Here is a 508,272-nt window from a genome sequence, read left to right on the forward strand (position 1 = left end):
ATAATCCTATTGCTTTTTGGCTGACAGCTCATGCAGAGAAAAAACACTCTCTGATCCAGACAAAGGTAACAGCTTTAATTCCAACACAAAATTCTTATCCTACAAAATCAGGTTCTATTCCCAGTCTATGATGGCTCTAGACACCAGAAATATCAGAAACACCATCAATTTCTTACTATTGGGCTGTAATAAGCTAATCATTGCTAAAAGTAAAATGCCCAAAGGGTAGACTAACTCAGATTGTTTTCAGGAGCTAAGCGCGTATACACACAAAAGAACTCAGATTTGTTTAACAGCAGACATTGCAGTGGAGCATCTATTATAGGCAAATATACAGAAGTAAAGTCGCTCAGTCATGTCCGACTTTGAGACCCCATGGACTGTAGCCTACCAGGCTCCTCCATCCATGGGATTTTTCAGGTAAGAGTACTGGAGTGGATTGCCATTTCCTTCTCCAGGGGAATCTTCCCAACCCAGGGGTCGAACACAGGTCTCCCGCGTTGTAGGCAGATGCTTTACTGTCTGAGCCACCGGGGAGGTTTTTTAAATATACAGAAAATGAACATAAAGCTGAATAAGTTATGAGATAGCTAGAAAAATACAACAAATGGTTAACTACATGATTTTTTTTTTCAATGTGAAGAATGGCTGGTCTGAATCCACTCTGATGGCTTTTTGAATCTTAATCAACTACAAAATCAAGGCAAAATTGCAGTTCTGAAATGAATTTTCATTATGATTTCTTCTGATGTGATTTTACAAACCAACAGTTTAAGAAACCAAGTTGAAGCCTGGATCTGAATATCAGAATGCAGGGCACGCTTAAGAGGAAGATCAAAGGGCAATTTTGACATTACAAAAAACTAGCTTGACCCTGAAGAATAACTGCTTTTATAAAATTAAATATGAATTAAAGTCATGTGTATGATCCACCCCATCTGTTCAGCATACATACATAAATGTATACATTTTTTTTTTTTAAGAAAGAAGGGAAACATGCTTATTTCACATTTTTGCTGAATTACTTCCTAAGACGTTATGTCGTAGAGCTCTGGGATGGCTGTGACTGGAATCTGCCTGCTTTTGTTTCTAACTTAAGCACAGCCTGGCAGCCTGTGCAGAATTTAACTTTCCAGATATGGGATCACCTTGGGGCAGCTGACTTCTATTAATACAAAACACAGGAGACATTTATTTCTGGGTTCAGATTTCTCTCACGTAATCTGGACGTAATCTGTCCAGGGTGCCTCTTCCCCTTGGAGTTCTGCAGCTGAGGTCCATGGTCCACCCCTTGGTGGGTGCAGCTGAAGCGGCTCATCCCTGGTGTTGCCCATCCAGCCACATGGCTCATTTAACCATGGGCTTGATGTACAGCCCAGTGTGAGACCCGGAGGAAAGGGAGGCTTTTGTCTGAAGTTCAGGATTAAATACTTTCCTCTAAGAGTTGGGATTTTGCCCTTTAGAGCTGCATGTATCAATACCCCAAAGCAATTTTCTTGGACGCATTTTGCTTTGAATTTGAAATATGCTTTTGAAGCTTTTTATTTAATAAGGCACAAGCATAGGCACAAGACTACATTCATTATTTAGACTAGAACTTCTTTTGCACTTGATGTAAGAAAAAAAAAAAAAAAAGAAGGCTGGCATGCATGTTCAGGGTAATTGCATAGATTGAAATGAACCCAATTTCTGTAAAGGATTATTGAAGGAATACAAAACTTTCAGAGTAAGTCTGTTAAATCATTGATTCAGTAACTGATTGACATTTGCTCAGATCTGGTTCATGTGCTTTGCTAGCTTTTAAAGCAAAGCAAAGAAGAAATTATTTAAAAGTGATGGTGAAAAACAGTATTGAAAGAGAGCAATCCTGGAGAGTGGATATATTTTAAATGATGATTCTCTCTTAAATAATATAATTCACAGACCATGGAGCTAGGCCCCAGGAATCATCTCTCAGCCTGTGTTTTCACTTGGCAATCCTCACATCCTATCATTAAAAGATACATACTGCTACTGCTGCTGCTAAGTCGCTTCAGTCGTGTCCGACTCTGTGCGACCCCATAGACGGCAGCCCACCAGGCTCCCCCGTCCCTGGGATTCTCCAGGCAAGAACACTGGAGTGGGTTGCCATTTCCTTCTCCAATGCATGAAAGTGAAAAGTGAAAGTGAAGTCACTCAGTCGTGTCCGACTCTGTGCGACCCCATGGACTGCAGCCTTCCAGGCTCCTCCATCCATGGGATTCTCCAGGCAAGAGTACTGGAGTGGGATGCCATTGCCTTCTCCGAAAAGACATATAAGTGCAATGCAAATAATGTCACCACTTAAAAAATAATTCTCTTATTCTTTTGTAGATTTATATTTCATTTCATGATTAAAAATTTTGCTATGCACTAAATGAGTGAAGGCTTAAAGTCTAATTTCTAGCCCCTTTGCAACTATCTATTTCTTTTATATTTCCTGTTAACGTCTATAAGTTCACCTGATGCTAAAAAAACTCTGATATGAAGAAATTGTAAATCTCAACCCTTTCCTCTGCTCTATACATAAAAAGTCTAAAATTTATGAAGAGGCAAATCCAACATTGTCATCAATTAATTGTTCTCGAGATTTAACAGCAGAAACATTTCAGGCAATCAAAAAGCAAGTAGGGAAAACCACCTTTAATTAATTCTACAGAGAATTTTTTTCCAGACTATAAATAACTTCTTATATTTTCCATTTGGCTGTTTCAGGAGATTCACAAATGAAATGCAGGATATTGCAAAATAAATTGCTAAGAAGTAGGATGATATGAAAAGATCCCTACTTTACCTATATGGAACAAAAGTTGGTCTATTCTACCAGGGGAATAAAAGCAAATATGAATGAGGCTAACGTACAAGCTTTGTTTCACCAGAAGAGAGTCACTGGGTAAGACCCCTGGTGATAGCACCTGGGAGGGATGTCACTGGGGCTCCCAGGCAAGAATGTTGTATGAAACCCCTACCCAGAGTGAGCACTGGGGCTGGAGGGGAGAACGGCCCATTGACCATGCCTCTCCGGGCTGCAGGGTCTTCGGTGCAGCCTCTTGGATTGTAATATCATTTACTTATCCACACATCAATATTTTCTGTCTTTAGAAGCAATGATGGCATTTGCCACCAGGGAGTGTGATCTGTGTATTCATGGAATAGCTTGACTCAACTGTAGTAGATTTTAAAGTGCAGTCCTAGGGGTCTACTGTGTTGTAATCCCTCTAATATTCTATCTAAATACTTGCAAGCTCTGTGATTATGCCATTATGTATTTATGGTCATAAGAAGTCAGTTTTAAACAAAATATTCTTTAGTATCCCTTATCATATGTATTTTCATCCCATATGTAAAGTTTTGGATAAAAAAGTTCAAGGAATGTGAAAAAATCCAATCTGCTGAGGGGTAGAACATTTTAAAAAATACTTATTTACCTTGTTCATCAAATTTTTTAAGGTTTAGAAAAGTTATTAGTATTGTAAAGCATTTTCAGAATGATTGTCTAAGTCGTCTTTCAGAGTATCTGTTTCTACTGGGGTGAGATCATGTTCTTCTACTGTGAGCACACAGTAGGAGCTCAACATATGCTTGTTTGAAGAATGAATGACTATAAAGAGACACCTATATTCCCCTTTCACTATAATAGGTAAAAATCTATAAGTAGTGTTATCTCTGCCCATGGCATTTATATAATAAAACTAAGTCCACTATAAGAACTGATTTAAAGTCATACTATAAGAATGGAAAAATTTAAAGTGGAAATTTAAAGTCTAGGGTCCGCTCATGACTTGCCAAAGATAACATGCTTAACCAGGAAAATGGAAATGAATATTTGTGAGTGAACTCTAGATTAAAGGAAATTATCAATACAAAGCTGTTAAAGTTTAAATTAACATAAAAGAAACATAATTATTTGTAAAAACAACCATATACATTAAGAGAAATGAATCTGTCTTTAAACTTGCATTTTCAATACTGTCTGTGCAAAATTGCTTGCAGTGTTTCCAAACGGGCGTCTGTGGCTGGATGCATGGAAAACTTCCATGAAATGCACATCGGAGCAACAGGGCTCACCGTTTCCTTTAACACGATGAAGTCTGGCCAGGTCACGGCTGTGCTTTGGAACAGCTGGTCTGGATATGTGAAACCTGCAGGACAGGCAGCAGCAGCTGGAAGGCATCCTGTATATATGTGGTGCTATTGCAGCCCTGGGAATGGAGAAAACTGTCATTGAGGGGTTACTGTCAGAGTTCCAGCTTGACAATTCTTCCCATTTGATAATGTTCTTCTCCTCAAACCCCACACTATTTTAGAATATTTTTCTTTTAATGCTGTTGCTTAAAGCATATATAAACACATTTTGTTGGATGGCTTGCAACCAGCTCTGAATTATCTACACTAACAGAGAGGAGAATTCACTTATAATGAGGCAAGCCATTTCCATAGACATTTAGGGTATATTAGGGTATGTTTCCTTTAGCTCACATGGTAAAGAATCTGCCTGCAATGCAGTAGACCCAGGTTTGATTCTTGGTGTCAGGAAGATCCCTGGAGAAGGAAATAGAAACCCACTCCAGTATTCTTGCCTGGAGAATCCCATGAACAGAGTCCACGGGGATACAAAGTGTTGGACATGATTGAGTGACTAACACTTACACTTTAGGGTGATTATGTGTGTATAATCAATACCCATTATGTCCAGTCTTACTTATCCTTTTTCCAGATCAATCCCACTGCCCTGAAATAACACAAAAGCACAGCATGAAAGAGGCTGTAGTTTGTCCTAACCTATAGATGAAGAAGGGCTTCCCTCGTGGCTCAGATGGTAAAGGATTTGCCTGCAATGCAGGAGACCTGAATTCGATCTCTGGGTTGGGACGATCCCCTGGAGAAGGAAATGGCAACCCACTCCAGTATTCTTGCTAGGAAAATCCCATGGACAGAGTAGCCTGGTGGGCTACAGTCCACGGGGTGGCAAAGAGTCAGACACGACTGAGTGACTAACACGTATAGATGAATAAACAATAATGGGTTACTGGAGCTATTGTGCAATTACTCATGGCAAATCCTTGAATACTGTCATCTTCCCATTCATGTTGGTACCCTCCACTTGGTTTGGATATTTGACATTGCTATTCATGTTCATGGGTGCTCTAACAGACAGTATTCCACAAGAGACCACTTAAAGTTTCAGGTAATTAAAACAGGAGAAAACTTCCACCAAAGGAATGAATAAACGATGTGACTTCATACTCTTCATGACCGACAGTAATTCATCTGCTAAGGCCTTTTGGGTGGCCAAGGAAAAGGTTTTCAGGTTCCATGTTCTGCCTCTGATTGCCTGGATTTCCTTTAGCTCTGTCCTCCAGGATCTTCCCTGCATGTCAACTCCATCCCTCTGGGAGGCTGAGTCTTAAGCAGTAACACTTAGGGTCACCACCGTTACTCCTGTACCTTGGTAGTCTTCCTTAAAGGTAAGACCCAATTCCTAAGTGCATTGCTATATGTAGCCCTCCCTCACTTTTGTAATTCCCAAATTTTGCATTTGACAGGTACTTCAGAGAGCAAGAAACCACTGTATATGCACTGCTTATATTCAGACTTAACTTGTCAACGCCTTACAGCTTCAGTTGGGTGCCATGGGCTACAGAAGTGCCAGTTCCTTATGGCTGATCCGTAATAGAAGCATTTCCCCCACTAGCCACAGATAAACCACAGCGCCTACGGGTCAAGAATGAGGCGTCCTAGGTCCCTTTTCTTTTCTTTTCTTTTACATCGCTGCTTCTGGCAAAGCCACAGCTGTGTGGGGCAGCTGCATGTCCATGTTACTGGTGGGTGGGCAGGCCATGGAGTGAGTGGTCACAGAGGATCTTGCCTCTGGTTAGTGAATGGGCAGATGCTAAATATTTACCTGTCATTTGTTGCCAGTCTGGAGCTTAGACCCGGCTAAACCCAAGTTTATTGTGAATGGAGGGAAGTTCCCAGTTTTACAAAAAATCACCATTGAGCAAGAATCCCTCGTTGCAGCCAATAATCACAGTGTTAAATCTGGTGTCAAACTTGGCAGCAGAAATGTGCTTCTGCCAGAGGAAACAGCGACAGAAATAATGTGCAAGCTTAGCATTTCTCTTTATAATCAGGAATTCTTGAAAATTAGGTATTGTTGTTTCACTCGAGGGTTTACAGCTGGTTGAACTATACAAATGTACTCAGAAAAGACTGTAGACGATAAAATTTAGAATTGCAGTAATACTTGCTGCCTGGGAGAAAGACAAAACGTGTAGCTCTAACATTTGGTTTAATTCAGAAGCATTTTCTCTCTGGGCGGCCACTTACCTCTAACAATACACTATTGATCATGGGGTTAAGGACCTCGGCCTTCTGGTTGCTCTGTGGAATCAAAAGTATGAAATTGACATATTAGGTGCTTGTACTCCAAGGCTTGTCAAAGTGTTAAGACGCTGGCTTTATGAGGGATCTCTTAGAGAAGAAGGGGAGAAGTGGGATGCCTACTATACATCAGGCTTCATACTTGGTGCTTCCCCTACACGATCTCATTTAATTTCCACAGAAATCTTAGGGGGTAGGCAGGGACCACGATAACTCTGATTCACAGATGAGAAAATATGAATCAGGAAGGTTGAGCAAGTTATTTAAGGTCATGTAGCTAGAAATTTAAACTCAGACCTTTTAAACCATTCAAATCTTGTATCAGGTCTGGGATTAGGGGGAGGTGAGTGAGATTGAGTTGGACAGAGTCAGCTTCAGTCTTTACTTAAAATTTTTATATTTTGTTCATCATGACTTTTGGTGTTCATTTTGATTTTTAAAATATTGCATCTATCTAGATGACTGAGGTTGTCTCTTTGTCTCTTTTTGAGAGATGGTCCCCTTAAATTTGGTAGACAGGTTAAGTACCTTTACTTGCCTCCCTAGTCCCAGCCCTAGTCTGTCTGTTTTTCTTTTAAATGCAAGCACAGGTACTTGGTTTTAGGGTACGTCTTCTAGGTTGGCAGCAAAGTTAAAATACTCTTGAATGTAACTTGCAAACAGGTTGGCAGATTCCAGTTTGCAAAACATAAATATACGTAAAGCGCAGAATACAGAGTTCGGTGTTAAGCAGGTGTTCAAAAAGTGTTAGTGTCCATGTAACCATTATTATTACGTCTGCTATTGGTCCATTAATCAACAGTCTTCTCTATCTAAAATGTTCAATCTACTCTTAGACAATAAATAATTAAAGGGACTAGAAAGAGAGACGGCAATCTTAATAGGCTGTTTTCTCTCACGGTACTCGAAAAATGTTATTATGGTAAACAAAAGGATATAAATGAAGTCTATCTTCCCAGAGCAGCCCACTTTCATTGACATTACTCTACTGAGGGCTAAGTAATGTCTTACTGGGGAAAGCATAATGGAGTCTTGGGAAAAAACTCTTTAAAAACCTAGTCATTTTAGTAAGTAACCAGAAAATCCATTATGGTTTGCTTTCATGTTTATTTGATTATCAATAAACCTCTAAATTATAATCAAAATGAGGGCAATAAAATGACATTGGCTTTCAGAATCAATGAGATGTGCAAGCAATTTAAATAGAGTCTGGAGAGCAATATACACTCATTAACTTCAAGTTATGAATAATGGCTCTTTTAGAGAACAGAAACAATGACTTGATGTGAATGATTTATTACAGCACAAGATGAGAGGTACTGTTGTGGTGAGATGGCATTTCATAAACTATCTTTAGATCTGGTTTTTTCCTTCTTCAAAATGATAATTTGTGTATTCCTGATTTTGTATATACAAACATTCGGACACACGTGTGTGTGTATTTTATGTGTATATGTGTGTATATTCATTCATTTTTGTGTGTATATTCATTCAAGTACATACTTATCTGCTAGAACTTTGCTACTGAAAAAGTAGGATATGGATCAGGAGCACTACTACCACCTGGGAGCTTGTTAGAAATGCAGACTCTCAGTGCTCATCTAAGACCCACTGAATCAAAATCTGCATTTAATAAGATCTCTAGGTTATTTGCTTGCACATTAAGGTTTGAGAAGCATTGTGTTGGAATACACTACCTTAAAGAGAATGGAAAGCAATACCATGAATATTACCAATCAATGTAAATAAATTAATGTTTAACATAGGTATACCCATGGCTGTTTCATGTTGATGTTTGGTAGAAACCAATGCAATACTGTAAAGCAATTGTCCTTCAATTAAAAATAAATAAATTTTAAAAATAAATTCATGTTTAACATGAATCATAAAAAACATAGAGCACATATACACAAAGACATATATATCCTCATCACTAGGAAACCATAGACAGCCAGTTAGCTGTCTGCCTCCTGAGTCTGATGGGCAGCCAACTGGCAGTTGAGAGACTAACTGAGAAGTCTGGGTGAATTAGTTCACCCCTCCGGGACTCAGTGTCTCAGGTAGTAAACTGGAAAAAAGTGGAAAGAGTGAGAAGAAGATACAGTAGAGCCGTGGGAAGCCAAGTCACCAAGGTCATTCCATTCTGATTAAGACTTCACACCTCTCTGTAAATCTAGCAGTAACACCAAGGTCGACAAGCATCAGTTAACCTAGGCAATGCTGAGCACATAAATGCACTTTGTCAAGCCTATTCCATGAATAAGCTTCTACCTGCAGCCCCTCTTCACTCTACCTGCTTACAGTGAAGCTCTGCTGCTGAAGGCTTAAAATCAGACAAATATTAAAAGCTGGTGTTTTGTAAAATAGGAGAGGCAGACCATATTCTCTGACAGCAGAATGAATCATTGGTATGTAGCTCATCCTTTATTAACTAAGCCACTTACAGAAGTGTGGGAGGCACACATCTCCTGACAGTCAGTCCACAGTCATTTCTGATTTTTTTTTTTGAGAACTGCCCTTCTCCTGGGGTGAGGGGAGGTGCGTTGCAGCAGCCAGGTGGGTCTACATGCAATGACTCTGTCCTCGGTCACCACTGGTGACACCAGATGGATATCTGAGGCATGCTATTGAGCCTTTCAAACCTTCTCACCCAGGATCCTGGAATTTGAAGGGAGAGAACTGGGAACTGCTGGAGTTGAGTCACATTAATATTAATAGCAACGCTCCAGAGAGAAGGTACATGAGGTGTGCTGAGGAGTCCCCACAGCTGCTCATACATCTCCACCACCTTTAATAAAGTTCCTTTACTGCCTGTCATGGATTGAATTGTGGTCCCTAAAGAGAGATGTTGAAGCCCTTACCTCCAGTATATCAGAATGTGACCTTATTTGGAGATAGGGCTTTACAGATTTAAATAGTTGAGGTTGTGCTGGTCACCCAGTGTGTGGTACTTGTCAAGGCAGCCCTAGGACACTAATACATTTATTACCCAAACACCCTAGCTAAGACAGGAAGCAAAACTTGCTGTTTCTCATGTAAAGAACCATCTGCCCTTGCATCCAGGGCCTTAAAGAAAAGTGGAAAGCTTGAAAAGGAATAACTTCCACTGTCTCCTCCAGTCCCACTAGGTTGAGTTATATAACATGACTGATTTCTCAAGAAAATAACCAGAAGCCACATCTCCAAGGAATGCCAAACCTCTCAAATTTGTTACTTTGAGAACAGAAACCCTTCTACAGATTGGTTGATAATATTTTTTCTTTTGGTTAAAGTTGAAGTGTAACAATAAAGCTTGTGTGGCTTATAAAATAAGCTTTGAGGACAAGTGAATGTGAATATTAAGAATGAATTATTTTAATAGAGATTTTGGTATTATATATCACAGATACTAAGTAATAGAAGGAATCTTCATTTGATATTTTTTCTTTAACAAATGAAGGAAATGAGACCCAGAGATGTTCTGAAAATCCACCCAATATCTTGTATAACTGATACGGTCGCGTCTAGAACTCAATCGGATGAGAGCCTCGAGCCACCTGTTGCCAAAGAAGATGCTCAAGCCTCATTTCAGTAAATGTCTTGGCTGCACTTCTCTGCTTGTGGAGCTATCAAAGAAGGCATTCCGTCCTCTACTTCATCTCACAGCCCCTAACAGACCTTCCCTTAAAAAAAGGTGGAAAAAAGAGCCCATATTACAGTCTTACCCCAACAGTGGTTAAAGAATTTGTAAACTTCTCTGATAAGGAGGCCACTTCTTTGCACATTGCAGTAGTTAATCTGAAAGAAGGATAAAAAAGAGATTTGGGGATTTTTAGTAAGGGAAAATAATTGGATTGTTAATGCAATTATTGATACTAATACAGAATTTCCTTTAAAAGAAGGGCACACAAGTTTGAAGATGCTCTGTAGAAATTTCCCTTAGTATTCTTCCATGACTCACAGTCACAATTTAATCTAATTCTCACCCTACCTCTTTTTAGAAGCAAAAACATATGCAGAAAATTACCAGGCTTGAGTTCCACATGTGTAGGGGTTTAAGACTATTGCCAAGGGACCAGCATTGTGGTCATTTGAAAATAATAATGAACAGTCACTGAGGTACTATGTTAAGTACGTTTGTATGCATAATCACATTAAATCCTCATAATGGCTTCATTAGGGTCTGTGATTATTCCCATTTTATAAATGAAGAAATTGACATTTAAGAAGGTTAAGTAACTTGCTTAGGACAAGAATATCATAGAGCTGGAATTCAAACTCAGATGTCTCTTTATATCTTGATTATGTTTTTATGAGACACCTCAGATCAAAGATACTATAGAATATGTTTTTTAAGACTTACATCAAAACTCTGTGTTTATTCCAGCCTTTCTATGTGTAGGACTTTACCCCAAGAAAATAACACAAGGTAGATACAAATATTTAACAAAGCAGTATTTGTCATAATATAGAAGATGATGACAAAAACTGAAAACCTAATGATCTAACAATGTGCATATTGCCCAATTTTTTTTAAGCCACTAAAATTTAAGGATTTATTTTTTATAGTAGCTACTGTTTCCCTAATAAACAAAATGCTATACAACAGAATCCCTAAGGGAAAGCCCATGACTGCAATTTTTTTTTACTTTACAATATTGTATTGGTTTTGCCATACATCAACATGAATCCACCACGGGTGTACATGTGTTCCCAATCCTGAACCCCCCTCCCACCTCCCTCCCCGTACCATCCCTCTGGGTCATCCCAATGCACCAGCCCTAAGCATCCTGTATCCTGCATCAAACCTGGACTGGCGATTTGTTTCTTATATGATATTACACATGTTTCAATGCCATTCTCCCAAATCATCCCCCCCACTTTTAACAAGTATATATACTTACATGAACAGTGATTAAAATACTATTAGCAAAACAATAACTCCAAGTTAAGAATCTTACACATTAAAAGATTTAGTGATGTCAGTGGGAGTAAGTTTCATTCTGATAAATAAGGGGTTGTGTCTAAATTATGTATTCAGGTATGTTGCCTTATATCCATCTATCCCCCCTTCCACCCATCCACCTATCCAAGACTTATCTGCAAAAAAGGGTCAGGAGTAAGGCTGGAGATGGCAAAGAGTAGTTCTGCCTATGTTCTTGGGCACATGGATGGTAAGGCACTTATTATACAGACATATATGAGGCCTTACTTCGTTTTTTTTGGAGCAGCTTGGTAAGGTTGGGACAGTCAGGGGCTGGGAATAGGAAAGGAGCTAAGGGTACGGCTCTGCTTTCCATACTCAGAAACCTCTGACTTCAGCCCTCCTCTTTCAAATCACCAACTTAAAGAGTACTCAGATTTTTCCTCAATACTTTAAACTTTTCCTATTTACTGTTTCCTTTTCCCGCTACACTGAGACAAGTGCATATTCTTTGTACACATTTTAAGGGCAGGATTGTGCAGGGCTTATAATATCTTTGATTTCCACATATTTAGATATGAAAATCTAAACTAGATGCCAAATCTGGACAAGTGAGGAAAAATGCCACCGAAGACACTAAGAATGAGTTTGGGGAAGGTCTTTCCACTAAAAATTTTCTCCCCAACCTACATTGCTGAATTTAGTAATAAGAGAAGACTAGTTGAGTGAAAGTGTTCAGACGTGTGTGTGGGTGCACGTGCACCCATATATTTTAGGAGGCTCTTTATTTTGGCCCCTGTGTCTATATATTTATAATAATGAGAGGGCATTTGGATCTGTGTTAGTTCTCTATACCACAGTATATAGTCATATGCCTAAAAGTTAATGGCTTATTCTTCACTTCCATAATCAACTATTTTAATGAACACTTGATACCAGCTATTTTCATGTATACAACATTACATATATACACATTTTTATTTCACTAGATAAACTAATAACAGTAGCTTATTGAAGAACAAACATATTACAGCAAATATGTACACACAAGCAATCCACAGTGACCTGGCTTACAATAGTGACCATCATTGCCAGATTCAGAATATGCAGAGCTGGTGTATGTCCCTAGGAACAGTGGGGGTGGTTTGTATATTTCTATGAAACTAGCCGAGAAGTCCATTAAGGTGTCTTTTCTCTATTTGTGTGGCATGTTGAAAATGTAATTATCTTCAAAAGTTTGTACTTCCAAGATCCTGACCTACTAAAACAAATACTTAGCTCTGAATGATTTAAGGTATATTCCCTTAAATCTCTCCAAAAATAATTCTTGGAATGTCTAGCTAACTATTACTATTCTCCCTAGCATGTTCATTTCTTAAGAGAGTCCTTATTTCTCAAGATGACCACAGAACAATGGAACTAGTTGACATGAAGCTGGAATCTGTAGTAGCCAAAGGTGTACATGGGTCTGTGTGCGTTTGAATGACACAAATACATAAAATTTGAGAAATAAGAATTAAAAGTAACATTTACTTTATCAGAACTTTTGCTTGGTCCTGAGCTGATTTTTCTTCTTCTTGTCCATGAAGAATTAATTCTGCTACTTTATGAAGCTGTTCAATACAGCGAGCTGTTACTTCTGCCAGGCTTTCAATGGACAGCATGTATACTTCCTGAAAGCAAAAAGTATAAGTCAGAAAATTACTCACTGAGCAGATACTTTCTAAAAGATCTTGTGACATTAAAAAAAATTAAATAATTCTTGGGAAGAAAACCTAACAAATATGACCTTAAAAAAATTACCCAAAGTTTAATGGGTAGACTATTCTAAATGGAAATGCTACCATAAAATAGAAGTGTCACCAGGTCCCAGGGACATGACAATCCTTCTTTATAGCTGGGTCCCCAGTTCTCGGGCTTCCCCGGTGGCCCAACTGGTAAAGAATCCGCCTGCCAATGCAGGAGATGCAAAATACATGGGTTCGATCCCTGGGTAGGTAAGATCTTCTGGAGAAGGAAATGGCAACCCATTCCAGTTTTCTTGCCTGGAAAATTCCATGGACAAAGTCTGGCAGGTTAGGCTCATGGAGTCACAAAGACTCAGACACAACTGAGCAACTGAGCACACACATGTACACGCCCCAGTTCTCAGTGTGATGCTGGGCACATAACAGGCAGATACGCAAGAAAGTGTGTAGAAGGATGGCTGAATGAATAGACCTCAGTATACACTTTTCTTTAGAGTGATCTAAATTGTAAGTTTCTTTATCTAAAATTCAATGTAAAAGTTATTGCAAACGCATTTTATCTAAAATTCAATGTAAAAGTTATTGCAAACGCATTTTTTTAACACAGGCAGCTTCTAAATTATGCACATATAAATTTATTAAACTACAGAATAAAAACTATGGAAATGAAATTTTTTCAAAAAAGCTTCAATTACCTCATTAGTTGAAGGGCATAAAGACATTTTACGGTTACAAATTTGCATACAGGATGGAATTTTACCCTAAAGAATAAATCAACTATGTTCTTAAAGATCTTTTTTCCTTTAAATTATAATCGTAAAGCTAGAGGAAGGCTACAATATCTGTGCTAAGTCATGAAATGTCTTGGCATAGAGGGATCTTAGTGTTTATTACATTAATACTCATATTAGTGTGGAATAGGGTACAAATGAAAATGAAATGGCTTTGCCTCACTTACAATTAAGCTGCTAATAAAATGTACGTATTACTACTCTTAGGTGGATGATCTGTAACATGTTTACCTCGACTGTCTTATTTGTCTTTTCTTTCATCTTGTCTTCTTCAGGGTTTTCAGGTTTCTCTTCCTTTTCTTCCTTCTCAGTTTTGTCTTCTGACTCTTCAGCCACATCTACTGATACCACAGTTTGATCCTCTTCCACCCAGTCATGAGCTTTTTTCATGGCCTGCAAAGGACCCCCCCGCAACCAAAGCAATATGTCTATTGTACAAATACAGAGACACAAAAGCCAATCCCATGATATGGATCAAATCCTAATCCATGAAGGGTGGTTTTCGGTACGTTTAAAGAGTGGTGGGGCAATTATTCAACCTCCTTAAAAACACCTTGTTGTTGCTTTCTGGTAAAATACAGTAAGAAAAGGGACATAATAGAAAGAATGTATGCAGATAATACCGCAGGGCCAGAGAAAGTTTTGGAAAGCATTCTAAAATGATATTCAGATAGTCACTGTGGAAAAGCCATAGTATATTTTTCACTTTTCCTGACCAACTATAAAAGCACGATAGAATATATACATACAAATATATATACATAAATGAAATTTAGCCAGGGTCATTGCTAAAGCAAATCTCTTCTTCTGCCATGTTTCATGAAGCCCTCAGTGTTTCATGAACCTAATCATGTATCACACTGGGAAGATGAAGGATGGCTCTGCTCCTCTCCAGCCATGCCAGGTCTTCTGACCTCAGGGTGGTGGTGGGGGAGGAGAGAACTTTGATTAATTTCATTTCACATGAGTGCAATTTGAGCAACATGTGGCCTTTAAAGTTATTGACCAAGCAGAAACCACCTTCCCTATGTATTATTCCCTGGATTTTCAAAGGGCAGACTCACTAGCTTTTGCATTGCAGTTTAAGCTGTTTGCTTAAGTTTTATCTGAGCTTGTGTGAAACTGACTTCTCATTTGAAAGCTTGCACGTCAAACATAACACAGAGTGTTGATGGAAAGTTAACTGGGAGAAGATCTGGGGAGACAAAATCCAACAAAACTGTCCTTGGTGTGTCCTCTTTTAGGGACAAAGGTTTACCTGACTATGTAAGTAAACCAGTGAGACCTTGGAGGCACCACACACACACTGTCTGAGCAGTGGCAGCTGCTGCACGGAGATGAATGAGGCAATTTCCCCACTGTGTTCAAGTCACTGACCTGCCAGAATTGGTGACCTCTATCAGAGATAAAGAATTACTCATCTCTGCACCTCCCTGCCTCAGTCTGCCCTTTCCTCACTCACCTTGATGAGTGAGGACCCGTGTCAATCACTCATTGCTAAAAAGAAGAAAAAGAAAGAGAGAGAGAAGGGGGGAAATGACGCCATTTTAAGTAATTAATGCTCAGTGACCTCATTAAGAAATGCTATAGCAAGACCTGTACGAACTTGCAAAACATCCTGTGTTACTATCAGAGGAAGCCAGACCGTGAAAGCCCGGATGGCCTTAGATCTTAGACAGGACGAGGCACCAGCTTTCCAGTGGGAAGGGTCATGCGGGTGACCTGGCTCTGGCTGGTGTGCTTTCTCTGTCTGATTCTGGCATGTCACTTTCGAGGCGAAAGGAGATGGAACTTGCAAAAGCCCTTTGGCAATTCAGCCTCTTTCCTCCTGTAGGCTGGAGATAACCCTGCTTTGAATAAAATCCTATTTTGTGGAGAAGTGACTTGTTCAAGATCACACCAGTGAAGCTGCAACTAAAATGCAGGTCTCATCACACAGCCTAGCATGTTCTTAACAGTTACATTTCCTGATGTTGCCTCATCAAATCTTAATTGCTGGCCTGGGACTCCTCTCGCACCACGTGCCATTTGGGGCTTGGGGGTTTTTCTATTTCAGGTGAATCTCTGGAATTTTACAACCAAGACCTTTTTAAACAAACAAACAAACATTCAGACTCAGATGGGGCTGACCTTATTGAGTTTGTCAGGTGTGGCTGCAACATGTAATTCAAAGAGAAGCTCTGTAAGCATGCTAGCAAACTCTTCTTTGTTTTCTTCTATGCCTGGAAATAGAAAATGACAGAAGTAAGAAGCATGATTTATTTTTCATCCTGAAGAATGTGGCAGCTCCCCCAAACTTACAGCCTGCGGTCAGAGTACAAGTGGGGGGTGGCAGCAGCCCGCCCTCCAGCTGCCGGGCGAAGATGAGCCGTGCCTGGATATTCAAGCACAGTGGCGAGGTAGCAGGCTGCAGCTGGGTAGGGGGCTGGTAAAGCCTTGATGCTCACAGCTCTAGCTGGGGCGCCCCTGGGCTGGACTGAAGGGCACATGAAGGCAGGGAGGGACCATGTATACCATAACAGGCATAGACGGTCAGCAGCAATTTGTTGAATGACTTCGTAAACAAATTAATGACATTTCTCAGGCCTGAGAGCCCTGGGACAACACCGTATTTAAGGCTTATAGTATTGTTATGCTTAGCATTGCAACCCTTAATGATACCCCAGGGCGCCCTTTTGTGTCCACAGAGCCACAGTGCTGAGCGAGCAGAATTAGTCTCCGTGGATCATCTACTTTTATCTTAATACCTATAACAACATATCTCTGGAGAAACTTCTCATGGTTTCCTAGGACCTGCCTGGTCATACAATATTTCATAATGGTATGTCTTCCCTCCAGATTGGAAGCTACCTGAAAGTACAGATGGTATTTGTTTTGCTCATTCTTGAATCCAGAGAATCTAACACAGTGCCTGGAACATAACAGGTGATTAAAATGAATATTTATTGAAAATAATTTACTAATCAGTTGTACCATATTTACTAATATATTGATTATATAGCATGTCATATACATGAAATAAAATTAATCTCATTGATGGGCAATAAAAAGGAGAGATCTTTAAAAGTTACCATCTTCTATCTCTCATTTGAATCTACAAGTTGAGGCCATTTTTAAAGTTTCTGATTAGTGCTAAAGAATTGATTTCATGCAACTAGAGATTATCGTACTAAGTGAAGTAAGTCAGAAAGAGAAAGACAAACACCATATGATATCACTTATTGTGGAATCTAAAATATGACACAAATGAATCTACCCGTGAAACGGAAACAAAATCAAGGACATAGAGAATAGACTGGTTGCCAAGGCGGAGGTGGGTGGGAGAGGGTAGGAGTGGGAGTTTGGGGTTAGCAGATGCAAACTGGTATGTATATGAATAGAATGGATTAACAACAAGGTCCTATTGCACAGCACAGGGAACGACACTCCATATCCCATGATAAACCATAACACAAAATAATACGAAAAAGAATGCATATATAACTGAGTCACTTTGCTGTATAGCAGCAATTAACACAACACTGTAATTCAACTATACCTTAATAAAAAATAAATCAATAAAAGAATTGATTCCACTGTGGGTTGTATCACTAGTCTGGGGTGAGGAGAGGTTACAGTATGAAAGCATCATTTGTCTGGCCTGACTGCTGCTGCTGCTGCTGCTAAGTCACTTCAGTCGTGTCCGACTCTGTGTGACCCCAGAGACAGCAGCCCACCAGACTTCCCCGCCCCTGGGATTCTCCAGGCAAGAACACTGGAGTGGGTTGCCATTTCCTTCTCCAATGCATGAAAGTGAAAAGTGAAAGTGAAGTCGTTCAGTTGTGCCCGACTCTTAGCGACCCCATGGACTGCAGCCCACCAGGCTCCTCTGTCCATGGATTTTCCAGGCAAGAGTACTGGAGTGGGGTGCCATTGCCTTCTCTGGTCTGGCCTGACTACATGATCTCAAAACCCCATGAGAAGGAAATACCTGGCTTACATTAGTGGGTGAAGATGGCAGCTTCAGAGAGGCCTGAGCTGTGTGAGAAATTCTGTAGCTAACACTTGTCCGCCTGTCTTTGTTTCTGTTTTATAGACAAAATGGTTAATCAGCAGCTTGTCAAGATAGCCAGACCTGTATCAGTTTATCATCCCCTAGAATTTATATACTTATTCTCACCGGGGAGCAGATCAATAAAGATACTAGAGATGGAAAGCATATAAGTCAGGAAAGAAGCTTTATGGAGAAGAAGAAACCAAGGAAGAGGAATAGGGACAGCTGGGGGTTAAGAATCTCCAGTGGAGAGCAGCTGAGACAGTGACTTTTGAGTAAGAGCCCAGAGGAGGAGGGGAGTGAGTCACATGGATGGGGGCCAGGGTAGCTGTGGCCGGCAGAGGGAGGCATATGCCCTGGGGTCGAGAGATGGCTGTCTTTGTCCATGGTGAAGTGATACAAGCAAATCATAAAAATCCGTAAGGCGAGTGCTCAGATAGAGCAGGCTGTTGCAAAGCTTGATCGTGGGTATTAAGAAAGCTTCCAGAAGGAGGTGATGCTTGAACCTAGCCTTCCAGGATGAGAAAGGCATTAGTCACAAGCAGAAAAAGGGAGAATTGGAGGCCTACAAAGAGAGAATTAGAGAGAAAGCAAATGGGATTCCATCAAAAATTGAGATTCTCTCTCTGCTGGTCAGAGGTCTTGGTCTCACCCTCTCTAAGTGGGCAAAGTTAGAAGGGCGGTTCCCACAGGTTCTCATTCCCCAGCTGCGTGGTCCTTCTCATCTGTGTGGGCAGAAAGAGTCTGACTTGAGGCTGGAGTTCTTCCCTAGCTCCTGCAGTTAGTGGCTCTGTGACTGGGGCCAGTCACAAGGCTTCTTAGCTTCCACTTCCTCTTCTGTAAATTTAGGATAAGAAAACCCACCCATCTCCTTTTTAGTGTTATTGTAAGGACCAAATAAAACAAATGTGTAAGCATTTTGTAAACACTAAAGTTTTATATAACGATATTGTTATATGCTACAAAGATATAAACATAGGGAGATTAAAAATATTTGAAAGTAATCCATACTAAATTAGGATATATGTACTCTGTGTATCTCCAGTTTTCAAATGTGCATTTGTTTCATAAAACAGAGAAATACACCAATAACTTAGAGCAAACATTTTAGGAAAATCATCACAGAGAAAAATGAAAGTAGATAAAAATACAGATAATAAAGAGTGTTGCAACAAGGAAGACCTATTACTACAATTCTTGGTCTGTACATGTTGCTGAGAAGTTTTTCACCAAGGCAGTGAAAAGAGGAAATAGCTTTTAAAAATCTCCTTACAACAGTGGGAAACCAAATTAGAGACCCATGGCAGTGTAATAAAATTACATGTTGCTGGAAAGACAAACATGCAAATCATTAGCTAACATTATTAAAAACAGAGGAGCCCAATATTAAATTTATCTAAAAATGACAGTTTATTACATTTTCTGAGACGATCAAATAAATTATTTAGGTGTTAGAGGTATTATAGAAATATAAGTGCTTACAAGAAAAAATATGATGAAAAAGCTCTGGTTTCTCCTAGAATTTGGCTCCTGGATTGTCTACTTGCTCTCACTGACGAGATTGTTCTTGACAGCTTTTAGTTAATCCCTCACCTTTCTGGAGTTTGTAACACTCCATCATACCTGGATTGATTTAATGACAACCCTGCTATTCTTCTCTCCGGTTCTTCTTTAGGCATTTAAATGATATCTATTTATTAAATTAATTAAAATTAGTAGTGTTTTGATAATCTGGAGATTTCCTTTAGGAAAATGAACATATTGTATTATGGGAGGTAACAGGGTTCCGTCACTTAAGGAGAGACGAATCTACCATTTCCTAAGCAAGCTGTTCAAGACTGCAATTTGCTTTTTAGTCATATTCAAAAATCTCCATTTATTGAAGCTCTGTATTAAGACTGGAACACAACACATGAAGTAACATTTTCTATTTAACAGTTTGAATCAAGTGTCCTCTCCAAGAAATAGTACTTGTTGGGGGTGCAATGCTGCCTTAACTTACACAGGCAATAATATTTCTTTGATGTTAGGGATCCTCTTTTTATCTGTGCTGAATGACACCCCCTGTAGGACGGAGGCTAAAGAAAAACAGCCTGCATTTGTTGGTGATTGTTGCTCTGGAAAAGAGGCATCTACATTGGTTCATCTTGGGTCCATAACACAAACCATAGGACCTTTGACAGCCAGTGTCTTAGTTTCTTCATTAAAGCAAAGACAAGGCTGTCATCCTTTGTGACTTTATAGCAACACGCAAATGCTCAGAAACATTGTTCTCCAACTGTCTCTTTGATACTGACCTTTTTCTATGCTGCAGTGTAATTGATTCTTCTATCTTGATGCAATGAGCATAAATCTCATTAAACTGAAGGCACAGAAGGTCAGTATGTGGGAATAAGGGGGGAGATATTTTTTAAATGACAGTTTGCAAATGCTTAGAATGATACTGCCCTGAACATCTAGGCTGAAGGATTTGTGCTCTTGTGTTTGAGCTTTGATTAAAGTTATGTATCGGGCTTCCCTCATAGCTCAGTTGGTAAAGAATCTGCCTGTAATGGAGGAGACTCCGGTACATGATTCCTGGGTCAGGAAGATCCCCTGGAGAAGGGATAGGTTATCCATTTCAGTATTCTTAGGCTTCCCTTGTGGCTCAGCTGGTAAAGAATCCGCCTGCAATGTGGGAGATCTGGGTTTGATCCCTGGGTTGGGTAGATCCCCTGGAGAAGGGAAAGGCTACCCACTCTAGTATTCTGACCTGGAGAATTCTATGGACTGTATAGTCCACGGGGTCACAAAGAGTCGGACAGACTGAGTGACTTTCTTTTTAAAGGTATGTATCACAAAATGCTTCCAGAGACTGGATGATATGAATGTACATTATCATAAGTACAATTGTAAATAAAAGCTATAGCTTATCGCATCTTTGCTATTTTCCTGGCATTGTGTTAGCATGTCTGATAATTAGAACAGCTAACACTGAGCAGTTCCATGTGCCAGGCACTGTAATATACATTTTTACGTATATTATCTAATTTGATCCTTACAATAGCCCTTGGGAATAGGTATCACTGTCTCCATTGTATAGGTAAAATACTGAGTTTCAGAAAGGTTATATACCCTGTTCAAGGCCGAGTAGCAAGTAAGTAGTAAAAATGTTGCATGTAAGACCCTTCAGAGGATCCTAGGAGAAGCCAGCCTTGTGTGTCCCTGGTTGCTTAAATTCTCAGCATAACCTACACAAAATGATGGCAGTTGCAGTGCATGGTGCTGACATTAATCACTCTCCATGTACATAGCAAATGCTTTACTAGATTCTGCTCCCAGATGGACAACCTAATCATTAAGCACATCCAACGTGGAAAACATCTTGCCCCTCTCAAGGAAGCCTCAGCTCTCACAAGATCGCTTCTAGTCTCCTTGGGTCATGTCATCATCTGGCTGGAAGCGTATCGTGGGAGGGTGCATCTGGCTCACTGCAGTGACTGACAACCTGACCCTCCAGGCCCTGGGGTACTGTGTGCTTTTGTCAGAACTGTACTTTCGGGGGGAAGGGTAGGCCACTTACAAATACAGCCTAACTCCTACACACAGAAGTTAAAAGGAAGAAGAAAAATATGAAAAGAAATCTCAAAGACTGCCCACCATCAACGCCAACCACATTCAACGACTTCCACGTGCAGACAAAAAATTCGACACTGCAGCATAAACTCTAGCCATCAGGGCCCCTGTTGAGTGCACTGTGCTCTTTCATCACTCGATCAGATGCATTTGCTGTGTGCCTGTGACATGCTGGACATCAGAGAAGTAAAGGTGCCTGACTCAGGAGCTCCCACCCAGAGGAAGGGAGGGTTGCAGGTCAGTGTGAGCAGCTCCTGTGACAAGAGTAGGGGCACAGAGTTGGGAAGTGAGCAGGAGAGCTCTGTTAGAGGAGTGCTGAATTAGTGCCTCTGCTCTGTTTAAAGGGCTGTGCTTATTAACGGCAGCTTCATAAGGATGACACCAACAGTTTGTCTTGCTGTTTTATCTGGTTATTTTTCTTTACCTTGCACTTCTTGATTCTCTTCATTCTCGAATACTTTGGCTGCAAAGATGTCTTTAATGGAAATTAGGTCATTTTTTAAGACCTCCAGCTTCTCTCCATCAAGTGATGCTAAAAATGACTGAACCTGAAAAAAAGAAATAGGTCAGCATAACTGTCATCTTTTCTTCTCATTAATGATGTTTACACACAGTTGTGCCCACTTCTCCCAGGTGATTTGTGGTGTGGGAGGTAACACTAGGTTGAATGTTAGATTTACTGCCTACTAATTGTGTAACTTTGGATAAGTTACATAAACTCCTTGGGCCTCAGTTTTCTCATTTTTTAATTGAATGTATTTGATGGATAACATTGTCAAATGTCAAAGATAAATTTAAGATGTACAACATGTTAATTTGATAGATGTGTATATTGTAATATGATTGCCATTATATTTTGTGCCTCTATTGCATTACATAGTTATCTTTTGTTTTTCGTCATTGAGACAATTAAAATTTTAGTCTCTTAGCAAGCTTGGTGATTATAGTACCAAACTGCTGTCTGCATTCCTAACATTGCACATTAGTTCTCTATAGCTAAGTTACTACTTATGCAAGTTTGTACCCGTAAACAATATCAGTCGTATCCTCCCGCCTATCCTGGGCTAACCACCATTTTACTGCTTTTTATAAGTTTGACCTTTTTAGATTCCACATACAAGTAATAACATACAACATTTGTCTTCCTCTTTCTGAGTTATATCACGTAGCATAAGGAGCCCAAGGTCCATTCATGTTGTCATTGGAAGGGTGTTCTTCTTTCTCATGGCTGAATAATATCCCATTGTGTATATATATTATACCCTTTTTAATCCATTTATTTGTTTATGGGCATTTAGGATGTTTCCATGTCTTGGCTATAGTGAACAGAGCTGCAATGAACATGGGAGTGCTGATGTCTCTTGGAAGTATTGTTTCTGGCTTCCTCAAAAAATTAAAAATACATCTATAATATGATCCAGCAATTCTACCTCTGGGTATACACCCAAAGGAAGTTTTCTGTTTTAAAGTGAGATCCACACTTCACTGTGATCCTTTGCAGGATAAGGAAATAATGAATGTGAAGAGCATTGCACAAATGCACATAGCAGATGCTAAGTAAATGGTGGTGGTAGCTCCATCAAAGAGGCTAAAAACACACCTCGGTGTCAACCCTGGATTCTAACATCTTACTAATTCTTATTCTTACTAATCATGTGACTTTGGGTAATTTACTTAACCTTTCTATGACTCAGTCCTCTTATCTCTAAGTGAGAACTAATAGCATCTACCACATAAGATTGTTTTGAAGGTTAAATGATATACTCAAGAGTAGTTATTGTGGTGGTCAATAAATTATATATATAATGAAAATAAATACATATGTAAAACAGAAAATAAACTTATGGTTACCAAAGGGGAGAAGGAGAGAGGGAGGAACAAATTAGGAATGTGGCATTAATAGATACAAATGACCACACATAAAATAGATGCACAACAGAGATGTACTATATAGCACAGGGAGTTGTATTCAATATCCTGTTATAACCTATAATGGAATATAATCCGAAAGAATAACTGAATAACTTTGCTGTATTCCTGAAACTAACAGAAGATTGTAAAGCAACTATAATTCAATAAAAATGGGTATGTAAACAACTACATAAACAAATAGACATATGTACATCACAGACATACATACAAATACACTTGCTAGATGTTTTATTGTATAGGAGTTACAATATGTAACAAGACATATTTTTCTTCTCAGAGACCTTGCAGTCTGAAGGAGGGAGGCCCACGTGAAGCGACAACAGCCACATCAAGTGTGAATGCAGTAATGTGGGAGGTGCCCCCTAGGAGGGGCTGCAGTGCCCTTTGGGGAAGTGAGAGGGTGGGCAGGGACACCGCACAGAGGATCTTGCTTGAACTGACACGCTCCCTGCTCACTGTTCTTCAGAACTCCTCTTTTGCAACCGTCTTTCAGAAACTCTTAGAAATCACCTGGATAGATGGTCAGGCAACCTCTGTGAATCCAGAGACTGATGTGAAATTCCAAAATGGTCACAGTGAATGGAGAACCATACAAAAAGTAAAGTCTGACTAGGTTAACACTTGCTCTGGAAGGAGAGCCAGCAGAGAAGCTGCCATAGTCTTTGGGTTGTGGATTTTAAAAATTTACTTTATTTTTGGTTGTGCTGCGTGAGTGCTATGCTGTGCTTAGTCACTCAGTTGTGCCCGACTCTTTGCGACCCCATGGACTGCAGTCCGCCAGGCACCTCTGTCCATGGGGATTCTCCAGGCAAGAATACTGGAGTGGGTTGCCATGCCCTCCTCCAGGGGATCTTCCCAACCCAGGGATCAAACCGGGGTCTCCTGCACTGCAGCACTGCATGCAGATTCTTTACAGTCTGAGCCACTAGGGAAGCTGGTGCTATGTGAGGGCTTTCTCTAGTTGCAGCCAGCGGGGCTACTCTCTAGTTGAGGTACATGGGCTTCTCATTGTGTTGGCTTCTCTTGTTGCAGAGCACAGGCCCTGAAGTACGCAAGCTTCAGCAGCTGCTGCACATGGGCTCAGTAGTTGTGGCTCGAGGGTTCCAGAGCATGGGCTCATTAATTGTGGCACATGAGCTCAGCTGCCCCGCGGCATGTGGGATCTTCCCAACCGGGGATGGAACCAGTGTCTCTTGCATCCTTTTTTTTTTTTTAATTTATTTTTAAAACAGCATATTTTCTAAATAGTATTTTTAAATTCTAAATTTAAATTCTAAATTCTTAATCTAAATTCTAAATAGTATTTTTCTCAGAGTAAAGAAAAATGGGTAACAAAGTACACTGCTGAGTGGAAATGCATATGCACATGCGGGACCTCTTAGTTTCTCCATGTATTCTGAGGGTAGCCATCCCCTGGGAGTGAATGCATTGGGGTTTTAGGCTTTGAGTATCTTCCAGGAAGGGTTCTTTTTAGTGAAGGACTCTTTGGTCAGCATCTTTCTATTACAGCATCTCTCTTGCTTCTTCCTAGTTCATTCCATTATGCCAAGATGATGTGCATTAAATCTTTACTTCAATCCAATAATAAATAATAAATAACTATGCACTCCTCAATAAATATTCATGGAATGCTGACTATATGCTTGGCCCCCATGCCTAAGTGCTGTCGGGGACACAAGGGTAGAAAGTCTGGTGTGGGGGTGTCATTTTGAGGATTCTTGTTGTGTTTTGGTTAACTATTGGGTATATAAAATACTATAAAAATATTAGTTTTCCCTTAAGAGTCATAGTACACCACACTGCATGCCTATTGCCATCCTAGTATCAGTCTTGTAGGTAGTAAAGATTCCTTATCATTCTATACACCTGTCTAAGTTTTAGCCAATGGCATGTTAGCAGAGGAAATGTGTATCATTTCCAGGTTAAAGCTTTTAAAAACTGGGGACTCCCCTCTATATTCTCTCTCCTCATGCTGATGGGATGAAGAAGACAATGAGTTCCTAGAGAAGAAGGAAATCCAACACATTAGACTTGGACACAGGGGAAGCCACAGAGGCAAGAGTACGTGCCTGCCCAGAGCCCGCACTCTCTCGTCTAGATCACTCTCCAGGTGGCTGCAGGTTTCCTTCTGAAGTCTGTAAGGACCTCTTCCCCAGGCTGTGCTCCCTACGGAGGGACCATCTACCAGGCGATATACCCCTAAGCCCAAGGAATGGACAAAGGTGGCTGTCTGCAGGGGCTGTGTATGTGCTTGAACTGGGGCATCCTCACACGTGCTCATGAGGTTCCCTGAAGTGAGAGACAGCTCAGGGACAGTGGAGACAAAAGGAAGCGAGCAGATGGGAGGGTGACGTGGAAACTTAAGGAGTCTAAAGATTCTAAATGGGAACCTGGCCTTCTGGGTCATTATGAAAGTACATTTGTCAAAGAAGGATGACAATTTCTTTTTTTTTTTTCTGGCCATGCCATGTGGCACGTGGGATCTTAGTTCCCCAATCAGGGATTGAACCATGCCTCCTGCAGTAGAAGCATGGAGTCTTAACCACTGAATCTCCATGGAAGTCCCAGAAAATATTTTCTTTAACAATTTGTTTCCAAAAGCTCTTTAACTTTTAAATATGTGGTATGTGCTGGGTTACCTGATGAAGTGTAAGATGTCTAATTGAATTCCAGGTAAACAACGAACGTTTTCTTGGTTTGAGTGTCTATCTTAAATATTACACAGGACATGTTTGTACTAAAAAAGTATTCATTGTTTATCTAAAGTTAAAATTTAATTAGTCATCTTGATTTTTATTTGCTAAATCCGACAACCGCAGGAGGGTCTCCATTTGTATTCTTGCCAGAAGTCTGCGAACATTAGGATAGAACTAGAGGAGCCAGAGATGGACAGAGCCTGGCTTCTGGATCCTTAAATGCTGGAAAGCTGCCTGCTGACCAGACACTCATACCTTGGAGAAACCCTATAGCTTTTAAAAAAATTTTTAATTGGAAGATAATTGCTTTGCAATATAGGTTTAAGAGGGTGGGGATCTCTATATAGTTTTTGACCCACATTTTTTAGAAAGATTAATTATAACATCCAGTAAGTACTATTACGGGCTTCCCTGGTGGCTCAGCCATAAAGAATCCACCTGCAGCGGAGGAGATTCAGGTTTGACCCCTGGGTCGGGAAGATCCCCTGGAGAAGGAAATGGCAACCCACTCCAGTATTCTTGTCTGGGAAATCCCATGGACAGAGGAGCCTGGTGGGCAAGACTTAGCAACTAAACAATAACAACAACAGGTATTATTACTAAACCAAGAAAAGCTCTGCATTTCTCACAATGAAAAACTATGAAAATCTCCAGGCTGGGGAAAGAGAGACAAGTATGTGGGAGCAGTCTGCAAACAGAGGGCAATGCCCTCCTCCAGGGACTAATCCTCCTTCCTAGCAACATTAGTCCTTTGGGGCTGTTTGGACCCCAGGGCTCTTTTATAGCCTGACCTACAGTGGGAGCAGCTTATGTCTTTCTTCTACCATGATAGCTTTGAGGCAATGTGCTTCCCTGTAATGTTTTCAATAATAATAACAAATAAATATGTAAGAATGGATAAAAAATAAAATGTCATTGATATTATATATGTATATTCATATATATGCATAAAATGGCAGCTAACATTCATTGACTGCTTATTATGTACTAGGCAAGTTGCAGCTAGCTTCACATGGATTATCTCACTTAATTTTTTTAATACTTTTATGAAGTAGATTATTATCATTCCCATTTCATAGATAAGGAGATTGAGGTAAGATAGGTCCAAAATCATACTACAGCTACAAGTGGCATTTGATCACATCATGCCTGACCCCAAACCCTGCTTTTGTAGGGAAAAGTTGGTGTTTCAGTGGAAAATGGCATTTTCTAGATCAGTTTAGCAGATTATCAGATTCTGATTCCATGGGAGCAGTTTTATAACTCTGTAAATTGTAGATACCTGATAGCAGTGCAAAATAATTTGTCTATAGACATGGGAACAAATTTTGTCCAGTGGAGGGACAAGCTCCCCTCCTATGGAAAACCAGATTTGTATCCATTTGCATATTCATTTCAAAATTGCTTTATTTTATATGAATTTATACTTATTTGGCTCTTCCTTTGAACCAGTTATAACATCTGACTGGTTCTTTCATTTAATTAATGAGCTAAATAAATTCTTTAATTGGTGTTCATTTGGTAGGTATCTTCATGAGTCATGATTTTGCTTTAAAAAAAAATTATCCGTTAACAGTTTAACCACAAGACTGTCAGTGATGGCTGATGGATAACTAAAAAGGAAATAAACCCATTGTAACTTGTAACTGTAAAATCTTGGGTGTGTATGGAGGGTGGGGTGGTGTCCATCCTGTTTGGTTCTTGGTTTCCTGTTACATGGCAGAGGTCATCTTTCCCTGATAAAGTGAGTCTCACGAATGTCTCAACCCCCCAAATTCCACATGTGAGAAGACGAGGCCTAGAGAGAGTCAAATATCACTTTTTCCTTCTTCCTTTCCTTGGAAGGAACTTGAACTTCCTTCGAAGTTCAGTTTCCTGTCTGAGGCCCTGCCTCTCCCCAGGGAATGTTACTGGGCTTCTCACAGAAGGTCCAGAGGATACTGCCCTGTGGCCTCCGTTGGAAAAACACCCCAGAGCACAGTCAACCTGAGGTGCACACAAAAGAGTAATATACACAATTAAATGAGTCAATAGTTTTGAAGTGCTCAGATTAGTCATTATATAAATGCCATGTACGTATTAAGTAAAAACACATTTGGACATGGACATGCATACCACATAAATCCTTTTTTAAAAATAAAAAAGAAATCACAAGCTCTGCTGACTTCCACTCTTCATGTTTTGTTTCTCTGGGATCACAGTGCGAGGGTGTGAATGTGCAGGGCTGTGAGGTAATTTCCCAGAGTTCTGTTCAGGAGCATCCCTAAACAGAGCTTTAATGCCCAGTAAGACAGTCCTGCCCTTCACGGCCCAGGCATTCTAACAAATGAGTGAATAAATAACCATACCACCCGTGAAACTAAGTGTATTAAACCCTGCAGTCTGGTAGAAACATCAGCTGCTTTGTTTCCACCGGGTAGAAATGAGGACATGGCCAGTACCTCTGATGTGGGTACCACGGCACCAAAGAGAGGCACAGGCCAGGGGCCGACAGTCAGGTTTCTGCACGCCTTTTGCGCAGAGAGGTGGGGTAGTGATGATTTGTATCAGGATGGCCCTCTTGGGACTGCTGACAGGGAACAGCTTGGCAAGGAACAGAGAGGAAATAATACGGAGCCTGAGCAGCTCATCGGGCCATAAGTGATTGTGACCTCAGCACAGAAACGAGGCTCTAAAAATGAGGTATTTTAATAACAGATTTTCTTTCACGTTTAAGAAAACACAGTCATGAACATGCTACTTCCAACGACAGGACAGACATACCTTGCTTTCGCTTTCATTGGACAGAATTTCCAAGGCTTCCAGGTGTGACAAACCTTGATACTCATCGAACAGCATCCCATAGTGTGCGGTCCTCTCGGCTGTGAGCTGCTGCGCCAGCCTCTGCTTCTCCTTCTCTTTGGCCTCCCGTAACATCTGCACAAACACACATTTGTACACTAGATGTATGCTTAAAAGCCCCATTTACTGCAAGATGTAGGGGGAGATGAACACTGACTTGGTACTAGTGAAGAGTAGGTTTTAGTCACTTTGGAATTTCTGCAAAAACGACTTTTTAAAAAAAAAGGTAGGGGAGTTTTTATTTCCCTATTTTTTGACCACATCACACAGCTTGCAGAATCTTAGTTCCCTGACCAGGGACCAAACTCATTCTCCCTTCAATGGAAGCATGGAGCTCTAACCACTGTACTATCACATTCCCCTATAATGACTTTTTGGATTAATTTTTGAATTCTTCATGTTCATATGTACACAACAAAACAAAGCAAAATTTCTACTCCCAGGAATAAGATTGAAAAGAAGGAAAGCAAAACAGTGGTTTCCACTGAAGTGTTTTCTGTGTGTGTGATTAATTTTATTTTTTTTAATGTCCAGATTTTCTATATGAGCAAATTTAATGTACACTGGAAAGCTCAATCTACTGTGACAGGATTCATTGCAACTTGTACACCTAGGCAGACTTCAAAGGAAAAATAAGTTGATCTGATTTAATTTGAATTATTTAAAAATTTTGTGTGTGTGGTTATTAAACATCTTCAATTAAAAAAATAATAAAACATAAGCTCATAGTATATTCCTCACCAGATACCTAATATAAATGTAAATATTAATATAAATAAATGTTAGCTTATCAATTCTTAGATTGGTTTTGAGAAAAATGACTGTGAACTGACTTCCTCTTCAGGTTGATCATTTTTCTCCAGTTATGTTTCTATTGATTAAATAATAAGACAGTAAACACAAGTTGACCAGTTACTCATAATTTCCTGCACTTCCTTTCCTTGACTCTAAGCACCGTTTATTTGATTCCTCATCAAGGTTACTGTGACATTGTTTATAGGGTTCTTTAATACCTGTGAAGAGCACCATAAATGCACTGGCCACTACAAGGCCACAAGAGGAAGATCATAAAAAACAGATTTGGGTTTTTATTAGGTGTCAATAAACCAATCAGCCTCATTCTCCTTTTCAGTTCCTGAGGTTGTTAGCCCAAAATCCAATAGGCTACAGAAAGAATTCACCCTCCTGTCTGTTTTCAAGACTGAATAAGTACAAGGTTTGAATTTTAAAACTTTCAAAACCACCTCTGGGAATTTTTAACACTTACACAAAAGCCAACTACCCTCACTGATCTCACTGGCTTGGTTGTGGTGAAGTAAAGTAACAAAGTGACACTGAAACTGCTTCCTGGTTGCCCTCTTTCCAGGCTTCCCAGGTGGTGCTAGTGGCCAAGAGTCCACCTGCCAGTGCAGGAGATGCAGGAGACATGGGTTCAATCCCCAGGTCAGGAAGATCCCCTGGAGAAGAAGATGGCAACCCACTCCAGTATTCTTGCCTGGGAAATCCCACGGACAGAGAGAGGAGTCTGGTGGGCTACAGTCCATGGGGTCACAAAGCGTTGGACGTGACTGAGCTGGTATTATTCTTTACCTTCTTTCTGGTCTACTTTTTCTTTCTTTTTTTAACAGCACTCATCATCTTCTAAAATATGAGATGATGTATATTGTTTCTTTGTCCCTCCTCATTAGAACAAAATCTCCAATTTTAACCAGTGATGGTCTCAAATGCTTAGAACAGTGTATAGCACATGGTGGACATTCAAAATGCATTTGTGGAATGATTGAATGAATGAATAATTACTCTTTGGAAGGGGGCTGAAGTGGGTAATGTTGTGGCCATCCAGTGTAAACTGGCCATGTGAATCATAGGTGCAATGCTGAGATGTATCCTAGAGTGTTCCCTGGTGGCTCAGCTGGTAAAGAATCTGCCTGCAATGTGGGAGACCTAGGTTTGATCCCTGGGCTGGGAAGATCCCCTAGAGAAGAGAATGGCTACCTACTCTAGTATTCTGGCCTGGAGAATGCCATGGACTATATAGTCCATGGGTGGTAAAGGGTTGGACATGACTGAGTGACTTTCCCTTTCACTTTTAGATGTGTAATTACAAACAAATGCAGATGGCAAGTGTGTATTCTTGGGTGACACATTTCTATGAGCAGTGCTACTTACTTTTTCAATAAGTAAGTGCGCTGGGGTCGCAAAGAGTCAGACACGACTGAGCGACTGAACTACACTGAAAGCAGAGGTGACAAAAAATTGTGACAGTGCCACAAAAACTATGGTAAATCTGGGAACTTGACCAGGTCCAGTTCTTCACTTTGCGGGAGTGTAAACTTAGGCCAAAAATTCACAAGACTTAGTTTCTGAACTTGGTCACATTTCCCTCCCACACTGTCTCCTTCCCGACTATAATCAAATTTATATATATGTATAAATTTATGTATACATATATAACATGTTTATATGTAAGTACAGATGTGTATATATAATATAATTATATACATTATATATATATATACATTTTATTTATATATATATATTGAATATATAAGGGTATCAATTTATACATATAGGGAAAGTGAAAGTCACTCAATCATGTCTGACTCTTTGCAACCCCATGGACTGTAGTCTACTAGGCTCCTCTGTTCATGGAATTTTCCAGGCAAGAATACTGGAGTATGTAGCCATTTCCTTCTCCAGGGGATCTTCTTGACCCTGGGCTGCCCAGGAATGCTCACACTGTAGGAATGAAAGATAAACCCTTTTCATTCTAAGCCACATTGATACCTGGGTTATTATTACTATTATTGGTTTTGTTTTATTTTGCATTTTTATAGCATCTAATGTTAATGGACTGATTAATACAAAATCTATTTTCTTCTTTAAAGATCAAGAGGTTAATGGTCTAGCTGACTCTGCCAAGTCTCTACCAGGACTATAATATCACAGTGGTTACATGTGGGTTATTATGGAAGTGTGTGTTAGTTGCTCAGTCATGTCTGACTCTTTGTGACCCCATGGTCTGTAGCCCACCAGGCTCCTCTGTTCATGGGATTCTCTAGGCAAAAAAATTGGAGTGGGTAGCCATTCCTTTCTCCAGGAGATCATCCTGATCCAGGGATTGAACCTGGGTCTCCTGCACTGCAGGCAGATTTCCTATCACCTGAGCCACCAGAGAAGCCCCTAGAGTGGAAGAGCCAAGAAGAAATCACCTAGAAATCAAATTTTTTAGGAGCTGCCACAGCTGATATCACCTGTTTTCAGTGATATCTCCTTTGTGGCTTTCTAGCACTGAGTCATGGGAAGACGTGTCTGTCCTGCCAGTGAAATTTATAAAATCCTGCATCTGCTGCTTTTGATTTTGGTAAGACATAGAGAGACCTGGTATGTCAGACTCTTAAGGGGGAAAGTGTATAGTATGAAGGAGCAAGTTCAATATTAGAGTTTTGTATTTGGAAAATAAGATAAATATTACTTTTAATTTAATTGACTACTGTAAGTAAAGCAAAACATAAATTAAATTCTTCATATCATACTTCTCAAGGAGGAAAACTTTACAGCTGGAAGTGTGACAGGAGAAGTCCAACCTTGCATATAGTAAGAGAAATGTAAACTAAGATTCCATTGAGATAGCATGTTTACCTATCATCGTGACACATAAAAAGACAATGATAAGAACTAACATTCTTGGGTGAGAACTATGAGTCAGGTTCTCTTCTAACTCATGTAATCCTCACAACAAAGCTGTTAATAGGCATTGATGGTCCCAGTGTGCAGAAGAGTAATCTGAAGCACAGAAGGGTTAAGTCATCTGCTCAAGGTCAAGTCATCTGCTCAAGGTCATGGAGCTAGAACCTGGTAGAGCCAGAATATGATGGTACTGCAAACTGAATGTTTGTGTTTCCCCAAAATTCTTTTGTTGAAACATAATCCCTGGTGTGATGGTATTAGGAGGTGAGGCCTTCAGGAGGTGATTAGATCACAAGGGTGGACCCCTCACAAACAGGATTCAGGTCCTTATAAAAGAAACCCAGAGAGCTCCTCCACCTTCTTCCACCATGTGAAGAAGCTGGGAGAACATCAGTCTCTGAATCATAAAGCAGGCCCTTAACCAGATATTGAATCTGCTGCTGTTCTGACCTTCAACTTGCCAGACTCCAGAATTTTGAGAAATAAATGTTCGTTGTTTATAACCTCAGCCTATGGTATTCTCCTATAGCAGCTGAATGGACTTGGACAAATGGTATCAATGGAATTATCTTTAAGAAATTATTAAGTATGTATAATTTATATTTAATAAAGCAAGATACAAAAGAGTTGGTTAGTGTGCTATCATTTGGTTGAAAAAATTTGTATGTATACATGTGCATATACATATATATATATATTTAGCTATATTTACCTATACAGCCATATCTATATCTAAACCTGTCTATATGTCTCTGATAGAATCTGTAAGAAGCTGTTAACAATGGTTAACAATGATTGTATCCCATGAAGAGTGGCTGGGGAAAGTAGCATATTAAAATTTCAATTTTCACTCCCTGCTATTTCATGTCTTTGAATTTGACATGTGCTTTAAAATATCTATTAAAGAAGATAAATAAAATCTTATTTACTTTATTGACTGAAAGAACAAATCACAAAAGTACATAATCCCACCTGAGATAAAGAAACAGTTCTCTCCATGAGTGTCTTGGTCCGCTTAAAACCTGGGTCACTTTCTGCAAGGACATTCATGGTTTTCTTGCCGATGAATTCCAAAGCATCAAGACCACCAGTTAAGACGCTTTTACCCTGCCAGTGAGGTAATTGCATGAGATTAGGTTTTTACGTTTTGCTATTTCGAGGCAGTCAGCACCGCCTAGAATGAACTATCTTCAAATATTAAAAGCAATATGAAGTCACAATTTTTTCTCATCAGGAGATTTATCATTGATTTAATCCTATTTTCTTTTCCTTGGAAGAGCATATATCATATAATTTGTAGGACATACAATGTTATTTTTAAAAGGTGCTTAAGAAAACCAAAACATTTTAAGGATTAATTTTATTGGTGTGCATGAATAGGTACGCTTCTAAGACAAAAAATTAATAGATGACCCAGTTCCCGATTTTGTTTGAAACAATTTTAACACAAGTAACAGAATTATTTGGAGCAGTCTATAAAAATGTCAAATAGTCATGCCAATTTAGGGAATTCTTTAATCTAGGGCCCTAGAGTGTAGGACCCTCAGGCTGCTTCGATGGCTCTTGCATACTTTCAGAAACTAGCAATAACTGCCTATAATTAGTATATTCATGGAATAAGACAGGTTAATTTCTACATGCTTCTGGCTCTAGAAATTATTCTATTATATAGTTATCCTCTGCAAATCGCTTTGCCAGCCGGTTTCCCTTTTTAAAAAAAGAGTAAAACAACCAAGATTAACTTAGATAAACTGTACATAACAAATAGAACTGCATACATTTCTTTGCAACACCTTGTCTATACCCCAACTACACAACTACAATTACAATCTGCATATATCTGTGTTTTCTCACCTTACATGAGTTTGCATAAGTTATATTTTAATATTACTATTTTATTATTTATATACATTATCCATTTTTCAAAATTATCACTTCAATAGCAATATTCTATTTCACTGATTAATATACTTTATTAGTCATCTCTGTTTTGGACACTTAGACTTTGTTTTCAGATTTGGGAGCCAATCAATAATCACACTAGAAAACAATTTTTTAAATGCACATATTTTGGGAAGACTAGGAGATAATAGCAATTACACTTTGGCATAATTTAAAATTTATTTTCTCCTGACATCCTGAGGCTTACTTCAGTGGAGAATAAAACTGGAGGATGGAGGGACTTTGGCAGATTTGGTGGGGGGTGGGGTGCTGGAACTTGGAAAAAGGGAGAACTGGAAAGTTGGAGAGCACACGGAAAGGAATGTGAGGAAGCCGAGGACAGACTCAGAGGGCCTGGGTCGTAGCTCAGGGAGACCATGAATTCACTCCTTGTACCAGAGATAATGAAACCGTTCCACTCAACTCCCAGCTCTACAACCCTCTCTGCACGTCTGCCGTGGACATACTGAACTTGTACTCCCAAAATATATTAGCTGACTCCTAAAACATATTAGCTATCCGCTTCTCCCTGCTTAGTCTAGAGTACTTCAAGTAGCAAGGAGAGGAACAGCCATTTCCTATTTCTGGCAAGCCCTGACATGAAGTCTGAGTAAGACGCCTCCATATGTGTCCACAGTCCCCTCATCTCATATGCCTTTGCATCTGATAACTGTTGAGTTGCCTTCACCTTCCAGGATGTTATTATGCCCTCCTGTCTGTCAGCTTATGCCCAACATCTAGCATAGCTCTTGGTATATAATGAGAGCTAACTACCTTTTTTTAAAAAGTGAATGAATGAATAAATTGGAAATGAGCCATAGTTTATGAAAAATTAGCTGTTTGATTTTACAAAGCAGAAAGTAAATCTCTTCATCTGATCCTGAAGACTAGTTAGCTGCTTCGTTTCAGCTGGGGTGTGTCCTTTTTTTCATTATTGATCAGTGTCTTGTCAGTAAAAAGCTTTTTAAGCTTCTGTTAGAGGAAGGGGCCAGGGAAGGAGCCTGCTATTCAAGGAAAGAGAGGAGTGGGAACTGGGAGGTAGGGATGGAGGAAGAATGTTGGTCTTATTATCTGGAAACACGTTAGAAACATCTTGGGGATGCTTCTGGTTCTTTACTGGTATGTGTATATACATACTTAGAATCACTTCATAATTTTTCAGATTGAAGGTTAAGAGACACAGAACATTTCGGAAAAACAACTGTCCCAGCTCTAAGAAAGAGCCCTCCCTCCCTGGTAAACAGAGACTGTCCTTGCAGCTGTTGGAAAGGGCAGTGTTACATCAGACTGAAAAATATTCTTTCTAAGCAGCTCTTTTCTTTTAAACATAAAGTATATTTCTTTTTGTTCTTATCATCTTGGTTCCAAGGTTATGCCTACTCTGTCAGAGAAAGCATAACAAAACCATAATCAAAAGTTTTGAGCAAGGCCATCTTTTCTCTGATGTATCTAGGTCACTGGTAAATAGAAATATCAAAAGAAGGCACAGGCAGACCTCAGGGAAAACAGAGGAAGCAGCTAATGACTCACTGTGTTCTGAACGGCATTGGTAATGGCTGACAACATGCCCCGAGACCCCGAGGAAGGAGAAGTGGGTGGGCTTTCTGCGGGGCTCTGATCTGCGGCTGCATCGGCTACTAAAGAGAAAAACACCCTTTTAGAGTTTGTTTTGCTGATCTGAACTTGGAAATCTATATTTGTGCACATGGTGTAATATAGCCCAAGTCCAGAAACACCCAAAAAAACGCACCACTCACTTTGAGAGACTTCATTTTCATCATGAGGTTGGGCCCCTTCGGAGGAGCCAGAGTTCACACTATGAATCCGGAGGGTGGCCCCTGCCTTTTCCTTCACTGCTGTCAATCCATGACCTGTCAGGAAAGAAAATACGACTCATAGATACAATAGAAGCCCACGGTCTGCAGGTTCCATAACTCATGTCCCAGAGCTCCTGTAAGCTGGAGGAGAATATCCCAGTTGTGGGAGAATGTGGTGGTTAACAGCATAGACTTTGCGAGCCCCCAGGCGTGGGCTCCAGTCTGAGCTCAGCTTCATGTCTGCCTAGCTGGGGGACTTTCGAGAAGTTCTCAACCTCTCTGTGACTCAGTTTCTCCACTACGCTGTTGTGAGGAGCAAATATGATAAACACATGTAAAGCGTTTATTTTTTCCTCTTATTTCTCACACTATCCAATAAGCAACCTGGGGTTCCCAGCCCAAGATGTTATCTGTGAACGATATTCCTGTCTTACCCTCTTTCTTCTTTTCTAAGTCTCTCAGGGTGAGTATGCATCATTTATGTTTTGATTTTTTGCATGCCTATCCCATTGTAGGTGCTCAATTACCATTGAACTGAAATCAGTTGCGCCTTAACAAGCTCTTTCAAAGTGCTAGTCATCTGTTTAGTACAGCCTCTGTGTGTGACAGCCCGGTCTGGAGATATGTCCAGATCCAAAGGCAAGCCGGTGGGAAAACCAGGAAGGGCACACTACAGTTGCCCTGACATTTGTCTTTAGCAGTAAAACAATCCAAACACAAGAATAGTCAGGATGAGGGGCACTGATCTTACTCCATCTTTGTGGGGACAATGCCTGTATTTCCTGGAGCTCAGCACAGCGGGTAATCAATAATGATTTAGTGAATACAGAGCTGACCTTCCCATCTACCCTCCCACTAATACACACACACACACACACACACACACACACACACACACACTGCTTGGCTTGATAGAAAAATAGTTTTGTCTACATTTTATTTTGGCACAATATTTTTTTCTCTTTAGAGGATCCCATGATTCTCAAACCAAACAAACAAACAAAAAAACCCGGATAGTCTAGTGATGTCTTAAGTGGCTATTTTGAGTTCTTGAAGGAGAAGCAGCCTGGGCTTCTATCGTCACAGCACTCACCTCCCCCTCAGGGCCTGGGGAGAAAATGGAAAATTTCACTCGGGACTTGGGCAACCTCAGGTTGTTGAAACCCAAGACAGCAGCAATAATAATACATGGGGTGGGGGTGGAAATCCCAAGTCACAACACGATTTGAGAGCCAAAGAGAACTGTCTAGTCATAGAGGACACTGTTGAAATGACTGACTGTCATCTCCTGAGTGAGAGAAAGATACGGATGAACCTCAAACCCAAAGAATCATTTTTTATCAATTTTAACCTTATTTATAGAGGAATCTTAATCACAGCACTAAAAATTACCAAACTGATATAGGATTAATTATATCCACCTGGTATTATACACTACCTAGAAACCACTGAAACTTAGGAAACACTATTTACAATGCTTACAACATTAATTACGTACAGAAATATGTAACTATACTCGTGTAGATCATTAGACACAGTTTGAATTCATTATTGTTACTTTTTAAAAAGATGCACTATAACTGCCAAAACTAAGACTTGAATTGATTTCAATTAAAGCATTTCAGTGGAAACTTATTGGAGTTTCAGTAACACATTTAAGTTATGGGATATAATTTTGTTGTTGTTTTTAGTCATTAAGTCGTGTCTGACTCTTTGGAACCCTATGGAGTGTAGCCTGCTAGGTTCCTCTGTCCATGGGATTCTCCAGGCAAGAATACTGGAGTGATTTGCCATGCCCTCCTCCAGGAGATATTCCCGACCCAGGGATCAAACCCACATTTCCTGCATTGGTGGGTGGATTTTTTAACCACTGAGCCACTTGGAAAGCCCACAGGATATAATTATCTAACATTTATATACTGAGACCATATTCCTTGACATCCTTTAAAAACATATATACATATATGTATGTATATAACACACATATATTCCAAAGGAAATAACATACATTCAAATCTCAATCCATGATTCTCATTTAGATTTCTGGGAGCTAAAACCAAGGAATAAATAAATTTCAGAAGGCTAGGAGGCAATTGCTACATCTTCTTTGTGGAAATCATTCAAGAGAGATGACTTCACATCCTTCCCCGAGATCATTTACAGTTTATGAACCTCACTGTGATTACCTTCTCTTTCACCTTCTCCACCTCTTGCAGGTTAGGACCATGTCTGAATCTTTTCCTGGGGAAGAACTACTTCTCACCATCTCAGAACACAAACAATCATGGATATATATACACCACCTGCCTCTTTGTTTCAGCAAGGAAATACCATTCTATGTGCATCATAAGAATGTGTTTGTTGAACAGACATGACAATATGCTGCTACTTCAACCACACACGCACACACGCACACACACACACACACACACAGAGAGCTCTATTTAGATGTAATTGATATATAGATTTGCACATACTTAAAAGTTCCTCCAATTATATTTTCTAACTAACAATTCTTTTTTTCTGAATTCTTTTGTTAGTAAAAGTACGTCTTTACAACATTCTACTAGAAATATAAATCTATGGTTTTTTATAGCTAAGGTTTAGGCTCTATGCCACACCCTACTTTGAAGAATAACTTCTAAAACTTTACTTAGTGTGACATCTAGTGCCCAGAACAAGGAATAAGATGGAGTCATTGTTGCCTTCTAACAGAGTAATTATTCTCAAAGATACTGATTTGGGTCTATCAATAACAGAGAAAAACAACCAGCATGAGTAATAGTCTAGGGTATAGCTCATGAATTCTTCACATGACATCATGAACCCCCTAGAAGTGAACCCGTCCAAATTCCATGATTCAAAAGATGAATATCCTCTACCCTTTGAGTTACTGCAGTAAAAAGAAGGTGCATAAAGCAAAAATGGTAAGATAATAATGCTGTGATACTGCATCATTAGAAACAAATGCTAAATGATTGTCTGGTATTTAACTTATAATCTATACTCTAGTGGAAAAAGCCCTAAACGTAGGAGTCAGGAGTCTTGTGGAGGAATTTTGGTTCCATCAGTTATCAGCCATGTGGACTTGGTGACTTTGCTGAGTCTCTGCTGCTGCATCTTTTCTGAAAGGAGGATGATATCATCTACCTCCCAGGGTTTTGTTAGGTTACTGAGGAGAAATATGTGAAACCCTGGGTACTGGGTCAACATTATTGAGCACAACGTCCCAGGCACCGGAACCTATTTTCAATATAGTAAATTGTCTCATACAATCTTTTCATGATAAAGTAAGAAATATTATTCTACTCGTTTCATGATTGAGGAAACTGATACCTGGTGACGTGGAAACACTTGCCTAAGATCCCAAAGCCAAGAGGTGGCAGAGGCAGGATCTGAGCCCAATCTTTCTGACTTTAACTCTCACATGCTCCATCACAATGTTATATTAATAAAGTCTTACATGCTATTTGTAGTTGATTAAATGTCATTTTAGTCCAATTTCTGTAAGTCCTTGCAAATCAGACACTTACTCAGGAGCTTCCTCATTCTTAAAACATTGCATGTGTTAGTCGCTCAGTCGTGTCCAACTCTTTGTGACCCTATGGACTGTAGCCTGCCAGGCTCCTCTGTCCATGGGATTTTCCAGGCAAGAATACTGGAGTGAAAGGCCATTCCCTTCTCCAGGGGGGTCTTCCTGACCCAGGGATCAAACCCAGGTCTCCTGCATTGTGGGCAGATTCTTTACCATCTGAGCCACCAGGGAAGCCCACTAGAACATTGGTTTACACTAAAATTAGCTTGAGTTATTTTACTTTGACCAAAGAGCAAGGTGAAGGTCACCCAGCAGTGACACCTTCCTCTAACCCTGCCCTGTCCAGCCACGCCTTGGGGTGATACAGCTTGACGCTTTTAGGATCATCTCTGTGCTGTTCAGGCATGGATCCCAAGACACTGTGTGGTGTTGTCTTCCACCTTCAGTTTAATTTTATTCTCAAAAATTTTTACCAGTCTCGCTTCTTATGATTTCCACCAAGATCAAAACCCCTTTGAAGAGAAGTCTCCCCTTTTTCTGGAGAATGAAAATAATTTGTTGTTGGTGGGAGGGTCTCTCTGACCAAGTGGTAAGTTAGGGGAGCAACAGCAGTTTCATGCCAGCACCCTGGATGACTGGGTGGCCCTGAGAGTACTTCTACTGGTCCCACATGATAAAGGGTCCCCAGCGAGGGCAGCAGCTAACTTGTTCAGAAGGCTCTCGTCTTTTAGATTGCTTTAATTTTAACATAACATTTCCTTCTTTTTCATTTCATGTTTTTCTTTTTCTTTTAAAAGATGAATGCATAAAAAAACTATTTAAAAAATGCCATAATCTCATTTCTTTAAGATTTCTGGTTGATTTTTAAAAAATAGATACTTCTAATGTTAGCAAAATCAGATTATAAAAACACAGACAATAGAAGGTGGGCTAGCCTCTTTTTCCCTAGACAACATCCACTGACCTAACAGGTAATAGAGTCTATGAACTTACAAATGCCTATGAAATGATTTTGGAGGAGGGCATGGCAACCCACTCCAGTATTCTTGCCTGAAGAATCCCACAGACAGAGGAGCCTGGTGGGCTTTAGACCATAGCGTTGCAAAGAGTCAGACGTGACTGAAGCAACTTAACACACATGAAACAATTTAAGACCTGAAAAAGTATTGGTTCTAAAAGACAATGAAGAAAGTTTATAAATTAAAAATTAAATAATGTTTACTTACATGTATTAAAAAATAGAATATTAGTCAACTGGTCAACTACAGTTCAAGTAAATTTAACTCTTCCATAGTTATATATACATTGTATATTTAATGAAGGGTGTGGATGTGTTTTATTATACTTATTGTGATATGTGAGGGACTTCCAAGGAGGAGTGCCAGGGGCTCTTAAAAGACTTAAAGTAAGTGGCCCTGTCTTCCTTAACCTTACCCAAGACCCTGTTCCCTTTTAAAGATAACAAGTCCAATTTGTTTTTTGTTGATTCCTTTCAGCAACAAGGTTTTAAAAGCACATTCTTATATATAAGTGTTCCAGACCTGGCTTCACCATTGACACTGGGGTCTCAGCTCAGCAGATGGTGGTGGAGGCTGTGTGTGCTGCTGGGATTCTGGTGTTTGTTCTCCCATGCTGATGGCCCTTGGCTCAACATCTTGCTTTGCAATGCCCTTCGCCAAAGGGAACTGGCTCCCTCAAGACTACACTATAGGGACTGGTCAGTGAGGGAGCTGGTGATATAAGATCCTGGCCCGTGCATTAATAGGGGACATCTCTGAAGAGTCACCCCAACCCCCAAGCTTCCTATGGGATGGGCCGCAACTGCATTATTGTTCATCTTCTCCCGAAGCCCTGTTCTTCATTTTTTAAAAAAAAAAGAACCGTTTTCTTTTATTTTTAGTTGTGCTGGGTCTTCGTTGCTGCAAGGGCTTTTCTCTAGTTGCGGCAAGTGGGACCTGCTCTCTAGTTGCAGTGCTCAGGCTTCTCATTGTGGTGGCTCCTCTCGTGGCGGAGCATGGGCTCTGGGGCACACAGGCTCAGTAGCTGTGGCTTGCGGGCTCTGGGGCACAAGCTCAACAGTTGCGGCGCACAGGTTTGGTTGCTCCATGGCATGTAGGATCTTCCCAGATCAGGGATCGAACTCTTGTCTCCTGCATTGGCAGGAGCCACCAGGGAAGCCCCCAAAGCCCAGTTCTGCTTTCCCAGTCCTTCACTGTCTTTGCAAGGCTTGCTCCTGAGAGCCCTTCCCAGTAAAACTCCAGTAAACTCATTCTTGCCTCAGTCTCTCCCCTGAGCATCCAACCGGGGACACTGACCTATCTCATTCTTTTTAATGGTTATGTAGAACATTTCACAGAATTACTCTGTCATGTGTCACATTCTGTATGGATGGATACACGAGTAGCTTCTGGTTTTTCTTATATTCTTGATGAACTCCCTTACTTCTTTCAGGTCTTCGCTCAAATATCACCTCATTAAGATCTACCCCTCACCACTCTTTAACCTGTACTCCTGACTTTATATTTTTCAAAGACTTCCCACTCTATAACCCTCTATATAATTTTCCTACTCAGCATGTGCACTGCTTATTGTCCACATCCTTCCACTAGTCTGTAAGCTCTACTACAGGGTCTTCTCTTACTTGCTCACTATTTCATCTCAAGTGTCTAGAATAGTGCCTTGCATGGTAACTATTTGATGCGTATATTCCATATTGAACATCTTTACACATTTATCTTAATAAACTTTTGTAAAGAGTCAACACTGGGGCTGCTGGATAGAAGGCTCATGAATTTAGGATTTCATCGGTAGTGCTAATTGCTCTTCTGAGGGTTACACCAATTTCTACTCTTCTTCAGGTGAATTTTGGAAATAGAACAATTTAAAAGTATTGACTGCCTTTCAGACTCTACTATCAATGAATTCAAGATATTATAAAAAGTTGTGAGAAGTAGCTGTTTAGAAAAACACACAGATGGTGTTGCTACACTCAACATGAAGCAAACTTCATGACAGTAAACTTCATGGCAGAAAAAGTGGAGCCCGTCAACCTTCCTTTCGGGAAAGTCTTCTCTGTCCATTATGGTGGTTGATGTCCAGTCTGTAATCACGTACTCACTTCTCTTTGGGATCAAAATCTACAAAAAGAGTTTCTGAACTCACAGTGTTTGCTTTGCCACCACACAGGAATTCATTAATCCCTGGGCCCTATTCATAGTTTGAAAGGACTGTGAACAAACTCCAAGCATTAATCCTATGATCTTTTGTATTGATATTTGAGAATTGTCACATCATCAGCAATATCACCTTTAAAACAAATCCATGTGATACCGAGAGTGAAATACCTGGCAAAGGGTTCTTACTGTAGCGTCATTCTGACAAGTTTGCCGTTCTCTGTGATAAACACTGTCATTACTTCTGACAGTGCTGGTAGAAGGTGTTCATTAAAACGTGCAGAAGGAAAACGCCACGTAACTCACGAGTGGATAGGGAAGGAGAACAATGATAACTTTGAAAAGGTAAACATACAGATCAGCTCTCCCTTGCCCTTCTCAGGTACCCTAGCATAAAGGTGTTGAGATTCATAAAACTGTCAAAACTAGAATTTTAAATAAACAGGTCGGCCTTTTGTAGTATCTGGAAATAAGTTGCTCTATTCTACTACAGAATTTTTACCTTGGCATATTTGCATATGTCTCAGCATTGTCGACTTTCATTTGGTTACTAGTCTATCACTTAGCAATATATTCTACACATAAATCAAGTCTCTACGGTGCTTGTGGAAAATCACATCTGTTTCTCACAATAGTACTTTGAAATTATCATAAAATCTTTTTCTTCTTTTTTTTTCTTACATTTTCCTTCTGCCTCTGTTTTCTGCCTGAATCTTAAATAATAACCATTTTCATTGCATTTTATGAACTCATCCAAAGGCATGGGTGGCAGCTGATCAAGTCTTCTTAGAATGTGATTAATAGTGTGGCTGTAAATGAAACCAACACAGGAGTTATTGGCTGAGAGATGTCTGATTTTATATAAGCATTGGGAAGGTTGCTTTTTCATTTCCTCGTAATCTTGGGGGTCAAAGTAGTGAGTCAGAAGATAAAATATAAAAATACAGTGTAGAAAAAGTCAATTTTCTCTATTTTTCTACTCAGCACAGTGGTTACAAATATCTTTCTCTTGTTACATAGAACCATAGTCTATGGAATCATTATATTTCACAAGTTGGAGGGAATCTTAGAATTTCTCAAGTCGTTCTACACATACTTTTCCAAGTAAGGAAGCTGAGCCTATAGAGGCTCAGTGCATAGTGAAGCTAGTTAGTGACACTTCTTTGTGATCACAGGTTAGTGGCAGTTGGGATCAGGGCTCTCAGGTTTTATGAGTCCTGATACAATGAATTTTCCAAGAGAGAACCACCTCTAAATCTTTCCATTCTTTAATTACTCTCTTGCCAACTCTTAAACAGCTCCAACAATTGTGCCTGCAGTTTTTCAACAACTGTAACAGTACTGGTTTCTATTTGTAATGCTCAATCGACAGCTCTGAATTTCATTAGGGACTTTGTGTCTTGTACAGTTTTAGCTGCTACTGGAATTACCCTGAGGGTAACATGAGGTTTCTGAGTAGCAATCAATTGCAAAAGAAGGTGTGGTTATTTTCTTCCTTTATTTTCCACAGGCAATTTATAAACCTTCAAGAGCTTGTCGGCTATTTCGAGTGCTCTGTTTTCCAGTAAGTTTCTTTGCCCTGTGATAATAAACTTAATGCTGCAAAGCCCGTTATTGCGTGTGCATAACGGAAGGCCTGCCTCACTTGCCTGTCTTAATCCAAAGGTTGCAGCTCAAGATAGACCATGATTTAGGACGGTGTCGATAAATTCCTCAAGCTTCTGTAAGAAGGTGGTTGAATCCTATTCTCACCAACCCTCTGTTCCAGGCTGTGAGCCTGACTGACACTTCTCCACTTGTGGGACACATGACCCCTGTTACCTTTGGGAGTCAAATCACCAATCACCTCCACTGCTTATTTCCAGCCTTGGAACCTATGACTTCAGCCTTCCCTCATGCTACAAGTTTTAGTTCTCCACCAGGTCCACAGAAATACTTATCTTAAAGTATGCATTGCTATCATTTTAGCCACTATTACTTTGTAAAGTTACAGTCCATCTTAATCAGAAATCCCCCAAACACACCTTGTGAATGAGTTAGGGATGGTATTCAACTATCTTGCTACTGCATTCATTCAGGTTGTGATGACCAGTGATGATGAACACAGTCTCTACTTCTCTAAAGATGGCTCCAGTTTGTCCAATGGGACTCTTAGAGTGAGTATTGATATTTCAAAATTTATTTGCTCTCCCTCATATGCCCTTTGGTTGTTGTGGGTACAACCAAGAGGGAAATGCCAAGATTAAAATGCTTTTCAAAATTCTAGCATGTAGCTAGAGCCATTAAAAAATATTAAGATTCTGGAATTGGTGGTGTAACTGTTAAGAATTTCAACCAGAAAAGGGAGGTGTGGTAGGTAGAACTGAGAGATCACTCCCAAGATTCTCACCCCTGGCATATACACCCATGTCTCCCCACCTCCACCAATTTGAGGGTGGTTGTTGTTGTTCAGTCACTAAGTCATATCTGATTCTTTGCAACCCCATGAACTCTAGGCTCCTTGTCCTCCACTATCTCCCAGAGTTTTCTCAAATTCATGTCCACTGAGTCAGTGATACCATCCAACCATCTCATCCTCTGCCACCCCCTTCTCCTTTTGCCTTCAATCTCTCCCAGCATCAGGGTCTTTTCCAGTGAATCGGCTCTTTGCATCAGGAAGCCAAAATATTAGAGCTTCAGCTTCAGCACTGGTCCTTTAAATTAATATTCAGGGTTGATTTCCTTTATGATTGACTGGTTTGATTTTGCTGTCCAAGGGACTCTCAAGAGTCTTCTCCAGCACAATTTGAAAGCATTAGTTCTTCAGCACTCAGTCTTCTTTATGATCCAACTCTCCCATTAGAAAAGGAAATTGCAACCCACTCCAGTATTCTTGCCTGGAGAATCCCATGGACAGAGGAGCCTGGTGGGCTACAGTCCATACGGTCACAAAGAATTGGACACAACTGAAGCAACTTAGCATTAGCACTCGAAAAATTATAGCTTTGAGTATACTGACCTTCATTGGCAAAGTGATATCTCTACTTTTTAATATGCTGTCTAGGTTTCTCGTAGTTTTCCTTCTAGGGAACAAGAGTCTTTTAATTTGAGAGTGAACAGGATTGTGAATATGATGGGATTCACTCCCATAATTCAGTTCAATTCAGTTGCTCAGTCGTGTCCGACTCTTTGTGACCCCCATGGGCTGCCAATGCAGTAGCTGCAGGAGATGTCAGTTCAATCCCTGGGTCAGGAAGTTCTGGACACCATTATAACTGGAAGCACCCAAAACATTATACTGTTTTATGACATAAAGCATGAAGAGAGTGGTATAACTTGGTGATCAAGTAATATACTGTTCCATGACATCACAATTTCAAAAACTTTTAGACTTCACATTTTTAGTTTTGGTTCAAAAGCATGCCAGTCCTGAGTACTGTCAGTGGCAAGATCCATTTGGGAGTCACTGAAAGCTCAAACATTTTCCCTAGAAAGCAAGATGCTTGCAGTGCCCGTCCTCACTCTAATAAGAGACTCTGCCCTGTTCAGAAAACAAAACAGGCTCCTCTACTTTAATCTGACTAATTTTTTCCATCTGCATATGTATCGGGTTGGTCAAAAAGTTCATTTGTGTCTTTGGCCAACCCAAAGTATCCACGGTATACCTGGCCCTTCAATTAGCAAAAGAAAAAAAAAAATCTGCTTTTCAGGCTCTCAGAAGAGAGCAATGTTTATTTGATCACCATCTACTCCTTGCCACAGCTCTCCTGATACTTGACAGGCATGGAATTAGGAGAATGCAATGAATCCATTCTTCCAGGCATCTAAATTCTATCAAATTAGATACCTGCCCCTTCAACTGTCTATGACCACGGTTCATTGGAGTAGGGCCAGAGACTACTGATTTAGGAGTAACAGTGAATTGGACCAATTCATGGCCTATCACAAGATCCTCATGCCACAGACTATATGAGGACACCTGAGTCAGATGATCTGCAAGCGGTGTTACCTGTGGCTTCCTATGTTCTGCCTGTCAGTCTCCACCCTCAAGATGAAATGTCAAGGCTAGGTCATCTTAGACATGTTTATGCCATGTCTTCAGTGTTCATGAAGAGTATACATGAGAAATGGTCACATGAAGAATAACTGTGACAAATCTTCACTGATGAGGATACAGTCATTATGTTTTCTCTTAGTATAAGAGCCAATGCAGGACATTTCTTCAAAAATTTCATACAAAGAAAATAAAGTTATGTAAATATACTGTCTTGTTTTATCATTCAATGAGAAAGACACTCTACTGGCAGCCAAAATAAAGTTATCTAAATAAGCTGTGCCGTGCTGTGCTGAGTCGCTCGTCATATCCAACTCTTTGCAACCCCATGGACTGTAGCCCGCGAGGCTCCTCTGTCCATGGGGATTCTCCAGGCAAGAATACTAGAGTGTGTTGCCATGCCCTCCTCCAGGGGAATCTTCCCAACACAGGGTTTGAACCCAGGTTTCCTGCATTGCAGGTGGACTCGTTACCATCTGAGCCACCAGGGAAGCACAAGAATACTGGAGTGGGTAGCCTGTCTTTTCTACTGGGGGAATTCCCTGACCTAGGAGTTGAACTGGGGTCTCCTGCATTGCAGCAGATTCTTTACCAGCTGAGTTACTTGGGAAGCCCCTAAATAAGGTAAGTCTTGTTTTATTATTCAGTGAGAAAGATAATCTACTGGCAGGCAAGAATCTCAGAGTTAAGGTCAATGTTCAATTATAGTAACTCTATTAGCCTTGATAAGTATCTTCTGCCTACCTGAATCTTTTCTATTTGTATTTCAATATGCTGTGATGAATGCCTTTTTAGAGAGTAGCCTATTTGTATATTTTAAAACGTTCAAGTGGATGATAAACAAAGCTTTAAGAATATATTATAAAAGCCCAAATCTTATATTCTAAGATGCAATATAATAAAATGGTTAAAAGCCATACTGCAAGGTTCAAAGCCCAATTCAGCTACTCTTGATTTTGGATAAAGTTTAACCTCTCTGTGATTCAGCTTCCTTATCTCTAAAATGGAGGAAATAAGAGTACCTCCTAATAGGGTTATTTTGAAGAATAAATGTATCAATATACAGGAAGCACTTGGTAAACACTAAAAACAATTTTCTCTTATTATCTCGTGTGTGTGTGTGTGTGTGTGTGCGCGCTTAGTCCCTCAGTTATGTCCATCTCTCTGCAGCCTGCCAAGCTCCTCTGTCCATAGAATTTTCCAGGCAAGAATACAGGAGTGGGTTGCCATTTCCTCCTCCAGGGCATCTTCCCAACACAGGGATTGAACCCACGTCTCCTGTGTCTCCTGAATTGGCAGGCGGATTCTTTATCACTGCACCACTTGGGAATCCCAAATATCTCATGAGGTAATGTTAAACTCTATCAGTACATGGTATGATCAAAACGTCATATCCTATTTGGCCCCTGAACTTTATCCATTCAAATGCAATGTATAATGCTTACCCACTGTGGCAGATGCTGACGAGAGCAGAGATTTGCCCCAGGAGCCCCAGCCTGCCCATCCCCCTCCACGTGGAGAGGAATCCAAAGCCTGTAAAAAACCAGATTAGCCACAAGGTCAGCAATTCGTTTATCCCTGGATGGGAAAATATCCATTCGTTTGAAACACAGAGAAGGTTAAACAAATCACCAACAGCCATATCTCACTGGATTATAGTTTATAAGGACCATAAAAGAATATATCAATCCATGCTGCAATGTGTACTTTGGAATCAAACTGATGTCTAGTGGTGTTGGCATCTGAGGGCTTAAAGTGAGAAGGGAATTTGATGTCAACCAAGACCCAAATCTCCCATTATCTGGAAGACAGTGACAGGGCTGTGGAGGGGAGGGGAAGATTTAATACCTTTGAGCACAGAATGACTTGAAAAACTCCAAAACAACTTTGACTCATGCAATTTTTTCCCCAGAACTAGAAAAAAAATGTACTCTTCAAGGTAGATAGAGTTAACTTTCAAATCTCTAGGGTGGTAGGAGGAGCTTTGGCATGGATGGTAGCAGGCAAGCTATCTACAAAAGCATCAGTAAACTTGAAGATGGGGAGCAGCAACAGGAAGCCTTTTGAGGTAGACAAATTTCAAGGGGTCCACCCCACTCACAGTGACCCCTGGAACTGTATCTCTCACTGTCGGTGGGCACAGTTGATTCAAATTCTTTTTCTTACGTATTTGGATTGGGACACAGATTCTTGTTCAGCTTGAATAGAAGATCCACCATGCAGACCAAGAATTAAGAGAAAGCAGAGTGAGCAAAATGAAGGAGATAAGCTCAGGGAAGCTGTCTGGATTCCAGGTAGTTTCTCAACCCCTGGTTCCTGTCTCTCTTCAAAGCTCTTCGGCTTTCCTACCTTTGGGTTCTATGTGATTCCAGCGCAGTATTTCTCTCTTTCTCTCAATATTTTTGTTCACTGATATATCCACAGAGCATAGAAGAGTTCATGGTGTATAATGAGTGCTTATTTATTTATTCAACAGCTAAATTTAGCTGTTGAATAAATGACTGAAATTCATCGATTTTCTCAGGTGTGCAATAGTTTCTGTAACTTGTGACCAATGCATCCTGACTCAAAAAAAAAAAAAAAGAACCACCCCTCTCCCTTAATATCCAGGAATACATTTTACAAAATGAGGCAAAAATACATTAGGTGGTAGAGAATTACAGCGATTTCATTCCAAGAAAAGAAAGGAAGAAGTTAAGGAGGAAGTGAAAAATTCCTACAGAGTTTGTAGATTCTATAACTTTTGACCCAAGGCTGGTCCATCATCCTCCCCAACTACCTTCCCCCTGCAGTCTTCTACCCTTTCAGATAAGAGCAGCCATGTGAAACAGCTTTGACCAATGAGATATAAATGAGAAAGGGTTCACTGTCATGATAAATTATACAGTTACAGCTGGTGGCAACTCTCCCCTCTCCTTTTATCCTGCCCTGAATGTGAACCCGGTGCTCGAAACTGAAGCAGCCATTTTTGCTGCCTTAAGGGACAGGCCAGGGAATCACACTAGCTCTGGCCCTGGTGGGCTACTAAACAAATATGAGTTATTGCCTATCTCCATTCTGTTAAATGAGAAATAAAAAAAGAAATCACTATTTTGTAAGCCATTATATGTTAAATTTTAGTTGAGCTTTCCTGATGGCTCAGATGGTAAAGAATCTGCCTGCAATGCAGATTCAATCCCAAATGCTATTCCTAACTGATTCACTTAATTAATATCAAACACCATCCATCAGTGTAGACTACTGGTTAAATGTAAACATTATGGAATTAAATTGCTTGGGTTTGACTCTAGGCTCTACCATTTTGGACAAGTTAATTACTCAAGTCTTTTAAAGTCATTATCAACATTACAAAATGCAGCCATGAGTATAAGAACCAATAACCTCACAGGTTTATTGTGAAAATTAAAATAATTCACATAAAGCTGTGAGCATAGTGCTAACACATAATAAATACTCTAGAAATGTTAACTGTTAATAATAAGAATAATTAACTACAGTTTTAACACTAAGAAGCAAAAAGCTATGAAAGTTGGCTGACATTTTTTTTTCTGTTTGGAAACAATGAGAAGCTTGTTAACGTGAATGGAAATACTCAAGATTCATGACAGTCTGCTTTCATTTTTGGAGTCTACATTGATTTACTTCACTTGAGCAATGAAGCCAGTGGCAATTTTATACCATGATGAAGACAGATGTAAGTTGGTGATTAATATAATTCTTTCATGGGATAAATCACTACCTATGTGATTAGGGAAAGTTAATACACTTAGGGGTGACAGCTTCTGACTCAAATTTACAATACTTAATATGCTCTGACAGCTGGTAATTGACTAGCAAATGGAAATAAATGTTAAATGAGTCTAGAACTTTTTGCAGTATAAGTGACTACTTCAATTGCTTTATTAATAAAGCTTCTTTGACATTGAGCTGTGACTTCTTGATCAGCTACAAAGAATGGCAAATACTCAAATAACAAAATGTGTACATTTAACATAAAAACCATATAAACTGTTTGACATGGACTGGAAATATATCCAGTGGAGTACTGTAAATATATCCAGTGGAGTACTGTCTCCACTTTAAGTGGCTTTAATGTCACATGCTTATGAGACTATAAAGTAGGCAGCATGGATCTACTCAGGTATCCCATTTTCATATATGAAAAATTTAAAACTTTCTCCTCATCCTCACCCATGTAACTCCCACCTCCTTTAACAGACGACTTTACATCCTAATCCATAGAGAAACTAGAAGCCATCTGATAAGAACTCTGTCAACTTCCTGCCCCCTCCCCCTAAACTCTCAGAAGAATACGAGTCATATTGTAACAGCAAATCAGACTTGGCTTGATCAGGAGGGATCTCCAAAACCCAAATGGAGATTATTGATACATCTATAAGTGTTGTATGCACCTAAGAAGATGAAAGAGTGCAAGATTCTATCAAGTTCCAAGTTCTTTAAATAGAAAAGACATTTACATATCGGATATTCCATTTAAAGGTCTTTATCATTAAATAGAAAATTTATTTATTTTTAAGTTATCAAGTAGAAAAATATGTATACATCTTAGAATTCCATTAAATTCAAAGGTTTTCAGTACTTAAGATAGAAAATATATGTACCTCTTTTAAAAGATAAAGACCAACCTGATAGTCCTATTTCCTTTACTAGATTAAGATTTAGAGACTATGTATATAGCTTTGGTCTTGGGATATGGACAGAAGAAGTTGTGAGACCAAACCCTCTTTAAGTTTTGTAACTCATGACACAGCTGTTCTAAGGAGGGGCTCAGTGTGACATTTGGGAGGATGTAAATTGCTCTGATGCCAGCATCTCTGTTAAAATATTTGCTAAAAAAGGGCCTCAGTTGTTCCCAAGGAACTTTCTTTCTTGGTTAGTATGCATCATTCAACTCCAGGGAGATTTCAAATTAAGTATAGAAAGGTTTTAAAGCATGGAAGTCATACAATTAATCATTTTGTGCATATTTCTTCTTTTCTGTACTACTGACGCTTAAAGGAATTCGAGTGATTAGAGTGACAATGTTTTGAAAATCAATTAAAAATGAATAATTGAATTATCAGACTTCTGATTTTTAAGTTGAAATGTACCTAAATTTATGCATAATGTTTGAAGTCAAGTGGGCCTTAGGAAGCATCACTATGAACAAAGCTAGTGGAGGTGATAGAATTCCAGTTGAGCTATTTCAAATCCTAAACGATGATGCTGTGAAAGTGCTGCACTCAATATGCCAGCAAATTTGGAAAACTCGGCAGTGGTCACAGGACTGGAAAAGGTCAGTTTTTATTCCAATCCCAAAGAAAGTCAATGCCAAAGAATGTTCAAACTACCGCACAACTACACTCATCTCACATGCTAGCGAAGTAATGCTCAAAATTCTCCAAGCCAGGTTTCAATAGTATGTGAACTGTGAACTTCCAGATGTTCAAGCTGGTTTTAGAAAAGGCAGAGGAACCAGAGATCAAATTGCCAACATCCGCTGATCATTGAAAAAGCAAGAGAGTTCAGAAAAACATCTACTTCTGCTTTATTCACTATGCTAAAGCCTTTGCCTGTGTGGATCACAGCAAACTGTGGAAAATTCTTAAAGAGATGGGAATACCAGACCACCTTACTTGCCTCCTGAGAAATCTGTATGCAGGTCAAGAAGCAACAGTTAAAATTGGACATGGAACAACAGACTGGTTCCAAACCAGGAAAGGAGTATGTCAAGGCTGCGATTGTCACCCTGCTTATTTAACTTATATGCAGAGTACATTATGAGAAGTGTGGGGCTGGATGAATCACAAGATTGCCAGGAGAAATATCAATAACCTCAGATATGCAGATGACACCACCCTTATGGCAGAAAGTGAAGAAGAACTAAGGAGCCTCTTGATCAAAGTGAAAGAGGAGAGTGAAAAAGTTGTCTTAAAACTCAGCATTCAGAAAACTAAGATCATGGCATGCGGTCCCATCATTTCATGGGAAATAGATGGGGAAATAATGGAAACAGTGATAGGCTTTATTTTTGGGGGCTCCAAAATCACTGCAGATGGTGATTGCAAGCCATGAAATTAAAAGATGCTTGCTCTTTGGAAGAAAAACTATGACCAACCTAGACAGCATATTAAAAAGCAGAGACATTAATTTGCCAACAAAGGTCTGTCTAGTCAAAGCTATGGTTTTTCCAGTAGTCATGTATGGACGTGAGAGTTGGATCATAAAGAAAGCTGAGAGCCAAAGAATTGATGCTTTTGAACTGTGGTGTTGGAGAAGACTTTTGAGAGTCCCTTGGACTGCAAGGAGATCCAACCAGTCCATCCTAAAAGAAATCAGTCCTGAATATTCACTAGAAGGACTGATGCTGAAGCTGAAACTCCAATATTTTGGCCACCTGATGCGAAGAACTGACTCATTGGAAAAGACCCTGATGCTGGGAAAGATTGAAGGCAGGAGAAGGGGACGACAGATGAAGAGATGGTTGGATGGTATCACTGACTCGACGGACATGAGTTTGTGTTAAGCTCTAGGAGTTGGTGATGGACAGGGAAGCCTGGCGTGCTGCAGTCCATGAGGCTGCAAAGAGTTGGACAAGACAGTGACTGAACTGAACTGATGGAACCTAAGGGGTCATTCAGTCCACTCCATAAATTTAAGATTTACAACAATTCTTAAGTACTCAGCAAGATCTTGTTTAAGTAGGTAAATGAGGTACTTAAAAAGTAGATAGAGTATATTAAATTTATACACGTAGATAAAAAATATTTGACCATGTTTAAGTTGCCATAAAGGACCAAGCATTAATCAAAAGCCCCTTGAACATGAGTGTTCAATTATGCTAGACTTCTAAATAGAGTAAGATTTGTGAGATGAATACTACAGAGAATTGACATTTTGATTCTATAACCTTAATAAATTGAATACTAATTGTTCAAACCAAGTTGAAAGTCTGAGTAGTGTTTTTTTATGGACAAAACACTGGCCTATATCAAAACCCCATTTCAACACAAGTCTAATTTTACTGTATCCCCCACTCACAATTACTTCTTTCCCTTCTATCATAATGGAAGTGGTATCTTCCTCTTGGTTGTAATTATCACCACCATCTGATCTCCTCTGGGCCTGGGAAGGTTGGTTCTCCCTTTTCTTCTGGCTTTTCAACCTTTCTCTACTGGCTGCTTCCCACATTTAATTATGTGCACCATCCTCCATCTTAAAACAAGCAAATGAAAATCACGATGACAAAATGTTTTGTTTTTTTTTTCCCCCAACTTGTCTGGTTTCTGTTCCATGTCTTTCTTTCTTCTTTACCTCTTAAAAAAGGTGCCTACCTTCTGAATCCACTCCCTCCACCCACCACAGTGACTCTTCCATGGTCACTGTTTCATGAAACCATCCTTATCAAGATCACAAGGGCTCCCTCATGGTCAGAGCTATGGACTCATTATAGTCACTTTATTTCTTGACCTCTCAGTAGCACCAGAAGCTTAACCACTTTTCAATCCTTAAAAGATTCTGTTCTCATGACCTGGCTTCCATGCCCTATCTTCTTACTCTTGCATTTTTTGTCTTTCCCTTATCATGATGATTTCAGTTTACTTTAGAAAGTTTCCACACATATTGTGGGAGCTCCTTAAGTTGCAACCCAACTGCTTCAAGCATTCCAATAAAGTACACATAGTCCAGGTGGTCAGCTGGCATCCTAATCAGAAAAGGCATACTCCAGAGGCAGCTATAATGAACACTTCTATTACTCACATCTCTATTAACATCTGAGGCTTTGCAAATTAGCATACTGAATTACAGAAATGGGCTTTAACTGGTAAACATGGTAGACTGGTAACTAGCATTTTGAATACCTGAAAGGGGTTCTAGATTGTGAAATTAAAGGTATTCAACACTAGTTGGTGATTAAATATATTTTAGAGCCTTTTCCTACCTTTACATGAACAGGGTAAAAGAAAGGATTTTACCCTGTTCTAAGTGGTCTTCTATTCATCTCTGAACTCTGGAGAATTCTGGTTTCTCAATGCCAAGTATAAAGGACGAAATCTCTGCTCCTAGATTTCTAGGCATTTGCCTTGAATGAACCTTTCACTCGAAGTAGTGGTCAAGGCATGTAAAAGGTCAGATCAATGGAACATTCTCAAGTCTACATGAGTTTTCATGAACTATTTTAAACATTTTTGTTAATTAATGTTTAATTAAAAAATGTCAGTGTGGTATAACATGATTTGAAATTTAATTTATAGAATGAACTTTACTGGCAACCACAACCTATCAAACAGACTCTAAGAGCTGTTCATGACCAAATTGACTTAGAAACATAGACTTCAGGGCCAGGTCCCTGGCCTTTGATTTTATTTATTTATATATAACACCTGGGCAATCTGACCCACTCCCATACTCCCATTAACACCCAATGGCTAATGGCCTCCAAATCTCTCCCCACCACCTCCCCTGGGCTCCAGACCACTATAATCAACTATCTACAAAATATCTTCACATGGATGTCTCATGGTATGTCCAATACTGAGCTCACCATGTTCTCAATCTCACCTGAATCCTCAACTAGTTCTTCTGTGTACCAATATTAGTGATTCCCAAACACTGGTCCACAGTCTGACACTAAGAGTATTACCTGGGGGAACTTACTAAAAATACAGTGTCTTAGCTTCCACTGTGATCTTTTAAAGAATAAGAACCTTTCAGGGTAGATCCCAGGAATCCAAACTTCTAACAAACTTCCCCGGTGATTATAACACACCACCAGATTTATGAAGCACTGTCCAATGCAACTGAGCTTCCGAGGTGGCCCAGTGGTAAAGAATCTGTCTGCCAGTGCAGGAACCACAGGTTTGATCCCTGGGTCAGGAAGATCCCCTGAAGGAGGAAATGGCACCCCATTCCAGTATTCTTGCCTGGGAAATCCCATGGACAGAGAAGCCTGATACAGTCCATGGGGTTGCAGAGTCGGACATGACTGAGAGACTAAGCATGAATGCTGCTGCTGCTGCTAAGTCACTTCAGTCATGTCCAACTCTGTGCGACCCCACAGAGGGCAGCCCACCAGGATCCCCTGTCCCTGGGATTCTCCAGGCAAGAACGCTGGGGTGGGTTGCCATTTCCTTCTCCAATGCATGAAAGTGAAAAATGAAAGTGAAGTCGTTCAGTCGTGTCCGACTCTTTGTGACCCCATGGACTGCAGCCTACAAGGCTCCTCTGTCCATGGGATTTTCCAGGCAAGAGTACTGGAGTGGGTGCCATTGCCTTCTCCGAAGCATGCATATGCATGTCCAATACAACCAAAAGGTAACAGCTACCATCTGGTTGCTCAAGTGAAAAATCAGATGTCTTCATGTGGCAAGTCATAAAAAAGAGAAACACTCCAATAGAACTGGAGCAAACTCTACTCACTCATTTAAGAGGCAAAAATCTGTCATCAGCAGATCTTGGCCTATGTTCTCTCACTTTTGTCTCTGCTGACAGAAATTTTATTGTTCTTAAGCACCCTGCTTTTCCTTTTCTAGGGAGAGAACTAGTGAGTGGTAGTCTGTGTTTTCCTTTGAGTACTTTGAGTGGTAACATTGCATTCTTTACTTTCTTCATGATTGGCTTTTTAATGTATTGGTATAGGACAGTAGGGATGAAATTTTTTCAGTCTGGGTAATATTTCTTAATGCTAAGAATTTAGGGAAATTTGAACTAGATTAGATCTTTTAGGGGCTGATAGACTAGCACATGGGCGTCCCTCATAGCTCGGAGGGTAAAGAATCTGTCTGCAATGCGGGAGACCTGGCTTTGATTTCTGTGTCAGGAAGATTCCCTGGAGAAGGGAATGGCTACCTACTCCAGTGTTCTTGCCAGGAAACTCCATGGACAGAGGAGCTTGGCAGGCTATAATCCATGGGGTTGCAAAGAGTCAGACATGACTGAGTGACTTTGAGAGAGAGGGAGAGACTAGTACATAATAAGGTCCTACAAGATTTCTGGGAATAAATGTCATTCCAACCTAGCACCCACGACAAACATCTCTGAACTGAGGATGAAGACTACACCAACTCCTTAAGATTGATTTGGGTGCTCCATCTCAGGCTTCCTTGTGCCTGGCCTATCTAGTATATATCTAGTACACTAAGACACACTATGAAGTGAAGTGTTAGTTGCTCAGTTGTGTCCAAATCTTTGTGACCCCACGAACTGTAGCCCTCCAGGCTTCTCTGTCCATGTGATTCTCCAGGCAAGAATACTGGAGTGGATTGCCATTCTCTTCTCCAGAGGATCTTTTCAACCCAGGGATAGAATCTCCTGCATTGCAGGCAGATTCTTTACTGTTTGAGCTACAGGAAAGTCCAAGACATACTATAATTGCTTTCATATAACACTTCCTTTCCCAACTAGATGGGAGGCATCCTGAAGATAGTTACACTACCCAGCTTCTGGAGCATAATACATCGTGTCATGGGGCTGGTAAAGATTTAGACTCTAGTCCAACCTCCAAAGTTCAAGGGGGCCTGGGGACCATCTCTTATGGATGTTGTGGTGTGGATTCCTGAAAGAAGCCTTAACTCAATGGTTTCTGAGTCTGTACATCAGAATGGATGACAAAGAGAAGGGGCCCTAAAGACAGAGACAGCTTCTCTGAGTGCATCAACTGTGATGGTGTGACCCTTCAAAGAAGACGTGCCAGCTGAGTAGCTGGCAGAACCATTGGCCCCAGAGTGCCTCCTGGTCACACCGTCCTGCCTGCCAAGTGATGGCTGCCATGCTGATTCAGGCAAAGGGGAAGCTAATAAGGTGAATTTTAAGGGGACCAAGACCCAAAGTAACTAGATACCACTTATAGAAAAAACATATACATTTAAACCCATTATCACAAAATCTAGTGTGTCATAGAAGAAACGACTTCCTCAATGACTATTCTGCCAGGTTTTTTAAAAAACAGGCATTTCCCCTTAGAAACTTTTTTTAAGAGGTGATGAGATTCTCTTAAACTCGAATACATCTAGGACCAGACAGGCTTTTGAACTTTTCCTGAAGGACTTGTCATTCCTCAGCAGACCTGTGTTCAAGATCCAACCAACCAATGTACAAATGAACTTTTGATTCAAGATTTTTTGCAGAATTCATTCTCTTCTGGATCAACAGAAAAATGGTTGTTTTCATCACCGCAAAAGAACTTCCTGTAAGTGTGCAATGAAGAACCAATAAAATAGAGCAAACGAACAATGCTTGAAGATGAAGCACCCAACTGAATTCTTCTAATATCAACTTAAGACAAAAGGATAAGTTGCAGAGAGAGAGAGAGTAGAATCCCCTTTTCAAGTAATTATTAAGAAGAGACTATATCTGTACCTAGTTAGAAGGTTTAAATGTAACCTGGGTGAAAGAGATATGTTTTCCTCTCAAGGCCCTTCCAGCCACCTGTATTAACTTTCTGTTTTCTTAGAACCAACATGCTCACAGGAATTCCTCCCACATCCTGCTTCTATCTGAGCTCCTGATGCAACGCCCCCCGTCTCCTGCCACCCACCACCCTCGCCACCCCCTCAACACACACAGGCAGAGCCACAGCTCTAACTCTGTGGCCAGTCTCTGAACTTCCATTCAGATACTTTGTGAAGCTTCATGATAAGGAAATGCTCCCCTTTTCAAAGCTATCGGTAGGGGAGGGGAGGTGCCGGGAGGGGAATACCTGTCTGCCAGTTGGCTCTTTCTCTCTCTCTGTAGCATTAAGGAGGTTTACAAAGTGCTCTCAAAAGCAGAATTCATTCGATTTGCTCAAAATGTAAGAAGATGGATGTGTAGGAGCATCCTGACTTTTTATTTTGCTATCTTTATTAGCAAACTTGTTATAACTTTTAGAAGTCTGAAACTGGCATGTATAATCTAGCCTTCATGAGCACACATATCACGACTCAATGAAGCTCTTATAGCTTCTTTGAATCATCTTCGGTCAGAATGTCATGGTTAAGATATATATTTTTTAATGTACAAAAGCATGTATTAATAGTAGCAGTTACAATAACAACTGGGAACCAATGCGCCCCAGTAGAAAGACAGCATGGAAGGAACACAGGTTCCAAAGTCAGGCACACAAGTTAGTACAGGTAGAGGGCATATCCTATTGGTTACGTTTCTCTGGAGAATTCAGACTACTATCCACCCTGTCATCATTCTTTCTTCCCCACTCCCAATTATTTCTCAAAGCTCTCTCAGTGGTTGAAATGTTCAGCTAGAGTTGAGACCCTTTGATCTAGAAATTCTTAATCCCTCAGGGGGTCCATGGATGGCTGTAAAGTGTCTGTGATATCATGGAACTCATAAACAAAATTTTGCATGTATATTTACATAACTGATCCAAACTCCCAGCTGGTCCTCAGATCCCTTCCATGACATTCAGCAGAATGATCATTTGTTTTTGTTTAAACATCTCCAGTGATGGGAAAACCCTTCCTTTCATCTCATCTTAGAATAATTCTGAGAGTCAATTTGAGGAAACTGAGGCCCAAGAAGTCTGCTTTTGAGTAAAAGAATCACAAAACATTAGTCAGAAGGATACCTCGTGGTCTTCATGGGCAAATTCTTCATTTTACAGAGGAAAAACTGAAGCACAGAGAAATTTGGTGTCCTGCCCAAACTAAGAGAGTTAATGATAGATGGGGGATGGAAGCCCAGCTGCCCAACTCCCCGCTTAGCCTGCCTCCCTCACTGCATGCAGCAGACTCACCTCAAGGAGGGGACGTGTGGGGCACACTTCGGGAGAGCAGGGCCGATCCCCCTACACTGTAGCATCCTTCTAGAAGGCAGGTTCGGAGGAGAGTGGCCCATCTCCTCAAGTCCTGCAGAGTGCCTCCCCACTCCTTCCGGTCCCCACGTGGATGGAGGGAAAGGTGTCAGGAAAACCCAGCTTGGTCATACTGATGTGGAATGAGGTAGTGACATGGAGATACTGGCCTGCCATCCCCCAGAGAGTCAGGTGCAGGCGCTAAAGTGAAGCACAAGGGTGTTCTGCTGTTGTCTCCGGAAGGTGGTATGTGATGATAAAAGGGGAATCTGCAGGTTTCAGATCTTCAGAGTGGGTTTGTAAATATGCAGCAAAATTTAAGTGATGTTAAAGAAGCATTAACTTGTTTAGGGTGGAATTAGGTTCGTTAATAATCTGGACTCGTTATATTCAATATTACAATATCATTCACTTACTGAGTAGCTCCCTTACTGAGCTCACTTACTAAGTAGCTTAATATCTTACTGAGTTGCTTAAGATCTCTGAGCCTGATTGCCTCATCTATAACTTGGGGTTAATAATATCTAGCTTAGAACCTCAAGGAACTGTTGTATGGAGTGAATTACTTAACATATAGAGTAGTTAGGAGAGAGCCTGTTGTGTCCAATAATTTGGTGGTGGTTATTGTTAATAAAAATACAATCAACAAAATGAAAATATTAAAATGACCAATTATTCTCATATATACCTTTTCTCACCAAACAATACATCTCTGATGATAGAGGTAATGTCATAGTGTATACTGAATTCCCAATTCCTAACCTCATAGCTTGGCACAAATCTATGCCCATGGTAGGTATCAGTAAGAACTCGGTCAAATGAACCACTCCTACCGGATCACTCTGTTCTTTCAGGGGTATTTCGGATCCAGGTTCTGCCTCGAGGCTCACAGCATCAACACACTCAGTGAGGGCATCCTCAGCCACTTCTCCGTTGAGGGGCGGCTCCGTGGCGCCAAGGTCTTTGGGCTCCTCAGCGAGTCCAGTGTCAGCAGTCTCTGCACCCTGAACAGCCTCATTTTCATGCACATCTCTTCTGGGATTCACTGGCGTTAGCTCATTTGAAATTGTAGCTGAATCACAGTGCACTTCTGCATCTTTGGGTAAAGTATCACTGTTGGGCTTGTTGGTAATTTCTTCTTTGTCTCCAGAGGCTAACGTGTCATCGCCATTGTCAGACATTTTAATATCTGTTAACAGGATTACAAACAAACAACTTACTCTTTATCTGAATTATTCAATTTTAATTCAAAGCCCTGAATAATTAAATCTGGTGGAGATAAGCTTTTTGCTACCAAGAAGAAACTTTATGCAACCTCTGTGTTGGCCGAATAATGGCCCCGCAAAATATCCATGTCATAATCCTTGGAATGTGACTTGGCTTCCTATGCAGTGAGGTCCTTATATCTTTATTTTAGACTAATGAAATTATCAGGCTTCCCAGGTGGCTCAGTGGTCAAGAATCTGCCTGCAATGCAGGAGATGCAGGAGACACAGGTTCCATCCACGTTCACCTTGTGAATGTTACTTTGTATGGCCAAAAGGACTTTGAAGATATGATTCAATTAAGAATCTTGGATTACCTGCATGGGTCTTAATTGAAATCACAAGTGTCTTTATCAGAGCAAGGCAGAGGGAGATCTGACTGCAAAGAGGAAAAGCTAATGTGATGACAGAAGCAGATTGGAGTGATGCACTCAGAAGATGAAGGGACAGACCACAGACCACAAGGAACACAGGTGGCCACTAGATGTTGAAAAGTCAAGGAAAACATTCTCCCTTCAGACTCTAGAACTCTAAGAGAATACATTTGTATTGCTATAAATCACTATGTTGGTTGTACTTTGTTGCAGTAGCAGTAGGAACTAATACAGACCTACAGTGCTATCTTTAAACTTTCATGGATCTTTCACCTGGCATGAGGAAATATACATATAGGAACTAAGAGTATTATCTGTATCTGTGAAAGTATTTACTTCATATGACTTAATTATATTTGTAGCCATAAGAATAAGCATGGAAAATACCTGAGAGCTTATTTAAAAATGCTTGACATTTAGTATTGCAATTTGGTCAGAAATTCAAATTGAAAAAAACATACATACACAGAAGTGTGCCTTGTTGGGTACCAGCCCATGAAGGTCTGAGCTTTCTTTGGTGAATAGTTTAGATGGGGAAACACAAGGATGAAATGGAATAAAGAAGTGACATATTAAGCCAAATGAGGAATGGAGCCATTACAAAATAACACACGAAACAGAAACCTCTTTATGAAGCTTGTGAGTTATTGCTACCATGTACAACAGTGAAGGTCAATAGAACTTTCAGTGATGATGAAATGTTCTGTATTCATGATGGCAAATATGGTAGCTAAGAGTCACATATAGCTATCAGATACTTGAAATGTGGCTGGTGCAATGGAGGAACTAATTTTTTAATTTAATTTTAAATAATTTTAACTTAAATTTATATAGACATGTGTGGCTAGTGGCTACCTTATTGGATAACATATATTCAGAAGATAGTTCAAGATGATAATTTCCTTGTGTGTGTTTGCGTGCATGTGTGTATGTTCAATCGAATCAGTCATGTCAACTCTTTGCAACCCTATGGACTACAGCCTACCATGCTCCTCTGTCCATGGGATTCTACAGGCAAGAATATTGGAGTGGGTTGTCATGCCTTCCTCCTGGGGATCTTCCTAACCAGGAGTTGAACTCACGTCTCCTGCATTGCAGGCAGATTCTTTATCATTGAACCACCTGGGAAGCCGGATAATTTCAGTAGTCTAAAAAAGAGATAATGACCTCACTATATAGGAAACCAAGTTGCAGGCTAATCAGTGGGTATTTTTGTTGACCTCGGTGTTTACCAACTGGTCAAATCTCTGGTCACTGTTAAAACCACAGTATGTGGGAAGCCATCTCACATACTGGCCATGTGATGACAGTGGCCAACTTACAATTCACGTGCACCTGCCAACCTTCTTGACCCTTCAAACAGTTGTTCCTTAAATTGTCCAGCTATTTTCTTTTATCTCTCCCTTGGTGAATCTTGTCCCTTTCTCACAGTTTTACACACTTCTATGTGTGACTCTCCAATACCTACCTCCATTCCACAAAGGCAGAAAGTAAATTAGTGGCTTCTAGTGGCTGTCTGCAATGCGGGAGACCTGAGTTCGATCCCTGGGTTGGGAAGATCCCCTGGAGAAGGAAATGGCAACTTACTCCAGGATTCTTGCCTGGAGAATCTCACGGACAGAGGAGCCTGGTGGGCTACAGTCCACGGAGTCACAAAGAGTCGGACACGACTGAGCGACTTCACTTTTACTTTCAGTGGCTGAAAGGAGAGGGGATGAGTAATGACTGCTAATGGATGTGGATTTCTTTTGTGGGTGACCAAAATGTCCTAAAACTGAACAGTGGTAATGGCTATACAATTCTGTGAATATATTACATTCACAAAAGACTGTCAGGTGGCTGTTGGTTCAGTATGTTGTTTTAACAAATTTAAGGCCCATTTAGAGTAACTGTCTCCTCTATATTTTGTTCCTCCTAACTGGATATAATTTTTCTTCCTCTGAACTCTCAGAGTGCTTTGCATCTATCTCAGTTCGGATGGTTACAATCATCTTTGATTAGAGTCGTTTGAGTGTTATCCTAATATGTTGTAAATACTATATGAAGACAAGAGTCTTCCTTATTTTGTCTTCGTATTTTATACAGCACTTAACATGGTTTCTTGAACACTGTAGGAAACTCAACAAACATGTGTATTGAGTTATATTAATATTTTGGGGAAGATTTAAAATTAAAGTGTAATTTGAAATGAAAGTAAGCAGCAAATGCCTTTACCTCATTCGCTACTCAGGAGCTATCTTACAGCAAGTGGTTTCAAATGACCCATATTGTCTTTCCTCTGTTCCTTCACCTACAAGATAACTGGGTTAGAATGTCTCTTTTTAAACAAAAATACTTGAATTCTCTGATAACACAACTATAAACAAGTCTGCAGATGGGAAAGGCAAAGAATGCATCCTCCCCTTTGGCTGATACGTTAAGTTTCGGGTATTCAAGGTTGGAGATGGTCTGTCAGTAAGTATGGTCAATGCCTAGTTAAAGGAGTAAAGAGTGATTCTGGCTACCCTGCAGAAAAGGGATTGTTACTGTGGTTTATGGGAGAGGGATGAGATTGAGGGAGGGTAATTGAAAAGCTATTGTCATGTGGAAGCTTATAAAATTTTTGTGAAAACCAGTCAGGACTGGCCTGGACAGAGGTTGGCAAACTACAGCCAGGTGCCTAAATTTGCCTTCCCTCTGTTTTGGTAAACAAAGTTTTATTGGAACACAGACATGCTCACTTGTTTATATAACGTCTGTGGGTTCTCGAGTACAACAGCAGAGGTGAAGAGTGGCGAGAGAGACCACATGGCCCCCAAATTGCAAAGCCTAAAATAGTTACTATCTGGCCCTGTATAAAAAATGTTTGCTGACCCATGGTCTAGGACATTCCTTCACTGCCATGGCCTAGAGTTCTCCTAATTTACCCTTATCCTCACCTGGGGCCTAGGAGTACGAACATAAGGAGATTGAGCACATACTTGGACATCACTTAGATTCCCCTTTTTGTGTTCATCAACATTTAGTCAAAGGCACTGATATTTTAATTTCTTTGTAAGATAATTTGAAAAACCTTATTATTAATCTGGATTATTAAGAAGTTCCAAACTATTTCACTTCTCTATCAGCAGGAACATGAGAATAAACCTGGTTATAATAAACATTTATGGGTGAATAAAAAGCATTAGAAACATTTTATATCTGCTTCACCTTAAATTGTTGTGATACTGTTCCTAGTGCTAAAATATTTCAGCACATACCATGGAACATCTACATGGATTAGTTTTATTTTATGCTCTGGGGGTGGCTGGTTAACATTTTAAATGTCCTATTAAGGAATATACTTTTCAAGGTCTTTAGTTACCATTTCAGATTCTGTAATGGACTGTTCACCTCGTGAGAGGGTTCAACCATCCCTCTCTCTGAACACTATTTATCAGGGGGTACTATTAAAAGCTTCCCCAGTGGCTCAGATGGCAAAGAATCTGCCTGCAATGCAGGAGACCCAGGTTCGAACCCTGGGTTGGGAAGATTCCCTGGAGAAGGGAATGTCTACCCACTCCAGGTTTCTTGCCTGGAGGATCCATGGACAGAGGACCATGGGGGGGCTACAATCCATGGGGTCACAAAGAGGTGGACATGACTGAGCAACTAACACAATACACTATTAAAAGTATTTTTCACTGATAAAATGGAAATGGTGCTTAAAGTGGATTGGCAAGAAATTCTGTACAGGTACTTTCTGCTCTTCCATTTCCAGGGCAAAGATTATACTGAATCCAGGAGCTACTGAGCTTCGCCGTAGAGTTTTTCTAGTTCTTCTACTCATTGCAAGAATACATCAAAGCCTGATTACAGGGTTAGCTGAGTCCTGCCTCCAGGGCCATCCTCACCCAAGGACTAAAAAGACAGAGAGCTAGATCTTCAAATATACAGCTTGTTCTTGTCAGGCTCTATTTGAGCCTGGTTGCTAACGTAAATAGGAGTGTGTGGCGGAACTTCTGAGAGTGGATTGTGGTTCTACAGTTGCACAGAGGAGCCTACCACTTTCACCCATCTCTGATGGCCAAACTGCCTTAGGTCAGGTCCCCTCAACTGTGGAAAAATGACTGCAACAAAACCTGTCTTCCCTGTGGCTACTCTGTATCCAATTATCAACATGAAGCCATTCCTTCAGAAATACACGTGACATTCAGCTGTAAGGAGTTGAACCAATACTGTTAGGAGACATTTATGGACAATTTATTTCAGGAAGACTATATTTTTACATCTTTTCAAATAATCAAAATGGTCAGCCCTACTTTAGCTTCTAATTGTATGTGAACTTTTCTGTTACAAGTCCATATTTTCCCTGAATCTAAACCAAAAAAAGAAAGCTTCGTCCAGATCTTTTTTATTCTGGTAGACCTTGGTCTACTCTGGATGTTATGACAGGAGAGAGGTAGTCATTTTTAAAACAGTGCCCTTCCACCTGAAGTCATTACAAACTGTGTGTTCTAAGACACAGCTGTTCCTATGTAGGGACTGTGGGTGGCCAGGATGCACGCTGTGTGTCCTGGGTTGGCCCCCATCTCTGCCTGGGTGCCCCAGAAGCAGTCGGATTTAAACTCACCCTGATTTATGGTTTGGAATGTTGACCATTACAGCCGTGTCCTGTGGCTTTGATGCTAGGGAGCCTCAACCCACAGAAACAAGGAAGTTTCTTCAGTAAACTCCAAGAAGAGGAAGAGTGGCATATAAAGAAGCCTTTGTGGGCTGGGAATATAAGTTAGTTTTTCGTGAGTCAATTCATTCATCACCTAAAATGCTCCCAGAACTATGCTAGGTATTGGAGCAACAATTTCATGGCTCCAAAAATAAGTTTAAAACGGAAGACATCCTTCAGAAAACGAATAATCTGTTTCCATCTGATTCCTGGTCAGTGAAGGTCCAGGAAACTACTGCCTCTAACACGAAATGGTTAAATGATGATGTAAACAGCACATCACAGCAGGTAAAGAAGTACCTGAACTAGACTGATCTCATACAAGGGAGACCTGGAAAGAGGCTTTGACAGTTATTAAGGCCTGATGGGAAAAAAGCATGTGCTAGGAATGAATCTAGACACGCAGAACGGATGCTATGTGGCTGGGCCAACAGCCACATGGAGGAATATCAAGGGATGGGAGGGATGGATGCTGAGGTGCAAAGAGTTGTGCTCTGATCTCTCTATCTCTCTGCAGGTGTACAGCCCACTCATTCTCGTTGGGCTTCCTCACTTCCTCCTCTGGAGAGTAAGGGTGGACATAACGATCTGCATACTTTGTTCCCCAATAACAGACTGTAGGACTGGGACCGGCCTGTGATGACAGAAAAATGAGGACAAGATAGAGAGTGTTTCATCAGTCTAAATTTATTCAACGTAAAGGACTGCCTTCATCTTCAAGTTTAACCTTCATGCTTTTCTTGGTATTAAAACATCTTTCATTTTATGAAATAGTATTGGAGTGCAGGGATTTGTTAAATGGTCTCACTTGGCAAAATAAGAAGTTGGTAATACAATAAATGCCCTGTGTGAGATCACTGCCTCCAAATTTAAAAAGTGTCCGTCAGTGAAAGACCAGGAACAAAAACTGTGGATGACAGGATCTTAACCAGGTTGCAAGAGTTCCAATGGTACTTGACAAATATGTGTTCCCAGAGCCCAGACTCTTTTTCCTCCAGTTGGCTTCCACACGTCTGCCAGGTAATTTTATGAAACACGAATAAGGACCTATTTGCTCCCCTGTTTAAAAAACATGAGGTTTAAACACCTTTGCATGGCATCTGGGGCCCCTCATAGTCCAGCTCCACTTTCTCTGTAAGCCTCCTGGAACTCTCAACTCACCAGACAGCACATTTTCCATCACTGCCCAGGCAGCTCATAAACATCTCCACCTTTGCTCATGCTGGGTTTTCTGACCAGGATGCCCTGCCTCCAACTGCCTGGCAAAGTCCTGTTTTTGTTTTTTTTTCTCAATGTCTAGAATCACTTTCATCAACTCAATGGACATGAGTTTGAGCAAACTCCAGGAGATAGTAAAGGACAGGGAAGCCTGGTGCACTGTAGTTCATGGGATGGCAGAGTCTGACATGACTCAGCGGCTGAACAACAATGTTACTTTCTACTTTGAAATCTTCCCAAATTTGCCCCACTCCTTCCAATGTTTTAGAAGATACATTGCATAGACTTCTATGGCATTTTTAAGGAGTATTTATTTCTGTATCATTTTTTAAAAATAGACATTTATTTGTCTCTCCTCCAGAACTGTGACCAACAAGCACCTAGCTTGTTTTCCGACACTCTAGTATTTACTGAACTGAAATATATTGTTTGATATTGATTAAAGAGAAACAATGTGTGATGTAAGCCTGGTCTAATAATGTCTGAATCTGTGAGAATCAGCAAGGCTCCTTCCCACCCTCAAATTCCTTCTGCACTGGCTCCAAGGAGCCTCAGATCCCACCCTCAAAGTTCCCTTCTTTTGCTTAGAACTTATGCCCTAAGGAGTTTATCAGATTTTTTCCTGAGCTTAGCAAAGGAAGGAAAGGCAGGGAATGGACACAGGTGAGGTGGGGAAGGGGCAAGGGAGGAAACGAGGGCAGAGAAGGCTCTGAGGAGAAATCCTGCCTACTTAGTTTTCTCAGGGTGGACGAGGTCTTCTGGAGTTCGAGACATTGATTTTAAAAGCCACCCGCTTGACCCTCTCAAGACGTTTAGGATGAGAACTGATGGCATCGAAGGACAGAGAGATCACCCTGACAGTTCATGCAGAGAGTTCTTCCTACTCCAGGAAAGGGCAGTGAAGTTCAGGCGCCTGATCTGAGATGGTTAGAAAAGCCTGGCTCCAGGGAAGAAGACGAGCGACTGGGCCGGCGGGTGGGGGCGTTGAGGTGGGGAGTGGGGCTCAACCTGGGGGCTGTGAATAGAGGTGCTGCTGGCTCAGGGTGCTAGCTGGGGTGGAAGCGCCGGCAGTGCCGGCGTCTGCAGCGGGAGAGATGATGGATGATGAGCTTGGGTGGGAGGGCAAGGCCGGAGCTCGGCTTTTCCAGGCCAAGGGCTGGCGAACCCCGGGATGGGGCTTGCTTCGCCTGTGCCCGCCGCTGCGGAGACCCCGCAGCCTGCCTCTCACTGGGACCTGGGACCTGGGGGAAACTTTTTCAGACTTGCTTTGTGCTGGGACCGAATACTTCAGGAGCACAAGACAGGCTCCGCAGAGGTTCACGCCGGCCGAGGGGGCAGAGCAGGAGTGCGGGCGTGTGGGTGTGTGCATGAGCGTGGACCTGGAGCGACACACACTCACACACACACACTCACACGCCCGCACCCACGCGGGGCCCTCGGCCGCGCCGCCCGCGCCTGCCCGGACCTTCACCTCCAGGGCCGTTCCCTCCGATCCTGTGCCCGGTGCCCAGCCCCTGCCGACTCGGGGAACCGAACGGGATAAACAGAGACGGCAGGGTCTCCCCATCACCCCGCGGCAGCTGTCCCCGCATCCCCCCGCCCCCGCGCCCGCCCGGGGAAGGGGGTGAAGGCGAGAGGTGCCCGGGGCTCTTACCGCTCAGGCGGCCGAGTGCGCGCGGGAGCGCCTCCGGGTCCCGCCCCGCCACGTCGGCAGGGCTGGCGGGGACGCGGCCGGAGGGCGGGCTGGGAGGGGGACAGGGCGGGCTGGCCGAGCTGCCCCGCCCCGCGGCCCCACCAGGGCCCCGCCCCCGTGGCCCCATCCCGGCCCGGAGCGCGGCGGAGGTCCGGGCACCCCCTCACCCAGGCTGCTGGGTTCGAGGAGGGGGTCCCGGCCGCACTTCCGACTAACCACGGAAACTTGGTTTTTCCGAACTTCGTGCCGCCTGGTGAGCTGGAGGGGCGCCCACCCCCGCCCGGGGCGGATCTTGGGGCTCTCCTGTTGCCTTTGCTTCCTTTAAAAGCGCCCAGGAAACTGCGCAGTTAAACCAGGAAGGGGTTGCTCAAGTTCAAGTAAGAGTTTTCGATCCCACTCCTCCGCCACCGCCCCCCACCCCCTACCATGGTGCTTTAAATAGCTTTCCCTTACCCTGTTTTTAAGAGTGTCATCTGATTTAAAACCAGTCAACCGAATAAAAACACTTTCTAGAAGGCCAGTTTGGAAACGTGGATCAAAATTCAAATGTGTTAGCATTGGCCCAGGAATTCCACGTTTGCCAATGTGTACTAAATAAACAGTCAAATGTGCACACATGTATGTCCAAGGATGTTGACTGTGATTGTTTATGCCAGAGAAAACAACCCGGAAATAAACTGTCCTCCCAACAAAAGATTGGTAAAGTAATTTTTAGTAACTTGAAACGACCAGGTATGCTGTGGTCGTTAGAAATTACAACTCTAAGTCCAGTTTGTTGATATGGAAGGAAGGCGGACCATAGCCGAATATTAAGAGAGGGCAGGGGAAACTTAGAACAGCGCATGTACAGTATAAACCTATTCTTGTGAATATATAGTATATTTTTATATAAAAAGGAGATTTTAATTTTGAAAGCAGTAATTTTTTTCTGAGTTCTTCAGTGGTATTAGCAGACTGTATTCCAGGTGTGTTTTGGTGTACCACAGACACCGTGACTGTGACTTATGTGTGCCTTGGGTCAAAGAACCCACCTGCTGATGCAGGAGACATTAGAGATACCGGTTGGATCCTTGGGTCCGGAAAATGCCCTGGAGGAGGGCATGGCAACCGGACCCACTCCAGTATTCTTGCCTGGAAAGTTCCATGGACAGAGGAGCCTGGCAGGCTGTAGTCCACAGGGTCGCAAAGAGTCGGACGTAACTGAAGCGACTTAGCACAGGGCACAGCAAGTTCCTTTGCCAAACCTGCCCCTCTCTACCCTGCTGAAAGGCAACAGCCCAATCACGCATTCCACTCCCCACCCGTTTTTTTAATTTAAATTTTTATTTTTATTTTATACTGGAGTATAGTCAGTTAACAATCTCATGTTAGTTTCAGGTGTATAGCAAAGGGATTCAATTATACACATTCATGTATCTATTCTTTTTCAAATTCTTTCCCATTCAGGTTATTACAGAATACTGAGCACAGTTCCCTGTGCTATACAATAATTCCTGGTTGGTTATCTATTTTATATAGATCAATCCCAAACTCCTAATCTATCCCCCTCCTCCCCGCCGCCCACAACAATAAGTTTGTTCTCAAAGTCTGTGAATCTTTCTGTTTTGTAAAAAAAAGTTCATTTGTACAATTTTTAAAAGATTTTACATATAAGCACCACTGTATTTGTCTTTCTTTGTCTGACTTCACTTAGTATGATGATGTCTAGGTCCATTTACGTTGCTGCAAATAGCATTATTTCATTCTTTTTAATGGCTGAGTAATATTCCATTGTATATGTACCACATTTTCTTTATCCAGTCATCTGTAGACATTTAGGTTGCTTCCATGTCTTGACTATTGTAAACAAGGTTGCAATGAACATTGGGGTGCATGTAGCCTTTCAAACCATGTTTTTCTCCAGATACATGTCCAGGAATAGGATTGTTGGATCTATGATAGTTCTAGTTTTAGTTTTTAAGTTTTACTTTTAGTTTTTTAAGGAACGTCCCTATAGTTCTCCATAGTGACTGTACCAATTTACATTCCTACCAACAGTGTAGGAGGGTTCCCTTTTCTCCACACCTCCTCCAGCATTTATTCTTTGTAGATTTTTTGATGATGGCTATTGGGAGAAGGCAATGGCAACCAACTCTAGTACTCTTGCCTGGAAAATCCCATGGACGGAGGGGCCTGGTAGGCGGCAGTCCATGGGGTCGCTAGGAGTAGGATAGGACTGAGCGACTTCACTTTCACTTTTCACTTTCATGCATTGGAGAAGGAAATGGCAACCCACTCCAGTGTTCTTGCCTGGAGAATCCCAGGGACGGTGAGCCTGGTGGGCTGCCGTCTATGGGGTTGCACAGAGTCGGACACGACTGAAGTGACTTAGCGGCAGCAGCATACTGACTGATGTGAGATGACATCTAGTTATAGTATTGAATTGCATTTCTCTAATAATTAGCAATGTTGAATGTCTTTTCATGTATCTCTTGGTCAGCTATATGTCTTCTTTGGGAAAATGTCTGTTTAGGTCTTCTTATTTATTTATTTTAATTGAGCCTCATTCAGTTCAGTTCAGTTCAGTCGCTCAGTCTTGTCTGACTCTTTGCAACCCCATGAATCGCAGCACGCCAGGCCTCCCTGTCCATCGCCAACTCCCGGAGTTCATTCAAACTCACGTCCATCGAGTCAGTGATGCCATCCAGCCATCTCATCCTCTGTCGTCCCCTTCTCCTCCTGCCCCCAATCCCTCCCAGCATCAGTCTTTTCCAATGAGTCAACTCTTCACAGCATGTGGCCAAAGTACTGGAGCTTCAGCTTCAGCATCAGTCTTTGCAATGAACACCCAGGACTGATCTCTTTTAGGATGGACTGGTTGGATCTCCTTGCAGTCCAAGGGACTCTCAAGAGTCTTCTCCAACACCACAGTTCAAAAGCATCAATTCTTCGTCGCTCAGGTTTTTTCACAGTGAGCCTCATTAATTGTTTGTAAATTTTAGAGACTAATCCCTTGTTGGTTGCAAATATTTTCTCCCATTCTGTATGTTGTCATTTCATTTTGTTTATGGTTTCCTTTGCTGTGTAAACACTTTTGAGTTTAATTAGGTCCCATTTGTTAATTTTTGTTTTTATTTCCATCACTCTAGGAGACAGCTTGAAAAAGATACTACCTCTATTTATGTAAAGAGTGTTCTGCTTATGTTTTCTTCTAAGAATTTTATAGTATCTGGTCTTACATATAGGTTTTTAATCCATTTTGAGTTTATTTTTGTGTATGGTGTTAAAGAATGTTCTAATTTCCTGTTCCTTACATATAGCTGTTCAGTTTTTCCAGCACCGTTTATTGAAGAGATTGGTTTTTTCCATTGTATAGTTTTGCCTCCTTTGTCATAGATTCATTGACCATAGGTGTGTCCGTTTATTTATGGGCTTTCTATTCTGTCCCATTGACTTCTATTTCTGTTTTTGTGCCAGTATCATACCATTTTGATTACTGTGGCTTTGTGTATAGTCTGAAGTCAGGATGCCTGATTCCTCCAGCAATCAAGTAAGAAAACTTTTCATATCCCTCTAACTGTGTTAAATGCTGCTGGTAGTTACGATGAAAGTTGAGACTTGACCTTTGGGATTGGCAGTGTGGTCATTGGTGACCTTCACAAGGGTTGTTTCTCTGGAGCTGAAGGGAAGGCTACTTGCATTGAGTGGGTTTGAGAGAATGGGAGGAGAATAATTAGAGACAGTGAGTGAAACAACTCTTTCAAGGATTTCTGGTGTAAAGAAGAGCAGAGTCTGGCATTTAGATCTCAGGGTCTCCGATCCTCACTGGGTTGGAGTAGAATCACCTGAAGAATTTTCAAAATAGTACTGATGGCCAACTACATCCCAGACTGTTTAAGTCAGGATCTCTGGACATATGTGAGAGCTCCTGTTTCCTCACATTCTGACCAACATTGGGGGTATTATGTTTGTTGTTGTTCAGTCGCTCAGTTGTGTCCGACTCTTTGTGACCTCATGGACTGCAGCACACCGGGGTTCCCTGTCCTTTATTTTCTCTTGGAGTTTGCTCAAACTCATGTCCATTGAGTCGGGGATGCCATCCAACCATCTCGTCTTCTGTCATCCCCTTCTCCTCCTGCCCTCAGTCTTTCTCAGCATCAGGGTCTCTTCCAATGAGTCCGCTCTTTGCATCAGGTGGCCAAAATATTGAAACTTCAGCTTCAGCATCAGTCCTTCCAATGAAAACTCAGAATTGATTTCCTTTAGGATTGACTGGTTTGATCTCCTTGCTGTCCAAAGGGACTCTCAAGACTCTTCTCCAGCACCACACAGTTCGAAGGGGATATCATAGATACTTTAATTTTTTCCCTCAAAGGGGTGTAAATGGTGTCTCTCAGTTGTCTGAAGGTTATCCATTTGTTTATATCCTTTGCAATTCCACCACCCCTGATTGGGTTTGTTAGTCATTTTAATATGGATTTATGGGAACTTTTTATGTATTTCTAAAAGTAACCTTTTGTGTTGCATGTTTCTCTTGGAATGTGGCTTTAAAAAAAATTCAGCAGATTTTGGTTTTAATATTAATATTTGAATTATCAGTTTTATTTCTAGTGGTTTGTATATTTTATGATATTGATCATTTTCATATAATTTATTTCCAAGCTGTTGGTAGGTGATATTTATATATTGATTTTAGAGAAAGTTTTTTTTAAAGAGCAAAAATCACTAAAGTAGTGCTTTGCTTCTGTATGTGGACAGTATATTTGCTGGCTTTAGACTATTTTACTTATCCTGCTATAATGCTATTTTGTTTTTTAAAAATAAAAGTAATGTATGTACATAGCAAAGACACTAAAACAGGACAGAAGAGTATAAAAGAATGAGTAAAAATATCTCCCTCCCTTGGTTCTTCTGCTCAAAGGTAACAGCTTTTTAAATATCCCCTCAGAAAAAAAGCAAATGGCAACCCACTTTGGTACTCTTGCCTGGACAATCCCATGGACGGAGGAGCCTGGTGGGCTACAGTCCATGGAGTCTCGAGGAGTCGGACCCGTCTGAGCGACTTCACTTTCACTTTTCACTTTCATGCATTGGAGAAGGAAATGGCAACCCACTCCAGTGTTCTTGCCTGGAGAATCCCAGGGACGAGGGAGCCTGGTGGGCTGCCGTCTATGGGGTTGCACAGAGTCGGACACGACTGAAGCGACTTAGCAGCAGCAGCAATAAAAAAAGATTTTTATGCAGATGTTAGCATAACTGTGTTGACCCTTGTGTTAGATGCCTGTGGCTGCCATAAAATATTCCCACAAATTGGTGCTTTAAAACAAGAGAAATTGATTCTTTCACACTTTGGGATGCTTGAAATCCAAAATCAAGGTGCTGACAGGGCTGCTAGCTTCTGGTGGTTCCGGACATTCCTTGGCTATGGCTGCAGACTTCTAATCTCTGCCTCTGTTTTCACCTGGTCTGTTCCTTTTCTGTGTGTGTGTGTGTGTGTGTGTGTGTGTGTGTGTGTGTCTCCTTTGTGTATGTCTTGCTCCTGGCAAAAAGATAACCTATGCAGGTGTCTGAGGGACCAGATTTTATGTAAATGCTGTCACACTCTCCTATTCTTTTCTTTGCTTTTCATTTAACAGTATATCCTGAAGTCTTTCCACCTCAGCATAAAAAATGTAAGACTTGCATAGAATTCCAAAACTCTTTACTATAATGACTTGTCTTCTTGGACAATCACTATTTCAGCCACTTTTTATTATTGTCTTGCCTAAAACTCATAAGTGTTAGTCGCTCAGTCGTGTTCAACTCTTCATGACCCCATGGACCATGGCCACCAGGCTTCTCAGTCCGTGGGGTTCTTAGGCAAGAATACTGGAGTGGGTTGCCATTCCCTCTTCCAGGGGATCTTCCCAACCCAGGCATGGAACTCAGTTCTCCCGCATTGCAGGCTGATTCTTTAATGGCTGAGCCACCAGGAAAGTCTGAAAAACTCATAAGCACTCCCATCTTATGAATGAACAAATGGAGTCTTTGGGGTTAAGTCATTTGCCCAGGGCCACACAGCTAGGGCACAGCCTTGGGAGGACTTCTGCCCAGCATTGTCTGTTTGTTCCACTTCCATCTTCCATATCACCTGAATTTTGTGGGTTTTGTCATCTCCTTAAAGACATTTCTCAGAATCATAATAGCCTCACAAGGATAGTCTCCTTGTTCCCGGAAACCGGTGTTATTATGCAATGCCCTAAGGATCATTTGTGACCAAACCTTACAAACATTTTGTCACCATGTGATGCAGCCACATCAGCAGTGATGTGTGTGTGCGTATTTCTTAAAGGCCCATGTTCTTTGAAATTCCCTCAAACCCATCGCTGGTTCCTTTCTCCTCTGTTTCACAAAGCTGGTTTCCAAGGGTCAGAGACCCACTCCTCTCTAGCCATCTCTTCTGCTCATTTAGCAGAGATCCAGCCACTCCTTGCTGATCCTCCCCCGGCCTGCAAAGCCTTCCCGTTATGTTTGATGAGTAAGAATGAATCTCGAGAAGCTGGCCTTTCCTTTCCCGCTGAAAACAGAAGTGATTCTTACCCTGATGTCCAACTTTGTTGTGGATCAGACAGTAGGGTCTTAACTTATTTTTTTAATGATGGGAAATAATGCCAAAGACTGGGATTAATTATAGAATAACTATTTAACTCATGTGTTCAGTTCCTTACAGAACCTCATTTAAGGGAGCGTCTTGGAAATAAGGTATCCTGGATGCCTGAACTAGACATCCTCTTTTTGTATCATCAACCTTTTTTTATATTGCTCTAAATTATTCTAAATGGCCTTTAGAAAATTAATTTTTAATTAGTCTTGCAGTATCTCACTATTACTTATTTTTCTGGAATTAAAAATGAAAACATCTAGCCATACCAAATGTTGGTCAGAACATAGAGAAACAGAATGCAATTTCCCCCAGATGTGCTAACTGTTAAACTTTCTTAAAAGCTGATTTTTAAAAAAACAGTTCTGGAAACTAAGCTTATTTTATTTTAGTCTCCCAGGTCGCTAAAATAATGTTCCAAAATTGCTTAATCATGGTAGTTGCAATTATTTTGAAAATATTAAATATGATGATAAAACAGGCTAAGTTGAATAGCTTTCTACTGTGGTGACAATTTAACACTCAGGTTGCAAACTCTTACAGATAAATATTCTCTTAGAAAAACATTTTTCTTCACATTGACATTGTTATCAGATGGGTGATGATATAAATTTAAAATTTTGATTACTCTTTAAGTCTGTAGCTCAGAAAAACCTACTGATCCATGTGCTTTGCTCAGGACCTTGGAAGGGAAATTCGTGTGCAGGAGTAATTACAGTAAAGTCCGACAGATGGCGCAAAACAGTTTCTACGATACTGCTTTATTTAGACTAAGGACTTGCGTTTTGTCAAGCTCTTTTTCCGTACCTTTAGAAGTTATTTTCTCTCCTTCTGAGAAAGAAATCTTGGTAAGTAAGAAGGCTTTTGTGGCTTTTACAAATTATGGCATAATTACTTCAAATAAACAAGAAAATGCTAGCGGTTGCATAGGAAATAGGTCAAGTTTTTGCAAAATGCTTTTAAGGTGATTTTTTTTTTTTTTTATGTTGCAAACGTTCTTTCTGTTATACAAGAAAGACGAAGATATGGCTATCTTGAAAGATACAGAAATAACTAGCACTTGTCATATTTAAGGGAAAAAAAGCTAACTGATGTTATTGCTTTCTTCCGTTTTTGTCTACTACATTCTGTCTTTTCACGTTTTCCTAGTTCCATGACACCTATCCTATCGCATGTGATATGTTTTTATACTAGACATGAGTGTTTGATTCTCGCTGTAACACGGTCTGGAATCATTTATTTGTGTCTGTCACTTATTTATACGCATTTGAAAGCAGGGATCGAACTTGTGCTATTCGTATTTGTACGCCCCAGCATTGACGGTCTGGGGCAGGGCTGGCGCGTACTTCACTCAGAATAAACAGTTATTAAATGAAGGAAGTGGCAGTGACCGGCCCAGAACTTGCCTTATTCAACTTTCTCACCCAAACTTTGACAAATAAAACAATATTTCTCTTGCATATTTGTTGATTTGATTATGGAATCTCAAGTTTTTCTGGTCTTTCATTTTTCATAGTTTTGATTTTCATAGATCTTATCTACTTTTTTTTCTTGATACAGAGCGTCTTGCATCTGTCTCCCCCCATCTTTCATTTGATGCATTAAAGAAAAAAAAATTTTTTTTAACCTTTTGTCTCTTTCACTTCCTTAAAAAAAAAAAGCTGTGAGCTCTCTAATCTGTTCTTTCGTCTCACTTTTTTCCCCCTTCTTTTTTAGAGAAACTCTTGGCTTAAATGTAAACACTAGGAACCACATGAGGGTATAAATGATCTGGGAGGAATCTTTGTGTTTTGGAGGCAGGGTAATATAAGGGAAGCCGATCAACTTTCCCACATATTGGCTGTGTTTCAGTTCCCTGAACACAGACACCATCCAGAGACCTTTGAGTGGGTTCTCATTCAGAGATGTCAATTATCTATCACGAGGAAGAAATTCTCCCTCCCTCTCTCTCTTTTCCCACACAAATAATACAAGTGTGTTTCTTTAATATTAGCTATATTTTCAGACAAGTTTTTCAAGTTATAAAAGATGTTCAAAATTAGAAATTTTGGAAATATACAAAAGTTACAAGAAAAAATTAAATTCATCTATGATTTAAGAGATCTAGAGATAATCACTATTAGCATTTTATTTCTTTCCGTTCTTTTTCCCCCCAGGCGTTGTGTATATGTTAGATTTTAATCATATTTAACAAAACTAGAGTCCTACTATGCACAGAATTTTGTATTCTTTTATTCATTTAACATTATTTTGTAGACTTTCCCCCACAAAGTGCAGTATTTATGGCTGCATATATTGTTCCATAGTATGGGTGTACATAACTGATTAAACAATTTTCTATACTTTTAGTCATTATGATTTTTTTTTCAGTTTTTCATCCTGATGAGCATCCTCATAGTAGTACTTTTATGTGTATTTCTTTAGAAGAAATTTTGAGAAGTAGAATTGCTAAAATAAAGGTAAGCATATTTTTAAGGAATTTATCTATGTGACCAAGTTGCTTCTCAGAAAAGTTGTACTAATTTTTCATTCCTGCCAGAATTAAATGAGAGTTCTCATTTTAGTCCCACCTGCCAACCTTGGGTATTATATTTTTGAATTTCCCCAATTTGGTAGGTGAAAATAATCATGCCTTTTAAAAAAATATTTAAGAAAAAAATCCCATTTGATTCACTGTATCTTTTCATACTTAAATATCATAAATTATAGGCATGCAAATGTTTCATCTCTAAATGCTTCATTCTGTCTCTCTAAAAGAAGTACATTTTCCTAATGTATCCATATAACATTATAAAAGTTAGCATTTATGTCTTAACAGACTCTAATGCCTGGTGCCTCTTAAAATCCTGTCTCCACTTGTTACTCAGGTAACTTTTACAGCAGATCTGTCTAAAATAAGATTCAGTCTAATATCACAAGTTTCATTTAGATGTTATATATTTTTTTATTTAATATGATTTTTAATTTTTGTGAAATTGGACATTGGTCATATTATTCACTGTTGATTTTGAAGAGGTAAATTTTCTGAGCGAATAATGTGCTGTCCTTAATTTTAAACGTCCAAAATTTGAAAGATACAGGGAACGACTAAAAGGAAAATAAACCCCTCTTAAAATTTTACCATGCAGAAATCACCACTGTTAATATCTTGAGATGTATCTTATATTTTTCCATATATATGTGTACATATTAACTGCTATACATTTTATAAGTAAACTACTTTTGTCATATATATATAGTGAGCAGTTTTCCATGGAGCTGGATTTTCATTATTTTTAAAGGCCACACAGTAGTATTTAATTGTATGGAGATACCATAATTTATTTGACAATCTGCTTGCTACTTTTGGACAGATTTTTAAAAAATAATTTATTTTGTACTGGCCCCTGTATTGTTCTCTTTTACTGGTTCCAACAGGTTTTACTTGTCTTGGATTTTCCACAGTGACAATCATATAATTAAAAATAATGATAATTTTATTTCCTCCATTCCAATATTCCTGCTTGATTACAATGGCTAGAACTTATAGAACAGTGTTAAACAATAGTGGGGATCCTTGAGGGACTTCTCTGGTGGCCCAGTGACTGAGATTTCAGCCTCTTCCTTCAGCGACTGAAGAGTTCACGTGCCACAACTAAAGATCCTGCATGCAGCAACCAAGACCCGGTGCAGACAGAGAAGTGAATAAACAGTTTTAAGAAGTAGTGGGCATCCTTGACATTGAGCTTCATGGAAATGCTTTGGGAGTAGGATATTGGTTTAAGTCAGATACATCGACCTTCATGGAAATGCTTTGGGAGTAGGATATTGGTTTAAGTCAGGTACTTGATATAGTCTTTATCAAGTTTTAGAAGTATCTTTTGCATGTATACTTTAATTAACATGTTTTTAGTCAAAGATGAATGCTGAATTTTATCAAGTGAATTTTTAATGTCTATGGAGATGCTCATCTTTTTTTCCTTTAATCCATTGCTGTGTTATTGTCATGGATTTGCTAACAATAAGTCATGTTACAAACCCAAAACATCTGAATTAATCATTGTGTGTTATTTCTTCAGCACAGAGCAAGATTAAATAGGGTTTCTCATATCTGATCTTTTCCCTGCTACCAAATAGTTGGAGTGTATCTTTTTTATTTGTATTTTATAATAATTACTCTTAATTTTATAATATACATACTTAAACTTATATATTTTTCTAACAGAATATTGAGTTACTTGGTATATATAGCTGCTTCTTAGTCAGGCAAGGATTGTAACATGCTTTTGGTCCACTTTCTCCCTCTCCCTCCGCCATCCACTAACCCCTTGTTAACACTGGCAATTTAAATTTCAGATTGTTAGTGAAATGTCCTTCAATCTGTATTAGGACTTAGCAATACACTTTGTACTTTCTTTTCAAAGTGCTCCTTTTTGATTCCCAATTTATTCGAGTCAGTTTCTTTTTTCAGAGCATGGAGTCTATCCTTTAGTAATATGGTGGGTCTGTTTTCCACAATTTTTTAGCATTTCTTTCGTATATTTAATCTCTTTGGCTTCTTGGACTGTATTTTGGGAAAATGCCTCTCCTTGGTCTTCTCTCTCACTCCTTCTTACATTAGCAGTGCTACTCTGCAGTTCAACTCATCCGGTAAGTCTTCCATTTCAGTTATTAAGTTTTTAATGTTCATGATTCCTACTCCATTCTTTTTTAGAGTTTTCTCTCTCTGAGGATACCTGTCTGTTACAGATGCCTGTTTTTCTCTTTTATCTCTGTCTCCTTGGGTGTTAATGTCTCTCATAGTTTGTGTTTGGTTCCTTTCTGTCACAGTGTTTACTTGTGGAAGTGTCATGCTTCTTGTTTGTGCAACCCAAATTGTGAGTGATAGTTAGATAATAGTCCCTCAGTCCGACTCTTTGTGACCCCACTCTTTGTGACCCCATGGACTGTAGCCTTCCAGGCTCCTCTGACCATGGGATTCTCCAGGCAAGGAAAGGTAGCCATTCTTTTCTCCAGGGGATCTTCCTGACTCAGGGGTTGAACCTGGGTCTCCTGCATCGCAGGCGGATTCTTTACCATCTGAGCCACCAGGGATGCTTATGTGTAACTGCTTGTTGATCTGTTTTCACAGCCTGCTTGTTGGAGGGGTGGACCAAGCTAGTCTGTATTAATTTTATTTTGCTGCTGTAAGAAATTACCACAAGTTTAGTAGCTTAAAAAGCACACTTTATCATTTTACAGTTCTGTAGGCTAGCAGTCCAACGTTGGTCTTGTTGGGTTTAAGTTAAGGTGTTGGCAAGTCTGCATTGCTTCTGGAGGCTCTGGGGGAGAATCCACTTACTTGCCTTTTGAGCTTCTAGAGGCTGCCTGCATACTTTGGCTCGTGGCCCCCTTCCTCAAGGAAGGTCATGTCCTTCTCATATCACATCACTCTGACCTCTTCTGCCTCCGTCTTCCACTTCTAAAGATACTTGTGATTGCATTGGGCCCACTCGTGTAAATTTTAAGATCTACTGATTAGCAACCTTAATGCTACCTGCAGCTTTAAATCCCCCTTTCCATGTAACAGCATATTTACAAATCCTGGTATTAGGAAGTAGACATCTCTGGAAGGCTGGTATTGTCTGTCATAGTTCGATCTGCTTGTGGATTTCAGAGACTTCTCTTGGTTTCAGTTCCCCTAAACACTTCCCTTTCTGATTTTATATCTGTGTGTATTTCATCGTTTTGGGGATTTAGGGCAAGAGATGGTGGCTAGAGCAAGTGCCCATCACCCTGTTGACTCTCACCATTTTTAACGTTTATAGTTGAAAATGTGGTTTTCTTGATCCAGAGAATATTTAGAACATTTTAAAAAGTGACTTAAAAGTTTATTTTGTAGACAGAACTATGACTGTACTGATGGGCAGTTGGGAAATGCTGTGTTGAAGGAGCAGGGAGGGACTTTTCACTGCTGTGTGCCAGTTTGTAATGAAATTTCCCCAACCAAGAAGAGTTTTTACTCTTCCAAAGTATGACTTATTGAAACTACTCATCTCTTAACTATTTTGCAATGTCCAGTATACCCTCCAGTAATGAACAGTAGGTCTTTCTGTTAATAAAACTGAACGACAAGTGGTCAAAATCTGTTCTCAGTTATACTAGCTACACAGGATCCTACTTAAGAAATGTGGTTGCCTGCTCTGGTCCCCTGGGGCCTCCTAGATGCTTTTTGTGTGGAGATCAGACCCTAAATGGGATTGAGGAAGCTTTGCAGTTCTAGCCCTTTGTCCTGGTAGCAAATATTGAGTCCATGGGGTCATACATCTGCCTCTTCTCAACCAGGTCATCTTTTCTCATTCACTCTGCATCGTTGTCATGAGAGGCAGTGTCTGTCATCCACTGTAGTAGGGTGAGACTTTCTGGGCTCTGGGAAGACTGTTCTCTTTTATATGCACCCACTTTATTCTGACTTGCCTTCTGATTCCTTCAATATACTTTTTAATATTTCTCTATCATCTCCTGTTTTATCAGCATGTCAACTGTAGGAATTTGATGATCCCAGATTATCAAGTGCCAAATCCTGCCTCTCTGAATTTGGTGCTTCTGGTCTAATGTGAGTTGGAAAAACCCATACCTATTTGTATGGGAATTATATCTGAAAATAAGATCCTATAACTAAAAACATGTTCCTGTGAATGGAAACAGCAGAGTGTGTGTGTTATATCAGCTGCCCCTTGTGGGTCTGTGAAGGCACTGCTAACCTCTGCCTGTAGGTGGTTCCAGGCAGCTGTGGTGTGGGCATTCTAGTGTAGCTGTAGGACTGCTCTGTGGCCATCACAACTGCCACCACTGCTCTCAGGATGCTGCTGTGGGAGATAGGTGGCTGTGGGGCCTGGTCTGTCCTGGCCAACTCTTGTTCCCTGTGGGTGCCCAGAGGTGTTTTTCTATGCAGATCAGAGCTGGAGTGGCACAGACTCATGAGTGTGTCTGAATTGCTAGGATTGGCTTCTTGCTTGACCTTTGGCCTAACTTTAGTTACCCCTCTGTCTCAGTCACAGTCAGGGGGTCTGTGGGCTGGTGTGTCTGCCTCCGCCCCTCAGCTAGTCATCAATGCCAGGTTGGCCTGTATTAACTGTATCTTCTCAAATGGCTCCACACAGCATAGCATTATCTCTGCCAGGCCAGCTACAGCTGGTTTTGGTGAAGTCCAGTTCATGGAGTTAGTGTTAGTAGTTCTTTCTTGTAACATAAATGTGGCCTCATTCTTATCTTCATCTGTTGTTGTTCAGTCACTAAGTCATGTCTGACTCTTGGGGATGTCATAGACTTCAGTATACCAGGCTCTTCTGTCCTCCACTATCTCTTGGAATTTGTTCAAATTCACATCCCTTGAGTTGGTGATGCTATCTAACCATCTCATCCTTTGTCACCCCCTTCTCTTCTTGCCTTCAATCTTTCCCAGCATGAGGGTCTTTTCCAGTGAGTCAGCTCTTTGCATCAGGTGGTCAAAGTATTGGAGCTTCAGCTTCAGCATAAATTGTTCCAATGACTATTCAGGGTTGATTTCCTTTATGATTGACTGGTTTGATCTCCTTAAAGTCCAAGGGACTTTCAAGAGTCTTCTCCACCACCACAATTAGAAAGCATCAATTCTTCAGCGCTCAGTCTTCTTTATGGTCCAACTCTGATTTCTCACATTTTCATCTACCCTTATAAAAGGATTCACCCCCAGTCATATGCCATAGACATTTAGGGGTCAAGCTGCTGGTGGATGGGCCTTCCAATCAGGCCTCAGGGACTTGTCAACCACCTTCCTCCCCATCCTTTTCATTTCATATTGCTTTAGCCAAATTGAGTTGAGCATCTGAAGATCTAGCCCACTGTTGGCATGGATCTGTAACACTCACCTGGAGGACCTCTCAGGCTCATCTCAAAATTCAGATGCACAGACTCCAATAGGCCACACTTGCGTGCGTGCTGCATCGATTCAGTCATGTCCAACTCGTTGTGACCTTATGGACTGTAACCCTTCAGGCTTCTCTGTCCATGGGATTTTCTAGGCAAGAATACTGGAATGGGTTGCCATTTCCTTCTCCAGGGCATCTACCACACCCAGGGATGCAACCTGTATCTCTTACATCTCCTGCATTGGCAGGTGGGTTCTTAACCAGTAGTGCCTCCTGGGAAGCCCAGGCCACACTTGGTCCCACTTTACTAAGAAAGATACAGGAGAGGAAACAGAGCTCAGGTTTCCTACGTGGTATTTATAGTTCATACACAGTTTTTTCAGCCTGGATGCTATTTATTGTTCAGTGGTCATATTTTTTAAATTACTTGCATTGGCCTTGCTGGGTCTTTGTTGTGCCACATCAGTTGTGCTTTGTGGGATGTTAGTTCCATGACCAGGGATTGAACCTGTGCCCCCTGCATTGGGAGTATAGGGTTTTATACACTGGACCACCAGGGGAGTCCCTTAAATAGTCATCTTTACCAGAAGTGCTTTTTTCTGAGAACCCAGCTGACATTCCCCATGTTTCAGGTTTTCAGAAAAAAGACCAGATTAGTCCATGAATAAGGAGAGAAATGGATTTGTTAACCCTTCACCCATGGTGGGTGGTATCTCTGGTTACAGCAGATGGCTGAAGCGGTACCAAATTGAATACTGATGTAGACTCAAGAATATCTGTAGTTTCTGAAAAAAAAAAAAAAAAAGAATGTCTGTAGTTTCTGGCAGTAGCTCCTTGTTTACCCTTTTGAATAATTTTAGATGATTAAACTGACCAGTAAAACATTTTGAGGGGATAAGAGGACTGTCCTTTGAAAGAGAAATAAAGTATTCTGAGTCCAGTGAAAAGAGACCATGGTCATGTAGTTAACTTTTAAGACAATTGATTTAAAGTCTTTGTCAAGCAAATCAGTGCGTATGCTTCTTCGGGGACAGTTTCTATTGACTTCTCTTCTTCTCTCTCTTTTTTTTTTAAATTACTGGACTTTATTTTTTAGAGCAGTTTTTGATTTATAGAAAATCTGAGTAAATAGGTTAGAGAATTCCCAAATATCCCTTTTTTCACTCGACACAATTTTCCCTATTATAACATTTTTCATTAGTGGTCTATTTATTATAATTGATGAACTGATATTGATATATTATTAACATCTATAACCTAGATAGCATATTAAAAAGCAGAGACATTACTTTGTCAACAAAGGTCCGTCTAGTCAAGGCTATGGTTTTTCTGGTGGTCATGTTTGGATGTGAGAGTTGGACTGTGAAGAAAGCTGAGCGCCGAAGAATCGATGCTTTTGAACTGTGGTGTTGGAGAAGACTCTTGAGAGTCCCTTGGACTGCAAGGAGATCCAACCAGTCCATCCCAAAGGAGATCAGTCCTGGTTGTTCATTGGAAGGACTGATGCTAAAGCTGAAACTCCAATACTCTGGCCACCTCATGTGAAGAGTTGACTCATTGGAAAAGACTCTGATGCTGGGAGGGATTGGGGGCAGGAGGAGAAGGGGACGACAGAGGATGAGATGGCTGGATGGCATGACTGACTTGATGGACGTGAGTCTGAGTGAACTCCGGGAGTTGGTGCTGGACAGGGAGGCCTGGCGTGCTGCGATTCATGGGGACGCAAAGAGTCGGACATGATTGAGCGACTGAACTGAACTGATACTTTACATTTGAGCATTACTTTACTAACGTGAGATGAGTGCAATTGTGCGGTAGTTTGAGCATTCTTTGGCATTGCCTTTCTTTGGGATTGGAATGAAAACTGACCTTTTCCAGTCCTGTGGCCACTGCTGAGTTTTCCAAATTTGCTGGCATATTGAGTGCAGCATTTTCATAGCATCATCTTTCAGGATTTGAAAGAGCTCAACTGGAATTCCATCACCTCCACTTTGTCCGTAGTGATGCTTTTTAAGGCCCATTTGACTTCACATTCCAGGATGTCTGGCTCTAGGTGAATGATCACACCATCGTGATTATCTTGGTCATGAAGATCTTTTTGTACAGTTCTTCTGTGTATTCTTGTCACCTCTTCTTAATATCTTCTGCTTCTGTTAGGTCCATACCATTTCTGTCCTTTATTGAGCCCATCTTTGTGTGAAATGTTCCCTTGGTATCTCTAATTTTCCTGAAGAGATCTCTAGTCCTTCCCATTATGTTGTTTTCCTCTATTTCTTTGCATTGATCCCTGAGGAAGGCTTTCTTATCTCTCTCCTTGCTATCCTTTGGAACTCTGCATTCAAACTGGAATATTTTTCTTCTTCTCCTTTGCTTTTCGCTTCTCTTCTTTTCACAGCTATTTGTAAGGCCTCCTCAGACAGCCATTTTGCTTTTTTGCATTTCTTTTCCATGGGGATTGTCTTGATCCCTGTCTCCTGTACAATGTCACAAACCTCCATCCATAGTTCATCAGGCACTCTGTCTATCAGATCTAGTCCCGTAAATCTATTTCTCACTTCCACTGTATAATCATAAGGGATTTGATTTAGGTCATACCTGAATGGTCTAGTGGTTTTCCCAACGCTGGGCTGGAAGAAGCACAAGCTGGAATCAAGATTTCCAGGAGAAATATCAATAACCTCAAATATGCAGATGACACCACCCTTATGGCAGAAAGTGAAGAGGAACTAAAAAGCCTCTTGATGAAAGTGAAAGAGGAGAGTGAAAAAGTTGGCTTAAAGCTGAACATTCAGAAAACTAAGATCATGGCATCCGGTCCCATCACTTCATGAGAAGTAGATGGGGAAACAGTGGAAACAGTGTCAGACTATTTTTTGGGCTCCAAAATCACTGCAGATGGTGACTGCAGCCATGAAATTAAAAGACGCTTACTCCTTGGAAGGAAAGTTATGACCAACCTAGATAGCATATTAAAAAGCAGAGACATTACTTTGCCAACAAAGGTCTGTCTAGTCAAGGCTATGGTTTTTCTGGTGGTCATGTATGGGTGTGAGAGTTGGACTGTGAAGAAAGCTGAGCACTTAAGAATTGATGCTTTTGAACTGTGGTGTTGGAGAAGACTCTTGAGAGTCCCTTGGACTGCAAGGAGATCCAACCAGTCCATCCCAAAGGAGATCAGTTCTGGGTGTTCACTGGAAGGACTGATGCTGAAGCTGAAACTCCAGTACTTTGGCCACCTCATGCGAAGAGTTGACTCATTGGAAAAGAACCTGATGCTGGGGGGGATTGGGGACAGGAGAAGAAGGGGACGACAGTGGATGAGATGGCCGGATGGCATCACCAACTCGACGCATGTGAGTTTGGGTAAACTCCGGGAGTTGGTGATGGACAGGGAGGCCTGGTGTGCTGTGATTCATGGGGTCACAAAGAGTCGGACACAACTGAGTGACTGAACTGAACTGAACTGATACTTTAGGATTCATTCTTTGTGTTGCATTGTCCTATGGGTTTTGACAAATGCATAAGATCATATATCCACCATTATAATATCACATGGACGTAGTTTCAGTGCCCTAAAAATCCTATGTGCTCTGCCTATTCATCGCTCCCTCTAACTCTTGTCAACCACTGATCCTTAATGCCTCTTTTGTTTTGCCTTTTCCAGAACATCAGAGAGTTGGAATGATACAGTTGGTAGCCTTTTCTGATTGACTTCTTCACTTAGCAATCTGAATTTTGGTTCCTCCATGGCTCAACAGGTTATTTCTCTTTGCTGCTGAATAACAATCCATTGGATGGATGTACCACAGCTTGTTTACTGTTTTTACTTGTTGAAGGACATCTTGTTGCTTTCAGTTTGGGGGCAGTTATGAATAAAGCTGTCAACATCCATCTGCAGGATTTTGTGTGGACATAGATTTTTCAGTTCATTTGGGTTAATACCAAGGAGTGTGATTGCTGGATCATATGGTGAGGCCCTGTTTAGCTTTAAGTAAAAAAACTGTCAGACTGTCTCCCAAAGTATCTGTGCCTTTTAAAATTTCAACAGTTAATGAAAGTCCCTGTTGCTCCATATCCGCACCAACATTTAGTGCTGTTTCAGGATTGTTTGGCCATTCTAATAGGTATGTAGTAGTTCCTCATTGGAGAAGGCAATGGCACCCACTCCAGTACTCTTGCCTGGAAAATCCCATGGGCGGAGGAGCCTGGTAGGCTGCAGTCCATGGGGTCTCTAAGAGTCGGACATGACTGAGTGACTTCCTTTCACTTTTCACTTTCGTGCATTGGAGAAGGAAATGGCAACCCACTCCAGTGTTCTTGCCTGGAGAATCCCAGGGATGGGGGAGCCTGGTGGGCTGCGGTCTATGGGGTTGCACAGAGTCGGACACTACTGAAGCGACTTAGCAGCAGCAGCAGCGGCAGTTCCTCATTGCTGTTTTAATTTTCAGTTCCCTGATGATATATGGTGTTGAGTATCTTTTCATGTCCTTATTTGCCATATGTATATCTTCTCAGGTGAAATGTCTTTTGCCCATTTTTAAATTGCATTGTTTATATTTTGTTGAGTTTTTCTTCATTTATTTTGGATACAAGTTCTTTATCAGATGTGTGTTTTACAAATATTTTCTCCCGGTCTATGGCTTGTCTTTTCACGTTCTTAATAGTGTCCTTTGCAAAGCAGAAAAATTTAATTTTAATGAAGTCCAATTTAACATTTTTTTCTTTCATGGATTGTGCTTTTGATGTTGTGTCTAAAAGTCATTGCCAAATTCATGGTCACCTAGATTTTACCCTATATTATCTGATAGAAATTTTATAGTTTTGTATTTTACACTTAGCTCTATCATCTATCTTGAGCTAGAGCATCATTTTTTTTTCTTTTTTGCATGTAGAATGTCTAGTGGTTCCATTACTGTTTGCTAAAGAGACTTTTATCAGTACCACACTGTCTTGATATCTATAGCTTTATGTAAGACTTGAAGTTGGGTAGTGTCAGTTCTCTAAGTTTGTTCTTTTAATTTTTTTCCCTGTGAATGGACAGTGCTTTCTTTTTTGTCCACATGCCTCAAGCTTGTTTTCTTCAACCAGACAGTTTGAATATTATAATGTGGTAACTCTGGAAATACTAGAATGTGGTAAGTCAGATTTTCCTCTTTCCCAGGGTTTGTTGTTGCTGCTTGCTGCGGGGTGTATTTGTTTGTTTAATAATTTTTTTCCTTGGAGTATAGTTGCTTTACAGTGTTGTATTGGTTTCTGCTGTACAGCAAAGTGAATCAGCTGTATGTATTTATATGCCCCCTCTTTTTTGGAGTTTTTTTTTTACATTTTTATTTATTTATTTTTGGCTCTGCTGGATCTTATTGCTGCACATGGGCTCTCTAGTTGTGGCATCTTATTGTGGAAGTTTCTCTTGTTGAGGAGCACAGGCTCTAGGGTGCACTGGCTTAGTGGCACTTGGGCTCAGTAGTTGTGGCACACCGGCTTAGTTGCCTCGAGGCATGTGGGACCTTCCCAGACCAAGGATCCAACTCCTGTCCCCTGCATTAGCAGGTGGATTCTTAACCACTGGATCACCAGGGAAGAACCATGTTTAGTGATGTTTCTAAATTATTTTTGTAAAGACTGTTTTCCTTCTTGTGTGTGGCCATTGATTTCTCTGTTGCATTGGCTTAGTGGTCAGCTAGTGATTTGGCAGGGAGAAGGCAATGGCACCCCACTCCAGTACTCTTGCCTGGAAAATCCCACGGACGGAGGAGCCTGGTGGGCTGCAGTCCATGGGGTTGTGAAGAGTTGGACACGACTGAGCGACTTCCCTTTCACTTTTCACTTTCGTGCATTGGAGAAGGAAATGGCAACCCACTCCAGTGTTCTTGCCTGGAGAATCCCAGGGACGGGGGTGGGCCTGGTGGGCTTCTGTCTCTGGGGTCGCACAGAGTCGGACACGACTGAAGCGACTTAGCAGCAGCAGCAGCAGTGATTTGGCAGAGGTTTTCTTAAACATCTGGGGAAACAGAACAAAACAAAAACACCTAATCTTTGCATATTGGCTCTGTGTTGAAACACTTCTTCAGGGCTTGTCAGGCTGTTTATGACTCTGACTTAGCCTTTACTTCTTTCCCCTTGCACAGAGCCTAAAAGTCAACCAGAGGTGGAAGTTTAGGATTTTTTCAGGTCTTCTCTGAGTGTGCGTCCAGACCTGGGCATGAATGTGGCCTTCTTGATTGCTTGGTACATGGAGCTGTCCAAAGCCTTTTTTACTCCCCTGTATCTTCTTTCCTAGCTTCTTTCTTTCTGGTTTTGGTATATGTGCTGCCTGCCCCATCCCTTATCCCTGGCTCTAGGTGGCTGTGGGTAGTGTACATGCCTTTAAGGGTTTCCAAACACTGTCCAGGAGGCTGCTTCAGCCCTGAGAAAGTTCTGAGTTGGAGTAAACAAAGACAGGCTCCTGAGTGGAACATACAACCACAGTTCTTTGATAACAAGGTCTTCATTGCCTTTCCTGGCACCAGCAACTTGCATAACTGGAAAAAAATGGCACATTAAATTATGGGATCAGAAATGATCCTGATAGTAAGTGAAGAACTCATTGAGATTTCATGTTTAGTAAGCTGAGGATTGAGAGTAATCAGCCAATGTTTATGTATCTTAACATATATTATATTTCTAGAATTGGATGCACATCAGGATGTTCTGAAGAATAGCAGCAACCCTCCGGGAGATAGTCACTTCAATGCCATGATCAAAGACAAAGAATCTCCCATCAGAAGCTGTCATTTTGTTTACATTGTGGCCTTAGTATTTGGAACCATAATCCAGTTCTCTGATGAAAGTGAATTTGTGGTAGACATGTCAAAAACAAGCCTTATTCATGTTCCCAAAGACCTGCCACCAAAAACCAAAGTCTTAGACTTGTCTCAGAACAACATATCTGAGCTTCACCTGTCTGATATCAGCTTTCTCTCAGGGCTGAGAGTTCTGAGACTTTCCCATAATAGAATCCAGGGCCTTGATATTAGTATTTTCAAGTTCAACCATGATTTGGAATATTTGGATTTATCTCATAATCAGTTGCAGAAGATATCCTGCCATCCAATCACCACAACTCTCAAGCATTTAGACCTCTCATTCAATGACTTCGATGCCCTGCCCATCTGTAAGGAATTTGGCAACTTGACCCAACTGAATTTCTTAGGATTAAGTGCTACAAAGTTACAACAATTAGATTTACTACCCATTGCTCACTTGCACCTAAGTTGTATCCTTCTGGATTTGGAAGACTATATGAAAGAAGATAAGAAAGAAAGTCTTCAAATTCTGAATACAAAGAAACTTCACCTTGTTTTTCACCCAAATAGCTTTTTCTCTGTCCAAGTGAACATATCAGCGAATAGTTTAGGGTGCTTACAACTGACTAATATTAAATTGAATGATTACAATTGTCAAGTTTTACTTAAATTTTTATCAGGACTCACTGGAGGACCAACCTTACTAAATTTTACCCTCAACCACATGGAAACAACTTGGAAATGTTTGGTTAAAGTTTTTCAGTTCCTTTGGCCCAAACCTGTAGAATATCTCAATATTTACAATTTAACAATAGTTGAAAGCATTGATGAAGAAGTTTTTACTTATTATAAAACGACATTGAAGGCACTGAAAATAGAACATATTACAAACAAAGTTTTTATTTTTTCACAGACAGCATTATACACAGTGTTTTCTGAGATGAACATTCTGATGTTAACCATATCAGACACACGCTTTATACACATGCTTTGTCCTCAGGAACCAAGCACATTTAAGTTTTTGAACTTTACCCAGAATAGTTTCACAGATAGTGTCTTTCAAAATTGTGACACTTTAGCTAGATTGGAGACACTTATCTTACAAAAGAATGAATTAAAAGACCTTTTCAAAACAAGTCTCATGACTAAGGATATGCTTTCTTTGGAAACACTGGATGTTAGCTGGAATTCTTTGGAATATGACAGAAGTAATGGAAATTGCTCTTGGGTTGGGAGTATAGTGGTGTTAAATTTGTCTTCAAATGCACTCACTGACTCTGTTTTCAGATGTTTACCTCCTCGGATCAAGGTTCTTGATCTTCACAATAACAGAATAAGGAGCATCCCTAAAGATGTCACTGGTCTAGAAACTTTGCAAGAACTCAACCTTGCTTCCAATTCTTTAGCCCACCTTCCTGGATGTGGTATCTTTAGCAGCCTTTCCATACTGATCATTGACTATAATTCAGTTTCCAATCCATCAGCTGATTTCTTCCAGAGCTGCCAGAAGATTAGGTCCCTCAAAGCGGGGAACAATCCATTCCAATGTTCCTGTGAGCTAAGAGACTTTATCCAAAGTGTAGGCCAAGTATCCAGTGACGTGGTAGAGGGCTGGCCTGAGTCTTATAAGTGTGACTATCCGGAAAGCTACAAGGGAACCCCTCTAAAGGACTTCCAGGTATCTGAGCTATCCTGCAACACAGCTCTGCTGATCGTCACCATTGTGGTCCCTGGGCTGGTGCTGGCTGTTGCTGTGACTGTCCTCTGTATCTACCTGGATCTGCCCTGGTACCTCAGGATGGTGTGTCAGTGGACCCAGACCCGGCGCAGGGCCAGGAATGTACCCTTGGAAGAACTCCAAAGAACTCTCCAGTTCCATGCTTTTATTTCATACAGTGAACATGACTCTGCCTGGGTGAAGAATGAATTAATACCAAACCTAGAAAAAGAAGATATAAGAATTTGTCTCCATGAGAGAAACTTTGTTGCCGGCAAGAGCATTGTGGAAAATATCATCAACTGCATTGAGAAAAGTTACAAATCCATCTTCGTTTTGTCTCCCAACTTTGTCCAGAGCGAGTGGTGCCATTATGAACTCTACTTTGCCCACCACAATCTCTTCCATGAAGGATCTAATAACTTAATCCTGATCTTGCTGGAACCCATTCCACAGAACACCATTCCTGATAGATATCACAAGCTAAGAGCTCTCATGGCACAGAGAACTTATTTGGAATGGCCCAAGGAGAAGAGCAAGCATGGACTCTTTTGGGCTAATATTAGAGCTGCTTTTAATATTAAATTAAGACTAGTCACTGAAAATGATGATGTGAAAGGTTAAAAAAAATAAAACATCTGAAATCCAATTTAAGAAACCATCATTCACTTGGATTCTGATGGATACTGGTTTCAAGTTATTTCTGGATGCTGCCTCTATTATTTCCATGAATGCAGGGAAGACTACTGAAAACCATGTTTCAGCTGAACTGGAAACCAGGCTGGGGACCAAGCTAGTGCTCAGACTTGCTGATTACAGGTAACTCAGTCTCTCTGGTTTAACCATTCTGTTTCAAATTGAAACAGTCTCTGTCGAATGAATGCTCAGTCATTCAAGGACCTTTCCTCTCTCTCTCCTTTCCCGAGTGGATGTTGTGTGAGCAGGAGGCTATGAAACTTGCTGGCCACAAGGAAAAAGTCAGCCTCAGAACTGTATGCAGTGGTGCTTGGAGAGTACTGTGGATCTTCATCAGCCTTGGGGTCGGCTCTGTCATCCTGCTCTACTTTGGGAGAAAATAGACCAGATACAGAAATTAAAGACCCTTTTTTCTTCACATCTGAGTAATATTTTACAAAATGTTTGACCTTGCTATACAAATACAGAATTAATCAATGGCAACCTATGGCATTTTACACACACATATATATGGGGCTTCCCAGGTGCCTCAGTGGTTAACATTCTGCCTGCCAAACAGGATATGCAAGTTCAATCCCTGGGTTGGGAAAATCCCCTGGAGAAGGAAATGGCAACCCGCTCCAGTCTTATTAACCTGGAAAACCCCATGGATAGAGGAGCCTGGTGGGCTACAGTCCATGGGATCGCAGAGTCGGACGTGACTGAGTGAATAAACAACAACTATATATACTTGATCTTAGCCAAATAAACAACAACTATATATAAACAACAAATAAACAACAACTATATATACTTGATCTTAGCCAAAAGGCCGAGAAGCGATACAACAACAACTATATATAAATATATATATGTTATAGGCTGTTGAGGCCAAAGACATGATTCCTGCTTGCCAAGGAAATTCAGAGCCAAAATTATTTATAACTGATTATTGCATAGGAGTTTCTGGTTGTGTTAGAATTTTGGTGAATGCCTCAAAACTGCACAGAGGTGGTAAATATCACCACATTTTAAATAGATATTAGACATAGCCAGGTTCTGCTAAAAAATGGCAGAAAGAGGCCAGTAACTACCAACTCATGTTCCCCATCTTCAGAGGCTTGGATTCAAAAGGGTGATTAAAGAGTTGTTAAGTAGAGGTTCTAGACCTGTAGGGAGATGGCTTTGGATTTCTTCTTGACTTCCTGACGTCTGTCTTGACTAAGCCACCAATATCTCTTACCTGTATGACTACAGTAACCTAACTGGGTTCCCTGCTTTTTACTCTTGCCTCATACATTCTCCAAACAGCAATCAGAGGAATTGTTCTTAAAATAGAAATTATTTGAAGCCACCCCCCTGCTTAAAAAGTTCTAACGACCTCCCCTTGCAGTTATAATAAAAGTTGAGCCCCTTGTCAAGACCTGCCGTGAGGCTGGGGATGAGGAACGGGATGAAGGAGGGGAGGGGTGCTGCCTGACTCGTGACCATCATTGAGAGGAACGGTGTATGGGTCTGCTAGGACTGCCCTGCCACACACCACAGTCTGGGTGGCTGAGACAACAGTAATGTATTTCTCACAGTTCTGAAGTCCAGGAAAGGGAGAGATTGGCAGAGAGAATGGGATGGAGGGGTGTGACAGCATGGTTAAGAGACATGACTAGGATGACTGCAATATAAATGAAGGAGAATGCTTTGACACTCAGTCATGTCTGACTCTGCAACCCCATGAACTGCAACCTGCCAGGCTCCTCTGTCCATGGGGATTCTCTAGGCAGGAATACTGGAGTCTGTTGCCATGCTGTCTTCCAGCGGATCTTCCCAACCCTGGGATTTAACCCAGGTCTCCCACATTGCAGATGGATGAGAACATAGTAAAGAAAAAAGAAAAACCCACACACTGGGAAAAGCGGAAGTCCATTTCTTCTAGATTTCTGGAGATTGGTTTGATTAGAAGAGAATGAGAATAAATTATAGGTAGTGAAAGGGACTTCAAGGGATTTCTAAAGCCACAGGGACTTTCTGGGGATTTCTAGTTATAGTTAGTTTACAAGGCATCTCAACAGTCAAGTCTAAGTATGAAGCAGTTTTTGTGAGCAGATTTCTGACCTCTTCAGTCCTTTTCAGGTATTAACAATGCAATGTAGCTTAGCATTTTCAATCTCCAATTCCATTTAAGCTCATCTCCTTTCCCCATATCATAGGGTGCAGCTTCACATCACAAACAGATAGCTCAGTGCTGCTGACCCTCTCACTGCCTCCCCTGTATGCATGTGTGCCTGGGGAAAATGTGAGGATGGCGAGGAGGTGGGGTTTGTACTATCTGATTCAACTGCTTCAGGAAGTGCATGCCCCAGTTGTTGGCAACTCTCCTTAGAAGAGGGGGTAAATTACACTTCCTAGTCCCTTGTTTTGGACCCAAGTCATAGGAAAAGTTCTAGTCTATACCCTACACCATACTTTGTAGAACCAGCTGGTTTAATTAAGAAAAAGGAAAGTGAAAGTCACTCAGTTGTGTCTGACTCTTTGCAACCCAGGCCAGAGTACTGGAATTCCCCAGGCCAGAATACTGGAGTGGGTAGCTTTTCCCTTCTCCAGGGGATCTTCCCAACACAGGGATCTAACCCAGGTCTCCCACATTAAGAGATTATAAAACAGAATACTTGGTCCAATGCCATCTGAGGAATGTGTGTGTGTATGTGTGTAAACTGCACAAATTTACTGCCTAGCAATTTAGTTACCAGCATCAAGAGCTTAAAGCATGTTTATATAAATATTAAAAAGTCTGCATGTTTGCTACAAAAATGATAGTGATGTATTATATATCTATATGGTAAGATTATTATTGATTTGAATTTTTATCTTTATTTATTTGTATTTCCTGAGTTTTCTTCAGTAAACACGTTTCTTGGATAATGTAACATTAAAGTAACTAAAAAAATGACCTTTAAGAAGAATGTGCGTGCATGCTTAGTTGCTCCGTCGTGTCTGACTCTTGCGACCCCATGGACTTCAGCCTGCCAGGCTTCTCTGTCCATGGGATTTCCCAGGCAAGAATGCTGGAGTGGGTTGCCATTTTCTCCTTCAGGGGATCTTCCTGATCCAAGGATCAAATCCATGTCTCCTGCATTGACAGGCAGATTCTTTACCACTGAGCCACCTTGGAAGCCCTTGAGAAGAACACATACACATATATTTATCTGACCTTGTTATGAAGAACTCTTTTAACCTAAAAGCAAAATGTAGCAGTAGTCTGATGGAGCTGATTATAAAGACTTGTGAGAACCAGTGGTTAAATATTAAGGAATTTTGCAAGCAGGTCAGTTGGTAGTTAGAAATCAGGTATAGTGGAAATACTTGAACCATAGGTATTGGCAAGTGCTAAGAAATAATGAGGCTTTTTGTTTTTTGTAGCCTGGTTTACCCTAGGTTGTTGTTGCTTAGTTACCAAATCACACCCGACTCTTGCAGCCTTGTGGGCTGTAGCCTACCAGGCTCCTCTGTCCATGGGATTTCCCAGGCAAGAATACCGGAGTGGGTTGCTGTTTCCTTTTCCAGGGAATCTGCCTAACCCAGGGATTGAATTCATGTCTCCTGCTTGGCAGATGGATTCTTTACCACTGAGCCACCTGGGAAGTCAACCTGATTCACCAGCACACAACTAACTGAGAATAATAGCAAAGAGAAAGTCAACTTACTTGTTTATATAAAAAGGTACATATTTGTTGGTTTGAAAGATCATGAGATAAAAAGATAAAAAATGAGGGAAGATGTTTACAAAAAGTTTGACAGAGGGTGAGTGTCAGTAACATAAACGAGAACGTGTAATTAAGTAGAGAAACATAAACCTGATATAGACATATGCAGTGATGCGAACAAGTAATTCACAACAGTGACAGAAACTGTCAGTAAACATAAAAAGCCACCCAATGCATTTACTCACTCTTTCCAGGAATTTATCCTAAGATGACAATAAAATAGTTGGACCAAGACGGCGTACAAAGGTGCTTATCAACGTTTCATGAAGCCAAACACTCAGGTCGGTAGCTGGAGACAGATTGGCCTTGGTCTAAGATTTACTCAGGTGGCAACTTAAAAAAAAATTGCTGGAAAATTTTAACCAGTTAAGGGGGAATTAATTCAATGCCAGATGTCTAATTGATGCCATTTTTCATTCCCAGCCAGCTTCATGGGGCACAATTTGAACTCTAGGGTCAGATGGGAGAGAGGAATTTTGCTTTCTGTTGAGAAAATATGGAGGGAGGGATGGAAGGAATGGAACACAGCTGTGAGTACAGCTGACCCTTGAACAAGATAAGTTTGAACTGCACTGGTCCACTTACAGATTTTTTTCAAAAAAAAAAAAAAGTACTATAGCACCACACTATTTGCAGTTGATTGAATCCAAGGATGAGGAACTGCAGTTACAAAGGGCCAACTGTAAAGTTATAACCAGATTAGGCGCTCTAAAACCTGTTTTGTTCAGGGTCAACTGTATTGACTCTGCTGGGAGAGGCATCCCTCAAACTAGTTTTCTTCCTTGCTGAGTGAGGGACCATACTCTGCAGATTTCTCTGGTGGGAATCCACCTGCCAATGCAAGAGACATGCGTTTGATCCCTGGTGTGGGAAGATTCCACGTGCCACGGAGCAACTAACTCGCCCATCACAACTACTGAGCCTGTGTTCTAGATCCCGTGCTCCACAAGAGAAAGCACCGCAAAGCATACCACGCAAAGAGTAGCCTCTGCTGGCTGCAACTCAAGAAAGCCCGCTTGCAGCAATGAAGACCAAGAGCAGCCAAAAATAAAAATAAATTAAAAAAAATAATACAGAAAAAGAAACCATACTTTCTACCTCTTCCTGAAAAAAGTACTCACAAACTAGAAATGGATGGGAAATTCCACAATCTGATAAGGAATGATACAAATGAACTTGCAAAACAGAAAGAGACTCACAGACTTAGAAAATTAACTCATGGTTGCCAGGGCTGGGTTGAGGGGCGGGGCTGTGGTGGAGGGCAGGGGGAAGGAATATTTAAGGAATTTGGGAAGGTCATGTACACACTGCTATATTTAAATGGATAACCAACAAAAACCTATTGTATAGCACATGGAACTCTGCTCAATGTTATGTGCCAGCCTGAATGCAAGGCGGGTTTGGGGGAGAATGGATACATGTATGTGTATGGCTGAGTCCCTTCACTGGTCACCAGAAACTATTACCACACTGTTTGTGGGCTGTACCCTAATACAAAGTGGTTTTGATGTTTAAAAAAATAAAAGCATAGATGGAAAACTCATCGTTAACCTCATACTTAATGGTTCTCGAAACTCTTCCCTACTATTCGGAACCTGCTCTCAATAGGTTCAGAACCTCGGCATCAGACCTCTCTTATCACTTCTGTTCCACATTGTACTGGGAGTGCTAGCCAAGGCAGTTAGACAAAAGTCAAAGTGAAAGTCACTCAGTCGTGTCCGATTCTTTGTGACCCTATGGACTGTAGCCCACCAGGCTCCTCAGTCCATGGAATTCACCAAGCAACAATACTGGAGTGGGTAGCCATGCCCTTCTCCAGGGGAATCTTCCTAACCCAGGGATCAAACCCAGGTCTCCCACATTGCAGGTGGATTCTTTACCATCTGAGCCACCAGGGAATCCCATTAGACAAGAAGGTGTTATAAAAAGTATCCATCTTGGAAAGGAAGAAGATGACATTCTGCAAGTGACATCATCTTATTTATAGAAAATACTACTTAGGAATCCGCTGGAAAACTAGTAGAACTAAAAAACAAGTTCAGCAAGGTTGCAAAGAAGATATACAAACAGCTAATTTACACATGAAAAGATGTTCAACATCATTAGTTATCAAGGAAATGCAAATTAAAACCATAATGAGATACCAATTCATTCATAAGAAGACTATAGTAAAAGTCAGAAGTGCTCAAGTGTTAGCAAGAATGTGGAGAAATTGGAGCTCTTATACACTGTTGGTGGAAAGATAAATGATGCAGCTAGCCTGGAACTCCTCAAAAGGCTAATCATATTTATATACGAGGTAGAATTTCACGCTTAAATATCTAAATATATACCCAAGAAAGAATGTCTCCCCAAAACTTGTACATGAATTTTTATATATTCGTAACAGCCATAAGTGTAAACAACACAAATACCCATTCGCTGATGAATGGATAAATAAAATGTGGTATACCCATACAATGAAAAGTTATTTAGCAACAAAAAAATGAAACTTGATACATGCTGCAACATGGACAAATCTTGAAAACATTAAGCTACGTGGAAAAAAGCACAAATAACCACATTTTACATGATTCCATTTATATGAAATACTCAGGCAAATCTATAGAGATCATTAGTACAATCCATAGTGGTTGTCTAGGTCTGAGGCAAATGGGGCATTGGAAAGTGACAGCTAAGGGGTGTGGCTCTTTGTAGGGTGTTGAAAAAGTTTGGTTGTGGTAATGGTCGCACAGTTCTATGGCTTTACCTTAGGTCATTGAATTGTTCACTTCAAATGGATGAAATTTTTATGCTATATGAATTATATCTTAATAAAGTTTTTGTTAAAAAAAACAACAGTACAGGTCACATCTAATTGGCAATGTTTACATTGCCATGGATCCAAAAAGAAACACCTGGGTATGGAATTAAGAGTGGGCAAAAACTGCTGTTGAGAGAAGCAAAGAGGTGCCTAGAGTCTCAGATACAAAACCTCTATGTTGAGTTAGCTCTTTGAGTTGCTGTTGACTCGACGTAGGCTTGTACTTATTTGCACGGTTATGATAAATCCACCTAGACTCAAGCCATCCAGTATGGAAGCCACTAGCCACATGTGACCATGGAACACCTGAAATATAGGTAGTCCAGATGAGATGTGCTGTAAATTTAGAATACACACTGAATTTTTTAAAATTAGTTGATTAACTAGTTTGGCTGTATCAAGTCTTAGTCGAGGCGTGTGGGATCTAGTTCTCTGACCAGGGATCGAACCCAGGCCCTCTGCATTAAGAGCATTGAGTCTTACCCACTGGACCACCAGGGAAGTCCCATACACACTGGATTTTGAAAACTTGAAATGAAAAATATATATATTAATAATGTTTTATATTGTGGCATTTTAAATGATATTTTTTATATTTGGGGTTAAATAAAATATTTTTAAAATTTAAAAGAGGTATATTCTTTGAGAATTAAAGTTATTCCTTAGAAGAGGTGGATATTTCAATGCCTGGGTGTACATGCTTACAAGTGTGCTTGTCCACTGCTAACTGGTGCAGTGGTAAAGAATCCACCTACCAGTACAGGAGACGCAAGAGACTTGGGTTCAATCTCTGGATGGGGAAGATCCCCTGAAGAAGGGAATGGCAGCCCACTCCAATATTCTTGCCTGGGAAATCCCATGGACAAAGGAGCCTGGCTGGCTACAGTCCACGTGCTGCAGAGTCAAACACGACTGAGCACTAGCATGAGTACAAACCTACTGGATAATAGGGAAATAAAAAGAGGCGAGTGACCAACTCAGAGTGGGGATGAGCTTGAAGGGAAACACAGGACTTTCTGAGTGCTAAAGTGCCCTGCTGACCTCTCTCCTGGGTATCACTTTCTACATCTAGTTCACAATGTCAAATGTCTTTCAGTTCAGTTCAGTTCAGTCGCTCAGTCATGTCCGACTCTTTGCGATGCCATGAATCGCAGCACACCAGGCCTCCCTGTCCATCACCAACTCCTGGAGTTCACCCAGACTCACGTCCATCGAGTCAGTGATGCCATCCAGCCATCTCATCCTCTGTTATCCCCTTCTCCTCCTGCCCCCAATCCCTCCCAGCATCAGAGTCTTTTCCAATGAGTCAACCCTTCACATGAGGTGGCCAAAGTACTGGAGTTTCAGCTTCAGCATCATTCCTTCCAAAGAAATCCCAGGGCTGATCTCCTTCAGAATGGACTGATTGTATCTTGGGGAGCCAGAAACTGAATTGTTAATCAAAGAGCACGCCTATCTCCAGTTATAGGTCTGGGAGAAGTAATGGTAAGAGTGGAGGGAGAAGGAGGTTCATTCCTTCAGTCACAGAAATATATTTATAGGTACACCTCCCTTCTTGAACAAATTGTGAGGGGACAGGAGGAAACCGAGAGAGAGAGAGAATAGTACAAGTTAAAAAGCACCTCGAGGTTCTCAGTTTAGGGAAGCTGGCCTTGTTCCCTGTGGTAGAAAAGCTGATTCCAGCAAGAATTGCAACCAGCTTGCAACCTCAAGATGTTGAGGACATCTGGTAGCACCAAGCTGAGCACAAGTTCAGAGGAAGAAAGCTAGGGTGTCCCAGCTCTATTTGCCCACTTGTTATTTTGTTACTGTTGTTGTTTTAAAAGACCAGAGTGGAGCTATCAGGTTGGATTCCTTGAGCATGCCAACAACAAGGAACCACATAAAGCTTTATTGGAGAAAAGAGATTGTTAGCTAGCCTATTTTCCACATAGAGATTTTAAAAATCAATTTTTGAAGAGAGCTTGAAAATTTGAGCACCAGATTTTCTCTGCAACCCAATCTGTCAGAAAAGACATGATTAGCATCCATTCTGTAAAAGCCCATGAGAGATTTTTTCCCCTTATGAATTTTAACAAAGCTTTGACCTTGACCGCTGCTTCTTTCCACCTTCAGTCACTTTTAATAGTGGCCTGATTGAAGGGTTAGAAGTAAAACACCCGAAACACCTCTACCCCCACGTCCGTCAGCATGGTGGTGATAAGCATTTTGAATGCAGCAAATAAGGCATCACCGACTCGATGGACGTGAGTTTGAGTAAACTCCAGGAGTTGGTGATGAACAGGGAGGCCTGGCGTCCTGCAGTCCTTGGGGTCGCAGAGTCGGACATGATTGAGCGACTGAACTGAACTGAATAAATCATCTGTGGATTATTAATACCGCCTCCTTCACTTTGTTAGTGTAGACACTAGTGAACTGATTGCAGGGAAGGGGGGCCACAGAGAGGTGATTCTATCTAATTGCTGGTCTGTGGATTCACAGACCATTTCTACACATGAATACGAGAAAATAGGTTTACACTGACTGTGTCATGTAATTTCAGTGGGATTCAGTAGGTGGCGTAGAAGAGCTTCCCCAGTCCACCCACAAACACCAAACCAGCGAAATAAAATGTTTGAGGAAGTATTGGATTTTTCTACAAACTGCCAACAGGACAGAGGAACAAGCCAACTTGGTAAGCAACATCTTTTTAAATTATGTAAAATAAAATAAATGGTGTAACTAGTTATTAGACCCCAAATCTCAGACATGTTTATGATTAAGTCCTGGGTGTTTTTCTAAGTGCGTTATTTCTGATATGTACTTACTGTGACTTGAGCTAGCATTTATTTATCAGTTGCTTGTTCTGAGTCAGAGAAAGGGTTTTTGTGTTTGTGTGGATTTTTTTTTTTAAACGAACCTCATCTCAGGCATGATTTGCTTTCAAGAGATTTGACTTAGTAGATGAATATTTGGGTCACAAACATCTCACGGGTTTCTGATAGAGCTGCTAGCGGTTGATTCAGATGGCACTGCTCTTTTTATCCTATTCCCTCCATTTATCTCTTTGTAATGAAAATGCTGAGGACAATGATTGGTAGGTAAACCACTCCTGGAGGCAGTGTAGCCCAGTGACTCCTGTTTTTATGGGCAGGTGCATTTGAGTTTTTTCTCTGGGCAATTCCCCCAATTTATATTTTTTTCCTGTTTTCTCAGACTACGGAAACTGTCCTAGGGTGCAGCTATTGAAGTGGAATTACAGGTTTTGAAAATGTTTCCCAGGCTACACCCAATTGGATCCAAAGAGTTGTGAGTTTTTCTTTACAACAGAAAGCAAAAGTTCACAAAACCACATAGACAACAAAGCAGAAAAGCTCTTGAACTGGTTTTGATCCTTTCAGCCTGTGGTTAAAATTTATAGCTAGTTGCCCTCGTGCAAAGAAAACTCTAAATAAATATTTGTGGGACTGAACTTAATGGGCCAGATTGATTGTATGAGTATTAGCTATTAAGACAAGTCAAAGTCTTGACTCCCTGCCTCCAGAGTCTTCCGGCAAATGCAATTCCCATTTATTGATATACTGAATCATAAAATGTGAGGCTAAACCTATAACAATCATGAAAATAGACATAAACATATCTGGAGATATTTTTATACTATCAAATTACAGCAATTTATTACTAGTTAACTTTGCAAATAATAATTTTGTCTGGCAGTAAAGTAATTTTGAGCTGCTACTATAGATGAGATTCTGTGCTGTTCATTAGGACCTTGACAAAAGTATTGATTTTCACTGATACAGCAAGTTTGATATATATAATTTATATCTCCTTTAAGTGCCTAAACCTGGTGTCTCGGGTGATAAAGAATCCGTCTGCAACACAGGAGACCTGGGTTTGATCCCTGGGTTGGAAAGATCCCCTGGAGAAGGGCATGGCAACCCACTCCAGTATTCTTGCCTGGAGGATTTCCATGGACAGAGGAAACTGGTGGGCTACAGTCCATGGGATCGCAAGGAGTCAGACATGACTGAAGTGACTAAACACATATATGCAACACTTTGACTTCTTAATTATAGAAATATAAATGATTTAATAAACTGAGGGCTTCAAATAGTGACTGCAAGTGAAAGGGCAAAATGGAAGTTGAGCAAATAGAAGATATTTGAGTCAACCAATTCAGCTAGGCAGAAAACTGAAGCCATGCTTTCATTCAATGCTTGAAGACAGGGAGTTTGATACCGACCAGGGTTCTCAGCCTTCCCTAATCATTGGAAACTGACTAGAGGGCAGACAAGAAATTCAGGCAAGGCTTCATTGGGGCCCCTGCTGCAGCAGAGGGAGTGAGAACAAGTAACAGGCTCCTTTGTTCACTGGCTTGAGAGGGAGGTGAGCTGGTTCCTTCTATGGGGGTGAGGTTAGAGGTATGTCCAGGGGTGGGGCTGGAGGGGTGGCTGAGGTGGTTTACCGACCCCTTTGGTGTTGTGTGCAAGGGCATACACAGTCTGCTTTTGCTCCAGACCCCCTGTCTTTGCTCTAAGCTCTTTGGAGGTAGCAGATGGGCTTTTTTGGTCTTTTAGTGTCTTTTGTCCAGGATTTGTCTCAACTGCACATGCATGCAGTTATTTTTAGTCCCTTGTAGTTTCTTTGTCTTTTGTTGCTTGAGAAGATGTTTGCCGAGATGCAAGCACTATAGCACGGCAGCAAAGGTCCCTGGTCCCAGCCTATCTCAGTTTTATAATGTAGTTTTTTGTGGTTGTTGCTGTTGTTTAGGAAACAAGCTGTCCTCACCACTCTCTCCTTGCTTGTGGTGGGTTCGCTGTGTGCTAAGCACTCGTGTCTGAGCACAGAGTCCGTCTCTGCCGCTTGTCTCTCTGGCCACTCTGTGCATCACACCCAAGGGTGCTGACCACTGCTTCCTTGAACTCTGGTGTTTGGCTGGATGGTTAAAAGATCCCTGGATTTGGATTCAGGTTTAGGAATAAGTAAAGAATCCCATTTGAGCCTTAAGCCCAAGCTGCTCTTGCTTTAACTTAACTTCTACAGGATAGTTCTGTTTTGAGATATTAGGCACTGGCCCAGGCAGTAACTGAGTATTATTTTTATTCTCATTGAAAAATGTCTCCTTGGTGTGGGTAGCTCTTTCAGGGAGCTGAAGAGAGAGACTTGGGACATTTCTGGGTCTTTCAGCCAAATACAGTCAATGACATAGAAATACCACCTGTACTTTTCGCATACATTATAATGTCTCTGTCCCCTCCCCTCATGAGCAGTGATGAAGGGGGCATACATGGCCCTCTTTGATGTTTGAAGAGGTCAGGATCACCAAGGCATCACTGGGCATCTCTGTGAAAGGGTAAGTCCAAGAAATTCCCCCAACTAGATAAATTTGCATGTCTTACTTGGGGAACTTTTACAACCCACGATTGTTTCTGGGACATGAATTATTTGGGTCCCTCAGCTCTCCTTGAGAGATCTGAGGGGACATGTGAAGAGGAATTTAACTTTTTGCTGATACTAATGGCCTGCTTATATAATGTGGTTCTAGGAGGTTTTGAATAAGTTCCTTAAAATATCTGCATAGCCATGTAGCCCCCCCCCCCACTGAGGGGGTCTCTGGTGGTGAGAGGGTTCACTGTCTAGGGTTCATATCAACATGACCCCCTGGTCTCATATGCTATGGGAATGCTGATAATAAAATAGTGTCTGAATAATGGTGGGCTTGTATAATGACATAACCCAGGACAATACCTACTGTATCATAGGGAATACATACATATTTGATGAATGAATGTGTTGCAGAAAGGAGGACCCCTGTCTAGGGCCCAAGAGTGAGCTCTTGTCTAACACTCAGAAATGAATTGTCCAAGGAGACACCTGTGCTGACAAAGCAAGAGACTTTATTGGGAAGGAGCACCTGGGTGGAGAGCGTCAAGGTAAGGGAACCCAGGAGGACTGCTCTGCCACATGACTCAAAATCTCAGGTTTAATGGGATTAGTTTTACAGGATTAGTGATGGAATTAGTTTCCGGTTGTCTCTTGCCAATCATTCTGACTCAGGGTCCTTCCTAGTGGTGTGAGCATCACTTGGCCAACATGGATTCCAGTGAGAAGGATTCTGGGAGGTTAGTAGGATACATGGACTGGTGTCTTCTCTTTCCTCTTGACCTTTCCTGAAATCTTCCGGTTGGTGGTAGCTTGTTAGTTCTACATTCCTTACCAAGGACTTCCTGTTTAAGATAGCTCCTGTAGGTGGTTACTATGGTGCCTGGCTAAGGCAAGTGGTTTCAGTAAGTGCTTCCCTTAACAAATGAATGAAGAAAAGTTTTCTGAATAAGAGAGAGAAGGAAACTGCTCCCATCTAAAACCTTTCAGTGATCACTGACCCCCTCATCACTCTCAGGATAGAATCCCAAACTCCTTACAATGATCTGCCCCCTGTGTTCTTGGCCAGAACTCCCCTCACCCACCTCACTCCATGCTAACATTGGCCTCCTTACTGTGCCTGAGACAAGCCAACCTCAATCCTACCTCAGGACCTTTGCACTTGCCTTTTCCTTTGCCAGAAGGAAATGCTTCCCCCCCAGATCTTCCCATAGATGATTCATTCACTTCATTCTGATTTCTACTCCAACATCATATTCTCAGAAAGGGCCTCTCTGACTAATCAATCTGAAAAAGCCACCACCAACCACTGTTATATACCTACCACTATTCTTGATTCATTTATCCTGCTTTATTTTTCTGTATAGTGGGTATCACTACATGAAATTATTATATGTTTATGTTCTGTCTTTCCTCTAGATAATAAGCTCTTGAAAATTAGAACCTTGTCTTGATCATTGCTTTATCTCTAGTTCCTAAAACATGGCCAGAAGGTTATCCATAAATACTGATTGAATAAATGAATGAATGAATGGATTTTCTTATCTTTTATCATTTTCTGAAAGATCTTTTATCAAAGTTATTGCAGTATTACTGACCATATTCCTTATGCTGTATATTACAACCCCATAACTTATTAATTATATTCTGGTGGTTTGTACTTCTTAATCCCCTCACTCTCCCACCTTCCATCCCTCTTTCTGCTGGCACACACTTATTTTCTGTATCTATGAATCTGTTTTCATTTTGTTTGTCTTGTTTTTTAGATTCCACATATAAGTGAGATGATGTGGTTTTTGTCTTTGACTTATTTCGCTTAGCATGATACTTTCTAGACCTACTCATGTTGCAAATGGCAAGAATTCATTTTTTTAATGACTACTATTCCACTGTATATATATGTGTGTGTATATATATATATATATATATACACACACACACACAAAACATCTTGATCATTCATCTATTGATGAACACCTAGTTTTGTTTCCACATTTGGCTGTTGTAAATAACACTCCCTCTTTCTCTTACAGGGATAATTGTCATTGGATTTAGGGACTACCTAGACTAGGTGTCCCCAACCCCAGGGCCATGGACTGGTGCTGGTCCATGACCTATTACGAAGTGGGAGGCACAGCAGGAGGTGAGCAGAGATTAAAACCAAAACCACCCCCACCTCCGTCTGAGGAAAAATTATCTTCCACAAAACCAATCCTTGGTGCCCAAAATTTGGGGACCGCCGAGTCCTAGATAATCCAAGATGATCTTCTCAGGACTCTTAATGTAATTATCTCTACAAATACCCTTTTTCTAAATTAGGTAATATTCAATTAGGACATTAGGACATGGTTAGGAGGTGGACATATCTTTTTTGGGAGGAGGGTCACCATTCAATCCATTACATATCCATATTAAAAGTTATTTGATTAGAGGTAGTATAACTGTTGGAGAAGGAAATGGCAACCCACTCCAGTATTCTTGCCTGGAGAATCCTGTGGACAGAGCAGCCTGTTGGGCTGCTGTCCATGGGGTCGCACGGGGTCAGACATGACTGAAGCAACTTAGCAGCAGCAGTAGCAGCAGCAGCAGTATAACTGTTTATGAATATGTATATTTTCCTGGTTTCAGGTTGTGTGACTCCCAAGAATGTAGCTTTCATTTAATGAGTCTCTAGTAAAAAAATGTTTAATGTCAGTCATGCTTAATTTAATATAGTCATTTAATGCTGACTTTTTTACCCCTAGGATCTGTACTATATCCAGATGCTCTGAAGAATAGCAACTACCCTTAGGAATGTCTACTGTTACAAAATGACTAAAAAAAATTCTAGCATCTTCCATTTTGCCATCGTCTTTATATTAATACTTGAGATCAGAACTCAATTATCTGATGAAAGTGAATTTTTAATTGACAGGTCAAAAAGAGGTCTCACCTATGTTCCCCAAAACTTATCCCTGGAAACAACCATCTTAGATATATCATACAACTATATTTCTGAGCTTCAGATGCCTGACATCCTCTCACTATCAAAGCTGAAGATTTTGATAATTTCTCATAATAGAATCCAGTATCTTGACTTGAGTGTTTTTAAATTCAACCAGGAACTGGAATACTTGGATTTGTCCCACAACAATTTGGAGAAGATTTCTTGCCACCCTACTCTGAACCTCAAGCACTTAGACCTCTCATTTAATCCATTTGATGCCCTGCCCATATGCCAAGAGTTTGGCAACATGTCTCAACTAGAATTTCTGGGGTTGAGTGCTACACAGTTACAGAAATCCAGTGTGCAGTCAATCACTCATTTGCACATCAGCAAGGTTTTATTGGTCTTAGGAGATACTTATGGGGAAAGAGAAGATGCCGAGAGCCTTCAAGACCTTAAGACACAGAGTCTGCACATTGTTTTCCCCGCAGGAAAGGAATTCCATTTTATTTTGGACGTGTCAGTCAGCACCACAGTGAGTCTGGAACTGTCTAATATCAAATGTGTGCTTGATGATAATGGGTGTCCTTATTTCGAAAATGTTCTGTCAAAACTTCAAAAGAACTCAAGGTTATCAAATCTTACTTTAAACAACATTGAAATAACTTGGAATTCCTTCTTTACGATCCTCCAGTTGGTTTGGCGTACAAACATTGAGTACTTCTCCATTTCAAATGTGAAACTACAAGGTTACCTCGACTCTAGAGATTTTGATTATTCTGACACTTCACTGAAGGCCTTGTCTATACACAAAGTTGTCCATGATGTGTTCAGTCTTCCACAAGGTTATGTCTATAAAATATTGTCAAATATGAACATCCAGCATCTCACAGTGTCTGCTGCACACATGGTCCACATGGTCTGCCCATCCCAAATTAGCCCATTTCTGTACTTGAATTTTTCCAATAATCTCTTAACAGACACGGTTTTCATAAACTGTACAAATTTGGCTAATTTGAAGACACTTATCCTACAAAAGAATCAGTTAAAAGAACTTGTAAACATAGTTCATATGACCCAGGAAATGAAGTCTCTACAACAACTGGATGTTAGCCAGAATTCCCTGATGTATGATGAAAGTGAAGGAAATTGCCCTTGGGCCAGAAATTTATTAAGTTTAAATATGTCTTCAAATATACTTACTGACTCTGTTTTCAGATGTTTACCTCCTCGGATCAAGGTTCTTGATCTTCACAATAACAGAATAAGGAGCATCCCTAAAGATGTCACTGGTCTAGAAACTTTGCAAGAACTCAACCTTGCTTCCAATTCTTTAGCCCACTTTCCTGGATGTGGTATCTTTAGCAGCCTTTCCATACTGATCATTGACTATAATTCAATTTCCAATCCATCAGCTGATTTCTTCCAGAGCTGCCAGAAGATTAGGTCCCTCAAAGCGGGGAACAATCCATTCCAATGTTCCTGTGAGCTAAGAGACTTCATCCAAAGTATAGGCCAAGTATCAAGTGACATGGTAGAGGGCTGGCCTGAGTCTTATAAGTGTGACTATCCGGAACGCTACAAGGGAACCCCTCTAAAAGACTTCCAGGTGTCTGAGCTATCCTGCAACACAGCTCTGCTGATCATCACCATTGTGGTCCCTGGGCTGGTGCTGGCTGTTGCTGTGACTGTCCTTTGTATCTACCTGGATCTGCCCTGGTACCTCAGGATGGTGTGTCAGTGGACCCAGACCCGGCGCAGGGTCAGGAATGTACCCTTGGAAGAACTCCAAAGAACTCTCCAGTTCCATGCTTTTATTTCATATAGTGGGCACGATTCTGCCTGGGTGAAGAATGAATTAATACCTAACCTAGAAAAAGAAGATATAAGAATTTGTCTCCATGAGAGAAACTTTGTTGCCGGCAAGAGCATTGTGGAAAATATCATCAACTGCATTGAGAAAAGTTACAAATCCATCTTTGTCTTGTCTCCCAACTTTGTCCAGAGCGAATGGTGCCATTATGAACTCTACTTTGCCCACCACAATCTCTTCCATGAAGGATCTGATAACTTAATCCTGATCTTGCTGGATCCCATTCCACAGTATTCCATTCCTAGCAGCTACCACAAGCTAAGAGCTCTCATGGCACAGAGAACTTATTTGGAATGGCCCAAGGAGAAGAGTAAACACGGACTTTTTTGGGCTAACCTAAGAGCATCCATTAATATTAAACTGATGGGAAAAGCAGCAGAAATACATTAACACGGAGATTTAAAATTTATCCCCTGCTGCGTTTGGGAAAATGTTGCTGATTTTGGAAGCTCTAACAGTGACCTTATTTTGCATCGACATGGATATAAACATGGTTTTGAATTTAGGATGTAGATAAAAATATGGGGTTTCCCTCATGGTTCAGCAGTAAAGAATCTGCCTGCCAGTGCAGGAGAGACAGGTTTGATCCCTGGTCTGGGAGGATCCCATATGCTGCAGGGCAACTAAACCCGTGCACCACAGCTACTGAGCCTGCACTCTAGAGCCCGGGAGTGCAACTACAGCGCCCAAGTGCCACAACTACTGAAGCCGGTGAGCCCTAGAGCCCATGCTTTGTAAAAAGAGAAGCCATTGCAGTGAGAAGCCCTCGTACTGCAACTAGAGAATAGCCCCTGCTCACCACAACTAGAGAAAAGTCCACACAGCAACCAAGACCCAGCACAGCCAAAAATAAAATAATTATATAATTATATATAATTAATTTTAAAAGTGTGTATGTCTTTTCAGGCCCCAGTTCCTCATGATATAATTTCAATTGAAACAGTTAATTTCTAACACAAAAGGGATTCATCTATTTCTCTGCTAGGACTGAATTTAGTGAGTTTATTGTGTAATCAAGAGAAGCACCTGTTCAAACAACTTCAGGTGATATATGTTCCTGTGTGCCAATCAGGGTCAGTGTTAGAAAACTGTATGCCTTTTGCAACTGTAGCTGGGTTTCTATCGGTTCAGTTCAGTCACTCAGTCATGTCCAACTCTTTGCGACCCCATGGACTACAGCATGCCAGGCTTCCCTGTCCATCACCAACTCCCAGAGCTTGCTCAAATTCATGTCTATCAGGTCAGTAATGCCATCCAACCATCTCATCCCCTGTCATCCCCTTCTCCTCCTGCCTTCAATCTTCCCCAGCATCAGGGTTTTTTCCAATGTCAGTTCTTGGCCAAAGTATTTTTCCAATGTCAGGTGGCTAAAGTGTTGGAGTTTTAGCTTCAGCATCCGTCCTTCCAATGAATATTCAGGACTGATCTCCTTTAGGATCGACTGGTTGGATCTCCTTGCAGTCCAAGAGACTATCAAGAGTCTTCTCCAACACCACAGTTCAAAACCATCAATTCTTCAGTGCTCAGCTTTCTTTATGGTCCAGCTCTCACATCCATACATGACTACTGGAAAAACCATAGCTTTGACTAGACAGACATTTGTCAGCAAAGTATGTCTCTGCTTTTTAATGTGCTCTCTGAGTTTGTCATAGATTTTCTTTCAAGGAGCAATTGTTTTTTAATTTCATGGCTGCCGTCACAATCTGCAGTGATTTTGGAGCACAAGAAAATAAAGTCTGTCACTGTTTCCATTGTTTCCCACATCTATGAAGTGATGGGACCAGATTCCATGATCTTCATTTTCTGAATGTTGAGTTTTAAACTAGCTTTTTCACTCTCTTCTTTCACCTTCATCAAGAGGCTGTTTAGTTCCTCTTCACTTTCTTCTGTAAGGGTGGTGTCATCTGCATATCTGAGTTTATTGATATTTCTCCTGGCAATCTTGTTTACAGCTTGTGCTTGGGTTTCTATAGCAGATTTCTAAAGCGATTGTGTCCTCCTCATTTCCATTCAGCATTTTTCTCTGCATGTTGAAGGCTGTTTATTGTTAATGCTAGAGATTCTTCACCCGAAGGAATTTCTTCTTGGCCATGAGAAGCCACTTGGTCCACATGAAAGGCAATTCAGATATGCTGGAGGTTGTCCTTGGAAGCTTCCCTCAGCCAATGTTGGAAAGTGAATTGACAGATAAATAACCCAGCTTTCTCTCCCATTTTGGGGGGACAAACCTGGGGTCTACTTTACCTTCTCCCCGAATCTCCCAGTAGAATGGAAAAGTTCTGATTTTCTATGGTAGAAATGACTTTATTGGCTTTCTTTCTCTTTTTGTTTCATAGTCTCATTCCTCCAAGGGTGTTTCCGAGATCACCTCTGAAATAAACTACTTGTAGTTGCCTACTTGTCTCAGGGTCCCAAACCGTGGATGTTACATTTCAAGCCAAATGGAACTTGAGTCTGGCTTCCTGTGGCCGGAGATCTTGCTGAGATCCTAGTTATCTGAACTGGAATGCAGAAGCTCATTTGCCCTTTCGATCATAAGAAGAAATGGAGCCAACGTGTCCCGCTTCTACACACAGCATCCCTGTCTTTTGGAAAACCACTTAAATAGGGTAAGAACAGATTGGAGCAGGGCAAGGAATGGACTTTATCAGATGTTTTGCTCAGCTTTATTTTATCAGCTATTTTCTATCTTCATCGGTCGCACTGTATGACAGCCAGTTCTAGACAGGTGTGGACTGACTTGTCACAGCTGCACCTTGTCATAGCTGCACCCTACTTCTCAGTTTATGCCTTATAATGTCACTAGTAGCGCTGTTACATGATGGTTATAGAAACCTGCTTAGCCCCTCTGGTATATGTACAAAACTATATGTACTGGATGTGTATCCTTTGAAGAGATCCTTGATCTCTAAAGGGATGGGAGCCATTAAATGAGGCATAGTCTAGACCATTCCTCAGAATCCCCAGTGGAATTGAAATTTACTCACTCCTAGGAGTAACCATGGAGAAGTGGCGACCCACTTCAGTACTCTTTCCTGGAAAATCCCATGGATGGAGGGGCCTGGCAGGCTGCAGTCCGTGGGGTCTCTAAGAATGGGACACGACAGAGCGACTTCACTTTCACTTTTCACTTTCCTGCATCAGAGAAGGAAATGGCAATCCACTCCAGTGTTCTTGCCTGGAGAATCCCAGGGACGGTGGAGTCTGGTGGGCTGCCGTCTATGGGGTCGCACAGAGTCGGACACGACTAAAGCGACTTAGCAGCAGCAGCAGCAGGAGTAACCAGGTCAATAATTCACTCTTGGATGGTTTTCTATTCTTCCTGTTTCATTCTTCTCAGGCCTCTAATTCTGGAGCCCCGAGATTACTTCTTCAAAATGAATGACCTATACACAAAACTCTTGTTTAAGTCTTCACTTTTGGGAGGAAAAACCCAAGTAACACTTACATATACTAGTTGTTTCTTGCCCTAAAAAACTTACAATCAATCATAGGACATTACATGTATCCAGATAATTAAAATAAAAGTCAATGAGACAAAAATATAAGTGGAAGTTCAGAGACCATTTAGATTAAGTGAAAAAAATCTTACAAGTGATGGTTTTCCCTCTGGGCCTTGAAAGAAGACTTAAACTTTGGATTTTTCAATGTATAGATGAAGAATGGAAAGGCCATTCTAAATAGAATGATGCATAGAGAAGAGACAGGAATACCCAGGCCTGTTCTGGGACTGTTGTCTTAATTTGACTGGACCATGAAGTTTATGAAAAGCAACAGTGAAATATAAGTATGCAGTTAGATTAAGATCATGTTGTCATTGGTATACCTATGGCTGATTCATACTGATGCTGATGTTTGGCAGAAACCAACAATACTGAAAAGCAATTATCCTTCAAATAAAAATAAATAAATTTAATTATTAAAAACAGATCATATTGTCAGGGGTTTGAAAGTCAAGCTATGGAGACTTGACTAGAAGTCTAGGGATTGACTAGTCTAGTCTTGACTAGAATATAGGGCTATATGAAAGTTATCATTTATACTTCTATGAGAATTAATAGTAGAAAGCAAATTAAAACCATGAAATATATGCTAAAAATGTATGAACGCACTCGTTCTGTAAGGGATGTTGCAACAGTCATTAGAGCTGGATTTTCCTGTTTTCTCTAGGATGATTGCCCTTCCTGTATTGAACTTTAAGATTTCACAACCAAGTTTCAGTTCCTTAGTACTAGTCATGCATCAGTTTGGTAGGGCTCCAAGCCTGGGTGGCCTAAACAACAGAAATGTATCATCTCTCAGTCCTGGAAGGTAGAAATCCAATATCAAGTTTCCAGCAGGGTTGGTTCCCTCGAGCGGTGGGAGGGAAGGATCTGCTCCAGGCCTCTTCCCCTAGGCTTACAGATGACTGTCTCTCTCTGTGTTTCTTCACATGGTCTTCCCTCTATGCCTCTTTGTGTCCAAATTTCCCTTTTTTATAGGGACACCAATCACATCGGATTATGGCCCATCCTGACAACCCAGTTTAATATACTACCTGACTACGTTTCCAAATAAAGTGACATTATGAGGTACTGGGGTTTAGGACGTCAGCAGAAGAGTTTTGGAGAACACAATTCAACTGGTTACTTCTTGTGAGTCTAAAAAAAATCCTTAAAGGGAGTCATAAAGTCAGTTAAAGTTTATTTAACAAACTCAAGACTTGGAGAAGTTAGATCAATCCTTTATGTAAATAACTGATCTTGTCAGTGGTCTTAAGGAGTTTACTAGGAGCTTGAAACTGTATTTGTAGAAACTTCTGCTGAAGAATTCCAAGTTGGGAGATGAAGAATCAGTTCAAAATGTGAACAAATATGTATGAATAGTAAGGCAAATAAGAAAGATGTCACATGTAAAGGAGAAGAAACATTGCAGATTGGGTGAATGTAAGCTCTGCTTCTCAATGTCTGGATTGTAATGCTGACTCTATTACTTATATGTGAATGGCGCTGGATAATTTACTTGACCTTTCCAAGCCTAAATTCATTATTTGAAAAATCTGTATTGTCAAGGCTATGGTCTTCCCAGTGGTCATGTACGGTTGTGAGAAAGCAGAACGCCAAAGAATTGATGCCTTCGAATTATGGTGCTGGAGAAGACTCCTGAAAGTCCGTTAGACAGCAAGGAGATCAAACCAGTCAATCTTAAAGGAGATCAACCCTGAATATTCACTGGAAGGACTGATGCTGAAGCTGGAGCTCCAGTATTTTGGTCATCTGATGCATACAGATGAGTAATTGGAAAAGTCCCCTATTCTGGGAAAGATTGAAGGCAGAAGGAGAAGAGCATGTTAGAGGGTGACATGGCTGGATGGCATCACCGATGTAATGAACATGAACTTGGGCAAACTCCGGGAGATGGTGAAGGACAGGGAGGCCTGACATGCTGCAGTCCATGGGGTCGCAAAGAGTTAGACACGACTGGGCGACTGAACAACAACAACAACCCTTCGAGTGGCTAGCCAAAACCTTTAGATTTCCAGTTATGAATTAAAGACTAGTTACAATATGTCCCCCTAAGGGCAGAGTTCACATGGCCACCTTTCCAAGTGGTTCTGTTGAAGCCCCTTTTCCTAGGATTGAGGTAAGAGGGAATTCATAATATACTAAAAGCGCTCTCCAAAACCCTCTTCCAATCCTTAACTCTTTCAGATTCTCCAATCTCTTCTATTAACTAGAAGTCAGTGAAGGGTTGTAGTTATCTAATCTCACGCTTCACTGCAGGGTTCTTGACCAAATTGAGATTAAAATAGTTCCATCTTTATCAGTTTTTTAATATTAATAAGACTGCAGGGAAATGGACATGTTTTTATAGTGATAATGTGGGGCTTCCTAGATGGCACTAGTGGTAAAGAACCTATCTGCTAATGCAGGAGACATAAAAATGCAGGTTTGATCCCTGGGCCAGGAAGATCCTCTGAAGGAGGGCATGGCGACCCACTCCAGTATTTTTGCCTGGAGAATCCCATGGACAGAGAAGCCTGACAGATTACAGCCCATGATAATAGGAGGGCCAAGTAATTTGGATTATATATATATGTGTCTGTGTGTGTATAACATCACGGCCTTTGACCTGTAATTCCACTTCTGGAAATCTATCCTGAGGAAATAGTTGAAATGTGAACAAATATTTCTTCACAAGGCTTCCCTCATAGCTCAGTTGGTAAAGAATCTGCCTGCAATGCTGGAGACCCCAGTTCGATTCCTGGATTGGGAAGATCTGCTGGAGAAGGGATAGGCTACCCACTCTAGTATTCTTGGGCTTCCCTTGGGGCTCAGCTGGTAAAGAATCTGCCTGCAATACAGGAAACCTGGGTTTGATCCCTGGGTTGGGAAGATCCCCTGGAGAAGAGAAAGGCTACCCACTCCAGTATTCTGGCCTGGAGAATTCCATGGACTGTGTAGTCCATGGGGTCGCAAAGAGTCGGACACGACTGAGCGACTTTCACTTTCATGTTAATTGCAGAGTTAGTGTTAACAGTGAAAAATTTGAAACACTTCAAATTTCCAACTGTGGAAGGATGTGCTGGGTTCATTTAGTGACATATTTTGCAATTATTAAAAGTACTGTGTACAGTTAAGACGATAACTTTTGTGTTATGTGTTTTTTTTTATCCCAACTTAAAAAAAATGTAGAGGACATTTATTCATTAACATAAGGGAATGCTTATATTAAAACATAAATGAAAAACATAGGATGCCAAGTAGTATGTACAGGATGGTTTCAATATGTTTAAAATATGCAGAGAAAAAAAGTCTTGATGAAAATGTACAAAAACATTATCAGCACTTGCCTGTGGTTGATGCTTGCTTCTGGTTTTACATTTTTCTGTACTTAAAAATTTTACAACCAACAACAACAAAAAAGAAATGGGGTTTAGGAGAACAAAACTAGGTCTCTGTTAGAGGTGGAAGCAGTAGAGAATAAGTGTTATGAAGCTGGGTTCTGTGCATATGCATCCTGGAATTAAAGCCTAGCTCAATTTCTCTGTTAACTGTGTCCTTGGATGAATTCTTCAACTTCTTCCAGCTGCCTTTTCGTCATCTGGAAAATGGCATAAAAACCATACCTCCCTCATAAGATTGTTAAGAAACCAGAGGTATAATGTGTGGAAAGCCAGGGTCTGGCTATTCAGTCCAGGGCTGGAAGTGCACAACGGGCAGGAGGACACTCCCGGGATAGGCTACCGCAGCCTGGGTTCTGCCTCTTCCACCTCCTTCTAGCCACCCTGAGTGGTTATGTAATGCCTCTCTGCTTTGTTGCCCTGGATGTAAAATAGTCTCATCCTGTTGTTAGGAGCATTAAATGAGTTAATATGTGTAATGTCAGAGAACAGTGCTTGGCCCAAAGCAAAAGGTCAATAAATGTCAGCTCTTATGATGATGTCATTATTATTGCAGTTATTGTTCTCTTCATTATTTTATGTCATCACATGTGGAACTGGAGATGAGCTGCTCATCATGTTCATCTAGATTGTCCTGGGCTGTCTATATATAGTCTATATAGAGAGACACATATTTCTATCATAGATAGATAGAGGTATAGATTTTTTTCCCTTTCTTGCCCCTAAAGCCTTAAGGATAAATTTCTGAGGACACAGGTTCTGATAGATGTTTCTACAACAGGATCATTTGTAGAGTGAACAGGGTTAGCTGAGAAAGGAAGCCAAAGCTGGAAGCAGGGAGGTGAGGAAAAGAGAAACAGCAGTATTTGGCATTATCGGGAAATATTTTGTGGTGAATTAGAGTTCCAGTTTGTTGTTTAATTGTAGCATGGCCGTTTATTAACTTAAAACTTTAACCCTATTTGTTCAGTATGGCAACCACTAACCATGTGTCACTACTGAGTTATTAAAATGTGGTGAATCTGAATTGAAATGTGCTGTAAGTGTAAAATACACATTATTCTATGAAACAAAGAATGTAAAATATCACATTAGTAGTTTTTTATATTACATGTGAACATTTTGATGTCGTGGAGTAAACAAAATATATAATCAAAATTAATTTCACCTATTTCTTTTTGTCTTTTTAAACTTGTTTACTAGATAAAGTTACTTATATGACTTGCCTTCTTTCTGTATTCTATTGGACAGTGCTTCTCTAGTCCTTAGTAATAAGGAACCAGATCTCTGCAAAATTATTAGGCTTCCACTACTTATTTGTTTGGGGCTTCCCTGGTGGCTCCAGCTTCCCTGATAGCTCAGTTGGTAAAGAATACACCTGCAATGCAGGAGACCCTGGTTCGATTCCTGGGTTGAGAAGATCCACTGGAGAAGGGATAGGCTACCCACTCCAGTATTCTTGGGCTTCTCTTGTGGCTCAGCTGGTAAAGAGTCTGCCTGCAATACAGGAGACCTGGGTTCGCCCCCTGGGTTGGGAAGAGCCCCTGGAGAAGGGAAAGGCTATCCACTCCAGTATTCTGGCCTGGAGAATTCCATGGACTGTGTAGTCCACAGGGTCGCAAAGAGTCAGACTCAACTGAGTGACTTTCACTGTCAGACACGACTGAGTGACTTTCACTTTCACTTCCCCTGGTGGCTCAGTGGTAAAGAACACCCCAGCTTTTGCAAAATTTTAAAAATTTCTCCCCTCCTTATACTCATCGAGTGTAGTAAATGAATGATGAACAATCTGAATTCCCTAACCACGTGAGGATTTTTTTTTTTTCAGAAATTCAGGAAAAACTTGTGACTATTTTCTCTTACTGATATTTATAATTAAACTAGAGGAGCTCTGCCAAAACAACATATTTTCCACACCAGCCTATGTGCTATACTGCAAGAGCTTTAGGAGGAAAGCAGCTCCTTCAGGTGGGCTGACTTGGGTCATGTGATTTTCCTACTGGTCTGCACTAGGGACTTAGGCCCTACCAAAGGCAAGACAGAAAATAGGCCTGTAGACTCTTAGGTGGTCCGGGGGTCCTCTGACCAATGGAGATGTTCCATTTTGGATGATGAGACAAAGAGCCAAGTCAGATTTCTTATCTTGGGTAAGTATCCACACAGTGAGGCCAGCTCTGCCCTTAAGACACTGAGAAAGGCAGAAAGGAGGAAGAAATAGAAGCAAAGGCAGCAGTAAAGAGAAGCTAGGAGTCCAAAGTGAAGCAGAAGGAGTCAAAAGAGAAGCTGAGTCATAACTAGAGTAGAGAACAGCCCTTGCCCACTTAGACGGGTACAGCAAGACAAGGTGGGCGTCAGGGCTGCCTCAGGGAGTCCTGGGGAGTCAGTGTTCCAGGTCTTTGTGAAGCCTGGCTGTGAGGTGCTGAGCCTTCTCACTTCCTGGGGGCTCTTTCTCTCTTTTTCTGTAGTGTCTTTAAAATAAACCTCCACTACTTGAGGTAATCCAAAGCTCTCTGTTGGTTGCAAGTTATATACGAAGGCAGAAATACGACATGAAGAAGTTTGAGATCAGGGGAAGGCATGAGGGAAGAAATGTGTATGAGTGACTGTGTGTGTGAGAGAGAAAGACAGACAGACAGACAGACAGAGGTAGAAGAATATCGGGTCAGATATCTCTGAAGCCCAAAGTAAGAGGAGAGGGAGAAAAAAGGAAGGAAAAAAAAGGGAAATATTTTTGAAGGGAATAAAAAATAATCACCAGCCAAAGATATCAGCACATACAGTTCTGAACTTACTATTCTTACTGCTAATTGCAAATAAAGATTTAAAGATTCTAGAAATTCCAGGTGAGGGCAGAAGGAACAGTATACAAACCCTTGGCCACCTGAGGTAGTGAAAATCTGGGGCTTTGGAGTCAGATAGACTCAGTTTTAAATCTTGACTCCATCTCTTACTGGAGAATGGCCCTGGGGAAGTTTCTTATTCTGTCTGGACCAGATTCACCGTTTTCTAACTTGGCTTGACTTGTTTCTGAAAATTAAATTTAAACATAAGTAAAGAAAAATTCCCCATTCACTGGGAGTGTAAAATGTTTAAAAATGCTGGGCTCTGGGAAAGGGAAGAATATGTCTTTGGACACAAAAAATGGAAGTGTTTATTTTATTTTTATTTTATGAGAGGGCTCTATAGAATATATATACTGGAGATGGATGGTACTAATGATTGAACAGCTATGTGAATGTATCATACTTAATGCCACTAAACTGTACACTTAAAATGGCTAAACTGGCAATTTTACTTTATGTGTGTGTTAGTCGATCAGTCATGTCCAAGTTGACCCCATGGACAGTAGCCCACCAGGCTCCTTTGTCCATGGAATTCTCCAGGCAAGAATATTGGAGTGGGTAGCAGTCAGATTCTTTACCATCTGAGCTACCAGTATTTCACTGCAATTCTTTAAAAAAATAACCTAAGATAGTATGAACTCATGCAACATGTAATGCCACCAGCATGCAGTAGAGGGCAAAGGAGGGTACGCGTCACAGAAAGAGCTTGATTCAGCCACTTCTGTAGCCAGTTCTGGTCCTGTGCATGAATCTTCTATACCTGTAGCTCTGTGGAGCCGCTGCAAGCCTGAGGGTAAGAATTCTAGCTTTGACTGCTGTAAAACTCATGAAAAAGAGAGAAGGGCTGTGTGGGGTCTTTTCTAAAGAAAATGGGAGGAAAGGATTTATTCAGATTTTCAGATTTTTCATGCTTATTCCATAGATGGGAAGAAAGTAGCCTTGTTCAGATTTTTAGTATTTATTATTTTGCCTATACTAATCTGAAGTGACCTTAATGACTAGTGAGTGACCTTGGGCTTAGTATTGACCACTGCTGATCTGAGGAATTGTCCTGCAGTTGCTTGAGAGTTTGGGTTTCCTTTTTCTGGTTTCTTGAAATTCATGACCCCTAGCAGAGCATAGGTAGCTTCGAGAGAGGCACGTATGTAGGAAGTGAGGAAGAGACCACAGCAGCTCTAACCCTGCCAACGGAATTAGTCTCGGTAATCACACTCTGTGCTATTCCATTTCAGAGTCTGAAATGCCTTCGGTTTGCATTCTGAAGGGACGAGATAGGTCTGGGTTCAAATTCATGCTCTAGCAATTATTCACTGGCTCACCTTGGGCAAGTGACTTAACCTCTGGTTCTAGCTCCTCCATTTGCAAAATGGGGATAAAAATATCCATCATTTTGTTGGGTTGTTGAGAAGATAGAACAAAATAATGTATGGAAAGCATTTATCTCAGTTCCAAGTGATAAGTTTGCTAAGTGAAGTCGCTCAGTCATGTCTGACTCTTTGCGACCCCAGGGACTATAGCCTACCAGGCTCCTCCCTCCATGGGATTCTCCAAGCAAGAGTAGAGGAGTGGGTTGCCATTTCCTTCTCCAGGGGATCTTTCTGACCCAGGGATCAAACCTGGGTCTCCTGCATTCCAGGCAGATGCTTTAATCTCTGAGCCACCAGGGAACCAGAGAAACAGGAAACATGCATAAAATGTCAGTCATTCTTACTCTTATTTTGTAAAGATCTTCCAATATTTGATGGGTTTTAAACCCCTGTCTCCATTTTTTGGCATCATTTGGAAAAGAGGGATTAGATTAAATATTTGGCAAGCCACCGATTTTCATTTTATTTTATGGTGTCTCTTGACTTGGACTTTTAAATCATAAGCTATTAAAAAAAGATCATTCTGTTTTTCATCTGCTTTCAGCACCCAGTAAGAGTAGCATGACCATAATAAAAACGTATTTATTGATTGCATCTTTCATCAAAAGTTTATATCCTACTTTTTAAAATGTTTAAATGAAATGGCATAATTTATATGCATTGCCTGAGAGAGAGGACCTTTCTATTATATTAAGAGTTCAGAGTCAGTTCCGCTTACTTCTTTAGAATAAGTTTCAGATGAGATTGTGTTATTGGGTAAAAAAGAGAAGAGACGAGTAAAACATGAAAGCTATAACATCTCAACTTACAGGATTCCAGATAAAGCAAGTGGGTTAGATTTTGCTGCACTTTTCAAGGGTTCTAGCTCCTAGACATAGGAGCAACTTAAGATGAGTTGTTATGAACTGAAGTACTCTTTGAGGTAATAATGTTAAAAACACCTCATCATCTTAATGTCTATAAACTGCCAGTGTCCTACAAGCCATACTGGAGCCTGAGAAGAAGAAAAGTCAAGGGAAAAAGTAGTACTAATCCTGTCTTTATGAAAAAACTTTTTGATATTTTGTTCATTGTGGGTTTTACATTAACTTTACTTTAAAATTTTTATTAAAATATTATTTATCTTGATTAACAAGTTTCTTTGTGCCTCTCAAAATCTGTGCTGAAATCACCCTAGTCTTGGCCCTGATAACCACTACCATCTGTGACCTGCTAGGCGTGATACCGTCTGAGCCACCAGGGAAGCCCAAGGGGTTTATGTATAGTATCTCTTCAACGCCTTTGCACAAAACCCATTTTACAAATGAAAAAAGAGAACCTTTCAGCAGTTAAATGAATAATCTAAGTTATCATGGCCAGTGAGACGTTAAGATTGGACTTAAACCCAGACATATTAATTTCTATCACTAAACACATTCTCTAATCATCATGTACTACATTATAACAGGAATTCATAACTCCAATTAATTCATTTGATATATATTTTTGAGAGCATATTATATACAACACTGTGCTAAGAAATACAATATTGAGATCATTAATCTACTTATATATATAATGTATATTTACTGAGCACATGCCATGTACTAGGCACTATCTGCTTGGAATGCAGAGGGGAGCGAGATTGTCAGACCCCTTCTCTCATGGGTGTGAGAGGTGGGAGTGGTAGTCAACAAATAAATAAATGAACAAAAGTTTCAGATAGTGGTCAGTGCTCTATTTTGTAGAGAAATAAAATAGGACGAAGGGAACGAACAGCAAGTTAGTCTAAATGGCCTCTTTAGATTAAGTGGTCAAATCAGGTTTCTTAGAGGAGATATACTTTAAGCCAAGACCTAAATGATAAGAAAGATCTGGCCAAGGAAGGATGACAGAAGAGCATCCCAAGCTGAGGTCAGGGCAAGATGATGTAGCCAAGGAACAAAGAGAGGCGCAGTGTCATTGGAGTGCAGAGGGCCAAGAGAAGAGTGATGTGAAATGAGATCCCAGAAGGAAGCAATAGCAGCACATGGAGGATGCTATGGTTCAGCATTCGGAGTCTGGATTTCATTCTAAGTGCAATAGTATCAATACATTAGATGGGACATAGGTAGGGAATTACAACAAGTGACTCCTAAATACAGTAGCTCAACAAGACAGCGCTTAACTAAATGGCTTAATCCAAGTCAGTCCTTGTAAGTAACTGATCTAAAACCTAAGTTGGGTGGCACTTGCAGATTTATTTACTGGATTTCTTGAACTGTATTTTAGGAAACATTGAAGAATCAATATGACCTAGAGAAAGATACAATTTTATCATGATTCATGTATTACAGCATATTTTGAAAGCAGATTTATCTTGACTCATCCTAGGAAGACAAGATAGCAGAGTGGTTAAGAGCCCAGGTTCTGCCCTCACCATGAATTAAGTTTGTGGCTGTGGTGCAGTTTCAGGACCTCTTTAAGTACCGCATTCTATACCTATAAAGGCTGAATAGTGATAGCACTTACCTTACAAGGCGGTGGTTTTAAGGGTCAGTCTATGGAATATCAGTGAATGGTAGCTGCTGTCCAAAAAGACATCAAATGGCCACTGCCTCATTTGCAGGAGAGTCAGTATGGTTTGGAGATGCTACCAGACAGGATGGATATATGTCATCATACCTTTGTCCAAAACCTTAGAATGTACAACACCAAGAATTAAGCATAGCATAAACTATGGACTTTGGGTGACTATGATGAGTCAGTGTAGGTCCATCAGTTGTAACAAATGCATCACTCTGATTGGGGGGGGGGGGTTTGATAATGGCGCAGGCTGTGCATGTGTTGGGGCAGGAGGGATATGGAAAAATCTCTGTACCTTCCCTTTAATCTTGCAGTAAATCTTAAACTGCTCTTTAAAAAATGTCTTAATTTTTAAAAATTTCTTTTAATCTTCCTAAAGCTTTCAGGCTATCGAAAGGGGATGTAGTGGTGGTGGTGGTGGGGATTGTTGAACATGACCTGGTAATGCCGTTCCTTGTTTGAACTGGGTGAGAGGCACGTCTGCCAATTATGATGTATCTATCTCCCTTTGGAGAATCTTGACTTTTCTCAGTGATGGGGGTGTAACACAGCAACTGGCTTGGAAATCTGTGAGCCAAGCTCTGAGATGAAGTCAAAGATTCAGTAAATGGGTTGGGACCCTATTCCAAATTCTTGGTGAATATAATCAGATGTTGGCATTAAAGAAAAGTCCTACAGGGTTTAACAAATCACATAACCACCTAATGGTATGTTGTCTTCCCAGGATTTGAATTCATCTTCCTCATCCATGTGAGGTAATGTGTGATAAAATTCATCTGAGGTGAACCAGTGATAAAATCCTTGGAATTACCATGAGACATATCAGAAGCATTTACATATTTTGTAGTATTGTTACGTCTGTGCATAGTGGGGCTTCAGAGCTGCCAGAAGAAAGGGAATTGACTACCAACTTCTCCAGCATGTCTTTAACAAAGGTTCCTGAAGGCTTGACCCCAATTACAACCACATTGGATTTGTCTTATAATCTCCTTTTTCAACTCCAGCATTCAGATTTCCGTTCTCTCTCTAAACTGAAAGTTTTGATTCTATGCCACAACAGAATCCAAGAGCTGGATATCAAGACCTTTGAATTCAACAAGGAGTTAAGCTACTTAGATGTGTCTAACAACAGACTGAAGAGTGTAACCTGGTTCTCACTGGCAGGTCTCAGACATTTAGATCTGTCCTTCAATGACTTTGACACTCTGCCTATCAGCGTAGAAACTGGCAACATGTCACACCTGGAAACCCTAGGTTTGAGTGGGGCAAAAATACAAAAATCAGATTTTCAGAAAATTGCTCATTTGCAGCTAAATACCGTCTTATTAGGATTGAGAACTCTATCTCATTATGAAGAAGGTAGCCTGCCCATCTTAAACACAACAAGACTTCACATTGTGTTACCAGTGAACACAAATTTCTGGGTTCTTTTGCATGATGGAATCAAAACTTCAAAAATATTAGAAGTCACCAATATAGATTTGCAAAAGAGCCAGTTTACGAGTTATGAATCTCAACAAAATCCTATTTTAGAAAATGCCAAGACATCCATTCTGTTACTTAATAAAGTTGACTTATCCTGGGACGATCTTTTCCTCATCTTCCAATTGGTTTGGCATACATCAGTAGAGTACTTTCAGATTCAACATGTGACCTTTGGAGGTAAGGTTTATCTTGACCACAATTCATTTGACTACTCAAATTCTGTAATGAGAACTATAAAACTGGAACATGTACATTTTAGAATTTTTAATATCCCCCAGGAGAGCGTCTACTTGCTTTTTACCAAAATGGATATAGAAAACCTGACGATATCAGATGCACAAATGCCTCACATGCTGTTCCCTGTGTACCCTACAAGATTCCAATATTTAAATTTCGCTAATAATATCTTAACAGATGATGTGTTTAAAAAATCTATCCAATTGCCTCACTTGAAAACTCTCATCTTGAAGGACAATAAATTGGAGACACTTTCCTTAGTGAGTCACTTTGCCAGCAACACATCCCTGAGGCACTTAGATCTGAGTGAAAATCTGTTACAACATGAAAATGATGAAAATTGCTTGTGGCCAGAAACCTTGGTCACCATGAACTTGTCATTCAACAAATTTGCTGATTCTGTTTTTGGGTGCTTGCCTAGAAACATTCAAATACTGGACCTGAATAGTAACAAAATTCAAACTGTCCCTAAAGCGATTACTCACCTGACATCTTTGCGAGAGTTAAATCTTGCATTTAATTTTCTAACTGATCTTCCTGGGTGCAGTCATTTCAGAAGACTCTTAGTTCTGAACGTTGAAATGAACTTAATTCTCAGCTCATCTCTGGATTTTTTCCAGAGCTGCCAGGAAGTTAAAATTCTAAATGCAGGAAGAAATCCATTCCGATGTACTTGTGAATTAAGAGATTTCATTCAGCTTGGAAAATACTCAGAAGGCATGATGGTTGGATGGTCAGATTCATACATCTGTGAATTCCCTTTGAATCTAAAGGGGACTCAGTTAAAGGATGTTCATCTTCCAGAAATATCTTGCAACACAGGTTTGCTGATTGTCACCATTGTGGTTGTCATGCTCGTTCTGGGGATGGCTGTGGCCTTCTGCTGCCTCCACTTTGATTTGCCCTGGTATCTCAGGATGCTACATCAATGGACTCAGACATGGCTCAGGGTTAGGAAGACAACTCAGGAACAACTCAAAAGAAGTGTCCAATTCCATGTGTTTATTTCATACAGTGAACACGATTCTGCCTGGGTGAAGTATGAATTGATTCCCAGTCTAGAGAAAGAAGATGGTTCTGTTCTGATTTGCCTTCATGAGGGAAACTCTGACCCTGGCAAGAGCATGACTGAAGATACCATAAATTGCATTGAGAAAAGTTACAAGTCCATCTTTGTTTTGTCTCCCAGCTTTGTCCAGACTGAATGGTGCCATTATGAACCCTACTTTGCCCACCACAATCTCTTCCATGAAAGTCTTGATTACATAATTCTTATCTTACTGGAACCCATTCCACTCTACTGCATCCCTACCAGATATCCTGAGCTGAAAGCTCTCATGGAAAAGAAAGCATACTTGGAATGGCCCAAGGATAGGCGTAAATGTGGCCTTTTTTGGGCAAACCTTCGAGCTGCTCTTCATGTTAATTTATTAGACACCAGAGGGACATGTGAACTACAGACATTCACAGAACTGAATGAAGGGTTTGGAGGTTCTGCAATCTCTCTGATCAGAACAGACTGCCTGTAGAGCCCCACTCACTCCTAGGGAAATTGGGACCTACATATACTGTTAGGATGCAAATCAATACAACCTTTATGATGGCAATTTGGCAATATCTATTAAAATGAAAAACTATCATTTCTTCATGTCAGTTCCTTGAAAGAGTTCTAAGAATGTATCCTATAGAAACATATTTTGCAAAGATTTATGTAAAAATGGTGTTCATCCTTGCATTGTTTATAATTCTAAAAAATTGAAAACAGCTCAAATGCCCACAAAGTAAGGATTGATCTACTAAATCACAGTACATTAACACAACAGACTATTATATAGCCATTAAAACTGAGGTTGCTGTGTATTTATTAACTGGTATGGAGGAAATTGTATTTTGGTTTATACATTGAAATAAGAGTCTAAAGGAACCTAGACCAGCACATTGGTGTAGCAACAGGGTGTTTGGCTCTGGGAGTTTGGATTACAGCAGTTGGTTTCCATGTTGTATATTTCTATAATGTTGGAGTTGCTTAGAATGAATCTATATTTCTTTTGCAAGCTGAGAAAACAATAAAGATATTATTTTATATATAAAGTATTTTTATTATTTACTTATTCATTTATTGTTGGCCGCGCTGAGACTTTGGGGCTTCCCCAGTATCTCAGTCGCAAAGAATCTGCCTGCAGGGCAGGAGCCACTGGAGACACGGGTTTGATCCCTGGGTCGGGAAGATCCTCTGGAGGAGGGCATGGAAACCCACTCCAGTATTCTTGCCTGGACAATCCCACAGGACAGACGAGCCTGGTGAGCTACAGTCTGCTGCTGCTGCTGCTATATTGCTTCAGTCGTGTCCGACTCTGTGCGACCCCATAGACGGCAGCCCACCAGTCTATGGGGTCACAAAGAGTTGGACGTGACTGAAGCACCTTGGCATGCGTGCATGTGCTAGGTCTTTGTTGCTTCTCACAGGCTTTCTCCAGTTGGGGCCAGTGGGGGCTACTCTTCACTGTGGTGTGCAGGCTCCTCACTGTGGAGGCTTCTCTTGTTGAGAAGCACAGGCTCGAGACACATGGGCTTCCGTAGTTGTGGCACATGACCTTGGTTACCCCACAACATGTGGACTCTGCCCAGGCCAGCGATCAAACTCGTGTCCCCTGCGTTGGCAGGTAGATTCTTTACCTCAGGACCACCAGGGAAATCCTAAAGATAACTTTTAAAGCCTACATGTCCTACTCATTTTCTCTGATCTTCTCTTCTAGCCTCACAAATCATTGAAAGAGAACAAGCTCTCTTGAAGTTTGCAAAATTATATTTCAAAAGTGAGCATCAAGAACAAACATGTTCTTTCCCCGATTAGGAAAATGTCTGTGGCTCACCTGCATGATAAAGGAAGGAAATGCCTATAAGATCTGACACCGTCACCACTTGTCCTTGCTTCCAATCACTGAGCCCTTTTGAACTGTTGGCCCTTTCCCAGAACACGCGTCTCTTTTTATGTGCCCAGACTCTAGGACTTGCATCATGCCTGCCTGTGATACTTGCCTGCCCTAGCTTGTTCAGGAAATCTTATACATCCTTCAGGCAAAATCCAAATATTGACTCTTCTTTGAAACCGTCCTCATTTCTTTCCCAAGCATGATGCTCCTCTATTCTCTACAACACTTTGGACATATTTGTATCACCAAATTGATTACATATGTTTTTAAAACCCATTCTCCCTCTTCTGTGAGCTCCACAAAGTAAGGACAGACTTCCCTCTGCCCTCGTCTCAGCAGCAGTTTGTTCAGTCCGTGGTTCAGAAAAGATGCTCAATGAACTTTCATGGAATGGACATTGGGTTAACTAGAGAAACTTAGCAGGGACTCAACTGGCTTCAGGATGTGCACGCATGCTCAGTTGCATAGTCATGTTTAACTCTGTGTGACCCTATGGCCTGTAGCTTGCCAGGCTCCTCTGTCCATGGGATTCTCCAGGCAAGAATACTGCAGTGGCTTGCCAACCCTCCTCCAGGGGATCTTTCTGACCTGGGAAACTTGTATCTGCTTGTGTCTCCTACATTGCAAATGGATTCTTTATTAACTGAGCCACTTGGAGCCCGGCTTCAAGACAGAGAGTGGAAATTGAAGGTGAATTCTGAGAAGCCGAAGAGTAAGATCAGGCATAGGTTAAAGTTTGGAAGAGAAGACAGAGAATCCATAATTGAAGGATTCCTGAATATAGCTTGAATCAGTGAATTTGCCAATATTGGGTTGTTCTTAACTTACGAAAGGCTTCCCAGATGGTGCAGTGGTAAAAAAAAAAAAATCTGCCTGCTAATGCAGGAGATGCAAGAGACTTGGGTTTGACTCCTGGGTCTTGAAGATCCCCTGGAGGAGGGCATAGTAACCCACTCCAGTATTATTACCTGGAGAATCCCATGGACAGAGGAGCCTGATGGGCTACAGTCCATGAGGTCTCAAAGAGCTGGACACACCGAGCAACTGAACACATATATACTTGACTTAGGAAAACATCTATCTCAGCTCATTCAATCTAATAAAACCAATCTCCTAAGCAGGCTAAAACTGGGTTCCACATCTAACTTTATTTCCTTATGATTTGTGGTTTTATGAATTTCTCACACTAGTGATCATTTAAAAAAGAGTTCTCAGGAAGGTCCCTGAGAGTGTAGGGAGAAGTCTGATGTGGATCTAGAAGCCAGGGTATGTTTCCCTTTGGCCCATGGCTGTTTACTCTGAGGTGCTGGAGTTCAGCAGCCCTGAGACTGAATGTCCCTCTTCCTCCTTTCTGGTCTGTCTGGTAAAAGGGGAAACCCTAGGAAACCACAGTGGAGCCATGGCAGAGGACAGAGAGAATTCCTGTCTTCCCAGGCACCCAGCAGCTGGGCTGCTAATATCAGTGTGCTTCAGGGCTTCTGGAGTCAGACATACTGTATGAGGATTCTGTAAATCTTGCATAAATTACTCAGTGTAAAGACTTTTACTTTTACAGATTAGTTAATTTGGAACAGCCCTAAAGTTTTCAGAATTGGATTATTCATGGCAGTTATTCCAGTTCTCAATTTAGTAGACACAGTCTTTTTTTAATAGACATTTTATTACAATTAAAAAAAATAACACATTAGGCTTAGCTCTCAGCAACTCCTAATTTCAGCAGCTGGACAACCCCTAAGTCTTCCTCACAATTATTTGAGATTTGGATTCTTGTCTGCAGTCTCTCCCTACTCACCAAGGCATCCTGCATTGGCAACCCAATACACCTAAAACAATGTGCTTGTTTTATCAGTAACTCATGACCTGGGGCTGCTTCTCAGATTAACCACCATTTATCCACAAGCCAGAACATGTTCTCTATATAAAGGATGAAGAATAATTGGGATCCTGGTTTCCCCAGGAGGTTGCAAGGACAACTTTATCACTGATGCTCTGCTGGGGAAGCTTCCCACAGTCCCCTAGCTCCATTTTCCACCCCTCTGCCTCTGGTACTGATCTCAGCCCTCTGTTATCATTTTTCTACTTATTTTGCTTATTCTGTCTTCTCCCACTAGAATGCAAACTCCTTTAGAGCAGAGATTTTTTCTGCTTTGCTCACAGATGTTGTCTCCACCTTTGCCCAGGACAGTGCCTGGCACATAGCTTCTCTCCAAGGATTTTCTGAAGGAAAAACAGTTTGTCTGTAGACACTTCATTGATTGACCTCCTCTGCTCTTCTGATGTCCAGCAGGGCAGCCAAGGTCACCCACCTCAGTGCTGGGCCTTGTTGTAAATCAGGCACATAGATTTACTAGTCAGGGAGCATTCCTCACACTCAGCAAGTATATTTTTGCTTACATTTTCCGGGACTGGGCTTCCCTGGTAGCTGAGCTGGTAAAGAATCTAACTGCGATGCAGGAGATCCCATTCGATTCCTGGGTTGGGAAGATCCACTGGAGAAGGGATAGGCTACCCACTCCAGTATTCTTGGGCTTCCCTTGTGGCTCAGCTGGTAAAGAATCCGCCTGCAATGTGGGAGACCTGGATTCAGTCCCTGGGTTGGGAAGATTCCCTGCAGAAGGAAAAGGCTATACCCACGTCAGTATTCTGGCCTGGAGAACTCCCATGACTGTATAGTTCATGGGGTCGCAAAGAGGCAGAGCCGACTGAGTGACTTCCACTTTCTTTCATTTTCCTGGCCCAGCCGCCACTAGGCTGCCCCCTCTGCCCCCGCCTTTGGCTCTTCCCTTTACTTCCTCCTGTTGGATTCTGCTTCATCTGAGGGTCTTGCTGTGGGTTGCCCCTGAATGACTTCAGAGTGTGCGATTATATGGATCACCACAAATGGGTTTTATGGGTCAATCCCCCATCACTGCCTCTGTTCTTATTGCTGTATCAGCTCTTCAAGAGGAGTAATGGAGGTTCTGGGTCCACAAGGTCTCTGCTGTGGCCCACATCTCAGACTCTGTCCGCTCTCCCCAACACCCAGATCTCTGGAGAGACTTCCTTGAATTTTCTCTTTCTCGCTGTAGTTCCCTGATAGCATGTCTGTAGTGATGGTTTTATTCTTAGGGTCTGGTACTGCCCAGGCCTGACAAAGTCCTCCAAGATGGATGTCCCTAGCCCAGATCCAGACCTGCATAGACCCTGGTCTTCACTTGATCATTCAGGGTGCTCCCTGACCCTCTGCCTCACACAGGAGGCCAACCAGGTATCCTACAGAGCTCTGGATTTCATGCCTATGGGTGTTCTCAGGGACTGGTGTTGGGTCCCCATCTGAGGTGGACAGTCTGGCAAGCAGCTCACTTCTGCTGGTTGAAACTGTGGAATCACTCAAGATCGGGCCAGAATGGTACACACATGCTGGTTTGGGGTAACTCTCTTGACCACAGAATGACTTTGGGGGTATGGGATACCAACAGTTTACCACTAACCCTTGGGCTTGAGCCACCATGTAAGCCCGTGTCCCTCTGTGATTTGAGTGTGGTGCCACCTCCTGTCTTCAGTACCTGAGGCAGGTGTGACAGTGGATGCTACCCCGCCATGACCCCTGAGCCTCCGGCATCCAGGGTGATATCCACCATGCTGCAGGCTATGTGCCAGGTACTAAGTAGTCCTTGGAGCGTGGCTTTCAAGACTGAACACCAATGAGTCTTCTGGTTATTGTCTTCTCTTGCCTCCTGCTGACATGGTGAAATCATGCTCTCTAGCCCTAAGTCATGTGGACGAGGGAAGTTCCTATTTTGTAGCGGTGGAGCTGAGCCTCTGTCTTCACGCACGGACCCCTCACTACCCTCCCCACCGTCAGTGGTGTGTGTTCAGTCAACGCCGAAAGGGCTCCCATTCTAGAGATGCAGTGATTCCCGCCTCAAGAGTCCAGGCTGGGATCTGCCTTATTCTCTGTTTCCACCATAAAATTCTGAATGGTAAACTTAATAAGACCAGAAAACAAATATTTGTTTACATTTCCCCGCCTACTTTTTGGAAGACTTGTATCAACAAGGCACAGTACCACCAACCTTTGAGAGAGAGTAATTGGAAGGCAGTGTGGACAGATGATGCAGGGTCATGAGTAATAATAAAACCATTGTTAGAGACATGCTAGCAGGGAACTGAAGACACAAAAAGATCTACGCTGTTTAATGGAAATAGGTCCTGAAGAGCCCTGGTCCTGTGATTAATTACAGCATTGCTACTATTTATTTCTGGTGGAAACTCTCCAGGAACATTACATTGGACAATAAAGTACCTGAAGAGATGGTTCTTGGATTTGAACAGGAAGAGACAGTGCTTGGACTCTGTAAAGAATTTTTTGATTTACCAAATAGACAGTAAACAGTGTACAGGTGACTCCTCTCTACCGATCTCCAGGAATAAGTCACTATACTTCACATAGGTCTGTACTTTTAGAAACATTTTAAAATCAGATTATTTATATAGACGGGAGCTCCACAAAATTTTTTTCCTACAACCCTGCACACCCTAGAGGCAGCTTTGAGAAGGAGAATATCCTGGTGTAAGCAGCCAGAACATACATTGCTTCTTATTTCTTGGAGGCACAATGTCTTTTTTCAGTTTTAAAGTAAGTTATTGGCAGCAGAACAGTCTTTGCCTTGAGTGCTAACGGGGATGTGGTGAAAGTTCATGCTGAGACTGATGGGTCTGACATATTGAAAAAGGCAAATTCCACCATATTAAGGTTATAGGAAGTTCCTCATAGGGTTTTTATAAAACCTGAAAGAAGAATCTCATTTTACCTCATGATGGGTGAGAGTACCACATTATTAACTTCTGTTCTCCCCAAAGAGGAAGTTAGAGCCTTAGCTGTGCCCACAAACTCTCTAATCCTAAGGCACTGAAGTGTTTGTCATCCTGGAAGCACAATACCTGTGACCCTGGGGGGGAAAATGGGCCAGAGAAAAATGCTGGAGGAACCTCTACCAGCTACTGGCTCTCATTGTCTTCTTTATTTTTTATTTTTAGTTGGAGGATAATTGCTTTACAATGTTGCATTGCTTTCTATACAATATACAATTGCATTTCCAGACAATAACATGAATCAGCCATATGTGTACATACGTCCCCTCATTCTTGAACCACCCTCCCATCCCTCCAGGTTGTCACAGAGTGCCAGATGGAGCTTCCTGTGTTATACAGCAACTTTCCACTAGCTATCTGTATTATGGGGCTTCCCTTGTGGCTCAGTGGTAAAGAATCTGCCTTCAATGCTGGAGACCGGGGTTCAATCCCTGGGTTGGGAAGATCCCCTGGAGAAGGAAATGGCAAGCCACTACAGTATTCTTGCCTGGAAAATCCCATGGATGGAAGAACCTGGCGGGCTATAGTCCATGGGGTCACAAAGAGTCGGACACGACTATTTTACATATGGTAATGCATATGTTTCAGCGCTACTCTCTCAATTTGTCCCACCTTCTCCTTCCTCTGCTGCGCTCACAAGTCTGTTCTCTATGTTTGCATCTCTATTCCTCCCCTGCAAAGAGGTTCATCTTTCTAGACTCCATATGTATGCGTTAATATAGGATATTTGTTTTTTTCTTTCTGACTTACTTCACTCTGTATAACAGGCTCTAGGATCATCTACCTCATTACGGCTCAAATTCATTCTTTTTTTATGGCTGAGTATATTCCATTGTATATAAGGACCACAACTTCTTGACCCATTCATCTCCTGATGGACATCTAGGTCACTTCCATATCCTGGCTGTTATAAATAGTGTTGCAATCTCATTGTCTTCTAACTCCTAGACTCACTAGCCCCATGGGGATCCAGAGACCAATCAGCCCTCCTCCTGCTTCTTTTGTTTCTAGAAAAGAGCTGAATCAGTCTCCATGATGCTGTTTTAAGTATCCTGGTACATCGTGTAATAATACAAACTGCTGACCTTTCTTGGGGTTTATACATGTCTGTCACTGTTCTAAGGCTGTCATGAGTTTTACTTGTTAATTCTCATAGACCTATGAATTACATTTTATTATTATTCTCATATAATAAGGTACCCAAGGTAATAAAAGGTTAAGGTTTCATGGTTAGTCTGACTACAGTGAGAAACCCAGGCAGTCTGATTATAGAGCTGGCTTTCATATCTTTTCTGCTATTCAGCCTCCCATGAGCTTGGAAACTAACTACTGTCCTCCTGGACCTTGTTCTTGGATGGAAGAATATTGTTGCACAAAAGCAATTGGCATAATTTGGTGTATAACCCGAATGCTGTCAGTCCTCACTGCCTGTGGCTACAGAGAAGGCTCATCAACATCAAGGAGCCTCATTCTCGGTCCCCATGAATACTTGTATGAGATCCCAAGGGGCCTTGCACATGCTCACACTCCACACCGTCAGCCACACTCATGGTCTGGTGCTACCACAGTCTACTCCACTTCAGCTATCTCAGGGGGCTAGCCTGGGGCCTGTCAAGGTCCAGGAAGGAGCCTTGCACCATTGATATTGCCGAATGAAGTGCCTTCCAGACTGCGTTAATCTTCATGTTAAGAGTGCTCCTCCTAATAATCCCAAATCCATTCATCTTGTGGTGAGGAGCCACGCTGAGCCCCACGTAGTGGTGGATTCAGTCTCTTTCTCCTCAGAACTGGATGTCAACATCTCAGCATCTCAAAGCTGCAATGCTAGGATCCAGAGTCGCACCTAGTCAACAGGATCAGTTCACACCTGTTAGAATGGCCATCATCCAAAAGACAAGAGATAACAATTGTTGGTGAAGATGTGGAGAAAAAGGAACCTTAGTGCACTGTTGATAGAAATGTACATTGGTATGGCCATTATGAAAAACAGTAGGGAGTTTTTTCAAAAAGTTAAAAAGAACTACCATATGATCCAGCAATTCCATACCTGGGTATCTGAAAAAAAAAAAAAGACAGACCCACTAATTTGAAAAGAATATACACCCTCATGTTCATTTTAGCACTATTTACAATAGCCAAAATATGGAACTAATCTACATACCCATGGATAGTCAATGAATAAAGAAAATGTGGTATATAAACAACGGACTATTATTTAGTCATTAAAAAATCTTGCCATTTGTAACAACATGAATAGACCTTGAAGACATTATGCTAAGTGAAATAAGGTAGGCTGAGACAGACAAATACTATATAATCTCACTTATACATGGACTCTAAAACAAAGCTAAAAACAACAACAAAAAAACCCCTAGCTCATAGATACAGAAAACAGACTTATGGTTGATAGAAGCAGGGGTAGGGGTGTGAGTGAAATGAGTGAAGGGGATGAAAAGGTACAAATTGCTAGTTATAAAGTAAGCCAAGGGGATACAATGTACAGTATGGTGACTATAGTTAATATACCGTATGGCATATTTGAAAGTTGCTAAACGTGTAGATCTTGAACATTGTCATCACAAGAAAGAAAAATTCTTAACTCTGTATGGTGACATGTTAATTAGACATTGTAGGGATCATTTCGGAGAAGGCAATGGCACCCCACTCCAGTACTCTTGCCTGGAAGATCCCATGGACTGAGGAGCCTGGTGGGCTGCAGTCCATGGGGTCGCTAAGAGTCGGACATGACTGAGCAACTTCACTTTCACTTTTCACTTTCATGCATTGGAGAAGGAAATGGCAACCCACTCCAGTGTTCTTGCCTGGAGAATCCCAGGGACGGCGGAGCCTGGTGGGCTGCCATCTATGGGGTCGCACAAAGTCGGACACGACTGAAGCGACTTAGCAGCAGCAGCAGCAGCAGGGATCATTTTGCAATATATACAAATAGTGAACCATTATATTGTACATCTGAAACCACTGTAATATTATATGTGAATTATGTCTCAATAAAAAAATTGGGAAACATAAGACAATCCTATCAGTGCTTAGAGTTTTATCTGAAAATGACAAATAATTTAAAACCTGATGTCATATTAAATGACTCTGCTAGAGAAATAGATAAATAAACCTTCAGAAACAAAACTTATTATTGATTTGAGTGCACATAAATATACACTATAAAACTACCAATTCTCTAAAGTACCCAGTCAACTTTTTAAAATAAAAAGTAATTGTGGCTACATACACAATCTCAGAAACCTTCCTAATTAAATACACTAAGGAAAGAGGCCTTTTATAGGCATAATAAAGGATAAAAATGGTACAGACCAAAATGCTGAAGAGATCAAAAAGAGATGGAAAGAATACACGGAAGAACTATATAAGAAAGATCTTAAAAAACCAGATTACTACGATAGTGTGGTTAGTCATCTAGAGCCAGACATTCTGGAGTGGGAAGTCAAGTGGGTCTTAGGAAGCACTGCTATTAATAAAGCTAGTGAAATTCCAGCAGAACTATTCAAATCCCTGAAGGAGGATGCCATCAAGGTTTTGCATTCCTATGTCAGCAAATCTGGAAAACCCAGCAGTGGCCACAGCATTGAAAAAGGTCAATCCTCATCCCAATTCCCAAGAAGGGTAGTACCAAAGAATGTGCTAACCATTGGACAATTGCTGTCATCTCCCATGCTAGTAAGGTCCTGCTTAAAATCTTGTGTCCTAGGCTTCAGCATTATGTGAATGAAGAACTTTCAAATGTCCAAACTGGGTTTAGAAAAGGAAGAAGAACTACAGACAAATTGCCAACATTCGCTGGATGATAGAGAAAGCAAGGGAATTTCAGAAAAACATCTATCTCTGTTTCATCGACTACATTAAAGTCTTTGACTGTGTGGATCATGACAAACTGTGGAAAGCTCTAACCTGTCTCCTGAGAAACCTGCATGCGGGTCAAGAAGCAACAGTTAGATCCTTGCATGGAACAACTGATTGGTTCAAATCTAGAAAGGAGTATGACAGAGCTGTCTACTCTCACCTTATTTGTTTAATCTATATGCTAAGCACATCATGAGAAATGCCGGGCTGGATGACTTACAAACTGGAATTAAGACGGGCAGGAGAAACATCAACAACTTCAGATATGCAGATGATACCACTCTAATGGCAGAAAGCAAAGAGGAACTAAAGAGCTTCTTGATGAGGGTGAAGGAGGAGAGTGAAAGAGCTGGCTTAAGACTAAATATTAAAAAAACTAAGATCATGGCATCTGGCCCCATTACTGCATGGCAAATAGAAGGGGACAAGGTGGAAATAATGACAGATTTCCTCCTCTTGGGCTCCAAAATCACTGCGGACCGTGACTGCAGCCATGAAATTAGAAGACGACTGTTTCTTGGCAGTAAAGGGATGACAAACCAAGACAGTATATTGAAAAGCAGAGACATTACTCTGCCAGCAAAGGTCCATATAGTCAAGACTATGGTCTTCTCAGTGGTCACGTAGGGTTGTGAGAGCTGGGCCGTAAAGAAGGCAAGAACACCAAAGAATTGATGCCTTCAAAGTGTAGTGCTGGAGAAGACTCTTGAAAATCCCTTGGACAGCAAGGAGATCAAACTAGTCAATCTTAAGGGAGATCAACCCTGAATATTCACTGGAAGGACTGAAACTGAAGCTTCAGTGTTTTAGTCATCTGATGCACACAGAAGACTCACTGGAAAAGTCCCTGATGCTGGGAAAGATCAAGGGCAGAAGGAGAAGAGGGCGTCAGAGGATGAGATGGCTGGATAGCTTCACTGATGCAATGAACACGAACTTGGCCAAACTCTGAGAGATGGCGAGGGACAGGGAGGCCTGGTGTGCTGCAGTCCATGGAGTCGCAGAGTCAGACATGACTGGGCAACTGAGCAACAACAACAAAGAAAGGAAAACACCACATATTCATTCCAATAAAAATAGTACCATAAGTATGTGTAATGAAAATAATAACAAAAAATTTAAATTTCTGCCCACTTAAAAACATTGTCAAATATTCTGTTGGCTTCTTTTCTATAATATTTTTCTGAAAAGTGAAAGTGAAGAAAAAAATATCTTCTGATGTTTAATAATAATAAATTATGAAGGTGAAATTGTGAGTCATTAGCCTATTGGGCAAAAACAAACTTTGGTCCTTTGCTGTTTCCGTTCCCAGTTTTTGTACATGATTGTTTCAGGATTCTTAACTGTGCAAATACCATAAAATTGTGTCTTTTTTCTTAGCCTTTACAATGTATATAGCGAGTTCGAATTACAATTTTAAAACATTTTATTCTTTAGAAAAAGTTCCAGAAATCAGCTTCCCCAAGGCAAGTATGTGGTTTATATAATCAAAACAAATAGTTGAACTACATCTGCTAGATGAGATTAAAAACAACAACGAAACCTCTTTCCTCAAAACTGGGTGTTAACATCTCAGCATTTCAAAGCTGCTATGTTGGGATCCAGAGTTTCACCCAGTCTCTAAGGAAATCCATTTGTTCAGCACTCACTCCTATCCTTCCTGGGAGCTCTAAACCAGTCCAGGGGGGCAAGGAGTATGAAACGGCACCCTGTCCCTTCCACTATCTGTACTCTTTCCCACCCCTCTTTGGTGTCTCCCCGAAACACAATCCCCTACTTATGCATATAAATTTATGCCTACAAATAGAGAAGAGTGAACATTACCCAAACAGCCAAACTTCTCTTCCCAGTTTGGGTTTGGCTAGGACACCCTGCCACATGTGTTGTGCTTAGTCGCTCAGTTGTGCCTGACTCTTTGCAACCCCATGGACTGCCAGGCTTTTCTGTCCATGGGGATTTTCCAGGCAAGAATACCGGAGTGGGTTGCCATGCCCTCCTCCAGGGAAACTTCCCGACCCAGAAATCGAGCCCAGGTCTCCTGCACTGTGGGAGGATGCTCCGGCTAAACCATCTGGGAAACCCAAGAATGCTGGAGTAGGTAGCCTATCCCTTCTCCAGGGGATCTTTTCCACCAGGAATCAAACCGGGGTCTCCTGTATTGCAAGCGGATTCTAAACCATCTGAGCTACCAGGGAAGCCCACGCTGCAGCATATTTTATGCCCATTGGATGGGCAGGTTTGCCCCCTAAGGAGGCTCAGGAGAGGATGGAGGGGGTAAATTAATTCCAGAATCTTAGAAAAGAACTTAGAGCCAAGATCTTCTTGAGACTTTACAAGCAAAAAGCTGGCTAAGCTTTACACTGAACTGATATATCAAAACTGAATAGATAGCCCTTTGTTTTTTATTTTGAAGTCTCTGTCTTAAAACCAAAGGACTTTGGGGGCTTCAGGCCCCAAAAGGACACAAATGATAAGCGAAGATCACTAAAAAAGAAAAACCAAGCCAGATTAAAAAAAAAATTTTAGGGTCAAGAAGGGTCAAGAAAAGCAGCAACTCAGAGGCACTGTAACTTCTCATTTTGCAGCGTGCATCTAACCTTGAAGCCAGGGCCCCAGAGAAGGGCTAGAAGCAGTTTCACTTCGTCGATTGCTCCCCGCGGGGCCTTTCCGGAAGCAGAAAGCAGAAGTTCTTGTTATTAAAATAGAGCCCATTGTGCATGCTAGAGCAACACCATCGGCCGGGCGTCTCTTCCGGCTAGTCCACCGCTTCATTTCGCAGGTTGGCTTCCCCCAACCCATTTATATGAACTCTATTGGAAACCCGGCTTTTGCGGGGAGCTATGGAGTGTGTGCTGAAGCATTTGGCTTCAGCCAAATGGTATAAAACACCAAGTTCTGCGGTAAGTTATTTAATGAGCCCTCGTGTCAGAGAAAGAACGCTCTGGGAAAACCCTTTCTGACCTTCCTTACCGCTCACCTTGACTGGGGCGCCTGCCACGTCAGTCACTCTTCTGATCAAGAACGGCAGGAGGCTCATGAGACTGGCACGTTAAAAGAAAGCTGCCCTCTTTTTCTTTTGTTGTTTCTCATTTTGATTTCTTCTTCCTCTCCACTACCTCTGAAAGGCAAGGAGTAGAATGGGGCCCGCTTTTCGGGTCTACTTCTTACTCCCGGCCACATCAAAACAACAATGCAGAAATGCTGAAAGCTCCAGCTTCGGCACCACCTGAGAGCTTGTTAGAAATGCAGGATTTCAGGCTCCGCCCCAGGCCTATTGAATTAGAACATGCATTTTAACAAGACCTCAGCTGATTCGGTTTGCTCGGTAAGGGTTTGGGAAGCCCTGAGAAAGAAAGCTTTGAAAATGAACGGAGGTCTTGCCCTCCACCCCTGGGGGTGGAGGGGTGGAGGGGTTGGGGCTGCGCGGGTAGCCCTGGTGTGAAATTTTGGGTCACAGCGACATCTTGTGGTTACCATAGTAGTAGCGGTTGGGTTTTCCGGTGGGCAAGCTGCATTGACTGAACGTGCAAGCGCGCTCAGTCGTTCAGTCGTGTCTGACTCTTTCCGACCCCTTGGGCTGCGGACAAGGCACCCCACTCCAGTACTCTTGCGTGGAAAATCCATGGACGGAGGAGCCTGGTAGGCTGCAGTCCATGGGGTCGTGAAGAGTCGGACACGACTGAGCGACTTCACTTTCACTTTTTATTTTCATGCATTGGAGAAGGAAATGGCAACCCACTCCAGTGTTCTTGCCTGGAGAATCCCAGGGACGGGGAAGACTGGTGGGCTGCCGTCTATAGGGTCGCACAGAGTCGGACACGACTGAAGCGACTTAGCAGCAGCAGCAGCAGGACTGTAGCCCGCCAGGCTCCTCTGTCCATGGAATTTTCCAGGCCAGCAGTTAATTGTTCATCCCTGGAGGAAACATGAATGCTGCACTAGAGTCCCGAGGTCTCTGGGTTCGGCCTCTCTCATTCAGGCTGTCAATCAAAGAGATACGGGCTCTTTTCCAAGGATGCCTTCTACCAGGGTTGAGAAGGGTTTATAGGCACAGGGATTTTCTGCATTAGAAGCAGCAGGATCAACAGATTTCAAAGTATTTCTTTCCTCTTCACAAGATTTATGATATAATTCATAAAGCTGTTAAAACTCCGTGGCACAAGAATGGTTCTAGAGATCATAAAAAATGAGTAGTTCCCCCCTTTTAAGCATGAAGCTTGCTTTAAATAATTGTTTGTATTTGCTGAACTTTTAGTCTGTTTCAAGAACTAAGAGCCTGCATGTGCTAATCAATTAAACCTCACATCAATTCAGTGAGACTGTTTGGTTTAGTCGCTCAGCCACATCTGACTCTTTGCAACCCCATGGACTGCAGCACACTAGACTTCCCTGTCCATCACCAACTCCTGAAGTTTGCTCAAACTCATGTCCATCTAGTCAGTGATGCCATCCAACCATCTCATCCTCTGTCATCCCCTTCTCCTGCCTTCAATCTCTCCCAGCATCGGGGTTTTTTCCAATGAGTCAGTTCTTGGCATCAAGTGGCCAAAGTATTGGAGCTTCAGCTTTAGCCTCAGTCCTTCCAATGAACACCCAGGACTGATCTCCTTTAGGATTGACTGATTTGATCTCCTTGCCGTCCAAGGGACTCTCAAGAGTCTTCTCCAACAACCCAGCTCAAAAGCATCAATTCTTCAGTGTTCAGCTTTCTTTATAGTACAACTCTCACATCCATACATGATTACTGGAAAAACCATAGCTTTGACTAGATGGACCATTGTTGGCAAAGTAATGTCTCTGCTTTTTAATATGCTGCCTAGGTTGGTCACCCTGGAGAAGGAAATGGCAACCCACTCCAGATTCTTGCTTGGGAGATTTCATGGACAGAGGAACCTAGCAAGCTACAGTATGGGGTCACAAAGAGTTGGTCATGACTGAGCACATCAGCAGGTTGGTCATAGCTTTTCTTCCAAGGAGCAAGTGTCTGTCAATTTCATGGCTGCAGTCACTATCAGTGAGACAGGAGCTATATTTAGTTTGAAAACTTACCTGGCAGTGATACTTATTGGTTGAGAAAAGTCTATACTAACAAGAAACTTATGACTCTAGTAACTCTTGAAAGTGAATTTTCATTGAATTAAATCCAAGCACTTCTTCATACATTTAGGGAAGAGTAGTGCAGACATAAGGGGATGACAGAGGATGAGATGGCTGGATGGCATCACCGACTCGATGGACATGAGTTTGAGTGAACTCTGGGAGTTGGTGATGAACAGGGAGGCCTGGCGTGCTGCAATTCATGGGGTTGCAAAGAGTTGGACACGACTGAGCGACTGAACTGAACTGAATTGAACTGAGTGCAGACATATACGATATGTTATCTACCCAGCCTCAGACTGTGGTTGGGATGTTTATATACTTGGAGCCTCTTGCAACAGCTCCAAGGCTCTCCAGAGGATTCATGGCCCACAGTCTGAGAGCTCCTGATGTAGAAACACCATCATTCCTTCACTGATGCCATCCCAGGCAGTCATGAACACAGCTGATTTCATCTAGTCTCTGATGATTAGCAGAACAGGGCTTGACTTGGCCTCGGATAGGGGACTTCTGGGGAGTTGGAAACTGATTTCCAAGAAGTTCCCCATGATTACACTTCTAGCTTGAAAAGCTACATTATAGAGACAAACAGACTCCATGCCCAGTTGTTCCCTTCTCTTCTCCCACCCATACAGCCTAAAAGAATAATTCTTCTAAAACAAAGTTCTGTTTGAGTTCTTCCCCAACACAAAATTAGTCCAATTATGCCCAGCTGGTTATGTGAGCTAAAGCCTGTTCTGATATCTAGGTTTTCAAAGTAAAATCTAATACCAACCAACCTGCTTCCTGCTCTTCCCTTTACTCTGTCTAGTCTATTCCTCTAGTCTCTTCTGTTGGAAAATGGTGGCCTCAGTGGAGACATCGAGGAGGCCACCGAGTGGCTAAGTGACGCTCCCCAGGAAGCATTACCTTAATTAAGTCACTTGGAATGCAGAGGTCCTACACAGTCACAGGAACACAGTTCTAGCAAGGAATGGACAGCATTCTCAAGACCAAGCATGAATTAACTGTGAAAAATATCATTATTGACAAGTAAATATTGTTGTTGTCGTTCAGTTGCTAAGTCATGTCTGACTCTTTGCGACCCCATGGACTACAGCATGGTTTCCCTGTCCTTCACTATCTCCCAGAGTTTGCTCAACACTGACTCATGTCCATTGAGTCAGTGATGCTATCCAACCATCTCATCCTCTGTTGCCCCCTTCTCCTCCTGCTTTCAATCTTTCCCAGCATCAGAGTCTTTTCCATTGAGTTGGCTCTTGGCATCAGGTGACCAAAGTATTGGAGCTTCAGCTTCAGCGTCTGTCCTTCCAATGAATATTCAGGTTTGATTTCCTTTAGGATTGAATGGTTTGGTCTCCTTGCTGTCCAAGGGACAAGGTAAGTACAAACAGCGCTGAGTATTCTCTGCTGCAGGCCCAGCCTCAGTGGAAGAAATAGCATAACCAGAAGGTTGCTTGGTCAGTATGCTGCTGCTGCTGCTGCTGCTGCTGCTAAGTCGGTTCAGTTGTGTCCGACTCTGTGCGACCCCAGAGACGGCAGCCCACCAGTCTCCCCTGTCCCTGGGATTCTTCAGGCAAGAACACTGGAGTAGGTTGCCATTTCCTTCTCCAGTGCATGAAAGTGAAAAGTGAAAGTGAAGTCGCTCAGTCGTGTCCGACTCCTAGTGACCCCATGGACTGCAGCCTACCAGGCTCCTCCATCCATGGGATTTTCCAGGCAAGAGTACTGGAGTGGTCAGTATGAGTCATGGCCATTTCTTGTTTCTGGCTGCCCAGTTTCAAACCCCTTTTTTCAAAAGTACATCATTTATAGACTTGCCTAGTGGTCCTATGGTTGTGACTCTGTGCTTCCAATGCAGGGGGAATGGGTTCAATCCCTGGTCAAGGAACTAAGATCCCACAAGTCATGTGTTGTGGCAAAAAAAAAAAAAAAAATTAAAAGCACATGATTTCCTTTTGGGCATTCTTTCTTCCCACTGGATGTGTCCCACTTGGAGCAGTGACCAAGATTCCAGCACTCCTTCATTAATGGGTAGAGAGATGGCGCAGGCTAGGACAGTTACATGCTCTCTACGTGGTATTTGAATCTTGACAGGAGGATCAAAGAAACAGAAAGGAGTTCTATTTCACCCCAGCCTTCTAGAACCTGCTTTGAGACTTCCTGCTGGCGTTTGAATCCTTTCCTCTAGAAATATCCTAATTCCTGCCTATTTCCAAGCCTCCATTCTGCTATTGATTCTGTGAACCCCCAATATCCTTCCAAAATATTTTTTAATTAAGTTAATGTGCTACTCAGCTATTGCTAAAATAATGCTGTGTAAAAATATCACCCTCAAAATCTCAGTGGTTTGTAGCAACAGAATTTTATCTTCCTAACCCACAGTTATGTCCGTTGGCCAGGGTGGCTCTGTTTTAGACTTCAAGTCTGCTTAGGTTTGTTCCATGTAGCTCTCACTTGAAGACACCAGAAGCTATTCATGGCATATTCTTCTTATGATAAATGAGAGTGGGCAAGGGAAATCGCACCAGGCATTTAACATCTCTGGCTGAGCAGCATGTATGTTATTCTGTTGGCCAGAGCAAATCACGTGGTCAAGCTCAAGCCCACTTGTGTGGAAGTGCATTCTACCTCCTTGAAGGCAGGCAGTGAAAAGCCGCCATAAAAAGGGCACCAATGTGTTTGTATTATTCTATTACTAGGAAAGAGTGGAAAGTCAGGACCATTAATCTACCTTGGTTAACCAGAGAATAATAAAATATTAACAGAAGTTAATTTTAACCCAGATATAGTCACCAATCTTTTCCTTTATGATTTGTGCTTTCCAAGTCTTGTTTAAGAAATTCTTCCTTGCTGTGTGTCAATTATATTTCAATAAAACTGAAAGAAAAAACAGAAATTTTTCTTTGGCCCAAGAACGTGATAGTCTTCTTTATTTTGCTTTTCACACTGAAGTCTTTAGTCCAGACTATGGGTAAGGCAGGAATTCAACTGAGTTTTTGTTAATGGCTGACCAATTGCCCTAGCATTGCTTTTTGAATAATTCATCCTATTCCAACTGATCTGTAAACCGCTTTTTCCGTGTTATCAGGTTTCCATAAATGCAGGAGTGTCTTTCTGGATTCTTTTCTGTTTCTGCATTCTATTGTCAGCCTCTGCTATTACTCTACTTCTCAATTATTTGGTCTTTAATCTTCATTTATTAATAGAACCAGCTTGTACAATTCTATATATATTACACTCTAAAAGTACCCCGTCAACATTTTGTTTGGACTTTCTTTGAATTAAAGATTAATATGGGGAAGAAGTAAAGGTCTTTAAATAAGAGATCTTCCTCTTCACTTATTTGGATCATCTTTAATTACACTCTATAAGATTTTATAATTTTCTTCTTAAAGCATGCCATTGTTAGTTAGATTTATAACTATATATGGTGTCCCAGGTGGTGCCAGTAGTAAAGAACACGCCTGCTAATGCAGGACACGTAAGAGACTTGGGTTCGATCCTTGGATTGGGAAGATACCCTGGAGTAGGAAAGGGCAACCCACTCCAGTATTCTTGCCTGGAGAATCCAATGGACAGAGGAGCCTGGCAGGGTGTGGTCCATGGAGTCACAAAGCATTGGACACAACTGAAGTGACTTAGCACTCACGTAACTATACACCTTATTTTATGTTTGTTAAAATGATATAAATGCAATCTTTTAAAAATAATATCTTTTAATATCATTAAAATTTGCTGCAATGTGTGGCATATAAACAATTTTTGTATACCACTCTCAGAGCCAGCGACTTTTATCATAATAGGTAACGTTCACACAGTCCCCACTATGTGCCAGATACTGTTGAAGGCATTTTGTATGTACGGAATGCACTCAGTCTCCCGATGACTCTGTGAAGGAAGTTTTATTATTATAACATTTTATAGATGAGGGAACTGAAGTGCAGAGAGGTTAAGTAAATTGTCTGAGATCCTAAGTGGTGAAGCCAGAGTTCAAACGCATCCAACATCCAAAGCTATAACCAAACCTATATTTGTTGTGGTTATAACTATATTTACAGCTATGTATATAACTATATTTGTCGCTTATCGTTGTTAAACTCTTTCATCAGCTCTAAGAATTTTCTGGTTAACTCTTAGGTTTCCCGTGCAAACAAGAACAATAAAAACTTCAGACATCAGCTAGCAAACACATGGTTAATGCCCTATTAAAGCAGGACAAGGTGTGGGGTGTGTGTGGCTGTGTGTGTATCTCTCTGTGTTTTTGTTTCTGTGTGTGTATGTGTGTGTTTGGAAGTGCTAAGAGGAGGAACTCTATGAAGAGCAGCATTCTCAAAGCTAGTGGAATTCACGGAGCCCTTGGGGTGGCTGGTGTACTTTCCGAGGGCCCAGGAATTTCTGGCATGGCAGCAACTAGCCGAGTAGGGGCATCCTCAGAGAGGCTTGCAGGCTCCAGGGAGGCCTGAATAGGGAAAGGCCCAGGGCCAAGCCCAACAGAGAGTGTCAAATGACAGGCCTGCTCCCTCCCCACCCTCCACCCCCAGATCTGGGCTGAATCAAAGGGCCATTCAGGCCCCTCCCTTTCACAGGCTGAGGCCACTGGGGCTGTCCCCTGAGGCTGAAACGCAGCAATCCCACGGGCTTCTGCTCCAAACAGGCTTGTGTTTGAAACCACAATATACTTGGCTCTGGTTTTATACACATTACTTTCCTGGTGCTGAAAAAAAAGAATTAGAAGAATGAAAGTGAGAGGCCTTGAGGGATGGGAATTCTTTTTTCCAGTCTAGTGAATGAGGTTAATAAGTAGAAAAATAAAACTACTTTCCGTGAAGGGTCTTTGGAAGGGTTACCAGGCCATGATAATTAAAAGCAAATTAAAAGGCTATATCACTCATTCAGCCTCAGTCGCCTCTCTCAGCCCTGAGGGAACTGAGTGTGCTTCAGGGCAGCAAGAGGGGGAAGTGGGCGGGTTGGAGGGGGCTGAAGGGGGAAGGATGGCTTCCTCGGCCATGTGTGGTGGAAGCATTTAAGAAGTAGGGACAGCCACCTCTGTATCCATCTGCAGTATCCCACCCAAGTGAGTGAGTGAAAGTTGCTCAGTCGTGTCCCAGACTCTGCGACCCCATGGACTATACAGTCCATGGAATTCTCCAGGCCAGAACACTGGAGTGGGTAGCCTTTCCGTTCTCCAAATGTGAGGTCAATTAGGGAATTGACTGACTGATAATCCTCACCAGACCCCACTGCACATTGGACACTTGCTCACACATTTCAAAGGAATATTTTCTAGTGCTTTGCATAAAAACACAAAACAAACCCAAACTAACCTTGGGTGTGAGTCATCTACCAGGAGTCCCTTGTACCTCTCTGGTTCTCAGTTTCCTTTCTGTAAAATGAAGATGGCAAACTTGATCTTTTTTCGAACAGGGGTCTCCTGAGTCCTCTTGGAAGCCTGGACTGGAGGAGGAGGGGGAAGGGAGCTATGAATCGAGCCATTAGCCCATGTCTGATTCTGCCATCTTTGACCTCAGACCATTTTCAGCATAAGCTGGTGGAGCAATTAATTCTGACAGGACCATTTCTATGACCTACTGACCCTGTCAACTGTTCCAGGTAACCCCAGAGATCAGAGCGGCTGCCCTGCACTGGTTTGGTCTATGTTGCCACCTTGAAGAAGGTGTGGGAGTTTTCTGCCAGCATCGTATCTTTCTCCTGGAGACCAGGAAAGACTTGTGATGACCCAGGTGGGTGGTGTGTGACCACAGGTTCTGTACTAGTGGCTTTAGGAAGTAGCCCTGAGGCCTGGGTTGAAGTCAGATCCCACAGAACTACATCTGTATTTTCACAAACTCAGGTGAGATTTTGCATAAGCTTCTGCAACAGTTTCCCTGAGAAACCTTTTGTGAGCTCCCAGTGTGTGTTGTGATGCTTTTCTGAAGCACCTCAGTTTAAGTTCTACCCTAGAACTTAAAATGTTAGTGGTATTGCCAGTTCACCTGGTCACTGGTATCATTTCTCATGTCCTGCAGTCAGAGACCGTGGTTTTTCACTATAAATTCCTAGGATCTGGCAAAGTCCCTGCCACTCAGAGGCGATTCATGTTTTCACCAGTGATGCCGCCAGCTGACAGCCACCTTCAACTGCTAGACAGACGAGCCTTCAGATGATTCCAGCCTCCAGCCTTCAAGTCCTCTAGCTGAGGCCTGCAACACTGAAGGGCAGAGACAAGGTGTGCTTGGTGTACTATATCCAAATTCTTGACCCACGGATTCTTTGAGCATAATAAATGTTTTTACCGCATCACTAAATGTTGGGTATATTTGTTCAACAGCCATAGTAGTTGGAACAGTGGTCCATGATAGACACTAAGAACATTAATAAGTGGTTGGCCATGAGTTCTTTTAGATCCCTGGACCTGCCTAGATGGTAGAAAAGAGAAGGGCTATCCCAGGAAAAGAGCAGAACTGTTTAGTGTTCCTCTAAAGTTTTAAGGCATAAATATCTATAAGTATCTACTATAGTATAGTAGAAAAGATTATTTTAAAAATCAGGATCCTATCAAGCCATGGAGGAGACTTAATTACATATTACAAAGTCAAACAAGCCCATCTTAGAAGTCTATAGGTTGTAATATTCCAACTAATATGACATTCTGAAAAAGGTGAAACTATGGAGATGGTACAAAACACGAGTGTTTGCCAGGGGTTAGGGAGGAGTGCATGAACAGACAGAAGGTGGGGGTTTGTAAGGCACTGAAGCGATTCTATATGATACTCTAATGATGGATACATGTTGTTTTACATTTGTCCAAACCCACAGAATGTATCACACTACAAGTGAACGCTAATGTAAACTGCAGGCTTTGGGTGATAATGATGTATCAATGTTGATTCATCGATCCTGACAAATGTACCACCCTGGTGCTGATGTGGGAGAGCCTGTGCTTATGTGGGGACAGTGGGTATATGGGAAATCTCTCTACTTTCCATTCAGTTTCTTTTTCTTCTCACTCAATTTTGCTGTGAACCTAAAACTGCTTTGAAAAACAAAGGCTGTGTTTTTAAAAGGGGCCATTTAAATGTGGCTGTATTTGTTTAAGAGCCTAGGGATTCCTCCTTCCCCCTCCCCAGCCTCCTCAAGAATCGACAGACCGTGCAGACATTGGTGGAATTTTTCGGGCATCAGTGCACTGGAGCTTGGGGATAAAACCTGACGCTGTAAATCAGGGGTTAATTTACCTCGGGACTTATTCTTTCCTTCCTTTCTGTCTCTGGTGGAGTGTGTGTCATCAGGGAGCTGATCTGTTTCTAACATAATTTAAGGAGGCTTCTGTTTTTGCCTTGAGTGACAGTGAAAAAACTTCAGCCTTAAAAGGCACAGCCCAAAATGAATGGTTTAGGACCAGATTAAATCCAGGACTCCAGGGCAGTTTGAATAATGAATTCACTATTCATTATTCTTTTCTCTCTCTCTCTCTCTGGCATTTATTAATTAGCAACTGTTTTCCATAAAAATAATCAGTGGGATCATCCTTACAACTGATCAAAACAAATATAATGTTTAATTTTGTGTTTTAATTAAAACTCGACGTTATAATTGGGTTCTATCCTTATATCTATTTGTTTAATAGATTTCTCCTCAGAAAATACAGCAGGTGACCATGTAGTTCCCAGAGTGATGATTTAGATGGAAGGTGATTGTATAGGGCCTTCATAGTTTTAAAAACATCTGTAATGATGATTACTAGTGATTTTGGTGTAGTGATTTAAGCTGATAAATCTTTAATCTGATTTATATGTGGGTATATGGCATGCTTGCTAAATACCTTAGAAGAAAAGTGGTTGTCACTCTATGCCACAGAACTTCCCAATATCCATGAAGGGGGAATTGATGGCAGTTTCTTTGGGCTGGGGACCTACAAGACAGGGAAACTGATCACCAGAAACCCAGGCTGACAAGACTCAAGTCTGAGAGCTGCTTTCTGTGGGTTTTTCACAACATTTGTGTCAAGGTGACTATTATAGATGCTCTGCGGTCAAGCAGAGTTTTGGATGACTTGGTAGTTTTCTCTGTAAGCCGCTAATCAAACCAGAAATAAAGAAATTCTGTTCAAAATCTAGTCAAGACTCAGTTCGTTGGGGCTGAGGGGGAGAACCAGGCAAGCCAGGGAGCACCAGAGACTGAACGCACACCTGGACAAAGAGGAAGATGAGGGCAGGGATCAAGCCAGGGCAGCTGGTAAATAAGACTCAATAGGGAACAAATTCCCCTCCCTTCCCATAAATGCAAAGGTTTCCTGAAGAGAGTAGTGTTCTGATTTTCAAAATATATCAGTACTTCCCAAGAAGTACCCAGTGTTTAATAGGAAGCGTCTAATCCAACTTCCTTTTGATAACATCTCAGCTGGGGTTAGCCCAGTTCCGTTTGTTCCAAAGTCAAAGTTGATGGCGATCTCTGATATACTGACCCAAAGAGGCAAGTGGAGAGCATGAGAGCCGACTGGTCTTTTTTCCCCTCAATCATTCCAGTCCTTCCTGAGAGAGATCAACATCTTCGTGTATGGCCCTGTTGGAAGTCAGCTGTACATGATTATTTCTCAGAATCTTGGGTTATTCTCTTTTGTTTTACCTACTCATTGTTTCAAAGGTTGATGCCATGGAGTTTTTGCTTAACTGTATCTAGCCTAGTGGTTGAGAGCTGGAGAAGGCAATGGCACCACTCCAGTACTCTTGCCTGGAAAGTCCCATGGATGGAGGAGCCTCATAGGGTGCAGTCCATGGGGTCACTGAGGGTCAGACACGACTGAGCAACTTCACCTTCACTTTTCACTTTCATGCATTGGAGAAGGAAATGGCAATCCACTCCAGTGTTCTTGCCTGGAGAATTCCAGGGACGGGGAAGCCTGGTGGGCTGCCGTCTATGGGGTCACACAGAGTTGGACACGACTGAAGCAATTTAGCAGCAGCAGCAGCAGCAGTGGTTGAGAGCACTGCTCCTGAAATCAGTGCTGGGTTCAGTGGTGGTGGTGGTGGTGGTCTAGTTGCTCAGTCGTGTCCGACTCTTGCGATCCCATGGACTATAGCCCACCAGGCTCCTCTTTCCACAGGATTTTCCAGGCAAGAATACTGGAGTGGATTGCCATTTCCTCCTCCAGGGGGCCTTTCTGAACCAGGGATCAAACCTGCCTCTCCTGCACTGCAGAAGTTCAATACCAATGATGAAACTAACGTGAGTCTATTTGGTTCCTTCTATAGTCACAGCAGGTTTGAAGTGAAGGTAAATAACTCTCTTCCTCACAATGTCGCTTACTAGGTTATAATTCTGCCCCATAGGCAGACTACTTATTAAGCGAACGTTTATTAACCAGTACAGAACTGTTTCTGTAAATTGTTCTGTAGCTGGAAGGAAGCCCCAGCTTTCTGTCCTATCATAGGGGCTTTACCCATCACCTCACATGATACATTGAATGACAATGACACATAAGTCATTCAGAGAAGACTCACCAAATATCCAGACTGAGGGGGCTCTTCCCTTGAGAGCTGGCTGTGACTGGAGAGTGAGCCAGGTTCCTCTGAATTCAGTGCCGTACAATGGAACCAGTTAGAGTGAAGCCTTAAGGGTGAAAGCTACAGATATCAAGGGTCCATAGATTTCATTTGTGCAATTGTGGGGAATTTCTCTAAAATATTTTAGCTGAGTCACATGTTTTAAATACCTTTAATTGCTCCAATCAGATCCCGTGTCTAAAATCCATCATGCTAGTGAAAAAGCCACTATGAAAACCCATTTCTGACTCTTGCTATGCTGACTGGCAACACATCAGATACTGATTAAGATACAAATACCTGAAGTGTGTATGGGAACCAGGAGCACAGACTTCCTGATGAGGGAGGCTACTACCTCAGTTCAGGCTACTACCCCCTGAACTGCAGATTAGTCATCAGACTAGACACTGGGGTTGTTGCTTAACCAGATATCACACATATCACAGTGTATACATGGAAGTATTTAAAACTAAAATGCAAACATTGAAACAACCATGTCTGCCACATCCTAATAACCTGGACCCATTATTCAACATTTCTATACCTTAGTTTTCTCCCTTGTCTATACACATGGATTGTTTGGTCAATAAAATGAGATAGCATATGTGAAGTATCTAGGGTTGTACCTGACTCACAAAAAGCAATAATAAATGAAAGCTGGTATTATAAGCTACGTGCCACATGCCATGGTACAGATTCACTTGCCTCACAGAAGGCCCTGGCTTTCTGTCCAAGGGGGTAGAAATAGATGAGACTGGGGTTCAGGTAGGTGAGCTGGATGCCATTGCATGCCAGGGACTTGGTTGTTGCATTAACTAGCAACAACCTCTTACAAACCAGGAAATTGATTTTCCTCAGTATTGCCAGAGGTGATTCATAATAATCAAAGTCACTGGAGACTGATGTATAAGTCAACTTTCAAAGTGTAAATCATAATGAGAAATATAGCTACCAAGTACCCTCCTGGGAGAAGGTGATGATATCTTCACTGGGGGTTCATTTTATACAATGGATGCATTCCTGAAGACTTTGTGCTATTCAAAACCCATGTAATTCAAAGCAAATTTTTCCACTAACTAAAGTATGGAAGAATATGTTCCCAGAGCACATAAATCAACACCCATTGGCCTGTAACTTCCTTTTAATGGTGCTTTTCATTTCTTTAGATGATCTCTGATATTCTGCAGAAATGAATCTGCTAAATTGCAAGCATAGCATATCATAATGGCTGTCAGCTCTTCTTTAGAGCCTTTTTATGACATCTAGTATATGCGCTGCTGCAGCGAGCACTTTTTATGACGTCTTATGAAGGGAATAAATGTGTTGCTCTTGGTGCCTTTCTGCACCACCACATTATGAATACTCTGATGACATGGTGATGGGTTATTTAAAAATGAGTAATAACTACACAACAGTCACCAAAATCAGTTGATGAAGTTTTGAGACTTGTGACTAACAGCGTAGTTCGCAAGATACTAACAAAATGAAGACAGAATTTCTGTTTTAGAACCAAGGTGGCAGCTTGTAATTCACTTGTCTGAACAGGCTTTGGAATTGAGCAATTCTTGATTTTTAATTCTGGGGATTTGTATGATTTCTCATTTTGAGCACAAAATGGGACCTTATGAATGTCTTGTATCACAGTTTCAGATACATGTAATTCAAATTCACTTACAGTGTAACTGTGCCGGATTGACAAATTATTGCTTTTTGGATAATTTTCTTTTCAAGGTGGGTATAGTAGAAAGATGTTGGCTTTGAAGCCACCAGACAGATCTTGGTCTAATTTAGTTTTTGTCACTTATTCGCCCATGGGACTTAGTTTCTTCATCTATAAAATTGGAATTATAAATGCCTGTCATATAGGGTGATTCTGAAGATGAATAGTAATATTTACCACTTATTAAGGGGATAATCAATTTATACATATGTATTATTGCATAATCTTACAGAAATTCCACAAAGTAGAAATTATTATTCCACTGAGAAAAAAGGTTCATGCAGGTTAAATTACATGACCAAGGCCTAATACCTGATAAGCAGCAGAACTGGGATTCAAAGTCAGGTCTGAATTGACCTCACATCAAGAGACATTTCACTTTCTTCTGGAAGTAAATGAGATAATATATTTAAAATGACCAAGAACTGTATCTGACATAAAGTAGACAATACATGGCAATTGCTGTTATCATTATGATAACCTCCTCCTCTAGGTCCAACACACACACACATATGCATGCACACATATATGAAATATTAATAACAAAGAATCTGTATCTTACATTGCTTTAACTTTCCTTATTCTCTTTCCCTCTCTCCCATATAAATATATAATACAGAAGGAGAAATGGAAGTCCTTAAGGGCTTTCCAGAGAGATTACAGAGATGGAGAAAAACACTTAATGCTTTTCTTCCTGGAAGAGATAACTCTGGCAGAGTCACCAAGTTATCTGCCAAAAAAACTATGTTCATTAGTTCCCTATAAATGCCATAGCAGAGAGCAATGCACTGGCTGACTTCAAAAACAGATGCTCCTTGTTTCACAGTTCTGGAGGTCTAGATGTCTGATCAGGTGTCTGCAGGCCCCTTCTGTGGGCTGGGGAGACTCTGTTCCATGCCTCTCGGTTTCTGGTGGTTTGCCATCAATCTTGGGCATTCCTCGGCTTGCAGAAGCATCACCCAGTTTCTGCCTTCTTCATCACGTGGTGTGTTCCCTGTGTCTCTGTCTCTTCACATTATCTTGTGCTGTGTATGTTCAAGTTTCCCCTTTTTATACGGACGCCAGTCATATTAGATTAGGGCTTAATCTAATGATGTTATTTTAACTTGCTCTCCTCTGTTCAGTTCAGTTCAGTTCAGTCGCGCAGTCGTGTCCGACTCTTTGCAACCCCATGAATCGCAGCACGCCAGGCCTCTCTGTCCATCACCAACTCCCGGAGTTCACTCAGACTTACGTCCATCGAGTCAGTGATGCCATCCAGCCATCTCATCCTCTGTCGTTCCCTTCTCCTCCTGCCCCCAATCCCTCCCAGCATCAGAGTCTTTTCCAATGAGTCAACTCTTCGCATGAGGTGGCCAAAGTACTGGAGTTTCAGCTTTAGCATCATTCCTTCCAAAGAAATCCCAGGACTGATCTCCTTTGGAATGGACTGGTTGGATCTCCTTGCAGTCCAAGGGACTCTCAAGAGTCTTCTCCAACACCACAGTTCAAAAGCATCAATTCTTCGGCGCTCAGCCTTCTTCACAGTCCAACTCTCACATCCATACATGACCACTGGAAAAGCCATAGCCTTGACTAGACGGACCTTTGTTGGCAAAGTAATGTCTCTGCTTTTGAATATGCTATCTAGGTTAGTCATAACTTTCCTTCCAAGGAGTAAGCGTCTTTTAATTTCATGGCTGCAGTCACCATCTGCAGTGATTTTGGAGCCCCAAAAATAAAGTCTGACACTGTCTCCTCTGTTAAAGGCCCTGAAAAGTGAAAGTGAAAGTGACTCAGTTGTGTCCGACTCTGCAACCCCACAGACTATAGAGTCTATGGAATTCTCCAGGCCAGAATGGAGTGTGTAGCCTTTCCCTTCTCCAGGGGATCTTCCCAACCCAGGGATCAAACCCAGGTCTCTTGCACTGCAGGCAGATTCTTTACCAGGTGAGCCACAAGGGAAGACCATTAAAGGCCCTATTTACAAATAAATTCACATTCTGAAGTGCTGGGGGTTAGGTCTTCAGCATATTTTTTATGGGGGACACAAGCCCATAGTGTGTGTGTATGTGTGTGTGCAAGAGAACATGAATATGGCTAGCACTAGACACAAAAAGACATGCTGTTGATCCTGTCTACCTTCTAGAATGTCTTCTGGCACATTGGATGTATGAAGTTGTCACTCTCTGAGTTGCAGCTGACAGATGACTTGAATTAAGTGAAGCAAAGAGGAAAGTATTGGGTTATACAATCAAACTATAGAAACGGCAGGGAAGGACTAGCCTTAAGGATCCAAAAACTGAAGCTGTCCAGGTTCATTCTCTGTGTGCTCCCTCATGGTTCCAGCTGTCTCCACAAGGCTGCAGGCATGACACCAGACTGCCGCACACTTTCATTCTTATAGTCTTTTAACCAGGGACAGGAGAGCCTTCTTAACTGGTTAGGAAAGGAGGCCAATATGCTCTCCTTGGATCACATGACCTTCCCTAAACTGACCCCTGATTCTTAGGGAATGAGGAAATATGCTTGAGTCTATTCAGGACATGTACCCACCTCTAGCCATGGGCCTAAGGGTGCTCAGACTGGTGAGGTTGAAGGTAGAGGAGAGTATTCTCTCACACAAGAGGATAAAACAATGAAGGCTTATTACAGAAGGGTTTTGGGCATGCTTGCAGCTTGAAGTACAGCTGAAGGTTTGATTTCCTACAAACTCGTCTAGGGACTCAAGTCCCCAGCAGAGGTCACATATGGGCTTTTGCTCTGTCCTGGAATCTCATGTTCCTTGTAGGATATGGGTGGTGGCAGGGACTGCCCAACTTGACCAATTTCATTTCCCTTTCTTCCAGGGCACAGAGTTGTTCTACATTTTCCAGCCTCCCTTGCAGTTTCTTGGTAGCTAAGTATTGGCGGTGAAGTAACTGAATTCTAGCTGAAGAAATGAGCTTGGGCGTGATGTGTTCCACTTCCAAGTCTGACCCAAGACCTTCATGCTCTCTCCCCCATGCTCTCTGCCGACCTGATGCAGATGTATGTGGCGGCTTGAAGTCACATATTGAGGCTGGTGGAACCACAGGATGGAAGGAGTGTAGGTTCCTGAATCCCTGCTTGGAGGAAAGCCAGCTGCTCAGCAGACTTTCGTGCAACTTTAGATTGTACACGAGGAAGAAATAAACTTTGACTGCTGGAGCAATTACAAATTTCAGAGTCTTTTTTAGCAGTGAGTGTTTCCCTAACCAACAGGTAGATTTCCTTCCCTTTCATCACCAGTGGTTCATTGCCCCTGTTGTCCCAAATAGCTGCAGGGGATCCTGGAACCAACAGAACTGAATCCTGACTCTGCTACTTTCCAGCTGTGTGACTTTAGGGAGGTCACCCACCCTCTTTGAGGTACAGGTTTCTGATCTGTAATCATACCCACTCATTGAGCTGCATCCTGCAAGCCTTATAATTGCCTAGCAGGAAGACCAAGGAGCCTGGTGACATCAATGATTTATTGGATGGGGACTCCTACGTATCCAAAGCAAAAGTCCTGGAGTGACACTCGACTCTGTACAGCAGACGGCAGGCAGGACGTGGCAACATGCTTCATTACTGGGAGGAATGGGAGTTTATCATTATAGGGGGAATTGATGTCAGGTTGGCTCATCAGTTACCAGGGAAACCAGCAGCTAGGGCAGGGGACAAGCACATAGGCAGTCACTGACGGAGCCCTGGGATGAGGAGGATTGGATAGCCATGTGAGTAGGGTGTGAGTGGAGGTGAAGCAGGGCTGGTCCAGCGGGGGACACACAGAGAGCAGGAGCACGGCCATCTCGAGTGGCTGCCCATACACTGCTTCACAAGGTGTTAGAAGTCTGAACTATAGAGAGAATGTGAAAGTACTGATTGTGGATTCTAGGTGTTGATAGTATTGTGTTTTATTTAAACTGCTGCAGGGTGACTTTGTCCAAAAGCAACTTCCCATCTGCCTCTGGCTTCATTGGAGATTATCTTGTCAGCTAGGAGATTCCCCAGTCTTAGAAGAAAGACTTGCTGACTCAGAACACTAAGTTATGTCCTTGGGCTATACTAAAGTGCTGCTGCTCCTTCTTTCTGCTGGGAGACAAACCACAGCAGATGCTTAATCCCAGGTTCTGACTCTGCCTCTTTGAACCTCTCACGTAGGAATCATCCTCAGTTCCAGACGTACAGGTCTCTCTGCTTTTCTTATTCATTTTCTCATTCATTTGCTTGTGCCTTCATGCATGTTCCATTGAGTGTTTATCCATTCATCCACGAAACAAATATTCATTGCATGCCAACTCTGAGCAGGAGATACAGAGGGGAGAAAAAAGGCATGGCCTCCCTCCCATGAGAGTGAGAAGTATTGGGTGCTGCAGTGGCTCAGAGAAGGTCCTCAGTCCAGGTGCTGAGGTCAGGCAGGGTGTTTCACAAGTATGATGCCAAGGGCAAGTTTTTCCAGGCAAAGGGGTGGCTAAGCTCTTTCTACCATAACTACCAGCTACCCCTAAAATCAAGCTCCTGGAAGCGGCAAGCGAAAGTCCCATCCTTTAGTTACACCCTCATCACTGCCACCACCACTTTCTAAGCCCTCCCCAACTTTTAAATTCCTTAGGAATACAGTGCTTTGTGTAGGCCTATAACTCTCAAAAGTTCTTTCTTTCACTCCTCTCTCCCTCCCCACGACCACTGATATTGCATTCAGAGGGGCACAACCATTTTTTTTTAAAATACACCATTTGTATTTATTTTAATTGTATTTATTTTTTGACTGTGCCAGGGCTTTATTGCTGTGCAGGCTTTTTCTAGTTGCGGCAAGCGGGGGCTACTCTCTAGTTTCGGCTCTCGGGCTATAGAACTTAGGTTCTGTAGTGGTAGCGCAGAGATTCCTTACAGCATGTGGCATCTTCTGGGACCGTGGATCAAACCCATGTCCCCTGCACTGCAAGGCAGATTCTTAATCACTGGACCGCCAGGGAAGTCCCTGGGGCATCAACATTTTTAAGACATTCTGCATGAAATATATGTAGTGCATACACTCTTAAAAATCTTCACAGTAAATGTGTATATATGCAAATGCCTTAAAATGTGATATATAGGTACACCTGTTCACATACATACACAATACATGTATGTATGTGAATATACATACGTATAATCTCCAAATTTCTAAGAAAACTAATTGTTTCGTTGTGGTTACCTGTTGCTACCTCAGACATTAAAACTTTATTAAATTTCCCCAAAAGCAGAAATAAAAGGGAGGCTACACCTTTTTTGCCGTCGTAGAGAAAGCCAGCAGACCCAGCAAATGTTGAATGTGTCTGGCTGACAAAAAGTTATCCCACCTTTTCCTCTGAGAAAGCTTTCTTGTTGGTAGAGTGTTAATGACATCTTCCCTTCTTTTGGTGTCTAGAATGATGTGTCCCGTGACACATGCCAAGGTTTGACTAGAAGCTGACAGTAGTTGAATGTTTACTGAAGGGTGGGATGGGAGATGTGGTTTATCATTATCATATCATTATCTCTGCCATACTCTCTGTCTGTGCTATCTCCCTGTTAACAACTCCTAAATTGTTAGAACTTGGGAATTCTCTGGTAGTCCAGTTATTAAGGATCTGTGCTTTCACTGCAGGGAGCAAGAGTTTGATCCCTGGTTGGGGAACTAAGATTCCTCATGTTGAGTGGCATAGCAGCACCACCCCAAAATTGTTAGAATTATTGATGACCATGAGAATGACCCTGAGGACTGAGAGAGAGAGGGGTGGAAGCTTTCTTTTAGACTTTATTAATAATAATGGTGAAAATAGTGGTGATAGCATTTATGAGCAATAATCAGCATATCTTGTTGTTGTTGTCATTCCCTAAGTCTTGTCTGACTCTTTGCAATCCCATGGACTGCAGCACATCAGACTCCCCTGTCCTGTCTCCCAGAGTCTGCTAAACTCATGTCCATTGAGCAGGTGATGCTATCCAACCATCTCATCCTCTTCTGCCCCCTTTTCCTCTTGCCTTCAATCTTTCTCAGCATCAGAGCCTTTTCCAATCAGTTGAGTCTTCCAGGCTCCTTTGTCCATGGAATTCTCCAGGCAAGAATACTGGAGTAGGTAGCTGTTCTCTTCTCCAGGGAATCTTCCTGACCCAGGGGTGGAACCCTAGTCTCCTACATTGCAGGCATACTCTTTGCTGTTTGAACCACCAGGGAAGCCCCCATATATTGTGTAATTAACTATTATAATACTCATTTTCAGATGACACCACCCTTATGGCAGAAAAGCAAAGAGGAACTAAAGAACCTCTCAATGAAGGTAAAAGAGGAGAGTGAAAAAGTTGGCTTAAAACTCAACATTCAAAAAACTAAAATCTTGGCATCTGGTCCCATCATTTCATGGCAAATAGATAGGGAAACAATGGAAACAGTGACAGACTTTATTTTCTTGGGCTCCAAAATCACTGCAGATGGTGACTGAAGCCACAAATTAAAAGACTCTTGCTCTTTGGAAGAAAAACTATGACAAACCTGGACAACATTTTTAAAAGCAGAGACATTACATTGTTTGCCAACAAAGGTCCATCTAGTCAAAGCTACGGTTTTTGCAGTAGTCATGTATAAATGTGAGAGTTGGACCATAAAGAAGGCTGAGCACCGAAGAACTGATACTTTTGAGCTGTGGTGTTGGAGAAGGCTTTTGAGAGTCCCTTGGACTGCAAGGAGATCAAACCAGTCAATCCTAAAGGAAATCAATCCTGAATATTCATTGGAAAGACTGATGCTGAAGCTGAAGCTCCAATACTTTGGCCACCTGAGGCAAAGAGCCGACTCATTAGAGAAGACACTACTGCTGGGAAAGATTGAAGGCAGAAGGAGAAGGGGACGTCAGAGGATGAGATGATTGGATGGCATCACTGACTCATTCAATATGAGTTTGAGAAAGTTCTGGGAGATGGTAAAGGACAGGGAAGCCTGGCGTGCTGCATTCCATGGGGTTGCAAGAGTCAGACATGACTGAACGACTGAACAACAACAAAAAATACTCATTTACATATTTCACTTCATTTATTATCTCGTGTTTGAGATATTACTTCATTTATGTCTTATAACTGCTCTGTGAGGTAAGTTCTAGTATTATCACCCTGATTTTACAGATGAGGAAGGTAAGGCACACAGAGGTTTAATGATCTACCCAGTCACACAGCAACGGCAGAACAGGGTTTGAACCTAGACCATCTAAACTCTAGAATCCACACTCTTTGCCTTTCATTACTCTCATGCAGTTGAATGTCGGTAAAACAAGAAAAAGAGCCATCTAGCCGAGGGGAGAAGAGGTGCTCCAAAAGCCCACCGGGGAGACCCCAGGCTCTGAACTCAAGGTCCCAGATTTCTAGCTTTTCCTTTCCAGCAGGGGGCGCCCATAGTCCACATATTCTGGGTTCCCTCTTAAAGCCTGATGCCTCCCCTATTGAGAACCACAACTCATGACCCTTCAGCAGAAGCCCTGATCTTCAATGTTGTGTATCATTCTCGAAGTATTTATAGTGCATTAAACAAGGCAATGACCCAATACATGGAAGTAATCAAGGGAATGATCCAGTGTATTTCTTGGAGGACCTGCAATGGGCATTACTGTTGTTACTTAGTCCTTGAGTCGAGTCTGACTCTTTGCGACCCCAGGGACCGTAGCCGCTAGGCTCCACTGTCAATGGGGATTTCCCAGGCAAGAACACGGGAGGCTTCTCAGTCTAGGGACAGCAACAGGGCTGATGGCCCTGGGGATGGAAGTTTCTCCAACATCCTGCATATTCTCCAGTGCCCAGAGGAGCCCTTGCCGGTTTCAGGGGGACCCTCCTCAGCTCTGCCAAGTCATCCTTTTTCTGTGTATACTTTGATATTAGAAATCTGATTCCAAATTGAATGAGAGAGAAAACACGAGAGAAATCCCCCAGGCCAGCCTCCAGGAAGGTGACTGTCTAACACCTCTACCTGAGTGACCCTGGACCTTCCCCACCCACAGATCAAACCCATGTCTTCTGCACTGGCGGGCAGATTCTTTTTTAAAATTATTTTAACTGGAGGGTAAGTTCTTTACAATATTGTGGTGGTTTTTGCCACATATCGACATGAATCACCCATGGTGTATATGTGTCCCCCATCCTGAACCCCCCCTCACCTCTCTCCCCACCCCATCTATCTGGGTTGTCCCAGAGCACCGGCTTTGAGTGCCCTGCTTCATACATCGAATTTGCACTGATCACCTATTTTACATATGGTAATATACATGTTTCAATGCTATTCTCTCAAATCATCCCACCCTCCCCTTCTCCCACATAGTCCAAAAGTCTGTTCTTTATATCTGTGTCTCTATTGCTGTCTTGCATATAGGGTTGTCGTTACTGTCTTTCTAAATTCCATATATATGCTTTAATATACTATATTGGTGTTTCTCTCTCTGACTTACTTCAATCTACATAATAGGCTCCAGTTTCATCCACTTCATTAGAACTGACTCAAATGCATCCTTTTTTATAGCTGAGTAATATTCCATTGTGTATATGTATCACAACTTCCTTATCCATTCATTTGGCAGGCGGAGTCTTTACCACTGAGCCACCAACGGCCATGTGTGTATGTTTAGTCACTCAGTCGTGTCCGACTCTTTGCGACCCTGTGGACTATAGCCCACTAGGCTCCTCTGTCCATAGGATTCTCCAGGTAAGAATACTGGAGTGGGTTGCCATTTTCTCCTCCAGGGGCATGGATAACCACAAACCCAGTAAACCTGCAGAAACCCCAAGCAGATAATCCACAAAGGCACTTGAGGCAGGGGTTTTTCTTATCACACTCAAAAAACTAGCCCCAGCTCTCAGGGTGGCCTTGACCATGTGAATCCTACCCCCAATACTTTAGACTGTTATGGTGAGGGGCCATGCTGTGCAGGCTGCCTCGCCCTTGTGAAACTTGTGCCCAGGTGTTTTCTCTCCAGTGACCTTTGTCACATTCTTTGCAAGAAATTAGCTCCAAGGAGCAACTACAGAAAACCAAACTTCAACCTGCACCATAAACAGAAATGCCAGGAGACCAGATTTGGCAGAATTTGTATGTTTCACAGTGTTGGGGAAATAACTCTGAGAGGTCTATCCCCAAGCCAGATGCTCCCTCCACCCTCAAAATAATCTGCAGTAAAGATCAGGTGAGGGGCCACACCTTAACTGGCGGCTTCTCATCTAGGGACAGCAACAGAGTTGGTGGCCCTGGGATGCATATTTCTCCAACATCCAACACATTCCCCAGCTGGCCCTGAGGAGCCCTTGCAGGTTTCAGGGGGACCTTCAACAGCCCCTCCAAGTCATCCTTTTCTGTATATATCTTTGTATTAGAATTCCGATTCAAAATTGAATGAGGAGGGAAAACACAGAGAGAAATCCCCAAGGCCAGCCTCCAGGGAGGTGACGGTCTAACCCAGGAGATTGCCTGGGTTCACATTCTAGCATCTGCCTCATAGAGGCTGAGCAACCCTGGGGCAGTTTATTTACCCTTTATCTGCACCATGGTTTTCTCATTTGTGAAATGAAGATAATAAAATCCACCTCCTAGGGTCGGTGAGCACCTCCAGTGAGTTAAGGCAGGTAAAGATTAAACACAGTGCTTGGTGCCCAGGAAGCCCTTCATCAATCAGTCTGAGCTGCTGTAATGAAACCTAGTCATGCAGGCAGCTCCGGGCAAGAAAGGGTCTTGCACTCTTTCACAACTGCAAATTTCACTGGGACCAGGGCAGTTTTTCTGCTCTGAGTGACACTGGGACACTGCCTGCCTTTCCCCCAGAACTTAACACCCCCTCACCTCCTCCAGGCTGCAAACCCCTTCCTTCAAGGTAGTTAACTAGAGGCCACGTGGAAGTTTTCTCTCCTGGAATCGGTTCCTGAGCATTTGTTCTCATGACTAACTGGCTGGGAGCGGAGGTCAGTTGAAGTTCAAGAGGGCCTCTGTTCTGACTTTTACTGCTTATTGATTTGTGGCATTTATAAGCCTGAGCCCTGGGCCTCCAGGGCCAAGACCGCAGGCACAACAATGCCACCCTTCTCCAGTGGCCCTGTTTACCTTCCGGGAGCAGACAGGGTGTGGCCAGAACTTCTGGGGTGGTGAGAGCGCAGCACAGGGTGTGGTGAGGATGCGGGGTGTGGCTGCCCAGGACAGGCCTTGGGGAAGGCAACCGGGGAAACCAGCCAGGGCAGCCCAGGTCTGAGTGCGGAGGCCCTGGGGTTACTGCTCTGTTGTGGAGCAGTTGTGAGGACTCGGGTTCTCTGCTCCTCAAACATGACGACTGCAATAATAATAACCTGTGTAGGTTGCTCAGTCGTGTCCTACTCTTTGTGACCCCATGGACTGTAGGTGCCAGGGTCCTCAGTCTGTGGAATTCTCCAGGCAAGAATACTGGAGTGGGTAGCCATTCCCTTCACCAGGGGATCTTCCTGACCCACAGATCCAACCCGGGTCTCCTGCATTAAAGGTAGATTCTTTACCATGTGAGCCACCGGGGAAGCAATAATAATGGCTTCCCTTTTATGAGTACTTCTAGCCACATGTGGCAGCCTGAAGCTTTCTCTTAATTAAGATTATGGGCTGTGTATGCCTCACAGAATCACTACCACTAGCTGAATGACCCTGGAGACTTGACTTACCTTTTTCTTCCACAGCGTCCTCACCTGTATGGTGGGGGGTGGGGGTGGTTAAAGGCACTTTCCTTGAGGGTAGAGCAGGAGGCACCCAGCTGACATCACAGCTAAGGTGCTGGAGCCTGGTGGTCCCGGGAAGGGGCAGGTGGAATTATATCACACGATATTGGAGGAAAGGGATTTATCTTGGTGACTTTAGGACACTGGTTCCAAAGGATTTAAAATAAGATTTGATATGAAAGTGCCAACCTTGATCTTGAAATAAATCAATTGGCAATGGCACACTGAGTCCCGAGCATAGAAAATCAATATCTGACTCACTGAAATCAGTGTGAACAAAGTTGAGATCAACTACATAAAACATTTTATGGACCGTAGAAGACTTTCAACCAAGTAAATAAAGTATGTGGGGGAAAAAAGGCACCTTCCTTTTCAGATTGTATGAGGATCAAGTGGAAAGCCCTAGAACAGCCTCTGGCCCCAGAGGCTGTTGAGCAAGCATCAGCAATCGCTAATGTAGATTTCACATGTGTGATTTCATGCCATCTCATGGCAATCCTGTGAGGTAGCGCCTTTACTGAGGAGTGGCCCAGGGCATGCAAAAAGAAGCAAGCAAAACTGGGATTTGATTCTGGGATTGTCTGACTCTGAATCCCAAACTCTGGGTCCAAATAGTTGTGCCTCAGTGCTTTTTGTTTACCAACTCCACGTGAAGAAACACTGGTTGAATGCCTTACTACGAGCCAAGCTGTTGTGACGGTTTTTAATCCACTGAAAGTTCCAATAACTCAATTCATAACCACACACAGAGCTCATCCAGCTGGGGACTGCGCTGGGTCCTGGATCTATCTCTGTGAGCAGAACCTTGATCTTGCCCACAAGGAGCTCACAGGCCAATCTGCAAACGAAGAAGAGCCCCTACGTTGGCACATTTACACGTCTAATGACTCTTTCTGCTTACAACTCCATCTGGACAGTTTCTTTTTTATTTTTAAATCTTTTTTTGACTGTGCTGCGTCTTCCTTCCTCTGCATGGGCTTTTCTCTAGTTGTGGCTATTGGGGGCTACTGGACTTCCCTGGTGGCTCAGACGGTAAAGCGTCTGCCTACAATGCGGGAGACCTGGGTTCAATCCCTGGGTCGGGAAGATCTCTGGAGAAGGTAATGGCAACCCTCTCCAGTATTCTTGCCTAGAAAATCCCATGGATGGAGAAACCTGGTAGGCTGCAGTCCACGGGGTCGCAAAGAGTCGGACATGACTGAGCGACTTCACTTCACTTCTCCAGTTGCGGTGCAAGGGCTTCTCACCGTGGTGGCTTCTCTTGCTGTGAAGCACAAGCCCTGGGGCTTGCAGGCTTCCGTAGTTGCGGCACGTGGACTCAGTAGTGGCAGCTCCCAGATTCTAGAGCACAGGCTCAATAACTGTGGTGCATGGGCCACAGGTATGGAGGTAGCATGTGGATCTCCACATGTGAGATCTTCCCAGACCAGGGATGGAGCCCATGTCTCCCGCACTGGCACGTGAATTCTTTACACTGAGCCACCAAGGAAGCCCCGGTCAATCTCTTGAGCTCCCTTATCTCTTTTGAGGGCCGTAACTAAACCATCAACTCCTACTTTGCATGAAATTCCCATTTCTAGGTTGAGGTTTTAAATGGACTGTTAAATAGGAGAAGGAAAGAAATTAGAAGAGATATTGGTCACCTATTCCTCAGTCTTCAGTTTATTCTTGAAAGACTAGGAAGATTTGATAAGGGCTTGAGGAAAGGAAAGACCACTGTAGGGTACACATACCTCTGGACATGGGTCTTCTCTAAGTTGTGGGCTCTAGGAAATTGCTTCCAGGTCCTGGAAACGAGGTCAGGAAAATGTCACTCACTGAAAAATTAGGAAGAAAGTCATTGATGAGATGGACTATCTGCAAGTGTTCCCCACTCCACAAGATGTGCTGCAGGGGGAGACTTGAAACACCAAAATCAAACGCTTGCCTTTATGAAACAGATATTTACAGAGTACTCTATAGGCACTATGTGAAACAGTGGGGATTTAAGGATGAAGCAAACCCCCAACCCTGCACCCCAGGTGCCTCAGAGTTCTACCTGGAACTGGATGTAAACAAGAAAGGCATAATGTAGTCAACTGAATTAATCTGAGTGGGTAAACCCTTGATGTGACAATAAAAATACACAGCCAGCATGGTGTCCTAGAAAGGAAGCATTCAAGCCCATTCTCCTAGTCTTTATCCAGACCCCAGGAGGGCCCAAGATCCCATCAGGAGAGGTGTGAGCTGTTTGGGTCAGAGAAAGCTTTTTAGGACTCTCCACACTTGGGTAAATATGTCATATTAGTACTTACAGAGGCTTTCTCTGTGCTCTGGGCTATTCTTAGCACTTGACATCTGATGGTCCATTTAATCCTTGCAATAGACCTATGGAATAGGTATACCATCCCTCCAACAATTTCAAATTTTGATGCCTTGAGAGGTTTAAGTAACTTATTGAAGGCGACCATACAGCTGGTCAGGTAGCAGAGAAGGGCCGCGTGGCACTGGGGCCCCTGCTCTTACCCACAGCACTAGTAGGGCTTCTGTAGGGACAAAAATAGTCCTCTCATGAGTGGTTTGGATTCCTCGGTCACTGGATCTTGGGTGGGTAGCACGCAGTGCCTGAAGGCCTCTCATTGTGATTTAATTATGTGGCATTAGGTTTATAGCCTGTTGCTGCTGCTGCTAAGTCGCTTCAGTCGTGTCCGCCTCTGTGTGACCCCATAGACGGCAGCCCACCAGGCTCCCCCTTCCCTGGGATTTTCCAGGCAAGAACACTGGAGTGGGTTGTCATTGCCTTCTCCAATGCATGAAAGTGAAAAGTGAAAGGGAAGTCGTTCAGTCATGTCCGACTCGTCTCATGTAAATATCGGCCCCATGTTTCCCAGAGCCTGAAAGCCTCAAGGTGCTCCAGGAAAATAAAATTCTCTCCAAAGGACCAAACCCCAAAGTGAATGGGTCAGGGTGCCCTCAAAGAACTGATGATACTGAAACAGATCAGGACCCTCTGGTCCTTCCCTCCATGTCCTCTGCCTGCCTTTTGTCTGTGGAAGACTTTAGTCAATGAATAAGTTTAATCAGAGAAACGAGAACACATGGAAGCAAAGGGAAACAGTCAAAGGAGACCAAAAAATAATAATGTAGTCATTAAGCTTAGTCAAGGACCTTTGGTTCTTTCTCAAGGGCTATAGATAATATTCTGAGCCATAGCCTGTGAGCGTCCTATAGAGACTAATACCAGGTGGAAGAAGTTAGCTGCATGATGACCACACTGTACCCACAACACAAGCAGCTACAGTTCTGAGAACTGGACTCAGAGAAATGGGAACAAACGGACCCTGGAACTAAAGATTAACTGTACCTAAAACAATCAAGATGAAGCGGGTCAGACCACTGATGACCAATTTGAAGATGCCTGTCAGAGCTGACTGTGCTGTTCCTGCATATGGCCCCCTCATTCTGTCTATAAAACCTTTTGCCCCACTGGTTGTCAGCTGGGGGGAGTTGGCTTTTGAAAAGATGCCTGCCCTTCTCCCTGAGTTGTTGGCATCTGAAATAAAGCAAACTTTCCTTTCCACCAACCTGGCTGTTTATTGGCTTTTGAGCAGTGAGCAGCCAGATCCCACACACCCTTTCAATAACAATACAAGGACATGCAGCAGCAGAACCAGGGGTAGAACTCAGTTGCCTTGGCTTCATCACAGTTCTTTATACTTGGAAAGGAAAAAAAAAAAGGACATAAAATGCATAGGAATCAAGTTCTGAGGATGCGTAGCCAACTTAGAAACATACTTTTAAAGTATCCCACAATTGGGGACTTAAGTATGTGTCACAGAGTGTGTTTCCTATCAGCATCCTTGCTCCCTCAGGGTGGGGACTTTGAGGCCCCTGCAGAGTTGGGGGAAGCCCAGAGCCCAATGAGAATGGAGCCTAGTTTAGAATCTCCAGGTAAGTGCTGAGCCCAGAAGGTGGACTCGAGGAACATACAACCTTTTGTGGAGATTTGGAAGTGGGTTGAGTTAAACAGAAAACGCCTGCTAGGCCACCAGAGTTCTTAGACTTCTCCTGTTAGAGTCTCAGGACTGTGTGTGGTCAGGGAGAGAAGGCCTGGGGCTCTAGCAGTGTTGTCATGGACCTGGCCTGGAATTTTACTAATAGAAAATTGACGGCAAGGCTCCCAACCCCGCCCATTTCCAAGCCCTCGAGATAGTACAGCAGGACCCAGAGGATGCAGTTCTAGTCAGAAAGGATCTTAGATTTGACCCTATTGATGAAGTTGTACAAGAATAGGGCCTCCAGGTTTTGGGAAAAAGTCCCTCTGGAATCAAGAAGATCTGAAAGAGCCAGAAAGTATTCACTGTTTCGATTCAACTCAGTTCCACTCAGCTCAACTCAACTGAATTCAACATATTCCACTCAACATCTACTGTGTACCAGGCACTGTGTTGGGGCTGCCCCCATAGCTCAGTTGGTAAAGAATCTGCCTGCAATGCAGGAGTCTGGGGTTCATTTCCTGGTCAGGAAGATCCTCTGGAGAAGGAAATGGCAACCCACTCCAGGAGTCTCACGTGGAGAATCCCATGGACAGAGGAGCCTGGTGGGCTACAGTCCATGGGGTCACAAGAGTCAGACATGACTTAGCAACTAAACCACCAACAACCAGGAGCTGTGCTGGGAGTTAAGAATACTACAGGGAACAAGATAGGCGAAACTGCCTGCAAGAAATCATAGTCTAAAGTGGAAAAGAGCTGCTTTTAAGACAGAGTCCTCCTCCGAGGAAGTGACTCTTTCTCTGCAGCTCGTGGGATGAGGGGCCCCTGGGGAGAGTGGCTGCCAATTAGCCTGCAGTTCTCCTGTCTTCAGAATCAGCACTGCCCAAGACTTATTACTTCATTCAGCCCTCTGACACTGTTGAATGATTTTTTTTTTTAATCATATCTAGATTTTCCAGTTTTTCCTGGCAGAAGCTTTGGTCTCCTGTAGGCTGCTGCTGCTGCTGCTGCTGCTACGTCGTTTCAGTCGTGTCCGCCTCTGTGAGACCCTATAGACGGCAGCCCACTAGGCTCCCCCATCCCTGGGATTCTCCAGGCAAGAACACTGGAGTGGGTCTCCTGTAGGCTACTCTGTCCTAAATGGAAGTGGAAGTCACATGACTTTAACTTTCATGTCCTTTCTCAGTTGTTTTTTGATGATTTAAATGGGAATCCAAGGTCATAGTTATGAATATCAAATCTCTTACCCCCCAGCAGTGTAGAAATAAAGGCTTCTTCTTTTTTTTTTTTAAGAAGGAAAACCGTCCTTAGGTTTTAAGGAGCTTCCTTCCTATACACTGTAGGTGGCTGGCATTGATGTGCTGTCTCACCTCAACTGTCTGGGAGATGTGTGGAGGTTTTATAACAGGAAGGAGACCAAAGGTTTCCAGTTTCTAAGTGGCCAGTCCAAGATTCCAAGCGATAGATTTCAGTTCGTGACTTAATGTTTGCCTGGGTAGTAGGAACTTAGAGGAAAATGCAAAGTATGTGTGTGTGTGAGTGTGTGTGTGTGTGTGTGTGTGTGTGTGTGTGTTGTGGCTTATTTAAAAAGAGCCTAAATATGTTTAGAACAGATTTGTGGTTGCCAGCGTGAGAGAGGGATGGATTGGGAGTTTGGGATTAGCAGATGCAAACTGTTATGTATAGGATGGATAAACAGCAAGGTTCTACTGTACAGCAAAGGGAACTGTATCCAATACCCTGTGAGAAATCACAGTGGAAAAGAATATGAAAAAGTACATATATGTATAACTCTATTACTTTGCTGTACAACAGAAATGAACACATTGTAAATCAACTATACTTCAATAAAATAAGTTTTTGAAAATGAATAAATGAAAAGGGTCAAAAGAGAGTAAAAGGAGAAGCAGGTTTGTGGCAGAAAGTCAGTGATAGCAATTTGAAGAAGCTGGTCCTGGTCACCATTTTTTGAAAAACCAGGAGACTTTAAAAGATGATAAATGGCTCATTGGTTGCTGGGACCAGCCCCAGGGTGATTTTATTTTTTTTCATTTAAGATGAGATAATGAGGGCTCAGGGGGTTCTTTCTGTCCTCTCCCCGCTCCCTTCTCCTCGCTGACTTCACCCCACCCCACTTGGCTTACAAAGACACCACTTCCCTTTCCACTCTTGAGAGGCCTTCGAGTCTGTATTCTCTAACCAGGTCTGCAGCTGAACAGGATTGTTAGCCAGGTTTGCAGCCCTATAGAGTCCCAGGTGGATTTGCTGAGAAGCCAAGGAAGTTTCCAGGGCTTCACTAGCATGGGCTCTTCCAAGTCCTGGGGGACTTGTGATGGGGGGGAAGTGGCACCAGTGTCCTGGTCCCTCAACATTTGCTCTTGTGATATTTGCAGAAGTATAATGCTTCAACTAAGGTTGGTCAAGATGGCTGTCTTCTTCCTTTGTGACTTCGACTTAGGTTATAGGATAAGAGCAGCTTTGGATACTTTGGGGATTTGCTGAAAGGACTACTAACTGAGGAATTTCATTTTTGGGGGCTTAAAAGAATGTAATTTCTGGTTTCTTTCCTTCTTTTTTTTTTTTTGTTACTTTTGTGCTGCGTTGTTGTCAATGTGGGAATAACATCCAGGAATATTTTTCTCACCCACAGGGCTGGCTCAACCTGGTGGCTACATGCAGCTGCAGGGCCAGAGGTTGTAGAGCAATAAGAGAAGATCCTTCAGCATCTGGCCCAGATGTGCCAGTGGAAGAGAAGTGAGGTTTGAAATGTACAGGGTCAGAAGCTAACCCAGGGGAAATGCTCCCAGGCATCAGGTGTGCAGAATCCCAGCGACAGCACTCAGTTCTCCTCAATACATGATCCAAACGAAAGTTCTTTCCTGTCAAGAATCTACTCAATAATGCAACGAGTATCATTCTAAGTGAGGCATAACATGCCTTTTCTTTTTGATGGCATCACGTGAAATAGATGTTTTTCAGAATTTTTGTATTTATAGGGCACAAACCTGTAACATTCTTACAAAAGCATGTATATTTGTGTGTGAAGTCATACATACATCCAATGATTAATAATAAACATCTAATTTTAATCAACCATACCAGAGGAAAGACTGACTTGTCTTTCTGTTCTCACTCTATAAAAAGTTATGAAATTATTATCATAGAAAAAAGCTATGCAGCCAAAAACAATGTAGAAAAGCAAGCATTGCTGAAATGGTCAAGAGAGTTTGTGAAGAGACGGTATGATATTGTTAGAGATTTTGTAATGTTTAACATACCTATGAGCCTTTGAAGTTTACTGAGATTTCTTTTATCATTTGATATAAATGTTCACAATCATAACTGATTTCATATTTTAAAATTTTGTATTTGTGTTCATAGTTTTATGTTTTTTTAAGCCTCTCCCCTCTCAAATATATGTATCTCTACAAAACTGTATCTACTTGAGTCAATTACACTGCATTTCTGAGACTTATTTTCCATATGGCTGCCAGCCCATCCCTCTCTCCCCACCCCTTCCAATAAGGTTGTATTTCTCCCTGACTTTTTTGTCATTCTCACTTGCCAAGATAATCTCTTATTTAATCCCAGCCAACGTGTCTTCCCATGTCTTAAATTCTTGTAAAATCAGCAGCAAAGATCTTTGCAATGCCTGGCAGGCAAAATACTTGTAGGCATATTAAATTTGGTCTAATTAAAAGCTCAAATGCAACCAATTGTTTCACTCCATGTTTTATTAGGGAAGGGAAGCCTTTAAAAGAAATGAGCCAGACGATTCTTCTCATTTCGAACACTCAGTTCAACTATTTCCTTACTGTTATTTGTAGTAAAAAGAAAGCTCTGATTAGGAAGGTTCAATGCTTCTGCTGATTGAAAAAAATATGTACGGTAAACCTAGTCTTGGTGGCACGATCTTACGGGAGTCTTGGAGGTGGTGCTGGGGAGGGAGCTAATGACTGGTCCATGAGTTGCTAGACTAAACATTTGACGAACGTTTTTAAGTCTAATTTTTTCTTGCATCGAATTGAGTACTCATGTTTAGACTAGTGCTCTGAGCTGAAGTGTAAGTTGTCTTTCTTTCTTTTCCCCCCTTTTCTCCCTTACTTTCTACTGTCATTGTTCTCCATCCAATATACACACTTTAAGTCATGACTTTAAATATGTCTATATTCATATAAAACATGTCATTTTGTTTTGCGTGCATACGTGCATCTATTTATATGGATGGCATGCGTGAGTGCCGATTTACTTCAGTTGTGTCTGACTCTGTGCAATCCTATGGATTGTAGCCTGCCAGGCTCCTCTGTCCATGGGATTCTCCAGACAAGACCACTGGAGTAGGCTGCCATGCGCCCCTCCAGGGGATCTTCCTGCCCCCAGTGATTGACCCTGCATCTTTTATGTCTTCTACATTAGCAGGCAAGTTCTTTACCACTAGTGCCACCTGGGAAGCCCCATATGGATGGCATGCAATATTAATATTGTTTCCTACTTTTCTCACTCAACACCGATTTTGAAGTCTACGATAATAGTTTATATGTTTTTTTGTACAGTTTTTATATAGATACTAGAAGTATCTGTTTTGTTAACTACTGCTAACTTTGTTGAAAGAAATGAATTTTGGTACCATGAAATCCACTAAAATTTTGCCATATGGTTTATATATTTCCAGTCTCGTTCATAAAATCTCTCCCTACCTGGAGCTCACAATGATGGTCTCCTACACTTTCCTGTTAGCATTTAGCTTTTTTCTTTTATATCAGACATTTGTTTTTGTATATAAGTAGAAAATCTAGCTTATTTTTCTCTGACTAGTGTTCCTGTTTTTTCTAATCATTTTATAAATAGCTTTTCACCTCTTGAGAGGTCCGTGGTGGCCTAGTGGTTATTCCAGGTTTTCACAGCTGTGGCCTAGGTACAATCCCTGGTCAGGGAATTGAGATCCCACAAGACATGTGAAATGGCCAAAACAAACAGAAACAAAAAAACCCAAACCTTTTAATGGGTGTTATTATCTTTCTTATGTGTGATATTATCTTTCTTATGTATCAGGTGCATGGGTCCAATGGTGAATTCTAATGGGAACCCAAAGCAGCCTTCATATATATATATACATATACATATATATTCCTAATGTTTATAAGTAAGTCTTCTACATATAAACCTTCAAGTTGCCAGCTTTCAAAGATGAGCACGGGTGTTCGCATGTCCAATCACGTGAGTCAGCTCCTTCGACTGGCGTGCATCGTCACGTGTGTGCATCCTCTACAAGCGTTGTGCTTTGTGTCCTTGGGGTAGCTTACTAATGAAGACCTTCTGGAATTGGAGGTCCACACGAAGGATGAAGAGCGGCAAGAGGAAGAAGAGTAACTGGGGAACCAAAGAGATTCATGATGCAGGAAATGGCAAGGGGATTTTCTTGACTTGAGGAGGCATTATTAGTTTTTGTAGAGAAGGAAATGGCAACCCACTCCAGTATTCTTGCCTGGAAAATCCCATGGACAGAGGAGCCTGGCAGGCTATAGTCCATGGGGTCACAAAGAGTCGGACACGACTGAGCAACTTCACTTTCAGTTACTAGTTTTTGAGGCACAAGACCCAAACCCAGACCTGTACATGAGGGTTGCAGCCGCCATGTAGAATGCAACCCAGGGCTACTGTGTTATCTATGATGAGAAAGAAAGAGCTACTAGGCAGACATCACTGGATCGTTTTTTCAAGAGGGTAGATAGACTTGAATCCAGCAAGGAACCAGGAACCATCAATGTCAGGCGTGAGTGAAACTGCAGTTTGCCCCCTCCATCTCTTATTACTGACGATCCTTCAGCTCTACCATCGGCCACCCCTCCTCCCTCCTCCAGTGAGTAACTCTTCTTGCCTGTGCAAGCCTCTGTATGTCAGCTGTTGTACTGTACGACTGTACTTTTTAAGGTACTGTACTGTATGATTAAGCATGTTTTCTTTATTTTCGTATTTGTTTTTAACCTATTATTTGTGTGAAAAGTATTATAAATTAATTACAGTATAATACTATATGTGTGCTAAGTCACTATACAGTCAGTTGTGTTTGTTGGATAACTGTGCTAACTTTGTTGGATTTATGAACAAATTGGATTTATAAATGTGCTCTTGGAATGGAACTTGTTTGTGTGTAGAAGACTCACACTGTATATTAATAGCATATATATATATATATATATATATATATATATAATGGCTCCAGGAATCCTTCAGTAACATTAGGCTTGTCTTGCTCCTTAAAGGAGATTTTCCACTATGGAAAATACAAACCAATATCAAGAATCTTAAACACAGGGACTTCTCTGGTGGTCCAATGGTTAAGACTTTGCCTTCCAATGCATGGGGTGGGGATTCAATCCCTGGTGGGGGAGCTAAACCCATATACCTTGCCGCCAAAAAACCAAAACATAAAATAGAAGCAATATTGTAATAAATTCAATAAACCACCCCCCCCCACCCACCCACACACACACAAAAGAGTTGTGAGCACAGATCTCTTGACTTTTTGTGGGTTTACACCTACTAGTACCCAAGGGCATGTCCACGTCTTCTACATATTTAAAAGGAAGGTAACAATGTTCATCCCGAGAGCCTCCACTCACCCGTCAGATGGGCCTGATGGTGCATGCATTACATTATGTGGCTTACCCTGTCTTTGTGCCAAAATTTAGGGAACCCATTTACAGCAAACAGAAAGAAATTCATAACTTTAACAATACATTGAAAAAATAAACAAACAAGGGAAGTTGAAAACAAATGTTAGGCAATTTTCTCAGAAGTTAAAAAATAGCAACAGTGCAAACCCAACAAGAAGGAAGGAAGTAACAAAGAGACTAATGGGATCAGATACTAACCAAAGTAACACAAGCACCTCAGAAGATTAATTAGCTAAACATATTTGGCTGTTTGAAAAATTGGAATGATAGATTTCTGGCAAGGTTGATCAAGGAAAGAAAAAACAGACAAAAATACATAAAAAGTAGGGTTATGGAGATGAAAATGACTGTAAAATACTACCATGATGAACTGTTTCAAGTAAATATGATAACTTAGATGAAGCAGATATGTTTTTGGGAAAGTAAGAAAGGCAAAAATTGGTGGAAGAACAGATAATTTAAATAGTGTAATGATTATTTGGTTATTTAATGACTATTGAAAACAAAGACCTCCACTGTCCAGGATTTGGCCTGGGTAGGTTCTCAGAGGAATTTTCCCAAACTTTCAAGAATCTCTATCTTCTATAAGTTGTTTCAGAAAATTGTAAAAGAGGGAAAGCTGCCAAAGTCAGTGAAGGGTCTAAATATACAAACAGATGATGACCAGATCATATATAAAAATAGAACTCTGACCCAAAATGGGAAATAATTGGCCCAGGAAACTAGTCCATAATCTATGGTAACCAGCTTAGGAAGCTAACTGACTATCTCCAAGTCAGACTTGTAGAAAGTTAGACCACTGTCTCCAGCAAACAGTCCAGAAAACCAACAATAACTTTTGCAATCATCAGCCCTGAATAGCCAGGGCTTGATTAATAACTAACAGCTTCTCTAATTTTTGTCCCTATTTCTAATTTAGGACCATCAGGAGAAAGCCAAATGTGTACCCCTAACCCATCACACAGAAGGGCCCACTAGTTAGCCCTCCTACAGCCTCCCCGTGTCAATGACCTCCAGGCAGGGCAAACCTTCAGCCTTTCATCTTTTTCACTAAGGCTTTCCCCCTCTTCTGCCTGCCTTTGAGTCTTTTCCCAAATGCAAGTGATGGTGGCTGACTCTCTTGCTTCAGCAAGCTCTGGATAATAACCCTGTCTATTCTCATCTGGTTGGTCTTTGTTTATTTCTACACAGTTTAGGAAGTAAATGAAACCTTAAGCAATTATAGGATCATTTCACTTATTGTCACAGATATAAAATCTTAAACACATTTTACATTTCATTAAAATATGCATATTTGTATATCTTGTGCATAAGCAGGATTTACATGAGAAATGTAAGAATGGTTTCACATTAAAGAAATTTATCACTGTACATTACCATGTTAATCATCTAAAGGAGAAAATCCATAAGGGTATCTGAGTAGATGAAGGAAGAACATTTGTTGAAGTTTAACACCTATTTACATAAAAAATGCTCAGAAAACCAGAAGAAGAAAGGAGCCTCTGTGCCTAGATAAAGGCAAGTATACTAAAAATCCTACAACAGAAATCATGCTTATTGAACAAATTTTTATATATTTCCTTGAAGATAACAATAAATAGGATGCCACAGGGTACCACTATTACCTACCATGATATTGCAAAATTTAGCCAACATTGTAAGAGGAGAAAAGCATATGAGCTATGAGGATTGAAGGAAAAAACTAATAGTTATTACTGAAGTTATTATAATTATCTTTACTAAAAAAACAATTCAGTAGTACTTCAGAAAAGGAAGAGAACTAGTAAGAAAATTCACCTTGTTTTCCAGATATAAGATCATTTTTATAAAACCAATGATGTTCCTCTAGGACAGAAACTAAAAAATATAACAGAAATAAAGAGGGATGAGTAGGCCTACTCCAAATATTTGTGGCATCTGGGACAAGAATACAAAATGAAGACACATCAAATATTTAAATATCTAAAATTAAAAATCAAAGCTAGAACATCCCTGGTGGTCCAGTGGTTAAGAATCCTCCTGCAATTCAGGGGATGCAGATTCAATTTCTGGTGAGGGAGCGAAGATCCCACATGCTGAGGAGCAACTAAGCCTGCACGCCACAACTCCTGAAGCCCACGCACGCCAGAGTGCATGTGTCACAACTGGACAGCTTGGGTGCCACAACTATTGAGCCTACGCTCCACAATTAGACTCTCCGCACCACAACAAAAGATTCCACCTGAAGATCTTCTACGTTGAAGATCTGGTGTGCCATAACTAAGACCCGATGCAGACAAATGAATAAATATTAAAAAAGCAAAGCTATTTAAATTAAGTTAATATAAGACAGGAGTACATTTAACGATATCTACCAGCAAGCTCACCATTTGCTTGTCTCACTACATCACGGTCTGAAAGTGGAGACAGAGGACCAATGTTTCTTTCTGCCATCAGGCCAATGGCACATAGCTGGGTTTAGGCTCCTGGGAAATACACTCCAAGACAGAGATTTGCATGTAGGTGGTTTAATGGGGGAACAAAACCTCTAATAGAGAGTGGGCCCTGCATGAGAGTGTGGGAAACAGGACTGGGCAGATGGGCAGGTGGAGAAGTTTCATTTAATTTTTAGAAATTACACGAACTATTATTAAATGTTTTCATCAGGAAAACCATTTACAATTCTAGTATTTATTATTTATCTGGTTGCCAATGTAAAAATTCTGTAATATGTCTCATCCATGTTACATCTAACCCTGGGTTTTTTGTTTTGTTTTGTTGGTTTTTCCCCTTTCATTTCAGCAGTTTGATTATGATGTGTCTGGATGGGGATTTCTTTGGGTTTATTGTTTTTCAAATTTAATCAGCTACTAGAATCGGGAGTTTGCTTTTTTTTTTTTCCTTTCTGTCTTGCAACAAACTGGGGAGCTTTTACACTAAAAAGAAACCTGGGTTTGATCCCTGGGTTGGGAAGATCCTTGAAGAAGGGAATGGCAACCCATTCTGTATTCTTGCCTGGAGAATTCCATGGACAGAGGAACCTGGTGGGCTACAGCCCAGGGGGTTGCAAAGACACGATTGAGTGGCTGACATGCACATGTTAAATTTTCTCTATCCTCTGTGATCTCTGTAATTGAGCTTATCCAGTGAATATTTTTATTTTGGATATTGTATTTCTCAGTTCTAAATTTCCATTTGATTTTTTTTTTATATCTTCTATTTCTTTGCTGAGATTTTCTAGTGTTCTGTTTGTTTCCAGAATGTTCTAATTGCTTTTTTGAGAATTTTGATGAAACTTCCTTAAAAATCTTCATCAGACAATTCCAACACTTCCATCTTTGGGCATTAGTATCTGTTGATTTCTTTTCTCACACAAGATGAGAGTGTCCTGGCTTTTACTATACCAAGTAATTTTGAACTGTATTTTAGAAATTCTGTGTATTATGTTATGAGACTCTTGTTCCTCTTTAAATCTTCTTCTTTAGCAAGCAGTCAACCCATTTAGATTTAGAACACACATCCTGGCCCACTTTTGTGGGCTGTGGTTTGAATGTTAATTTAACTTTTAAACTTTTGCAGTACTATTCTGGTCTGCCCCACTGTGTACTACTGAGAGGCCAGTCTGAAACCTGGGTGGTATTCCACACTGTGGTTCAGTTTGCAAAGCTTTTGATGTGTTGATTCAGGTCAGTTTAATGCTTGAGCCACTCAGAGATGAGCCTGGGACTTAGATTAAAAGGTCTTTCTTTTACTCCCTCCTTTCCATAATCCTTTCCTGACTCTCTAGCTGGGAGGGGAAGGGGATGTTGCCTCTTTGTTGCTTAGTGCTGGGTGAATACTGTTAACAGGGCAATACCCCACCTCTCAGCACCGTGCTTGGTGGGAGAAGTGCTGCTTCTGTGTGTTTATTTAATGCAGAGCAGGGAGCATCGACAGAACTCCTCCCCACTGTCTCTCAGGAAGGGAAGGGGAGCCACTTCTTTGCTTGATCTTCATTTTGTGCAGAGTGGGGATGGTGACAGTGGGCAGCCGGGTGGTGTGGGGGGGTGTTGCACCACTTTTGGTATTTGCCTGGATTAGGTCTGTTAGTGTAAAAAATGTTCCATCCTGTAGTCATCCTCTTGGTCTTTTGTTAAGAAAGAGTTGTTTTCTGTTTTGTTTTTTTTTTTTTTTTTGGTTTGTACCTGATGGTGCTTCCAGGTCATGGGTGGCTCTAGGTCCCAGGATATATGACAGGATATTAAACAAATAAAAAAACTACTCAAGAAACTTACTGCTGGATTGTTCCTTAAGTCCTAAGTTCTCCAGTTGGTTTACCATCTTCTCATCACCTTTTAGAGTCTACTTATAGTTGCTTTTATGTTTTACTCTAGAGTTCTTGGTTGTAATTAGCAGGAGGAATAGAGTGGAATGCATTTATTCATATCTGACCTGAACCAGAGGCTCCTTTCTCAGGGCTTTGATTAATTCCATTGTCTGTAAATATACTTATTTTATATTCTTTCTGACAATTCCACCATATGACTTTCTTCTGTTGTACTGTTTGCAGTGACTGCTGACTCTTGCTTGTAGTGGTTGTTTGTTTGACTTATGGACTTAAATAAGTAGGGCTTTCTCTGTGTCACAGGTTAAGGGTATGTTCTTCTAAAAGTGTTTTGCATTTTGCACTTACTCATGTCCATGGATTCATGTAGAAGATTTTGGTTTCAGCTGCTGTAATCAAAATTGTGTGATATTGGTGAAAGGATGGACACATAGATTAATGAAATACAAAATCCAGAGATTGACCCATGCATATAGATAATTGATTTTTTGACAAATATGCAAAGGCAATTTAATGAAGAAAAAATGGTCTTTAAAAAAATAATGCTGGAACAATTGGACATGTATATTAAAATTTTGATCTTGACTCATACATTATATACATAAATTAATCCCAAATGGATCATAGACCTAAATGTAAAACCTGAAACCATAAAACCTCTAGAAGAAAAAAGAAAAAAAACTTTGTAATCTTGGGTTAGGCAAAGATTTTTTGCTGCTAAGTCGCTTCAGTTGTGTCCGACTCTGTGTGACCCCATAGATGGCAGCCCACCAGGCTCCCCCGTTCCTGGGATTCTCCAGGTAAGAACACTGGAGTGGGTTGCCATCTCCTTCTCCAATGCATGAAAGTGAAAAGTGAAAGTGAAGTCGCTCAGTCGTGTCCGACTCCTAGGGACCCTATGGACTGCAGCCTACCAGGCTCCTCCGTCCATGGGATTTGCCAGGCAAGGGTACTGGCGTGGGTTACCATTGCCTTCTCTGAAAGATTTTTTAGGACATAAAAAAAAATATAGATATCCATAAAATAAAAAAATCGATCAACTAAGCTTCATCAGTACTGAACACATCACTATTCAAAAGATACTGTTAAGAGAATGGAAAGACATGCCACAAGCTGGGAGAAAATATTAGCAAACGGTCTTCAAAGGTCCTCAATGGCCTCCTTTACCACACAGAGTTCTTTAGAAGCCAAGTCCTTGGGCTGATGAAGTTCCTGAGTGTGACAGTCAACTTTATGTCACCTTGACTGGGTTGTAGTTGTCATTGTTCAGTTGCTCAGCCACGTCTGACTCTTTGCAACCCCACGGACTGCAGCATGCCAGGCTTCTCTGTCCTTCACTATCTCTCGGAGTTTGCTCAAACTCATGTGCACTGAGTCGATACTATCCAACCATCTCATCCTCTGTTGCCCCCTTTTCCTCCTGCCCTCAATCTTTCCCAGCATCAGGGTCTTTACCTGACTGGGCTGTAGAGTGCTTGGATTAAACAGTGTTTCTGGGTGTGTCTGTGAGAATGTTTTTTTATGAGATTAGCATTTGAATCTGTGCACTCAGTAAAGCAGATTTTTTCCCTAATTTGGGTGGGCATCATCCAATCGGGGGCTTGCAGCAAACTAAGAGGTTTAAAGAGAAGTTTGCTTCTTTTGCTTCCTGTCTTCACGAGCTGTGACATTGGTCTTCTCCTGCCCCCAGACTGGGATTTTCACCTTTGACTACACTGGTTATGAGGCTTTTGGACTAGAATTAATCATTGGTTTCCCTGGGTCTCTAGCTTGTAAATGGCAGATCATGGGACTTCTCAGCCTCCAATTTAACACTGACAATCTCTTTATATCTACACTTAACATTTCTATATGTCCTATTGTTTCTGTTTCTCCAGAGAACCATGACTAATACACTGAGTCTTGAGAAGGAAGAAACACTGGATATGTTTAATGTGAAAGAGAGATACAGTCTAGGAACCTGCAGATCCAGTTTCTGTCTTCTAGATCACTCAGGATACCTACAGGGAATGCAAAACCAGAACAAAACAAACAGAACTCAAAGCAATAAGTATGTCTAGATTTGGTGAGAACTTATTCCGCACAAGAAAGGAATAAGCTTAAAAAGAATTCTAATGATGCATGCATCATTTTAACTTGGGGATCACACTCTGCATATGCAGTCTCATTCAGCCACCAGGTCTGTTATTGGCTCAGATAATAGGAAGTGGTAACAGGTTCAGTTTATATATCTTAAAATAAATGTCAAACCTAAAGGAAATCAACCCTGAATATTCATTAGAAGGACTGATGCTGAAGTTGAAGCTCCAATACCTTTGGCCACTTGATGCAAAGAGCCAACTCATTGGAAAAGACGCTGATTCTGGGAAAGATTGAGGGCAGAAGAGGGCGATAGAGGATTAGATTGTTGGATGGCATCACTGAGTCAATGGACAAGAGTTTGAGCAAACTCCGGGAGACAGTGGACAGGGAAGCCTTGTGTGCAGCAGCAGTCCATGGGTCATACAGTCAGACATGACTGAGACAATGAACAACAAGAAAATAAATGTACCCTTGAAAGGCAATTTATTGTTTTGTGTGTACACACAGGTCACTCTGGTCTGTTCGTTCAACTCAGACACCTATGCATGCCTGCTCAGCAGCTTTAGTTGTGTCCGACTCTTTGAGATCCTTTGACGGTAGCCCGCCAAGCTCCTCTGTGGGATAATACTGTACAAGGCAAGAATACTGGAATGGGTTGTCATTTACTTATCCAGGGGATCTTCCCAACCCAGGGATCAAACCCGCGTCTCCTGCATCTCTTGCATTGCAGGCGGATTCTTTACCCATTGAGCCACCTAGTCGGCATTTTCACTACCATCTGAACCCATCCTTCCCTTAACAGAGCCACTTCTTTCCTTGAAGGCATACTACACTTGATAACTTGCCCCTAGCCAGGCTCCTAATCTCTTCCTCAACCTTACAGCATATAAAATATTGGGCAATGGTTGTATATTTGGTGTGTGTGTTAAACATCTTAATTTGTTCAACCATTCCTCAAAGAATTTAGTTTCTCATAAAACCTGTATTTGTCATCATTCTGATCACTCACTCAGGCAGATTTCCTTAGATGACTAGGTCGCATTTTCAACTCAGCAGGTAGTACCTTCTATCCCATATGTAGTGGAGGACTGCAACCAATCATTTGGACTAATTCAAGGTGACATCCCATTAGAATGCAATAGTCACATAAAATACTTTTAGAGCTTGCAGTCAACTATCACAATATAAAAGCAGAGAAGTTCCCTGGAGAACGCTGATGGAGAGTACTCGAAGGCTGAATTCAGCCTCTCCCCATCTTCCTTCCCCCATCCAATCCGTGAAGTTGCATCTTGTGACCAGCACCAGTCGGACATTATTTTGTGTTCTGCTAAGATGAAGTCTGCTGGAGGAAGCTGTTGAGAGAGCTAAAAAGCCAGCTTCAATTACATTTAGGGGTTCTGAGAGGTTTTGTCTTAGAAACTCTAAATGTGAAGGACACAGCAGTGTCCACAGACATGGCTTATTGAAGGCTTAAAGAAATCATGTTTATCCAGATATAATTTGACTCCCCACTGTCCAAGTTATGAATTTTGATCTTTTATTAAAAAATTTAAAGTTATTACACACATGAAACTGAAAATTCTTTTTGGAGGTAGGTAGGGTCATAATAGGGAGAAGGAAATGGCAACCCACTCCAATATTCTTGCCTGGAGAATCCCTGGGACAGAGGAGCCTGGTGGGCTGCCATCTATGGGGTTGCACAGAGTCAGACAAGACTAAAGCGACTTTGCAGCAGCAGCAGGATCATAATAAAATATTCCAAGAATGCACTAGGTGAGGTTCATACTGGCTTGTCTCCAAGTTTATGGTTTGTACTTAGAAAATTTCTTATCAGAAGACCAGGGACACAGCTTTAAGGTTGAGTTAACTCATATAGTGTATCCCCCAGTTAGAGCTGCTTTTCTTTCCCTCCATTAATGACTGCCTATTAAAAGATGATTTACTTTGAAATTTGTAACTATGGGTCTCTTTCAGGTTACTTTGCTAGTAAGTTTTGTTCCTAGTGATCACTGTATATATAGTAATCACATGATCACATTTAATATTCTGATGGTTTTATTAACAAGTATATAATACATATATTGCATACTGTATATAGTATATGAGGACTGTACAGTACAAATTTATGTTCACAGTTTGACATGACAAAATGTCATTACTGAATTCCCATTGGACTACAGAGTAGAAACAGAGAAGGAACATTAAACATTCACATCTTTAGTAAGAAAGATTACCAAAATGTTTCAGTATTTGCAAGTATACTAATGCATGCTAAAAACCTTTACCCATTCAGTCTTATTAGCTTATAAAATATATTACACTTTATTAAAAATTTCTGCATAGTTTATACAAGTATTAAAGTACTGTAAATGTAATAATCCTGCTATATTTGCAGGTATGGTTTAAGAGATGCTAAGCAGAAAGATTATTTTGACCCTCTAACACTAAGTACATAACAGCAAAAAAAAAAGTGCTAGTATTTGTAAAACATAATATTGTTGTAGCCCTCGTTTAATGCATGTAAAATGGCTTTGTAAATGTATTATTTAAGTGAATTTGCAATCATTTAGAAATTGTTAACCTTGACCAAGAAGAGAATAAAGACCACTCTGAGCAACTTCATGCATGACAGTGATTCCTTCAAGATGACTGTGTATTTTCAAACCAACCAAATTATTTTAAAACCTTAGACCTTTGAGATTGTCTTTTAAACAATCTAATCAGGAATGATGTGCAGATATACAGTATCAGCAATATAGTTTTTCAAATTCCACATTAGTGCAACACTGAATAGTGCAGATGGGTGTTTAATAAAATATACACATACATATAGAGTTCCCCTGTAAATCTGTTCCAAGGCTCTGGAAACTTCTGGTATTTAGCCATTTCCTTAGTTGAATATAGCTATGCTGCTAACACATTCTCCAAACCAGGTGATTTAGAATGTTAATGCCCATTTATGACATAGGTTCACATTTTAGAACTCTAAAATTATGATGGTTGCAGATTTAATTTTTCTGATTTCTGCCCCAGGAGGACACTTGGATAATCATCAAAGAAATTCTATAACCAACAGAATTTATACAACACCAACTTCATGTTTACAAATCATTCTCATCAATTTAAAATATTAAAAATTAAAATCACCATTGATAGTAACATGGCATATCATTAAAACCACATGTTCAAGGGTACCTTATCTTGTCTTGGAGGTCTTCCACAATAACAGCTAAAAATTACTAAGATACTAAATTTCTCAACTATCATATTAAAATACAAATATATATAAAAAAGGAAAATTTGGTTAACAGCCAATTGGTAACTGAAGTATAAAGGCAAGCATGGGAACAGAAAAAAGTTTCCTGGGTTGCTTTATTTTCAGAGTTGAAGTGTATCCTTGTTATGAAGTGTATCTTTGTTACCATATCTAATCAGTTGAATACTAATGTAATAAGTCTTTGCAGGGTCCTGCTTGCTTTTTTGAAAAAAATTTAAATATGCTATAGCAAACACGAATTAAATTTCATGAGAACCCATGAAGCTTTCTATCAGCTGGACTTTGACTCAAAGCTAATTATGCAAAGATCAACTTTCTACCCTTTTTTGACTCTTTTCCCATCCTCAAGATGGGTTAGAACATGCACAAACTGGTTAGCTCATTTAAAAAAAAAAAAATGTTCTTTGCACTTCAACTTTATTCTTCGGTGTGTTGTGGAAGAACCATTTCAAACTATCGACACTTTGGCATGAATGTGACTAAGCATCTACAATACAGACAATACCTACTTTTCCAAGAGCCATTTTTCAAAAGAAATCCCTCAATTCACGTCATAGTTGCAAAAAAAAAAAAAGCCTCATAAGGATGGTTTAATATTTTAAACAAATTTTGCAGTGCTTAAGAAAAAAATAAAGAAAATAAAACCAAGTGCCACATAACAAATTACTCTGCATTTCTCAACTACATCTCCTTTCAGTTGGATCTGAGGGCTGATAAGCGGGATCTCTTCGGTGCGCAGTCCCTACAACTCACTTTTATTAACATGGCGCCATCAAAGTAAGCTCCCCACACGATCGCAGGCCTCCAGAATCACTCATGCACTGATGTTTTAAAAACAACTGAACAGTATATTCCTCCCAGTTACGGTTGCGTTGGATCCTGAGTTGTGGCTGGGATGAATCTTCAGGATTCCGTCCTTCTCTCTGCTCCTCCTTCCTTTCTCGAGGGATGAATGCGCATTTACTTACATGCACCCACACTAGACCACCGTCGCCCACTTTCTTCAAATTTAGGACCAATGGCATTTCTATGCGTAGATTATTTTTATTGGCATTTACACTATAGTGCTCAAAAGCCTGCTTTTGAAAAACTTCCCCTAAAATAATGGTGTTATTAATCTTCAACATAAACACGAGTCATTTTCAGTTTGTTCTTTCCTGATGGGATATTTGATAATGACAGGAGATCGCCAGCTCCGACAGTAAACATTTGGGAATTTGAGCTACATTTATGAATCCCTGAACTGTGGTTTTCCAGATTTTTCAGAAATCAAGAAAGGTATGTGTGCTTCACAACTATTTATATTTACAAATAGTGTCACTCAGGTCTTAGATCGAAGGAATCTATTAAAGCATTAGCAGACGCTTATTTATGATATGTGTTTTGAACACAGATGACAGCCAATTAGGCACTTTGCAGCTCAAACAGAAAAGTTTCCATATGAAGGTTCCATGATTAATTGGATAGGGGAATACAATTACCACTCAAAGTTTTCCTGTTTGCAAAAAAGCTATTAAATAGGTGGGATAAAAGAAGGCCATTCATATCCTTACCCAAAAGATTTTTTTTTACCATTTCTGGGCAGATATTTTTGTGGCATTCCTATGATCAACGCTTGGTGATCCACATTAAGGACATTGTAGAAACGGAGACAGGTGCATGGAGAAGTCCTTTGCAATAGGATTCTGCACAGCTGAACATGCAGAGAGACTGAAACTGAATGCTCTGCCCAGCTACAAAATGATGAAGTCTCACCAGAAAGCCCTTGCCCAGCAGGAATAGATGGCTTCCTCCTCTGCCCACCCTGCTCTGCTTCTGTTCCATGCCTCTTTGCTCCAACTCCATGCTAGGCAAATAGAGCATCCATCCCCTCAACTGACAGACATTACCCACCTAAATCAGCAGCTCTGGCTCCCTTCCCAGTGGTGGCAAAGACCTCCCAAGTAGCTGCAGGCACAAAGGAGGTTAAAGGATGTACATTTAGATGAAGTGACAAATTCAAGTTGACAAGCCAGATATGCGAAGGACAATGGAAGAGCTGACTGTACTAGCCAGACAGCTGGCTGCAAGTCTAGGTATCTGTGAAAGCTGATGCCCTTCTTTTTGCTGTGGAGCACCAAACATGATCACAGGGCACATAGGTCTGGATGTCTCTGGCAAGGACTAGCAGGCTGGATACTGTACGTCTAATACATTTACTTTGATGTTCTCTTGAGGAATACATGGAGAAACCGACAATTGGTTATGTTAGTTTACATGTTCCCTTGTTTTCATTACATTAAACGTATCTCTAAGAAGGGTTTGCTTAGCATCCCCAGAAAAAAAAGAAGTGTTCACATTCTTTAGGTCTGACCCGTGGTAAGGAGAGGAGGGAGGATTAGAGGATATTTACTACTGACCATATGGAAGTTTGAATGATATAAATTCAGATTCAGACCAGCTGAATCGAAATTAAAATGTACATGTAAAAAATGAGTTAGCTGATGGGAAGGAGGATAGAGAGAGAGCTGGAGGGTGGGGGGCCACGCTGAGGCGGGCGGCGGAGGTGTTCACACGAGCATGTGGCGCTTCCTGTGCAGAGCAAGGTGGTCGGAGCGGGAGAAGCTGCGGTCACAGTCTGGACACTGGAAAGGTTTGATTCCAGTGTGTTTCCGGAAATGTCTTGTGAGTTCATCAGACCGAGCAAATTTCCATGTGCATCCTTCCCACGTACATTTGTAGGGTTTTTCTCCTGCAGAGAGGTGGGGGAAAGGAGCTTATTTTTTTTTCTAATAACAAAAGGATATTAACAATTAAAGACAGCAAATATTTTTGAGGTAAAGCTCTTGACAGTGGGAAGGGAGTTTGGGGGAGGAATGCATATGCGTATATGTAAGGCTCAGCACCTTTGCTGTCCATCTGAAACTATTACAACACTCTCAATAGGCTTTGAGCTTAGTCACTCAGTTGTGTCTGACTCTTTGTGACCCCATGGACCATAGCCCACTAAGCTCCTCTGTTCTTGGGATTCTCCAGGTAAGAATACTGGAGTGGGTAATCATTCCTTCTCCTGGGGATCTTCTCAACCCAGGGATTGAACTCGGGTCTTCTGCATTGCAGACAGATTCTTTACCATCTGAGCCACCAGGGAAGCCCATGTTAACAGGCCATACTCCAATATAAAATAAGAAGTTAAGAAAAATAGCTCTTGACAAACATTATTTCCAAGATATGATCAAACATTTGTTCCTCAATAATAGTGCCGTATGAATGAACCACTAGGGGACATACAAGAAAAAGAAACTGTCTTAATATGTAATTGGCTTTCTGGTCCCCAAAAGGGGGGAAGAGTGGATTTTTAAGAGTTCTTAAAGCATATTGCCTGGAGAATCCCAGGGACGGCGGAGCCTGGTGGGCTGCCATCTATGGGGTCGCAGAGTCGGACACAACTGAAGCAACTTAGCAACAGCAGCAGCAGCAAAGCATATTTATGGCACTGAAATCCACTCTAAGGGGCTACTAAATAATTTTGGGTTTGCCCTCAATATTAGCGACAAACTTGTTCTTAATACACAGTGATCTGTATTTGCCAACCTTCAAGTTGTAAACCTATTTAGGAATTTAGCTACATGAGGCATTATCCATTCAATGAGAAGCCCAAATTCAAAGTCTGTGGGATTTTCTTATTCAATAGTTTTCTAAAAATGTAAAGTCCCTTAGTCCCTATGAACTGAAATATTTGTCAGGGATTTCAACATTTTGCTTTTTGATTAGACAACACCACCAATGCCTAAGTATAATGCTTTAATGAAAACAGAGTAATTTCTCCCCACCCTGTCAGGGGATGTCAGGTTTCTGCAACTCTCTCCTGGGCGAGGATAATTCACAGGTGAGAAAAAGAAGACCCTTGTTGGGGAGTCACAGGCTTAGTTGGTAAAGAATCTGCCTGCAATGTGGGAGACCTGGGTTTGATCCCTGGGTCGAGAAGATGCCCTGGAGAAGGGAACGGCTACCTACTCCAGTATTCTGGCCTGGAGAATTCCATGGACTGTATGGTCCATGGGGTTACAAACAGTTGGACAACTAACTGAGTGCCTTTCACTTACTTACTTACTTACTTGTGGGGAAGTCACAAGGACAGTCAGTATGAAGGTCTTTATTAATAAAAAGGCAGCTAACAGCACTTTTACCTGTTTAAACTAGTAATAATGGGTAATGGGCATCACAGATTCATTTCCATTTACTGTCTCCTCAGTTTTCCAGAAACCTTAAAGGACTGCCATTCCTTAGAATTTCGATGATACTCAGAATTTATCCTACCGACTTTATTGCACAGAATATACATGTAAGAGATAATTTTTCCTACATCTAAATTGTTATCCAAATACCGAGTGTCTTTTTAATCTTATGCTGGCATGTGGTAACATCCACCTCTCAGGTCCCATTCATGCCCCTGGAGAGGCATTCCCGAATCTTTGGGTGATCCCCTAACCGCAAGGTTGCTGCCCTCAGCTCTCTCCACAGTAACACTGTGAAGAAACCGAAGGACAGTTGTGTGCAGGATGGATTCCTCTGCCTCCTCTGCAGGATGTACTAAAAAACTTCACTTCCACTCTGCCAGACACTTTAGTTCCTTTCCTCTTCCGAATCCCAGATTGTTCTCTTTGTAAATATTTCTAACCAGAATGACTCACAAGGCTCCAAAACCCCTACATTCTGTGTTAAGGAAATGTACAGAGAGGCAGATGACTATTATGCTAGATTTTCACATCGAAGACTTTAGGTCATGTCAGATGAGGCCTCCCATAAACATTAATCACCACTGCTAACTGCAATTAATCAGGTTTGTTTAAAATAGTTTTGTATGAATTCCTTAAGATGTTTTGTTCATGAGCCCAGGGGACAACTTTGTTTTCTTCACCTATTTAACAGTTTTTATAAGATCTGCCTCGCCTGCTCTACATTCAACACCTGGCAAGCTGGAAAATACCCTAGAACAAATATGGCAGACAATGGCATACAAACTCCCTCACTTTTAGAAGATGATAATTACCAATATTTCTTTACTTTTCTTCCCTTCAATGACTTCCATTTCCATTTGAATTCCATTTCTATTAACTGTTGCATTTACTTGTTCTGCATGAAGAACTATTCTTTAACATACAACATTTATTAAATGACAGCCTACATGAAGGCCACATCTTTGATAACACAGGCCCATGGTTAAGCGCACTTTCCCCTCTGCTCCCAGTGGAACCGTCATGCCCTTCTCTCCCTCTTACTACAGAGACCAGAGAACTGCACGTGGTTGTGAGAGACCTTGTTATGCAGATAACCCTGACTATGTTCTATTATAAAAACACATCATCATCAGAAACATCATTCTTCACAACTGACGAGAGACAGCTGTAGCTGACTATGGTAACTTTCAAGATGCCTGAAAAAATTTCTCTGTAGTAATCTCTCAAAGACGGAACATTTAACACTCCATTCCAGTACTTCTTAAGAAGGTAAATGAAGCAAGTCTCTTAATACCTGTATGTGTTCTTCTGTGTGCTTTCAAGTGAGAGCTTTTAGTGTACACTTTGTTGCATCCGTCATAATCACATCTGTGTATTCTCCGCTTCCTTTGCGTGTCTGGGGATTCCACAGGTAAAGGTCTCTTCCCGGGCTGCACGATGACTGAAGGGTGATTCCTAGGAAAGCCAATGTCAAATGCAAAATGGTGAGGTGCAAGATCCTTGTCTTCAGGCTACCAAAAGCATTAACAACACCGGGCAGAAACAAACAAACAAAAAACCCAACAAAATAAACAGAAAGAAATTAGCTGATCAACCCAAGAAGCACTGCTATATTCATTCAACAAACATGGAGTGAGCACCTACCATGAGCCAGGCACTGTGCTTGGCACCGGGACACAAAGATGAATAAAAACAGGGTTCCTGCCCTGGAGGAGCTCACACTCTAGGGGGAGACAGACATGTAGATAAGTAATGACAGTAAGAAGGGTTAGGTGCTATGCTAGAGGGAGGTGTGGAGTGCTGGGAGGGTCTTTCCCTCAACAGAAATTTGCTTTGCAGAATTTGGTGGTCGGAGGCTAAACACTGTACTGTTACGTCTTCTCACAGGCCGCTCTGGTTTCTGTTTACTGTTCTTTCGGGGAAAGCATAAGAGGTCAAACTCCTAAGTCTCAGGCAACCACACTGTAGGATGTATCTATTTTATCCTCTATGTAACTGGCATTTAGTTTGAGTCTCTTAAAGAGACTTACATTTGATTTTGATCTTCAAAAAAAAAAAAAAGTTGGCATGCTGTCTTAACAAACTCAGACCTTTACTGTCACTGGTGTTCCTCCTTGGGAGAGAACTTGAGGCAGGGCTAGTGGTCAGGCGAGGGAGCACCTCACCCAGAACCCAGGTGCAGCTCCAGGGCCCTCAGCAGATGCCCGCCATCCTCCCCACCTTCCTGGCTCCTCTCTCACACCCGCCTTTTCCTGTGCCTTCATACCTTTCCGGGGTGGGGGGAGGGGTTTGAAATAAAATCCTGTTAAACATCATTACTATGAACTTCCTCTTTTTCAGAAAGGAAGTTGGTGGAGAGAAATGGCAGATGAGGAAGAGCCAGGAAAAATTTGTAGTTTTCTCAGGCTTCTCCTGCTGATTGATGTAAGTAATTAACAAGTTCTAATTCATCCATTCGCTTCCCTAATTACTAACTACTTGATACATTACAAGCTTATGTAGTTGGTCTCTAACTGGGACAAAAGACAAAGTGTGAATCTAAATTTCTTAAAATGTTATACAAGAACATAGGGGGCGGGTAGGGGGGAAAGACTGGTGGAAAGGAAAATAAATACTTAGTTCCTGAAATAAAACTTATTTATCTTGGTAAAAATATATTAATAAATACATCTCTTATCAACAACTTTTTCAGGCACCCAAAGAAGTGACTAGGAAGAGAATAAAAAGGTTCATTTTATCTCGAGTGACCTTACTTATTTCTCAATTATTAGCAAAGAAAACTGTGTTTTTTTCTATTGTTTTTTAAACTGTCAGTTTTGAGTATCACTTAGTACTCTTGCCTGGAAAATCCCATGGACAGAGGAGCCTGGAAGGCTGCAGTCCGTGGGGTCGCTGAGGGTCGGACACGACTGAGCGACTTCACTTCACTTTCACTTTACCTTCCTACCCTGATGCTTAGAGGGACGATACGGAAGAATGAAGTTTAGCCAGTTTAGATACATGGAAAAGTGAAAATGAACTAGTGGGGGGTGGGGGTGGGGTAGGGAACAAGGACTTCAGTTACATAAATGTATAAGTAACAGAAACTAGATAAGTGAAGAGATTTATGGACATTTTTTTTTTTAATATAAAAGCCCATTATTAAGATCCTTCAATAAAAAAAAAGTTTATCAGTTTACTTTAAAATTTCAACTTTAATGTCATGACTCAAAATTTTCATCTTAAGACAACTTTAGGAAATAAAGTGCTGAAGGAAAAAAATGAACAGTTAAATGTATCTTATGTGCTTCTGAGACACTGGGAGAGAATCCCAGATGAGTTCAGAAGTCTCTCCCAGTTATTAGATTTTAAAGGTTGGGAATCTAATAGTTTCTGGGTAGTAATTATGATCACTGCTTCAGTTACTCACTTTGTAAAAATGTCAGGCTCAAAAAAGGTACCCTAAAAGGTAGACCCCAGGCAAGGTAGTTACACTCTCCGTGCCTCAGTTTCCTCTCTGTAAAATGGGTATATTAATCGGATCTCAGAAGGCTGCTGTGAGTGATGCACACAAAGCACTTAACATTTGGTCCAGATGAAAAATCTGCTCAACGGTAGCTGTTGATATTTCAAGGTTCAGAAATCCACTTGCAAACTTTGTCCTTACAGTTGTCTAGTCTTGAGGAATTTTGGGGGGGATGTCCTAACACCAGACCATGAATCTCTACTCTAGGGTCCAGAGATGCTGGCAGCATCGGAAGTCAGTAATACTCTTGAGAGGGGTCAGCAGTCCATCTTGAAAGGGCGAGATATTGGTATAGGTTGAGGCTCAGGATCTTGGGATTTCATTCATCCTTGCTCTCTTCACGGCTTATTTTTAAGGAGGTTGTTTTGAGATCTTTATAAGTAGGAAGTTAGAATACCTAGTAAATACCAGAGACCTGGTCATTGTTTTGAATTAAGCTGATCCCTCTTTTTAATTTTTCCGCTGTTTATTAATGGCTGCACTGGGTCTTCACAGGCTTTCTCCAGTCATAGGAGAATGAGGGCTGCTCTCTAGTTGGGGTGCAAGAGCTTCTCATTGAGGTGGCTTTTCTTATTTTGGAGCACGGGCTCTAGGGTTCGTGGGCTCAGTAGTTATGGCCCACAGGCTTAGTTGCCATGAAGCATGTGGAATCTTCCTGGACCAGGGATCGAACCTGTGTCCCCTGCATTGGCAGGCAGATTCTTAACCACTGGACCATCGGGGAAGTCCAAGCTCATTCGTGTGAAGTTTGCTACAATTTCATGCACACAACTCAATGGGGAAACCTGATCTTCAAGATTTTGTTCTAAATACACTTTCATACATGTAAATAAATAACAAAAGGAATCCGAGTGACTTTATAAATATTTCTAAAGCTACAACTTTATGATTAAGCAAAATGGATTTCAAAGCTGTAGTCCTCCCCTGAAAAGGAATGGCTTCCTAAGGCAAATATTGGGGCTGCCTCATTGAAATGGTACCAGGCATTTGGTTTCCAGTGATTCTTTCCTGGCTAGCTGGTTTCCTATGTGGGCTGCTACTGGGCATACTCCAAAACATTACTTAATCACATCTGTGAGAGAATTACTTAAAGAGTACATGTTCCAGTTGTGGCTACTCTGTTCAATTTTCTGAGAGACAAAATGCATTCTTAGATCAGCATTAGAAGAAGCACATTACTCATTAATCATTAAAAGCCATTTAACTTGAGATCATCAAAAGAATATTACTTAAAAAAGAGATGCTTTCTTTTCAGCAGCATTCAGAGCACAGAATATTGCCTTCAAATATTCTTCTTCAGAAATGTGTTACATTGTAATTCATAATAACTTAGACTTTGGAATAACCCCTTATAGTCAATGGACCCCTCCCTTTGTGAGCAGCTGGCTTTAGAGCATCTTTTTTATCATCTGTTCATGAACAATTACAAGTGCTAAGCCATGTTACCAGTTACCTTGCAGAGACATACCTCATTCTAAAAAAGAGGCAATTCAGCCGTGTCCATTTTGGTTTGTTGTTGTTTAGTCACTAAATTGTGTCTGACTCTTTGCGACCCCATAAATTGTAGCCCACTAGGCTCCTCTGTCCATGGGATTTTCAGGCAAGAGAAGTGGGTTGCTATTTCCTCCTCCAAGGGATCTTCCTGACCCAGGGATCCAACCCATGTCTCCTACACTGCAGGTGGATTCTTTACCACTGAGCCACCAGGGAAGCCCCCCATTTTGGTTGGTCTGTTTTTCCTTCCACTCAAGTACAGAAGCAGATGCAACTGGCTAGATATGATCTAAAACTGGCAGGAAGAGCACACATCTGGAACCAGGAGATCAGCCCAGGTGCCCTCTGCTGTTGTTAATGGTGTGATTACAGGAGACTCACTATGTCTTGGCTCATCAGTTCTCTATTTGCTCTGACTCTCACATGCTTGTTTTGGGAAAATGAAATAACTCCTTTGAAAACACTTGGAAAAGCTCCTTTTTTTTTTTAAATTTTGTGGGAAAGGAGTGCTATGCAATTGTGAAGGGTAACAATGAAAAGACCATCAGATAGTCTCCCTACTGGTGCAGCTGGGGCAGGAGATTCATTTTCTTCTTCTCATGTATCAGAGAGTGGATGAACTCCACCCCCCCACTCCACCCCCGCAAAAAAAAAAAAAAAAAGAAAAAAAAAACTGATTTGGTTGGATAATTAACCCATGAGCTATTACGAATGCACCTACTTGGGTTGAATGTAGATACAACCAGAATTTATTTGAAGTTCCAGAAAACAGCTGTTCTAAAACCAGAGAATTCATATTCTTTTACAGAATTTGTTATATAAGGGAGAGAGGAATGCAGAAGATAAAGTAGAAAGGGGGGCAGAAAGCTGGAGAAAAAGTGATATGGGGAGGAAAGTGACAGAAGGGAGTCTGAGGAGACAATAACTGTTGTACTTCCTCTGTACTAGGCAGCTGGTCCTTAAACCCGATGTTGAAAGGACCATAACATAAGAAAAATTAATTATAACCAATAACGTAAATAAAGAGAGAGCAGGGGCAAAGGACTAAGTGGCTAGGCCAAGGTCACACATATGGCAGAGAGCAGAGCTGCGATCAAAGATGTTGGGCCCGAAGATGATGTCTGTACCTACTGCAAGCTCAGCCCCCAGTGTAAACCCTGGGAGAAGTCAAGGATAGTGCAAACCACAATAATGACGTTATATAGCCCGTGTGTGACGCCCTCATATGACAGCAAGTTAAACCACTGTTCAGGTGCCCGGATACTGATGGATATACAGTGTAAACTTTCTACTGGATGGCATTCTAAAGCAGATTGAACATTCTAGGGCACACACAATGAAAAAGACTGGAGAAGGAGTTCTTTCAAAGCCAAGCTTCTCTGAGCAACATTGTCAACTTTCTGTTGCCATAGGACTGGTTTTGGAGAATCTTTCCTGGGCTTTGTGGTTAGCCTGAAATTTCTGATCAAAGCCATACCCCATCACAGAAACACTGTGCTTTATAAGAACTGACAATAGGAAGGACAGTGATCCCATAAAGAGTTTTCAGGATCCAACCTTAAGTGGGATATCTAGAACACCAAATTCAATCCACATTGGGATAAAGATGATGGGAGGACTATATACACATAGTCTGGAAGGACAGAAAAAAACAGGATAAAAACGATTTAAGGGGTAAAGTGGCAAAATGAAGGGTGACCGATTCACTGAAAAGTGACACAAGGAGTATAACAGAGCACATTGATCTGGAGAGATTCCATCTGGCCCAGGGGCTGCCCCAAACGACCAGGCGGTCCTAGCAATCCACACCACATCCCTCGTCGGAAGCTCGGGCTTCCATTCCAGTTCTGAGATGCACGCTGCTATGCAACTGCCGGGTAGACCTCAGTATACTTACTCTTGCAACAATGCTTGCGGGGGGGACACTGAGTTCATTAAAGGGGGTGACATTTCTTCGGGATAATAATCTGTCCTCTGTGGTTCGATCCCAGGTTCTATTTTAATTTTTTTCTGCAATATAGGCTTCTCATATGATTCAATTACAGGTACTAAAAAATAAAAATAGAAAAGTTACTCTATGTACACTTTAACAATGTCAGCCTTTAAAAGTTTATCCCACAGCTTCTAGCTACCACACTCATGTGTGAGTATCTACCTTTGGCAAAATGACAGCAGAAATGAACCTGGGGCTGGAATTCTTACTTTGTTAGCAAACACTATGTAGGAAGTTGGACTTTTAAGACATGGCCCCCAGGGGATTTCTTCCTTATGACTTTTGGTTATCTCCTTTTACAACCACCTGCTGCCTCTGACCAATCAGTAAACAAGCTGGCTTTTAATAGCAATTAGTTATCACATGGTCTAAAGCAGCCATCTCCAATCTTTGTGGCACCAGGGACCGGTTTTGTGGAAGACAGTTTTTCCATGGACTGGGGTGGGGAGTGTGGGGTGTGGGTGAATCAAGCCCGTTACATTTATCATGCACTTTATTTCTATTATTATGTCAGCTCCACCTCAGACCATCTGGCATTAGAGCCTGGAGGCTGGGGAGCCCTGGACTAAAAATAATTCTTAGGAGCCTTTTGCACCTAGAACCATGCTGGCATTCAATAAAGCCAAATGTAAAGTCAAGATTCTTGTTATCCCAAAGTTGACAAGTACATAGTGAAACTAATCGTTTCATGGCATTAAACAGACAGCCTGATTCTTGGGAGCTCTTCCAGGATCAACACTTAGAAAAAGGAAATGCCTCAGGCAGTCTCTCAGTCGAATATTTCCTTTTTGGAGTACAGCAGTTCTCCGCCCCTTGCTTCCTCTGCTCCCTCAGACTCCCTGGTAGTGAAGACCTACAAGTCCGGATTAATGCGGGGTGGAGAGCGCGGGGGCGGTAGCAGTGTGGATGAGTTGCAGAACAGAAAGGTACCTTGCATGCTACTACTGGAATTTTCCATCTCCTCCGACAAGGAGACCATGAGCGGCTGCTGGAGGTGGCTGGTGTACATGAAGGGGACAGGCTGCACGACGACGGGCTGGATGACGGGCAGGATGCCCGGGCTCCGGATGCCGTGGCGGGACAGGGCCGCGGCCATCACCGGCGGCATGGACAGCGGCACGCTGAAGGGCTGCACGCCGGGCGGCGGCGGCGGCGAGTACTTCTTCCCCGGCGGGCTGGACGAGGGCAGGCTCAGCCCGGGCGAGGCGCGCCTGTGGGAGGACTGGAACTTCAGGGAGGACGGCGAGTTGCCGGCCGAGGGCGGCGAGCTCCGCTTGTTGACTGTGAGGTCCACCGGCTCCATCTGCATCCCGTGAGACAGGCCTTCCGGCGTCTGGAAGAACTTATCCGACAATGGCGTGGAGTAGATGACGCCGTACTTGTTGGGCTTCATCGACTCCATGTAATTAGACGGGTATGACTATTAGAAAAGACAGAAACATGTCAACGGACAGGTGTGTTTGCGTGAAACATGAAATAAGATGAAAATACACAACAAGGCACATTCAGTTACATGGACTTTCATAAATGGTTTGGATTTAGATATATGCTTGACACTAAAAAAAATACCGTTAAAGAGTTGGTCTAATAAACGTAGGCACTAAAGTTAAGGTGGTAACTATGTCACACACAAAAAATCTCAAGTTTAATTCTACACACTGCTACCGCCCCTGCGCTCTCCACAGTGATGGCCACATCCAAAAGATTGATGATGACACCTGGAAAAATTCTAAAACAGGTTATAAAAGGCTTATGGGCCTTCTCATTAGGAGTTGGGATTCACCAAGAACCAGCCAAGCCAAGGAACCTTATTGCTTTTCTGATGGGGTTTCTTAACTGGCAGGAATACCCTCCTTGGCTTTAGGGTGCTCCACCTGAGCATAAAGACATAGAACATTCCCCATATGCTCGTGGATAACATGGACAAACAGAGCCACGTGCTGGTGCCTTGGGATGCTCTCCAGCCACTGACCAATCCATGCTAAGGTGACCACGAATCCTGGCTTTAGTGCTAAATGTCTGACATCTGAGGAAATGCCTCAGTATCATGCAACTCAGGATGGCTAGTCACCCCACACACTTATATACAGAAGGCCACCCACACGAAGGTGATCATGTCCTTGGCCCCGACTTGTTCAACAGATTTATTCACAATTTGAGACACTGTAGAAGATGACTTAACCTCCAAATCTGAGGATGACACAGAACTACAAGAAAGAGCAAATATAATAGGACTCAAATAAGGACACGTGATGTTGGAAGGGACTTGCATACAAGCCGAGGCTTTGTCCTCTCTCCTTTCCATCTTGCTACTCCTTCATCAAGAGACTGGGGGACAACCTAACAAGATACTGGAGGTGAGATAAACAGTCCTCTTCCAAACCTAAGATCTGTTCATAACTGACTTAATTTATCTTCAAATACATTCCTTTCTTATAATATCAAGATAATGTAACTCTCATTTACCAGGTTGAACTATTAATCAATTGTAATTGCACACTATGGGTACTGTCCTTGGCCTTGGATTCATTAAAATTACTTCTATTCCTTAAGTAAAATTTAAAGTCTGTTGTAGAATGCTTAAAAAAAATTAAACTCAACATAAACCCTTTACTTGCATGCGTTTTAGGGGAACATATTTTCAGTGGTAACATGTCAAGTCTGCCTGCAGAGGATTACTTATATTTGAATGTTTTATAGTAAGAGTGAAAAATAACATACTGTGCCTCTCTCCCGGCTCTAAAGTTCGATGCATTTGTGATTCTGAAGCAACACTAGCTCACAATGCAACTGAGAAAACCCACTAATGGGAACTTATAATTGAACAGCTTAAATGCACTATTAATTTCTGAACCTTCCTGGCCCCTTTGGTGGCCACTAATATGAGTTATTAATAACTGTGGGACAGCAGTGGTTTTGACTGGGATTACTGAGATCACACCCTTTCTTCTCTGGGCCTCATCGGGTGAATCTCCACCTGGCTATGCATCCAACTCATCAGTGCGGCTTTAAAATCCCATTCCTGCGCTTTCAAAATAACTATTATATTCAAAAACAGTTCTATAAAAAAAGGCAATAAAAATTACTAAATAAATATTAGACATGCAAGTGTCATGAGGATATGTCAAAACTGGATATTCATCTTCTAGGAGACTGTGATGTTAAGATTAGAATTGGACCCAATGAGATGCCTATGAGATGAACTTAACACACACAGTGGTCCCAGAGTCTTTTCTTCCTGCTGTATACGACAGGTGTTTACTTCAGTGGGCTTTGATGTTATCAGGTATTCTTCAGACTTTACTAAGCACACAGATTCACCTGGGAATCTTGTTAAAATGCAGATTCTGAGTTACTGGGGAATGACTCAAGATGCCATAGATTGACCTTGGACTAGCATAGCTCTAAGTGATGAGATATAGAACAAAAACACCAATTTTTATTACTAACATTTGGTAAATTATTTAAATGCAATTTAAAGGTGGGGAGGGAGAATTTTCACTAATAATACTGCTTAAAAACCAGGACATGAGGATATAAAATCAGGAAACACAAAACAAATTGTTGTTTTTAAAAATAGTTTTGAATTATGTATCGAAGATCAAATGAAGACTATTTCTACCTTTCTTTAGAATAAGACACACATAGGTGCAACACAAGATGAGAGGCTCAAAATATACAGTAATATGAATATGCAATAGATTGAAACTGAAATGTTAAAAGAGGCAAAAGCAAGAGGCACAAGGTTTGTGAACAGAAATTACACATTATGTACAATGAGGGCTTAAGGAAGTAATTAACTACAGGAGGAAAAAAGATTTCTCCTAGTTCTAAAGTTTAGCCAGCTTGATATAATTTTCTAAAGGGCAAAAGTTCTGGTACAAGAAACAAAAACTCCAGGAAATGGGAGGCAGTGTTCATTGTTTCTACTCACAGAAATGTAGCTTCTCCCTTATTTTCAGCCCTAGTCTTCAAAGACATCCCTATGACCTAGATTTTAATACCAAGTTATTGGCAACCACATCGGAAGCAAGACGAGGACTTGCTGTCATTGCTGGATTTTTCTATCTGTGGGGTGAGTTTAAGGAGAGCAGGAATTTAGAACCTGGGGGATTTGCAAATTTAATAACAGTCTCAGGTTTCTCAAGCCATAAAGAAACAGCCACACAGAGCTGAATTTTATAAACATTATGCACAGTTTTGCTGAGAGTCTTCCCTCCCATGAATGCCCCCTGTCCCCTACACTGGACACGTGGTCTTTGGAAGGCTCCGGGGCTAAAAGCAGGGGGGCTGTTTTGTGTGCAGGGGCACACAACTGAGTCCAGTGTTAACTATTTCTGGTCTGCCTGCTTCGCCTGAGGGTGAAGAAATGTGGTTCTTCAAACTGTCTCACTAGCAAACTTCACAGCAATGTTTACCAGAACCTTCTATGAGCCATGTTTACTTTAATCATTTGGGTGGAGCACATAAGCCACTGCAATCAGCTTGCAACAATCTGGTTCTCCACAGCATAAGGACTGACACAGGGCTTGCCTGGGGTGTGTGCCTTGGGTGGATACACACTGGTAATAGTTGCTTCCTCTCTGTTCCAGAGCATTCCTGTGTTCTAATGAAGCAATGCAAATAGGTATGCCTGCACCAGCAAAATCCACATCAGCTGCATGTAGTGATGAAGCAGAAAGGTCCTCTGGCCACTGCTGGGCATCCATAGCCCTACTGACTCCAGCAAAGGTCTCCTCCATTCCTGACCCCCACTAAGTGCAGCAAGGGGGTTACTTTCCCAAAAGGTCTGTTATTAAGAAGGGTTCTTTCCCTCTGTGGTAACATGCATTCAAGTGTTCACACATCCATGACGTGAGTTATTTACTTGTCATGGGTTATTTAAGTGTCAGTGGAGTGGGAGATGATGGTCCAGCCCAAGTGCTCAGAGAACACTGGATGAATGGATGACGTGAATCAACATGCTCTCTGAGCACGCTTTTACCACTGACTAGGCTCAGCATAACAATTTTTTGATTCTCAAAAAAAAATTTTTTTTTAAGTATGATGAGGAAAAAGGCACAGGGTTTGGATAATTTTCCAATGCTATCACTTCCTATGAAAGTGAGAACTAATAGTTTCTCATTTTATTGGCAATAGTTTTGGTGAAGTTTTCCATTACAAGATGGTTTAAGTGGACGGAGTGACTGCATGAAACGTGGGTGAGTCTCTGTTTCACTATTCATTAATATGAAAAAAAAAATGCGACCGTCCGTGACAGGGCGATGGCAAGTCAAAGGAATCTTCATACCAAGGGTGGAGTTCCAAGTGCAGGAAGGCGCGGTGCATTTATAAACAAACTCATTGGAAACAGCAAATGTCATGCCCCTCTGTGCAAACAAAAGTAAAAAGCTCTCTTTCTACCAGGCTCAGAAAAGTCATGAAAAGTTTCTGTTAGAACACGGCAGAGGGACTACTGATTTTAAGTACTTCTTAATCTGTAAGGAGTCTTTTAGATGATAATTTTCATTAAAGAAAAAAATACACCTTCTTCAGAAGTATTCTTCCTTTAGGAACAGAAGAATATGAAGGAATACTTTAAAAAATTTTATTTTCTCATTTCCTGAATTAAATTCTAGTTTTCAACCTCTTTGGCAGTATTGGTAAAAACAACTCCTTTACACATGCATTTTATATACACCTGCCATTTCATGTTTTACATATAAGTATCGCCAATTTTATAAATAAGAAAAAAATAGGAGACTCAGGGAGCTGCTGATGGCTTTGCCAGCAATGCATTGACAATAAGTAGCAGAGATCTACAGCACAGAATGGGTGGGTGGGGGAGGGCGTACTCTGCTCCCAGTTCTTGCAAATCTTAATAGGATCGACAATCCAAAGTCTAGTCTGCCTCAAGGCACAAGGTTTAGTGAGCAGTATGAAGGTTTTACTTCATATAAACTTCTTATACTTCAGTAAGAGAAAAATGACATTTCCTCACTTTCTCTGAATTATAGCAAAACACCAACCAGGCAGATTATTTTTACTCTTCTTAACTTTTAGGGAAAAGGGGTGAGAGAGGGGAGTAAATCAGAGTAAAATATTTTTGTTCATATGTGGAATTGAAGCAAAAACCAATCTTACATGTTACTGCTTCATGTTTAGAACACTGACCTGAATAAACAAAGACCTCAACCTTTAGGTCAAAGGCAGAATGAAAAAGAGAAAAGGAATAAAGGAACAATAAATCAGATTTCATATACTTCACCTATGAAGGTAGGAAAAATAAAATTTGAAGATTTAAGAGTGGAAACAAAGAAACTTCATTGTAAGGACTGGAACTCTCTTTTGGTGAAACAATATAATTAAATTCTATAAGCATCAGCAGAACTTGAAAACTAGAGCATGAAGGAGAAAAAGACTATTAATTGCAAAAATACTTCCACATATTTTAACTCCATGCATTAATATGTTACAGCATTACAAGTACAACTATTACAACAAATTCATTTTATTTCCATTTTTTTTCAGCTAAGTGCATTTCCTTGTATGGTGAAGTTCATTTTAGCTTTAAATTAGGCTCTTATGACACATTCTCATGCTTGATTAAAAGCTCTGGAAGTATACTGAATAGTAAAATGCATCACTGATGGGCCTACATCATTTACCAAATTAATCATAGTCTCCGGTACTAAAACCCTATTCATATTTCAAGGATACAATTAATGGGAACATTTTATACCTTAATATTCCTCCAGTATGATCATGCAATAGTTGGGGGAAGGGGTTGATGACAAAATGAGTACCATTAGAAGCCAATTTAGCTTTTTGATTAATAAAATTCTTATTGCTCCTTATTATCATATGGTTATACAGCTGTCAGGCAAGAATGTAAATGCTATTTCCTTAAAGCCACTCTGACTTAACTTTTCAGCGTACACAGTGGTAAACACTGGCGCAGAAATCTCCATGGCAACCCAGTTCCAAGGGCCTTGGAGTGACCCCCATGTCTCGTATAAACAGTTTTGGCAGGAACCTCCATAGCCAGCGCATAAGGATGATCTAATTTTTGCAAGCGTGTCATTACCAACCTTCAGAGCCACAGCTCAGGCCAAGTTTTTCCCCTTGTGAGTATTTTCCAAGCCCGAGGAAGAAAAGAGCAAGACAGAGTTGAGAGCGTGGCCGTGTTATTTCATATTCACTAAACCAGATCCCCTCAAGTCTCAACCACTCCCGGCTTTGCAGTTGGACACCTTTCTGTTGTCAGCCCTGTCCAGCCTCCACAGTGCTGGTGTTGAACCTCTATAAACAACTGGACTCGTTACTCCTTCCCTGGTAGTCGACAAGCATGAAGACCCGGCTAGCTTAGCACTAAAGTGTTGAAAGAGAGGGTGAATGTAATTGTCTCCCAGCCACCACAGACTCTTCTGAGTGAAACAAAATTCCATTCTCAGGGTCAAGTTCTTTCTCTAGTTTCTCCCAAGTCACAGCTCCAAGAGGCTGCCTGCTTGGAGTTTAAGCAAATCATTTTATTCTTAGTATATTTTTACATGCAAAATGATCAAAGATTTTTTTCTCCCAATTTTCATCTTTTTAATGAGTTTTGTGAAGGATATCCTAAGCACTACGTGAGGCAAAATGGAGTCTTTTTTTTTTTTTTTTTTGGTTTCCAATCCAAAAAAAGATTAACATTCACAAACATGTTTAAGAAACTCCTCTATATAGTCTGGGTGGTCATCTTGAGTGAAAAATACCTCTAAGTAAACTCATTCTTGATGAAGATTTCTTGTAGGTACATTTGAAAACTGCTTCCTAATCATGATAAACATTGTGTACAGGTTTGTTTTTTTTTTTTTTTTTTTTTAACGTTCCAAATGCACATTAATTTTTAAAAACTAGTCTGGCCATTTTTTTTTCTTTTTGCCAAAATCAATAATCTTGAGAGCTCAGACTAAAAAACTGCTAACTAAGGGGTTTCTGTAAAACTATTTCTATTGTGAGCAGATGTACCTGTGGCTCAAGTTCTGTGATGACATCCTGGGGGTGGGTGGGGGACTGGGGCATAGCGTTTAAGAAAACATGGATCCTGTTTAAAAGTTTGCCTATCAAATGCCTGTCAGGTAATGAGTACTTTTAAGGAATAACACAACACACAGTAAAATTATTACCACTTGGAATAAACAAGAGGTGTTTAGTTTTGGAAAACTTACCACCGAGACAGGGTCCATGGCCTCTTGCTTGACAGGGACTGGGTCAAACATGAGCATTCTTTTAGTTATACTTTCTAGGGTGCTCTGGTGTTTAGCCTGGAAAACAAAACAAGGTGTCTGTCTAAATCCTGAGGTTACTTTCCATATAAACTATTGAAAAAAAATTTTTCCTCACCCTGCTTCTCTGGTCCTTCCTCTCCCCTGCCCCCAGAATGGCTGGAATTTGTTTTCCTTACCTATGAAAATGCCATTTTATATAATTAAGACCAGACTCCATGGTCATAACCAGGGGAGAGCCAACTGGCATTTCTAACTCAAATACATAAACCCTGACATTTCTGGAACAATAGGTACAGCCCTCCTGAGCAGCCAAGCTTGTTTAATAAGATTACTGTGCAGCTCAATAGAAGTTCACATTATATACAAATGTTAAAAAACTTTCCTTTCCATCTTATGTCATAAAAGAAAAATCAGGCAAAAAGACAACATAGAAACAATTACCACAACTATCTTTATTTTTATCCCTCCAAACTCTTTTTAAATGGATTGTAATATGCACACTATATAGCACCCTTAACAATTACTGGGAAAATGTTTCGTTTCTAGTAAGTATGCTTTCGCACCATCAAGTTCAGTGTGTCACTGTGAACCAATCAGATTTTTTTTTGACCGTGCTTAGCAGCTGGTAGGATCTCAGTTCCCCAGCCGAGGATGGACCCTGGGCCCCATGCAGTAGAGTGCAGAGTCCTAACAACTGGAGAACCAGGGAAATCCCCAGATTTTTTAAAAATTCCTCTTACTGGGCAGATTGCTTCTAAATTTTCACTATTACAGACAGCAATGAACATCTTAATATTTACATCTTTGTGCATGTCCTTAATTAATTTTTAAGATAAACTTTATGAAGGGGAGTTCTTGAGTGAGAAGCAGGTACATTTTCCAAAGCATCTGCTGTATCATCTAGCAAAGATACTCTGTAATTGCCATCAACAAAACAGAACCTGTTTCCCAACATCTCTACTGGCCATGTGCGTGATCATTTAAGAAAAATTAAAACCCCGTGCCTCTTATTGTTTTCTAAGTACTTTTTTAATATGAAGAATATTAGCTTCTATTCACCCTCAATTTCTCCTTATTAGGAAATAAGCCGATTTTTAGCCTAATGTAAAGACAATGTCCATCCTGACCCTGTTTGATCTTTTTCTTTTCTTATTCATGTGTTATCCCCTTTCTTCTGTGTTCTGTACTAGCCTGCTATTAGTACTATATCATTCCAACTGCTTCCTCACAAGACAAAATATTCAGTCTGATGAACATTTATTAATAACTGCGTTTCACAGGTTATGGAATAACTGCCCATGTACTACCCAGACCTTCAACATCTTGCTTCAGGCCCCTCTTATCCAAATTTGGTTTCAGTGTTCAGCACTTTGGTTAAAAGTGAGGTCTTTATGTATCACCTTTGTGTGGGTGGGAAGGTGAACGAGCTCTAGATTGAGTTCCACCTGAAAAAGGTATAGAAACCCCATGTATTTCAGTATTTAAACTCCCCACCCCCACCTCCCTGATAGCAATCCTGTCGACAGTGATGTCCATGCTCTATGGGTTAAACTAAGATATCTTCACACACAATTATAAAAGTAATACTGTGTAGTTCTTGTGCTTCACTGCTTTGCTGAAGAAGGACTGTCCTGGGTCTCATGACAACACGTGAATATCATCATTAACTCAACATAAGGCCCTGACTTCAAAATTATATTTTCCTACATCACAGGACGTATTATAATCTGCAAACACAATCTGAAACCAGGCTGCTCAAATCAATGGTGCTACCACCCTCTTCTGTGTCCCAGTAAGAACAAACCCCATAGCAAGTGAAAAATGGATGATTTCATAATGAAGGATGAAAACCCCTTTTGTGTCTTGGGATCTATTATTAACCAGTTCCCAGCCTAGCAGCTGTACAGATGGATATGGTGCTAAGAATTGCTGTCCAGGGCCCCAGAGCAGACCATACACAAAAGATGTGAGATCGCTTGCTTATATCAATGAGGTCAGATGATTCAGCAGCCTCGACCCATGGCCGGTCATCCTCCCCCCAAGCTTTTTAAATTTAATTTACTCTTACAGATTCATCCCCTCCACTAGATGCTGCAAATCCTTCTAAATAAAAGCACTCATTCTCAGGAGTGTAGTGGAAGACTTCTGATCTTGAAACTCAAGCAGGAGATCTGTACTTGACCCTCTCCATGGGGGAGTGGATGCGGGGAGGCCCTTTTTTACACGCAAAATGCAGAGGGCACCTCTTTTGTCTCCTTCCTAAAAGATTTATCTTCAAGGTTTTGGGGAAATTAAATGAGATTAAAAATAATAAAACCAAAAAAAGAGAAAAACTTTGTTTATCTGAATATGCACACAATTTTTGAATCTATAATACTATACACACAGTACTAAATTTGTTGATTCTGATCTCTGGAACAATGTCAAGTACCTGCCTCTTTCCTAGAATATTGAGCCTTAGTGGTCAACATCACCCCCTCCCCAACACACACACCCTTAAAAAACTCAGACTAAATTCAGTTTAAAAAGTAATGGCTGCTTTCATCCTGTCTGAGATCTCATGCAGGACCTGTCCCTTGATAATTGCACCATCCCAATAGTTTCCTATTATCTGTACCCCTTGCCTTACCTGGAATCCTTTACTACCAGTAGGAGCAGCACAGTGGGATTAAAGATGATGGGGTCTGGAGCTCATTTTGGTTTAAATCCTAACCCCATCATTTAGCTCATAAAGCCCTTTTCAAATGTCTACAGCAGTAAGTACTGAACCCATTCAGAAATGAATGACACGTTAACTTGCTATAGTTTGTGTCATTTTAAGACATTAGTGAAATGACTTTGTTAGTTTTTATGTTTTATCTAAACTTAAGGAAATTAGTGCTTTGAAACACTTGTAATCTTAAGAGAAAAATTCATCTAGCATAAAGCATCCCTCCTAACAAAACTGGATTCATTTTTATTAAAAAATAATTGTAAGGGTTGTTTATTCAGAACTGTACCTCGAAGAGTAACTCAATCACTGATGAAGGGATACTTCTCATACACAAGAATTTCAGCTAATAAAACAAGTAATGAGAGAATTTAGAATACCTCATTCCTAACTAAATAAAGCATCACTTGACAATAAAAGGTCTGTGCAAAATTCAAATGTCACTGTAGACAGAACCACACTCACCGTCCACTCACATGTTTAACAGCACTTTGCTCTCAATCTTGTAGCTTCTAAAATGACTGATTATACTTTCAGTGAAAGTCAAAGGCTATGGAGGACATATACACCCTAATCTTTAACCAGGAATTCTTGGGAGAGGTGGGGGCAGATTTATACATGCCTGTGTGCCCATTTTTAAATTTATTAATTCTATAGTTAAATTTTTTAATAAAAATAACAGGGAAGCTAGAAGAAATCAAATTTAGGAAGAGACTCAAAAACATTAATGCAAATCAGACTTTTATTTATTTGCACAAGTCTAGACTCTGTACCTACTGTTTGCATCTCTGAATGGACCACTTTGGCCACTAGCATTGACCTTATCTTTGGGTTCTGATCTAGAATAAGAAGAGAGTGACTGCAATGTCACTGAAAGGCCTTCCATATAACTCAGCACTGGAAGAAGTGGGGTCTCTGAACTTAGTGGCTTTTGTTATGCATGGGCCACTCTGAGCTCTGGGGCTACTGAAAGTAAACTTAAAATGCTATAGAAAATCTATTTCTGCATAACCCTGACAGCAGTTCCAAGTACGACCATTAGGTGGTGCGCTAAAACAAGTATTTAAAGACTAGGACACAGGCAGTAAATTGAGTTTGCCAAAGTCAGGGTCTTTAAATCTAGTGGGTTTTAACTAGGCTCAGGAATTCTTATCACAGAGATTAGAAGGCCTCCAAAAGTGGTTCTGTTTTTCTTACAACTTGTTTCCAAACATTAACAGGTTTTCATCTTAGTTGTGTTAAACTAGCTTAGGAGACATACATTCTAAACTAGTAATCCCAGGATAACAACACTGCATTTACAAGAGGGAAAAAATAGGCAAAACAGGTTTAAAAAAAAAAAAGTCTAAGTTATCAAAGTGCCTAAAAGTAAAAATATAGGAAATAATCGCCAAAATAATTTTCCATCACGGAACAAACGTCTTCTTCCCCAACTGTTATTTTGCTGGGAAGGGCCAATACAGAATTTTCCTTCAAAAGGAAGAAACAGATTTTCCTTCACACTCTACTTATACTTCTGACTTTTCAGCTGTCATAAGAAGACTCAGATTTTTGTCAAGATGCACAACTGCATGTTTATGTCTTAAGAAGCTTTGGTGAATCACTTACATGAAGTTTCACAAGCAATATAGTTCCCTCTCACATGGTCCTTTTCAGCCCTCCATGAGGCCTACTTGACAGTTGCTTCATGAGGGTACAAATGAACCGCAGAGCTTAGAAATACAGGCCTTAAAGTAAGAGGTTACATTAAATGTAATGGCTTGTCTTGAAGCTATGGCATTTTATTACAGAAACAACCTTATAAATAACTGCCCCTTCCTTAGAAGAATGGGGGTGGGGGGGAGAAAGGGAAAGAGAGAGAGGGAGGTGTGTGGCAGGGGATGGAGGGGGTTCTGGAGAGAGAATGTATCTGAAATAAATATCTTGGCGATCTCTCGGGATTTGCTCTGACATTCTCCCTTCTCCTCTCCTGTCTAATGCACTCAAAGGGACCCTGGATTCTTCTCCCCCAGCCCAGCCTGACCCTAAGCTTCCAGACTACCTGCCTCCTTCAAAGCTGATCTTTTGTTTCCTAGCCGACCTCAGCCAGGTGTAAGGAGAAAGAGAGGATGGCCAAATCAGCACACCATCTGTAAGTGCCCCATTCACCCCATCCAAGCCTCTGGGCTTTAAAGGAGGAAGCATGCTGCCTCCTCTCACCTCTCACTCCCAAAAGGAACTTCAGGGAAAAAATAAAAAAGATAAATTAAAAAAAAAAAAAGGTGTGTGGGTGAGTGTGCGCGTGTGTGGGTGTATGTGAGAGAGATTCTCGGTCAGGAGGAAGACCAGGGCGGGCAGGTAACATCCCTAAACTTCCTCTCCAAAGAAACTTTTCTTTACTTTTGTACCCGAACCTTTCAAGAGCTCCAAGGAGTTGCGTATTTAATGGCAGCTGCTCTGGCCAGAAATCCAAGGGGCCGGGCAACAGATGGAAGTGGACATTTCTAAGTTGGAGCCTTCTTTCAGAACAGCTGAATGCTGGCACCTACCTGGAAAGGCGTCTCGTTTTCATGTCACTCGGTGATTTTTCTCCTACCTCAGTCTTCTACTGTTGGTGTGAAAGGAAAAAAAATTCCGTGGAACACTTCTAAATCTTTGCCCCTCATAAATTAGGTATTTTGCATCAAAATGTTTTGTAAATGGGAAAGAAGTTAATTATTTAGTTTCAGATTAAATATAATGATCCATGAGCAAACAATCCGCCCTCTCTCCTCTCTGGGCTAACAAGCCACCCAATTTTACTTTCCTGCCTCCACCCATCTGCTCCACCCTATGGAGAGTTGCCAAGGCAGTCCAACTTGTCCAAACAGGACATGGCTTCAGATAAGATTCTGCCCACACCCTGTACTTCGGAAAGACCAAGTGAAGCAATTGATTTTGCATGTAAATAAGGACAGGTGCAAAGGTAACAACCAAGCGAAGTCCCTCCACTTTTCCAGACTAGGGCCCGCACAGCAGGGGTGGGGGTGGGGAGACACAAACCCATACCCTTTAGATGAACTCTCAAGTTCAATGCCACTTAGTTAGTGGCCTACCACATCTTTCTAAAAGCAATTTTAGCGAACACTAGTCATTTTCCCTATTAAGGTTATGTACGCAGTTTTCCTCCCCATGCCGACAATTTTTGTTTTTTAGTTTTAAGGGCCAGCGACCCCAACCCGGTTGAAAAGCACCCCTCGTGCGTAGTCCTGCTGTGTATATGGCTTACACAGCCTGCCTTGGCCCTCAGTTTTCTCCTGTGATGTGTTATATAATCAAATCCAGAAGGGCTGTGTGAGGCCACTGCCTCTCCACCGGGTGCCCTATCGCTGGAGACCCACCCCACTCCACCCTGAGGGGCCTCCACCCATGGGGCCCCACCCTCGGACTGCGAGGCTGGGAGGGACCAATTGGCTCCAGCCAGCTGCCAGTTCCTGGAAATTCCGGCCTGAGCAGCGACGGCTGGAACCTTGCAAATAACCAGAAAGAAATGGCACTGCTTCCCCCAGCTCCTGAGGATGCTTCACTAAAAGCTTCACAGAGCCGCAGAACCTCTGCATGCACACACGTGAGCTGTGGCTGACCTCTCCCTTCAGAAGCTAACAGAAAAGCACTCTGAGCCACTGCTGTGTAAGAGAATTCAACATGTCCCCAACCCAAATCCTCCTTGTCCCCAAAAGGCTGTGCCCCACAACTGCTTTATCTTCTGGCCACTCACCTCAGAATTCTAGAGGTCATCTTTCAAGCTTTCCTCACCAAGTTTTCTATTTCTACTACTGCCGTGGCCAGGCTCTCATACCTCAAGACTGTGTTACCGGGTCTCCCCTCCATGGGTCTCCTATGCTTGCCCCTTGAACCCTCTAAGCCATTCTGACCATTCCTTCCCCCGACCTGCCACTTGCCACGTATATATCACAAAGCCCTCTTCTCAGCGAGTCTTTTCCAAACTCCCAAACTTTCCTCCAAGGGACACCCCTAGGGCTTGTAGAGCAGGTTCAAGCACCATGTTCAGCGCCCCCTTTCCTACCAGCTGCCCCCTGCTCCACCAGGAGCCCTCCACGCTGACTGCCGTTTCCCCCTCCACCCGCCCCCTCTCCCCAAAGTCTTTGTTCATTTTTGGCCCCGATGCTGGGCAACCAGAGTGGAATGCCCATCCCCTTCCGGCTTATCTAAATCCTCCTAATTCTTCAAAGACCAGCTCAAGGCCCTCCCCACTCAGTGCAGCCAGCTGATTGCTCCTGGGCCCATCTGAGGCCGCCTCCTCTTATCTAGATAGGTGGGCCTTTCTACCTTCCAAATAGGCTGTCCAAGACCACCACCGGGAAGGGAAGCACCTGAGCACAGGCTTACTTTCTAGCTCCTTAGAGGGGTTCCCTTCCTGCTCCCCAAAGGAGATCAGGCACACCCACTAAGTCAAGGTTTTGCCAGGCATAAGGAGTGGATATAAAAGCCCTGAGCTATAGGAGTCTCAGTCACTTACCTTTCTCTTCAAATGCACTTGAAAATCTCCCTTAAAAAAGTAACAGGAGTGAGGGGACTAGGGGGCCTAACCTAAAGGAAACCTATTAAACGAAACTTCCTCAAAAAACCTATTGCTCCTAACCTTAACCCTTTGTTTTTTATTACTCACCCAGAGAGCTCTTCTAAACAAGTCTAGTGTCAAGGTCTCGATTTTAAAACCTAAATTAAGGGCGGGGGTGGGGTGGGGTGGAGGACAGTGAGAGAGAAAAGAATGTGGTAACTTGAAGTGTGTGTGCGAGCATGTGTGCATATGTGTGTTAACAAACATTAGGTTCGTTTTGTTTCAATGCCACTCCTATAGACCAAGGAAAACCAGGAGCTCAGTGATGTCACAGGTTTCCTACTGATTATCACCACCTTCACAACTGGCACTCTCCAGGTCCCATTCTTTACAAGGACTGTGTCATTTAATGCCTATGATATGGGAGGTACTACCTTCTCATTTTACTGCTGAAACAGAGAGGCAAAGTAATCTGCCCAAGATCACACAGCTGTTAGAGGTGTGGATCTGGGATGCAAACTCAAAGCAGTCTGATTTCAGGGCTGGTGGTGACTTGGCTCTCACTTCCACGGCCTCCTGCAACAGGGCATGACCCACAGCTAGAGTGGAATGGAGAGTTCTGCAGGTAGGTCCGTCCATGGTGGATCCGGAGCCAGGGGCAGTGGATGTATGGGAGTGGCGACGTCAACTCCTGCCCGCTGGCCCCTGCTGCCTCCCCTTCTCTGAGTGCAGGCTTGGATGCAACATCAAAAGACACAGTCTGAAGGCCCCGATTTAGGCAAACTATTCTTCCTGGCCAATGCACCTGCAATTGGTTCATAAAACTGCTCAGAAAAAATTGGCAGCTTCACCCAAGTAAATACGGAAATCCTCATAATAACTGTACAAAGGTGGAAGGGTCAGGTCCTCATCCCCATTTTAGAAATGAGGAAATGAAGGAACAGAGGTGAAATGACTCGCCCAAATTCGCAGAGCTGGTGGGAGCTGCAGCCAAGAACAGAAGTGTGTCTGCTGCAGACCTAGGCCTCTTTCTGTTCTTCTGCTCCACTCTGTGCTGTGGGACCCACTTTGAAGTCAAACCATCTTATACTTGGGCATCCCCCCAGGGCTGGCGGGGCGTGGGATGTGTGTGCTGCCACACTGGTCCATGGGAGGCAGTGCCATGGGGAGGTTCTGGCTGGCAATTATGATTTCAAAATGGCTTTTCAGGTTAGATCACTTGGGACCTACTCCATCCTTGTGGCATAACTGAGAATAATGACCACACGCAATCTGAGATTAGCTCTAATGAGTAGGTGCTCAATAAATACTTGTGGGATGAATACATGAATCGATGTCAAACTACCTTTCTCATATGCTAGGATAAAATGAAGGACAAGGGCCTAAGAGTGACTGTACATCAGGTGTCACACAAGGAAAATCTGCCCAGGGGCCAGTGGAACTAGTCTGAAAATCATCTTCTGAAACACAAAGTAAATGTGAAAACCGTCGCTTGGGAGACAAAACACCTTTGCTTGGAGAACTGGAATAGGAACTTGAACTTACTGATGAAAGCGGTTCTGGGGCTCAAAGCTTTGTAAGGGACCAGGGCGTATAGTGCAAGAACAGATAAAGGAGGGGATTTCAGTGAACAGACTCAGATTTCAGACTCAGAGAACAGTAGTTAAGAGAACTAGAGCATATGTGCCAAAGGAGAAAAACCCCACACTGGACCACTGGTTGCTCTCCTGGGTAGAAGGCACTGACCTCAGTGTCCACTGGATCTCTTCTGTCTAGATTTGGCCAAACTCCACTGATCTGGCCTGAGACTAGCTCCAGGCCATCCCTGGAAAGCCCCAGGCCTTCCAGAGACTGGCCACCATCTTGGACATGTCCCAGAGTAAGCTGGTCCTCCTGAAAGGGGGCTGCATCTCAAAGGAGCACCCTCTTCCCAGGAGAGGGTAACAGTGAAACCCAGGGTTACATAGAAGCTGAAGGGCCATGTAAGTGACTGCATTTGGTGTCTGGCTCCCCTTAATAATGAGATGGGGAAATGGTAATGTATTCGACCTGCCAACACAATGGAATGAGTTTCCAATCGCTCTAGGAACCTGCTTTGCTAGAGAAAGGACCTTACTATTTATTAAATACTCTGACCAACAGACACAAAATATACTAATAGTTTTTTCTAATGTGCCATTAAACTATGGTGACAATCCAGAGAAAGCAGAGCCAGTTTTTGCTTTGGGAGAAAACAGCCTTAGTTCTGGTTGAGAAACCACGTTTGTAGTATTGTATCTCTTTTATTGCTACTAAATTTCAAGGAAGGAGAGTTGAGGGGGAAGCAGGGCTCCCTCCCTTAGACAATGCCCTCCCTTATCAGGGCAGACTGCTGTCTGGTTTCCTGTCTCCAGCGGCGGCATTACTGTTTCAGATGAGAAACCAGGTCTAATAAGGGGACAGATCAGGCTTGCAAACGAGAATGCTAGAAGTCACCACAATCCTTTCCTTCCAACTCACTCCAACATGAATTCTGGCTGGATATACTACCAGATATCAATTGTTTTATGACTCTAGGGATTTTCTTTTTTAAAGTTAGCACCATAGATACTGAAGCACTTCAGAAAGAAACCCAATTTTCAGAATAATGTAATTCCTGGTATTTAAAGGGCAAGGTTGCTTTTATTTATTTTTCTTAAACACAACCGGGTGTGAAAACAGAGTAAGAAATGCCACTTTAAGATAGCTGTTTGTTTTATAGCAAAAATGTTGATTTGCACACACGAAGAAGGCAAATATCTGAAGAAGGGGATGGAGGTAGATGATTTACATGGCTTAGAGACTACCTTCTCTGTGGAGACCTTCCGCCCCTGCCCCACCACTTTTTTTTGGTGATTATAACAACTATCAGATTGGTACAATTTTCCCTAACTGTTTGGCTTACATGTTAAAGCTTGCAGAATACTTCCGCATAAAATAATATTAGATTCTAATCATCTTTATTAACCACCTCCCTCTCCCCGTAAATAGGGAGGAAAGAATGATTTGAAAGTAAGCCAAATAAAGACTCCATCTACCAAATCTAGTTGGATTGTTAACTTTGGAGCTAAAATAAAAAACCTTACTTCAATTTGGGTTACTTATGAATTCAGTTTAAAGATCTGTTGTCCCACAAGCAATTTAATATTGCAATTCTGATTCCTCCGAAGAAGAAAGGAAAAATCTTATTGAAATTTTCCGAACTGCCATCTTTTTTTCATGGAAGGTTATCAATATCCTACTATTTAACTCTAACAGCTTTCTTAATATCATACTGTGTATTTTCCTTTTTATCCTCAAGGAAAAATGTGATGGGTTGAGATGCTAAAACCAAAACATTATTATTATGATGATGATCACCAATTTGGGGAAAGAATAAGGCCTGATGTGCTGCCTCAGAAACTTTTTCCATTAATTCCATTAGAGAACACTGTAGATAATTCCTCTAGATTTTAAAGAAAATCCCCACATAAGAAGTTTAAGGGAGAATATTTCCAAAAAACTTTTCTTTTCCAACCATTTTATGCAAACTTTGTTTCTGGAGAACCAAGAGAAAATAGTTTGTTAAAGTAGGTTTTAAATAGTTAACCCAGAAATCTGCTTACTCACAACTGACAGAATATACCAAAGAAAAAAGGGGGTGGGATGGGGCGGAGATTATGAGAAAGTTGCTATTGTAAAACAAAAACAAAGAGCATTCTCCTTCTGTTTTCAAAATATTAGGTTAAACTTTTCCAAACTATCATTAGATGAACTTATTCCAGTTCTCCTTTTCTTTGAGCTTTTTATTCTTAAAACAATTTGGAAATCAGATGTAGGATACAGTAAAATCTTTGTCCTTGAAATAATCCTGAAGTGCTCTCAATACATCTTATAATTTGTTTCAATACAGTTTCTCCCTTAAAACATAAGCAAGACTTCTTTTAAGTGAGTACAAGCAGTCCAAGACTGCTTGAGTTCTCCGTTCAGTGAAGCCTCCTATGCCTGGTGTCCAGTGGTAGATGCAACACGAGCCACATCCTTCAGATCCTGCTAGATCTTCTGAACTGTAAGGTGTAACCCCATCCAAAACTGACAGCTCCAGGGCAGAATGCCTATCACCAAACCAATACTCAAAACAAGAAGGAAAAACAAACAAAACAACCTTCTTTAGATTTCCAGCCAACACACACACACACACACACACACACACACTTCTTGAAATCGAACTGATAAAAAAAAATGTAAAATTACTTATTCACCCATATAAACACATTGGAGCAAAGGGTGTACGTAAAAAGGTTAACTGACTTTTGTCATTATGACATAACACAGGCATCTTAGGCAATCCTAAGTGTGTGGAGACATGATAACTCCCTGGGTGGGGACAGGGAGTTTAAGGGCAGGGACCATGGCCTGGTCTGGGCTACTGATCTACCAGAAAACAGCCTGAAACAGGAAAGAGCACACATATGCCACTTGGAATGTATGACGCAAACCCCAGCCTTGAAACAAAGAACAGGAAACAGCTCTGCTGGCTGTGCTGGAGAGAAAGCACAGAGAAACATTTAGCCGGCCCTCCCTGACCCTATATTCATGAGCAGCTGGAGTTTTTTAAGACAACAACAGGGGGGTGGAGGTGTTTGTTCTATGGGTGTGAATAATAACACCAGCTTTATACAGGAGACCTGCCCTATTTACAAATAGGAGCTTCCACATACAGTAAACATCATAAGTGAACATGTGATTTTATCATATTCAAGCAGCAGCAACCTTCCTAATTAACACCAGCCTCCCTGCCAATTTCTTTTGTCTCTTTCTCCCCCATCCCAATGGCTGGTCTCTAGCTACAGTCAAATTCTGAGTTGGGGTAATGCATACTGCACAGTCTCGGAGCATCAGGAGGAAACGGAGAGAGCACTGCAGCTGAGAATTCAGATGACACTGGGTCATCATCCCACATAACCGAAATGGGACCAGTTTTAAGTGTTCCTGAGCCACAGAACTAAATCCCAAGACAAAGAATGTGGGGACGTCTAGAGTCATCCCAAATTTTCAGTCTTTTTCAACTGCAGAGTTACAAAGATATTTGCACACCGCTGCACATCTATTCTACATGTACACACATCTACAGAAATCCACCTTTTGAGAATGCAATTCTGTTCCTGGTATTTCATTTAATCCAATTGAAAAACTGTTATACAATCTGTAGAATAGAGTATCGATTTTTATAAGATGTTCTAAAATGTCTATTTTCCTTTAGGTATTTGTAAGATAGCAAAAATCCATTCACTAGTCCTTTCCCCATTATTTCTCTTTATTTTGTTAGCCAGTACTGTTTAACTAGGTTCCCATTAGCAGAGATTTAAGAATCTGTGTGTAGATATAACTACAGGTAAAAAGAAAAAAAGGAAAAAAAAAAAAAAAAGGCATCACTGTGTCCATAGCAACCAGAAGGTTGGGTTTTAATTTAGAAACTTTGCAGTGAAAAAAACAATAGCTTTCTCCAAAGCTATGTTGCCATGTTTTACACCTGACAAGGTTCTGTGGTCTAAGCAGTTAGTTTTGTTATCCTCATGTTAGGATTTTCATATTTGCATTTTCCTTCAGGCAGGCAGAATGCTCCTTATAGTCTATTTTCATTGACCTCACCCATGGTACATTAGGCTGCTTTTTTCTAACAGTTCTGCAGCAAACCCCACTGACTAGAAATTGAGATATCAGCTTCTTTAGGGAACTGAATGAAATTAATCAAACATCCCATTTAAGGTTTCTGTGAACAGAATAAAGTCAACTTCCATACCCCATGTTTCAAGCCACAGAAAAAACACATCCACTCTTTAAAAAATACGAACTCACAAAATTTTCAAGATATTAGTGTCATAAAATTGTTTTTCAACTAAAAGCAAGTCTTCTCTTGGGTTATGCAGATTATCATCCAGATGAATTTCTCTTTTAAAAATGCTCCTCAAATTCATACCTATAAAGCACTCAGAAAAGGACAGCACAAAACTGTTCTGTGAAATAACCTATAATGAACAACTGCCTTATACCTTACTTGATTTTGTTTAATAATTAGACACTAAATCTAAATGAAGTCAGAATACCACTTCATACTTTTCTCTATACACCAGACTCTTCTGAGAACATAATCAATGTTTAAAATGTCTTGGATGACCTATCGAAAAATACATTTTGAGTCAGTGAAAAACAGATTCAGTGTACGTTTATTTTAGTGAAATACAAGAAGGTGAGCAATTACCAATTTCCCTTTAACCTGGCTTAGGAAAAAAAAGTCCCATTCACGCGGTCTTCATCTAGTTTTATATACTGCAGTAAAATTTAAAGTAGAATACTGTTCTCGCTTTTATCTGCCAAAGAAATAGCTATGACAATTGCAGGTATTGTCTGCTATCTCCAAAGGTAGGTCCCAAGCGTCCAGGTCCAGAGATCCCTCCCTCGGCCCCCACCCGGCTCGGGTCCCTAACACTGCAGGCAGTCGCCTAAGGCGTTCTCCGCCTCCAGCCACGCTGCAATCCTTCCTCCAGACACTGCGGCAGGTTCTCTCCTTGCACCCGAGGACGACTCTCCAAACCCGGCCAGCTCTTTCCCCTGCCCTCTGGGATCCAGACGTCCTGGCCAGCTCCAGGACTCCAGGACCGAGAATGGGATGCTCCCTCCACTCCCGATCGCCCCAAGTTTCTTCCCAGAGGGCCCGCCAGGCTGCTCCAAGTTTGCTCCAGCGACGGGTGAGCGGCAGCGCGCCCGGTCCGAGAAGGGGGGCGGCAGGGGGCGCAGGCGGGGGGCGGGGAGGAGGAGGGCGCGGGGGGTGGGGGACGAGGAGAGGGAGGAGCAGGAGCGCGCGGCCTCGGCGCTACCTTTCTCCAAACAACGTTGCCACACGCGGAGAGCACTGAGATTTCTGGGGCTTTGGAGGGAATCGCGAGCGGGCAGGCGGGAGGCGGTCGGGGGACCACACAGGTGAGCCCCCGCCCGCGCCCTATCCCGGGCCCGGGCGGGCGCCGCTGGCCTCGCTCGTCGCTCCCGCAGATCTGCACGGCGGTTCTCCTCAATCCCACACTTTCCACCGCTGAACCCGGGGCCCCCCTCCCCCTCGCCTCCTCTTCCACCCCCGCCCCCGGCTGCGAGGAGCTGTTGCACTTTCCCAAGCCCGGGGGCGCCCCCACCTCCGCGTTGCACCCCCAGCCCATTCACCGCACGCCCCCCCCCACCCCGGGGGGGGAAAAAAGGAAACTGGACTAGCCGAAAAGGGGGGCAGCGGGAGTCGAGGCGAGAAGGAAAGGTGAGAGAGGGGACTTACTTTTCGAGGCGCGGTGCTGAGCGCTGCAGGCGAGAAATAAAGGCCCGGATCCGGGCTGCCTGGAACCCCGCGGATGCAGTGGTGTCAGCGCTCCAGTACGGGCGGCGGCCGCAGGGGACAGGGACGGGGACAGGCGCGCGTGCGGCGGGCGCGGCTCGGCTCGGCGGGCGCTCGCGCTGCGCTCCGGCTCGGGCCCCGGCTCCGCGCGGCTCCGCTCCTGGCTCCCCTCTGGCTCCTGGCACCAACTCCGGGCAGTCACATGACGCCGGCGCCGCTCGCTCTGCGAGCCTCCCAGGGCTGGCGGGGTAAGTAGAGGCTGGGACCTGGGGTGGGAGGGTCAGGGAGGGGAGAGGGAGCCGCCGCGGCCGCCCGGGCTGGGCGGGTCCCCACCCACTTGGGTGGAGGCAGCCGCCGGAGGGGTCGGCCGAGTCACTCGCGCAAACACGCACCCCGCCCTGCGCCCTTCCCCCGCCACCCCCGCCTCCCGCGCCGCCTCCGCCCCGCCCCGCCCAGTCACCCGGGGACGGCCTGACAGACACTCATTATTCCCCGGAGCCGGGCGCCGCCCCGCCGGCCCAACCTGTCCCGCGAGGCGCGGCGCGGCCGTGGGGCTGGGCGTGCGCGGCCCCCGCCCTCCGCCTCCCCCTCCCCCTCCCCCCCCGGAGTCCCCGCCCGCGCCCCCTCCCGGCGCCCTCCGCCCTCGGCCCTGGAGCCCGCGGCCCCGCCCGGCCCGGCCCCGCCGCCGCGCCGCCGCCCGAGCCCGGGGGGAAGGAAGGGCGGCGCTGGCCGCTCCGGGCGTCACAGGGCAGCAGCCCGCTGCGCCGCTTCCAAGACACACAGCCGGGCTCGCGGGCGAGCCGAGGCGGGGGACCTGGGGCGGTCGGGGCCATCAATCAGACGGCTCCGGCGGGAAGGGCGGCCCCGGGCGCGGTGGCAAGGGCTGGGCCCAGTGGCCAGAGCGGACAACTCTCTTAAAGAAAAACCAGAATAAGACACCGCTGGTGTTGCAGCGGGGGGACCCGGGCAGATTCGGGAGAGACAGAGCGGCGAGGAAAGGGAGGGCAGTTGGGGTGACTGCAGCCCTAAAACGGTGCCGCGTCTCCAAGGTCATTCACCATCCTCCCGCGCGCTTTCTTTGTGCCCGGGGCGCCGGGTCCTCCTTGTCGTCCGCCCCGGGGGGTAGGTGCGGCTCGGCCGGTGGCGCCCCCGGCTCCCGGGGACTTTTTTCTTAAGGGCCGGATACCCCCGAGCAAACTTCCCACGGCCGGGCCTGCAGCTGGAGCGAAACGGCGACTGGGCGCAGTGGCGTTTGCTCAGCCGGGCTTGTCGAAAAACTTGGCAAACTTCGGTCCAGATCCTCCCGCTTGGAGGGAGACCTTGGGGCGAGCCGAGGGCTAAGAGTGGCGACATTTCCCTACAAGTCGCCTCCCCAGGACCGAGGGCGAGCGTCCTCGGGGGCCTTCCCAGGAGCCAGGCCCCCGGGAGGACTTTGCAGAGCTTAGTACCCGAGTTTAATGCTTTTTGAGTTTCTTTTTAAACAGTATTAATGTAATAAAGAATGCAATAAAAAGAACAAAAGACAAATTGGTTCAATTGTTTTAGTCCTGTGCACTGTTTAAAAACGCCCCTGCTGCAGTCTATGGCTTGTTATTGCTTCAAGATGTTTTAAAGGCCCTTTAAGTTCACCATTTTCACTTTGATGCTTCATCCAGGCATGGTACTACTTAAAACAGAGATACCGTATATTCGGAACCCCAGCGTGTAACTACACAATATTATAAAATTAGTACCGGGAAACCTCAAGTAGTGAAATTGCTTATTGTAAAAAAAAATGCATATACATAAAAGACCACGTGGAAAACACCCAGAACTGACACCAGTTTATGTGCCATCCTACTGTCCCATAAAATTAATCTTTAAAATGTAAAAGGATGAGGGTTTTTGTTTTGTTTTTCTTAGTGAATAAAGACAAGTGCAAGGAAAAAAGTTGGATTTGTGTCAATTACTAATCGCAACTTATTGATCATTGACATCTTTAAATGTCTGATCGGATGCCTTAGATTTGTATTAGCTGAAAAAACATTAGTGACGACTGATGAAGTTGTTTTGCATTTCCATGCCTGGCTCATAGTACAGACTCAAAAACACAGGCTTCACTCAAGGGACACAGAATGATGAAAACCCGAAGGGTGAAATAAGTCTAGCTGAAAAAAGCGTTATTCAAGATAAGTAGGGAGTGTCTTTGATGTGAAAGATGCAGGAGGGAAGAGAAAAGTGGTAAAAAAGGTTAGTTAATGAACACACCATGTTCAGTGCCCTGTGGGAGACTGCTCAAACATAACTTGCACAAAAATGAATCCATCTAGTGAAGGACACCACCATCTCTCCAGGTGCCCAAACCAGAACTGCCTGAAGTCATCCTTAACTCCTCTTCTGCCTTGCTGGTCACAGCCCTGCGGTTCACTCAATCCCAGACCTCCTCAGTCCCCACCCACTCCTTGGCTACCACGCAGTCCAACCCATTCCCACAGTGTCTTGTTGGTCATCCTGTTTGCAGCGTGGCTGAACTTTAAGTTAGGGATTGGAGCAAAGGATTAAGACTGCCTTTTTCTAAAAGGCAAACCTAAACATGTCAAACCCTTCAGTGGCTTCTCTGCCGATAAAATCTGAGTTTAGCCTCCATGTTGACCTGGCCTCCACTTATTATTGTAAACTCATTTCTCCCTGTTCTTCCCTTCCACTCTTTTCTCCAACACTTTCCTTTCTTTCAGCTCTCTCTCTCCACCTCTGGCCCTTTGCACCATGCTCATTTTTTCCTAGATGGACTAGCCTCAGCTTCTCCCGGACTCCTTACCTCCACTCTCATTTCCCTAAATTTCTATTCATCCTCTAAATAAATACTAAATTTATTTAGTTATTTAGTTAAATTTATTATTTAATAAATAAATATTAAATGACATTTTCAATAGCATGTCTTTTCTTACTGCCGTCCCTTTGGACAAGTCGAGGCGGCTCCTTAGTGCTCTGAGAGCACCCAGGCTTCACCTCTTGTTAACACTTTTTATTCTTTCTTGTAATTGACCATTTAACTCTTTACAGCACTGAACTAGAAACTCTGTGAGAGCATGGACCATCTTTTTAGCAAAATTGTATCCCAATGACTCAGATGCTCGATGAATATTTGTAAAATGAATAAATGTGAGGCATGAATTGAGAAGAAGTCATTCAGGCTGAAAAGATGAGGCTTCAGGGTGGCAAGTGGCCATGTACCTCTGAAATAGTAACAGGGAGGGTAAGGGAAGTAGAGTGAGATGTACAAGTGGTGTCTAAGTCTTCTTTTTATTCCTAACACTAGTACAATGCCTTATGCAAGCTGAGGTGCTGGATGAACCCATAAATCCTAGGTAAATGAAATATCTTGTGCTTGGTCCTTGCAGTAACTATTTCACTGTTGCTCTTTGAGGACAGCAGGCCAGTTTGGTTTAGGTTTGGGACAGCATGTGCTCAGGGAAGGATACCCCTTCCTAGCCACAGCATCCTTGCTCCCAGCCAATCATTGATGTCTTTGGGGGGAGTGACTGTTTGGAAAGTAGATATGTGACCTTGTTCTAGCCACCAATGGGACCTGAAGGGAAGTATGCTGGGGCTTATGGGAAGTATGTTTCTTCCTGATGAAAGGAAACTCTTGTAAGGATAAACCATCAGACCTACTTTGGAAATTATGTGAGGATGTGATGCTTGAAGCTATGGCACCCATCTTGTATTAATAAGGAAAAGGCATGGTTTCAGATTTCCATACAGATAGCTCTTTCTTCAATATTAGTTTTCAGCTCAAATATAACCTCTTTAGGAATGACCACACAATCTAAAATATCCCTCCTTTCCTCATTCGATGTCTAGCTGTCCTTGCTTCAAACAAACAAAAAAACAACCCAACTTTTTCCCCATTAGAACCTGGGATCCATGAGAGCAAGGACATTGTCTTCTTCACTTCTGTTTCCCAAACTTCTGGAACAGTTTCTGGCAAATATAAGTTTTCCAAAAGTATTTGTTGATTAATGGATGACAACTAAACAATAACACTGTGCTGAGATTGATTCAGAGCCTAATGGATACAAGCCACTATAAACCTCACTTTCTCTTTCAGGGCTTATATCACAGTTCTGTTTCAGGCAATCTCTTTCTGACACACAAACACATATTCTTGAGATTCTTCCTCCTCCACTCTCTTTCAGAGCTTTTCCATGTTCCTCCCAGGAAACTTTCTTCTCCTTATGTGATGATGGACCAAATTATGAAGGCAGAAAAGTGTCATGTGCTTGTGAAATTATGAGCAACACAGATACATCTACCCTAAAGGAAAACATGTTTTCTTTCTTGTTTCTTTTTATTCCAGCTTTATTGAGATGTTGTTGGTTTATAACACATGTAAGTTTAAGATGTACAGTATGGTGATTAGATAGACAAGTATATTGCAAAATGGTACAATAGTTACAATAAGTTAACACCTCCATCCTTTCACACCCTTTTTTGGGGGGTAGTGGTGATGGTGATAACATTTAAAACTTACTCTTAACAACTTTTAAGTATAGAATACAATTTGTTTATTGTCTACACCATGCTGTATCTTCAATCCCCAGACCTTCTTCATCTTAGAGCTGGAAGTTTGTATCCTTTGACCAGCATCTCTCCATTTCCCCCATCTCCCAGCTCCAGGCAACCACCACTCTACTGTTTTTATGAGTTTGGCTTTTTCAGATTTCATTTGTAAGTGAGATCATACAGTATTTGTCTTTCTCTTTCTGACATTTTGCTTAGCATAATGCCCTCGGAATCCATCCATGTTGTTGCAAAAGGCAGAATTTCCTTTTTTTTTTTTTGCCTGCATGCGATCTTAGTTTGCAACACACAGGATCTTCTCTGTGTTATGTAGGATCCCCCACTGAGTCAAATAGACTCTCCAGTTGCGGTACATGGGCTTACTTGCTCTGAGGGATGTGGGATCCCAGTTTCCTGACCAGGGATTGAACCTGTGTCTCCTGCATTGCAAGGCAGACTTCTAATCACTGGACCAGTAGTGAAGTCCCCAGAATTTCCTTCTTTTAAAGGGCTGAGTGATATTCGAGTGTGTGTGTGTGTGACATTTTCTTTACCCATTCATCTACTGATGGATACTTGAGTTGTTTCTATATCTTGCCTATTATAAATAAAGATGCAATGAACATGAGAGTACAAATATCTCTTTGAGAAAGTGATTTCATTTCCCTTGGATGTATACCCAAAAGTGAGATTACTGAATAATATGGTATTCTATCTTTAGCTTTCTGAGAAATTTCCACACTGTTTTTCATAGTGGTTGTGTCAATTTACATCCTCATGAATAGTGTACAAGGGTTCTCTTCTCTCCAGTCCTCATCAACACTTGTTATTCTTGTGTTTATTTGTAATAACCATTCTGACAGGCACGAGGTGATACTCATTATGGTTTTGATTTGTGTTTCCCTGATGATTAGCCATGTTGAGCACCTTTTCATGCCCTTGTTGGCTATTTGTGTATCCTTTTTGGAAAAATGTTTACTCAAGTGCTTTGCCCACGTTAAAATTTATTTTTTGTTTTTGTTTTTTTGCTATTGAGTTATGTGAATTCCTTATATAATTTGGATATTAACCCATTATCAAATAGATAGTTTGCAATATTTTGCAATGTTTTCTTCCCTTCCATAGGTTGCTGTTTCATTTTGTTGATTGTTTCCTTTGCTGTGGGAATCTTTTTAGTTTGATGCAATCCTTCTTGGAAATTTTTTCGTTTGTTGCTTGTGCTTTTGATGTCATAGCCAAAAAATCGTTGTCAAGACCAGTGTCAAGGAGTTTTTCCCTTATGTTTTCTTCTAGTAGTTTTATGTTTTCATGTCTTATATTTAAGTCTTTAATCCATGTAGAGTTAACTTTTGTGAGGGATATAAAATAGGAGGCCAGGCTATTCTTTTGCATGTATGTATCCAGTTTTTCTAATACTTTTATTTAAGAGACTGTACTTTCTCCACTGAGTGTACTTGACTCCTTTGTCAAATATTACTTGACTGTGTATATGTGAATTTATTTCTGGCTTTTCAATTCTGTTCCATGGTTCTATATATCTGTTTTTATGCCAGTACCATATTGTTTTGATTACTATAGCTCTGTAATATACTTTGAAACCAGGAGTTGTGATGCCTCCTACTTTTTTCTTTCTCAAAATTGCAAATCCACATGTTTTGAAGTAAAATTAGAAATGCTAAACGAAGGGTCATTCATCTTGAAAGCACTGCAAAGGTTGCAGAGTTTCTCTTTAGCATCTCTCCAAGTTTTCACTTATATTATCCATCCAACCATCCAATTTAGGAATGCCAGGAAATACTGAGGTTGAGTTAGGTGACCATGACTTTTAATAAAGATCAAACTGGACATATGTCCCGGACTCCCACTCCAGGAACTCTCAGCATTTCTTGTGTCGGTGGACAACTGAAATTGTCCTGGATTATGTTTGTCAAAACAATATAATTGAAGGACAGTAGTACCAATGGCAACCCACTTGAGTACTCTTGGCTGGAAAATCCTGTGGACGGAGGAGCATGGTTGGTAGGCTGCAGTCCATGGGGTCGCTAAGGGTCGGAGACGACTGAACGACTTCCCTTTCACTTTTCACTTAATGCATTGGAGAAGGAAATGGCAACCCACTCCAGTGTTCTTGACTGGAGAATCCCAGGGACGGCGGAGCCTGGTGGGCTGCCGTCTATGGGGTCGCACAGAGTCGGACACGACTGAAGTGACGCAGCAGCAGCAGTAGCAGTACAAAAATAGTTGAAATGTTGGATCCTGGAATCTAAGTTGGAGAGATAAAACAGGAGGAGACTCTGGAGATCTGGTCAAAGGATCAGTGAACTGAACATTTCAAATAAGTTGAAGAGTGATGTGTTGGGAATAATGAAGTGCATGGTCTGGAAGGTTAGGTGGTAAGTAGCCAGAGAGTGGGGATATGTGAGTTTAACATTTAAAATTGTTGCAGTCCCTGGGGATAGCATGGGTCAGGGTGTGCCGTGAGAATGGAGGGTGAGAAGGGGGTGGAGGATATACCTGGAAATGAGGAGACGAGGGAAAGAATGAATGGGGTATTAAACATGGTTCCATGTAGATATTGAAATTACTCAGAATTGAGGCCAGACTTGGGAATCAAGATCAAGACCCAGGTCCTTGGGCCACATCTTCATTTCCCAAGAGACTGGTGAATGTCAGCAACCAGAAGACAATGATTCGATAGATCATCCATTTCATATAGTTAGATCTACTTTCCTTGAATCATGATTATTCAAGTTAAAAATAATCACTTATATTTGGTTGTTTTTATTAGTTATTGTACTAGTGAAATATGTAAGTAATTTTTCTACCCTTTCTTGCAACATACTATTTCTGCTTCATTGAGAGTTGAACTTGGCTTTGGGAGACTTATTGGGGGTCTTAAACATTATTTATAATATGATTTCCTTCTTTTTAAATATTTATTTATTTGACAGCACCAAGTCTTAGTGGTGACATATGGGATCTTTAATTGTAGCACGTGAATTCTCAGTTGCGGCATGTGGCATATACTTCTGCAACCAGGGATTGAACTTGGGCCCTGTGCATTGGGAGCATGGAATCTTAGCCACTGGACCACCAGGAAAGTCCCTATGATACTATTTCAAAAGGAAATCGATTGTAATTTCCAAATCAGTGACCTACACATACAAAGGTGTAGAATGTAACTTATTTTTATTTTGGGGAATATCTAGATTTCTCTGTTCTAGGAGGCAGAGATTAGAGAATGGGAGACCCACAAAGTAAGATAAACTACTTCCCATTTTTCAGCTTGTTTTGGAATGAGGCTATGTTACCAATCCTCTCCTTTGCATTATGGAAATGTTACTGGCCTTTAAATCCTGGATGGAAGTTAGCTTGCTAAGTATTGGTTGAACATTCATGATCTGAGGTGGATGTAGAAGAGTTAGAAATATATATATGATCTCTGTATTCAAGGGATTTGAGATAATATGTATATTTGTTTAATTATTACACAGTGTAGAATATAATGAGTAAAATTTAGAAAAGAATCATGATATGGGCCCTAAAAGGATAAAACGGTAGATTGCTTCATTCAAAAGCTGTGAGTATTTTGCATGGTTTGGGCCCTGTCTTCAAGGAGGTTTGCAAAAGAAATCACATTGGTCAGGAAATTCCCAAAAATCTTCATGGAGGAGGTGATAACAGTGCTATAACTTCATTACTGGAGTTAGAGGGGGGCTCCACACTGCATTTTAGAGTCTGCAGAGGGGCCCAGGGGCCCTGGCGTGGGGTGTGTGGAACACTCAGGTGTGGTGTAAGGCAAGCTACGTAAGGTCAGCTGAGGCTGCGCGGGGGTGGGGAAATGTAATGCCAAGTAGATGCAACTTTTTCCAGCACACTTTGGGAATCCATGGAAGGTTTCTGAACAAGGGAGTTGCATGATAGCATATAAAATGAGATTAAATACAACTCTAATGGAAAGTTCCAACAGTGCAGTGCAGGAGGCAGCAACTATGGGACAAGTACCATGGGGAGAAATATATGTATCAGATCAGATCAGATCAGATCAGTCGCTCAGTCGTGTCCGACTCTTTGTGACCCCATGAATCGCAGCACGCCAGGCCTCCCTGTCCATCACCAACTCCCGGAGTTCACCCAAACTCATGTCCATCGAGTCAGTGATGCCATCCAGCCATCTCATCCTCTGTCGTCCCCTTCTCCTTCTGCCCCCAATCCCTCCCAGCATCAGAGTCTTTTCCAATGAGTCAACTCTTCGCATGAGGTGGCCAAAGTACTGGAGTTTCAGCTTTAGCATCATTCCTTCCAAAGAAATCCCAGGGCTGATCTCCTTCAGAATGGACTGGTTGGATCTCCTTGCAGTCCAAGGGACTCTCAAGAGTCTTCTCCAACACCACATATATATGTACACTATCTCTGTGTCTCTTACTCTACACACACATACACATGTTTTCTCCCTTCAGTAACCAAGCCAGCAGAGGGATGGTGTGTGAATACTCTTGGGAAGAGGCCTTGCCGCCTTCCTTTTTCTGCTGATGCAATTGTGTGTTGCATACTTACAGCCAAACCCTGAACTGTGACATGTGAAGCATTTATCTCCATGTGAAAGCCCAGTTGCACCAGTTTCCCTGGTACTTATTGGGGAAAAAGGTTTCAACTTTCATTCCTTAGTTTCCCAACCTGGCAAGCCTGTCCACACTCACAAATGCTTTAGAAGTTTGCTGATATGTCTAGAAAAATAATAAGCATATGGTGGAACCACATGAAGAGTAGAAAATTCTTCATTGCCCTTGTAATACAAAAAGACTTGCAAATAGCAGATGATATTAAAATCATGATATCATATCAAAGTGATAAAAGTGAGGGTAATTTTTTTTTTTTTTTTTTTGCCTTTAAGTGCTCTTCTGTATTTTTTTCTTTAGTGAGCATGTATTTGTGTGTGTGTGTGTGTGTGTGTGTGCTCAATTGCCTCTGACTCTGAGTATGTATTACTTTTGTAATAGGTGTGCTTTTTCAAATAACTAAGAAAGTAATGTGCACGCTATGTATAATTAATTAAATGTAGGGCCTGAAGCACAGTTTTACAAGGTGGCCCCTTGAAGGCACCCAGACCCAGAGGTGTGGTTCTGTGCCGTGGAGTTTTAGGGGGTGGTGGTGGGAGAGGAGGGGCTTTTGGAGGTGAGGCTGTGAGAGAGGGTGACCATCTCCATTTATGACTCTTTGTCTTTTTAACTACTGCTTGAATAGCTGGACCTGTGCAAGTTCTTGGAACCGAAGTTCTTCCTCAAAATCACATGTATTTACTTTAAAAGCCGCTCCAAAGAGCAAAAGTTAAAAAACAAAACCAAACCCCAAAACCAGAAAACCCAGCACACTGGACTGAATAGAGCTGAAGTTCCTATTTCTCAAGAGATAGAAATATACTTCCTGGAGCACAAAGTCCACTCATCCTCTCCCTGTGGTCTTTCACCAGGATCTGTTGATTCAGCGGGAAACAGAAGTGTCAGCAGTTGCGCTGGGTGTGAATATGTGGGAGATTATCTTCACCTCCCCAAGCTCCATTGATACAGGGGGCTGTGTGGTCCCAGCCAGCCCAGGGTAGCTTCTCTTGGGCTTCTTTAAGCTCCATTTGTTTGTCTGTTATTGTTCTTAAAGTTTTCTGGGTAACTATAAGCAACAGACCTTGTTAGTTCCTCTTGAGATTGCCCACTACTCCCCACCCTTATTTCTCACCTCCTGGCATCCTGTTTGTCTCCCTGACTCTGTCCCCCGCCCCATCGCCACCCCCACTCAATTACCAACCCTTTTAGCCATGTTTTTCTTCCCTCAGTTAGTTACTTTTGAATTTCTGTTTTTATGTGTTCTCATACCAAAGGAGGCATGCCATACGTTTAATTTTTAATTCATTGCTTTGTACTTTCTTCTATCACGAATACCTCTAAATTATGTCTCAGCATGTATTCCAAGGTTCATCTCCCCTCACCCCTTTTCTTGAAGACACTGTATTTCCAGGAGGGGATATTCTTGCCTGGAGAATTGCATGGACAGAGGAGCCTGGCAGGCTACAGTTCATAGGGTCACGAAGAGTGGGGCGCAACTGTAGCGACTTAGCATGCATGCACACGTAGAAGGAAATATGGAGAACTTTGAACTGTGGACAGGACTTTTGGGGTGATCTTTGTCTATTTAAAGTTGCTTACTTATGATAGAGACAAGAAAGATATAAAAATGTATATTGTGTTCATGCTTGTATCAGTATAGTATTTAGTTTGTTATAGTTTAAAGAATATTTCAGCCACTCAGTTTTATATGAACTGCTTAGATTTACATTTCAATTTTGTTCTTTATTGTTGCAAATGGATCTGTTGCTTACTGAACATTATGGATTCTCAGTTGTGTCCGACTTTTTCTAACCCCATGGACTGTAGCCTGCCAGGCTCCTGCGTCCATGGGATTTTCCAGGCAAGAATACTGGAGTGGATTGCCATTTACTTCTCGAGGGGATCTTCCTGACCCAGGGATCGAACTCAGGTCTCCTATACTGCAGGCAGACTCTTTACCGTCTGAGCTACCAGGGAAGCCCAGTATGGAGTCTAGCACCTCTTAAGTTTAGCAGGTTTATCAGAAATATTGAAAAAATTTGAGGGACTTCCTTGGTGGTCCAGTGGTTAAGAACCTGCCTACCAATGTAGGGGATGCAGTTAGATCCCTGCTCTGGGAAGATTCACTATGCCGCGGGGCAACTAATAATATGCGCCACACCTACTGAGCCCATGCTTTAGAGCCCAGGAACCACATCTATTGAGCCCGTGTGCTGCAACTAACGAAGCCCGTGTGCCCTAGAGCCTGTGCTCTGCAACAAGAGAAGTAGAAGTGTTAGTTATTCTGTCGTGTCCAACTCTGTGCGACCCCATGCAAGGCTCTTCTGTCCATGGAATTCTCCAGGCAAGAACACTGGAGTGGGTTGTCATTCCCTTCTCCAGGGGATCTTTCTGACCCAGGGATTGAACCTGGGTCTCCTGCAGTGCAGGCAGATTCTTTACTGTCTGTGCTACTGGGGAAACCCATGACTAATGTGTGCAGCAACTGCGAAAGCCCATACGCCCTACAGCCCATGCTCTGCAACAAGAGAAGCCACGACAATGAGAAGCCTGCACACCGCAGCTAGAGAGTAGCCCTTGTTCTCTGCGACTAGAGAACACCCTCGTGAAGCAATGAAGACCCAGTGCAGTCAAAAATAAATAAATAAAAATTTAAAAGATTTTATTTGCAATACCATCATAAAGCAAGCCATCAGTACCAGTGAATATGTAAGTCTGCCTAGTGGTCACAATATCTTCTAGGAGAGGAAACTCACTTTCTAAAAAAAAGAGGGAAACATTTTCAAAACTCATGGAATACAATTTTTGCTACACAGTAATTTATCTAATCAGTTTCCTTTTCTGTGCTGGAGATAAGAAAGATGAAGATTTAAAAGAAACTGAAATTAATAATGGTTGAATCCTAAACTCATTTCCCTTAATATGTTGTGGATTTATGAAAAATTATTTCTTCCAGAGTCACACAAATTCTTCTCCTTTCCCATATATTCATTTATTTGGCAAAATTTTCAAATACCATTCACTATATTTCACTTAGTCCTGGGAAGATGAGGGCTCTATATAGTCAGCATGTTAAAGAAGTTCCCAGATTCAAGAGGAGACAGAAAAGGTCCTGATGAGGATTTATTTACCATGTTTTAAGGAATCAAGATTGCTGGGAGAAATATCAATAACCTCAGATATGCAGATGACACCACCCTTATGGCAGCAAGTGAAAAGGAACTAAAAAGCCTCTTGATGAAAGTGAAAGAGGAGAGTGAAAAAGTTGGCTTAAAGCTCAACATTCAGAAAACGAAGATCATGGCATCTGGTCCCATCACTTCATGGCAAATAGATGGGGAAACAGTGGAAACAGTGTCAGACTTTATTTTTTTGGGCTTCGAAATCACTGCAGATGGTGATTGCAGCCATGAAATTAAAAGACGCTTACTCCTTGGAAGGAAAGTTATGACCAACCTAGATAGCATATTGAAAAGCAGAGACATTACTTTGCCAACAAAGGTCCGTCTAGTCAAGGCTATGGTTTTTCTAGTAGTCACATATGGATGTGAGAGTTGGACTGTGAAGAAAGCTGAGTGCCGAAGAATTGATGCTTTTGAACTGTGGTGTTGGAGAAGACTCTTGAGAGTCCCTTGGACTGCAAGGAGATCCAACCAATCCATTCTAAAGGAGATCAGTCCTGGGTGTTCTTTGGAAGGAATGATGCTAAAGCTGAAACTCCAGTACTTTGGCTACCTCATGCGAAGAGTTGACTCATTGGAAAAGACTCTGATGCTGGGAGGGATTGGGGGCATGAAGAGAAGGGGATGACAGAGGATGAGATGGCTGGATGGCATCACCGACTCGATGGACCTGAGTTTGAGTGAACTCCGGGAGTTGGTGATGAACAGGGAGGCCTGGCGTGCTGCGATTCATGGGGTCGCAAAGAGTCGGACATGTCTGAGCGACTGAACTGAACTGAAGAGAGATACTTAAAGAGATACTTGTGCTCAGGGCAGGAGCGTGGCTGAGAGGAGCTACCCCGGGCCAGAGGTTGGGGGCAGTGGCTGAGACAAGCTACCCCGCGTCAGAGGTAAGGAGTGGCGGCTGCCCTTTGCTGGAGCAGCCATGAAGAGAGACCCCGCCTCCAAGGTAAGTGAAACCCAAGTAAGACGGTAGACACTGAGAGAAGGGATCAGAGGACAGACAGACTGAAACTACAATCACAGACAACTAGCCAATCTGATCACATGGACCACAGCCTTGTCTAACTCAATGAAACTAAGCCATGCTGTATGGTGTCACCCAAGACAGCCGGGTCATGGTGCAGAGGTCTGACAGAATGTGGTCCACTGGAGAAGGGAATGGCAAACCACTTCAGTATTCTTGCCTTGAGAACCCCATGAACAGTATGAAAAGGCAAGAAGATAGGGCACTGAAAGATGTACTCCCCAGGTCAGTAGGTGCCCAATATGCTACTGGAGATCAGTGGAGAAATAACTCCAGAAAGAATGAAGGGATGAAGTCAAAGCAAAAACAACACCCAGTTGTGAATGGGACTGGTGATAGAAGCAAGGTTTGATGCTGTGAAGAGCAATATTACGTAGGAACCTGGAATGTTAGGTCCATGAATCAAGGCAAATTGGAAGTGGTTTAACAGGAGATGACAAGAGTGAACATTGACATTCTAGGAATCAGTGAACTAAGATGGACTGGAATGGGTGAATTTAACTCAGATGACCATTATATCTACTACTGTGGGCAGGAATCCCTTAGAAGAAATGGAGTAGCCATCATAGTCAACAAAAGAGTCCAAAATGCAGTACTTGGATGCAATCTCAAAAACGACAGAATGATCTCTGTTCATTTCCAAGGCAAACCATTCAATATCATGATAATCCAAGTCTGTGCCCCAACCAGTAACGCTGAAGAAGCTGGTTCTATGAAGACCTACAAGACCTTCTAGAACTAACACCCAAAAAAGATGTCCTTTTCATTATAGGGGACTGGAATGCAAAAGGAGGAAGTCAAGAAACACCTGGAGTAACAGACAAATTTGGCCTTGGAGTACAGAATGAAGCAGAGCAAAGGCTAATAGACTTCTGCCAAGGGAACACACTGGTCATAGTAAACACCTTCTTCCAACAACACAAGAGAAGACTCTACACATGGACATCACCAGATGGTCGACACCAAAATCAGATTGATTATATTCTTTGCAGCCAAAGATGGAAAAGCTCTACATAGTCAGCAAAAACAAGACCGGGAGCTGAATGTGGTTTGGATCATGAACTCCTTATTGCCAAATTCAGACTGACATTGAAGAAAGTGGAGAAAACCACTAGACCATTCAGGTATGACCCAAATCAAATCCCTTATAACTATACAGTGGAAGTGAGAAATAGATTTAAGGGACTAGATCTGATAGAGTGCCTAATGAACTATGGATGGAGGTTCGTGACATTGTACAGGAGATAGGAATCAAGACCATCCCCAAGAAAAAGAAGTACAAAAAAGCAAAATGGCTGTGTGAGGAGGCCTTACAAATAGCTGTGAAAAGAAGGGAAACAAAAAGCAAAGGAGAAAAGGAAAGATATACCCATTGGAATGCAGAGTTCCAAAGAATAGCAAAGAGAGATAAGAAAGCTTTCCTCAGGGATCAATGCAAAGAAATAGAGGAAAACAATAGAATGGAAAAGACTAGAGATCTCGTCAAGAAAATTAGAGATACCAACGGAACACTTCATCAAAGATGGGCTCAATAAAGGACAGAAATGGTATGGACCTAACAGAAGCAGAAGATATTAAGAAGAGGTGGCAAGAATACACAGAAGAACTGTACAAAAAAGATCTTCAAAACCCAGATAATGACGATGGTGTGATCACTCACCTAGAGCCAGACGTGGAATGTGAAGTCAAATGGGCCTTAGGAAGCATCACTAAAGCTAGTGGAGGTGATGGAATTCCAGTGGAGATATTTCAAATCCTGAAAGATGATGTTGTGAAAGTGCTGCACTCAGAATGCCAGCAAATTTGGAAAACTCAGCAGTGGCCACAGGACTGAAAAAGGTGAGTTTTCGTTCCAATCCGAAGAAAGGCAATGCCAAAGAATGCTCAAACTACCGCACAATTGTGCTCATCTCACACGCTAGTAAAGTAATGCTTAAAATTGTCCAAGCCAGGCTTCAGCAATATGTGAACTGTGAACTTCGAGATGTTCAAGCTGGTTTTAGAAAAGGCAGAGGAACCAGAGATCAAATTGCCAACATCCGCTGGATCGTCGAAAAAGCAAGAGAGTTCTAGAAAAGCATCTATTTCTGCTTTATTGACTATGCCAAATTCTTTGATTCTGTGGATCACAATAAAACTGTGGAAAATTCTGAAAGAAATGGGCATATCAGACCACCTGACCTGCCTTTTGAGAAACCTGTATGCAGGTCAGGAAGCAACAGTTAGAACTGGACATGGAACAACAGACGGGTTCCAAATAGGAAAAGGAGTACATCAAGGCTGTATATTGTCACCCTGCTTATTTAACTTATATGCAGAGTACATCATGAGAAACGCTGGGCTGGAGGAAGTAAAAGCTGGAATCAAGATTGCCAGGAGAAATATCAATAAGGCTTGATATGCAGATGACACCACCCTTATGGCAGAAAGTGAAGAAGAACTAAAGAGCCTCTTGATGAAAGTGTAAGAGGAGAGTGAAAAAGTTGGCTTAAAGCTCAACATTTAGAAAACTAAGATCATGGCATCTGGTCCCATCACTTCATGGGAAATCAATGGGGAAACAGTGGAAACAGTGGCTGACTTTATTTTTTTGGGCTCCAAAATCACTGCAGATGGTGACTGCAGCCATGAAATTAAAAGATGCTTGCTCCTTGGAAGAAAAGTTATGAACAACCTGCTGCTGCTGCTGCTAAGTCGCTTCAGTCGTGTCCGACTCTGTGCGACCCCATAGACGGCAGCCCACCAGGCTCCCCCGTCCCTGGGATTCTCCAGGCAAGAACACTGGAGTGGGTTGCCATTTCCTTCTCCAATGCATGAAAGTGAAAAGTGAAAGTGAAGTCTCTCAGTCGTCTCTGACTCTTAGCGACCCCAAGGACTGCAGCCTACCAGGCTCCTCTGTCCATGGGATTTTCCAGGCAAGAGTACTGGAGTGGGGTGCCATTGAACAACCTAGACAGCATATTAAAGAGCAGAGACATCACTTTGCCAACAAAGGTCCGTCTAGTCAAGGCTATGGCTTTTCTAGTGGTCATGTATGGATGTGAGAGTTGGACTATAAAGAAAGCTTAGCGCTGAAGAATTGATGCTTTTGAACTGTGGTGTTGGAGAAGACTCTTGAGAGTCCCTTGGACTGCAAGGAGATCCAACCAGTCCCTCCTAAAGGAGATCAGTCCTGGATGTTCATTTGATGGACTGATGTCGAAGCTGAAACTCCAGTATTTTGGCCACCTGATGAGAAGAGCCGATTCATTTGAAAAGACCCTGATGCTGGGAAAGATTGAGTACAGGGGGAGAAGGGGATGACAGAGGATGAGATGGTTGGATGGCATCACTGACTTGATGGACATTGGTTTGGGTGGGCTCCAGGAGTTGGTGATGGACAGGGAGGCCTGGTGTGCTGTGGTTCATGGGGTTGCAAAGAGTTGGTCACGACTGAGCTACTGTACTGAACTGAATTGAACTGAAGAGAGATACTGTTGGTAGAATCTGTTTGATTTCCCTCACCAGATATCTCTAGGCATTCCCCATTCTGCTGCATTTGAAAGAATTTTTCCAAAGCCCAGCCCTTGGCCCCTTAGTGGTTGTGATTGGGTGGTAGTGCTATTAAATGAGTTGTGCCATTAGCATGACAAAATTTGTTATATATCTTGATGTGTTTCCCTTGTCTTTGTTCTGTAGTTGAAGGAAAAGTACATTTAGATTTTTAAAAGGAAAAAAATTCCAGTTAATTTAATCTAGACCATTTGGTACAGATTACCCAGCAAAATGCATTGTCTGATTCAGACACAGTGATTGCTATGCCCGATGCCCTCCCTAATAATGCTGTTGATTATGTTATTTCAGTTCTAGGTAGCCATCTTTCTATTTCATAGTCTTTAGAAACTAAAGCAGGAAGGCAAAGTTTGCACAGCTTGTTTTAAAGTATACCTTTCCTGTATCATTTTTTTAATGTGTATAATTCAAATTTTCTTTTTGAATCTAAAAAAAAAATTTTCAATAAATTTTTAAAATTGCTTTTAAAAATGCAATAGAATTTTTAAATTTTAAATTAAAAATTAAAAATTAATTAAAGTTAATTAAAATTAAAAATTAAATTAAAATTCTATAGAATTTCCTCCTTTCTTAGCTCCCCATGCAGTTTATATTTATTTCTAGTTAGCTGGAACTCCAGAAGTTATATGTAGTATTAGGGTAAGGGCTATATCTTTTTATATTTCCTATTTCAACTCTTTATATTTCATGTTGTCGTTATTCATTCAGTAAGTCATATCTGACTCTTTTTGACCCCATGGACTGCAGCATGCCAGGCTCCTCTGTCCTCCACTGCCTCCCAGAGTTTGCTCAAATTCACATCCATTGAATCAATATTGTCCTCACTGCCCCCTTCTACTTTTGCCTTCAATCTTTCCCAGCATCAGGTCTTTTCCAGTGAGTGGACTCTTCGAATTAGGTGGCCAAAGTACTGGCATTTCAGTCTCAGCATCCGCCCTTCCAATGAATATTCAGGGTTGATTTCTTTTAGGATTGACAGGCTTGATCTCTGCTGTCCAAGGGACTCTTAAGTCTTCTCCAGAACCACAGTTTGAAAGCGTTATACTTAATGCATGCTAAGTTGCTTCAGTTGTGTCTAACTCTTTTCAGTCCTATGGACTGAAGCCCACCAGACTCCTCTGTCTATGGGAATTCTTCAGGCTTGAATACCGGAGGGGGTTGCCATGCCCTCCTCCAGGGGATCTTCCCAACCCAGGGACTGATTTCGAGTCTCTTAACATCTCCTGCATTGGCAGCTCAGTTCAGTTCAGTTGCTCAGTTGTGTCCGACTCTTTGTGACCCCATGGACTGCAGCATGCCAGGCTTCCTTGTTTATCACCAAATTCAGGAGCTTGCTCAAATTTATGTCCATTGAGTTGGTGATGCCATCCAACCATTTCATCTTCTGTCATCCCCTTCTCCTCCTGCCTTCAATCTTTCTCAGCATCAGGGTCTTTTCCAATGAGTCAGTTCTTTGCATCAGGTGGCCAAAGTATTGGAGCTTCAGTTTCAGCATCAGTCCTTCCAATGAATATTCAGGACTGATTTCCTTTAGAATTGATTGGTTGGATCTCCTTGCAGTTTAAGGGCCTCTCAAGAGTCTTCTCCAACACCACAGTTCAAAAACATCAATTCTTTGGCACTTAGCTTTCTTTATGGTCCAACTCTCATATCCATACATGACTACTGGTAAAACCATAGTTTTGACTAGACAAACCTTTGTTGGCAAAGTACTGTCTCTGCTTTTTAATGTGGCATTGAACAGGTGAGTTCTTTACCATTAGCACCACCCAGGAGTCTCATTATATTTGCTTAGTTGCTCAGTCGTGTCTGATTCTTTGCAATCCCATAGACTGCAATGTCAGAGGAGCCCACCAGGCTCCTCTGTCCATGGCAATTTCCCAGGCAAGAATACTGGAGTGGGTTGCCATGACCTCCTCCAGCAGATCTTCCCAATCCAGAGATCGAACCCAGGTCTCTCACACTGTGGGTGCATTCTTTACTGTCTGAGCCACCTGGAAGCCCATTATACTTACCAGAAAATTCTATATTATTCCAACAACTAATTTCCTTGACCATGTAAATGATCTTTTTATGTGTGAATTTATTATGTATAATAGGATGTCAATACTCTGATTTATATGGTATTGATTTTTATTTTGATATTTTATACATTATTGCATATCACTTGCTTTGGTATCTCTGAGTTATACTCCTGAAAATACAAGCTTTACTCAAAATAGTGTTATTAGAGTCTAATTTCCCAAAGAAAATATTGTAATTAAACATTATATTTATTATCAATAAAAATTCCATTCAGAACGTCCTCTTATATCACATAAAAATGGAGAGAAAGTTAGACTGGGAATTAAGTGAGCAAAACATTAAAACAGTGGAAGACAATGGCATCCATACTTACCCGTGAGGTTAGGACCCTCCTTTCTCCTATTATCTTTATCGTTATTGCCTGGTTCTATTTAAATGAAAGAAGTATAACAGCAGGATTCTGCAAAGGTCATATGAAGACGAGATCAAGTGGTCTGAAAACAAATTAAGGAATATCACACTCATTTTTCCTAGAGGTTTTGTGTTAAATCAAGAGAAAAGACCTTTCCTTACATTGGGTCATGTTTCATATTAATATCATATCATATCATATCATATTTTCATACCAGAAAAATGACTGATAGTATTTAATTCTATGCAGTGTTTCTTTTGCCTATGATTGCCATAAACACACTCTAGTTGCTTCCCAAAGAGGCAGAGATCAACCGTATTTCCACATCATGCTGCTGATTTGGTTGTCTAAGGTGTCTAGTTGATCCAAAAAAGACAGTCAGATGAAAGAATAGTAATAATCCTTGGAAAGGAAACTACCAGCATTAATCAAATAGACATTATTAAAAAATAGGGCCTGATCCATGTTTATTAGAGTGGTGTTAATGGTGACATTAATGACACCACCGTTCTCCATTAATAACTGCTGCTGCTGCTGCTGCTGCTAAATTGCTTCAGTCGTGTCCGACTCTGTGCGACCCCATAGAGGGCAGCCCACCAGGCTCCCCCGTCCCTGGGATTCTCCAGGCAAGAACACTGGAGTGCGTTGCCATTTCCTTCTCCACCATTAATAACTACAATTCTCCATTTCTCACTTTTAGTAGGACTTGTGCCCAAGTTGTTAAAGAGACTTGGATTTGCCACTGCCTTCTCTGGCTCTTTGTACTCAAGCTTGGGCTTCTGTGTAAGTGCTGACGATGCTGTTTTCCAGTGATTTAATTTAAAAATCTACAATATTTGCTGGACCTCTTCTTAGATAGGGGCAGAATTAAGTAATTTACGACATCCTTGTTTTCAGAGACTTTCAATCTAAAATGGAAACCAGAAAGGACTCTTCATGCAAAGATAACTGATGGTATGAGGAAATAGATGATGAGTTTTTTTTTTAAACAGGTAGTCCAAATAAAGAGTGGTATCACTTTAGCTTCATAGGGTCAGAAGAGACTTCATGTGTGAGGAGGGGTTTGAACTGAGCGGGGTGTATCTAGAAGGGATGCAGAGAACACAGTTCAGTTCAATTCAGTCACTCAGTCTGACTCTTTGCAACCCCATGGACTGCAGCACACCAGACCTCCCTGTCCATCACCAACTCCCAGAGTTTACCCACTCGTGTCCATTGAGTCGGTGATGCCATCCAACCATCTCATCCTCTGTCATCTCCTTCTTCTCCTGCCCTCAATCTTTCACAGCATCAGGGTCTTTTCAAATGAGTCAGCTCTTTGCATCAGGTGGCCAAAATATTGGAGTTTCAGCTTCATCAGTCCTTCCAATGAACACAGTTCAGTTCAGTTCAGTTGCTCAGTCGTGTCCGACTCTTTGCGACCCCATGAATCACAGCACGCCAGGCCTCCCCCTGTCCATCACCAACTCCTGGAGTTCACTCAGACTCACGTCCATCAAGTTGGTGATGCCATCCAGCCATCTCATCCTCTGTCGTCCCCTTTTCCTCCTGCCCCCAATCCCTCCCAGCATCAGAGTCTTTTCCAATGAGTCAACTCTTCACATGAGGTGGCCAGAGTACTGGAGTTTCAGCTTCAGCATCATTCCTTCCAAAGAAATCCCAGGGCTGATCTCCTTCAGAATGGACTGGTTGGATCTCCTTGCAGTCCAAGGAACTCTCAAGAGTCTTCTCCAGCACCACAGTTCAAAAGCATCAATTCTTTGGTGCTCAGCCTTCTTTATAGTCCAACTCTCACATCCATACATGACCACAGGAAAAAACCATAGCCTTGACTAGATGGACCTTTGTTGGCAAAGTAATGTCTCTGCTTTTGAATATGCTATCCAGGTTGGACATAACTTTCCTTCCAAGGAGTAAGCGTCTTTTAATTTCATGGCTGCAGTCATCATCTGCAGTGATTTTGTTGTAACACAGTAGTTACAACAAAATGTGGAAGAAAGAGGTTGGAAAAACAAGTGAGAGCTTTAAGTATAGTACTTCAATTTAGGTCAAGGAGTAGGGGCATCAAACAGTTGGCAACTTATTCAAGCAAAGCTAGATTTTCCTAGACCAGCTTGAATTTCATGACATTTGCCCTTTTCAATTGAGGTGATTGTTAAGTGTTATTTCATATTAAACGTTTTACACTGCTTATACAAATATACTTACATAACTTTTTTTTTCAGCCGATGTCCTGGTTTGATCTTTGGGAAATAGAATCATTTATTCAGTCTTCAAATATTTGCTCAATATTTTGTGCCAGGTTCAGGAATGAACATTTGTGTAAAAGTTCAAAAATTACTTATTAGGTGCTTGCTATGTGTCAGGCTCTGTTCTAGTTGCTGAGGGTACATCACTGAACAAATGGAAAAGAGAAATCTCTGCTCCCATGGAGCTTTTATTTCAGTGATATGTTAGTTTTCTAGAAGCGCCACAGACTAAGTGTCTTGCATGTGCATGTGTGTGAGCTCGATCATGTCTGACTCCTTGTGACCCCATGGACTGTAGCCTTCCAGGCTCCTCTGCCCATGGGATTGCCCAGGCAGGAATACTGGAGTGAGTTGCCATTCCCTTCTCTATAGGATCTTCCCAACTCAGGGATTGAACCCGTGTCTCCTGCATTGGCAGGTGGATTCTTTACCATTGTGCCACCTGGGAAACCTAAGTGTCTTAAACAACAGAAATTTATTTTCTGACATATCTGGAGGCTGGAAGTATGAGATCAAGTGGTCAGTAGAATCCGTTTCTTGTTAGGGCCATGATCTATTCCAGGCCTGGATCCTTGTCTTGTAGGATGGTCTCTCCTTATGTCTTAACATTGTCTTCCCTCTTTCCTCGTCTGTGTTTAGATTTCCCCTTCCTATAATGACAATATAAGGATATAATATATAAAGAATATCCTTATATTGGATAAGGGTCCACCCTAATCCTCATTTTAACTTAATTACTTCATTAAAGATCCCATCTCCTAATATGGTCGTATTCTGAAGTTGGACTTCAGCATATGGATTTGGCCAGAGGGATGGCCATGGGACACAATCTGGGCCATCACAGGTGAGCACGGATGCAGAGCAGTGAATGATGCCCAGAACTCAGGAGTTCCTTATTGCTGTGTGGCAGGCACTGTACCTGGCACAGTCATATACATCACTGCATTTAGTGCTGTAGCACCCCGTGAGGTAAATATTGCTGGCCCCACTTTACAGCGAGGAAACTGAGGGCATACCGCATTTGTATGGAGTTTGTATGGAGGTTTGCTTCAGTGATACTGTGTTTAATGTTTTCACTAGGTTGAAACCTTGGAAATGGAAAGTGAGCCATGGCTAAAAGTATAGAGCATGTATTTATGGCTTTTACAGATGCAGAACTGACAATTTCTGGGTGTGAGTATAGAGAGTGGAAATTGTTTTTTTGTTTTGTCTTTTTATATTGGGTTCTAAGAATGAAACCAAAAATAAGAGCGATCTTTGATAATTATCTTTTTATCTCTGTAGATAGTTCAATAAGTTGTATTATGTAATAACATATTATTACAAATAAATGTAATTATTTATAATATATATAAACACTAGATAATTATATATATATATATATATATATATATATATATATCTCCATCCATCCATCCATCATCTATCCACCCAACCTTCATTGAACATCACCCATGTCCTTGGCACTATTGTGCCCTGAATTGCTTACTTTTCTATCTTCTCTCTCCTCTCCTTCTCTCTCCTTTGACCGCCTTAACTTCTGCCCCTTTATTTGATTCTTGGATCTCCAATTTTTGACCCACATCTTCAATATTATGCCCTTCTCAAGTCCTTTCTGTTATTCCCTTCTCTCTGGTTAAACTATGACTTCTCATCTTATTTTCAACAAACAGATTGTTTCCTCCATGTTCTTTTGAAAATTTTCTAGTCAGGTACAAGAAAATGATTTTTTTGGAGTATGTGTGTGTGTTGTAGTAAACTCATTATAATTTCATGCCTTAATAAAGAAGTGCTGCTAATATAAAACAAAATCTAAATATTTATCTGCATCTATCACCTATCTATATTTTGGATCATTTCTTTCTTTTAATTATAATCTCCTGGAGAAAGTCAGTTTGATCTGTTTAATTTAATATAGCATCTGGCACTTGTGGTAATCACTTCCTAAACTTTTGAAAGAGGCAGTCCTTTTTGGGTCTTCTAATGTGTTTGTTGCACCTCTGATATAAATGCAGAAATGAATTCAGAAATGCACAGCCCGAGATTAATGTGATTTCAGATAATGCCTATAAAGTTATCTCTGTCCTTTCTGTCATAAGCTGGATATGAGAAATCCAAGTCAGCAATAATACAGTAAATCATTGACTACTTAGGCAGACCCATCGGGAAAGGGTTTGTATTTACCCCGCTGTTTCCACACAAGTCACTTCAGTTCAGTTCAGTTCAGTCACTCCATTGTGTCTGACTCTTTGCAACCGCATAAACTGTAGCACGCCAGGCCTCCCTGTCCATCACCAACTCCCAGAGTTTACTCAAACTCATGTCCATTGAGTCGGTGATGCCATCCAACCATCTCATCCTCTGTCATCCCCTGCTCCTGCCCTCAATCTTTCCCAGCATCAGGGTCTTTTCAAATGAGTCAGCTCTTCGCATCAGGTGGCCAAAGTATTGGAGTTTCAGCTTCAATATCAGTCTGTCCAATGGACACCCAGGACTGATCTCCTTTAGGATGGACTGGTTGGATCTCCTTGCAGTCCAAGGGACTCTCAAGAGTCTTCTCCAGCACCACAGTTCAAAAGCATTAATTCTTTGGTGTTCAGCTTTCTTTATAGTGCAACTCTCACATCTATACATGACTACTGGAAAAACCATAGCTTTGATTAGATGGACCTTTGTTGACAAAGTAATGTCTCTGCTTTTTAAAATGCTGTCGAGGTTGGTCATAACTTTCCTTCCAAGGAGCAGGTGTCTTTTAATTTCATGGCTGCAATCACCATCTGCAGTGATTTTGGAGCCCCAAAAAATAAAGTCAGCCACTGTTTCCACTGTTTCCCCATGTATTTGGCATGAAGTGACGGGACTGGATGCCATCTTAGTTTTCTGAATGTTGAGATTTAAGCCAACTTTTTCACTCTCCTCTTACACTTTCATCAAGAGGCTCTTTAGTTTTTCTTCACTTTCTGCCATAAGGATGGTGTCATCTGCATATCTGAGCTTATTTATATTTCTCCTGGAAATCTTAATTCCAGCTGTACTTCCTCCAGCCCAGCGTTTCTCATGATGTACTCTGCATATAAGTTAAATAAGCAGGGTGACAATATACAGCCTTGATGTACTCCTTTTCCTATTTGGAACCAGTCTGTTGTTCCATGTCCAGTTCTAACTGTTGTTAGAACTGTTGTTAGAACTGTCAGTTCCTGACCTGCATACAGGTTTCTCAAGAGGCAGGTCAGGTCAGGTGGTCTGGTATTCCCATCTTTTTAAGAATTTTCCACAGTTTGTGGTGATCCACACAGTCAAAGGCTTTGGCATAGTCAAGAAAGCAGAAATAGATGTTTTTCTGGAATTCTCTTGCTTTTTTGATGATCCAGCATTTGTTGGCAATTTGACCTCTGGTTCTTCTGCCTTTTCTAAAACCAGCTCGAACATCAGGAAGTTCACGGTTCACATATTGCTGAAGCCTGGCTTGGAGAAATTTGATCATTACTTTACTAGCGTGTGAGATGAGTACAATTGTGCGGTGGTTTGAGCATTCTTTGGCATTGCCTTTTTGGGATTGGAATGAAAACTGACCTTTTCCAGTCCTGTGGCCACTGCTGAGTTTTCCAAATTTGCTGGCATTCTGAGTGCAGCACTTTCACAGCATCATCTTTCAGGATTTGAAATATCTCCACTGGAATTCCATCACCTCCACTAGCTTTGTTCATAGTGATGCTTCCTAAGGCCCACTTGACTTCACATTCCAGGATGTTTGGCTCTAGGTGAGTGATCACACCATCGTCATTATCTGGGTTGTGAATATCTTTTTTGTACAGTTCTTCTGCATATTCTTGCCACCTCTTCTTAATATCTTATGCTTCTGTTTAGGTCCATACCATTTCTGTCCTTTATCGAGCCCATCTTTGCATGAAATGTTCTCTTGGTATCTCTAATTTTCTTGACGAGATCTCTAGTCTTTCCCATTCTATTGTTTTCCTCTATTTCTTTGCATTGATCCCTGAGGAAGGCTTTCTTATCTCTCTTTGCTATTCTTTGGAACTCTGCATTCCAGTGGGTATATCTTTCCTTTTCTCCTTTGCTTTTTGCTTCCCTTCTTTTCACAGCTATTTGTAAGGCCTCCTCACACAGCCATTTTGGTTTTTTGCATTTCTTTTCAATGGGGATGGTCTTGATCCCTGTCTTCTATACAATGTCACAAACCTCTGTCCATAGTTCATCAGGCACTCTGTCTACGAGATCTAGTCCCTTAAATCTATTTCTCACTTCCACTGTATAATCATAAGGGATTTGATTTAGGTCATACCTGAATAGTCTAGTGGTTTTTCCTCACTTTCTTCAATTTAAGTCTGAATTTGGTAATAAGGAGTTCATGATCTGAGCCACAGTCAGCTCCCTGTCTTGTTTTGGCTGACTGCATAGAGCTTCTCCATCCTTGGCTGCAAAGAATATAATCAATCTGGTTTTGTTGTTTGCCGTCTGGTGATGTCCATGTGTAGAGTCTTCTCTTGTGTTATTGGAAGTGGGTGTTTGCTATGACCAGTGTGTTCTCTTGGCAGAAGTCTATTAGCCTTTGCCCTGCTTCATTCTGTACTCCAAGGCCAAATTTGCCTGTTACTCCAGGTGTTTCTTGACTTCCTCCTTTTGCATTCCAGTCCCCTATAATGAAAAGGACATCTTTTTTGGGTGTTAGTTCTAGAAGGTCTTGTAGGTCAGTTACATTCAACAAATGTTCTTTGGAAAGTCTGAAGAGCTAGAGTACACTATCTAGAAGATTCCACTTATCAAAAGATAAGTAGAGGGTTTTCCCCTTCAAGGCATGTTGGAGCAACAAGGACCAGACCTAACTGTTCATCGTAAATAATTATGGTTGGATAAAATTTGAAAAGGTGGTTTTTAGACATTAGACAACAGTCTGCATAAGACTGTGATCCTTGAGAGAAAAGAAACAAAGTGAACTTGATAATTACCCTGGCTTTCTGCCTGGAAGCAATTTCTAGAGTGTAGATTCAGACAGATCCTGGCAGCCTTGCTGAGTTGATGAGCTGGAGGTCAGAGTTTGGGGAGGCTAAGGTGAGTAGAGGCAGTGTGGGATAGAATTCTGGGAAGGAGGGAGCTATGAGAAAAATGTAGTGTCAATATGTAGTGAAGGGTGTCTTTTGCTGAACACCATGAGAGAAATGTATAGAATGGTACTCTACAGGGCTGGACAGAAAAGACTGGTGAACTCTAAGTTGAATAAATCCCAGGGCACGCATGAAATGAGAAAATGTTTGTGGCTTGGAGAGCCAAATGGGTAAGTCCTTGTTCATCCTTGGAATATTCAATGGAGACCCTAAAATAATTATACATTAGTAATGAGTCTGAACTATCCTTGGAGTGAAAGATCCTCTAGACCAGGGAAATATTTTCTTAAATTTACAGAGAGCAAATATTTTTGGCTTGTGGGTCATATGGTCTCCATCACAACTACTCAGTTCTGCCATTATGATATGAAGGCAGCCACAGGCAATACATTAGTGAATGGGTGTGACTATGTTTCAGTAAAACTTTATTAACAAAAATAGATGGCCAACCTGTGGGTTGTAGTTTGACCTCTGCTCTAGACCAGCATTGACCTATAGAAATATAATTAATGCAAGCCATATATGTAAATTAAAATGTCTAGTAACTGTAGTAAAAAATTAATAATAAATAGGTTAAATTAATTTTAATAATATATTCTATTTAACCCAATATATCCAAAATATCAATTGAACATATAATCAATATAAAAATTATTAATGAGAAGTTTGCATTCTTTTTCTCACATTAAGTTTTCAAAATTTGTGTATTATAGATGAAGCAAAACCTTTATATTTTATACCTATAACACATTTTATTTCAGATTAGTCATAGTTCAATAACCGTATAGTAATTGCCATCCTGGATAGCACAATGCCAATCTCTTAAAAACAAGTTTTGATAGAATGAAACTGATGAGCAATTAACTTCACCACCTATCAAAACCAAACCCAATGCTCTTTAAAAGAAGACAGCACGATGCAGACACTTGTCAATATCAAGACATGCTAAAAAGTGGACCAAAAAACACAAAAAACACCAAAAAACAAAAAACAACCCAATAACAAAGGAAGAACTAGCTAAGATAAAAAGACCTAGAAATGAGAAGATAATATAATTAGCAGACAAGAGTATTAAAATAGGCTTTATTATTATGTATAAGTATTTAATGGAAAACATTAAAAGAATCAGAAGAAAAATGAAAAATATAGAAAAGAACTAAATGAAACATCTAGAGATGAAAAAAATACTATCTAAGATGAGGATTTCACTGAATGGGATTAATAGAAGATCAGGCATTATAGAAGAAAAGATTAGTAAACCTGCAAACATAGCAATTGATTTGATACAAGGTGAACCACAGAGAGGAAAAAAAAGACTGAAAAAAATAAAGGAAAAGAGGTTCACTGATCTGTGGGATAATATAAAATGATCTACCATAAATGGGGAAATGAAAAGGGGGCAGAAAAAATATTTGAAGATATAATGCCTTAAACACTTTAAGGTTTGATGAAAACTATGCTATGCTATGCTATGCTAAGTCACTTCAGTCGTGTCGGACTCTGTGTGACCCCATAGACGGTAGCCTACCAGGCTCCCCCATCCCTGGGAGTCTCCAGGCAAGAACACTGGAGTGGGTTTCCATTTCCTTCTCCAATGCATGAAAGTGAAAAGTGAAAGTGAAGTCGCCTTGTCCTGTCCGACTCTTAGCGACCCCATGGACTGCAGCCTACCAGGCTCCTCTGTCCATGGGATTTTCCAGGCAAGAGTACTGGAGTGGGGTGCCATTGCCTTCTCCGTGATGAAAACTATATTTCATAAATCAAAAAGCTTAAGAGCTCATTTAAAAAAAAGAAATTAAGACACATAATAGTCAAATTACTAAAAACTAGCATTGAAGAGAAACTTAAAAGCAATTAGAGAAAAGTCCACCTTACACACAGAAGAATCGACAAGTACATGACAATAGATTTCAGTTCAGAAACTTTGCCAGCCAGAAGACAATGAAATAACATCCTAAAAGTGCTAAAAAAGAAAAGTCAACTTCTGTATCGAATGAAAATATCTTGCAGAAACAAAAGTGAAATAAAAACTTTAGCAGACAAACAAAATTTCAGGAAATTTGTTGCCAGCTAATATATACTATAAGAAGTATTTTCTTTAGAAAATCATTCAGGCTAAAACAAAATGATACCAGATGGAAATTTGGAATACAGTGTGCCAAAGGTGCTAAATATGTGGATAAATAGACAATATTTTCTTTAAAAATTTCTTTAAAAAGTTAACCTCACTGTTTAAGGAACAAATAATTACAATGCATTTTTGAGATGTATCAAACAATTAGAAGTAAAATGTATGACAGTCGCTTGAAGAACAGGGTGGGGAAAATGGCAACTCATACTCGTAAGGGTTTTACATTATACATGAAGTGGTATAATATTATTTGAACATATATTATGAATTAAAAATACATATTGTAAAATGTAGAGCAATCATTAAAAATTTAGTAAGTTAAAAAAAAATAACACCAAGAGTGCTATTTATAAAGAGAATACTAAGAATATCAATTAACTCAAAAGAACCAAGAAAAAAGGAAAGAGTAACAAGTTGAGACAAATAGAACGCAAATGGTAAATGGCATATTTGAACTTAACCATACTGATAATTATATTAAATGTAAATATTCTAAATAGTTCAATGAAAAATCAGAGATTGTCAGACTAGATTTAAAACAGTAAGTCTATTACATACTTTGTGTGAGAAAACCACTTTAAATATATAGACGAGATAGGTTAAAATGAACAGGATGGAAAAAGATGTGCTATACAAACACCAATTACAAGAAAGCTGGAGTGGCTATATTAAAATCTTGTTGACGAGCGACATGTTATTATGTCCTTTGTTCAGTTCAGTTCAGTCGCTCAGTCGTGTCCGACTCTTTGTGACCCCATGGACTGCAGCATACCAGGCCTCCCTGTCCATCACCAATTCCCAGAGTTTACTCAAACTCATGTCCATTGAGTCAGTGATGCCATTCAACCATCTCATCCTCTGTCATCCCCTTCTCCTCCCGCCTTCAATCTTTCCTAGCATTAGGGTCTTTTCCAATGAGTCAATTCTTTGCATCAGGTGGCCAAGTATTGGAGTTTCAGCTTCAGCATCAGTCATTCCAATGAACATTCAGGACTGATTTCCTTTAGGATGGACTGGTTGGATCTTCTTGCAGTTCAAGGGACTCTCAAGAGTCTTCTCCAACACCATAGTTCAAAAGCATCAATTCTTTGGTGCTCAGCTTTCCTTATAGTCCAACTCTCACATCCATACATGACTACTGGAAAAACCATAGCTCTGACTAGATGGATCTTTGTTGGCAAAGTAATGTCTCTGCTTTTTAGTATGCTGTCTAGGTTGGTCATAACTTTTCTTCTAAGGAGTAAGTGTCTTTTAATTTCATGACTACAGTCATCATCTGCAGTGATTTTGGAGCCCAAAAAAATGAAGTCTGTTACTGTTTCCACTGTTTCCCAATCTATTTTCCATGAAGTGATGGGACTAGATGCCATGATCTTCGTTTTCTGAATGTTGAGCTTTAAGCCAACTTTTTCACTCTCCTCTTTCACTTTCATCAAGAGGCTTTTGAGTTCCTCTTCACTTTCTGCCATAAGGGTGGTTTCATCTGCATATCTGAGGTTGTTGATATTTCTCGCGGTAATCTTGATTCCAGCTTGTGCTTCATCCAGCCAAGCATTTCTCATGATGTACTCTGCATATAAGTTAAATAAGCAGGGTGATAATATACAGCCTTGTTGTACTTCTTTTCCTATTTGGAACCAGTCTGTTGTTCCACGTCCAGTTCTAACTGTTGCTTCCTGACCTGCATATAGGTTTATCAAGAGGCAGGTCAGGTGGTCTGGTATTCCCATCTCTTTAAGCATATTCCACAGTTTGTGGTGATCCACACAGTCAAAGACTTTGGCATAGTCAATAAAGCAGAAATAGATGTTTTTCTGGAACTCTCTTGCCTTTTTTACCCAAACGTTATTGACTGCAGTGTTTCAATATTCACTTACATAACAAATCACTGACCACAGGCATTAGTTTCTGCAAATCCCCTGGTCAATAATGTGTTAATATTAGACAAAGCAGACAACGTAAAAAAGAATATTGCTATGAATGAGAAGGGATCTTTTATAATGATAAAGAGATCAGTTCATCAGGAAGATGTGATAACCTTAAATATAACAGTACTTCAAAATACATGAAGCAAAACCTGATAGAATGAGTCAGAGGTCTGGAAATCATTTAAATTAATTGAAATTAATCAGTTGTGTGGCACTGGGGAAATTATTTGATCTAGGAGTGAAAGCTTGCTCCCTTATAAAAATGATAGCATGTATATCATGAGAATTTTATGAAAATTAGATAAAAGTACATGTGAAATTTTTTAAAAATCCAACTTCATGAACTAAAGGGAAATTTTTAAATCCACAATTACAATTGGATTAGCCAACAGTCTTCAGTTAGTAATCAAGAAAGAAGACAGAACATCCACAGGGATATTGAAGACTTGAATGACACCATCAGTGAACTGGATCTAATTGGCATTCATAGAATACTTTGCCCAACAACAGTAAACTGCACCTTCTTTTCAAGGTCACGTTGTTACCTAGTTGGTAAATTTCAATAAATGGTATAAACCTCTAGCTAGACTTATTAAGAAAAAAAAAACATAGAAGACACAAACTGTCAATTCAGGAATGAAAATGGGATGTGCTGCAGATGCTGCAGACATCATAAGGGTGATAAATATATGAATAATTTTATGTAGATAAATTCAACAATTAGAAGAATGGGCAAATTCCTTAGAAGATACAATTAACCAATATGACTGAAGAAGTAGGAAACCTGAATATCCCAAATCTAGTAAAGAAATTAAATGTGTAAATTAAAAAATTTCCCACAAAGAAAATTTTAGGCCCATATGGCTTCACTTGTGAATTCTAGAAAATATTGTAAAAAGAAACATACCAATGTTTCACGAACTCAGAAAATAAGAGGATGGAGTACTTCTGAACTCATTTTAAAAGACCAGTATCACCTTGACAGTAACATCACAAGACAGAGAGAGAGAAAGAAAAACAAGTAGAGACCAATATGCCTCATAAACATACCTACAAAAATTCTTAGCAAAATAATAGCAAGTTGAATTCAGCCATCTCTTGAAAAAAATAATGCCTTGTGACCAAAGGGGTAGGGGTTACTTCAGGAACGTAAAAAGTCTAGAGGAAAACCATTGAAGGTGAGGATGTGTGCCAATGGGAAATAAAGATAAAAAGGGAATATCACAAGCTCCAATAGTCTTGATTTCCATTCTTATTTATAGCAGCTGACATTTCTGAGCATTTATCACATTCCAGAAAGCATTTTCAGAGTTGTATGTGAATTAATCTCATTTAATCTTTGCAAGAACCCCATGAGGTAGGCACCATTTTATAAATAAGTAAACTAAAGCACAGAATGTTAAAACAAACTTCAAAAAACTAAGATCATGGCATCTGGTCCCATCACTTCATGGCAAATACTTGGGGAAACAATGGAAACTGTCACAAACTTTATTTTCTTGGGCTTCAAAATCACTGTGGATGGTGACTGCAGTCATGAAATTAAAAGATGCTTACTCCTTGGAAGAAAAGCAATGATAAACCTAGACAGTGTATTAAAAAGTGGAGACATAACTTTGCCTACAAAGGTCCATATAGTCAAAGCTGTGGTTTTTCCAATAGTCATGTACTAATGTGAGAACTGGACAATAAAAAGGCTGAGCGCTAAAGAATTGATGCCTTCAAACCGTGGTGCTGGAGAAGACGCTTTAGATTCCCTTGGATTGCAAGGAGTTCAAACCAGTCAATCCTAAAGAAATCAACCCTGAATATTCATTAGAAGGACTAATGCTGAAACTAAAGCTCCAATCCTTTGGCCACCTGATGGGAAGAGTCTACTCTTTGGAAAAGACCCCGATGCTGGGGAAAATTGAAGGCAGGGGGAGAAGGGGAGGACAGAGCATGAGATGGTTGGATGGTATCACCGACTCAATGTACATGAGTTTGAGCAAACTCTGGGAGATCGTGAAGGACAGGGAAGCCTGGTGTACTGCAGTCCATGGGGTCGCAGAGTCAGACACAACTGAGTGACTGAACAACAACAAAAAGCACAGAGAAACTTAAAAACTTGTCCACGGTCCCGTAACACTTGGACTTATACTGTCTGTCTCCAGATCCCTGTGGCTCAGATGGTAAAGAATCTGTCTGCAGTTGCCCCTGGGTCAGGAAGATCCCCTGGAGAAGGGAATGGCTACCCACTCCAGTATTCTTGCCTGGAGAATTCCATGGACAGTCCATGGGGTTGCAAAGCGTCGGACACAACTGAGAGACTAACACACTTTGCTAATGTACTCTTTATACAGAACTGCTCATTTTCTGTGCTTTTGCCTAGCAAGACTGTTTTCATCATTCCTGAAGTGGCTCATCAGTAAAGAATCTGCCTGCCAGTGCAAGAGACATACGATATGTGGGTTGGATCCCACAGTCCAGAAAATCCCCTGGCGGAGGAAATGGCAACCCACTCCAATGTTCTTGCCTAGAGAATTCTATGGACAGAGGAGCCTGGTGGGCTACAGTCCATGGGGTCGCCAAGAGTCAGACATGACTGAATATTCATACAACACAACAAAAACATTTATGACTTTTTCAGCCCATAGTTAAGAACTGCTTTCTGAGTCAAAGTATTAAGCAGTTACAAATGCAAAATATATTTTAAAATAAAAGTATGTTTATTAAATTATAAAACTCATGATACTAGAGTGGGAGATATGCTACTTTCAGATCAGATCAGATCAGTCGCTCAATCGTGTCCGACTCTTTGTGACCCCATGAATCACAGCACGCCAGGCCTCCCTGTCCATCACCAACTCCCGGAGTTCACTCAGACTCACGTCCATCGAGTCAGTGATGCCATCCAGCCATCTCATCCTCTGTCGTCCCCTTTTCCTCCTGCCCCCAATCCCTCCCAGCATCAGAGTCTTTTCTAATGAGTCAACTCTTTGCATGAGGTGGCCAAAGTACTGAGTTTCAGCTTTAGCATCATTCCTTCCAAAGAAATCCCAGGGCTGGTCTCCTTTAGAATGGACTGGTTGGACCTCCTTGCAGTCCAGGGGACTCTCAAGAATCTTCTCCAACACCACAGTTCAAAAGCATCAATGCTTCAGCGCTCAGCCTTCTTCACAGTCCAACTCTCACATCCATACATGACCACTGGAAAAACCATAGCCTTGACTAGATGAACCTTTGTTGGCAAAGTAATGTCTCTGCTTTTGAATATTCTGTCTAGGTTGGTCATAACTTTCCTTCCAAGGAGTAAGCGTCTTTTAATTTCATGGCTGCAGTCACCATCTGCAGTGCTTTTGGAGCCCAGAAAAATAAAGTCTGACACTGTTTCCACTGTTTCCCCTTCTATTTCCCATGAAGTGATGGGACCAGATGCCATGATCTTCATTTTCTGAATGTTGAGCTTTAAGCCAACTTTTTCACTCTCCTCTTTCACCTTCATCAAGAGGCTTTTGAGTTCCTCTTCACTTTCTGCCATAAGCGTGGTGTCATCTGCATATCTGAGGTTATTGATACCTCCTAAATTTTTATGTGACTACAAATGTTGCCATCTCCAAGAAGTGGAAAAAATACTTTCCCTTTTCTAGGTGTAGAACAAAATGCTTGTACTTTTCCCCCTGTGTAGACTAGAGTTCAGTGCTGGCACTGTGACTTGAGCAAGGTATTTAAGCCCTGTGGGCTTTAGCTCTCAAATTTGCAAAATGGAACAGGATAGTGTGAGGATGAGGAAGATATCCAGGTATTCTTTTATTCTCTCTGATTCTCCCTAGCTTTTCTCCTCCACAGTGCTTGAGTTTCAGAAGTTTGACCTTCTCCAGAAAAGCTTTTTTCAAACTTTTTGGACCATTGTCCACAATAAGAAATAACTTTACTTCACAAACCAGTAGACACATGATGCACATATATATGTATAATGGAAGTGATCACCTAGTTTTTTGTACACACTAGGAAAATTATTACCTTTGAAAGTAACTGTGGTGCACCTATGGATTGAAGTCAATGGCTTTTCCATGGTTCAAATAAATAGATTATGGCTTGTATGTGTAAGTTTTTTAATGTTTCTATGAACCAAAATCACTATGGATTGTGACTGCAGCCACAAAATTAAGACACTTTCTACTTGGAAGAAAATCTATGACAAACCCAGACAGTTTATTGAAAAGCAGAGGCATCATTTTGCTGACAAAGGTTCGCATAGTCAAATCTATGGTTTTTCCAGGAGTCATGTATGGATATGAGAGTCGGACCATAAAGAAGGCTGAGTGCCCCAGAAGTGATGCTTTCAAATTGTGGTGCTGAAGAAGAGTCTTGAGAGCTCTTTGGACCTCAAGGAGATCAAACCAGTCAGTCCTGAATATTCATTGGAAGGACTGATGCTGAAGCTGAAGCTCCAGTACTTTGGCCACCTGATGCAAAGAGCTGATTCATTGGAAAAGACCCTGATGCTGGGAAAGATTGAAGATAGGAAGAGAAATGGGAAACAGAGGAGAGATGGTTGGATGGCATCACCAACTCAATGGATACGAGTTTGAGCAAACTCTGGGAGATAGTGAAGGACAGGGAAGCCTTGGCGTGCTGCAGTCCATGGGGTCACAAAGAGTCGGACATGACTTAGCAACTGAACAGCAACAACAATGAACCAAAATGTAGATAAAAAAGCATCTTGAGTAAACATTCTCTATGATATGTATACAAATATTAGTAAGAAGTAAACCCCGTTTACTGTGATCTAGTAGCCCCTATGCAGCCGGGGTGGAGACTTCCGGGGAGGGAAATGAGGGAGTGTTATTGGGAAGGTTGATATTGATGAGGATAAGATAATAAAAGTTGTGTGTGTGTGCACACTTGGGTGTGTGTACATGCACCTAACCAGTCACAGAACCCTGCCATCACCCCTTTCACCTCCTTCCTTCTAGCCCTGCTTCTGTCCTTCCACATGTTCCTCTTAGCCTACAGAGTTTAAGATCAGCAGTTCTTAATATTTCTTGGACCTTATCCTGAGAACAAGGATAAGGATGTATGTAACACATCCATTACACACAGAAAATTTCATATGTATCAGGGGTTCTGGAACCTTAGATTTAGGAATATCTGACCTGTAGAGTTTGTACAAAGTTAATTCATAGATAAAACTATATTTAGCCAATAAATATATGAAAGGTGGTCAAGCTCACTAGCAATGAGTTAAAGAACTCTATTAGAGAACTCATAAAAAGATCTGTGTTACATATAAATGCTTTTGTATATATTTAGAATATATATGCATTTGCCTACTAAGACATCCTCAGCTGCCTAACACTCATCCTGTCCTTCAAGACTCAGTTTCAGCATCACCTTTCCCAGAACCTCTGGTCCACTAGCCACCTCCAGCCCAGTGGGTAGGGTGCTGCTGAGGGCTCCGTGTTCCAAGATGTATTTCCCCTATTACACCACTTTTTGTGCCCTCCTGCCAGTTTGTTTTAGCATCTGTTTTCTTTAGGTAAGAACACTCTGAAGATAGAAGCAGGGCTTTGTGTCATTGCGTCTCCATTGCATAACCCAGTGCCTGGCCACTGGAGGCTCCCACTAAGTGATTATCTGACGGTAAAATGCCCACACTTGCTTTCTGGCATCCTTAAAGAACTATGAGACACTGAATTTTTTTTTTTTTCTTTTCTTTTTTTTTTTACAAACCCTTGTGTCGAGGGGAGACACTGAATTTTTAAAATTTCTTGCCGATTACCTTTTTGCATAGAACCTAGATTGAAATTTAGAATCACAAAACTACTGTACTTTTTAAGTGGAAATGACTTAGGAGGAGTTGTTTTCAATTAAGTGTCAATAGACTAGTGCAAATTCTCACACTCAAAGGAAAAATGATAAAAATATGAGCAATGGAGCAGATTTTTTAAAAATAGGTTAAATGATGCTTTCTTATTCTGATATTATGTTTCCCATTCATTTTAAGGTTATTTTTTGATTCTATGCTAGTATTTTTTGAAAAGTTCTATTAAATCAAAAATTCTGGAAATTTCCAGCTCTAGTGTCTTTCTGCTCAGAACTAAAATCCAGAGAGATTGTGATTTTGCCCATGGCCAAAACAAGAAATAAACATTTCAGTCCAGTATCTTTCTGCTATTATGTTTAATGCAATTGTGTACATTTAAAATTTTTACAGATATGTTTGGTGCAATTGGTTTTCTGTTCAGCCTTTCAAATTTAGAAATGAAACGGTCAGTTAATATGTTTGTTGTTTTATAGTCAGAAACAGGTTTGCTCTCTGAGAAATATCTATAACCATATGATATTGCTGACTGTCAGTGTTTGGTGAGGTTTTAAGAAATGTCAGAATCTTCAAATTATATATATATCTAATATTAATATTGGGGCTTTCTTTGTGGCTCAGATGGTAAAGAATCTGCCTGCAGTGCAGGAGACCTGGGTTTCAGGTCTTGGGTCAGAAAGATCCCCTGGAGAAGGGAATAGCAACCCACTCCAGTATTCTTGCCTGGGAAATCCCATGGACAGAGGCGCCTGGTGGGCCACAGTCCTTGGGGTTACAAAGAGTCGTACACAACTCAGCGACTAACACTTTAATATTGACTTTGATATGGAATTAAAGACTGTTTTCTTTCCATTTTTGGATGTGTCTTAATTTTGAAGGTGTTGTAAGCACTTTAAAAAGAAGAGATTTTGAATTTGGCTATTGCTTTAATTCTGATTTTAAACATCTGAATACTGTCCATCTAAGAAATTCCACTTCTAGGAGCTCATTATAAGAAAATAATGAGATGTGCCGAAATGCATGCATAAATGTGTTCATTAAAACATTTATGTTAATAAATATTAGCAAAAAGCATAAATACCCAATAATAAAGAATTGGTTAAATACTTTGATATCGTCATTTTATGGAAAGTGCTTTGGTTATTAAATATGGCTGTATTTTATCTTCTTCTATATACCTGTATTTCCTAATTTTTATCAATCACAAATATTTTGTACTTATGTAACTTATTTGAAAAGTTTTAAAATTTGCCCAACTCAATATTTTGTCTGAAATTAAGTTCCTTACTTGTTTTTCTTATGCTTTTTTCCAATTTGACATTTTAATTGAATAGCCAAAGTTCAGTGTATGTGGACTCTTAAGTTTTAATTTTTCAATTTTACTTTTACATCTTCTGTGTTTATGTAGTTTAGCTTAACTTCAGCATCTGACACTGAGCTGCTTATAGAACAGCACAGAATCCAATGAAAAGCTGTCATTTTTGTCTGAACACTATGCTGTCCTGCAAACTCATATCTGAGGCCTGAACATTCTAATTCTTGATAATTTAGTATCAAGAAGGACAAGCACACCCATAAACTCAAAGATCTAGAAAATATTTGAAGATGTAATCAGTTCAAATATTCTTTTTTTCCTTTGTAGTTGGCTGCATCTTAGCTCAGAGTAGAGATTCCGGCTACAGCTTTTTGCCAGGATTGCAGCCTGCTGGCCTAAAAGCCAGTATGTATAGTATCTTTAGCATTTACAGCTCAAAATTGCCTCTTTGAAAGAGGAAGACAAGTGGTTCCTGATTACATCATAGCTAAGTATGCCTGTGTGTGCGTCTGTGTGCATGTGCGTGTCTGAGAGAGGAGGAGGGGGGCGGGGAGGGGATGGAGGAGAGGGAGAGAGTGGGATGGTGTAAAGGGTTTCTGTTACCTTTGGCACTAGGTTCATTGCCCATGTAAAGTTCTTGTAGACTCCAGTACTTCCTAGTAGTTGTACTATGTTAATTAATTAATTAATTAATTGTTTAATGTCTGGCTCTCTTTCTAGAAGTCAAAAGATATCAGAGCAGGAACCATGTCTCCACCCACCGCAGTCTCTTTTTGCTTAGTTTCCAACACAGTGCTTTTTGCATATGTAGTGAGGATTTATGAATATTAGTTAAGTAAATGCATGCGTGGGTCTTAGAAAGCTTGATTTGTTTATTTTCTACTATGTGTAACAGTTTCTATGGTTGCTTTAGCTCCCCCTCCTCCTCTTTCTTCCAGTTGCATCTTAAAGCCATGTTTAGAATGGGGTGGAGCAGGGACAACCATTGCCTCAGACTGAAGGAGATGCCTGCTGACACTCCATCCATTTGTGAGCTTCCTAAGGTGGGACTTGGGCTTCAACCCTGTTAGGATCAGTGTTTGTGCTTCCTTTCCTGGCTCCAGATAGTGTGATAAAAGCCAAGCATCTGTTTTACCATCTGCAGTAATACAAAGGTGTAGCCTGCATTGGAGAAGGAAATGGCAACCCACTCCAGTGTTCTTGCCTGGAGAATCCCAGGGATGGGGGAGCCTGGTGGGCTGCTGTCTATGGGGTTGCACAGAGTCAGACACGACTGACGCAACTTACAAGCAGCAGCAGCAGCCTTTTTAGGACAACAGATTTGGATGCCAGTGTGACTATGGGAACTCCAGCTCTCTCATAGACAAAGTATACAATCATCTTTAATTTGTGCAACATGCTAGGCTTTGCCTCAAGAAGGCTTGGTGAAGGCGGCACTTCTGTCTGTGTTGTTCATTGCCCCATCTTCATCCCTAAGGACAGGGCTTGAATGCCCACTCTGTGGGCACTCAGTAAATGTTTGTTGAATGAATGATGAATGATGAAATATCCTCATAGCTGAAGAATGTCATCTTGTGTTTGATGTGCCATTTTGGCAATAGTTCCAGTTAAGCTGGCTGGTTAGCTCAGTTGGTTAGAGTGTGGTACTAATAATGGCAAGGTCGTGGGTTCGATCCCTGTATGGGCCATCAGGTCTACTTTAGGGCTTCCCAGGTGGTGCTAGTACTAAAGAACCTGCCTGCCAATGCAGGAGATGTAAGAGACACGGATTTGATCCCTGGGTCGGGAGGAGGGCATGGCAATCCACTCCAGTATTCTTGCCTGGAGAATCCCATGAACAGAGGAGCGTGGCAGTCTCCAGTCCATAGGGTCGCACAGAGTAGGACATGATTGAAGTGACTTAGCACACCAGTTAAGAACTTGAAATGTGTGCTCTTTATGAAAAGGCAACCGTTTACTCACCGTTGCCCCCCCTCCGCCCCCACCCATTACTGTTTCCATGCTCCCATACTCTGCTGCATGAGCCTTCCAAACAAGATGCCAATTCTCCATTTTCCTTTATAGAACAGGCCAAACCATTCATGTTGGCAATCATGTGCTAGTGAGTATGTTGTTACAAAATTTCCAAATCTTCTGATCAACCCACAGACTTTACTAATATAATAAATTCATTTTTTAAATGCATTTTCAAATCAATGTTTTCCATAAGAATACTGATTTTTGTTGTGTGGATTCAGAGAACAAATGGTGATAATATATGCTAAAATTAAAATTGGTCTGCCTCCTTTTGTAAACCAGAATCTTATCACTTCCCAGCTTACTTTGTCTCTCAGGAAGCTCAGAGGTAGGAGTTATGCCCACCCGTGCTTACCCTCAACTTTCTGAAACAGGGACTTCATCTCTGTTTTCCTTCATTACTTTGTTTCTTGAATATGAAAAATATATATGGTATTACGCTTTGTTGAAAGTAGCCTCAAATTCTTTTTGGTAGATGGGAAATTATAATTAATGAAAAGAAAAATATTTGACTGTTCACAGGTGCTTTTCAAAGCCTGCCTTCCATGATGCTATCAATGCCTCCATCTAACTCACTGGGTATGGACCCTCTTCCTGAACCCGATTTCTCCAGTGTAGAGGCACTGGGAAATAGAGGTGTTTTATGTTAGAACGTTAGCATTCAGCAGAGAGAGCCCTGGGTTTGAAGTCAGCAGAGCTGAGTTCTTATTACAACTCCATGAACTGCTGGAGTGACCTTGGACAAGTCATTTAACCTGTTTCTCTTCTATACATTGAGTATAAAGTCACACACTATACCAACTACCTTGGGTTCTCCTGATGTTGAGGTAAGACATGTTCACATGTTTTGTTAACAGTTACAGTTGTCTACACGTCTGTGTCCCCACAAGTCTATAACATTCTTTCAGATCAGGGACTGCATCTTGTTCATCTTTGTGTCATCAGGGCTTGGCTTGTTGACCTGAAGATGCGGAGGGCATTGAATGTGGGTGACACTAACTTACTCATTGTTTTCTTTCAGCAAAGTTCCTCTGGTGTCTGTTCGTCAATAAACCTTCATTGGTCAGCTGATCTTAACTGAATACTTTCTGCATGCTTTTTACTACCCCTCAGATATTTAACTGTGGAAGAAGTACAGAGGATAAACACAGAAAAATGAAAATGCACGCATGTGCACACATACATACACCACCCCATTATAGATTCCTAAATGTCAGAGGTCACAAAATAGTGGCTTAAGGGCTAAATCTGCCTTTAAATGTGCTTTCTTTGGCTCAAACATGAATTTTTAAAATGTAAACCAATAACTTAAAATCCAGACATGTGGATTTTGCTTCTTCGTGAAGTTGTAAACAGCTGGTCACACCAGGCCAGCTGCAGTGTTTGCAGGGACAACTCGCAAGGCAATGCTGGCCATTACAGGCATTTCCTTGATGGGCCAGCTCAGATACAGCCCTGTCAGTCCCCATTGTCTCTTGAACGCCAAGGTAGATAGGAGCTACTATTTTTGATCACATTTATTATGCTTGCACTTGGGTGGCAGCATTTACTGAGTACCAGGAGAAGGCAATGGCACCCCACTCCAGTACTCTTGCTTGGAAAATCCCATGGACGGAGGAGCCTGTTAGGCTGCAATCCATGGGGTCGCTAAGAGTCGGACACGACTGAGCGACTTCACTTTGACTTTTCACTTTCATGCATTGGAGAAGGAAATGGCAACCCACTCCAGTGTTCTTGCCTGGAGAATCCCAGGGGCGGGGGAGCCTGGTGGGCTGCCGTCTATGGGGTCGCACAGAGTCGGACACGACTGAAGCGACTTAGCAGAGCATAGCATAGGCACTATTCTACGCTCTTTGCTTACTTATTCATCTTGACTGTTGTTGTTTAGTTGCACAGTTGCGTCCGACTCTTTGAGACCGCATGAACTGTTGGCCTGCCAGGCTTCTCTGTCCATGGAATTCTCCAGGCAAGAATACTGGACTGCGTTGCCATTTCCTTCTCCAGAGGATCTTCCTGACCCAGGGATCGAACCCACATCTCCTGCATTGCAGACAGTCTCCTGTGTTACAGGTGGATTCTTTCTGACTGAGCCACTTTATATACCCAAGAATGACAGGTAGGGAAACTGAGGTGCAGTTAGTCTGTGGTGGGTCAGGATTCAACCCCAGGCATTGGGCTCCCAGGTTCTGGCTCTTCATTGCTCAGCTAGCTATATAATATCTTGGTGGGGAGGGAAGGATATAAAAAAAAAATCATACCTAAGAAGTGATTTTGTAGTTTTAAAGGTATAAAGAGTCATGAGTCCAGGCAGGTTAAATGTACCGTGCAGAGCCCTGGCTGGAGATCTGAGCACAGTCTTGGTTAACGCCCAGTGCAAGAGGGTGCAGACAGGAGACAGGCAGGAGGTGATGTGTGGCGGCAGGGGACTGGGAGCTTGGGTCTGACTCCCCAGGGAAGGGGATGGCCCTAGGCCTCTTAGGGTGGCCTGAGCTAAGGTCAAAGTCCTGTGACCCACGTGGTGTGGGATGAGTCGGCATTCTTATAGGAGTTCTGCTGAACTTCATTCATTGCTTTCACAATAGAAGAAAGTCGATTTTGAAACCCAGGTGTCCCTATAATACTGGCCTGACTGTTTACTTCTGCTTCGGTCCCTGAGTATATGAGCAAATACTTCAGGCACTACAACGAGCAGAAACTTGAGACAAAGCTTATCTTGTAATGCTGGGTTTTGCATCATATCCAGGGTGTGGTGTTACTTTAGAAGGCAGGTTCAATAATTACGTGTTTACGGATTGAGCAAACTCTGCATGTGCCTGGGAGGGCTCAGGATTTATACTTTTGGAGCCTAGGGAACTTATTTAGCTGGTCGGCAGGCTTAGTACCTGGATATAACAAATGGTCACGATATATTCAACACATTTATGTGTATGTATATGTATTTACATTGAATATTTATGTAACACCTGGTATTGAATCATATTTATTTACAAAATAGCCTAGGGAACCTTGGAGATAAGTGAATCAATTAAAGCTAATTAGGCAAGCCCTGATCATTGACCCACCTCATGTGTCCTCTCTTGTTACATATGATCTATTAAGTAGCACATTTTGTGTTTTTGATGTAGTCTAATGATATAATAAAGGGACAAAAAATGAATGTTAAAAGCATTAGGGTCACCAAAACTGCCTTCTTTAGAAAATAAGGATGGCTATTAAACAGTTACACTCTTTGTTCTCTTGCCCTATTATTATGTCTCTCTTTAGGAGAGAGATTGAAAGCATGTTTATTGCTCTGTTCTTAACCAGGCTTGTCAACTACTGCCATACAGTAAGTGTTTAAAGCATCTGTAATAATGAATTGCAGCCCACACCCCTGCCTCATCTCTGTTTCCCTGCTTTATTGCCCTTTGATAATTTCTTCCATTTCTATTTTTGCATTTTCAAGGACAACACAAGGCAGAATAGTTATATGATTCAGGACTTTTAAACACACTTGAAATATGGCAATCACTTGTTATTCTTGATAACAAACCTAAAGGCAAGCTTTCAAGCACTGACTTGTCTTCTCCCTCCTCATTCCAGCTACTCAGACTTAAAGAGAAGGACTTTGAAATTATCTGCTTAATTGGGTTGCATGTCACTGCTGTTGGTAAAAGTGGCTTTGGGATACAGGTGTTGGTTTTGGGGGGAGGGCTTTGCTGTGGTTTTACATGTCTTGTCTTCATTGCTTTGCTATCTTTGAGGACCAGGCAACATCCTTGGCTTGTTCTATTCCCTTCGAGGTTGATGCCATTTGAGTCTGGGCTTTCTTTGCTCTGGCTGTTCAGGTGTTCTGGACTTGATATTCTGCTCCTTTTGGAATGGACATCAGAGGTCCACATACAGGCTTTTGGTGCACTTAGAGTTATGCTAGGAGGAGCATGAAATGACTTCCCAAAGGATGTGGTTCCCACCCGCTTAAGAACTAAAAAAGGGAAGGTCATGGTTGGACCAGTAACCCATCCTACTTGGCTGTCAGTTTCCTTATCTGTAAAGTGTTAGAGTCAGACAAGATCATCTCTAACATCCTTTTCTGCTCAAATATTCTGAGCCAAAGCAGGCTGAGAACACATCTACACTGAGAATTCTGTAATTTTAATAATTTTCTGGAAAAGCACGATGGTGGTACCAGCTAACAAGACTGAGACAGAGTTTGCAGTCAAATGGAATTAAGGATAAACCCAGTTCTGCCAGGTTTTTTTTTTTTTTTTGCTCTGTAACCTTTAGCATATCACTTTTCTTTGAGGCTTATGTTTCTCATCTTTAAATGAAAATACTACTACCTACCTAGCAGAGTTGTTGTACAGATTTAATACATATATTAGCATGCATAACCGACACATAGGAGTCATTCTGTACATGGTGGAAGTTACTCTAATGACAGTAATCTTATGAGTATGTGGTTTGGGGAATATTTGAGGGTTTGGAATAGGTTCAGTCTAAGGAAGATGGCATATGGAGAAGTCTTTGAAGTTGAAAGAGTACTAAGGATGATTTTGAGGGTAGGGTAGCTGCTGAAGGAGATAATGCCAAGGATGTGATAAGAAACAAGTGAAGGGCACTGATGGGCAAGATCATTCATTCACTTAATTCCAGTACTTGCTACAGGTGTAGGTACTTTCAGTGAGATCATCTCCTTGTGATCAGTGTTGTTTTGTGCCTTGTCCAGTATATTATCTTCCAGACACAGAGTCAACCTTTGTGATTGAAGATGGTGGCACATTGATGACAACATGTCATGGACATGGACATGTCTGAAAAGACCAACTCAAGATAAAACCCAAATATATTCCAAAACCCAAAGATGGAGACTGTTTTTTATTTTGTAGCTACTGTCAATGCATGTAGAGCCTGTCACTTACTATTTCTGCTGACATCTGGATTCTTGAAAATTTCACTTTACTTTAGATCTTCTTAACCTGGACTCCTCTAGTCCAGCGGATTTTTTAAGTCCTTGAGATTCTTTGCAGAACTGCGTGTATATGAGCATGTGTGCATTCTGGGAGGGGTCAGACTTGAAAAAGCCAACAAAGCTGCTGAAGGTGACTAAGAAAGAATTAAAATGATTTTACAAGATGAAAAAATGATCTAACACAAACACAGAGAGGTCCCCAAATACTTGCTTGTTTCCACAGCTTTGATAGGTCCACACCTTCTTCTTTCCTCTAACAAACAATGCAATGGGTGAGTCTCTTTGGCAAAGTTTTCACATTTTCCAAGCAGCTCTTTATGACATGATCCGGAGTTGAATGGTTTGGAAGATTTCTGGTGAGTGGATGTGGAGACTTTGTGCTTTCTTCATTGTTCCTAGAAAGAGCAGTAACAATTAAAAAAAAAATTTTTTTTTAAATTTCTTTAGGAAGACTAAAGACTCAGAGAATAAAGTTTCCAGGAAAAGAAATGAAAATGATTTTGACACCAGCAACCTAAAAGAGTAAAGTAAAAGTGGCAGGGTAATAAGATTTTTAAAGAAAAAGAAGGAATAGTGCTTGTTATCCAGATTTCGTTTACAAAGAGAGTTAGTCCTTTGTGTCCGGCTTTGCCTCCAGGCCAGCAGGGGCCACAGGGCCACTCCTCAAAGAGGGTTTGGGAACCTTCTCTCTTCCTCCTCCCCTCCTCTCCCCCTCCCTCTCCTCTCTCCCTGTCTTTTCTCTTTCTGTATTTCTGTCTCCTTCTCTCTCTCTCTCTCTCCCCCTCTCTCAAACACACACACACACACTCATCTTTAAAAGGCGCAACCTTCATTGTATCACCAGTATTAGGATTTGGAACATCTTAAGGACATGTTGACCCCCACAAATCTAAATTAGGAAAGGAAGTGAATTTTAGTTGAACCTGCTTTGAAAATACAGAACTTCTCTTTTAAGAAACAAGGGGAAATAAATAACTAGATAGAATTTCTTGAGCCTCTGTGAGGCCAAAGCTCCTGTTGAAGCTTTCTGATAGAGTCAAAAGCCCCAAATTCATCATTCACCAAATTGTTACACAGATACAATGATTCTCTTAGATACTGGCTGTGGAAGTTGCTCTTTAGATGTTTACTTTCTAGTCTGGGAGACAGATCTCACAAACATGGAACAATTAAGGAGAATAAAGTAAAGTCAGACTTCTGAGAAGGGAAAGCTTAAGTGGGCTGGAAGAATGCATCAGGTCAGCAACACACAAAAATTGATGTACTTCAGCAGGGGAATGGGTAAACAAAACTGATGGTTTCAAAAGATGGAATACTATTCAGTAGCCAGAAGTATTGAAATAAATCTATATGAGGCCACATGGATAAGTTTCAAAATATTGCTAAATGAATTTAAAGTAAAAAATAAAGCAATTTGTTTAGGATGTGTATAGCATTATGGTTTCCCAGCTGGTGCAGCAGTAAAGAATGTACCTGCCAGTGCAGGAGACATGGGAGTCTCTGGTTTGATCCCTGGGTAAGGAAGATCCCCTGGAGAAAGAAATGGCAAACCAATCCAGTCTTCTTGCCTGGGAAATCCCATGAACAGAGGACCTGGCGGACTACAGTCCATGGGGTTGCGAAAAGGTGGACACGACCGTTCATGCAAACACCAGCATAGCATTATACCATGTATGAAGAAAAACACATAAAATAACATCATTTATTCTTTGTGTGTGCGTGTGTGTATTACTTTCTGAAGACCTGGAAGGAAACACCTTAACTCAGAATCATGGTTACTTCTTGAAGATGGAGAAGGATGACAGTCAAAGTTCCCTTTAGTTTCATCTGTTTCATGCTGCTTTTGCATTTGGTGATTTCCTCTGTTGACTGGGAGTCTAGAGGCCCAGCTTTCTTCTGCAGGAAGAAGTTGAGGGTTTTGTAAAGATCTTGCCTTCTCCTAATACACCACATGACTTCCTGGTAGTCAGGGCCTCTAGTAGGTCTTTTCCATTTTTTTTTTTTGGAGGTTTCCAGCAAAGTAATAAATGAAGAAATGCCAGAAGAATGTTACAAGCGCACTGTACATTTAAACTGTCTATGTTTAGCCGTTAAAGATGTGTGATGATGTTTCTTCAACCCTGTCTGGGTATCTCTCATAATACCATCAGAAGTCTATATTTTAAGTCCCAATTGTCCCCCTGCTGTGCTCCTCCAAGTGGCCCCAGGGAGCCAGAGAAAGAGCCTGTGTGGAGCAGGCTGATGGACTGACAGTGGGAGGCCTCTGAAGGCATACTCCAGGGCCTTTGGTCCTTCCCTAGGCTTAAATTCTCCCTTGCACCTGGCGTTTGTATCTAGAGGGAGGTCTTGCCTGCAAAATGGGTTGAGTTTCAGCTCTGTGTGTGTGTCCTAGAACATCAGATGGAGAAAATTTCACCTTTCCTATTACTACTGAATCCTGCTCCCACAACACTTCCTCCATTCAAGGCATTTAAGGTCAAACAGGCTTTTAGTACAGATTCTGGGCAACTCAGCCCAACTCTGCATCCCCCCATGTCCAAGGAGAATTGGGGCCAAATGGGGCTTATTACAGTTTCATAGGCTGTAAAATGTCCAATCGTTTTATTTTTTAAGTAGGAAATGTTTATCCTAAGAAAAAGTTGCAAAGGGGCATAAAATATTAAAACTTGCATCTATTTCACTTTATAAAATGGATTTCATCTTCAAGTCTTTTCACTTGGTGAAATTCTCATAAATATCTGGAGAATGTGATAGCCTTAGCCAATTGTGAGCACACTTCTGAGCCCTTTTGAAGAGGTTTGCTCCTCTGGTCTCCCTCTTTTTAATATTCTATGGAGAGTGGATGTCTGATCTAAAGCATTCTCATTATGACTTCACTACTAATCATTTGAAAGAATACATTCATCTAAACAAATACTACACTCCAAGGAGAACCAAATGCTAATGCACATTTTATTAGACGAAAAGACAAACAATATAATTATACTTGAATTTCAGGGAATCAAAGAGTAAAGCAAAACTGACATCAGAGCCCAGAGCCGGGTTTAGGTTAGCCATACATGCATTCACTTTTCCACGTTTGGAAAGTTTGTTCATTCAAGCTGAGGGCTACTTCACCAGACTAACAAAAAGGAAAATGTCTATCAGTTTTTTCTTTTGTTCTTTTCAGATCCTGTTCAAGTGCACACAGAACCAGCAGGTTCACCAGAAAAGCTATTGAGCGTTTGCTGGAACACATTATGCAGGGTAAATTTCTCCTGGAATGTTGCCAAGGGTTTTTTATGCTTCTGTGGTAGGCATTTCTGGAACATTGTCATTTAGCCAAGCAAAGAACATTTGCTTAAAGGATAGAAAATGTTAAAAAATTCTTGTTTGTTTAAAGGCAGGTTAAATAGCAGTATGAGCTTAGGGTAGGGCAGCAAAAAGCACTTATTTCTCTAAGTGATCTGATTAGGTTATTTAATTTTGGGAGGGGGGTTGGGCTGGTTGAACAGATTTGTAGCTTCTCCTAAAATAATTACATATTAATATTTTTTTTCTAGAAAGTGTCTTCCAGTGCTTAATTTTCTTTGATGTGATTTAGCTTTTTTTTTTCTTTATTTCAAACTGAAATTTTACTTTAGTGATTTCTCATGTTTATGTATATAGGAGCTACTAGTAATAGCTAAAAAAATTGGAAGTGCAGAGCACATGCTAAATTAGAATTTCTTTTTTGACTTATAATTTCAGAACTAGATCATAAAAAATTAAAAAGGAAAACATGAAAATACCTTTAAATTAGAGCAGATAATATTTTTAAAGGATTACAAATTGGAGTAGAAATCCAAAGTTCAAATTTTTTTAAATTTAAATTAATTTATTATAATTAGAGGCTAATTACTTTACAATATTGTATTGGTTTTGCCATACATCAACATGAATCTGCCACGGGTGTACACGTGTTCCCAATCCTGAACCTCCCCTCCCACCTCCCTCCCCCAAAGTTCAAATTTTGACACATAAAAAAATATGACATAAACTGTCCCCAGAAATTATTTTCTAATGAGTATTAAAATCTAATCCCAAACCACCTCACTTTAACAAAGTTTCATTAATACCAAAGTTAGCATCAGATTCTCTGCAATACTTACTGATATGTAAGGGCTCTTGTTAAATGTGGCAAGGAAATATCCTAAATATAAAAGTTTGAATTTTGTCTAAAATTTGAATTTTATACAAATTTTATACAAAATTTGAATTTTATACAAATTTCATACAAAATTTGAATTTTATACAAATTTTATACAAAATTTGAATTTTGTATAAAAGTTGGCAATTTTGCCATTTGCTGGCTGTGTGATCTTGGGTAAGTTACTTAGTGTCTCTGAGATTCAGTGTCCTCTGTGTAAGACAGGAATAATGATACCTATTTCAAGGATCAGAGAGGTGTGAGGATCAGAGATATTTGTGAGGAGTCTCAACAGTGCCTAGCATCTTGTAAAGGCTTAAAAAAGTATACATTCCTTCCTCATCTTCCCCAATCCATTCCACCAGAATAAACCAATTTGGAGATTAAAATAGTCAAAACTGTGATCTAAGTTAGAATCGTGTTGTTTTAGTGTTAGGATATTTCTGGCTGCTTCTTTTCTACTTGGACCCTAAATATACAAGTGTCAATAAGCATTCTTTAACAAAGTTAATCTGTTTTTATTTTGATAGGGCTGATTCCGATACAATGCTTGGAGAACTAAATGACACGCAGGAGAGTTTTGTCTTTATAGGGCTGACTCTGTTACTGAAAATGTACTCCATGAGAAGTAAATACGGTGCTACTTTCACCTACTTAATGTTGAAGTTAATTCATAAGGAAAAATATGGCAATTCTCCTTTTATAACTAAATCCTATGGAATCTGCTGCCTCCTGTATTCAAGTTCGGGTTATGGTCTTAAACTTGGCTCCCTTCAATTGAGTTTTGTTACATACGTGGCATGTTCCCACAGCTGAACCTCCCATCGGTAACTTGCACCTGCAGTTCACAAGATTCAGCCCAGAGACATCTGTACTTCCTGGCCACTCAGGTACCTACAAGCTCTGGCTGTGGGCTTTCATGCCAGTTTCTTGGCCAGTTGAGACACTGCAAACATTTGGGCGTTCCAGTTTCTGCAACTTTGCTTTGGTTCTTTAAAAACAGCTCTTCCCCCAGCCCTGGCACATCACCATTTCTCTCCAAGGCACTCTTTGTAAAATGGGAAGGCTGGTGTCTGTCATTTGCATTCCAGATTGAAAAGAACAAAATCTAGACTTTCTGGCTCTCTCTCTCTTTGGAGTCATGACAAACTAAAGAGGATATGAGATGTATTTCTTTTTGTGTAAAATGCAGATGTTCATGTTCAATTTTCCTCATTTGCTTTGAGCTGTTTGTATAAACCATAGCCCCAGTTTTAATAGATACATGGAAGGTAGAGATACTGGGAGGAGAAGATGGTGATGTGGAAAAACTATTTCTTTCTCATTGCCATAAGACATTTAATTCCTGGAAAGAAAATTTTGTTGTTGTTTAGTTGCTACGTCATCTCTGACTCTTTTGCAACCCCATTGACTGTAGCCTGCCAGGCTCCTCTGTCCGTGGGATTTCCCAGGGAAGAACACTGGAGTGGGTTACCATTCCCTTCTCCAGGGGATCTTCCTGACCCAGGGATCAAACCCAAATTTCCTGCATTGCGTTAGGATTGTTAACCGCTGAGCCATCAGGGAAACCTAGAAAGAACATATATAATGACAAATAGAATGTCTTGATCTTTGGGCCAGAATCTGTGTTATGGATGTGCAGGTGTGCACATTTACAGCTGTCATAGCCTTGGTTTCTGTTGTTCTTCCCCCAGCACAGCACATTCTTTCAAGGTAAAGCAGCTTGATGATGGACCACGATCTTTGGATAAAGAAGAATAGACACAATAGGCAAATTCATAACAATTTCTTTAATTAAAAAACCCTTAAAAAAGAGAATATTAGGAAAGAGTGCGGCCAAAATGGCACTCTTCCTCAAATGGATTCTGGACTGAGGGATGGAGTTGGAGGCAGATGTGATATGATGTAAACGCAGGCTCTTAAATATTTAAAAATATTTTTGGGGAGGATAGTACTGAGAATCTATGGGTTAATGTAACGCCTTTTTTTTCCTTTCTTTTTAATTTTTATTTGAGTACAGTTGCTTTACAATTTTGTTTTGGTTTCTGCTGTATAGCAAAGTGAATCAGTTATCTGTGTACATATATTCCATCTGTTTTAGATTTCCTTCCCACTTAGGTCACCACAGAGCATTGAGTAGAGTTCCCTGAGCTATACAGTAGGTTATCATTAGTTATTAGTTATCCATTTTATACATCAGTATCAATAGTGTATATATGTCAATCCCAATCTCCCAATTTATCCCACCTTCCTGTTGTCCTCCTTGGTGTCCATACATTTTTTTCTCTATGTGTCTCTATTTCTGCTTTGCAAATAGGTTTAGCTGCACCATTTTTCTAGATTCCACATATATGTGTTAATATATGGTATTTGTTTTTCTCTAACTTACTTCACTCTGCTTTTTAACATTGTAAGTTTTGGTTAAGGTAAACCATTAAAATTTGAAGAGCATTTCCAACATCAGTGGTACTTCCCGCCTTCCCTCCCCACACCCCCATCTTCTTCCTTTCTTTTCTTCTTGCTTGTAATGGGCAGGAAACTTGCCTTCTTCAAGATGCTCATGATACAGTTAAGAAAGCCTCCAGGAAAAAAAAATGCAGATAGGCTAGAGCAGAAAGGGCTCTAGAGAAAAAATATATACCTGCCACAAAGGGAATTCAGAAGCATCAATCCAAAAGGGTTGCATGGAGGAGGTGTCTTGCAGATGACTAGACACACAGGAAGTGTGGAGGGAGTTGTGGCGATGGGATTCTGTGGAACTAGCTCAGGCAAGGGAAAAGAACAAGTGAACACTAATAATAATGAGTGCCTAGTACTTGAAAGTTTATTCTGTGCAGCCCCCTGCCAACTATTTTTCTTGGATTATCTCATTGAATTCTCACATATAAGTTTTAGGGTAGATTTTATCCCTGTTTTAATCAAGAGGAAATTGAGGCAGACCAAGGTTATGCTACTTCCCCACAGATACATGCTAGTGAGTGGGAGAGTCGGGAGCTGAACCCCAGAACCCTGGCTCTTACCGTCTTCAGAAAGTTGCTGCTGTTTGGGGAATATTGAGTGACTCGATGGAGGTAGAGTCCAGTCTGTTTCTTGTAGGTGTGGTGGGAGATGATTTCATTGTTATCTGGAGAGTAATATGTTTCCTAATGACTTCCCTGGTGGCTCAGATGGTAAAACATCTGCCTACAATGCGGGAGACCTGGGTTCAATCCCTGGGTCAGGAAGATCTCCTGGAGAAGGAAATGGCAACCCACTCCAATATTCTTGCCTGGAGAATCCCACGGATGGAGGAGCCTGGCAGGCTATAGTCCATGGGGTCGCAAAGAGTCGGACATGACTGAGCAACTTCACTCACTCACTCACTCACTCAATGACACATCTGGTCAGAATTTGCAAATGTTTTTTCTTTGGGGGATTGGGTAAGAGGTGAGGGGTAGGAGGTGAGGAGTGGGAGGGTGTAGTGAAATTTCGGTTTTTAAAATTAGTTCATTTTTATTCTTTTGCTTATATTAGTATGGAAGCAAAAATTTCCTTAAAATGTCCTCCATTTTTCTTCTAGGTATGTGTGTTTGTGAAAGGTAACCTGGAGGTAGCCTGGATGGGGGTGGGATGGTAGGGTGGAGGGGTGGAGGGGGTTGGGGAGGTTAGCATACTTGGAGGCAAGGGAAATGATTAGGAGACCCTTGCCATCTCAGATAAGAGACGAGTGATGAAGATGAAGATGACAGTTACTGTTTAACTGAGTACTTACCATGTGCCATTACATCCTCATTTAATCCTCACAGTGGTCTCATGAGATCATCATACCCTCAATGTACAAAAGAAGGGATTGAGGCTCCCAGAGGTTAAATAACTTGACTAATGTCAGATATGCAGATGACACCACCCTTATGGCAGAAAGTGAAGAGGAACTAAAAAGCCTCTTGATGAAAGTGAAAGAGGAGAGTGAAAAAGTTGGCTTAAACTCAACATTCAGAAAACTAAGATCATGGCATCTGGTCCCATCACTTCATGGCAAATAGATTGGGAAACAGTGGAAACAGTGAGAGACTTCATTTTTTTTGGGCTCCAGAATCACTACAGATGGTGACTGCAGCCATGAAATTAAAAGACGCTTACTCCTTGGAAGGAAAGTTATGACCAACCTAGATAGCATATTCAAAAGCAGAGACATTACTTTGCCAACAAAGGTCCTTCTAGTCAAGGCTATGGTTTTTCCAGTGGTCATGTATGGATGTGAGAGTTGGACTGTGAAGAAAGCTGAGCGTCAAAGAATTGATGCTTTTGAACTGTGGTGTTGGAGAAGACTCTTGAGAGTCCCTTGGACTGCAAGGAGATCCAACCAGTCCATCCTAAAAGAGATCAGTCCGGGGTATCATTGGAAGGACTGATGCTGAAGCTGAAACTCCAATACTTTGGCCACCTCATGTGAAGAGTTGACTCATTGGAAAAGACCCTGATGCTGGGAGGGATTGGGGGCAGGAGGAGAAGGGGACGACAGATAATGAGATGGCTGGATGGCATCACCGACTTGATGGACATGAGTTTGGGTGAACTCCGGGAGTTGGTGATGGAAGGGAGGCCTGGCGTGCTGCGATTCATGGGGTCACAAAGAGTTGGACACGACTGAGCGACTGAACTGAACTGAATTGAATGTCACACTGCAGGTTAAAGGCAGAGCTGGGATGTGGATAAGGGTCTGTCTGATTTCCGACTTATAGGGAATGAATGTGTGCAGAGGAAAAATTTGGGTGAGGATGGTGTCCTGGGAACCACTCCACGGAGGGAGATGAGCTTGAGCATGAATGACCCTTAGAAGCAGCAGTGGGGAATGAAGATCCTCCCCCTGGGCTCTGTCACTCCTCCACTGGGTGGTTGTGGACAAAGCCTTTACCCGGCATCTCAACCTCAGCATCTGTGAAAATGTAGGAAACAACCCACTTTCCTAGATGACTTGACAAGAGGTTATGTGATTATCAGTGAGGTGTGGTACATAAACATGTTTTAGGAACTCCAAAGTCCTTTATGATAGAATATGCATGACGGCAAGAAGGGAGCAGTGGAGGGTCTGAACCCAACAAGTGGGCTGAGGATGCTGAGGGGACAGAGCTGTGAGCTTGTACATAGAACAAGCAGAAGTTACTGAGATGTGCATGGGTTTGCATGGAAACCCTGGAAGAAATAACTCTTTAAGGAAGATTTAAAAGTAGGATGAGAGAGAGGACCAGGTAGAAACTCTAAAGAATGTTAGTGATGAGATTGGTGCCAGAAGAGGAGCCTGGTCTTTGTCTCCAAGGTGGGAATTCCTGCACCACCTTGACCCCAACAGGCTTTTGCCCTTTAGCACATTAGTCTCCATTTTGGGGGCTTATGTAAAAGTGATGCATGTGGTTAGCATAGATGGACCAAGCAGCCCAAACTGGGAATGACAAGTACTGCTTTATCTTACATCTGGTCCAGGGATCTATGAATGTTGTGTTGAGAAGGGGGGTGAAGCCAAGAGATCAGAAGTCAGGGTGGATGAGTGAAATCTGCTGATGGTGTGTGATGGGGGCAGTGCTTCATCCAGGCCTCTGACCCAGACCAGATGAAACAGGAGACTCACCATCCAGGACACTGAGGAGAGCCTGAGGAAAGGCCTCTCTGGAATTCTGGGGACAAGGTAATTACTTGTGAGATGTCAGCCTTGTGGCTTTGTTCCTCCGGGGCAGACCTGGTCCTTTGGGACAAGTCTGTGCTTTGTGAGGAGACTGAGAGAGGGGCGCTGGGAGTGGCCATATTCTTCTGGAAGGTGACTCCTGGGGTCTGGGCCAAGAAAGGGTTTTGAACAGGAAAGGGGATTCACAACAGGGCATACTTGAGAGGAATTGTTTAAAGCTTTAAACCCAGTCCAAGACAAGTAACATGAGCCAGACCTATGAGTTACTTTGGATCGCTCCATCCATCTATCTATCTATCTATCTTTCTATCTATCGTGTGTAACTTGAAAATGCCTCCCCTGGCAGTATTTGTGTTTCTGAACTCCCAGAGAGTTCCTCTTGTGGAGTGGGGGAAGGGATTCCTCTGGGGACAGACAAAAGTGGGGATGCACTGCTTTGAAGACTGCATTTCCTCCCTTTTTATGCCAGGGTGTAACCAGAGACCAGTGTCAACAAGGAATCTGGCTCGGGAACGCTTTTGTTTGCAGCTCTCCTTGGGGCGTGACTTATTTTTTTCAGAGGTCAATGAATTGTAAATTGTGTAATTTCAGATTCTTCTGAACCAGAGAAGGGAGCATTTTTGAGGGGGGTGGGGGATGTCACTCAGGCATCTAGGAAACTCTTGCTGTCTGTCTGTAAGTCCAGACCTGGCCATGTGGAATCTTCCCATTCACAGGAGAAAGAAAATATATGTGGATTAGACTGTTTATGTCTGAATTTGCTATAGCAAATGGATCTTGTGTCAAAACTCCAAAATAAGGTAATATCCTAAGTTCAGAGCAGTGAAAGCAATAAAACCAGTTATTTGGTATGCTTGATAACACTTTTCTGGTTAAAACTATTTGTTGTGGCCTATGAAGGTATATGGGCTTTCCTGGTGGCTCAGTGGTAAAGAATCCACCTGCCAATGCAGGAGACACAGGAGACATGGATTCGATCCCTGGGTGGGGAAGATCCCCTGGAGAAAGAAATGGCAACCCACTTCAGTGTTCTTGGCTGGGAAATCCCATGTACAGAGGGTGGGCTACAGTCCATGGGGTGGCAAAAGAGTCGGACACGACTTAGCAACCAAACAACAGCATGAAGGTATATACCCTGTGCTCTGGGGAAGGGTACCAAGCTGGGAGCTTCTAATGGTCTTAATCATTTTTTCAAAAACAATTTTATAACTTCCGTTTTTTCTTTGTAATTTTTAAATTAACGTATAATTGACATATAAGGGCTTCCCTTGTGGCTCAGCTGGTAAGGAATCCGCCCGCAGTGTGGGAGACCTGGGTTCAATCTCTGAGTGCGGAAGATCCCCTGGAGAAGGGAAAGGCTACCCACTCCAGTGTTCTGGCCTGGAGAACTCCATGGACTGTATAGTCCATGGGGTCGCAAAGAGTCGGACATGACTGAGCAACTTTCACTGACTTATAATATTAGTTTCAGGTGTGCAATGTAGTGATTTGACGTTTATATACATTATAAATTGACACCATGATGAGTTTAGTAACCATCAAGACTCAGCCACTATACAAACTTTTTATGATATTATTGACTATATTCCCTGTGCTTATATATTACATCCCCATGACTTATTTATTTTACGATGAAGTTTGTACTTCTGGATTTTTCTCACCTATTTTGATGTAAATTCCCCTCTAGCAACTACCTGAATATTCATTGGAAGGACTGATGTTGAAGCTGAAACTACAATACTTTGGCCACCTGATGCAAAGAACTGACTCACTGGAAAAGACCCTGATGCTGGGAAAGATTAAAGACAGGAGGAGAAGGGGACGACAGAGGATGAGATGATTGGATGGCATCACTGACTCAATGGGTATGAGTTTGAGTAAACTCCGGGAGTTGATGATGGACAAGGAGGCCTGGCGTGCTGCAGTCCATGGGTCGCAAAGAGTCGGACATGACTGAAATGAACTAGCAACTACCAGTTTCTCTGTATCTATGAGTCTGTATCTATTTTGCTTTGCTTATCTTGTTTTTTTTTTTTTTTTTTTTTAGATTCCATGTATAGTGAAATCATATAGTATTTGTCTTGCTCTGTCTGATTTATTTCACTTAGCGCAATACCCTCTAGGTCCATCTGGGTTGTTGCAAAGGGGAAGATTTCATTGTCTGTGATGAGTGAGTAATGTCCTATTGTGTATATAGGTCTTAAGCATTTTTAATCTATATTTCTCCTCCTATACACTAGGATTAAAATTACTCATGCACTCAACAAAAATCTATTCAATATTTAACTTATTCCAACCACTGTCCTAAGGGCTGAGGACGTAGAAATTAAACAAGCTATTGCTCTCCCCAAACTTACAATCTACTGGGTTGGGCCAGACAATAAAATTAATGTTGTATAATCTACCAAGTAGTGAGACCTGCTAGGAAGAGAAATAGAGAGGGCTCCAGGAGATGGAAAGGAGTAGTGTGTCTGAGGAAGTGGAGTTGGAGCAGAAGTGAGGCAGTGAGCCCTGAGGCTGACTGAAGGAAGCATGTCAAAGAAAAAGGGGTGTCCAGAGAGGGTTCAGGGAAAGTGTTGGAAGTGAAGTCAAAGGGGATCCAGAATCATGGGTTGTGCAGATGTTGTGGGGCTTTGTGGGTCACTATAAGGACTTTGGATTTTATCCTGAAGGAAATGGGAAGCTTGTGGAAGGTTTTCAGTAGAAGTGGGGCAAGATCATTGTGGCTACTGATTTTAAAATAAATTGAAAGGGCAAAGATGGAAGCATGAAAACAGGATAGAGAATCTAAGCAAGGAGGATGGTGGCGTAGACTAAGGATTTAACAGATTCTAAATATTTTGAAGGAATAACTGGCAAGATTTTCTGATGAATGGAATGTGAGCCTGGAAAGAAAGGAGCAAAAAATGAGTCAAGGTTTTGGGTCTGAGGAGCTGGATGAGTAGAGCTGTTGTTTACTAAGATTGGGAAGCCTGGAGGAGGGACATATTTGGAAGTGGGGGAGCCAGAATTCGTCTTTGGAATTAAGTCTATCTATCAGATGTCTAGTAGAGAGGTCTAATAGACTGTTGGATGCATGAGGGAAGGAGGTAGGGTTAGAGGTATAAATTTGGGAATGCGAAGCATGTAAAAGAATTGAAGCTGTGGATGAGATAATGTCACCTAGGAAGAGAGAATATAGATGGAATGAAAAGTAACCTGAGGCTGAGCCTTGGGGATGCCAGCATTAGTAGCTGAGAACATGAGAAGAACCAGCCAAGGTGATAAGGAGGAACCAGTGAGATAGGAAGAAAGAGGAAAGTCCCAGGGACAAGGGGAGAAGCTATTTCAAGAAAAGTGAAAGTGTTAGTCACTCAGTCGTGTTAGACTCTTTGTGACCCCGTGAACTGTAAGCCTGCCAGGATCCTCTGTCCATGGAGTTCGCCAGGCAAGAATACTAGCGTGGGTTGCCATACTCGTCTCTTCTCCAGGGGATCTTCCAGACTCAGGGATCAAACCTGTGTCTCCTGCTTTGCAGGCAGATTCTTTATCTTCTGAGCTACCAGGGAAGCCCCAAGAAAGGGCATGTCCTAATGGCTCAGAGGCTGCTGACAGATCAAGTTCAAAGAGGACTTAAAGTTAGTTATTGTATTTGGAACATGGAAGTTGTTGGTAAAGTTCACAAAAACCGGTTTTAGTGAGATTGTGGGGGTGAAAACCTGATTTGGAGTAGTTTTGAAACAGTCAGAAGAGAATAAGTGGAAATTGTGAATATATAGATAATTTTTCAAGAAATTAAGTATAAAGAGAAGCAACCCCCGCACCCTCCCCCCCAAATTGAGGCAGTTGCCAGAGGGAGCAATGTATCTCTAATATGGCCCTATCACATGCCAGAAGCTGCTTTTCAAATAGGAAGTCATTTTCCCTTCCAGAAGAGCTATAAGAGTCTGTCCTGTGGCTCTCCTATTGGGGCTTGCCAGAGACTCTACCCTGGATCCCTATCTGTCACAGATACCTCTAGTATCATTGGATCTGCCAGATCACACGAGCCAAGGGCACCTCACATGGCAGCCTGGATCTACTGCAGAGCCCTCTCTTGCTCCAGACCTCAAACGACTTCAGTCACCCAATACATAGCGATATTCCCTACTATAGGTTATGTTTCTCCAAAACCTTAAGGGGCTTAGCTAGCATTGTATTTCTTTCTTAGTAGTAGTAAGCCCAACATGTAATAATGTGTTCTTTATCTGTCAGGGGATGTCCTGACATGCCTTAGATCACTGAACTCCTAAAGACTTCACTCGTGTGGGAGACATTGCCGGACCCTTTCTCAAGGGGACCCAGATTAGGGGTCTGAGTACTGACTCAGATCTGGAAATTATGAGCACATCAACGTTCTTCTTGATAGCCCTTGATGTTTTTTTTCCCTTCTTGTTATACAAGTCACGCAATACCTTTATTGGCTGATCATCTGTCCCAGTCCCGGGAACACCACGGTCTATTAGCCTTCAGCAAAACCTCGTGGGTGGAGGCACCAGACGACAGCTCTGGTTGTCCCTCTGGCCTTGTTGCCTTTGTGTTTTATGTCCACCTGGACTCTGGTGGTGAAGCACTGGCTTCTTGGCCTTTGTTATTCTGGAATCCCATCATTCCCCCCGAGTCTAGGGAGCCCAGTTATATGGCAGGGTCACCTCTTCTCACCCTGGCCCACGATGGACAGTTATCTCCAAGCTTCTCAGGGATGTAGTTTCCCCTGACTGACATACTCCTTATTGCCCTAAAGCAGGGACTGTCCCCTGAACCCTCCCAGGAAGCATGTGTCTCACATAAATTTGTTCTAACATTTCTGTCTCCCTGAACATTCTGATCCTGTCCTCAATTTTCTGCCATGGTAGTGCAGCCTCTCCCTGTAATTTACTGTAAAGCATCATGCCCAAGCTTCAAGGAGCCATTCAGAAATGCAATCATTCTAACTTTAAGGGGGCTCCCAAGTCAACAACCCCTCCCTCACCTTTGTATTCTGCTCTCCTCCTTCCTTTCCTGTGTATCGTCCTTGAACTTGTTCCCACATGTGTCCCCCTAGATCAGGCTGATACATTTTCATCAAATCCTGCAGCTCCTTCTGAGGACAGGATGTTTTCTTCTGGACCAAGCATTGCATTTCTTCACTTGGGCTACCTTGAAACCTAACCCCAGTTATTTGACCAGAAGTAAAGAATGGAGGCGGCGTAGATCATGAGGAAGGCAATATCTTTTCGGCATAGTCACTCTCAAGAATAGTCCCACCCAGATCTGCAGAAGAAAATAGAAGCAACATTCAGGTAAATATCAGGCAACTAATTGAATATTTTGGTTGAAATAAAAGAAGCCAGGGAATGTACCCTCAGGCTCCAGGCTTCTTTCTACAGGATTGGGAAGAAGCTGGTAGTGACAAATTGTGGATGAGGCAGGAGGAGACTTGGGAAGGAGGTTCAGATCTCTGGTTCTTGCAACTGAAACAACATCATTGATTCTTTCATTTGTCTATTAATTCATTCAGTATTTAATGGAAGCTTCTTATGTCAATCACTCTGCTAGGTATTTGGATTCAAAGACAAATACAACCCTGTCTTTAGTTTTCATAAATTCACAGTGTAATGTGACTGAGTGTAAGTGGACAGAGAAGCGATTTACTATTTATTGCCTTACACATGATGGGAAAGAGGGATGTACAGGGTGCTATGGGAGTCCAGATGAAATAAAAAAACAAAACACTCTTGCCTGGTGTGTGTGCATATGAAGGAAGAGTTATATAAAGCCTTGTCTAGTTTCTTGTCCCCCCACACTTCCATTCCTCATTTCTAGAGCGACTTGACCATTGCTGGTCAGGGGTAATTTAAAGAATCCTGGTTTGGTAGCTCAGAGGACTATGAAACCAACCTTTCTTTCTGTTTTCAGCATCTGTATGTAATTTCTTAATCTGTTTTTATGACCCATGTTCTCTTGTCTCCCAATTCCGTTGTCTTAGATATCTTTTGGCTACTGTTGAGAAATTAGTTGTCAGTTTAATCATTGGTCCTTTGATGGAAATCTGTCTTCTTCCTCTGGCTGCTTTTATCTTCTTTGTTCATGGTCTTTAGCAGTTTTGCTTTAAAGTACCTAAGTTTTACTTTATTTTCAGTTTTGGATTTCCTGAATCTAACAGTTGATATATTCAATTAGTTTTGGAAAAGTTTCAGCTGTTATCTCTTCAAGTCTTATTTCTGTTCCATTATCTCTGTCTTCACCCTACAGGACTTCAATTAAACATACATAAAACTTTTCATGGGTCTTTTATATCAGTGCTATGGTCTGAGAAAAGTACAAAAATTGAGAGTAAGAATTTGGAAGGTTTTATAGCAACTGACAGAGTAATTTTATGTCTTACAAATCTAATAAAATTTTGGCCTATATTTGAATATGTCTATTACTTATTTCATTGTTCTACTCTGATTAAGTGAAGCCAATGCTTAAGAACAAAGAAAGGTATAGAGTAGCTATCAAAAGCAAGCAAAAATCTCACAGAGAATAGCCATTTGGGGACAATAAGTATAGGAACAAGCAGCTTTACGTGTTTTCCTAGACCCTCAGAACATGTCAGAGTCCACACAATGAGGATCATGAATTATTCATAAAAGGTCATATATTGTTTTTATTTCCTTTATTCCCTTTGTTTTTAAAAGATAGGAACCACACTGAAACATATAATGCCCATTTTCTTGTCTTCTTTATCAATGTGTTGTACTTACGGAAGTTTCAGTAGTCTAGAAAGTTATTTTCTCTGGAGCAGTAGTTCTCAAACTACATGTATCAGAACTACCTGGAGGGCTTACTAAATGCAGATTTCTGGACCCCCACCTTCAGAGTTTTTGATTCAGCAGGTTTGCATTTTTAATAAATTCCCAGAGAGATGCCAATGTTATTGGCCTGGGCACTACATTTTGAGGACCTTTGTTTGGGAGCATCCATGTCTCTGATGAATAAAGCATTGCAGAACCAGGAGTAGGAATATTTAGACAGAATATGGAGTAAAATAAAATTCAAATGCTTTGCTGTGATATTCAAGGCCCTGCATGATAGAGCCCTTGTCTGTCTCACCCACGTTATCTCACACCATGTTTGTTAATTTTTGCATTGGTCTCCATTCTGTTCCTTAAAGACAGCAGGCTCATTTCTGTCTCAAGGGTGTGCTTGCTGTCCCCTCTGCCTGGGGCTCTTCTCTCTCAGGTTATGGCTCTCTCTGTGTCATCACTGAAGGCTCTGAATGCCTCCTTTTCAGAGAGGTGTTCTCTCCTTAAAGAAGCCATTCTCTGTCACACTTCTCCTAGTTTATTCTCTTCATGTCACTTATGATCTAAAATTCCCTTTTTATTTCCTTGTTGGAGAATTCCAACATAGCAGACGTCTTGTCTCCTAGTTTCTTTTGCTAGCTCCATTCTGGAGGAGGGCCTGATATGTTTTAGGTTAAATATCTCGTTAAATATCTGTTGGTTGGATACACCGATGTTTAGCATGGGTCTCTTATTTTTTACTCTGTTTCTGGGGGGAAATGAAGAGCACTGGAAAAGGAGCTGAGTAACCCGAGGAATTTAAAACGTGGTCCCTCCTCCATATGCCTATATGTTATAGCTGCCAGGATTCTGCCTAGCTTATAATGTGAAGGAAAGGGGTCTGTATTTTTCCCTGCCCTTACACTGTCTATTCCTGGTTGCCTCATAAAAAGACAATATGGTGATTTGGGTAGCGCTCTTCATTTTCAGGGATTCTAGAGAGTTGCTAAATGGGTCATTTTCTCATGCATCCAGCACACTCCTAACATGTATAAGTGATTCTTTGCAGGATGGCTAGCCTCTGCCAAGTTGTCCTCCGCTACAGGGAGGGAAGAAGAGCTGCTTCTCTACCTCTGTTAAGTGCCAGGTGGGTTCTGTCTGTGCCTGCTCCCCTCAGGTACCTCCAGCTATTTCAGATTCCAGGTTAGGAATGGACCTGATTGATCCTATTGGAGAAGGCCTGGGCCTCTCAGATGATTGAAAAAGTCAATTTGCTGACTCAGATATTTTAAAACTGTGTTTGTTTTCCTCCCAGTGGTTTCCTTATTAAAAACTGAGTGTCTGTGCCCTTGCTGGCTGTACACAGGGCCTGGACATTCTTCTACAGACAACCGCTGGTGGTCTGGGCTGACTCATCCCTTCCCTTCCCCAAGGCAATGCCCCTGGAGTCTGCTCTTGGAAGGTTGGTATTCTGGTAGTAGTCTCAGGCTGCTGCCCTGAGCCATAGGCAACAGAAACAGGGCTTTCCTTAGAGAACTCAGGAGTGAGCCTCATGGGCTAGATGCTGGCTTTTGTTGCTGTTTGCGTGAGGTTGGGGTGAGGGTTTATCCCAAACAGGGGGAACTGAGAGACCTTTTGGTTGGGGATGCTCTGGATCCCCATAGCACTAGGGTTGAAAATATTTTTACACAGGTACGTTTTTATTTAATCTATCACTTAGATAAGCCTATAGAACATTCTGACTACACTAACATCTTTCACTTCTGTGCTTTATCTGTGTTAAAGCTGGTTAGAGACAGTGGTACTTGATTGATGACTTTGGCATTGCTTGTACTTTTTGTTGTGCTGGGAATGAACTGAAGATGGATTTGATGAGAAGCAGAGGTCGTGGGTGGGAGGTTTTGACAGCTGCCAGAGGAGCTGCCTTGAGTGTTTTGTTAGACCAGTTCACCTACTTCTAGAGCTTTCCATGTTTGGTGGCAGTTCACACATCAACTTGTTAAGCACCTACTCTAAACCAGGCACTCCTCCCAGTTAGGTGCTGGGGGTACCAACACTAATACAGAATCATCTCTTTGCCTTCAAGGACCTCAGCATCTTAAGGGCAGGGACCTGTGGTGGTGACTTCAAGATGGCTATACATGCTTTTTACTCCTTCTTTTGGATTTGAGCTTGTTCTATCACTTGCTTTGACTAGTAGAATGTGGTGTAAGCAATGTTGTGTAATTTTCGAGCTTGGGCCTTAAGGGAGCTACAGCTTTGGCTTTTGCCACTTAAAATTGTTCTTCTTAGCAAGCCAGCCACCATGTTAGAAGCTGATCTACCCTAAGCCCACAGTCCGGTGAAGAAGCCGAAGCTAGCCACACAGAGCAGCAACGTGAGAGGACCGCTGAGGACACGTGAGTGCACACGTCATGAGCCTTCTGTTCTGTCCAGGGGCTGAATGAATTCAGCTGAGTGAATGACCTCAGCTGATGCCATGTGGAGCAGAACCACCCAGCTAAGCTTTATCTAAAAGCTTGACCCATAACATTTTGAACAAATAAAATGGCTATTCTTTGACCCCATTAAGTTTTGGAATACATTGTTATGCAGCTCTAGATAATTAACATATACACATATTTCCTTTCCTTTTTTTCCCCCTCTTTTTGGTGGGAATTTAGTTCCCTGACCAGAGACTGAACTTGGGCCCTTGGCAGTGAAAGTGCAGAGTCCTGATCACTGGGCTGCCAGGGAATTCCCTACACGTATTTTCTTGAAGGAGGTATGCATGGGTTGTTATAGGAGCACAGAAGAAGATACCTGAGCAAGTGTGTGTGATGAGAGGATGGACATGGAATGCCTCCCAGAGGAGGCTTGCTTGAGTAGAATCTTCTCTAAGGACCCAGATGTGAGCCAGGCTTAGGGGAGGGTAAAGTCTGTCTAGATACAGGGGAATTGAGCAAAATAGCATGGAAGTAATTAACAGCATGGTAAAATATGTGGCAAGAATACACAGAAGAATTTTACAAAAAGATCCTAAAGATCCTGATAACCTCAACGATATGCTCACTCATCTGGAGCCAGACATCCTGAAGTGTGAAGTCAAGTAGGCCTTAGGAAGCATCTCTATGAACAAAGCTAATGTAGGTGATGAAATTGCAGCTGAGCTATTTAAAATCCTAAAAGATGATGCTGTTAAAGTGTTGTACTCAATATGTCAGCAAATTTGGAAAACTCGCAGTGGTTACAGGACTGGAAAAGGTCAATTTTCATTCCAATCCCAACAAAGGAGGAGAGTGCCAAAGAATGTTCAGATTACCATACAGTTGCACTCATTTCACATGCTAGTAAAGTTATACTTAAAATCCTTCAAGCTAGGCTTCAGCAGTATATGAACCAAGAATTTCCAGATGTACAAGCTGGGATTAGAAAAGGCAGAGGAAACAGATCAAATCGCAACATTTGCTGGATCATAGAGAAAGCAAGAGAATTCCAGAAAACATCTACTTCTGCTTCATTGACTACACTAAAGCCTTTGACTGTGTGGATCACAACAAAATGGAAAATTCTTTAAGAGATGGGAATACCAGACTACCTATCTGTCTCCTGAGAAACCTGTATGCAGGTCAAGAAGCAACAGCTAGAACCTTATATGGAACAATTGACTGGTTCAAAATTGGGAAAGGAGTATGCCAAGGCTGTGTATTGTCACGCTGCTTATTTAACTTATATGTATAGTACATCATGTGAAATGCCAGGCTAGATGAATCACAAGCTGGAATCAAGATTGCTGGGAGAAATATCAACAACCTCAGATATGCAGATGATACCACTCTAATGGTAAGAAAAAGTGAAGAGGAACTAAAAATCCTCTTGATGAGAGTGAAAGAGGAAAATGAAAAAGCTGACTTAAAACTCAACAAAACTAAGATCATGGTATCTGGTCCCATCACTTCATGGCAAATAGAAGGGGAAGAAGTGTAAGCAGTGACAGATTTTATTTTCTTGGTCTCCAAAATCACTGTAGATGGTGACTACAGCACAAAATTAAAAGACACTTGCTACTTGGATTGAAACCTATGAGAAACCTAGACAGCATATTAAAAAGTAGAGACATCATTTTGCAAACAAAGTTTGCATAGTCAAAACTATGGTTTTTCCAGTAATCATGTATGGATGTGAGAGTTGGACCATAAAGAAGGCTGAGTGCCAAAGAATCGATGCTTTTGAACTGTAGTGCTGGAGAAGAGTCTTGAGAGTCCCTTGGACAGCAAAGGAGATCAAACCAATTGATCCTAAAAGAAATCAACTCTGAATATTCATTGGAAAGACTGATGCTGAAGCTGAAACTATAATACTTTGACCACCTGATGGGCAGAGCTGGCTTATTGGAAAAGATCTTGAAGCAGGGAAAGATTGAAGGGAACAGGAGAAGGGAGAGGCAGAGGATGAGATGGTTAGATAGCATCACCAACTCAATGAATGTGAATTAGAGCAAACTACAGAAGATAGTGGAGGACAGAGGGGCCTGGTATGCTGCAGTCCATGGGATTGCAAAGAGTTGAACGTGACTTAGTTACTGATCAACAACAACAACATATGTGAGGGTACTTCAAGGTCTGTAGACAGCGAGTAATGGACAAGGTTTCAGAGATGTTCTTCATCATTATCATTGTCATCATCATCATCATCGTAATTGATTACATTTCTTGAACATTACTATGTGCCAGATACTGACCTATGGTTGTATATATATTAACTCATTTAATTCTCACAACTCTATATTATGATTCCTTTATTACATCAGAAGAAAATCAGACACAAAGAAATAACTTGTTCAAGTCCACATGGCTTGCAAGTGCAGAGTAGAGATTTAAGCCCAGACAAGACCTTGGAGAACTTTGTGTGCCTCCTGAAAGAGCTTGGGATTTGTTCTGTAGGTGATGGGATGTGACCCAAAGGAAAGGTTTTAAGTAAGGGAGTGACATGGCTGTGTTAAAAGGTTCTGTAGTCTTTGTAATTTCCCCAACTTTGGTTTTTTTTCTTTGCTTGCTATTTCTCTACAGTTACTAGCAGTGAACTCTATAATAAGCAGAGCCTGTGAGCTTATCTATGAAGGCTACAAGGAAAGAGGGAGGTATGTGGGACACGCACTACTCCACAGCTGGTCATGGGGGTGGAGGGGAGGACAGAACGCCCAGGGAGAGAATGGGTGTGGTGGCCACCAAGAGAGAAAGTGGGCTGTATCCTTGACCCCATGGCGGGAGAACAGCAGCATATGGGAGCCAGCCTGTTCTGAAAAGATTTGTTTAGGCGGAGGCACAGATAGGCTCATGGCTGTGCAGACAATCTGCCTTTCTGTCTTTCCTCCTCCCCATGGCCTTTCAGGTGATTAGCATCAAAATATTAAAAACAGCTGTTGAGTTCCCAGTGGCAGTTAGCAAAGAAGAGTGTGTTTCACATCGGTTCAGAAGTGCTCATCTGGCTGCGGCCATTCCTTTATGAAGAAGCCCTCCTGGGTGAGCCACTGAATAGTTCCTCCTTTGCACACACCACACCCAGTTTCTCCCTGCGCCCTGCTCTGTCGACCATGGATGGTAGAACTGACTCAGTAGAGTCGTAATCTGTAGGCAGCCTCCTCATGTTCTCACTTCAACAGATTTTGTGCAAGGAAAGAAGAGACAGAGTGAAGAAGGAAGAAGTCTGGTTTAGGTTCTAGCAGAATCTAGGAGATCCAACCCACAGACTTGGGTCAGCTCACACTTGCTTTGGGTGATAGGGACAAATGTCTGAAAGTCCCTAGGTCTCAAGATCCTCATCTGTAGTAGGAGGGTGTTGGGTGAAGACTAATCTCACCACAAATAATAAAAATAACCATAGCCAGTGTTTACTGAGCAGATACCAAAAGTCTGACTCTGTGTTAAGCATTTCATGCGTCTTATTTGTTTAATCTGCACAATGACCCAAGCTCAATGAAGCTCACTGAAGCCTTTCCTGATCATCCTATCTAAGACTCTCTGTATTAATTATTTATTGCCGTGTACCAAATGGATTCAAATCTTAGTAGCTTAAAAACCACAGTAAAAATGATAGTCTTATAGTTTTTGTGGGTCAGACTTCCAGCACAAATTGGCTGACTTGTTACAGCTTGGAGTCTTTTATGAATTTGCTAGGGTTGCAAGCATCACTTTCAACATGGCAGGTAGACATCGGCTGTTGGCAAGGTCAGTACTAGCTGTTGGCAAGGTCAGCACTAGCTGTTGGCAAGGTCAGCACTAGCTGTTGGCAAGGTCAGCGCTAGTCTTTCATCACCACCTTGCCATAGGATTGTCCATGAAACCATTTGAATGTTCTCACAGCATGGCAGCTGCCTTCCCCCAGAGTAAGTGACCCAAGAAAGAGATAGAAGCTGCAATGTCTTTTGTGACCTGTCCTTGGAAACCACACACTATAATTTCCATAACATTCTATTGGTTACCTCAGCCAGCTCCATGCAGTGTAGTGAGAGGTGTACAAGGACAGGAAAACCAGGAGGCGACCATTTGAATGCCCTTCTTTGAGGCTGGCTAGCACCTCCTCCCTAAACTTACCTTATGTTACTGTGTACTACCTTTAATAGCAATTCTCTGAAATTATCAAATTTGTTTCTTTGATGCTCATTTCCTTCCCACTGGAATATAACCTTGCTAAGAATAAGAATTTCATCTTTTTTTTTTTTTTTTTTTAATTCTTGTATCCTCTGTACCTAGAACAAGGTCAGGTGCATGGTTGATGCTCAATATTGAGCATAGGATAGGTACCATCATCATGCCAGTTTCAGATGCAGAGGCTCAGAGTAGTTAAATAATTTTTTCCTAAAGCCACAGAGATAGTAAGTGTTGGAGCTGGGATACCAGTTTATTCATAGGGACTGATAACAGTCTACATGGATAGCAGTCAATGAATAATTGAATAATTACAATTGAACTGGATAATTCCAATGCTGCAATTATGCAAGTGGAATTATCTGTAGAAGTGAAGAGCAGGACAGCATGCAGGAGGACTGGGAGAATTCCTGGGTAATTGGGAGATACTAGGAGGAAATATGGAAGTGTGTATATAAGTGGATGTGTGCATATGGTTGAGATGGTCGTGAGAAATAAATAGAGATAGGTAGGTAGGTAGATGGGAGAAGGCAATGGCACCCCACTCCAGTACTTTTGCCTAGAAAATCCCATGGATGGAGGAGCCTGGTAGGCTGCAGTCCATGGGGTCGCTAAGAGTCGGACACGACTGAGTGACTTCACTTTCACGCATTGGAGAAGGAAATGGCAACCCACTCCAGTGTTCTTGCCTGGAGAATCCCAGGGATGGGGGAGCCTGGTGGGCTGCCGTCTATTGGGGTCATACAGAGTCGGACACGACTGAAGCGACTTAGCAGCAGCAGCAGCAGGTAGGTAGATAGGTAGATAGATAGAGAGGATGTGTGGGCATGGTAGCGGGATCATTAAAGGGGAGATAATGTACTCAGAACAGTTGTTATGACATAGACCTAGAGATAATTCTTTGACCTTAGTCTTATTTGCTGCAAAATTCTTTGAAAAATTTGTTTCCCAGGAACATTCTTATTAAAATGACTAAGTAAATTTTCCTTTAAAAAATCCCCAAAGCAATTTAAGTCGTTATTTAACTAGAAAGCATATTGCCAAATTATACATGGATTGCTAACTTGATTATGTTTGTGGGAATTATCCATTTTCTGGATTACACGCCAGAAAATAAAAGCACCGACTGTTGGCCACCCACTCTCTTTTCTTCTTCCCAGCCTCTTGAGGGAGGGGTCCTGGTATTTGTCAAACATACAATGGGTCCTCTTAGAACAATGCCTCATCCACCCCCTCTCTTGGCCTGGGAGATGGAAATTTGGGGAGGAATGGAGGGAAATGGTTATAAAAGTCCCTCACTTACTTTCCCTCCTCCGAAGCATTCTGCATCATGAGTTTGGAGGCAAGGGGTCTTTGCTCTTAGGGCAAGATGAGAGTGAGACTCAGGGGAAATGCTATAGAAGGTTGATTCTGATCTAGCCTGGAAGCCAAGGTGGTGTTGGTTCCTGAGTTTCTTCAAGGTCCAACTCAGTTCACCACAGCAAGAAAGCAGACAGTGATTCTACACCAGAGGCCCACTCAGGAAAACAAAAAGAGTTTGAGTTTAGCTTGAAAGAATGCTCCGGAACCTGTGGGTAGCTGTGATTAGTGGAGCAAACCAGACCTGGCTGAAAGATTGAAATAAGTTTCCCCTCAAATGACTGAGTTTCTCTTTATGAGCAGTATCTAGACAGAGACCCCATAGCCTTGTGTGAAGGCGAATAGCATTCCCTGAGCCTTCCACTGAGACTTGCCACTTGCTTTAGTCAAAGCAGATTTTGGAGGGCCCACCTTTCCCTTTACCATGATTCCTTTAGGAGTGGGTATTTGTTGTTCAGTTGCTAAGTCATGTCTGACTCTTTGCAACCCCATGGACTGCAGCACACCAGGCCCCTTTGTCCTCCACTATCTCCTGGTGTTTGTTCAACTCTTGTCCATTGAATTGGTGATGTCATTCAACCATCTCATCCTCTGTTGTCCCCTTCTCCTTCTGCCTTCAATCTTTCCCAGCATCAGGGTCTTTTCTAATGAGTCGATTCTTGGCATCAGATGGCCAAAGTATTGGAGCTTCAGCTTCAGCATCAGTCTTTCCAATGAATATTCGGGGTTGATTTCCTTTATGATTGACTGCTTTGATCTTCCTTGCTGTCCAAGGGACTCTCAAGACTCTTATCCAACACTATAGTTCAAAAGCACCAATTCTTTGGCTCTCAACTTTTTTATGGTCCAACTCTCACATCCACACATGACTACTAGAAAAACCATAGCTTTGACTGTATGGACTTTGTTGGCAAAATGCCTCTGTTTTTTTTAACATGCTGTCTAGATTTGTCACAGCTTTCCTCCTGAGGAGGAAGCGTCTTTGAATTCCATGGTTGCAGTCACCATCTTCAGTGATTTTGGAGCCCAAGAAAGTAAAATCTGGCACTGTTTCCACTGTTCCCCTTCTATTTGCAATGAATTGATGGGGCTGGATGCTGTGATCTTAGTTTTGTTAATGTTGAGTTTTAAGTCAACTTTTTCACTCTCCTCTTTTACTTTCATCAACAGGCTCTTTAGTTCCTCTTTACTTTCTGCCATAAGGATGGTGTCATCTGCATATCTGAGGTTATTGATTTTTTCCCCTGCAGTCACGATTCTGGCTGTGCTTCATCCAGTCCAGCATTTTGCATGATGTACTCTGCATATAAGTTAAATAAGCAGGGTGACAATATACAGCTTTGACATACTCCATTCCAATTTGGAATCAGTTCGTTGTTCCATGTCCGGTTCTAACTGTTGCTTCTGGACCTGCATACAGATTTCTCAGGAGGCAGGTAAGGTGGTCTAGTATTCCCATCTCTTTAAGAATTTTCCACTGTTTGTTGTGATCCACAGAGTCAAAGGCTTTAGCATAGTCAATAAAGCAGAAGTAGATGTTTTTCTGGAATTCTTCTTCACTTTCTGCCATCAGAGTGTATTATCTGGTATCTGAGGTTGTTGGTATTTCCCCTGGCAGTCTTGATTCCAGCTTGTGATTCATCTAGCCTGGCATTTTGCATGATGTACTCTGAATGTAAGTTAAATAAGCAGAGTAACCACATACAGCCTTGATGTACTCCTTTCCCAATTTTGAACCAGTCAGTTATTCCATGTCTGGTTCTGTTACTTCTTGACTTGCATACAGGTTTCTCAGGAGACAGATAAAGTAGTCTGGTATTCCCATCTCTTTAAGAATTTTCCACAGTTCTTTGTGGACCACACACAGCCAAAGGCTTTAGTGTAGTCAATGAAGCAGAAGTAGATGTTTTTCTGAAATTCCCTCGTTTTCTCCAACGAATGTTGGCAGTCTGATCTCTGGTTCCTCTGCATCTTTGAAACCCAGGTTGTATATCTGGAAGTTCTTGGTTCATGTTCTGCTGAAGCCTAATTTGAAGAATTTTGAACATAACCTTGCTAGCTTGTGAAATGAGAGAAACTGTACAATAGTTTGAACATTCTTTGGCATTGCCCTTCTTTGGGATTGGAATGAGAACTGACCTTTTCCAGTCATGTGGCCACTTGTGAGTTTTCCAAATTTGCTGATATATTGAGTGCAACACTTTAGCAGCAGCATCTTTTAGGATTTTAAATAGCTCAGCTGCAATTTTGTCACCTATACTAGCTTTGTTCATAGTAATGCTTCCTAAGGCCCACTTGACTTCACACTCCAGGATGTCTGGCTCTAGGTGAGGGACCACACCATCATGGTTATCTGTGTCATTAAGACCTTTCTTGTATAGTTCTTCTGTGTATTCTTGCCACCTCTTCTTAATCTCTTCGGCTTCTGTTTCTTACTATCTCTCTCCTTTATCGTACCCATTCTTGCATGAAATGTTCTCTTGATCTCCAATTTTCTTGAAGGGATCTCTAGTCTTTCCCATTCTATTGTCTTCCTCTCTTACTTTGCATTGTTCACTTACAAAGGCCTTATCTCTCCTTGCTATTCTCTAGAACTCTGTATTCAATTGGGTGTATCTTTCCCTTTCTCCCTTGCCTTTCAGTTCTCTTCTTTACTCAGCTTTTTGTAAAACAACCGTGTTGCCTTGTTGCATTTCTTTTTCTTGGGGATAGTTTTGGTCATCGCTTCCTGTACAATGTTACAAACCTCTGTGCATAGTTCTTTAGGCACTCTGTCTACCAGATCTAATCCCTTGAATCTATTTGTTACCTCCACTGTACTATCATAAGGGATTTGATTTAGGTCATACCTTAATGGCCTAGTGGTTTTCCCTACTTTCTTCAATTTAAACCTCAATTTTGCCATAAGGAGCTCCTGATCTGAGCCACAGTCAGCTCCAGGTCTTGGTTTTGCTGACTGTATAGAGCTTCTCCATCTTCAGCTGCAAAGAATATAATCAATCTGATTTTGGTATTGACTATCTGGTAATATCCATGTATACAGTCATCTCTTGTGTTGTTGGATAAGGGTGTTTGCTATGACTAACATGTTCTCTTGACAAAACTGTTAGTCTTTGCCCTGCTTCATTTTGTACTCCAAGGCCAAAATTTCCTGTTATTCCAGGTATCTCTTGACTTTGTAATTTTGCATTCCAATCTCCTATGATGAGAAGGACATCTGTTTTGGGGGTGGAGAAGGGTCTTGTAGGTCTTCATAGAGCCTGTCAACTTCAACTTCTTGAGGTTTAGTGGTTGGGGCATAGACTTGGATTACTGTGATTTTGAATGGTTTGCCTTGGAAATGAACCAAAATCATTCTATTGTTTTGAGATTGCAGCCAAGTACTGCATTTTGGATAGTTTTTTTGATTATGAGGGCAACTCCATTTCTTCTGATTCTCTGCCCATAGTAGTAGATATTATGGTCATCTGAATTAAATCACCCATTCCTGTACATTTTAGTTCACTGATACTTAAGATGCTGATATTCATTCTTGCCATCTCCTGCTTAATCATGTTCAATTTACCTTGATTCATGGACCTGACAGTCCAAGTTCCTATGCAATATTGTTCTTTACATCATTGAACTTTACTTTCACCACCAGACACACCCACAACTGAGCATCATTTCTGCTTTGACCCATTTGCTTCACTCTTTCTGGAGCTATTGCCCTCTGTTCTTCCCCAGCAGCATACTGCTCACCTTCTGATCTGGGGAGCTCATCTTCCAGTGTCATATCTTTTTGCCTTTTCGTACTGTTCATGGGGTTCTCGCATCAAGAATACCGTGTGGGTTGTCGTTCCTTCCTCCAGTGGATCATTTTTTTTGTCAGAACTCTTTACTATGACCTGTCCATCTTGGGTGGTCCTGTATGGCATAGCTCATAGCTTCACTGAGTTACACAAGCCCCTTTGCCACAAGAAGGCTGTGATCCATGAAGGGGATGAAGGGGGATAGCACGGTGGTTAGAGCAAAGGCCTTAGAGTTTGCTTTAGTTTGTGCCCTGGACTCTGGCATTTACTATGTGGCCTTAAGCAAGTTCCTTAACTTCTCTGTGCCTCCATTTTCTCAAATGTAAAATGGGAATGATGATTGATTTTACCTCATAGAGTAGTTGTAAAAATGAAGTAGTTGTGAAGCTTTATATATAAAGCTCTTATAACAGTATGTTTCATTAAGTATTAATTTAACAAGCATATATGGAGCAATATACACTGCTGTGTGCCAGGTGCAGGAGAATAGTGACAAAGACCTGGTTCTGGCTCCCAGTAAAATTGCTATTTCAGTATGTGTTGGGTGGTAGGGAGAATAATGACCCCTGCCCCCAAGATGTCTGTGTTTGAATCCCCAGAACTGGTGAATATATTAGGTTATATGGGCAAAAGGGAATTAAGACTACAGATGGAATTGAGCTTGCTAATAAACTGGCTTTAAAATAGAAGATTACTTTAGATTATCTATATGGGCCCAATGTAATAACGAAGATGGAAAGAGGCAGAGAGTATCAGAATGATGCCATGTGAGCAGGACTTGACCTGCTGTTGCTGACTTAGAAGATGGAAGGAGGACAAATGCCAGGGAATGCAGATGGACATTGTGAGATGACAAAGACAAGGAAATGAATTCTTCAAAAGGAACACAGCCCTGCTGATATCTTGATTTTAGCCCAATGAGGCCCATTTCAGACATTCAACCTCCTGAACTCTAAGATAATAAGTTTGCATTGTTCAAGCCACCAAGTTTGTGGTAATTTGTTACAACAGCAATAGGAAACGAATAGTAATGCAGACAAAAATAAATCAGCGAGTGAATATATATGTAATTTCAGGTAATGATAAGTACTAGGAAGAAAATGAAGCAGATTGTGATTTGGGAGAATGGCATTGAAACATGCATAATATCATATATGAAACGAGTCGCCAGTCCAGGTTCGATGCACAATACTGGATGCTTGGGGCTGGTGCACTGGGATGACCCAGAGGGATGGTACGGGGAGGGAGGAGGGAGGAGGGTTCAGGATGGGAAACACGTGTATACCTGTGGCGGATTCATGTTGATATATGGCAAAACCAATACAATATTGTAAAGTTAAAAAAAAAAAAGAAAATGAAGCAGATTAAAGGGATAGAAGATGATGGGGGTGGGAGCTCTTTTAGATGGTCAGGGAAGGCATCTTTGGGGAGATGACATTTGAGAAGAGGCTTGAATGAAATGAGAAGACAAGCCATGAGTCTATACTCTAGGCAAAAGAAATGGGCCTATAAAGGCATCAAGGAGGGAAGGACCTTGAATCACTGAAGAAGAGTCAATGTGGCTAAGGTATAAGCGGCAAGTGGGAAAGCAGTAGGAGATGAGATCAGATGAGGCAGAAGTCAGATCTTACAAGCCCCCAGAGTTTTGATTTTATGGTAAGAAATTCAGATTTTATTCCCAGTGCAATAGGAAACCATCAGAGAGGAAACATTGGAAGGGTGATATGAAACGATTTAAATTTTACAAAGCTCATGCAGGCTGCTGTGCAGGAAATAAACTGAAAAGAGTTAAAAGAGTGGAAGTAACAGGCTAAATCAGGAGGATGCCATGAAAAACAATGGACTAGTCTCAGCTGGTGTGAGAAGGAGGTGGAATCTAGGCATATCTTGGTGATTAGAACTGGCTGTACTTTATGTTGGTTTGGATGTGGGGTTGGGGAAGGAAATAAATTAAGTACACTTAGCTCTGGGCTGGAGAAGCTGGATGAATAGACATGCCATTTATTCACATGAAGGAAACAGGAGAGAGGACAGGTTTGAAAGGTAAAAGTCCTGAATGTTCACCTGATAAATGCTTAAGGATTATTTTCAGTATCTGATGCTCCCGACTCACTGATCTCTTGTTATTTCTTATTTGTATCTATGCTCAGGCTTCCCTGGTGGCTCAATGGTAAAGAATCCACCTGCCAATGCAGGAGATACAGGATACACAGGTTCTATCCCTGGGTGGGGAGATCCCCCGGTGGAGGAAACGGCAACCCACTCCAATATTCTTGCCTGGAAAATCCCATGGACAGAGGAGCCTGGTGGGCTACATTCCATGGGATCACAAAAGAGTAGGACACGACTTAACAACTAAACAACAACGACAGCATCTATGCTTCTTATATTTCCTTCATCTGGAGCTTCCTCCTTCCACTCTGTTGTCTCAATTCATTCCCATCCTTCAAGGCCCATGTCCAGTGTCATCTATTGCCTACTTCTGCTATACAGGAGACCACTCTTGACTTCACAGAGGCTAGTGTTTGGGTCTCTTATCAGTTTGCTTTTGGACCTTCTCTGTAATGCCTTATCTTCCTTGCTGGGTAGTAATCTCCTTGAAAGCAGGGATGTGCATTTCTCTTCTTGGATTCTCTGCTGCTTAATGACTAGCACATAGGAGGGGCCCAGTAAATTATTGCTGAATGGAATTGGATGTTATGGAGAAGGCTGTGTTGTGTAAGGGAGTTGAACTAGGTGTTCTCTAAGGCTAGTTTCTGCTGTAAGAGTTCATGATTCATTTGAAACCATGGTTCAGAGGTTTCCAAGTTGCCTAGTTTTGCACTTGATTAAGGATTGTATGGAGAATGAAATCTTCCTTCAATGCCAGTCCAAGGAACACTTTCATTAAGGAAATTTGGGGTTTGTATTAATAGATACATTCAATGATGGTTTTCTGAGAGCAAATACAAATGGTTTCAGATTGTGTACAGTTTTATGCTATACAATATCCACACTTTCTTTCTGTTCCTTCCCCTCTCCAATTAATGGGGACAATCTTATAAAAGGTCAAAATTAGGAAATAAAAGTAGGATTCCAGTACTGCCTTCAGTTATTCCATTTCCACAACTGTGCAAGAGTCTCACACGTACATGTATTTAATGATTTAATTTTGGCAGCACACGTATGTATCCATTTCTAATGCCAAGATTGCTTAATGCAAGTATATATTCAAAGATTGCTTAATGAAATGTGGTTAAGGGAAGTTATTCTTAGCAACAATTTATACGGGAAGTTGTTCTTAGCAACAGGTTACATTTATGCATGTATCAGTTAGTTTTTGCTAGATGACAAATAATCCCAAAACATCATAGCTTAAAATAATAGTCACTAATTTAATTCTTAATTCTGTAGTGTGCAGTTTGGCCTGGGATAGCCAAAAGTCTGGTCTGGGTTGGCTTGGCCAAGTCCACTGTGTATCTGTGATCAACTCATGGGTTGGTCGGGCCTGGATGATTTGATGGCTCAGTAGAGGTGGTTGGGAAAACTGAGTTACTCTCCAGTTTTTCTCCTCCTGCATAGGCTAGCCTGGGCTTCTTTATATGGTGGCAGCAGGATTCCATAAGTGAGAAACCAACTGGGTAAAGCGTCTTCAGGATCAGGCTCTGAACTTTTCAACATTGTCCAAAGCAATCACAAGCCCATGTTCAAGGGGTAGAGAAATTATCTCCTGCTAGAAGGAGAAGCAAAGTTGTATTTTGCACAGGCCATAGATACAGTGAGTGGTGAAGAACTATGGCCATTTTTACAGTCTGTCACCATCAGTTAGGGGGCTTCTGGCCTAAGTAACAGAAAATTCAGTTCCAGTTGCATAAACAATAAGGATACATTATCTCACAAAATAAGAAGTTTGGAGGAAAAGTGATTACAGGCTTATTTCAGCTCCTTAGCAATGCTATCATGGATCCAGGCTTTTCTTTCAATCAACTTTCAACTCTGTTGTTCCCAACATGTTCATTTTTGTCCACATTTTAACAGTATGTCCATAACAGTTTCAGGCTTTATTTATAGATGACAAAATCCAGAGAAGAATGGAATGTGTCTCCTTATAGAAATGAGAAAATCTACCCAGAAAAGGAATCTTGCATCTCCTTTTAGAAATGAGAATCTACCCAGAAGCCCTTGTGGTCTTCCTGTTGGATCCCATCACATCATATCCCTGTGCCTGAGGATTGAATAGCCCTGCTTATCAATCTTATACTAGGAGCTTTTGGGCAGGAAAGATGGGGATTAGAGGTGGTGAGCTGGGGATACATTTCCCTCAATAATTACAGAAACTTAGGAATGTTGAATGGAGGACAAGTAGTTCTACCCAGAAAGTGGTTTTGGATTTATCATTCTGCTATTCTTACCATTTTCAGTGATTCCTTTCATAATAATAATGACAACAATGACAACAGCAAAAATAGATGGTAAACATATGTGCAAGCATAAAACTAATTCAATTGGTAGGACGTCTTTGACTCAAGGCAATTTCAAGTAAATTAAAACAAACAAAAAAATACTCTTGTTAAGTGAGCCTTATTTGGACTACTTGTGTGTGCTTCTTGAGCCATGTAACACAAAGTATAATTCTTTAAATCTTAGAGGTCAGTGATAAAATCTGATTTTCACAGTCTTAAACAGTCAGAGTAAAGGGATGAAAAAAAACAGCCACCATCTAGGAAACTTTAAAGCTTTTGTTTACAAAGTACATTTGTCCTTAATTTAATTAAGTCAAAGAACATCCATTAGTTCTCCTGTCTTTAAAATTTGACCTGGAGTGACATAAATGGCAAATGCAAGTATCGTTTTTCTAGAAAGTCGTGAGTAAAATATGCCTCTCCTTTAACTATGCTCCATAAATAAAATGTCTTGTAAAAAGGCTATCACCTTAGCAACTGTCAACTGAATCAGCTTTATGAAGACAAAGTAAAACTACAAGTAAACCTGCAGATAAGGCCTGAATAATTTTTTTTTACCATTAAAGAAAGTGAATTTTTTTAAAAAAGTGATGTTTGACCATGCTTTGAGAAAGATTAAACTAAGTAATTTTAAAGTAAACACAGTTTTCAAAAAGAAGAAGTTACCCTGAAAGGCAAGCTTGAAAATCGCTTTGTTCTACAGTTTCCTCCCATTTATGATTTGTTTGACTATCTATTTTCTCTCCATGTTAAACTGCTTACACTTCAAAAGCTTTTCCTCTTTCTATAAGTATTACCGTTAAAGTGAAATCAGCCAGAGGATTTAGTGAATCCCACACTTTGGATTTCTTTTATAGTGTTGTGATCCTTTGGTAGGATTTTGTCATGAGCATGCTTGTGCATATGGGGAATTGGGTTGTCAACCCTCCTGCCCAAACAACTTAAATATCTATGACAGGACTTTCAAAGGTAAACCACAATGATTTTAGAAAAGTATGAGCAACTTGGGTAATTGGTAATTGGTCAATGATCTAATGTATGATCGACTTTTTTTTTCCGCAATCACATATTGCAGGGGTGATGTACTTCAGACACCAGGGTGTGATGCTGGTTAGGAGAAAATTTTGGGTAAATTTCACCTTAGAATATTCTTTCCTAAGAACAAAAAACTGCACTGAGAAATATAAAATCATCTTTTGCACTCTCACCCCCAGTGTATAAGCGCGGAAGAAAGCCCGAAAGCACTCCTCCAAACTGTGTTAACTGTGACTGATCTCTGAGGTGATTCCTCTTTGGGAATCCCCACTGTGTTGAGTTTTGGTAGAGTACCATGCCCTAGTTGTCTGTGGAAGTGAAAAGTGGAACCTCTTCCACGCTCACAGCCTAGCAACTAGAATGTGGTTGTATGAATTGGGCTTGTACCCTGGAGCTTCCATCTGGAACTTCAAAACTTGAGTGTGTGTCACAGGACCTGGGGTAAGATGAGGCAAATGAGGCATCGAGGGTGTTAGAGTGTAAAATTTAAGGAAGCACACATTTTCAAAATCTTTGAAGTGCTGATATGCATTTGTATGACCCTTAGGGTATGTGCCTCCTTAAATGTGGTTTCCTAGGCACTTGACTTGCATCCTCAAGTCCCAGGCATGGTTTGACATCTGGACAGTCAGAAAGCAGGTCATCACAGTAGGGGTGGAGGTGATGGTAGTGAAACAATGATGGGGTTGTGCTTGTGACAGAAGAAATGATGATGGTGGCAGTGGCTGTGGTACTGCTGACTCCATTGGTGGCATCTTGTACCTTGGGATGAGCTTGGCACTGGATCCCATGGGAAGGACTGCTGGTTCTCCTGCCTTTGGATTTGTCATTTCCTTAATAATCCTTCCAATACATTACGTGCATGCTAAGTCACTTCAGTTGTGTCCGATTCTGTTCAATCCCATGGATTATAGCCTGCTAGGCTCTTCTCTCTATGGGATTTTCCAGGCAAGCATACTGGAGCGGGTTGCCATTTCCTCCTTCAGGGGATCTTCCTGACCCAGGGATCCAACCAGCAGCTCTTACATCTCCTGCATTGGCAAGCAGGTTCTTTACCACTAGTGCCACCTGAATGGAGTGTTAGTCACTCAGTCATGTCTGACTCTTTGCAAACCCACGGACTGTAGTCTGCCAGGCTCCTCTGTCCATGGGGTTCCCCAGGCAAGAATACTGGAGTCGGTTGCCATTCCCTTCTCCAGAGGATCTTCCTGACCTAAGGATAGAACCCAGGTCTCCTGTGTTGCAGCCAGATTCTTTACCATCTGAGCTACAGGGAGATCCCTGGGCTATAGGGAAGCACCACTTGGAAGGCCCTCAATAGATTACATTTCTACTTAAATGAACCCGTGTTGGTTTCTATTGCTAGCAACCAAGAACTCTAATACAGTGAGATAGCGAGCAATTTATATTTTGTTCTCCTTTATCCTTTTCTGTGTTTTCATGTTTCACATACTTATAACCAGATTACTCTTTCATGGAAGGCCAGATATTTTTATCAACTTGTTCTGTCATCAAGTTGACCAAAGTGTGTAGGATGGGCTCCAGAGTGAGTTAATCCAGCATTTCAATGATGTTAACATGAAGAACCTACATTCTTTTCATCTCTCCACTGTTCCATAGTTGATGTTGGCTTTATCTTCAGGTTAGTGGCAGCCTGACAGTAGCAATTCCAAGAATTCCATGCAGAAATGACAATGTCTAGAGGAAGAAGACAAAGGATCTCTTTTTATGGTTCTCCCCCAGGAATGAGGCATGGTCTTCCAGAAGCCCTACCAATTTCACCCTCATTTTTTTGGTTCAAACTGAGTCACATGCCTAAGGATGGCCTAACTCCTGACAAGGGCAATGTTCTCCTGAGACCAATCAGACCCATTCCTGGAGCTGAGGTTAGTTTCCCCTGAGGCATGTGACACTGTAGAGGAGAGAAGAGTAACTGAATAAAATGAAAATTCTCTTAGGGAAGAAGAAAGATTGAATGAAGGTTGGATAGTCGACCTGCAGTATCCATAATTTATTTTGATTGCTTGTTGAATACTTTTGCTCACTTTAGGGTGTGTGGCTACAGTCTGAGCATTACTGTATATGTGTTCTTTTAAGCAAGAGTTAATCACATTTTCTGAAACCAGCTTGAAAATGCTGACCAAATCATAGTAAAATAGTGCAGTCACTGTGGAAAACAGTATGGCAGTTCCTCAAAAAATGAAACACAATTATCATATGATCAAGTAACTCTACTTCTAGGTATTCAAAAGAATTGAATACAGGGTCTCAAACAGAAATTTGCATACTCATATTCATAGCAGCATTATTCACAATAACTAAGATAAGAGCAACCCACCTGCTCATGAATGGAGAAACAAAGTGGAGTATATGCATGTAGTGGGATATTGTTGTTGTTCAGTCACTCATTTGTGTGTGACTCTTTGCGAGCCCATGGACTGCAGTACACCAGGTTTCCCTGTCTTTCACCATCTCCCGGAGCTTGCTCAAACTCATGTCCATTGAATCAGTGATGCCATCCAACCATCTCATCCTCTGTTGCCCTCTTCTCCTCCTGCCCTCCATCTTACCCAGCATCAGGGTCTTTTCCAGTGAGTTGGCTTTTCATATCAGGTGGCCAAAGTATTAGAGCTTCAGTTTCAGCATCAATTTTTCCAGTAAATATTCAGGGTTGATTTCCTTTAGGATTGATTGGTTTGATCTCCTTGCAGTTCAAGGGACTCTCCAACACCACAGTTTGAAAGTATCAATTCTTTGGCATTCAGCCTTCTTTATCTCTCACATCCATACATGGCTACTGGAAAAAGCTGAGTGGGATATTACTCAGCTTTAAAAAGGAAGGGAATTTTGATACACACCAAAACATGGGTGAACCTTGAGGATACCTTGAAGTGAAATAAGCCAGTCACAAAAGGACAAAGCTTGTTTGAGGTACTTTTTTGTGTGTGTATGTGTGTGTGTTACTCTCTCAGTCATGTCCAACTCTTTGCAACCCCATAGACTGTATGTAGCCTGCCAGGCTCCTCTGTCCATGGGATTCTCCAGCCAAGAATCTGGAGTGAGTTGCCATTCCTTTCTCCAGGGGATCTTCCTGACCCAGGGATTGAACCCTGGTCTCCTACATTGCAGGCAGATTCTTTACCATCTGAGTCAGGAAAGCCTACATGTATGAGGTACTTAGATAGTCAAATTCAGAGACAGAATATGGAACAGCTTTTGCCAGGGGCTGGAGGAGGGGGAAATGGGGAGTCATTACTTAATAGACAGGGGGTTTCAGTTTGGCCAGATGAAAAAAATTCTGCACAACAGTGTGAATGTACTCAATGTCACTGAACTATACACTTAAAAATTATTAAAATGGTAAATTTTATGTTGTACGCATTTCACCAGAATTTTAAAAACCATAAATTAAAAAAAGAAAAAAAAGCCCTTTGTGAGGGTTAATTTTACTTGTCACCTGGCTAGGCTATTGCACACCAGTCGTTTGGTCAAATACCAGTCTAGATGTTGCGGTGAAGATGTTTTTTAGGTCAGATTAACATTTAAATTAGTTCCTTTGGTTCTGTTTCTCTGGAGACTAATACCTTAGGTTTTTCATACGCATTATATGGTATTTACAGAAATTTTATGATTAAACAAATGCCCTCCTATTTGTGACTCGAGGATGTGGGACCCATGATTGTGAATCCCAGCAGGGCTGGACCTAATGCCCATGGAACGGGTAGAAGTCACATAGGAACAGAGGAGGAAGTGTGTGTGTTGGGAAAACCCTGCAGAGCTTTACCCTTGGCCTGGAAGTCCCTTGCCTTACACAGTCCTCTACTCTGTTCTTTATGAAACTACTCAAAGCAATAGCTGGTATGACGAGCACTCAAACTATGTTCAGTTCGGTTCAGTTCAGTTCAGTCGCTCAGTCGTGTCCGACTCTTTGCGACCCCATGAACCGCAGCACGCCAGGCCTCCCTGTCCATCACCAACTCCCGGAGTTCACTCAGACTCATGTCCATCGAGTCAGTGATGCCATCCAGCCATCTCATCCTCTGTCGTCCCCTTCTCCTCCTGCGTCCAATCCCTCCCAGCATCAGAGTCTTTTCCAATGAGTCAGCTCTTTTCATCAGGTGGCCAAAATATTGGAGTTTCAGCTTCAACATCAGTCCATCAAATGAACACCCAGGACTGATCTCCTTTAGGAGGGACTGGTTGGATCTCCTTGCAGTCCAAGGGACTCTCAAGAGTCTTCTCCAACACCACAGTTCAAAAGTTCTTTGGCGCTCAGCTTTCTTCACAGTCCAACTCTCGCATCCATACATGACCACTGGAAAAACTGTTAGTAACTTTTATTATTATTTTAGGGGAAGATGTCTCTTCCCCATTCATAATATTTCCTTTTATGTGGAGAAAGCTCTACAAGGGAAATAATCTGGCCTCTCCTTCCTCTCTCTTCTCACAGATGGTTAATTTAGAAGAAGAAATGGAGTTATTAGTCTCTGAGAATTGTTGTAACAAATTAGCACGGGTTGAGTGGCTTAAAACAAGAGGAGCTTATTCTTTTGCGCTTCTGGAGGCCAGGGGTCTAAAGCAAAGTTGTGGACAGTGTTGGTTCCTTTCAGAGGCTCCAAGGAACAACTTGTCCAGGGCCCCTCTCCTCACTTCTGATGGTCATCCACAATCCTGGGCTTGTAGGTATATCACTTTATTCTCTGACCTTCTCCTCTCTATCTTCCGTCCTTTTCTCTTTTTTGGAAAAAATATTTATTTATTTACTTGTTTGGCTGTGCTGGGTCTTAGTTGTGGCACATGGGATCTTTAGTTGCAGCATGCAAAGTCTTAGTTACAGCATTGGGATGTAGTTCCCTGACCAGGGATTGAATCCAGGGCTCCTTCATTAGGAGCATGGAGTCTTAGCCACTGGATAACCAGTGAAGTCTCGGCCCTATTGTTTTAAGGATGCTTGCCATTTGATTTAGGGCCCACCCTACCACAGGACTGATCTCATTTCAAAATTCTTAATTACATCTGTGAAGAAGGTTTTTTCCAATAAGGTCACAGTCATAGATTCTGGGTGGACATATCTTTTGTGGGCCAGGGGCGGGAAGGTCACCATTCAACCTGCTACACTGAGCATGTATATTTCAGCCTCCTTCTCCCTGTTTTTTTTTTTTTGTTTCCTGAAGCGGGGTAGGGAATAAGCCTGCCTGCTGAGAATATGTGTTCTGCTCTGATTCTCCTATTGTAGGTTTTATCAGAGTTTTGCTGTCCCTCAGAAAGCCTGTGTGGCAATGCAGTCCTTGTGACTGTATGGATAAATCTAATTCAGGGTTTAGACTTGAAAACCCACTTACCCACAGTCATAAAGCCATATTCTTCAGCATCAACTTCATCAAGTAAAGGTGACAGTTTGGTCTCCCATCTACCCTATTCTTCTATTTCAACTAGTTTAGTATTTAGGAATAGAAGTAAGGTGCCCTTTATCCAGCTCCCTTGAAAAGTCAATGAATATTTCTTAAGGCTCCCATCAGATGTCCACAACTTTCTGAATCGTTCCCTTACTCTCACAGGCAGAATTAGTCATCTATTCTGGGCCTTCACCCTCCTTTGCATTATCTTTCATTAGTATTTTTTTCTTGGGATTACAGTTGTTCACAGACCAGCTATTCCCCATTTTGCATCCCCTGAAACCCAATTCCGTTGAGGTCTATGGATAAAGGATTGGGGCAAGCAGGGACTATATGTTGACAACCCAGACATCTTCTTAAGAATACTACAGCATCGCACACGTGGTTAGCCACCACCCCATTATTCTGTTATGCTTTTGATTTTATTGTCATCTTTGTTTTCTTAGCTGTTACAGGTCATGAATAAGAAAAGAAATCTCTATATTTTACTAAGAAGGATCCAAAGTATCATATATATATATATATATATATATATATATATATATAATTTAACTAAGTTATTTACTTTTGGCTGTGCTGGGTCTTCATTACTTTTGTGTGGGTTTTCTCTAGTTTCAGAGAGCAGGGTCTACTCTTCGATGCAGTGCACAGGCTTCTCATTGCAGTGCTTCTCTCACTGTGGAGCACAGGCTCTAGGGTGCACAGGCTTCAGTAGTTGCCGCACAAGGCTCAGTAGTTGTGGCTCGTGGGCTCTAGAACTCAGGTTCAGTGGTCGTGGCACACAGGCTTAGGTGCTCTGCAGCATGTGAAATCTTCCCAGACTAGGGATTGAACCCGTGTCCCCTGCATTGGCAGGCAGATACTTATCCACTGTGCCTCCAGGGAAATCCCTCCTGTATTTTTTGTCAAAACAATTTGTGGGTTTTACCTACTAAGAAAGGGTAGTCTTTTATGCTATTTTATATATCTTACAATTGAGGTGTGTTTTTTTTTTTTTTTTTTTTGCCTTTGAAACAATGAGAAGTAAAAAAGTGCATACGAAAGAACATAAAACTCACACATCACCCCATCATCCAGAATCCTTGTTAATTCATCTTTCTCAGTTCCAGAGGTGAATGTATAATTAATTCACTAATAATACTATATAAGTTATATGTACTGATTTTTATTTAACATTATATCAGTGAACATTTTTCTTTGTTATGATATATTCTCCAAATTATGATCCTTTGGAATACTGTATAGTATTTCTTATAAATACAATTTATTCAGCTATTTTCTTCTTGTAGAGGTATTCAAATTGCTTTTAATTTTTACGTATGTAAAGTAACTTTGAAAAGGTGCCAACAATTTAATAATTGTTATAACATTTTGTCTGACATTATTTGTAGCAAAGTTGAACAGCTGACATAGTCAAACTCAAGATGGCAAACAACACACTAGCACATTGTTCTGGAGAAGAGTCAGCTGTGATTGCCAGGCTGAGCCACACCCTCTTGCCATGCAAGCTGCTGCAGACAGTGCTCTATACGTGGGTTGACATGATGTAAGTCAGAGCCCTGCTTCCTTGGTTATAGCACATTGAACCGAGAAATGACCTTGACCCAGAGGCAGTGGTACTCGGGATGTCCAATAGCCAATGAGACTGGCTGATGCAAGAACTCCGCCCAGCGTGGTCACTGTATCCCGGATGATGACTGGCTAATCAAACAAAGCCTCTTTCACACAATTTGAATTTGAGGTCTATTGTACTCCTTAGTACTCCTTAGGGAGTACTAAGCCGAAAGGTTGGGCAGAAATGGGCTGATACCCAGAGAGGAGTCCGGAAGCCCTGACTGCAGGCAGTGGAAGCCGTGACACAGCAGGAGCAATGGAGTAGAGAAAGAACTACAGAGAGGCTGTGGCAGCATGAGCAGAGGAAGCAGAGGCAGAGTGTAGCTGAGTCACCATATTGGCAGAGCAATAGAGAGGGAGCAACAGATGCCCACTGCTGAAGCAATGTCAAGAAAAACAGGTGGCTGGAGATATACTATGTCCTGAGTGACATTCCCAGCTCCGCCAGGCAGCTGCTAAAACTGCTTCCTGCTCTTTCCCACTTCCTCGTGTATCCTTACAACACACCACGTTCACCCAAGTCACCAGAGCCCGTCTCTTCTCCTGGCAACCTGAAAGAGCCTCATCAACACCATGTAATATTCATATCTCTCTTATGGCACATATCAGGTGGCATTATGATGATTTGTTTTTATGATTTGTCCTGACTAAACTTCTAAGGTCAAGGACTATGTGTTCTATGCCTTTTTAAAACATCCTCTGCGACTAGGACATAGATTATCACATAGTAGGTGTATATCAGTTGTTTCATGAATGAATGACTGGTGAGGAGTATGAATGTGCAGGTGGGCAAAACAGCCTTCAAAGCACAGGGAACTCAATTAGAGAACATTTCTCTAAGGGAAGTACATTTCTGGTTTTTTATTTTGTCTGCTGTTAGTAGGGGTATCAAACATTTTAATCTCATAAATTTTATTTGAAACAATGGCTAGGCAACTATTATCCTTTAATTTTGGTGTAAATAAAAAACATGTTTAAAAAAATATGTTTATTCACTGAACATTTATTGAGTCTGCCTCATATCAGACATGGCCCTAAGCTCATAGTATACATTGTACTAAGCTCTGTGGGAAGAAAGTACGTAAGGCGAAGCACTGATGCTTTGAGGTTTTCAGTCTAGGAAAGGAAGAGTACATCCACACCAAGATAAATAAAACAATGTAGAATGCCTACAGTATTGCTGCAAAGTGCTGAGGAACTATATTCCTGAAATGTGATTCTAGGAAAGGCACTAGAAGTTTAGCTCTTAAGGTGATGGCATTTTTTAAAACAGTGGTTAATAGTGCTCTCTACATTGTCAGTTTAATAGGGCATGATCCTTAAATTTCAGATTTTTCAAAGCTATTTGGAATGTAATAGATTGTGAGCACCAGAATATTTTTCCTGTCTCAGGGAAACTTTGATCCACTGTCTAAGTGTGGCAAGGAGATGTTTTTCCTGTTTCAAATGAGATAAGAAATCACTAATTATTTTTTTCAAAAGGAAATTTGGCAATATAGTACTTTGATGCAACAGAGTCACATCAGCTTGCTGCTGTTTTTACATGAGCTGAATGAGTTCAGTTTGGCCATGTGGCATTGCAGTATCACCGTCACACTCACTGTTGTTGATAACCTGTCAGCAGTTAAGGTGAAACTTAAAATTGTGACTCAAATTGCAAAGCATTTATTTTGTTGTGTTCAGACTTTGAACCACAGTTACTGAGATATCTGAGTTTAAAAAATGATATTGAATGGCTATCATCTAAAAGAACACAAATGTTGGTGAGGATATGGAGAAAAGAGAACCCTTTGTACATTATTGATGGGAATGTAAATTGGTGAGCTACTATGGAAAACAGTATGGAGATTTCTCAAAAAACTAAAAATAGAACTATGTTGCTGCTGCTGTGTCGCTTTAGTCGTGTCTGACTCTGTGCGACCCCATAGACGGCAGCCCACCAGGCTTCCCTGTCCCTGGGATTCTCCAGGCAAGAACACTGGAGTGGGTTGCCATTTCCTTCTCCAATGCATGAAAGTGAAAAGTGAAAGTGAAAGTGAAGTCGTGTCCGACTCTAGCGACCCCATGGACTGCAGCCTACCAGGCTCCTCTGTCCATGGGATTTTCTAGGCAGAAGTTCTGGAGTGGGGTGCCATTGCCTTCTCCGAGAACTATCATATGACTTAGCAATTCCACTCCTTAGCATATATCTGAAAAAAATGAAAACACTGAGTTGAAAAGATACATACATCCCAATGTTCATAGCAGCATTATTTACAATTGCCAAGATATGGAAGCAATCTAAATGTCCATTAACAGATGAATGGATAAACAAGATGTGGCATATATATATATATATATATATATATGTATATATAAAATGGAATACTACCCAACCATAAAAAAGAACGTAATTTTGCCATTTGCAGAAACATGGATGGACTTGGAGGGCATATGTCAAGCCTATGCTCTTTCCAGTTGTCATGTACAATTGTGAGAGTTGGACCATAAAGAAGGCAGAGCAACAAAGAACTGATAGTTTTGAACTGTGGTACTGGAGAGGACTCTTGAGAGTCCCTTGGACAGCAAGGAGATCAAACCAGTCAATCTTAAAGGAAATCAACCTTGAATACTCATTGGAAAGACTGATACTGAAGCTGAAGCCTGGATACTTTGGCCACTTGATATGAAGAGTCGACTTATTGGAAAAGACCTTGATGCTGGAAATGATTGAAAGCAGAAGAAGAGGGTGACAGAGGATGAGATGGTTGGATGGCATCACTGATGCAATGGACATGATTTTGGGCAAACTCTGGGAGATGGTAGGGCACAAGGAGGCCTGGTGTGCTTCGCAACATGGGGTTACGAAGAGTCGGACACAACTGAGCAACTGAAAAACAGCAATGCTAAGTAAAATTAGTCAGACAGAGAAAGACAAATACTGTATGATGTCATTTATATGCAGAATCTAAAAAATACAACAAACTAGTGAATATAACAAAAAATAAGCAGACTCACAGAGAATAAGCTGGTGGTTACCTGGACTGGAGTGGGAGGGAAGGGGAAAGGGGCAATATAGGGGTAGAGAATAAGGTACAAACTATTGGGTATAAAATAAACTACAAGGATATGATGCATAATACAGGGAATATAGCCAATATTTTACAATAACTATAAATGGAATATAACCTTTAAAATTGTGAATCACTATGTTGTACACCTATAACATAAAATATTATATACATCCACTATACTTCAATAAAAATAAATGAATAAAATAAATGAAAATATTGTTGAATTTCTCATCATATTTGAAAAACCTCTTCCCAGTGAACACTTAAATTAGCAGAGGAGACTCTTCACAGTAGAGGGTTATCAAACTTTGAATTGCCTATTACTCAAACTTTTGGCCTGCTTTCAAAATCTGCACAAATTTATTAAATAATTTAAAAGTATCCTAAATGTTCCAGTATGCTGTTTGAAAAACTTACTATTTGTAACTACTCACCTATGTGAATCAAGATTTTCTCAATACCGTGCAAATAAATGCAGAAGCAAACTACAAGTTAAGGCTGATACAAGCCTGCAGTTGTCATTCCTTAACCCAAATTTAGAACATTTGCATATTATTTGCAAATTAGAGTAGACTGTTTTCATTTTAACCTGTCCAACATCTTTCCTTCTTCTCCTGGCAATAGCACCTTGGTTTTCCTCTGAGACGCCATCTGTCCCCACTCTCAGTTCGTGGAGACTCTGGGAGGATGAAGGACCCACCATGACCATTCAGTGTGTATCATGGTCCAGAGCACAGTTAACAGGTCTGGGGATGGGTGTGTGAGTCAATCAGGCCACGGAGACTTAGTTCTGAGATTGTGCTGGGTTCTCTTAAGAAGGAGATTGCAACTCGTAAAGATCGTTATAAGCCTAGATCTGCTGGGGACTGCCACAGGGAGGACACCCATCTTGAGAATGGAGCCGCCAACATGGAGGGACACGGAGCTGAGAAATGGACAGAAAGCTTTGATGATATTCTTTCAGCCCCTCCATCAACTGCTTGCAGAATCCCAGAACCACTTCTAGATTTACATGAGTCTATATATCTTTCTCCTCCCTCACTTTTTTTCTTCCCTGAGTTAGTTCGGCTGGGGCTTTCTGTCATTTGTACTTGATTGATGTGCAAACGATTACACTTTTTTCTCATTAGTTAATTTAAGAATAAGCAAACGCAGTAAAGTTGAGATTATGAAAGTAAGTTTGTATTCATAAAACATCACTTCTATTTGTTCTATGGATTCAAGTTCCTCATAATAATTGCTTGACAATGTAAATATTTGAAGTATAAAAATTTAAAAATAAATATGGAACAAATATATGGAATGTTTACAATTTGCAGACTACAAAATAAGTTCAAATACATGTGTTGTGAGTCATCATAGGCCATTTGCAGTCTCTCCTGACTTTTCCAGTCTCAGGCCTTGAATTCCCTTCATGTCAGAATTCTAACATTCTCTCTCTAGCCGCCTCTGCCTCTCAATCTTCTGAGTCTTGCTTGGCTCTTATCCTCTGCTCAGAATACCACCCTTTTCTAGATCTTGAATTTTTTTTACTCATTCTTTATGGATCAGCTAAATAGTACTTCTTCTGTAAAGCCTTCTAGAATATTTCCATGTGAACTTAGTTACTCTTTCTTCTGTTTAGTTCTCATCCCAGTTGGACCTGTACTGTGACTGGAAACGCATAACTGACTTCCTTCTAGTCTGGAGTTTCATGGGCTGGGCCTGCTTCTTACTCATCTGTGGATACTTCCTGCTTAAGCTCTGTCTGGCACCTGGTAGATGCTTGATGCATATTGTCAAATAAAATTTCAGTGCCAGGGCTGGGGGTAGGTATTGCTTTTATTTTCTCTCTGAGGGGGGCTTCCCAGGTGGCACAGTGGTAAAGAATCCATCTGACAAGTTAGGAGGTGCCAGAAATGCAGGTTCGATCCCTGGGTGGGGAAGCTTCCCTGGAGGAGGAAATGGCAACCCACTCCAGTATTCTTGCCTGGAAAATTCCGTGTACAGAGGAGCCTGGCGGGCTATAGTTTATGGGGTCGCAGACATGACTGAGCATGCACAACCTCAACCTCTCTCTGAGGTACTACAGGCCCTTCTCCTTTAGGGTGTAGAGGGAGGTGTGTATATTGTACTTAGTAGTACTACTGTCAGCACTCACAGTCACCAAACACCATAAATGACCCGTGTTCCATTCATGCAGAGTCCTGGTCCAAGGGTGAGTCTTATTGGCTCTATTTATTGGCTCCTTGATTTTAATGGGGCCTTGAGCCAAACTTAGAAATGCACAAATCAAAAAGCTCCAAGGCCATTCAGTATTGTGGATGGTACCATTCTTCATCAGTTTTTATTTTGGCTTAGTAGTTTAGTATATTTTTCCCTTGGAAATTTCCATATTTCACAAAAAAGGAAGATGCTTACCCAAGTAGTTTGCAAGTATTTCAAAACACATTTAGCTATCAGGAGGCTTGCTTTATACCCAGCCACACTGGGCGCGTCAACTTCTTTGGGCATCATTCATGACTCCTGTCACCTTCTTGGGCTGTTTAATTGACCTGCATGCTTTGGGCCATCTGACCTGGTAGCGACTTCCCATGTTGCTTTCCTGAGTAACTAATGATAGATACTATACCTACAAGTAGTAACCACTCCCAATTTCAGTTGGACTTGTTGAACAACATTAAATGCTCTTAAACTGGCCTTCCTTTGCTGATGGACTTTCTTGGGGATTGAGCACCTCACCCACTACCTCCCTGTTGAGGAAGAATATTGCTATGGACCCTTTACCTTGTATCACAGGATGCCTTCTATCTTCCCATCTGGAAGAGAATGCAGAGCCCATTCTATTGACCAGTGGGTAGTTAACTGTGATGACCTAGTTCCTACTGAGTGATAAGGAACATTTTCTTTGTGGAAACAGCCATGCAGAGGGGAGTGACAATCCAGATGCTAGGGTTGTTGGGCTGGCCCTGGGCCAGTCCACAGATATCAAGACTAAGTTCGTCTCTTTGGGATTGAATTCTGCTGGATTTTCATGGGGAATAAGGAGGAAGATGGACAACAGAGGTGAAAGGTTCTGTTCCCTTGGGCCTTCCTACTTTGTTGGACAATGAAGGCAAATTATAGACTGGAGAACACTGTTTGGGACGCATGATGACTTGTTAAAAAGAGTCAGCTACTCTGATAATCCTGAGTAGGAAATGACAACCCACTCCAGTATTCATGCCTGGAAGATTCCATGGACAGAGGAGCTTGGAGGGCTATAGTTCATAGAGTCACAAAGAGTTGGACATGACTGAGTGACTGAACATGCATGCACCCTGCTTTTCCAGTAGTCAATCCCATCATAAACCATTTTATTTTCAAAATGACCTTTTCTGTTGATTTGGTTGCCCATTGATTGAGTTTACCCAATTCCCCTTCCTAGCATTTGGGGCTAGGTGAGCTTTACAGGAATCATAAAATCAAAGAGAGAGAGTGTGTTTGGAGTAGATATGTTGCTTTTCATGATTAAAGTCTGAAAAATAAAGAAAAAAGACTTTGCTCCCATTCTCTAGAACATTTTTGTGTTGTTTTCCTGAAAATGTAGAATTACACATATTTTAGAAGGTAGGATAAACTGATTAAGAAAATATGATCATAAATGTCTACTCTGGATCTCTGGAATCCAGTAAGGGACAATCTGCTTTTAAGGAAAGTGTAGGAGCCTTGGGGTCTGCTGGGCATGAGTTCGAATCCTATCCAAAACATTGGCTCCTATTGCTGTGAATAGAAGGATTACTATCAGGTTCAGAGAGAGAATATGTAGCAAAGAATAAGATTTCTAATAGTGTAGTTTATTGTATAATAAGAACATTTTAAAAAGTAAAATTAAGTATTCTTGAACCTTTTGTCAGTATATATACCATGCAAAAGTAAGCTGCTTCCTATTCCCAGGGATTCGGTTAGTTTTGTAAGAAAAAGTGGTGGGCAGCCTTTTCTTTGTTTGCAGGCTTTCTCTGGTGCATTTTGATCTTGAGATTGGTGGATGTCTTCCTGTATCCTCCAAGGACTTACGGTTTGGTGGACATTGAGAGCAGTACCCACTTGTTCCTGCAGAGATGGAAACAAGGGGCTTATTGGCCATCTCGCTCAAAAGGCTCTAGACAGAGAAGGAGAAAGAGGAAGTGAAGAGGTTTAGGATTTGGAAGGAGATGAGTGCTCTCTGTATCTGCCTGGCAGAGTGAAAACTCCTAAGTGCAGAAAACATAATGACTGCCTTTGTTGGCTGGAAGGTTGCTGGTGCCTTTGGTTGTCAAGTTTTTGCCTGCTTCATAGAGGCAGGCAGAAAGCAAGAGATGCTAGATTCCCTTGAGTTAAGCACTTTGTAGTGCCAGGATATTAAAAAATTTTTTTAATTTTTTGGAATGCAAATTCAAGAGAAAAATGTGAAATTGTTGCATAAATGCATGCCATTTCTAAGTCTAATAAGTCCAAAGCATTATAACTTTGTGAGAAAACCATAAAACATAAATGCTATTAACCTAGCAAAGTCATCTTAATTATGTGCACTAATAATATTGCAAATATTTGTCTTCCCCCCAACTACATTTCTCTTAAAAGTGGGAGAAGGTACAGAAATGTTTTTTCCCCCACCTTTATTCATTAAAACATTTTAGTAGCTCCCTTTGTATAATTGATTATTGTATGAAGGTAAATGCATGGATGTTGCCTCAGTTTGAGTGCCAGCTCCACCTTTTATAAGGAAATCCTTTAACCTCTCAGTGATGTGATTTCTTTTAAAATGGGATTATTGTAAGTATTAAATGAGTGAATACGTGAAGTGTTTGGCAAGTAAGTATTACGTAAGTGTAATACTTTCTTTCTCTTCTTATAGGCCAGTTTATTTGTGAGGAAGACAAAGTAGGAGTTACTAATGTCCTGTGTGGAATATAAAGCTCAGAATGACAGAGTACCTTCTGTGGGATCAAATATTTAGTAAGCTAGAAAAGTGGGATTCAAATTTAAGCATTCTAGCTTTCTACTCTATCTTCCTTAACTTCTAGAAATTTTACACTCTTGGTCTTCTCCTTAATGCTCTGGGAGTGAATTGAGCACAACTATTGATTGAATATGTCTTCTTCAAATATATATTTATTAATTGAATAGAATGACTAAGAAGGAGATATTGCCTAAAGGAATACTAGTAAACTTTCTCTGATATAATAACACAAACATTCAAGCATCTTATAGACTTTTTCCCCCTTAGAGTAACAAAGTGTTTGTTATTATTATTATTTTCAGATAAGGTTGAATAAAGACAACTGATGCTCCAGTTATCACTATGCCAAGTTCAACAACCAAGAGTGAACAAGTCCTCAGTTTGTGTCATTTCATCAGCATGAATGCATCACGCTGATGAAATGACACAAAAGCCATGTTACAAATGATGCAGTCATTGAAAATGAAGCATTTGCACAATTCGAAAGTGCGGTTAATCTTACAGGAAATCTATTTCCGTATCTTTTGTCCACATGTGACTATCATTGCTTTTAATCAAAACACTGAAGCATGAATCACCCTGAACAACAGCATATAAGACTGAGAACAAGATTTCAGAAGAAATCCCTTCATTTTATCAATGTGTCTACTTGGAAGCTGTAGGAGTTGGAGAGGAGGAGTTGACGGCTATAGTGTTTTGTACATTGTTATGCTGAACACTTATAGAGGGGGCAGGGAGAGGAGATTGATGATAACCTGGAAGAGCAAAGATGAAGGAAAAGAGCTGCTTAGGGCATAGTGCTTGTTCAGTTCAGTTCAGTTGCTCAGTCCTGTCCAACTCTGCAACCCCATGGACTGCAGCACGCCAGGCCTCCCTGTCCATCACCAACTCCCAGAGTTTATTCAAACTCATGTTCATTGAGTCGGTGATGCCATCCAACCATCTCATCCTCTATCGTCCCCTTCTCCTCCCACCCCCAATCTTTCCCAGCATCAGGGTCTTTTCAAATGAGTCAGTTCTTCACATCAGGTGGGCAAAGTATTGGAGTTTCAGCTTCAACATCAGTCCTTCCAATGAATATTCATGACTGATTTCCTTTAGGATTGACTGGTTTGATCTTGCAGTCCAAGGGACTCTCAAGAGTCTTCTCCAGCACCACAGTTCAAAAGCATCAATTCTTTGGTGCTCAGCTTTCTTTATAGTCCAACTCTCACATCCATACATGATTACTGGAAAAACCATAGCCTTGACTAGACGGACCTTTGCTGGCAAAGTAATGTCTCTGCTTTTTAATATGCTGTCTAAGTAGATCATAATTTTTCTTCCAAGGAGTAAGCGTCTTTTAATTTCATGACTGCAGTCACCATCTGCAGTGATTTTGGAGCCTCCCAAAATAAAGTCTGCCTCTGTTTCCACTGTTTCTCCATGTATTTGCCATAAAGTGATGGGACCAGATGCCATGATCTTAGTTTTCTGAATGTTGAGTTTTTAGCCAACTTTTTCACTCTCCTCTTTAGTTCTTCACTTTCTGCCATAAGGGTGGTGTCATCTGTATATCTGAGCTTATTGATATTTCTCCCAGCAATCTTGATTCCAGCTTATGCTTCATCCAGCCCAGTGTTTCTCATGATGTACTCTGCATATAAATTAAATAAGCTGGGTGACAATATACAGCCTTGACATACTCCTTTTCCTATTTGGAACCAGTCTGTTGTTCCATGTCCAGTTCTAACTGTTGCTTCCTGACCTGCATTCAGATTTCTCAAGAGGCAGGTCAGGTGGTGTGGTATTTCCATCTCTTACAGAATTTTCCACAGTTTGTGGTAATCCACACAGTCAAAGGCTTTGGCATAGTCAATAAAGCAGAAATAGATGTTTTTCTGGAACTCTCTTGCTTTTTCAATGATCCAATGGATGTTGGCAATTTGATCTCTGGTTCCTCTGCCTTTTCTAAAACCAGCTTGAACATCTGGAAGTTCACGGTTCATGTATTGCTGAAGCCTGGCTTGGAGAATTTTGAGCATTACTTTACTGGAGAAGGAAATGGCACTCCACTCCAGTACTCTTGCCTGGAAAATCCCATGGGCGCAAGAGCATGGTAGGCTACAGTCCATGGGGTCCCAAAGAGTCAGACACGACAGAGTGACTTCATTTTCACCTTTTCACTTTCACTTACTAGTGTGTGAGATGAATACAATTGTGTGGTAGTTTGAGCATTCTTTGGCATTACCTTTCTTTGGGATTGGAATGAAAACTGACCCTTTCTAGTCCTGTGGCCAGTGCTGAGTTTTCCAAATTTGCTGACATATTGAGTGCAGCACTTTCACAGCATCATCTTTTAAGATTTGAAATAGCTCAACTGGAATTCTATCACCTCCACTAGCTTTGTTCATAGTGATGCTTTCTAAGGTCCACTTGACTTCACATTCCAGGACGTCTGGCTCTAAGTGAGTGATCACACCGTTGTGATTATCTGGGTTTTGAAGATCTTTTTTGTATAGTTCTTCTGTGTATTCTTGCCACCTCTTCTTAATATCTTCTGCTTCTGTTAGGTCCATACCATTTCTGTTCTTCATCGAGCCCATCTTTGCATGCAATGTTCCCTTGGTATCTCTAATTTTCTTGAAGAGATCTCAAGTCTTTCCCATTCTATTGTTTTCCTCAATTTTTTTGCACTGATCACTGAGGAAGGCTTTCTTATCTCTCCTTGCTCTTCTTTGGAACTCTGCATTCAAATCTTTCCTTTTCTCCTTTGCTTTTCCCTTTTCCAGTGCTTGTTAGGAGTAGATAAAGTTGCCATAAGGAAGTTTGTTTTAGTTCTTTTAAGGTTTTAGAAAAGATTTTTAAGTTAATTTCATAGAATTTTATTAAAGAATTCTAGAACTTATTTGCCAGAACCTTTTCACTTTTTTTGGTCAGGTAGACAATTGAGCTGTCTCTCTCTCTCTCACTGATGCAATGGGCATGAATTTGAGCAGAATCTGAGAGATGATGAGGGACAGGGAGGCCTGGCATGCTGCAGTCCATGGGGGCACAAAGAGTCAGACATGACTTGGCAACTGAACAACAATAGGCAGTTGAGGTCTAGAGGGATCAGTAATTCCTCCAATGTCACAAGTTGAGTGTAAACCAAGTCGTGATCAGGTCTTTTGATTCCCCTTTTAGCTCACTGTTGAATCCTGTACCTGATATGTTGCTGGTATTCTGCAAATGTTTGATGAAGGAAAGAAAGAAAAAATGAGTGAATGACTCTATCTCTCATCCCTTTGTTTTTGGACCATTTTGTGCCCCAAATTAAGAACAAGTCAAAAGCGATTGTCTTCTGCTTTGTAGTTGGGCATGAAGATGGGGAAAGCAAAATTTCTAGTTCTGACACAAACACATCAGAAAAATGACCCCTTTTCTTTTTTATTTTCCTCTTTCTCAAGGGAGGAATCATTCAGCAGAAATGTGTCTGCTGGGAGGGCCAGGTTCTGAAGTCAGCCACAGGATGAAAATTACAGATAAGCAAAACTTACCTTGAGGCTATCTTAGGGAGGTACCATGCTGGAGCCTGGTGAACTATTTCTCAGCCAGTTTTCCCTCTGTCTTTGGAGCAGACAGCTGTTTTCTAGATTGAGTACCAGTGAAGCAGTTAGCTTAAATTTTGGGGTCATATATATGAAAAATGTGTCTTTTAAGCAAAAGGGTGCACAGGGAAGGGTTTGTAGGCATGGAAACAAACCTGGGGCAAGACATATATGCTGGTGGTCTGTCTCATGTTCACTCTGGGGCATATGCTTTTTAAGATTGATATTCTCTCTCTTTTTCTCTCGCATATAATCCAATATATATAAATTTAACGTATGTAAGATTTCACTCCACCATTATATCTAGTACACTGGAAAAGCTGAATTAAACACTGCCCCAGTATCTAGAATTAAGATCCACATTAAAGGTATTTCTTTTATCTTGTAGAACATCTTAGATAAAGATGAGGTGGCTAAACTCTAGAATTAGATAATTTTGCTGACTGTGCTATAAATTATTATTACTTTTTTTTTTTTTTGCTGTGGAGGCTTAAAAGGGAATTTTTGGTGTGGATATGCTTGGGAAAAGGAAAATATATTATATGATGACTGAATTCAGAGAAATTTAAATGCAAAAGGCAATCAGCTTCTGCCACTCTTGTCCTCTTCCCCCATCTCTGAAAAAAGCAAAACAAGATCCCTGGTTTGCTCAGACTCCCTCTTTAAGACTTGGTTCAGACATCCAAGCTTTCTATCTTCAATAGGCTGTTTGTTGCTTTTTCTGCATCTCTCTCTCACTTCCTACTCATCTCTACTTCTAAATCTCCATTCCCATTCTTTTTTATGCTGCAGCTTCACCATGGACACAGACCATCGTATCAAGGAGGCTTTTGTGAGAATCTCTTAAACTTACTAAAAAGTAATCAACTCTTGCAGACATTACAAAGGAGGCCTTTGGACAGAGACACCTAGCTGATTTCCTGGAACAATACCTGGGGAATTATTTTTTGGCTCCAAGAGGATAATATTTTAAGTTGTTATATATTTGCTGATCTTGGGGGGATGGTTGGAAGCATCCAGGATGCACAGGAAGCTTGGGCTCTTGGCCCATTTGGCTCAGTCTAAATATTTGGAGGATGAATATTTGAAAATGCATTTAAACATTTAGAGCATTCTATTTGTTTTTCTAGTAAGTTGCATTGTTAGTGCAATATGCTTCTGAAGCAGGATTCTGTCTGTGGGAGGCATGAACCTCCTGGACAAGCCCAGGCTCGAGTTTCATCTTAGGCCTTGGTGTGAAGCCAGAGATGTGCATGTCCATTGCTTAATGTCCACACCCATGAAGTGGGTTACTATTATAATCAGTCACCTTCAATGCCTGTGTTCTAAAGTCATGCTAAGGGTCTGACCCAACTCTGTACTGAAGCCAGGAATGGAACTTCTCACATACACATGCACAGACACATACAGACACACACATAGACACAGACACACACACACACATGTACACACACACACTTCATTTCTCAAACCATTTGCTGCAGTGTTTCCCTCCTTTTGTTAGTGCAGTAGCTTTGTTATTAGTGCCAACTTTCTACTCTACACTGTGAGCATCTGTGATCAGTTTTCCTCTCCCACCTACTAGAAGATATCTTTGGACTGGTATGTGCTTAGAGAATTTAAACTAATACAACTGCATTAGATTATGTAAAACATAATTAGGAAAGCAAATTTGCTGTAAAAGCAGCCTATGTGTTTATAGAACTTGGAACCAATTATAAGCAACTAGGGGATTTTCCATGTTCTTTAGACCCACAGATATATCCAAGGACCTCAATTATATCAACTATTTGCCTATCTCAATCAAATGATCTAGGTAATTGCCAAATATCTACTTTGCTATGCTATCGCGTCCTAGACTCTCATTGTCTTGGTGGAATGTGAGTGAGTGTCAGCTTCACTTCTGAAATTTGAAGTAGAAAGGACTGGGGAGGCCTGGTGGGGTGGGGTAGCATGGGTGTGTACCGGGCCTGTAATTACCGTGGTAAAGTGTCTTAGACAACCAGATAATAACCCTCTCAATAGAATTGGGGACGCAGTAGCAACAGTAAAAATTATATTAAACTGGGCCGGATGCCCAGACTATCAGCCTCAGATAAACAAAGGGTAAGAGAAACATTTCAAGAGGGACTAGCTTGTGAATCAAGGAAGCTAAAACAGACCAGAGAGGTGCTCACTTGAGGAGCTTTTACCTCCTTGCAAAAGCTCTGCCCAAACTAATTAAAATGCCCAATCTAATTAGAAATCTAACCATAATCCCCCTGGTGGCCCCTCACTCCACCCCCTTCCATTGTCAAGATGCTAATAGGGTCGCCTGGTTGAAAAAATTATTGAACCGGTGACTATGTGAACACATACACATAATCCCCCGCCTACTGAGTTGGAGCAAAGATGCTAGTGATTTGTACAGTGATGGTGTTGTCTCCCTCAGCAGTGATGTATGACATGGATTAATGCAGAGCGGCCATCTGCTGTTGAGGAGGGTGATAGAATCTGTTCCTCGGTGGCAGACGGCTCCACGGCGCTGGCCAGCTGGCTCAGGGTGGACAAAATTGGACCGGGTAAGTGATGCCCCAGCAACCCTCTGGGGAAGTAACTCCAGGGCCTTCCCCTCAGGTGCTTATATTTGTCCCCATTGGCTTTATGCGTTCATATGCATCATAGAGCTGATACAACACAATCCACTTTGGAATGTGGAGAAGAGGAAGGAAGCACACGCCCTCCATGAAGGTTAAAAGTTGCTGATCTAGAGCATGAGACGTGCCCTTGAATTTCATGGTTGTTGTTGTTCAGTTGCTCAGTCCTGTCTGACTCTTTGCGACCCCATGGACCACAGCACTCCAGGCTTCCCTGTCCTTCACTATCTTCTGGAGCTTGGTCAAACTCATGTCCATTGAGGCGGTGATGCCATCCAACCATCTAAGTCCTCTGTTATCCCTTTCTCCTCCTGCCTTCAATCTTTCCCAGCATCAGGGTCTTTTCTAATGAGTTGGCTCTTGGCATCAGGTGGCCAAAGTATTGGAGCTTCAGCTTCAGTCCTTCCAATGAATGTTCAGGACTGATTTCCTTTAGGATTGACTGATTTGATCTCCTTGCAGTTCCATGGGACTCTCAAGAGTCTTCTCCAGCACCACAGTTCAAAGCATCAATTCTTTGGCACTCAGCCTTCTTTATGGTCCAACTTCTTTATGGACAAAAAGAGGAAAACTGATAAAGCATATGGCTCATGTTATCTGGGAAAAGAAAAATCAGTTTCTTAGAAGAAATAAACTTTTTCTTACTTTTTCACATTTGACTTCATAAAGAGGAGAAACCGAATTTATCAGGGTGTTTATTACAAAAACATCAAATTGATAAAGTGCTTGGCCTATTGACAGAGAAAGGGCCTGAACGTGGGCCTCCAGTGACCAATGAAAAATAGGTAGCCCTCTGCAATTCCCTAACAGAATCATGATTTTTACCTTTTGCTCTTTGCACATCTGTGTATTTTCTAAAATATCCACTGTGAACATGCATAATATTTTCTTTTTTTAAAAGCTTTTATTTATTTATTATTTACTTTTGACCATGCTGGGTCTTCGTTGCCACACGGGCTTTTCTCTAATTGGGGCAAGCTGGGGCAACTCTCTAGTTGCGGTGCATGGGTTTCTCTTCATGATGGCTTCTCTTGTTGCAGAGCATGAGCTCTAGGGCAAGCACACTCCAATAGTTGCAGCTCCCAGACTCTAGAGCACAGGCTCAAGAGTTGTGGTGTACAGGTTTAATTGCTCCACAGCATGTGGGATCTTTCTGGATTAGGGATCGAATGGTGTCTTCTGCATTGGCAGGTGGATTCTTTACCACTGAGCCACCAGAGAAGCCCCTACAAAACATTTTCATGCAGATGGCCTGGTTCTGGGTCTGCTTGACCTGAGATCCATTCCTCACCCTTCCTTCCAGGGGTGTATTCAGGAGGCCTAACCCTTCAGACCGATGTTCTCAGGCCCCATGTCAGCTGGCTCCCAACTGGGTTTGGTCCATGAAGGCTCTGGTGGGAGTTTGGAGAACAGAAGGGAGGGAGAAGTTGAGGTATTTCTCTCTCTCTCTTTCTGTACTGGGTGATATCTCTGGCAGCTGCTACCTCTCTTCCTTGGCTCCAGCTCTCACAGGAAACCTGCCACAGTTCCCGCTTCCTCTGGGTAATTCCAGGCCCAGGGCTTGGGTAGCATCACCTCCTCCCTTTGTCCCTCCAGCCTGGGAGTGGCGGCGGCTTCCTGTCATGGTTAGTCTCTGGACTGCCTCACCGTCCCTTGTTTGGCTTTTAAGTTTCTTTCATCTCAGTGCATTAAACTTCCTCTGTTTTAAATATTCAGAGTGGTTTCTGTCTTCCTGGTTGGGCACTGACACAAAGAAACAAAAAGGTGTTTGAAACACAAATGAATGGGGCAAAAGAATTTAGAGGACCATGAGTTGGGAAAATAACCAAAGAAGCAAAAGACAACAGATCATGGCAGCAGACACAGAGCCAAGTCCAGTCTTTGTATACACTAGCTGGAAGGGACTTCTGGTCACATAAGGCACATTCACACACACAAATTAAAACTTCACTTTAGAGTTATCAACTCCTGAAGTGAAGGATAACAATATGTCTGTTTAGAGAAAAAACAACCCCACCCCAAACCCCCATAGGATTTAGAGTCCTAAGTCTTTCAAGTCCCATAGAATTCAAGTCCTGGCTTGTGGTGGACTTTGCAGCCTCCATTCCACCCTTCCTGAGTGGCATAGCAGCCATGGAATTTGGAGAGGACTGATCCAACCTCCAACTTCTGGGTTGTGGCCTTGATTAACATGGACACGGGTTCCTGTACTCCAGGCTTGAGCCAATCAGTACATGGCATTCCCCTGGCCACTGGTGCAGTGGAAACGAAGCCTGGGTCCCCTGTTTGATGACTGGAGAGAGAAAAGTCCTTTCTCCTTCTGGGTAGTGTTGTGGGCCCTGAAACTGTTCCAGCATTTGGCTACTAAACTGACAAAGAACCTGAGAATAGAGCTGATGCAAAAAGAAGGATAAATTCAAGATAACCAAAGTAAAACAGCTGGATTTCTGATCAAACTGTTCCCAAAGCCCACTGTACCACTAAACTTTTCTATTACAGAGTTTCTATATTCTATTTACTGTTTACTGCTGCTGCTAAGTCGCTTCAGTCGTGTCCGACTCTGTGCGACCCCATAGACGGCAGCCCACCAGGCTCCCCCGTCCCTGGGATTCTTCAGGCAAGAACACTGGAGTGGGTTGCCATTTCCTTTTCCAATGCATGAAAGTGAAAAGTGAAAGTGAAGTCGCTCAGTCGTGTCCGACTCTTCACGACCCCATGGACTGCAGCCTACCAGGCTCCTCCATCCATGGGATTTTCCAGACAGGAGTATTGGAGTAGGGTGCCATTGCCTTCATTTTTATTTGTATTTTCTGTTACTTGCAACCAAAAACATGTGGTTCAGTGGTTAGGACTCTGCACTTTCACTGTTGAGGGCCTGGGTTAAATTCCTGGTTGTGGAATTAAGATCCCACAAGTCTCACAGTGCTCCTCCCTCCAAACAAAACAAAATAAAAACATGCTGGTTGAGACACAGAAATGTTGTTGGCTGTGTGGCCTTGGGCTAATCACCGAATCTTTCTGACATCACCTCCCTCATCTATAAAATGGAACTATCAAGACAATTTATCTTAAGGAATTTTTCGAGGATCTAATGGGGTAATAAATGAGTAGGTGCTTTGTAAATTGCAAGCAGTTATTTGAATCTTCTTATCACATATATAATTTATTTCAATTGTTAATGCAGTTCTATATCTCTCCTATAAATAAAAAATCAATTTTATCAAGCATAAACTTCTATAATACCCACCTCATTGCTGTATTGTGAATTTTCACCAAGATTAATCAGTAATAGCCATTACTTCACTCTGGTGGTGGTTTAGTCGCTAAGTTATATATGACTATTGCAACCCCATGGACTGTAGCCCACAGGCTGGCTCCTCCATCCGTGGGATTTCCCAGGTAAGAATACTGGAGTGGGTTGCCATTTCCTTTTCCAGGGATCTTCCTGACCCAGGGATCAAACCCAGGTCTTCTGCATTGCAAGCAGATTCTTTGACTGAGCCACCAAGGATTTCACTCTGTGTAGTCCTAGATAGCTTACTTTTGAAGTCCTGGATGACCTATATAAACTTGAAAGGATTTACCTCAAAACCCTCAGCCAGCAGACATGAGTTGAGTAAACCCTCTGTGTGACCACGCATCACTCACTCGGAAAATGTGTGGTTTCATTGCTCCCCTGGAGCAGCCGTGAAAGTGGGTATGTGACATTCCTCTCATGGAGTGAAAGTTTAGGCGCATCCAAAAAGGACCAGCTGGTCAGTTCTGCCCTTGCATTTTCTTGGAGTTGCTGCCCTGAGGTTGTTTGGTAACCTGAGAGAGTGGTTTAGGCTTGAACCTTTAAAAGGGCTGCAAAATTGAAAGCTTCCAGGGAAACAGCACTTAATGTTTAGATTTTTGTAATTACAAAAGATTGAGTAATTAATTTATCAAGCCTAATTAGATAAGCTGTCTAGCATTTAGGGCAATGACAATAAAAGTGCAAAAGAAGTATATTTGTTTGTCTTCCAGTAATGGTATATCTTGGGACAGAACTTGGGATGGCCTTGCGGGCTATGATGGATCGGGACAGACCCGTAATGACTGGAAGTAAGAACCTGACCCACCTACCTGCAGGGCTGGGGCAAGCCCAGAGAACAGGAATTGCAAGTTCAGACTTGATTTTTCTCACCAAGTACTGTGAATTCTACCTCCCAATTTGACCTCACGTCTCTCCCTTCTCTGTCTGCCTCGTAACTGAGCTGGGTCAAGAGCTCATTACATGTCACCTGGGTTAATCTCCCTGCCCCCAGATTCAAACCCCTCAAGTTGCCCTCAACTCAGCTCTATTCATCCTCCACCCTGCTATAGGAGTCATCTTTTAAAATTATACTGTTGCCCCACCCCCTTCTTCCCTTAAAGCTTTTCACTGGCTCCCTATGGGCTGATCCTATAAAGCCCAGAGCCCTTAGCATGTCAAGGAATTGTGGGATCTGACTTCTCTTAACAATCAATCCAGCTGCTTTCCTTCCTACCTCCCTTTCCACTTCCCCGCCTCCGCCCACCCCCACCAAGTTCCTTCCTAACTGAATCAGAGACCTGGGACACAGCTCTTCAAGGCTGTGGTTATCAGGATTTGACGGTCGTAAAAATTACTTGATCCTGTTTAAAATACAAATTCCTGGGCTATATCCTCACATGATTATGATCCAAGGGGCCTCCTCTAGGAATGTGACCTTTCATACGAACTTTGGTAAAGTCAGGTGCAGCTGGGAAGACTTGAAAGTCCAGGCTCAGCTGGGAATGTTGATTGAACACCTACCTGTGGCCCCTGGTGTGGCTGGATTCTGAGAGGGACCATCTGGAGATGGAGTTCTGGAGAGTAAGTGCTGTCAGAGGACCAGGCAGAAGCAAGGAGACCTCCCTATCTAACCTGCCTTTAGAGGCAGGCAGCATCTGCCAACTACCCTTCCAGTGAGTGGCTAAGGCCAGCACCAAGCCTAGAGAAGTGACTGTACACTTCACTTCTTATAGGCAAGCTCACCTAAATGCATTTCTGGAAAATGCAATTTGCCACAACTGACTAGTAGATGGTATTAATAAATGATTGTCATTTTTTTTCTTGTCCTGTTTTCATGGATTTTTTTTTGAAGTGTTTATCGAATTTGTTACAATATTGTTTCTGTTTTTTATGTTTTGGTTTTTTGGCCACAAGGCATGTGGATTCTCAGCTCCCCAACAAGGGATTGAACTTGCACCTCCTGCATTGGAAGGTAAAGTCTTAACCACTGACTTCCAGGGAAGTCCCTTGGATTTATTTTTTAAAAAGTCCTTGATATATTAGAGAGTCATGCTAAGTATTTATGAGTGAGATGATATATTTGATATTTGCTTTAAAATCCTACAAAAAACTACCTGCAATCATAATTACTCGTGTTTACATAGTTGTTGTTTAGCCACTAAGTCGTGTCTGACAGTTTTTACAACTCCATGGACTATAGACTGCCAGGCTGCTCTGTCCATGGGGTTTTTCCAGGTAAGAACAACTGGAGTGGGTTGCCATTTCCTTCTCCAGGGGATCTTCCTGACCCAGGGATTGAACACACGTATCCTGTATCAGCAGGCAGATTCTTTACCACTGAGCTACTAGGGAAAGTCTTGTTTACACAGTATCATAACTTAAATGTGTGGTAACTTATAATTTCTGAACATTTACATTTAGAGCATTTTCAACTTTTTGATATTAAGCTTATTGACTGGTATAAATATCTTTGTTTCAATATTTAGTCTCAATTTTATTTCCTTAAGGCTTCCCTGGTGGCTCAGAGGTTAAAGCTTCTGCCTGCAATGCGGGAGACCTGGATTCAATTCCTGGGTCGGGAAGATCCCCTGGAGAAGGAAATGGCAACCCACGCCAGTATTCTTACCTGGAGAATCCCATGGACGGAGGAGCCTGGTGGGCTACAGTCCACAGGATTGCAAAGAATCGGATGCGACTGAGCAACTTAACTTTCAACTTTAGCTTTATTTCCTTAGTGTAGACTCTAAAGCTACACATGGTATTATAGTGAAAGAACATGACCTATAAAATGACTCTTGATATATTGCCAGATTTATTTTCAAAGAGTTTCTGTTCACTTATGGTTTTCCTCCTCATCCCCAGAATGTAGGAGTATCAAGTCTTAGGTGATAGCTCAATCTCTCATGCTCGCCTATTATTTTTCCAAATGAACTTCATAATAATCTAACTAAGTAAAAAGAAAGAGGAAGAGGGAGGGAGAAGAAGGAAAGAAAAAGAAAGCTAGAGAATACCTATTAGGATTTTCATTGGGTTAAAAAATCCTGTGGTGCTTAAAAATCTCATACATAATGCTCATGCATACACACCTCCTTAGGAATTCAAATCATAATATGGAGAGGTAAACATTCATTTCTATTTACCTCCCCTCTCTCTATTGCTTTTCCCTCCCCTCTCTCTATTGCTTTTCCCTCCAGAGATACAATTTTTAATGCCTATCATACCAGGCTTAAAAAATCCTTATGATTTTATATTTATATATGCAGACACATATACTTATTGTTAGATTGATTTTTTGTTTCTTGCTTCTATTTTATTCATACTATCTCTATCCCTCTATAATTATTATTAAAAACCTAGTACATTTATTTGTACATCTTATTCATTCAATGTCTAAAGTTAAACCATAGTTTTGTCCTTGCCAAATAATAAGACAAATGTCATAGGAAGTTCTTACTTCTCCCTTCTCTCCATTTCCTACCATAAGGAAATCATCTGGGGTTTTAATTCCAGATTTCATTAATTTATTTACATTGTATATCAGAACTATTTAAACTTAAGTACCCATCTTTCTACATAAGGTTTTTTTTTTTTTAATATATATACATATATATATATTTATTGGCAGCTCTGGGTCTTAGTTGTGGGATCTTAAATTGTGGCATGTGGGATGTAGTTCCCTGATCAGGGGTTGAACCTGGGTCCCCTGAATCAGGAGCTCTAAGTCTTAGCCACTAGACCACCAGGGAAGTTCCTACACAAGGGTTTTTTGTGCCCCATTTTTTTTTCTTCCTTACAAGTTTTCATTTGTCTGAAATATATTCTCAAGTAATTCTTTCAGAAAGGAGCTGAGCATGTTATACTTTCACATTTAAGAAAATCTGTTTTTTCCCTCCATTTGAATGCTGGCTGATGGGGTATATAATTTTAGATTAAAATTCTTTTGTCTGAGAATTTTGAGGATTTGCTCTATTTTTTCCATCATCCAGTGTTGACAAGAAGGCTATTACCAGTCAATTTTTTTATGGTTGTTGCTTAAAACAAGTGATTGCCCCTCTCTGTCATCTTTCCAGCTTTATTTTCATGGTGTAAAGCATGAATCTCAGTGAGTGCCTCCTTACATCTCTGCCCTTGGCCCACCACCGAAGCCAGGCACTGCACATATGTTCTCTAGAAATAATAGAAAAAAGGTAGACTCGGTCTCTGTCTGCATGGAGAATATATCTGAGGGTTGGGGTTATGGAAGACAAGACTGTAAACAAATGCATAAACAAAGTAATTGATGTGAAAAGAAGGAAAGGAATATGTTGTTATAAATGAGAACAGCTTCTTAAGATGAAGAAACATTTAGGAACACATAGAATTAAAAAAAAACAACTGTATTTGATGGATCTCTTTAATTTGAAGACCTGTGATTCACTTCAGCTCTTGGAATTCTCATTTTTGTTCAAAAAACTTCCAGTTTTGCTACCATATGCCTTTATTTCATTTAGGGCTTTTGCGAGGGGCGGGGGGCAGCAACTTTAAAAGAATATTTATTTATTTGGCTGTGCAGAGTCTTAGTTATAGCATGTGAGATCTTTTAATTGTGGCATGAGGGATCTAGTTCTCTGACCAGGGATTGGGCCCAGACCCCCTGCATTGGAAGTGTGGAGTCTTAGCCACTGGACCACTGGGAAAATGAAAGTGTAAGTTACCCAGTTGTGTCTGACTTTTTGCGACCCCATGGACCATGCAGTTCATGGAATTCTCCAGGCCAGAATACTGGAGTGGGTAGCTGTTCCCTTCTCTAAGGGATCTTCCCAATGCAGGGATTGAACCTAGGTCTCCCACACTGCAGGCGGACTCTTTACCAGCTGAGCCACTAGGGAAGCCTGGCCACTGGGAAGTCCCTGTTCAGTACAGTTGGCTGTCCTTTTTTTGGTCTACAATGGCATATCTATTAGGATTTTTCATTATACCCTCTGTCTCATGTTCTCTTTTCGTCTTCAACCTTTTGTTTTGCCATGCTACACTTTGGCCATTTTATTCTTATGTATCTTTTAGTTCACTAATTCTTTACCGCTTTGTTTAATCTGCTGTTAAACTTGTTTTAAGAACGAAAGTCCTTAATTTTGGCCATTGTATTTTCAGTTCTAGAATTTCTATTTGATCGCTTTTCAAAGCTGTAGTGTCACTTTTATAGTTTACAGATCTTTGCCAACATTTTAAAGTTTATCTTTTATCTCCTTGAACATAGTAAGCATTGTTGTTTCAGAATCTATGCCATATCTACTAGAATGTGGAGTATCTCTGGGTCTGTTCTGTTGTCTGTTATTTCTGTTGGTTCTCACTCGTGGTATTTTGTCTTTTTTGTGTGTCTAGTCATTCTTAATTGTGTCCCAAACATCTTATTCTAAAAACTTGTAGAAATAATTTGAGAACTGAGATGATATTTTCTTTTTACCAGAAGACAAGTTTTATTTTTGTATCACGTGAATGTATTAGCAGTCTGGGATCACCTTAATCCAAGTATGCATTGACTGATATTTTTTAGCCTCTGGATGTTGTAAAACTGAGCTGCAGGCAGTGTGGTGGCTGATTTGCTTCCAGTTGACCTTTACACTCAGTGTGCAGGTCTTCAGGGTCCCACTTCAAAGTAGCGGGAGAGCATACGTTTTATCAGAGAACTGAGCTGACTTTGTTTTCTGACTTGTTATTCCTTGTCCCTGAGAGGCTGTCAGCAGTGGGTGTGTCTTCCCAGCCTTTTCTTCCAGATTGGCACATGTCCCCCCCATAAAAGTGATTTGAGTGGCAGAATCACTTTCCTGGCTTCATTTCTTTTCCCAGATCTTGTTTCTTAAAATAGAAGTCTTTCTCTGGTAAACCGAAAGACAGTTTTCCTTGATGAAAGGAGAATAAATTCTCCCTATGTAACCTTTCTATGAAATGAGAACTCCTCTTGCATTGTAAGCAAAGGCTTCCAAACCAGGTAATTAAGAGAATCACTAGAGGAACTTTTAAAATGCCCCAGCTCTTGGATGTGTATATGTCACTGAGTGAAGACTTTCTCAGGATTTGTGACCACAAATGATTTTAAGGTAATTTACAGATCCCTAATGTCCATAGATACTTTTCCCTTAGAAGCCACCTGTGCTTAGATACTCTCTTTTACAGAGCCCTTTTCCTATTAACAGATACCTGGGTGGACATTGAAACCAATCAGAGTTCTCAGTCCTCCTGGTATTCATAGTTTTTATCTGTCCATGAAACTGAATCAAGGTAAATTGGAATCCTACCTGGGAATTTTTTTTTAAGGGCCATCAGAAAACATTTGTACCTTCTGGACTGTGATTACTGAGGTGGGGTGGATGGAGTCTGGCATTGCTAGTGGTCATTTTTCTTTCTCTACAGAAAATCTGTTTAAGAAAAGAAGAAAGGAAGAGAGAGAAATAGACTGCTGACTACATGATGAAACTTCTACATCTTGTGCTGGATACTAGTTGCATCCTTGGACTCTGTAGTTAACAGACGATACATCCCATTTCTTCTGCTTCAGCTAGTGTGAGTTGGGCTTGTATCACTGGCAAACAATGAATGCTCTGTCTCTCCATTCCAAGGAGACTGGTGTGAATAGGCATGTTGCCAAGACAAGAACTTGGATCCAGGGAAAGAAGGCAGGTACTTAGCTATGATACCTGGAACATCTGGGATAGGACCCGAAGCACAAGATTGAACTGGGAGGATATAAAATAAAGTCAGTGCATAGATCCATCATCTCTGTCCTGTACTCATAAAAGACATCACTAACTGATCACAGCATTCTTTATACCAAGTCAGGACGTCATCACAATCCTACTTTTAATACTGAGCATCAGGCAATGCCTATTACTGATTTGAATTTAATGCCTGGAGACTGAGATTTGTTTGTCCAAGAACTAGGCTTGAGCTTGAAGATTAACCTAATTTTAGTTGGGATTTCTTTCTTGTGGATACTTTCAGAGTATGCCTGGTCAATTATTATTATTAAGAATACTATGAATATGTATGATTATAAATTATTGAGCTTTCTTTTTATATGTTTTAAATATTCTACATGAAACTATAAATCTGGGCTTTCCTGATAGCTCAGATGGTAAAGAATCTGCCTGCAATGCAGGAAACCAGGGTTCAGTCTTTGGGTTGGGAAGACCCCCTGGAGAAGGGAATGGCAACCCACTCCAGTATTCTTGCCTGGAGAATACCATGGTCAGAGCAGTGGGAGGGCTACAGTCTGTGGGGTCACAAAGAGTCGGACACAACTGAGTGACTAACACACACAGAACTATAAGTCTGGTTCCTGAATCCATGTCTTCCCACTGGTATCTTTGTTTCTTTTAGTTGTTCTAGAGAAATGATATTTTCAGTTGGTTTTGAAAGTTGTCAGGCACTACTGGTTTTGGAATTGTGTCTGTCCTTTACAGAGAAAGCCCAGGAGATCTTGAAGCTGACACAATGGTACATCACTTGGCAGTTACAGATTTTCTTCCTGCAGTGGCATAATGCTTCCTTTTGCTAACCACCTTAATTTCCTGCCCTTATCAACTTGAAAATCAATGATACGTTTCTATTATGTGGGTTTTCATTGAATCTTTTATGTTTAAATTCAACCATTTCTCCATAACCAAGCAAACACGATGTCCTACTCAACGGATTCAATTGCAATTGCTAACTGTAGTGCTGGAGAAGACTCTTGAGAGTTCCTTGGACAGCAAGGAGATCAAATCAGTCAATCCTAAAGGAAATCAACCCAGAGAATTCACTGGAAGAACTGATGATGAAGCTGAAGTTCCAGTACTTTGGCCACCTAATGGGAACAGCCAACTCATTGGAAAAGACCCTGATGCTGGAAAAGGTGGAGAGCAAGAGGAGAAGGGGCAACAGAGGATGAGATGCTTGAATAGCATTACTGATTCAATGGAGTTTGAGCAAACTCCAGGAGATAGTGAAGGACAGGGAAACCTGGTGTGCTTCAGCTCATAGGGTCACAAAGAGTTGGACTTGACAGCCACTGAACAGCAACAAGAGCATTTCTCATGGAGTTCCATGGGCTTTAGCAAAAAGTCAATACAGCCAAATATCACTCAAGTCTCTACTATTTCTAACCCTTCTTAAAATTTATTAAATATTACCGAAGAAATGTCAACTGTGTTCCTGTAGGAAGAGTAGCTTTTTTGTCTCTGGATTACAACTCACCGATAGATAAATGTAAGATGACTTAGGACAAAATATAAAAAATCATCCAATACTTAAAAAAAAGTTAGTATATCAAAAAGATCCACATAAAATGTTCAATGACCACATTGAAAGTGCATTCACTTTGGCTAATTATAGTAGTTACTATGACTCATTATCATCAACCTCAGCTTTAATAGCTAACATTTATTTAGCATTTACTTTTGCTAGACACTCTACCAGGTGCTTTAGAAGGATATACTTTTATTCTGTGCTTGAGATATGGAGAGATTGTGGAACTTACCCAGTGTTACAAATGTTAATTAATATACGTGAACGTGAAGTCTCTCAGTCGTGTCCGACTCTTTGTGACCCCATGGGCTATAGCCTACCAGGCTCCTCTCTCCATGAGTTTTCCAGGCAATAGTACTGGAGTGGATTGCCATTTCCTTCTCCAAGGGATCTTCCCAACCCAGGGATCAAACCCGGGTCTCCTGCATCGTAGACAGACGTTTTACTGTCTGAGCCACCAGGGAAGTCCAAATTAATATACAACTGCATTCAAACCTAGTTTATATGAGTGTGGAGCCTATGAATAAAATGTGACTATGAAGACTTGCGTATATATTCTTTAGGATCAGACACAAGTGATAGAAAAACTCAAAATGACAGCAGGTTAGTTTATCCATGTCCCTTGTGTTTAAGGGGTCTGGAGGAAGTCCAAACCTGGTAAGGCATTCCATGGTGTATGGGACTTAAGCTTATCTTGTTGCTCTGCCAGTGTGTGACTTCTATTCCTGAAATCACCTTATGGATCAAAATGGCTGCTGGAGCACCAGTCATCATATCTGCATTCTAGAAAGTAGGAATTCACATATGAATTGTATTTCATGGTTTTGCTTTGAAGTTAGTCATAGGGTCACACCTAGCTTCAAGGAAGTCTAGGAAATACAGTCTCCATTCTGGGCAGCCATGTGTCCAGCTAGAAGTCAGGAAGAAGAAAGAATAAATATGGAGAGTAGCTTAAATAACAGTTTTTATAACATCATATTTTCAGCTGCTTTCTCATAATTCATGTGAATACAGTAATTTTATATTTTTGCATTCAATACTATTCAGATTATTTTTAAAAATCAAGAACTTCATTAAACTTTTGCTTATTATTATACATTCAGACATGTCACAAAACAAATTAAAATTCTGAATCTAACATGACATGAAGCAAAAGCTTGACATTATCATTTGTCTACTACACAGGAGTGAGTGTTGCCTTGAATACTAACATGAGAAGGGGTTCTGTTATTGAGGAATATATATATATAAATATATTTAATTTTATATTGAAGTATAGTTGATTTACAATGTGTTAGTTTCTGGTGTACAGCAAAGTAATCCAGTTATATATATATATGTATATATGAATACATATGTATATATATTCATATTCTTTTCCATAATGTTTTATTACAGGATATTGAATATAGTTCCCTGTGCTATATAGTAGAACCTTACTGTTCATCAGTAGTTTGTATCTGCTAATCCCAAACTCCTTATTTATTCCTCCCCCACCCTCTTTCCTCTTTGGTAACCATAAGTTTGTTTTCTATGTTTGTGAGTATGTTTCTATTTCACAAATAAGTTCATTTGTGTTATATTTTAGATTCCACATATAAGTGCTATCATATGGCATTTGTCTTTCTCTTCCTTATTTCATTTAAAGTGATAATCTCTAGGTCCATCCATGTTACTGGAATGGCATTATTTCATTCTTTTATTTGGCTGAGTAGTACTCCATTGTGTGTATATACTACATCTTCTTTATCCATTCATCTGTCAATGGACATTTAGGTTGCTTCCGTGTCTGGCTATTGTAAATAGAGCTGCTAAGAACATTGAAGTGCATGTATCTTTTTGAATTAGAGTTTTGTCTGAATATATGCCCAGGAGTGGGATTGCTGGATCATATTGCAACTCTAATTTTAGTTTTTAAGAAAACTCCATACTATTCTCCATAGACAGCATGCATTCCTACCATAGTGCCAACAGTGTAGGAGGGTTCCCTTTTCTACAATGGAATGTTTTAACCAGCATTCTTTCTTGCTCTGTCTGTAATTTTTTTTTTTCTTTCTGCTTAACCATCCACTAGAAGCTATGAGAGAAAAAAATTTCCTAGTTGTTCACCCTTTCCTTTATACTGTGCCAAAATCTGAGCTGGAAAGTGTATTACTTTAAACATTCATTCATTCAATAAAAAATTCCAGGGACTTTGCTGGGTGTCTCACTAGTAGCAGTAATACTAATACAATTCTGTGCTCTTGTTTACTTGTCAAAGGTTTTATACTCCTGCCATCTGCTTTGATCCGTGTATACGGGAATATAAATGTCATAATCAGAGAAGTCCTGGAGCAATGATCGAACATTTTTTTCACTTACTTATTAAGCTCTCACTAGTCTTGGAACTGCTTAGACACAGAGAGAAGAGATTCAGTCAATGATGACTCTTCCCACCGCTGAGTTCAGAACTAATTCAGAGACAAAATAAAGGAGTAGGGCAGACAAGGATGAAATGCATCTTTATGACTGATAAAGTTGATGTTAGGGTGTGGCTTAGGTTTGTGACACAGGACCCTCAAGCTCAGTGGGCTTCATACATAGTCTCAGGCAATGCTAGTGATCAGTATGGGGCTTGACCTTGTAAAACCTGTGGGATGAAGGAACCAGCCAATAGACTGGACTGAGATTTGCTCTGTGTCCTAGAAGGAGGCTGAGGTTATACCAGTGGAGTGGAGACATCAAGATGTTTCCCTCATCTGTCTCTACCCCCACAGAGATCAACCTAGAACCATCTGGAAGCACCCCATCATCTACGGAGGAACTGTTTCCTGTCTCTCCAGCTTTTCCCTTCACCATCCTCCAGCTCCTCTGATGGAGGCAGAGGTTTCCTAGAGGTTGAGGTCCTCTTTTCGCCTCCAGGTACATCAACTATGTATCTCTCAGTTGGTTCACTGTCTCTACTGGCTGGCTGACCAGTCTCCTTCTACCATCTTTCTCCCTGATCCTCTTTCATTGAGAGGCGGTCATGTGACATTTTCAGTTTGGGATATTGAGGTGCAAGTGTAAGTTCTTGGGGGAGGCTGCCATTCCCAACCTACAGGGCAGAACCTTTCTAAAGGAGAAACTTTTGTGAGGGTGGGCCCTTCATTGTTCTTTTATTTTCATGCCTGGAATGTGAAGATGAGGTCCAGAGGAACAATGAGAAAGCACTTCATAAAAGGATGAGAAAAGGCCCCGTGTTAAGAACGTGGAGCAGAGCTGGAAAGTGCTTGGATCCCTGATGACACTGTGAAGTGCCTTTATGAGATCTGGACCAGTTCTCTCAAAGATCCCCAAATGAGACACACTTCGTACTATGGTCTGAATGTTTGTGTCCCCACCAAAGTCATATGTTGAATCCTAACCCCTCAAAGTGAAAGTGAAAGTGTTAGTCGCTCAGTCCTGTCTGACTCTTTGCAACCCCGTGGACTGCAGCCTGCCAGGCTCCTCTGTCCCTGGGATTTTCCAGGCAAGAATACTGGAGTAGGTTGCTATTTCCTTCTCCAGGAGATCTTACTGAACCAGGGATTGAATTCGAGTCTCCTGCATTGCAGGCAGACTCTTTACCATGTGAGCCATCAGGGAAGCCCAGTTCCCCGAGGTGATGGTACTAAAAGATGTGGCCTTTGGGAGGTGATTGGATCATGAGGGCAGAACCCCCTTTGGGAGGTGATTGGGTCATGAGGGCAGAACCCTCATGAATAGGATTAGTGCCCTTATAAAAGAGGCCCAGAGAGTTCTCTTGCCCCTTCCACCATGTGGATATAGCAAAAGGGACAGTCATCTATCAACTAGGAAGCTTGTTGTCATCAAACACTCTGAATCTTGGACTTTCTAGCCTTCAGAACTATGAGAACTAAATTTCTATTGTTTCAAAGCCACTCAGTCTATGGTATTTTGCTATAGCATCCCACATGAACTAAGACATCATATATCAGAGCCATAAAAATCCTGAATTTTGCTTATCAGAAGCTATACTTAATTTATAAAATATTCTTTTGGAGACAGGTATTTGACTGGATGTGTTCTGATGTTGAAGGCAAATATATGCTTTTGAAGTTAAATATTCATTAACTTTATTCTTTGAAGCATGTGTTTATACAAGCTGGTATAGCAGATGGGGATGGGGATGCATAGGTTGGAGACTGAGAACAATGAAGAACGGACCTCTACATCCAGCATCTAAATACCCTTAATGTCCAAGCCAGACAGGAACCTGGGGAGCTTCTAGTCTAGAGATCTCAGATTGTTTCACCAGGTCCTTGGACTTCCTGGAGGTGCTTCCAGGGCCGTCTTGAGGGGATGATAGGAAGTAGAGTAGACAGGCTCTAGCCTTCACCCTGGTTTAACCAGACATCTCTGCATTTATCTGTGCTCTATACTGGGATTCCTTGTAAAATTCATTCAGGAGGAAAAGGTGGAGAAGGTTTAGGTTGTCAAATTCAGTTTAAAGTTACTTGTTTAGTCAAAATTAAGTTTAAAAACAAACTTATGTTTCCTAACATCCTTATTTTATAAATAAGGAAGCTGACACCCAGCGAAGTTCAAATGATTTGATCAAGTGGCAGACTACACCTGAGTTCCTCAATATCCTCCCCTCCTGTTAACAGTATATTGCTACTCTGAATTAATGCTCAATTTCTACAGATTGTGCAAAAGAGAATTTCCTCCAAAGGTTCATCTCTGCAGGAGTGGATTTCCTTGGGACAGCTCCACGTACAGGAACCTCACATTAGGAAAGTCTTAGCATTGTAAATCCGTCATCAAAAGGAAGGATGCAGCCTGAAAATTCCAGATGTAGATGGGCTTCAGATTTGGTTTGATCAGAGCTCTCATCCTGTAATCTTCCATGGGCTAACTCAGTCTGATTCCCCACATGACAGATGTCTGAAGGGACAAACATAAGCAAATCCCAACCTTTGCTCTGGACCATCTATGAACCAATAACTGCAGCAAGCTGTCTTGGTTGCTCAGGATGATTACCTTGCATTGTTGGTGTCTGCCTAATGCTTGTGCAGGCTTTGATCTTACCTGTGCTTATTACAGTTTACAAGTATCTCTTTAACTCAATGATCTTACATGATCTAGTGATCAATTTCTTTATTTTGCTCCATTCTTCCTTTTCTGCTAAAGCATTACCTGCGGTGTTTCCTTCTTAGTACCTCATGATTCAGAGTTCCACATTATGTCCCTTTAGTGCCAGCTTCATTTTTAACATTGTCCAACCTGAAAATCGAGGTGGGATTGCTCAGCTTTTGCAACTTTCACCATTCAAGTGATCTGGAGAGTGGTCTATTCATCTTCCCTAATTGATGCTGGTGAGTTTGTATTCCCTGTGCGCCATTTCACGAGTATCCTCTCTATGGAGATGACTGTGGCGTGTGAGAAACACAGCAAGCATCATGGTGAGCTGAGGTTGCTCAGGGACACTCATATCACCAGATCTCTCTGACTTCAAACACTGTGTTTTCAAACCCCCTTCCCCACTTCCCCAGCCATGAGTAGGGACTTGGGATTGGGGCTGTGGGATATGTCCCAGACGCTGAACTGTCAGGACATCCCTGCACTTTCTATCTTGTCTGGATTAGCAGCTAATCCATTAAATCAAACTGACCTGAGTCTTTGTTCCTAAGGATAATGAAAAAGGATGAACCTGGCTTGAGGAAGAGGAACCTTAAAGCATGAGTGAGGGGTGATGAGGGAGGTTGGCTAGGAGAAAGGGATGAGAGTAAGGCTCCACCAGAGGATTTGGGAATGGAAGACCTGGGTTCTTGACAGAGTTCTTGGTTCTGAGGGTATGTAATGGGAGGATAAAAGAGACAGTTGGGGGCTTTGGGGAAACTTTGAGGAATATTTTAGTCAAAACACCACCCAGTTATAATTTCATTTGCAGGAGGTTTAACTTCCCAGGTGGCACTAGTGGTCAAGAACATGCCTGCCAATGTAGGAGACATAAGAGGTAAGGGTTCGATCCCTGGGTTGGGAAGATCCCCTGGAGTAGGAAACGGAATCCACCCCAGCATTCTTGCCTGGAGAATCCCATGGACAGAAGAGACTGGCAGGCTACAGTCCATGGTGTCACAGAGGAAGACACGACTGAAGCAACTTAGCATGAGTGCAAGAACTAAACAAATACACCGAAAGAAAAAGATGCCATAAAAGCAACCATTTTTTTTTAGCAGTGTCTATGTAACTGTACACTGTATTTTCTGACTGCTACTGCTACTGCTAAGTCGCTTCAGTCATGTCCGACTCTGTGCGACCCCATAGATGGCAGCCCATGAGGCTCCCCCGTCCCTGGGATTCTCCAGGCAAGAACACTGGAGTGGGTTGCCATTTCCTTCTCCAATGCATGAAAGAGAAAAGTGAAAGTGAAGACGCTCAGTCGTGTCCGACTCCTAGCGACCCCATGGACTGCAGCCTACCAGGCTCCTCCGTCAATGGGATTTCCCAGGCAAGAGTATTGGAGTGGGGTGCCATTGCCTTCTCCGGTATTTGCTGAAATAACCAAAAAAGAAAGAAAAGCATTTTTTGAATACCTAAGGACAGAGAAATAATAAAGTAAGATACCAATACTATGAAATATTACATATCCATTGTAAGAAACACATACAATGAGTCTTTAGAACTGTGGTGGCCAATAGTGGAGTCATTTACCCAGAAGTGGCTATCCACATTTGCATTTAAATAAATTAAAATCAAATAAGATAAGAATTCAGTCCCTCAGTTACATTAGCTCCACTTCAGATGCTTAAGAGCCACATGTGGCTAGTAGCTACCATTCAGGAGCAGGTATTAGGCATTTTCATTATCACAGAAAGTTCTATTGGGTTGCTCACTTTTTTCAGTGATACTCTAGAAAGCTGCAAAAGTGTTTAATGTGACCGTTCACATGGAACAAAAGAAGCATAAGAAGCACATGCACTGATTATGCCAACATAAAAATTATATATATGCCTGGATACATATTCATCAAGACAAGGAAGCATTGAAATTATTTCCACAAGGGAAATAAATACACAAGATGGATTTAAAAGTTGCTTTTTAGAATGGTTTAGAGTTGAACTACTAATATATGAAATTATTAAGTACTACATTAATTTGGGAAGCCAACTGTTCCTGCTCCTCCTGGGCTAGACACTGAGAAGTTGTAGAGGTGATCTCAGAACATGGGAGTAAGATCCTTTTGCTAAAAGAGCTCTGCGATGTCATAGAAGTCACTGCAAGTTTCCTGGTTTCTTTGGTTAGTTAGTCTCTAAGATCTCTTCCAGCTTAAGGGAATGGTTGTATTTGTTTTCCACGAAGGGCACATGTTCAAGGAACCTGTTATACTAGTCCTTGAGAAGCTGTACGAATGGAGAGATGGGGGAAAGTTATCAAGAAGCAGGGGAGTTCAGCAGAGTCTGGGGATAGATCTGTAGATCTATCTGTAGATCTAGTCTGTAGATCTCAGGGACAAAGGAAGAGATATAGAAAGGATTACTCAGGATTGAGAAGCTGGTCATAGTCCCGACACTAAAGACCTATAAGAAAAATTGCATCTGTTCTTATTAATTGTTAGAGATGACTTTTATCAGAAGCTAAGTGAAACTGCAAACTCAGCTGAGAAAATCCCATTTCTGTCTGGTTCCTCAGAAACTCCACCCCCTCTTTTTCCGGCTGGGTCTCTAGTTACAAGTGGTTCACCAAATACCTTCCCATGGCCTCATTAATAACACTCCAAGGCAGGGCGATTCTTCCATTTTCTCAACAATTTCTCTGATGTCAGACCATAAAATAATACTTCTTGAAAATCGCTTATTCTTGAATATTTCCTCTCTGAATTGACTGTACAGTTATATCACTTTATTTAAATCATTTTATATGTCTTTTTAAAGTAGAAAAGTATGTAGTGTCTCATCTCATTTCCCTTCTTATATATTTTTCTATTAAACATCACATAGAGAAATGCTTCTACAAAATAAGTGATGTTATCATCTACCTTTTTGAGTTTTGATGCATAATAACTACACACTCACATGTCTTTGAGATGCCTCATATGGTGTGATTTCCTGTTTGTACTTTTATTGTATATATATGTGTGTGTGTATGTGTGATCTACACATTCACTGAATAATGAGCCACCTACTATATGCCACGCCCTGTGGGAGACAGAAGTTGAAAACACATAGTCCTGTCTGCCAAGGAGCTTATAATCAAATAGACTAATACTTTGATCATTTCAGAACAGTCTCCAAATTAAAAAAAAAATTGGGTCTCCCCAATTTTTTTTTTTTTTTGGCTAGGTAGCCTGGCAGTTCCCAGACCAGGGATTAACCCTATGTACCCTTGAGTGGAAATGCGGCATCTTAATCACTGGACTGTCAGGAAAGGCCCCCCGAAATGAATTTTAAAGCCAATATTTTGGAATCCATAAGAATTTTTCTTTATAAAAGTTTTACACATTTAATAGTTTTCAAGTTCAGTCTCCCTCAAATGATTGAATGCATACTGTACTCTGCCTGAGTACAGTACAAGCTGTATTTAGTATAATTTAATTACCTATTATTTACTGACGTACCTTGTGAGGAACTAGAATACAAAAATGTTTAGGACATATTTCTTGCTTTTAGGCAACCGATAGTTCGGTAGGAAAGGCAAATCAGTAAACAGGTAAGTTCTAATAGGCACAAAGGGTGCCAAGCTGGTCTGGGAAACTTCCCAGTGAGCACTGATTACCAACCTACCAAGTTCCAAGTTTCATGGACACCGTTGTTTAGGGACGACATAGAAGGCTTGGAACACATTTTCTACTGGCAGAGCTCTGATGGTGGAAGAGGAAAAATCCATTTTTCTTACTCTTCAGACCTGCTGGTGAGGCTGTGGAGATGCACAGGCTCCAAGGTAGTAGGATCATAGCCCAGCGCAAAGGCTGAATGATCTGTCAAACCAGGACTTCCAGTGCCATCGTGCAGACTAACTTCCTGTTTTCCCCTTACCAGGAGTGACCCCTGGTTTTCTTCCACTGACAGCACCATTGATTCCTTTCCTGGCTCACTGTGCAGCTAAGAGTAGCCTAAGAAACCCATAAGAACTTCTCACTGTCTTTAGGATAAAATCCAACTTTCCTTCAGGGCTGGTCCTCATCTACATCTCCATCTTCCCCAAACCACACCCCATTGTGTTCTCTTTTCTACAGTCATGATCCCTTCTCTGCAATGCCTTCAGCTCTGCGCTCTCCAGTCTTTTCTCCAATCTCTTAGTTAAACTCTTCCTTTGACCTCATGACTTTCACTCCTGCTCTAGGACAGAAGCCTAGCCATTCACCCATCCTCAGCTTACAAGTCCTCTTCTTAAAGAGCTCTTCATTGATCCACTACGAGGGAGCTTCCAGGTGACCGGGCACCTCCCTGACCTTAGTCCGCGTCACGCTTCAGATGATTATTCCTTTCACTCCTTTCTTCTGTGCACTCTAGAGGGAGGACACAGACCACATGTCTAACTCCCCACTGCATTCCATCACCTGGTCCATCATGTGACGGATGCAGGATGGACTTCATGGGCATGCAGCCTGGGTAGTTGCACCAGGTTTCACACTCACAAAGGTGAGTTTAATGCTTGATTTAATGGTTGCCATTGCCATCTTGGAAATTTTTAGTAACGCAGAACAAGCGGTCCCTATTTGAATTTTGCAGCAGAGCCACTCAAATTGTGAGGCTGATCCTATGTGGATAAATAAGTGAATTAATGAATATGTATATCAATCTTCAGAATTTGTTGAACCAAGGCAATTAAGATTTCTGAAGTCCTAACTTCAAACAAGAAAAAATATTTTTTTTTTTAAATAGGAAGAAGTTTCAGTGTGTAGTTTAGGTATCTTTATGATCTGTTTTGCTACATTTTACATATTGTTTGTTAGAGAGGCAATGCCTGAGAGATGTACTTCCTTGTTTTGTGAGACGTATTTTCATTTAAAATTACTTTTTATTCAACCATAACATTTATGATTTTCCAGAATGATTTACTTTGTCTTGTGTCTGTTTCATTCTAGTAATTGGAAAGATGAGTCTAACTTCTTAGAAAAGAAAGACAAGGGAGCTGGAAAATTCTACAAAGAGTGAGTGTTACCTAGATGGTACCTCCTTAGGATGCGTGAGCATCAGCAGGACTATCATAATTTGAGTAGTAAAAGCAGTATTAGAAAATAATGAATCTCAAAGGAAAAAGATGCAAAGTGGGGACATTCCATTCATAAACTCAAGGATATCATTCAAGAGAAACAATGTCTGGGACTGAGCTTTCAAGGTCTGTAAAGGACCTTGTGGTAAACTTTGTGAGGACAGCTGGGGAGTCTTCTAGTTCTTTTATTAAGGGCCTTTCCTAACCTTCACCACCTTCTCTAGCAACCTGTGACTGCCTTTACTATCTTTGACAGACGATGGAGAAAGCAGCTTTTTGGAGGAAGGAGGATAGGAATCTGGATTCCAGCAGAGAGGGACCTGGAGCTCTTCACCATTTTGAGAAGCTAATTTCTTCTTACTCTCGTAGGTCCAGAGACCCAGCTTCAGGTCTGGCTATGCTGATTGCTCGCTGTTCGACTTTAATGATTTCTTGCCTCTATAGTTCTGCTTTCTTGTGTGTAAAGCCAGAAGTGGATTAAGATTTCACATCACCTCCCACCTATTTTTCCAGTACCCCCAATCTCCACTGAAGGATGTTCCCTTCCCTGGCCCCAGGAGCTTGGAACTCACCTCCTGATGTGCTCTGGGTTCTTCCTCATCAGATCTCCGTTTGCCACTTCCTGACCCTCTGTCCTTTATTGGATGTGCTGTGGTCTCTGTCTCTGTATCTTACTGGATACTCTTCCCTGATCTCCACACTTTCTTGATGTACCTGCCTAATACCTACACATCCTTCAAGAAATTAAATTCCATCCTGCTGAGAGCTCTTTTCAGCTTCAGCCTGTAGTCCACATTCTACCTTGTCCTGCACTGATTCCCATATGTTCTCACAGCTGACACTTTCCACTTCCAGCTCTCATCACACTTTATTGTTGTCTGTTTCCTTCTGGAGTCCCAGAGTTCTTTGAGAGCCCAGGTTATGCCTCTTCAACATGCAGCACAGTCAGTCAGACACAGTAGGTGTTCAATCCATGTTTGTAGAATGAATGAACCTATGAAGGAAGGAATGAGACTTCATTATCATTCATTTGGCTTTTAGAGAGCAGTATGCATTTAACTGGGCCTCCTGAAAACACAGTGTCTTAATGAGGGAGGGCCAAGTTGTAGAGGTTTGGGCTGAGGGGGGAAAAGGGGTCTCTATGCCCCTCAACTGGCCCTTCTGCTTGGCCTCAGCCCACCTGGCCCAGCTCATAGCACAGTTGTAGGGAGTAGCAACAAGAGGCATCAGGAAGCTCCTTGGGTTTTACTGACCTTGCCCACATTTACTGGATGTTTTCACCCTGTCTTAATGGTAACTGGCAGTAGGAAGGACGGAAGGGGAGCAATTATCCCCAATCACTGTAGCTCCTGTCAGATTGGCATAATTCCTTCCTCAGACGTACCCAGGGCTGTATGTTAGGGACATGATCTTCAGGCTTGGTGAGGAGAGTGATGTAGCTGATGGAAGTTATGTTCGCAGCAAACACACATGCAGCAGGCTCTGTGCTGGTGCTGGCATAGGTATGCGAGGACCAGACACAACTCCTGGCTTTGAGAAGCTAGAGTCTATTTGGGGAGCCAGACAGAAGCACTACAGTAGAATGACTATTACATAAACTTTTCTTTCCTCAGTATGTAAATAGCTAAGAGAAAGAGAAAGATATACCCAACTGAATGCAGAGTTCCAAAGAATATCAAGGAGAGATAAGAAAGCCTTCTTAAATGAACAATGCAAAGAAACAGAGGTAAAAATAGAATGGGAAAGACTAGAGATCTCATCAAGAAAATTGGAGATATCAAGGGACATTTCATGCAAGGACGGGCATGATAAAGGACAGAAGCGGTAAGGACCTAACAGAAGCAGAGAGATTAAAAAGAGGTGGCAAGAATACACAGAAGAACTATACAAAAAAGGTCTTAATGACCCAGATAACCATGATGGTGTGGTCACTCACCTAGAGCCAGACATCCTGGAATGTGAATTCAAGTGGGCCTTAGGAAGCATTTTTATGAAAAAAAGCTAGTGAAGGTGATGGAATTCCAGATGAGCTATTTCAAATTCTAAAAGATGGTGCTGTTAAAGTGTTCCACTCAATACATCAGCAAATTTGGAAAACTCAGCAGTGGCCATAGGACTGGAAAAGGTCAGTTTTCATTCCAATCTCAAAGAAATGCAATGCCAAAGAATGTTCAAACTACTGTACAATCGTGGTCATTTCACATTCTAGCAAGGTTATGCTCAAAATCCTTCAAGATAGGCTTCAACAGTACATGAACCGAGAACTTCCTGATGTTCAAGCTGGATTTAGCAGAGGCAGAGGACCAGAGACCAAACTGCCAACATCTGTTGTATCATAAAAAAAGCAAGAGAGTTCCAGAAAACATCTACTTCTGCTTTACTAACTACGCCAAAGCCTTTGACTGTGTGGATCACAACAGACAGTGGAAAATTCTTAAAGAGATGGGAATACCAGGCAATATATTTTACCTGCCTCCTGAGAAATCTGTATGCAGGTCAAGAAGCAACAGTTAAAACTGGAAATGGAACAACGGACTGGTTCCAAATTGGGAAAGGAGTACATCAAGGCTGAATATTGTCACCCTACTTATTTAACTTAGATGCAGAGTACATCATGTGCAATGCTGAGCTGGATGAAGCACAAGAGGGAATCAAGATTGCTGGGAGAAATATTAATAACCTGAGATATGCAGATGACACCACCCTTATGACAGATTTTATTTTCTTGGGCTCCAAAATCACTGTAGACAGTGACTGCAGCCATGAAATTAAAAGATGCTTGCTCGTTGGAAAAAAATCTATGACCAACCTAGACAGTGTATTAAAAAGCAGAGACATCACTTTGCTGACAAAGGTCCATATAGTCAAAGCTATGGTTTTTCCAGTAGTCATGTATGGATGTGAGAGTTGGACCATAAAGAGGGTTGAGGGCTGAAGAATCAAAGGTTTCAAACTGCGGTGCTGGAGAAGACTCTTAAGAGTCCCTTGGACTACAAGAAGATCAAACAAGTCAATCCTAAAGAAAACCAACTCTGAATATCCATTGGAAGGACTGATGCCGAAACTGAAGCTCCAGTACTTTGGCTACCTGATGTGAGGAACTGACTCATTGGAAAAGACCCTGATGCTGGGGAAGATTGAAGGCAAAAGGAGTAGGGGGCGACAGAAGATGAGATGCTTGGATGGCATCACCCACTCAGTGGACATGAGTTTGAGCAAACTCTGGGAGATAGTGGTGGACAGAGGGCCTGGCCTGCTGCGGTCCATGGGGTCACAAAGAGTCGGACACGACTTACTGACTGAACAACAATATGATAGGAACAACTGGACACAAGAGATGCAAGTTCCAGCCTGGGGTGGGGTGGCTGGTTAGGAGGAAGTTGAGACAAGATGTGGAACTCCTCTGGGGATAGGGAGAGACCTGGGTCCTACTCTGACTGCAGAGGCCTGGATGGGAAAGGAGGCCAGATGGTTTAGACATAGTGGGTTCAAAGGGCAGTGTGTGCTCCACCCAAGGATAGACCAGTGTTGGCACCCATTGGCATCAGGTAGTGTAATCCAGCAACTGTACTTTGGCCAGGATATTAGACTGTGGCCCAGAGCATAGAAGCCAGCATGTGGCTATGGCTAAGACCAAGTCTGAACACAGACCCTCCTGATCCTCTTCCCCCAGCTTCCCCAGCAGAGCGTGGGCAGCAGTGCTCCAAGGGGCTCCAGGACACCCAGACTGCAACTCTACTTGACTCTATGTCTGAGTTCTTAGGTCCTTGGTATAAATTGGAGGCCACTGACTTCTTGCCCCAATCAGAAACAGAGGCGTGTCTGGGCTTGTAAGTAAATGCAGCCAATAGGAGAGCTAGCCAAGGGTAGGCAAAGGCCAGGGGAAGAAGGAAGGGCCTGGGAGTACATGGGGTAACTTGCAATTAAGTGGCAGAGTAAATTACTCAGAAGACAACATTCCTCAACCATTCCAAAATGAGTTTACTGTAATTCCAGATAAAAACAAAACTTTCAGAACTGATACTTAGACACTTAAGTCAAGGTTGGTTTGTTTTTTTTCTTCTACAGTTTCAATATAATTCAGCACTTTCACTTTGCGAAGACAGACCTGACCTTTATGTGGTCTGCAGAATGCTGATTCAACATCAGGGTAACCAGTGGTGCAATCATGACATGAAACAAGACTGGTGGTTGTCAGGGTTTTTAAACCTCCTGACTTGGGTTATCCCACGATCTCTTAACACTCTGACTTTATCAGAAACTAGAATCCTCACTAAAGCCGAGGGCTGGGTATGCGCACGTTCATTTGGAACCAGTTTTTAAAGGAATCTGTTGTATTTTATAAGAGATAGAGTGCTGATGTGATGCAGGTCTTTCTTCCTTTTCTGTAGTAGCTGGCAGCTAAAGGGCTGATGAAAGAAGAAAAGGGGAAGGAAGAGGAGAGAGAAGAGGAAGAGGGGATGAGGAAGAGGAAGGGCCAACAAGGAAGGCTCACTTTCCTTCCCTGGAAACCTTGTGTTCATTTCCAAAACTCTAACTTGAGGTTCTCCTGGAAAAGAAAAAGGCTTGGGTTCTTCTGCATGCTTGATTGTGTGATTTTTTTTAATCTGGATTGATTTTATGGTTTCTCTGGAATCAAACTGGGAATTGAATTATTCCCCAGGTGAAAAACATAGACAAAACTTCTACAGTGTTCTCCAAAACACAATGCAGTACCCACCCCTCACACCCCCCCACCATACACCCACACTTCAAAGCACCAAACTGACGTGCTTGACATACTTATCGTAAATCAAATCTGCTGTGCACACCAGTACATAGTGCCAGTAAGCCCAGTGTAACCAATTCACATTTTTCAGCCTTGACTTCCAATGGTGAGAACAAGTGAATGCTGACAGAGAGAAAAAGGCTGAGGCAAGGATGCCATGCACGTGCCCTTTCAGAAGGCAGGAGCACCGCTGGAGTCGGGGAGGAAGGGAGCCTGAAATCAAGGCTGACCTAGTACTCCTCGGGATAGGCTGGCAGAAGCCAGACTGGGTCACGTGGCCTCAGGGTGCTCCTAGTAGGTTCTCTGCATTTTCTCTGCAAGAGCAGAGTGAACTCTGATGCAGATCAAAGGGAAGATGCGAGAAGTGACCTGTCTTCTGGCTGGTGGGACCCAAGCCTTAAGCAGCAGCCCCTGATCCATGTCTTCTCATTTGTCCTAACTCTCACACCCCAGCTCTGGTCCTTCTTCTAGAAACTTGATTTTTGCCTGAGTCCTTAGTTCACCTCTTGTGTCGAGTTGTGTCCTGGTACATACAAATTGAGACATTCTTCCTTGATGCTCACCACAGCTGCTGCTGTGATCCTTCTGGTTCTGCATCCTCCCTGTTCTCCACTGCTGTGCCATCTTCCTTTCCTGTCCCTGGTGCTCCCCATATCCAGCACTGGACCTCCCTCCAGCTGAGTCTCTTTAGGAACAAATATATAGGTCTATCGTTGCCAGGCCCCTTTAGTCAGTACCCCTCTACAAAAGGTTTATCTCGTTTCATCTTCTCCATAAGGAAACTCTTCCATCTCCTGACACAGCATGCAATCTGCGAAAATAGAGCTCTCAAGTCAAATCTTGCGATCTGAATCACTTTCAGATTCCTCTTAACATATTAGAGACATATTGTTAGTAAAGAAAGGAGTTTTGCTCTGTAAATTCAGCTGTGGAGTTGTTTCTGCCATTGTGCCTGGCATGGTACCTGGTGTTCCACAGCACCTGCTTTGGGAAACATCACTCTTCCTGCTGCCGGGCAGCGCGGTAAGAGGCTGAGTGACTTGCTAGGGGACCGTGCTGCTTCTTATAGAATCACCTCGGGTGAGTTAATCCCATCTTCATCTGGAGATCAGGCTGATCATAACATATTGCTTTGTAAGGACACAATGAGATCACTGAAGCAAGGTGCTTAGAATATGACTAGAATATTGTACCCACTCAATAAGTGACATTAGTTATTTTTCTCATTTTCTTTTGGGTCACCTCCAGTTCTGTAGTCTACAATATTTTCAAGGTGCTCTTTTTTGGCAATAAGTATCACTCTGGGGGCTATCCCATGCAAACATTTTAGATCATTTCCCTATAATTTACGACCTTACATGTGTATACAATAAAGTCTCTTAGCCGTATTTTTGCTCACTTCTGCAACCTCAGGAGGTTTTTCTGCACTTTACTTAGTCACTTGAATAATGCTTCAGTTTAAACAAAATCTCCATGATAGTTGAAGGAAAAAAAATCAGCTTGTGTCTCTCCCACAAAACAGATGGCAAGTGATTCAGAACAAGACAGTCTCTAGAGTTACAAATAGTGCCCTTTCTTTTGGAAGAAAGAATGACTTATTTTTTTGTGCCTATGCCAAAGTCTGGGACAAAATTAAGTTACTCCTTGTTTATTTCCTTTTTCCTATGTTATCTCCAACTGTCTGGCGACTCTGCCCACTCTGAGTGAAACGTCCTTTCTCCACTCAGAGGTTGTAGCTCAAAGGAATAAAACACCTCTTTTAGAAACAGACAAACACAGATAGATAAACAATTGTCCATGTGCCTGAAGCCTCCCAAATAATAAATTAGAAAACCTACTTTATTCTTAACTACAAGTGACACATCAATGTATTCTCTTACAGATAAATCTGAAGTCCTCATTGACTGTCAACTCAATCTCAGGACTTAGTTTGCATGTACACACACACATACACACACACACATCATTGTTTTGTGTTTGCTTTTAAACTTAAACTACATCCAGTTTTATTTTTCAGCCTATCTGTCCAACTCTTTGCAATCCCATGGACTGCAGCACGCCAGGCCTCCCTGTCCATCACCAACTCCCAGGGTTTACTCAAACTCATGTCCGTTGAGCTGGTGATGCCATTCAACCATCTCATCCTCTGTCGTCCCCTTCCTCTTCCCGCCTTCAATCTTTCCCAGCGTCAGGGTCTTTTCAAATGAGTCAGTTCTACACATCAGGTGGCCAAGGTATTGAAGTTTCAGCTTCAGCATCAGTCCTTCCAATGAATATTCAGGACTGATTTCCTTTAGGATTGACTGGTTGGCTCTCCTTGCTGTCCAAGGGACTCTCAAGACTCTTCTCCAAGACCACAGTTCAAAAAGCTATTTCAGTCTATAGCCTTTGGTTAAAAAAACACCTCTCAAATTTATTTAAGTGATTCATGTGTTAGCCCCTATCATTCACAGCTATAACTTCATCCAGTGAAATTGCATTCCAAGTACTAATGATATCATTGTTATTGACATTATTATCTGCAACAACCTTTTATTAGATTGCATAGATCAGTTTTTCTCAAACTTTGTTACATATTAAACTCATCAGGAAACTTAAAAAAAAAAATCTTAATACCCAGGCTTCACCCAGGGCCAGTGAAATCATTTCTAGGTATGGGCGGAGGCATCAGTGGTTTAAAAGATGACCAGGTAATTCCAATGTGCAGCCAAGTTTGAGGGCCAGTGGTTTAGGAGATGTCTGAATTCTGCCTCCTTAAACCTGATTCCTATCACCTTCAAATCCATGTTTAGAGAGGCTCTGAACTGGTCCAGGCTCCCAGGGATGAAACTTGGTTGGCCCAGGCAGACCAGGGGAAACTGTTCTTCTCTCCTGGCCACCATCAAAAATAAAAGCTGAGCACTAGCATTTTGCTGTCATTTCTTTTCTGACAATTTGGAAATATTGTAGCAGGTTTCTTCTGAGCCACCAATGAAACCTTCAGGAATATTCTGGGATATCTATGGAAGTTTTTCACCTTTAAAATTTACATACCCAAAGAAATTTGTTTTCCAGAACTCTGGGATCAGTCCACAGAACTATTTGTTTAAACTCTGCTTTGGTTACAATACCATAGATCACAAACAGCACCAGAGAATGGAATTACAGATACCCTGCTCAAATAGGCAATGAAGGGGTAATGATGTAAAACGTTATGGAAAGCAGAATAGTGAAGAGCAAATGCAAGGACTTAAATTTAGACAGACTCACGTTCCAATATTGGCACAGTCGCTTGATCTGTGCATGTGTGCATGCTAAGCCTCTTCAGTCATGTCCGACTCTTTGCAACCCTGTGGACCATAGCCTGTCAGGCTCCTCTCTCCAGGTAACCCTGGTCAAATTACATCATCTTTTTGAGGTTGTATTCTCAATTGTAAAATGAGCATACTTTTGTCTACCCCATATATTTGTATAGATATGATTGTCACAAAGTTTGTTAGAGTACCAAATATTTATTGGCACACAGGGGCAGTCAACAAAAGCTCTCTGATATTTCCATTTCAAAGTCTGAAAATAACTCAATAACCAGTTTTGTGATCTAAATGGAATCTGAATATTGGTTCCCCCTTGCCCATATTTGCATTCCCTAATTTAAAGAGTGGTGAGATGGTCCACAGGAATAGGAAATAGATTCTTTTTAAAGCAGAGGGGACTGAGCCAGAGATGAAATATTTAAGTACCACTGGTTCTCGCTTTGCCTGGTTCTAATACGGACAAAATTCAGTTTAATCACAGTTTAGTTCAATAGCACCAGATCTCAATGACACAGTTTAAATTTCAGTTACATGATATATTGAAGACTGTTCATCGCTCAGCCATGTCTGACTCTTTGCGACCCTGTGGACTGTAGCCTGCCAGGCTCCTCGGTCTGTGGAATTCTCCAGGCAAGAATACTGGAGTGGGTAGCCATTCCCTTCTCCAGGGGATCTTTCTGACCCAGGGATTGCACCTGGGTCTTCTGCTTTGCAGTCAGAGTCTTTATCATCTGAGTTGACAGGGAAGCCCTGTATGAGATTACAAGCTTTGCTGCTAGTTCTTTAGTCCACAAATTCCTACATAGATAACATGTGCAGTATGACCATGAACAATCACATCACTTCTTTCAGAGTCTGTTGTGAATGGTCACTGGGTATCTGTTGTTAAGTTCATATACTGACAGCAAAGTCTTCAGTTGCGTTGCTTCCTTGTCTCCAAGTGATAAACCTATATGACATGTTACAAACATGGATAATCAGAAGAAGGAATTGGCCAACGAAAATGAAAGGGAAGCAAGAAAACAACAACAACAACAAAATAATGCTGGAAGTGAATTCGAATTGCATGGAAATAGAAGAAATAGCTGAATGTGAGAGGTTCTAGACATGCAGCCAGAGAAACTTATTGAAGGGGAACTTATTAACATTAAACGAGGAATGTGGCTGTGATTAAAAAGATGAATGAAGCTATCTGAGAAGTGATGGTAGCAAAAACTAAAGGAATTCTCGGATGTGTTTTGTAACATTGAGAATGCAAAGGAAGAAATGTTGGAAGCTAATCTAAACTTAGAAGTACGACAATGTGCGAAGGCATAGGAAAACAGGCTTGTTCTCTATTATAAAGTTACATGATGAGAAGACAAGCACATTCACATGGCTCTTGAGAATTTTTTGACAAAGAAATAGAACACTTAAATTCTCAGTGTCTCTAATATTTTAAATTACCATCTACTAAAACAAGCACGTGAACTCCAGGAGTTGGTGATGGACAGGGAGGCCTGGCATGCTGCGATTCATGGGGTCGCAAAGAGTCGGACACGACTGAGCAACTGAACTGAACTGAACTGAAAACAAGCATTAGCTTTAGTATGTTCACCTATACACTTAAAACGAGTGTTTTCTTGTTTCCCTATATACTTATGGTTGACAGTATTTGTAATGTTTTGACAAAACATTTAAATATCACAAAATTGACATCATTTCCCACTGATTATTAAGATTGCTCAGCACTGTTTCATCTTGCATGGTCTTTTTTATGGTCCCATGCTGCCATGCAAAGCCTGTGCTTCCAAACTGTTTGAAAGAGAACTTGTAGTTGAGTGAGTGAGATTAAATGTGATCAACAGGAAACCTGGCTCCTCCCTCAGCTACTTCCGGGAAGGTAAATATGAACACCTGTGCCCCTGCAAAAGTCACATGTGAGAGGAGCCCATGGAAAACTAGCTAGATTTTTTCTTAATCCTTTCCTTTGAATTTCTTTATGGTCTGTACTATGAACTATTACATCTGCTTCTGCAGAACCATCAGCTTCCAGAGTTGCAGGCAGGATTTGGTCAGAGTACAAGCATAAAGCACTTGCATTGTGCCTGATACCTAGTATGTGTTCAATAAATTATTATCAAGAATCTTGCTGTTTGACTCTATGCTGACTGACTGTCCCAGTTTGTCCAGCAACCTGGAGGTTTCTGGGGATGCAGGATTTTCAGTGCTGAAACTGGAACAGACCCAGGCAAACCAAGATGGTTGGTTACTCTATTTGAGTCTCTAGATCTGGGCCAGACAAAATACTGAAACTACTGTAAGAAAATTTCTTGGGATGTAGAAAGTAATTAGAAGAGAGAAAATTCCCCATACATAATTTCTGGATTAGAACTTTAGGGGTAGAAAAGATTTTGCAGCCTGTGCTTCAATATCACACAGCAGGGCCAATTCCTCCCATGCAGACTCGGTTTTTGAAAGCCTACAAGGGAAGAAAGTAAATGACATATTCCATTGATAAATATCATTGAGCAATCACTCTGCCAAGTCCCAAGGGAAACTAAGTGAATGAGACTCATTTCCAGCTCTATTGAAGCTTACATCCTAAGTAGACAAAACACCAGTTATATGCACCATGAATTATCAAGAAACCACCCTTGACAAAGAACTGACACCACTCAAGGTGCTAACAAATGCAAGATCTCATTTGTTAATTAGTCACTCAGTCATGTCTGATTCTTTGTGACCATGAACTATAGCCTATCAGGCTCCTCTGTCCATGGAATTCTCCAGGCAAGAATACTGCAGTGGGTGGCCATTCCCTGCTCCAGGGGATCTTCCCAACCCAGGGATTGAACCCAGGTCTCCTGCATTGCAGACAGATTCTTTGTGATCTCATTTAGTCCTCACAATAATCCCAACAAGGTATCAATATTATTCCATTTTACAGATGAGGAAAGTAAGGTTCAGAGAGATTCAGTTGTGCAAATTCATAAAGCTAGTATTGAATTGGCCTCAGGACCCAGAGCATGAGCTCTGGATTCTGCTAATATGTGTTTGAATCCTGATTTCCACTGTCTTGCTATGTGACAAGTGCCTGTGAGCTGCTATTTCCTCCTCTGCAAAACTGGACAAACAATAATATTCACTTGTGTGAGTTGTGAAGATTAAGTGAGAAATGCACTTAGTATGTGCTTAACATATGGTGTGTGTATTGTGTCTGACTCTTTACCAACCCATGGACTGTAGCCCACCAGTCTCCTCTGCCCATGGAATTTTCCAGGCAAGAATTCTGGAATGAATTGCCATTTCCTTCTCTAGGGGATCTTCCTCACCCAGGGATTGAACCAATATCTCTTTCATCTCCTGCATTGGCAGGTGGATTCTTTACTACTGAGCCACCCGGAAAGCCCCTAACATATGGTAAATGTTCAAAAATATTTATCATTGTCACCATCAAACCAAAGTCAGAGTTTTCCCCCATAGCAGGTGGCCTCTTCCATTTCTAGGCAAATCCTTAGGGGAAAGAGAAATCAATGGAATACTTCAAGAGTTCAGGGGTGAAGATGACTGTTTCAGTTTGTGGTGATAGATAAAGACCTCCTGTACAGTGGAATTTGATCTTCATAAATGAATAGACCTCGGTATGTTGAGGTTGGGGCAGAGAGAATATTCCAAGCAGAGGGAGGGATTTTAGTTGAGGCAAAGAATCAGGAAAGCACAATGAGTTTGGGGAACAGTAACTACTGATGGTTGGAGTGTAGGCATCTTTTAGGAGACTGGTGGAGAAAAGGCAAAAAGAGTGAAAGCCTCATAACTTGGGTGATGTTCTAGGAACCATTACATGGAACTTTTCCTTCAGAAGCTGCTGTCACTGTCTTCTTAATTCTGGGCTCTCAAATGGACTGAGATCAAGACTTGGCTCACCTGGGCTTGGCTGGGACAACTCCCCTTGACCCTGCTATCTCACTGTCTTGTCTTCATGCCTCTTGTGGTGTGCGGAACAATGGTGTTAGGTTCCACCTTCTCCAGGGTGTTCACAGATAAGTTCACAACCCCTGCTAACAGATTGGGGTTGAGGGTAGGGCAGAGACTGAAAGAGAGTCTCAATGGTCAAGTCCGTAGGAGAAAGACAAGAAAAACACTTGTTTCCAAAATGGACAGGTTTCAGGTTTCTTGGCTTTTTCTAGAGGATTAGGTTGAATCAAAACACAACACAACACAGCTGCCTGTGGTGTGTACTGGAGGCATGTATATTTCTCAGAAGGTCTGTTTCTGGAAAGATAGTCCTGAGTGCTCATGGGAAATTTAGAAGGATGAGCTTCTATGTCTAGAAAGTGAGGATTACACTGGGGAGAAATGTTTGGAAACAGAAGGAAAGGAACAAAGGCAGCGTTATGATCTGGAGTTATAAGTGACTTTTCTAATAATGTAGGGCTTCCCTGATAGCTTAGTTGTTAAAGAATTCACCTGCAATGCAGGAGATCCCGGTTCGATTCCTGGGTCTGGAAGATCCACTGGAGAAGGGATAGGCTACCCACTCCAGTGTTCTTGGGCTTCCCCTGTAGCTCAGCTGGTAAAGAATCCACCTGCAGTGCAGGAGACCTGGGTTCGATCCCTGGATTGGGAAGACCCCTTGGAGAAGGGAAAGGCTACCCACTCCAGTATTCTGGCCTGGAGAATTCCATGGACTGTATAGTCCACGGGGTCACAGAGAGTCAGACACGACTGAGCGACTTTCGAATTTCACTTTCACTTTCTAACAATGTAGGCAGAAGTTGTTCTGCGTGGAAGGTATTTTGTGCTGGACTGTGTTCCCCCCAAATGTGTATGCTGGAAATGTGACTGTGTTTGGAGATGCGGTCTTTAAAGAGGGAATTAAAGTTAGTGAGGTCATTTGGGTGGGCCCTAATTCACTATGACTGTTTTCCTTATTAGCATATGTGAAGGGGAAGGGAGAGATGGTCATCTACAGGCCAAAGAGAGGGGCCTCAGAAAAAACCAACTCAGATGACATTTTGATCTCGGACTTTCATTCTCCAGAATTTTAAGAAAATAAATGTTTGTCATTTAAACCACCCAGCCCATGATCTGTTATAACAGCCCCAGCAAACTAATACAGAGGGTAAGGAAATATTGGGAATATTGTCAGCTCTGCTCCAATAGTATCTATTTAATTTGTCAATTCTTTTTCATTTCTCTGTAATATGCTCCAAAAGGACTTTAAGGAACTCATATGTTTATTTTTCAGAATTCTGTCAAAGGTAAAAATGAAGAAAATTAATTCCCTCCACCTAGCGGATGGATCCTGATGACCTGCATAGCCAGGTGCAGCCCCTACAGGGGCGGCCCTGAAGCAGGTGCTGAATAGCAGACCTTGGCAATTTCACTGAGGACCATAAGGTCTGAGAGGGTGGAGTGTGGGTCTATTAAAAGGTTTCTGACCCTTTAGGCCTCTTCTCCCCAGGTCGTTGTCTCCATCCCTTCTTCAAGCAGCACCTGGACCTCACCCTGCTGTACTCAGGGTGATTTAGCCTGCCTGCCCACAGCCCCTGAAGGCTCTGCCTCTGCACTCGCTCACTGATAGCGTTAGTTGCTCAGTTGTGTCTGACTGTTTGCGACCCCATGGACTGTAGCTGCCAGTCTCCTCTGTCCATGGAATTCTCCAGGTGAGAATACTGGAGTGGGTTACCATTTCCTTCTCCAGGGCATCTTTCCGACCCCGGGATTGAATCCAGGTGTCCTGCATTGCAGGCAGTTTGATTGTTGACCATCTGAGCCACCAGGCACCCTCTGCTTACCACCAAAGTGTTGACTCAGCACAAGTGGGTCTTTCCTGGGAACTTACTCTGCTACTGAGGAAACCATGATCCTTCTCCGTATGCGTATCTCCTGCTGGGCTAATATTTGCCACCTTGGACTCATCTGTCAGACTTTCCTCTGTAAGAAGTGTGAGAAGAGAAAACAAGACCCAAGAATCAGCTCTGCCTGGACTGTGGAAGGGTGCCTGGCGGGCCAGGCTGACATGGGAGGCACTCAAACAGGAGGGATGGTGGCCCACCTGGAAGCTGAACAAATGGGCTGAATAGGAAGACGGGATATGAAGAGGAGTTCAGCCAGGAGAGCGAGAGGGAAGGTTGGCCGTGGATCTGAGGAGGGAAGAGCGGGTGCAGAGACCCTGTGGTGGGAATCAGCTGGCGTGCTAAGGGCAGGGGCTACGCAAGGACGGCCCATGGACAGGTTCACTTCAAGCATCAGAACCTCAGCGGCCTGAGGCGTACTCCTTACCTCCCACCCCTAAACCCGCACAGAAGCCTCAGAACCATGTTGCTCAGCTGCATCCCCTGAAACAACACTTTCCACCTTCGTGTACTTCCTCCTTCCAAATGAACTTTGCTCTCAGGGGAGAATCTGGGAGCTCCCTGCTCCCTGGTGAAGTGTTTTTTTTTTTTTTTCTATTTTGCTACAAACACTCCCTTAGGCCTGATTTTCAAAATTGTGTTTACATAGCTAGGAGTAGCTGCGAAGTCTTTCGAGTCTGTCACAGAAAGGTCTTTGGCCTTTCTGTTGCTGTGTGGTCAGAAACCTGCCGTATAGAAGCCAGCCTCTCACCACACCACCGTATGCTCGTTTGAGGGCCAGCAGGCGTTCTACCACAGAGAGGCCTCTGTGGCTTTGAGGCCTCATATAATCCCTAATACCAGAACCTTGCAAACGTTCCACTAATTTGTTGCTTCTCCGCCCTGGGGTTGTGGGCCAGGTCTGCAGCATGCCTGCTGTGTAGTCCACCTACAGCTCAAGGCCTCCTCTGCAGTCCTGGCCTGCTGTTCTCCCCGAGGGTCTGTAGCCTTGGTCAGCACTTGCTGGACAGTCAGCCCACGAAAGGACTCCAGCCCCAGGTACATGCAACGGTGCATGGCGGTGGGGCGGGGGGGTGGGGGGGGGGCGGGGGGTGCTTGGGAGAGGGCTAAGGAGCAGAATTTAGTCTCTTCAGTGGGTCTCCTGTCACCTTCTGAGACAGAATCCAATTTCTCAAGGACTAAGGTGCTTCCATCACCAGTCTACACACTGTCCATTGGCCTGGGATTTTCTGAGAGAGTTTCTGGGAGAAAGTGTGCAGACATTGCATACACTGACACAGCCGGATGACCTTCGGAGGCAGTCATCCCAAAGCAAGCATCATTTTAGAGCTCCCATCCACAGGTGTGATAGATCTGACGATCCTCAGGATGGCACCAGCTTGTCCTCTGGTCTCTCCGGCCGTCGGGTTGGAGGTGCCCACCTTGCTCTCTTCTCAGAGGATAGTTTAATCTGAACTAGAACTGACTCCTCTGCCCTAAAGATCCGGGGTGGGACTGAGAACCATAGCCCAAGTATGGTCGACTTCTCACAGGAAGCCCTGGTTTCACTCCAAGCCAACCACAAATTTTGTCAATACATTTTCATATCTCCAAAATGAAATACAGAGTAACGTGTACAGCACATAGAGTAATGTAGATTACACTCAAAAGTTAGTGAGGAGGAGAAAAGGGCTTATGTGGCACACTGTAGCAAACAACAAAACTCTCTATAAACCAATTGGTTTTTCACACCTCCAGCCCATTAATTCCCTCCTCAGCCAATAGCTCCTTGCTCTGCCCACCCCAACTCCCTTGTGCTCTCTCTGAGCCACGTTTCACGTTTATATTCTGCAGTTGTTTGATGGAGTGTCCCATCAAATTTGCCAGTGAGGCCAAATTGGTGGGCAATGCTGTTCAAATCTTCTGTCACCTTCCTAGGGTCATTTTCCAGTGGTCTTTTGCTCTCTCTCCCGACACTATTATTAGATCTCTGTTTCTTCTGAGTTCCTTGTCCATGTGTTTATTTGGGGTTTGGTCTCTGTCTCTCACGGTTATTTTCCTCAAGTGTCTGCTGATCCTAGGTTGTCCGTTTATATTTGAGTTGAGGATGAAGCACTAGCAAGGTGGTGGAGGCTCTGTGTCTGCACAGGACTTGCTGATCTATGGACTATCAGGTATTGAATGGACTCAGATGGGGAGATTCACAAATGCCTGTATTTCTGGGTCTTTTTTATTGAAAGTTCTATTTCTCTGGAGGATAACTCTCTGGGGTCAAGAAGGGGAAGGCATAGGAGTCTCTCCATTCAATGTGCACTTAACCCCCTTGACATCAATAGGGAGCTCCCCACTCAGCCCCCTCTGTCCACAGAAAATTTCAGTTGGTTTCTCTGGAGAATAAACCCAGTACAAGAAAGGCAACCTTCACACTCTTCTGGGTGAAGGTATCTTGCTACCTTGTATTAAGGTTTTGAACCAGTCTTGGTATTTGCAGCCCTCAGTTTAGTTCAGTTCAGTTCAGTCACTCAGTCGTGTCCGACTGTTTGCGACCCCATGAATTGCAGCACACCAGGCCTCCCTGTCCATTACCAACTCCCAGAGTTCACCCAAACTCATGTCCATTGAGTCGGTGATGCCATCCAGCCATCTCATCCTCTGTTGTCCCCTTCTCTTCCTGCCCCCAATCCCTCCCAGCATCAGAGTCTTTTCCAATGAGTCAACTCTTCACATGAGGTGGCCAAAGTATTGGAGTTTCAGCCTCGGCATCACTCCTTGCAATGAACACCCAGGACTGATCTCCTTCAGAACGGACTGGTTGGATCCCTTGCAGTCCAAGGGACTCTCAAGAGTCTTCTCCAGCACCACAGTTCAAAAGCATCAATTCTTTGGTGCTCAGCTTTCTTTATAGTCCAACTCTCACATCCATACATGACCACTGGAAAAACCATAGCCTTGACTAGACGGACTTTGTTGGCAAAGTAATGTCTCTGCTTTTCAATATACTATCTAGGTTGGTCATAACTTTCCTTCCAAAGAGTAAGTGTCTTAATTTCATGGCTGCAATCACCATCTGCAGTGATTTTGGAGCCCAGAAAAATAAAGTCAGCCACTGTTTCCACTGTTTCCCCATCTATTTCCCATGAAGTGATGGGACCAGATGCCATGATCTTAGTTTTCTGAATGTTGAGCTTTAAGCCAACTTTTTCACTCTCTCCTTTCACTTTCATCAACAGGCTCTTTAGTTCTTCTTCACTTTCTGCCATAAGGGTGGTGTCATCCGCATATCTGAGCATATTATATTTCTCCCGGCAATCTTGATTCCAGCTGTGCTTCTTCCAGCCCGGTGTTTCTCATGATGTACTCCGCATAGAAGTTAAATAAGCAGGGTGAAAATATACAGCCTTGACATACTCCTTTTCGTATTTGGAACCAGTCTGTTGTTCCATGTCCAGTTCTAACTGTTGCTTCCTGACCTGTGTATAAGTTTCTCAAGAGACAGGTCAAGTGGTCTGGTACTCCCATCGCTTTCAGAATTTTCCACAGTTTATTGTGATCCACACAGTCAAAGGCTTTGGCATAGTCAATAAAGCAGAAATAGATTACCCTATATATATTTATATGTATTTATTTATAAATAAATAAATTTATTTATTTTATTATATAACAGCAAACTGGTCACTGAAGTGACCAGTCACTGCAAACGGGTCTTGCAGTTAATGAGTCTTTCCAGGGTGCTGTGATTTGAATGGGTTTGCTTTTTATGTTAATGAATAAGTTTTATTTTATATTGTTAGCATATGACACATCATGATGATCTGGGCAATTCCTTTTTTTCCCTCCTAATTATGTATAATTTATGACATAGACTGCCAAAAACCAAAACAACAAAGTACAAATAATAACGATTTTTAAAAAACAAAACTGAAGAGTAGATCTCAAAATTTTGGTTTCAGGACCTCTTGCAACTCTCTCTCTCTTTTTTTGAATGAGTTTGCTTTTATTGATGCCATCCCTTGACCCAAGAGAGTTAGGTTTCAGCTTTCTTCACTTTTTATTTTTCTTCATTTAAGAAAAATTGGATGTCTGGCCAATAATGCCATCAATGGATGATGGAGAGAGAAGAGAAAAGGGGGCTTTGAAAGGTTTGCAAATGAAATGGCATTTTGATTGGGTCTTGAAGAAGTAGTAGATTTTGACTATAGTATTATTTTGGGGGGATCCAAAATCACTGCAGATGGTGATTGCAGCCATGAAATTAAAAGACGCTTACTCCTTGGAAGAAAAGTTATGACCAACCTAGATAGCATATTCAAAAGAAGAGATATTATTTTGCCAACAAAGGTCCGTCTAGTCAAGGCTATGGTTTTTCCAGTGGTCATGTATGGATGTGAGAGTTGGACTGTGAAGAAAGCTGAGCGTCAAAGAATTGATGCTTTTGAACTGTGGTGCTGGAGAAGACTCTTGAGAGTCCCTTGGACTGCAAGGAGATCCAACCAGTCCATCCTAAAGGAGATCAGTCCTGGGTGTTCTTTGAAAAGACATGCTAAAGCTGAAACTCCAGTACTTTGGCCACCTCATGCGAAGAGTTGACTCATTGGAAAAGACTCTGATGCTGGGAGGGATTGGGGGCAGGAGGAGAAGGGGATGACAGAGGATGAGATGGCTGGATGGACATCACCAACTCGATGGACATGAATTTGGGTGAACTCCGGGAGTTGGCGATGGACAGGGAGGCCTGGTGTGCTGCAATTCATGGGGTCACAAAGAGTTGGACACCACTGAGCGACTGAAATGAACTGAACTGAACTGAAGACTGGCTGGAGTATTAGTATGTATGAAAGGCAATTCTAAGTCAAAGATTTTTTTTTAACGCTTTTATTTAATGCTTTTATTACTATAATATCAGGGTGTTTATGGGGAAGTAAACATTTTGAGTCATGAGGTAGATAGAAATTCCACTTGATTGTCATTTGTTTATTTTTTAATTAATTAATTAATTTATTTTAATTGGAGGCTAATTACAATATTGTAGTGGGTTTTGCCATACATTGACATGAATCAGCCATGGTTGTACATGTGTTCCCCATCCTGAACACCCCCTCCCACCTCCCTCCCCACCCCATCCCTCAGGGTCATCCCAGTGCACCAGCCCTGAACACCCTGCCTCATGCATTGAACCTGGACTGGCGATCTGTTTCACATATGATGACATACGTGTTTCAATGCTATTCTCTCAAATCATCCCACCCTCGCATTCTCCCACAGAGTCCAAAAGACTGTTCTATACATCTGTGTCTCTTTTGCTGTCTCGCATATAGGGTCATCATTATCATCTTTCTAAATTCCATATATATGCATTAGTATACTGTATTGGTGTTTTTCTTTCTGACTTACTTCAGTCTGTATAATAGGCTCCAGCTTCATCCACCTCATTAGAACTGATTCAAATGCCTTCTTTTAAATGGCTGAGTTAAGTCAAAGATATTACATGAGCAAATGAGGACCAAAGTGATTTAGGTTAAATGATTTCTTTACGGTAGTCATCAGCTTCACCATCTGCTTTCCATATGCAAAATTTGGACAGCTCTGGCCCACTTTCGTCTCTTCTCCTGAACTTTGGCCTTCTTCCATTTTTTATCTTTCCATACCTTTACTGTCAATTTAATAGGGCTTGGACGTAGGGCAGTAATGAATGCAGTTTTTAATCCAGGGCTTCTCAACCTCAGTACTGTTGATGTTTTGGGCCAGATGGTTCTTGATTGTGGGGAAAGGGCTTCCTTGTGTGTTGAAGAGGTTTAGCAGCATCCTTGGAGGCCAGCAATTCCTACCCGCAGTTGTGATAACCAAAAATGTCTCCAGACATTACTAAATGTCCCTTTTTGGGGACGGGGGGTAGGAGGTGAAGGATTGTCCAATTAACCACTGGTTTAATGCATTGTCTTTATTGGATGTCTGGAAAAATAGATTTATGAGTCAATGATGGTGAGAGGAAAGAATAGCGGTTCTGGAAGTCCTACTAAATGCATTTTGACAGAGTTTTGGAGAATAAGTCAGATTTTGAGATTGGAAAATTGGCTAGTGTTAGAATGCAGGGAAGGAAATTCTAAGTCAAAGAAACTATGTAAACGAGGGGGAGCAAAGTGATTCAGGTTAAATGGTTTTCTGTAATCTCTGGGTTAGGTACGCGTGGTGGGGAAAAGGCTGCAAAAGTAGGAGGGAGTTTACAAAGGCTTCGACTGCAAACATCTGGAACCTGGCCCTTATCACACAGTGATGTTATCACATCTTTGACCAATGACTCTTAACTTTAGAAAATGAGACCTGAGGGCTTGGGATGAGTTAGGTGTTTAGGGCAATAGTTGGGGATATGGAGCCTGCCTGGGGCAGTGGAAATTGGAGCTAGAATCTTTAAGTGTCTTCATTTTCATGATAATTAAAGGGACTGAAGGGGAGCTGGGGGATGAGTTCATTATATATTTGCAGATTAAAAGAAAAACTATGTCTTCATTCAAGGAAAGTACCTTAACCAGTGGGAATTTCAGGGGGTGGATACCCCAAAAACCACACCCATGAAACAGCAGCCTGCTTTATTGGTATATTGTCAGCCCAGGGGCCAATTATAGTAATTGCCTATCACAGATGGCATTGATGCTTGAGGTTAAAAAGGGAACTAATACTTCCTAATGAAGACCGTTTCAATTTGCATTTGAAGGCAAGATGGTCTACAGAAGAGGTGAAATGCTTTCGGAGGGAACATCACCCCGTCACCCTTGACACCTCAGTTCCTAATCTTAGTAAGAGAAACGGAACTACCCTTTTATCTCAGGTCTGCTTGGAACATCAAGCCAATTTGGCTTTCTGACAGCTGCTGCTATTTTTTTTTTTTAAGGTAATTGTAGAAATTGTCTTTGAGTCATTTTGCTTACAAGTTACAAATTCGTTAAAAGCAAAGAGAAAAAAAGAGGGTGAGAATAAATTGCTCGGAGATCTTGGAATTTGGTGGGTAGAGAAGAAATATTTATGGAGGCAGCCACCCTAGAGTTAAACTTGTATGTGAATAATCGGGACATTGGTGGTCCTTCTGGGGGTCAGGGGAGGTGCTGACCCCTCCAACTACCCTTCCCACTTTCAATTTCTCCTTTCTACCTGTCCAAAGGTTTTGAAATTTCGACTTCCCGGGTAGATCAGCTGGTAAAGAATCTACCTGCAATGCAGGAGACCCTAGTTCTATTCTGGGTCAGGAAGTTCCCCTGGAGAAGGGATAAGCTACCCAGTCCAGTATTCTTGGGCTTCCCTGGTGGCTCAGACAGTAAGGAATCTGCCTGTGATGTGGGAGACCTGGGTTTGATCCCTGGGTTGGGAAGATCCCCTGGAGGAGGGCATGGCAACCCACTTCAGTATTCTTGCCTGGAGAATCCCATGGACAGAGAAGCCTGGTGGGCTACAGTCCGTGGGGTCACAAAGAATCAGACATGATTGAGTGACTAAGAACAACACATTCACACTGTCCTCCTCATTAACGAAATTATGGGGAAGTTTTGGTGTAAAGTGAATACTTCCTGATTTGAGTAAAATCAGAAAAAAGTACAAAAAGGATATATGGTTTTGAGAGCAAAGGGAAACTGACTAAATGTGAAATCTTTGGCGGCTATATTAACCTGGGAACTCCACTTGGAACCTCATGTTGCAGGAGGTTCTTGGAGACACAGATGCTGAGATTCTCACATCTCCCAATGAACTGAGGAACCAGGCCTGATTTAAATGTCTCCATGTGACACCTTCACCTCAGACTGTATTTTCAGGCCTGGCTTCCGATTGGAAAGTGTGTCACACATCTGACTATTACAGGGTAAGAAATCTGTTCTATCAATAGAGAAAGTGACAATCAACTTTGAAGATTCCAGTAAACCTTCATAGAAATCTGATAATGTTAGCAATGACTTGCTGCTAGAGAGGATGAAACATCACCTATTGGAAGATATGTGTTCATTTAATTTCATGTTATCTCCTTGGAATTAAACAAGAAGAGAGCAGATACATTTAAACAAATGATTCATCTAAGTCTATTCTCCTTCCATATAAAATATCCAAGGCAATTATATATATGCATATATATAATTTTCTACAAATTGTAGTCATACTCTTCAAAGTTCATCTTTTCTTTCAGCTCAGCAGAAGTTTTAATTGTGGTGCACTATGCTATATCCAGTAGTTATGTATGGATCTGAGAGTTGGACCATAAAGAAGTCTTAGCACCAAAGAATTGATGCTTTTGAACTATGGAAAAGTTTGAACTCTTGGAGAAGATTCTTGAGAGTCCTTTGGACTGCAAAGAGATCAAACTAGTCAATCCTAAAGGAAATCAACCCTGAATATTCATTGGAAGGGCTGATGCTGAAGCTCTAATACCTTGGTTACCTGATGTGAAGAGCTGACTCATTGGAAAAGACCCTGATGCTGGGCGGCTCAACAGTAGTGCCACATTGATGGTACAATGCCCTGCTGGTTGCAGATGGGTGGAGATACAACAATGTACATCTGCAAATTGCCCAATTTGAATTGATTATTGGTATAATAAGGGATTATTATACCCATACTGACATTGTTGACAATTCTATTTGCAATAGCAATTTGCCTATATCAAGAAGAGTATTGTCTTCTGAAAGTAATTAAAAAAGAAGTAAACCTGATACAAATTAGACCTGAAAAGAGCAGAACATATGTTGGTAAACTTTGTCACAATCAACAAATGCTCTTTTTATGTCTTGCAGTTGCTCGGAGAAGGCAATGGCAACCCACTCCAGTACTCTTGCCTGGAAAATCCCATGGACAGAGGAGCCTGGTAGGCTGAAGTCCATGGGGTTGCTAAGTCGGACATGACTGAGCTACTTCACTTTCACTTTTCACTTTCATGCATTGGAGAAGGAGATGGCAACCCACTCCAGTGTTCTTGCCTGGAGAATCCCAGGGACGGCGGAGCCTGGTAGGCAGCCGTCTATGGGGTTGCACAGAGTCGGACATGACTGACGTGACTTAGCAGCAGCAGCAGTTGCTCAGAAGGAGGGCAGTCATCATTTAAATAAATAAAGTGTAGCAGGAAACCCTAACATCTACATAGACTCAATCTATCACTTGCTAATCGTTACTGGACTTCAGCTGGGTCAGATACCATGACTTTGATAGATACATTGAGAGGAATAATATTACTAGATGGTCAATTTCTCCTTTTGTTCTTTCAGGATTCTCTAAATGTTAATCATTAAAGTCAGTAAACTTCTTGAACTATTATCTTTTTCTCATGATATATTGAGGTGCTGATGGGAACTAGATCTTGACTTCTTGAAACCTGGGGAACTGCCATTTGGAATACTGAAGGCACTTGATGCCTGTTTGAGGGAGTCTACAGTCTGTCTTTGGTACAGATTGGTTTGGCTACGTCATGGAACTACGTGTCAGGCCGATACTAACAATACTGACAGCTAACATCTCCACACGTGTGTCAAGCAGCCCTCTAAGTACCTTACATGTGTTAATTCATTGTTCCTCAAATGGGCTGTTTGATGAGATATCCCCAGCTTGCAGATAAGGAGGCTGAGGCACAGGGATGTTAAAAACACTGTCTGCCAATGCATGGTGCCATCCTCACCCTAACTATAGGTATCAGCCATTTCCAGCTACATTTCCCTTTCAGCTCCAATTCCTCCCCGCTTCTTTTTTTTAAAGCTTCACAAATATGGTGTCAGAATCCATCTTGGACACAAATATCAATAAAGAACATCAATTTGAAGCAAATACATAAATAAAAACATTGTCTGTCAATACACGGTAGAGCCAGAGAGCCAGCATTCAAAGCTAGGCTTCTCCATGCCTAAGTCTGCACTCCTAATATGGTGAAGGATATTCCTCTTGAGATAATGATGTCTGGGCAGATAGGATTATGGCCAATCAAAGGCACCAACCAGGACAGGCTTATGGAATATGGACTCCCAAGGATTCCAAGAAATAAGTGGGCAAGAATAGAGCATGGGAAAGAGAATTAGGAACTCCCCATGTTTGAAGGAAGACAGTGATTCAGACTATTATAGAGGCATTAGGGACTGGAAGGGTTGAGGGTATCTATGTATGTTATTATAGTCCACGTTCTAACTATGTGACTTGTTTTTAAGCTGGAAGCTGGAGGCACAGGGGGTGCTCAATGTAGGGAGAAAATGCAACTTATAATTTAATGTGCTCACTGATTCAACAAATACCTGTTGAGAGTCTAGTGTGCTCTCTGTACCGGAGAGTTACACAAAGCAGAGGCCATTGCAGCATTTCTCTGGGGGGACGCAGTCAGGACTGGGGACTCTGGTTTCCTGTGGCCTTCTCAGTGAGTACAGCAGCTCTAGTGTAGCCCACCCTTCCCCCTCTTCTGTGCTGGGACCATGTTCCAGGGAACATCCTCAGGTGTTGACCACCAACACAGAGAGTGGTGGTCCCTGGTAGGACCGGGGAAGGTGGAGGGAACACACAAAGCCGAGGGCACCCACCCAGAGGGTGACTTAGAAAGTACTTACCGTAAAACTGCTCTTTTCCAGGTACAATTCTCAATTCCTTACCTATACTTCTAATGGGCCTAGGGGCAAGGGGGGCTCATCTTTATTTGGCAACAGTACTTGACCTGATAAGGGACTGTGTAAATTTATCTGTTTTGCAATGGAAATTTTAATATATTTGATTATGTGACCTCCACCCAATCCCACCAGGTGTGAAAATGGATGATGTGCACATCAGAGTCCTAGGCTAGATACCTTCTGTGTGCCCACATCCACTCTCTTTCCTTTTCCACTTTCCTTGGTCCCTGGGAGGCAAGTCATGTGGATACTTCAGTGGGTGCCTCTTGCTCTTCAGCTTCTGGTTGGGATCAGCCAATGGGAGGTATCAGATGAGGCCAGAGAGCAGGAGGAGAGGGAGATGGGGTATCTATGCCTCTGGTTGCCTTGCTGCTGGACCCAGAGGTGGCAGTGGCCCAGGACCTCTATGAAAAGCTACGGCTCTGGTCAGACAGCCTCTCCTAGAGCTACAGTCGCAGTGCTCTCTGCATTCCTGTAACCACACCTTCCCCTATCCTTTCAGGCCTATGAATTACTAATGTGCTGGGATACTTAAAATATAAGATACAATTATATGACATCAGGCATCATCTAAAAATTACCTAGGCTGGACAGTGAAATAAGAGGAATTCTAGCTTGGAATGTGGACTGAACCTTTTTGGCTCAGGAGAAGAAGAGAAGGAAGAAGTGGAGAAACAACTAAGTTCAGAGAACGGTCATTCACGGAGCGTCTACTGTGAGTCATGTTCATGTGCATTTATTATCTTGCTTAATTCAACCAACAGCCCCCAGAGATCTGGTATTATTCCTATTAGAGATTAGGGACTTCATTGTGGTTATATTGATAGCAACTCCTGCTAATTGAGCGGCAGGGTCTGAGCTTGACTATGTGTGTCAAGAGGGGATAAAAATGCATCCTTCTGCCCAGGCATCTCCTATGATGCCCATTCTTGGCACTGTTGGACTAGGAGCAAAGGGTACAGGAAAGGGGAGGCTGGCATGTCATGATGACAGATTCCAGAGATCAGAGCCTTTCCTAAGTTGGCAGAGGGTGAGCCAGAAGGAAGGGGGCTGGGTAGGAATTACCCAGGAAAGTAATTACCTCTGGAAAGGGTAAAAAAGTGCACCGAAAGCTGCCCACAAATGTATCTTTGTGAGGTGTCCTCTAGACTCACCCTGTTACTTTCAATCATATTGCAAAAATAAGAGGGAAGGTTGTCAGGTTCTTTTGTTTAATGGAAACCATGAGTGTGAGACTGTTGGCCCTATTGATAACCTAGAAATGCCACACAAACTTTATTGTATAGAAGATTCATACCTAAAGGGTCTTTAATTGACACCATTATTCTTTAGAATCAAGGATCAGAAAGTGGTCGTCTATTTTTAAGAAGCAAACACAAATACTTCTCCCATTAAGAATTCATACTGTTCATCTGATAATAGCACCTAGAGGGATAACTACATGGTAGTTAAAACATGGTTTTATTAATAGAATCAGGCAGAACTGGGTTCAAATTCCAGTTCAACTTTGAAATAATTTGGGATATAGGTTGGCTATTTAAAAGAAATCCAAATATCAGAGGTTTCAGCAAGAGAGAAGTATATTTTTTTCCATTACTTAATAGCTCTGAGGTAGGTGACCCAGGATGGTCTACACCTCTAGGCTCCCAAGAACCAGGCTCGTTTGATCTTATTCCACCATCTATAGGATGATGCCTTCAACTGTAAGGCCCAAGATATCTTACTCTTTTAAAATTTCCAGCAGCAGGAGGGTGGAAGAGGAGAGACCAGGGATGCTCCTTCCCTTTAAAGCCAAGACCAGGAAGTTACGCAACCTGTACCATTTCTCCTCTTAGCCCATAGGCCAGATCTTAGTTTGTGTCTGTACTCAGCTGCAAGGGAGGCTGGGAAATGAAGTCTCTATATTCTAAAAGGTTATGTTTTCAGAAAATCAGAGGTATGATTGCTATGGGACCAGCTGTGTGACATTGGGCTAGTTAATTAACTTCTGTGCCTCAGTTTCTGTATCTGTAAAATGGGAATAATAAAGTCTTACCTCACAGAGTTGATTGGTGATTAAAGAGGAATGTGTTTAAGCACTTAATAAATTGAGTTATGTTTATTAGTGGCTTCCTGAGATTGGAAGCAGTGATGACACAACCCACCGAGCTTGCCAGGATCCTGACCTTTTCTTTTCAGTGAAAGCTCATGTCTGAATCTTCTAAAGACTTTTCTGATTAGAAATTAGTGACTGAAAAATTACCTTCTAACAATGATAAACAAGGGTCTATTCCACATGATTCCTAGGAGAAAAGGAGTTGGCGGTGGCTATGGTTTCTTTGCTCTGTTCACTAGCTCACAGAGAACCATGGACTGGGGTCGGGGGATGGAGGTGAGGGGCAGAGTTTGGCTCCATCTTCTGTTTCCCGGTCATGCCTAGAGCTTACCTTTCATTTCCCCAACCCAGCACCCCAGTTTCAAGCGGAAGTATACCAACTCCCCACACAGTGCTCTCAGCTCCATTCTCCCTGGCCTGGACCCTGGCCAGCCTGCCACAGAGCCAGTCACATTTAGCTGGAAGCTAAGAATGAATTATTATTAGAAAATAATTTTTATAGTTGCCCAGTTTGCCTTTTGCTGGCTGTGTTTCAAGAGGCTGGGTATAATGCAGGTGCTAAATCAGATGAGAGGGAGAAGCTTCTTTCTTCCAGAAGGAGCATGGCCTCTAGAACCTTGTTGGGGAATGCATTTGCACTGTGACATGGCTAATCCACTTTAAAAGACCCTGTGTACACCCGTGGTGGATTCATGTTGATGTATGGCAAAACCAATACAATATTGTAAAGTAATTAGCCTCTAATTAAAATAAATAAATTTAAATTAAAAAAAAATAAATAAAAGACCCTGTTAAATATTCGGAGTTCAGAGAAGCCATCTGAACCTCTCTGAGGGATATTAGTCCATACATGTGACTTACAGGCACGTGTTTTCAGGTAGCCCTGGTTTTGCTGCACATCCTCATTTCAAGGTCTTCAGCCTACTCTGTTCCAAACTCTTTCATAGCCCTTGGGCTCCCTAGAGGTGCCCAAGGTGGTGGTGGGGGCATTGTCAGCCTGCTTTGCAGATGAGCAATCTGACCACTTAGCACAGCTCAACCTCCAAATTCTGTGGTCGTTCTTACTGCATTCTAGGATGTTGTTTCCTTGTCCCATTCCTCCTCATGGAAAGAATTATCTCCTTAACTTCAACACTACATCTGGCAGCAAAGGCTTAGAGCCCAAGGCAGTTGAAAGCATGCATGTATTTTCAGTCCACAGGGGATGAAGTTCTTCTTGGCTGTAAATCATCAAAGAATTCCTCAGCTGCAATGGTTCCATTGTTATCACATAGAGATACTAATGAAAGACGTTATAAGTCAATAGTGTTTCTTATGTTCCTTCCTTTTTCCCTCCCTTTCCCCCTTTCTCCTTCCCTCCCCTGCTTCCTTCCTCCCTCTCTCCCTCTCCTCCTTCCTTCCATTTCTCCATCTTTTCTTTGCTCTTTTTTTCTGGGAGTTGGGGTGGGGGATGTATAGAAATCACTGCAATTGCAATGAACAGCCTAGATTGAGGTTTCAGCAAGCTAAGGTTTACAGATCACTAATCACTAGCTTGTCCTCACTACAGTAAACTTATCTGATGCCCTCTGCACAGTTAAGGGAACCAAAATGAATTCTACTCCACACTCTGGTTATCCACAATGAGGACCAATGCCTTGAGATGCATCACTTATAATAAAAACTTTGGTTTTTCAAATTGATTCAATGACCCTCAATTCCATCTGGATAATAGAAGTTGTAATGTAAAACAAAAGCAACTCTTGTTTCTGCATAGAATAAGGGCCATGTGTGGAACTGAAACCACTCCTTTTCAATGTAGCTTGTTTTCTAACAATTTGGGCAATCTCCGTTTGTGATAGCAAGGAAAACTCTCCCAAGGCAGCAAAGATTCCCTCCGCCCATTCTTTAATATTTTTATGTTGATTCTTTACTACTTAGACCTAAGGAAATAATTTGGCTTAAATATAATAGTTATGCATTACCATAACCCGTTGCTTGGTATGGTTTTAAAGCAACTTTTATTTTTAATATATGTCCTTTGATAACAAAGTAACATGATCCTTCTAGAAATTAGTAATGCTTTTCAACAATCACTCTCCCAAAGGAACTGGCATAACTCTGCAAGTGTAGTTAAGTTTCATGTTAGTATTTGTACATAGATACAGGGAGGATTTTATAGACAGGCAGAAATACTACTCTTAACAACCCAGAAACCAATATGACCCCCACTGGAAAGATTCTTGTTCTCCTGTTAGATTAAAAAGCAAAAGCCTAAAAGAGGGCAATCTATATTTTTAATTGTTTACTTACTCAAGAAAAAGGTCTTATTTCTTCAAAGAAATATAAGACAGAACATACAGATGGTGGGTAACTTGAAAGAATGACAAGACTGCTCTTCTAAACTCATGGAAATTGGTTTCCACTGCTTTCTTTTGTATTTTTAAAAATGTATTTACTTTTTACTTTTGGTTGCACTGGGTCTTTGTTGCTGTGAGGGCTTTTTCTTAGTTGTGGTGCTTGGGGTGTCGGGGGAGTTGCAGGGCACAGGCTTCTTGTTGCGGTGACTTCTCTTGTGGACACAGGCTCTAGATGCGCAGGCTTCAGCAGCACTCCGGCTCTGTGGTTGCAGCTTGTTGGCCCTACGACATGGGCTCAGAAGTTGCGGCACACAGGCTTAGCTGCTCCGAGGCGTGTGGGATCTTCCCAGACCAGGGATCAGACCCTTGTCCTCTGCATTGGCAGGTGGATTCCTATCCACTGTGCCACTAGGGAAGTCTTCTTTTCTGTTTTTTTCTAGACAAAAAGACCACTTTCTATCATGTGATAAAATAACTGATAAGGCATTATTCAAGGAATAGAGAGAAACATTTCATTTTAGTTGACTTTAACATTGAAATGTGTATAGGAAATGTTCATAATTTAAGTGAAAGAAAGCAGAATGCCAGATCAGAAGCTCAGTTTTGTAAAAACTGGGAAAACACACATTAAAAAGATTGAAAGACTATGTACTAAAATGTTAGCATTTGTTTTCTCTGGATATTGAGATTATTTTCAGGGGATATTTACCTTTTTTAGGGGCTTCCCCGGTGGCTAGGTAAAGAATCTGCTTGCAATGCAGGAGCCACAGGAGGTGCAGGTTTGATCCCTGGGTTGGGAAGATCCCCTGGAGGAGGGCACGGCAACCCATTCCAGTGTTCTTGCCTGGAGAATCCCATGGACCAAGGAGCCTGATGTGCTACAGTCCAAAGGGTCGCAAAGAGTAGGACATGACTGAAGCAATTTAGCATGCACGCACGCACACCTTCTTTATTCTTTTGTGCCACTTTTTATTTCTATAGTGATTAAGTTATATCCTTTTAGGGGCTTCCCTGCTGGCTCAGAGAGTGAGGAATCTGCCTGCAATGAGAGGGACCCAGGTTTGATCCCTTGGTCAGGAAAATCCCCTGGAGAAGGACGTGGCTACCCACTGCAGTATTCTTGCATGGGAAATCCCATAGACAGAGGAGCCTGGAGGGCTACAGTTCATAGGGTTGCAGAAAGTTGGACATGACTGAGCAACTAGAGAAAAATATGAGTTTAAGAAAATACAAAATAATGCAAGGCCTCCTTTACCAATAGAAATAAAGCAGGAAAACATCGGAAAAAAAATTCTTTCAGAAAGTGAAACTTTGGGTATTTTTTTTCTTTTTTTATTCCAGGAGTTGACAAACTTTTCTGTAAAGGGTCAGTAGTGGATATTTTATGCTTTGCGGGCCATCAGCCTCTGTTGTAGCAAATTTACCCAGTCATTTTAGTACAAAAGCCAGTGTGGACAATATGTAAATGAATGGGCATAGCTGGATTCCTAAAAAACTTTATTTTTTGACACCAAAATCTGAATTTCATATGATATCATATATTATGAACTATTATTCTTCTTTTGATTTATCCCTTGTATTTAAAAGTATAAAAATCATTCACAACTGTGACTCATATAAAAACACACAGCAGGCCTGATTTAGCTTTCAAGCCACTCTGTGCCAGCCATTGCTCCATTCTATTCTGCCGTGTTTTCCCCCAAAATGTAAATAGAGATGCATTCATTTTTTTCCAGTTTTTTTACTTTAAGATTTTAACGACATCAAAACACATATCCCACAGACATAGAAAACAAACTTATGATTACTAAAGGGGAAGAGGAGAAGGGAGGGATAAATTAAGAGCTGGGGATTAACATATACACATTATTATATACAAAATAGATAACCAACGGGAACCTACTGTATAGCACAGGGAACTATACCCAATATTTTGCAATAACCTACAAGGGAAACGAATCTTGAAAAAATAATATATGTATGTATAAAACTGAATCACTGTGTTGTACTCCCAATACTAACAAGACATTGTAAATCAACTATATAAAAACATGAGGCAGGCACAGTTTAGCTTAAAAAAAACTTAAAAAATAAAAACTAAAAATGATTGCATATACTCAGGTCACTCACAGTACAAAAGTTTATTCCTATGGGTAGAAACTAAGGTGAGTTTTGCTCCAACTGAAATCCTAAGTCTGGGTGGTCAAGTCTTAGAATTCTAAAAAGTGGCTGGTGTGGCTTCACTGTGCTGATGAAAGGGAAGGGGGTCTTTCCCCACAAACGTAGCCATGGCTAAGCCTCAGAAGCCATTCCTCTGAAGGTATCTCGTGACGGTGTCAGTGACACTTCCTGAGGACCTCGGCGTGGAGGACACAACCATTCTCCCATGGTCACCACAAAGGCTGAACCAGGAGTACTTCCCCCACTACAATGAGTCAGAAGTAACCCCACACTGTACCTCACTGGTTCAGAGAGGATGTTGTTTATAGGAGAGGGAGTATGTAAACCAGAGGTCAGTGTGGCTCAACGTCAGTAATTTTGTGGCCCTTCTGAGTGACTGTTGTCATAAGCTGTGGTGACTTGGGGTGGGAGGGAGGGAGTAGAGTCAGACCCCAGTTGTTTATTTTTCTCAAATATTAGTAGACTGTTTCCTGGAGTCTTTTGTTATTAAAAAATACATCCCCCCCCCCCTCTTTTTTCAACTACTTCATTACCTAGTTCAGTAGAGAACAGAATCATCTTAGCAAGGTCAATGTAACTGAAGAGAGAGGGACAGTGGGTGTCTGGGGGGAGGGGCACAATTGTGGGAAATCGTGAATGCCATGAACCCAACAGAGATGGATCAAGGGAGGCAAGGGCGTGTACGTCATATCATCAGTCAATGTATCTATTGCAGAGTACTCATTACTTACCTGCTGCTGCTGCTGCTAAGTCGCTTCAGTCATGTCTGACTCTATGCAACCCCATAGAAGGCAGCCCACCAGGCTCCACCGTCCCTGGGATGCTCCAGGCAAGAACACTGGAGTGGGTTGCCATTTCCTTCTCCAATGCATGAAAGTGAAAAGTGAAAGTGAAGTCGCTCAGTCGTGTCTGACCCTCAGCGACCCCATGGACTGCAGCCTACCAGGCTTCTCCATCCATGGATTTTCCAGGCAAGAGTACTGGAGTGGGGTGCCATTGCCTTCTCTGCATTACTTACCTACTGTGCTCTAGATGTCTATGGCCCTGGTACATTCTGTCTGCTATTCTATACCAAGGACGGTGGTGGAGGTTTAGTCGTTAAGTTGTGTCCAATGACAGACACAATATGCTTCCAGGACTGATGGAAGGTCCATCAGCTCAGAAAAGTACAGGGAACATTTTTTTTTAAATACAACTTTGCAGCTTACCGTAGACTCAAAGGTCTGCTTTCAGAAAGGGGCTTAATATATGAGACATTATAAAACTAATTATAGACAAATAGATTCAAGAAGACAGAGTGCCTGAAGAACTATGGACGGAGGTTCGTAACATTGTACAGGAGGCTGTGATCAAAACCGCCCCAAGAAAAAGAAATGCAAAAAAGGCAAAATTGTCTGAAGAGGCCTTCCAAATAGCTAAGAAAAGAAGAGAACCAAAAGGCAAAGGAGAAAAGGAAAGATATATCTATTTGAATGCAGAGTTCCAAAGAACGGCAAGGAGAGATAAGAAAACCTTCCTAAATGATCAATGCAAAGAAACAGAGGAAAACAATAGAATGGGAAAGACTAGAGATCTTCCAAGAAAATGAGAGATACCAAGGGAACATTTCATGCAAAGATGGGCACAATAAAAGACAGAAACGGTATGGACCTAAGACAAGCAGAAGATATTAAGAAGAGGTGGCAAGAATACACAGAAAATTATACAAAAAAGATCTTAATGACCCAGATAACCATGATGGTGTGATCACTCACCTAGAGTCAGACATCCTGGAATGTGAAGTCAAGTGGGCCTTAGGGAAGCATCACTATGAACAAAGCTAGTGGAGGTCATGGAATTCCAGTTGAACTATTTCAAATCCTAAAAGATGATGCTGTGAAAGTGCTGCACTCAATATGCCATCAAATTTGGAAAACTCAGCAGTGGCCACAGGACTGGAAATAGTCAGTTTTCATTCCACTCCCAAAGAAAGGCAATGCCAAAGATTGTTGAAACTACCGCACAGTTGCACTCATCTCACACTCTAGCAAAAAATGTTCAAAATTATCCAAGCTAGGCCTCAACAGTATGTGAACTGAGAACTTCCAAATGTTTGAGTTGGATTCATAAAAGGCAGAGGAACCAGAGACCAAATTACCAACATTTGTTGGATCATAGAAAAAGCAAGAGAATTCCAGAAAACATCATTTCATTGACTACGCTAAAGCCTTTCACTGTGAGGATCACAACAAACTGTGGAAAATTCTTCAAGAGTTGGGAATACCAGACCACTTGACCTGCCTCCTGAGATATCTGTATGCAGGTCACAAAGCAACATTTAGAACCAGAAATGGAACAATGGACTGGTTCCAAATGGAGAAAGTAGTATGTTAAGGCTGTGTTTTGTCACCCTGCTTATTTAACTTTATGCAGAGTACATCATGCGAAATTCTGGGCTGGATGAATCACAAGCTGGAATCAAGATTGCCGGGAGAAATATCATAACCTCAGATATGCAGATGACACCACCCTGATGACAGAAAGCGAAGAACTAAAGAGCCTCTTGATGAAAGTGAAAGAGGAGAATGAAAAAGTTGGCTTAAAGTTCAACATTCAGAAAACTAAGATCATGGCATCTGGTCCCATCACTTCATGGCAAATAGATGGGGAAACAATGGAAACAGTGAGAGACTTTATTTTCTTGGGCTCCAAATCACTGCAAATGGTGATTTCAGCCATGAAATTAAAAGATACTTACTACTTGGAAGAAAAGCTATGACCAACCTAGATAGCATATTAAAAAGCAGAGACATTACTTTGTTGACCAAGGTTCATCTAGTCAAAGTTATGGTTTTTCCAGTAGTCATATATGGATGTGAGAGTTGTACCATAAAGAAAACTGAGTGCCAAAGAATTGATGCTTTTGACCTATGGTGTTCAAGAAGTCTTAAGAGTCCCATGGACTGCAAGGAGATCCAACCGGTCCGTCCTAAAGGAAATCAGTCCTGAATATTCATTGGAAGAATTGATGCTGAAGCTGAAGCTCCAATACTTTGCCACCTGATGTGAAGAACTGACTCACTGGAAAAGACCCGGATGCTGGGAAGGATTGAAGGCGGGAGGAGAAGGGGACAACAGAGGATGAGATGGTTGGGTGGCCTCACCAACTCGATGGACATGAATTTGAGCAAGCTCTGGGAGTTGGTGATGGACAGAGAAGCCTGATGTGCTATAGTTCATGGGGTTGCAAAGAATCTGACAGAACTGAGCCACTAAACTGAACTGATAGAACTAATTAATATCCCATTGTGTAAAGATATGCTTCTTAATAGTCCATGTTAAAAAAAAAATCACAAGAGGATGTCTCCAGTTTTCTTATCTTATTTGGTAGAGAAAGTTCCCACAGTACAAAGACATACCTTATTAGGATCTGGACAGAAGAATAGATGAATCCAATTCATTGGCTGTGGAAGGAGTCCTGGCAATGTGTGCTTCTCTGCTGATGATCTTCTGACAGCCATCACCATGATCTGTGTGTTCTTAAAGGACATCCAGACACCACCAGGGCAGGAGACTGGGCTAGAATGTGAGCCCAATAGCCCAGAGAAATGGAAGCATCATAGATGCCCTCCCTCCTTGACAGATCTGCTCTTTTATTTCACATTAAACCAGCAAGAGCTATAGGTGATAACTTTAGGAGAAGAAATAGATTTAGGCCCTTGGGCCTCTGCAGGATCTGGACGAGGGGTCACAGGAAGAGGTTAAAGCTGCTTCACACCTTGTCCTCTTGTGGGCTGGGCTTAGTCCCTTGCTGGCTGCAAAGCACAGCACTACTCAGGGATGAAGGACATTTCAACTTTTTGAATTAAATATTTTTTCTTGAAGTCAAAACATTTTGTGAGGACATAGCTCTGGAATCACAGATGGGAAAATCTGACTTGTTTTGCAGAAATTGACTTTTTTATAGGGACATTTTATTTTCTTTTAATGCAAGCCACTACTATGTTATTATTCCCATTTTAGTGAATCTCATGATTTCTGGAATTTTTTAAGTTAAGTTGGAAGAGGTGGTCAAAAAGAAAAATGGCAGTATGTGTGTGTGTGAGCACGCATGTATGTCTGAATGAATGAGAGTTGCTGTAATACAAATAATTTATGTAAAATAAAAGATTGGTGAATAGGATAGACACAGGTTAATGTCCTAACTAATTCCAGTTATTTTTAATGAAGTGATTCGGGACAAATTAGATGACCCCATTTTTTCATCTGTAAAGCTGGTATAACCTTAACTTGCTCAATGAATGACAATGTTCATTATTACATACAGTGCAATTATTACATACATACAATTATTACATTCATATATAACAATATAATTGTTATATATATATATATAATACATACAATTATTGTGTTCATTATTACATACCTCAGAAAAAATTGTATGGAACTCATGACCCACTTCCATAGTTTCAGAAGTTCTATAGTTTGATTTTGTTGTTGTTGTTGTTCAGTCACTCAGTCATGTCTGACTCTTTGCGACCCCCATGGACTGCAGCACGCCAGGCTTTTTTGTCTTTCACCATCTCCCTGAGCTTGCTCAAACTCATGTCCATTGATTCGGTGATACCATCCAACCATCTCGTCCTCTGTCGTCCCCTTCTCCTCCTGCCTTCAATCTTTCCCAGCATCAGGGTCTTTTCTAATGATGAGTTGGCTCTTCGCATCAGGTGGCCAAATTACTGGAGCTTCAGCTTCAGCATCAGTCCTTCCAGTGAATATTCAGAATTGATTTCCTTTAGGATTGACTGGTTTGATCTCCCTGCAGTCCAAGGGACTCTCAAGAGTCTTCTCCAACACCAGAGTTTAAAGGTATCAATTCCTTGGCGTTCAGTCTTCTTTATGGATCATATTTGAATCACAGAGGAAGCAAGAAAATTTCAGAAAAACATCTACTTCTGCTTCATTGACTATGCTAAAGCCTTTGACTGTGAGGATCACAACAAACGGTGGAAAATTCTTAAAGAGATGCGAATACCAGACCACCTGACCTGTTTCCTGAACTTTTGATTACTTTACCCAGTTGACTAGCGAATCTTCATACCTGTTGACTTCAGTTTCAGGACTCCAGATTCTGAAACATGTCTAGTGATAGGATTTGAAAGGGAAGCCCAGACCCATGGGTCAGGGATATGAGGGTGGGCCAGCTTACTCTGCAGATCCCACATCACAGCTCTTAAGGTGCTCATTCTTGATGTCTAACAATGCTACTATTTAAGAAAACTTGGACTAACTAAAGTTATTTTTGTTTTCCAGAGTGAATGATTAAGAAAGAATATACAATGTCTGAAATTTACTTACAGGCAGGAGAGGGCCCAGAAAATGAGTCCTGGACAAGGGTTCTGGGGATCTGGGCAGAAAAGACAGGGAGCAGGGGCGAGAGTGGAAAATTCCTAAAGTCAGTGTTGACAGGTAAAGCCAGACTGAAAGACAAGCAGACGACCCACCTGAAGTGTTCCTCTAAAGAGGCTGAACAGAGCTGGATGCATGAAAGTAGAATCAGTGGAAAACCTCCAAACAAAGCAGGAGGTTTGGGGTGGAGATAGGAGAGAGACCTGTGAAAACTCCCTGAGATCTTAGAAAGTCACTGTAGGAGACCTGCATGTGGGAGGATCTGGGTTGGAGAGTCTGGGTGTCTGGGTGTGTGTTGGGGCAGGTAGGGTCTCCAGAGTGCCAAACTAAGTCACACACACACAAAGTACAACCTTGATACCAGGTTCTACTAGGGAGTAAAGAGTCCCTCAAATATATTTGTTTTTCAATAGCTGAATTTTAGTACTTAACACCTTAAAATGATGGTTCTCAACTTTGGTAATCATTTGAGAATCATTTGAAGAACTTGGTACAAATGCAGATGTACATGCCTACATGCTAAATCACTTCAGTCATGTTCGACTCTCTGTGATCCTATGGACTGTAGCCCTCCAGGCTTCTCTATCCATGGGATTCTCCAGACAAGAATACTGGATTAGGATGCCATGCCCTCCTCCAGGGGATCTTCCTGATCCAGGGATCGAGCCTGCATCTTCTGCATTGCAGGAGGATTCTTTGTCCACTAGCCACCTGGGAAGCCCAGAAATGCTAATACCAGGGCTCAACTCACATCAATTGAATGGAATTTGGTGGGGGTGGGTCCCAGATACAGATGTTTTTGAAAAACCTTCTCCAAAGATCCTCCTATGCATCTAGGTTTGAGAACAACTGACCTAAAACATTCAAAATTTAACTTTTTTTTTTGGCCGGATTGCCACTTACACTGTATCAGGATTCATAATGCTTTTATTTGCTATTTAGATGTTATCTTTTTGCACTGCTGTTGACACCATTCTACTGCTAGGAGCTGTCTGTCCTCCCTCCTCCTCTCCTTTGTTCTAATTTAATCTTTCAAATGATGTTCATATTATCTAAGTCGTGAAGTCGCTCAGTCGTGTCCGACTCTTTGTGACCCCATGGACTGTAGCCCACCAGGCTCCTCCATCCATGGAATTTTCTAAGCAAGAGTACTGGAGTGGGTTGCCATTTCCTTCTCCATCATATTATCTAGGGAAGCTGCTAACCAAACATGTTAGAATTGTGGTTCACGATCATTCTCCCCTTTGGCAATTGACTCTTTGGTCTTCTAAACGTCCAGCTTCAAGGTGTCCAAGTATTAAAATGTATGTAATTCTTAGGTCAAGAAAATTGAGAACTAAGAGCCCAGAAACATAAAACATGGACTAGAGGGTAGGCCAGCCCATTTGGTACATGGTAGCCTCACAATTCTTATATTACAGAGTTTGAATTAAAGCCCAAGGGATTCTACTAGGTATGGAAAGGCAGAAACAACCCAGATCTCGGAGACCTGGGTTTTAATACTGTCTCTCTCATCAGCTGTGTGATCTGGGGTCAGTTTGGATCTCTGTTTCTTTAAAAAATAAGGGAGATGGACTAGACGGTTTAGAAAGCTATGAGATATTTTGAACAGAAACTCATATAGAATGACATAACATTTAGAGTGCCACCCACTTGAATAACTTCTACTCCTTTGCCATATTTCCTTCTTAAGATACTTCTGCAGCCTCTTCTGAACTCTGGCCTAATCCCATTCTCCTCTCTTCATCTCCAGAAACAATCACTATCTCTTTAGTGGGGTTTATTGTTCCCATGCATATTTAAAAAAAAATATTTGTTTATTTATTTGGATGCAATCAGTCTTAGTTTCGGCATTTAGGATCTTTGATCTTTGTTGCAGCATGCAAATCCCTAGGCGGGGCATATGCAATCTAGTTCTCTGACCAGGGATCAAACCTGGGTCCCTAAGGCATGGAGCCTTAACCACTGGACGGCCAGGGAAGTCCCTTCCACGGGTACTTTTGATACTCCACACCTGATTGCAAACAATGTCTCACATCATTTTGCTTGCTTTTACACTTGAAATGAAGGGGATGGCTATTCTTATCCTTTTTCAGTTTCCTTTTTAAAAATGCTATTCCATGTTTGGAGGTTAATGGATGTTGATGCATGTTGTTCTGGTTTGTTCTGTACAACATCCTGTTAAACAAATATACCATCTGATTTAGCCATCCTTCTGAGTTGGATCTTGAGTTGTTTAGAAAGAGAAATTCTAAGATGTCCTCTAGTTCTAATGTTCTAGGATTTGGCATAAAAATACATTTTTTTCTGAAGGAGTTTTGTAGCAACATCTTGGGCTTTTCCCATTGTTCTCAGGTGTCCGCTTTTTCCAGTGATACCTTGTGGGCGTGTGTGAGATCACTGGAAGCCTGATCTTGGACCAGTGAGGTCATCCAAATGGTTAGTAAGCACCAGAGAGGTTGCATCATGCAGTGATTAAAAGCACAGACTTGGGAACCAGTCAGACTGTCTTACATCCTAGCTTTGCCATCTGTGCTCTGAATGGTTTGGGCAAATGATGTAACCTCTCTGAACCTGAATCTCCTCGTCTGGAAAAAGGGGAAAACAACTTCTATTCCATATGGTTGTCATGAGGATTAAAAAAAGATAATGCATGTACAGTACTGGGCAGCATGCCTGCCACCTAGTAAGTGCTAGACAAAGTGATAGGCAATATTATATATAGATCTATAAGATAGATAGATCTAGATCTATATATAGTGACAGAGAACACTCTGCCAAGATCAGAGCTCATGTTTACCGTATTCTCTAAGGCATTTCCAGCTCAGCATGATGCCTAACACATAGTTTACACTTAATAAATATTTGCTAAAAAAAGAATGAGTTTCTTACAAAATTAAATGTAATTTTACTCTATGATCCGATTGCATTACTTGGTATTTACTCAAAGACATTGAAAGTCCATGTCTTCACAAACACCTACACATGGATGTTTGTAGGAGCTTTCTTTTATACTTGCCAAAACTTGGAGGCAACCAAGATGTCCTTCAACAGGCAGATGGATAAATTTGGTACAGTCAGACAATGGAATATTATTTAGTGCTAAAAAGAAGTTGGACCATAAAGAAAGCTGAGTGCAGTTGGAGAAGACTCTTCAGAGTCCCTTGGACCGCAAGGAGATCCAACCAGTCAGTCCTAAAGATCAGTCCTGGGTGTTCATTGGAAGGACTAATGTTGAAGCTGAAACTCCAATACTTTGGCCACCTGATCAGAAGAGCTGACTCATTTGAAAAGACTCTGGTGTTGGGAAAGATGGAGGGCAGGAGGAGAAGGGGATGACAGAGGATGAGATGGTTGGATGGCATCACCGATTCAATGGACATGAGTTTGGGTAAACTCTGGGAGTTGGTGATGGACAGGGAGGCCTGGTGTGCTGCGGTTCATGGGATTGCAAAGAGTCAGACACGACTGAGTTACTAAACTGAACTGAAAAAGAAGTGAGCTACCAAGCTATAGAAAGAAATGAAGGAAACGTCAGTGCATATTCCTGAGTGAAAGAAGCCAACCTGAAAAGGCTACATATAGTATGATTTCCATTCTGGGAAAAGGCAGAACTACAGAGATAGTAAAAGACCAAGGGGAGAGCCGGAGGGAGGCCTAGGTGGAGCACAGAGGATTTTTAGGGCAATAAAAATATTGTGTATGATATGATAATGGTAGATTCAGATTATGCATTTGTCCAAACCTGCAGAACGAATAACACCAAGAGTGAATCCTAATGTAAACTATGGACTTAAAGTGCTGTGATGTGTTAATGTAGGTTCATCAATTGTAACAAATGTACCACTCTGGTGGGGGATGTTGTTAATGGAGGAGGCTGTGCACGTGGGTGAGCAGGGGGAATATGGGAAATCTCTTCCCCTCAATTTTGCTATGAATCTTACACTACTCTAAAATACAGTTTAACTTAAAAATAGAATAACCAAGTATGTAAATATGTAAGTGACACTATAGGAAAGTGTATTTACCAGTAGGATTAAAGAAAGCGCAGTCTATGAAATGACACAGAAGAGTCTTCCAGAGGTTACTATTAGTAGCCTTTGAGTCAGAAAAGGTGAGAGAATTTTTTCTGAAGATCAAATATTCTGTTGTATAAACCAGTCATTTCTTTCGGTCCCCCCAAACAATCTTGCTTAAGCTCTAGGCAAAGAATAGCCACAGCCTACAGCTCAGATATTACCTACAGTTTCCTATTTGTCACTGTCGCAGCTCCTGGCTCTAATTGCTCCATCCTGTCTGATCAGAGTTCATTCTCGAGACAGCCTGACTTCTTAAGTGAATGTCCACGTTTACCCTGGAACAGCAGGCACTTCCTGGCAGGCTCCTTCCAGACAAGGAGCCTCTGTTCGCCTTGGGACTGGGGAGGAAACAGCCTCTGACCGTCCCAGCTGGTGAGTGAGGAGCCCCAGCCCTGAGACAGCAGACTTTACATACATATTTTTGAGTCGTGGATGGGAAGCAAACCAATAGGTTACGATGCCAGCCTTTTAAAAAAGTAGCACTCAGCAGTAGTGTTCACAGGCTAGCCTTTAGGACAACAAAAATGCCTATCTACCAGGAATTCCTTTTCAGTGGTAGAGAGTTTGCAAAGGTGTGTGTTCTCTGAATAAAGAGCTTCTGACAGGAGCTCGTGCTGAAAAAATGGTGGAGTACTGTCATGGTTCTCTGCTACTTTGGAGGCTGTGTTTTTATACAGCTTCAGGCCTTTAAAAACACTGTATATAATTTTGAGACTAGTTTACTTGGCTTCTATTTAAAAAAAGAAAAAAAAAAAAAAGGAAGAAGATAACTCGTGTTTCTGCCTGACTTTGGGGTTAGTAAATTGAATGTGGCGGGCTTGTGGTCTTTGGTCTGCTCAGTGAAATAGATTCAAATCCCCACTTTGAATCAGCTTTTGCCTGCTTTGAGGGTCAAACTGAGGCCTTTTGTTAGGGGGCATCCTGAGTAGGGGGAGGGCCAAGGAGGTGGAGGAATGACAAGTATTATAGGATTGCAGGTGGCTATTGTCTCACAAGCAAGCTCCAAACGCCTTTTGTCTTCTTCGGTTGAGGGGAAGCTGGATGAAGCAGGAGAGTGAGCTCTGGGGGCTGGGGCGAAGGGAGGAGAGGTGAGAGGGGCAGTGTAGCCCCTGAGACCTGCCTGCCCCTCCCTGCTACAGCCCCACCCCCACTCCTCACCCCATCGCCTTTCCGCTGACCCAGAGAGGGACCACAGAGACGCACTTTGCCGGTACAGAGCGCTAACTGGCAGTGGCCTGCTTGAGCTGAGGCTATTTTCTAAGCCACTCACTAATCAGAAGTGACTAGGCTCTGAAGAGAATACAGCCCAGCCTGGGTTCCACCCTCCATGCTAATGAAGAAGGCAGTGAGGTGGATAATTAAGGGCAGTGATGTGAATAATTCCACACTGATAATCCAGAGGTAATGAAATGCATTATGAGGTTTGGGGACAGCAGATTTCCTTTACCAGCCGAGGCTGTTTCATGATAAAATGAGCTTGCTTTTTCTAAGCCCAGAGCAGCTGACTCTGGGAGGAGCCACCCTGGGATTCAGGATTCAGGCAGCCATTAAAAACAACATTTAAGAAGCCTGCATAGCTATACAGGGAAACGTGTGTGATGAGATTTTAAGTGAGAAAATGAAGAAGCGTGCAAAGTGAGTATTTTGGACAACCACAGCCAGGTACAAAACAAACAAAACTAATACCAAGCAAAACATTACATGCAAAGAAGAAAGACTGAAAGGAAATACACCAGAATATTAACAATAGTTAATGTAAGTTAAGTAGTGGGACTGCAGAGATTGCTTTTATTCTTCTCTCTGTTAATTTTCTCTAAATTTTATGTTAAGTTAAATTATTTCCTTAATGAAAAAAGGGAATGCACTGAAAAAAAAAAAAAAAATGGCTTGGCAGAATTCTTCCCCAGAATCGACATTGGAGAAGCAACTCTGATGCAAATTTTCTGACTAATGCGTATCCAGGCTAGAATTCACTGCACAAGCTGTTCCAGGTCCCGGCAACCCTCTTCTGAATGAGAACATTACCTCTGTCAAATTCAGACCGTTTGTGAATCTCCCTGGCCCTGCTTTTCTGAGAATCAAAGAGATGTTTTCAGCGGCACTGGCTTTTTGGCTACACAGTCTTGGTGTAACCAGTTCCTACCATACTTAGTGGAACCTCCTCCTACTTAATGTTTCTTTGCCCAGTTTCCTGGTTTACAGACTCTTTTGGAAAATAACACTATCATATTAAATGGATTTCTTATTTCACAGAGTCATGGGACTGTGGGTTTTATAGTAGGTATCCAGGAGATGTGGAGAAGGCAATGGCACCCCACTCCAGTACTGTTGCCTGGAAAATCCCATGGACGGAGGAGCCTGGTGGGCTGCAGTCCATGGGGTCGCTGAGGGTTGGACCCGACTGAGCAACTTCACTTTCACTTTCCACTTTCATGCACTGGAGAAGGAAATGGCAACCCACTTCAGTGTTCTTGCCTGGAGAATCCCATGGATGGAGGAGCCTGGTAGGCTGCAGTCTATGGGGTCGCTAAGAGTCTGACATGACTGAGCAACTTCACTTTCACTTCCCACTTTCATGCATTGGAGAAGGAAATGGCAACCCACTTCAGTGTTCTTGCCTGGAGAATCCCATGGACAGAGAAGCCTGGTAGGCTGCATGGGGTCGCACAGAGTCGGACACGACTGAAGCGTCTTAGCAGCAGCAGCATCCAGGAGATGACTCGTTATTCTTCACTCTTACTAATGAGACAGATGTGGGAGAGTTGGTAGCAAATTCTTTGTTTCATTAAGGTTTTTAATTAACAAAGAGGCTCTGACAGCCAAAAATAAAAGCCATACTTCCTTCTACAAATGTTTGGGTGTTAAAATCCTCAGGGACCCTCTGAATACTCATTCTTACAATGTTGCTTTTGGCACTCAAGCTGCCGGATGTTTATGCTGCCATTGGCCAGGCCCTTCTTCAGGGTGGGGTGGGTACATTGCTGGAGAGTTAAGGTCCCACAGTCTAAAGGAGTTGATTGCATTACTTAGAGCAATTTTATATCATCCAGATTTTTCAGTCTTGTCCTCTTAACATTCAAATTTGTGCTAATGTATCATCATTTCATACAACCTGGAAAATGAGGACAAGGATACCTTAGTTATTCAGAGAATTAAATGAAACGTGTGAAGTGATCAGCACAGTGTTGAGCAGACAAATTCTGTCCTGGACCCATCAGTCAGGTGTGTGTGAATTATGGTGCTCACGTGGAGGGAGCCAAAGTGCTTACAGTGCTCACAGCCCCTCCTGAGCATGGCCTTGTGGAGTGCTGTGAAGTACTTATGTAGTTCCTTATGTAGTATGGAGGCTGTAACAGGGTTTTTAAATTTTCTTTTTTTTTTGGTGATGGGATAGTTTTTGAGGGATGATAATCCAAGAGCTTAGTGGGGAGAAATATAAACCTTTGGGTATGTAGAATACAAAGTTGGAAACAGTCATGAAAGGGAAATTCTGAAACAGAAGCTTAAAGGGGCTTTACTGTTTCTTCTTTTGAAATATACCACTGAATACCATGTCTTCAGCATCCCTCAGCATCTCCTCAGGACAGATTGAGGAGAACGTTAGAGCAAGGCTCCAATTCTTCCAAATCCGCTTTTTATGTGTTAATGTATTCTTGAGTGTGGGCTAAACCGCTTCAGTCCTGTTTGACTCTTTGCGACCCAGGCTCCCCTGTCCGTGGGATTCTCCAGGCAAGAATACTGGAGTGGGTTGCTGTACCTGTGTCTCCTGTATCTTCTGCATTGGTAGGTGGGTTCTTTATCGCTAGTGCCACCTGGGAAGCCCATTAATGTATTCTTGGTTAAATGCATTTACTGATATTTGCTTCTAAGAAGCGCATTCCCCAAATTGACCATGGAAATAACACGTTTCCTGGAGCTCCCCACGCACTGGCTCCTGTCTCCTTATGCTTGCTCAGACCCTCCAATTCCCTGGCACTCTACACCCTCAGCCACACTAACCCAGAAGCTGGAGGGGGCGAAGTCGTGCTGGCTTCTCCTGCATTTTCCTGACCTTTGCTGGCAGGTCAGGCGACCCTGCTGGGCTGCCGGCCTGGCCCAGCTGCTCGCAGCGCAGGTCAAGATCACTGTGTCCTGATGGCCACTGCCTAGGTGTCTGGGGTGCAGTGTTCCTCAGTCCCCAGGTGCGCAGTTCACTTCTCCACACTCAGCCTGTTGGGAGGTTTGGAGTTCTGCAGATGAAACTTTCTACGTTTAAAAAGTTTATATAAATTACACGAATTGTAGTTTTCATAGTAATAGAAGTCCTAGGCCAGAAGAAATGCCTAAACAACATTCCCTGGTGGCTCAATTGGTAAAGAATCCACCTGCAATGTGGGAGACCTGGATTTGATCCCTGGGTTGGAAAGATCCCCTGGAAAGGGAATGGCTACCCATTCCAGTATTCTGGCCTGGAGAATTCCATGGACTGTATAGTCCATGAGGTCGCAAAGAGTTGGACACGACTGAATGACTTTCACTTTCAAGCAACATTCCTCATTTGCTCAAGGCCGCTGAATGTCATGGATATCAATAACAATGAAAAAGCTTGTCTACGGCAGGCAGAGGGAGCAAAGATTTCAGCGTGGTATTCTATAAGCCAAGATTGCAAACCACTCTCACTATACAAAAGTTCTAATGATGTACGGAGTTTTGTATAGGAAACTCTTGTGCTTCTTGTTGGCACATCACCTACTTATCAATATGTGAAATTAATACAGAGGTTTTTGAGAGGTTGTGCAAACCATTGTATTTACAAAAATGGTACAGAAGTGAATTGGGTCGATGTACATGCACACTTCACTCACATCTTCAACAACAAAAGTTGTCAACACTACACAACTAAGAACACTCGCTCCAACTGCAGCTGTTAAACCAGAATGGGCAAATATTGTCAAGTAACATTTTCTGTTAAAGCAGAAACAGGTGACAGTGTAGCCTTGCCTGTGTTCCAAGTCATGGCCCCTTGTCTGCTGCTGTTTGGATCAGAGGAGACCACCGGACCTGAGGATGGTTCTTCTAGAGGCTAATTAATAGCCTTTGAAGCTCTCCTCATCTCTGCCCATCTGGAGTACGGGCGGCTCCCTTTCTCAGTCAGCTCTCTTAGTGAGCTGGGACTCAGGATGTTCTTGGAGGGTCAGTGAGCTGAAACAGTAGAGACCAAGTCAAAGGGGAACTAAGTCACTGAAAGGGCTGTAGCTTTTGTCTGCTCAGCTTCTTTTCCTGTGCCCCCTTCTGGAAATAGGCCCCAACCTTCCGGTCATAGCTAACCAAGCCGTGTCAGAGGTCTTTCTCAGCTTTTCCTAATTTAAGTTCTCTTCCTTCTCTGGGAAGGAGGTCCTATGGACTCTGGCTCTACAAGCAGATGCCTGCCAGACTGGTAACTTCAGTGAGAAGTGTTCAGATGGGGGAAAAAAAAGTGGGGCTGTAGAGAGCCTGTGACCAATGAGAAGGCACGTCTAAAGGCAATCAAATTAAAGAAGAATTGACACCTGGCCACACCTGTCTTGGCTAATAAAATAAGTCACACCTTTCCCCCCATTTTACTGAGACATGTTTGACATACAGCACTGTCTAAGTTTCGGCTTCCATGGTGGCTCAGTGATAAAGAATCCACTTACAACACAGGAGATGCTGGTTCTACCCCTGGGTCGGGGAGATCCCCTGGAGGAGGGCATGGCAACCCACTCCAGTGTTCTTTTTTTTTTTCCCTTATGTCTGTGAGTCTGTTTCTGTTTGTTGTTGTTTTTTTTTAATTGAAGGATAATTGCTTTACAGAATTTTGTTGTTTTCTGTCAAACCTCAACATGAATCAGCCATAGGTATACATATATCCCCTCCCTTTTGAAACTCCCTCCCATCTCCCTCCCTATGCCACCCCTCTATGTTGATACAGAGCCCCTGTTTGAGTTTCCTGAGCCATACAGCAAATTCCTGTTGGCTATCTATTTTACATATGGTAATGTAAGTTTCCATGTTACTCTTTCCATACATCTCACCCTCTCTTCCCCTCTCCCCGTGTCCATAGGTGTGTTCTCTATGTCTGTTTCTCCATTGCTGCCCTGTAAATAAATTCTTCAGTACCATTTTTCTAGATTCCATATATATGTCTTGCTGCTGCTAAGTCACTTCAGTCATGTCCGACTCTGTGTGACCCCATAGACAGCAGCCCACCAGGCTCCCCCATCCCTGGGATTCTCCAGGCAAGAACACTGGAGTGGGTTGCCATTTCCTTCTCCAATGCATGAAAGTGAAAAGTGAAAGGGAAGTCACTCAGTCGTGCCCAACTCTTAGTGACCCCATGGACTTCAGCCTACCAGGCTCCTCTGTCCATGGGATTTTCCAGGCAAGAGTACTGGAGTGGGGTGCCATATGTGTTAGAATATGGTATTTATCTTTCTCTTTCTGACTCACTTCACTCTGTATCATAGGTTCTAGGTTCATCCACCTCATTAGAACTGACTCAAATGCATTCCTTTTCATGGCTGAGCAATATTCCATTGTGTATATATACCACAACTTCTTTATCCATTCATCTGTCGATGAACATCTAGGTTCCTTCCATGGTCTAGCTATTGTAAATGGTGCTGCAATGAACAATGGGATACATGTGTCTCTTTCAATTTTGGTTTCCTCAGGGTATATGCCTAGGATGGGGATTTCTGGATCATATGGTGATTTTATTCCTAGTCTTTTAAGGAATCTCCATACTGTCTTCCATAGTGGTTGTATTAATTTACATTCCCACCAACAGTGCAAGAGTGTTCCCTTTTCTCCACACCCTCTCCAGCATTTATTGTTTGTAGATGTTTTGATGAGGCCATTCTGACTGATGTGAGGTGATATCTCATTGTAGTTTTGATTTGCATTTCTCTAATAATGAGCAATGTTGAGCATCTTTTCACGTATTTGTTAGCCATCTGTATGTCTTCTTTGAAGAAGAAGACATTGGAGAAATGTCTGTTTAGGTCTTTTTCCCACTTTTTGATTGGGTTGTTTGTTTTTCTGATATTGAGTTGTATGAGCTGCTTGTATGTTTTAGAAATAAATCTTTTGTCAGTTGATTCATTTGCTATTATTTTCTCCCATTCTGAGGGTTGTCTTTTCACCTTGCTTATAGTTTCCTTTGCTGTGCAAAAGCTTTTAAGTTTAATCAGGTCCCACTTGTTTACTTTTGTTTTTATTTCCATTACTCTAGGAGGTGGGTCATAAGAGGATCTTGCTTTGATTTATGTCATCGAGTGTTCTGCCTATGTTTTCCTCTAAGAGTTTTATAGTTTCTGGTCTTACATTTAGGTCTTTAATCCATTTTGAGTGTATCTTTGTGTATGGTGTTAGGAAGTGTTCTAATTTCATTCTTTTACATGTAGCTGTCCAGTTTTCCCAGCACCGTTTATTGAAGAGGCTGTCTTTGCCCCATTGTATTGTCTTGCATCCTTTGTCAAAAATAAGGTACCCATAGGTGTATGGTTTTATTTCTGGGCTTTCTATCTTGTTCCATTTGTCTATATTTCTGTTTTTGTGCCAGTACCATACTGTCTTGATGACTCTAGCTTTGTAGTATACTCTGAAGTCAGAAAGGTTGATTCCTCCAGCTCCATTCTTCTTTCTCAAGACTGCTTTGGCTATGCAGGGTCTTTTGTGTTTCCATATGAATTGTGAAATTTTTTGTTCTAGTTCTGTGAAAAATGCCATTGGTAATTTGACAGGGATAGCATTGAATCTGTAGATTGCATTTGGTAGTATAGTTATTTTCACAATATTGATTCTTCCTACCCAGGAACATAGAATATCTCTCCATCTGTTTATGTTGTCTTTGATTTCTTTCATTGCTGCTGCTGCTGCTGCTAAGTCGCTTCAGTCGTGTCCAACTCTGTGCGACCCCATAGACAGCAGTCCACCAGGCTCCCTGTCCCTGGGATTCTCCAGGAAAGAACACTGGAGTGGGTTGCCATTTCCTTCTCCAATGCATGAAAGTGAATGTGAAAGTGAAGTCACTCAGTTGTGTCCAACTCTTTGAGACCCCATGGACTGCAGCCTACTAGGCTCCTCTGTCCATGGGAATTTCCAAGCAAGATTACTGGAGTGGGGTGCCATTGCCTTCTCTTTTCTTTCATTCAGTTCAGTACAGTTCAGTTCAGTTGCTCAATTGTGTCCGACTCTTTGCCACCCCATGAATCACAGCACGCCAGGCCTCCCTGTCCAGCACCAACTCCCGGAGTTCACTCAGACTTACGTCCATCGAGTCAGTGATGCCATCCAGCCATCTCATCCTCTGAGATCCCCTTCTCCTCCTGCCCCCAATCCCTCCCGGCATCAGAGTTTTTTCCAATGAGTCAACTCTTCGCATGAGGTGGCCAAAGTACTGGAGTTTCAGCTTATCATCATTCCTTCCAAAGAAATCCCAGGGCTGATCTCCTTTAGAATGGACTGGTTGGATCTCCTTGCAGTCCAAGGGACTCTCAAGAGTCTTCTCCAACACCACAGTTCAAAAGCATCAATTCTTCGGTGCTCAGCCTTCTTCACAGTCCAACTCTCACATCCATACATGACCACAGGAAAAACCATAGCCTTGACTAGATGAACCTTTGTTGGCAAAGTAATGTCTCTGCTTTACAATATGCTACCTAGGTTGGTCATAACTTTCCTCCCAAGGAGTAAGCATCTTTTAATTTCATGGCTGCAGTCACCATCTGTAGTGATTTTGGAGCCCAGAAAAATAAAGTCTGACACTGTTTCCACTGTTTCCCCATCTATTTTCCATGAAGTGGTGGGACCGGATGCCATGATCTTCATTTTCTGAATGTTGAGCTTTAAGCCAACTTTTTCACTCTCCTCTTTCACTTTCATCAAGAGGCTTTTGAGTTCCTCTTCACTTTCTGCCATAAGGGTGGTGTCATCTGCATATCTGAGGTTATTGATATTTCTCCCAGCAATCTTGATTCCAGCTTGTGTTTCTTCCAGCCCAGCGTTTCTCATGATGTACTCTGCATATAAGTTAAATAAGCAGGGTGACAATATACAGCCTTGACGAGCTCCTTTTCCTATTTGGAACCAGTCTGTTGTTCCATGTCCAGTTCTAACTGTTGCTTCCTGACCTGCATACAGATTTCTCAAGAGGCAGATCAGGTGGTCTGGTATTCCCATCTCTTTCAGAATTGTCCACAGTTTATTGTGATCCACATAGTCAAAGGCTTTGGCATAGTCAATAAAGCAGAAATAGATGTTTTTCTGGAACTCTCTTGCTTTTTCCATGATCCAGCGGATGTTGGCAATTTGATCTCTGGTTCCTCTGCCTTTTCTAAAACCAGCTTGAACATCAGGAAGTTCATGGTTCACATATTGCTGAAGCCTGGCTTGGAGAATTTTGAGCATTACTTTACTAGCGTGTGAGATGAGTGCAATTGTGCGGTAGTTTGAGCATTCTTTGGCATTGCCTTTCTTTGGGATTGGAATGAAAACTGACCTTTTCCAGTCCTGTGGCCACTGCTGAGTTTTCCAAATTTGCTGGCATATTGAGTGCAACACTTTCACAGCATCATCTTTCAGGATTTGGAATAGCTCAACTGGAATTCCATCACCTCCACTAGCTTTGTTCGTAGTGATGCTTTCTAAGGCCCACTTGACTTCACATTCCAGGATGTCTGGCTCTAGGTCAGTGATCGCACCATCGTGATTATCTGGGTCGTGAAGATCTTTTTTGTACAGTTCTTCTGTGTATTCTTGCCACCTCTTCTTAATATCTTCTGCTTCTGTTAGGTCCATACCATTTCTGTCCTTTATTGAGCTCATTTTTGCATGAAATGTTCCTTTGGTATCTCTGATTTTCTTGAAGAGATCCCTAGTCTTTCCCATTCTGTTGTTTTCCTCTATTTCTTGGCATTGACCGCTGAAGACGGCTTTCTTATCTCTTCTTGCTATTCTTTGGAATTCTGCATTCAGATGTTTATATCTTTCCTTTTCTCCTTTGCTTTTCACTTCTCTTCTTTTCACAGCTATTTGTAAGGCCTCCCCAGACAGCCATTTTGCTTTTTTGCATTTCTTTTCCATGGGGATGGTCTTGATCCCTGTCTCCTGTACAATGTCACGAACCTCATTCCATAGCTCATCAGGCACTCTATCTATCAGATCTAGGCCCTTAAATCTATTTCTCACTTCCACTGTACTCATTAGTGTCTTATAATTTTCTGTGTACAGTTCTTTTGTCTCCTTAGTTAGGTTTATTCTTAGATACTTAATTCTTTTTGTTGCAATGGTGAATGGGATGGATTCCTTAATTTCACATTCTGAGTTTTCATTGTTAGTGTATAGAAATGCAAGTGATTTCTGTGTATTGATTTTGTATCCTGCAACTTTGCTAAATTCACTGATTAGTTCTAGTAATTTTCTGATACTATCTTTAGGGTTTTCTATGTATAGTGTCATGTCTTCTGCAAACAGTGAGAGTTTTACTTCTTATTTTCTGATCTGAATTCCTTTTATTTCTTTTTCATCTCTGATTTCTGTAGCTAGGACTTCCAGAATTATACTGAATAATAGTGGTGAAAGTGGACACCCTTATTTTGTTCCTAATCTTAGTGGGGAATGCTTTCCATTTTTCACCATTGAGAATAATATTTGCTGTAAGCTTATCATATATGGCCTTTACTATGTTGAGGTAGGTTCCTTCTATGCCCATTTTTTGAAGAGTTTTAGTCATAAATGGGTGGTGAATTTTGTCAAAGGCTTTTTCTGCATCTATTGAGATTATCATATGGTTTTTATCTTTCAATTTGTTTATATGGTATATCACATTGATTGTTTTGAGTATATTGAAGAATCCTTACATCCCTGAAATAAACCCAACTTGATCATGGTGTATGATTTTGTTGTGTTGCTGAATTCTGTTAGCTAAAATTTTGTTGTGGATTTTTGCATCTATGTTCATCAGTGATATTGGCTTTTAGTTTTCTTTTTGTGTGTTGTCTTTGTCTGGTTTTGGTACCAGGGTGATGGTGGCCTTGTAGAATGAGTTTGGAAGTGTTTCTTCCCCTGAAATTTTTTGAAAGCGTTTTAGAAGGATAGGCATTAGCTCTTCTCTAAATGTTTGATAGAATTCTCCTGTGAAGCCATCTGGTCCTGGGCTTTTCTTTTTGGGGAGATTTTTGATCACAGCTTCAATTTCAGTGCTTGTAATTGGGTTGTTCATAATTTCTATTTCTTCCTGGTTCAGTCTTGAAAGACAGAACTTTTCTAAGAATCTGTCCATTTCTTCCAGGTTATCTGTTTTATTGCCATATAGTTGTTCGTAATAGTCTCTTTTAATCCTTTTTATTTCTTCATTGTCTGTTGTAACTTCTCTTTTTTCATTTATAATTTTGTTGATTTGATTCTTCTCTCTTTTTTTCTTGATGAGTCTGGCTAAAGATTTGTCAATTTTGTCTATCTTCTCAAAGAACCAGCTTTTAGGTTTACTAATCTTTACTATTGTTTCTTTCATTTATTTTTCATTTATTTCTGCTTGGATCTTTATGATTTCTTTCCTTCTAGTAATTTTGGGGGAGGTGTTGTTCTTTTTCCAGTTGTTTTAGGTGTAAGGTTAGGTTGTCTATTCGATGTTTTTCCTGTTTCTTGAAGTACGATTGTATTGCTATAAACTTCTATCTTAGAACTGCTTTTGCTGCTGTCCCTAGGTTTTGAGTTGTCGCTTTTTCATTGCCATTTGTTTCTAGAAATTTTTTTATTTCCCTTTTGATTTCTTCAGTACCCTGTTGGTTATTTAGAAATGTGTTGTTTAATCTCCAAGTGTTTGTGTTTCTTACAGTTTTTTTCCTTGTAAATGATATCTAGTCTCATAGCATCGTGGTTGAAGATGCTTGATACAATTTCAATTTTCTTAAATTTACTGAGCTTTGATTTGTGACCCAAGATGTGGTCTATCCTGAAGAATGTTCCAATTGCACTTGAGAAGAAGGTGTATTCTTCTGCATTTGGATGGAATGTCCTGAAGATATCAACGAGATCCATCTCATCTAATGTATCATTTAAGACTTGTGTTTCCTTATTAATTTTCCATTTTGATGATCTGTCCATTGGTGTGAGTGAGGTCGTAAAGTCTCCTACTATTATTGTGTTACTGTCAATTTCTCCTTTTATGTCTGTTAGTGTTTGTCTTATGTACTGAGGTGCTCCTATGTTGCTGCTGCAGCTGCTAAGTCACTTCAGTCATGTCCGACTCCATGTGACTCCATAGACAGCAGCCCACCAGGCTCCTCTGTCCCTGGGATTCTCCAGGCAAGAACACTGGAGTGGGTTGCCATTTCCTTCTCCAGTGCATGAAAGTGAAAAGTGAAAGTGAAGCCACTCAGTTGTGTCCAACTCAGCGACCCCATGGACTGCAGCCTACCAGGCTTTTCTGCCCATAGGAGTTTCCAGGCAAGAGTACCAGAGTGGGTTGCCATTGCCTTCTCCCGCTCCTATGTTGGGTGCATAGATATTTACAATTGTTACGTCTTCCTCTTGGTTTGATCCCTTGATCATTATGTAGTGACCTTCCTTATCTCTTGTAATCTTCTTTAAGTTCTATTTTGTCTGATATGAGGATTACTACTCCAGCTTTCTTTTGCTTCCCATTTGCATCAAATATATTTTTCTAGCCTCTCACTTTCAGTCTATATGTGTCTTGAGGTCTGAAGTGGGTTTCTTGTAGACAGCATATATAGGGGTCTTGTTTTTATGTCCATTCAGCCAGTCTGTGTCTTTTGGTTGGAGCATTTAATCCATTTACATTTACAGTAATTATTGATACATATGTTCCTATTGCCATTTTCTTAATTGTTTGGGATTGATTTTGTAGATCTTTTTTCTTCTGTTGTATTTCTTGACTATATAAGTCCATTTAACATTTGTTGTAAGCTGGTTTGATGGTACTGAATTCTCTTAACTTTTGCTTGTCTGAAAAGCTTGTTACTTCTCCATCAATTTTGAATGAGATCCTTGCCAGGTACAGTAATCTTGGTTGTAGATTTTGCCCTTCCAGTGCATTAAATATATCCTGCCATTCCCTCTGGCCTGCAGACTTTCTGCTGAAAGATCAGCTGTTAAGTGTATGGGGCTTCCCTTGTATGTTACTTGTTGCTTCTCTGTTGCTGCTTTTAATTTTCCTTCTTTGTGTTTAGTCTTTGTTAGTTCTATTAGTATGTGTCTTGGTGTGTTTCTCCTTGGGTTTTTCCTGTATGGGACTCTTTGTGCCTCTTGGACTTCATTGACTATTTCCTTTTCCATGTTGGGGAAATTTTCAACCATAATCTCTTCAAAAATTTTCTCATACCCTTTTTTTTTTTTTCCTCTTCTTCTTCTGGGATCCCTATAATTCGAATGTTGGTGCATTTGATATGGCCCCAGAGGTCTCTGAGACTGTCCTCAGCTCTTTTCAGTCTTTGTAATTTATTCTGCTCTTCAGAAGTTATTTTCACCCTTTTATCTTTCAGCTCACTGAAAGATATCTGCTTCAGATATTCTGTTATTGATTCCTTTTAGAGTATTTTTAATTCTAGTAATTGTGTTGTTTGTATGTTTATTCCTTAATTCTTCTAGGTCTTTGTTAATTGATTCTTGTATTGTCTCCGTTTTGTTTTCAAGGTTTTTGATCATCTTTACTATCATTATTCTGAATGCCTTTTCAGGTAGTTTGCCTATTTTCTCTTCATTTATTTGGACTTTTGTGTTTCTAGTTTGTTCCTTCATTTGTGTAGTATTTCTCTGCGTTTTCATTTATTTTTTTTTTTAAGTTATTGTGTTTGAGGTCTCCTTTCCCAGGCTTCAAGGAAAGTTGAATTCTTTCCTTGAAGAAGGTTGAATTCTTTCTTCCTTTTGGTGTCTGCCCTCCTAAGATTGGTCCAGTGGTTTGTGTGAGCTTCATTTAGGGTGAGATTTGTGCTGAGTTTTTGTTTGTTTGTTTCCCTTCTGATGGGCAAGGCTGAATGAGGTGGTAATCCTGTCTGCTGATGATTGGGTTTGTACTTTTGTTTTGTTTGTTGTTTAGATGAGGTGTCCTGCACAGGGTGCTACTGGTGATTGGGTGGTGCAGGGTCTTGTATTCAAGTGGTTTCCTTTGTGTGAGCTCTCACTGTTTGATACTCCGCAGAGTCAGACACGACTGAGTGACTGAACTGAACTGAGGGTTAGTTCTCTGGTAGTCCAGGGTCTTGGAGTCAGTGCTCCTACTCCAAGGCTCAGGGCTTGATCTCTGGTGAGGAATGAAGATTCCACAAGTGGTTTGTTATGGCATTAAGAGAGATTAAAACAAATATCCAAAACAAGAAACCGAAGATGAACCCCAAACAAATGGCTGTTACAAAATCAGGCAACTAATAATTAAAATAATGGAATATACACATATACATATACACCCATGAGCAAAGTGAAAACAGTCCACCAAAAATAAAGTACAGTAGATTGACCCAGCAAAAAAGGAAATCAAAAATTATATTCATCAATTAAGAACAAAACTAACTTAAGCACAAACTGGAGAACAAAACTAAAGCAAGGTGCCAAGTGGGGAATAAAGAAATAAAAACAAAATTAACAAATATGTTGAAAGGAAAGGAAAGAAAGAAAGAATATATATGCAGAGTTAAATAGAGGTAGATGAAGAAGATTTATAAACATTAAAGATTAATTGCAAGAAAAAGAACAGTAGGAAAGGCAAACAAAGGAATAAATGTAGAAACATATGATAGGTTTAAAACAATTAAAAATTAAAATTATGAAAAAGAGAAAAGAAAAAAAGGAAGAAGAAACAAAAAAGGAAAAAAAAAAAAAAGGAAAACTCCATAGAACTGCAAAAGCCCAACATAGAGGCAGAGGTTTATAATAACAATAGAAAGTGTGACTGAATATACACATATATGCCCACAATCAAAATCAAAACAGTCCAACAAAAATAAAGTACAATAGATTGACCTGGCAAACAAAGGAAACCAAAAATTATATCTATCAGAATAAAACTAATTAAAGCACAAACTGGAAAACAAAACTAAAGCAAGGTGCCAATTGGGGAATAAGGCAATGAAAATAAAACTAACAAATATGTTGAGAGGAAAGGAGAGAAAGAAAGAATAGATATGCAAAGTTAAATAGAGGTAGATAAAGAACATTTATATGTGTTAAAGATTAACTGCAAGGGGAAAAGAACAGTAGGAAAAGCACACAAAGGAATAAATATAGAAAAAATAATAATAGGTTTAAAAAATTAAAATTAAAAAAAGAGAAAAGAAAAAAAAAAAGAGAGAAAACTCCACAGAACTGCAAAAGCCCAAAGTAGAGGCAGAGATTTCTGACAACAATAAAAAATGTGACTGAGAAAAAAATAAAAGAGCTCACAGGCTTAATTGGATTTCTTAGTGCCAATAAAATTGACAACTACAACAGAGGGGAGAGAAAGGAAACAAAGAAAAAAGAAAGAAAAATCCAAAAGAATCTACAGAACAAGTCAAAAATTAAGAATAATAAATGTTTTTCTTGAGTCACTGCTGTCAGAGTCCTTTCCCTCGCTGGAAGTCACAGTCCACCTTATCTCCCTAGGATGTCCTCCAACACTGTGCTGATCTCTGGACCTGCTGTGGGGAAGCTCAGATTCTAATCTGGTCCTACTCTTGTGTGTTCTTGCCTCCAATGTCCACAGCTATCAGAGCTAGTGTGTTTCTTTTGTGGGAGCTCTCAATGACCTTTCATATATTCCATTGACACAGAGTCTGCTTAGTTGATCATGTGGATTTAATCAGCAGCTTGTACAGCTGGTGGGAAGGTTTTGGGGCTTCTTCCTTAGCCATACTGCCCCTGGGTTTCAATTGTGGCTTTATTTCCACCTCTACATGTGGGTTGTCCACTGGGGTTTAGTTTCTGAGGCTGCCCTGGAGGGCTTGGGTTTGCCCCTATGAGGGCCAGGTGTGAAGGTGGTGCAGCTGCTTGGGTCACAGGGGTTCTGGCAGCACCAGGTACTCAGGGGAATTGGTGGCTAGGGCAGTAGGAAATATAGTGCTCTAGAAGGGTATGGCAACCAGTATTGGCCAATACACTTCAGTATTCTTGCCTGGAGAACCCCCTCTCTGACAGAGAAGCCTGGCAGGCCACAGTCTACAGAGTTGCAAAGAGTCAGATGACCGAAGTGACCCTGCATGCATAGATGCAAGATTTTATTTTGCCTGTGGCAGCTCTGCCCCAGTGAGAGTTAAGTGTGAAGGTGGCTTGGCTGCTTGGCTTGTGGGGATCCTGGCAGCACCAAGTGTGCAGAGACAGGGACTGCCTCCGACACAAGAGTTATGGCCCTCAGTTCAGTTCAGTTCAGTTGCTCAGTCGTGTCTGACTCTTTGTGACCCCATGGACTGCAGCACACCAGACCTCCCGTCCATCATCAACTCCCGGAGTTCACTCAAACTCATATCCATTGAGTCAGTGATGCCACCCAACTATCTCATCCTCTGTCGTCCCCTTCTCTTTCTGCCTTCAATCTTTCCCAGCATCAGGGTCTTTTCAAATGAATCAGTTCTTCACATCAGGTGGCCAAAGTATTGGAATTTCAGCTTCAGCTTCAGCATCAGTCCTTCCAATGAATATTCTGGACTGATTTCTTTTAGGATGGACTGGTTGGATCTCCTTGCAGTCCAAGGGACTCCTAAGAGTCTTCTCTAACACCACAGTTCAAAAGCATCAATTCTTTGGTGCTCAGCTTTCTTTATAGTCCAACTCTCACATCCATACATGACTACTGGAAAATACATAAATTTGACTAGATGGACATTTGTTGGCAAAGTAATGTCTCTGCTTTTTAATATGCTGTCTAGGTTAGTCATAGCTTTTCTTCCAAGGAGCAAGTGTCTTTTAATTTCATAGCTGCAGTCACCATTGCAGTGATTTTGGAGCCCCCAAAAATAAAGTCTTTCACCATCAGAGTCTTTTTTTGAGCCTCTTGTAGCTGGCAATCAGAAGGCCTCTTTGACCAGGCATTCTCTGTAGGTCCGCCCATTCAGGCACTTAGAGGGCTCCATTGCCTGGGGTCCTTCTCTGTTGTTCGACTTGTCAGTCACATAGAGGGGCCCCCTGGCTGGGATTCTACTCTGTAAATCAGTGCATCAGGCACTGAAAGGAGCACCCTGGGTGTAGTCCTACTCGGTAGTTCAGTGAGTCAGGCATTTGATGGGCCAGTTGCTTTATTGTTCAGCTGCCGATGCTGGTGTGTGGGTAGAGAGAGGCTATGGTAATGGCTTCACCTGCTACGCGTGACTCAGCAGTATCGCCTTGCTTCCATGGCTGCCTAGCTTGCCTCCACCAGCGTTTCCCACCACGATCTCCTCCTTCACATCCCCCCAGTCTGTCTCTCCACAGTCAACATCAGCTCTTGCCCTGGGATTGCTCCACAATCCCTGAACTCCAGTCCCAGCCACTGTGCCTTCCAGGAGACCAGCGTTCCTGTTTGGGGTATGTATGGTTCAGAGGTTAAAGCGTCTGCCTGGAATGCAGGAGACCCGGGTTCAATCCCAAGGTTGGGAAGATTCCCTGGAGAAGGAAATGGCAACCCACTCCAGTACTCTTGCCTGGAGAATCCCATGGAGGGAGGAGCCTGGTAGGCTACAGTCCAAGGGGTAGCAAAGAGTTGGACACAACTGAGCGACTTCACAACAAGACATGACGACATGGCTGCAGCAAGGACTGTCTGATTCTCATTTCATTTATGCTGCCACAGATCAGCTGTTTCACTCTCAGCCTTAAATGGTTCTCCTCTGACCCAGACAATTGTCCTGCTGTGGGGATCGGACCCCTGCTTCAGTTGCCCCACCCGCTGAGGACAGGTCCAGTCCTACTAACACTCCTGTTTTTCCTCCTAGTTCCTTCGTCCTACCAAGTTTTGCGTGGTTTTTATATATTCTTTTCCACTGATCAGGTACTCCTTCCACCTTAGCTGGTGTTTTGCATGCACTCCTGTGTCTGAAGGTGTGTTCTTGATATATCCGTGGAGAGAGATGTACTCCACGTCCACCTACTCTTCTGCCATCTTGTTCTCCCACTCCAGTGTTCTTGCCTGGAAAATCTCATGGACAGAGGAGCCTGGCAAGTTACAGTCCATGGGGTTGCAAAAGAGTGAACATGACTTAGCAGCTAAACAACAACAAACAACTAACTTTAAGCCATAAAGTGTAATAATTTGACTTACGTGTGTTGTAAATAAAGGAGGTCTTAACATGGCCCTTGCTGGGGATTTACTGCCCCAGATGTCAGCTCAGAAGCCCAGGTCTCATTCACTCACCCTATAGATGGACTTTCTCCAAGAAGTGGCCATTGTGGAAGATGTCATGGGCCAAATATTTACATCCCCCTCAAGTTCATAAGCTGAAATTCTAATGATCAAGGTGATGCTATTAGGAGATTGGGCTCTGGAAGGTGATCAGGTCATGAGGATGGAGTCCTCATGACTGGGATTAATGTCCTTTTAAAAGAGACCTCAGGGAGCCCCCTCAACCCTTCCACCATATGAGGACATGGTGGGAAAGTGTCACCCATGAACCAGGAAGAGAATCCTACCAGACAGGACCTGCCAGCATCTTGCTCTTCTTGGACTTTCCAGTCTCCAGAACTGTGAGAAATACATTTCTGTTGTTTATAAATTATTCAGTTTATGGTATTTTGTTATAGCAGCCTGAATGAACCAAGACAGAGTAGTTACTCTGTGTTTGGTGACTGGCTGTCTAAGTATTAAATATGAAAATCCTAAAGGAATAGAAATATTTAACCGAATAAAAGAGATAAAATGTCTGTAAATTAATAAGTAAATTATAAGGCAAAAGAGAAACTAAGAAAGTACTTGCAGTACACATTTTCTTGGTGCTGCCAACTCTAGCTGAGCATTAATGCCACAGGCCATTTCTCTTTCCTTCTGTGGTTTGTTAACTTACTCAGGCCGGCAGATACAAACAACTCTCTCTGTGAGGTGACAGAGATCTATTAGCCTGTGGGTCGTCTTTTCTACTTCGTCTGAACAACTAATCCCCCAAATCGGTCTGGTTCTAAGACTGAGGGGGAAGTTAAATATTTCATTTTTGAACTTTTAATTGTCATTTCTATATGGTATCTCCAAAGGGAACTCTTAGATATTTTGAGGTGAACTTTGAAAACTTAAAGTTGTTTTCTGATGTTTGGTCTTCTTGGGATATAACTCAGAACACCACTGAATGATGATGTCATCTCTGAGCCCCTGGCTCTGAGTCATATAGGATTGGAAGGGTCATGATACCGCCATGCAAAAACGAATGCTTCTGTGTAAGAAATACATTTAAGTTTAAGTGAGCTCAGTTCAGAGAAAACTCCCACATTTCCTGCTTCTCTTGGTACTATCTTCTATCCTGTGAGACTTAAGTAAAGTACCTGGGTTTTAAACCAGCAGCACCATTTCCCAGCTATGATTTCCTTTGTGACCCAGTAAACTCCCTAACTTATACATCTACTTCATAAAATTAAAAATACTTATTAATATCAAACAATAGAAGCACTTGACCTTGTAACCTCATCCATAATATCACAGACCTTGAACAACTTTGGAAAATAAGCTGTGAATGGGATGTTGGAAACACTGTTTTAAGGAAAGATAGAAGTAGAATATATACTCACAGAGATAATCCCACTAGTAGGGATTGTCTATTGGGGTATTCTTAAAACACAGATATTTTAGAGATACAAGACAAGAAAATTCGTGGACAAGCAGGGGAAATCATCACTTCTTTTTTACAGATAAGGTAGGGCTAATTCATGTTGGAACTCTTGGGAGGATCCCCTTTGGTTATGGGGACCCTAGTGTCAGCATTCAAGAAGATACCTGAGAAGGGGAAAGGAGAATAAATCACAAAGGGGAAAAGAAAATCATCATTCTAATCATCTTGTTGCATAATAAGCCACATGAGAAGTTTGTGACATAGCACATCGATTCATTATTCTTTCTCATGATCCTTTGGGTTGACATGGCTGGAAGAGCTAGGGGCAGTGGGGCATTGCTATCCATGTGACCTCTCTACATGACAGGATGAACTTCCTCATAGCCTGGTAATCTCAGGCTAGCCTGATTTTTTTTTTTTTACATTTTTTTTTTTTTTTGCAGGTGGGTTCTTTACCACTAGTGTGCTACGTGGGAAGCCCATCTTCAGTATAACTAATCCTAATTTTTTTATAGGCTTATATAATGTGTTCTCCAAGAGGCCAAGGTAGAAGTTGTCAGTCCTGTTGAAGACTGGCCCAAACCAGCATAGTATCTCTCTGCCATTCTGTGTTGGTCAATGGCTAGTCACAGGTCGGCCTAGACTTAAGAGGAGGGGAATTTAATCCCACTTGGATGGAAATAGTGTCAAAGAATTTGTTACCATATTTAATCCACCACCACCATCAAGATAATCTTGAAGGATGAAAGAAGAACCAAATTAGAGCCTGAAGGAACTAAGTAGAAAGGATGGCTTTTCCCTCCCACCTACTGAGCATGAGGGTATGTAGTTGTGATTTTGATAATAGGGGAGGGAGATAAGAAATTTGAAGATGTTTCAGAGAGATGAGGACCCCACAGCAATGATTTAAATGTTGAAAAGTGAGATCTGTAAAAGGGATTAAATGACATCAGATTGATTTGGCCTCAAGCAGGGAAGACTGAGGAGTAACTGAATAATCGTCTTCAAATATATGAGGGTTATTACAAAAAAGATGCATGAACACTGAAAGTTGAGCAAAATGGGACTGGGCTGAAAACACTAGTGATTTCCCCACCAAGAAATGGGTATCTTTGGGACCTGGAAGAAAATCTGCTTTCTGAAGCCATTTAAGGAGAACACATTATATAAACCTGTAAAAAAAATCAGGATTAGTTATACTGAAGATGGGCTTCCCACGTAGCACTAGTGGTAAAAAACCCGCCTGCCAATGCAGGAGACACAAGAGACATGGGTTCCATCCCTGGGTCAGGAAGATCCCCTGGAGAAGGGCATGGCAACCCACTCCAGTATTGTTTCCTGGAGATTCCTATGGACAGAGGAGCCTGGCAGGTTACAATCCAAGGGTCACAAAGAATCAGATACAACTGAAGTGACTTGGCATGCATGCACACATGCACACATGCATACTGAAGACAGGAATATTAGACCAGACCTTTTTTTTTCTTCGTAGAAGAGCTATTTTTTCAAGAGAAACCGTGCATGAAACAGATGAATGAAAAGTGATGCTGTGTGTGTTAAGCCAATGGTATGGCCCTAGTGACATTTACTCTCTTCCCAACACTTAATATCCCAGGTGGCCCAAAGGTCACCATATGAGACACAAGGACTCTGTTAAAATTTGTTTGAAAATAACTAAAACCAATAAAGAGCTTTCTAACTTTCTACAGAAAGTTATGGGTGCTTGGAGATCTTTTTTCAATGGCAGTTCAGCCTTGAGGATTTTGTGAAAGTGCCGTATTCTTTCCTTGGTTCATTTTTTGTTTGTTTTGTTTTGACTGTGCTGGGTCTTCGTTGCTTCATGGGCTTTTCTCCAGTTGAGGTGAGTGGGAGGCTACTCTCTGGTTGCCGTGCATGGGCTACTCATTGCAGTGGCTTCTCTTGTGGAGCACAGGCTCTAGAATACAAGCTTAATAGCTGTGGAGCATGGGCCTAGTTGCTCCTCAGCATATTTGATCTTCCGAGATAGGGACTAAACCCATGTCTCCTGCAGTGGCCAGGCAGTTTCTTTACCGCTGAGCCACCAGGGAAGCCCCTCTTGCTTTAAATTTGTGAGGCAGTGTTATTTCTGAGCTTAAGTCCTATCCTTCTGTGTATTGCCAAATGGCGCTCTTGTATCCACTCTCTTAGTAGCATATTTGTTACTAAGTGTACCAATGTATAAGGGGAAAAACAGTTGAAACTTTTAATTTTTTTGTAAATTTATTTAATTTGCTTAAATAAAGTTCCAGGAAATGAAATTAGCAGTTTTACTTCATTAACTTAATGAAATTAAGTGTTTATTTTATTAACTCTTTAAAAAAAATTCTTTACAAAAAGGAGAACATCTTATAACCACCAAGATTGTCATCCTAATGTTACTTCATAAATAATCATTTACTTTGGGATTCTCTCTATACAAAAAGAACAAAATGTATTCTGGCACCTCTTTAACACACATGTATTATTATGGCTTAATAATTTATAAAGTTTACATGAAATTTTTAAATATATGAAGATTTCATGGTTGACAACTTCTAGCTTCATGATGGTGAACTGATCACCTGCCCTTCATACCAAGGCCATGTAATTGGTAAAAATATTATTAAAATGCACACAGCTGCAGTAAAAATCAAGCACAGTCTTCAATTTAGGATGATTCGACTTATGATTTTTTTTACTTTGGTATGGTGTTGAAGTGATAATGCATTCAACAGAAATCGTACTTTGAATTTTGATCTTTTCCTGGGTGATAGGTGGTACAATCTTATTTCATGATGCTGGGCAGGGCAGCAAGTCACAGCTCTGAGTCAGCCACGCCATTACGAGGGTAAACAACCGACACACTGCTTATGACATTTCTATACCCAGATCGCCATTCTGTTTTTCACTGTCAGTACGGTATTCAATAAATTACAGGAGATATTTAACACTTCACTATAAAACAGACTTTGTGTTAGATGATTTTGCCCAATTAGAATAAAAGAAGTGTTCTGAGCACTGAAGTGTTCTGAGATTAAGATTGGCTACGCTAAGATAAGATGTTCTGTAGGTTAGTTTTATTAACTGCAGCATCACACACAACTTAGTGACTGAACAGCAGCAACAATATAACAATAGTTTTAACTTACAATGGGCTTATTGGGATATAATCTCATCATAAACTGAGGAAGATCTATACAGTGAGATTGTATTTAAAAATATACCTACATTTTATACAAGAAATATCTTAAAGAAAAATAACACAGAACAGTTGAAAATACAGAAATGCAGTGGCTATTATGGAAAACAACAGGAAGATTTTTCAAAAAATTAAAAATAGCACTACCATATGATCTAATGCTTTCATTCCTCATGATATTATCAGAAGGAAACAAAAAACTATAGACAAAATATAACTACCCCTATGTTCACTGTTGGAGAAGGCAATGGCAACCCACTCCAGTATTCTTGCCTGGAGAATCCCAGGGGCAGAGGAGCCTGTTGGGCTGCCGTCTATGGGGTCGCACAGAGTCGGACACAATTGATGCGACGCAGCAGCAGCAGCATGTTCACTGTAGCATTATTTACAATAGCCAAAATATGAAAGCAACGTAAGTGCCCATTAGTAGATGAATGGATAAGGAAAACCTGGTATATACATATATAGTGGAATATTACTTGCCATGAAAAAGAATGAAACCTTGCCATTTCTGACAACATGAGTGGAACTAGAGAGTGTTATGCTAAGTGAAATAAGTCAGATACAGAGAGACAAATAATGTATTGTTTTACTTACATGTGGAATAAAAAAGAACAAATGAAAAACATAACAAAATATAAATATAATTACAGATACAGAGAACAGGTGGTTGCCACAGAAGAGGCAGTTAGAGGGAGGGAAGAAAGAGTGAGAGAGATTCAGTATCAGTTCAGTCACTCAGTTGTATCTAACTCTTTGCAGCCCCATGGACTCCAGTACACAGTACACCAGGCCTCCCTGTCCATCACCAACTCCTGGAGCTTGCTCAAACTCATGTCCATTGAGTCGGTGATGACATCCAACCATCTCATCCTCTGTTGTGCCCTTCTCCTCCTGCCTTCAATCTTGCCCAGCATCAGGGTCTTTTCAGATGAGTCAGTTTTTAGCATCAGGTGGCCAAAGTATTGGAGTTTCAGCTTTAGCATCAGTCCTCCCAATGAATATTCAGGACTGATTTCCTTTAGGATTGCCTGGTTGGATCTCCTTGCAGGCCAAGGGTCTCTCAAGAGTCTTCTACAACACAACAGGTCAAAAGCATCAATTCTTCAATGTTCAGCGTTCTTTATAGTCCAACTCTCACATCTGTGCATGACTACTGGAAAAACCATAGCTTTGACTAGATGGTCCTTTGTTGGCAAAGTAATGACTCTGCTTTTTAATATACTGTCTAGGTTGGTTATAGATTTTTCTGCCAAGGAGCAAGTGTCTTTTAATTTCAGCATCTGCAGTGATTTTGGAGTCCCCCAAAACAAAGTCTGTTACTGTTTCCATTGTTGCCCCATCTATTTGCCATGAAGTGATGGGACTGAAAGACATGACCTTAGTTTTCTCAATGTTGAGTTTTAAGCCAACTCTTTCAGTCTCCTCTTTCACTTTCATCAAAAGGCTCTTTAGTTCTTCTTTGCTTTCTGCCATAAGGGTGGTGTCATCTGCATATCTGAGGTTATTGATATTTCTCACTGCAGTCTTGATTCCAGCTTGTGCTTCATCCAGCCCAGCATTTCTCATGATGTACTCTGCATAGAAGTTAAATAATCAGGGTACATAAAAGGGTGCAAATAAGTTAAATAAGCAAAGTACAGCTTTGACATACTCTTTCTCAATTTGAAACCAGTCTGTTGTTCCATGTAAGCTTCTAACTGTTGCTCCTTGACCTGCATACAGATTTCTCAGGTGGAAGGTAAGGCGGTCTGGTATTCCCATCTCTTGAAGAATTTCCCATAGTTTGTTGTGTCCACATAGTCAAAGGCTTTGGCGTAGTCAGTAAAGCAGTAGATGTTTTTCTGGAACTCTCTTGCTTTTTTGATGATTCAACCGATGTTGGCAATTGGATCTCTGGTTCCTCCATCTTTTCTAAATCCAGCTTGAACATCTGGAAGTTCATGGTTCACGTACTGTTGAAGCCTGGCTTGAAGAATTTTGAGCATTACTTTGCTAGAGTGTGAGATGAGTGCAATTGTGCGGTAGTCAGCATTCTTTGGCAGTTTGAGATCATAGATGTTCACTAATCTTATTGTGATGACCACTTCATGACATACGTGACTCAAATAATTATGCTGTACACCTTAAACTTATATAGTGCTGAATGTCAGTTATATCTCAATGAAGCTGGAAGAAAAAGAGGTAATCATAAAGCTAAAAAACACAGGAATTAAAGGAAAGTTTACAAAGTACATGCTAACAAAAGAGACTAAGCAATATTGGTGGTCATTTAGTCACTAAGGGAGAAGGCAATGGCACCCCACTCCAGTGTTCTTGCCTGGAGAATCCCATGGACGGAGTAGCCTGGTAGGCTGCAGTCCATGGGGTCGCAAAGAGTCGGACACAACTGAAGCGACTTAGCAGTAGCAGTTAGTCACTAAGTCGTGTCCGATTCTTGAGACCCCATAGACTGTAGCCTGCCAGGCTCCTCTGTCCATGGGATTTTCCAGGCAAGAATACTGGAGTGATTTGCCATTTCCTTCTCCAGGAGATCTTCCCATCCCAGGAATTTAACCCAGGTCTTCTGCATTGCAGGCAGATTCTTTACCAACTAAGCTACAAGGGAAGCAGTCAGACAAAATGTAATTCAAAGTGAAAAGACACTATCAGACAAAAAAGAATTCAAGGATGAAAAAACGTACTTCATGTTAAGGAGAGTAACAAGTCACTGAAAATATATAGCATTGTGTGCTTTTAATGCACCTGGTAATGTAGCTTTGACAAACAGACAGGTTTGAGGACATAGGTCATAGCATTGCTGATGGTTATAAAACATAAATTAAAACAAAATTGAAAAGAACCTAAAAGCCCATCAACTCATGATTGGCTAAGTATGCTGTGGAATATTAACACTTGGAAGTATTTTGTAACAGAGAATGAGGTCAGTCAATGTGCTAACATAGCTGGCTCTCTAAAAGATATTGTTGTCTGAGAAAGCAACTTTGCAGAAAGATGTGTACAATAATATAAAACCACTTATGTTAACACACACACAATGTTGCTATGTATTTACTTTGGATACAGAAGTCTTTATGTAAATATATAAGAAAAGAATCAGAAAAGAACAGTTACAAAAGACATAACTGTGGTAACTTCTGGGGAGGGGAAAAGAAGTAGACTTGGACTGGGATGCTTAATCAGAAGGGAGTCAAGATTTTATTTGGAACGCTTTCAAAGAGAAATTAATTTTATTATTCCTCATGTTTTGAAAATTTTAAAAAAGATTCCATGATTTCAGAAAGTTTTGAAAGCCCTGTACTAGTTGATGTGTCAAATTGGATGCCTTTGGACGCAAATACCACAAAACCTAATCTAAACGATAAAGCTTGAAAAGTAGTGCAGCTTATATTATTTTGTGTAACAAGATGTTCTGTAGAGGGTTCAGTTCAGTTCAGTTCAGTCGCTCAGTCGTGTCCGACTCTTTGAGACCCCATGAATCGCAGCACGCCAGGCCTCCCTGTCCATCACCAACTCCTGGAGTTCACCCAGACTCATGTCCATCGAGTCAGTGATGCCATCCAGCCATCTCATCCTCTGTCGTCCCCTTCTCCTCCTGACCCAATCCCTCCCAGCATCAGAGTCTTTTCCAATGAGTCAACTCTTTGCATGAGGTGGCCAAAGTACTGGAGTTTTAGCTTTAGCATCAGTCCTTCCAAAGAAATCCCAGGGCTGATCGCCTTCAGAATGGACTGGTTGGATCCCCTTGCAGTCCAATTGAGTACAAAGTTCACCTGTGTCATGGAGGACCCAGATTCTATTAATTTGCTTCAACACATTTTGAAGAAATTTACTTCAAATTCTCTTTGCATCTCTTGAGAATGCTTAATCCTCAGGCTCAAAGCAAGATCATGCCAGCAGTTTCAAGCAACAACATTCATAATAAAATAATAATAAACAACAGTTATATAGTGTTTTCTGCATACAAGTGTTTTACATATGTTAATCCATTTTTTGTTCTCACAACTCTTTTTGCTGATGAGAAAACAGAGGCACTGAAATGTGCAGAATGTTACATAATTATAAGTAGTAGATTCAAATCCAGTCAGTCTGGCACAAGAATATGTGCAATTAATCTCTGTACTTTATATGTTTTCCCTGTGACTTTTTTTTCTTTCTTGTCTTTCCTTGTAGTTTTCTCTAAGAAGAAAGGAAACTTTCCCCAGAAAGACAGCAGACAATTCAACATCTCATTGCAGATGCCCACTCCTGAACCAATAAATTACCCTCAGCCCAAACAGACCACGCCTGGAATAGACGGTGGGGTCACCTGCCCCCAGGGACATTGCTGTATGGGTAAGTGCAGGCACATGAACCAAATCTGGGCCCTCTTTGGACAGAAAAGGGAGCTGAGGGGGCTGATGCTGAAAAGATAACCAGCAGTCTCCAGTGAAGGTAACTTCTATTGGCCCTTTGTAGCTCAATGACTCATTCATTTGAATGCCTGTTATGTTGGGCACACAAGTGAAAATTTCCAGGAAGAATATACGATTTGAATCTTGAGGAGAAGAATCTAGGCTAGAGATAGAGATCTGAGTATTGCCAATGCATAGATAATAATTAAGTCAATAGGATGGAGAGAATTCCCACAGAAGATAGTCTAGAGTTTTGAGAGAAGAGGGTCTAATATGATAAGATTTAGTGTTTGCTAAGATTTACTGTTTCCTTCTTCTATGTTATTAGATTAAAAGTCGTATGATTAAAAAAAAGCTTTAACTGCATCTAGTATACTTAATTGCTATTAATAAAATACCCACTCATTTGTTCATTCATTTAGTTCGTTTATTAGTGTATTTACTTTATTCTAAACATCATAAATAATTTTGTTCTTCACAAATCCAAGATGTTGAAGGGTCCAATAATCACATTTTCATAAAAATAACCTAAAGCTAAATACAAAGCTAGATCCCTAGCTAAATACAAAGGATGAAGTAATATTGCAGCAGAGATGACAACAGAGTTGTATTTGGTACATGTAGCCTATCAACTTTGCCGTAGATGTTTCCTGTACTCATCCATCTTGAAGAGATAACTCCTCAGTGGGTGTTAGTTGGGCTAATCTATGGGAATACCAGACCACCTGACCTGCCTTTTGAGAAATTTGTATGCAGGTCAGGAAGCAACAGTTAGAACTGGACATGGAACAACAGACTGGTTCCAAATAGGAAAAGGAGTACGTCAAGGCTGTATATTGTCACCCTGCTTATCTAACTTATATGCAGAGTACATCATGAGAAACCCTGGGCTGGAAGAAGCACAAGCTGGAATCAAGATTGCCAGGAGAAATATCAATAAGCTCAGATATGCAGATGACACCACCCTTATGGCAAAAAGTGAAGAGGAACTAAAAAGCCTCTTGATGAAGGTGAAAGAGGAGAGTGAAAAAGTTGGCTTAAAACTCAACATTCAGAAAACGAAGATCATAGCATCTGGTCCCATCACTTCATGGGAAATAGATGGGGAAACAGTGGAAACAGTGTCAGACTTTATTTTTTTGGGCTCCAAAATCACTGCAGATGGTGACTGCAGCCATGAAATTAAAAGACGCTTACTCCTTGGAAGGAGATTTATGACCAACCTAGATAGCATATTCAAAAGCAGAGACATTATTTTGCCAACAAAGGTCCATCTAGTCAAGGCTATGGTTTTTCCTGACTGGTCATGTTTGGATGTGAGAGTTGGACTGTGAAGAAAGCTGAGCGCCGAAGAATTGATGCTTTTGAACTGTGGTGTTGGAGAAGACTCTTGAGCGTCCCTTGGACTGCAAGGAGATCCAATCAGTCCATTCTGAAGGAGATCAGCCCTGGGATTTCTTTGGAAGGACTGATGCTAAAGCTGAAACTCCAGTACTTTGGCCACCTCATGCGAAGAGTTAACTCATTGGAAAAGACTTTGATGCTGGGAGGGATTGGGGGCAGGAGGAGAAGGGGACGACAGAGGATGAGATGGCTGGATGGCATCACTGACTCGACGGATGTGAGTCTGAATGAATTCCGGGAGTTGGTGATGGACAGGGAGGCCTGGCGTGCTGCGATTCATGGGGTCTCAAAGAGTCGGACACGACTGAGCGACTGAACTGAACTGAACTGAACAAGCCCCATAGCTCAGTGGTTTAATCCAATAATGGTTTATTTCTGGTTTACACTGTAGTCCAGCTCAGTATGGCAGGGATCAGTTCCTTCCATTCAGCAGCTCCACTAAGACCTTGAGCCCCAAAGTCTGCCCCTGGATCCTCATCATTTGGCTAGGAAATGACAAAAAAGAGAAAGAGCATAGAGAATTGCATAGGAGGTCTTATGGGCCAAGCCTTGGTGTGATAGATACCACTTCTGATCCACATTCTGTTGACTGGGGCTCAGTCACATGATCACAGTGAGTGCAAGGAAGTTTGGGAAATTTAGTTTGTAGCCATGCACCAGGAAGAAGAGGAGAATGGGGTTGGTGGGTACCTGGTTAGTCTCTGACATACAATGGATTGAGTGAAACACTTTTTACCATGTTAAAATGTAATGTTTTTGTTTATTTGGTATTTTTACTGTTTCTCTGCAATATCTTATACTCATTTATGACATCTTTCTTATGTTGTATTCTTCCTTCCTGATTATAGATTGATCATTATTCATATTTCATGCTTTTAATTATTTGGAGTCCTCCCAGTTTTGCTTTTGTAGTCTCTGGGTATTTTCTTCTTTTTTCAGTTTTCTGCCTTTCATATTTTGGACTTGCATTTCAGTCAGAATGCATTTATCTTTCTTCCAGTGCTTCAGTGACATTTTTTTCTGTTTCCTATAGTTTTTACGTATGGATCAGTTATTTCATGAATCATAAAACTTTTAAACCTTGCAGTAAATGGACATTCAAAATACATTATTTGATTAATTAAATAAAACCTCAGACATGCACTCAACTCTTAGAAACACCGTAATGTACTACACTGAGTTCAAAGCAGATAAATTGTATTTAACATTATGAATTGTGGAAATTATAAGCTTGATTTTGAAAAGATTAAATAAATGCTCAGGAACACAATCACTCTTGAGAAACAAGCATTACATACCCATCAACTGGCACTGTTAGCATTTAAAAATTAACCAACATGGTTTTCATGTAATCCTGGCAAGATCAGGTAAAAACTACACCCAGCCGAACCTCGGAGAAACATCCTTGAGCAATTCAAATATATTGATATTATTTTTTCCATTGCTGTCATTACTGTCAAGATCAATGAGGTGCTTAGCGACAGATAAAGCCATAGCTGTTGCAACTAATTGTACCCTTATAGCCTCAAGAAACAAGCCCCAGCAGTGGAGACCAGCATAGTCCCAGGGAGTGACAAGTCCTAACAAGGGCACCTTGGCAGAGCACTCTCTGGGTCCCTCCCTGAAGACAAATCAGTAGCTTGATTAGGTGGGGCTGGGGCCAAGCCTCCCTGGGGTGGGGCTGGGGCTGGGCTTGGGCTGGGCCTGGGCCTGGGTGGTGGCAGTCTCTTAAGTGCCGGCTTTCATTGGCTTGGCCACACTCCACTCTATTACTCTACCTAGGTGACTCGACTCAAAGCCAGGTGAAGCAGTTTGGGAACCACAAACAGGGCACCTGGTAATTAGCTACCATTTTATACGAGTGAGTTGTAGGGTCATCAGTCCCCATTTTACAGGCCTGTGTGAGTTCGTGCTGTTACTTCAGTCGTGTCCAGCTCTTTGCGACCCTGTGGACTGTAGCCCACCAGACTCCTCTGTTCATGGGATTCTCCAGACAAGAATACTGGAGTGGGTTGCCAAGCCCTCCTCCAGGGGATCTTCCTGAGCCAGGGATCAAACCCGCATCTCTTATGTTGGCAGGTGGGTTCTTTACCCACTGAACCTCCTGGGAAGTCCTTTAGCAGACCTGTTGGCTCAGTATCAGAACAGCAGGGAGTGGTGGCTGCAGCTCTTCATAGCAGAGCAAGCATGGCAATGTTAGATTTCACTGAAAATTGTGACCCTCATTTGCCCAGTACTTGATCAACATTTGACTACTCACATCATGTCACACAAATGATGTGTAGTATATCTTAGGTTTTTTTTTTTAATTTGTTTAAATGATTTGTTTTATGATTTTCTCTGAAGCCAGAATTAGATTCTTAAGTGCTGTATGAAGAGTTCTAAGCAGGATTAAGTCTAACCTGGCTATTTCATTATCTGCTAGATCTAAGTATGTCTTCCTCATATTGTTCTCATCTCAGAGAAATAATTATTTAGCAATTCCAGGAGGTGTTTGTGGAAAAGCAAGGTTTTGGGGGTGGGGATCCTGTGCCAAACAAGTGCCCAAAATGAAAAAGAAGAGTTCATCATTTTATCACCTGTCTCTTGGAAAATATAAACCTTGTTTTCATGTAGCCAGATTTCCTGGAGGCAAATAGGAAACCGGGAAAATCAGATGGAGATGTTAGCAAACAGTTTAACCCTGTGTACCAATCCCTGGGGGAGGGGAGAGTGGGAAGGAGGGAGAGGGGAGGGGGAAATGAGGAGAGGGGAGGGGATTATCCTCATGTGCAAGGTGCTTGATCTAGAACAGTGTTTCTTTATGCCATTTCTTTGTAGATGGAGTCTGCCAGCTCGGACTCCTGACTACACAACACAGTCATTCAGCTCCCATTAAACAGGTCATTGCTAAAATGAGCAAAAATAGACATTATTCTGGGTTGAAAAGGGAGAAGAGTTGGAAAATTGAGATTGGTCTTATGGAACTTCAACCACTTGGAAAGCTCAGTGCCAACTCAAAAAGTGTCTTTAAGCAAAATGACGTGAATATGGATGTAAGTCAAGAAGGGCCCAGGATCATGCATCTGCCTTTAAAGGTAAAGTTACAATGTAAGTGACCCAACTTGGTAGAACAACATTCAGAGATGGGGGGCACACCAGAAGGTTAAGTGATTGAGTGGGATATGCAGTAGCTATGGTTGGGCTGCTTTGGGAAATTCTGAGCTTTTTCTTCTGGGGGCTGAGGGTGGGGTTGGGGGTAATGAATCAGGGCTTGGCTAGACAGTCTCTGAGTCTCTTAAATTCTATAGATAGTGCCCAGGGATGGGGAAGCTACATCATGAAAATTTCTGGCTGTCAACATCAGGGTGTTAACTGGTTGCTTTCCCTTTAACACCAATTAAGTGTTCACTTGGATGTTTTAACTTAGGAACCTCTGAAACTTTACTGTTTTAGCGTCATCAAGGTAGTATTTAGCAATTTTGATGCTTTAAGAACCTGGCTCTATTTATGTCTAAAAAGCTTTACAGTGCCTTTTAAAATGTTCTCATTGAAACACTTGAGATTATATCAGCACTACGTATGTCATCCACATGAATATCCCTGGAGTCTCACCGTGAATAATGTGATTAACAAGCATAATGTGTGGCCACCTGGCACATCAGGTGCTTCATCAGCCTGACTCCTCAGCTAACTTCCTGGGAGGCACTGCTGTAAACATCCTCCAAGATGGCCTCCCTCTTGCCTAAGAATTTTCACTGGCAAAGGAGATGAGACTGAGAGGTCCTTCCGACTTTCAAGCCCTATGATGAAGGAACACTAAGGATTTAACATTTTTATTTTGCATAGATCTTTTTGTTTGTAATGGACAGAGGTAAATGTACCCTTTGAGAGAAGACCTTGGGAGGCAACTCAGTCTTTCTGGCTAGCCAATCCCTCTCCTTCTCCAGCCACAGAGGAAGAGGTGGTGGTTGCTGGGGGGAGGAAGAGCATCACAATAACCGCCACCATTTTCTCTAACCTCTGGGCTCACTCTGACCTCCCGGCGTCCTGATGCAGGAGAAGGCAAACCTGTATCCCTAGTCAAAATCTGTCAAAAGAGGTTCTGCTTAGCAAATGAAGATAGATACTCCAACCTCTCCCTAACTCCTTAGATCCTAAGGATAATGTAAACTATGAAGCTGGTCACATTTATAGGGGGCCAGATCCTGGTAGAAAGCAAAGAGGAACTGAAGAGCTTCTTGATGAAGGTGGAAGATGAGAGTGAAAAAGCTGGCTTGAAGCTCAACATTCAAAAAATTAAGATTATGGCATGCAGTCCCATCACTTCATGGCAAATAGAAGGGGAAAAAGTGGAAGCAGTGACAGGTTTTATTTTCTTGGGCACCAAAATCACTGTGGACAGTAACTGCGACCATGAAATTAAAAGACACTTTCTGCTTGGAAGGAAAGCGATGACAAACCTAGACAGAGTATTAAAAAGCAGAGACTTTGCCAACAAAGGTCTGTCTAGTCAAAGCTATGGTTTTTCCAATAGTCAGGTATGGATGTGAGAGTTGGACCATAAAGAAGACTGAGTGCCCAAGAATTGGTGCTTTCCAATTGTGGTACTGGAGAAGACTCGTGGGAGTTCCTTGGATTGTACAGAGATCAAACCAGTCAGTACTAAAGGAAATCAACCCTGAATATTCCTTGGAAGGACTGATGATGAAGCTCCAATAATTTGGCCACCTAATGTAAAGAGCCAACTCATTGAAAAAGACCTTGATGCTGGGAAAGATTGAGGGAAGGAGGAAAAGGGGGAGACAGAGGATGAAATGGTTGGATGTCATCACTGACTCAATGGACATTTTGGGACATAGTGAAAGTGAAAGTCACTTAGTCATGTTCGACTCTTTGTGACCCCATGGACTATACTATACAGTTCATGGAATTCTCCAGGCCAGAATACTGGAGTGGGTAGCCTTTCCCGTCTTCAGGGGATCTTCCCAACCCAGGGATTGAACCCAAGTCTGCATCACAAGCGGATTCTTTACCCGCTGGGCCACAATGAAAAGGTCAGTTTTCATTCCAATCCCAAAGAAAAGCAATGCCTAAGAATGTTCTAACTACTGTGCAATTGCACACATCTCACACGCTAGCAAAGTAATGCTCAAAATTCTCCAAGCAAGGCTTTAACAGTACATGAATCATGAACTTCCAGATGTTCAAGCTGGATTTAGAAAAGGCAGAGGAACCAGAGATCAAACTGCCAACATCCATTGGATCATAGAAAAAGCAAGAGAACCAGAAAAACGTCTACTTCTGCTTTATTGATTACAACAAAGCCTTTGACTGTGTAGATCACAACAAACTGTGGAAAATTCTTCAAGAGATGGGAATACCAGACCACCTTTCCTGCCTCCTGAGAAATCTATATGCAGGTCAAGAAGCAACATTTAGAACTGGACATGGAACAATGGACTGGTTCCAAATTGGGAAAGGAGTCTGTCATATAAATAAGCTCTATATTATCACTCTGCTTATTTAACTTATATGCAGAGTCAGTCATGCAAAATGCTGGGTTGGATGAAGCACAAACTGGAATCAAGATTGCTGGGAGAAATATAAAAAACCTCAGATAAGCAGATGACACCACCCTTTTGACAGAAAGCAAAGAAGAACTAAAGAGCCTCTTAATGAAAGTAAAAGAGGAGAGTGAAAAAGCTGGCTTAAAACTCAACATTCAAAACACTAAGATCATGGCATTTGGTCCCATCACTTCATGGCAAATAGATGGGGAAACAATGGAAACAGTGACAGACTTTATTTTGGGGGGCTCCAAAATTGCTGCAGATGGTGACTGCAGCCATGAAATTAAAAGACTCCTTGGAAGAAAAGATATGACCAACCTAGAAAGCATATTAAAAAGTAGAGACATAACTTTTGCCAACAGAGGTCCATCTAGTCAAAGTTAATGGTTTTTCCAGTAATCATATGAATGTGAGAGTTGGACTATAAAGAAAGCTGAGCACTGAAGAACTGATGCTTTTGACCTGTGGTGTCAGAGAAGACTCTTGAGAAGCCCTTGAAATGCAAGATCAAACCAGTCCATCCTAAAAGAAATCAGTCCTGAATATTCCTTGGAAGGACTGATGCTGACGCTAAAACTCCAATAATTTGCTACCTGATGTGAAGAGCTGACTCATTGGAAAAGACTCTGATGCTGGACAAGTTTGAAGGCAGGAGGAGAAGGGGATGACAGAGGATGAGATGGTTGGATGGCATCACTGACTCAACAGACATGAATATAAGCAAGCTCTTGGAGTTGATGATGGACAGGGAAGCCTGGTGTGTTGCAGTCCATGGGGTCACAAAGAGTCAGACACAACTCAGCAACTGAACACCAACAACAAATCCTATATGCTGCCATGACAATGTCTGGTTAGAGTTTGGTTCACCAGCCTCCTTTATGGAACATTTCCCCATAGTTCCACCCACTCCCATTCCTATCTTCTACAAAATTCTTCTCACTTCGAATTTAAGGTCAAAAGCTTAGGCTCCCGTTATGATATATTTCATCAAAATGAAAGCAACAACAGCAGCAAAATGTTCAAACCAGCAGCAATAGGTAGTAAGAGTAAGATCACTTCTGGAACAGAGAAGTCAAAGTCACGAAGTTCGCCTTTTTTGCATCATCTGACACAAATTTTCTACTCTTACCCTACCAAAGAACTCTGGTGAGAGTATAACCTTCCATATTTAAAGTTAGTGTTCACTAAGCACTCACTATGTGTCCAGTGTCTACTGGGTTCTCTACCCTCTTTTCCTCTATCGAGTCTCACAGTATCCCTCTGGGGCCTATAAAAAGCATGTTTTATTGGGTTTGCTACTGTATAGATGAGAAAACAGAGGTGCAAGGTGATTGGGGATCTTGCTAAGAGTCGCCATGGCTGACCCTTGGCTCCCCAGATCTGTGAGGCTCCAGGTCTATCCAAGTTCACACTCTTCATTACTACCAGGTGGCACTGAAGTCTCACGAAGTGATACTTTCCATTGGGGGTCATGGAGGTTAAAGTCAGCAACCTGAGAGAGGAAGCTGATGGAGAGTTTGATTTGCAATTCCGATTTTTGTTTCTTGGTTCTTTCTTTCCCCCTTCTACCCAGATGTCTTAACAAAACCAGCTGTGTAATTTCGCCCAGTGCAAAATGAAAATGTGGGCTTCTTCAAAAATTATGAAAAATTTCAAAATGGTGCCCGTGAAGCTGGCTCTTCATCTAGCCCTGATTAAAGTTGGCTATTTCTAGTATTCTGTCTCTAGGACTCTCAAAACCCCATTTGGGAGTACTTTCAGAAGAGTGGCTCCAGGAAGTAGACATCTAGATGGAGATGGAGATATTGCTGAGTGAGCGTTGGTAGTATTTTTTTCTTATGTCCCAGGTCAATGAAACTTATTCATGTTGCCACCATTACTTTGGCAGCAAAGTGATGTTATACACCTTTTAAATCTAAACACTTAAATGTAGTTTTTATTTGTTAATGTGTATATCACCTTGCTGACAAAGATCCATATAGTCATATCTATGGTTTTTCCAGTAGTCCTGTATGGATGTGAGAGTTGGATCATAAAGGCTGTGCACTGAAGAGTTGATGCTTTTGAATTGTGGTGCTAGAGAAAATTCCCGAGAGTCCCTTGCACAGCAAGGAGATCAAACCAGTCAATCCTAAAGGAAATCAACACTGAATATTCATTGGAAGAACTGATGCTGAAGCTGAAACTCCAATACTTTGGCCACTTGATACCAAAAGCCAACTCACTGAAAAAGACTCTCTTGCTGGGAAAGATTGAGGGCAAGAGGAGAAGTGGACAACAGAGTATGAGATGGTTGGATGGCATCATCAACTCAGTGGACCTGAGTCTGACCAAACTCCAGGAGATACTGAAGGACAGGGAAACCTGGCATGCTGCAATTATGGGGTCACCAACAAATAGTTGACAATAGCTAGGTCAATGGATTCTATAGATGAAATGGGCCAAACTGATGTCTCCCCAATTAGTAAAAACAAACAAACAAAAACCACATCCATTTATTTTATTTAGTTCATGCAAAACAGCTTTGCTTGAGTGAAGAAGGAACATATTTGAGGCACCACCCTAGCTCTGAGTCCTCCTGCATGGCCCAGAAGGTGGCTTAAGTCATGGAGAGGCATTTTCACAAGCAAAGCCCTAGGCAAGAGCCAGGTTCACCTAAGGAAAGACCATTTTTGCCAAGACTGGACCTGGAAAGGGTGTGGCTCCACCAGGTAAGTTGAGCTTCAGGACAGCCTCTAGGCCCAGCATGCAGCTGGGCCAGCATCTCCCCGGGCTGGGCAAACTGGTCAGGGGAGGTTATGGAAGGCCTGAAGAAACACGCAGGAAGACGGATGCCACACATCATCAGGGTGGAGACCCCTAAGGGACTCAGGAAACCAGGGCAGGACCTGGGTGGGGTCAAAGCCACAGGTGATGATCTGTGGGCCTGCAGCTATTAATACTGTTTCATACTGAGGAAGCATTAGAGTGCCAAGCACAGTTCTCTAAGCACTTGAAATGCATTAACAAACTTGGCGGTTCTCAAACTTGAGCATATAGCTGTTAAGACAGATTGCTGAGCTCACTTTCAGGGTTTCTGATTCGGCAGCTCTCTTTCTCTCTTTTTTCTTCCTAAAGCCTCTCCTTTATCCATATCCTGTTTTGGGTCCCTCCCTCTCTGCAATCGCTTCCCTGTCCATGCCAACTCTGAGTTATTTCTCCTCTGAGCCCTTCTATCTCCGAGCATATTGGTTAAGGGAACATCCCAGATCTGGGTTTGAATCCTGGATCTACCACTTTACCAGCTGCTTGGCTGTGCCTGTGCGTGCTCAGTCATGTCTGACTCTTTGCAACCCCATGGACTGTAACCCTCCAGGTTCCTCTGTCCATGGAATTTTCCAGGCAAGAATACTGGAGTGACTTGCCATTTCCTTCTCTGGGGGATCTTCCTGACCCAGGGATCAAACCTGAGCCTCTTGCATCTCCTGCATTGGCAGGCAGATTCTTTACCAGCTGAGCCACTGGAGAAGCCCTTGAGAACAAGTTATTTTATGGCTTCACTTCCAAAATATAAACTCAAAGATAAAATTATTAGGAATTTCAAGACAGCAACTGGTGAGCATTAAACCCCAGGCAAGAGGCCCTTCTGAGCAAGGGGCCTTGAGCAATTGTATGGATCGAACACCCCTGAAACTGACCCTGGTTGCAAAGGAGAGAACTTACCGCAGCTCAGAGCCAGTGAAGACAGTCTGGGTGTGAGTGGGAGGATCAGGGAGTAGGTTCTGATAGAGATTTGGGCTCCCACTAGATTGGAAAGACTTGTCAACAATCTAATTATCATAGGAGAGAAATGCTCTGAATATTTAATTTTAGCATTCAGCCCAGGTAGGTAGGATAAAGGAACAAAATCTGAAAGTTGGCCCTGTGAGTTGTGCTACCACTCTGAGCTTAGGTACGCATGATTTAGCAAAATATACTCGGTAAGCTCATCCAATTTTAGTCTTCTGGGAAACTATTTTTCTCTTTCCTTTTTTAGTTTCATTAGTAAAAATTTCTTTAGCGAACTGCCCATCTTGATTTGGCTGAGCAAAGAGAACAAGGAATTTTTCCACATTGAGCTGGATAGACAGGGCTTCAGTGCCTCTCTGGAGGCCAAGTGCAGGGGGAGGCTGGGGCTGACTCAGCCTAGAAGAGGGGACCAGCACGACTGGACAGGTGGTGTGGCACCCCAGAGACTGGGGACGTATTCCACTGTGGGTGTTGCTCCCGCTGACCTGATGACCATCACAGAAGGACAATGATTTGCAGCCTTCTCAAGCAGGCTACACGTGGGAGAGTATTTTCCCTCCCAGTCATTCTGAGTCTATGCACACACTCATTGATGATCCTGAAGGGCAGTGTGGTAGAGCAGAAAGAATGTGGACTGTCAAAGGAGTCAGACCTAGACCAGAATCACGGCTTTGCTGCTTTTCAATTTCTCCCTCCTTTCTTTCCATCCTTCCTCTCTTTTTTGCTTCTTCCCTTTGCTTGCTTTCCCTCTCCTTCCTCCCCTCATTCCATCAATTCACTCACCAAACATTGATTGAGTTGTTATGCTGGTCTGTGCCAAGTGCTGAGGATACAGTGGTGACCAAGGCAGACACACAATCCCTTCTCTGATGGGACCTGTAGTGGAGAGGCTGTTGAACAGTTATTATAAGGGATGTGTATGTGTGTAATGACAGGCCACCAACCCAGTGTGGTGTGAGGATTTAGCAATGGGGTTTGACCAGGGCAAGGATCATGGGCAAGGTACTCAATGCTCCATTGTCCTCTGCTCTGCTGCTGCTGCTGCTAAGTCGCTTCAGTCATGTCCAACTCTGTGCGACCCCATAGACGGCAGCCCACCAGGCTCCCCCGTCCCTGGGATTCTCCAGGCAAGAACACTGCAGTGGGTTGCCATTTCCTCCTCCAATGCATGAAAGTGAAAAGTGAAAGTGAAGTCGCTCAGTCGTGTCCGACTCCTAGCGACCCCATGGACTGCAGCCTACCAGGCTCCTCCATCCATGGGATTTTCCAGGCAAGAGTACTGGAGTGGGGTGCCATTGCCTTCTCCGTCCTCTGCTCTAAATAGTGATAATTAATGGGTGTAAAGTGTCCAGCACTGGGCTTGGTCCACAAAGACACTATGACAACTCAAGCCAGCTTTGGGATTCTTCTTGGAGAACTGTTACCACAGGGAGTTTCAAGCCCCATTCATGGTCATTTCTTAGGTCATTGTCCTAGTTATCTTTTCACCCTGGTGCTGCCTCTCTGGGTCCAGGGTTCCCCAGAAGGCAGAGACAGCAGTTACCCTCTTTCAATCTATAGAGCATCTATAACAACGCCCAGTATGTAGTAATGGCTCAGTAAATGTTTCTGGATGAAAAGGAGCTGAAAAATGAAAATGAATCCCAGAGAAAAGACACCAGGCAATCCACAGAATGAGAACATTTTACAGAAAGAAATTAGAACCCATACAGCTGTTCTGATACTATCTTTATGACCTCTAGGGAGAATAAAAACCAACACATATCACACACTTTCTCTTATCGTTTCCTCTGCTATCAGGCACGGAGCATTAATAAAAGAAAGAATATTTAGTTGGGATTTTACTCCAAGGGATCCTTCTTAATTAAGTGGTGAGGCATTAATTAAAAATCTAATTAATCATCATAAGCTGTCACTGCTGTGCTTGACAGTCAGGTGCAGGCTTTCTTACAGACATGAAGTTATAGTAGCTCTGAGTTGTATGTAAAAGAAATAGTCACTAACCTTCCAAATGATGGAGAGTCACCAAGCAGGCCATCCTTCTGTGGGCGTCTTACAGGCTAATATACAGAGATGGACTTACCATGGAGACAGTGAGGCTTGATCTTTGGGCCCCTCACTTTCATAGATCTTATCCAGGTCATGGTATGGGACCTCAGTGTATGTTTCGTTATATATTAACACACACACACACACACATATATATACATACATACATAGATTTGGGGGGTGGGGCAAAATTTGCAATGGTAAGATATTTTTATACTCTCTTTCTTAAAGAGGGTGCCTTTAAGCTTCAAGTCAATAAATTTAGATTTCTGCTACTAATAACATGTCTCCTAGAAAAGGTCTAGGGGGTAAGATGAAGCCCAGGTGGAATGACGTTAATAATGAAGATGGTGTTGATGATGATAATGTAGGTGTGACTGTACAGAGAGGACCTGGAAAGAAGGGCTGTGCAGAGCCCAGAGAACTTGTGGAAAATTGTTTTGGATCAAAATGAACAGCAAAGGCCTCATGAAAGTATCTAAAGGTCAACTGACCAAGGTTAGAAGGTATAACTTAACCTGATCTAAACCCAGGGTTCATGGAGGGGCTCCTAGGGCTCCATGGGCACCTTGAGTGTGAGAGTCATTCAGTCATGTCGGACTTTTTACAACCCCATGGCGTATACAGTCCATGGAATTCTCCAGGCCAGAATACTGAGTGGGTAGCCATTCCCTTCTCCAGGGGATCTTCCCAACCCAGGGATCGAACCTAGGTCTCCCTCATTGCAGGTAGATTCTTTACCAGCTGACCCACCAGGGAAGCCCCCCAACTGTGTGCAAATTATCTCTATATGTGCATTTTTTCCTAGTAACAGCAATTCTATTCACAAAGATGGGAAAGTCTGAAATGGACATAATTGACAATGGATTTTGTAAGATTATACTATTCTACAAAATAGTACATATAATGGTTGGAGGAAATAAAATTTATAATAAAAATAGTGTGTTGAATAATCTTGGTTCTGTCTTCTCTGTATCATGTTTGAGTCCATGTTCTAAGGCAGGTGCAGGAAGACAGGCTGGATGGAGGCTACCTCCAGCTTGGTGGGTAAGGGGTTGAGATGGGGAGCTGCAGTCCTAGAACCAACCTAGGGGTCAGCCTCCCAGGCTACCTCCATAGGAGGGTCAAAAGGCTCATGGCCCACCAGAGAGGAGGCCAGAGAAGGGTGGGGGGACAAAGAGAAAGCTATCTCCCAGGGGTCTTGTGGTATGAGCTGATTGAGGGTTCTAAGATTTGGGATGCTGACCAAGTCTTCTTTATGTCATGATCTCTTCACATGCATAAAGGTTAGATCCAAGAGTTCAAATAGTAAACTGAGAGAAAGATTTAAAAAAAAATAATTCTTGATAACAAGATGGTACCTACCACTTAGAGATTCATCTTAACTAGAGGTTGAAACTAGAATCTGGGGTCCAATGAGGAAAGAACTCAGGAAGGGTCCTTATAAACCTGATCAGGAACAGGAGTAGGCTTGATCTTAGACACAGAGGATGAAATTAGGAACAAGCTAGGAGAAGACTCTTGAGAGTCCCTTGGCCTGCAAGGAGTCCAAACCAGTCAATCCTAAAGGAAACCAACCCTGAGCATTCATTGGAAGGACTGATGCTGAAGCTGAAGCTCCAATACTTTGGCCACCTGATGTGAAGAACTGACTCATTGGAAAAGACCCTGTTGCTGGGAATGATTGAAGGCAGAAGGAGAAGAGGGCAGCAGAGGAGGAGATGGTTGGATGGCATCACCAGTTCAATGGACACGAATTTGGGCAAACTCCAGGAAATGGTGAGGGACAGGGAGGCCTGACGTGCTACAGTCCATGGGGTTGCAAAGAGTCAGACACAACTGAGCAAATGAACTGAACGACAACAATCAGGAGCTATGGCAAAGCCAAAATCACAAGATAAAACCCAGACTGAGAAACCGGCTAGGAAGAGGACTCCTTGGACTCCAAGGCAAGAGCCAGAGAGTTCGTGGTTTATGGGGTCAGGGAGTGGCACTGGATCAGAGCCAAGTGTGTAGCCAGAAACCAGGTGCCTATCTGTAGTTCCCACCTACACACCCACTCGAGCCAGGTGCAGCTGCGTCCCTGCCAGCACCTGCAAGGCTGAGGCTGGCTAAGCCCAGGGTCTGGTCCCACCCCAGCTGGAAGGATGTGAGGGACTTCCTGCCTAGGGCCAACATTTGGCTCTCAACCAATTTCTCCTGGCTATTCTTCCCTTGTCTCTGCCTGCCCAGTCCTGCCAGCTCTCTGACCCTTCATTGCCCCCGACGCCTGGTCCTAGAATTCTCCCAACTCAAGCCAACCCAAGCCCCAATGTTTTGTCCCAGCTTTTTTGGTTCCAGCCTCTTGCACTCTTTCTGGGATCCTTCAATCCCATCCTTGCACCTACAGCAGGAAATAAGGCTAGTCTCCAATGCTTTCACTCAGGATAAGGGGTGGGGATACCTGAGGAGAAAGAGAATAAGGTAAAGGCTGTGGCTCAGGTAATGTTGGTAAGAGAAATTGTCCCTTTATCCCCCAAGAGTGTCATTAACATGTTAATTCAAAGTCCGAGAAGCCAAAGGGGTGGAGGAAACTATCAGGTGGATGCATTTTGTCACTCTTGGCCCCCAGGGAAAGAATAAGGGACAGTCAGAAATTCTTTATAATGTTCTGAGAGCACCTATCACAAAAGTCATTCACTCAGGATCTATGTTATGTGTCTCTGAGGAAAGAGTTACTGCTTATAGAAGCAGAGTCTATCCTCTTTCTCCAGCACGGGGACTATGTGCTCAATCTGGGCAAGGGTTAACCATTGCAGGAGATTATATCGAGCTTGGGTTTAACTTTTAAACAAGATGCTAGGGGGCATGTCTTAACTTCATGCTGCATTGTAAATTTAGAGTTTGGGTGTGGAAGCTCTGCTCCCTGCTTTATAATCTACACAGGTGTGCAGAGGACTTCAAAGCCAGTTCTAGAAGGAGGCTGTTGAGAATTACCTTTGGGGGAAAAAAAGAAAGAAATCTCACAGAGCAGATGACAAGAGAAGTGAACTAAACCCTCCTGTAGTAATTGCCTTTGCATTAATTTACAAATTTCAAAATCTTTTGTGCTTTTGCTCAAGAATGGGGACTTCCCCATTCCAAAGAATGATTTCAGATTTGATAACTTCTATTCTTTTCTGAAAGTGATTCAAATTGAAAGTTTGCCCAGGGAAATTTTGCCAATGAGGACACATACTCTCAGTCCAGCCTAGTACATGCTACCTTCTCAGACGTTGTTTCTTGCCATTACACTAACCATCAGCTATAATATTACAGTGGAGAACATATGTAATATGTGGTCACTTAGCCTTTGCTGCTCTCCTTTAAAATCAATTAAATTAATGAGTCAGTCAGTCAGTTCAGTCACTCAGTCATGTCCGACTCTTTGTGACCCTATGAATCGCAGCACACCAGGCCTCCCTGTCCGTCACCAATGGAATCACAGCACACCAGGCCTCCCTGTCCATCACCAACTCCCGGAGTTCACTCAGACTCATGTCCATGATCCAGCATCAGAGTCTTTTGCAATGAGTCAACTCTTCACATGAGGTGGATGGATGGACACATGAGGTGGATGGATGGACATGAATCCAGCCATCTTCCCCTCTGTCGTCCCCTTCTCCTCCTGCCCCCAATCCCTCCCAGCATCAGAGTCTTTTGCAATGAGTCAACTCTTCACATGAGGTGGCCAAAGTACTGGAGTTTCAGCTTATCATCATTCCTTCTAAAGAAATCCCAGGATTGATCTCCTTTAGAATGGACTGGTTGGATCTCCTTGCAGTCCAAGGGACTCTCAAGAGTCTTCACCAACACCACAGTTCAAAAGCATCAATTCTTCGGCACTCAGCTTTCTTCACAGTCCAACTCTCACATCCATACATGATCACGGAAAAACCATAGCCTTGACTAGACAGACCTTTGTTGGCAAAGTAATGTCTCTGCTTTTCAATATGCTATCTAGATTGGTCATAACTTTCCTTCCAAGGAGTGTCTTTTAATTTCATGGCTGCAGTCACCATCTGCAGTGATTTTGGAGCCCCAAAAAATAAAGTCTGACACTGTTTCCACTGTTTCCCCATCTATTTCCCATGAAGTGATGGGACCAGATGCCATGATCTTCATCTTCTGAATGTTGAGCTTTAAGCCAACTTTTTCACTCTCCACTTTCACTTTCATCAAGAGGCTTTTTAGTTCCTCTTCACTTTTTGCCATAAGGGTGGTGTCATCTGCATATCTGAGGTTATTGATATTTCTCCTGGAAATCTTGATTCCAGCTTGTGCTTCTTTCAGCCCAGCGTTTCTCATTATGTACTCTGCATATAAGTTAAATAAGCAGGGTGACAATATACAACCTTGACGTACTCCTTTTCCTATTTGGAACCAGTCTGTTGTTCCATGTCCAGTTCTAACTGTTGCTTCCTGACCTGCATACAGGTTTCTCAAGAGGCAGGTCAGGTGGTCTGGTACTCCCATCTCTTTCAGAATTGTCCACAGTTTATTGTGATCCACACAGTCAAAGGCTTTGGTATAGTCAATAAAGCAGAAATACATGTTTTTCTGGAACTCTCTTGCTTTTTCCATTATCCAGCAGATGTTGGCAATTTGATCTCTGGTTCCTCTGCCTTTTCTAAAACCAGCTTGAACATCAGGAAGTTCACGGTTCACATATTGCTGAAGCCTGGCTTGGAGAATTTTGAGCATTACTTTACTAGCATGTGAGATGAGTGCAATTGTGCGGTAGTTTGAACATTCTTTGGCATTGCCTTTTTTTGGGATTGGAATGAAAACTGACCTTTTCCAGACCTGTGGCCACTGCTGAGTTTTCCAAATTTGCTGGCATATTGAGTGCAGCACTTTCACAGCATCATCTTTCAGAATCTGAAATAGCTCAACTGGAATTCCATCACCTCCACTAGCTTTTTTCGTAGTGATGCTTTCTAAGGCCCACTTGACTTCACATTCCAGGATGTCTGGCTCTAGGTGAGTGATCACACCATCATCATTATCTTGGTTGTGAAGATCTTTTTTGTACAGTTCTTCTGTGTATTCTTGCCATCTCTTCTTAATATCTTTTGCTTCTGTTAGGTCCATACCATTTCTGTCCTTTATCGAGCCCATCTTTGCATGAAATGTTCCCTTGGTATCTAATTTTCTTGACGAGATCTCTAGTTTTTCCCATTCTGTTGTTTTCGTCTATTTCTTTGCATTGGTTGCTGAGGAAGGCTTTCTTATCTCTTCTTGCTATTCTTTGGAACTCTGCATTCAGATGCTTATATCTTTCCTTTTCTCCTTTGCTTTTCACTTCTCTTCTTTTCACAGCTATTTGTAAAGCCTCTTCAGGCAGCCATTTTGCTTTTTTGCATTTCTTTTCCATGGGGATGGTCTTGAAAAGGCAAAATGATAGGATACTGAAAGAGGAACTCCCCAGGTCAGTAGGGGCCCAATATGCCACTGGAGATCAGTGGAGAAATAACTCCAGGAAGAATGAAGGGATGGAGCCAAAGCAAAAACAATACCCAGTTGTGGATGTGACTGGTGATAGAAGCAAGGTCCGATGCTGTAAAGAGCAATATTGCATAGGAATCTGGAATGTCAGGTCCATGAATCAAGGCAAATTGGAAGTGGTCAAACAGGAGATGGCTAGAGTCAACGTTGACATTCTAGGAATCAGTGAACTAAAATGGACTGGAATGGGTGAATTTAACTCAGATGACCATTATATCTACTACTGTGGGCAGGAATCCCTTAGAAGAAATGGAGTAGCCATCATGGTCAACAAGAGTCCAAAATGCAGTACTTGGATGCAATCTCAAAAACGACAGAATGATCTCTGTTCATTTCCAAGGAAAACCATTCAGTATCACAGTAGTCCAAGTCTATACCCCAGCCAGTAATGCTGAAGAAGCTGAAGTTGAACAGTTCTATAAAGACCTACAAGACCTTTTAGAACTAACATCCAAAACAGATGTCCTTTTCATTATAGGGGACTGGAATGCAAAAGTAGGAAGTCAAGAAACACCTGGAGTAACAGGCAAATTTGGCCTTGGAATACGGAATGAAGCAGAGCAAAGATTAATAGAGTTTTGCCAAGAAAATGCACTGGTCATAGCAAACACCCTCTTCCAACAACACAAGAGAAGACTCTACACACGGACATCACGAGATGGTCAACACCGAAATCAGATTGATTATATTCTTTGCAGCCAAAGATGGAGAAGCTCTATACAGTCAGCAAAAACAAGACCAGGAGCTGACTGTGGCTCAGACCATGAACTCCTTATTGCCAAATTCAGACTTAAATAGAAGAAAGTAGGGAAAACCACTAGACCATTCAGGTATGACCTAAATCAAATCCCTTATGATTATACAGTGGAAGTGAGAAATAGATTTAAGGGACTAGATCTGATAGACAGAGTGCCTGATGAACTGTGGAATGAGGTTCGTGACATTGTACAGGAGACAGGGATCAAGACCATCCCCATGGAAAAGAAATTGATGAGTAGAGCATCCTTTTTTAAAAAATGAGATGATTTTGCTGAATTCACTACTGTTCAATAGGGTATGTACACTTGGAGGTGTATTTTTCAGTAATAATGTTAAGGCTTGATTGCAGTTATCGTATAAAAAGAATTCCTCCTTCTAAATGTCAATACTTGAGTCCTACTAAAAGCTAAGGGGGAATTTATGCATTCAGCCTAAAGCATATTTTACTTCTTGGTATTTTTGATGATTTGTGGCCAATGAATCATGAAAATGAAATCTTAAAACCTCAAGAAACCACCAGAAACCAAGCTAGGCAATTAGCATATTTCACAGTAATTATTCCCATCCCACTCCAAAATGAAAATGTTTGTTTTCCCCAATTTGTCTGCTTTTTTCAATTATTGACACTTGGGGGATTTTCAGATGAAATTGCCCATTCTACCAAGGGCAGGATCACTGACACTGGAGTTTGGAAAATTCTGTTTCGTTCAGTTAATCTCTTTCTTCCTCCGAGAACAGGAAAGATAGTCATTTTTCTCATTTCATAGAGGTTTCTTACCTTTTTTTTTCTTGGAAAGATGACTTCTACTAGATTGTTTCATAACTGTAACATATAGGACTTAAAAAAACATTTAACCTCTAACAACTTTCCAGTGGAAGCCTCCACCAACTTTAGTCATTCACTTTCTAGGCAAAGACTATTCAATGCATATAGCTATTTGTCGTCATTACGTTCTAGCTCACCCCATAGCTGGGCTACCAACACCCTATTTAATATTTTCCACCACTTATTCTTAGAAATTTTTACTTATTCTTGCTAATTATTCCTAATTTCTTTTAATTGGAGGGCCTTTTAATTTTTCAGTTTCTTATGGCAGACTCTTAGTTTTCTTTCTGTATCAATTCTCCCCTTCTTCCTGGTAATAGCACCTACTTCCGTTAGAGCAAAATACAGTGTTCCATCCTCTTTTCCTTCCTCCAAAGAAGAATTACGTTTCCCAATCTCCCTTGCAGCTAGTTGCAACCATGTGACTAAGTTCTCACTAATGGATAGAGCAGATGTGTTGAGCATGCATTGTATTTGCTTCCGTATAAGAACACTTGTTCACCTACCACTTCTTCTTCAACATAGGCTGGGACCTGGATGTGGCACTGATGAGCCAACTGTAACCATACATAAAGACAACATCCTAGCTGACAGGAAGACCTTGAAAGTAAAAGAAACTTTAGTGCTTGAATAAGCTACACACCTCTCCTGGACCACCTGCCTGTGGTTTTACCTGCCTAGACTCTTACACGAGAGAAAAATAGATTTCTCTTATTTGAATGCACGTATCTCGAAGTCTCTGTTACAGTAGCATAGCTGTTACCCTAACCCTGACTAATATATTTTTTAAACAAAAGAGAAGGTGCTCCCACTGTGCTCTGTGCTACTCAGATCTTACTTGGAGTGTAAGTGAATCACATTATAAGAGCATAAATACAAAGCCTAGGTTTTTCAGATAAAATCAACAGGAATGGTGAGGGAGTCATAGAAGAAGAAACTGGAAGAGAAGTCTCAGAGTACAAGTGCTATTTTTAGTCATCCAAAGGGCTAGCATGCAGAATGATTCCCCTCATTCTGTGTGGTTTTAGTGGGTAGAAGGAGGACTCAAGGTGAAAACAGATTTTGCTTGAGACAAAGAGCATTCCTGGCTGTCAGCTCTGCATAGAAATGAAAAGGGCTACCCTGGAAGCATTGAGCTCCCTGCCTGTGGAGACATCTTAACGGAGCATGGCCAGCCATTTGGCTGGATTTCATAATGATTGTGTGTCATTATGACGTAATGACGTCAGTCATCTCAAATTCTCAGAATAACACTAAAAATTATACATATTTTACCTCCATAGGTTAGAAAGGGAGTCTAAGTCTCAGGCAGGTTAAAACTTACCAAAGGTCACAGAGCTAGTTAGTAGCACAGCACATTTTCTTTCCACCAATCACTATTAAAGTTGACTTACAAAATGGCTTAAAAGATTTTTTTCCAAACCTGACATTCTATAAGTTCTCTGGAAAACTGTCTTTCCAGAATTTGTGCTTAAATTCTGAGGACTCAGAGCCAGACATCTCCTAAAGGTCAATGTGCCTAATCTCCTATGTTTTAACCCAGTTGACAACTTACTTCAAGTCTTCCTTTTTTAGGCAGAGATTACCAGTCAGTCACCAACCTTTTTTTCCCTTCTGTTTTGGCACACAATGAAAAGGCATTTTTCAGTTTCCCTTGCAGTGGAATGTGAGCAAAAATGAGGTGGGCCACTCCCAGAGCTGGCCCGCAAAAACCTCTCATATACTTTTTTATGCTGCTGCTAGATATGGGCACGTGGAGTGACCTTGAAAGCTGAATGCTGAAGTTGGAGAACTTCTGCCTTAGTGTTAAACAGAGCCTCCTGGCAAGCTGAAGCTGCTTTGGACTGTGTGATGAGGGAGGCATAAGCTTACTGTGTTTGGGCCATCTTGGTCTCTAGAGTCTATTGGTAATAGCAGTTAGCCTATGTCTGTACTACAGGCTTCCCTGATAGCTCAGTTGGTAAAGAATCCGCCTGCAATGCAGGAGATCCTGGTTCGATTACTGGTTCAGGAAGATCCCCTGGAGAAGGGATAGGCTACCCACTCCAGTATTCCTGGGCTTCCCTGGTGGCTCATGTAATAAAGAATCAACCTGCAATGTGGGAGACCTGGGTTCAATCCCAAGGTTGGGAAGATCCCCTGGAGAAGGGAAAGGCTACCCACTCCATGGAGAATTCCATGGACTGTATAGTATAGTCCATGGGGTCACAAAGAGTTGGACATGCCTGAGCAACTTTCTCCTCTGTAATACTCTTCATTTTCAGCCACTAAATTTCAAGAATTGTTAACTCAGTCATAGGACTATGCCCAAGGTCACGGTGTTTATCAGCAACTCTACTAGGCTAATCCTTTTGACACTGCAGATATTCCACACTTTCTGACTTAAAAAAAAAGTAGAACTTTCATATAGACTGAGTCACTTCAGTCATGTCCAAATCTTTGCAACCTCATGGACTGTAGCCTGCCAGGCTCTGCTGTCCAGGGTATTATCCCAGCAAGAACACTGGAGTGGATTGCCATTTCCTTCTCCAGAAGATCTTCCTGACCCAGGGATTGAACCTGCATCCCGTACTCTTGGCAGGCAGATTCTTTTACCGCTTGGACCACCTGGGAAGCCCGAAGTTTAATACGCTGCTGCTGCTGCTGCTGCTAAGTCGATTCAGTCGTGTCCGACTCTGTGCGACCCCATGGACTACAGCCTACCAGGCTGCTCCGCCCATGGGATTTTCCAGGCAAGAGTACTGGAGTGGGGTGCCATCGCCTTCTCCAAAACTTTAATATAGTTCAACCTAAAATAAGAGAAGGTAATCTGATGCCTTCCACCTCTCACTCTTTTGATCCCCCACACAACCCAGCTCAGCTGATAAAGAGGGATCACCTTCTTTATAGAACAGTGCCAGGGACGCTTCAAATACAGACTACCCTTGATAAAGGTTTGCCGCATGTTTGCTAAATGGAGTCCTACGGTCCAGTCCACTGGTTTATGCTACTAGATTCTTTCCTTTTCCCTTCTTTCTCTCCCTTCCTTCCTTCACAATCAATTTGAAAACCAATTTGACAGTTTCTTAGAAAGTTAAATATACACCTACTCAATGATTCAGCCATCTTATTGCTGCATATACAACAGAAATAAAAGCATATATCCATACAGAGACTGGTACAAACATGTTTCTGATACCTCTGTGTATAATAGTCAAATAGATAAGAGAACTCAAAGGTTCATCAATAGGTGAATGGATAAATAAATTGCAGTATGCTCATACAATGGCAAATTTCTCAGTCATAAAAAGAAATGCATTAGTGATACACACATCATGGGTGAATTTCAATACAATTGAGTTAATGAAGCCAGACAAAAAGAATGTACATACAGAATGATTCTATTTGCATAAAATTCCAGAAAGTGCAAACGAATCTGTAGTGATTGAAAGCACATCTTTCTATCTGACAGAGGTCAGAGAGGGTGGGAGTGAGAGATTACAATGTTGCACCAAAAAACCCTTGGGGGTGATTAATACATTCAGCATCTCAATTGTGGTGATGAGTTCATAAGTATATATACTTTAAATATAGGCAGTCAATTGTATGTCAATTATACCTTAGTGAAGTTAAAAAAATTTAACTAGAGCTGGATACGGCAAAAATTGGATATTGAGTGATGAAATTTTGGAAACACAGCCGAAGATTATTATTTGTTGCTTTTTTTTTGCCCATCCTTCCTATCTTATTCTTTTGTTCAGGCCCTTCCTTCTCTTCTCTCCAGGGAACAGTTTGTGTAAGATGACCATGTATAAGATGTCTATGGCATCAATATAATAAAGGACTTTCTGACATTTTCTGTTCTCAAAATATGCAAGGGAATGAGCTATTTCATAAAATAGGGAAACATCTATCTCTGGGATTCCCCAGCATAGACTAAATGAATACTTGACAGGGACATAGTAGCATCAAACATGATGCTGGGCCAAACAGTGGCTTCAATCTGTTTTTTTTTTTAAATATATATAAGTCATAAAACTTTTCCTACAAATGAATAAAATCTTAGGTGGAAGACAAATATTAGAGAAGATGAAGAAGCATTTCTTAAAAACAAATTTGAGTTCTCAGAGCCCTGCCTGCTTGGCCCCATCTTTTACCTACTGTTGTAGCATCTTCTTGAGTGGATGACTCTTGTTTGTTCCATCTCTTAAATCCTATGAACATTTAGTTTCAGTGAGAGTAATTGAGGGCCATGAATGAAAAGTTTTTAGCCGAACTACCCTAATTAGAGCAAAGGGTTGAAGTGAGGGTCTGACCACATCTTAGTCATCTGAGAAAGTGTTGCCACTTACAATAGAGGAGGTTACATTCTTTTCAAATGAATTATAACACTGATAATTTTTTTTTTCCCAGAGGGAGTGTCATATAGCTACTATTTATCCAGATGTAACAGTCCTTTTTCCTCTTTGCTTTCTGAGAAAAAAACAGTGGTTCAAATAATGGTTTAGGTTAATAACAGTTTGGTCATTTTTGCTACTCTTTATTTAGACCATGCAATTTTTTCCCCCTTTAACTCTGAACATGCCAATTGTGTTTGAACACATTTGAGCCAATAAGAGAAAGAAAGCTCTTTTTTCATACTCATAAGAATGATAAAAAGTAATCATAGTATTCACTGGTTTACAGTGCTCAGTTTCTCAGTCGTGTCCGACTTTTTGCCACCCCATGGACTGTAGCTCACCAGGCTCCTCTGTCTGTGGAATTTTTCAGGCAAGAATACTGGAGACGGTTGCCATTCCTACTCCAGGGTCGAACCTGTATCTCTTGCGTGTCCTGCATTGGCAGGTGGATTCTTTACCGCTGTGCCACCCGAGAAGCACTTACTAAGTGCCAAGCACTGCACAATAGTTAATTTTTATGTGTCACCTTGGCTACGTACCTAGATATTTGGTTATACATGATTCTGGATGTTTCTGTGAGTTTGTTTTCATTTTGTTTTTAACATTTCAATTATCAATATTTCCTTGAAACAGTCTACTCCTCATACAGCTAAGTCAAAGTCTATTAGTTTAGGAAATTGGATTCTCCCAAACAATTATACATTGATTACAAACTTAATATTAATCTTTTCCAAGTATATCCATTTAAATGTTTTATACACCTTAAAAAGCAGAAACATAATAATATTGTTATAATGATTATAAGAACACCATGGACACAAATTTATTTCTATACTATCTATGTCATCATTCTGTCCCCATTTCTGCTCTTTTTTTCTAATACTTATTGTGGTTCTTTTTAAAAAATGGATATATAGTCAATGTATGACATTATGTTAGTATCAAAATATGCTACATAATGATTTGACATTTGCATACATTGTGAAATGATCATCACAATGTATCTAGTAACCATCTGTCCCCATATAAAGCAATGCAATATTATCAACCATATTTCTTATGTTATATATTATATCCCTATGACTCATTTATCATATAAATAAAAGTTTGTACCTCTAAATTCCCTTAACCTATTTTGCCAGTCTCCCACACCCCTTCCTTCTGGTAACCACTCACTTATTCTTTGTATCTGTGAATGAGTTTTCATTTTGTATTGTTTGTTTATTTATTTGTTTTGTATTTTAGATTCCACAGGTAAGTATTATCATGTAGTATTTGTCTTTCTCTGTTGGACTTATTTCACTTAGTGTAATACCCTCTAGATCCAACCATGTTGTCACAAATAACATAATTTCATTTATTATGGCTAAGTGATATTCCACTGTACATATATATGTATATATGCACACACATACGTCTGTGTACATATGCCATACACCACCGTTATGAAGGCTCATATGCACACACATACGTCTGTGCACATATGCCATACACCACCGTTACGAAGGCTCACATGCACCACATATTCTTCCATTCATCTATCAGTGGACACTTAGGTTGTTTTCATATTTAGGCTATTGCAAATAATGCTGCAATGAACATGGGAATGCATGGATCTTTTCAAATTACTGTTTTCATTTTCTTCAAGTAAATATTAAGAAGTGAAATTGCTCAATCATATGACAGTCTTATTTTTAATTTTTTGAGGAATCTCCATACTGTTTTCCACAGTGGCTGTACTACTTCACATTCCTGTCAACAATACATAAGGATTCCCTTTATTCCACATCCTCACCAACATTTGTATTTTTATTGTCTTTTTGATGATCAGATTAGATCAGATCAGATCAGTCGCTCAGTCGTGTCTGACTCTTCTCGACCCCATGAATCACAGCACGCCAGGCCTCCCTGTCCATCACCAACTCCCGGAATTCTCTCAGACTCACATCCGTCGAGTCAGTGATGCCATCCAGCCATCTCATCCTCTGGCGTCCCCTTCTCCTCTTGCCCCCAATCCCTCCCAGCATCAGAGTCTTTTCCAATGAGTCAACTCTTCGCATGAGGTGGCCAAAGTACTGGAGTTTCAACTTTAGCATCAGTCCTTCCAAAGAACACCCAGGGCTGCTCTCCTTTAGAATGGACTGGTTGGATCTCCTCGAAGTCCAAGGGACTCTCAAGAGTCTTCTCCAACACCACAGTTCAAAAGCATCAATTCTTTGGCGCTCAGCCTTCTTCATAGTCCAACTCTCACATCCATACGTGACCACAGGAAAAACCATAGCCTTGACTAGACGAACCTTTGTTGGCAAAGTAATGTCTCTGCTTTTGAATATGCTATCTAATACGCTTTTGAATATGCTAGCCTTCTTCACAGTCCAACTCTCGCATCCATACATGACCACAGGAAAAACCACAGCCTTGACTAGACGAAACTTTGTTGGCAAAGTAATGTCTCTGCTTTTGAATATGCTTTTTGATGATAGCCATTCTGATAGCTGTTAGATGGTGTCACACTGTGGTTTTAATTTACATTTCACTAATGGTTAGTGACGTTGAGTATCTTTTCATGTATCTGTTGGCCATCTGTATGTCTTCTTTGAAAGATGTCTATTCATAGTCATGTCCTCTGCCAATTTTTTAATCAGGTTTTTGTGTGTGTGTGGGGGGGGGAGATGCTGAATTGTATAAGTTCTTTGCATATCTTAGATATCAACCCCTTGTGAAATATACCATTTGCAAATATCTTCTCCTATTCAGTAGGATACCTTTTTGTTTCATAGTTTCTTTCACTGTGCAAAAGCTTTTTAGTTTGATGAAGTCACATTTGTTTATTTTTACTTTTGTTTTTCTTGACTGAGGAAACAGATCCAAAAATATACTGCTAAAACTAATGTCAAAGAGTGCACCGCCTACATTTTCTTCTAGGAATTCTGTGGTTTCAAGTCTTATGTTAAAGCTTTTAATCCATTTTGAGTTTTGCTTGTTTGTATATGGTGTGAGAAAGTAGTCCCATTTGATTCTTCTGCCTCTAACTGTTGAGTGTTCCCAATACCACATGTTAAAGAGGTTGTCTTTTCCACATTGTATATTCTTACCATCTTTGTTGCAAGTTAATTGACCATATAAGTGTGGGTTTATTTCTGGCTCCCTATTCTATCTCTTTGATCTATGTATGTTTTTGTGCCAGTAAGATACTGTTTTGATTACTGTAGCTTTGATGAATAGTGTGAAATCAGAGTGTGATACCGCTAGCTTTGTTCTTCTTCTTTATTTTTTCTTTTTTAAATTGGAGGATAATTGCTTTACAATGTTATGATAGTCCCTGCCACACATCAACATCAATCAGTCATAATTAAATATATTCTTTAGTAATTTGGTTTTATATATTAATTAAGTGATTTCAAATGATACAAAAACAGAAGTCTATGCTTTCTCTACTTTTGTAAAATTTAGTCCTTGGAGTTGGAAAATGCATTTGTTCTCTACAATGGATTATGTATATTCTGGACCAGTTACCAGCAAAAGGAAGTGAGAGTTGCCAATATGGTTGCTATTCTGCTCTCATGACATCAGTCTTCACAACAGGCCTCTGAGAACCCCAGATGGATCCACAAAGTCTGGTACCAGCCTTCCCACATGAAACTATCAGAAAGAGAAATTAAGAAAATCTTATGCCTGCCCCCCTCTCCATTTCACCCCTCTGGGTCATCAGAATGCTAGGCTGGGCTCCCTGTATTATGCAGCAGTTCCCACTAGTTACCTATTTTACATATGATAATGTAGTATGACAATGCTATTTCCTCAACTTGTCTTACCCTCTCCTTCCCTTGTTGTGCCCAGCAGACCATTCTCTATATCTTTGTTTCCATTTCTTCTCGGTAAATAGGTTCATCAGTGGGCCTTCCTTGGTGGCTTAGATGGTAAAGAATCTGCCAGCAATGCAGGAGATTTGGGTTTGATCCATGGGTTAGAAAGATCCCCTGGAGAAGGCAATGGCTACCCAGTCCAGTATTCTTGCTGGAGAATTCCATGGACAGAGGAGCCTGGAGGGCTATAGTCCATGGGGTCACAAAGAGTCAGATATGACTGAGAGACTAAGACTTTCAGTACTTTTTTAGATTCCATATATATGTAATAATATGTGATATTTGTTTTTCTCTTTCTGACTAACTTCACTCTGTACAATAGGATAAAGAAGTTGTGCTACACATATACAATGGAATATTGCTCAGCTATAAAAAGGAATGAATTTGGGTCAATTGTAGTGAGGTGGGTGAATCTAGCTATGTTCTTCTTTCTCAAAATTTCTTTGACTATTTGGGGTCCTTTTGTGTTTTCATACAAATTTAGAATTATTCTTTCTATTTCTATGAAAATGCCATTGATATTTTGTTAGGGATTGCATTGAATCTGTAGATTGCCTTGGGTAGTATGGTCATTTTAACAATATTAATTCTTTTAATATATAAATATGAATTTGTTTGTATTTTCAATTTATTTCACCAAAGTCTTACAGTTTTTTGAATATAAGTCTTTCATTTCTTCTGGTTAGATTTATTCCTAGGTATTTTATTCTTTGTGATGCAATTGGAAATAGAATTTTCTTAATTTCTCTTTCTGATAGTTTCATGTGGGAAGGCTGGTACCAGACTTTGTGGATCCATCTGGGGTTCTCAGAGGCCTGTTGTGAAGACTGATGTCATGAGAGCAGAATAGCAACCATATTGGCAACTCTCACTTCCTTTTGCTGGTAACTGGTCCAGAATATACATAATCCATTGTAGAGAACAAATGCATTTTCCAACTCCAAGGACTAAATTTTACAAAAGTAGAGAAAGCATAGACTTCTGTTTTTGTATCATTTGAAATCACTTAATTAATATATAAAACCAAATTATTAAAGAATAAAGTGTGTGTAAAGAAGATACTTTTATATTCTGGAGGAAAAAGAAACCTGGAGAGAGGAGAAATTCAGAGTTTGAGCAATTGTTCCCACTCCCCATCTTGTGCGTGTATGTGTTTTTTAAACAACATTTTAGATAAAGTGCAGACTTCTACAGTTGAACTTAAACAAAAAGTTAAGGCAACAGGAAATCAATGGGAATCACATCTTAATGATGTGATCCAAGAATAATCTGAGAATCCATAAGGGACTCATTCTGTATTGGATTTCTGAGAGTCGGCAGAAAGGACCCGAGCTTGTAACCCAGTGACTGATGCCTGCCATCGCCAGCAGGTCCATTCGTTTCCTCCCTTGGAGGCTGAGACAAATTTTGCCTCATTCAACAAGCTCTCAATCACTTTCATGAAGTCAAGACTTCAAATGGGGCATGATTATAACTCTAATAGCTTTTCCAGGTAGAACTGATTCAAATGATGTGGGATCTTGGCAGAAGCTTAATTACTTCAGGGTAATGATGTGAATCTCAGTGAGGGGCCAGTTTGGGCATTGCTGGCTATTATATGCAATAATTCACACGACTAAGTGTGCTGCTTTAGAAATTCTTTAACCCGCCTCTTTGTACTAATATTTGGAGCTGGTCTTCTGAAACTATTGTTGAGCAATGTTTCCTTCCCCTCATTTCCCTTTGTAGGGCAGGATACTTTCCTGAGAATACAAGTATCTCTATGCACTGATAAAAAAAGATTTTTTGAAAATATTTTTTCAGAGATAAATCAGAGGAAGGACTTCTTTGTTCTCTTCATCATCTTTCTCTTGTCTCCTTTCCATGTTTATTTGTTTTTGCTGCCTTTTCCATTTCTGTGTGATTCTATGCCTCTTCAAAGATGAATTTAAGTTTTTGAGCACTGATGCAAAGACTTTAGCCAATGATAATAACAACTTATGTCTAGGCTGATGACCTACTGTGCCAAGAATTGCTGTAAGTGCTTTACTTGTCTTATTTTATCTCATCAAAATAACTATATGATTTTCATCTTGCAGATAAAAATATAAAAGTCTACATGGATTAGGCATCTTGCCCATAATAGTAGAGCTAGTAAGTAACAGCACAGGAGTTGAATCTAGGTGGTCAGTGACCCCACAGTGGGAGCTTTTCCATACTAACTTCTACTGAATCTGGTGGTTGTGAAAAGCACTTATCTTTCTCAAAATAAGTCATTCCTGAAAATGGATATCCTGCAACTTGCACGTGTTGGGGTTTATTATGTGCCAGGTCTACCTGAAGGCTCAGGGAACAAGATCTGCCTCCAGCCCTCAAGGAGTCATGTCCTTCTGGAAGCAATTATAGGAGTGGGAGGTAACTGTATGGTGGGAAATCCCTGAAAATATCTTTTAAAATGATGTTAATGTGGTCAGTAATAGGGATTTGATATGTGTCTGAAAATCCAGGCAATTCCAGCTACTAGATTGCTTCCTGCAAAAGTATGAAGATGAGCCATGGTACATTACATAGATGATAGCTTCACTTTTATCTCCCATGTATATCCTGTGGTCAGATGAAAAACTTGTGAGTTCTAGAATCCATGGACCTGGCTTGACATTTTTGCTGGGTTCTTTACTTGCTGTGTGACCTTAAACAATTTACTCAGACTCTCTGAACTTCTGTGTCCTCACCTATAGAAACAGTTGATAACAGATTTTACCTTCTCTGCTTTTATTTTTAGACAGCTAACTTTTTCTATTCTGTTTTAAAAATTGTTTTTGGCTGGGCTCAGTCTTTATTGCTGCATGTAACCTTTCTCTAGTTGTGGCAAGCAGGGGCTCCTCTTTAGATGTGGTGCACAGGATTTCTCATAGTGGTGGCTTCTCGTCGTGGAGCACAGGCTCTGGAGCAGGCTCAGTGGTTGTGGCTCATGGGCTCAGTTGCTCCTAGGCATGTAGGATCTTCCAGGACCAGGGATCTAACCTGCATCCAGTGCACTGGCGGGCACACTCCTAACCACTGGAGCCCCAGGGAAGTCCTAGCAAACTTTTTCTTAGAGAGAAAGAGTAAATGTTTTAGGTTTTGCTGGCCATGCAGTCTCCACCACAGCTACTCAGCTCCACCAGTGTAGTACAAAGCTTGCCATACACAAAATGTAAATGATGGTTGTGGCTCTGTTTCTGTAATGCTTTATAAGAACTGCTGCTGCTGCTAAGTCACTTCAGTCGTGTCCGACTCTGTGCGACCCCATAGACGGCAGCCAACCAGGCTCCACCGTCCCTGGGATTCTCCAGGCAAGAACACGGGAGTGGGTTGCCATTTCCTTCTCCAATGCAGGAAAGTGAAAAGTGAAAGTCAAGTCGCTTGGTCATGTCCGACTCTTCTCGACCCCATGGACTGCAGCCTACCAGGCTCTTCCGCCCATGGGATTTTCCAGGCAAGAGTACTGGAGTGCTAAATTTGGCTCACAGGTTATAGCTTGCCAATCCTGGGATCACAGCACTAAATGAGATGTTGAAAGGATAAAAAAAAAAAAAAAAAAAAAAACCCCAACACATAAGAGTTTTTGGTATACCCCACTCCAGCACTCTTGCCTGGAAAATCCCATGGGCGGAAGAGCCTGGTAGGCTGCAGTCCATGGGGTCGAGAAGAGTCGGACACGACTGAGCAACTTCCTTTTCACTTTTCACTTTCCTGCATTGGAGAGGGAAATGGCAACCCACTCCCGTGTTCTTTCCTGGAGAATCCCAGGGACGGTGGAGCCTGGTGGGCTGCCGTCTATGGGGTCACACAGAGTCAGACACGACTGAAGCGACTTAGCAGCAGCAGCAGCAGCAGGCACTTAATAACTGTTCATTTTCCTTCCTTCTTGCAATTTATTCCAATAGATCACAAAGCTTCAAGCAATCATTGGATCTTTCTCTTGAGGTGCTCATAGGCCACTTAGAGCAACGAGACACAAGTCACTCAGTCGTATCCCACTCTTTGCGACCCTGTGGATTATAGCCTACCAGGCTCCTCTGTCCCTGGGATTCTTCAGGCAAGAATACTGGAGTGGGTTGCCATTTCCTTCTCCAGGGGATCTTCCCAACCCAGGGATCGAACCCAGGTCTCCCACATTGCAGGCAGACGCTTTAACCTCTGAGCCACCAGGGAAGCTCTATAGATATATATACAGCAATACAATTTTGCAGGTGCCAGTTGTGAGGGCAACAGAATAGCCATCAAGTTATAGGAATTGCCTGGTACAGCTACCATAAGAGAAATGGTTACTGTTAAGCAAGGAAAGAAGAAAGAACTTCCAGGTAGGAAGGGGAATGCTCTAAATATTTTCAGAGGAAGCTGAGTGGAACTGTTTGTCTGGGGAAGACAGGTGCATATGAGAAGAGTAAGTGGAAGCCAAGTTTAAGTAGGGAGATGGGGGGGCTGAATGTTGGGTTCAGGAGTTTGCATCTTAATTCCATAGATGTCAATCAATGGTAGTTGAGGAGAACATAGAAGGCACTCAACAGATATTTGTTGAGTAAATGAATCCATTGGAAGTGAATTTACATGATGGTTGGGCAGAAAATGGCAAACAAAAGATCAGAGGATAAGGATTCAGACCAAGGTGATGACAATGAGAATTGGCCAGAAAGGATGTATGGAAAAGACACTAAGAAGGAAGAACTGACACGACCTGATGACTGAACTGCAAGCAAGAGAGAGGACTAGATAGTGGTGATGTCAAGTAAAGTCAGGTGGCCAGGAGAACTAAGTTACCATGATAGAATAAAGGATAGCAGGGAGGCTGCTTTTTGGAGGAAAAGTCACAAATTAGTCTTCAGTACTTGAATTTAGCATCCCTGAGGAACATCCATGTGGAAATGTTTTGTACAATACGATGGGCTCAAGAAAGAAATTGAATCAGGAAGCAGAGATTTAGACATCAGCCTCATAAAGTGATGGCTTGTGAGAATGGATGGACTCTTGACTCTGGATGAGATCTAAAGATCAAAATAGGTCTCTGGTGTAGGGACCAAGTCAGAGACAAGGGCTTTCTTCAGAAATTTAAAGTCATCCCTCTAGTTCATTGTGAATTTTACTGCAATAAAAGCACAGAGAGATTGCAAAGTCTCACAGCGCTTTTTAAAACCTAAAAACAAAGATCAGGAAAAGAATTAGATAAACCCTGAGATTCTTATGTCCAGAAACTACTCCCATGCAATCCTGAGGAAAAGACACTTAGTGCGCTTCTGAACTCTTAAAAGTTCTGATACGTAAGACTAGAATAATTTCTTTGTGTTCATCTAATAGAAGACATGAAATTTTGTCACCAATAATGATGATAAAACAACTCTAAGAATCTCAACATTTCTCCAAATGCGCTTAATCCAATCATTACTTAGCAAAGCTACTTTCAGATAGAGTTCTGGATAGGTTGCTCTGTTAAAAGAATACAATTTTATGTTGAATCTTCAACAGTTCTCGGGAGATCTCATGTCTATTTCTCTTGTCTTGCAACTTATGCTATGAGGAGGGGATTCCCTTTGACTAGAAAGAGTCGTGATCCAAGGAGCAAGAGAAAAGGATCCTTCTAGAATAGAGTTGTCATTATATTTTCTCCAATAAAATCATAAAGTGTCACCTAGAGACCTTGCATCCAACTTTGTTAGGATACCAACTTTTTATTAAATCAGTAAGTTGTGGAGAAACATGTCACCATCGGAAACGGTTTTTGAAGCTGTTTATTTTCCTCTTTCTATTTACCTGCTTCTTGAAGCCAATGAACTACATCGTATTTATGTCATTGCTGGGTCAAAGCACATATTTCAATGAAGGAATCACAGAATTTTAAAATCTAGCTCCCAGAGCTTGCCAAGTTTAAACTTCTAATTTTTCAAAGAGGGAAAACTCAGACCCAGAGGGACTGAATGCCTAAAGATGACTCAGTCAGGAAGCTGTGGAGCCAGGTCTGGAACCAGGAGTCCTGGCTCCCAGCCTGTTATTTTAAGTGCATCTTTCCATAGATTCACTATGGGCTTGGGTGATTCTCATTCGATTGTGGGAGTTTATAAAAAAAACCATGTAAGCCACAGCCACTTTAAAGATGGAGGATTTATAATGGGAATGTATCCACTAGGCCCATGTTTTAACAACACCTTCTTTCGAAGGGTTGGGACAGTGTCTGAAAGCTCTGTTTAGAGACCTGGTTACTTCAGAGGGAAAAGCAGAAATCTTAAGAAGTCATGCATAATCCATTTGCCTGGGAACACGAAGGGGACCTGAGAGCCAGCCCTGAAACCTTCGTATTTAAAGCAGTTGTCCGCAGACATAATGCCCTTAGCTTGATCAAAGGGCCGGGCCACACAATCCCAGGAACAGGAAGGCTGACAAGGGGGGAGGGTCCCTTTGTCCTGGAGGACTGAAGGCCTGGAATCCAGATGCCTAAGCAGGCAGGGCTGTGGGCCCATGCAGGGAGGGGCTGAGGCCCAACCTGTCCCCCAGATTCCTCCCCCTGCCCTCTGCAGACACCAAGAAGTCCCGAGGTCTCAGAGCCCTGCCCTCTCTCCGTCTCCTCTCACTCTTCTTCAGCATGTCAGTGAAAAAAATTCCCCCAGCCCAAAGGCTTTGCTTGAACGATTGCCCTTTCCTTCTGCAATCAGAAAAGGTAAGCGCCCCAGTTTAACTCTTTCTTAGGTCTTTCTCCCAGCACGTGGTTTCCTAACCAAATATTTCACGTATCGTTCGGGTCACATTCTTGACCTTGTTGTTTCAGGTGCCTGATAATTCTGGGCTAATAACAGCCCAGCCCGCACACTGGCGGCCACTCTCCCTTTCCTCCCGGGTCCCTGGACAGCTTTCCTGGGCCCATTTTTGTGCTGGCTTCTTCCTGGTGAATTGCTCTCCCCCTGCAGCCTCTCTTTATAAACGTGCCTGCACTGAAGGCTTACACCTCAGATTCTTGCCCCTGGTGCCTTTGGCCTGTTCATTATTTAATTTTTCTTTCAGACCCCTGTCTGTCTGGTAATGTCTGCATGCTGTGATTGTTTTCATTTTTCCAAGTCTCCAAACACCCATCGTGGACAGCCTTGAGGAGAAGCTTTTAAGGTGTAACACTTCCCCTGCGCCTGCGCAGATGGACACACAGAAGTGCATTAGGAAGATGCGCTTCAGACCCACCCACATTCTTCGAAGCACAGAATTTCAGTGATGAAAGGGCTTTAGGCACTGCCCTTTGACCTTATCAGCAACACCACCTTCATACCCGCTCTCCTGTTTTGCAAGTTGTTGGAAAGGGCCTTTATTTTTCTCCAGTTACTCAAACATATACACAGAAAGTAACTTCTGGTTACTTAGTGAGGGCCCCAAACCTGGTGGTTTGGGGTCCTTGTAAGAAGAGGGACTTGGGACACAGGCATGTGCAGAGGAAAACCATGAGAAGACACGGAGAAGAGAAGATGGACGTCTGCAAGCCAAGGTGGGAGACTTCAGATGAAACCAACCCTGCAGACACCTTAATCTCAGATTTCTGGCCTCCTGGTCTGTGAGAAAATAAATTTCCTTTGTTTAAGCCACCCAGACTGTGGTACTTTGTTATAGCACCCCTAGAAAGCGAACACAAGCTTTAATATTCAAATGGTGTTAGTTCTATATGGACAATGAAATTAATCAAAGAGCACTTTCTGGGCAGGAAGTGGTTCTTCTGTCCCCGTATGGGTTTTTAGGTATGGAATTCTCGTTTGAGGACAAGCAGTAGATATTCAGCATGTGTTTATTGGGTACCTAGCACATGCCTGGCAGTGGGCAAAGACTCAGAAGTCAGTGACTCTGTCTAGATTCTAGATGAGGTTAGCATCTCACTCTGGCAATGGATGTGTGTTGATGTGGAGTCCCAAAGACACCTCCTCCCTAGGGCCTAATGGGTGCATCGTAACAAGGTTTTTCTTCTTCGGTTGCTAGACTGTTTGCTAAAGTATTGCTTTGTTCAGTCGCTAAGTTGTGTCCGACTCTTTGAGACACTATGGACTGCACGCCAGGCCTCCCTGTCCCTCACCATCTCCTGGAGTTCACCCAAGTTGATGTCCATTGAATCGGTGATGCCATCCAACCATCTCCTCCTCTGCTGCCCTCTTCTCCTTCTGCCTTCAATCCTTCCCAGGATCAGGGTCTTTTCCAATGAGTTGGCTCTTTGAATCAGGTGGCCAAAGTATGGGAGCTCTAGCTTTAGCATCCGTCCTTCCAATGAGTATTCAGGGTTGACTTCCCTTAGGGTTGACTGCTTTGATCTCCTTACCGTCCTAAAGTATTAAGTGCAACTATATAAAATTGTTGTTGTTTTTTAGCATAGGTTAAAAAGCCCTACTAAATACGAGTTTGCTAGATTGCATCCTGAAACAGAAAAAAGAGACTAGTGAAAAAAATTATGAAATCCAAATAAAACAGTTTGGTTAGTAGTAATGCACTAATACTAATTTTGTAGTATGCCAAGTGTGCCATGCTTATGTAATCTGTTAACACTGGGGGAAACAGTGGGTATATACAGAATGCTTTCAGACAATTTTTGTAGCTTTTCTATAAATTTTTTTCCAAAATAGAAGTTCATTTTAAAAAATATTTGAATATTAACCATTTTACATAATTTGGTAAAGTCTAGAGGCCTTGAATATAAAGTAGATTGCTGACTCAATCTCCTAATTATACAGTAATGAGATTTATGTTTGAAATTTAAGTTTTACCTTTAGTTGTTTTAAAATGATTGACTAAGTATTTGTACCCTGGATGCCTGGTCAGTCTAGGTAAGAGAAGCACATAAGCTGACCTTCAAAGACAGAGAGCCCAGTGGCCACTACCGAGGGACTGTGTTGAGCAAGACCTGCTGTTCAGCTTCTCTGTCCTCCCTGATTGTCTGAGAAAAAAGCCAATTTCTTGAGGACTCTATGCTACTGGAATGACTGAGTCTCTCTGCTCTTCTTGGCAGTCAGTGGGCACCCAACATGGCCTCATTCAAAAAGAGAATATCACTTTCAACTCCCTTCTTCAGCTGAGATCCTGTTTTTATTCCCCATCAGGTCATGAGAAGATAGAGGATTATGCTATACCCCTTTATGGGGAGTCTAGATTCTCCTTTAGAGGAAAAAAGAAAATTTATTCTTAATTTATCCTGACCAATACCACGTGAAATACTTGTTTTGTTCAGCTGGCAAGCATTTAAAATTTTTATGAATTATTTACTACACTTTTAAATTGGGAAGCCTCACAAAAGTATCTGGATATTAGGCTTTTCTTGAACCATCACAAATTATAGCAACAGAGACCTGTATTCCTACATGGGAAAGATTGGCTGGAGCCAAGGAACCACTGTGGCCTTTCAGGGGCAATATGCCCTCCATTTCCCATAATCCCACACAGCTCTTTCTATTCATATATGCTACTTGTTCCATGGCTTCAAGCATTTGAGCTTACAACCTAGATCAGTGTTTTTCAAACTACAGATTATGACCCCTTTGTGAGTCATGAAATCAGTATAGTAGATAGCCAACACTAAATGAAGGAAAAGGGGAAGGAAGGGAATGAGAAAGAAGAGGAAGAGGAAGAAATAGAAGCTATCAGAATTTACCACCTGCAGTAAGGGTATGTTGTATTGGATGAAATTTTGTTTCTATGGTTTTTTGTGTTGCTTGCACATAGATTATATTAGAAAATGTATTTCTCCCTATGAGTTGCAATAACATGTTTGAAAGCCAAGACTAATGAAAATTTAAATAATTCAGCTTTTTGGTTAAACAGTTAGTTTGCTATATTAGCGTACTCTTTGTGTAACAAAGTTTTTCCTTAAATTACCTGAATACATCAGGAGTGGGGCTTTATTTGTTATATAATCATAACTACAGAATTCAAACCAACATGATAATATCAGTTCAGTTCAGTTGATGAGTCATGTCTGACTCTTTGTGACCCCATGGACACCATGCCAGGCTTTCCTGTCTATCACCAACTCCCAGAGCTTGCTCAAATTCGTGTCCATCGAGTTGATGATGCCATCCAACCATCTCATCCTCTGTCGTCCCCTTCTCCTCTTGCCTTCAATCTTGCCCAGCATCAGGGTCTTTTCCAATGAGTCAGTTCTTCGCATCAGGTGGCCAAAGTGTTGGAGCTTCAGCTTCAGCATCAGTCCTTCCAATGAATATTCAAGACTGGTTTCCTTTAGGACTGACTGGTTGGATCTCCTTGCAGTCCATGGGACTCTCAAGAGTCTTCTCCAACACCACAGTTCAAAAGCATTAATTCTTCAGCACTCAGCTTTCTTTATAGTCCAACTCTCACATTCATACATGACTACTAGAAAAACCGTAGCTTTGACTAGATGGACCTTTGTTGGCAAAGTAATGTCTCTGCTTTTTAATATGCTGTCTAGGTTGTTCATAGCTTTTCTTCAAGGAGCAAGCGTCTTTTAATTTCATGGCTACAGTCACCATCTGCAGTGATTTTGGAGCCCAAGAAAATAAAGTCTGTCACTGTTTCCATTGTTTCCCCATCTATTTGCCGTGAAGTGATGGGACCAGATGCCGTGACCTTAGTTTTTGAATGTTGAGTTTTATAACATGGATCCCTATGAATGCTTGTAAAAGATCTGTAATAAAGGAGTAAAGCATCTAGTTGAAATGGAAGAAGAGATCAATCTTCTTGGTATTTTAAGACTTAATGATCTAAGACCTATGATCCACTAGATTGCATAGTTGCATGTTAGATCATATTAAATAATAATCGGACTTATTTACATAGATTCTGGGGGCTCCCCAGGTGGCACTAGTGGTAAAGAACCTGCCTGCTAATGCAAGAGACATAATACAGGTTCAATCCCTGGGTCAAGAGGATCCCCTGGAGGAGGCATGGCAACACACTCCAGTATTCTTGCCTGGAAAATTCCATGGACAGAAGAGCCCGGCAGGCTACAGTCCGTGCAGTTGCAAAGAGTCAGACATGACTGAAACAACTTAGCACACACATTGATTTTTAGAGCAACTACTTTAGACTAGATCAGCACCATACAATAGAACTTCTGTCAGTGGAAAATTCTGTATCTGCCTTATACACTCGAGAAACAGCTAGCCACACATGGGTCTTCATTATTCAAAATGTACCAGTGTGACTGATGACCTGGATTTTTAATTTTAATCAACTTAAATTTAAGTAGCCACATGTGTGTGTTGGACAGCGTAGCTCTAGACTTTAGAATGTGTATCTTGAAAGAAGGTTGGCTCTTTTTCATTTTCCACACTAGAATGTCCATTGGCCTGATAGAATCATCTAATTCAGGCATTGAACCCTTAAGAGCAAGGCAGGCTGCCACTCAATATGCTCAGAACAGTTTACTTTTTTGGGTCCAGATCATTGCTAGAAACAAATTTATCCAGCTTCTACATGTGAACCCTCCAAGTTCTTTTATTGTTGTTGTTCTTTTTAATTTATTTTTAATTGGACTATAATTGCTTTTAATGTTGTATTAGTTTCTGCTGTACGGCAATGTGAATCAGCTATATGTATACATATATTCCCTCCCTCCTGAGCCTACCACCCCGCCATCAGGTTCTTATCCCCACTGATTTGTGCTTTTTCAGATTAAAAATTGCTTGAAGAAGATTATGTGATTTTTTAACTATACAGACAAAAATATAATAACTATTATTTAATAATTGCAATAGTAATAATAAAAGTAATAAATAGTAACAACAGTAGCAGCCACTTATTAAGTGCTTACTGTGTACTTGGTGGAGAAGGCAATGGCACCCCACTCCAGTACTCTTGCCTGGAAAATCCCATGGACGGAGGAGTGTGGTAGGCTGCAGTACTTGGTACTGTGAGAAGCACTTTGTATACCTTATCCCACTTATTCACATTAATTTCATGAGGGTGCATTATCCTATATGAAGAAACTGATGCTTGTGAAGTTTATGTAATTTACAAGGTCACACAAGTATGAGTGAATGAGGCATAACGTGACTCTGGTTCTGTCTGCTACAAACCCCTTACTGTAACCACTGTGCTATCCCAGAGGATGCTAATAAACTGTGTTTTTCATCAGAACATTATTTCCTTGATAATAGCTGAGATAAATTATTAATGGCCGTGCTAGGCCAGGGCCTACCTCTTATGATTTCAAGGCATGTGCTCTCCACTGCGTTCCCCTTATCATAGAAGCTGCTTTGGCCATACTGCAGGAATTGGCCTGTATGTTGCACCGAGACAAGCATTTTTAAATTTGGGAACCCATTTCCTCTTTAATACTAAAAATTACATCTCGCTCTATTGGTCTGAAGAGGTCTTTCCTGGTGTCTCAGACAGTAGAGTCTGCCTGCAGTGTGGGAGACCCAGGTTCAATCCCTGGGTTGGGAAGATCCTCTGGAAAAGGGAATGGTAAACCCACTCCAGCAGTCTTGCCTGGAGAATTCCATGGACAGAAGAGCCTGGTGAGCTACAGTCCATGGGGTCTCAAAGAGCCAGACACAACTGAGCTATTACCATACACATACATTGGTATAAAGACAAATACATTAATAGTCTATGTTAGACCATTTTATTTTACCTGAAAGTCTTTTCCTTTGTGATTTTAAAAGAAATGGAAACATTTTATGAGCCCTGTGGTAGGTAGAATAATAACCCCCTCAAAGATGTCCATACCCTAATCTCAGAACCTGAGGATTATGTCACTTTTTTTGTGAATATGTTACTTTTATGGCCAAAGGAACACTGCAGCCATGATTAAGTTAAGAATCTTGAGATGGAAAGATTATCTTGGACTATTTGAGTGGATTGTGTAGAACTCCAAGGGTCCTAAAAGGAGAGTCAGAGAAGGAAATGGGATGACAGAAGCAGCGTGTTAGAGGGACACAACTTGAGCGAGACTCGACCGGCTTTGAAGATGGGAAGATGGAAGGGGCCACCAGTGAAGTTAGGCAGGCAGCAGTGTCTGGCCCCATTGCTGTGAAATGCAGGAAAGACAGAGATCGGGAGAATTTTTTTCACACTTTCAAGAAATCGCAGGATTCAAAGTGATTGTGGAAGAAACTTCAAGCCCAACTAATAGGTGTCCCCCCCCTTTTGTTTTTCCCTCAGAATGTCTGGAGACCATGAAACTGTTGGCTGGGATTGTTTACTTTCACCAGAGTTGGTGATTCTGATGCTCTGCAGAAACTATCAATACATGTGGGAGAGAATGAGCAGCATCTGGGAAAAGTGCCTGGATGAGGAGAGAAATAGAGACCAAGAAGGGAGAGGAGGCGGAAAGGCGAAAAGTGTAAGCGCACTAACGGGCCTGAGGATGTCAACAGGGAGGGAGAGAGAGATGTTTATAGAAAAGAGGAAGGGAGGAAGAAAGGGAAGGAAAGAAGCAAGCAGTCTGGGGTTTGAAGGGACCCAGGAGGAGAGGTGGGGAAAGAAAAGAGACAAAAAGCAAAGCAAGCAGTGAGCCTAAACTGAACTTCCTTTCTTTCCATAGCTGACACTGAGTAGAGCTGAACTTCACAGGCCCGAAGCCATCTGCGGCATCAGCCCAGTTCCACAGCACTGCCCCGGGCTGCAGGGCTGCACTCACGGGTCAGGGCGGAACGCAGCTGGAGACACCGAGGAACTCCCATATGGTCAGAGGCTCTGCTCTCTTTACACAAAGCTGCTATGGACATCAAAGTGGCTCCCTGTGACCCGTGGTGTTCACTGTTCAAGCTCAGAGGCCTCTCTTTCAGTCTCAGGCCATCTTTGTAACTGTTTAAACCGGTCATCTTTAGGGAAGTAGACCCTATGCCCAAATTTGTAATGATTTCTATGCTTTCCAGGGTGTGGGTTTTGTTTAGTTTACCGCCAATAGTCAGTTGGTTCTGGGTGATCTTTTCACCTCTTGGTGTCACTTAAAAAGAAGTTTTTTAAAAAGGAGACATTTCTTTATTTGTATATATGTATGCATACGTTGAATATGGAAATTTTGTGGGTACATACACATACACGCGTATACACACCCACACTCTCATAAGGCTTCCATATACAGTTTCTAGGAAACCAAGAACAAAGCATTGCAGGGTATTTCTGAATAATCCAGAGTCCCTCTTTCATTTCGACTTTTATTATCTTAGAGAGTATGTCTTTCAGTGAGATACATTTCTTAGCTCTCTAGACAATTTTCTGGGACCACACTTCGATAGGCCCCTCTTACGGTTTTTAATTTTACCCCTTTCAGTAGACTTTTGCACATATAATCATTCATTTCTGTAAGCTCTATCCCAGGAATTTTTTTTAAAACCAATTTTGCCCGTGTGGCTTTTAATTGTCCTCCCAAATTGTGTCTGGTATGCCGACGTCCTCCCCACACCCCCAGCTTTAGGCTTTCGGCTTTCTCAGTTCGTTCTTCCTCGGCTGACACTGGGTGGTCTCTCTGCCTTGTCTGGTCTTCGGGTATCACGAACAGCTCTGTTTTATGTTTTTCACACAGTTCACTTTTCCGTCTGGGCTTAGGGACTGAGATATTATTCCTTGTTCTTCTTTCTTAATGGCTTGTAATTTTTCACAGAGGATGACATTTAAGCTTTGTCACCTTGGGTATCAAATCTGTGCATAGATAAATAAACAGGACAGCAGTTACGTAACTTCTTCAGTCTCATTTTACATATATATATATATATGTAAAAAATATATATATTTATTATATATATAATTATATATAATATATATTATAATATATATTATATATATATATATAATATATATAAACATATATATTATATATATAATAATAATATATATATTATTATATATATATATTTCTCCTATTTCTCCTGCCCTGAAGCTAGGGGACAGAAGAGTTGATGTATTTTAATCTTCTCTTGGACGATTTATTTAACAAGTGCTTATATTGTCCTTATCATATACCAGGCGCTAGGGCACAATGCTTTCCAAATATGAGCCAATTCCATCCCCAGGACAACCTCCTGAGGATGGTGCTGAGATTCTTCATGTTATGTAGTTGGGGAAATGGTAGCACTAAGAAGTAAATTGCTGCTGCTGCTAAGTCACTTCAGTCGTGTCCAACTCTGTGTGACCCCATAGACAGCAGCCCACCAGACTCCCCATCCCTGGGATTCTCCAGGCAAGAACACTGGAGTGAGTTGCCATTTCCTTCTGCAATGCATGAAAGTGAAAAGTGAAAGTGAAGTCGCTCAGTCATGTCCGACTCTTGCGACCCCATGGACTGCAGCCCACCAAGCTCCTCCATCCATGGGATTTTCCAAGCAAGAGTACTGGAGTGGGGTGCCATTGCTGTGTACAAAATCACATGTCTGATAAGCAGCAGGGTTGGGATTCAAATCCAGACATTCAGATACTGTATCCAGACTGTTAACCACGATATTATGGCGGGGAAATGGGGCATGAATTTCTTGCTTTAAGGCTTTCTGGTTAAGAATCCACTTGCCAATTCCCTGCAGGGGACATGGGTTCGATCCCTGATTGGGGAAGATTCCATATGCCTCAGAGCAACTAAGCCCATGCACAACTACTGAGGCTGTGCTCTGCAACAGGAGAAGCCTGCAATGAGAAGCCTGTGCACCTCAGCTAGACAGCAGCCCCATTTGCTGCAACTAGAGAAAGCTTGTCTGAAGCAACGAAGACCCGATGTAGCCAAACTAAATAAATTGATTAATTAATTAAAAAGAAAAGACTTTCTAATGAGTCAGTTTAGTGTTTCCAGGACTAACATCAATTTTTGACTCTTTACATTAGACACAAATGCTTTTCTTTCTTTTTTCAAAATACTTTAGGAAAATTATTACAGCTCGTAGCAAATGAATGCAGAGTCCTATAATTCTGTGCAGGTATTTTATTTGCATCTTTCCCTTTTGAAGTCAGATGGTCTGAGTTCATTGTTCTGGAAAGTCTGATGGCATCTGTGCCTCTTTTCACCATATTACTGCTCTCCCTTCCCTCTCATCGCTTTTCATAAGTTTTTTCATCAACACACAAGGCCTGATTTATGTTTTGAGAGCCACACCCTTTTCAACAAAGCATACACAGATGCCATATATAAATGAAAAGTGACCTTTACCCATGAAAAGAATTTTGATGAATTGCAGGAAGTAATATACTGTGAAGGGAAAATACTTGTTTGATCTTTTTCTTTCTTTTTTTTTTTAATGTAAATCACTTCCCATGAAGAACAATCTGAGTGTAATGAGGTTCTTTAAGTGGAGACTACAAAGACCCCCAGCATATTAGAGAATAATTTCATTTGTGCTGGTCTCTGGCTTACTGCTACTAATGGGGTGTGCATATCAGGGAGGCAGCAAGAAGTTGAGGGCTGTTGAAGGAAAAAGCATTTAGATTAGTCAATGACTATTTCTTGGTTACAAAACATGGGCTGGACTCTCCATAGCAATGTTTTCAGACTATAGACTGGGACCCATTAGTGGACTCTATGGTCAGTGTTAAAAGAAATTTTAAAAATTAAAAGAGAAGAATAGAAAATATCAGAATGCATGACACAGAAAAACAATAGAGTTTTGTGAAACTTTTCTAAATGGGTGTGTATACAGAATGTCTATAATAAGCTGCAATGTAAACTGTCTCTCTTACTATGCATTACATTCAAAAAGTGTTTGAAAAATACTGCTCTGTAGAATGGAAGTAGCCAAAGGCTTTTTCGCTACCATCTGAGAACGTGCACTACAAGACAGAATGAACTTTCTTGATGTTCTAAAGGTGTTAGGGGAATTCTATACAGGTGTTTCTGCAGGGAGTATTAGGAGAGAGGAATTGTAATAGGAGTAAGTGGCTCTACTCTTCTGGTTAGTGAGGGTGCATTTCTGAGATGAGGTCAAAGAAGGACTCTGAAGAGGGAGGTCAGAGTCTAAGGAGATAGGAAATGGTGGCTTTTCCAACCTCACAGGCTGGGAGAAGAAAACCCAAGTTGCAAATGGCTGATGAAGGTAGACTGTGGAAATCTTCTGGTAGGATCGAAGGAGCAGGATCCAGGAGAGAACAAGATGAGGAGAGTGGATCTATAATTGCAAACTAAATGTGTATTGGCCAAAACTGAACCATAGAGATTTGCTTAGACTAGTCTGCTGTTTTTAAAATTAAGATGTTCTCACAAAGATTGGGATTTCCGGTTTCTCTAGAAAAGTAAGGCCTTGCTCCCCTCAGTCTGTACTCATATGTGGGAGTAGTTGGCTGGTACTGATGAGCAGGCGCTCCCTGTGTGCTGTCCCACGGGATTGCCCCTAGTACATTCAGCTCTTAAAATTGAAATTTAATTGAAAGTTCAGTTTCAAGTAGCCACTTTTCAAGTGTTTGATAGCCACATGTAACTGATGTCTACCATATTGGTCAGTACAGGTACAGACCATTTTTATCATCACAAAATTTCTATTGGACAATGTTGCTGTTAGATCCTGTGTGCCCACAAGTCACTGCTTTCCCCTCCTTGGGGTAGCCCCACTCCTTTCTGTTGTCTGCCTCACTCTTCAGGCATTTCTATTTGCAACTTATGTTCAGTTCAGTTCAGTTGCTCAGTCGTGTCTGACTCTTTGTGACCCCATGAATCGCAGCACGCCACCGTCACCAACTCCCGGGGTTCACTCAAACTCACGTCCATCTAGTCCGTGATGCCATCCAGCCATCTCATCCTCTGTCGTCCCCTTCTCCTCCTGTCCCCAATCCCTCCCAGCGTCAGGGTCTTTTCCAATGAGTCAACTCTTCACATGAGGTGGCCAAAGTACTGGAGTTTCAGCTTGAGCATCATTCCTTCCAAAGAACACTTAGGGCTGATCTCCTTCAGAATGGACTGGTTGGATCTCCTTGCAGTCCAAGGAACTCTCAAGAGTCTTCTCCAACACCACAGTTCAAAAGCATCAATTCTTTGGTGCTCAACTTTCTTCACAGTCCAACTCTCACATCCATACATGACCACTGGAAAAACCATAGCCTTGACTAGACAGACTTTTGTTGGCAAAGTAATGTCTCTGCTTTACAATATGCTATCTAGGTTGGTCATAACTTTCCTTCCAAGGAGTAAGCGTCTTTTAATTGCATGGTTGCAGTCACCATCTGCAGTGATTTTGGAGCCCCAAAAAATAAAGTCTGACATTGTTTCCACTGTTTCCCCATCTATTTCCCATGAAGTGATGGGACCAGATGCCATGATCTTAGTTTTCTGAATGTTGAGCTTTAAGCCAACTTTTTCACTCTCCTCTTTCACTTTCATCAAGAGGCTTTTTAGTTCCTCTTCACTTTCTGCCATATGGGTGGTGTTAGGTTGGCTAAAAAACTCTGTCAGTAAATTGTGGGAAATGAAACCTATCCTAGTTGATCACTGACTCACTGAAGTATCTTGAATTGAGTGTATGTGTGAGTGTGTGTGTGTGTTCTTTGCAAAGGAAGGAGTAACATGAAAATGACAGAGACTGTGTTTGTGTAAATAGCATCTTATAAAGTTACTTGTACAGAAGAGTGGGTTTCAGTTAGAGTTCTTCATTAGAGGGAAAAACTGTAGAAAAATAAAACTGATTTTCTGTCATCTGCAGCTGTGAATATACAATGGGGTGGTCAGGGCAGAACCAAAAGGATCAAACCTGGTGAGAGTAACTAACAATAAAGCAATGAAGAACTTGCCAGATAAAAATTAGCATCCCATTACAATGTGGGACGGTAGAGTACCTTCTGACTCTCTCCAAATATTACAGGACTCAGGGAGACCTGACAATGACTGAGTTTATCTGATGAACATAGAAGGCCTGCTGAGGTAAATCAGACCTGAGAGAATTGTTTGGCTTTTGTCATGTTTGGCTGACAATTCTAAATTTACCATCTCAGCTTAAATATCCATATTATTTATGCATGTACAGTCATTAAATATTCACCTTTGAGCTCAGTAACACACACACACACAAACACACATATCCTTTAATTTCCAATGCTGTTCCCAAGAACATAAGAGGGCAGAGGGCTTCTAGAGTCATTATATATTAACAAGTTAGGGGTTGTATTTTAGCAAATTTTAGCTATTTCTTCTATCTTGATTGCCTTGTCTTAAGCTCTTTTCCTGTGGAAGTGGGTGGAAAAGAGGAGAGAACCCTGAAATTCTTTGGGCAGTGAGAAAATTTTGTTTTTCAACCTGCATGTTCACTGGCATCACTACCTACATTTTCCCAGGTTCGCATATGAGAATAATTATTCCTCACTTCAGGAAATCCATTTTTAAAAAGTCCATTTGACTTCAAAGGATCCAGCACCCTTACTAGGGTCAGCTCAGCCGAGGAGACAGCTGGCAGGAACCCTTGCCCCGGGGCGAAACTGGACTTTCCTGGCTCCTTATCTCTTGGAACTTGTGCTGGAGTCCTGGGAAGTCAGGGCTGTGCTCACCCAGAATAGGAATGTCTGTCCCTAAGGGCTGAAAGTAGGGGACAGCTCTGTCTTTCCTGGAGTCAAGACCAACTGCTTCAAACCCCCAGTGCCTTTTACAGGGGCAGTAAAAGGGCCCAGCACAGGGTCAGGGCAACTGCCATCCTGCCCGGATATGTGACCTTAGGTGAGTCTTTTAGCATCTATGAGTTTCTGTTTACTCAGGTGTATGGAAGCATTCAACTGAATCAGTCTCCCTTTTGATAAATATAAAAATCTCATGTCCTTATTGGATCTACATCACGGTCACTGCAAAATCAAACTTCCTCCTAAAGCATCAATAGAATTAGGATCAATGTTATACTTTGGTGAATAAAACAGAAAATGTTCACATTTGCACATGTGGTAAGAGTTAACTCTACTTAAGGGCCCCACACAGCACTTCTTAAATCATACTGGGCAGAAGAATCATTTGGAGAGGCTCATTTCAAATGCAGACTCCTGAGACTTCCCTGGTGATCCAGTGGTTAAGACTCTGAATTTTCACTACAGGGGACATGAGTTCAACCCCTAGTCAGGGAACTAGGGCCAAAATATAAATAAATTTTTAAAAACGCAAATTCCTGAGATTCTATAGCAGGTTTGGGGAGATGCTAGGAATTGCATGAACAATCACACAAGGTGATTCAGTGTCCAGAGGGGATATTTAGAGGAATCTTGGCACTGGCTCTAAATTTCCAGATATAGAGAAACCATGTCAGTCATGTTCAGCACAGAATTCCAGTGCACCCCGTGCCTTGTAGGGAACTCAATGTTAGCCATATGCTTTGTTAATTTAATCCCTCTAATACTTTTTGGTAACATCCAAGAAGAACATGTCAAGTTTCTTTTGAGAGCAGTTATTTTTACCTGATTTGTTCACAGTTGTAGGTTCAGCAGGGAAGATATGCCTGGCACATTGAAGTCTCTTAGTAAACATTTAGAGACTAGATGGCTCTCTATTACACAATGATTAGAATTGCTCTTCATTTTCCAATTATGAAATTATGTTTCCATATAATTACCCTCTGCCTCCAGAGGGTAACTGTGGCCTCCCCCATCACCCAAACCCAGTGAGAATTTACAACCCAATTTTCTCCCCATCAAGGTGGAGGGATTTAAGAGCAGCATCTCAATGATGCTCCTAAAGCCCTAGCTCAGCCTTCCTTCCTGAAGAGGCCATAGCGTGGGAACCCTGCATCAACCCCCTCCACTCCCCTCTCCCGCCCATCATCACTAGCCTCCAGCAGCCTTCCCCAAAGCATACAGCTGCACCTGACCTCACGCTGCAGCATCATCACTAGCCTCCAGTAGCCTTCCCCAAAGCACACAGCTGCATCTGACCTCACGCTGCAGCACTGTAATCAATGAAGCTCATAAACTGCCCGAGGAAGGACACCCCAGTGTAATGAGCAGTCCCTCTGCCACCACTCCTGTGTGGCCGGCCACCACTCTATCATCAACACCTGCTGGCCCGCCTGCCCACCCCCACCCTCCAAAGGAGCAGTTCTGGCTCCTGCATCTGTGCTCTTAGCAACAAGCACAGTGCCCAGTGAAGGATGAAGGAAGACCAAGGTGGGGACCACAGGAAGGTAGGAGAGCAGAAAGTGGGGGGCTGCTTGCCCCTGGCAGGTTCAGAGGACACTTCCTCAGAGTGATCCTCTTGCCCTGAACTAAACTTGTCCACTCCTATTATTTTCCCAGCACATCCCATTCTTTTCTATCACTGCACAGTTAGCAACTGTCAATGGCACCCCACTCCAGTATTCTTGCCTGGAAAATTGGAGTCGGAGACGACTGAGTGACTTCACTTTCACTTTTCACTTTCATGCATTGCAGAAGGAAATGGCAACCCACTCCAGTGTTCTTGCCTGGAGAATCCCAGGGACGGGGGAGCCTGGTGGGCTGCCATCTATGGGGTCGCCCAGAGTCGGACACAACTGAAGCGACTTAGCAGCAGCAGCAGCAACTGTACATTTACTAGATTCCCTTCTTATTTATTGTCTTTCCAACTAGATTGTAAAATCCATGGGGCAAACCCATGTCTATTCTATGCTCTACTCAGAATCTCAAAAAAAAAAAAAAAAAAAACAACCAAAAAACTTGTAGGTATCCAAAACATATATATTGAATGAAGGGGACAATATACCTAGTAATTTCCTGAAGCTACTCTGATCGATCCCTGCTCCAGGCAGGAAGTCTTGCTTCCTTCAGTTAGTCTTCCCCTCCACTCCTACCCTAGTTCCCCCAACAATGAGCAAACTTCCACACCAGAATGTGGGAGTGACAACTCTGGTTATTTCCCAGAGTGTAGGAGTGACAGTTTTGATTGGTTATTTGCTGGGGACACCTATCAATTGATACAAATAGTTTGCTGGTTGACACAGGGGCTTTAAAAATGACATGGTACTCCTGTATCAATAGAGATGATCTTACCTTGAAATTCATTTTTAAATGAATAAATCATAATAGCTCTCATTTCTGAACATTTACTCTGTGCCAAGTGCATAATGATATCCACTGTTTGTGGAGCATATGTACCAAGCACTTAAAATATATCACTTCATTGAAGCCTTACAAAACCAAAGACAGGTGCTATTACTGTCTTCATATTATAGCTAAGAGCTTGGATAAGTTAAGTCATTTGCCCAGGGTCACAAAAGTAGTACATGATCAAGAAAGACCATCTCTCTCTCTTGCTGTCAGACTTCCAAATCTATGATCCATCTTCTGCTCTTTGCTCTGAAATCTGCTTTGAGGAAGAGGTCTACTCATCCCCAGTGGATATGATGAACAGAGGACATGAGGGAGGGACCAGGTAAGGAAAGGAAGAGAAGGCAGATTCCTACTTGGGCAGGAACTGTAATCTCCCCTTCATGAAAAAAAGGAAAGCTTCAGATCAGTTGAGGGACTCATTCCAATGGGCCAGGGTGGTAGGAGAAGTTTATGTTTTATTTATTTTTTTTAAGATTATTTGTGTGTGTGTGTGTTTATACCATTTTAAAAGTCTGTATTGAATTTGTTACAATATTGTTTCTGTTTAGTGTTTTGGTGTTTTGGCCTCAAGAGATGTGGGATCTTAGGTGCCTGACTAGGGATTGAACTTGCACCCCCTGCATTGGAAGGTGAAGTTTTAACCACTGGACTACCAGAGAAGTCCAAGGAGAAGTTCAAAGGTACAGATCCAGTCTTTAGAGGCTCTGCTTTCACTTTAGGTTTGCCCAAACGTGAACCCTGTTGCCTTACTCCAGTATCAGATGCCTTAGGGACAACAGTGGGCCCAAGTCTTCTTGTGCTTCATCCATCCTTAACAGGAGCACCCTACAGCATTGTGGCTGGGTAAGCGACTCTGCTTAGCAAGTGAACAAGAAATAGTACAATTCTGACATGTCTTCTCCTAAAGTCTTCACTGTGTCTCAGGGAAAGTGGCTGTTTCCAAGCATGTCCCAGAACACACAGCCTCAGCAATGCTTTTGTTTATCAGAAAGGTGAGGTGTTTATCAGAAAGGTGAGGTGTTTATCAGGAGGTGAGGCACCAGTGTTAGTTATGTCTTTGACTTTGCAGTTATACTTGAAGCATTAAAGTAAGGAAATTTTACATATCTTTTTCTCCTTCCCATCTTCCTACCCTCCAAACTTACTTCTTTCTTCCCGTACTTACTCCCATTCTTCCTTCCTTCCTTCTTTCCTTTTTTTTAAAAAAGAAAACATCAAAAGTTTGATGTCATTTGAAGACTAACATTGAACTGTCTTGACCTATTGAAAAGAGTCATTATGAAATTATGGATTCAACTATGCATTGATGAAACTTTTGACGAGTATTTTTGTTGAACATAATTCTAGTTGCATTGATTTCTTACCAGGTGTTTTGGCTTAGTGTCTAAGATAGAGTTCTGATGGTCTCTCAGAACTGTTCTAGAAAGTTTTGTTTTAGTCAGCTGGGTTGCTCTAATGGAATATCATAGATTGAGTGGCTTATAAACAACAAATATTTGTTCCTCACAGTTCCGGAGGCTGAGAAGTCCAGGGGTCTGGCTGATTCAGTATCTGATGAGGATCCACTTTCTGGTTCATAGACAGCTGTCTTTTCCTTGTGTTCTTACCTGGCAGAGCGGCAAGGGAGCTCACCTCGGTCTCTATTATAAGGGCACTAATCTCATTCATGAGGGTCCTACCCTCATGACCTAATCACCTCCCAAAGGCCCCACCTCCAAATACCATCACTTTGGGAAGTAAATTTTAAAGTATGAATTTCCAGAGAGACAAAAACTTTCAGTGTACGACAAGTTCCTTCTCAATGGTTTAACTTTTTACTGTCCCTGGTGGCTCAGACGGTAAAGAATCCACCTGCAATGCAGGAGACCAGGGTTCTACCCATGGGTTGGAAAGATGCCCTGGAGAAGGGAATGGTTACCCACTCCAATATTCTTGCCTGGACAATATCATGGACAGAAGAGCTTGGCATACAATCTATTGGGTTGCAAAACAACTAACTTAACTGTTTCTTCAGAAAGTCCAATTTTCAGATCGAAAGTCTTACTCTACTGCTCAAATTCCAGAGGAAACTCAAACTGTGTAAGAGAAACAGCAGGAAAAGCAGGCCACCTGGATCTGTGAATCTCAAGCTATTTCTGCAGGCCCCATCCCCTACTCCATCCCCCAAGCCCAGATTTTTCACTACTACGTCACCAAAAGTATAGGCAATCAGTCAGTGAGTTTTCTGTCTTATAGGCTTAATCTGGGAGCCTGAGACCACCTGACCTTTAATTAGCAGCTATCAAGGGAAATAAAAAGGGAAATAAATATTAATAATATCTATTTTATAAAACATTCAATTTTGTTCACATGAATACTAATCAAAGCCTGCATAAAATTGTAGCACATCATGTTTGAGGAAAAGATGTGAGTTATAATAGATCCTATTTCCATAATTCTAACATGCTGTAATTTCCATCTGATGAAATGTAGCTATGAAATTAAAAGTGCCATTTTATGTGTGAAAGTTCTAAACCTGGAGTAAAAGTGGAGGAAGATATTTTTTAGAGTTTTGAAAAAGACTATAGAAAAATGATGGAAATATGAAGTGTTCTCTTGAAATTTATTAACAATTTAGGAGAAATAGTAAGAAAAGCAGTCAATTGCTTTTGATTGCTATGAGGGGGATAAAAGTCTTTAAAAATGTTATATTCCCAGCCCCTAGAACAGGGTCTGGCAAATAGTAGAGCCTCCATATTTTTTTTTTTAATGAATTTTTGAGTGCAAATTGGGGAAGAAGGCAGGAGGAAAAGGCAGAGCAGTCTAAGAACCATATTTCATGAGAACACCATTTTTCAAGAGGGAGGTGGTGTGAGGATCTGAGTGGGTATGATAGTTGGACCACAAAGGCAAGGTGTCTGTAGTAGTTTCTCAGGCTGTCATCACAAAGTATCATAAACTAGATGACTTTAAGAAAACCCAGACATTTATTGCCTCATAATTATGGAGCTTAGAAGTCTAAAATCGAGGTGTCAGCAGAGTTGTGCTACATTTAAAACCTAAACAGCCATCTTTCCAGGCCTCATTCTAGCTTTAGGATGTTTAGATAGGCTCACAGTTTTCTGGCTTTATCCTTCTTATATGCCACAGATCTAGAATTGCTCTTTATATTATGTGGCCTAATAATAAGTTTTTGTTTTGCAAGAATAGCACAAAGCACTTTTTTTCCTGAACCATCTGAAAGTGAGCTGCCGACATAATGCCCCATCACCTTTGATATTTGAGTACAATTTTCCTCTACACAAAGACATGAATCACAGCACAACCATAAAAATCAGAAAATTAACATTGACACCACTACTACCTAATCCTCAGACCCACCTAGTTCCACCAACAATCTCAATGGGGTCCTTCAAACAAAAGGATATGATTTATGCTTACATGCTACATTGAATTGTCATGTTTCTTCTGTCATCTTCAGTGCAAAAAAATTCCTTAGTCTTTCCTTAACTTTCATGACCTTAATACTTTTAAACCAGGCTCACCGGCCACATCCAGCCTGGTCACTCAGTTTTAGAAAGAATATTTTACCGGAACCCAGTTACATACGTTCATTTACATATTGCCTAAGGCTGATTTGGGGCTACAACAGCAGAGCTGAGTAGTTGTGACAGAGACCATATGGCGGGCAAAACCTACAATATATACTTCCAGGCCCTCTATGGAAAATGTTTTTTGACCCTTGTGTGAGACAGTACTAGAAGGGAAGAAAAAGAAATGAAAAGAATAAATATCAGAAAGGAAGAACACTAGTTTTAGTGTATTTTATTGCTTTCATGGAAACTCCTAAGGAGTCTATAGAATAACTGCTAGAACTGATAATTGAATGTAGCAAAGCTGCAGAATATAAGGTAGGTACAAAAAAACCCAGTCTTGCTACTCTATGTAAGCAATAATTGGTAGACAATATTTTTAATTTCATTAAAATATTGTCAGGAAACATGCTTAGAAATAAATTAAAATGTGCAATCCTTCTACATCAAAAAAGAGAAAAAAATGCTGAGAGAAATTAAAGACTTAAATGGAAGTGAAAAGTGCAAGTCGCTTAGTTGTGTCCTACTCTTTGCAACCCCATGGACTGGGGCTTGCCAGGCTTCTCTGTCCATGGAATTCTCCAGGCAAGAATGCTGGAGCAGTAGCCATTCCCTTCTCTAGAGGATCTTCCCAAACCAGGGACTGAACGCAGGTCTCCTGCACTGCAGGCAGGTGGCTTTACCATCTGAGCCACCAGGGAAGCCCAAAGACCTAAAGAAAAAGAGAGAAGTACTGTATTCATATACTTAAGACTCAAGATTGATGAGATGTTAATACTACCCAAACTGACTATAGATTCAATGCTATCCCACTGAAAGTTCCAGCAGTATACTTTTAGAAATCAACAAGCCTATTCTAAAACTTATTTGAAAGTTCAAAGAATCTAGAGTAGTCAAAATTATTTTGAAAGAGAAAAACCAAGTTAAGTGACTCATACATATGACTTCAAGATTATGATTTCAAGATTGTGACCAGCATTCAAATAGCTCCCAATCATCCCTGCTTGCTGATATTATCCTTGGGTGGTCCCTTCCCAGGTGATAACAGGTTGGTCTGTGTGGCCAAGAGTCTATGACAGAGTGATGATATGTTGGTTCCCAGATTAAGTTATGAAAGATATTGTGATCTCTCTCTCTTTCATTTCCTTCCCTCTCTTATTCTCTCTTTGACCACTTGTTCTGAGAGAAACCAGTCAGTCCTGAACAGTCCTATGGACAGCCCCACATGGTGAGGAACTGAAGCTCATGGCCACCAGCCAGCAAGAACCTGAGGCCTCTGTCAGCAGCCGCATTAGTGAACTTGGAAATAAACTCTGCAGGCCCTGCTCAGTCTTACTATGACTGCAGTCCTGGCCAATAGCTTGACTACAAGCTCATGAGAGATTCTGAGATGGAACTACTCAGTTTAGGTGCTCTCACATTCCCAACTGTCAGAAATGGTGTGAAATAATTATTGTCTGTTGCTTTATGCTGCTAATTGTTGTAATGAGATAATTGTTATACAGCAATAGAAGACAAATGCAAAGACTTACATTTAACTTATAGTAATCGAGACAGTGTGGTATTGACATAAGGATTGAAAATAGCTCAATGGAACACAACAGAATTCAGAAATAGACCCACACATAAAGTCAATTGATTTTTGACCAAGGGACCAATATAATTCAAAGAGGGCAGTCTCTCCAAAGAATGGTGTTAGTAGACTCTTTGACATACCAACCACCAAAAATAATTCAAGGTAGGATACAGAGAATACCTTGGGGTGGGCAAAGATTTCTTAGGCTGATGAATGAATAAAGATGTGGGATATACATATGAATATATTATTTGGCAATGAGAAAGAAGAAAATTCTGTCATTTTGATGATACGAGTGGATCCTGAAGACATAATGTTAAATGAAATAAGTCAGACAGAAAAAGACAAACATCATACAATATCACTTATGTGTGAAATTTTAAAAAGCCAAATTTATAGGAGCAGAGAGTAGATTAGTGGTTACCAAGAACTGGGGCTGGAAGAAATGGGGAGATCCTGGTCAAAGGGTACAAACTCCCATCTATAAGATGAGTAAGTTCTATGGATCTAATGTACATCGGGGGGACTATAGTTAACTCTGTGTGTGTGTGTGTGTGTGTGTATTTTCCTCCACATCTTAGTTCGCCTACCAGGGATTGAACCCAGGTCCTCAGCAGTAAGAGCACAGAGTTTTAACCACTGGACCACTGGGGAATTTCCAACAATGTTTTATTATATGCTGGAAAGTTGCTAAAAGAGTAGATCTCAAATATTCTTTCCACAGAAAAGAAATGGTAATTATGTGAGGTGATGGAGGTGTTAACTAACTCTATTGTGGTAAACACTTCAAAATATATGTGTATAAAATCATCACATTATTTATCTTAAACTTACACAATATGAGGTCAATTATATCTCAATAAAACTAAGGGGAAAACCACATATGTCCACAAAGACTTGTACAAGAATGTTTATAACAACTTTGTCATAAATGGTAAAAACCTGGTAACAAGCTAAATGTCCCTAAACAATTGAAGGGTAAACACACTATCCTATATTTATACAAAGAAATACTACTCAGCAGTGCAAAGAAGCATATTAGTGACACATACAACAAAAGTGAATGGATTTCAAAAACAGTATGCTGCATCAAAGAAAGCTAGACACAAAAGAGTACATACCTGATAATGCCATTTATATAAAGATCTACAGGTAAAACTAAGCTGCAGTGATGGAAATCAGAACAGCAATGGGCTCTCGATGAGAGGTAACTGATGGAAGGGAACTGGAGAAAACTTCCTGGGGGATAAAAATGTTCTGTATGTTAATCCGGGTGCATGTATTTGTCAAAAAACTCACTCAGCTGTATACTTAGAATCTGAACATTTTATTACATGTAAATAACCGTGCAAGAAGATGAATTTGAATGCTTTGACAGGGCAGGCACTTTATAGATCCTGGCTATTTATAGCACTGCAAACATACTAGTTGGTTTACATCAGTCCTGAGAGAGACCTAGAAAATGGGAGGAGTGTCGAATTGAGTCTTAAGAAGGAAAGGAGAGAATGGAGAAGGGAGCCATTCAAATGGAAAATAAACACAAACCAAAGAGGTTGAATATTCACTTGGCCTTGGGTCTTACATTGCCTTGGACTATTTTCCCCTTTTCTCTTTAAGATGAGATTTCAAACTCTTCAAGGGTGGTGATGCGTCTTATAAGCCTTTGCATTTCTTATAACTCTAGCACTATTTTCTGAAGAGAGATAGAATTTGGTAATACCATAGAAAGAGAGAGAGGCAGCGAGCTGTGATTTCAAATATTTTTCAGTGAGTTTTTGCGTGTGTTTCCTGGAATGGTTGACTAACAAATTACATGAGAACCAGGACTGTTCTGTGTTTCCCAGTCGGGCTTGGTGTCTGGCACATGGAATAATGTATTTTCATTGATTAACTGAAGTGTACACTAGAGAGAAAAGTAAATGAGCTTCTCTCAAAGGCCTATTGTCTCTCCTCCCTCACCATCCCCCACAATCTCTCAGCAGTGGAAATCTTTAAGTATGCTTTTTGTTGTTTTACAGCCGTTTGCATTTAAACTGGGCGTATCTCTATCCCATTTTATTAGCTATTTCTCATACCAGCCCTGTGAGGTTAGCGCTGTTATCTGCATGTTACAGGCAAGGGCACTGGGAGGTGAAGCCATTTGCCCAGGTCAGGATCCACAATGAGCTGCTGGGAGGGGTGGGATGTGAGTGCACTGGGTCCCTTTCCAGCCAGCTTTGCTGGTCCAAAGAGTGTGTGGCTTCCAACAAGACAATAAAATGTGGATTTTCTATACCAGACTTTGAAAACCATTTTAAAGACATTTATTCCAAGAAGAAAGAGATAGGATTGTAATTCTTTGGCCTGATTCCTTTTCCTGAGAATTTTTTAGCTACTGCCTGGCTGCCTGGGCTTCCCTGATGGCTCAGAGGTAAGAATCTGCCTGCAATGCAGGAGGCACAGGTGATGTGGGTTCGATCCTTAGGTGGGGAAGATCCCCTGGAGGAGGAAATGGCAACCCCCTCCAGTATTCTTGCAGGGAAATGCCATGGACAGAGTAGTCTGGAGAGCTATAGTCCATGGGGTCTCAAAGAATCAGACATGAATGAGCAACTAAGCACGCACACGAGGGCTGCCTAGGTTCAAGTTCTTTGAAATGACTCATTCTATCTAGAGATTCAGCACCTTTAGTTCCTACTCTAAACTGTTTATTTAACTTATATACAGAGTACATCATCAAAAACGCTGGGTTGGATGAAGCACAAACTGGAATCAAGATTGCCAGGAGAAATATCAATAACCTCAGATATGCAGATGACACCACGCTTATGGCAGAAAGTGAAGAGGAACTCAAAAGCCTCTTGATGAAAGTGAAAGTGGAGAGTGAAAAAGTTGGCTTAAAGCTCAACATTCAGAAAACAAAGATTAGGGCATCCGGTCCCATCACTTCATGGGAAATAGATGGGGAAACAGTGGAAACAGTGTCAGACTTTATTTTTCTGGGCTCCAAAATCACTGCAGATGGTGACTGCAGCTATGAAATTAAAAGACGCTTACTCCTTGGAAGGAAAGTTATGCCAACCTAGACAGCATATTGAAAAGCAGAGACATTACTTTGCCAACAAAGATTCGTCTAGTCAAGGCTATGGTTTTTCCTGTAGTCATGTATGGATGTGAGAGTTGGACTGTGAAGAAAGCTGAGCGCCGAAGAATTGATGCTTTTGAACTGTGGTGTTGGAGAAGACTCTTGAGAGTCCCTTGGACTGCAAGGAGATCCAACCAGTCCATTCTGAAGGAGATCAGCCCTGGGATTTCTTTGGAAGGACTGATGCTAAAGCTGAAACTCCAGTACTTTGCCCACCTCATGCGAAGAGTTGACTCATTGGAAAAGACTCTGATGCTGGGAGGGATTGGGGGCAAGAGGAGAAGGGGACGACAGAGGATGAGATGGCTGGATGACATCACAGACTCGATGGACGTGAGTCTGAGTGAACTCCGGGAGTTGGTGATGGACAGGGAGGCCTGGCGTGCTGCGATTCATGGGGTCACAAAGAGTCAGACACGACTGAGTGACTGATCTGATCTGATCTGATCTGATCTATGGCAGAAAGCGAAGAAGAACTAAAGAGCCTCTTGATGAAAGTGAAAGAGAGTGAAAAAGTTGGCTTAAAACTCAACACTCAGAAAACTAAGATCATGGCATCTGGTCCCATCACTTCATGGGAAATAGATGGGGAAACAATAGAAACAGTGACAGACTTTATTTTTGGGGTCTCCAAAATCACTGTGGATAGTGACTGCAGCCGTGAAATTAAAAGATGCTTGCTCCTTGGAAGAAAAGCTATGACCAACCTAGACAGCATGTTAAAAAACAGAGACATTACTTTGCCAACAAAGGTCCATCTAGTCGACCTATGGTTTTTCTAGTAGTCCTGTATGGATGTGAGAGTTGGACTACAAAGAACGCTGAGCACCGAAGAATTAATGCTTTTGAACTATGGTGTTGAAGAAGACTCTTGAGAGTCCCTTGGACGGCAAGGAGATCCAACCAGTCTATCCTAAAGGAAATCAGTCCTGAATGTTCATTGGAAAGATTAATGCTGAAGCTGAAACTCCAATACTTTGGCCACCTGATGCCAAGAACTGACTCATTGGAAAAGACCTTGATGCTGGGAAAGATTGAAGGCGGGAGGAGAAGGGAAAGACAGAGAATGAGATGGCTGGATGGCATCACCGACTCAACGGACATGAATTTGAGTAAACTCCAGGAGCTGGCTATGGACAGGGAGCCCTGGCGTACTGCAGTCCACGAGGTCGCAAAGAGTCAGACATGACTGAGCGACTGAACTGAACTGAACTGAGTTCCTGCTCAGATCCTCCATCTCCAGAAGTCCCCCTCCCTTTAGCAACCTCCCAGTAGAGCCCACCCAGATAGTATAATCTTAAACAATATTTTAATTGGAGTAAATTTTATAAAGTTGGAAGGGAATTTAGGGCTTATTTAATCAGGAAATATTTAATGTGGTTTGTTCAGTTCAGTTCAGTCACTCAGTCGTGTCTGACTCTTTGCAACACCATGGACTGCAGCATGCCAGTCTTTCCTGTCCATCACCGACTCCTGGAACTTGCTCAAACTCATGTCCATCACATTGGTGATGCCATCCAGCCATCTCATCCTCTATCATCCCCTCTCCTCCTGCTTTCAATCTTTCCCAGAATCAGAGTCTTTTCCAGTGAGTTAGTTCTTAACATCAGGTGGCCAAAGAACTGGAGCTTCAGCTTCAGCATCAGTCCTTCCAGTGAATATTCAGGATTAATTTCCTTTGTGATTGACTGGTTTGATCTCCTTTCAATCCAAGGGACTCTCAAGAGTCTTCTCCAATACCACAGTCCAAAAGCATCAATTCTTTGGCACTTAGCTTTCTTTATGGTCCAAGTCTCACATCCATACATGACTACTGGAAAAACCATAGCTTTGATTAGACAGACCTTTGTTGGCAAAGTAACGTCTCTGCTTTTTAACATGCTGTCTAGGTTGGTCATAGCCTTTCTTCCAAGGAGCAAGCATCTTTTAATTTCATGGCTGCAGTCACCATCTGCAGTGATTTTGAAGCCCCCAAAAATAAAGTCTGACACTGTTTCCACTGTGTCCCCATCTATTTCCCATGAAGTGATGGGACCAGATGCCATGATCTTCGTTTTCTGAATGTTGAGTTTTAAGCCAACTTTTTCACTCTTCTCTTTCACTTTCATCAAGAGGCTCTTTAGTTCTTCTTCGCTTTCTGCCTAAGGGTGGTGTCATCTGCATATCAAACTTCCATAAATCTAAAACATATGTAAAATTGTGAATCAGGATCCGTATAACTTTTTTCCCCCTTAGAAGATCAATCTTTCAGATAATTCTCGTTAAAAGTGGTCATGTCCCGAATGGACAGGAAAATTGAAGCAAAGTGAGTTTAGAGAACCTGCCTTAATTTTACACAGCCAGACAACTCCATCCAGACTCTCAATTCTCCAGGAAGACAGCAGAACTGACTTCTCGTGCTTCCTGGAACATGCATTTCATTTGAAGAATTAACACCCACAGGCTCTTTGACTCAGATACTTAGTTCTAAGAAACTGGTTTACCCCATATGGCATCCTTCATTAAGATAAAACCACCAGTCTTTTCCTTCAGCTGCATAAATCGGCTCTCCTGGAGGACAGTCAGCAGAGGGATGCAGGATTTCTGTGTCCTTTTCCTGAATGGAAGATGGAACATCAGCATTTCCAGAATTCCCGGTTCTGATACCACGGCCCAAGATGATCAGCGATCCTATTATCTCGTCACCTGCTGACTCCCTTCAGACACTGGATTCAATTAAGACAAATGGTTTTCAATCTAGTTTCACTTTAGATTTCCCCCAGGGGAAATTTTTCAAAATCCCCCTGCCCATGGCCAGCCTGCACCCTAGACCAATTAAATCCAACCTTCCAAAGAAAGGACACAATATAGAGTATTTTTTAAAGATTATGATGCGTAGCTAAAGTTGAAAACCACTAATAAAAGCAAGAGAAAAAACCGTACTGCTTAGACTCCTATTATGTACCAGGGTTTTACGTACACTAGCCCTTTTTCTCCTTCCAACTCAGAGAGGCTCTATAACTTTTCTAAAAATCACAGCTGGAAAGTGGCAAAGCATAGCTTTAAATCCAGGTCCTTGTAATTCTTGGATTTAAAGCTATACTTTCATTGTAGGAACATATGGCTTCCTGAAAGCTATCTATAAAACACAGATTCAGTGATGATCAAAGGAGTCACCATCAAGCACCTGGTACATAGGAGATGGGCCTGAATAATCTCTATTACTCCATTTCTCTGCCTATTCATTTATCTAGAACATTCCTTCTGGCCATGCTATGACATGACACCAAGACTTTAGGTTAGGGAACTTTGGGTTAACCTCAGCGACTACATAGTCATTACGCCTTCTTTATACATTAACCATCAGTTTCAGTTCAGTTGCTCAGTCGTGTCCAACTCTTTGCGACCCCATGAACCGCAGCACGCCAGGCCTCCCTGTCCATCACCAACTCCCGGAGTTCACTCAGACTCACGAACATCGAGTCTGTGATGCCATCCAGCCATCTCATCCTCTGTCGTCCCCTTCTCCTCCTGCCCCCAATCCCTCCCAGCATCAGAGTCTTTTCCAATGAGTCAACTCTTCGCATGAGGTGGCCAAAGTACTGGAGTTTCAGCTTTAGCATCAGTTCTTCCAAAGAACACCCAGGTTGATCTCCTTTAGAATGGACTGTTTGGATCTCCTTGCAGTCCAAGGGACTCTCAAGAGTCTTCTCCAGCACCACAGTTTAAAAGCATCAATTCTTCGGCGCTCAGCCTTCTTCACAGTCCAACTCTCACATCCATACATGACCACTGGAAAAACCATAGCCTTGACTAGACGGACCTTTGTTGGCAAAGTAACGTCTCTGCTTTTGAATATGCTATCTAGGTTGGTCATAACTTTCCTTCCAAGGAGTAAGCGTCTTTTAATTTCATGGCTGCAGTCACCATCTGCAGTGATTTTGGAGCCCCCAAAAATAAAGTCTGACACTGTTTCCACTGTTTCCCCATCTATTTCCCATGAAATGATGGGACCAGATGCCATGATCTTCATTTTCTGAATGTTGAGCTTTAAGCCAACTTTTTCACCCTCCTCTTTCACTTTCATCAAGAGGCTTTTTAGTTCCTCTTCACTTTCTGCCATAAGGGGGGTGTCATCTGCATATCTGAGGTTATTGATATTTCTCCCGGCAATCTTGATTCCAGCTTGTGCTTCTTCCAGGCCAGCGTTTCTCATGATGTACTCTGCATAGAAGTTAAATAAGCAGGGTGACAGTATACAGCCTTGATGTACTCCTTTTCCTATTTGGAACCAGTCTGTTGTTCCATGTCCAGTTCTAACTGTTGCTTCCTGACCTGCATATAGGTTTCTCAAGAGGCAGGTCAGGTGGGCTAGTATGCCCATTGGGATCCACATAGTCAAAGGCTTTGGCATGGTCAATAAAGCAGAAATAGATGTTTTTCTGGAACTCTCTTGCTTTTTCGATGATCCAGCGGATGTTGGCAATTTGATCTCTGGTTCCTCTGCCTTTTCTAAAACCAGCTTGAACATCAGGAAGTTCACGGTTCATGTATTGCTGAAGCCTGGCTTGGAGAATTTTGAGCATTACTTTACTAGCGTGTGAGATGAGTGCAATTGTGCGGTAGTTTGAGCATTCTTTGGCATTGCCTTTCTTTGGGATTGGAATGAAAACTGACCGTTTCCAGTCCTATGGCCACTGCTGAGTTTTCCAAAATTGCTGGCATATTGAGTGCAGCACTTTCACAGCATCATCTTTCAGGATTTGAAATAGCTCAACTGGAATTCCATCACCTCCACTAACTTTGTTCGTAGTGATGCTTTCTAAGGCCCACTTGACTTCACATTCCAGGATGTCTGGCTCTAGGTCAGTGATCACACCATCATGATTATCTGGGTTGTGAAGTTCTTTTTTGTACAGTTCTTCTGTGTATTCTTGCCACCTCTTCTTAATATCTTCTGCTTCTGTTAGGTCCATACCATTTCTGTCCTTTATCAAGCCCATCTTTGCATGAAATGTTCCCTTGGTATCTCTAATTTTCTTGAAAGATCTCTAGTCTTTCCCATTCTGTTGTTTTCCTCTATTTCTTTGCTTTGATCCCTGAGGAAGGCTTTCTTATCTCTTCTTGCTATTCTTTGGAACTCTGCATTCAGATGCTTATATCTTTCCTTTTCTCCTTTCCTTTTCACTTCTCTTATTTTCACAGCTATTTGTAAGGCCTCCCCAGACAGCCATTCTGCTTTTTTGCATTTCTTTTCCATGGAGATGGTCTTGATCCCTGTCTCCTGTACAATGTCACGAACCTCAGTCCACAGTTCATCAGGCACTCTATCAAATCTAGCCCCTTAAATCTATTTCTCACTTCCATTGTATAATCATAAGGGATTTGATTTAGGTCTAACCTGAATGGTCTAGTGGTTTTCCCTACTTTCTTCAATTTAAGTCTGAATTTGGCAATAAGGAGCTCATGATCTGAGCCACAGTCAGCCCCTGGTCTTGCTTTTGCTGACTGTATAGAGCTTTTCCATCTTTGGCTGCAAAGAATATAATCAATCTGATTTCGGTGTTGACCATCTCGTGATGTCCGTGTGTAGAGTCTTCTCTTGTGTTGTTGGAAGTGGGTGTTTGCTATGACCAGTGCATTTTCTTGGCAAAACTCTATAGTCTTTGCCCTGCTTCATTCTGTATTCCAAGGCCAAATTTGCCTGTTACTCCAGGTGTTTCTTGACTTCCTACTTTGCATTCCAGTCTCCTATAATGAAAAGGACGTCTGTTTTGGGTGTTAGTTCTAAAAGGTCTTGTAGGTCTTCACAGAACCGTTCAACTTCAGCTTCTTCAGCGTTACTGGTTGGGGCATAGACTTGGATTACTGTGATATTGAATGGTTTGCCTTGGAAATGAACAGAGATCATTCTGTCATTTTTGAGATTGCATCCAAGTACTGCATTTTGGACTCTTTTGTTGACCATGATGGCTACTCCATTTCTTCTGAGGGATTCCTGGCCACAGTAGTAGATATAATGGTCATCTGAGTTAAATTCACCCATTCCAGTCCATTTTAGTTCTCTGAATCCTAGAATATCTACATTCACTCTTGCCATCTCCTGTTTGACCACTTCCAATTTGTCTTGATTTATGGATCTAACATTCCATGAATGTTCCTATGCAATATTGCTCTTTACAGCATTGGACCTTGCTTCTATCACCAATCACATCCACAACTGGGTATTGTTTTTGCTTTGGCTCCATCCCTTCATTCTTTCTGAAGTTATTTCTCCTCTGATCTCCAGTAGCATAATGTAACAGTAACCATGTTACTTTGTAATTTCATTGTATGGGATATTAGGTTTTAGGCCACTTAAATTGATGGACTATATATAAAAATATGTCTTTTTACCCATTGCAATCATGTTAAAGATGTTTTAACGCTCTGCAGTCAGACATGACTGAGTGCCTTCACTTTCACTTTTCATTTTCATGCATTGGAGAAGGAGAAGGCAACCAACTCCAGTGTTCTTGCCTGGAAAAATTCCGGGGACAGGGGAGCCTGGTGGGCTGCCGTCTATGGGGTCATACAGAGTCGGACACCACTGAAGCAACTTAGCAGCAGCAGCAGTCATTACTTCTCTCTTGTCATTATAGAATGGTATAATTCTCCATTTAACTCATGGAAAGTTAAAAAAACTAAGATGAAGACTTCTGATTCCATCATGGAAAATAGAAGGGGGAAAAGTGGAAGCAGTGACAAATTTTATTTTCTTGGGTTCCAAAGTCACTACAAACAGTGCCTGCAGCCATAAAATTAAAAGACACTTGCTCTGTGGAAGGAACTATGGCAAACCTAGACAACGTATTAAAAAGCAGAGACATCACTTTGCTGACAAAGGTCCATATAGTTAAAGCTATGGTTTTTCAAGTAGTAATGCATGGATGTGAGAGTTGGACCATAAAGAAGTCTGAGAGCCAAAGAATTGATGTTTGGACTTGCGGTGCTAGATAAGACACTTCAGAGTCCCTCAGACTGCAAGGAGATCAAACCAGTCAATCCTAAAGGAAATCAACCCTGAATATTCGTTGGAAGGATTATTGCTTAAGCTGACTGAGCTCCAGTACTTTGGCCACCTGATGTGAAGAGCAGACTCACTGGAAAAGACCCTGATACTTGGGAAGATTGAAAGCAAAAGGAGAAGGGGGTGGCAAAAGATGAGATGGTTAGATAGCATCCCTGACTCAATGGATGTGAATTCGAGCAAACTTGAAGAGATAGTGAAGGACAGGGAAGCCTGGTGTGCTGCAGTCCATGGGGTTGAAAAGGGTTGGACATGACTTAGTGACTGAACAACACCAACAACAATGTTGGCTTTAGTGGCACTGCCCACTCACAAAGTTGAAACCTTGTATAACCAGATCATCTATCCATTCATCACTGTCTTCATAAGACTAGAACAGAGGCCTGTGCCCTAGTAATTCTGAAGTTTCCCCCTTTCTTCTAGTATATTTATGAGACTTGCAAATCGTTAAAAAATGTTTTTCTGACTTGGTGACATTCATTCAAACAGGATATGAATGGGAGCAGGAGCTTTAAGACAAGATGCCTCCTTCATCGCTTGCATGCTCCAGTGTGTACGACTCTTTGTGACCCCATGGACTGCAGCCAAGCAGGCTCCTCTGTCCATGGAATTTTCCAGGCAAGAATAATGGGGTGGGTTACCATTTCCTGTTCCAGGGGATCTTCCTGACCCAGGGATTGAACTCATGTCTCTGGCATCTTGTGCATTGGCAGATAGATCCTTTACAAACTCTACCACCTTGGAGGCCTCCTTGGAGTGGAACAAATGTTGGCATCTTCCAAGGAGGAAAGGAAATGACATTGTTCAGAATGCCTCCATCTGCTGACAGGTACTGAAGCGTTTGACTGAAGCAATAATAGTAATGATAGCTAATGTTTACTGCAGCCTCTTAGTCCAGGCATTGTCTGAAGTGCATGTTGGTGAGAGAGAGAGCCAGGATTCAAACCCAGGCGGTCTGAATCCAGAATCTGGTTTCTAACTTCATGGTTATATTTTGGGAGCTACCAGTGGGCTGCAGGGATGCTAAAGAGGAAGTGGGGTCACCATGCTTTTATCCTTCCTTTGTCTTCCTTTTCTTCCCAATTATTGTTTACCAAGTTGAAGAAAATAAGGAAACCCCTAGACCATTCAGGTATGACCTGAATCAAATCCCTTAGGATTATACAGTGGAAGTGACAAATAGATTCAAGGGATTAGATCTGATAGACAGGGAGCCTGAAGAACTATGGACAGAGGTTCATGACATTGTATAGGAGGCAGTGATCAAGGCCATCCCCAAGAAAAAGGAGAGCAAAAAGGCAAAATGGTTGTCTGAGGAGGCCTTACACACAGCTATGAAAAGAAGAGAAGCGAAAAGCAAAGGAGAAAAGGAAAGATATACCCATCTGAATGTAGAGTTCCAAAGAATAGCAAGGAGAGATAAGAAAGCCTTCCTCAGTGATCAATGCAAAGAAATAGAGGAAAATAATAGAATGGGAAAGACTAGAGATTTCTTCAAGATAATTAAAGATACCAAGGGAACATTTCATGCAAAGATGGGCACAATAAAGGACAGAAATGGTATGGACCTAACAGAAGCAGAAGATATTAAGAAGAGGTGGCAAGAATACACAGAAGAACTATACAAAAAAGATCTTCATGACCCAGATAACCATGATAGTGTGATCACTCACCTATAGTCAGACATGCTGGCATGTGAAGTCAAGTGGGCCATAGGAAGCATCGCTACGAACAAAGCTAGTGGAGGTGATGGAATTTCAGTTGAGCTATTTCAGATCCTAAACAATGATGCTCTGAAAGTTCAGTTCAGTTAAGTTCAGTCACTCAGTCGTGTCCGACTCTTTGCGACCCCAATGAATCGCAGCACGCCAGGCTTTCCTGTCCATCACCAACTCCCGGAGTTCACTCAGACTCACGTCCATCGAGTCAGTGATGCCATCCAGCCATCTCATCCTCTGTCGTCTGCTTCTCCTCCTGCCCCCAATCCCTCCCAGCATCAGAGTCTTTTCCAATGAGTCAACTCTTTGCATGAGGTGGTCAAAGTACTGGAGTTTCAGCTTGAGCATCATTCCTTCCGAAGAAATCCCAGGGCTGATCTCCTTCGGAATGGACTGGTTGGATCTCCTTGCAGTCCAAGGGACTCTCGAGAGTCTTCTCCAACACCACAGTTCAAAAGCATCAGTTCTTCAGTGCTCAGCCTTCTTCACAGTCCAACTCTCACATCCATACATGACCACTGGAAAAAGCATAGCCTTGACTAGACAGACCTTTGCTGGCAAAGTGATGTCTCTGCTTTTGAATATGCTATCCAGGTTGGTCATAACTTTCCTTCCAAGGAGTAAGCGTCTTTTAATTTCATGGCTGCAGTCACCATCTGCAGTGATTTTGAAGCCCCCAAAAATAAAGTCTGACACTGTTTCCACTGTTTCCCCATCTATTTCCCATGAAGTGATGGGACCAGTTGCCATGATCTTCGTTTTCTGAATGTTGAGCTTTAAGCCAACTTTTTCACTCTCCACTTTCACTTTCATCAAGAGGCTTTTTAGTTCCTCTTCACTTTCTGAAAGTGAAAGTGCTGCACTCAATATACCAACAAATTTGGAAAACTCAGCAGTGGCCACAGGATTGGAAAAGTTCAGGTTTCATTCCAATCCCAAAGAAAAGCAATTCCAAAGAATGTTCAAATTACCACACAATTGCACTCATCTCACATGCTAGCAAAGTAACGCTCAAAATTCTCCAAGCCAGGCTCCAACAGTACATGAACCATGAACTTCCAGATGTTCAAGCTGGATTTAGAAAAGGCAGAGGAACCAGAGATCAAATTGCCAACACTGGTTGGATCATCGAAAAAGCAAGAGAGTTGCAGAAAAACATCTACTTCTGCTTTCTTGAGTATGCCAAAGCCTTTGACTGTGTGGATCACAACAAGCTGCATAAAATTCTGAAAAAGATGGAAACACCAGACCACCTTACCTTCCTCCTGAGAAATCTGTATGCAGGTCAAGAAGCAACAGTTAGAACTGGACACGGAACAACAGACTGGTTCCAAATTGGGAAGGGCTCCGGTCCCATCACTTCATGGGAAATAGATGGAGAAACAGTGGAAACAGTGTCAGACTTTATTTTGGGGGGCTCAAAAATCACTGCAGATGGTGACTGCAGCCATGAAATTAAAAGACGCTTACTCCTTAGAAAGAAAGTTATATCCAACCTAGATAACATATTCAAAAGAAAAGACATTACTTTGCCAACAAAGGTCCGTCTAGTCAAGGCTATGGTTTTTCCTGTGGTCATGTATGGATGTGAGAGTTGGACTGTGAAGAAAGCTGAGCACCAAAGAATTGATGCTTTTGAACTGTGGTGTTGGAGAAGACTCTCGAAAGTCCTTTGGACTGCAAGGAGATCCAACCAGTCCATTCTGAAGGAGATCAGCCCAGGGTGTACTTTGGAAGGAATGATGCTAAAGCTGAAACTCCAGTACTTTGACCACCTCATGCGAAGAGTTGATTCATTGGAAAAGACTCTGATGCTGGGAGGGATTGGGGGCAGGAGGAGAAGGGGATGACAGAGGATGAGATGGCTGGATGGCATCACTGACTCGATGGACGTGAGTCAGAGTGAACTCCAGGAGTTAGTGATGGACAGGGAGGCCTGGCTTGCTGTGATTCAATGGGGTCGCAAAGAGTCAGACACGACTGAGTGACTGAACTGAACTGAGAAGAATCTGGAGCGATCCATGTCTGGTGCTACTTCTAAGTGTGAAAACAATAGTATCTCATTTTTACTGAACGTTTTTTATATACCAGGTTGTTCTCAGCCCTTCACTGCGTGGTTGCATTTCATCGTATACCAGCTGCACATGGGTTTTAAAGTTTTACCATGGGTTTTAAGGGATTTCCAGGTGGCTCTAGTGGTAGTAGTAAAGAACCTATCTGCCAGTGCTGGAGACTTAAGAGACATGGGTTTAATTCTTGGGTCAGGAAGATCCCCTGGAGGAGGGCATGGCAACCCGCTCCAGTATTCTTGCCTGGAGAATCCTATGGACAGAGGACCCTGGCTGGCTATGGTCCTTGGGGTCACAAAGAGTCAGACACGACTGAAGTGACTGAGCACACATGTACATGGTTGTTAAGTTGCAGGATAGTATTGTTCTGTTCTTCTTAAGATAATACAGAGCCAACCTGCCCCATTCTCCACCCTCCTTTCCCTTGTCATGTGTCTCAGAGGTTGGTTTTCTTGCATGATTCATCCAGGATTTCTTGTCCTTTGGCTTCTGGTCAGATTCAGTTAAAGTGTGTCCCCAGCAGAAGATGAGAGTTGGGTGTAGAGTTGCGTCCCCCCTGCTCTGAGCTTTGGCAATGGCTGGGCTTCTCTATCAGTGAGCAGGGCTCTTGTCAGGTAGCCACTCTCCCCCAGCTACAGATATCACCAGATCCCCATAAGAGCTTTTCCTTCTGCCCTTTCAGACCTGAGATGACTGTGACTTCCAGTCATTGATAATCTCTTGGTACTTCATCAGCCCCTGTTGCTGTCGTTCAGTCACTAAGCCATGTCTGACTCTTTGAGACCCCATGAACTGCAGCACGCCAGGCCAGGTTTCCTTATCCTTCACCATCTCCAGGAGCTTGCTTGAACTCGTGTCCATTGAGTCAGTGATGCCATCCAACCATCTCATCCCTTGTTGCCCCCTTCTCGTCTTGCCTTCAATCTTTCCCAGGATCAGTCTTTTCCAATGAGTCAGCTCTTTGCATCAGGTGGCCAAAGTATTGGAGCTTCAGCTTCAGCATTAGTCCTTCCAATGAATATTCAGGGTTGATTTCCTTTAGGATTGACTGGTTTGACCTCCTTGCTGTCCAAGCGACTCTCAAGAGTCTTCTCCAGTCCCTTAACCCTCCCCACATCCCTGTAAACAATTCTCCCCAGTTATCCCTTATAGAGTGCCACCTCTTTCCTACTGGTTTCTGGCTGATCCAGCTAGCACTTGAGAGCTTACACAGTGCCACTACCCCTTTATCTATTAGAGTAGCTGCTTTGAGTCAAGAAGCCCTAGTTATGAAACCCAGTTTGATCTCTTACTAGTTATATGATTTTAAGCAAGTTATTCAATCTCTCTGAGCTGTAGTTTACTTACTCACAAAATCAAAGATAATGGATTAGGGAGAATTAAAAATTATATGCAAACTAGCCCCATGTTCTGCGCATAACTGGTGATTAATAGAATTAGAAATGGCAGATACTGTCATGAAAGTATGTCAAACTTAATTATTAAATTAAAATAAATTAGTCTATAAACAGTCTATTAAACTGACAGACGGCTTTTTTAAAGATGATAATCCCCAGTATTGACAGTGATATAGGGGAAGGCACACACTACAAGTGAAATAATAAAATTCAGGGAAGCATTTCTGAAGGGCATTTTATCTATAGGTACATAAAGCTTTGCCAAGAAAATGCACTGGTCATAACAAACACCCTCTTTCAACAACACAAGAGAAGACTCTATACATGGACGTCACCAGATGGTCAACACCAAAATCAGATTGATTATATTCTTTGCAGCCAAAGATGGAAAAGCTCTATACAGTCAGCAAAAGCAAGACCAGGAGCTGACTGTGGCTCAGACCATGAACTCCTTATTGCCAAATTCAGACTTAAATAGAAGAAAGTAGGGAAAACCACTAGACCATTCAGGTATGACCTAAATCAAATCCCTTATGATTATACAGTGGAAATGAGAAATAGATTTAAGGGACTATATCTGATAGATAGAGTGCCTGATGAGCTATGGAATGAGGTTCGTGACATTGAACAGGAGACAGGGATCAAGAGCATCCCCATGGAAAAGAAACACAAAAAAGCAAAATGGCTGTCTGGGGAGGCCTTACAAATAGCTGTGAAAAGAAGAGAAGTGAAAAGCAAAGGAGAAAAGGAAAGATATAAACATCTGAATGCAGAGTTCCAAAGAATAGCATGAAGAGATAAGAAAGCCTTCCTCAGCAATCAATGCAAAGAAATAGAGGAAAACAACAGAATGGGAAAGACTAGGGATCTCTTCAAGAAAATCAGAGATACCAAGGGAACATTTCATGCAAAGATGGGCTCGATAAAGGACAGAAATGCTATGGACCTAACAGAAGCAGAAGATATTAAGAAGAGGTGGCAAGAATACACAGAAGAACTATACAAAAAAGATCTTCACAACCCAGATAATCACGATGGTGCGATCACTGACCTAGAGCCAGACATCCTGGAATGTGAAGTCAAGTGGACCTTAGAAAGCATCACTATGAACAAAGCTAGTGGAGTTGATGGAATTCCAGTTGAGCTATTTCAAATCCTGAAAGATGATGCTGTGAAAGTGCTGCACTCAATATGCCAGCAAATTTGGAAAACTCAGCAGTGGCCACAGGACTGGAAACGGTCAGTTTTCATTCCAATCCCAAAGAAAGGCAATGCCAAAGAATGCTCAAACTACCGCACAATTGCACTCATCTCACACGCTAGTAAAGTAATGCTCAAAATTCTCCAAGCCAGGCTTCAGCAATACGTGAACCATGAACTTCCTGATGTTCAAGCTGGTTTTAGAAAAGGCAGAGGAACCAGAGATCAAATTGCCAACATCCGCTGGATCATGGAAAAAGCAAGAGAGTTCCAGAAAAACATCTGTTTCTGCTTTATTGACTATGCCAAAGCCTTTGACTGTGTGGATCACAATAAACTGTGGAAAATTCTGAAAGAGCTGGGAATACCAGACCACCTGATCTGCCTCTTGAGAAATTTGTATGCAGGTCAGGAAGCAACAGTTAGAACTGGATATGGAACAACAGACTGGTTCCAAATAGGAAAAGGAGTTCATCAAGGCTGTATATTGTCACCCAGTTTATTTAAGTTATATGCAGAGTACATCATGAGAAATGCTGGACTGGAAGAAACACAAGCTGGAATCAAGACTGCCAGGAGAAATATCAATAACCTCAGATATGCAGATGACACCACCTTTATGGCAGAAAGTGAAGAGGAACTAAAAAGCCTCTTGATGAAGGTGAAAGTGGAGAGTGAAAAAGTTGGCTTAAAGCTCAACATTCAGAAAACGAAGATCATGGCATCCGGTCCCACCACTTCATGGGAAATAGATGGGGAAACAGTGGAAACAGTGTCAGACTTTATTTTTGGGGTCTCCAAAATCACTACAGATGGTGACTGCAGCCATGCAATTAAAAGACGCTTACTCCTTGGAAGGTAAGTTATGACCAACCTAGATAGCATATTGAAAAGCAGAGACATCACTTTGCCAACAAAGGTTCATCTAGTCAAGGCTATGGTTTTTCCTGTGGTCATGTATGGATGTGAGAGTTGGACTGTGAAGAAAGCTGAGCACCGAAGAATTGATGCTTTTGAACTGTGGTGTTGGAGAAGACTCCTGAGAGTCCCTTGGACTGCAAGGAGATCCAACCAATCCATTCTGAAGGAGATCGGCCCTGGGATTTCTTTGGAAGGACTGATGCTAAAGCTGAAACTCCAGTTTTTGGCCACCTCATGCGAAGAGTTGACTCATTGGAAAAGACTCTGATGCTGGGAGGGACTGGGGGCAGGAGGAGAAGGGGACGACAGAGGATGAGATGGCTGGATGGCATCACTGACTCGATGGACGTGAGTCTCAGTGAACCTCGGGAGTTGGTGATGGACAGGGAGGCCTGGCGTGCTGCGGTTCATGGGTCACAAAGAGTCGGGCACGACTGAGAGACTGATCTGATCTGATCTGATCTGATGTATTGGAATACAAATTTTGGTTATTTCTGGATGGTAGGAATATAGTTGATATTTTCCCGTTTTTTTTTTTCCCCCCTGGATTTTCTGACTTTCCTACAAGGAACATGATACAGAACATTGTATGGAACATTGTGTAGATAGGATTGCTCTTGGCTACAAGTAACAAAAAGCCAAACTCAGTGGTTCAGTGGCTCAACAAAGTGAGGACCAAAGTCTGAAATTTTTACGGTTTTTCCTTCATGATCTTGATGCGTCCACAGCCCCTCCAGTCATCACATGTGTTTTCAGAGTACAAAGCAGGACCAGAAGGACTGGTGCCTTTCTCAGGAAAACAAGAGCTTTCCCAGGGACTCCAGGACAGACTTACGTCCCACTGGCCAGACTGGTGCCACAATACTACGGCTAGCTGTAAAGCTGAAGAGAGAAGGGAGGTGGGAAATGGAGGTGAGTCAGCCCCTTTGCAACATCTGCCACAAACATAGATTGCTTTTGTCATAAAAAATAAAGGTTATTAAAACATTTCAAACAAAAAAAAAAATTGGGGGTGGGGGGCGATTTACCTTAATGCCTCCTCTGCCACCCTCCCATCCACTCTGGCTGCAATAGCTAGAAAATCATATTCACTGAGCCAAAAGGGTGGGGAAGGATGAAGAAACTTGAGTGGAGGCTGCACCCTCTAGGTGGAGGGAGTGGAGAGATGGGCAGAGTGCCAGAGACCTGGGAAATCAGCCTGTTGCTTATTCAGCCAGCTTCATCTAGGTGTCCCTGATCTGTGTGGCTACACAAAGCTTATCAACAGAGACTTTTGCAACGTCGATACTTTTGGCCCTGCTGTTATTGTGTAGTGTGCAGAGCTGGCTTTGGTAGTTCATCAAGCTTACTCTGGGCTCAGCAGGGCTTCCTAATGAGCATAAAGAACATGTTCATGACTCCTACTGAGAGACTGGACCCAGATTGCCTGGCTCTAGATCCTGGCTGTGCCACTTACCTGTTATGTGATCTTGGACCAGTTACTTAAGCAATCTGTGTTTTGCTTCTTCAACTGTTAAATGGGAATAATAATAGTGTGCATTTCATAGGTTTGTTTTGAAAGGTTAGATGAGTCAGTATTTGTCAAATGCCTGCAATGTATCACATGGTAAATGCTATAGAAGTATTTGTTTAGAAAATAAATGTAAGAAAGGCAGAAACAGCCATTGCTGTCTGAATCCTATTTGTTTGAAGTCACATCTTACATGACATAAATCTGAAACACCTAAAGCTACAAAGAAGGGCTGAATTTTCTTCCTGTTCCCTGCCAGCCACCCCACTTGGTCTCAGTAGGGAGCAGGGGAGGCAGAGGAGAACCCACAGGAAGCTAAGAGCTATGGAACACCTTCTGGGTGGTGTAGCAAGCAGTTCATTAAATCTTATGAGGCAGGTATATATTTTACAGGTCTTCATTTTACAGGTGGGGAAACTGAGGCTCAGAGGAATGGAGTAATTAGGCCACAGTCATATGTTGGGATTCAACCCTATACCCTGAATATTACATGTTAAGATATTTACACAGGGCAACTTTCCTGTACAAATCGTAAAAGGTTTAACATATACATCAATCCCTAGTTGAAAAAGACTTTGTACTTAAAAGACCCTATCACAAATCCTTCTGTAAAATGCTGTATTTATCTATATTTAATTTGGCAAATTTGAACTTTCATATATTGTGTTTTCTTACAATATATAGTGTGTCTCTCTTGTTTAAAAAATAAATTCCAAGGCTGAAACTCCAGCTAAAATTCTTTTGTAGGGTAGTGGGGAGGAAGGAGTGTTAGTGGACTTTTTTGCCCTTGTTTGTTTGTTTGTGTCTGTGTGTGTGTATGTGTTTTTTGAAGTGTAGAATACAGTATCCAAATATAGGATGTACCCTTGAAAATAGCTGAAGCTTATAACCCTTATTCCCATATCCCAGGTGGCACCAGTGGTAAAGAACCCACCTGCCAAAGCAGGAGACATAAGAGACGTGGGTTTGATCCTTGGATCAGGAATATTCCCTGGAGAAGGGAATGGCAACCCACTCCAGTATTCTTGCCTGGAGAACCCCATAGACAGAGAAGCCTGGCAGGCTACAGTCCATGAGGTTGCAAAGAGTCGGACACGACCTAGGACACACACATAACCCTTATTAGCAATAAATGACCATTTTGTTGCCACTTCCAGGCATACTGTCTTGAAGCTCAAAGCCTGGCTTAAACCAGTTGAAATTCTGCATAACTAACATCATAAATATCTTGCAGGTCAAATTCCTCCATTCCTCCTCTCTGCAGTGTTAATGCCACCTTTGAAATGCCAGTTCCAAAGAGATGCAACCAGACATAGCTCAATGGTTTCCTTTGTGACTCTGATCAAGTTCAAGCAAAATGTAAATGTTTCAGGAGAGTTCTCTATTCTTGCCCTTTAAGAAAAAAAGAAAAAAAAAAAAAATCTCTAAGCCCCACCCAACCCCACCCTTAGTTTCTAAGGTTCTGGAGTCAGCAGTGCAAAAGACAGAGCCAAAATATGAAGAACAGAAAAGAAAATGGGCTTTTTTTTTTTTTTAAACTTTTGTTCCCAGCTCTTATACCCCACCTCCCCTAAATTGAAGTCCAGGGATCTGGGATCTATCTGTCCCTGACCTGTGCCACCTGGGACCTCTCCCTGGCCTAGGGCCAGGCCTGTGCAGGCTGAAGTCCATTCCAGATCAACCCTTAAGGCCATCCAAGGGGAATTAACCCTTTCAAAAGGCAGGAGGTAACCTCCAACAGACCCACCTTCCTATTTCGAGTACTAATCTTTCCCCCTTTTATGCTTTTGGCTTCACAGTAGATCTCATTCTTCTGCCAGGAGGTTAGAGGGTGCAAACAGCCAAGAAGCAGCTGCAAGGAAGCTCTGAAGTGCCAATCTTGTAGGTAGGGCGACCGCCGCAGGCAGAAGAGACCAGGAGAGAGATTAAGTGAAACATTAGCCGTGGCCTTTTGGATTCAGTCCAGTGTCTTTCAATTATTTCTTTATGTGCTTTTGGTCCTGGGTTTATTTGGCATTGGACAGGCATCCATTAGAAGATTTCACAATGATTTGCCATGTTACAGTTCTAAACAGATGTGAACTTGTCACCAAAGGAAATTTATGTTTTACCATCTTTCCCCCCCCTTCTCCCTGGGGAGCTGCAGGGAAAAGCATTCCAAGCGAATTAATCAAAATGACTAGGTAATGCTCTAAAAATAATAAACGGTGTTGTAGTCTGGATCTCTTTCAAGTTTGAGCTTATTTTGTGAGCTTGAAGATCCATACATCACATTGCATGTATATATTTTTTATTAGAGTGAAGTGGGCAATTGCATAGTAACAGATAAGTTATTAAGACACATAAATGCAATTACTCTCATAACCCTGGACTGCATTTTAACTAAGTTAATTAAGCAACTGGGCCAAGGAGGGGGCAAAGGGTAGGTGTCTTAATGATTCCTTAACTTGCCTGCAGAAGCCAGCTATGCAAATCAGGACAGGCTATGACTCCGAAATCAGGGCTGGACAGAAACGGAGGGGCAAGGTTAGAATAATAACAAAAAGGGAGAATAAATGTCGCCTCTTCTTGGGCTTCCCTCAGCTGCTAACATAAGTTACACAGTTGCTAGACCGAGGCAGGAGGACTGGAAGTTTTGGAAAACAGGTTCTATAGTCAGTGGATAATGAAAAAACAAACAAGCTGGTAACATTATTATCACCATATTTTCAAAATATCTTCCAAAAGCTCCAAAAGAATACTTTTATATTAAAACAAACAAGCAAACAAACAAAAACCTGTAGCAGGGTCCTGGGTTCTCCATCTTGGAATGAGATTAGATAAGCCTCAGGGTGAGATTGGGAAGAGAAATCCATACTGGAAAAAAGGAAAGCATGGATGATAAGATAGATTTTTTTCTTATTTTAACTGATGCAGTTTTTCAATTTTCAATTGGACTCTTTTCCCTAATATATGTCCCAAATATCCAAGAGCAAGATATTCTCTAAAGATCTGTATCCAAACCACCCACAGCCCTCGATGAGAATTTACGTACATCAGGCAGGAGCTACTAAGCCAGTGTGACTGTGAGGAAAACTAGGAGCAAGGACTGCCCAGGTTTGTCATGCATGCCCTTTGTCTCCAAATGCAAGCCCTGCTGTTATTAGGCTAAATTATCCACAAAGATAATTCCAACCTAAGAAGTCTCATCCAGCCTCAGAATGCTTGTTAGATAATTCCCAGGTCTTCATTCTCCAGAAACGACGGATTGCAGTGTTGCTAATCTCAACCTGCTTTAGCCGGCTTCCATTCATCATGGCTGGCAGCAGAGACTAGAGGGTTATGGGTAATTGAATTCCAGCCAACCTTCCAACCTAATTTAAGTCAACCCTTTGACCTCTTACCTGACCAAATCTGCTGCCAGAGTTAGTAAATAAATATTGTTTTTCCATTAAAAGAAGCTTTTTTGAATGCCTACTATGTGTCAGCTTTGTGCAACATATCCTTTATCTCACCTCATTCATTCATTCTGTCAACACTTTGGTGGGAACCCAGACACGAGGAATTAACAGATAGTGAAGATGAGTGTAAAGGTCATCTCAGGGTCGGTCTGGTGGGGGAAATGTGTGCTCTGCAGACACCCTGACTTCCTATCTTTGAAAGAAGATAAATCTTTAGCTCTGACAGAAAGCCTGAAACCTCTTGTGCGCCAGAAAATGAAATGATAAACATTTCCCTTCTCTCAAAAAGAAGCCATGTAGGATCTTTGCAGTCCAAAGACTTCCATTCAAATCCTCCCTCCTCTGTATTTGACACACTGTGTCAGATATCTATTTAAGTTCTCTGGGCCTCATGTGATAAGGAGACCAGGGTGTGTTGTGGGGGAGGTGGAGGGGAAGGAGTAACAACCCTAACTGGCACAGTTATTGTGAGGACTTGAGGATTAAGTGCCATACTGTGGAGGGGAGCTCCTTGTAAACTGTAAAGCTCCTCACACGCAGGAGATTACTGCTAATAATTCTCACACACTGCTAAAACTACCAACCAGCTCTGAGACCATAACAGAAGGGCTTCTGATCGAACAGTAGACACTCTTATTTTAAATCATGGAAGCAAAAGTGTAATTTCTTGTGAAATTTGCTTCATTTATTTTCTTTGGTAAATCTCTGGGTCACCATCACATCTGCTGCCTGTATGTATGATCTGGGTTTTGTTGCCAGAAAGCGTTCTAACATTTCAAAAGCATTAGAAATCATGTTCCTGTACCTATTATTTCTCATCCTCAGTTAGAAACCAGCTCACCAGGGACTAGTCCTATTTGACTAGTTACCCCGCCCCCCACCTCAAGTCCATTCTAAAGCTGGCACTGAATGGCTACAGATAATATTCTTGGCAGCAAAATTTTTTTAGGAACAGTCAAGGTCTGTTCAGGGAAAAAATTAATGTATTTGAATAATTTATTTTCCCTTTTTAATTCTAAAACGATACGAGGCCCTAAGATTTCACAAGCAGCCAGAGGATCCTGAACAGCCAGAGCTGCTGGGTTTAAATGGTAATGCTAATGGAATTATCAGCTGATGCTGGATAACTGTCGGCTGAATAATTACCCAGGCAAAGATGAGGTATCGCTGAAGATAAACAGTGAAGGAGGGACCTCAGTGTTTATTTTCCACGCTGCAGCTTAATCTCCTCCACTGTTTAACTTCATCAGCATCACTGCTAACCCCAGGGCCACACAATTTCACTTAAAAGAAGGAAATTAAATCACCAAAACATACATGCAATTGTAAACAGAGCTGCAGGAGATGTGGGCTGGGATGTTTTTGCTGCTATAGTCAATGGCAAACAAGTGTTCCCTTTTACCGGCTCCTTCTCCATTGTGTGATGAAAAGGACAGCAACATTTACTGAGCATTCACCGTGGGGCCATGCTCTACATTAAGCATTTTCCATACATGGTTCTAGTTCATCTTCATGTGCAACAGAGTTAAGTACCAGTGGAGGGAGCTGGGTGTCAGAGAAGATAGGTAACTGGCCCAGGGTTCTAGGACTAGTGAGCAGTGGAGTAAGGCTTTCAATTCTGGTGGACCAGCTCCAGCTGTTCAAAGAAAAACACTGGAACACCCATGTTTCCCCATCTTGAGTCTGTTCTTGACTTCACAGATGAGTCCAGGCAGTTTTATGACTTCTACAGCTGCCCCATGCTATCTCTATTGGAAATGCTGCCAAATCTCCCGTCTGGTCCTACGTCTGGATTCTGTTTTATTGAGAAAGTATTTGCATCCAACCCCGTGTGGCCAATCTTGAACTTTGTAACTCAATTCAGAAGGCCTTCACATTGGCCAAGTTCCCTGCCTTCTTCAGCCAGTCTGTAAGTAATCACTGCCTCCTTCTAGTAGGTTCTTCCCCCCAGAATGTATGAAAATAAAATTTTTTTAAAACTAAAAGAATATTTCAGTGCACACGTGTTTATCCTCCACCAAATCCAACAATTGTTGTCGACATGCTGCCATATTTGATCAACTAATCAGTCAACTTTTCTATTTTTCTTTCTGAGCCATTGGGAAGTTAGCCTCAGAAATCGCTATGTCAGCCCAAAGCATCATTCAATGTGCATCTCCTAAGAATATAGAGCATTTCCTACAAGATCAGACCTGAGAAATTATAATTCCTTAATATCATCTATTATCTAGCTCAACGATAGATCTCTTAACCATTCTTTAACTTTTATGGATTTTTAAAAATTAATTTCACGCATGGTATTGGTAGTAATGTCTCTTTCAGTTCAGTTCAGTTCAGTCGCTCAGTCACGTCCAACTCTTTGCGACCCCATGAACCGAAGCACGCCAGGCCTCCCTGTCCATCACCAACTCCCGGAGTTCACTCAGACTCATGTCCATCAAGTCTGTGATGCCATCCAGCCATCTCATCCTCTGTCGTCCCCTTCTCCTCTTGCCCCCAATCCCTTCCAGCATCAGAGTCTTTTCCAGTGAGTCATCTTTTCGCATGAAGTGGCCAAGGTACTGGAGTTTCAGCTTCAGCATCAGTCCTTCCAAAGAAATCCCAGGGCTGATCTCCTTCAGAATGGACTGGTTGGATCTCCTTGCAGTCCAAGGGACTCTCAAGAGTCTTCTCTAACACCACAGTTCAAAAGCATCAATTCTTCGGCGCTCAGCCTTCTTCACAGTCCAACTCTCACATCCATACATGACCAGTCAGGAAAAACCATAGCCTTGACTAGACGGACCTTTGTTGACAAAGTAATGTCTCTGCTTTTGAATATGCTATCTAGGTTGGTCATAACTTTCCTTCCAAGAAGTAAGCGTCTTTTAATTTCATGGCTGCAGTCACCATCTGCAGTGATTTTGGAGCCCCCCAAAAATAAAGTCTGACACTGTTTCCACTGTTTCCCCATCTATTTCCCATGAAGTGATGGGACGGGATGCCATAATCTTTGTTTTCTGAATGTTGAGCTTTAAGCCAACTTTTTCACTCTCCACTTTCACTTTCATCAAGAGGCTTTTGAGTTCCTCTTCACTTTCTGCCATAAGGGTGCTGTCATCTGCATATCTGAGGTTATTGATATTTCTCCCGGCAATCTTGATTCCAGCTTGTGCTTCTTCCAGTCCAGCGTTTCTCATGATGTACTCTGCATATAAGTTAAATAAGCAGGGTAGTCACTGGTAATCTGGAATCACCCCCGTCTCCATCTTTATTTTTTTCCTACACTACATTTAGTTTTCTAAGACTCTCTCTAGTATGGGCACAGCTGAATTGCTTCCTGTTCCTAAGGGTGTCTGCCAGTCTCTACTTTCAACTCTTATCCAACTGCTAGTGAGAAGGCAGCTCTAGACTTCCCATGTGGGATGGGCTTGGGAGTTGCAATGTAGTAATAAGGAGTGGGCGGGTGAGAGGACTTCTGCATAACAAAAGCATTTTAAAAGGCTTAAATTGTTGATTTATTTGACATGGCTGCTTCCCTTTCAGGTGATAAATGGTGAATGATACAGACTGAACAAACTGTCTACCTTCAAACCTCAGCTGTGCTACTTACAAGCTGTGTGACCTTGAACAAGTTATTTAACCTCTCAGTTACTCAGTCTTATTTTTTGTAAAATTTTTTTGTAAAATGGTGAATTAGAATAATGGAATCTAATTCACAGAGTTGGGCTGACGCGAGTTGGTAAGCGCAGAGCAGTGAGAATCCTGCCTGGAACAGCATGCTATCCACACGTGTTAGCCATCATCATTATTGAGTCTTCCCTCATCTACTAACTTCCCTCTTTAGTCATTTCCTGGAACTGGAGCATCCAGAATCTCTGGCTGCCTGATAGTTTTACCCACTGCCATTCGATTTTTTTAAATTGATTCTGATTGACCTAGGGAACATATAGTTTGCCCTCAACCACATCCTCTTTCCTCTCTCCCTAATTCTCTGTTTTGTTTTTCTAATCAAATTCTTCAAAAAAATATCCATTTGGTCCTCCTTTTTCCTATTATGTTATACGTCTGGAATAACTTCCTTACTTTTTGGACTGAGACATAGCTTCACCCTTTGATTTAAGATGCAATTACATCAGTTGTTTCTAGTCCAGGAAGTCTTTCTTGCTTAAGGGAAGGTCGAAGCCTCTTGGTTCCCATTCATTCTTTCGGTCAGACTGCCAGTCTTTCAGTGCACTTTGGGGCCCCCTATAAGGAACTGAGTCCTGGCTGAACACTGGAGTATACAGCAGTGAACTAGACCTCGTCCTCGATGTAGACAAATAACCAGCCAGCTACTCACAGTGATTCTGAATGGCAGGAAGGGATGGGTTGAAACAGGTAGTTCTGGACTCTCCCTGCACGTGGACCACACTAGAAGAAAAATTGCAAGAATGTTAATGGGTCCCTTTCTCCAAAGGTGTACTCTCCATTGTCCTGAAATTCTTGCCAGAGTACTTCTAGAGTGGCTAGTGTTGCTTCCTGTTTTTTCTACAACTCCTTTCAACATTTCTAAACTCTTTTAAAGCTTCAGCTATTACTATTTCCATTAAAAAGTGTGTATTTTATTGGAATGACTGTTATAGCACAATAGCTTCATCTGAAGAATGGGGATAATACTAATACCTACCTTCCAGGACTGGCACAAACATTAAACGAGTTAATAGAAAAATGCTTAGAATGCAGTATAGATTTGTATGTTTGATAAATAAATAAAAATAAAGTTTGTTGAAATATCACAATGGAGTCAAAGAGAGTATGACTCAGAGCAGGTGAGCTTTGAGGGGGTTCAGGGGCCCTGACTCAAGGAGCAGATGAAGCAGGAAGCCTTTGAAGACATTAAGGAGAGGCCAGAAGAAAATCCAAGTATTAATTTTGACTACTTGAAAAAAAGTGTTTTTGGTTTTTTTTTTCAATGTGGCCGCATGTACTTTCTTTATTCTGAGTTCTGGGCTCTAATAAACCACCTCCAAAACAAATATGCCATCATTTGGTGTGTTTCAAGAAAGAAACTTGCTGGGAGAAATAGTTTCCATGGATCTACTGAGTTTTGCACATCTTGTGAGGAGGGAGACTGACGCCCTTTGGGAATATCTTTTTGAGGATGCTTGTATAGTGAACAGCCTTGGAAGATAGAAATAGTGTCTCCCTCCAGTTTGAAGAGCAGAATGTTTGCTGCCATTATAAATGTTCAGGTTCCCTAAGCTCAGGTTCCTCCCCTGTAATGACGTTCCCATGACAACAGGATCATCTGGCCCTCTTCTCATCATCCTATGGGAACTGGGGGTCAGCTGACACAAAGGCTGATGCTCTGGTTGCTACTATTGCTGTGAGGAATAAACTGTTCTTTGTTTCTGAACCCAGAGTCTCAAACTTCTACTAACTCCCATGAAAATGCAGCAGACTAATTTGTTAGCTTGCAAGTAAGATAAATGGCAGCCCACTCCAGTGTTCTTGCCTGGAGAATCCCAGGAACGGGGGAACCTCGTGGGCTGCCGTCTATGGGTCGCACAGAGTCGGACACGACTGAAGCGACTTAGCAGCAGCAGCAGCAGCAAGTAAGGTAAAGTCTCAGATCTTCAAGGTTCTTGACACAACTATTATTTACAGTCCAGGTTCCTTCTCCTCTCACAGTCCCTTGTGGGGCAAGCAGTCCTAGGTGGTTCTTGGGGAGTGGGTGGCCCAGGTCTCTATCACACGATCCTTCTGCTTGAATAGGACAAGCATGTGGATCAAAGGCAAACAATCTATGGGCTAGATAGTAGTCCATGAAGCGGTCTAACATGCAAGCTTTTTCCTTTGGTGATAATAATGACTAACTTCACCAATCAGGTCCTTTGTCTCAGGAATCTGAGCTTAGGATACAGAGAATCTGTCAGTTAAAGTCGTGGAAGCAGCCATGGAGTGACCTGTAGAGGCAGACGCAAAGAGTTAACAGAGGCAGGCTAATGGCAGCTACTGGGACAGCGAGGAGCGTCAGTCAGTCAGGGCACAAGGAGGCATGCTGTCCCATTGTCTCCGAGAGCCCTGACCTCAAGGTCTCTCTGTGTCTCAGTCTGCTTGGGCTGCTGTAAGAAAATACCATAACTGGGCAGCTTGAAAGCCACAGAAACTTACTTCCCACACTTCTGGAGGGTGGGAAATCTGAGATCCAGGTGGCAGCAGATTCAATGTCTGGTGAGAACCTGTTCTTTCATGGACAGCTGTCTCCTACTGTAACCTCACAGGCAGAAGGGGCAAGCTAGCTGTCTTTCACAAAGACACAAATCCTGATCACGATGGTCCTGCCCTAGTGATCTTATCCCCTCTCAAAGGCCCTGTCTTTTCACACCACCACTTCAAGAAGTAGGATTCCAACATATGAATTTTGGAGGGGCACAGCTTTCAAACTGTATCTCTCTGTCTCCTGTCTTTCTTTTGGTGAAACTTGATTATTCAATGATTTCCCTACTCTTTGAAGCCGAGCAAAATGGCTAAGCTTTTTTGTTTGTTTTGTTTTTAGCTTTCCATCTTTCCTTTTAATAAAGCAGGGGAGACCTCACTGTCACATAATGGAATGATTACTGCCTCTCCCCAGCCCTTTCTCTTCCTCACTCAGACCAGATTACTATCTAAAAATGGTAACTCTGTTCTCTTCCCTCTTCCCCACTTCCTTCCCCTCTCCTTACCCTACCTAGTTCCTCCATCACTTCAGCCCCGTGTCCCATTTCAACAAGAATAACAAACTGTACATTTGACCTCCTGCCAAATGTGCCCATTTGAGATCACAGGCTTGTAAAAATGAAAGCTTGAGGGAGTCTTGCCTCTGTGACTTCCTTCTCCCTTTCTAACCCAGCAGAGCATTCCTGTTCAGTGACTCCCCAATAGCTCTGGGCTTATAATGTCCCAGTTTGCTGTGTTTTCTCTTTCTTCTTTTTGCCCCAATCCTTCTTTGTGTTGTCTGGCCCTCTCTGAGCCTCCCCACTGTCTCTTTTGTCAGTGGGAGGTTCATCCCAGCTCCTGGTGCTTGGTAGGCACATAATCACCATAAATTCCCAGACTCTTCACCCCAGCATTCTTTTTCTTCTGCCATCCTAACCCTTCTCTCCCACACTCTCTGCATCTCTTTTCATTCTTAAAATGTATCTATGAAAAACCTAGAGAAAGAAAATAAAAGCAAAGACTAAAGAGTACTTAATAATTTTATTTTCTAAACAATAAAGAATACATAATGTGTGTTTTTTTGTAAATGGTTTTACAGATGACAGTGATAATCTAATAAGTGTTTATAGGACACATAATTGTGTATTTACAGCCTTCTGCTGTTTGAACATTTAAAGTTTTTACAAAGCAATCTGTACCACCAACACTCAGAATAGACATAATCTGGGGTGATTTAGGTTGGATCTGTTGTATAGCATTTTAGGGACTGATCCTAACACGATATTGTGGGGAAGTATTTGCTTTTCAAATAGTGTTCTTGTTGAAGTATGAGTCAGTTGGCTGAGATTAAGCCAAGGCTGGTGACAGCTACATGCATTTGGCAAACTCTTTGGGGGACAGAGTGGGAGGATGCAGGCCTAGTATGCAGAGACCATGTTCTCAGTGTCAAGTAGCAAGGTTCATGGGGTCTCTGGATAATCAGCCAGACCTAATCCATCAAGAGACCAGGAATTTGAAACAGACAGACTCATCAAAAAAAAAAATCAATAAAACACACAATGAGTTTTTCAAATGAACCAAATTATGTGTGAACATTGTAGAAACATTAGAAAACATAGCCAGGAAATTAATAAATAAAATTATCCATAATTTCACTACCCAGATATAACCACTGTTAACATTTTGATGTAGATCCAGTTTTATTTTCCATGTGTACTTATATTTTACACACATGCAAATGGGGAAAAATTCTCTTGCAGTTTAAAAAATTTTTTTTGCTTCCACTGTCTTGTGACCAAAAATTAGACATCCACAGCAAAAGGTTAAATGGTTACTTGGCATTTCACTGTGTGGACAGTCAAATGATCAAATAGATTAATAGGTAATTAACATATTTGATTATTTGGGTTGTTTTTAATTTTTCATTATTATAAATAGTGATGTCATGAACATCCTTGGACATTGAACATTTGCCTGACTATATCCTTGAGATAACGATCTAAAAAAGGAATTTCGAGGTCAAATGGCATGCAAATCTTCAGAGCTTAATTACCTACTACAACTATGAGCGCAGTGCTTAGTCGCTCAGTCTTATCTAACTCTTTGTGACCCCATGGACTGTAGTCTGCCAGGCTCCTCTCTCTATGGAATTTTCCAGGAAAGAATACTGGAGCAGGTTGCCATTTTCTACTCCAGGAGATGTTCCTGTCCCAGGGATGGAATCCCTGTCTCCTGCACTGGCAGGTGGATGCTTTACCACTGTGCTACCTGGAAAACCCTACTACAACAATACCTTCCAAAAAGTTTTAATCCATTACAGTTTCACCAGCAGTCACATCGGATTTTTGAGCAAAGCTTTCAGGCCAAGCTCAGTCCTAAGAAGGAGTTTGAGAATCACTTGCTGCTAAAAATCACAAGATGGCTTGAGGTAAGTGCAAAACGGAAAATACTGTTGTTCCTACAAGGCTCTTTGATGCTGTGACCTAGGTCAATTCTACCAAAAGGAAAAAATATCCTGTGTATGTAGACACAATATACACTGATCATGAAAGCAACCAAAACCCCAGTAGTTTTCAAACTCTAAAGAAATAAACCCTGTCCAAGAATCCTTGGTCAGAAAAACAAGTTATCAAAGTAAGAGTATTCAATTTTCACAGCTGCATGACAAATTATCACACTTAGTAATTTAAAACAACACACATCTGCTATCTCACAGTTTCTTTAAGTCAGGAGTCTTGGCATACCTTATCTGGGATTTCTAAAAGGTTGTAGTTGAGATGGTAGCTAGGACTGGGTTCTCATCTAGAGAATCAGCCAGGAAAAGGTGGGCTTCTCAGCTCACTCCACTTACTGCTATAGGACTCATAGAAGCTTGATTCTTCAAAGCCAGCAAGGAGAGTAAGGCTTCACAGTGTATCTGCTAACAAGACAGAGTCTTACACAGTGTAACGTAATCATGACAGTGGCAGCCCATCCACTTTGCCATATAACAGAATCTAATTATGCCCATGGCACCCCACCACTTTTGCCATATTAGAAGCAAGTCATAGGTCCCAGCTACACTCAAAGGGAGGGAATTACACAAACACAGGAAAACCAAGATGTGGGGATCGTGAGGGCCACCCAAAGTCTCTTCATCATGGTAAACAACTCTGAAATTTCTCTCCTTAAAGTGCTTTCCACATGAGTAATCAAGGGGGCTGAAGATGGGAAAATGTAAAAATCTGAAACTCATCAGCCTAAAAATAGTCTTCCTATGTCTCTCATTTCAACTGGAGGTGAATGACACAACATTCTGTAAACAATCCCTGGCCCTGTGATAAATGTGGCATCATCGAAGGTGCACCCTGGAGCGAGTGGTTCATGTCTTCCTGGGAATTCAGTTCTACATCCCTATGACTCAGTTATTTTCTCCCAATTTTGTCTTGTGGAATGAGGTGGCTTATTCCCAAACCCATGTCATGATGACCATAGCTGAGACATTTTCCATGTGAAGTTGTGCTCACTATTCTTATGTCTCTAATTACTATCTCCCTGAAGACCTAGCCATGAGCCTCCACAGCCCTTTGAAGAATTTAAAAAGCACAAAGGGAGGCAGGCAGTTTAAAATGTTCTTCAAAAACATGATAGAAATCGTGTTATTAAAAATGGGCACTAAAGAATTTCCCCATCAATGTCCGCAATTTTATCTTCCTTTTCAAAACTCTAGGGAGAGTTTAGGTTGCATATTACACACCTTCTTTTAAATTTTTTAATTATTATTTTTTAATTTTTTATATATTTTTTTCTTAAATTTATCTTCTAATTGGAGGAAAATTGCTTTACAGTGATGTGCCATACAACAATGCAAACCAGCCATAATTATACATATAACCCCTCCCTTTTGAGCCTCTATTTTATTATTATTATTTCACACCTTCTTTGTAGTGCAGTCAATCACTACCTTCATTGTAAAGCAGCTATAACACAGCATTTTCTCAGGAAAACATTGTGCATTTCATGTATCTTCCCCTCATTGTCCACAATCAACATCATTTAAGATTGCATCAAAAAACCTTGGAGGAAGGGTAAGGGGAAAAGATCTCTTAAAACACTTAGCTTTACTCCCCTTCTTGTCTTCCAATTGGTTCCCTTTCCTGACCCATATTTAGAGAAAAACAAGCTGATGGCCCAGGGGAAAGTATGATAAATGACTGGAAGATAGTCAGCTTCAGTTACACAACACTGTACAGATTTTAAAGGCTTAAGTTCTATGTAACTGCGTCACTGTTCAGCTTATTCCTTCCAAGGGCTGTTGTTCAGTTACTCAGTCATGTTCGACTCTTCGCCACCCCATGGAATACAGCACTCCAGGCTTCCCTGTCCTTCACCATCTCCTGGAGCTTGCTCAAACTCACGTCCATTGAGTCAGTGATGCCATCCAACCATCTCATCCTCTGTCGTACCCTTCTCCTGCCTTCAATATTTCCCGGCATCAGGGTCTTTTCTAATGAGCCAGCCCAGGTGGCCAAAGTATTGGAACTTCAGCTTCAGCATCAATCCTTCCAATGAATATTCAGGGTTGATTTCCTTTAGGATTGACTGGTTTGATCTCTTTGCAGTCCAAGGGACTCTCAAGAGTCTTCTCCAAGAACAGACGTATGAATGCAGGGAAAGGGGAGGAGAGGGTGAAATGTATGTAGAGAGTAACATGGAAACTTACATTGACATATGTAAAACAGACAGCCAATGGGAATTTGCTGTATGTCTCAGGGAACTCAAACAGGGGCTCTGTATCAACTTAGAGGGGTGGAATGGGGAGGGAGATGGGAAGGAGGTTCAAGAGGGAGGAGACATGTACACTTATGGCTGATTCATGTTGATCTTTGACAGAAAACCACAAAATTCTGTAAAGCAATTATCCTTCAATTTAAAAAATAAATTAATTAAAAAAAGAGTTTTCTCCAACATTGCAGTTAAAAATCATCAATTCTTTGATGCTTAGCCTTCTTTATGGTCCAACTCTCACACCCATAAATGACTACTGGAAAAACCATAGCTTTGACTATGTGGACTTTTGTCGGCAAAGTAATGTCTCTGCTTTTTAATATGCTGTCTAGGTTGGTCATAGCTTTTCTTCCAAGGAGCAAACATCTTTTAATTTCATGGCTGCAATCACCATCTGCAGTGACTTTGGAGCCCAAGAAAATAAAGTCTGTTACTGTTTCCACTGTTTCCCCATCTATTTGCCATGAAGTGATGGGACCGGATGCCATGGTCTTAGTTTTTTGAACCAAGGCTAAATGTTGTAAGTGCACAGTGAAGATGGTGGGAGAAAAACATTTAATGTGTTCAAAGCCTATCCTCTTCCTCTTGCCTGCTTGGTTTCTTGCCCCCCACCCACTTATCTAAGGGAAAGAAAAGAATTGCAGAAAGATTTGCCAGAGAAACCAGACTGGGAAATAAAAGACTGTTCCCCAGAGGGTGGGGGTGGTGGGGAGTGGATCTAGCCCGGGACTGTGTTTGGGGAATTGAGATCTTCTTTGACAGGCAAGATGTAAGAGAAACCAGGAGAGAAACAGAATGCACTCAGATAAAAGTTTGGGAGGACCAGGAATTGGGTGGGAGGAAGTTAGGGCTGGGCAGGGGGTTTTAGTAACAGTGGCTCTAGACCTTATACTTGGACTCTCTTCAGTGTTTGAGGGAACTGTTAATGAAGATCAGTGATTCTATTTAGACTGGGTTTATTTAAGTGTTACATCACTCTGGTCCCCCAAAGCATGTATTATTACATGCAAGCATGTAGTATCATGACCTCTCTCCACCCCAGCATGATCTCTTCCAGCTGTCTTCACAAAATGCCACAAATTAGGTGGCTTAAAACAACACAAATGTACTATTCCACAGTTCTGGAAGCTAAAGTCCAAAAGCAAAATGTCAGCAGGGTCCTGATCCCCCTGAAACCTACAACAGAATTCTTCCTTGCATCTTCCTAGCTTCTGGTGTTTGTTGGATATCCTTGGCATTTCTTGGCTTGCAAACACATCACTCCATTCACTGCCTCTATTATCACTTGTATTCTCTGTGTGTGTGTGTATATGTGTCCTCTGTGTCATCTCCTCATTATAAGGACACCAGCCATGTCAATTTAGGCAGTACTAGCCCCATAGGACCTCACCTTAGCTAATTACATCTGCAAAAACCCTGTTTCCAAATAAGAGCACATTCTGAGGTTCTGGGTGAACATGAGTTTTTTTGGGGGGTGGGGGGAGCATTATTCAACTCAGAACAGATAAAACATAAAGAAACACACACATACACAAAGCTACTAACCAATTAAATTTAGTTTTCATACTCTAATGTGTTGTTTTAGAAACAAAGTCAGCGGTGTTCTGCTTGGGGAAGGAATTGTTCTGAAACCTTCAAGTTTTTATTTATCTGAAATCTTCCACAGGAAGGTGGAAAGGGTAAGAGACATTGGGATTATGCACCAGAAGATGACTTCCAACCCCCTTAGCTGAGTCTTTCTTACAAGAACCTCATTCACCGAATGCCAGAAGATGCCTAGGACCATATTTTCATCAAATCAGGGAGCCTGTAAGATTCAGGACAGGTAAAATCCAGTCTCAGACTTGTCCCAGGCTCAGGTGTCCAAAAGAAAAAAGTAAGTTCTTAACTTTGTATAACTGACTCAATTGCCCTTAAGTGTCCCCTGACACAGTGCCACTGACTGGTGAGAAGTGCTGGTGGAACTGAATTATAGTCCAACCTGGTAGACTCAGGCTATCCCAGGAAGCAGTCTTTTTGAGTGAGTCAGTTTTTCCAGTTTACATCACTCTCCCTGTTGCCTCTCCAAGACGGTATCTGGGCATGTGGGAAGCTCACAAATTTTGGGTCAGCTGGGGAGAGGGAGCCTTGCACTTCTCCATAGCCAGGAGCTAGCAAGTGTCTGCAGTGATGACTGATCTGCGATTAGCTCAGGCTGTTCAGAAGTCCACTGCTGAAGTGTGCATTTGGGGCCCTTGAGGTCTGGTCTCTCTGTTTGGACAAGGCTCAAGGTCCTCCCTGCTGACTCAGCCCCACCACAGTCCTCGTGGCACTCTAACGCACTGCTTCTCAAGACCTAGCTTGGCAGAGGGCCCTACCACATGCCCCAGCATGGCCACTGTTCCCCCCACAGGCACCAGGAGGCTCTCAAGAAGACAGAGGCGTATGGCCCCAATTGTCCCCTTCTGGGCCACTCCACCCATCTTTAATAATTCTCAGCTATATCCTCTGCACAGGACCAGGACTGCAGTGTGTGAATGACGTAAAAGAAATTATGTATTGCCACACTACCCTGGCTTGCCTCTGAACCATGGATGGGGGTTGGGGGTCAGAGACTAGAGGTGGAGTAAATGCTTGAACATAAACAGGAAGACAGCAAGAGCTTTAAGAGAAAGTCACAGTACTCCCAACCCAATCCCAATATTACTGTGGGAAAATGTAGTCCATAATATTGGGGTGAGGGCAAAGCGTGGCACTGAAAAGACAAATCAGAAATGAAGCACTATGCCCTAGACCAGTGCTCTCCAATAGGATTTTCTGCAGAGATGGACATACTCTGTGTCTCTAATTGTCCCCTATGCAGTGGTTCCCCAACCTTTTTGGCATCAGGGACCAGTTTCATGGAAGACAATTTTTCTACAGACTGGGGTTGGGAGACGGTTTCAGGATGATTCAAGTGCATTACACTTATTATCCACTCTATTTCTGTTATTATTACATTAGCTCTGCCTCAGATCATCAGGCATTAGATCCTAGAGGTTGAGGACCCCTATACTATAGTAACCACTAGTCATATGTGGTTATTGAGCACTTTAAATGTGATTGGTGTCACTAAAGATATGAATTTTGAGCTTAGTTTATTTTTAATTAACTTAAAGCTAAATTTAGATAGCTTAAATCTTAACCTATATGTATCCCGAATCCCTTGGGTACTTTGGTGAAGCCCATGAACTCCTTCTTAAATTAATGTATAAAATAGATAGGATTATGGTGGAAACCAACTAATTTTACATTTATGTGTTATTAATCTTAAATTTCAGAGAAGGTGATGGCACCCCACTCCAGTACTCTTGCCTGGAAAATCCCATGGACGGAGGAGCCTGGTAGGCTGCTCCATGGGGTAGGAGTCCATGGGGGTCGCTAAGAGTTGGACACGACTGAGCGACTTCACTTTCACTTTTCACTTTCATGCATTGGAGAAGGAAATGGCAACCCACTCCAGTGTTCTTGCCTGGAGAATCCCAGGGATGGGGGGACCTGGGGGGCTGCCGTCTATGGGGTTGCACAGAGTTGGACACGACTGAAGCAACTTAGCAGCAGCAGCAGCAGCAATCTTAAATTTAAAGTTATTTTTTAAAAGGTTGGTAATATAGTACTCTATTTTCTTCTTTATTCATGCATTAAATATCAATCTAGCAGTGAGCCTAATATCGCAATTATGAACTAGTGATGAACATAAACAGTATTTTGAGGTCATGTAATGTGATATGAAAATGTCTATGACTTACATAGGTGATAAAGTCACAGATACCGCTAATACTGTTGTGGTTTGGGTTCAGTTAGGAGTTAGGGGGGAAAAAAAAACAAGTACAACTTTTTCCCATCAATGTTTACAAACCTCCTGAATTCTCTTCACAGATCTGTTGAAGATACAGGAACGTATGCTAAAAATCCGTGCTCTAGACTTATGTAAACAAGACAGGTTGATGAGTTAGGTTGACACATTTGAAGAAATACTTATGGAATGCATTCTTTATGCCAGGTACAATTCTAGATGCTTGAGTTGCAGTTGTGAATAAGACAGACAAGTTGGAATTCTTGTGTGTTTTCAATAAGCTTATATTTCAGTAGAGAGGAAATATGATGAATCAATAATTCAATCATTTCAGATGGCAGGAAATGCTGTGAAGAGTACCTAACAGGTTGATCTGATAGAAAGTGACTCAGGGTGGCTATTTTAGATTGAGTGGTCAGCAAGGTCTCTAGAGAAACTGACATTTGAGTTGAGGCTTTAATGGAAGGATCCAGCCACATGAAATCTGGAGACAGCACCTTTTGAGCCTGGGAACAGTGAATAGAAAGGCCCTAGAGCTAAAGGGAGTTGGTATGACGGGAGTAGCATAATCAACGAGAGAGAGCACCCTGGAATTGAGGTCAGAAACTTGGAGAGGGCCTGAGTCGGTGCTAGAATCTGTGAGTTGTCATCACATGTGGTAGGGAATTCAGATTTTATTCTAAGTCAACTCACAGTGAAAAATGGTTGCATGACCCTCTTGGTAAAGAATGGATGAAATGGGTAAGTGGAAGCAGGAAGTTCATGCAGGAGGCTGTTTAAGTCTTTCAAGTGCAAGGAGAAGGTAGCTGATGACTATGAAGTCACAATACAGAGAGAGAGGTGAACGTTTCCAAGTAGAGCTGATCAGCTACAGTTAGAGAGCACCAAGGAAAGAAAACATTTCCTGAGTGACTCAGGTAATGTGACTTACTGAGATGGAAGAATAGTGGGGGAAATTGATTTGGCACAGAGTCAAGACATATTTTAGTTGTATTAATACCCTTTAGGTGTTGAAGTAAAGATGGTCGTATATATGAATTTGAAGCTCAGTGAAGAAGTTAAGACCATAAATGTTGGACTCACCATCATAGAGATGGTATTTTAGCCATGGATTGAGTGAGATCAAACAAGAACAGTGCTTATACAGAAAAGAATGGGTCTGATTTGAACCCTACGGAAAGCAAGTATTCAGAATTTTAAAAAATTATTTATTGTGCACCCTTTTTAGGTCTGTACTTTCAGGTTTTTGCATGTACCCTAAGGCACTTCCAACATTAGTGTGTATCTCTAACCCCAAACAGCCGCTCTGATAAATTATGTGGTAAAATGTGACCTCATAAGGCTTCTGAGAAAATGCAATTATCCTATTTACAAGGACCCATTCCCCTACATCCCATAATAACATCACAGTGACGCTCCCATGGGCTCTTGTCATTCTGTTTTGGTGAGTCCAGCATCTTTGAATCTCCTCCCTGCATTGGAAGAAGTCCCCACTTTGTGAGTTCTTCCTTCCTCTCTGGATTTCCCATAGTGCAGGCAGGTGACCTGGTTTCCACTCCAGACTTCCAGCAGGAAGCTAGAGGCATAAAGTTGCAGATTCTGACCCCCATCCATTCTGGAGAAGGTAGTTGCAGCCACATTCACTCTAGAGCCAGGAGTGACAGCTCTTAGTACTGTCAGTGATGCAGAAGGTACAGGGGGAAGCAGAAGCATTTCCACTGGAGTTGTCTATGCAGTCATAGGGAATTTTTTTTTTAGCGCATTCTCCACGCTTGGTTTGCTGGCCTTCTTGGAGATTCTGTGATCCTTTTCTGCTAAACCAGTGTTGATATTTGGGTTTCCTAGGAAACAGACAGACAGAGATTTGTGTGCAGGAGGTTTTTGGGTGGAGCAGCCTCCAGGATCAACATCTGTGAAGGGTGAGGGATGCAGGATTGGGCAGTGGAAGAACTTGAATCATCATCATCTGATCCTATGGGGAGCTCTAGAGCTTGGGGGCTCTTCAGAGTTGCCCTGAATTGAGCTGAGGAGGCTAGAATTTTTTATCCCCATGACCTCCACTATCCAGTCACTGGACATAGGCTGTCCCAGGACGGGGCATATCCTTGGGTAAGGTGACTGTCAGGTTGAGAGCCATATCTAGCCAGAGATGCAGCAGAAACTGTCAGCCACCAGCACTTTCAATCTCCACAATGATCTTTACAGTTTGGAAAGCCATTATTCCCCCAAAATCTACTAATAATCTGCTGATTTTCTTCAAAGTTCGAATAAGACATTGAGGCATAGAAATATTAAATGAACGATCGAAAGTGGTAGACATGAAACTCAAGCCTTAGTCTTCATAATTCCAAATCCTGTTACTTGGCCTGCACCATGTGGAATGATGCAGAGGAACAGACAAACCCTCAGGAACAGGCAAACTATCTAAGAACCAGAGTAAGGCCTGGTAGATTTAACATTTTGAGGCATATCACTTTGGAAGATTTTCTCAAGAACTCGCAGTCTAACCAGGATTTGGGACAATGGAGTCCAACTGGAACCTCCATTTGTAAAAGAGTCTTTCCCTATACTCCTGTGCAAAAAAAAAAAAAAGCAAACAGGACCACTAAACAGCAATCAAAGCCCCATGCTGGGTGTTATCTTTGATATGAAGCACCTATCCCTACTTTCACTTATGTTCCCTCCTAGGTTCCAAAATCACTGTGGATGGTGAATGCAGCCAAAAAATTAAAACATGCTTGTTCCTTGGAAGAAAAGTAGTGACAAAACCTAGACAGCATATTAAAAAGCAGAGACATTACTTTGCCTGCTGCTGCTGCTGCTAAGTCACTTCAGTCGTGTCTGACTCTGTGTGACCCCATAGACAGCAGCCCACCGGGCTCCGCCGTCTCCAGGCAAGAACACTGGAGTGGGTTGCCATTTCCTTCTCCAATGCATGAAAGTGAAAAAATAAAGTGAAGTCGCTCAGTCGTGTCCAACTCCTAGCGACCCCATGGACTGCAGCCCACCAGGCCCTTCAGTACTTTGCCTACAAACATCCATATGACCAAAGATATGGCTTTTCCAGTAGTCATGTATGGGGATGTGAGAGCTGGACAATAAACCGGCTGAGTGCTGAAGAACTGATGTCTTTGAACCATGGTGCTGGAGAAGACTCTTTAGAGTCCCTTGGACTGCAAGGAGATCAAACCAGACATTCCTAAAGGAAATCAACCCTGAAAGGACTGATGCTGAAGCTGAAGCTCCAATACTTTGGCCATCTGATGTGAAGAGCTGACTCATTGGAAAAGACCCTGATGCTAGGAAAGATTGAAGGCAGGAGGAGAAGGGGAGAGGATGAAATGGTTGGATGGCATCACCCAGTCAATGGACATGAGTTTGAGCAAGCTCTGGGAGATGGCATGCTGCAGTCCATAGGGTCACAAAGTCGGACAGGACTGAGCGACTAAGCAACAATGGCTAGGTTTCTGGGTGAGAGTTAAGGTCTGCCAGGGAAATGTACTTTCATGACGTTTGGAAGGCAGAAGAGAGAAGGTGACCATTTTCCTATAAATGAGACAGTGGACAAAAGGAAGGAGCAGCATCCAGACTCCACATCTTCTGCCTGGTAATCGGTGGCAGGAACAGAGATGGCATCAACAACAACCTTTTCCTGACCTACAGCTTATAGCTACAATTGTAGATTTTGAAGCCAAAGGGCCAGGAGATGTCCCCCGATTTCAACCTCTCCAGCCCTTCCAAGAATTTTGTTAGCACTTAATTTCCTATATTAAGCCAATGTCTCTTTCTGTTTGAAATATTTACTGTGGTTTTCTTTTTCCTGTGCAGAATCTCATCACACACCCCCAGGGTGAAGCCAGAGTCCCTGGCTTTGCTTCACACACCCACACAACTGACACAACTGGGGAAAGAAAGTTCTTACTGGAGAGAAACACAGAACAAACCAAGTCCCTAAATATGAGATGATTCTTCCAGGGAAACCAGTGACAATGGGTGGACTTGGAGCCTCGTCTTGCTGTCTGGATTATAATATTCAACCCTCTGACCATGACACGTGGTGCCAGCATAGACCTATTCTTTGCCATGCAGCCACAGAGAGGTGAGGCATGAAATCCCACCAGGTGGTCAGGATACTTCCCAGCACACTGTGTTGATAAGATGCTTCTCTGATAAAGCAGATGTGCAGGCGCCCAAGACCACTGGCAATTAACCAAGTGTTGACGGCTCAAGTGGTAAAGAATGCAAGAGACCTGGGTTTGATTCCTGGGTTGGGAAGATGCCCTGGAGAAATGAATGGCTACCCACTCCAGTATTCTTGCCTGGAGCATTCCAGGTTGGTGGGCTACAGTCCATGGTCGTACATGGACTGAGCAAAGAGTCATACATGACTGAGCGACTTTCACTCACTCACTCACTCAGCTAAAGTTGTAGGCACCAAAAGCAATGAATGAAGAAGAACGCTTTACGGGCCTCAGGAATCCCATTCCCAAGAAATGGAGAAAAGTAATAAACTTTTAGAACTCAAAAATCACTTGGATTTGTAGCCATTAAAAGCCAAAAGACTTTTCAAATAAAGATGCCATTTTTAGAGGAGGACAGAGCCAAAGCTGCAAACAGTCTTTACAAATTCAAGCTTTAAACAAATATTCAAGGACTGACTGCACACAAATGCAGAACCTGGAAGACAGAAAGTGCTATGAAACTTGGTTGAATGATACACAATGAAAGAAAGGATTAAGGTAACGTGCAGGCACTCTTCCGTTTTTTAACAAGAATCACTGAAATATCCAGTTTCCACTTCATAAGGCTGTTGCTATGTTTCAGGCAACAGCTGGTCTCACTCTACTGCTGTGGGTACAATGAGTTCTAGTAAATCCTGTGTAATAGATGTATTCGTATGCTCCATCCTCTTAAAAATCTTAATTAGGGTGCTGTCTTTTAAGCAAAGCATTTATATAGTTACTTTATTGCGCTTGAATACAGTGTTAGCTTCAGTAGACTTAATATAATTGTATAGCATTGTTTTTTTTATCTCTTTACAATGAAGGGAATATTTTTTATCATCACTACAGAGTTATTCCCATGGATATTTAAGAACCATTGGTGCAAAGGTTTATGAATCTCTGTTGAGAAGGAAAAGTCTTAAAGATATAGTAGATGGTGATAGTTTGGCCAGTTATTAACTTCTACAAACCTCAACTTCTTTGAGGTTGGGGTCAACATCTTCCTTGCCTACCTCATGAAGTAATTGTGAACACCAAATAAAATACTATACATAAAAGGGCTTTATAAAGAGCTATGTGCATTTCAAGGGTTGTGTGTATTTCAAGAGCTATTACCATACCCATATAAGCTTCTGACCTTACACTCCACATGGAGATGATGCTGGTGCTGGAAATTTACAAGAATTAACGTAAAATTGGACTTTCAACAGGCATGGGACTAGAGGGCAGAGAGAGCTTGGATTATTTAGAAAGATGATGGAGGATAAGCAGAGTCAAGATCCAAGGCATTTGGGGAACAAGGGACAAAAGACAAATGTGTGGTCAATTAGGCCTTAGCCAGGGTACACACTGATGTTCTGATACCACATCTGTGCCTCCTCTCCATGACACCAAATTGTTTTTCAGGCCTCCACCCAACCAGCCTCACCCCAAACCTCATTCTTTCTTGCATCGGAGATCAAACAAACTATTCTTCATTTAAGCAAATGGATGTTCTGAAAAACCCTCTCCATGTACTCCTACAGCACCAGGATTCCATTTATTGAGGTCGGATGTCCTATACCCTCTAACAAGTGGATAAAATGGAACTTGGCTGACATCAGGTTTCAGTTGCCCATGCACACACAGATATATCCTCAGCAGTGTAATTTTCAAAATTAAATGACAAGGATTTATGAAGGAGGCTCTAATGTCTTTTCAATAACACTACATTACCAGTACTCCAGTATGATCTGTATCATTTTCTTTATCATTATACATCATAGAACCAAAGGAATATTAGTCATTTTTCAAATTATGGAGTGAAATTGACTGTGTTGTCCACAATATATCTAATAAGAAAATGCAACTATTTTAAGTCCAGCTGTTTTATCTACTTCTTTTAAGTATACCAAAGTTTCATGTATTTGAAGTGTTTAGGCACAGAGGCAGTTGTACAGTAAAAATATCACCATGGTTGAGGTCAAAAAATATAGTTTGAATATAATACCTATTAGTTGAGGAATTCTGAGCAAGTTACTCTATCCCCCTGGGCTGTAGTTTACCAAGCTCTTTTCATAAAATGGGGATGATAGCATTTACTTCACAGGGCAAGGATCAAATGAGATATTGTGGATGTAAGAGCTTTGAAAAATAATGTTCAGTTTGGTTCAGTCGCTTAGTCATGTCCCACTCTTTGCAACCCCATGGACTGAGGCACGCCAGCCTTCCCTGTCTATCACCAACTCCTGGAGCCTGCTCAAACTCATGTCCGTCAAGTTGGGATACCATCCAACCATCTCATCCTTTGTCATCTCCTTCTCCTCCTGCCTTCAATTTTGTCCAGCATCAGGGTGTTTTCCAGTGAGTTAGTTCTTCACATCAGGTGCCCAAAGTACTGGAGCTTCAGCTTCAGCATCAGTCCTTCCAGTGAATATTCAGGAATTATTTCCTTTAGAACTGACTGGTTTCATCTCCTTGCAGTCTAAGGGATTCTCAAGAGTCTTCTCCAACACCACAGTTCAAAAGCATCAATTCTTCAGTGCTCAGTTTTCTTTATGGTCCAACTCTAACATCCATATATGACTACTGGAAAACCATAGCTTTGACTAGAGGGACCTTTGTTGACAAAGTAATGTCTCTGCTTTTTAATATGTTGTCTAGGTTGGTCATAGCTTTTCTTCCAAGGAGCAAGCATCTTTTGATTTCATGGCTGCAGTCACCATCTGCAGTGATTCTGGAGCCCAAGAAAATAAAGTCTGTCACTGTTTCCATGGTTTCCCCATCTATTTGCCATGAAGTGATGGGACTGGATGCCATGATCTTCGTTTTTTGAATGTTGAGTTTTAAGCCAGCCTTTTTGCTCTCTTTCACTTTCATCAAGAGGCCCCTCAGTTCCTCTTCTCTTTGTGCCTTAAGAATGTTGTCATCTGCATATCTGAGGTTATTGATATTTCTCCCAGCAATCTTGATTCCAGCTTGTGCTTTATCCAGCCTGGTGTTTTCCATGATGTACTCTGCATGTAAGTTAAATAAGCAAATAATGTTAGGGCCTTTCCTTATTGATTGTGTGTTATAGTTACAGACAACTGTCCTATTTACAGATACAATTGTGATATTGGAAACTCTCAAATATGTCCTTACCACAAACACTAATTTCAAAGTTTTTAGCTGAAGATCAAAATTAAGATCTATCCTTTCCTTCTTGGCTTCCCTCTTCCTGTCTCAAGTTTCAATATTTAATTGTGGTCATGCCTTTCTTGGCTAACATCTCGTTGAAGATCAAAACCCAGAGAGTCTCACTGACAATTTTAGGCCCACCTAACTGCTAGCCAGTTAGAGAGACTTTTATATACCTCAGTATGTTCCTAAGAATCTAAGTCACAGGAAGAGTAGAGGGAAATGTGGAACAGTCTTGAAGCTCTGAGTGAATGGAAAAGGAACTCACAAGGGTTATAGCAAAATGTAAAAGCCAAATGGTTCTCTGTACGTCAGTCTTACTGATTTCGAGGGTCCGTTTATCTATAAAAGCTCGAAATGGAATACCAAACTATTTCTTTTAATCCACTGGAGAGTAAAGGAAATGTTAATCCATTAATTAACCTGAAAGTTAAGTCGAAAAAAATATGAAAATATATTTTCTGGCAGATGAAACCTACTAAGAGTCTGTTGAGGTTTGTGGGGAACCAATAACTAGCTCGGCTTTTTCTTGTGCATGCTCTGAACCTAGAAGTCAAACAAGAGGTTAAGGCAGGCAGACAACCAAACCATCACCTTTATTATTGATAATATTAAATTTAAGAGCATGGCTAATCACTCTAAGTGGGCTTCCTAATTCTTTCTAACAGTTAAAAGCCTGCTTCATCTCTGCATGCCACTGGGCTTCCCTCACTGCTGACTTATTCTGTGTCTGAGAGCAATAATGACTTGTTCTCTCTACAAGTGGGCTTCTTCCCAAGAGAAAGGGAAGAGGAAGGAATTCAAGAATGTATGCTCAGCCCTCAAATTCACCCCGAGGAAGAATAAAGGATGGAAAGCAGAATGTAATGCCAGTGGAAGTCCTTCCACATGGATGGAAAGATCAACGCCAGGAAAGAAGCATTCCTGTATAATACAT

General features: G+C 41.6%; 5 protein-coding genes, 4 long non-coding RNA genes and 1 other non-coding gene across 45 annotated transcripts; 7 read left to right on the forward strand and 3 right to left on the reverse strand.

Moving 5' to 3' along the window:
- Positions 1–1,511: 1,511 nt before the first annotated feature.
- Positions 1,512–69,182, reverse strand: FAM114A1 (family with sequence similarity 114 member A1). 17 transcript variants are annotated; one of them, XM_086406132.1, is made up of 16 exons: positions 69,136–69,182; positions 63,794–63,869; positions 63,048–63,142; positions 60,774–61,129; positions 48,596–48,683; positions 36,350–36,463; positions 36,123–36,226; positions 33,624–33,758; positions 28,884–29,036; positions 21,917–22,040; positions 15,975–16,066; positions 14,076–14,237; positions 12,839–12,978; positions 10,107–10,179; positions 6,349–6,402; positions 1,512–4,220 (listed from the first exon to the last, which is right to left on the reverse strand). In XM_086406132.1, exons 4-16 carry the CDS (start codon positions 61,119–61,121, stop codon positions 4,119–4,121), a joined length of 1,689 nt encoding a protein of 562 aa, XP_086262258.1. In that variant the 5' UTR covers positions 61,122–61,129; positions 63,048–63,142; positions 63,794–63,869; positions 69,136–69,182; the 3' UTR covers positions 1,512–4,118. The 17 variants fall into 17 exon arrangements, with proteins under 17 accessions (XP_086262258.1, XP_086262251.1, XP_086262260.1 ...); XM_086406125.1 differs by having other exon boundaries at positions 36,123–36,229; XM_086406134.1 differs by lacking the exon at positions 63,048–63,142 and adding an exon at positions 63,167–63,278.
- Positions 69,183–69,293: 111 nt separating this feature from the next.
- TLR6 (toll like receptor 6) lies at positions 69,294–117,607 on the forward strand. 12 transcript variants are annotated; one of them, XR_015165470.1, is made up of 11 exons: positions 76,591–76,641; positions 78,164–78,252; positions 90,329–92,982; positions 101,942–102,073; positions 102,595–102,687; positions 104,652–104,734; positions 105,181–105,314; positions 105,439–105,503; positions 106,797–106,906; positions 111,899–112,171; positions 114,044–117,607. XR_015165470.1 is itself a non-coding variant. In XM_086406113.1 (3 exons), exon 3 carries the CDS (start codon positions 90,397–90,399, stop codon positions 92,785–92,787), a length of 2,391 nt encoding a protein of 796 aa, XP_086262239.1. In that variant the 5' UTR covers positions 76,591–76,641; positions 78,164–78,252; positions 90,329–90,396; the 3' UTR covers positions 92,788–95,789. The 12 variants fall into 12 exon arrangements, 4 of the variants coding, with proteins under 4 accessions (XP_086262241.1, XP_086262242.1, XP_086262238.1 ...); XR_015165469.1 differs by lacking the exon at positions 105,439–105,503; XR_015165464.1 differs by lacking the exon at positions 105,439–105,503 and having other exon boundaries at positions 111,899–116,189.
- Positions 107,574–110,450, forward strand: TLR1 (toll like receptor 1). Its single transcript, XM_086406117.1, has one exon. The coding sequence runs from the start codon at positions 107,574–107,576 to the stop codon at positions 109,950–109,952; it is 2,379 nt and encodes a 792-aa protein (XP_086262243.1). The 3' UTR covers positions 109,953–110,450.
- On the forward strand, positions 112,034–127,015 carry TLR10 (toll like receptor 10). Of its 2 annotated transcripts, none has more exons than XM_086406110.1 (2): positions 112,034–112,171; positions 123,924–127,015. In XM_086406110.1, exon 2 carries the CDS (start codon positions 124,012–124,014, stop codon positions 126,448–126,450), a length of 2,439 nt encoding a protein of 812 aa, XP_086262236.1. In that variant the 5' UTR covers positions 112,034–112,171; positions 123,924–124,011; the 3' UTR covers positions 126,451–127,015. The 2 variants fall into 2 exon arrangements, with proteins under 2 accessions (XP_086262236.1, XP_086262237.1); XM_086406111.1 differs by lacking the exon at positions 112,034–112,171 and adding an exon at positions 119,994–120,081.
- Positions 127,016–132,838: 5,823 nt separating this feature from the next.
- LOC147370805 (uncharacterized) lies at positions 132,839–139,686 on the reverse strand. Its single transcript, XR_015165474.1, has 2 exons — positions 139,562–139,686; positions 132,839–134,575 (listed from the first exon to the last, which is right to left on the reverse strand). It is a non-coding gene; the product is annotated as an uncharacterized LOC147370805 (long non-coding RNA).
- On the forward strand, positions 139,134–147,989 carry LOC147370806 (uncharacterized). Of its 2 annotated transcripts, none has more exons than XR_015165472.1 (3): positions 139,134–139,484; positions 147,295–147,425; positions 147,745–147,989. It is a non-coding gene; the product is annotated as an uncharacterized LOC147370806 (long non-coding RNA). The 2 variants fall into 2 exon arrangements; XR_015165473.1 differs by lacking the exon at positions 139,134–139,484 and adding an exon at positions 139,780–139,909.
- A 12,625-nt stretch (positions 147,990–160,614) lies between these two features.
- LOC147370807 (uncharacterized) lies at positions 160,615–171,347 on the forward strand. The gene is made up of 2 exons (XR_015165475.1): positions 160,615–161,635; positions 170,281–171,347. It is a non-coding gene; the product is annotated as an uncharacterized LOC147370807 (long non-coding RNA).
- Positions 171,348–182,729: 11,382 nt separating this feature from the next.
- On the reverse strand, positions 182,730–218,280 carry KLF3 (KLF transcription factor 3). Of its 4 annotated transcripts, XR_015165477.1 has the most exons (8): positions 217,999–218,280; positions 208,669–208,727; positions 203,371–203,466; positions 196,112–196,601; positions 195,086–195,236; positions 189,834–189,912; positions 189,484–189,644; positions 186,146–186,700 (listed from the first exon to the last, which is right to left on the reverse strand). XR_015165477.1 is itself a non-coding variant. In XM_086406145.1 (7 exons), the coding sequence occupies exons 3-7, from the start codon at positions 203,425–203,427 to the stop codon at positions 186,519–186,521; spliced, it is 1,041 nt and encodes a 346-aa protein (XP_086262271.1). In that variant the 5' UTR covers positions 203,428–203,466; positions 208,669–208,727; positions 217,999–218,280; the 3' UTR covers positions 182,730–186,518. The 4 variants fall into 4 exon arrangements, 2 of the variants coding, with proteins under 2 accessions (XP_086262271.1, XP_086262270.1); XM_086406145.1 differs by lacking the exon at positions 189,834–189,912 and having other exon boundaries at positions 182,730–186,700; XR_015165476.1 differs by lacking the exon at positions 208,669–208,727.
- Positions 217,542–450,356, forward strand: LOC147370809 (uncharacterized). Of its 4 annotated transcripts, XR_015165478.1 has the most exons (6): positions 217,542–217,658; positions 317,786–317,912; positions 327,655–327,804; positions 407,371–407,532; positions 448,837–449,017; positions 449,219–450,356. It is a non-coding gene; the product is annotated as an uncharacterized LOC147370809 (long non-coding RNA). The 4 variants fall into 4 exon arrangements; XR_015165479.1 differs by lacking the exon at positions 327,655–327,804; XR_015165481.1 differs by lacking the exons at positions 217,542–217,658; positions 317,786–317,912; positions 327,655–327,804 and adding an exon at positions 354,186–354,644.
- Positions 257,560–257,633, forward strand: TRNAI-AAU (transfer RNA isoleucine (anticodon AAU)). The gene has a single exon. It is a non-coding gene; the product is annotated as a tRNA-Ile (tRNA).
- Positions 450,357–508,272: the final 57,916 nt, after the last annotated feature.

This window comes from Bos grunniens, chromosome 6 (assembly GCF_055505025.1).
Source record: "Bos grunniens cultivar Pamir isolate PY7600 chromosome 6, Bosgru_T2T1.0, whole genome shotgun sequence".
Lineage (NCBI taxonomy): Eukaryota > Metazoa > Chordata > Mammalia > Artiodactyla > Bovidae > Bos > Bos grunniens.

Coding starts and splice junctions, on each gene's coding strand:
- TLR1 (XM_086406117.1), top strand. CDS start 107,574: ATGACTAAAAAAAATTCTAGCATCTTCCATTTTGCCATCGTCTTTATA.
- TLR10 (XM_086406110.1), top strand. CDS start 124,012: ATGAGACATATCAGAAGCATTTACATATTTTGTAGTATTGTTACGTCT.
- KLF3 (XM_086406144.1), bottom strand. CDS start 203,427: ATGCTCATGTTTGACCCAGTCCCTGTCAAGCAAGAGGCCATGGACCCT. Junction 189,645..195,085: donor CCGCAAGCATTGTTGCAAGA/GTAAGTATACTG, acceptor TGGCTTTCCTAG/GAATCACCCTTCAGTCATCG. Junction 186,701..189,483: donor ACACAGAAGAACACATACAG/GTATTAAGAGAC, acceptor ACCTCTCTGCAG/GAGAAAAACCCTACAAATGT.
- TLR6 (XM_086406115.1), top strand. CDS start 90,397: ATGATCAAAGACAAAGAATCTCCCATCAGAAGCTGTCATTTTGTTTAC.
- FAM114A1 (XM_086406118.1), bottom strand. CDS start 61,121: ATGTCTGACAATGGCGATGACACGTTAGCCTCTGGAGACAAAGAAGAA. Junction 16,067..21,916: donor AGAGAATCAAGAAGTGCAAG/GTAAAGAAAAAT, acceptor TTCTATTTCCAG/GCATAGAAGAAAACAAAGAA. Junction 14,238..15,974: donor CACCTGACAAACTCAATAAG/GTCAGCCCCATC, acceptor GGTCCTTTGCAG/GCCATGAAAAAAGCTCATGA.